Source organism: Nelusetta ayraudi, unplaced genomic scaffold (assembly GCF_046127955.1).
Source record: "Nelusetta ayraudi isolate G7.1 ecotype Tasmania unplaced genomic scaffold, CSIRO-AGI_Nayr_v1 ptg000082l, whole genome shotgun sequence".
In the NCBI taxonomy this organism is placed as follows: Eukaryota; Metazoa; Chordata; class Actinopteri; order Tetraodontiformes; family Monacanthidae; genus Nelusetta; species Nelusetta ayraudi.
Window position 1 is genome coordinate 684,350 of NW_027466132.1, and position 560,215 is coordinate 1,244,564.

Here is a 560,215-nt window from a genome sequence, read left to right on the forward strand (position 1 = left end):
CTGACTCTATGAAAGAGTCTCCATCCATCCCTGTAAACTCATTGTGTACTCTGAGAGAGGTGGGCGCTTGTCTTGCACTCTGAGAGCCTATTTAACTGGGTGACAAATTGCAGGTCGTGACAGCACACAGAGGTAAAAAAAAAAAAGAAGAAAAGAAAGAAAGAAATTAAAAGCCGCAACGCGTTCAACTTTGGCAAAACTTCACAGAGAAAGCGAAAGCAAACAGCCGGGGAAGCCTGATAGCGAATGTCAAGAAGCTTTTAAGGAACAAAGAGGAGCCATTAAGGGAGGCGGCCTGACCCGGCGTTTTAATATTCCACCTTTTGGAAATGTCATCGGTGCTGCGTTCCGGCGCTGACAGAGCGCCACCTGCGTGATTACAGTCATCATCTCGTAGACGCGCTGAGCGATACAATTACTTTAAGAAAGGGAAACGCCGGCACACTTTAGACGCGCGGCGTGCATTAAAGTGGACACACAAGGCGGAGCCTGCTCTGACTGGCCTCTAACCCTCCGCGACAACGACAACAACAACTACAAGTCTGGCTGGGTTTGTCTGAGTGGGGGTGTGTTGTGACTTTTGGAAAGTATCTATAAATGAATTGTTGACATTATATCGACTGGATTGATGGACGTTCACTTTCCCCCTTCTGATGAATTCCCCCTGTTGGATTTCTTACTGTAACATGTGTGATTTTTTAGAAAACCTTGGATATTTGAATAGGAATGTTGGTATGAGAGCCATCTATTAAAACCTTTATGATAACCAAAGACAAAAAAATAACCAAAGACAAAAAAAAAAAAAGGCAAACAAAGACAACAAAAACTTGAGGTAAGCGTTGAGTTATTTTTCTGTACCCGTCTTCCTCCTGTTGCCTTCACTGCGTGTGGAAAACCTCAACCACAGGAAGTGGCAACTGAAAAGGAATGGGGTGCTAAGGGTCGGAGGGGGGGGGGTCATTAAAAAGAAATTTCCAACTATGAAGCTTTTGAGCTGGAAATATTGAAATGTAAAGAAAAAAAATGAAAAATGAAAAAAATGAAAGCCCGTTAATTTGCGAAAGGGAGCCACATCACTTGACACCTTGAGCGGAAGTCGCTGTTCAAGGATTAATTTGGGGCCGGCGAACAATCACTCCAAATTAAAAGCAGTTGGAAAACGAATTAATTAAGATGTTTGAAAAATCTCACCCTGGCTGTGACTCACTGCACCAGCTGCAGCCATTAAAGGAACGTCTCATGGTGAAGAGGGTTTTTCTCTAATATATGACCTCTGCTTCGGGCCATCAAAGAGCTCAAGAGTCTTAACCCCTTCCCTCAAAGCACGGCCCACTGTCCTTCTCAGACGTCCCCTCTAACCAGAAGCTGGGTGGACCTCATCCAAAGTTCTGGAACTTCTGTATGGTGGTGGTGCCAAGTGGGTCCAGAACCTTGGACAGAAGTGAATTCAGACCCTGGTTCCTACACAGTGGTACACAAAAGCTTCCCATGGACAAAACAACAGGATGAGTCGTCAGAAACTCCAGCGGTGGGCGCTACACTCGCTCAACCGGAACCCTGCTTTTTTTTTGTTGTTTTTTTTCTTCATTGATTAGCGACTTATTGGAGAGAGCTTTTGCGCGCACACACACACACACACACGCACAGGGGATTAAACGGTAAAGCAGATGCCAATTTAATTGGTCACTGGAGAGTCGCGTTAATCTGACGGAACTCAGTCAAAGATCTTAAACGGCACCGACTCCTCAGTTGACTGAGAAACAACAAAACAACAGGGAGAAGCTTCATCTGCGGCTGTTGAAAGTTGAAAAATGCGACCGGCGAGCTGCGGTTGCTGTTGCCGTTGAATCCCAAACATTTCCGACATTTCCTCTGCACAGATTTCTCATTCGTTCCAACTGGCATCGCAGGTTAGCCAGTCAATATGTTGAAGATGGATGCATTGATATCACTGATGTAATCGTCGCATTAAGACAGATTTGTTTGCTCTTTTTTTTTTTTTTTTTAAATAAAGAAAGAGACTTTATATATTCACGGTTGGCTCGGCGCTGACAGGCTGTGACAAAGCCTCCAGATGCGTCCTGGATTACAGCCTTTCTGCCCAAAAATGAAAAAAATTGGGACGTTCTGTGTTCCCAGGGATGGGGCGACCAACCTCTTAGCTTTTGTTTAGCCTTCTTGCTGCAGCAATCGGAAATCAAGAGCTCATCCAAACAATAAAAGAAAGAAGAAAAAGAAGGAAAGTCAACCGCGGTCAACAACGCTTTTAAATCGCTCGGAGCAGGCGAGCAAACCGTTTCCTGTTGTTTTCACATCTATTTCCGTTGAATGGAAAAGCAGCGACAGACCCAGAGGTGGGAAAACTTCTTTGCAATTTCTGCTCCTTTAACTAGATTAGACCTTGTTAGTCCAGAGTGTGAACATCCTGCAATTATCTGTGTGTGTGTGTGTGTGTGTGTGTGTGTGTGTGTGTGTGTGTGTGTGTGTGTGTGTGTGTGTGTGTGTGTGTGTAGTCAGTGTGCTTCGGCAGCAGGGAGAGAAGCCGTTTTTCTTCTTCTTTTTTTTTCCAACCACTGCAAAGTGTTTAAATGATCATAATTGTGGTTTTCTCATCCACTTCCTTTTGTTGTTTGGGACAAAAAACAAAAAACAAAGCAAATAATTTTAACTTTGCTGCCTTCAGGTAAAATGAAAAACCCGGAATGATAACAGCCTTCGTAAGATTTCCACATCTTTCCAATTTATGGAAAAATTGGAATCCAATTGAAAAAACATATACACACATGTACTCACATATATATGTAAACATACGTACTAAAATACAGTACGTGTCTATACATATACACATACACACACACATATAAATATATATATATACATATATATATCTACATATACATACATACATATATATACATATATATATATGTATATATATATATATACATATATACATATATATATATATACATATATATATATATACATATATATATATATATATATATATATACATATATATATATACACATATATCTACATATACATACATACATATATACATATATATATATATATATATATATATATACATATATATATATACACATATATCTACATATACATACATACATATATATACATATATATACATATATGTATATATATATATATATATATATATATGTATATATATATATATATATATATATATATAGAGAGAGAGAGAGAGAGAGAGAGAGAGAGAGAGAGAGAGAGAATTGTATGTTGTTGTTGTTAGCCATGAGAAAGTTTCGGAAACTCCTAAAAGAATGCCAGCAGACGTTTCAGAGGAGAAGGACCGAGTGTCAGACTGGTGACCGACAGGAAGTCGTCGGCCGTCACCCGGGTCGACCGGCGGCAGCGGCAACAACATCTCTGGCGCCGTCAGTCAGACTCACAGGAATCAACGAGGCGCAGGCGGACGCGTTCAGTCAGCCAGAGACGGCGGACGAACGAACAAACAAACAAACGAACGAACGAACATGCCAGCGAGGAGGGAGAGCGAGCGAGCGAGGAGGAGAGCGAGCCGTCGCGTGCACCCGGAAGTCCTGACAACCCAAAGCTCCGGCGGCTGCAGGCGCAACAAGCTGGAGGATTAAAGTGAAGAGAGCCGCGACAGATCCAGACCTCATCGAGTCCAGCGGTGTCAGAAGCCGGGACGAGGCGGGTCGCTGCCGAGGGGCTGAAAATCTGACAGGAGCCTTTGGCGACATTTAACGAACTGTTTACCACAGTTGCAATGAAATGTCTTCTCTTTTTTTTTTTCTTTAAGAAAAAAAATAAAATCTTATCGGTTTACGTTTAGCCACTGAAAAGATGTCTAAATGCAGTTAATTTAACATTTCTAAAAGTCCACCGGGAGGAGGCCTCGGGGAAGACCCAGGACACGCTGGAGGGACTATGTCTCCCGGCTGGCCTGGGAACGCCTTGGGGTCCCACCGGACGAGCTGGAGGAGGTGACTGGGGCCAGGGAGGTCTGGGCATCATCCACGGATGAAGCGGTAGAAGAAGAAGAAGAAGAAAGTCATGTATACAAGAGGGGGAGAAAATAAAGTTGTGTAAGATGTGAGATTCAGACCTGGGACTGTTACATTGATTTAAAAAAAAAAAAAAGTTTTGTTGCTTTTAACACTGTTTCTGTCTTGTTTTTTTTCCAAATAACCAAAGGGGGTGTTTAGAGTTCAAGAACTTTTGAAAGAACGTTTCAACGCCTGGAGTCAATTATTATAAAATATATGAAGTTTTGTTTTGTGTTTTTGTTTTATTTTACCGTGAATGGCCTCTGTCCATCCAAAGTCTTGCATATCCGTCTTGCCAACGTCAAAAACATTTTTTTTCACAGATGCTCAACAGATCCGTCACGAAGCAACTTCCGATTCAGGACGCAACCGCTAAAAGCATCCTTCCGAAAGAAAAAAAACAGAAGAAGAAGAATGTCTATGATTATTAGTCAGAAACGCCAACGGTGTTTTCACATCAGAAGAAGAAAAGTAAATGGGAGGGGTTTTTTTGGTGGAGAATATTGATACGCTAGCCACAGTAGTTAAGCTGGGCTAATGCCACCCCAAGGAAGCGTCAGGCTGTGGCTAGCTAGCTAAACAGGCTAGCCAGCTCACAAGTTAACATGTCAGATGATTCTACAGCACTTAGGAAATTACCCAGTTGAAAGAATCGTAAAGTTTTGTGTGGAAGATTTTACTTGGCCGGGAGCTTCATCTCGACAAGAGAACCCAGGTGCCGTCGGTGTGAAGAAACTGTAGCACAGCAGAGCGTGGAGTCAAAACATCATTACGCTCACTTAAAGAAGCCCGGCTGCCTCACCTTGAATTCCAGTCGACACCGTGACCCAAACAGCAGGGAGACTGCAGCGCAGCACCGCCTGATCTCGAAAAGCCCATTCCGCCGGCAGATTGCTATCTTTTGGTAATTAAGCTGAAACACCTGCAGAGAGACAAAACACACACACACACACACACACACACACACACACACACACACACACACACACACACACACACACACACACACACACACACACACACAAGTGCACACAAATAAAGACGTGTGACGCAGATCAGCAGCTAAGTGGCTCAGCCGGCTAAAGTCACTCGGGTGAACCAAGGTGACATGTTACGCTGCCACAGGGGGAACTTTGTTGTTTTCTTCATCCTTTTTTAACGTAATATTTTAAATGTGCAACAAGAGGTCTCGCACAAACACACACTGTGAGAGACGTTCACAACCTCATCTTCAGATTTTTTTTTCGTTCATTTCCTAATCAGCCTCAGGTCAGGTCTGGTTTTCTGCCGTCTTCTTGTTCTTCTTCTGTGGTGCTGCATGTTTCCCACCGCTTTTTCATAATATTCATCGTTTCTTGATAAGTCGGTTCTCGGGATAAGTTTCACAAAAGTTTTTGCTCAAAATAGCTGAATCCTCTGGCTTGGTTGAGTTGGAATCACCTGAAACCATTTGTTCAAGTGTGGTGGAAAAAGCTGAGGAAATGGTTGACCGGCAGTACTGCCCAGCTTCAGCAAGCATACTGGGCAATTTGTTCACTGAACCACTTGCCATCAACAAACGCACCGTGTCAGAGAATGATTCACCAACCAACTCGTTGCACTTGGTGATTGGTTCACTGAATGAACTGCCTTCTGTGGACGTACTGCCATGCTCATGTTTGTGACAGCACCGGTACAGACTGAACCGGTAACTCAATCATTTCATTGTTTGGATTCTGCAGACTGAAATGAACTGCTTACATTTTACAAGAATCGCGGCTTCTGCGCTTCACACCATTCAATGGAAACAAGTGCAAATCGCAATTGTACTTTGTCGAAATTCTTTGCGAAAAACTGTAATGGAAACGCAGCTTGTGACAGTCCAGGAGATGAAGACAGACAGGGAGCTGATGTTCTAGTGGTGTGGGAGGAGGAGGGAGGGGTGGAAGGAGGATGGAGGCTGACGAAGGGAGACGGAGGAAAACAGCTGTTAGTGAATGCCCCCCCCCCCCGCACGCCCCTCTACCTCCCACGATCCTCTGGAGTGGCCAATTCTCTCACACTATTTTACCGCTCTGATGTTGTTTACCCCTGCAGCGCCCCCCTATCATCATCAAAGCCGGTTAAGTGACACTCCTCTAAAGAAACACTTCTCCTCCTCCTCCTCCTCCTCCTCCTCCTCCTCCTTCTGCACCGTCACCATGGTAACTGATTGCCATATTCTTTCCCGCCAGCTTGAATTTTCTCAGGGAGCGCAGGCACCTGTTGCTGTTGCTGCTACTGCTGCCGCCACCTCCATTTTTTTTGCACGCCATTGTGTTGTTAGACTTGTTTTTTGGGAGGGATGTGGGGATTTCAACCAGACCAGGCGATGATCCGACTGAGAGCCGAAGGCAATGGAGTGGAACAGAAGGAAATTATTGAGGCATAAAACAAAAATAATAACAACACGGGGGTATGGGGGGGGGGGGGGATCGTTGTCGCCTATTTTTCAAGGTCAAATCAATACACATTTGAAAACGCTGCTTTAAAGCTTCGATCCTGAGACGATGATGAGGAGAATTACTGTGGTTTAGATAAATAGATGGGTAGGTAGGTAGGTAGATAGATAGATAGATAGATAGATAGATAGATAGATAGATAGATAAGGTAGATAGATAGATAGATAGATAGATAGACAGATAGATAGATAGATAAGTAGATAGATAGATAGATAGATAGACAGATAGACAGATAGACAGACAGACAGATAGATAGACAGATAGATAGATAAGATAGATAAGATAGATAGATAGATAGATGCGTTGGCCAGACCACCAGTGAAAATGCAGACAACAAGGTTATTTTTGCGGGCGGCTTGTGAAAACATGTTTTAAAAGAATCTGCCAGCTCGTATCGACAGGGCTGAGCTGCTGCCTGCTACATCTCTCCGCTTTTTCCTGCTGCTCCTTAACCTCTTTTTCCTTCAGGATTTTTTTTTTTTTTCCCCCAGCAAAACACACACACGCACACACACACGTCAACAGCAACATCAGCAGCTTTCCGCCACTCGGTTGTGCTCTCACGCCTACACTGTTCTGTCCCGCGTCTCGTACCTGCGACCTCTAAAAAAAGAATGACAGTGGGGGAGGAGGGAGATATGGAAGTCTGCCAGTTTAGAAAACATCCACCACCACACACAGAAGAAGAAATAAAAAAAAACAAAAGAAAAGAAAGCAGTTTGGCTGGAAAAGGTTTGAAACCCGACTCGGTCTTCTGCGTAACGAAGCCGCGACTCAGGACAGAAATTGCAAATTTCCATCTTTCATTCTCAATTTATCCAGACATTCTCACAGGCGTGCTGAGGCGATGATTTGAAAAGCCGGTGTTGCTCGGGAGTTTATAACGCTGAGCGTTACTCGTAGCGCCCGTCGGCCGTAGCACCCTTTAGCATCCGTCCGAGGGCGGCGGGAGCGCAAAGACAAAAAACTTGACGCGTCTCCAATGCAAACTGACTCCTTTCATCACTTTCATCATCAGATCAGCAAGTGTCATTTCTCGCCTCCTCCCTCACCCCTCCACTCCCCTCTCCTCCCATCCCCAACACCCTTTCCTCCTCCCCCTCCTCCTCGCTCGCAGGGCGGTCGTCCTCATTCTGCCACGTTTCAACTTCAGACGGGAGCCCTGCCCCGCCGGCAAATGGGTTGACTCTGTTTCGGGAAAGAAAAACACCAGAAAAGTCAAAGGGTTTTTGAAAAAGTCGAGTGACGGGCTGAGAAAGCGGGAGGAAGGGGGGGGGGGTTGTCTGCAGTGATCCCCAACGCCAATTGGTTTGCTGTTTGAATAGTTTTTTTGAAACCAGATGACAAGATCCTGGGGGACGTCGCACAATTTCCACTCTCGGGCCGACAGATTTGAGGCCTTATGAGCAATTCTGTCGCATCACTCACTGGAAAAACAGGCAGACGTGCTGTCAAACCCGCTGACCTGGCAACCCAAAAACTGTGAGTACCACGCCGGCTGTGTGACGGGGATGCCGTCAAGAAGAAGAATAGAGTGATTCTGTTGTTACCAGAGGGGGGGAAAACTTTTCAAATGTCGCATTAAAATTAAAGCGCATTTTGATTTTCAATGCATTTATGCAAAAAGTTCAGAGTGAAAGAGAGTGAAAACAGGAGGAGAGGAGTCGCAGTGTCCTTGTTCTCCCGCTCTGCAGTTGTTCCATTTAACGCAAATCCTCCTCCGATCACAGTCAAACACAAGGTCTTCAACCTTCATCCCTGCTCGCTGCTTCTGTGTCTTTCCAAAATTACAACCACCACCTTGTCAAACACGTGTTCCGCTCCACACCGGAGAATCTCAACTGGGCCAAGTGGCTTCAACTTTGCTAAAAAAAAAAAAGAAGAAGAAACACGCTTTTTCAAATCCTGTTGTTGTGGTATAATGTGTTGGGTTTTTTTCAGGTGCTGATACTCCTGAACAGTAGGTGGCGATAACGCTGACGTGGATCACTCAGTGCCGACAGATGCTAACGGACCTCAAAACAACAGGAAATTAGAATTAAAAGGAAACGACGGATTAAAGCGTCAGGCCAATATGCCAAACAATGTCAAACTGTCCCTTTAATCATCTTGAACCTGTGTTTGATTAAGCCCAACACTAACCCACTATCCCAGTGATGCACTTTCTGTTTTGAAACCAAACTCAGCAATACATGTTTGGTTTTTTTTAGATCGAGTTTATCAAAACTCAACTTGCTTCTCGTGTTGACCGCCAGGATCAAGCAGCACCGTCTTCTTCACCTAATAAATATAGATGCTAAAACCTCTTCAAGGAGCAGCTGCACCAGATTGACTTCACGTGTTGCTTGTTGCAAAGTCGCAGAGTCGCTGGAAAAGCGGCACCAGATGAGGTGGCGCATCAGAAAAACAAGTCAGGACAAAACGGCGAGGCCCCACAGGGGGTTTTGAACGACTTTCACAATGTTCAGCGTGTTGACAAGCTGAAAAGTGCATGAGAAAACACTTTGAAAAAAACAAAAAAAAAATTCTCTCTCAGGTTTTCTATTAAGGTTGTCTGGCAATCGTTGACTCGAGCGGAGGCACGAGCGCTGCCTCCGAGTGATAACCTCGCTTGAGAAGAGGGAAGTGTTTGTAAGATCCCATCCCATTCAGCTTTTTCCGTCCTCTTCCTCTCCTCCCCGGGGGGGACACACGTTCTCCGGCGCACTCGGGATTGATTGCAGAGATGGCTCGCCGCCAGCGCCGAGGGCTCCGTCAGGGCGGCAGTGGGGAGGGGGGGGAAATGTGCCAGCACGTTTGACACTTGACAGTTTGTGACGACAGGTTTTCCAAAAAACCTGAGGGGGCGACCTTGAAAGGCGTATTTCTCTCTCTCTCTCTCTCTCTCTCTCTCTCTCAAAAGTTGCACCCCCAGAATTTTCAAGGCTTTTGAAATTCAGCCCCGGTACACAAAAGCCATCAATCTCGGAAATGAAAAAAAAAAAAGAAGAAAAAGGAAAAAAATTGGAGGTTTGGGAAAGATCCTTTACCCATTTGAACGGCATCATCTGTGTGCAGCTGGTGTCGGGCGCCACTCTGTGCAACCAGACGTGAAAGCAGGAGGTCTGACTGAATGTTAAGTTAACTTGGGAACTCGGCTCCAGTTTCAAATATAGTCTTGGCACGATGTGGATAAAACAGGGTGGTTGTGGTGGTGGTGGTGGGTGAGGGGTCTTTAATCCTCAGTGTGACTTTTCCAGCATCAACTGCTTTATTTTTTTTGGTGGGAAATCCATTAGTGTGAATATTATGCATGATTTGGTAAAGTTTTTTTTTTTGTTTGTTTTTTTTTTTTTGGCAGCCAAAACGGTAGCTGTAATATTTGAAAAAGATTTACAAGCTAGGGTGGCTCACACCAAACAGATTAAGCTGGGATTTTTTTTCCAAGTCTTTTCAAAGTTCAACTTGCAAAAACAAATTTTAGAGGTATTAAAAAAATTAACACTTAGTTTAAAAACTTCATAAACTTTATTGCTTCCATCAGTTTTCTCCATATGGCCCCTTTGAGTATACGGTGTTTGAAGCCTCTCAGCCCAACCAAAAATAACCCAAAGAATCTTTCCTTTTGTAGCTCAAAACTTCAGCCTTTCACCAGATCGTCCTGCACTCCGTCATTAGTGGCATCCAAAAAGAGAAGGAAGGTCGGACCGTTGACTGGTGGATCTTCTCCTTCAAAGGCAGGTGTCAAACTCTGGCCTGCGGGACAAAAATTTGGCCCACAGTGTAGTTAGATTTGGCCATAAAAAAAAAAACGCTGCTAGAGCCAGCCTGCCGGTATCATACAGCACACGTACCGCTAAGACTACAAATCCCAGAATGCTCTACTAGTGTTTTGGCACGTCAATCAGGACAGTTTCGGCCCCACTGTGTATTTAAGTGTGACACCCCTGCATTAAACCCTTGAACTTTTTTTTTTTTTTTCAAACTACAATAATATAACATAACAAATCATCTCTTCTTTTCTTCTGATTAAACACCTTCAACCACTCCAGTCTTCATGCCCCTCCCCCACCCGACCCCCCCCCTCCTGCTCTGGGCGCTGCTCGATCTCACGCTGAGCTGTAATGACTCGTCTCTGCGCTACTTAAGGCTGAACGATGGGCCGGCGCCGTGGTTTCTGCTCGCACATTATAGCAGATGAGATGTTTCGGTGCCGCGGTGGAATCTGATTCCAATTCAATCAGCCTCACGGTGGTTTTAACGCCGGCGGTTCCTGATTCCAGCGAGGAGCCGTGTGATTTCCATCACTTGGAGGGCAGTAAGGGTTAATCATCCCTGCCACAGGGCTTGGCTGTGTAAAGCCAGTGTGGGTCAGGGTGGGTTCAAGGTCATCGTATCAAATGAATTTTTAGGGTTTTTTTTTTTGTTTTTTTTAATTTAAAAAGATGTTTCAGCCTCTTGGACACAAACCCGTCACCTATAGCTGTTATTTTTATTTTTACCCTTATTTTTCAACTGAAAAGCCATAAAAGACAAACTGATGTGATGATGAAGTCCAGACAACGTAATCGCAAAGACAAAAGGTGAAATAAGAAGATCAACACAAGGCGTAAAACTATGCATCAGCCTATTCAATCATCGTGGGGATCCGATGAAAAAATTACAAATAAAAAGAGACGTTTGCTCTCAGCGGCAACGTGAAGGGAACTCGCGGACCTTCAGCGGAGGTCAGGAATCAGGCTGCGGCTCCGTTAGACCTTCGCTCTTGAGAGCTCACTTTACTCCTTTGCCCACTTTCTCACTCTGTCAATATAGAAAGCAAAAAAAAAGTGTGAAATAATTTGGCAGGCTGTCTTCGCAGAGTTGCGTCTAGAAAAATTCATTTGGAAAATAAGATGGGCAGGGGACCAGTTTCAAAACGCCCATATTTAATGGCCTTCAGTCCCGCCGTCTGGCTATCAGTGCTGCAGGCAAGCAATCAGCTCTATTAAAAATGTTCTTTTTAAATTTATTTCTTTTTTTTAAGAGTGCAAAGAAACAGAAAGTTCATTCTGTGGTTTGGAAAGTTTTTACCAGGGTGCCAGGAAATGAGTGCTGGGTGTGGGCGGGTCAGACTGTTAGACGTTGATATTATTAATGTATAATTTTGAACATACAGCATATGTATCTGGGCTAAGGTTGTAGGTCAAACACTTGAGCCAATCTTTAAAGAATGTAGTCCCTGGCTGGCAAGAGAACTGAGGAACTCTTTTGTACCTCAGTCTATTAAAATGTCAAATAAAGACACATTTCAATCAATAATCAATCAATCAAACATGAATTATACTGTGATGATTATTATTTTTTTTTTTACCTCTCTGTGGAATGAGCTCACCAAAATCACTTGTATTGTTCAGCATCAAAAGGCTCCAGGTGAGCCCCCCAGCTGGTTTCTCCAAAACCTTGTTGCGGTTCCTCGGTTTATAAACTGCGCAAACAAAAGCGAGACGTTCAACAATGGACTGCGTCGTTGGCCCGACGGGGTCGATGGAATGTTGCAATTGTTGTCAGAGTTTTTCCCTTTCACCTCATCAATGTGATGTTGTTGTTATTCAGTCAGAGTTGTTGTATTTCTCTTCAAGGGTGTTCCTCTCTCTCGAGCGCAGCAGAAAATCTTCCCTCAATGGAACGGATCAAACATTTTTCATGGTCGTAGCTTCGATCCGACGGTGCGAACCCACTGCTCTTCACCGCGGAAAAACCGAAACCTATTGTGCTTTTCTATATTATATTGGCATGCAAACGTTGCACAACCAGAAAAATAAGGAGGACTGGAGCGGATGGGTTTAACGCATCGCTCATCATCGGAAAACATGGCCTTTTTGAAAAAGAATATCAAATTACGTTGTAATTACACTTGGGTGACAACCTCGCAGCTCTGATGTTTAAATACAAACAACACAATATGTTGTGGACGTAAAAACCATCAAACCAACACTCTTGAACTCACCTTCTGTAGATCCCGTTCTAAACCTTACCGTTAATATTGCCGAGAAGCCAGCAGGGGGCGTGATGAGGGCCTCATCCTCCTTGTTACAAATCGATGATTAGTAAAAAGAAAAAATTGACTTTGAAAAAAATGATTTTTAAAAAAAGAGTCTTGTGTTAAACACACAGTACAAAAGGACAAAGAAAATCACAAGAGTCAAAATTAGTGTCAGCGACGTTTGTCTTTATTCTTCATGTGCGGGTCCACAGCCAAAATAATGTGTTTTACAAAGTGAAACCATGCGGAGAGTGGCGCTGCGCCTCACACACACACACACACATTTATACACACACACACTCACGCACTCGCAGATACGCCTTTATAACTCATCTTTGATTAGCGTCGCACATGATTGGGGTGAGTTGAGGGGAGTGTGTGTGTGTGTGTGTGTGTGTGTGTGTGTGTGTGTGTATGCATATACAGGAAGTGATGTTAACACTGCGTTCCGTTTACATGGGAAGTCGGAATATTAGACACAACACCTGGAGGGGACAGCGTTCCAATGGCAGTGTCAAAACCAAACAGACAAGCGACAAATCTGATGTTCGCTATAAATAAACAGCGCCCCCAACAGGTCGCAGGTCAGTCAGTCAGTGAGTCAGACCTCCGGGCGGGAACAGAAGGTGAACGTCGGAATTTCCACTGCGGCAGACGCAGACTGGGATGAAAGTGGTGCAAAGTGTTTTGCCGATGCGAGACGGCAGGTTGCTCCGCTTCCGCTTGTTTTCACACAAGAAGTATCGACAGAACAGAAGAGGCTCTTCCGTTTGTGTTTTTTTATTCACACCATCAGACCTCAGCTTGACATCTCATCGCTCGCCTTCTTCTTCACATCTTCACATCTTCACCCCCTCCCCTCCCCCCTCCAACCTCACCCTTCCAGCCCCTCACAGCCACTTCCTGATGACGGCCAGCGCAGCGTTGAAGGTGGCGTGGCCGCGGTGCGTGCCGCGGTGGGCCAGCAGCAGGGAGCCCGCCTCGGCGCCGTGGCCCGCCGCCAGCAGCTCGGCGGCGGCGGCCTCCACGTCCCGGCCGCCACCACCACTGCCACCACCGCCCTCCTGCTGGCGGGACAGCAGGTGGGCGCTGAGCAGGGGGTAGAGGGCCGTGGAGACGCAGCCCACCAGGAGCCCCGCATCCAGGAGCAGGGAGAGGAGCTCACTATCACAGCAGGAGGCCATCTCCTGGAGGAGATAAAGGGAGATAGAGAGAAACAGAGAGAGAAAGGATAAATAAAAAAGGTGTAAGAAGTGAAGAAGAGGTGGTGAAGGAGGAAGAGGGTCAACGGCAGGAGGAGATCTTTGAAAATAAAACTTGGCTCGTCGACTCCCGCAGAGAATCGACGATTGCAGGAGAAAAAAAAAAAATGAAAAAGTGAAAAAGTTTAAAAGCAAGAGGCGTCGCCACTTCCTGCAGCAGGATTTACAGTCGGGCGGACTGATTAAAGCAGTGTTTCTCAAAGTGGCTGGCGCGCCCCCCCCCCGGGCGGGAGGGAGACGGGGCGCCCGGGGGAACTCATGTTTTCACGTCTGAACTTTTTCCATGGCGGAACAATTAACAAAAAGTGTTCAGTAGGTCGTAGCTAAGAAAAACGCTGCTCAGGTACACAGGATGGACAAATATTTGACAGGGACGAAAAGAAGAATTCAGGAGTCCGGCGGTGGCCAGTGGTCTTTGTTGTTGTTGGGCACTTTTGGCTGTAGAATCGTTCCGCGAGTAGCTTTTCTTTCTAATGCGCGAGCCGCAAGCGAAAAAGCCAGAGGACAATGAGGAGTTTTCCAGCGCTGATAGAACGTAATCAAACACCGTTGCATCAGTGCGTGATCTACGCCGCGACTGGCGCCATATTAGGACTTCGCTCAACGTCATCCCGTGTGGCAGGTAGAAAATGTGATGTTGTCGCATGACTGATGTTGCTGATGTGGTCAATTTCATCAAAACAAGACCCGTGAAAGCGCGGCTATTCTCTGCACTCTGGGAGGAGATGGGAGCACAACATAAAGCTGTGTTGTTTCACAGGGAAGCCAGGATGGTGGGTGTTACAAAAGTGGTTTGCAAAAAAAAGTGATTTGCACAGCAGAAAAGTGAAAGGAGTATTCTTGTTTAAAAGGTAATGTTCAGGATTTGATGTCACAAAGAGTGATTGGCTAAAGTTGTTTATTTGTACAAAATAAATGATTTCATTAATGAAGAGAAAAGTGAAATGATTGTTCATGATAAAAAAGAAAAAAAGAATGTTGGTTTTGATATCACAAAAAGTGGTGTGCCAAAGGTAAAACATTATTTACACACTTATGTTGTTTCAGTCAATTTGAAAAAAATAAATATTTTGTCACCATTTTGGCTTTTGGGGGGGCATGAAAAATGTTCTTCCTCCAAGGTGGGGCGTGACAGAGAAAGTTTGAGAACCACTGCCCTAATGCCATGCAAGTCTATGGGGTCAAAAGTCAACTTTGTCCTAGAGACATGGGACCACTTGCAGGTCCACCGGGATCCCTCAAGACACAGCCACGTCAAATATGGGGCTTCTAGCCCCATGAAAAATTTTCTTCCTCCAAGGTGGGGCGTGACAAAGAAAGTTTGAGAACCACTGGATTAAAGTGTCACACGCTGGACAGAAGTCAAGGAGATCAGAATCAGGCAATGCTGCATTTACATACTGATTCACAGCAGACGGCTGTTTTTTTTTTTTTAAAAGCTGCTGTTCAGATTTTTATTGCGACTCTTCGAGTTCCGCAGGACGACGATCGTCCTTGTCTGCTTTCGCCACCAGAAGAGGGCGCCGGTGAGGCCCCATTGCGGGTGTATTTCCTGATCTCAGGCTCAATCAATTCTGAACTGTTTTCCAGCTCACCTCTGAAATGTCCAGATCTTCCATATCGAAGTGTTTCTGTTTCATTAACTATACCTAAAAAAAACAAAAGCTGTCCTTGATGTGTTCATCACGGCAAAACACATTTCCCCCCCTGCTTTAGTGGAAAATGTAATAAATAAGCTGAAAAGTTTTGACCGCAATGATCGCTTGCGTCACACTGATGGCTCGGCGAGTGAAGACCTGCTCCCTGATAGATGTCAGAGAAAACCGTCAGAGAAGACTGAAGACTGGCTGACAGGAGGAGCGAGGCGGTGAGAAGACAGAGAGAGGGGGGGGGGCGGCGGGCGAGCGCTGAGGAGCTCACAGTCCATCCATTTTTCAGCGCGCCGACTGTTTTTCCAAGAGTGGAGCGAGCAACCGGCACTTCAATCAGGCTTCAAACTTCGGAGGACGAGGTGGGAAGCAAAAATAAGAAAAAAAAAGAACCAAAAGCAAAAGTCGAAGCTGCGATTCAGACTGACCCATTTTAATAAAAATAAAAAAAAAAGGAAAAAACTTGACGGATGCACATTTCACCGAGGAGCGAACTCGACGCATCTCTGCTCAGCGCCGAGACTCCGAGTCTGTTTCATCCACGTCCGCTTCTTATTTCTAAATGAACACGAGGACGGCGCTCGTTATGGAGAAATGAATCATAGCCTTTCTTCCAATGACTTTACCTAGCCTAGCCCAGCCTAGCCTAGCCTAGCCCAGCCTAGCCTAGCCTAGCGCTGATACACACCCACCGGCCACTTTTTTTAAGGCACGACGCTTGATCACCTGTTGTTTGTTACGACTTGCTGAAGTTAAAAAATGAAGCAAGTGACGCAGATCGCACAGAACCAGACGGCGCTGGTTCGGAGACCCAAACAAATATCAACCAGTGGAGATGCCTGGTTGATATCAGAGGGCAAAGGTCAGACAGGGGCAGCTATTACACATACAGCAGTATTTGAGAGGTTTAGCTGTTTCCATTACCAGTTTTTTATTGCGATATTTGGGTTTTGCGCAATTCTAGTGGTAATGGATACGCAGCTGCTCCCTGCTGACCAGGCTGGTGGAACCAGGTTAATGGCTCTGTGGATTGACAGCCTGAAGCCGTTGGAACGTTCCAGAGTCGGTGAAAATTCAAACTCCGACCTCACCGACACTGTCAGATACTGTATGTTATAAATTGGCACATGGCAGTTTTTTTTATTATCACTCGCCCCTTATCCCCACTCCCCCAGCCGACCTTCAGCATCGGGGTCAACTGCAGAGGAGAAAAGGAGCAAGAGACGTTTACACAAGCGGGGGCAAGCGCACGTGCAATCACACACGCGCGCACATACACCTCCCAGGCGATTACCGCTCGGCGGTGTCAAGGAAGACGGCAGAGTCAGAGTGAGCGGGATTGACAGCCGAGCTGGAAATAGATGTGAGACGGAGGGAAAATCTGGATATCAGAGCAAGGCGTGAAAACTGTACATCCTCTGTATTTCCTTCTCCCCCCCCCCTTTCTCCTCGACATCTTTGTCGCATCTCGGGGAGCCTGGCAGCGCGTACAGTCGGAACGCCGTTTAGGAAAGACGGAAGATCGCTTCCTGTTAGTAAGAGTCGGGAACTTTTTTCCTTTTTTAAATAAACAAAAGAGAATCCTCGCACATCGCGAGGTAGGAGAATTCTCACAGACGTCGCCGGAGTCGCGTCACAGCGCCGCATTAGTTAGCGTTATGCCAATGGAAAAAAGCTGGACTGAGTCACCCACGTTCAAAGGAAGCAGGTCAGCGTTTCAGTGGCCGCTCACAGCGGTGAAGAGGAAAGGGGGGAGAAAGAAAGAGAAAGGTAGAAGAAAAGGATCGATACCACTTTAATATGCATCCGTTTAAAATATTCAGCCAGAGCAGCCAAGAGGACAAATGGCGGCGATGCGAGATACATTTTCCAGCCTCCTGCTTCCAAGCACCCGCTGGCTCCGGCTCCTGGCGTTTAGCGAAAGAGGACGCGAGCGCTATCGACCGTCTGGTCAATAAGCATTTTCCTGCCACTGACGAACCAGCTTCCCCCCCCGGATTGTAAACAGGAACGGATGAACGAACGAATCAACAAACTGAACCGGAGGAGTTTGGTTTTAGTTCAGTTCGTTCAAGTGACAAACCAACTTCCCCGCCCCCTCGGGCCAACACTGTAATAACACGATAATAATGTCTTGGTCTCGTCTCAATCTCGATACTCTCTCGTCTTGATAATGTCTTGGTGTCGGTTGGTGCGGTCTTGACTACAACACTACCCTCACCCTTTCACATCCCCTCCTCTGCACCCCCACAGCCCTCCCCACCCTCCCCGCAGATCAACAAACAGTTTCACGGAGGACGTGATCCGATTGGGACGGATCCATCATGAAGCGTAAAGGTCAACCGGCTGGAGGGAATCAGAGTCCGCCGGCCAGGCCACAGGTTCAAACAACATTTAGTCTTGTTGTGTGTGTGTGTGTGTGTGGGGGGGGGGGGATAACAAGATCTTGCCTCCTTCCGTCTCCTGCGTGCCGGAGAACAAGGCGGCGGCACAAGAGCTCTGACTGCAAACTGTAATCGAAGCGAATGACGCAGGAAGCGGCAACAGCAGTTTAGGACCCAAAGTCAGCGGGTGCTGCGGTGAACTTTAGCGGTAGCGGCACATTCTTCACGCGCCGCTGACGGCTCATTCATACTGGTCGCCGCGCCTCTTATCCGCTGCTTATCGCCGCCTTCCATTAGTCAGCAGCCGCGTGTTAACCCCTGACTCGCCGCCCTCGGCTGCTGCACCCGCCATACATCTTCACCGAGAGGTGGAGGAGGAGGAGGAGGAGGAGGAGGAGGGGTGGGGGAGGAGGAGGAGGAGGGGGAGGGGGAGGAAGAGGAAGAGGAGGAGGAGCAGCACGCCGGCAGACAGCCAGGAAAAGAAGGATGGCGGTGGGAGGCGAAAATTAAATAATAAATTTAATAAAAAAAGAAATAAGTAAAAGTCGGCGTTGCGCTTCTCCTCCCTCCTTCTGTCTCTCCGTTTCCAGCGTGGCAGCTTCCCAAAAGAAGCAAGCCATTAAAAATTTCGAGGAAAAAAAAAATACAAGTAAAAAAACCAAAAGAAAGAATAACCCTCGTCTCGCGACGAGCGTGATTTTTTGTTTTTTAAAACTTAAGACCGCTTTAATGAAAAAACTAATCTTCAGAATTACATTAGCGTTGTTATATCGAGGACATCTCCTGTTTGAATAAAAACAAAAGTGTGTTTACGCGGGTTGGGAAACGCAGTGCGATGCAATCTGCCACTCTGGACTGCAGGCGGCCGGCCAGTCGCTTGTAGTGGAGTTTCACTTTCGCTTGTAAGCCGATAATATAGATATACCGAGTGGGCAAACTTAGCCGCTAGCATAAACTGATCCATCTGGGACCAAAGTTCTTCGCCATTCATTCACATTCTTGGCAGTGGTTCCTGAATGCCTCCCTCAGCTGCTCTGCCGTTTTTGCTCATCTTCAATTATCCAGGCAGCCAATCTTCAAACGTTTGCGTGATAAAAAAATAAAACTGGTTTGTCATTTTAATAGAAAAACACAGACAGGCAAACAGTCTGGACGCTGCAATCTTCTGGTAATAAAAATAATCACTTCCATTTATATGGCGCCTTTCTGGTAATAATTCACAATATACATGAGTCACAGCAATCTTGCAGGAAGTGGCAAGTTGAGGGTGGATCGATTTTACTGGACCCCCAAATCCCTTCGTGCATCCCAGCATGCACCTGCTCATCCACCTCTTATATCCCAGATAATCCCAGCCTGTTGATAAATCCGACTCATCTGCCTTTTAAAAATCCTCCCTCCCTTCCTTCCTCCCTTCCTTCCTTCCTTCCTTCTGGCCTTCATCTGATTCTCTCCACCCACCACCACCACCGCCGCCGCCCACTTCCTCTCCTGGAGCTGCATCACCGCATCTCTTTTCTCCGCGGGGGTGAAAGCGCCGTGTTGCTCAGGTGCGCAGCAGCCGCAAAGGCCCATTTAATGGGGGTCTGCGGTCTCTTAATAGAGAGACTCTCTGCTATCAGATCCAGGAGCGCGGAGAGGTTGCGCCGGGGTCCGCCGGGACTACTTTGTGACAATTGCTTATCTGATAGTGGAGGGGGCGGTAGGGTTTGTAGCGGCGGTAGCCCACACACTCTCCAACTTTAACTCCCTTATCTGATTGCCAGTTCCCAAAACAGGCGGCCTGCCTGCCGCTGTTGGTCTCGTCTGATGTCATGAGTCTTGGCAGAGAACCACTTTTTTTTTTTTTTTTCCCCTACGCCATCTCGGAGCGAAGGAGATAAGAATAAACTCTCGAGGACGTCTTGATTCCCCCTCGCTGGGGCTATTTTGTTTTTGTTGCAACTTCACCGTTAGCTCCGCAGGTGCAGTCCTGCTAAAAACCCACCGGATCGATCAGCGGATTGAGTTGATAAAACCATTTTTCAGCATTCTGAGTTATCTGATGAGTCAGCAGAGGAATAAACAAGAATATATAAGCCGATAACTAAATGAAAGAAGCCGATAACTAAATGAAAGAAGCCGATAACTAAATGAAAGAAAGTACTCAGTTGACATAAAACATCATCCAAATTGCAGTTGGATTCATGATGTTTCACTACGAAATTGAAAAAGATTTTCTTGATGCAATAACGGCAACATAATCCCATTGAAGATAATTAATTCCTTTCAACCATTTCCTACAAAAGAGAAGATAAATATCCTCAAATAAGACAAACAGATATTAAAGCAGCACAATGTGGGGTTTCTACTTTTAAATAAAAATTTGAAAATGTTTTTTTTTTTTTTTTTACGATTCAGTGACCTCTAACAGGGAGCACGGCCTCCATGACACAGACATAGGGCCACTGAAAGGATATTCAATACTTTGGTTGCCTGCCCAGCACCTATTGGCAAGATCATGGCTGAGTTAACAGTCAACACCTGTTGTCTGGCTGTTCAAAACAAACAAATAAAGCAAATGTTCTTCACCAGGTCTGCAGGGGTCAAGGAATCAGAAGAAAAAAAAAAACTGGTTTTGAAAATATCACTTTTGACAGAAAAACTACAAATTGCTTTACGTTTACATCCATCGGCCCGCCTAAACACAACAGACGTTTCTCTGACTCGACCTTGAGCTCGGCAAAATTTGCATTTTAAGAGAATTTTATTCAGATTTGCCAGTGCACATTAGCGACAATCGAGAAGGAGGTGGCGGCGGCGGAGGCAGCGGCCGCATCCCAACAAGAAAAACAACATGAAACAAACAACAAAAAAAGAAAAAAACTGCAGCCTGTCACCAGGAGAGGCAGCGATCGATCATCTTTACCTTGAAGCTTTGACTCTAAACTGAAGACGCATCTCTGCTGATGCATTGGATACATAGAAGGATTCTTTTTTTTTTTTTTTACATCATAAATCTGAGCAGAGTAGAACGGAGGGAAACGGGAAGTGTTTCTGGCACTCTCGGAGTCCCGCTGCTAATGTAATTAATATTTTCCTCATTTATTATTGATGGCTCTCTTTCCCAGCTGCATCCCAATCTGCCACTAATCAGAGTGATTACTTTAATGATGTTGCAGCGGCAGGACGCAGCCGCGCACGACGTCGCTTCCACGTGCGACAAGAGATCAGAGCTTTTGGTCCCGTCAGGCCTGGACGACAGAGATGAATCGGCAAAAGGCCTTTTGAAGGGAAAAAAAAAATCAATTCAAATGATGAGCTGCAATTTGGGCTCGTTTTGGGTTTAATCTCTTTAGAATTGTGCTATTCATCACTGACAAATCAACTCAAGACTCGTTTCCAGGCTTCCTGGGCCGAAAACCATCTGTTTTTTCTTTTTAAAAGAAAGTTTTTGTTCCATCATTTGTCCGCATGGAACCACTGGAAATGCAGTCAAATGGCCAGTGGGTGGCGCTGTGACACTTAAACTCTTGCGATACAAAAAAAAAGGAAGGAGAAAAAGATGAGTGTCAACCTAAAGTTGGGACGAGTGAAACACGGTGCAACATTGACATAGTTTTTGGGCGGAGTTAAAGGAGGGGTGGAGCTACCGCTTTCAGAAAAGAGGCGTTAGGTCTGCAAATGTGAAAATTCAACGGCAGCATTTAGCGAATCGAGGACCCAGTTTTAGTCTTGAGCCTCCTTCAATGCCAGAACCGTGTCAATTAAACCTCCGTATGCTAAATAATAATTACAAAAAAACCTTAGGTGACATTTGTGAACTCGTCCACCTGCGGTTCTAGCCGCCACTCACCGGACTCATGGCGCCGACCTGATCCAGGGTCAGCCGCAGCAGCCGCTGGTCGCCGCTCTCGGCCATCAGCTTGAGCGCCGGCTGCTGCAGGCTGGCGGCCCGGTGCTGGAGCAGCAGGTCCGTGATGTGGCCGATGCACTGTTGCAGAGAGAGGGAGGGGTGGGGGAGGGGCGGAGAGGGCAATCAGACCGAGATGGAGAAGAAGAGAGCAGAAAAAAAAAGAACGTGAGGAGTGAGTGAAGGTTAACGGATGTGCAAATTCTGTGCCGAACATCAACTTGTATAAATGGACGCATGGATTGATGTCACGAGGCGAAACGAGACGCCGCCGCCGCCCGTTTCATCCCAGCGGATTCAAATTAAAGCCGCTCGGGACAGAGTGACTCCCCCCTGCCCCCACCCCACCCCACCCCACCTCCACCGCCGCTCACAACGCCATTATTAGACGACAGGCAGCAGCGAGACACGGGGCCTATTCGCACTGAATGGCATTAGCGCTAAACTAATATCACAGCCAGCCGGCGCCAGACGTGGCGGATGACACCGGGGCGGCGCTCGGCGGGGCGTGAACGGCATTAACGCGCGGCAGGAGCGATAGACGGCGGTGACAGCGGTGGGAGAATATTGCTGAGAAGCAGCGAGCTGATGCTAACGTGGCTGCGGCTCGCAGGGCACTTCCAGCAGCGGCGGCGGCGGCCCTGCGGTGGAGCTGCGTTGGAGCTAAGCAGCCAGAACCCCGCAGTGTGAGCCAGAATAATGAGGTAAAAAAGAAAAAGTTAGAAGGTGAATAAAAGTGGCTCTCTTTGTTTTCCTGCTGGGTTTCATAAAGTGTGTCGACCTCTGAAGGGCCCCGAAATGAGTAAAAATTAATGGATTTAACATGCAGTACTTTTAATTTAGGGCTGGAAGGGAAAAAAGGAGGTTTGTGTTGAGAACTCTGAGTATGTACAGTATACATGGTGCTGAATGTGACATAAAATCAAAGAAAAACATCTCAAACAAATGTTGAGCTGAAAATGTAACATTTCCCAGCAGTGAAAACAAGCAGAGAACATAACGATACAATATCTTGAACATTATTCTTGTTGTGCAATGACAGCAGAGGAGGAAAAACAAAGAAACTGTTTGTTTGTCAGGCACTGCTGGAGTTTGTTCTTTTTTTTTTACCTGTGCTGGCAGCTTGTGCTTGGTGCGATAGAGAGATCGCACCATGTCGACGACCTGCTGACCCAGGTCTAATTCGACCCCTGACCCCTGGCAGCGGGTCAGCAGGGCCGCGGTCAGCACCACCCAGGGGTTACGCTCCGACTGCGCCCTGCGGGAAGAAGAGAGCGGCACAGGAAATGTGGAGTGAGCATTGGTTTTTATATATGTCGGCACAGAGTGACGCTAGAATGCAGAGTAGTGCCAGATTAATCTGAATGAATCGTCTAATTAATCATCAGATCAATTAAAACGATTCAATTCCAATTTCCTCTAAATCTGAGCCTTGTGTCCTTGATTTTTCTACAACTAAATGTTGGTTAAGCTTTTGTGTTTCAATGCTAATTGTGACGCTAGGATAATTTTCTTTTCTAAAATAGATCCTTTTATACATTTTTTTTTTTGTTCTGAAATAAAGGACTTGTTTGTCAGTTTAAGAGATGTCTTTTTCTGCCATTCAAACAATAGTTTAACCGAATCCAAGAAAACATCAAATCTGTAGATCATAAGTAATAAAAAAACAAAAACAAAATTGGCTTGTTCTGTGATTTGTCCGCTTCCCCGGCCAGCAAAACACTCTGGCAGTGCAACCTTCACCGATCTTTATCAGCGCGCATCCGTCACAGTGAGAGCAGGCTGAAAAAATGAAAAATAAATGACTAAGAGCCACAGAATGGCTCATTATCTCTTAATTGGATCTGAGCCCGACTGATGGATGTTGTTTAAATTATTAACTTTATGAGTGGTGGGATGTCAGGATGCTGTTATCTGCCGGAGAACACTCGCGTTAATGGTTGTGGCTGTTACGGCCACGGACGCAACACGGCCTGATAAGTCTCAGCCAATCAGGGCCGCGTTCCATTTCCCTCCAAATCTCCTGGATTTACGTCGGCGTACATCCGCAGACGCTGTTTTGACAGGGAGAGCCGACTTTGAAACGGAGGAGGTCTGGACCGGTCGGATTTGTTTACTGCCAGGGGAGAGCAAAAAAAATAAAAAATAAAATAAAATAAACATTTCCCAGTGAGAAGAGCCTCCGATGTTCTTCTTCTGCTCTGATCAAACTGCTGCTGCTGCATCTGTGCTGGTCTCCTCAGTAACGGCTCTACCAGCAGCTTCTTCTTCTTCTTCTTCTTCTTCGTCTTCTTCTGGATTTAAGGGAAGAGTGACCCAGAATTCACACCACGGCTCTGCGCCACGGAAGCAAGTAAATAAAATGTAAAGTAAAATGTTCACCAATCCACCAATAAGGAGGGCTTCAATGAGATGCATCCATGTGACGCATCATCAGAGGGACAGACAAGCAAACTCACAAACACTAAAAAAAATGCTGCAGACTTGGCGCAGATTCACCAAGGGGGCGGGGCCTGTGCGCCGTGAGTGGCGGAGAGCTGGACTGAGTCGGCCTCCGAGAAGATGACTCAGATTATGTAAAGGATGGTCGTCTTCCCAGCACGCAGACTCCCGCTGCTGCAGCCTCTTGTCGTCGAACGCACCTTGATCCGGATTAAACGCGGCGTTCAGGATGAGCAGAAAGCGCCGAGCGGGCAGGTTTTTTTTTTCTCATCTCTTATCCGTGGTTTGTTGTCCCGCATGACAGCCGTGTACAGATGCTGCGCCAGTTTCCGACACGTGTGTTGCGAGTTGTGTTTTTTGTTTGTTTGTTTTTTTTGCATCAAAGAGACGAGCTGCAGTCGACAACGCGAGGCGACGCCGGCCCGAATTAACCGGCGCCGTTTAGACGAATCAGAGAGAAGAAACGAGGCGACTTTGTTCGACGGCACTGCACGTCGGGAGTTTGGGACACACACAAAAAATATATAAAGAAAAAAAATACAAAGCAAAACAGTTTCTCACTGTGTGTGTGTGTGTGTGTGGAGGGAAATTAAAAGCTAATTTCTGCAACCAGCCGCCGCCTTGTTTCCACGCTGGGGTCTCGTTCCAGGGGCCCACGAGCGACACTTTCAGGATCTTCCTCGACTCTCTGCCTGCACGCCGACCGACCCGAGGATGCCGGGCGGTAATTGGAGCAGCTCAGCACTAATTCCCTCCTCCCAGGAATGAAAAAAAAAAAAAGGGAAAAAAGAAAAACCTCCCCGCGGCCCTGTCTGCCGTCGCAGGAACATCCGCAGAGTCGTTGAGGGTAACGAGTCGCCCAGCCTGCTGCTGCTGCTGCTGCTGCTGCTGCTGCTTCAGTTTGGGGGCTCATTTAAATTGGTAAGTAAAAGGCTTTTTTTTCCCCCCACAGGAAGCTCAGAGAGATGCGCTGATTATTTATTTTTTTATTTAAAATCTCAAAATTAATGGTGAAATTTTGAGGGGAGGATTATGCAAACTGTTTGGCATGCAGCCGCTGTTTTTCTGCAGAACTCGAAAATGAAGAAAAACTGCACGTCAACTATTGGTCGGTAACATGCTGACCACTGGAGGGAGTGGTCAGCATGTTACCCAGTGGCCACTCGAGGTACTGCAGCAAAAAGCTTTTTTTTTTCCCCCCATAGACTACAATACAAAAATAAAGGCCTTTAAAACGGCTGACAGGACGACTGTGACCTGAAACACGATTCATGGTAAATTGTATCCATTGTAGATTTTTCAGTTGTGGTCTTTTAATCGTGTATACATGCTGTGTCTCAGCATATGCACTGGGTGAGCAACTTCATTGAAATGAATGGGCCGCCATCTTGGATTGTGGGGTCCTGATGAAAACCTGACCGACTGGATGACTGATGGCTCAGTTCTTTTCATTCCAATCAGGCTGTGAGGTGGCAGAACCACCAGCAGGTCCCCCAAAATCTGGCAGACTTGATGACTATTTCATCCTGGCTCTGCAACGACTGAGAAAAAAAAAACAGGAGCAGGTGTCCTACCAGGCAGCCGGCCTTTTTAAACCACCGGCTCATTAATACACAGAGGCAGGTCGGGCGAGGAATCAATAGAACCATCAGAGCCCACAGAAGAGACTTTCAGGAGGGACTGTGTGCCGTGTGTGTGACTACTGGCAGGGAGGAACTCAATTAAAGTCCAGGAATAATCATTATGTACAACTGCATTGTCTCCGTGAGGAGCAGACGAGAATTAAAAAAAAAAAAAAACAACTGCTGGCCAATCAACCTTGAAGAGAGCTCGTCTTACACTTCCTGCTTGGCCATGGGCGGCCACGCCTGCAGCAGCAGCATGAGCTGCTGGAAGTCCTCACACCTCTGCTGCCCAGCCTCCAGCAGCTCCAGGAAGAGGGAGTAGCGCTTGTCTTCGCTCTCCACGTCCTCGATGTGGACCTGGTGGAGGAGGAGAAGGAGGAGGAGTAATGAGGGAGGAAGAGGAAGAGGAGGAGGGGGAGGACGCACATTAATCCGAGAGCAAAATAAAACTCATGTTGCAAGTTTGATTTGAAGTCTGAGCTGAAAAGCTCAACACTCGATGTTTGGCAGATGAGAGCGAGCGGCCGTTTCTCTGGAGTGGTGCTGCACGTCAAACACTGCGGATGTGGCTGATGAGAAAAAGCGGCAGCGTCGTCCACCACGACATGACTTTTAAGGTTGTTGATTTTTTTCTGTCTCTCATCCGTCACGGCGGCTGCTCGACATGCAACACAAGAGCGGTTTTAAAGCACGTCGTGCTCTTAAACACCACTGCAAATGCAACGCTGCCTCCAAATGGTTGGAGGCAGAGTTGGAGGGCACGGTGGCGCCCCTGCCAAGAGAGAGAGAGAGAGTGAGAGAGAGAGAGAAAAAAAAAGAGTCGACCGTTAGAAGCCCGCGAGCCGCCCGACAGGACGGAAACACGCTTTTCGTTGCCAAACGGTGCGTTTCACAGTTGTTTTAACAGCGCCGCACCTGTGGCTAAACTTTATTTGCCTCCCCATTATCCTGGAGAAATTGAAAAGGGAGAGTGTAAGAGAGGGCCGAGCGATGAGGTTGGTTCTAACAAAAAGAAAAGGGGGCGGGGGCGGGGGGGACGCAGCAGCAGAATAAGAGGCGGCGGCTGCAGCGGGGGGAAAGTAATTAATTTTCCTCTGAAAGGTTTCGACTTCTTCTGCCGTGATTTAACAGTTCAGAGAGCGGCTGATTTCTGAGGGGGGAGCTGCCACCGCGCGGACAGGCCGTCAGCCACGTGCACACACACACAATGTACGTGCACTGCAGCACAACCCTTTCAGCCTTTCAGGTCGTAAAAGCGTTCCGTCACACACACACACACACACACACACACACACACACACACACACACACACACACACACACACACTCACACACTCACACACTCACACACACACGAGGACGCAGTTGCTCTGTGAAAACACAGTGGAATTTCCTTCTGGGTCTCTCTGGGGTTTTTTCTTCGTGCTCAGAAGCAAAAACAGACCAGCTGAAATAACTTGGAGTCGCTGTAACCGATGGATAACGAGGCTCCGCATAGTGTTGCAGTACTGGAGATTGGTCTTGGTCTCCAGACCACTTTTTAAGGGTCTCGTCTCATCTCGCACTTGGAGGCATTTTAGTCTCGGACTGAACCGACTCAGGATTTTTCCTCTTCATCACGGTTTTCGCCTCCCGCGAAGGCTGAGCGCCGAACACACGCCACCTCTCCAACCGCCGGCCTCGAGTGTTTTACGCCCGTGTTTCTTTTATTTATTTATTTTTGCCCCCATTAGGCTTGAGAAGGCAGCGCGAGGCCGCAGCAAGCGTTCCATAAAAACTCCTCGTAAACTGCGTTATTATTCGCTCTTCTCCCTGGAGTAAACCACAAAGCAAAGCCCCGCCTACATGTTTAAACACACACAAACACACAAACGTATTCGGGCCCTCTCGTCGGAACACACCTACCTTCGACCCCGATGTGAAGCTAATTAACGGCAATTACGAGGCGCCTTGTCAGGCTTTTATTTTCTTAACAAGGCAGGATGACGGTAATTAATGTCGCCGAGCGACTGGGAGCGACATCCCCTCACTGACGTCGCACAAAAAGAGGAGAGGGGCAAGTATAGGATGATAATGGCGATGATGATGGGAGCCAGACAGGTGGGGTGGAAACTGTCACATGAGTCAGTGACTCAACAGGAAGCAGCTTTTTTCCTTTCATACCCCACAAATATTTTATATTTATTTTTTATTGCCTTGTTTCCTTTAATGAATATATTTTTCCATCTTTTTTTGGCACTATACAGTTGCTGTAATTCTCTGTCTGACGGACACTTGGTGTACAATCACATCCACTGGCCAACTGATTCTACGCTGATGAAAATGAAGACTGAAAATGTTCTCAAAGGAAACATTTTGATGCAAAAACAAATGTGTACGGACAAATAAAAATGCTAAACGTGAAAAAATTAGAGACGTGAAGTTTGTTGGACAAAATGGCCTTGCACACACACACAACCAATAACACAATCGTGCTCTGTCAAACCAACCACCGCGCGTCAGGTGTAACCAACTGAAGTGCTTAGGACTCAACAAAAAAACAACACGCTGCCCAACAAAAAAATAAATTATGGACGCCGGCGTTAAATCAAAAGCACGGCTGGACTCCCGCTGGACACAATTTCAAGCTTCAGAACGCAACTTTATGTCAGCTGGTACACAGGCAGGTGCCATGACGGCCCAGTGTGACTGGAGGAAAGACAGCAGGGACACTCTTTGACGCTCACAACGGCTCTTTGAACACAGTTACAGAGAAAAAAGAAGACCAGCAGCCGATGGTTCACTTCAAACTGAGGCTGTGTTTGCACACCGTGCTGAGCAAAACACACGTCCTCATGTTCAACTGCGGCAGTGTCCCATTAGAATCACTGATTGTAAATCAATCAATCAACTTATTTATCGGTCGCTAAATCACAACAGCATGTGTTGCAAAGCGCTTTCACGATCTTTGCTGTCTTTTTTGGGGACATTATTTGTCACTATAGTCATGCTGCACTCAATTCCTGCTGGTGCTCCTGTGTAAACAGGCTTCTTGGAGGGTTTTTTTTTTCCAAAAGAAAAAGAACAAAAACAAACAAAAGGCCGAGCCTCCAGTTCTGGAACTTGCAGCCTGATAAAAACGCCACCGTCCTTGGCCAGGATTCACTTCCTCTCCAGCACCGGCCTCCGTTTATGTGTGTGTGAAATCTGTAAGCGCTGTCCTTGGTGCTGAAGAGCTCTGAGGGATTGATCGGTGCAACGGCACCTTGTACAACTGCTGGACCAGGCAGTCGATTGATTCCGCTGCTTTGCTGTCGCTTGAGAAGCCCAACAGTGGATCACAGCAGTTCCTTCAGCAGTTTTCTTTTAGGCCCACCGGGCCAAAGCTTTAGGATTTCCAGGCGCCAATTTGATGAATTTTTTGAGTTGAAGTTTTTGGTCATGAAAAAAAAAAAAAAATTCAGGATTCCACTCACTAATTTTATGATTCTTGGGATTCTTAGTTGACAATGTTACAGTTTGAAGGCTTTTCAGTCACTAATTTTAAGATTTTTAAATCAACAATTCGACTCATTTTGCATCCGTGATGCTGCTGCAAAGGGGGAAAATAAAATCCTTGGAGCAAACGGAATAGCAGCAACGATCCTCAGCAATATATTTCACTGCTCATTTAACTTAAAGAATTTCAAAGAGCGTGTTCTGGTTCTTTCTTTCTCACGGTGCTAGAAATACATAAAAGGTCCCTTCCCTCCATAGGAATTCACTGTGACGCCATAAAACTGTAGCCTCATCTTCAATCTGTATTTTGCTTCCTTGGTTTTGAGTCTTCCAAACTCGCAGGCTCAGCTTAAAGAGCAGCTTTACGTTTGTTTTGTTGTTTTTAAATCTCCACTTGGACTCAAATGAAACCCAATTTCATCTTGTTTCAACCCCGCCAGCAGGAGTGAAGGGCAGGCGATGTTTCACATTAAGCCTTAAAAACAAGGCTTTTTTCCGCTGCCTGAGCCGGAGATCTTTGAATCCTCATCACCTTGCGAAGACACCGCCTGCCGTCCTGCAGCCGCCCGAGCCTTAACTAAGTCCTAAACTCGCGAATGATCTCCAAACGCAGCTGCTGAATATAAAGCACGCGGGCTGCGGCTCGGGCGCTTGTTTATGGTTGGCGTGGCCTCGCGCCACTAAATTATTGACCGCCTCGGCTCACATTAGTGGAATTTAAAGAGGCTCTCCGATGCGAGAAAACCTTGAGCAGAGCAGACGAATGAGGAGCGACTAAGCGGACGGCGTCCGCAGGCGAGGGATGGAGGTTCGCCGGTGAATCTGCACAACACGCTGCATGGAAAACAAAACGCGGCCACCGCTGGAAGGGCTCAATCATTCATCGTCGACAGGGCTGAGATGGTGGTGGTGGTGGGGAGGGGACTCGCCCAGGGAGTATCTTGGAGCTTTTATGAGGGGGGGCAACTTAACGACGCTGCCAGGGACGGCCCATCACGCTCTGGAGTTTTGTTCCGGGTTCAGTCGGAGCGGAACGCAGCGGCGCCACCCGAGGCAAAACAACATGGCCAATGTTGTTATTTGAGAGTCTTGTAAAAAAAAAAAAAAACTGAACGCAGTGCCCATCCATCAAGTTTTTCTACTGACGCAAGGTGGCCAGAAAAACACGAGGGAAAAAAACAAAAATTCACAAACTCATTTGGGCAACTCATGTGTCTCTGTGAAGACATTTTGGTGGACACTGAGGTGAAACTTTTGAAACAATATAATCCAGCGGTGATTGGTGTAAAACTAGAGAGGGCGGCAAATTGATGGCAACAGCCAATAAGAATCCATTAGAAGTGCATGAGACCCATTTTCAATACCCGGGCAGGAGAAACGGGCAGACACAACGAGCTTCGATCAAATAAACCCAGAAGGGCGAACCAAGCCGACACGACGTCGGCCGGATGGAGGATATTTCCTGTCTGGCGGCGGCTGAAGTACGTGCTCTGACTTTATAATCGTCCATCGTTTTGACGGACGGGTTGGAGATGGGAAAAAAAAATCATTTGTCGTAATCAATTACTACCCGTCGTAAGACGTGTCATTATGTGGCTCAGGCCTCATAAAAGTGTCTGAATCCGAGCGAGACCGAGGAAGCGACCCAGGTCCCTCTGTGCTAACAGATACAGTTTGAGTTTTTCCTTCCACTCCGATGTTATCTTTCCACTTTCCCTCATGGAAACTCCACTTGTGAGTTCGCCATCACATGTAGATGCAACACGTGGTTTGGCACAAACAGCAGAAACAATAGAAAGAGGTCGCAGCTGTTTGCTGGAGATGAACATAAAAGCCCGGACTAACAGCATTAATTACCAACCAATGAATTCAAGTTTTGGTCGGCCTTTGTTTCAAAGGAATGTGAAAGCAGAGGAACCCCAACACGGAGGGGTTGACTGACCAAGCTGCATGGTAAAACAGCAACCCAGGCCCTGATGAGCCTGCTGATCTACTCAAGACAACGTGCGGTGTGAGATGGACGGCCTCCCCGCGGGAAGTCAAACGTCCACCGTTTTTCTTTTTCTTTCCTTCTCTTTCATTTTGTTGTTGTTGACTTTGGCGGCGAGCCGTTAGTTAAACGCGGCTGAACTTTTGCCCCCCGTCAAACTGATCTGCCTGACGATCTTCTCCGGCGACTCGGCAATTAGCTCAGTCCTTGACCTGAGTGGGGGGGGCGTGAGGGAAGGGACAAGAGAGGGGGGTGGAGCAGGATGAAGGCATGTCAGAGTATTGGACTGGGGCTGTCGGCGGAGCCCCGGGGGGGTACGGTACGACTCGGAGTCTGGCCTTTACAGAGCGCCGCTCCCAACCAGCTCATCAATATTCATTGAGCCGCTCGAGCTCAGGTCTCCAGCGGGGCCGGCGGAATAAAGTTGCAGAGGTCACTCACTGCACAAGGTGGTGGGAACGAGGAGGGGGGTGGAAGCGAGCACCGGCGATAAGAGAGTGCCGCTTTCACACACACAAAAAGAACGGGAGCAAAGGACAGAACAAAAAGGGGTGACACCTCCAGGCCTGAAGGGCGCAGCAAATGGAAGTGGGGGAGAGTTTTTTTGCCGCCTGCGAGCGATATTTTTTCCCCCAGGAGTAAATATGGATAACCACGCCCCAAACTCACCCAAACTCATTTGATTGAGTTCACTTACTTAGCACGAGTGCGCCACCTTTGGTGGCTGAAGGATAATCAGATTGATTATCCGCGCTAGAGGAGACAGTTTTTGGACAACATTAATCACAGCTCAAGAGCCATTTCTTCACTCTGGTTTTTGAATTTCAGTGCTGTTCTTCATGTCCGCATTCTCCCTCTGTGGCCCATGTAGCGCAGTGGATGGGAAATCAGCAAGATGATCCAAAAGAAGAAGAGACGCTGCAGGGACCAATCAACAGAGTTCGGGGCGTGGTTATCTCTATTTCCTCCTGGGGAGAGATACCTCATGGGAGCCGACGACTTGAGAGGCAGAGAGAACAAAAAAAAACAACATCAGCACCGAAAACGTTGCGAGGAAGGCGCGCGCACGACAAGGCGCGACAAATAAACAAGAGCTCGGCAAAAAAAAAAGAGAAAGAACAACAACAAAAGAAGAGAGAGCGTCTGTTCTGCTCTTCTCCCCCGCTTGTTATTCATTTTTTTCCGCTTCCCCTTCCCGCCGGAGAGCGCGGCTCAGCCTCCGCTGTAAACGACGCGGCACCTGAGAATACATAATGTAAGAGGCCTCGGGGAGCAGAGGCGAGATGAGAAGAGGACAACACGGAGGGGGAGTGGCTTCCAAGAGGAGGCAGACGGGGAAGACAAGGCCGCCGCTGCAGCACGCTGGAATATTCAAGAGGCAATTTGTTGCATTAATATGCGCAAATAATCTGCAGGACGAGCTTCGCCAAATTGCTTGTGAATATTCGAGTTCCCACCTGGTTCGGGATTTCATATCGTCGTCGTGACATGTCAACGTTCCTGCGGCGTCTTCACAAGCAGTTACGCTCAATTATTTTATTTCACAAATTCTAGAAATGGCCAAAATACAGGGTAGTTAGTTTGTTTGTTGGGGGGGGGGGGGCACTGCGGTGGGTGGTGTCAACACCCGGCATCACCGAGAGTACCAGTGCTCTTTGTGACATCACAAAAGACCCAACCAACCTTCTGAGAAATATAACTTTATTGTACTGCCCCCTCTGAAGTGTTGCTGTTGTTTTTGTTCACACACACACACACACACACACACACACACACACACACTTACTCATCAGTTCTCTTCTGGTTCCCAGTTGAAAAATCAGCATAAATAACATTCTCTTCTTTTCTCACTCCCCTTCTCCTCCCAGCAGCCAATGGGGACAGATTAAAGCTGGCGAAGCAGGTGGAGTCACAGCCGCTGCTGGCCGATCGAGACAGAGACCCCGTGACCTGCAGCAATAGACTGTGGCCGTAAGACAGCTGAGCCCATCACTTCTATTATTAATCTGCTTGGAAGACCGAAACTCTGCTCTCCTGCTCACTTCCTGTGTAGCTCTCATTGACTTTCATCAGACAAATCTCTCTCTGTCTGTCTGTCTCACTGTCCGGGCTTCTCTCCTCTCATCTCCTCTCCAAGTAACCTCTGCTACCTCTGCAAAGCTCCGTCCTCTCGTCAACCCTCAAAATCCCCAATGGGACGAATCCCAAAGTTCTGCAGCACTTCCGGAGAACTCCTTTGAACACGGACCCGTCCACAGTCCGCAGTCGTGCTTAACCCACATCAACTGTAGTTCACTACATGTAAAGATACCAAATGTCTAAATCTTTATTTTTGTGCCTTGAAGTTTTATTCTCTTTTATTCCATGTGTTACACGTTTGCTGTTGTGTGTGTGTATGCCTTCAGTGATTTTCCACAAGAGTTCACTCGGCAAAATTGATAGAAACGCGCTAAATTGCACGGGTCACAAACCCAACATGCATCCTGGGAGATGTAGTTCACGGTCAATATGCACTTTAAAGTTGCACAGACGTGTTTTAAGTCCATCCAACACCTTTTTCAGCTGCTGCGATTCTGCATAAAACGATCCTGATTCGGACGACAGAACTCCAGTTTGTCATCTGTGCAGGTGCGTGTGCTCCATTTAGCCCGTAATGTGTGCACAAATGTTCGAAAGCCTTGCAGCCAACCATGCAAAACAAGCATGATTGAGAGAGAAAAGAAGGTTCAGCCAAGAAACTGGGAGGCTGAAGGAGACGCGCTGCAGGCGAGAGAGCATTATGCGAACGCCGCTCAGATGTCGGCCGAGGTCTCGTCCCTTTGCCGGCGCCTGCGTCTCCATTTGGCTAATGATAAACTCACGCTGCTACCGAGAGGCCGCGGCGGGCAGGCAGAGCACAATTATCCACTAGTTCAAAAACCAAGGTTATAAAAGATGCATCTGAGGGATCAACTCCCTGCACCGGCTCCCGGCTGGATGAGCCGCTGGCAGCGTGACGGCCGAATAATTATCCGTCCGTTTATGTCAGGAGCGCGTCGGAAATGAATTCTCGGCAGCTGCATGACGTCACAGAAAAACTGATATAGCTGGAGGGAAGTGGTGGGTGGGATGGGTGGGGTGGAAGGGACGGGACGGGCTGGGGTAGGGTCGTCCTCTTGCACGTCACAGAAACTTCAAGAGCAAAAGAATTTGGCTGAGCGATGCAGAGGACGAAAGGCTGCGGAGAGAAGATGATAGGAGGGCCGTGTTACTAAGTGCTGTCCCAAAAGTTAAACCTCAAAGGGGAACTGAAATTAAAAAAAAGAAGAAAAAAACCCCTCAAATTTAAAATTGGGATGGTGGGTGGGCGAGCGTGTGGGCCGAGCTGAGGACCCAGAGCTGCTGATTCAAAGTCAGCTGGGCTCATATTTTCATTCATATGTACAACTGGCTTCTTTTGGGAAAAAGCTGGAAACTCAATAACTCAGGCAGGCATAGCAACAGTAAACCAGTGGGCGGGGCTTGGCAAAGAGCCAGCTGTGAAATGCCTTCACTTATTTTTGAATACATTTTTTCTAACTGAAATGAACTTTCCCAAACATGTGTTTTCTATGGGGATCCTGAACATATGGATGCTTGCGAATGCAACCTGTGGATCACTTTCTGTATTTCTTTTTTTGGTTTTTAAGCTTCCAGTGGATTTAGCAGAGCGCTTGTTAAAATTGCCATCACCCTGAACGCAGCACACAGAGTTGAAACAACGCGAACAGAAACGTCCACTTTCCCCTCTTTACTTCCCGTCTGTCTGCCAAGACACCACCGCCGCCACCACGCGACTCACAGTTTGTATTAATCAGTGACATAAAGGCCAGGAGCACGTCACAAGCACCCCCTCACCACACACCCGCTAATAAATGCACACACACAAACACACAACAGCGGCTGCGGCGTTGTCGCTGACATTTGGACAGCCTGCTGTTATGACTAATCATTCAGGATGAAGTCATAAAATCCATCCCCGCCGTCACCTCTCACACCTTGGCCGGCCCCGCCCCCTCCTCCGCCCATTCCTCCGCCGCCTAAATGTCAGCGTTTCACCGCGGCTCATTAACACCTTTTTTTCCCCTCCGTCTGCGGCGCTGCTCCTGTTGGGCTACGCTGCTGCTGAAGGATGATGAATTAAAATGCTAAGCATCCTCCTGTTCTTTTTTTTGTCTTTTTCTTTTCCCCTCCTCCTCCTGCTCCTCCTCCTCCTCCTCCCTGCGGCCGCCTGTTTGAAAATCATCTCAGGCTGTTTTTTCACTGTTTATGATCCGCTGTTATTTTTCCCTCGTCACTGCTCCTCTCTGATCCATCTTCTCAGCTTGTGTCCGGCCGGGGCGGTGAATCACACTCTGGCCTTTCCACTGACGCGGCCCGGCCCAGTCTGAGCTCCCCACCCCCAGTGGGCCAAACAGCATCCATCACAACAGTGCCGGCCTCGGCCTTCGGGCTGGCGGCACTGCTGTAGCCGTGTCTGTCTCTTCTGATTTGGCGGCGATGTCCTTACTTTGCATCTTTTTTAAAATCTTCTATTTTTGCCTTTAATGGCAGCTCATTATGAGCGCAGGAGGAAGCCAGTGAAGGAGAGGAGAGGGGTCGGACTTTGAGTTAGAAATGTGTGATGGATGAAAACCCTCCGGTGTTGGGGAATTAATTTATAGGCAGAAGACATTGTGGAATGTGACAAAGATGACGGAATGGCCAATTATTTGACTGAAAATCTGCTTTTAGGAGAGAAAGAGGTGCAGCTTCGTCCTGGGTAAAGGTTCCTGGGGAGTGATGAGCATCATTTAAAACTGATATATTGTGGAGCATCAGTAGAGTTGCTGTCTTGTGTCGACATGTGACGACAATCACAAACAAAACCTGATAAAATCTAAAATGGAATTTGGAATGAACCGGATTTTATGGAAGCCGAGTGTGAGCTCGACTCTTCTTCTGCACCAGGCAGCTACACACGCAACTCTCACCTGATTTCAAACTGAGGAGAAGATCATGTCGGGTCTTTGTACCCAATTTCAGTCAAATTGTTGCAATTACACCACAATAGCGGTCATAAATGTGTTTTTTTCTGAACAGCCAAGATTTATAATACTTGGTTCAGCATATTAAGCAACACCAGGGAGTATCGTGTGCTTCTGTCTGCACTATATTCAACAGTTTTCTTGCCCCGTCTGTGCTGAAAAAAAAAAAAAAAAATTGTAGACGGAGGAACCGTCTTTTTTTCCTTAAAGGGGAGACAGAAAGAAAACGCCAATTACGGATGAAGACGTAGACAGAAACACACAGGCTGCAGGTGGAGGGAGAGTGGGGAAGCCTGGACGGCCGGCGTGAAGCACTTTCGCGGAGCTCCACCGGCTGGCGGAGGTCTAAGAATATCTAGACGGAGATGTGAGCGAGTGCAGGCGGGGACACAGCACAGCAGGCGATGATTCAGCAGGTGCATCCACCACCATGGCGCCGGCAGCAGGGACGGCTGAGAAAGATGCTGGGTATGAAGCTAGCTCGCTAGCTAGCTTAGGCAAGATACGCAAAAGAGGCCCTTTTGCCAACTACAACAGCCAGAAAAGCCGCTTTCAGAAAGAGTTAAAAAGCTAAACAGAAACTACATCACTCAAGTTATCAGGCAGCCAGTGAATTGGAAATTATGGAGCTCAATGCAGTTAACGCAGAAAAAAAAAATAACAACAACAGTCTTTCTTCCCCTCCTCTGGTTGGGCGCGATAACGTCTTTTTATGTTTGTACAGCACGCGCCATCTTCTGTCGATTCATTAATTAACAATATTCCGCTGTTCCCAGAGGTTCCCGTCCTCAACTCTTGACTGAAGTGATAAAGACTTTTTGCCAACTTATTAATTAAAGTGAAATTTCCACTGGAAATTAGCTTCCATTTTGGATTTTAAAAATATTGTTGTTTGGATTTGAATGGAATTAGAATTTAATTAGGTCCCTTCCCTGTTGCCACAGCTGTGGCTGAGAGCTTTTCAAACCTACTGAGGAGGACAGAAAAAACCTTGGAAAAGTAAAATTGGTGAAGTTTAGTGACAGGCATATTCAGAGAAACCAATTCATTTATTTTGTGCAAAGCTGAATAGCTTCGTCTCTCAGTCATTGTGGTTGCTTCTGGATGGACGCATTGACCTCGCTGACCTCAGTTCAGGGAACAACTTCAGGCTTTTGCCAAAGGAAAAACAAAACATGCTAATGACGCTCATCAATAAAAACCTCATTGACCGAATTTGGCTCCAGTTCATTAAGCTGCTGACAAGCTGCGAGCTGCCAGGATACGGACAAGATAAAAACCCAACAACAAACAAAACCTCATCTTTAAATCATCTAATCCAGGGACCCAGGCTGAAGAAATGTCGTGCCTTTGATAATGACGTCGCTCGAACCCGATGTCGCTAATTCAGCAACGGTGATTAAAGACACCGATTCAGAGCACGTTGAAAGTGACAGATGACAGCAACTGAGATTCTGGAATAACGAGCTGATCAATGTAAAAACCTCCCCGAATCTCATCAGCTGCTGCTCCCTTGATCAATTTCTTCTCATTTCAAATAACAATTCGTTCATTTGTTTTTCCGTTCGGTCGAGCTGCCAGGAGAAATGAGAAGGTGTTCAAAAAAAAAAAAAAAAAACCCTGTGATTTTTTTTCCTCTTTTTTTTTGAAGTCTCACGGGATGGATGTGTTGATAATCAGGGAAGAAAGAGGCGGCAAAGAGGTGGGGATGTTCACTTTGCACATCAGAGACGGGCAGCGGCAACCGCCGCCGCGACGGTTTCTGAAATGGACGGGGGAGCGTTCCATTTCCGAGATCAAAACACTGCGTTTCTTCAACCTTGTTTTACACTCCAAACTTCTCCCGGAATTAAAATCCTTCATGCCAGCGCTTGCGTTCAGACGTGCACGAGTGTGTGTACGTGTACGTGCACGTGCGCAAGCCTGCGCGTTGCTCCTACGTTGAAGGCGCCGCTGCCGTTTGATGGCAGGCGTCTCTGCTAATCAGCCGCTTTTGTCGGTGGAAACAAAACAGACGGGGTGAGATGAGAAGGAGCTTCGACTTCAACGTATCACCGCCGTCTGTTTCCTCTCCTGAGGCGAGACGCCGCCGTCGTCATGGAGATAAGCCAGCACCACGAAAGGAGGGACTTATTATTATTTTTTCTCTCTCTATCTATCAACGTGCCTGTGACCCCTGGTCGGCCTTTAAGACGTAGTTGTGCTGATGTGGGATTGTTTTTTTTAAACGTCTGAGAACATCCTGAAACATTTTTGGTTTCAAATGTTGCTGTCAAACAATTAATCGCAAAATCTTCATAGTTAACTACGATTAATCGCGGTTTGAATTGCATGTGCAAAGTTATTTTGCATTTCAAGGCAGTCTTAGCCCCATGATGTGAAGTATTTCTTACCCGTAGTCGCCCAGAGAGGCCGACTACGGGTTACTAAAAGGGACAAAAAAATAAATTTTCATACTATTACAGCTTTTGTTTTGCTTCAATCTTAGTGTCTATGTGAACTGACATGAAAGAAAAATCGGTACACTAGGTACTAAAACTCCCTTTTCTCAGAATTTAGTTTGAGTAATATTTAATCTCGTCACACAGCTAAAAGCAAAGTTTGCAACTACCTTTTCCGAAAAGCCTGTGCTTTGTAGTTTAAATCTGACGAGACTGTCGTGTGCGTTTCATTTACTGCACGCTGCGATCTGATCTACGCGGGTCGACATAAACTATCGGAAATGAGGAATGTAGCTCCTGGGAGCTGCAAATGAAAATAAAAATCCTGAAATGACTCAAACAACCAAGTATTTGCCCCTTTAATTCCTTCCCTTCACATCAGACACATCCGCTCCCCCTGCAGGTCACAGGTGGGCTGATCCTTACCACCGACAAAACAACAAGGCGATTTTTGATCTTGGCCAAAAAGAACTCTCACTTTTCCCAAAAGCCTTTTAGCTTTAAAGATGAATAAAGCGATAAGTCGGCGGCGCTCGGCACTGAGCGCGCTCCCCGTGTGCCTGCTGGGTTCTTCCGTCAGCTCCTGCCAAATGTCACGGGTGCGGCCCAATTAGTTCCAGAGTGCAGGCCCACACACCTGTCTACCTGCCAGCGATCCCCGGCTGAGCGCATACATCCACACGCTAATTAACCAGCCAGGACTGTTAATTAGTCCGTCAGAGGACATGAAGAGGCGGGGGAGGGGGAGGAGGAGGTGGAGGGGGGAAACCTGTAGCAGCAATTCACACTGCTCTTCTCTCACCACCGTTTGTGTTTTCAGATTATTAAAGACTCGTGTGTAAAAATCATAACGATAAGCCTGTTTGCCAGCGCGCTGCGCATAGAAAACCGTCTCCAAATTAAAGTCATTCAAAAGGATGTTTTAAGCTGTTTTGCTCGCATTGTCATCACATTTGTCACAACACTTCGCCTCAAGCGTAAAAAGAAATAAATAATTTAAAGCGCAAAGCAAAGCGTTCTCACGCTTTGACCTTGGGAAGGTTAAAAAACACAAGGCTTCTTTCTTCAAGTTAATTGTGTCCTCCTCCACCACCGAGTGCCTCAGAGTCAAGTCAACACACGACTCACCTCCCGGTCCTTGAGGACGGCCTGGGTCCTGTAGAGCAGCAGCAGGCGCACGTCGCTGTCCCGCAGGCTGAAGTTGCTCTCCAGGATCTGCAGCACGTCGATGCGAGGCCGCACGGGCAGCGCCGAGTCGCCGCAGAACGGGTGGAGCCAAGCCAGCAGGTCATCTGAGGTCACGGCCAGGTCGCTGAGGGGAGGAGGGAAGGTTTAAGACGTGAGAAGATGATGGATCGCAGCTCAGGTTTGCTAGCACGTGACCATTAAAATATATAAATACATACAATAAAGATGTATTTTCTTAGTCAATGTCAGGTCAGTTGATTCGTCCCACCGTCCCACACGGGGCTTTTTAAATGTGATGTTGTAAAACAACGTCTTTATTTATTTCAGCTTAACAACAGAAAGGTTTTTTGCTGCTCGTGTGTGTGGAAAAAAACGCCACTTACCCCAGCTGCACATTGTTGTGCACAGAGGTGACCATGGCCTCCAGGACCCCCAGGGGTTGTGGGTAATTTGTCAGGGCATCTCGGTCTCCTCTGGAAAACAAAAACACCGCCGCCCCGTAATTATCTGGCGTCCAATGCTAATTGCGATAAGATCTTTCAAATTAGCACAAACACAAGAGGAAGACATCTGAGGCGGGGGGGGAAAGGGACCCGAGGAATCAAACATGCTTCTCCCTTGGAGCGGCGCTGGAAAAGTGAGTCTGTCGAAGATAAAAACGTCCGAGCCAAACTCGGCTTCGTAAAAGTAATTAGCCGTCACAAAATTGTTTTTGACGTCAGCGAAAAAGAAAATGTTTACAAGCCAAGCTGCCAAAAAGCCGCAGATGGAACAAGATTACTCCAAATCAGTTCTTTTTTTAGTTTTCCACTAAATATTGCATTATTTTTGACTGAATTTTAAGTACCGTAGTCTAAAAAGGCAAAAACCAAACATTTTCAAAATCAACCAAGCCAATGACTAATAAACAGGAAACATTTTTAGGGCAACAAAGCCTGTTTCTCTGCTCCACTGTTGGATGTCTGACCTGCAGGCGGCTCACTCGCCATCGCATTTAATAGCCGGCGCCCCCAGTGAGCATCTGTGTGAAGCCGCCGGAACCCGCACCATAATTTCATCTTCGGCTCAATATTGATTAATGAGGAATCTCCTCTCAATCCTTTAGAGAGCAGACGTGTTTAACGGAGCGGCGTGCTAGATGAGCTGGAAAAGGTAAAAATGGGACCTTCATCCGCAGCATCATTAGCGTGTTTTGTTTTTTTTTCCATCTGTGTGATGTGGTAGCTGCACGGGTGTGAGTGTGTGTGTGTGTGTGTGTGTGTGTGCGTGTGAGAGTGAGAGTTAGAGAGAGAGAGAGATTAAAAATAAATGTTGATTTCACCATGACTCGACTTTCCACTTTTGCTGCAAGACTGTAGTGTTTTCTGTAGTTTCACAATTTGGGATCAATAGAGTACATCTATCTATCTATGTATCTATCAATCAACAAATCAATCAATCAAAAACAGACGTCAGAAATGTTGACATGTGACACTGAAGTTAAGACTTTCGGATTTTTGAGTCCCTAAAAAAAAAACCAACTCGAAAACTGTATGCAAGCGTCGTTGCACACGCAAACTAATGGCGAGGCTGACGGACTAAATGGGCGCAATGAGGGCTGCGTCCGTCCACTTCATTGATCGCATTTGGCTTCATGAACGTTCAGACTCGGCCGCAAAAAATATTGGGTCGGAGAGGATTCAAACAGATTATTTAACGCGCACAACGCCATTCAACACAGCTGAATCTGTTTGCGTGTGCAATCGATTTCTGCGCACGCAGGCCCTTTGAATTCTAGCGATCGGGCAATCGCTCTTTGCGATCTGTTAATCAAGGGGGGGGGGGGGGGACTTTGGCGAATAGATTCGACCATCTTCATTAAACACACTCACACACACAATAACACGCAGCACGAGGGACGGCGGGCAAACAAGTTTTGCGTGCTTGCGTGCGTGTGTGCGGTGAAATCTACAGGGGAACAGCAGCATAAAGGCTGCATTAATTATAAAACAGTAATTAATCAGAGAAAACGGAAGAAAGCGAGTAATCGAGTGTGTGTTCGTCTGGATTACCGCCGCCACGTCCACTTAACCACCAATGTGTCAGGGTGCACCACTCCCCTTTTTTTCTTCTTTTTTCAAATTTTCTTGGGGAATGGGGGCGGGGGGCTATTTTTTGTGTGTGCTCGTGAAAGCCAAAATTGCAGGTTCCATCATCTATCTGCAGCACGCGTCGTTGAGCAGCCATAAAGAGGGAGGAAATGAGGCGGGAGCACAATCAATCCACTTAGGAAATTTATTTATCAGGCCAATCCGACGAGAGCCGGCGCTGTGGCTGAAGGCGCGGAGGAGAGGCTGGCTCATATGTTATCCCGTGCAGACAGGCACCCGTTTGTATGCATACTGGAGGTATGTACTGTATGTACACAAGCAGTCAAAACTATGGACACACCCGATAAACTTGATGTCTTTTCTTTCATTCTCATGACTATTGACATTGCAGTTTCTCACTGAAGGCATCAAAACTACGTATGAACGCCACATGGAATTATGGAGGAAACAATAAAATTGAAAAATAACTTGTTTTATATTTAAATTCTTCAAAATAGCCACCTTTGATGAAAAGCATATTTAGAGTTATCTAACGTGTTTTTCTTTGCTGCATAACGACATATATCGTGCTCATGTATTTAAAGTCTTCAGTATCTATTTGCAGAGTAGAAAGAAATAAGAGAAAAAAAAGTCCATGAGAAGGTGTGTCCAAACTTTTGACTGGTAGAATATAAATGAATATATATGAAGAAATTCAGCTCCCTGCCGAATGAGAGCAACTCAGGACAGTTTCTCTGGTTGCCGCTGATTCATCTCTTCCTTCTCTTCCCTTCCTTTTTGGAAGCAGCCAATAAAAGTATTGCGGGTCCACCGGCTGCTGCTGCTGCTGCTGCTGCTGCCGCCGTTGATTGAATTCAACACTTTCAGCCATTTGTTTTTGGCCGTCTTTCCACTCCGGAGTCGTGCTGAGCCCAAGGTGAACCAATATGGAGTGGGCTTTTTTTTTCTTTTTTTTTTTTTTCATAGAACCACCAGCGACTGTTGTGTGTTTTGGTTTGAGTGGAAAAGGCTGCACTGCTGAAAAGAAACACTGGGATTTAATAATTTAATATGATTTTTTCTCACTTATCTGCCATGTGTAATCTGGCTATACTGCTGATGATGGTGTTTCGGAAAAAAGGGTGCTGCAGCGAATGTAAAGGAGATTAAAAACAAGGGGGAAAAAGGGGGAAAAGCACTTTTTCAACACAGTTCGGCACCTTCGCAGGCGTCCGCAGAGGCGCATTTTTTTCCTCCAAATGCTTTCGTGTTGTTGTCTTGTTACTGTTTCCTGAACAACTCTGGGCTTTAAAAGGGTGAGCGTGAACCACAATTTATCATTTATAACCCGGGGAAAGCAACAAACGGAGTCAGACAGAGAATCCAAGGATGTGCCACTGTTTGAGAAAAGGTTTAGAAAGAATTTGACAAAAAATGGCTAAAACTCAGCTTCCTGTTGTGTTTTTTTTTTATTATTATTATTTTGGGGTTTTGTTTTGGATTATGTCAGGCATCAACAGCAAAATAATGCCATGTAATTGGTTTGCTAGTTCGCAGTTGAAGCTAATAGTCCTTCAGCATCAATAGCTGTAGCCTCTATAGCTAGGTTTCCATTACCCCTCCAATTGCGCAAAACCTAAATACCACAATGAAAAACTGGTCATGGAAACACCTAAATTTTGAAAAACCTCTCAAATATCGCTAAAAGGTTTTTACGCTATCGGAAAAAGTGTCATGGAAACAATATTTTCGCATTTACACGTCAGCGGGCTTGACGTACGGGGGGAAATTCGCACGTTTTGTTCGGACGGAGGAGGAGACGGAATATTCTTTTACAAGTAATAAAAGAGAAAAATACAGCAACCATTCTTCACAGCAAACCAAAGCAAACATAATTGTACTTTGTTGAAATTCTAGAAATATCGCTTTTATTTAGCGAAAAACTGAAATGAAAACGTAGCTAACTTCATCAAGTTCGGCCTGATTTCTTACATGCTGGCAGTGCAAGAAAAAAACCTTCCTACCTGAGAGCAGCCACGACCTTCTCCACCGCGTCCTGAAGAACCGTTTTGACCGACAGGTCTAGCGGCCCGACAGCCACGCGCAAGAGCTCCCCGATGCGATCCAGGGGCTGCCCCTCGGTCGCCATGGTGACCGCCAACTCCCGTACTTTGGAGCTCTCCGACCGGGAGAGATCGTAAAGTTGACCGTAGCGCTGGAAAAAAAACAGAGGGGGGATGACATGAGAAGTGGGATGAGGGGGTTGCCGAGGACGCTGCGGAGTTCAGGGCAGCGAGGAGGCGATGGTGTTTTGCAAACGACAGACTTGAACGGCCTTGAGTGTTTAAAGGAAGGACTGTTGGCAGGATAACAGCACTTTGTGCAAAACTTTCCCACATAGAAAAAACACATCATGGGGGGGAAAAAATTGCTCACATGTATTCAAGTCGTCATTCACGGATATTTCAAGGATAATATAAATTACAAAGAAGCATCTGGCAACATTATCTTCCCTGAATTGTCCTTGAATTATACAAAAATTATTAAAAAAAACAAACAAACAAAAAAAACATGAAGGTCTTTCCAGCTCATGTAAAGCTCAATGATTACCTGAATCTCTGGGCCACAACATTGACATTCGTGGTGTTCACTCAGCGTCGGCGTTGGGACTCGTGCACCGAGCGACCTTTGTCACCTCTCCTGTTTGTAATATTAATTTTCAGGCACATCTATATTCATGTGCCACAGAATATAGGTTATTTATAACATCTGGGTACCACATATGCATATCGGGTGTTCGCCTACTACAAATTCACAGCCGTCCGGCCCGTCAGATACGATACTGGCAGCATCGACTGAGTTTAAAGAGAATGATGGCTGTGTTCTCTAAGGGGTGACGCAGTCGGGGGGAGGGGGGAGGGCAGGCGGAGGGGCATCTGCGGCCGTTAATCCATCAGCGGGGGGTTTTGTCGGCGGCGGGTGCTGCAACGAAGATGAAGAAGCGGCGCAATAAATCCGCGCTCTTCACGTTTGGTTCCAATTCTCATTCGTTATCACCGGCTACGGCGAGGAAACGAATGGATTATTATCAATATCATTAATAAAGATATTCATGCGAGGAGAGCAGGACGGCTGTTTGAACTGTGATAAGGTTACATTTGTCCAAAACCGAGGACTCGTTATAAAGCTGTCTCTGAAACAGAAGAGAAGGTGAGTTGACACTAGTGTTGCAGTCAAGATCCAACCGACACAAAGACATCATCGAGTATCGAGATCGAGACCGGACCAAGACATTCTTTTCCGTTATTATCGTGTCATTACAGTGTTGGCTGAGTCTTCACTGGTCTTGATCAAAAATCCCTAGACAAGACTGAGTGAAAATGCCTCCGAGTCCGAGACGAGACCCTTAAAAAGTTGTCTCGAGACCAAGACCAATCTGGAGTACTCCAAGACCAGTTGACACTTGGTCAGGCTTACCCTCCTGCTCTCCATCCACTGCCTGTTTATCTCCCTGCCGTTGCTGTAAATTAAAGGTGGGATAATTGGTTTGTATTGTTTTAATCCAAACAGCTGGGCCCGTTTTGCACTCTGCTGATGCAGCAGCAGCATTACAACGCCTGTCAGAGAACAGAGGTGCGTCTCCGCTATCGACACGCACCAATTTGCCCACAACGTAATTCCATTTATTCACAGCGGCTCCCCAACGGGATGTGGGGGGAGGGCCGGGGGTTGTGGACAACAGCTTTCAATACCGCCGCACGGCGGCTTTGGCGGCGTGTACGATATGAGCCCTGTTTAATTTGCCGAGGCCCTCGCAGCACACACGCCTGCACCGCCGGCGGACTGCTCTCCCTCCCAAGATCAAGCGTCATTTCGCGGCTGCTCCAACACGCCAGTGATGGATGAGTGCAGTAAAACCCAGCCGAGGCTGCGGGGCTCCGTCGATCCATCCCTGCCTACCTATCTGCCCTCGCCAGGTCCTTCTATCCGGTTTTATCTGCCTCCAAGGACACAATCATTTCCTGCACCTGAAGAAGAACAACATTGCATCTGTACATTAGCGCGGCTGTGTGCGGCGAAGGAGGCGGCTAGCGCTGCTTATACGTACGGGAGCTTAGCGCATCTGATTTCACATCTACTATTTTATTCATGTATTTATTTATTCAGGAGGTCTTGGGGTGATGTGTGTGCATGTGTGTGCGTGCGTGCATGTGCGACCTTAGCCATTCCCTACACGACACGCGTGATATAAAAGTGCATCTGGTCGAATCAAGACACATGTAAAAATCGCACAGCGTGACCTTGAGGGTGAGATCTGGCGTGATTCTGAAAACACGCTGCGGTGCGTGCACCTACGTACGTGCCAGGCATATGGGCGGCCATGTGGCGGAGCCCACAGTTTTACATTTGAATACCCTTGAAGCCTGGCAGATGAGGGAGGTCAAGCTAAAGTAACCAAGAGTCAAATCGTCTTTAACAACTGAGTCCCGTGAAATTTGCAGTTTCCCATTTTGGTTTTATAGCAATTCAAATTCTTTTTTTCCGACATTTGTCCGAGTAAGTCGATTATTGCGAATGCGATGAGGTATTGGACCATGACCTACTGTTCCAGTGTTGCAACGTCCCCAAACACCCTGGAACAGACATGTTTCCCCTATGCTTGTGATGTTCCCCGACACTAGGGGGCAATATCAGTCTTTTCAGCGTGTTAATTTTCGGTTGTCCTCTTTCGTCGCACAATAACAAAACAACTGGAGCGTGACACCACACAGGTGTAATGGCCGTACTGGTCTTCAATTTAATGGGTTTCCTCAACGAACAGCAGCAGATGTGCTTCACCACCGTCAGTGGATTGGTCAGAAATTTACAAACAGAATAATTAGGAAATATTTTATATGTAAATTTGCGTTAATATTGTCTTAATCGGAGTTCTCCAACTTCAATTTTAGTCGGACTAAGGCGTTTACGTGCACTTCAGTTAGACTAAGGCAATAATTCGGTTTTCTCGAGTGTCATTTAAACATGAGTGAGACCTGCAGCTCCATGACCAACCACTAGCAGAAAGTTCACCAAATTGGGGATGTAATCGGGGGCCTGTGGTTTTCCCGGCACCGACGCTCAGCATTAGGGCCGTATGTTGAGCTCGGCCACCGCTGAGGACACTCTTTTGCTTTGTGCCGCAAGATGGAATTTCTAGCGTGGCCGCGACTCAGAACTTTCAAATCCAGACAGACTCTGTGTGCCTGGTGCTGATGTAAGTGGCTGCCGTCTGGCCCGGTGACCCGACTCCAGAGCAAACAGGCAGACAGGCTGTAGGGGGAGGAACAGGGTGATACCCACTTAACAAAAGACGCATGGTGCACTCGTGGCTCCTGCACTGCGTGCAGGAGACGTCTCAGGGTTTGTGAGAAAAGTGTTCAATTCCAGACTGGCTGCCCTCTTATTATAAAGGTCATCAGACGAGGGCGTCAAATAAACTCGCTAGAGAGAGCAAGTGAGTGAGAGCTGATCACCAAGAAGGCTGATAAACAACAATATTTAAATTTAACAGGTGGGTGGCATTTACCCATACACATTTTGACATTTCAGATCTTCTGAAACCTTTTATTTTAGAATATGAGAACATAAACTTGTTTGAAAAATGATTCATTTTCTATCTTTCCTTCATTTTCTAGAGAAGCTGTAGTTACTGTTGATTAAACTAAATTATCCTTAAATCCCTCACCAACCTGATATCTTTCAAGTCATATTTCAGTCATCTGTTCAGGAAATAAACTCCTTTCAGGATCCCGTGCACTTTGAGCTATTAATAACACTTGAAAACACATGAAAAGCGCTTCTCCCTCCGGCGGAGGAAGACGGGCTGGCTGTACCTGCTGGCCGTCTCCCAGCGACAGCACGAAGCCGTGACTCAGCGTCTCCATGTGGGCCTGCGACTGCTGCAGGTGGGCCAGGGCCTCGTCGAGCGCCATCCCGGCCGGGCCTGCCCCCCCCTGCTCGGGGCCGCCGTCGCCTCCCCTCTTCCTGCTCTTCTCGCCCAGCTGGCGCAGGGCTTTGGTGGCGCGCTTTATCACCTCGGAGCGCGCCTGAACGCTCAGCTGGAGAGGGGATGGATGGATGGATGGATGGATGCAGGGAAAACAGAGGAGGGAGATAAAAGAGAAGGAGTGAGGAGAGAAAATCAAATCACGGTGGAGGGAGAAACGGACAAGAGGGGCAGACGGGCTGGGTAAATTAATCCTAACATGTTAAAAGCTGGCTGGTGAGGCCCAATCTATTCCACGGCCAAAATCCCATCAGGCACCAGCTTGAGGTGTGTGTGTGTGTGTGTGTGTGTGTGTGTGTGTGTGTGTGTGTGTGTGTGTGTGTTGTCATGCTCGTGTCTGGGAGCGATCATAGCTGGAAACTGAGTGTAATTGATTGAATTCAGCCAGAGCAGGATGAAGAGACATGGCCTGCGGTCCCAGAGGTGGGGAATGGACTGGAGGGGGCGGGGGGGGGCTCACACTCTTCTTCACTTGGAAAACTGTGAGAATTCAAATTTCCAGCCGCCGCCCCTTTCGGCCATACGCTCGCTCACATACGGCGCTGATTCTGCTTCATTTGCCCCCAGAATGATGTTCTGAGTCTCAAACAGGCCGCAACACTCCTCCTGCCTCTCCGCCAGGAAATGTTGTTTGGTCACTTACAAGTTTCCTGAAGGAGGAGACGGGCGGCCGGCCGGATCACTTTCCTCTTTCCTCTCAGCTATTTGAGAGCAATAATCTAGACCTGTCTGTTTCCACTTTAAAAAAGAAGAAGAAAGGAAGGAAGATGGACAAGTGGGCTGTACGGCAAACGCAGCCTTGGCTGTCGGTTTTTGTGAGAAAGGGCTCAATCGGCGATGACGGCCGTCTGAAAGGCCGGCCACAGTCCTGGTAACGAGCGGCAACCTGGAGATTTCTGTCCCTTCTTAGAGATAAGAAGAAATAAAAAGAGACAACTGGAGGAGACCGAGGGGACAATCGGTTGTCTGAGGGCTAATCTGCATGCGCAGCGGACGGGTTGGGGGTGTGGGGGGTGTCGGGGGAGGGCTGTGCCTGCTGGGAGTTGGAGTTTAATTGGCTCTGAAGTAGAGGGGGGGGGGATCAATTAGCTGGGTGACAGTGGAAAAAGAGAGAGAGAGGTGAGCTGGTGACAAAAGTGGAGGGGAGTGCGGGGAGAGCCGGGAGGGCTGGTGGCCCCGTTCGCCCGGGAAAATGTGGCCCGCGTCGATAAGGTGCGGTGCTGTCGCCGCGCTCTAAGTCCTCAGCAGGACAATTTTTCAGTGGGCCTGTAATTACGCAGCTGACGTTTTTGTGCAGTTTCATAATTTCCCGTATAAATCACGGCCGGCGTTGTGCTCCGAGGCGACAGGGTGTGTATGAGAATGTAATATGTCTAAAATTAGGACGGTGGGGTGGGGGGAAGAGGAGGGGTGGGGGGGCTTTGTGACATTTTTTGCAAAAAAAATTAATAAATAAAAATAAAAATTTAAAATCCAGCCGGGGACACGAGGGACAAAGCGGTCAAGACGAAGGAGGCGAGGAGAAGGAGGCGTGTGACAATTTGATGTGAGTGGAATTCCCAACAATGGCTGCTTTGAGGCGCCGCTGAGTCCCGTCAGGACAGCTGCCTGGAACCAACCATCCTCAGCTGTGTGTGCAGCACTTATAAATTTTCTGCATGACAGACCGCTTTTTTTGTGTGTATTTTTTTTTTTTTTATGTCTGCGATACTGAGTGAAAGTAATTCATTTTCCCCTTTTCGAGCAAACCCTCTGGCTGGATTTTAGGTGGAAAAGTTGAATAATAAAGCTAAAACGCCGCTAACTTAGCAGGGCAGCCCGATCAGTCATGATCTCAACTCTGATAATCTTACACATCCATCTTGCTGAAACTCCCGTAAAGAAAGCTTCATATTCCATAAATGTTTAATATGCCTTTCAGTGAACTGCTCAGGCAAAACTAATCAAGTTTTTTGTCTTAGCATTTACTCATCTTCTTAAAAAAAAAGAAAAAGACATTGCAAGGTTTTAGCAGTCAGTTTTAGCTCGTGGCCACCAGAGGGAGCAGAAGAAGGGAAACAGGAAGTGACAGCGAGCCTAGCTAATGCTCACACAACCAGCTCGCTATTCAAAGCTTTGCCTCCCATTTGAACTCATACCTCCAATTTGCACCAAAAGCGTCTTTGCCGCATCTGCGGTGACGCTTTTGGTGCAAATTGGGGGTTAAAACGATTAAACCTGCAGGCTTACGTGTTTGGCCGCGTCGGCCGAGAAGGTGATGGCATCCAGGAAGTGTACGGCGTCGGCAGGCGTCAGCCGGTCCAAATACTTGGCGCAGGTGTCATACGCGTGCAGGTAGTCCTGGTCGCTCTGCGGGGGCCTTTTCAGCAACTGGGGGTCCCCCTCCCAGAAGAGCTTCTGCAGCCAGGCGGCGTGGACGCCGCTTGCCGACATGGTGGCACCGCCGCCGCCCGGCACCGGCAGCCGGTGGGCGAGTTTGGAGATGGACAGCACGTTCTGACTGGTCAGAACCGGCCGCAGGGTCGCCAGCGGGTCCGAGGACTCGTCGGTCAGCTTGCGATAGTTCAGACCTGTGGGTGACAGAAAAAAGTTTAAGGGACGTGGGCGACTGCTTTCTGTTTCGACGGCACATGTAAGTGACGGTAACGTCCCCCTAGTGGTTCAGGAAGGAAGTGTCTCGGAGCCTCCTTTGATTTTCTATGCCGACGAGGCATTTTTGCAGCACGTTGCAGCATCATTAGTGTTTATATGCCGTTGAATTGGTGAATCTTTGGAGCCTGGCGAAACATTCTGCGTTTTTTTTAAGCAAAAAACAAAAATAATGAATACAGCAGTAACATCAATAAAGAAAATGACAACAACAAGCATGGTTATCTGGCAAAATACGTAATACTTAACATATATGTGTATAACAAATCTGTTGTCTCTTTTAAAAAAGCGCTTTCAGCAGTCAATGGTGACCCCCAAAAAATAAATAAATGAATAAAGGCAAAGCAAACTGTAAATGCTGCATTCACGTGCAAGCACTGAGAGTGTCTTCATCCTGTCAGTTAGAGCGATTTCATATCAGACTCGGGCCGTTTAACATCCCATCCATCAGCAGACAGCAGCAAAGCATAGCAGGGTGGGGGGATTAATGGGGGAGGTGCGAGGGGGTCGGCGTGGACCGCAAAGATTGCGTGATTGTCTGCGTGCGTCTGCCAGCTGTCTTGTCCGCATGCGGCGGGTTGCCATTCTGTCACTCTGCATTATATCTCCGCTCACCTGCTACAGTGCTCTCAGTGCGTGTGTGTAAGCAGAGTGGCCCGCTTTCCGATCTGCGGCGCTACCAGACAGACACATTACTGTGGCATCGCCCGCCGCAGCCTGTCTGGCCTTTAAATATTTAAAGGAGCGGGGGGCGGGGGGGCCTGTGGGGAGGGCTCCATCAACACTGCTCGGAAATTCCTCAAACACAACACGGCCCGATGCTCTCCGACAGGCCCAGGCGGACACTTAAAACTGCAGATAAGAATTAGATGCACTTACACGTGCGCCCTCTGCACCTCCCCCCACCCTCGGCCTCCAGCTCGTCGCCGCCTCCAGAGAGCCCCCACTCAGACGCTACTGTGTCTGAAATCCTGATGAATTGCGCGACGCACGAGGTGGCACCACGGCCCCGCCACGTCTGCTCGGCCCTCGTAAGTGCGTCTGCGAAGGGATGGGATGTTTTTCGGGCTGTGGCCAGGACGTTTTCAATGAGTGCGCCCGTTCGAGGCTATTACGCAGGAAGTCGATGGTCCTCAAGACGCTGCAGCGGGCCAAGTGTCTATTTTCCCGCCAGAGTGTGAATGTGTCTGGGGTTCTAACTGCGCTGTTATTGCCTGCGTGTGTATAACAGAGTGTGTGGCCAAAGACAAAACCGTAGAACAACAATGATTGGTGATGCTTTAACTTTTCATTTTTTTTATACTTTGTGCCATTTGCAGCGTCTTAAAACCCTGTCGTTACAATGCTGCTTTCCCAACAGCAGGTTCATGCAACCAAATGCATCACTAGCTGTGTTTCTATTACTCCTAGAATTGAGCAAAACCTCTATATCGCAATAAAAAAAAAAATGGAAATGGAATGGATATATTTATTCAGAAAATGTTTTTTTTTATTATTATTATTTACACAAAATTCAATTCAATAATTTCAATAATTTATTTGTCTAGACATAAATGAAAGTGGGCTCATGGTTCTATTTCTGTGGAATAAATTTGGGTTGCGACTTCAAGGTAAGGAAAAAAACGTGGGTCTGAGACTCCACTGTTCTAGGCGACGCCACGAGATGTCGTAGCGTAGCCCCGGGCAGCTGCCAAAACAAACCGCCTCCTTTGAGCGAGCAACAAACCTCCACTGAGCACACAAGGATATAACGGGTACGGCTGACCCGTCGCTGTTTGGTGGACGACCTCGAGCAATAAAGAACATAATTTCGCAAGCGAGAAGACGGGACACCCGCTCAGCGTTTCTTCTTCGTATCGTGATGTTTTCCCCCGTAAATTGCACCTCAGGCTGTCGATCCCTTTTCCCCGCCTGAAGATGTTTGCGCTTCATCTCTACAACACTGGCGTCACTCATCAGGCGAAAACCACCCCCTTTGAAGTTTCGACAGCCGGCTGTTTGCAACAATGACAGTGAAAGATTTAGTCGGGTCCCCTGAGGCCAACTTCTCTCATAGAAATTGTCACCGCCGACTCCAACAAAAGATTTATGATGGAGGCACGTTGAATGTTGAACCTCCCTGGATAGAACCATCAGCTGAAGAGCAAAAATATCCTATTCAGTTATTTTAGCAGCGTTTTCACCTTGAAACGGACAGAGTAATTCCACATAATTCCAAACTGCCGACCCCCTGCCGACAACATCTCTGGTCTTATGCTATTATGTTATTTTATATATCGAGGATAATTCTTTTTTTTTTTTTACCTCGTTGTCCGTGAGTTTCAACACAGCTGCAGCTTCCTGGTATTACATTAAACTGCGGTTTGCCAGCAGGCAGAAATGACAAAGCGGCCCCATCAAATAATGCAAGTCAATAATAAAGATGAATCGTTTCCCCCCCTCTGGGCCGGGCTGCCGCTATTTATTTTGGTGTTTTTTTTTTAAGGAAAGTTTATGTTGCAGCAGCCAAGTCTGCTGTTGTACTTGGTTTATTTAAAGTTGACTACAAACAGCAGATGTCGGTAACAAGAACGAGAAGAAAGAGACAATATTTATCCTCAAAACCATGAAAGAAAATAACACTTCTGAAACTTATTCCAAAAGCAGTTTTTCCCCCAGTGGTTCGCAATGCTGAAGTTAGCTTCATTTGCTTCATTAGCGGAGAAAAATCTGTCAAAAGTAATATCTCATTAGAGTGTCGAAACTGAACATTCCAAGCCCAACTGAAATTGCTTTTCACTCATTTAAAAAAATGTTCATAAGTGGGGAAGTTTTCAAAACAGTCATTATTAAGGCGCTATGACAGCTTATACCTATGTAAACACACACATACACACATACATAACAATGTATATACATATATACAGTATATATAAAAATGTTCTAACTGCTACTAAAATTTAATGTAGGCTTAAAATAAACAGTTGTTTTTTTTTTTGCCCTGATGTAAAAACAAAGTCTTGCAGCAGATGACTCAGAAGTGTGTGTGTGTGTTTGTGTGTGTGTGTGTGCGTCTGTTAAAGAGACACATGTCATGCGTAAAGGCCGCGGTGCAGCCGAGGGCAGAGGGAGGAAGTGAGCCGTGAAAACACAGCCGACACCTGGCCGACCTTTGGTCAACTTCGCCGAGAAGAGGCGACACCAGCTGCCGCCGCACACGGCGAACTTTTGAGCTCGCCCTCGCCGGACCACTGAACCGGTGACACGCCGCAACCCGGACAAGAGGTCCTGGGAGGGTGCCGCCGCCGCAACCGCCGCTACATGACTCACCTTGATGCAACACACCCGCTGTTACCGGAGGCTCAGAGCCTCATGGGGGAAGTGAAAGTGTTTTACTTAAAGTTCCAGTGTGTAAAATTTGGCCTGATTTACGGTTCTTATATTGGTAAAAGCTTCATATACTGCCAGGAAATACATTAATGAAAGTGTATACTCGCAATACACCGTAGTTCACTGGCAAGCTCGGGAGATGGAAGGCGAGACGGTGAGTGATCTTTAATCCCATGTAAAATTAAAATTTCTGGAAAATGTGAAGGCCAAAAGTCTCATTTAAGATTTTAAGGGAAAATGTGGGAGGCTTCAATTCTTTAATTTAATAAAAGAGAAAAACGCCATGTCGGAAACACATCTTACCGGCGGCAACAGCTCGAAGCTTCTTGAGCAGCTTGATGTGGGACTCGGGCTTGATGGCGGCGCTGACGAAGGGTTCACAGCCGGCGGCGTCCAGCAGGGTGTAGTAGTAGAGAAGGCGGGCCTGGTCGCTGCCCTCCACCGTGGGCAGGACGTACTTGGTCATGTGGGTGTAGAAGGCCTGCGGGTCCCTCTTCAAGGTTTCAAACAGGCCGAGGAAATCACTCCGGGACTCGATTTCCTTGGTGGAGAGGCTGGTGGGCGGAGAATTAGACGGCCAGTCAATGATCATTACTCAAATAATCCACTCGGAGCGGCGTAATCCGTAAAAGTTTCCGCATTGCATGGACCGAGTTCAAGGATTTTACTTAAGCCGGCGTAAATGACTGCTGTGTGAGATATGTTGTTTTTTCTGTTTGTTTGTTTTTTAATCATCATCCTCTGGAGAACATCCATCAGTATGAAAGTGTGCATACCACTTAACCACTGGCTTAACTGACATCAGAGATAGCGGTTGAGTCTGACAAAAACAAATTACGTTTTTTAGCTGGTAAGCAGCCTCTTCGTGCCTGGACGTGATAAGAGCGATCAGACAGGAACGGAAATGCTGCTATGGAAAAAAATGTTTTAAAAATGCTTCAGGAAAAAAATCAAAAGACTGTCTTGGTGCAAAGAAGCTTATTGAAAACAGCAATAGCAAAAAAATAAATAAATAAATAAAAAAGGATCTGCAGAGCTTATCGACAAAGATACAGTTGCGGCAAAAAAAAAAGAACGACGGTGCATTCATGGGAGGGGAATGTGAGTGTGAGTGTAAGTGTGTTCGGCAGCGCTGACATTAAATCCGGGTGAAAAACACTTTTTGTGGCTGAGACCAACAAAGGATACAAAAAGAAACTGGGATGTGGGGAAAAGAAGAAAAAAAACGCCCAGGCGGGGCCAAATCTGTGTGGAAGAAAACCTTTTTCAGGTTGCAACACAGCTCGTTTTTTTCCCCCTTTTTTTGTAAACATGTTTTACCACAGAAGCAAAGAGGGAGAGCGGCGGGTGGTCGGAGAAGGCAGCGGCAGCGACAAGCAACAAGAACACAAGCAAATCACCCGGAGGAGACGGAGCGGCGAAAACAGAGGGGGGGGGTGAGACAGCAGGGTGGGGGGTGAAGGGGGAGTGAGCAATGGGGGGTGAGGCGGCCGCTTCCAGTCCTAATGGTGCCGTCTGGGAGGCTGCAGGTTCATCTGTACTGGTTCCACTGAGCTCATCATTAGCAGAAAGACGGTATTAGCAGTCAGCAGCAGCAGCAGCAGCAGCAGCAGCAGCAGCAATCAATTGGCTCGCTGATATAAGCAAAAGCCTGATCATCTCCACCAGCAGGGGGATCACAGACGGTACGTGAGCCAGAACTGGTGAACCGACGGGCGGTTTCCACCAGCAGTCAGGTGACAATAACGGCAGGGGAGGCCATCTGCCCCTTGGAACACACCAGACAGACGCAAAGAGGTAAACAGAGGGGACGCGAGAGGTCTGCGTGCGGCGGAACCACGGCTGAATTCATCGGAACCAGGCGGCATTTTCATATCAAAAAGGGGGGAAAAAAAAACAGCTAGAAGAAACAAACAACATTGCCGTATTTAAAAACCACCATATTCAAATTCACCATACTGGATCCATCCTCAAGGGTTTGAGCAGCATTTCCTGTGTAACGCACTGGACCGGGCGGTGCTGGGCTAACGTGAGGCGGGAGGCTGCATCCCAAGAGGCTGCGATTCGTTTCTCCCGTCTCTCCTGAGTCACGGCGGCGGCAGCAGCGGCGGAGGCGGCGGAGGCACCACAGGGATGGCCAATCACCACTGGCTGATGTTTCACCACTTAATCACATTAGCTCCAGAGTGACTCAGAGCGCAGAGAGAACAACGGCGGGCTCGGCAGGTAGCGGGAGTGGAGGGGGGGGGGGAGAGGAAGGGCAGCAACAAAGACTTGCTGACTGTTTGAGTCATGATTTCCCTGGCAGGCCGGCCGCGACTGGTGGACGCTGCCCAAGTATTGGTGTCGGCTGTGGCTTTAGCGACGGCGCTTCGCTGTGGTCCTTCAAAGCCAAACTGTTGTCTCTCTTCTCCGTCCAATGACAAGAGGCGTTTAGCGCGGGCAGCGAGGCTGCGTGATCTCAGCGGTAGTGGGATTCCCTTTTTTCCCCCTCGCCTCCCGTTCTTTCCGGGCACAGAGACAATCATCCCCACCCCCACTTTCTATCTCTAGTTGTCTTTGTGTCGCAAGTAGTATCAAAAAGCTCCTTACGACAGTCGACTCTTGTTCTGTTTCAAATCCGCTGGCAAGGAAGAGCAGCAGGAGGAGGAGGAGGAGGTGGTGATTTCATCTGCCGGGGAAAGTACTTTCTCATTTTTCATGCCGTTCCACGTCTCTTCCTCACCCTCTTCCGCTCGACTGGGTTCGTCTCCGGCGCCGCCGCCTCCGCCGAGTCCAAACACCATTCGACTGATAGCAATTAATTTTTTTTTTTTTTTTTTTTTTTTTTTTTACTTCCCCAAGTGCTGCAGCAATTTGACAGAGATTTGAAATGCTAACAGTCCGACTGTGCGGCAAATTTGTTAGAAAAATTAGCAGCCAGCGGGAGGTCTGGAGAGCATCCCAGGTTCTACATGGGCAGAAACCTTAAAGCAGCAAGTAATAAATCATCAAATGTGAACGATGCGCGCACCCACACGCACGCACGCACGCACGCACACACACACACACACACACACACACACACACACACACACACGCACACACGCACACACGCACACACACACACACACACAGTCAGTATTGCTCCATTTAAAAAAACGGTGCTGAGTGCCAGCCAGGAAAGTCTTTCCTGGATATTTTTAAGGTCAAATTAGAATTTTGTCATTCAAAATGTAATATCCCCTTCATGAAATGTCATCCTGTTCTCATTTCATTCACTTGGACTCAATTTGAAACTCTGTCTCGACCAGTGCTTAAACACTGAAAGGGGAGGTCACAGTTAAAAAAGAAAAAAAAAAAAGAAAAATTTCATTTGGTGTTTAAATTGACGCACTGTTGGGGATTTGAACCCATAAAGAAGAGTTAGCGGCTAACATACAGCGGCCAGACATGGGTCTAAAGAGAGAAAATCATGGACCTGGAAGGCCCGAATAGCCATCCATCCATCCATCCATCTTCCGCAGCTTTATCTGGAGTTGGGTTGCGGGGGCAGCAGTCTCAGCACAGACACCCAGACTTCCCTGGCCCCAGTCACCTCCTCCAGCTCATCAGCACATTTTGGGGCCAAATAGCCCCCCCCCCACAAAAGAAGAGGATGTTTACCTGGGGGTTTTTTTTGTATTTTTTTTTTTTTTTTGTTGGAGGGGTCTTCATTTGACGTTGCATCTTTAAACATCTAAGCGTCTTAGGATTCCAACCGCTAACTGTGAAAGCTAACCGCTCAAGACGCAGCAGCGCCAAGATCGGTTTCAGCCGCCGGGGGAGGAAAACCGGAATAACATTCAACGGCTGGCAGAGCGGCCAGAGGATGAAGAGGCGTGGAGGAAAAGGTCATGTACTACCAGGAGCCCATGGCGTGAATGAATGCGCTCGCTCAGGCGTTGCCGTGTTTTCTGACAATCCTTGGCTGCTCGGGTGCAACCTGCCTGACACGCAATCCCTGTAACACCCCCCTTCACAAATCCCCTCACCAAAATTGCAATGTCCAACCCGTAGCAGAGGTGCTCCCCCCACACTCTGTACCCAGTCACAGAAACACTCCAGGCGACAGAATTTACCGTCAAGTGAAAATATCCTGGAACTTTACAACAGCCGGCACGTTACAACTGCGCTACCATTGTGTGGGATACTTTTTTCAATTTATTTTTTCACAATGCAGTGAAGAAAAAGTACTCTGGACGCTAAAATGAACACCCCAGACATGACCTTGTAATACATTCATGCGTGGGAGTAACTTTTTAAATTACCCAGTGCAGAAAATGTGAGGGGGAAAAAATAATTTGGCTAAAGAAAATCAATGCTAAAAAGTCTCCACTCAACGTTAAGCTACTCGCTAACCAGCTGTGGTTTTAAATCTGACTAACAAGTCAATTTGGTGGTTTGGACTCTTGGTTGTCCCAACATTAAGGAAACTGTTTGTGCTTTCATTCGCCAAAGAGTTAATAAACTGTGATGCACTTTACAATGGCGTTTCCAAAATCTTCCCTTGCCAATACTTTTTTTAACAATCACACCCAGGCTGTTTTATTCCACACACTTAGCTGGTTCCCTCTTCGCTTTACAACTGATTCTAAGTATCTGTTTAATTCAAACTGGTGTTCAGAAGAAACTAAAGCACAGGCAAGGACGGACGTGGCTCGCCGTGTTTCCATGGTCCTCACTAGCGGCCCTTTGTATTTTCTCGTCAGAGCAACAATCAGAGAAGCACAGAGCCTTTTTTTGTGTGCGCGCGCGCACAATTTTCAGCACAAGGTGAACTTTCCCTAATGAGGTCACAAGATGTGAGTTTGGAAAGAGACGGGGCCGAATGCGAGCGCGTCCGCCGAGTCCTTCGTTAGGCTCAAGGCGAGACACACCTTCGGGATGAGTCAGAGGCACATGGCGGCAAACAAGAGTGGCTATTTTTCATCACAGGGGGGAAAAATAGTAATAATAATAATAGCAGGCGGCAAGCAGAGAGGGAAATGAAAATGACATTGGCAGTGATTTTTTTTTTGTCAGAAATAATCCTGTGCATTCATTAATTTCAAAAACTTTTTCTCTTCAACTCAATGCTGACATGGGATGTGCACAAAAAAACGAATTTAATAAGTGCGCTAGCTGTATAGCAAAAGCTATTTCAATGTTTCAGAATCAGAATAGTTCATTCATCCCCCAAGGGGAAATGAGTTTTCGTTACAACTCCAACTCGACATTCACGTGTACGTGTGAATACGGGATAAAAAGTGAGAGCACTATTGCGCCCCCTTTAGGTGAAAAGAGGTGTTGAACCTACAAACAAGATGACCCACATCTGACATTGGAGGCCAGGAACAACGTCAGCAGACAATCGCCTGAATCTTTGAACGTTTTCATTTCCCCCCCCGACTCGCAGCAATCCATCGACGCTATTTCTCCTTTTTGCAACGACTCCTTTAAACGGTGTAATCGTCGTCACCTTGGCATCCAGCTGGCTCACAGCCACATCGCTGCCGGCCCTCTGGATGCATCAACAAAAGGCGGCGGCGGCGGCTGATGGTAGCTGTGTTTAGCCGAGCATCGATTCCTCTGAACGGCTTGCTGTGTGTTAATAGGGCTTGTCTGAGGGGCGCCAGCGCTATCATCCATCTCCTCTACCCCCCCACCCCCGACTCCCCAGCCCCTCCCCTCTCGCCAGCCCACTGGCTCCCTCTCAACGCACCGTGAGGCGGTTTCTCGTCCCTGACAAACTTGCCTCTAAAATCCCGTTTCACGCGGTGCTGAGGCCGTATTTTCCGCTGCTCTGTGCAAAACGCTCAGGAATCGCCGAGTGAGCAGGAATAGTGGAGATTTGCAACAAAAAAACTGCCTGACTAAAGAGAATTTGTATTTTTTTGGTTTGTTTTATGTCAGCTGGAAGAGGCTCCAGCAGACCCCCGTGACCCTGAGTTCAGGAAGAATATGGTATTTATTAATTTTTATTGTATTTTATTTTGTGTGTGTGTGTGTGTGTGTGTGTGTTTGGTTGTTGTTCAAGAAACGCTTCCATGGGAGCAGAGTTTGATTATTGCAGCGTGCAGAAAATTCCCCTAATAGGATTTTTATTAAATTAAGCGAGGAGAGAAGGCCCTGCGCAAAAAAAAAAAAAAAACACCTCTCATCATCATCATCATCATCATCCTGTCGACACGCCGTAGCGGCCATCTGCGCTCCCAGCACCAGAGCGCGTCCTCTGACAACCTGTTTGAAGCGCCCTTTAATAAAACAGTTTTGAGCGGAGGGGAGGAGGGTGTGAGAGAGAGGGTGGGGGGGGGGGGGGGGGGGTAGTGTCCCGACCGTCCAGACAGACAGACAGACAGACATAAAGACAGAAGAGCTGCCGGATCAAAACAGAGCAAATATTTCAAAGTGACGGGATGTCAGGGAGCGAACAGACGGAGATGAGTGACGGGCCCTGAAAAAATGCTATGGGAGAGGGAGTTGCATGCGTGTGTGTGTGTGTGTGTGTGTGTGTGTGTGTGTGTGTGTGTGTGTGTGTTTCGCACATACCCGCTGTCTGTGAAGAGAAACTCGAGGTGAGTCATGTAGACCTCCCACAGAGGAACACTGTAGCGCTTCGCCAGAGACAGAGCGATTTTGTACACGCTGTCATCCAGCGTCCTGGACACACACACACACACACACACACACACACACACACACACACACACACACACACACACACACACACACACACACACACAGGGAGAGACAGGAAGTGAGCAGGGGGAAAAAAATGATACTGAGATTTCATCAATCTGAAAGCAGAAGGTCCATTACACCCACTCATATTTTTTTATATGTAAAAAAAAAATGCAAAGAAATGGTACGAACAACACAGTGAGGTCATCGTGTTGGCTGTTTCACATTTCTATAGTTTTATCGACTCACAAATTTACTCAGTTGCAAGTCCTGCAACTGCTATAGACAAATTTCCTACAAAACCTCATCCATGCATCTATCTGTAGATAGATAGATAGATTTATTAACAAACTCAAGGACCAGATCACAAGATAAAAAAACAGAAGGCATACAGACAAAGGAGCAACCAACAAAATCCATCCATCCATTCATCTATCTACTGTATCTATCCATCCATCCATCCATCCATCCATCCATCCATCCATCCCTCCATACTGACTCGGTGAGGCCGAGGATGGTCTCCTTCTTGTAGTCGGGGTCGGAGCTGAAGCGCTGCACGTCGACGCCACGGCCGAGCCCCTGTAGCACCTGGGCCTGGGTGAAGTCGGTCAGCCGCTCGTTGTACAGGCGCAGCTGGCTAATCAGCTGCTGCAGCTCCTCGGGCCAGTCTGAGTAGGCCGACACGTGTTGCGTGACCAACCGGATCAGCTCCTTGGGGTCAGCCTGGAAACAGAATGGTGTAACGCTACAATTTGAACTTTTTAAGTGTCAATGGTTTTGTCCTTTTCCGTAGCATCACATTTTAGCTGGTCTGGTCTTCATTATACACCTGGTCCCCCAATGGGGGAAAAAAAACGCAACACATCTATTTAGCCCTCTGTTTACAGCCTCCCACCAAAATGCTCAGTGTGTATTTTCCAGTAACAACTGTTGCTTTGCTGGACCTTCCACGTGTTTCAGATGCAGCAAAAACCAAGAAAGGACTCAAATGGGGGAACCAACAGCAGGCGTGGGGGAGGGGCTTCACCTGGTACAAAGTCATTGTTGCCCTTTGTGACATCACAAAGGGCTGATTTCCAGTTTTGTTTTGTTTTTGTTTGTTTTTTAGCACTCCTGAAGAGCAAAAGAAGCAGTTCACTGAGCGACTGGAGACACAAACCTACTGTTAGGAAACAGTAATGTGAGGCTGAGACAACCTGATGAGGCAATTCACAATAATTAAAAACCAACCACTCAACACTACGGAAACAAGAGAATGACTGGGGAGGAGCGGGGGCGGAGGGCAAAAACATATTTGCTTTTTTCCTGAATTCTCATCCAGAAAAAAACAAACGCATCACGCACCTCTTTGTTCCATCAGAAGAGGAAAGAAAGGCCACCTGGGGGTGGTGGTGGGAGTGGTGGTGTTGGTGGTGGCTGGAGGGGCTGAATGTTACCAATAATTTGCACCCTGATCCAGAAGCACTTAGATCGCACTGACCGAGCGCGCCGTGCACAGGAAATTACAGGTGCACGAGGGAGGCCTCTCATCCGCTCCGGTCTAATCAAATGAATTGTGCTCTCTGACATCTCCCATGCTGCGGCCCCGGCGGGGGAGGCGGCTTATTTGTTCATCCTATTTGCATGAGGTAATTATGGCTGCTGGAAATGTGTCTGAGCGAGTGTGAGTGTGTACGTGTGTGTGTGTGTGTGTGTGTGTGTGTGTGTGTGTGTGTGCGCGCGCGCGTGTGTCTGCTCTCTGTTCGTGCATCCCTATAAATGAAGTCTTTTTGCCAGTCGCAGGAAGAGTCAGTTCACAGGAGGGGGGAGAGAGAGGGAGGGAGGGAGAGGGCGGTGGGTGGGTGGAGGGAGGTGGGAAGGTGAGGTGAGGACAGAGAGAACGAAAAGAGGATAAAAAGTGTTGGATAGAGAAGCAAAGAAAAGCAAAGGAGAGCGAGAGGAATGGAAGCGAAGGGGAACAAAAGCGACTGGAAAGAAGGTAAAAGGGGATAAGAAAGGTCAGGATGGAAACGGAGGAGAGAAGAAAGTGTGAGGGAAGGTAGAGAAGGGAAGAGGGGGTAATGGATAAAAGGAGAGAAAAGGAAATGGACGGAAAAAAGGGAAATTATGAGGAAGAGTATGGAAAAGAAAAGGCAATATGGAGGGTAAAGATGTGATGTTTAAGGGGAGGAAAATGAAGAAGTTGGAGAAAGAGGAGAGGAGGAGAGAAGAGGGAGAGGCGGCTGAAAGCCTCCTGGAAGCCTTGAGTGACGGCAGATTGAGCTGCGCTCAAATACGACTTTCATGATGAAACGCTGTTTGCATTCTCTCCACCCACTTTCTTGGCTCAATCCCCCCGCCGGCTGTCTCGCCGCTTCATCCTCCAGCTGCTCTAAACGCCGCGATTCTCTTGCATCACTCCATCCCTTCTCACTCCACCCTCTCATTATTTACCTGCCTCAACCCCCACCACTCCCTCAGTCCCCCTCCCTCTCAACAATCAGTTCTCTGAGACTAAAAAGTCACTGATGACATCGCTCTGTCGCACTGGCTCTATGTTTTGTCTTCATCTCGTCTTAATTCTCCTCCTTTTTTATTCCTAAAGAACCTTAATGAGCCGCCGGTCCGCCTTCAAAGACCGCCGGGCGGAAACCGCGTGTAAAGTTTAATTGAATTTCGCCTGATACGCGGATGATACATGTTGCCGGGGCGCCGCGGGTGTCTCATTCCCTCCCTCCCTCCCTGTGATGACGCCGCATCACAGGAAACACCGTCGGACTACAAAGTGCGACGTCTCCACCTTGATTTCTCTCCGCCGCGCTCGCATTTCACTTTTAATCTTACCCGCAGCGTCACGTTTCAGTCGTCAACGTGCTTCAAGCAGATAAAAAAATAGAGCCGGAATTGCGTACATTGACTTGGGAATTCTTTATTAGCTGTTTTACGGGGTGTGCAAGCCTGTAAACAAATGAATGAATGTGTATATATACACACTACCAGTCAAAAGTTTGGACACACCCTATGAATTCAATGTCTTTTCTTTCATTCTCATGACTATTGACATTGCAGTGTCTCACTGAAGGCATCAAAACTATGAATGAACACACATGGAATTATGTAGGAAACAACAAAAGTGAAAAATAACTCAAACATGTTTTATATTTAAATTTTTCAAGATAGCCACCTTTCATAAAAAGCATATTTAGAGTTATTTAACGTGTTTTCTTTGCTGCATAATTACATATATCCTGCTCATGTATTTAATGTCTTCAGTATCTATCTGCAGTGTAGAACGTTGTAAAGATTAAAAAAAAACAAAAAAAACATTCCATGAGAAGGTGTGTCCAAACTTCTGACTGGTAGTGTATATTTATTACTTTTTTTTTTTAAATCAGAAATCTTCAGGCCGAACAGCCTGGAGCTCGGTCAACGGTGAATCACTTCAAGGCCAAAAACCCTTTATCGCCAACATGAAGCCTCTTCATGTTTTCACAAACGCTCCATAAATCCTTTCATCTTGCCGCCCGCCGCATTCTTGCATTACAACATCCAACGCGGGGGTACTTTACATGTGTTACGACAACATTGTCTCCCCGTGTGCGCAATCATTAGGCCATCACACGCACACACACACACATTAAAACCTCCATTATAAACTTAACTTCATTATCACTAACACCGTCTCGCTCGCTCGCTCCATCCCCTGAGCGACGCGTCGGGGGGGAAACAGACATGCCTTCCCTCTCGTGGGAGTAAATTAGCAAACGATCGCGATGCTCGTGTTCGTGTCATGCCGAACATTCTTCTATATGGTCGACGGCCTCATTAACGCTAATGCTACAAATGCCGTATACAGTGCGTCTAATGAGGAGGCGGCCGAAGCGAGGAACAGGGTGGACGTGTGGACTTTATTTTGTTGTGGGGACGAAGGGTGGCATTGAAGATGGCGGCCGAGACAGGGGTGGATCACATGACAGGAGCAGCAGCGGCAAGCCCCACCAGAGGCACAGAGAGCTTTGAACCGCGTTTCAGGTCGCAGTCGTCCTGTTTTCAAAGGCGTTTATTTTTGTATTGCGGTCAATGGGGAAAACGCTTTTTGGAACCATGGGATTTTTTTTTGCTGCAGTAGCTCGAGTGGCCACTGGGAAAAATCAGCGCGTCGCCATATTGCTAGTTTGGTATCCAGTTCTTTCATACATCCATGGTTTGTAGGCTTCCTCTATACCGAGTAATACCCACAATGCAACTCGAACCATGGCTGTGTCCCAAGTTTAACGTAATTAAACTAAAACAAAGAATCTGTTGACACAACTTCACATACATATATATGCGAGTGTGTACCAGACCCATAACAGCGGATAGTGGAGGTATTTCACAAACGGCCACTTTGCAGCGGTCTCATGAAAACTTGCGGTGCGAGACCGCCTCGTTACTCTCGGGGGGGAATAATGGAAAAGTCAGCCAGCGTGTCGTCACGCCTCAGACTTTTTGTCTGGACGGGAGGGAGACGACCGAACAGCCTGGAAGTCAGTCAACAGTGGATCATTTCAAGGCCAAAAACCCTTTATCGTCAATGTGATTTCTGTCGTGGCATCAACTTGTTGCTCATCTTGGAATGTCATTGCTAGTATTTAGGTTGTACTTTTTGAATTTATATCTGGTTTGTAAATACTTTGAAGCATTTTTTGATGATGAATGTAAATAATGAGTGCAGCAATAGTCTATCAATCTATCCATCTATCGAACAATATAAATGTACTCATGTTCCATCACTGGCCCGCTAGCGACAGTCTGCTGCTTACTGTTGCTGTTGGTTTGTTTTCTTCAACGGCCAATTATGCGGGAATGTCACAGTTAATCTCTCGCCACTGGGCGGGCGAAACATCTCGCCCCGCAGTTCGTGCGGGGCCGTTGCACTCGCGATGTCGTGCCCGTGTTGCCGGGTGGGATAAAGTAACACCGGCGCGGCGGCGGGGGCAACCGCCGCAGAGTGCAGGGCGCCAGCGTGCCGAAGGAAAAGTTCAAAGGAAGTGACAAAAACAGGATAAACGAGCCGAAAATGAAGGCGCAAATACCAAAGTGGAGCGCAGAGGAGGAATACATTTTAAGTTAATGGACTTGAACTTCACTTGAGGCAGGAGGTGGGGGAGTGATTGCTACCATTAGGATGTGGGACAGCGGGTCTGTGTGTGTGTGCATCCTCAACCCCAACTTGTTGAAGTGGTGAGTGCTTGCGCGCCTGTTTCTCTTCTTTTTTTCTTTTTTTTTTCTTCCGCGCTCACCGCTGTCCTTGAATGTCAACTGGCACACACTTATCAGCAATTCCTGCTGGCCTCTCTCTCTCTCTTCCGTCCTTTTATTTTAGCGTTTTACCTCCACTGCCCGCCCTCCTCCCTCCTCCTCCCTCCTCCCCCTCCTCTCTCTCTCCACACCCGGGCTAAAACCCACGAGAGTCACAGTCCACTCAAAGAAAAGGTCAGAGTAATTTTTTTGTATTATTCTCAGCGTCAGCCCCCTGACGGAGCCGCCAGCGCTCTCTGCGAGTCTCTGCGCTTCCCGCCAGGATCTCTCGGCCGTGCAGAGTTGGAGACATTTAAGAAAGAGGGAGCTAATCTGAATGAAGTGGTTTAGTAGTGTGAACTGAATGAAGGAATTGATTGCACTTACTTTGTCGCTTTGAAACATACACATGCTGATTGTTTGACTGCCTTTAGGGGGGGTATTTATTTACTCATTCATTCATTCATTTATCTATACGTTGCCTTATGGGGGACAACCTCATGCATACCTGGTAGAGAGTGTGGTTCTTGTTCTTGAAGCAGGGGCTGAGATGGGAGTAGATCTGCAGGGAGTAGTAGTAGGCGGCCAGCTGGAGCGTCAAGGCAGAGTGACACTGCTTCTCAAAACACTTGTTGGCATCCAGCACCTGGAGGGAAAAAAAAGAGAAAAAATATTCACACTGTGGATGTAGGGACGGATGAAAGAAAAGTGAGCCGATGGCAGGACAGAATAAAATCGTCCTATTTTGTGATATTCCTCTTCCTGTTCCTGCTTATGTTACAATATCTATTATTAAGAGAACTTTATTTTTTGTGTGCATCAACATTTGCCGGGATTTTCGCTGCAAATATAACTTCAGCTGCTTTGAATCACTCCAGCCTGGAGCCGTGCACATGACCGATGTATGTGTGTGTGTGTGTGTGTGTGTGTGTGCGTTTACCTGAGGCAGGGCCAGCAAGTAGGACAGCGCCAGCATCATGTCCCTGGGAAAGGCATCGTTGGCCAGCTGCAGCAAAACTAGAGTGAAGGGACGGAAGGGAGGAGAAGAAAAGAGATGAGAAAGAGGAGGATGAGTTGAGTCAGAGCAGGAGGCAACCGCTTAACAGGCAACCGCTGAGGCGGGTGGAGGAGTCTCTGCATTCTGTGGGGCACAGAGACCACCGTCAGACAGAGGACACCCCCTACGGGTCGGACGAAGAAGAGAAGAGGGGGAAAAACAGATGTAATATGGAGAAGGACAAAGTCATTTAGAATTCTCCTCCTGGAGTCTGGAATTGCGTCGTCCTCTCAGCCGGCTGTCGTGCGTGCGTTTTGCGAGCATCTATCGGTTTCTCAAAAAGACGACCTTCATTATTCAAACCCATTTCATACCCGCCCCCTCGTTCCTGTCGCAAATGTTTTTTTTCACAAGTGCTCTCCAGATGAGTACAACCCAAGTGCGCTTTAATGTTGTCGAATCCCCTGAAAGCCAAATTAGCGCCGGCAGAGACGGAACTGAACTGAAGCAAATAAACAAAGGCTGAAATTGACGGAAATTCGCCAGCAAGGACCTCAACCGGTTGCAACCAAAGACATCACATTGGGCTCCGAGCATGGATGTATTAGAAGAACTGGTTACCGGACTGGCAATATGGCAGCGCGCCGATTTTTCCCAGTGGCCACTCGAGGTACTGCAGCAAAAAAAGAGTTTCTGCATGTCACGTATATGTGTATAGGCAGGTTACAAGCTGTTGGGACGAGCTAACAAGCCAAATCAGGCCCGGTTTGTAATTTCAGCTTGTTAGAACTGTGAACAAATGTTCTGAAATGCGGCTGCTGCGCTACACAAAATCCACACCAGCTACTAGCGAATTCAGGAGGGGGGGGCGGTCAATTATCTCCATTGTTTACAGGAATTCATTCTGCCAGAAAAAGAGGCTAATTTACAGCATTTCAATAGTTACCACAATATGACAATTACTAGAGATTTTCTTTTTTTTCTGTTTTCCGCTGCCCACGTCGCACTAATGCGTAATTACCCCCAGACAAAGGGAGTTTTTTATTTTATTCATTTTTTTGACAATCACAACGTTTCCCGGAGCTCGCCTCGCACAATGACTTCTAATGATGCATGCCGGTAAAAACATCTCTTCGATCTGCGCCACGCGACGCGGCACAATATGCGTGTGCCAACAGGCAGCAGGCGTGCTGGAAAACAGAAGCGATCTCAGCGTGGAGGCTAATTTGACGTTGACTCATGAGTTCGCTGTTCACTTTGCTTTCGGTCTCTTTGCCCAAACTCTGAAATCTCACCAACGGACACTTGTTCTCAGCCAGAGAACAAGTGGGTTTGCATAAGATTCCATAACCAATCAGCTTTGTCAACCGGGAAGCAGCTGCTGCTGGCTTCCCTGAGAACAGAAGAAGAAAGGAAGGAAGCTGCAGCTACAGAGAGCTCACGCTGCAGTTGAACTGAACTGAATGGCAGCAATCCATCCATTCATCCATCATCCATCCATCATCCATCATCCATCCATCGTCGGCCTGCTCTCATCCTGTTCTGTCGATGTTCGAGCCTGTGTGACAACAACTGTGTCTTGTTCACATTAAAGGGTTAAAAGGATCGAAAAAAAATCAATAAAGGGTTTTTTTCAGTAAATCTTTTTTTTTCTCCACATGACTTTTTTTTTCTTGTTTGTACCGACTAGCCTCAGCAAGAGTTCAGGCTCAAGACACAATCTCGCACTTCCACAAATAACAAATACAATTGATCCACTTGAATGTCACAGACGATTCACCCAGTGGCCTTTTTTTTTTTTTCTTCATATCTGCCTCCACGTTACAAAACAGATGTGAGTGGTTAGTTTTTAGTCAGCTTTAAAAACAAGCAAACAAACACACACAAAGAAGCATCATCGTCTCATTTCCTTCGGCCTCCCTAAGGCTGATGGGATTTGGAGTCAAACCAGAGACTCAGGTAGACCCTGATTCCAACCGAGGGAGATCGTAACGGGCCGCGGCAACGACAAGGACGCGCCGCAAATGTTGCAAAACACCGTCTGGTTAATCTGCCTCCCACCGACCAGGCGGCTCCCTCACCGTGCAGGAGAGCAGCGGTGGGGGCAGCAGCGGTGGCGGCAGCAGCGGCGGCGGTGGCGCCGAGCGAGGCCGGACCGGATCACTTTGTAGTCTCAGACCCGAGGAGAACAAAAGCCTGCGCTGGTGATAAGAGCCTGAGACAAAATGGAACAGACAGAGGAAAGTAGAGCGTGGACAAAAAGGCAGGAGGGAGGGAAGGCAGGGGAGAGACGCTGAAGGCACGGGGCAGGGACACACACGCACACACACATGCACACGCAAGGACCTGCAAACACCTGACACATGTAGCTGCAGGTTACTTGCGTGGCGTGCATCTGCCAGCAGAAGACGGCGCCCCTTTAAACGACTACAACAGCTCCCGCCCTCCTCTTTCCTCTCTCCTCCTCCTCTCCTCCTCTCTTCATTCCCCTCCCCCTCCTCCTCCTCCTGCCTCTCTACACCTCCTCCTCGCCGCCGGGTCTCAATGAGCTACACCTCAGAAAGAGCTGATTACACGCCTCTCTAAAGCTACTGATACCATCGGGACAGGAATTACCACAGGGGTAAACACGAACACGCGCACACACACCACAGCAGAGACACACTCTCTCTCAAACACACACACACACACACACACACACAGAACGCAGATAACCCTGACTTAAAAGGAGACAGCGTCTTTGCTTTGGAGATATAGAGAGGGAGAGGATATGACAGACAGGATAAAGTGACAGTGCGTACGTGTGTGCGTGTGAGTGTGTGCTTCAACCTGACACACGCGCACGCACACATACACACACAACACACTCCTCATCTCAAATTATACGTGGGATGGAAGGAGAGACTTTCTGCTCCTCTTCTACATTTTACCTGTATCGGAAAAACCAAGTGATTAGAGACTCCACCGACATGTAGCCAGAGGGGTGTGTGTGTGTGTGTGTGTGTGTGTGTGTGTGTGTGTGTGTGTGTGTGTGTGTCCTTATCGCATGGCATAAAAAAATCAATGTGTTTATTTTCCAAAAGGCCAACTCCCCGTCTGTTTTTAAGAAGGGTCTGGTGGGTGTCACTAGGGAGCCGATACAAAGTCAATCCATCGCCAGCCGTTATCGGAGGGACGGACAGACGGACGACTTTTCTACCCGGACACTCTGCAGCAGCTCGGGCGGGAACGTATTTGGGCCCAAGAAGAGAAAAAAAAAAAAATCTTTCACTTTGAGTTTTAAGAAATTTCATGAATAAAGTCAAAATTTCATGAATAAAGTCAAAATTTCATGAATAAAGTCGACGCAAATAAAGAGAAAATTGGCGAGTAGACTAAATGGATGGTGGATTAACTCAGTTACCCACAATTAAAGGCAAACGGCTGAAAAACAGGTGTATCCCACAAGGTTCACCCACAGTCATCAGAAAAGGGAGATATTTATTTGAGCGCTGACAGCGGGACAGGGTGGTTGTGCGTGAGCGACGGCGTGGACACGGTGCGCCGGTCTTTTCACTCATCCGTGGCCTTCGCATTAGTATTCAAACACACGCACACACACACACACGTCTTTTATTTTTGCAGCGGCATTGATTTCGGCAGGGCAGCTGCGATCCATCACGCCGTGATGTTTTGACTGGCCGCTATCTCTCAGCTGTCGCCGCGGCGCGGTGTCATTATTTACCGCTGCGGCGGGACGCGCGGATCCACATTAATTAATCAATTCACCCCGTAACGTCCCGTCCCGCTCCGCCTCGCCAAGCCGCGTCCGCTGGACCGCGACGAGGAGCGGCGCTGCCAAACAGCACGATTCAGCTCGAGTTAGGCACGACTCGGCTGGCCGGCTTCAGAGACTTAGGAACGCGCTCGCTCCCCCCCCTCTATTTGTTGTGTTTTTTTTTTCCTTTCACAATCAATTTTGCGACTTAAACACCAGATGCGACTCCCCCCCGCCACCAAAAAAAAAGGACTGTAAAGAGGCCAAATGAGGCAGCCTGTCACGGCAGAATAAAGCTGCCGAAAATAACGCGGACAGATCGGACGTCACTCGGCCAGGATGGTGACGAAGCCGGTTGGTCGATCTAAGCGATGCTGACACTGCAGCCTGCGGCTGGACAAACACGGAGCTATAAATACAGACACGAGGCCGCGACATGGCTGCAAGACGAAGGGAACGCGGCCGTTTTATACTTTGGATGGGCCGAGTTTGATTAATGTGAACGCACAAGCCGGGGGGACAGGATGCAGCCCTCACTCACAGCCGAGGACGAGCTGGGAGGGATGGATGGATGGACGGATGGATGATGGATGAGTGTAAAGATGAATGGATGAACAGATGAAAGGCAGAATCGATGGCTGGACTGACAGACAGATGGTAGATGAGCGGACAGATGGATGTACAGACAGATGGACAGACTGACAGATAATATATTGACTAGGGCTGTCAAACGATTAATTTCGCGATTAATCGCAGAATCTTCATGGTTAATTGCGAGTAATCGCGGTCAGAATTACACGTGTAAAATTCTGTTTTTTTGCATTTCAAGCCCATAATGTGAAGCACTTCTTACCAGAAATCGGTCAGAGGGGCCAACTACGGGGTTGGTAAAAGGGACAAAAGGGCTTAAGTTTGAAATGCAATTAAAAATAAATTAACGCGGATTATGGATTGTAACTAATTGCAATTAACGTGTTAACGCTGACAGCAGATAATAGATTGAAAAAAAAAAAAGATCCTTTGTTTTTTCACAACAGAGCAACTGCACTTTTCTTCTATAGAGGCCGGCGGTGACGTCATTTTCAAAAAATATCTGGAATTACAATCAAAGATAAAGAATACAAAAAAAATCTGATTATATTAGATATGTTTTGAGCACAGACTGAAACTCAGACCCAAAACCAATTTTTGATGGAGTGGATGGGGTTGTCATGTGTCTGCGGGACAGCCGCGACAGTGAGTGATGACTGCAGTCTGGGCTGAGCTCAATCTGCCGGCGTTCTGCTCAGCGTGGCCTGTAGTAAAAGCACCCTTCTGCTAACTTTCTCGGCTGGGAACCATCAAAATCAATGTTTTGCAAGGATAAAGTAATAGCCTTGTCAACTTTGCCGTATCACTGTGACACCGGTGTCACGACGTCCCTGAAACGCTGGAGTTTTTCAGCCGCAGTGAAGCCGAACAGAGAGCATGGGGGGAAAACAAACAGTGACCCCCGGCTTCCCTGTTGAGTCTGAGCAACTTTGTGAGTTCAGGCTGAACTCTGCGTCTTATTTAATGCAACATTGTGCATTTTCTGACCCCCGTGGTCCACAGTAGTTAGATGTTCAGTCTCTTGCTGATGGGTCTACTACATTAAGTGGTGGAGCAACTGGCATAAGGCAACTCAACTTCAGACTGGGGGGAGGTGAGGTTCGGGGGTTGCTTGTGATTAACGAGTCGCTTTAGACTAAGAATTAATGGCTCACCTGTTTGCAGCAAAGGCGACATATGGCTTCATCTAAATTCTTTCGCTTGCTATTTTCCCCAGATGTAGAGCAGAAATGTTGCCAAACTTTTTAGTTTTCTTTGTGATTAATTCTCCATGTCCGTGTATTTAGAAAACGTTGCATGCATATACAAAGTTTCGCGTACATTATCCTTTCAAAATAAAAGTCCAGTGGTGCTTTAGCAAACTGTTTGATGATCAATATTGCGAAAAAAATTTATATTGATACGATGGCAAATATAATGGCATATGATGGCAAATATTTTGATATTCAGTAATACCAAATATTGCAATATTCAAATCGATGAAATATCAGCCCAAGCTTGGATTTCTGACTGCACAAAATGACAACTTGCCAGGACCAAGTTGAGCTCATGGCCACATTTTTGCAGCTGATGTAGCGGCGTGCTTCTACGTAGAAAAACAAAAAATACATACAGTACTCCAGTGTACATGCAAACAGTTGTTAAAAATGTAGGCCCACACTCACCCTCCGTAGCTGGAAACGGTGTTCGTCCTTCGGATTGGGCCTCGGCCAGCTTGCCGGTTCTCAGCAGAACCTCGGCAAAGGTCTCCTGCGGCACCTCCGCATCACACGTGTACACATCTTGGCTCTAAAAGTCAGAGCGCAGAAGGGAGAGCGAGAAGTGAATATACACCAGCGGCGGCGGAAGCCAGAGATGCGAGAAGATGCGATTAGGGCGACGCCACGACCTCATTCTCGAGGAGTCGCGACAGATGGGAAACGGCGTAAACAAATGAACCTCGGAGGATAATCAGTTCTTTTAACAACGGGGGCCCGTTGATAATTCGTTTATAGAACCCTCGCATGCCGCCTAATTCCTCAATTATCAGGGAGGCAGGCAGGATCGCTCCACCGGCGGCCCGCGAGCAAATGGGGTCGGCGAGGAGTTCCCCGTCTGTCACTGTCACGCTAGCGGCATCCGTCTTTCTGTCCGGTCCGACTCACATCTCCGTCCCTCTCAATCAGCCTCGTATGCCTCCTCAGAGTGCCTCATCCAAAGTGTTCGGGTAAAGAGAGAGGGGGAAAAAAAAGCCTAAAAAAAATAACAACAAATAAAATAAAAAAAAAAACACTCCCATTGATCAGAGAGACGGATGGGAGTGGGAGGGGGTCTGGAGGAGGGGCGCTATTGGTAGACGGATGATGGAAGATGGATGAAGGCCGGGGACGGGAAGGGATTGTAGAGAGGCCTATTAAAATGTCAGGCAAAAAAGATGTATCGGCCTTCTGTGTTTGCCCCCCACCCCTCGCGTCCTCCGCTCTTGCAGTTGCCGATGGTCTTCTGAGAGGGAAAGAAGGTCAAACCACTGAGTTTCCCACCTTTGTTCTCACTTCCACGACTTCCTCCCTCAGAATTTTTTTTTCTTTTATAAAAATTCACGCCGTGCTACCGAGATGTGGAGAATGATGGTTCTCCACATCCTGCGCAACCAAAACACCGGCAAGAATTAAACCACTTGGTCGCAGAGAAAAATAAAATCAATATTCATTTCAACGGAACAGCATTCTTAAAGGAATTCATAAGTCATCAGAGAAAATAGCCGAGTGAGGGAGGGGGACTAATTAAAGGCCTTAAAGCGAGAAAGCCACCGGGGTATTTTTGATGCAATTTCAAAAAGTCTCCTGAGGTAAACGGCAACAAGAAGAAGAAGAATGAGAGGAAGAGAAAGAAGGGAAAAAGGAGAAGGGATGAAAAATAACAAGCCACTCACCGGGTCCACGCAGGCGTCATGGATGACATCCTGATAAAAGGGGCCGCAGCCTTGACGCTCCAGGTTGGAGTTCTCACAAGACCCTTCGCGACTGCTGGCTCCCTCGTGGCGACCCTGAAGAGCCATCAACACATCATTAAACTTTCACGACGAGCCCACAGCGCAGTCGGCTCTCTCTCCCTGACAGCTACTAGCGCCCCCTGGTTTCCCTCCTCCCGCACCTCCAGCCGCCGCCCAGGACGGCGGCATCATTAATCTCTGCCGCCAGCCGCAGCAGCAGCAGCAGCAGCTACAGGCAAACTGGAGTTATTAAAATATTCAACAGGTAGCGAGTGTCTGGTAATGGGACCATCCGACGGGCTCTTGATTGGTTGTTTTGGCTGGACGAGGGCGGGGCAAATGCCAAAACTTGCGACCTAATTTGGGGCCCTAATGATGGTTTGAGCGCAACGAGAAACTGATCAACAGGAATTCTGGAGTCCGTCGACATTCGCATTGCAACACATAACAACCGCAGACGCCGAGTTAGCAACAGACTGGCTGCCTTGTTTAGTAGAGCCTGGCCGAGGGAAAGCATCATCTGCTGCAACAAAGATCAATTTAAAACACACACACACACACACACAATGGCGTCCCCAATCAACTGGTGTGTGTGCTGGTTATAGTCCCCGATATGGACATAACTAAACTCTCTCTCTCTCTCTCACACACACACACACACACACACACACACACACACACACACACACACACACACACACACACACACACACACACACAGTGGGGGTTCTTACATGCAGAGGTCGGAGGTAGTTGAGAGATTCCTTCCACCAGCGGTGGTCGCCCACGGCCAACAGCACGGCCTTGGTGGTCATGCCCGTGGTGGTCAGCACCTCCATGGTCTTAGCGGTGGTCCTGTGAAGGAGGTCCCCCGCTGAGCCCACGGGGGAGGACAAGGCAGAAGGAGCCAAGGCCTGGGGAAGAAGGAAAAATAAATGAGATTAAGGCGACGTGGTCGCAACTTTAAAGAAAAATATTCGGCCAGGGATCGTGAATCGGGAAAAAATATTTTTCGAGGAAGCACGTGCACAGCCCTGGAATGGGACGAGTGGCATGTATCCCATGCAACGTTAGATAGACGCTTGCTGCCTTAGTTGGCGGCTTTTCTGAAAGTTTTCAGACTTTGGGTCATTTTGTCCACATGGCTAAAACATTGAGGGGCGCCCAGATGTCCCTCAGTACCCACGGTATAAAGTCCAAGTTGTTTTCAGCCTCAGAATCAAAAACATGTTAGGCTAAGCTATGCTAGGCTAGTCCAGTTGCTATACACGCTTTCTTTACAGATTTTTGCAAAACACACAATTGCACAAAACACCTCAATCACAAAAAAGTCCCTGTGAGACTGGTACTCTGAGCCCCCACAAAAAAGGGTTTTCTGTCCTTTTTCCAATTTCCAACCTCGAGCAAGCACCCAAACGTTCTCGCAATATATTGGAGCTTTGACACGACACGTTTCCATTTCTATCGGACAATTTCACAGGAAATGAAAATCCACCTCGCGCCCAGGCGGAGACTTTGTGGAAAAACCTGGATCAAACCCCACCGGGCACCACTACCACAAGAGCGGCGCACCACAGTAAAGGTAAAGTCAAATACAGACACATAGATGACATATCGCTGTATATTGTATCAGTGGCCGATGAAGTCTGTTTGCCTGCAGACTTTATTACAGCCTACCGAGGCAGAAATACTTGGGACAGCACATTCCAGCGTCGTGCTTTGAAGGTCTCAGTAATCCCAGTGCCAGCACTTAAGGCTGCTATAGCCTTTCTGATAAAACAGAAGGGACCTCCTCCAAATCTTCTATCTAGTACTGAATTATAAAACCAAAACAAAAATCAGCCTTTGTGTGATGAAATGTTGAAGCGGTGGATCGCTCTGGCGTGTGTTGTGCTTTTCAAATAGGGCACTTGAGGGGGACACTTCACTCAGAGAGGAGCTTGTGGTGTCTGTCAGTTCCGCTGTGCGCGCAACAAAAGGGATTTGGAACGCACACTGTGCACTGTCGTTACAGAACCCACTCTGCACTCGGCAACCGGTAGGACGCACGCTCGCAGTTGGCGGCCCGTGAGGAAATGTGCATAACCAAGGGCGGGCGGGCGGTGCGGTGTCGAAAGAGGACAGTTCCGTAACACAACATCCAGCGTTGTTGTAGCGTCGAAATGTCGAGCAATGTGAGGCTATTCTATCTATTGGTAAATTATACAATGACGTTAATGTGACCAGTTGCAAGAAGAGAACATGTGGCCTGGTCTCATGTTTCTATCTCGGAAGAGGATTCAGACAAACAAAAATATACTTAATCTAGGCAGATTTAACGAGAATCTGTAATGACCGATATTAAAATGTGAGAAAAAAAGGCTCAAGAGATGTGCAAGACATGTTTGGTAGCCCCAGGCCGTCACTGTAGCACCCTTCCTAATGTTTTAAGAGGCCCTGAGGTAATACACACAAGGCGGCATAATGGATATCGAATCGCAGCAGAAGACTTTCACAAATCTGAGGAAGCTCTCTTAAAAAAAAAAAAAGCAGCTGCCCTTTAGTCCTCGTCTGCACCGCACAGTCAACAGCTCCTGGGTAAAAGCTGATGAGCTCCTGGAGTCCAAGATACATAATGATGATGGTAAAAGTGGAGACGCAAAACCTCACGGTCTTTAAAGTCCAAGTTAGTCCAACTTTTGGGAATGAAATTGGTACCAGGGCGAGTCCGACTATTACGGCGCATTCCTTTTTTTCCATAATGTCTCAGTTGTATCACAACAGAAGTTAAAATGAAAACCCAATTTAGGCGTCCAGTGGGCCGAGGCCAAATCGCTTTGAGCCTTTCATCAATACTTCATTATGAAGGGAGTGGCTGGAGGCTGTGGCTCTGGGAGTGAAAAGAACCTCAACACAAATATACATGACGATGTCCGTTAGAACAACCGGGTGAGAAGAAACAGAACCCAACTCAGACGTACGAAGGGGTTTAAATACACGCGTGTGAGAAGCAAAGACGCCGGCGTGATGATAAAAGCGACGCACCTTCAAACGAGTGAGAGAGTGGGTGTGTGGAGGTGAGGTTGTGTGTGTGTGTGTGTGTGTGTGTGTGTGTGTGCGGGGGGGAGTCAAAGAAGTCATGAAACATTAACGCCCACTCAAGGCGCGATAAAGATGATGCATGAATAAACCAGGGGAGATGAACAGACCTAACACTGGATTTACACCTCATCAAATATGGAGCAACAGGAAAACACACAAAATGAATCAAGGCCAATGAAAGGCGGTGGTCGGAGGAGCGAAGCAGGGGGCGGGGCACGGAAGAAGAGGAGGAGTGACAACGACAACAACAAGAGAAAAGGGCGACGACACACAAACCTTGGCCTGGTCGGCCCCGTCGACTTCGCTCTTCGGCTCTTCGGGTTCCATCTGGTAGTTAACGGCCCGGTACAGCACCTGTAGGGCGGTGACAGTGCGTTTGTGAAAATGGGGCCGCTCTTTGTCTCTCGAAATCATCTGTCAGATTCTCTCTGCGTCGTCTAAATACTGTAATCTTGTGCCGTTTTATCCTTCTTTTTTTTTCCACTTGTCTTTTTGTCCATTTTTCTATTTTGAAGAAAAACTCTGATCCAAATAAAGCCTCGGGCTACGTGAGTGTTTCTCTGTAAATCTCTTTTTTGTTTACAAGTCAGAGCTTGAGCCGACGATATGATCAAGGACATCGGAAGTAAGAATAACAAAGACGTAAGTGAATCAAGTGAAAAGGCCGGCTTTATAATATTTGATGAAATCTGCAACAACAGCAGCTCTGCTGCTTCTGCTAATGACTTCATGTCTGACTCGATCCGTAAAAAATCTCCAGGCGCAAGTCCTTTGTTGATTCGTATCATTTTGTACCAAATATTGTTTCTCTCGCCGGGGCGCCGAGCGCAGCTTCAAATCAATAACATTTACAGGCTGAAGTTGCAGACAGAGAAGCCAAAACGTCTGTTTTGTTTTTGTTTTTGTTTTTTTTTTTTAAAAAAAAAAAGCAGAGACAAAGGAAAAAAAACGGCGGAGAGACCTGAGTCTGCAGGTGGCTGGAGGCGGCCAGCAGACCGTGGATGCTGACGGGGGGGCAGTGAGTCAGGGAGAAGGCTAAAAGCTCCTGCCGCGCCTCCAGCGCTGCGTAGCCCTCGCACTGACCCAGCAGGCTGCACACCTCCCACGCCGGGCTGTAACCTGCGCAGAGGGAACAGACGGCGGCGGAGCGAGGCGGGCCAAGGTGAGCGGAGGTCGGGCGAGTCGGGGAAGAGGTGGCGCGACATGGATTAAAATGATCAAAACATGGCGTTCGGGGGGGCGGGGGGGGCGGGGGGGGAGGGGGAGGGCACACATTAAAAAAACAAACCTCAAGTACACATGCACATACTTGAAGAGGGAAGTTAAAGAATAAAAACAAAAAGGGACAAAAGATTAAAATCACTCAAACTCTTATTTTTGGCTAGGAAATGTATATTACTTAATTGGATCAGTGAGAAACCTCCCACTGTAACTCAACAGCTGCGTTTCCCTCACCACTATAATTGCGCAAAACCTAAATATCGCAATAAGAAACCAGTCATGGAAACACTTAAACTTGGAAAAACCTCTCACATATGGCAAAAAGGTTTTGTTGCTCTCATCAGGAGGTTTTTCAGACGTATCCATGTAGAGGAATAGTGTAAAGTCATGGAAACACTTTTTTCGCATTTACACAACACACGTTGTTTTTTTTTTTTTTACAAATAATCAAAAAGAAAAAGGTCTTCTTCTTCTTCTTCTTCTTCCGCACTCAGGGAGTAAACTTGCGGCGCCACACTAGGCCTGGCATAGGTACTACATTGTTTTCAGTCGTTTCCATGTAAACGGGAACATTTTTGGGGCTTCATCAGTCACTTTAAATGACGTCCGACGACCACGACGTACCTGCGGCCATGAGGTCCTGACAGTGGATGAACGAGGCCTTGAAGTCCAGACACTGGAGAGCCTGCTCGGCCAGCAGGGTCAGCACCTGGCCTTTCCTCGTGGCCTTGTCGTCTCCTGTGCATGCACACAGACACGCAGACACACACGCACATAAGCACAGCTGACATTAACGCCTGGAAGGATGCGGGGCATAAAAATCCTCAGATTTTTTTTTTTTCTCTTGTATGTCTCGAGAAATGTCAACATGTCAGAGGCAACACGCAAAACAGCAAAGCTCATAATCCAGGATGTCTTCTACAACATCAGGCTTAATAAATCTCTCATTACATCTCAGTATGAACACACACACACACACACACACACACACACACACACACACACACACACACACACACACACACACACACACACACACACAGACACAGACAGACTCAAGGGTGGAATGTATTCCTGCACCACAGACTGACAGACAGGGTCTATATTACATATTAATCAGTGTCTGCCACAGCCGAGGTTACTGCAGCCTCCATTAGGCTCAAAGAAGGAGCAGAAAATATAACACACACACACACACACACACACACACACACACACACACACACACACACACACACACACACACACACACACACACACACACACACACACACACACACACACACACACACACACACACACACGGTAGGAAAAAATGGGTCGGTCTGCTGTCGGGTGAAGCAGGAATGAATCTGGATTGGACATCTCGTCCGCGACTGGATACGCGCCGTTAACATTCATGCGGCGGCTCGGGACAACCTTTGATCTCCGGCAAAGCGCGATAAACAAAAAAAGGGGGGGGGGAGAAGAAGAAGGAGAGGAGAGAGATAGGAGGCGATCAAAAAAAACCTGAACGGCAACGATCAAAGAGCAGCTGCCTGAGATGAAGACGTGCAACAGAGGTTGGAGAGGTCCAGGGTCATCGCGTCGCTGTGTGTGTGTGCGTGCACGTGTGTGCACGTATGTGTGTTTGAGTGACAGCTGGTAATGCAGTGTTTACCACAAAAGCGTGGTTAGTCAAACACCTCGTGAATGAGTGGACCAACGGGCATCAAACACCGCCTCGTCAATACAGATGCATTTGTGTGTACCGCTGGTGTGTGTTTGTGTGCGTGTGCACATGCATGTGCACGCCCTGGCGGGTTTCAAGCGGTCTTACAACGGACGTCTTGGGCCTCTCTGCCTGTCTTTGAAGATGGAATCAAAGCGCGTGATGAAAAGGTGAGAAATGTCAGAAACACAGCAAACAGCGAGAGAGAAAAAAACTCCACTTCATATTGGAATAAAACCATTATTGATTTATTTAGACGGGCAAGTTTTTGCGTGCTGGGTTTTTTTTTTTTTTTTTTTGCCAACGTGCAGTTTTGTTTTTTTTTTTCACTTCTTTTTTTTTTTTTCTCCCCCCCACCGTCCCGCCCCAAACGACTTTGCTCCATGATTTACGGTGGATTTCTGTGAAGCCAGGCAGCAGCCCAAACCCCGGGGGTTTTTAAAAGCGGCGTGCTGGCGATATACCTGCATTAAATATTCACCACAGAGCCCCCGGAGCCTGGAGCCCTTCAAAAGCCGCTGAATTTATTTATTTAAAAATGTGTTTATTTGCGCCCCACCCAACGCCCATCATCTCGGGGTTAGCGGGGACAAGAGGAGGAGGAGGAGGAGAGACGAGGCGACGTTCCTGAAAAGAGCAAGAAACAAAAACAAAGGCTGAGGCAAGTGGGAACACCGAGGTGGCACCGTTTCCCAGAGCAGGCAGCATTTCACACTTTATTTCTCCCACGTGCTGCGGGATGCTGTGAGCTCCCACTGACATCAGCAACAGGCTAGTGGTAGCCCTTGGCAACTACAGTCCACACGCCGACAAAGTTTAAGACTTCCGCATTAATGAGCCCATGGAGCATGCGCAGTTTTGACCATTTTTCTTGCTGCAGTACCTCAAGAGGCCACTGGGGGCAATCGCTGAAGAAATCGCTGGAATCCAGTTCTTCAAATACATCCATGTTACAGTTGGGGGAACAATGCATCTGTGTTTCTTCACAACGGAAGCAGGAGGTGACACCCTTTTCAGTGTATTCTTCCCCTCCTCTCCAGCCGACCTAACATGATGAACTTCTACATGTTGCTGGGCTCGTCGCTCACTTTCATGCCAGCGTGTTGAGATTCACCAAAGTTTTCTCCCATCAAGCCGAAAAGTCAGCGAAAAAGAGAGGGAAGATCCAAGACGGAGCACGAGAGAGAGTGATATGCCCGAGGAGTAAAACGTGCGTCCTCCTCCAGGTGTGTGTGTGTGTGTGTGTGTGTGTGTGTGTGTGTGTGTGTATGTGTGTGTGTATTCATATTCCTCTGCGTTTGCAAAGCTTCAATGTCGCTGATTGAGATGAATCCCAGCGCGTTTTTTAAAACCTTCGGCGCACAAAGCAGCCGCGCGGTCTCAGCCGAGTCTCTGCGCCTCACGTGGGCGACCCGCTCCCGCTTCTTCTCACCACTTTTGTCATCAAGACCGCCGCCAGAGAACGCAACTTTCACCCCTTACGTAACGCTTGTGTCTCTTTTAAGCGTGACGAAACCGCATTTTGCCAGGGATGTTGGAAGACGTTGGCTTCAGTGTGTGTGTGTGTGTGTGTGTGTGTGTGTGTGAGTAGGATGGTACCTGCGACCCTGAGCAGCGACGCCAGGCTGAGCAGCGTGTTGGACTGCCTGTAGGCCGTGGGGCACTCGGCGACGCACTCCTCGATGAGGGACAGCCGGTCGGAGCGCAGCCGCACTGGAAGGGTGAGACGGGGGGGGGGGGGGGGGGGGAGTATAGAGGGGAGACACGGGTGAGACGTTATGAGCTGCTTGCGTGAACAAGGCTGACGAGACAAAAGACAATAAAATACTGCACCTCAACAAGTGAATAAGCAAACAATTATTGATTAGACTTTCATTCGGGGCAAAAATAAAAACAGTGGTCAGAAGTCATGGGTGGCAAGGTGCAACCTTTTTGTATTTTGGTGATGTTAGTGACCAGCAAGTCCAGAACAAATTGTTTCGCGCTATTGCTAGGGGTTAATGAAAACACAGATAGTGACTCAAATGACAAAAACTGAGTATTCAAGTGTTCACTGTAATGCTCACATGCTGATGGGAAACTCTATGGTGTTAAAAACACTCATCAGATCCAACACAGCTCAATGTTTGCGGGTTTTCTAGGAACTCAAAGGGCACCGTTTCACATTAAAAATCTGCATTTCATCTGAATAATAGCTGGAAGGCTTTTTCACTTTGATGCATTTTGAATGCGGGGAAGAAGAAAAAAAAGAGAAATCCATTCCCATATCTTTTTTTTTTTTTTGCACTTGCTCTGAAAGTTTAGTGCCTCCGAAGGCCTCGGCGCTCTCTCAACATGCTGCTGAGTATTTTTGGGTCGGCATGACCCGGGGCGAAGCCTCGAGGGAACTCCGGGAGGGGAGGGCTGTGAGAGTCGTCGCCAAGGTGGTGTGAGCGAAGGCCGCCTGAGAGGTATCACACGCGCTCATACCTTTTAATGGAGTGACGATTTCATTTCAGGAAAGTTAAAAAGAAAAAGTAAAGCTCAGCCGATGAAGTGAGACTCGAAAGTGTATGAAAAGCAAAGTTGGGAATTTACAAATCCAACACAAACTGTTTAAATATCTGCAAGCCTTCTCTGGGGGAGTCGAGGGAAATTTTTTTCCCTATTCCCAACTCCGAGGTGGCAGCGCACAGGAGACAGAATGACATTAAAAGTCTGTTTGTAGTCACAGTTTTTTAGGAGCCGTTTGAAAAGCAAAAATAATGATTTGGCAAGACCGATTTTCTCTGTGTCTGGCAGAACGAGTCCCAGACTGAGAGCATGGAGCCACCACTGAGGGACATAGATGTCCAAGAATCCAGGCAGCACCTTTGAGGTCTTAGATGTTCAGTGACAATCTGAATTCAGGGTCAAAATCAACTGGATTGGGAGGAGGTCTTCCACCAGCGTTGCATGTTGATTGTATGTTGGCAGCGTGGGAATTTACAGGGATACAGCTTCTGCTTTTCCGAAGTTAAAAAAAAAAAAGTCTTCAGGCATCGCTGGGAACTGAAAGCCCTGGAGCCAGTTCCGAGATCATAATCTTTTAATAAAAAAATAAAAACAAACATGAATAATTTCAGTGTCTTTCCTGTGTTGCAGTTTTTCCTCCTTTTCTTTTTCATGCTGTACAGTTTTTGCACTTTGCCTCCAGGTAAGCCGGCAAAACAAATCCCGCCTCTGGGCCGAGGGGAAAGAGGAGACGGGCAAGTGAGAAAGGAAAAGACGAAAAAGGTGAAAACAAAAAATGAAAAAAAAAATGAGGCGATAACATGCAAAAAAAAAAAGAGAGAGGAAGGTGGCAGTTTATGACATCATGCTGGCAGCCTTATCTGATGAGGGTGAAAAAAAAGGCAGGTGTGGAGGACAAAACGCAGGCCTCGGAGAAAAACAGCACCTCGGTTCAGGAGGTGAGGCGTCGAGGGAGGACGGTGGCAAAAAACAGTTTAATGCAGCTGCGCGGCTCCTTTTAACAACAACGACCCCTTAAAAAAGTGCTGCGGTGGGGGAAGTCGTGCATCGAGGGAAAAGGACGAGACGAGGAGGAGAATACTGACGGCTCAGGTAGAGTAAAAAAAATTGTGTGTGTGTGTTGCTCCAAAAATGCGGGGAAAAAAGTCTTTCCATGACACTTTTGCGATATACCTCGATATCAATACGTCTGAAAAATCACCTGATGCGAGCGAAAAAAAACCTTTTAGTGACATTTGAGAGGTTTTTCCAAGTTTAGGTGTTTCCATTACCAGTTTTCTATTGCAATATTTAGGTTTTGCGCAACTCTGGGGGTGATGGAAACGCAGCTACTAACGAGCGTCACTCAGACGCGCGCGGTACCTTGCAGCGGCAGGATGCTCACGCCAAAGTCCTCCAGTTGGCTGAGGGCGGTGACGAGGTCCAGCTCGTCCTGGATGACCCGGGGACAGTCAGTGATCAGCTGGAGGCACGCCCTGGGAGAGGAAGAGAGAGAGGGAGGAAGGAGGGAGTGACAGGGAGAGTGAGCTCATAGACTTTCACCAACGGTTTCATTTACAAAGTCTAGACTAATTTGATGGATCTCCAACGGCGGGGCGGGGGGACTTTTCCCCCCCGACGCAATCCACGCTGATTACCCTTAATAGGATTACGCATCGCGTCTCTTTGCATGCGTGGCAGCACGGCGAAGCGAGGCGCTCCCGTCTGTCCGTCCACGCATCTGTGTCGGATGCGCCGCCGCGCTCGTTCTCTTCCACCGATTAATGCGGAAAAAGCCAAAAACGGCAACGAGGGAGTTCAAAGAAAGGGGAAAAGAGGAAAGGGGGGAGTGCGATTCATTTACAAATAAATCTCACATGAAACAACAGCTCAGAGATGAGCCCCGACGTCGGCGACGCGCAGGCGAGGGGGGGGAAACGTCCTTTGGATGTGAATCCAAAGGCAGAGAAAACACTGATTCATCCCTAATTATCATGCGGCGCGTAAACAGTCGAGCGTCCATGCGAGCCAGAACTTAGCGCCGAGTCCCGCAAGCATCAGGAGGGATTGGATTTTTTTTTTTCCTTTTGCAGCTTCTCTAAAGCAAGAGCCGATTTAAAGCGAGACATTTAAATGACATTGAAGTTTAAACCATTTCTCCAAGAGTAGCGCACTAGCAGTAGTAGTGGAGGGTTTTTTTTTTCCCCACAGAGGCCGCAACAGGGTTGCGATTTTCATTGTTGAATTTTTACATTGGTGCTTTTTTTCTCCATGTGGCCCTGCCATTAACTGAGAAACCACTCCAGGGTGTAACCCTGCTTCACCCCAACATGAATAGCTGGGATGGACACCAGCAACCCTGCCAGCCCGAGTGCAGCATGAGCGCTGATAGAAAGCAACGGATGGATGGATAAATGGGTGGATGAACGGATGGATGGCTGGATGGATGTATAGGTAGATTGATTGGCTGGCTGGATGGATGGATGATTTCATGGATGGATAGATAGATAGAAGGATGGATGGAATGGATGAATAGGTAGATTGATTGGATGGATGAATGGATGGATGAAAGTATGGATGGATGGATGAAGGGTGGAGGGATGGATGGTTGGATGGATGGTTGGATGAAATCAGCACACCGCAAACGTACCCCCAGATTTGTACTTTTTAAGCGACTTGCCGCAAAACCCAATTGTGCAATTTTGTTAAAACGAGGCAAATTGTGCAACCAGCAGAGAAGACGCTCCCTTCTTCTACTCAGTTCAAATGTTTCTTTTTTCCAAACTGAAAAAAAAACCTGCCTGTTTATTCTTCAACGCAGTTGGCCCAAGGTTTTTTCAACCTGGCACCAAACAGTGGGCTAACATATCGTAGCAGAACTCGGCTTCCCGCACCGCCAGGGGTTCCAGGAAGAGGAGGGTCCAGGAAGAGGAGGGTCCAGGAACTTTCATCCCGTTAGGCGGCGCTGGACTCTCTGATTTGGCCGCTCTTATGCAAATCAGTTTTTTGCTGGAAACCGGCACTCGCTGAACTCACATAATCTTTCCTGCGATAATAAGCTGTTACCTCTCCTTGACGCACATTACAAGAGTCGCGCTTTTCTGATTAATTACAGCTCCTAGAGGCTCCAGAGGAGAGAGCACGTTAACACCTCTACGCAACAGGAGACCTTGACCAAGTCGTGGAAAAAAGAGAGAAAAATATTGAACATATTGGCACAACAGCCTCCTTTGCTCTACTACGGTTCCTTTTCACTTGCTTCTCTTTTCTCTTTCAGGGAGAAAGACGTCTCACAATGTGGCCGGAAGCTGCCGAGAAAACAGGCGTCGGCTGCGCGGCCTTGAATCCAAGCGTCCGCCCACCGTGTTGTGGATGCTGAGGCGACTTCTTTCCACCGGAGCAAAACATTTTGATTATCTGAGCCTCTAGACACTCGGCTGTTGACTCCGATCCTTTGCAGTTATGAGATTGAGGGGGAAGGAAGGCAGCAGCGAGCAGCGATAACTTAAGGAAAAAACGACTCAAATTTTAAGTGCATTTTGCTGCGACTGTATAGACGAAACGGGAGGCGCTTTAATTGGTTTTTAGGGAGCGCCAGAAGGCCTGTAATCAGACTATCAAAGATGATATCTGGGGCCAATTTTAGGAAGGAAAAAAAATCCAAAACATTTCCTGCAACGTCGAGCGGACAAAGCAGCGACTCGTCTTTAATGTGCCATCTGTCTGGCCGACTGCTGTTCTGTCTGCGGTGGCGGCAACTGGTGTGTTTCCACCAGTTTGTTTGTCCCGTCCCAATATGAAACAACAGACTGATGAATTATTGAGACAATTTTGTGGCAAGAGTGAGAATTAATTGACCAAGCGGTGAAAGAAATTTAATTAAAAAAAACAAACAAGCGCTGTGCACAGCCTGGCTCTAACAATATAATATCAACACAGGCTTCTTCCATCACAGTGTTCAGTTTTTATATTGTAATTTACCTCTCAATTAGCTTGAAGTGAGAAAGCTCAGTGCTACCAGATTAGCACCGCTAATGGACCTGTGCACACAACACTTGACACATAGTAAATGCCATTTTCAGACATTCTGTTTTCATTTGTTACTTTGTTGCTACTTTGTTGCTATATTATTTTTATATTGTACTTTTAGAGGGACTGTTTCATTAAAATCATTTAGATTTTTCGGCAGCTCAAGAGGCAGAGCTGGTTGTCCCATGACCGAAAGGTTGCCACTTCAAATCCCGCTCCAGTCTTGTCGTTGTGTCCTTGGGCAAGACACTTAGCCCTAAATTGCTCCCAATGGGGCTGGCAGCGCCTTGTATGTGTGAGTGAATAGGTGAATGAGAGGCCATTGAAAGGGGCTATCTTAATTTTTTTTAATTAATCATTGACGACGCATTTTTCCACACATTTCTGCAAGTGTGCCAGTTTCCCGTTTGGCCAGGAAGCTGCTTGTAAGACTTCCTGCCTGGGGTTCCAGCCGTTAGTTCCATGCTATTTCTACAGAAATCTCTTTGCCCTCGTCAAAGCTCAGGCCCAGCCGACAGCGACCGCTTCCATTTAGGACACAGGAAGCTGGAGCATCCTGTGTCTTTGGCCCCCTGTAGTATTTAGCAAAACACCAAACTGCGTCTGCAAAGCGGTGGTTCTAATCTTAAGGCCGCAGGCAGCCACAGTTAGCCGCGCTGCTCTGCCCGACGCGCTGTAGCTATTTATTCCACAGCCCACGTGTTCATATCACTTTCCTCTGTCGTATCTCCGACTCACACGCTGGCACGGCGGGAGAGCCACAATGAATGAGTCTGTCCGAGCACGCAGTCGGAGGAGAGCAGTCGGTTACTATAAATGAATGACGACCCAATTACTGTCCCACTTACCTACTAGAAACAGACGTGTGCAGCTGCCTCCACCCTGCCGTCATTGGCCGGCAGACAGGCAAAAATACATCCACTTGCTTGCAAACATCATCACGCATACAATTTTTCACCAAAGGGAAGTAAAAGCAGCCTTGATTTTTGTTGTAGTCTTTTCTTTTTTTTTCTTCTTTTGTTTTTTACAAGCGTAATCACACAGTTCCGTTGGTTTTGAGAATAAATTGCAGTTTGTCACAGCTAACAAGATGGAAGGTCAACATCTGCGCCACCGCGTTAAACAATCAGACAAAGTCACGTTTCAGAAGAGTTTTGCTTTTGAAACTCGCAGAATTGTTTTGGGACTCTGACTCGGAGCCGAATCAAATTAAAAAAAAAAAAATCACACAACTACACCCGTGGAGGTGAGGAGTAATAACACCCCCAGTGGCGCCCCCCAGTGGCTCACCTGGCTAGATCCATGCAGGAATCCTTTAGGGTGGCCGACGAGTTGAAGTACTCGCTGGCGGCGGCCAGCACCAGGTCCACGCTGCTGTCGTAGGCGACCTTGAGGGCGTAACCTTTGCCCCGGAAGGACAGACTCACGGGGACGTCCTCGCTGACCTGCGAGTGTTTCAAAAATAAAAAAATCAGAGGTGACAGTGCAGAGGAAGGCACACGGGAACCTGCGAGACGGAGCGCCCCCACCCTGTACCTTGGAGCAGTGCATGAGCTGCCCCGCCAGCCGGATGTTCTCCACGCGGCTGGAGCACAGCAGGGACTCCACGAAGATCTGCGCGAGTCAGACAAAAACATTTAACCGAGGAAAAACTGGTACGGAGGCCCCCCTGCTGAGATCACTCCTCCAGATTTGCATATGCACACTAACCCCTGAGCCCTCATCAGGGAAGAGACAATGTTCTCATTAGAGGCGTTTTCTGCAGCTAATGAAAATGAATATTCCACTCGAATTTCCCGTCAAGACGAAACTCGGAACAGATGAAAGGTTTGGCCCAACAATACAACTTTCATGTTAGAATGGGATATTTGTAGCAGTGGAAAAAAAGTTCTTCCTAAATCCCAATTTTTGTCTCTAAATATTTGCCAGCAAATTATTTGTGTGTGTGTTTCAAAAGGTTTGGCTGCATCAGAGACTCACAAACAAGTGGGAATTATTTTTATTGTTTATTGTTAATAAGACAAAATGAGAAAACTATTGGAAAAAAATGATAGTATTTCTTGTGCTCATGAAATGTCGTGTTCTGAGCTGGATGGAACAGTGCGCACGCAGCATGAAGACTAAAAACGCCACAAACGCAGGAGGTGTCCAAAAACTTTTTCCCACCACAAAACACTATCGCCTCCCACTGACAAGAAGACTAGCGTGCATGTGCACAAACCATGGATGTATTATAAGAACTGGATACCGGACTGGCAATATGGTGGCTGGCCGATTTTTTTCCCCATAGGCCACTTGAGGTACTGCAGGAAAAAACATTCCATGGGACCAAAAAGCATTTCCCCCCTAAAAGAAAAATGTGAATGGGCCGCCATTTATATGTTTTTTTTAGCTCACCTGGTGGCACGCCTCTGGTTTCAGACAGGTGTAGACGCTCTGCTGCATGTCGAGCAGGTCCTGCAGTAGCCCCCTCCACACCGTCTCACTCACGGGAGGCATCCTGGAAGCAGGAACACCGTCACCGTTGACAGCAACGTCACTCGTTCGCTTCCGTGCGTCTCAATCTGTCGCTTTATTACCTGCGGCCGGTGTGGCGGCACAGCTTCACCATCAGCCCGTGGGCCTCCTCCTCGCTGTTCTGGCTGTTCTTCACGTAGGAGATGGGTTTCTGCAGGCCGTGTTTCTCCAGAACCTCGGCCACGCTGGTGGAGAAGAGAAACGGGTGTGAACAGTGCAATAAAAGCGCGCGGGCTCAATATGCTTTCGGCCAAATTCACTGATGCGACACTGTTGTGTGAAAGCGGACTTAACTTAGAGACCCGTGCAGACAAGTGGGACACTCTCAGTCTGAAATCCATTATCACAGTCGCACTTAATTTCTTATGGACTTTCAGAGAAAAACACTTTTGCTTTCAAACTCCTTGAAAACTCCTGGAAAAGCACCTTTTATCCTTTTCCGTCCAATTCTGTGAATGTATTCAGGATGTATTCAGGCAGCCAGTAGGATGTCATGTCATCAGTCAGAGGAGACAGAGAGGAGACTGGCATGCCACTCGCTGCAAAGCCAGAGCTGGAGCTCTCTCTGTTTCTGTTTCTATATTTTGACTCGCATCAGATTCATGCAGGCTCCCTCGGAGGTGGCTTCTGGCCTGAAATTAATGCATCTGCTATTTTTTTTCTCTCTCTCTCTCTCTCTCTCTTTTTTGGTGCAACTTGTTCCTCCACTTCAGGGGGGAAACAGAAGGTCCCAAAGTTTCATATTAAATAAAACATAAAACAGCTCCAGTGGACTGGTGTGACTGGCAGCGTCTTGCGGGCGGCAGCAGGAAAGAGGAAGGAAGAGCGACGAGACGGCGGGGTGCAAAAGAATAAAACCTGATCTTCAGACACGTTCATTATTTTTGGCGGCGACCAGCCGTGATGCCGAGCACGGCGGTGCAGACGGCGGGAAAAGTGCAGAGTCAGATGGGAGAGCGACGTGATAAACTGCACAATGGCGCCTCTCTCTGCGTGACCATGTGTGCATGTGTGTGTGTGTGTGTGTGTGCGCTTGGCTGTCCCACTGAGAGGTGGTGGTGGTGGTGTTTGGTGCATATCAGTGTCTAGGCTGCTGCAGGATTATCGAGGCGACCTCACCCCGCCTTCACCCACCCTCGACCACGCAGTCTCAACAGGGTCGCGGCGCTACAGATGTTCACTCTCTGCTGCAATCCATTACCATAGTAAACAGGTGCCTGCTGCCCGGGCTGAGTACATTATGTCTGAGACACGCAGACAGACAGACAGACAGACAGAGAGACAGAAAGGCAGCCAAGAGTCCCGGTGCTTGCAGCCCCAGTGTCCTGCGTGCATTAACGAGTGCTCGAGTCTGAACAACGTATGCGCGTGGGTGCGCCTGCATTATGGCCACTGTGCGCATAATAATGTGCAACTTTTGATGGTGGTGGTGGAGGAAGAGGAGGAGGAAGAGGAGGAGGAGGAGGCAGCAGCAGTGTCTGAAAAACAGCTTTTATTCTTAAGGCACTGCAAGAGCAGACGATTTGCATTTACTGGCTGATTCATCTCTTTCAGTGTGTGCGCGTGTGTGTGTTTGTGTGCTTTTGTGTGCGTGTATGTGCACTTCAGATGCCTCAGCAACTTGCATGACGTGGCGAACGTGCAGGCCATCGCTACGTTCTGACACACACTTTACACCTCTTCATCATCATCATCATCATCATCATCTTCCTTTTCATTATCATCATTATCAGCAACATGCTGATAATGAAGCAGCTTACATTCAAGCGGCTTCCCTCAGGCTCCTCTCACCTTCATCTTCACCCTCCCTGAATCCATTGAGAGAGCAAGAGAGACAACTGGCTGATTTTAACCTGTAACACCACAGAGGGCGCCGGCGGCGGTTTGACTTGGCCGCCTTTGATGCCGTGTTTACGTCTCTTCTCCTCGTCAGCGGCCCCCCGAGCCTCCTCCCCACCACCACCACCACCACCCAGAATAAAAGGGGGAGGGATGCGATGAACTCTGATCATCCAAAGGACGAGCAGCGCGAAACTGGAGATGGCGCCGTCTTACCTGAGATGCTTCTCCAGTTTGTCCACCTGGTCGTGGAGGGTCGCGGTGGCGTCTGAGTCCCGGCTGTAAAAGACGCACACACGCAGTCAAAAAAAAGAAAGAAAAAATGACAAAGACAAAGCTTGTGTGTTGTGCAAAAAATCCCTTTTATATATGTTTTGTAACAATCGCTTTTATTTTGGGAAAAACTATCATGGAAACACAGCTTGTGAAGGCGTAGGTGCTGAAAAACGTACTTCTGGAAATTGTCCCTTTGTGATGTCACAAAGGGCCTATTTTATGTTTGTTTTGTTTTTTTGCTTTTAATTCCTGAAAGTCCTGAAAACGTTTTGTTTTGGGTTTTTTTGGTAGGAGGCTGTGGACACTGGGCTAACAGCAGCTTTTCCCGAGATGGTTTGAGGTTATTTCCTCAGGTAATCATCTCATGCACGGTCGCGCTGCTGGAGTCTGGAACCTTTAAGGTAGAGATGTTTCTGTGCGTATTACCTCTCGCCCGCCGCCCAACCCCCCGCACGCGTAGGTGTTTGCATGTGCGCGCTCGCGTGCGCGTCCCACCACCGCCGAGAGCGTGTGCCGGTTTTCCCGCTAAAAATAAAAAACCCCGTGATGCTGTGCCTGGAGGCAAAGGATTCTGGGTCAGGCTGCCCTGTCACCCACCTCCACCCCCCCACCTCCCCACTGACCCCGATCAAACAGCCTCCTGCGCATCAGCATGCGCAACGAGTGTCGAACCATCTTCCCTGCTATCATATGTGTGTGTGTGTGTGTGTGTGTGTGTGTGTGCACGCAAACACAAGCTCTTGACCCAACAATCCATTTCTCCTCCGCAGCTCCTCCCACTTTTTAAAATCCCTTCCTCCCTCACCCTCCAAATCCCTCCCGCCACCACCGCCCGTCTCCGCACCTCCCGCTTCTCTCTCAGGCTGATTGCACATTACATTCTTCTTGGGAGATTTGGCCCTAATTATGCTGTCTCGCTGAGAAAATTCGAAAATTGGGTGCATGTGTAACCCCCCCCTACCCCCCCCCCCCCACACACACACACACACACACACACACACACACACACCACACACCACACACACACACACACACACACACACACACACACACACACACACACACACACACACACTTCCCTGCTCGCAAAATCTGTAATATTCTTTGCTGGGACTGCAATTTTGGGAGCTTAGTAAGTCGGGGAAATCACTCCAGGGAGGAATGTGAGGAATGTGAAGTTGAGGGCGTTGAGCATACAACCGAGCTTGCCGGCATTTCTAATCCGAGCACTGCAGGTGAAGAAGCTGCTCATCATCCCATGCAGCACTGTCCGTATTTCAGGTATTAAATAAATAAATAAAAAAATCCAGATGGGCTTTACATGCACTTTAATATTTACCCTTCCAGGATTTTATCGAGAGCCATCAGCCCACCTCAGTATTTCGATGCTTGGACCCGATTATTTATTTTTTTTGTGAAATTTATTCTAACTGCGAGCGATATACTGCGTCCAAGAATAATAATAATAATAATGCATGAGCTGGGGCCATATCTGGGAGAAAATGTTCTTAAAAGGGGGCTAACTCACATCTTTTATTTAAGGACTTGTTCCACGCGTACGTGGGTATTTTTACAAACACGTTTATTTCGGTCTGCGGGTCCGAAAAAGGAAAAGAAGAAAAAAAAACCTCCTTGCACGCACCGAAAATTGTTTTAAAGCAGACTGGTTCAACGCAATAAAGAGAGAAAGGACACGCTGGCCAATCAGAAGGCTGCAGGAAAGCAGCAGAATAACACATGGGCAAGTACAAGGAGTGTGTGTGTGTGTGTGTGTGTGTGTGTGTGTGTGTGTGTGTGTGTGTGTTGCCTCTGACCCCTGGTCTCTCTGAGGAAGACACTCCAGGATGTCGTAGCAGAGGCTGAGCTGGTCGTCCCTCTCGCAGCTGTAGATGCACTCCAGGGCGACCCCCATCAGCTGCTCAGAGTCCCCGATCATCTTCTGCTTGCACTGGACCACACACAGGAAGTGAGGAGTGTACGGGTGTGTGTGTGTGCGTGTGTGTTTGTGTCTCTGTGTGTGTGTCTCGTCTACGGCCGGTCGTTCTATTTCGAAGGTTTACAATAAAGGACAGTATTAGAACATAGGCTGCTGCTGCCACCACTACTGCATGTCACTGCTGTGTGTGTCTGTGTGTGTGTGTTTGTGCTTGTGTGTGAGTAGGTGTATGTTTCCCAAACAGCCCAGAGAGCCGTCCTTGTCTGCGCCCTTATGGGATCATAAATAAAACACCTGCGGTTCAGGGATGCAACACCGGCCCTGACACGGCGACAATGGCCGCAGCGATGAAGTGTCTGCGTGTGAGTTTGTGTGTGTCTGTACTCGAGTGTGTGTGTGTGTGTGCTTACATCAGGCTTGGACTGCTGGAAGATGAGGAGCGGCAGGGTGAGGTCTCGCTCGGCCAGGCTGACCAGGTAATGTCTGAGCAGAGCTTTGGCGGCGCCCTCTTCCTGTCCCTCGCAGCGGTGCAGGAACGGCACCGTCCACTGGAAGGCATCCTTCACGTAGCGCTCGGGGCAGGACTGGGGGGGGGGGAGACGACGACGATGGCGTCAAGATTGCGGACTATGACTGAATTCGAAACCAGACTCTGGATGTTCTGCTGTCAGTTTCTCAGCAACTCAGACTGAGAATCGGGGAGATCGATCTGCGAGAGGCCATCTTCAGGCCACTTCCCTTCAAAATCAGAGCAGGATTCTCTTTCTGCTGTTCGTGGTACCGCAAATAGAGCATGAATTACATAAAACAAAAACAAAACAAACCACAGTCACAGAAAAGAAACTTAAATTGTGTTTCACAGAGCCAAACAAATCCGAGAGTACACAGAACATGTTTACAAGTTTGAGGAATTAAAAAAAAAAAAATAGTATATAAATGAGTCACCCACCCAGCGGGAGACAGTTCCCCCCGTCCAACACACCCTCCAAGCCTCCATGTTTCGAGACCACAGGAAGGCCCTTTAACAAGCGGCTCTACCGTGGAACTGGGCCACGTAATTAGGCCCGACCTTGAACTCTAATAGCTGCAGCGCGTGGGCGGCGGCGCTAAACTGCGCTGAAACAACAACGTCGACCTCCGCAAAAGCACCTCGCAACAGCTGCGGCTCAGGCATCGCAGACATGAGGAGGGGAGGAAAAGAAAAATATCTGATAACATTTGAACACAAAGAAAGAAAGAAATAATACTCTGAGGCTAAACGGAAACGTGCGCGCCCACGCAGGGAAAGAGGGGGGGGGGGACTCAGTTTCCTCTCCCTCTGACAGAAGAAGACATCATCAGACGCGAAGCGGGCTGAGGGAGACTTAATCTGGGCGACTTTGGTAAACAACGGCACGCGTGCGCCGGCTCGCGGCGAGCTGATACGGCGCCCAAAGGGAGCAGCAGTCAAACAGCATGTGTTAGCGCAGTCAACAACGCTCGCTGGCCGCCCGCCTGCGCGGCGGCGGCAGCGGCAGATTCCTACTGGCAGCCTTTCTGGCGGCACCGGAGCTGGCAGTTATTAGCTGCAATTTAGAGGAGGACGTGTACTGTGTACTCCGAGGGGAGCTCGCCGCAGTAGCACCTTCTGCCAAGTCTCTCTCTCCCTCTCTCTCTCTCTCTCTCTCTCTCTCTCTCTCTCTCTCTCTCTCTCTCTAAAAAATGTGCTAAGACACAACTTTGACACAACATTTACTTTCCCATGTAAAAATGCCAGTTTGTGCAAGTTCATTCAAAAAAAATAATGGATTCAACATTACCCAAAATAAACACATAAATAGTAAATAAACATAACACCCATCATCATCACAATGAACACAAAGTCGAAAATATTGTGCTGAAAACACGACAATGTGAAGGTCTTTCAATTTCCTTCAAAGATTCACAGATTCAATAGAACCCTTTGAAACATGAAACGCAGGTGCGTTAAGTTGTTCCGCCTTCACACTCAAGACCGAGGATTGGCCGACCTTCTGGAAATAAACGCACAGCGGTTTCAAGGTTTTTTTCCATGTTTACTATCAATACCACACTACCGATGTCACAGTAGTGATACCGGTCATAGCTTCAGACTGAGCAGCGTACTGGAAGTGCAACTGTATTTAGTGTAGCAATGCCATTTAGACGCTGCGTCAGAATTAGAGGCATGTAGGACATAAAACAAAACCAAGTGGGATTTGCATCAAACAACCCATATAATATAAAATATGAAAAAAACTATTAAGATGATTAATTCTTAAATAACTCCTCTCCGCTATAATTATATTTGGCAGGTCGGACTCTAATTTGGATGGTGCGGACGCAGCTACATCAGCACTTGGCGACAACTTGGAAGTGAGCAGACTATGTTAACTAAATTTAAAAATCGGAGAAAATATGATTGTGAAACCACAAATTTTAAATCCAACGACAACAACCAAAAAAAAAAACATCCCACCACCGAGTGAGTCAAAAAGGGGATAGAAAAAAAGCACTCACATTCTTCATCAACAGGTGGAGCTTGTCGATGTCGCTGAGCTGCTGCAGCTCCTTCAGCGTGAGGCTCAAGTCGCACGACGTCTCATACACCAGTGTTTCCATGGTGACCAAGTCATCACACAGGAGCTGCAGCCCGGGGATGTGGCGCTCCTTTCCCAGTCGCACCAGCGACAGGGCGCAGTCCACCTACCAGCATCATAAAAAAAGAGATTTTCAGGAAACCATGAAATCGGTTTGTCATACACTGAATTCTGGTGCAATACGCAACTCAAACAGATGATTATCATGACAGGAAAACTCTGCAAACACATTAGGACAGGACAGGAAAATTAATAATCAATCATCAGCGTTAATCTGGTCCCAAGATCTGTCAATGGAGAAAAAAACCTGTTCTTTCCATTATTCACACAGTTGCAGTTGCAAGTGTTTATTGAAGCCGCGTCCCAACCAAGCATCCATCAGGTAAAGAGCCTGTTGAAAGTGCTGGTGGCAACAAAAAAAAAAAAAAGACATGGCGCTTTATTGGACGACTGCCAAAGTGAACCAATCAGACTTTATTGCAGCTGACTTTACCAGGAAGCCACAGCTCGATGCTGATGGACGACGCGAGGGCCACACCGCCCGCTGGCGAGATGGTGTAACTGCTCTCTCACCACAGCCAGCTGGAAGTCAATCAAAGGCCAAGTGCTGTTCTTGGCTTGCTTTGTGGCGAAAACTGCCACTACTGTAGCATCCACGCTCATCTCGTTCGCATCAGCTCAGCTCGCGGGCTCCCCTCTGCTTTCAGAATCTGTGCATGTCTTTGTTTTTTTTTTTTTGAAGCACTTAGAGAGGGTTGGGTTTTTTTTCCTTTTAAACCCTCCAAATGTTTTATTTTTATTGCACTATTTCCTCTAATTGATATAATTTTCCATGTTTTCGCACTATACAGTTGCTTCTGTAATTATGCAAATTTCCCCACTGCGGGGATTACTAAAGGCCTTCTATTCTATTATTTGAGGCAGGCAGGAATGATTTTCATCGGAAGTCGGCAAGACGGATGAATGGACAAGATTTCAGCATTCCGAGATCCGAGGGACACAGTGGCCGTGCGAGGTTAGAACAAGTCTATTAATTAACGACGGCAAGCGGGTCAAAAACAGCAAATTGCGCCGCTTGAACCGTCGCAAACAGCCGCGGCTGAACGAAGAAAAAGAGAGAAAAAATAAAAAATCCAATCAGTAACCTCCGGACAATAAGACAGAAGAGGATTTGGCTTCCTGCGACTCGGATCCATAAAGTCCCATCCAGAGGAGCAAACCGCTCGATAGCTCGACCACCTATACGCTCGGCAGCCAGCGCCGGGGCCGCTCGATGCGCGGCCACGTGCGCACGTCAGGCCAATCGATAGCAGGAGCCATAGGGCCCTGCCGTGATGATTGCTTTCCCCTCCACCTTTTTACAGGAGAGCTGTTTAGCGTGCACGGACACACACACACACACACACACACACACACACACACACACACACACACACACACACACACACACACACACACACACACACACACACCTGTATACCGCATGCACGCGGCGTACACAATCGTCAGCGTAATCTCTCTCTGTGGGAGGACAAACAACGGGCCGGTAATGCAATGCACGGCCGTGCGTACAGTGGGGAATGAAGCCCCCCCCACACTCCGCCCCCCTCCACCCCCTCCGCGTCAACCAGAGCGGCTGCGGTGGTAATTAGATATCAACGACGGAGCGAGCGGCCTATTGATCCGAGAGTGAGAAGCTTCTGCCGCTGCCGCCGCTCTCCGGAGGGAAGCTCCCCTGCTCACCGCGCACAATTCAGACGTTAAAAGTCGGCCTTTTTAATTAAGGCGCCTGTTACAGCGGCGGCCTGTTGTCGTCTGCTGCCTGCCACCACCCTCAACTCTAAACCCCACCACTGCCGCCGCCACCGCCACCTTTTTCTCTTCGCCACGTTCCCTCCAATTGCTCTCAATTTTCTTTTCATCCCTCTAATGGGAAACCCCGTAAGAGGCGCCATGGCTGGCCGCAGTGGGGCACCAATTTTTTTCATCACCTTTTTTTCCTTGAGTTGCCTTCCCAACCTTTCATTATGTGCCATTTTCTCACTAACAGCGCGTCCAACGATACGTGTTTGTAAAAATTCTTTATCTCTGCCCTTTTCCTCGGCTCATGACCTGCGATTTTCCTCCCGCTAAGCTGCTCTTTCCTGCAGATTGGCCTCCCCCCTCGTCATCCCATCCCGGTCCGATCTGACTGGTATTTTCATGTCTTTTCGATTGCACTTCAAGTTTCTTCCTCTTTCCTCTTTCCTTCCCAGGCCTGTCTCCGCCTGTGAGTCATCTTGTCAATCTCCCCATTCAGCCTCTGCTCCGCCGCTCCGTGACCGGTTTGAGAGCACCCGGGTTTTCCTCTGATGTGCCTCCTTTTTAATCAAACCCCATTTCTGCACCATTACAAACGCTCTCTCAGGCATAAACACGGCCGGGCGGGCGGGCGGGCGGGCGGGTGAGCGATGGAGGGCAGGTGCAAATGAGACGGGACAATGACCTGCAGGAGCGACGGGGGCCAGGAAGGAGACGTGGAAAAGCTCAAGATGGCAAACAGGAGCCGACCTGTTCCACTCGAGCTGAGCGTTGCTCGGATTTTAAAGCCTCCGGCTCCTTTAGGACCTTAAAGTAAAAGGAAGAAGCAACTCAGGAGGAAATCAAAGAGGCGAGCAGGTGCAAAACTCCCCAATATTAACGGACCCACTTTCTTCCACATCGTATATCTCTTTGCCTCTTTTTCTCTCCGACGGGTGATGAAAGGTTGCGATTTCCAGAAGTTGTCTGCACAAATTGAGTAATGGGCCCGCAAATCCTCCTCCCTCACTTCCACCGAGAGGGATGAAGAGGAGGAATGAGGGCAAATGACACAAATGCGCTCTGGTTAGACAAAGAGAGCACGGCGACAACCTTGATCCATCAGCGTGAGGGAGCAACTGGGGGATGGTGGCAGCGGCCTGTAGAACAGCGAGAGCAGCGGAGGGTGGAGTGGCTGGGGCTGTTACGTCCCATTGCGCCGCTAAACAAACATGATCAGCTCGCATTTTTCAACTGCCCAGACCAAAAAGCACATGACAGAGGTTTTGGTTACTCCTCGTTAAGGGTCCATATGGTAAATATGATGACGTCCTTCACAGATAGAATCAAAGTGACCCTCGCTGATTGGAGGCCGGACACGTCTCGCCTGCACAAATCATCTCCCCCTCCAGCTTCTCACCGTCCAGGACGTCCTTCCAGCAGAAAACGTAAACATACAAAAGCAAAGGTAATTCTCATAAAATCTTGCGGGATGAGATTACGGCTAATGCGTTACACACCATTCAATGGAAAAACCTGGAAAACGCAATTGTACTTTGCTGAAAGTTTAGAAATATCGCTTTAACTTTGCGAAAAACTGTCATGGACACGCAGCTAGCGCTGCCTACACCACTCTCAAACGATTCCCACGGGCTCTTCGCCGGATTTATGCTCGAGAAAAACTCAAAAGATTCAGTAGAAACCCAAACTGGCCTTCTTTGTAAGAGGCATTTAAAAAACCGCAATGATTTAAGGAGTTGTCGGCACCTGTCTGGAGTAACGGTCGATGTCCGTGGCCCGGGTTTGGTACCAGTCGGTCAGCAGCTGGATGGACGGCGAGTCCGTGCGGAACCTCAGCAGGTCGGGAGCTTCTTCGTACAGGAACGTGTCGTCGTCCAACAGGCTGTGGTCCAGCATGGCTCTGAGGAGGAGCACAGAGTGGGAGGGTTTACCGCAGAAGGTGGAAGAAGAAGGTGGAAGAAGAAGGTGGAAGAAGCGTCAGATTAAACAAGGGGGAAATATTTTAAGCTCCTCTCAAGACGACAAAATGATGAATAAAAGTGACAACGTCATGTGGGAACGTTGACAGAGGGAACTGGCGGCTCTTTCACACAGTTTCATCATTTGCACAAAAAAGGGACAATGTAACTCTGAATCAAACAAGTTTGTACTTTCTTGCAGCTGCAACTACATTTGGAGGCTATTACAATTTCTGAAGCATTAAATAATTTACTGTGTTGGATATTTATGCACATTTTTTTGTATTCTTGATGGGTTTTCTTTCTGAATAAAAAAAGCACCAAGCAAAAGTTTGTGTATTGTTTTTTAAAACTTTTCTTTTTAATTAATCCGAGAGAACCGTCTCTTGACGAGAGATATAACAAATGCAGTGGGGGGATGGGGGGGGGGAGAAAACATAGAAAACATACCCAAGACTGAAAAAACAGAAAAAAGCAGAAACTTTGGCACCGCGGATTGTGAGGTCAATAAAACAGAAATCAGTAAACACCAAAAGAGAAAAAGTCAAACTAACTTTTGACCACCGACTACCAAAATTCTAATTAGTTTGCATCCGAGCAAACATCTGCATTTCAACATCCAATTAAAAAGAAATCTCATCGAAACTGTGTTTGAGAAGCGAAGGAAAAATAAACAGAAGCCCCAAAACAAGAAGAAAACTCGGCCTTCGCTGAATGACAGTATCGCCACTTCAGACCGCCATCTCTTGGCCAAGCATGGCACGGCGGCCAAGAGATAGCGGGGCTGTGCGGCGACGAGCAGCAAGCAGCGAGGGAGGAAAATGACGCTGGACAGCCTTCAGGAGCAGGAGGCAAATGGCAGAAACTGGCAGAGCGGCAAAGACTTGCAGCCGCCGGTCAGATAATGGGAAGCCCTGTTTTGGTTGCAAGTAACAATGCCAGGAACAGGCATCTGGCTCTGCAGGTGGGGGGGGGGGGGGGGGGGGGGAGTGGGGTCTTCATTAGGAAGCCTAATTGAGAGATCTCGCCGAGCGTCATTCTCGCAGCTGCGTGCGTGCGCGACCCGCCCGTGTTTACCTGCACTCCTCCAACTCGCACCAGTCCGTCTCGCGGTGCCGCTGCTCGTCCCACGGAATCAACGCCAGCTCGTCGCGCTCGTCCAGGCTGGCAGGGGAGGGGTCAGAGGGGGGGCAAGGCAACAAGATTAAATGGTTGATATATCTTCCACGACGAGCCCTGGAAGATGTAGTAGATAGGAGTCAAGATTGGCCAAACTGCTACTTTTTGAAAATTCAGCTGCTTCTGTTCATCTTCTGTATAATAAATCTGTTTCTCTGTTCGCCGTCGACAATTCAAAAAGATCCTTCACCGCACATTTTGGATGTTTTAACCTCATATGTTCCATCTCATACGTTTTTCGTCACAACAGTGTGTCTTGAGTAGTGGGCGGAAGGACACATCACAAAGATAAATAAAAAATGGAAATAAAATGTCACACAGCTTGAATTCCAGCCTATGCCAGGCTTTCTATTCCGCCCAAAGCTGATTTCCAAACCTCGCAGTCCTGCTGTGCCGGAGAAGAAGTGAAAATCTCTCGGAAATTAGCCGCTTCAAGGTCGTTAAGCGCTTAAAAATTAAACGTTTAAACACTTTCAAAACCGTTCTAAGGGCAGCCAGGAAGCCAGTGAAGTCTTTCTTCAGCACACCACTCTGTTAACGCAGCTAGCATTAGTAGTTCATTAGATCTTCTATTAATGCAACAATGGAACTGCTCTTCAGTCTTCGTCTCTGAGACTAAAACCCCACCAGCTGGTCCCAGGGTGCTGCAGGTGCTGCAGGTGCTGCAGGCACTCCGGCGAAAAACAGAAACAACTGAATCTGAAAATCATTAAAACACACGAGACGACACGAGTCTCGAGTCTGAAGTGTCGCCTCGGTGGCAAACAGCGGGAGCTTTTATTTTCTAAATGTCGCGCCGCCGCCTCTGAACTCCACTTTTTTCCCCCACTCTGGCTCTCCTCGAGTGTTGGCATGTCTGAGGAAGATAAATAGGCAGCGCAAGGGAACAGAGAGGCGGGTGAAGAACGGCTCGGGCAACCTGACGTGGCGGCGGCGGCGGGTCACACGGCCGCGTGCGTGTCTGCAAAGGTGGAGGGTAGGGGAGGGGTGACACTTGAACAGGAGCGGCTCTCGTCTTTCATCCTGGGAATGAATTCAGGGGTTTGGTTTTTTTCTCCTCATCTATTTGTCTGCAGAGAGGGACGGGAGATTCTTTAGCGGAGGTTGTAAAACTCAAGGAGATACCGCCGGCTACAAATCATCCGTCGCTCGGCTGCACTTTGAGGCCGAGTGCAAATGTGCCACGGCTATTTAAAATGCCAGGAGGGGAAGCCTATTCTCTGGTTAAAAAAAAAAATGAAGAAGAAGAAGAAGAAGAAAAAAGCCCAAACAACATTGAATCAGCCACTACCACGACTTTTTTATTTTTTATCTTTCGGCATTGTTTAGCCCTCTGTTTACAGCCTCCAGCAACGTCCCTCCCCGCCGATGCTAGTTGCCCAACAGGAATAATCACACAAATTGAATATGTCCTGATCTAGTCATATACAATTTGTGACCAAAAGTCTGTGCATTGTGTTTCATTTTGCAATTCACAACGCGACCTGATCTACGTAAACTGAGTTGGAAACATCAGAGTGATATCATTGCTGCTTGTGACATCACAAAGGGAAAAAACAGTTTTCGCACATATTCTCTGTACAGAAAGGAAAGTGAAGACTGGACTTTCCTCATTTCCGGGAAGTTTGCCGACGGGCGTGTGAGAAAATGCGGGGAGCTTTCCGATCGGGAGATCAAGATGCTCCGCCAGTTCCAGGCAGAGGGCTATAAACCCCTCAGCGGCACCTCTCTCCTCATTAAACACCGGCAGGTGAGAGGCCAGCGAGTAAACAGCGCCAGGAGATCTCGGTTATCATTGGGAGATATGAATCATTCCGCAGCCGCTTCCCAAATCGGCCTCGCATCAATCGAAGAGCATGCAGGGATGAGGCACGGTGGAAAATGGTAAGAAAAGTAATAAATAACCGAGCTGGTGTTTATTTTTACTCCTCGGCCTGTGCTAAACCCTTGGGGCGTGCAGAGAAAATATACATAATAACGTAATATACAGTATGTATATGCATATATAATATATATTACTGTCCTGCAATATTGCAGGCACGTTTCAATTTAGACCTGATCAATATTACGGCAGGATTTATTTTCTTTATTTCCTCTTCACTTGAGACTCTGCAGCTGCGGAGCTGCAAACAGATGGCTGCAGCCGAGGCCGTCTGCTGCGGCGTGGCACTCCTCCCAGCAGCGCCGAGCGGGGCCGTGGGAGGTGGCGGGGGGCGAGAATGGGAAAGTGGCCCCGCAGCGGGGAGAGCCGTGATGGATGCCCACTGCAGAGCCACAGCAGCCTGACCTCCATACAAACTCTGGGCGGCTAATAAAAGGGGAGCAGCGGCATGGAGGTGCAGGCGGAGGGGCGCATGGTTCATACCACATACAGTATATATATGTGCACTAGCAGACAAAAGTTTGGACGCACACTTCTGATTGAAAGGTTTTTCTTTCGTTTTCATGACTATTTATATTGTAGATTGTCAACTCAAGGCATCAAAACTATGAATGAACACACGTGGAATATGTATGAAACAAAAAAGTGTGAAATAACTTTCACAAGTTTTATATGATGATCTAGAAAAGCCACCATTCATATAAAATATATACATAACATAATATATTTAGGTATTTTATTTTATTTTTTTCTTTTGCCACATTAATCTACATATCTTGGTCATATATTTGATGTCTCCTGTATGTATCTACAGTGTAGAAAGTAGTAAAGATAAGGGAGAAACAGACACAGTACACAAAGAGTAAATAAATTAAATAGCGGCGTCGGAAAAAAGTGAACAAAAGTGCAGCAGTGAGACGAAAAAAAAAAGAAAAAAAAGTGCAGCTGGCTGCACTCATCTGTAAATCCGGGGGCTGTCACCAGCATGAGCCGACCTCGGAGGGCTGAGCGATGGCTCCCCTGCTTCTCTCTCATCTCCACCGACCGGCTCACCTCCAGCCCAACGCCGCCGCCGCCGCCACAGCAGCCACCGTGTGATGAAATCTAAAAAAAACTGACTGGGCTGAAACGCTTTGAGCTTGTTTCATTGTTCTATCGTCATGTCAATTCCACTAGCCAGCGGACTCCATTTAACAGGGATACGAGTCGATGCAGTTCAGTGGAGTTTTTTTTTTCCTCCCAAAGACACTGCAGTAGAAACAGTTATCGACGGTTTCGACGAACCTTTGGGGCACGGTTTAAGTGGCGCCGCAAAAAAATTAAATCTCATTAAATCCGGTATACCGCATGGAATGTGTGGAAACTAAGTTGGGTCGAGGTCAAGAAAACTGCAGACGTTTTTTTTTTTGTTTTTTTTTAAAGGTAAATGTCACTCAGTCCCAGAGCCTTTTAAGTAATTACGGTTTTGGGGCAGAACAGAGAAATTACTTGTGCATATTTGAGATTGAGGGGGAGGGGAAAAAAAGAAATGAATAACCTCTTTTAGTGTGGTGTAAAAACACACGGGCTTATTTGGTAATATTTTTCTTCACACTGCTTTAATTTTGCAAGGCAGCTCCAGTGGAAAAAAAACATTGAAAAATCCCCAGAATAAAAAGGAGGGCAAATATCATGAGGAGGGCTCCTTTCACATCAGGAATGTTCATTTTACCAATTCTAGTAAGGGTTTAGTTTTTTATTAAATGATAAATCAAGACTCCCACCTCCTCTCTCTCCTTTTTTTTTATTGGCTTCTCATCACTGTGTGTGTGTGTGTGTGTATGTGTGTGTGTGTGTGTGTGTGTGTGTGTGTGTGTGTGTGTGTGTGTGTGTTTCTTACCAGGCTTCAGGCAACAGGATGGTGTACTCGTGCGGAGAGGTGGTTTCTGGGAAGTTGTGAAGGATGGCGAGCCGATGCTGCAGCAGCGCTGCGCCGTGGTACGTGAACAGAATGTCAAGGGCCTGCACGTTGCTCTCCTGTGGGCGCACGCAACCGACCCAACACTCAAACACAAAATACGAGGGGGGAAAAAAAAACTTTCACAGAAACTGATCTTAAGAGCTGCCAAATAAGAAGGAGAAGATGCAGCGGTGGCAGTGGCGTAGACGCGCCGATGTGCCATCCAATTTTATGCGACACGCTGGGACGCCGTTTCATAACGTAGCGCTCCAGCGTTATGAAATGCGTCTGTTGTTGTGTTATTGAATTGGCGAGATGAAGCGCAGACGTGAGTGAATAAAGGTGGATGTCGCCTCGACTGGAAGGCTCATCTGGAGCAAAACTGTGCACTGAAATGAACAAACTTTGGATTTGATTTGATTTGTTTGTTGGTTCTTCCCCTGCCTTCATTTGACAGATTTCTGACTGGCAGCACTAGCACTTGTGTAGGTAGGTAGGTAGGTACGTTGGTAGGTGCACTCCCAGTCAAAAGTTTGGGCACACCTTCTCGTGCAGTTTTTTCCGTAAATGTTAGAAGTTCATTAAAGCATATGTGACGTAAGTTTTTTTTTTTTCTGATTATTAATCACAGTTGTCCACACTTTTGACAGGTAGTGCAGGTAGTTAGATAAGTGTACAGGTAGGGAAACGGGTGGGACAGGTGCGTAGAAAAGGAGTTGGATAGACTGGTAGGTAGTTAGTCGACAGGTCGCCAGACAGATAATCAGACTCGTGGGCAGATAGACTAAAGACTCAAGAGGTGGCTAAAGAAAGAAATGAAGAAGGAAACAAAGGAATCAGGTTCCGCGACGGCGAAGTGGGGCAGCGTTAGTTACCCTGGCGTAGTCCGTCGCCGACAACACAATGTTTTGGCTGCGGAACTTCTTGAAGAACTCTGCGTCGTACTTCTCCTCGGCAGCGTGAGGACCGCCCAGGATCTCCTGGAGGGACGGCGAAGAGGGGCAGAGGAGTTACAATACCTGAAACAGCTGGCTCATGCTTTCAGTGACTCTGTCACCATACCTCACTGCACAAACGCTGGTAAGTTGTCAAAAATGATTTTTATATGTCTGCAACATCCTAGTTTTTGTAGTGTATTGTTTTGTTTCCTTTCATTGCATTGTAATGATTTGTGTTATGTCGTGATGTTGTTGTGTGTAGGACCCCCTCAAGGGTCTTATCCCACAAATAATTAACTACTTCAACAACAACCTAATAACATGGAAATACAATTTAGCCATTTTTATGGCCCCGTTTACATGGAGAGGACTTTTTCTTTCTTTCTTTTCTTTTTTTTTTTTAAACTCAGCGTGTTAAGAAAAGCATTGGGGGGGCACACGAAGCCGTCTCCAAAAATATCCGCATGTACACGAAGCCGCTGGAAACAACTTAAGCCAGGCCTTGTGCGCTGTGATTTCACTCCCCTGAAGGTGGAAGAAGAAGAAGACGAAGACCTGGAGCCCGGAGTATTTACATTAGTAGCAGCTAGCTAACGTAGCACTGCGAAGATGGCAAAGACCGCACGCTAAAAGACGGCTTAGCTGTAGATAGACAACAAAGTTGAACTTCTGCTTGGAGTTACTTACTTACCATCCCCGCCATCTTTGCGTCGTAGTCGTACCCACAAAGGTTTTTTGCGTTAATGATATGCAGGCGCAAACTGCGCTGTGGTAACCCTGCCCCATTTTGCGACCTAGCTCGTCAGATATTGTAACGTTGGTGCAAACGTCAATCACCGGACGTTTATTTTCCAACGGAATACTTTTTTTTTTTCTTTTTCTTTTTTTTTTTTTTTTTGCTGTCAAATAACATGCAGATTAACTTTCTCCCCGAACTCACGCCAAGAAAGGGGCAATGTGATGCCCCCTAGCTGCAGGTGAATTTTATTTCATGGCAGACGGGGCAAAATGTCTCTTTTGATAGTGACGGTTGAAGACCCCTTAAATGACTGGAAAACCCCCCAAAAAATGTGCTCAAAAAGTCAAGCGCATGGGCTGTTTTGAGCTCGGAGGTGGTTCCCTATACTCATCCCTTTAGTGGAGATCGTTCACGGCAGGTAGACACACGTGTGCACGCCAGTGTGTCAAGGTGGGAACATTTGCTGCACCGCCCCCTTATGGCTTAGACTGATCTACACGCGTCCGTGTGTATTAAATCTCCTCCAGGCTGTGCTTTGCCGTGCGCGTGCTTGCAGACTAGTGATGTGCAGGCACTTCCACAGGGGGACGGACACGCGCACACAGCCAGGCGTGCAGCCTCCGTAGTCGGAATGATAAAAAACCCTGATATCATATTCATAGACACAGCGAGAGAAAGATGGATCAGGGCAAAATAAATCTGACGGGCGCCGCCGTTACCATGACGATGTCCGAATGAAGAGAGAGACGTCACTCCCGTCTGAGCTGCATATCTTACGGGGCGAAAAGAGAAAAAAAAAAAATCTCATCTCTAACCCCCACCACCCCCGCTGCTGCTGCTGCTGAATGGGAGCGCAGTGATTTATTGAAGATGTTCACATTATTTATCCTCCATCTGAAGTCCGGACGCTGCGCTTGTAGCGCTTGTAGCGCTTGTCTGGCGGCGAGATGCACATTTTTCTCTGCCGTACTTGAAAGAGCCTCTCGCTCTCGCGTGGACGAGGCCCTCGCCGGCCGGCGGCGCTCGCACGAGTTGTGAATTAGACGAAAGGTTTGTCTTGTCTTTGCAAAGCACGGGGCAATTATTGGGTTTCCATAAAACCCTTTTTAGTGCGCATTGAGGAGAAAGTCACATTGGCATTGAGGGTATGGGGAAACATTTGATGGAAACAGCAAATTCTCCACGTTGCGGGAAAGTCGGTACTTCGGCTTGAGATTGTTTCAGTCTTTTTGCAATCAAAGTTCAAGTTGAAACAGGTTTGAAGAATTACTGCTGATGTGCTAACAGTGACGTGCTTATTAACAGCGGAAGCGATCAGCAATGATTACCTCGTACGTAGCCAGTCGGTCCAAGTAGGTGAGCAGCTTCAGGCGGCTGCGGCAGAGCTCCTTCTGCTCCAGGGTCAACCTGAGGGGGAGCAGGAGGAGGAGAAGAAGAAGAAGTGAGTGTGCGGGCATATGGAAATAACACACATCAAACATCTGAAAGAGCCGGGGGTCTTTCAGATCTTTCAAAGCACCTGCAAAAAATGTCAAACCATGCGTCACTCTTTAAATGAAGTGTGACTCGACCTTGCACGGTGTCGGCCCACCGGGGGCCGTATAACAAACGCGGGGGGGACAGGCGCGAACAGGAGCGCCGAGCTAATCATCTCCCGGCGACGACAAATCAAATCCTTACAGGCCGAGGCACAAAACATTTTCGCTCGTTGTGTATGGGGACGCTAGCTGTCAGCCAGCTGAGAGAGCACCCACCCCTTCTCCGCCTCACACCAGGAAATCAAATCCATTTCCAACGGCAATTTAATCGCCACCGTAAATAAAATCCACTGCCCCCTTGCGTGACCCTCCCCAACCCCCTCACACCTCCCCGGACCACTGGCTCAATCACCCGAGTCGTGACCGCGAGGAGACGGCGCCACGGTGAAGAATGACGAGAGTCTGAAAAACATTTTTCAGCAGGTGAAACTGTGTGATGTTGGGGTTTTTTTTTAAGATGCACTCAATACGTTTCATTTTTAGTCGTGAGGAAAACCAAGAAGCAGCCGACGTGAGCTGCAACCAAAAACAAAAGACTGAGATAATAAAAAAGTGACTGTGATAAAAGATGCTGGAAGTGACTCTGAGCCAAACTGCTGCTCAAGAGATTAGCGTGGATGCTGCCGGATGGCATTTACATATTAACCAGGAAGGAAACTGGTTTTCTTCTGAGGTTTTTTTGCCTTTTGGTGAAACTTTTTTGTGCAGTGCAGCACTGCAAGGTTATGGGATGTTCTGATTCATGTACAAATAAAGGCGTAAAAATGTTAAGAAAAATGTACAGGGCACACACTGGAACAGAGGGGCTTCCTTTCTAACTGTATAAATAGATTATTTTATTTCATTTTTATTTATCTATTTTTAATTCATTTTTTTTTTTTCTTCTGCATTGCACAACATGTTGCGGTAATTATGTAAATTTTCACAAGGTGGGATAGAAGGCATATATATTCTCCAGAACGCCTTCGGAATCGATGGCTGTTTTCACACGTCATCGCTAACATTATGCTATGCTAGCTCAACTCGTCCTCTCCGAATGCAACGTAAATGCAGGTTACGCCAGTCGACTTTCCAGGTTTTACTTGAAGACCTGGCAAAAAACCTCTTGGGCCTTAACAAGACACTGGTGAGATAAATCCCGAGGTCTACGGGCATGTTCCGTCTGCCAAATGAAATGCAAAGCGTGAGGGGGAAGAAAATAAGAGCCGGGCCAAGAGTGGCGCATCCCCCGAAAACTCACTTTAAAAAAAATTTAGCCTGGATCAACAGCGGTGCCGCCGCAGGGGAGCTGACCCCTCTGTCACAGCCCCTAATCCCTAATCCTTCATTACAGAGTGCGCTATCAGGCCTTATCGGAGTTCCTCTACACAGACTAACAGAGATTAACACTGGCTCACCGCGCTCTCCGGCACATCAAAGGGCGACGGCTTAACACCAGCGCCGCCGCTAATTATTGCTTTGCGTCACTTCTTCTGAGGAACGAGTGCGAGAGAGGGATGAGGACGGAGGGGGAGGCGGCAGTGGAGTGAGGCGAGGCACTCGGGAGTTATTTCACCCCTCGGCTTCTCCTCCTGACGCTTGTACTGTTGGCAAGAGGAGTTGCCGGTCGAAGCACCATCGCACTCGCATGCGGTCCAAACACAAAACCTTCTGAACGGGCTTTGTTGAAATGGTGGAAATGATCAGCCTGTGAGTAAAAATGACCAGAAATTTAAAAAAACAAAAAAAACAGCCTCATCCGTGCAAGAAAAAAGGAGCCTTGACCTCGGAATTTAGGTGACGTTTAAACGGAGACATATTATTTTGAAACCGCAAATTTTCGTGTTATTGTTCACTACTGCTTGCGGTTTGTTGTAGTGGAGGTTAATGGGAAGGCTCAAGGCTGGTCATTAGTAGCAGTTACAAGTCCGTTGCCCGACGCTGTTGCTGTTGTGAGTGGCCGTCTGCACCTCACGGCGGCTCAGGTTGCAGGGCGGGAGGCGGGGTTTAGAGCTCTGACGTCAGCGTTTCCAAAAAATTATCGGTTTCGGTGTTTACTTGAAGCCAGGCAAGGCGGCATTTTCAAACTTATCCTGCCGTTACGTTACTACCCTGAGGAACGTTTTTAAATATGTGCGGTTTCAGTGAAAACGCCGGCTTCTTGTAAACGCAAGGCCGAACCGACTAAATATTTCTGCGTTTTCAGAGAAACCCATCTTAGTTGATAGCTTATTTGTTTACGTTTTGGTGTGCTCTCACCGTCAAGGGCAGGCGTAAACAGGCCGCGCTAACGCTAAGCTATTGTTTGGGGATCATCCACAGTCAAACTTTGACCCTGACGCACCGTAGAGACGGACCAGGTCAGAGGTAGCTAAATGTTTTTTCTCCAGTCTACAGCACACGTAAGGAGAAGGAGGCCATTTCTGAAGGTTTAAATTACGTCTGTGTAGTCGCCCTCGCACGGAACAATGAGCGGAGAGGAGAAAAGAAGAAATCGGTTTTAAAGAGGAAAAACACTACAATGGCGAGCATGGACTGGGAGGCCGCGAGCTCACGGGGTGTTTAATGTGCGACCGCCTGGAGTGTGTTAAAGAGGCCCCGACGCAGAGAGATGAGACCTTGATTGCGTTAAGGTGCAGGAGTGGCTCTGAAGCTGCCGACACGGCAGGCTGCAATCAACCGGTCCGCTTTGCCGGAAAAACACCTCCAGTCCGACTGTACCGAGCGGACATTAAAGTGCAAATACGGCGTGGGCCCACACACTCACACACACGACAGGCACGGGAACAGGGAGATGAAAGCGATTATCACGCGCTGAGATGGGACAAAATTGGAACTGCATAAAGCTGACAAAAATAAATAAATACGAAAAAAACGCTTTGGCAGACGGCTTCGCCTACACGCGGGGCGACGCAGCATAAACACTGGTGCGAGCGTGCACGTTCACACTCGCAGCAGTGGGAGTAAATGAGAAAATGAGACTTGAGATTGCAGCCTGGATGGGGATCAGATAAGACGACCTTGGAGCAGCAGCAGCAGCAGCAGACTGCACCTGCCTTCACATTTTCTTCTCCATCTCGTGCAACACACACACACACACACACCAGCAGCAGCGTTGTCATCCCTCCTGTTGCTGCATGCAGATCGCAAGCTGCAAGAGGCCTACAGGGCCAATTGTGAATTACATTTCACTGTGCAAACACAGAATGATGAAGAAGGCGACCAAAGAGCAAAGCTAAGCGGCGGCGTTGGGAGAAATAAAACCAACAACAAATAACCGGGACCGGAGGACGTGCGTTGGTTCAGCTCCACGTCGTATTCCTCTCGTCGCCACCGGGAGAGAAAAGCTGCCGACGGCACCGGGAGGAGGGAGGAGGAAAAATTAACATCTGTCATTTTATTGAGTGCCGTGTTTGCCGAGGGGAAGGTGGGAGTGGGGTGGGAGTGGGGTGGGGGTGGGGTGCAAACATCACGGAACACAACATAGGACAAATTAACTTGCTTTCGACGCGTTATTGAGCAGCAACTCTCCTCCCGCTGAACAAGAAGCGCTGTTGATCTATGGGTCAATTCAAACTTTATTTCCTCCTTCTGAACAGTGAGGGTTATAAAAAGAGAGAGAGAGAGAGAAAAGAGGGGCTGGTCGTTTCTTTAAAGAACATTTCCATAATCAATAAAGAACTTTGAAGCAGGTGGGGGACGGACAGGCATTGACGGGCGTCTGTCGTCGCGCGCGCACGTGCAAAGAGCGGCGGCGATCGATACCGAGCCATTTCTGTAATAGCGAGGCAGTTAAAAAGGAATTAGGAGAGTTATTATGCGTCGCCGGACTTGGCGGAGGAGAGCCTCCGAGCAGCATGCATTAGCGAGGCGCTCGATGCATTGCAGCTCACACACACGCGCACACACACACACACACACACACACACACACACACACACACACACACACACACACACACACACACACACATTTAAATGCAAACACTCTTGGGAGGAGTCAAAAGTACCGGCTGCTGGTGGAAAACATCACTTTGAGAGCGGAGAAAAGGGGGGGAAACATCCAGCAAGTGACGTTTTAATGTTAATACGCTTTTTACAGCATGTTTTTTTTTTCCTTCCTGTATGCAAAGATCGCGGGAGATAGATAGATAGATAGATAGATAGATAGATAGATAGATAGATAGATGGATAGATAGATAAATAGATAGAAAAAGGTCATAGGTTCGAATCCCGGAGTGCATGTGAGGTGAATTGGAAACTTTAAATTGTGTGTAGGTGTGTATGTGAGTGTGAATGGTTGTTTTTTCTCTATGTGGCCCTGCAATGAAGCGGCACCCTGCCATCACCCTATGACAGCTGGGAGAGGCTCCAGCAGATCCCTGTGACCCTGAGAAGAAGCAGGCATTGAAAATGGATGGATGGATGGATGGATGGATGGATAGATTCACTTGTATTTTAAATGAGAATTCAAACCGCAGCTCGCAGCCCGAAGCCTGGCTAACCTTGACTCTTCTTTCTTGTATAAACGTAACAGATGTGCAAAATTTGCATGCAGTTTTTTTTCTCTCTCCTAAAGTGCACGGCTACTTATAATGTGTACACTTGTGTTTTTTTTGTTTCTTACCAGATTTGTGTGCAAAGCGTAGGTGGGTTTGTGTGCGTGTGCGTGTGTGAGAGAGAGAGAGAGAGAGAAAGAGAGAGAGAGAGAGAGAGGTGGTGATTAGTGATCACCAAAGGGTCTTTCATTAGTTGCCCCCTGGGCACTCGACAACAAAGGCATAAATTACCTCCGACCGATTACCAGCTAATCTTCATCAATTCTCCTCCTCTGCACTTATTAATACCTGCTCTTATGACCTCGCTTCTCTCACTCTCTCTCTCTCGCTCTCTCTCGCTCTCTCTCGCTCTCTCTCGCTCTCTCTCTGCGGCGCAACCTGCTGGTCGGCCTCCTTCCTCATTAACCCGCTACGTTTCTCACACAGCCTTTATTTCCCCTCAGCCACCAAGCAACCGGAAACAGCGTTAATCCCACTGGAGCCCAAGAGTGTCCAGGTTCGCACCCAACAGCCTGGTTGGATGCTTGGAGGGAGGAGGGGGACGGGGGGGGTGACACAAACAGCTTGTGATGGTTTGAAAACAAGACGGAGAGGCGACGGCGGTGCCGTGCAGCGGCGCTGCCAGGCTGTTTATTGGCTCGCCGGTCGTCAGAGTTGGCCGGGGACGGCCATTCACCGGCTGTAATGCGCCGCCGCGTCCATGTTTAGCAGCCATACCGTTGTTTTTTGGTTTCTTTTTAATTTGCACTGTTTGGGCCAAAAGGCGGACAAAAGGCGACCATTGGCCTAATTAGGCTTTGAGTCGTTGTTTAGCCGGCATTGATGCGATAAATGGAGCAAGTGTTTTATTGCCGGGTCGGATAAATAGGAAATTTGAGCTGATTTAAGCACTTGACATAGAAAACCCATTGAGAAACACTGCAAATTTTCCCACTTGGCTGGAAATGTATGAGGTCGATTTGCATTGGCAGTTCCTTTCACTGAATCAAGCTGATGTGAGTCACTTTTTTTTTATTTTATTTTTGGTGCTGGCGAAGTGAAGTGCAGGCGCAGGTCCCAAACACCAGTGACCCCCGGTGTGTTCGACACACATTTAAAGCTTTTCAGCCCCATAACGCCTGCCTGACAGCTAACAGCTCACTTCCGATTCTGCAATTCCGTCCACAATTCCGTAAGTGGTGGAAATCGCAGGGTCCTACCCGCTATTTTCGGCCAATCGAACCGTCCGGGGTTGCGAGCGTTGAAAGAAAACAGCGGCAATTACGTTTGTTTTTTTTTCCTTCCTCAGCCGCCAACTGCTTCATTAAGGGTATTTTTTATCCGGTTTCATTGTGAGATAACTGGCCCCGCAGCCTTTTCCGCTACCTGCTGAAGTCCACTTTGGCCAGCAGCTCCCGCCTCTTGCTGCTTTCCATCTCCACCTTCTTCTCAAGCTCGGCCTCGGCCGACTCAAAGTCCTCGTAGGGCAGGTCGTCCAGGTCGACGTCGCCCGGCATGATGAACCTGGGAAAAAAAACATTGCTTCCGATTAAATGCAGGCAGACAAGTCTAATAAGGGAAGCTGAGGAGAATCAATAATAGCTGCGTTTTCATGACCCCTAGAACTGCGCGAAACCTAAATGTCGCAATAAGAAACTGGTCATGGAAGCACCTAAACTTGGAAAAACCTCTTAAAATATTGCTAAAAGGTCTTAACGCCGGCAGCCTCACCTGCCGCCGTCCTCCCGGTTCCCGATGGCAATGAGCGCCTCCAGGTCGGTGCCCTTCAGGCCGTACTGCAGCAGCTCCTTGGCCGCGTCCACGTTCTCGGGCACGCGCTCCACGCACTCGTGCAGCACCCACGAGCGCTTGCAGATCTTGCTCTGGGCGGCGGCAGTGACAAACGGGGGTGGATGCCGACGATAACGGAGGAATGGAGAGAGATGCAGAATTAGGGAGTGGGGAAGAGTGTGGAAATGTGCTACAAATTGGTAAAAATGATGCGTGAAATAGAGTAAGGGGGCAGCGGAGAGCGCCGAAGCCCCCCGACTCAGCAACACGCACGCGCGCACACGCACACATGACATCTAATAGAGTGGGATAAACAGCAAAACTGCGACAGTGCTTCATCTTCCTTCCTTCCTCCTCCTCCTCTTGACTCATTTCCTCACATCTATGTATCGCCGCCTCATCTCATCATCTCCCGCCTTCCCCCTCACCAGATAGTCTTGTATGGAGGCGATGCTGACGGTGCTCTTCCTCCACTGTCGCTGGTAGACCAGGTCCGAGTCCAGATTGTAGGCGTGGGCCAGGGACAGCGCTTCGCCGTACTCCTCGTTGTCAATCTGCCGCACATAAAGACGCAGGCCCATCAAAAAGGAGCAACACGGCTGTAGGCGTGGATGTGATCACGGAGGAAATCACTACAGACGTGCTGGCTGTGTTGAAAAAAGTGAAAGTTTTAAGTAAGAAAAAATGAGCTTAACTTCCTGAAACCACCACTACATATCTTACGTAATTATTGTTTCTTCAGCAGATGCAAAATTGTTCATGAAATAAATCATGAACAGTGCATCACTGGTAAAAATCATGTTTTTTAGTTTTTTTTTTTGGCATTTCAAATTTTGCCCAGATCTGTGTAATGTAGCTGGTTTGGCTTCATCTCCTTCAACTAGTTCACCCCATGGATGTACTATAAGAGCTGGATACCAGATCGAGATTCATCCTAGTGGCCACTCGAGGTACTGCAGCAAAAAGAAATCCCATGGGTCCAAAAAGTATTTTTCCTAGAGACCGCAATACAAAAATGAAGGCCTTTAAAACGGCTGACAGGACGACTGTGAACTGAAACGCGATTCAAAGCAAATCTTTCTATTGTAAATTTTTCACTGATGGTGTTTTAGTTATTTTAAAACGTCACAAAGTCAGACATGCTGCTGTGTCTCTGCTCTTTCTGATTGGCTGTAAGTGACACACTCCAGAATGGTTCTGATTGGCCAAATAGTATCATGCGAGTTCCAGAAGCATGATGGGAAGTGGCACTACTGCGCACGCTCTATGGGCCCATTAAGTCAAAAACTTTATTGCCGTATGCGCTGGGTGAGCAACTCCATTGAAATGAATGGGCCACCATCTTGGACTATGAGGGTTCATCCATGGTTCATCCATCCAACCATCCAACCATGGCCAAAATGTTCTGTATGTGTCTGTCGGAACCAACATTGACCTTGATGAGCGTGTTTGCCAGCTTCCGATATTATAGCATTTAGCTTGAATGGCTGTTTTGCAGTCCAGCAGGCCGAGCCGCAACAATGGATTTAATTATGCTGTGAACCTGTAGTCAGACGGACGCGCGATGATGATGAGCTCCGCCCGGCTCGAATGCCAAAGTGGTAATGACGGCCAAAGAGGCTCGGTGCCATTCCGGGTCACGCCAAACGATTGGATCTGACAGCACGACGCCTCGGCTCCCACTCCACGCGAGCGGAAGTCGGCATGCGCGCCCTGGCCGCTGACAAGCCGCGTACCTCCCCTCCACCACCACCCCCCCTGCGTGTGGGAGTACAAAGCAACACATTAGCCGGGCCGAGCTTCCTGGAGGGCAACAGGAATCACACACTGCTAAACCTCATGTAGGAGGACATCAAAAACCGCTTCCGTCTCTCTCCAGAGTCAGATAATAACGCTGTTAGCGGGGCTGCCAGCGAGCTGCTCGCACGGGCAAGTTGTTGCAGCAGCAGCAGCAGCAGCAAAACGTCAGAACATTTGAAGAGACCTGGAGCTCAAGGAAACAACCCTGAACCACTACAACTGCTTTATTTGCATCACACTGGACGACAAAAGCCTCGTGCGGGATCGATCTCTGGAGGCGTACTTGACAGAGTGCATGCATGTGTGTGTGTGTGTGTGTGTGTGTGCGCGTGTGTGTGTGTGCGTGTGTCAAATTACAAGCAGAACACAGGGAAAAACAAGATGCATAAGCACTCGCGCACCCCAGGGCGGGCCAATCCCATTCCTGGTCATTACTCCCGCTCCTTGGCTCCCGGAGTCGCACCGGTCAAGTGTTTGCATGGTCTTTGCTCGTTGCATTTGGCACGTATGACTGAATAACTTTAAAAATAAATAAATTTAAAAAAAGTACAAGGCGAAAGCACTCCAGCGAGCAGCTGGCGACAGCCGCTGAGTGTTTCCACGAGATAATAATGATGTACGACTTTGTGACTCTCCCACTGCTGCTGCTGCCGCCGCTGCTGCTGCTGCTGCCGGGTCTGACGCCGATGACTAACGCCGTCTAATGATGATGACAATGATGAAGAAGGAAGTGGCGGCTGACGGGGTCGTAAAAGTGAGGGATGAACGGCGCTCGGATTTAGGACCACAGAGAGCGGCCGCCGCGCTTTTATGATGGAGCGTGTTGTCGCCGCTGCAGCAATTTGTAGCCGGGCGGCAACAACAGCCATATTTCTAATGCGGCAATTAGCATTTGAGCAAAGCCGCCCCTCCTCCCCCCGAGGGGGTTGGGAGGGTCGAGAAGCAGCCATAAAGCAGGCGGAACATCTCGCTTGTTTTTTCTTTTCTTTTTCCCCACTTCTTCCTCCTTCCACAGCGGCACTTCTGGAGCCGATCCAACAGAACAGCGGCGCCTGACGGGGGCCGCAGCAGGATTTATTTCGGAACCAATTTTGCAGATCGGACCGGCACTATAATTCAGTCAGCGATCAATCACAACGAGCCTACGCACTTAAATATATATCGCACATCACATCCGTCAATTCGCTGCCGAATTGAACAGCAAAGAAAAAATGGGGGGCGGGGTCGAACTCACGGGATAACGAGGAGGCGTGTCGCTCTCCTACAATAAGGAAGCCCTTGCAGCAGCAGTGTTTTATAATTAGGGAAGAAGTATCTCTGAAATATTTAAGAGGTAATATGAGTCTCCCTGCCAAACGGATTTATAACACGGCGTGAAGCGGCTCAAATGGCAAAGCAGGGGGAATATTCAAACACACAGAGGCAGAGAAGCATTCCAGGCATGAACATTGATTTAGAAAAAAAGAATCCCTCCCAGAGCTCATAAGGGCTTTGTTACGAGGGCTGCGATGAATAAGTAAACAGCGCCGAAGATATGACTCTTCATTTTCCCTTTTATCACCGACGTCTCTGTCAGCGGGGTCGAGCCGGCAACACCTGTAAGCAAAGAGCGCGTCTCGGAAAAATCACAATAACGAAGCTGTCACCAGCTTCACACAAGGGCTGGTACTTCTCCACGTCCAAATTAAATTAAGGTGGTATGAAAATTAACGTGAATTCCATTAAAACGTAAATTAAGACAGCTGGTTAGACTTTGGATGGATGGATGGATGGATGGATGGATGGATGGATGGATGGATGGATGATCGGACTGATTCGGAGACCACTTTTACTTCTACTGCCTTATATTATTAGTTGGGAAGTCGATCACAGTGGTGAGATGCTGGCCATGTACGTGACGTTCGCAACAGCTTTGTAGTCTGTTTGTTTGCGCTTAGCACCTGTTGACCATAAACAGCTCTAGCTAGCCTGTCTGTCCCCACCTTCCTCTGGTAGAGCTCCTCCGGCGTGGTCGACCTCAGGCTGACCAGACGGTAGTTCTTCATCACGGTGCGAGGGCGCTTGCGCGGCGGGGCGAAGCGCTCCATCTCCGTCACGTAGTACAGGCCCTGCTTGACGTAGCTGAAGTAGCGGGCCTTCGCCGACGACTCGTCGTCCGAGTCCGAGTCCACGCCATCGTCGCCTTCCTCGTCCTCGCCGGCGCTGCTCTCCAGGCGCCCGCGCTTCTGAGCCTGCTTCACCTCGCACTGCCGTCCAAAAAAAAAAACGGTTACGAGTGTGATGAAAAGACAATCATGCAACATTAATGAACGAAATACAGGTGATAAATCGGAATCTAAATGTGAATTTGCTGCAGATTTTGCACCTTCAAGGACGCCAAGAACAGGCGCGTCGTTGCCAGCGAGAGGATTCAGAAAAATCTGAGCGTACGGGACGCAGAGAACATCCAAAGGAAGAAAAAAGAAGCAGCATTTGAGGAGAGCAAACACAATAAGGCTCCCATGCTGACTGTCAGGCTGTTGAACAAAACACAACAACAACCAGCTCCAAATGCTGGATGGAAAATCTAAATCTGCCTTCGCTTTGCTTCTCGTTGATCCCTTGTTTCATGACTCACAGAGGAGAATTATTATTCGCCCATTTTCATACGCAGGGCCGAAAATGGAATTTATGAAGACGCCCCTTCTGGATTTTATCTCCACATGAACAAAACGAGAAAAAAAAAACAAGAACCACCAGGACACGGGGCCGCACTAGCTGTGTTTCCTGGAAAGGATGAGGAGAGCAGGAAGTTTCCATCGTGCATCCCTGTGTCGTCGTCCTCTAGGAGACGTATCTGCACTCCGCGTGTAGCGCAAGGTCAAGTTCCTGCGACCGTGCGGAGGTGGGCGCACACAGCTGCGTTTTCAAGGTAAATTCAAGCATTAGTCTCAGAGCGCGCCGGCTGCAGAAACGCCGATATGCAGGCCAGAGTTCATCTGCCTCCTGTGGAAGGCTGGCTGATGAAACATTTCCAAACGGTTGGCAGCTACTACAGAGAGGAATCCCGGAAATCTCAGCGGAGATCAAACGTATCAGAGCTAAAAAAACAGTCATGTGACAGACGAAAAGTAGAGCGAGTAGAGAGACGACAATCGCAAATTAATTAAATTGCGAACAACAACAGCAAAATCTGAATTGAGGATTAAGACCTGCAGGGTGAGCATGGAAAGGTTCTCATCACTTTGTTCACACCAGATTCAGCGCCAGGTCAAAACCAATAAGAAGACGCGTGGAATTAACATCGCAGCTGCCAGCGACGTGTACGCAGACGGAGACATTTCATATTTCTCCAAGACAAAAAAAAAATTAAAAAAGACCCTCCGCTCCGCTGTCCCTTGTGGAGTCATATCTGACGGCGGCAGCGTGGATCTATCACAAATCAATGCGCAACACTTACGCCGCAAAGCCAAGATTGATTTTACTGTAAAACAGACCAACTTTGCACTAGAAAACCTTTTGTCACCCCCCTACTCCTTTCCAACCCCCCCTAAATCTTTCAACAAATAAAACTAAACCATCAACATGCTCATAAAAGACTTACGGCCCTGCGCACTTGTTTTTTTTTTCTCTCTCGGAACATCGGAACAGTGCAGAGCCCAGGCTGCCGTCCAGCTCGCACTCCACTGAAGCAGTCGTTGAGGAAAATGGATGAAAGGGTGAAAGCGCATTGTTCTCCGCTCTGTGATATTCTGTTTGAAGCCCCTGAAGGCCTTCAAACATCTGGGGGGCGGGCGGGAGGGGGAGTGGTGTCAAGCTGGAGCTAAAAGGCCGCCGACATGCAACGCCAATCCTGCGCTCTTTACAATCATCCTGGACGAGCGCAGGCTGCCGCCATCCTGAGCCGTGTGTTGCAGTGCTCGAGATTGGTCTCCAGGCCACTTCTCAGGGGTCTCGGTCTCGACTCGGAGGCATTTTTACTCAATCTTCTCTCGGCCTTGGAGTGGGCGGACTCGGGATTTTTGATCTAGACCAGTCAAGACTCGGCCAACACTGTAATGACACGATAATAATGGCAGAGAATCCAGCGACTGCCGTTTTACGCTCCGTTTGTGACACCCAGAGTGACACAGCCCCTTATTCCTAGTTCACTTATTATTTTTAAATTTTATGAAGCAAAGTTGTTTTTTGGAAAATGGTTTAAAATAGCTGCCAAAGCAGCAAAATGTGAAGCAAACTTGAATAAAAAAAAAAAGATACTGTTTTGTTGTTATTTTTGTTTTGAATTATAAAGTGCCGTCCTGAGCCACTCTGAACCACCCTGAGCCGTACCTCCAGGCTGAGGAAGCCACCGTCGTGGGCCGCCGTGACGCGGGGCGACGGCTCGAACCACTCGCAGGACTTTCCCAGCAGGTTGCGCAGCGTCCGCACCGACGAGACGGTGACGGAGCCGGAGCAGCGGGCCAGGATCAGGACGTTGTCGCCCCACCAGTTCACGTCCTCCAGCGGGTAGTACTGCTCTTTGTCTGTGTGCAAGAGAAGAGGGTGCAGACTAATCGTTACTGTTCTCAGCACAGACTTGAAAGAAACACCATGTGTAGTTTTCCCACCTAAAGGTGAAAAATAAAAAAATACATTCTTTATGATTTGCTGACTCTAACAGGAAGAACGGCACTCCTGCCACTGACACAGCACCTCCAGCTGGCTTGGTGTGGGACTACATCACTTTGGTCGCCTGCCCAGCACCCTCATGTGATAATACACCTCTGATTTATTGTCGGTGTGATCACTGTGATTAGAACCAATGAGGTGAAAAAAAACGGGCAACAGAAGGGACAGACGTGATCCTTTGAGAGAAACTGTACATTGCAAACCAGCTGGGGGCGCTGTGCTAATGGAGGTAAAAAATAATCAATAAAATAGAGTTTGAAACGATCACTTTAAGGTGGAAAAACTTTGTAGTGTAGCTTTAATTCTGAAGTGCCATCCTCCAATATAAAGCATTTTCTGTCCAGTCAGTTTCCTGTCTTTCCCGCGGTGATGAAACCCAAAAGCTCCCTGTAAAAAGCGTCATAACACCACTAAAGGCTTTTGAACAGATTTACAGCGCGAACGTAATGCCCCAGAACCAAAAGGGCGCCTTCAGCAGAAGCTTCGCCGCTTCGTTGGCAGGGAAAAGGAGAGAAAAAAAAATACAAAATTGGCCCACTTCAATATGATTGAAAAGAGGTTCAACCAATCACCTTCCAGAGAGCTTTGTCTGCCCTTCTGCAAACGCTTTCCGTGGGCCTCTTTATCAAAGAGATTCATTTAAACAAAGGAATTAGGGGAGGCTCCATCTGGCGTGTCAGCTCAGTTTACACACGCAGATATAGTTTTACACTGCGCCGTGCCATGACTAAGAAGTGAAAATGCAATAAAAGACTTAGATCCACTCAGAGGCACGAGGACAGCAAATAAAAAAAAAAAAAAAAAAAAACTAAATATTCTCTGGCCTTGGCAAACCGTTTGGTTGTACATCTAAAAAGCTGTATAATTCAGTGAATAAGATGTGTGAAAGAGCCATAAATTGAAGGCAGCGTGCGCCGCTGTGTCAGCAACAAAGTCGACTGGCTTTGGACCCTTCGGGCCGCTGTACCTTTTATTTTCTTCCTCCTCTCCAGCGATGTCTTCCACTCCGGGTTGATCTCCTCAAATCCTGGCTGCGGGGGCGGAGAGGAACCCGGCGGCGGGTGGAGGGACCGGAAAGAAAGGGAGGAGAGGGAGAAAAAGAAGAAGATGGAGAGAGGGGGCGTAGAAATTAATCTGCTAACCCTGTTTACACTCCCTGTGCACGCTCGCATGCACACGCACACACACACACACACGCAGAGTGACAGTGCAGAACACGCATGCAGACACCGTCTCGAAATTTTCGAAACATTCGGAAAATATACGTCACACACACACACACACACACACACACACACACACACACACACACACACACACACACACACACACACACACACACACACACACACACACACGGCCTCCTGCTCCACACTGGAGAGACTGTGTTCAGCGGCTACCTGTTGGTCTTGGCTCCACGCCGCCCTCTGCTTGAGAGACGGGACGTCCCAGAGGGACAGCCGGCCGGAGAAGTGGATGACGGCCAGCAGGGCGCCGTCGGGGCTCAGGCTCATGCGGAAAACGCCGTCCTGGAAGCGCAAGACGGGGATGAGTTTGGAAAAGTTCGGAAGAGTCGGCAGGACGGTCGCACAAAAACTCATCGCGTCTTAAAGGTCTTTCAGCAGGTAGAGGTCCGGTTAACAGTGTCAGTCTGTCGCTTGATTCTCTTTCGTGCTCCACTTTTAAGAAAATGTGCAATCATGCGTAAACTCAAACCCTCTGTGATGTCACGAGGGGCACTTGCTTTCAACATGAAAGCGCCTCGTGAATTTCTCATGCTTGTTGCCTCCCAAACACATGTGAAAGGTCAAACATCTGCATTTTTCAGCTGCAAACAGAGGGCAAATATGCTGGCTTCTGGCGTTTTGGGCTGAATTGGGTGTGAAAGGCTGCTGCTCTGCGGTCCGGGGATTGACGGATAAAGGAACTTTTTAGCAAGAGTGGATGTGAGAAAATCCCACCGTTACCTTTTCGTCCCCGTTGCGGGAAAAGAGCCTGAAGCTCGGGAGCTTGATGAAACCTCGCTTCTGCTTCTGAGAAGGACAAGAGAGAGAACGCGTGGCCGGAATGATGAGCGATCTTGTCTGCGCGATGTCATTGTAAAAAGAGAGAACAACACATGCGAATAAACGCGGCCCTCACCGGATTGACATCGTCCTCGTAGGTGGTGACCTGCTTGTAGTGCGGCTGGCCGGACAGAGTCCTCCAGGCTGTGATGCCGCAGCTGGAGGCCTTGGATGTGCCGTCATCCCCTGACTCACAGCCCCCAACTAGCAGCAATCTGGGAAATCACACACACACACACACACACAGGCACGCACGTCACACACTGCGAGGTCGTTACCCTGCGCAGGCTATCAGAGAGAAGCGTTTAACTGCGGCTTCGGCGTCTATGAACACTTTGGATTACAAAGTTGTCAATCGGAAGTCTGCTGGCGCTGATAAGGCACGAAATAAAACACACACACACACACAGATCTGTGAGTCGCTGTGTTTTTGCACTGAAACAGAACAGTCATTTTTGGTAACCTGTGATGTGAAGCAAGCGGGGTTTAGCCCAACACTGCCCCCTGGTGCACAACTAAAGAACTAGCGAGAGGACCAATAAAAGGCACGATCTCGTGTCTCAACAGGTCGTAACTGATTAAAAAAAAAAAAAAAAATGAAATAAAAATTAAAAAAAATTCGAGGACGTGGTGAAAACATATTTTGTTATGCAAGACGAGTCCCAGAGTCTTCAGATCTTACGTCCGATGCGTGTGCACAAACAGGATGCGTGTGACAGCTGGAAACAAGCGTTGTGTGTAATCCCCTGTGTGCGCTGCATAATTTATCGTCGCTGCTTATGACACTTTGATAGCGTCTGTTGTGTCGCACGGCGACTCTTGCATTACAATACAGTGCGACATGTGTTTCAGTGACAAAAAAAACTATTCCTTTTTTTTTTTTTTTTTTTTTTCCCCCTTACACCGAGCTCATCGCCTTGGCTGGCAGTCCTCGCGACGACTACCAGCCGTTTTCTCGCCGTTGCAGACCCGATTTTTCACACGAGGATCATTAAAGTTTCATACCATCCTTGAGTTGGCAAACAGCGAACACTCGGCAGTCGGCAGTCGTTGTTCAAGCCTGCAGAAATTCTTCTTCACAAGCCAAGCTGGCCGCGGTTCTGAGCTGAGGTGACGACGGGGAGGCTACAGGTGGGAGTCACAAGTGCTTTTTGAGGCATCCAAGGAACATTTTTTTTTCCTGGGCTGCGTGGGTCTGACCCCGCACAGGGGCACTAAATGGTTCATTTGTCGCTGGTGTGGTTCCTTGGTCTCTTTCCTGAACACGCGCAGACTTTAGTCTGCATGATGAACGGCGCCTCAGAGGCATCCGCCGATTTGTAATTTGACTTGTAAGATCTTGATGTTCACGGCTGCTTTAACCGAACAAGCTCAGCAAAAAGACGCAGATCGTCCACAGTCAAATTAACCCCCCCCCCCCACACACACACACACACACACACTTGTTCTGACGGCAACGCGGTGAGTTCACACAATGTTCTGGCGGTTTGCCTGATTAGCATAATACATATTTACGAGCGCGCCTTGACGACGACGCCGCAGCCGAACTCTAACGTTGCCTCTGGACATCAAATGATGAAAGCTTTTGAAATTATTTAGCTACTTTCGGAATTCAGATGTCGGAGCTGCTCGCGCGGGGAGCCGCGCGGCGCCGTCTGCAACCGGTTCAAGGACAGAACTGACTCAAAGGATTTACCGGAGGGGCGTGTAGAGGTTTTGGATGTGCGCTGATTGGGGCTCACTGGCGGAGCCACGGACAGAGGGGATGAAGGGAACGACAGCTGCGGTAACAGATGTAGCTTAGCACCACCAGTGTAATTGCTGTGTGAATGAGTAATTTCTGCGAGCGCAATGTGGCTGCGATGTCGCTACGTACGTGCAGTGCAATGTTTGGAATGTTGAACGCCACACTACCTGAGGCAAAATCCATTTTGTTGCTGTTAGCCAGGATGCTATAGAACAAGGCTTCTGATTTACGTCTAAATCGTGTGAATGGCTACTATGCTAACTGCTAAAAGAAAGGAGAAAAAAAGTGTCACATTACAACGTGAAACTATCACGAAAAAACGTGATAGTTTCGCATTTTAACGTGAACATTATCACGTAAAAACGTGAAACTTTCACGAAAAAACGTGATAGTTTCATGTCATAACGTAAAAAATTATCAAGTAAAACCGTAATAGTTTTCACGTTATAACGTGATACTGAGCCCTGGTGCAGCAATGCGCTTCCGTACCTGGTGAAGTGAAATTGTGACTACTGAAACTCTGATAAACACAACTCCAGCGGTCAGGCTAACCTTATTTGCATTTTTTTTGGTTTGTTTGTTTGTTTGTTGGTTTTTTGTTACAACGCTTGTTATTTCTTCTCCAGTTCTGCAAACATTGTGGACAGAAAGACAGAAAGAAAGTGCTCCAACTTGCCTGTGACCCGGGTGGTAAATGGCCGAGGTGACGCCGTGGGTGTAGTGGGAGGAGAAGCTGAAGCTGTGGTTCTCCTGGAAATTCTGATTGGTTCCCACACTGAGAGAGACGGAGAAGGAAGGAACGCGGGAGACAATTATAATACAACAAGCCACCTCTGTACTGAACCCTTGCATGCAAATTGAAAGCAGAAAAAAATCATCCACAAACACAACGCTCATGATGTTAATGTGCCGACAAAGCTGTTTTTCAGCGGCGGGCGGGCGGGCAGGTGAGGAGGGAGGGTGACGGAGCAATTTCAATTCCCAGCTGCAATTAAAATGAGACATGGCAAAATATATCATCTAATCGGGGCGGGCGATCTAAATTAGACGGATACTAGAAAAGGTGCCGTGTAATTTGCCCGGGGTTATCACGCTGGAGGAAATGATGTCTGGGGGATGGAAGGCAGAAGAAGAACAAGGGAGGGAAGAAAAGAAAAGAGAAAGAAAAGGTAAGAGTTTGACATCCTACACCTTTAGCTCTGTACAACACACCCCGCTGACAAAGATTGGAATTCTGGAGGAATTCCCCTCCCCTTATGGGTAAGGTGTTGGAGCTGGAGAAAGTTTGAGCTCTAGATTGAAAATGAACCTTTAAAATTAGATTCGATAGGTGAGAGATTAACTGCCATTTGTACAAGTTAAAAAGAGGTTAAAACAGGTACATTGGAATTCTTGTGCGGTTCCCTGAGTCAGTGTAAAAATACTAATATATGTCTTAAAAACAAACCCAAAATAAAGTGCCTGTACAGCAAAGATGCAGATGATGCATAAGGCTTCACTCCTAAATACATTATGCCAATTTACATTACATAAATTACAAAAATAATCTTCACCTGAATAAAATGATTTTCTTGTTTGCACCGACACAACTTTGGTGCGTGACTCGGACCACACACCAAAGTTTATCTCAGAGTCAGTCAGATATCAGCCTAGCCAATTAGCCTTTCATACATTGGGAATATTTTAATATTTTAAAAGCATTTGATATGTTATTTATTTAAAAGTTTCTAAACTCCTCCTATCTGCAAATAAAAGTCCAGGGAAATTTAACCCTCTGTTTGCCGCCTCTTGCAGAGTGTTTGAGAATAAATAGGCAGTGCATTGGGGGTAAAACTGGTGCAAACGCCTCGCACATCTTAATTACACACGGCTGCCAACACCATTTATCTGCCCGTAATAGAAAATCTAAATCAACTATTTCCGCTCCTCCCCAACCCACGTTCTCTGCAAACATGTCCCCAGGCAGGAGTGCAGCAGGGTCGCAGGATGAAATGACGCCTGATGGGCTCAAGCCACAGGCGCGTTTCCCCCACGTCGTCCGCCGCCTCGCAAGTGTTGGCGCGCACAAAGGCTACCCGCGATTGTGGCAATTACACAGAATTAAATGGAAGAATCTGCGGAATAATTGCATATTTGATCATGCAAAATTGAAACTGGATGAAGGATGTGCCGCGGTTTGGCCGTATGAAAGCGTGCACGTGAAGGCGTGCACGTGCACACACGCCTTGATGATGTGCACACAGAATTGGGCGTCGCTGGTAATCAGACGACGAGCGCGGCGCTCTGGAATATGAGCATCAAAGTGGTGGTGGGAGCAGGAGGGGCAGGATTGGTATTCAAAGCGGGGAGCCGCCAACGCGCTCACATGTGGACGGGCAGGCGACATCAAATCACACCACAGGGAGCGGCGCTCTCATGAGCCTCCCCCACGTATGCATTTAAATAAGACGGTAGAAAGAAGAGTCGGCGGAGGAATTATCTGCATTTGAAAACGGCTCGAGGAGGATCAATTTACGGCCTGGCGCCGCGCTCACAGCGGGAATTCCAATTGGCATGCTAAAAGGCTCCAGCGTTTAAAGACGGAGTTGTCTAACAGAGTGCACAAATATTGTGGAGGACAGGAGCGGGGGGAGGGTTGTGATGCCAACGTCAGCACTGAGCAAACAATTCGTGGAAAAAGACTCACTTCTTTATGTGTGTTTTCTCCCAGTATTATGTCTCTCCTGCCTGTCAGTGAACAGGCGAATGTGCCCATTTGTGATGTCACAAAGGGCAATGATACAGGGGAATTCATTCAGATCACCCTTCATCCTGTTTTTCACTTTGATGGCCCTTTCAAATTTTTATGGATGGTCCAACAAAGAAAGCATCAGCTCAACCAGAAAGCTGAAGCATTTCTGCAAGAGGCTGCAAACAGAGGGCTAAATATTCTAGACTTTTATTTGCAGAAAGGAGGAGTTGAAAACTTTTAAATTAATAACATATCAAATGCTTTTAAAACATTGAAATATTCCCAATGAATGAAAGGCTAATAGGGTTTGAACGTCCCATCCAATGATCTCTGAGTGAGTCTGAGACTAAAACCTAAATGCTGTTGGAAGCTTTGGTGTGTGGCCTGAGTCACACACCAAAGTAGTGCCAGGGCAAACAAGAAAGTCATGTAATTAAGGGTAAAAGCCACCGAGAAAGAGTGAAAGCGAGAGAAAGAAAGAACCAACAAGTGGGCAAGTGGGATGTCAAACAGACTTATTTGAAGAAGGGATTCAGCAGCAGTCATTACTGCGGCGTCTCTCACCTGACGAGGTAGCTCTTGAGCCCCCCGCCGAACGTGATAACAAGCAGCTCCGCCGACCACTGGGCGCTCGCCGTGTACTCCAGGAAGATCAGGCCCGCCACCGCGCTGCTGAAATCCCCCGGGAAAGTTGCAACCTGGAAACAAGAGCGCAAAGAGAGAATCAAAAGGGAGCGCTGAGGAAAATGTGCCAAATCATCGAATAACGTTGTGGGCCTGGTGTTTTTTTGTTTTTTGTTTTTTTTAACAAGAAACGGGTCAAAGACGGATCATCAAAAGGTGTCAGTTAAAAAACCAGGAAGTGACAGTTGAAAGCAAGAGGTGGCGACTGGAAGGTGTGCGTGAGTGTTTGTGCGTGTGTGTGAGGAGGGAACAAAAGACGTGAGGACAGAAAGTGACGAGAGGAAGTAAATGAGCAAATCTGATTTCTCCCCCCGCCCCCACCCTCGTCCCCAATTGGGCGCACTTTCCGTCAGATCCTCCAGAAATAGCAGCGAGTCACCGGCGTGTGCACTTAACGGTGACTGGAGGGGGGTGTATGTAGCGAGCACACGTACTGTAGATAGACAACAAAGTGCAGTTGCAACAAAGGCGCGAAGATCACAGACGGGGGTGGAGTCTGCGAGCATCTCCCCCCCATTCCCCGCCGACAGGGGAACGAAGAGACTAATAATCTGTGGCACGCGGGGGATCGAGGGAGGGGCAGGAGCAGAGGGTCTGGAGAGGGGGGGCGTGGGGGTATCAGAAGACGAGACGGCGGCAGGAAGTGGCTCAGTTCGAGACGGACGTGGCAGATGATATACGCTGGGAAGCCGAGAGGAGACGGATATAGGTGGAGCCGGGGAGCAGCGTATGTGTGAAAAATTAATGAGGGGAGGTTGTGAGAGAGGACAGAGCGGCAGGACGCCGGTGTGTCTGTGTGTGTGTGTGTGTGTGTGTGTGTGTGCGTGTGTGTGTGTGTGTGTGTGTGTGTGTGCGTGCGTGTGCATCTCCATCGTCATCCTCCTTCTTCTTCAAACATGAAGACAAGAAGAAGGTGAAGGAGGGGCGGGAGGAGGATGACCTGCACGTGCACTTTGTGAACCAGCGACTGCTTTTTAGACATCTGTCAGTTCCCAATGGTGTCGTAGCACTCCAGATTGCTCTTGGTCTCCAGACCACTTTTTAAGGGTCTCGGTCTCGTCTCGGACTCGGAGGCGTTTTTACTCGGTCTTGTCTCGGTCTCAGCCTGGATGAACTCAGGATTTTTGATCAAGACCAGTGAAGACTCAGCCAACACTGCAATAACACGATAATAACGGAAAAGAATCCAACTCCAAATGGCTTGTTCTGGTCTCGATCTGGATACTCTCCAGTCTTAATCATAATATCTCGGTTGGTGCCGTCTTGACTACAACACTAGTTTCCCATCAGACAAAAGGGGCGGAGTCAGAGCGCGTTACCGGCGGGATGACGAAGAGTTCGCTGCCTATGAGGTCGAAGAGGCGCACTGTGCCCGTGCTGTCGGCGAAGGCCAGCAGCGCGCAGTCGTGGCTCCATGCCACCCGCCGCCACTGGGGGTTTGGGTCCTTTGGAACTGTGGGGAGAAGGTGGAGAGAGAGAACAAACACACACACACACACACACACACACACACACACAAGAGGAAGTTAACTTGCATCAAGAGGAGATTCGACAAGACACAAAATTCCCTATTACTCCAGGTGAGCTAAGCCCCGGTGCCCCTGAGGCGTGCAATGATGAAATACAACCGCAGGAAGAAGGAGAAGAAGAAGAAGAGGAAGAAGAGGAAGAGGAATCTAATTCCACTACAGAGTAATGCATCTTAATAATTGTCTCTGTTTCTCTCGCAGCATGGGGGCTGAGAAGCGAAGTAAAAAGGATGGGGGGCTGAGCGAGGAGGAGGAGGAGAGAATCATAAATCCTGCTTTTATTGAAGTAAAGGGCCAGTGTTTTAGCAGCGTGCTGACACAGCACCGCTGTGAATTTAACCATATCGGAGTTATAAAGCACACAGCCATCCTCCCCTCCAATGGGAGCCCCCAGTCGTCGTCCCCCCCCCACTGGGCCCCGCTGTGACTCCCTCAAGGCTGCGTCGTCACTCTACGCCGGCCTCTCTGATAGAGCTGGGATGAAGGTGGCGCCCCGCTGACCCCAAAACTGCTCCAAATGCATCGTGTGACTCGTGAAACTTTTACAAAAACGAGGTTTAATAAATGAGCCTTTTATCGTTACACAGCTGGGACATTTCCAGTGCCAGCAGCCAAGCAGCGGCAGTAAGCAGGGAAAAAGTACACGAGATGGGTCTCACGCATGCAAAGAAATCTTGTTCCTGCAGAAATATAAACACTTTGAACACTGTGGAGGATTTAAGGTACGTACTATATGCAATATAACTTGGGTAATGAAAGATTTGATGATCCAAACATACAAAAGTGCCTAAGTTTGTAAATGGTGTGCTTTTTTTTTTACACTAAGAGGATGCAAAGAATCCAAAATCTGTGCGGTTTCTTTTCCATATCCATCCAGAAAACAGCCTGAAGTAAACATCTGGAAAGTGGAAGGCCTTTTTAGAAAGGGAAAATTAACTTGAAAAGTGATATAATGAACTTCCTATCACAATTTCACCGTTGACTTTTAATCCAGCGAGCAACAGCGAGTCCAGTTCAGACCCATTAACAATTGTTTGAGTGTTGCGAGTTCCCGATTGGGAAATTAGAAAGCAGCCACTTTGTAAGACGGAGCTTATATTTCCACGCCGGCGTGAAACATAATGCGGCACCGCGGGTATACGGTGTCGGGCCGAGCAATTAAGTTATGAGAGAAGGAAGTTTTCGCCTAATGCCGCTGTTGGCAGTTTATTGTATTGGATTTCCCCGCCGCCCCTACGCCCCACCGAAGCCCCTGGTGGGCAATACTGCAAATGAATGGAGGCATCGGGTGTCGTATGACTGGAATTTTAAATGAGGAACAGTGCGGAGCGTTGGACTGGAGGGACGGGGGGGAGTGGGGAGAGGCAGACAGACAGGGGGGGGGGGGGGGGGGGTACACTGGGAGGGATAATAGCTCGGCAATTTTTACGGACCACCCGACATCCCGAAGCTCGCTCACGTCATCAGGCGGCGATTGAACCCGACTTTGAGCGGCAACTGAACTGGAACAGGAAGCAGCCACGGCGGCTACATAGGCACCGAGTGTCCCCCCCCCCCCACACACACACACACACACTTTTTTTGTTCCTCAGTTTCCCAGTTCAATCTTTTTCTCCATTACACCCCCCGACTCCTCCTCCACCACCACCACCACCGCCGCCGCATCCTCGGCTAACGTTATGAATGGTACACAGTGTGTTGTTCAGCGGCTCGAAGGGCTCCATTTCCACATAGATGGCTTTTTGTCGAGGCTAGAAAATTGGATGCGACTGACCTGACTTATTTTATATTTTATTTTATTATTTTCCTACCTCGCCCCTCACTCTCTCCCCTGGCAAAATTCCACGGGCAGGAGTTGGCGGAGAATTAAATCCAATGACCCCAAAAGCAGCTTCCCTATCTATCTGAACGCCTCGCAGCCGCATTAGTCGCCGCTTATGAATTATGTACGGCGGCAGGCGGCGGCTGCAGCTGTTTAAGGTGGAAGCAGAGAGAGAGGGAGCGAGAGAGAAAGATGAAGAGAGAGAGATAGAAGACACACACAGGTGTGAAGGCACACAGACACACACTCAGACACAAGCGTGCACGCTCATCCGGTAAAGAGCGCACGCCGTTGAAGGGGGAAGGTTCACAGCAAAATCCATTAGGGACAAATATCCATGAAATGAAACTAAGGGAAAACTTAAGAAAATAGAGAGAAAATGGAAAGGAAGAGAAGAAGAGATTTCTTTTATTTATTTATTTATTTTTTTTTGCATGTGCCCAGAGGCAACTCTGAGCCAGCCGCTTTAGAACAACAGCTTGTAATGAGCCAGGAGAGGATGGAAGGAGGAGGCGGAGGAGGAGGAGTAAGAGGAAGTAGGAAGAATCGACCAGTCGCTTTCAGTTGAGCATCGCAATTCTTCTGGTGCGACTGAGTTCAAGTGCAGGGCTTAACAAAGTAGTAATAACGCTATTGTGCTGCCAATTTGGAAGCAATCTCTTCTCCAAAAACCCTTTTTGCTCATCTTCCATCATCTCTCCATGTGTCCGGACAAAAGAAAATAAGAGTAATCAATGTAGTTGCTAACCAATAGTTTTTACCGATAGCGTCAAAAAAAACCTTTTTGTTTCAGCGCAACAAGCCCATCTAATCTAACTCTGCCAGCTGGCCAGCAGATGATGCGCTTCAACCTCTGGCGTGGAACCGTTGTCCAGCCGACTGCAACCGTTTCCATCCAGGCCCGTCAAACTCTTTCAGTTTGTTAAATCATTAGTAGCGGCTACATAAACTAGTTACTTCAGCTTCACTGAGGGACAGAAAACTAACGGGCAAATTACCCATCAATCAGAGAGACAGCTCTCTCTCGCTCACTCTCTATCTGTCTCTCCTGGGCGTCAAACTTTACTCTGCATCACTCCTCAAACTTCTCGAGGCTCGGACAGCACGACGTTTAGAACCAATTACCGCCACAGCGGGGCCATTTCACACAGCCAACCAACCGCACGGGGCTATTTATTTTTATCAGCCATTAAGGGGCTGCGCTTATTGAGTGGCAGCGTTGCAGGATGAGGGTGATTATCTCGCGTTGCCGCGGAGAATCTCGCTCACATATTCCAATTAGCCTCTCGGGTCGATACTTCCCTTTGAAAGTAACTCAAAGCCGATGTCGGCCCGACGACGGACAGCACCTGGACACACAAAACGCAGGCGCCCGCTAACCGGCGCACGCACGGCGATTATCCTCAGGTTAACAATGCACTCTTATCAGAAAATGCACAGGACCGGCAGCGCTGGTCCCCTCTGTCACTTGCATGAGAAAATTCAATATTATATTTTTAATTAGCACTCGGAGGGATAGTGAAGGATCATTATCGCTTCATTGGAAAAACTCAAAATGATGATTTGAAGCAAGTTCTGGTCAAATATTTCAGTTTCGGTCTGACTTTGCTCGTTTTTAAAGCGATACAGCGACAGAAGAGAAGGAGAAGAACAAGATAAAAGGAGATAAAAAAATAATAAAAAAAACTCCTCAAAAGTATTTTACAAAATATTGAAGAGATCAAGCAGTAAGATCATAATATCCTGGATGGTATATAAGGCAACCTAAACGTTCAAAAGCAGCCCTTTTGCTGAAATTCGAGTCAGACTCCTGTTGGATCCATGTTGATAAACTCACAATCACTCTCAGAAAGTGGTGCAGAAGTTAATGGTGTCAGACGAGGTGGTCTGAGTAATTCACTAACTAAACACACAGCGTGTGACTGATAAAACTGGTCTTACCCTGACACTTCCCGATGACGGAACCAAAGTCATCTCTCACAGACCTGAAGAGCAGGAAAAAAAACAAACAAAACACATATCAATCATAAATGCTAAAAAGCCTGCAAATCTTAAATAGTAATGGAGATCAGACAGACTCAGCCTGACAGGAAGGAAGAAATGTTTAATTCAATGATTTTTTTTCCTGACACTAATGTGCCTCCAGTCTGTCAGTGAACTTCACAGAAAATCAGACAACTCCATCATTTGCTTCATCCATCACTGGCTCGCTCCACTTCTCACAAAGCGTTGCGCAGCTCTGTAAAATCAGCCCTCTGTGACGCACTCAAGTGGTGCCATTTGTATTTGTCTCTCAATGGCCATTAGAGGGCACCAATGCGTCCGCGTGCTCAGCCTGCTGTCATTGATTTTCATTTCAATTTTGCACCGTTTGAAGCACAACAACAAGGCTGCGTCGATGGAGCGCAGTACTGCTGAGCGAGTGCACTTTTTTTTGTGCACGTACAAGGAAGGATGGATCGTATCCGAAAATAATTATCTCCACTAACACACGCACGCACACACAGACACACAAATTCTGTGTTTGTATTGGCTGGTTTGTATCACAGAAGAAATGAATTTGCTGATTTCAAAGTGGAAGAAGAAATTAGAAAACATCGGTTGCCACAAACGTGAGCCTGAATGGATGCCTCCCTGTGTCTGCCATGACGGGTATTCAAAAAAAAAAAAACAACATCATTGCAATGATGCCTGAAGAAAGTAATCCTTATGGAGCCAAGCTGGGGCTGCAGGCCTGCGCTCAATGGAGATGTGATAAATCACCCCGTTAATTAAAAGGCTCTCTATCACTTGCACACACAGGCAGAGTGCCTCCGACGGCGGGGGTACAGTTCAATAATTACCTAATCTCCACGCACTGGTCCTGGACCACCGCCAGCAGTTTGCCGTTACTGCGGAGAAAAAAAACAAGCAGAAATGAAAAAGGAGGGAAAAAAGTAAATGTCAAGACAGCCTAGAGAGCAGAGGTGAGCGGAGCAGGAGGAGAGAAAGAGGTGTCATTAGGACGGATATTTTAGGAGGTGCAAGCTAAAATGACTGCCGTCTGGAGTGATTAAGGGTGATTGGCAATAAAAGGGAACATTTGTGTGTGTGTGTGTGCGTGTGTGTGTGTGCGTGTGTGACTGCAGAAGAGCAGTTAGTATTGGAAAGAGATAAAGGCTGAAATTAGAGCCCACGGCTTAGGAAAAAGAGAGGATGAGGAGGTGGTGGAGAAGAAATAGTAATTAAGGAGCATTAAAAAGGAGCAAAGATTCAGGTTCAGAGGAGAAAGAAGTGAGGAAAAATCTTAGAGGTCCGACCAAAAGCAAACAAAGGCATCAAAAGTGTCAGACACATGGAAGCGTCATTTGAAGGATAATTTGAGCACACTTAGCAGTATCTCACATACACAGCTGGATCAATAGCCAATTACAAAACTTGACTCAGTTTGTCTTCTATAATGAGGCCGCTTAAAGGAGCCGCTTAGCAAAGAAAGGAAAATCGGAGGAGGGGAGAAGGCAAAGGCAACAAGCTAGATTCCATTCGTATATTGATCCATTAAATCAAAACGTGTGTGTGTGTGTGTGTGTGTGTGTGTGTGTGTGTGTGTGTGTGTGTGTGTGTGTGTGTTCTACTACCTTGCAAGCACAGGCTCCCAGTTGATCTGCTTGTTTGCCAGACGGACCAGGCCAACAGGCAGAGATGAGCTTGTTGGACTGAAGTTTTTGTTGTTGTCATTTTCAATAAAAATTAAAAAGATAAAAAGATCAGTTAAAAATTCTGGGGAAATCTTTCAAGGTTCATTGTGCAATAGGGGTGGTAAGAGAAAAAGTTAAGAGGATTCAATTCAATTAGTTAAATAATTACTGATAAATCGTAATTGAGGAAAAAAAACACTTTCAATAAATACATTAAGAAAACAAGCAATTCAAAATTACTCTGCTATAATATATTTTACCTTTCAATGTGAGAATTTTTCAGTGTGTGAACAATGAATGACCATCCATTAATAAGTGAATAAATTAAGGGGAAACATTCTGTTTTCAAATAAATAAATAAAAAGATTTAAAGCATGAACGAAATACAAATGAATTTGCCGACCAAAACCCTCTTGAAAAACTTAACATGATGCCTTTTTTATGCAAATCACCAGCTATATCTCAATTTTTATGTCATTACAGGTTCTTGATTCTCACACCACTATTGGCACGTTCTTATGTGCTGGAATTAATATGGTCAACCTACCTGTACCACAAGTAGTGCAGAAGTAATCGAAATGGACCTGCAGGATATTAATTCCAGTTAGTAAACATATTAACAATCCTAATACTAGTCAGTCAGCTGAGCCAAACAACATTTTTACCTGTCAGTGCTTTGGCAACGACGGAGCTACTGGGCTCCTTGTTCCCTCGCGCCTGCAAATATTTAATAGTGGCATATTATTGTGCATATAAGTGTGTGTGTTTCCCGCCACCTTGCTCAGAATGGTCACGTTGAACTTAATCGCGAATTACGACCAGCTGGCAGCATAACGAGGCTGGCAAAGCGAATGGAGAAATCGACCAATATTGTGCTGAAAATAACATTTAGGGGCTTTGTTGCACAGGTGGTTGTTAAGAGCATTTTTTTCAAACAAACACAATGCAGTGTTGACGTTGTAATATAAACCGGCGACGAGACGGCGTGTTTCTGCTACGTGGCTTAGGACGGCGGACGGCGGCACGCATCTGATCATAGCACACTTTCCGGTAGCGTTTCACGGCCAAGAAGTCATCAAACACAACGTCAACGTGTGCATGAACGGAAGCCCCAGTCACCTGTACATCTGTCTCCGGAGGCCATTCCGAAATGACAAGTAAATCATATAAAATGTTCTCATCTTCGCCTTCAACGACACTTTCTTCAGCCATGTTTACTTGGACCAGCTGTCAGAATGCCTACGGAAATTCGCAAGAGACAAAGTAAGTGGGGAACGCGTTTGGGTATTGAACCTCAAACTAAATGTGAATAAGGTTTGTATTTATAATTATAGTTTTTTTCATGTTTTCTCCATGTATTCACATTTTTTTTCGTATTTAAAGCTTATTTGTGAAGCTTTCGATTTATTTTTTGTTTTAAATCTGATTCTTTTTTTCGACAGACGGAACCTTTAAATAGAACCGGTCTTCCTTAAGAGGTGCACCCGTCAACACGTTACATCCGGTTGTGTTGGGCTCGCTGCTGTAAAGATGGCAGCGTTTTCTGGTGAGATATTCGGCTTAAATCCCACCATCAAATGCCTCATGCACAATGAACACCTTCATCGAACGAATCTTAAGAGTTTACTTTATATGTACATTTTCGTTGAACCTGTTTTTCTCTACAGAGATGGGTGTTATGCCTGAAATCGCCCAGGCTGTGGAAGAACTAGACTGGCTGTAAGTCACTGTGATCATGACACACCTAGATATTGTTGATTCAATACTGTGCTGTCATATAACTCCATGATCTTATCACCCGACTCTGGTAAAGTTAGGTAGGCGAGTAGAATTGCTGAAATCTATTTTTAAATAAATTCCAGGCTGCCGACAGACATCCAGGCAGAGTCGATTCCCCTGATTCTGGGTGGAGGAGATGTTCTCATGGTAAGTGTGCACCACATCAGTCTCATTTCTGGAGCCAAATAATGTGTAGTGTAGTTAACAATTTAATAATTTGTAGTTTAACATCTTGACGTGTTGTGTTTTTCAGGCGGCAGAAACCGGTAGCGGCAAAACGGGTGTAAGTATTAGACATTTGCACACTTTTTTTGTTCTGACAGCGCATCCTGCTGAGGCGAAATATTTGCCATTTTAGGCTTTCAACATCCCAGTGATTCAGATTGTGTACGAGACCCTGAAAGATCAGCAGGAGGGCAAGAAGGGCAGAGCGTCCGTCAAGTCTGGAGGAGCAAGTGAGTCTAGTTTATGATCATTTTGGTTCTGACTTTAGTTCCTACTTATTATCTGTGTTGGACCAACCGACACTGGCATGTTTGCAGCTCAATCAAGGGAGCATTGTAACACATAACAACACACTTTTCTCATGCCTTAGTTTTCAACACATGGCAGATGAATCCATACGACCGCAGCACAGCCTTCGGTAAGAGTTGATTTATCATCATTTTCACACTCATTGTTCAACATAGTCTTATTTTACGTTGCACCTTGTTTCTTTGCCTCCTCTCCTCATTTTCGAACCATCACGTCTTGTTTCTTCTTGACAGCTATCGGTCCAGATGGATTGTCCTGCCAGAGCAGGGAGTTTAAAGAGTGGCACGGCTGCCGCTCAACAAAAGGTGTCACCAAAGGTCCGTGTCTGTTGGATTTAAACAATCTGAGGTCTTTGGGCAGCAAGTGCAGGCAGCGAACGTCTCTTTATTTCTTTATTATTTTCCTTCATTCTAGGCAAGTACTACTATGAGGTAGCCTGCCACGACCAAGGTCTGTGTCGCATTGGCTGGTCCACCAGCCAGGCAGCCTTGGACCTGGGTATGTTCTCCTTCTGTTCCATCCTGCAGAACATACCAAAGGTCAACAAAACACAGTGAAGTCATGTGCTTCTATTTTCTTCCCAGGAACTGATAAATATGGTTTTGGTTTTGGCGGAACTGGGAAAAAATCCAATAACAAGCAGTTTGACAGCTATGGAGAGGTAATGGAATGAATGTTGGCAAAACATCAAATTGAACATGTTTTTCATCTTCAGGTTTATTATAAAGTCACAATTAGTGACGGTTACTGTATTTGTTGTCCTTTCCATTTACAGGAGTTCACCATGCACGATACCATTGGATGCTACTTAGATCTTGACAGGGGACAAATTTCCTTCTCAAAAAATGGTATAGTGTCTGTATATCTTCTCTTGTTCATAAAGGAAGGTTTTTGATGTTTAGTGGCTGTGGTCAATACCAGGACTCCTTTCATTCCTTTAATTGTTTTTCCCCATTAGGCAATGACCTGGGTGTGGCCTTTGAAATCCCTCAACATGTGAAGAATCAGCCTTTCTTTGCCTCCTGTGTGCTGAAGGTACAACATCACCTCATAAGAAAAGACTCTGACAATTGCCTCTTTCACAAGAAATGTTAAATATTTTTTTCATCATCAATCCAATAGAATGCAGAGCTGAAGTTCAATTTTGGCGGAGAAGACTTCAAAAATGCCCCTAAGAGCGGCTTTGTTGCTCTGGATCAGGCAACGGAGGCTCACGAGGTCAAGTCCTCACAGACAGGTGTGTGTGCGTGTGTGTGTGCTATTTGGTTCTGGAAAAACAAAAACAAAAAATCATCACTAATAAAACAAAAGCTTCTAACTCATTGTCGGAACTCTCTCGATGGTCTGTGTTGGTGCAGGTGCTCCCAAAGTGAGCCAAGTCCAATCAACATCCAACGGACCCAAAGCTCTGATCTTAGAGCCATCTAAGGAATTGGCCGAACAGACCCTCAACAATGTCAAGCAGTTCAAGAAATATGTGGAAAACCCCAAACTGAGGCACGGCTGCGATTTGTGATGACTGTTTTCTTCCACTAGATGGAGGCAGAGTTTAATTTTAAAGATTACACCTGTTGCGTTTGCCGTTTGCTGCAGGGAGCTGCTGGTGATTGGCGGTGTTCCTGCCAAGGATCAACTGGCTGCTCTGGAACAAGGGGTGTGTGGAAAATACAGTTGAAAGTTGTTTTTTTTTTTTTTAGGAGACAAAGTTTTTCCCCTTTTAAAGTGTCATACATTGTTTTCCTTCCATCTTCCTCCATCCCCTGTCTTCTACCCCCACCAGATTGACATTGTCGTGGGTACACCTGGTCGACTGGACGACCTCATTTCCACTGGGAAACTGAGCCTGTCCCAAGTCCGCTTCCTAGTCCTGGATGAGTGTGTACGTTTGATACTCTGTGGAAAAACAATCACTTCCACCGGCCACAGACTCATTGCTTTGTCTTTTTGTGTTTGTTCTGTTTCCTGCTGCTTTCAATGATTCATTTTCGGAGCACGTTCTCTGTTTCTTCCCTCAGGACGGCCTCCTATCTGCCGGTTATACAGACTTTATCAACAGGATCCACAACCAAATCCCCCAGGTCACCTCTGATGGAAAGAGGCTGCAGGTAATACCAAGGATGAGTTTGTCTGCAGCAATAAACAGTGTGTGTTCTGAGAGTTGCAGTACATTTTATTAGGAGTAAACATTGTGTGTGTATTCAGAGGGCTCAGATGAAACCGATTCAGTTCATGTCTGTGAGGCTAAATACCAAAGTGGGTTTACATCTGTTTTGTTTTCTCTCTATGAAACTGGCACATTGACTGGATGATGTGTTTATTCTAAAGGTCATTTCATCAATTTTCTTACACTGGAAACAATCTTCTCCAGGTGATCGTTTGTTCAGCCACTCTCCACTCCTTCGACGTGAAGAAGCTGTCGGAGCGCATCATGCACTTCCCCACGTGGGTGGACCTGAAAGGGGAGGACTCCGTCCCCGAGACCGTCCACCATGTGGTTGTGCCCGTCAATCCTAAGAGCGACCGCCTCTGGGAGCGTCTGGGCAAGAACCGCATCCGGGTGAGCGGTCCTGCGTTGGGACGAGGACGCTTTTGGATGGCCGAGCGAATAAAACACCTGTTTCTGTACCGTTGTCATTCCGAAAAAAAATAATGCAAAAACTCATTCCTGTTTTTAATGTTTTGTTCTGGACAGACGGATGAAGTCCACGCCAAAGACAACACCAGATCCGGAGCCAATTCTTCAGGTGAGAGCTGATAAGAGGGTCAGATCAGTCTTTACTAAGGATTCTCAAATATACACGTCTAAGTTTTTTAACTTTCTTCTTAAAGAAATGTGGTCCGAAGCCATCAAGGTGCTGAAGGGCGAGTACACAGTGAGAGCCATCAAAGAGCACAAGATGGACCAGGCCATCATCTTCTGCCGCACCAAGATTGACTGTGACAACATGGAGCAATATTTCATCCAGCAGGGTGGAGGTGGGGCCAAAGCGCACGGCTGCCAGCTGCCGCTCCATTGTTTACACATTCACACTTCAGTTTGATCTTCCTTCTTCTTTGTCTTTAGGTCCAGATAGTAAAAACCACCAGCTCTCCTGCGTTTGTCTCCATGGTGACCGTAAGCCCAACGAGAGGAAAAACAACTTGGACCGCTTTAAGGTAAAAATAATAGGAATTTATAAATGGATATGAAATCAAAAGATGAATCCGTCCCTTTACAAGAACAGCCACTCTGATCCCTGTTTGTCTTCGGTTTCCAGAAAAAGGAAGTGAGACTTCTGATCTGCACAGACGTCGCTGCCAGAGGAATTGACGTCCACGGAGTTCCTCACGGTAAACGGCAGCAGCCAAGCAAAGCGTTGTGTGTTCAGCAGCACACCAGAAGATAAAACCTCAACCTTTTCAGTCTTTCTTCTTCCCTCTATCTAGCTTCTATACGTTGAAATTGTTTCCTTTAGTTGTCACAGTGATTTGTTTTCCTTCTCCAGTGATTAATGTCACGCTGCCGGATGAAAAACAGAACTATGTCCATCGTATTGGCAGAGTGGGAAGGGCTGAGAGGTAAACAGGGGGTTTCTTCTTTTTCTGTATTCTAACACCTAAAATGACTTGGGTAGCATAAATAAAAACCTTTTACCAACCTGCGCAGTTAACAATCAATCTACCTCACTTCCAGAATGGGTCTGGCCATCTCACTGGTAGCCTCAGAGAAAGAAAAGGTAGGTCAACACGGTGGTTTGATTTTGCATATTATTTTTTTATTTTATTATTGTTCTTTTTTTGGAGATTTGAGGTCGGTTATTCAAAAAACAAAACAAACAAACCAACATTGACTGTTGTGCAAACAAACAGGTGTGGTACCACGTTTGTCCAAACCGAGGCAGAGGCTGCTACAACACCCGGCTGAGGGAGGACGGAGGCTGCACCATTTGGTACAATGAGAAAGAGGTGAGACTAGAATCTCCCACAAACCCGGTTCCGCATTGAAACCCAGAAGTTTTATACCCCTTTACCGTCATATCAAACTCAAAACTGTAGTTGTGTCCCCTTTTTTCAACTATACCCAGCTGCTGTCGGACATCGAGGAGCACTTAAAGTGCACCATCACCCAGTGTGAACCAGACATCAAAATCCCTGTGGATGAGTTTGACGGCAAGGTCACCTACGGCCAGCGCAGAGCTTTGGGAGGTCCGTTGCATAATGTGGAAAACCAACGTTGTTGTGCGATGCAAGTGTTGCATGCTTAAACATTCAAAGTGCCCCATCTAATGTGATGTTGCTTCTTCCCAGGCGGCAACTACAAGGGACACGTAGACGTGTTGGCCCCGACGGTCAGCGAGCTGGCGAACCTGGAGAGAGAAGCCCAGAGCTCCTTCCTGCACCTGGGGTACCTGCCCAACCAGCTGTTCAAAGCCTTCTGAAGACACCACACAACCGGTCACACTGCAGACAGATGCAACACTAATGTAGTTTATCTACCTTTCAGGGTATTTAGAAAGTTTTCTTTCTACCATTTTAAGGTGAAAAACTAAGTGCTGTTACTCCATTGGAAACCACTGTACTGTTTTATTTTAAATTAATCAAAACAATGTGGATATCACATAAAAATGAAATGTGTGGGATTTGTATCAGTTGGTACAGTGGTAAGGTGATCCTTCTGTATTGCAGAAGACTACTCATGATTTATGTTCATGTGTAATTCCTTCAATGAATATTTAAGTTTAAAATAAAGTCATCAAGGATTTCCTGTTTTTTAATGTTTTCGCTTTAGGGGGTTGTTTTTTGGGTTGTTTTTTTTTTTGTTGCAGCTGCAGGATAGTCTGATACTGAAACGCAGTTGCACATTACTACCTTGTGGGGACAGCAGAGACCCAACAGATTCGTGAGCTAGACACAGTTGATGTAACAGTAGAATTCTCTTATGATGACATAGACATGGACCTGATGAAATATTGATTTGGTGAAATAATGTGGTTGAGGCCTTAAATTGACACCATCATTTTTTTTAAATCCATGTTTGGCATATTCCAAAAAAAAAAAAATGGCACACATAGAACATGCAGAAAATAATCACAGTGTTGAGACACAGATACAGTCCACCACAAAACACCCCAGGCTACTTTGGGTTTACTAATTAACATGATGTTCATATCTTTGGAGGAAATCAGAGCAGCCACTGGGAACTCACACTGAGACGGGAAGAAAAGTGCTTACAGGAAGGCTTCCACTGGGGATAGTGACCCAGAACACTTAGTGCGGGAGGAGACAGTGTTTTAACCACTGCGCCAGAGTGGCATGTTTTAAGCTACGTAAAACACACACACACACACACACACAAAAAGAAATGACATAGACTCATATGTCTGTATCAACACACTTACATGACCGGGTCAGTTCTTATCATAAACATCATAAACAGAGGGCAGGTTATGAGAAGAACATGATCTCAACTGGGGCTCCTCGTGGTGAAAAATTAATAACAACCTGAAGACAAAATGCGGATGATTCATTTAAAAATAATCACATTCTGCCTGGAAGTTAAAACGTGTTCATCATTTATTTAGAGCACAACAATGCGTCGGAGTACTTTGCTGGAACACACACACATGCACATGATATAATATACATTTAAAGGTCCCATATTATACACATTTCAAGAGCTTTGCTTTTAAGTTCTCTACATTTAGCCCTCTGTTTACAGCCTCCTGTGAAAACGCTGGACGTTAGCCAGATGCTAAAACCAGCGCTCTGTAGCGCCTTCCACATGATAGATAGATAGATGGATAGATAGATAGATAGATAGATAGATGTAGCAGATAAAAGAGTGCAGATTATTATATGTGTACGTGGCTAAAGGCTAAAGGCTAACCACACATTATTTTTATCAACAGATTTTAGTTGTAGGCGCCGCTTCATTTTGCGTTTTATTTTGTAAAGTGGCAGCGGAAGTCTACTATGTTCACGTGTCTTGACTCTCCGGGAGACGCCCATTTTGAGTCAGTCCACACCCTCTGGATTGGCTCGTCCCTCCTCCTCCTTCACCTCCTCCACCACCTCCGGTCCTCCGGCGGCGGCTCAGTGTAACTCTGGCCGCCCTGGATAGCGGTTACGGCAGCGCCGCAGTCCTCCGCAACAGGTTCACGGAGAGGAAACCGGGGTGGGGGGGATCAGGACCCGCGTCGAGTGACCCGGCGGACATCTTTCGCTGCTCTTCCCGTCGTCACCTTTAATCTGGAAGGTAAAGAACGTCCCGTTTCAGCCGACCGTAAATCCCGAATCGGCGGGACCGCCGCGTAGTAACGGCGCCTCGCTGTCTCTTGTGTCGCAGATGAGGAGTAGTAGAATCCCCTCCTCTTTTTTCCCCCCTTCAGCGTTCAGGGACGTGAATCTCGGACACCTTGTCACTCCTTGTCTTCCCCATTCAGTTTGTCTTTTACAAGGAGATGCGACGTTCGCTGTGACGTGAGATAAATCGGAAAATAGCACCTGTTTCAGATTGTGTCCCCTTTGAATGGCAGAGTTGTGTAGCACGCAGTGTGAGCCAGCGGCTTCATCTTTAGGGTCGGGGGTGACATGTATAATTAAAATAAATGATAATTATAATTTTGATGTGGTGTTGTCAAGCCACCAGGCGTGAAGCCAGTGACCTAAATGACACTGACTTTTTTTTTTTTTTTTTAGTTATTATTATTATTATTATTATTATTGTATAATGTCTGAAAATGAAACTGAAGGGGTGATTTTCGCTTTCTACGGCTCAATTCATAAGAAATTGTCCTGGGCGACTGTGGATGATCCAGCAGGCTGTGAACTGAGCGCCTGTTGTCTACTTTGTCTCTGTCAGTTGTGTTTTTGTGTTTCTTGCAGCAGCTCAAAGGTGGAATTTATACTTACGTTCTTAATTTTCCACTACACACAGGAGCCGGAGAGACTCGCTTGATGATGGGTCCAATGTTTTGTATGGGAATTTTTTTGTTTTAGCCCTCTGTTTGCAGCCTTGCAGCAAAAAAAAATTCAGCTATCGCTTCTTGCCAAAAGGGTTTCCCTGCATTTTTTGCAAGGGGGCACAAACAGGGCAGGGGTCAAACACCTGGCCGAGTCTGAAAGGGAACAGATGCCCTTTGTGAGATCACAAAGAGCTGATTCTCCGGAGCTGCCGGTTGAAGCACTTTTTTCTCCCTAAAAAGTGGAGCAAAGAAACAAAGTGAGGGGTGGCTCTAATACATTTCATGCAGGGTGGGCATGTCTTCCAGTCCTTGACATCGTCCATCAGTAATTCATGCCGTTGTCTTTTGTGGTTATACAGAGTCTATGCTGCCAGTATAGACCAAGTATATTCCTAAGTGAGGAGTTCACTGACTCTAAATTCATCAATTTGAACTCTCTACCAACCCCCCACCACCCCCACCACCAGCCCTCTCCCTCCGCTATGAAGCAGCAAGTTCCTCAAGCTTATTCACAATCTCATTAATTTACCGCAGTGTGAACTAATTATAGCCATTGCTTTAGTGCGAGCGTCTGCCCGCCGGCGCTCGGGGCCAAAAAAACAGAGCGGCTGGAGTCCGTTTCCCACCCCCACCCCCTCCCCGTCCCTGACGGTGACAGTGGCAAAGTCCATCGCACCTGCACCTGCTGCGGCGGTGGCGGAAGTGTTGGTGGTGGCGGTGTGAAGAGTTGCACAACATGCTGCCGTGCACGCAGCCTGGCGACCTGCACTTCTTTCCCACAACTGATCAGCATTATGTGGGATGGGAGGGGTGGGGCTGGGGGGCGGAGCAGGAGGCAGTACACAATTGCAGGGATTGCCGCAGGGAGTGCGGTTGTGATGAAAGTGAAGGAGCATGCAGGGAATTATTGCTGGAGATGACCCATAAGTGTGTCGAAAGGATTACAGGAGCTGAATTCTCTGGGTGGAGGTGTCCTGGATTTCTCTCCCTGCAGGGGGAAGGTGTGTACTTCTCGTGTTATTGTGCTTGCCTGTGCGCGCACACGCACACACCCACACACGCACACAAACACACACACGCACACACACACACACACACACACACACACACACACACACACAGGCCCCTTTCTTCCTCAGGCTCAGTTCAGCTTCCTGGGCTGTGTCCGCTCGGAACAGGGCGCCCCTCTGTGTGAGGAGTGCACGTCTGACACAGTCCGGCACGTTGCTTATGCACACATCTGAGCTGTGCCGCCGCCGCCGCCGCTGCTACACACACAGGTGTCAATCAGCATGCAGGACACAGTCAAAGACTCTTTGACTGATTTTTTTTCCTCCTGCCGGACAGACAGCTGCTGCGTTTCCATCAGCCCTAGAGTTGCGCGAAACCTAAATATTGCAATAAAAAAGTGCTCAGGGAAACCGCTAAACTTCGAAAACCTTCTCAAATATGGCTCTCGTGAGGTGGTTTTTCAGACGTATTCTGTTCTCTTCCATTGACTCCCTATATCGAGTTAACCTGCCTCACTACACCTCTCTGGCACCACACCAGTGGTTTCTATAGGAATAAGTTTTTTTTTGTTTTTTTTTAAATTAGCCGCAGTAGCGCTTTTCCAAGCAACTCCAGAGCTGCGCTCCTGCAGTCAGCAGATGCTGCTGGAAGGAGGCGTCCTGTGCACCTGCTGCCGATCCTGCGCTGTTTTTTTTCCCTCCTCTCTCTCTCTCTTCCAGGATGTGTTTGTGTCTGAGAGCTACCCAAGGTAGCCAATTAGCGCGGCGGCTGAGTCGCGCACTGCCCTCGGGGTCCGGAGGAGTTTGTGCACGAAGGCGGCTGACAGGCGGCTAAATACACACAGAGTGGCGTGAAGCTGTTTGGATAAGGGCGTGTTGGGCGCACACAGCCAGAGTGTGTACATATCTCAGGATGATATTAAGGGTGTTTGGTGCGGTGCGGGATTTCGTGACTAGCGTCGAATGAAAAGGCTGGCGGATGTTTAGTATAATAAAGAAGGGAGTTCCTGTCAGAGCTCGCCAGTTTCAATTGAAGAGGAATAACACTGGATAAAAAGAGAGCTGCTTCTAACCTCACACTAGCCGTGTTTCCATTACCCCTAGAATTGCACAAAACCTAAATATCGCAATACCATATTTCTAATGGAAACAGCTAAACTTCGAAAAACCTCTCAGATGTCGCTAAAAGGTTTTGACGCTCCCATGAGGTGGTTTTTCAGCAGTATATCACAAAAGTGTCATGGAAACGCTTTTTTTTTCTTCCGCATTTACACAACCTATGGGGTCACGTGACCAGTTCACTTCAAGTGAAAGTGGCGCGTTATGTTTGGACACCTGCAAATCGTACTTTGTTGAAATTTGAGAAATATTGCTTTTATTTTGCAAAAAAAAAAAACTGGAATGAAAACGCAGCTACTGAGACACTTTAATTCCGGCAAATGTGAAGCGCGGTTAGCCTTGCTCGTCTCAAAGTAACTAGCAGTGGTTAGCGATAGTAGCTAAGAACTGTTGCTGGTGTTGAGTGACTTGATAAACGCCTATAGGTGATCAATCCTACCTTAAATATGACCCAATTTCAAGTTTGGATTGTTTCTTTTTGCCAGGTGTGCTGCCAGTAGTTTTTGACTAACGTGCAAAAACTGTTTACCAGCTCTTCTGCCTGTTTGTCTATGATGTCACCCCAGAGCTCCCACGCGTGTGCATGCACATATATTAATGGGAACGAGGAGCCGTCCGCCAAAGCCGGAGCTTCATAGCTTTTAAGTAATTGGTCGCGTTGTTGAAATTTATGCCACAACATGCGAGGTCTGGTGCGCGAGAGTGGAAAAGAGGAGATGCAAGCAGGGGAGTGGGGTGGGGGGGGGGTGGGGGGGGGTTGTCGGCGCAGGAGCCTCACTAGAGGGACGAGAGCTGGAGTGGGGAATGAGTAAGAAATATGCGCGTTGAGATGGAAAAGATGCGGAGGGTTGAGCGGAGACGTGGTGAAAGGTGTGGAGGGATGATTTGGTGGGAGGCGAAGAAGAGGTTGCTGTGTGTGTGACCGGGAGTCACAGAGCGACTGCCTGCTGCAAAGAGCCCCTGATGGAGGAGACGAGAGGATTTGAGCAGCGAGATTGGAAGCGGAGGGCCAGCGCAGACACACACAAGCTGCGTTTCCATTACTCCTAGAATTGGAGTGAAACCTAAATATGGCAATAAAACGCTGGTCACGGAAACACCTGAACTTGAAAAGAAACCTCTGAAATATCGCTGAGAGGTTTTTGCGCTCTCATGAGGTGGTTTTTCAGATGTATTGATATAGAAGGTATATCGCAAAAGTGTCGTGGAAACACCTTTTCACGTTTACGCGTCAGCGGACGTGACGTACGGGGTCACATGACCAGTTCACTTCAAGTGAAAATAATCCAAAAGGCGAAATGTTTTGTACCTCCATCCTCCTCAAAGTGGGCTCTCGCTGAAGGAGGTTTTTATGAGAATTACAGCTTCTGCGCCTCACACCATTTAAATGGAAACATCAATTGTACGTTGTACGTGAAATTTTAGAAATGTTGTTTTTATCTTGCCAAAAACTGCAATGGAAAGCAGCTGCTGGCATACAGAAAGGCCAGTAGTGGACTTGCTGCTGCTGCTGGGAGCTGACTGGACGATTCTCTCCAGGAACAGGAAATTCAACCCCCGGCTTGGCCGAAGGAAGACGAGGCATTTTCTCCTCCAGTTTAGGGCTCCACTCTTATTTGGAAAAGTTGAATTAAACACCAGCGTCGGCCGCGCAAACAGTATTGTTTTCTGCGCTAAAAATAAAAGGACGTGGATCTTTCCTCTGCAGCGCCGGGAGAATCTGTCACGTCCCACAGAGGAGCCTCATCAACAGCAGCAGCAGCAGCAGCAGCAGCAACAGCAGCAGCAGGGAGAGATGCACCCAGATGCATAAATAGGATTTTTAGAATTGTATTTGCATGAGGTGTCTGGAGATGCATGTTTGCTCATGTTCATTTTATACGAACAATTGTATTTAATTCAGAGGTGACTCTGACATTCCCTCAAATACGGAAAACAAATGATGAATAAAGATTCTAATAGAATGTTAACATATTCCCACTAAGAGATACTAAAGATTAAAATTAGGAAACAAAGAGCTAAAAATAAAAATATTGAAGAACAAGAATCATCATGAAAAATAGGATTTGCACATATTGCACACAAATAAAATCAGAAATCAGAAATATTTCTATTTAAAAAAAAAAAAAAAAGGCCTCCATCATTAAAAGCTCAGCTCTAATGTGTTTGTCAGAATCCGACCAACCCAATCAGGATCCTTCTAAGGAAAAAGGGGGCGGGAGTTGTGGTTTCTCAGAGCTGGTTTCTGTATGACATCACTTCCCCTCTGGTTTCTGCTGATGAGTCAGTGTAACCAACAGTGACCATGCGACAGTGTTTCGTGTCATCCTTAATTGATCCAACCGAGAAACCAGCAGGCCGGGAGCTTGTAAGCGACGGCCGCACGTCCCGCTGGCAGCGCGAGAATCTGATTTCCCTGTTTCCTTTTTTTTTTTTTTTCAGTCAGACAGACGAGGAGGCTTGACCATTGTTTTTTATTGTTCATCTTTTAAAGGTTTTTTTTTTTTTTTTGAAACCCCAGATGGATGTGTGAAATACATCCCGTTGATTTTGTGAAACGTCCATCTGCCACATCAGATGAATTCAAAGCCTGAAAAAGAACAGAAGGCGGCGCCTGGTGGCGGGAAGATAAGGCTGAGCCCTGCACCTCCGAGACTGGACGGCTGCCTCGCTGCCGCCGCCGGGTGCCGTCATTCTCTCCTGTGCTCGCCGACGCGGCTTTTTGTCTGCACCTCCTCCTCCTCTTCCTTGTTTTATTCCCCCCTTCTCCATCCTCCTCTCTCCTCCTCCGCCACCGCTGCCGCCGCTGCTGCTGTGTCACATGCTCACCGTGTCTTCCTCCCTCTCTCTCCTCCTCTGCAGATGTCTGAGAGCGAGCCCGCCGACTAGAGGAGCCCACCACCCCCACCCGCCCGCCCCCTCCCTCCACCTGCAGCCATGAACGGTGAGGTCGCTTCTCTTTATTCCTTCACTTCAACAGACACAGGGACTCAATGCGAGGCAGAAAACGCAGCAAAATCGGACTTGAACTTCCATCTCAAAGATCGGACCGGTGGGAAATGTTTGAATGGAAACATCCTTTGACATTGTTCATTTTGGCAGATATGATGAATGAGCGGAACTAGAAAAATGGGAAGGGAAATGCAGCTTTCTAGAGCGTTTCCAGCCGATCAGCAGCAGCAGCAGCAGCAGCAGCAGCAGCAGCTCTTTGTCAGGAGCCGGAGCTGCTGCCTCCGTTTGCTGTCGCGCTCACACACTTGGGAATGATGCATCTCCTTTGTCCTCGCTCTGGACAGAGTTGCTCTCTCCTCGTTAATCCTCTCGTTCTCAGCCCTTTGAACACGAATCAGTGCAGCGATGACTCTCTTCTGGGCTTCTGCGGGAAGATGCTTCAGAGGAAAGTACGTCTGTGTGTGTGTTTCTTCCCGTCAAAACAAAAAAGACCCCCAAAAAAAAACCCACCGGCACTTTCTGCTGCTCTGGAATCGACCTCCTCACTCTCAGCTCAGCAGCAGCAGCTGATGAGTTTCTCTCTGGACGGAAGATTGGGGCGGGTGCAGAACTTCTGAATGTGACCTGCACATCATCCAAACAGGTGGACGGGAGGGAAGGAGGAAGGTGCGTGGGCTGCATTCGCAACACGACCTCTCCCCGGGGGCAACGTGTTTGATGTGAACGTACTTCCGTGCTGCAGCTCCAGAGGGACACAGAGCTCTGAGGCAACGGCAAAGCCGGCTGACGAGGCGAGAAAGGTCCAATTAGAATCCTCTGGAACGGGTCAGAACGCGACCTGACCAATCAGGCGGGAGCTACGGCAAGAGTTTGGCTGTGTTTTAAACAGGAAGCTGCTAAATTAGCAGCTACAGAGTGGAGTGGATGCTGTTCCTTCCCTTCTAAAAAACAGTTTTCTTCTCAATCACTGCTCCAACTCAGCATTTTGCTGGAACAAGATTCTATTTTTGAAGCGATGACAGAATATCACTGCGCCGAGGTTCTGAACTGAACACATCGGTTAACGAACAGTCCTGTTTTGATCCTGGGTCATTGTTTTAAGAGGGCGATGGCATCATCACAGCAGCTCACAGGCGTTCACGTTACCTATTAACAACAACATCCCGGAGGAACCAGACCCAGCAGGGTTCCCGGTTGGCCTGCTGCATGGCGTTTAGTTCACGTTGTGCTTGTGTTGTTGTGTTGCCGTCCCGTCACCGAGAGACACGCTTGGTTTTTCAGCGTGGTGTCGAAATGACGTTTCAACGCGAACGAGACTGCCCTCCTCGCCGCAATGTGAACGATCCTAATTGGACACACATTCGCAACAGTTATCACAACAGTGTCTCCTAAAAACAGCGAGAAACACAGATCTTTACTGATCTTCCGTATTGGCAGGTCGATAATTTGCTCCAAACGCCTCCGCTTCATCTGTAAAGAGGCCGAGGGGAGCAGCAGTCAGCACTCCAGGATAAACAGCGTTTTGTTTGTTTTTTTTTTGTTTTTGTTATTTTGCTGAGTGCAGAGCCGGCGGCCGTCACGGCATCTGGAGTAGAAAGTGACATCAGCGACCTGCCGACGTTAATGATACATGACATGTTGGAGCGGGCAGCCTGGTTAGTAATTTACAGGGGAAAACAAGTCGAAGAAACACCTCAGCGGCGGCCGCAAAACGGTGACGGGCGGCTTTGCACACGACCCAGGGGTCAGCTGGTGCGACGATATTCTCCAGAGCCTCTTTAAAAAACAAGGAAACGTTTAATTATATGACAAACTTTATTCCAGACATACTTAACAACACAACAAGTACGTTTAAAACACATACAGACATCTATTCCAGTGCTTTCAGAGGCATGACAGATATTTTGTGTCACTTTGAGCTGCTACCAAGTGTTGCTGCAGTTAAATATTAAATGCGCTCTGATTGGCTGTGTTGCGAAAGAAGATTTTCACCCACAACACAACCATGAAACCGCTGGCTGGTTCTGCAGCTGTAAGAGGCTTTGCAGTGGCCCACTTATCCTCCAACATCCAGGCCCCGCCCACCACCACCCTGGTGACACCCTGCCGTCTGGCGACAGGCGTCGTGGACGCGCTGTGTCGTCCCCCAGCGGCGTTGTTCTAAATCTGGCCACTCCCGCACCAGGAAGCAGACAATGTGAAGCGAACTGGCGTCTCTCCGCCGGATTAATGACTTTCTCATTGTTGCGGCGGCCATAAGCTGCTGACAGACAATGGCTGAAAGTGGGGCAGGCGCTGCAGGCTGCAGGCGTTCGCTCTCCGGGAAAGGTGGAGGCACATCCACCTGAGCAGGTGTATTTTAGCCCCCCCCCCCACCAGTGTTTGCTGACAAGCGGGCGGCGCCCACATCCCCTCGAGCACTCTGTGTGTTTCCGTGCTTATCGCACCAGCGCATCTGCATCCAAAGTGGCGGCTCGGTGTTGTTGCTGCTCAGCGTCGGGGGGGGTGGGGGGGGGAAGTCCCTCAGTGGGCAGGCTGGTATTTCCTGTAGCTGGAGAATAAACCACCGCCCCCTGATGCCCCAGCGGGTGGAGACACGCTTCCACTCCGCAGCAGCAGCAAGTGGCGGATGAGCTGAGTCGAGGCGGCGTCAATCAAACCTGTCACATTGTGTTTTGACAGTTCCGATTTGTCAATTCTCAAGGGGGCGGAGCCGGGTTCCCACATCTCTCTCGCTTGGCCGACGCTGTCCGACGTTATGTTTAATTCATGGCGAACCCTGGATTTACCTTGAGACACGCCGAGCGGAGAGGAGCAGAGGAAGGAGGCGGCGGGTGTGAAAGAAATGCTGACTGAGGTTTTCTACATTAATTGTCGGGCCGGTTTCATCGGAGGGAGGGATCTCATTTGCAAGGGAGATTAGGCCCAGCGCTCCGGCCGCAACAGTTGAAAGGGATTTTGTAATTCTCTGTCATTCAGAGATGTGACTTTCAAGGACATTTTTAGAAACGCAATGGGAGACATAATGCTAAACTCTGGTTTTTCCACATTTTATTACAATAGTGCCGTTTCTTGCAGAGCCCACCCAATTATTTGACACATTTATTCTTTAAAATGTTTAAGTTCGCCTGGCAGTTAGTTGTTGATCTGCATTTTAGAGACTCAAACGCTCACCTATTGCTCATTTGGCCATTACGAGATCCACGTTTGTTGCCTGATCTCACACTTCCGTCCTGTAATAGTGAATCAAAGAGTCAATGCAAACCTGTTGTTTATCCAATGCCCAGGTGCAGCCAGCGTGTGGGCCATCACTCCGGAGGAGCGGGGCAAACATGACAAGCAGTTTGACAGCCTCGCCCCCGTCCTGGGATACGTCTCAGGTCGGCCGCCACCGCTCAGCAACATCTTTTGTGTGGCTGTTGTGTAAATCCCCAGTGATGTATTTATTCCTTATTTTTATTCCGTTTAGGAGAACAAGCCAGGAAGTTCTTCCTCCTGTCCAGCCTGCCGCCGGCCGTCCTGGCTGAGATCTGGTGAGAACTCTGTGTGTGTTCGTGCCAGTCAGTCGTCCCGATTTTCTTTTTCACGGGGAGCCTTTAATCATCTTGAATTTGTACTTCCTGTCAAACTCCAACTTCCTGTCGAGGCGGCCGCGCCTCGTCAGCTCAATGTGTTACCAGAATTCGACCCCCTCTCTCACTTTTACTCTTGCTGTTACTGTTTGGCTTTTTTTCGTGGAAGTTTCTGCAAACCCGTCACCCAACTCTCTCTCATCAGGAACCTGGCCGACTTGGATATCGACGGCAAGATGGACCGGCTGGAGTTCTCCATCGCCATGAAGCTCATCAAACTCAAGCTGCAGGGGCGGAGCCTGCCGCCCTCGCTGCCGCTCATCATGAAGCAGTCGCCCGGTTCCGGTTCTGCCGTCAACATTCCCATATCGGCGCGATTCGGTAACAAAAAAAAATACATTTTTATAATAAACAGCTTTACTTCAGCTCTTTCTCATCCTAAACTTTGGAGAACGTCCGTGTTTCGTAAAATTGGATAATTATAAGTCACGTTTTACATAGTAATGTGATCTTTTTAATGGTGTTTCCCAGAATGCAATTAAAAAGCACTTCATGTCATACATTTACACCCAAACCCTCATACCTATTGCCTTTTTAGTGTTGAAAAGTTTATAAAATAAAATAAATACCCAGTTGCACGCCATAGAGAAAAAGACACAAAATCACACATTTTAACACCAGGTTTTTAAAGTCTGTCTGCGCTCCATCTGTGTGTGTCTCCTCCTCCTCCTCCTCCTCCTCCTCCCCCTCCTCTTCCTCCTCCCAGGAATGGGCTCCATGCCAAACCTGTCCGTCGGTCTGTCCTCCGTGCCCGTCATGCCGGCCGCACCCATCCTAACACCCATCCCCCTTAACCCTGCCGCCATGCTCTCTGTGCAACCGCTGGTGCCCATGCCGGTGACTCTGCCTCTGGTTGGCTGCCTGGGAAACTCTGGACTCCCCAACGGCAACATGAACCTGCTCTCCCCGCCGCTGGTCACCAGCAACGCAGGTTGGTCCTGCAGAGGAACCGCCTGCTCCGGACTGAATCAAAAACAACAGAAAAAACTCCTCTGCTCCAGTTGTTATGAGTGCTTGTGCCGTCCACAACGACATAATACAATATAACATAACGGAGAACCGAATGGGTTTACCACCCGGTTACGTATAATTCAGTTGAAAAAACACTTCCGGTTTTCAGGATAAAGAAAAAAAAAACAGTGATCCAGCTACTGTGCTCGCTTGAAGCTTCTTCAGCTTCACGTCTCTCCATCCCCGGACTTGCCGGGTGTTTGAGCGGTGCCGCGCTCTCCATCTCTCTCCTCCTCCTCCTCCTCCTCCTCTTCCATCTGTCCGATACGGCCGCTCTTGTCTAATCTCCGTCAGCTCTGCCAACATTTTTGGCTCTGACACCAGCGATCTTATTTGTTCCTCCCTTAATCTCCTCCCTCCGTGTCTGCCGATGGGGGCTGATACTCTCTAAAACTCTGAATAACCCTCCTGGGCTGCAGCTCCGCCGTGAGCCTGATGTCAATAACCTCACCGCCTGGAGCTCAGTGTGTGTGTGCGTGTGTGCGTGTGTGTGCGCGTGCAACTGTAAAGTGCGGCGGGAGATAAGATTAGATGTACGCGCATTTCAAGGGCAGCCGCTGCATCTGACACTGGTTGCATAAGAGAGCACGTGTGCACGCTGGGCGCATTTTTGCAGACATGCGCGACTGCATGTGCCGCACCTTTTTTTTATTTTTTTCATCTCCGGCCGTTTTACACTGCAATTATCCCCTGTGAGATGTGAAAGCATGGACCGACTGACTGTGTTTTGCAGGGCTCCCCCTGTCGGGCTTCTCCTCGCCCATGACCTTCTCCCCGCCCGGCGGCATGTCCAAGGCCAACTCGCTCCTGGACCTCGGATCCAGCAGGTGACGCCTCGCACTTTGGAAGAATTCAGTGTTTGTGTGTATTTGTGCCGTGTCGCCTCCTTTGGAATCACTTTTAAAAAACAATTTTTTCAACCTCAGAGGGCCACGTCAGCAATTTGGTAACAGGCCTGTTGAATGTAATAAATTTTATTCATCCTTTTATCAGAAGCCCGCATGGCTCCATTGACTAAAGGTCAACAAAAATTATCAGTCCGCTGTGTTTCCATTCATCCTAGAATTGCGTAAAGCCTAAATATCGCAATAAAAAACTGGTCATCAACCTCTCAAATATGGCTAAAAGGTTTTGACGCTCTCATGAGGGGATTTTTCCAGACGTATCCTTATAGAGGTTTATCGCAAATGTGTCATGGAAACATTTTTTCCCATTTACACGTCTCCGTACGTGACATACGGGGTCATGTGACCATTTCACTTCAAGTGAAAATGGGCCATTATGTTTGGATGGAGGAGGAGACGGAATATTTATTACAAGTCATCAAAGAGAAAAATATAACAACCATTCTTGACAGCAAACAAACGTAAACCAACAAAACTTTTGTCCTGCAAGATTTTACGAGAATTACGGCTTACGCACGTCATACTATTCAATGGAAACACTCACAAATCGCAATTGTACTTTGTCGAAATTTTTTGAATTATCGCTTTTATTTTGCGAAAAACTGTCAAGGAAATGCAGCTAATGATGCGTTTAATGACTTGGCAGCCCAGATTTGTGCTTTAATTCCTCTATCTGGGAATCTTCACATATGTGGGGCACAGCCGGGGTCAGAATGTAGGCGGAGATGAAGCATCTCGATAGCAGAGAACAAACAGGAAATGTGAGCTGGGATGTTGTCGGCAGCCGCAGTGTAAACTCGGACTTGTTTAGGATTTTGCAGGGAGGCGTTCCATTCGGGGGAGGCGGTGAAGTCTGCGCCCCCTCCACTCTTTGACAGGCCCTAGACGCCTGCTGCTTCACCCTTCAGATAGCGAAGGGGACGTATATGACGTGAGATAAACATCTGCACTGTCACGGTGGGTGAGCTCGCCAGATAACTTTATCTGCAAACGGATTGAACGTAAATCTGCGAAGGGTCAGATTGAGATTATGAGCTGGGATTTTTTTTTTTTTTTTCGTACTTAAAGCAACACCCAGATTAGATTGCCTGCAGGGCAAAAAAAAAAAACTCAACAAAAAACTGGTTGTGTCTTATGACCAGCAGTTTTGTGTTGCCAGTCGGTATCTGATTTCAGCGTCAACGCCTTTTTTTTGTTTGTATTGAAAGCAGCAGTGCAACAGAACAGTCCTGACCTCAGGTGATAGTCAAGTTTGATACCCACATTAGCTTGACTTTTGGACCCTAATATTGGGTTTTGAATATGAGATATTTGTATTTTACATTAAAGATAACAAATAAAGTACGTTGGGTTTTTTTTTCAATTGAAATTGATGAAACCCAGAGAAATATATGCGTCCGTGAGCTGTTTCTGGCAGCCTGAGAAACAAAACTGACAAAGTGTGACAACCCAAGACAGTAACTCACCTCTGGGCTGTGGGCGGGTCCCACATCATCACGTTTCCTTTTGTCCCGCTGAAACCCACTCAAAGTCTTTATGTCAGAGGAGCACACTGGCTTTTCTACCCTCTGAGGCTCTTTGAGGGAGAAAAAAATGGAGCATTTTCCTGGAGTAAACACCGCAGACCCGGCCCATCCTCCGTTTGCTATTCTTGCACAGGCATTGTTTGTCATGAAAGCAGACTCGGCTGATTAGAGCCGCTGCCGCTGCCACCGCTGTGATTGTCTGGAAATCTGCAGCATCTTCCTGCGCCGCTAATAAACAATTAAAATGAAAAAGCTTTTTCCTGTGGCGTCCCATTTAGCCGCTGATCTCTTCCCACCGTCTCTGTCTCCCTCAGCTCCAACTCTTCCTCCACCGCCTCACTGGCCAGCAACTCACCCAAGACGGGGGGCAGCGACTGGGCCGTCCCGCAGGCCGCCAGGCTCAAGTACCGCCAGCAGTTCAACACCCTCGACAAGCTGATGAGTGGCTACTTAACAGGCAGGTCGCACACACACACACACACACGCACACACGCGCGCGCACGCACACACACAGAGCAGCAAACTCCACTATAGACAAACGTCTAGGTCCTCAGGCTTCCCAGGAACTAGTGTTGTAATCAAGACGGCACCAACCGAGACCAAGACATCATCAAGACTAGAGAGCATCGAGATCGAGTCAAGACCAAGACTTTATGAATCAAAGAAAAATAACAACAAAACAGAAAAAAATTCCCGGTATCTTCTTAAGATTCAAGTTTACTTCTAAATCGAACAGCAACATCTCCTTTCAGCAAGGCATCTTTTTTATCATTTTCTTTTAACATTTTTTCTGCTTTACTTTGAACCATTTAAAAAAACAACAACAATTTGTTTCATAGAATGAAAAAAATAACTGAACTTGAAATAAGGGGGCTGGGTGTCACTCTGGGTGTCACAAACAGAGTGTAAAACGTCAGCAGCTGGATTCTTTTCCGTTGTTATCGTGTCATTGTAGTGGTGGCTGAGTCTTGACTGGCCTTGATCGAAAATGCCCAGTCCGTCCAGTCCGACACCGAGACAAGATCGAGTAAAAATGCCACTGGGTCCGAGACGAGATCGAGAGCCTTAAAAAGTGGTCTGGAGACCAAGACCAGGACTACACTACTACCAGGAACGGCTGCGTCTTTGACTTAACGCACTCTTGTTGGCTCATGCACGCAGCTCTGAGTGCTCTCAGCACTTGGCCGAGAGCAGCAGTCATGCACACACTCACAGTCATGCACACACACGCACACACACAAGAATTACAAGAATTAACTCCTCTTCCCCTGCGTTTCTCTCTTGCAGGAGCTCAAGTCAGAAACGCTCTCATGGCGTCCAGCCTGACGCAGACTCAACTCGCAACCATCTGGTGAGAACACAAGTGTGCGCGAGCGTGCGAGCGCTTCTGCTGTACATTTTCCCCATCTACCAAACCTTCTCACCGCTTTCCCGCCACTTCCTCTCAGCGACTGTTTGTGCGGGTGAATTTTGACCTTCAACCGATGCCTGTGCACGCAGGACCCTGGCCGATGTGGACAAGGACGGCCGGCTGCAGGGGGACGAGTTCATCCTGGCCATGCACCTGGTGGACATGGCGAAAACAGGCCGGCCGCTGCCTCTTACGCTGCCACAGGACCTCGTGCCTCCGTCGCTCAGGTAGAGCAGCACACACACACACACACACACACACACGCACGCACACGCACAAGCACCCTGCGATCAATCCTCACTGCAGTCGTTTGTTTTCCAATTCCAGAGGAGGACTGAAGCCCATGGAGCTGGTCAATGGAACAGGACCCCACGTAGCTCTGTGTCTCATAGACACCAATGATTTAGAACCTCCACAAAAGACCAAGAACAACGGTACGGCTGCCTTTTGTTCCCGCTGCCTTTTTTATTTCGGCACCATTATCACTCTCATTCTCCCCCTCCTCCTCCTCCTCCTCTTCCTCCTCCTCCTCCTCATCCTCTTCCTCCGCCTCCTCATTCTCCTACTTCTCCTCTCAGTGTCTTTCGAGGACAAGTTGAAGGAGAACTTTGTGCGGGGCAACGCCGAGCTGGAGAAGCGGCGGCAGGCTCTGGAAGAGGCGCAGAGGAAGGAGCGAGAGAGGCGGGAGAAGGAGGAGCGGGAGGCGCAGGAGAGGAGGGAGCGGGAGGCCCGTGAGCAGGAGCAGCGCAGGAGACTGGAGGAGGAGCGGCGGCTGGAGAGGCAGAGGGAGCTGGAGAGGCAGCGGGAGGAGGAGAGGGTGAGGGAGCTGGAGAGGAAGGAGGTGAGTGGAGGGAGGAGGAAGAGGGCGAGGGAGCGTCCGGTTGGCGTCTTTGACCGACTTGCTTTTTTCTGACCTTTTGACCTAAGGCGGCGAAGCAGGAGATGGAGCGGCAGCGGAGGGAGGAGTGGGAGCGAGCCAAGAGGGAGGAGCTGGCCAGGAGGAGAGCCGGGGAGCAGGAGGAGATCTCCCGCCTGAAGGCCAAGAAGAGGAGCCTGGAGCTGGAGCTGGAGGCCGTGGTGAGCAGCCGCTGCCGCCCAAATAAAACAAAAGAAAATTGCCACCAGCTGCTCATCACAGTCGACCTCCGGCTCTTGCAGGGCAACAAGCACAAGCAGATCTCCGACCGCTTGCGCGACGCGCAGAGCAAGAGGTGGATCCTGAAGGCGGAGGTGGAGCTGGTCAACCAGAAGAGAGACGATCGCATCGCTGAGATCGGCGCTCTGCAGCTGCAGTTCGAGGTTCGGCCTCAAAGATGAAAAGAAATGCACACTCACATTGGTTATTGTGCGTTCTAATCGACTGTGTGCAAACATGCCTGTGTGTGTTTTGCAGGACTGGCAGCGGAAGCTCTCGCAGCTGCTGCCGGAGAAGCAGAGGCTGACGGAGAAGCTGCGAAACATCACCCTCAGCCAGCACTCCTGTGGGTGACACGCACGGCTCCCCCGCCAGCCCCTCCCCTCTCCTACCGTCCTTGACCTCTGACCTGTGCACTTTGCAGCGGCCGAGCTGAGCACCCTGAGCGGCAGCGTGACGGAGAAGGGCGTGCACTGCCGGCAGCTGAAGGACCAGCTGGACACGCTGGAGAGGGAGACCTCGGAGAAGCTGGACCAGATGGACCAGTACAACAAGGAGCTGCAGGTCAGTGGTGCATGGATGAGAGGAGGAGGAGGAGGAGGAAGAGGAGGAAGTTAGTCCATGATGAGATGAGATGAGCCAGGTTGGTTCATTACAGGGCAGCTCACGTCGTAAAGAGAGATTTTAAAAGCTCAGAGATGCTCAAGTTCATCAACCTTCAGTATTTTATTACTTTTCAGTCCCCATTTAAACAATATTTGGAACATCTGGATGTGCCAAATGATCTGTCGGTCCAGCTGAAGTAAAAAAAAATATATATATATATGAAGTGGCATGAAAAGTTTTTATTTATTTTTTTTAAATTGTGTCTTTGAAGCTTTTAAAGAGTCATCAGTGTTGAGAGGAGTCCTTTATTGCACAGCTATAAGTTTTAACAACCTGCTCCCTCGTTATAAAACCTGAGACGTTCTCCGGTTTCCAACGTTCTTCAAATTTATCTCATCAATATTTTCTCATAATCACTGAACTTCTCAGAAATTAGATAATCCCACCCTATGCAAAAAAATAAAAAATAAAAAATGCATTCCGAGGTATCAGTGCCCTTTGTGACATCACCGAGGACACTGATACCTCACTCAAGTTTGTGCAGACACCCCCTCCCCAAGCCTGGTGTCAGCTCCACCTTGTTTTTGTCCCATCTGTTAAACGTGCATCAGCTTTAGCTGCTAAAACTGAGCGTTTTTTTTGCAAGAGGCTACAAACGGGGGGCTAAATAAGCTCCTTTTCCATAAATCAAGAGAGATTTTTTTTTTTTTTTTGAATGATTCATCATCCACAGCACAGACAATAAAAAAACAATAAGTGGGTTCAACAAGGGACCTACAGAAGAGCTGGAAGAATCTATCAGCGTCGTGTTAAAAGGCGCCGCCGTCTGTCACTTGCACTGGAGAGCGTCGCCAAAATCTGTAACATGATTTTATTTTTTTATTTTTTTGCGACGGGATCAGCGTCTCTGAGTCCCGCGGGAGAAAACAAACAGATGTAATTTCTTCGGCCAGCGTGAGTTTTTTTTTTTTTCTTTCTTTCGGATGGCGCAGCAGCAGCACAACAACAACAACAACAACAACAGCAGCAGCAGCAGCAGCAGCAGCGTGTGATGGATTACACCAATATCAAGAGCCCCATTTTTTTTTCTCTTTCATAAAAACATTTCAAGCCACCGGCAGAAATCAGAGCTCAGACGCAGATGCCCGGTGATCTAATCCCCCGCCTGGACTGATGTCACATCCTCCCACTGTGCCGCCCTCAGTCCATCAGTGACTAATATCTAACAGAGCGGCAGAAGGAAAAATTCTGCTCTTTTCGCTTCTGCTCTGCCCTTTATTTCTGCTTCCTAACACCTTCTTTATCTCCTTCCTCTGTTTTTCTTTCTTCCTGCTGCCTGGATTTTATTTTTTTTTATTTTTCTGTCTGTCTGTCTGTCCCTTCTCTTCCTCCTGTCTCCGTCATCAGCTGGGGGACATGGACGACTGCGTCCTGCGGGGCCTTCTGTCCCTGCTGGCCTGCCTCACTCAGCTCTTCCTCCTCATCAAGGTTCCTCCTCCTCCTTGTCTTTCTCCTCCTACTCCTCCTCCTCCTCTTCCCACTCTCCACTCTACCACCTCATTCAAACAGCGCAGCTTTCCTCCCCCACAAGCCATAATCTCCTTCTTCTTTCCATCCTGTGACCATTAAATCCTCCTCTCCTCCACTCCAATTTTGTGGTTTTGGCTCATTAATAAATAAAGCAATCGCCTTCCTCCGTTTTTTTTTTTTCTTTCTTTTTTGGTTTTGTTTTCCTCCACGGGTTTGGTTGTTGCGCCTCGTCAGTGCAAACAGGATCTGCCCTGAGGGTAAAACACACCACACACATTCTTACACACACACACACACACACACACAGCTAATGCTCAACCTGCACAATCTCGTTGCGACATTGACCATTTTCTCTACTCGTACACACGTCTGCATGTACCAGCGTTGAGGATGGATTGGGATAAGTTTTTTAGATAAATAGATTGTGTGTTTGCACTTCACAGTCATATACACACACTAGCAGTCAAAACCTTGGACACACTCAACGAGTTGAATGTCTTTTCGTTCATTCTCATGACTACTGACATTGAAGTTTCTCACCGAAGGCATCAAAACTACGTATGAACACACATGGAATTATGGAGGAAACAATAAAAGTGTAAAATAACTCAAACACATTCTTCAAAATAGCACCCTTTCATAAAAAGCATATTTAGTTGTTGAACGTGTTTTTCTTTGCTGCATAATTCCATATATCTTGCTCATATATTTGATGTCTTCAGTATCTGCAGTGTAGAAAGTTAAAAATTGCATTGCATGTGAAGGTGTAATAAGATGAAACTTACCTCACATGTTTTAATGGACTTCTAACATTAAAAGGCCCAGTGGGTAAGATTTAGTAGCATCTGGTGGTCAGACAATGTACTGCAGACATTTACAGACCTCTCCTGCTTCCTACCTTGCCTTTGACCGCAGGAAGGAAGTGCCTTTGAGGTGTTATTGTGGCCGCTTCCCCTGCTAATACGTCCCTCTGGTGTGTGAACAGGAGCTGAGGGAGAAGCAGGTGACGCAGCAGACCGTGCTGGACGACCTGTACCAAGTCAAAGAGGAGAAGCAACGGGAGCTGCACAGACGCAGGGAGGAGGAGATGGAGAGGAAACGCAGGGAAGAGGAGGAAGCAGCCAGGTGAGGAAACAGGAAGTCCAATGTGTGTGTGTTTTTGTTTTTGTTTTTGTTTTTTTTTTCATAACTTTGGGCTTTTGCACCTGCAGGCAGGCGAAGCTTGAGCAGGAGAGGCGGGAGAAGGAGGAGGAGGAGCGCCAAAGGAGGCTCCTGGAGGAGCAGCGGGCCCGGCAGAGGGAGGAGGAGGAGAGGGAGGCACAGGCTCGCCTCCGAGCGGCCCAGGAGAGGGCGCAGGAGGAGGAGAGGCGGAGGAGGCAGGAGGAGGAGGAGCGGAGGAGGAGGCAACAGGAGGAGGAGGAGCAGAGGAGGAGGCAGCAGGAGGAGGAGGAGGAGCGGAGGAGGAGGCAACAGGAGGAGGAGGAGCGGAGGAGAAGGCAGGAGGAGGAAGAGGAGAAGAGCAGGAAGCAGCAGCTGGAGGAGGAAGAGAGGAGACGGAGGAGGGAGGAGGAGGAGCAGAAGAAGAAGGTGGAGGAGGAGCGGAAGAAGAAGGAGGAGGAAGAGCGGAAGAAGAAGGAGGAGGAGGAGCGGAAGAGGAGGAGGAAGGAGGAGGAGAAGCAGGACAGGGGAGGACAGCAGCGCTCCTCGGCGCTCACCACCTACAGAGCTCTGTACCCGTTTGTCGCCCGCAACGCAGACGAGCTGAGCGTGGACGCAGGCTGTCTCATAGAGGTACCACTTCCTGCCGCCACTTCCTGTCGCCGCTTCCTGCCTTACAGACATTAATGAGTTGCTTATTAGCATGCAAATTAGCAACATATTGGCGCTGACTTCGTCAAGTTCATCCATTCCATCAAAGATCTGCATCATGCAGAGCATCCACACAGTGGACATTCAGTGTTACCGTCAAATTTTAAGGGCTGCAAATTTTTGGTCAATTTGCACAGAGAGCTGACGGCTGCAGCATCATTAAAGAATGAGATGGAGATGGAGTCTGAAATCTTCTTAATCTGCCCCGGAAAGACCAAAATCTGACGAATCAGCGTCTTTTCAGTCGAGGCAGTTAGAATGATTTGGTGTCTCGCCACTGAAAAAGGAACAAAGATCAATTCTGGCACGATTTCACTGTGAAACAGATTTTACTTACTTACAACTTTATTTATTTATTCATTTATTCATTCATTTATTCAGTCGTTCGGTGCTTCAGCAGCGCTGTCCAAGGTTTTATTTGAGCTTGGCCTCAAACGTTTTTTAATGGTCTGTTTACAGCGTGCGCGCATCAGACAGATTCCACGTCCTCAACACCCGAGCAGAGCTGCTGAATTGTCACCTCCAATGTAAACACAGCACTTTACAACCCGCCCACATGACACTCCGATTAGCGTCTCGCCGCCATAAACCGTCCGTCAAACAGCCTCGCGTCGCTAATCGTTTTGCAATTAACACCTCGTCACCGAACCGACGCTTGTGGTGTTTTGTTCCCCCCTCTGTCTTGCGCTGCAGGTGGACGAGCAGACGGTGGGCGAGGCCGGCTGGCTGTGCGGCACCTACCGCGGCAACAGGGGCTGGTTCCCTCAGAGCTACGCCGAGAAGTGCGCCGACCCGTCGACCGCCAGGGTGCTTCCCTCGTCTCCGGGGAGAACGTCCGGCCTGCCGCCGCCCATCAACAGCAGGTGGGACGCATGCTCGGTCGCTTCCGATCCACTCTGATTGGCCGCCGCAAAGTGTTGCCTTAACTCCTCATGCTGGGTTTCCTGCTCCGTCTCACAGAGCCCCTGCTGCGGCGGTGGTTGACGGAGGTGCGCCAGTCGTCCAGTCGGACTCTTCTCAGGTGAGAGCCGCCGGGTGGAATTTGGAATTCTGACTAAAATCAGAAATGAGTGTGTTTTGTTTTTTTTTTTTTTACCGCAAATGCAAATGGTCCGGATAGAGACAAACGACCATTCACATTCACACACACACACCTATGAACAATTTGCAGACACAGAGAGAACATGCAAACTCCACACAGAAAGGCCCCCAGGCTCGAAATCCTTTTCAGTTGCGATATGACAATAATATTTTTAATATAATGTTCTCATGTTTTTTTTCTAAAAGGAAGCTAAAAGTAGCAAAATCTATCGTTTGTAACTGGTTGGGTTTTCTGAGGCGCTACATCGTAGATGTGAAACGCCACAGAAAACTCAAAAAACAAGTTACAGATCTGTGCCTTATATTAATATAAACTGGGTCTGGCTGCAGTTCACACACACACACACACACACACACACACAGCAGCCGTATATATTTATAGCCGTCCTCCTCCGGGTCGCTCACCCACTCACACGTCTCTGCCGCCGTCGGTGTTAGTGGGTCTCGCACATTCATTTGTAGGTCGTCCTTCAGCCCTTCACACACATTTCATGATGAGGGGGAAGAAGACAGAAGAACTCTTCCACCCTGGTCAGGTGTCCCAGATCATCAGGCAGAGCTCCTCTAGTTGCACCCAAAGTCAGATCCAGGTCCAGCGGGGGGGACCTTCAGCTACTGCGGTCCTGTTCTCTGGAAATTTTTATTGTTGTTTCATATTTAATTGTTTCCTGTTCTTAGATGTAAGCACTGTGAGTTTACTGCGCTATTTAAATAAAATAGACACTGACAACTCTGGTCTCATCTTCTCCTCCCTCCAGCCGTCGGCCACTCTGCTGGCCCGAGCCGTGGCGCCGTGGTCGGCCGCCACCGCCGCTGCAGGAGCTCGGCCCGGCCCCTCGTCCACCAGCAGCAGCGGCGTCACGGCGCTGCTGAGCTTCTCGCAGGGCGACGTCATCAGCGTGCTGCAGCAGGCCGACGACTGGTGGCTGGGCCAGCTGGATGGCACCCAGGGCTGGTTCCCCAGGGAGTGTGTCGCCGTGGAAACGGGCGGAACCCAGGAGTAAGGATGCACACACACACACACACACACACACACACACACATGCAATTTTAAAAGAGTTCAACTTTTGACCTTGCAACTAATTTGCCCCCTTTTCATATTTTCACCTCAGCACGGAGGCTTTCGACATGTCTGACACGTCTTTGGAGGGTAAGTGCAGTTTTTTTTGTCTAGACCAGGCATGGGCAAACTATGGCCCAGGGGCCATATGTGGCCCGTTAAGCTTTTTGACCAGGCCAGCCGAAATTGAAGAAGTTGTATTAATAGTAAGTAAGTCATAGAATAGTTGCATTTCATCCATTGATGCATCCAACGCTTTTGTTCATTTTCAATTGACATTAAAGCACATTTCTACATATTCCTAGATATATGTTTTCTTTCTCCTGTGAGGAGGTCACCTTAACACTCCATCCATCTGCTGCTGCTCCGGCCCCCTCTGTCAAGTTTTAGAACCTATTGTGGAACCACGTACTAGACAAAACAAGTCGGTTTTGTTTTTTCAAACTAAGATGTGCAATGAATATAGAATAGAATATCTTTATTTATCCTGCATTGGGGACATAATAAGCATAAGAAACGAAGAAAAAATTAACTGTTTACTTCTTACAGCTCAATTTTTTTTTAACATATTATTTATATTGCACTGAAATATTAGAAAAGTGTTTTACTGCACCTCACTGAAATGTTTTTATTGAGAGCAATAATACATGACTTTCCTTTTCTTTCAACCAACCAGAGTACGTGGCCCTGTACACCTACGAGAGCCCGGAGGCGGGAGACCTGACCTTCGAGGAGGGAGACGTGGTGGTGGTGACGGAGCGGGAGGGGGAGTGGTGGCGCGGCTGCATCGGCGACCACATCGGCCTCTTCCCCTCCAACTACGTGCGACCTGTTGAGCTGGAGGTGAGCCAGGATCCGTCCATCCGTCGATCACTCTTGGTTTTATCAGTTCAAAGCTCCCATCAAATTATCATCATGTGTTTCTCTGTCATTTTTGTGTCTCTATTCTACGGAACCGCTCTTACAGGCGTCAAGAACTGCAGCTCTAAACAAAAAGCCTGGTGAGTGTACACACAGCGACACACAGACACACACACACACCCACACACACACACACACACACCTTCTGGTTGTCATACAAACACACACTCTGCACCTCTTGACATTTCCCTGCTCTGCCCTCAGCTGTTTTTGTGTTTGGTCAACAGAGATCGCCCAGGCTGTCGCCAACACCGCCGTCACTTCGACCCCACATCAGCTGCGTCTGTCTCCTGGGCAACTGATCGTGGTGCTGGCCAAGAACTCCACCGGCTGGTGGCTCGGGGAACTGCAGGTCAGTTCCCCTGCGTGTGTTTTTGAGCATGGTTAACGACTTATAACTTTGACAGACTAACACACACACACACGCATATATTCACACAAATGTTCCCTTTTGTTGCCACTTTTATCAAATCATCCGAACATGAATGTTTTTGTCTTCTGATTTTTCCAATTAAAACCAAAATGAGTTAATTGAGTTAAACAATTATATGAGTTAATTAGGCTCTTGCGCAGCAGCAGTCCAGTGGTTGTTACACTCAATAAGAGCTGATTCATTTTTTTCTGATAAATATATTTTCTGCACACCCAAAACACTCAAGCTGTGCCATCAGTGCTGCGGAGTTCAGACGTCGGCCCGGCAGGATCAGTTGATCCTCTCACAGCCTTTTTATTTTTTATTTGTTATTTTATATATTTTTTTAATATCCAGACAGCGTTTGACAGACTTCTTTCTTCTTCGTCTAGGCTCGGGGAAAGAAGCGGCAGAGAGGCTGGTTTCATTCCACTAACGTGAAGCTGCTGGGCCCCTCCAGCGCCAAGTCGGCCCCCTCCCCTCTGCCAGGTGATTCGCTTCGTGCCGCGAAAAATAATATTTTTTTCCCATTTCAACAGTCAGCTTGCACGATCTCTTACGGCTTTGCAGACGCCTCAGATGAATTGAAATGTCAGGAGTGTTTTTTTGCACGTACATCATAGGGCTGCCACTAACGATTATTTTTGTTGTCGAATAATCAATCGATTTTTTTTTTTTTTTTTTTTTCGATGAGTCACGATTGTCTTCTTGGACTTCTGTTTTTGAACAAATGCGTCAAAATAATGACAGCGTCATGTCTGCGCTTATGTTGTGACATAATCGTTGCAGCCCTAATACATAATAAATCAAAGCCCAGTGCAGCAGGTGGGAATATCCGCACTCCCGAAACCAATTCCTGTCGGTGATCAACACGACCCGACCAACCTGGACTGAACGAACTAAACTGACCTTGGCCACGCCTGCTCTCCCCGCCGCAGTGTGCCAGGTCATCGCCATGTACGACTACACGGCCGCCAACCAGGACGAGCTGAGCTTCGCCAAGGGTCAGCTGATCAGCATCCTGGACAAGACCAACCCTGACTGGTGGAAGGGCGAGGTGGGCGGGGTCACCGGCCTGCTGCCCACCAACTACGTGAAGATGACGACAGAATCGGACCCCAGTCAGCAATGTGAGTAAAGTCTCTCCAGTTTGCTTCTTTCTTCTTCTCCTTCTTTGGAACAGACAGAGGATGAAACGTGCATAGCGGGTGCAGGAACAAACTTCTTGTCTCGTTCTGATTGGTTCAGGTACACTAGACTCTAGCTGCTCTTCTGAGCAGAAACAGACTGACGGTAAGCTGAAAAAATAACTGGTTTCTGCCAATCAAGGATCATTTTTCCACACCGGTGCACTTCACTCGAAGGGCTCGATCCATCAACGCTGAGTCTGTCACTGTCATGAGAATAGGAATAAAAGACTGAAAGTGAAAATCACATTGTTCAAGTCAAGGATCGGGCCTTTCAAGTGTTTCCGTGCTGGTTGCACCATTGATGTGAAATCATTCAAAGGAACATCTCTGGGACTCATGCTTGCTTGTGTGTCACTTGCCAAGGATGAGGGTTTGATGATTCTGTGTGAGTGTGGCTCCTGGGGTCACTCTCACTCCTGCTGCTCAAATCAAAGCAAAGCAAAACGAGCGGTTGCTCAGATTAGCGTGAAAGAATTGAAAATATCCACACGTGCAAAATCCGTGCTGAAGTTAAATTCAGCCGGCTGCACCTTGGACACTCGGAGGTCATTCCTCAGATCTCACTCTTGGCAAATGACAAAGGTTGCAAAGCATATTTCCATTTATTCCAGATGCTCTTTCAAATGTTCACCAAAAAAAAATATCACTGCATTCTACAAAAACATTGGATATGATTGATTGATTTAGCCGTGACTAAACCAAATTAACACACTTTTATAACCTAATCAGCATTTTTCATTGTTTGACGTTTATTCAGAATGCACAATGTGCTTTTTTAATATTGTTTTCTAATAAATCCACGGCCGATCACTGATTGGCCAGGGAGGGCGCCATCCACTCGGCGCTAATTGGCACTAATGGCTGTTCCTGTTGACTTGAAGGAGGCCTCATTTGGAAACGCCCGGCGTGCCCGTTTTTTAAATTTTGCTATTCCTGGCGAACGCTCGCCCGCCCGCTTCAATTCCATCTTGTTAGAGCCGCGGAAGACCAAACGCGGCGAAACCGAGCGTCCAGTTAACCCCGTCCGACTTCCTTTCACGCTGCGGCGGCTGCGGCGGCGGCGGCGGCACCCTGCTGGGACTCGCCATCAGCCCGATATGATTAGTCACGACGCTCAGGCGCATCCTCAGAACAAAAATACATTATTAATGCTCATGCATGTGTGTGAGTCGAGCATTAATATTCAAACGATATTAATGTCTGCTGCTGCTGTCTCTCCTTCATCTCACTCACTCCCCCCCCCCCCCTCCCCACGCTGCCTCCCCCGACCCCCTCCCGCTCCTCCACGCCATCTCTGTTTTTTTTCCCCTCCTCTGTCCCTGTTTCCTCTGTAGGACAGTAACGCAGGCTTTCCTCTCTCTTCCTCTTCTTCCCTCCCTTCCTCCCACCCTCCCTCTCTCTGTCTGAGCCAATCCGAATTTCCCTGTGGCAACAGGAAGCCCAGCCGCCAGCGGGAACGGCTCTGCGCTATCCAACCTCACTCGCTTGGGACTGTGATGCTCTGACTTTTTTTTTTTCTTTTTTTTTTTTTAAATCCCCTAATATTTTTTTCTCATTTATTTTGCTACTTTCACCTGCTCTCTTTTTTTCTCCCTCCAAGGCACTTATTTCCTTCCTCTTATCCTCTCGCTCTCTCCTCTCTTGCGTTTCCCCCCCTTGATGTTTCTTTGACTAACTAACCAACCGAGGGAGCGAAGTGGAGGCAGCTAGACGTATTTTTTTTGAGTGGTCCACCACCTGATGGCATGAGATGCTTCATTTTTTTATTGTTTTTTTAACAAGACAAAATATGAATTGTTTGCGTTTTGGTAGCACAGGAATAGAGTTAGCGTAAAATTGCTAAATCGAGCTAAATCGACTACGTTTTTCCCGATTCAGGCTGTGAGTGTGTATAATTTCTCAACAGGGCCATTGGTATTTGAGGATTAGGGCCACAAGACGAAGGAAATTTTTGTTTCAGTTTTAAGTTGAAATTTTGTGAAAAAAGTCGTCATAAAAAAGGCAAAATTTTGTGAATAAACTTTATTCACGACATTGACTTACTTCACGTTGACACTAACTGCAGAATTTCAATTTCATTCACGACATTTCGTCTGTTTTATGTCAACTTTATTCTTGAAATTTCGACTTTTATCTTGAAATTTCGACTTTTATTCTCGAAATTGGAAACTTAATTATCCTCTTCCGTACACTACTAACCACATTACAACTTTGCTGCAATTTGCTGTTTGCTTGAATCACTGATAACCTTGATTGCTGCTTCTCGGCACATCGCTCACAGTCATTTAATACGTGGATGAACCAATGTTTCGCTCTCTATCCGTTCCAACTAAGATATCTGTACTTAGCTAAAAATTTCAAATTTTCTTTGCCAAGAAGGCCGACCTTCCAAACCGATTTAATATCCATCACCTCGTTTAAGACATTTTTTTCACTGTGATACCATGAAGTTGACAACACTGTCAAGTCTGTCAAGCAGGTGATTGCTAAAGGTGAAAGTGTGTGTTGGTCTAGGACAGGCATGGGCAAACTACGGCCCGAGGGCCATATTTTTCAGTGTGTCTTTTGCATTGTGGCCTCACCAGTCAAAAAGTTTGCCCACCCCTGGACTAGAACATTGTTGTTGAGTGGACAGTGTGTCCGACAGAAAGGGCTTCTGAAGCAGTTTATTTTTATGAAGGAGAAATTATTTTTTATTCATGAAATGCGTTATATGAAAGGATTCTCACTAAATGTACAAAATAAAAGTCTTAGGAAATATTTGTATTAGAATTACAATTGTATTGGAACAAGAAAAAAATTATTTCACAATCATTCCTTTTGATTTCTCCTCCTTCCCCTGACTCAGTAACTTCATATTAATTCTCATCCAATTAAAACCACTTCCTGTGACTAAACTGTGACCTCGCCAGCAGCAAAGGTACCGACGGGCTCACTCGCACTGCTGGCGACCGACCTCTTGCCAAGTCTTGACCTCAGACACTTGAATCACACAGCAGAGTCTTCCACTGCTTGCGCCTGCAACCGCGCTTTTACTCATCACACCTATGCAATCATTCCGACTGAGTCGTGTGCAAAAAAGAAAAAGAAAAAAAGGTGCTCTGTGTTTTGTTTTGTTTTTGTTCGGTTTTATTTTTGACACCTGCGATTCTGTTTCCTCCTTAGTTGGCGTTGTGTTTAGCGTTAGCCTCGCCCCGCGTTCTGCAACGACGACGTGCCTCTCACTCTTTCCCGTGCATTTACTGTAAATAAGAATATCACAGAGCTTAATTATAATACTGATAATAACAATAAAGGGGAGATTTTAACACCCCGGCCGCGTGCGTTGTGGTTTTTTTTTGGTCACGTGACGCAGCGATTGACGACGGGCTGTCTGTTGTCGCACTCTTGTGCTTGCGGCGGCCTCTTGTGCATGCGTGTGTGCGTGCGCGCCTGCAGGGTGCGCCGACCTGATGACGCTGGACACCATGAGCCCGCAGGAGAGGAAGAGGCAGGGCTACATCCACGAGCTCATCCAGACAGAGGAGACCTACGTGGACGACCTGGAGCTGGTGCTGGAGGTGCGGATGCGCGACTTTAAATTCATTTCACGCCATCTTTGAGTCTGGAGTTGCTGTGTTACACCGGTTTGCAGAGTTTGTTATTGGTTTTTTGATACTGGATGCCAATGGGAAAGTGTCGCACCTTTTATTATCTTTAAATGATATGTAATAAATGAAGGGAAATAAATAGCGGATGTCCAGTAAAAAGCACAGTTAGCACGAAGGTGCTACAAGGTGCTAGGAGCAAAATGAAGCGACCGAGCTCATGTTACCCCCTCCTCGTGTCCTCCAGGTCTTCCACAAGCCCATGTCCGAGTCCGGTCGTCTGACGGAGAAGGAGATGGTCATGGTCTTTGCCAACTGGAGGGAGTTGATCATATGCAACACCAAACTGCTCAAGTGAGTTCAGAGATCAGAACCATATTTTTTGTAAAACATTTTTGCTCTAAAAACATATCGCAACGCTAGAACTTTCCGTTGCATGGCTTTCCTCCCCGCAGGGCTCTGCGCGCGCGCAAGAAGAGCGGCGGCGAGAACATGCCAGTGCACCTGATCGGCGACCTGCTGGCGTCGGAGCTGTCGCACCTGCAGCCTTACATCCGCTTCTGCTCCTGCCAGCTCAACGCCGCCGCCCTGCTGCAGTGCAAGACCTACATCCAGCCCGACTTCAAGGACTTCCTCAAGGTGGGAGCCGCTGGGACGCGGAGACAACCTGTCGACCGGTGTCCTTCTCGCTTAACGATTGTCTGTCTTCCCCCCCGAGCAGAAGATCGCCACCAACTACCGCTGCAAAGGCATGCCGCTCTCCAGCTTCCTGCTCAAACCCATGCAGAGGATCACGCGCTACCCGCTGCTCATCAAGAACGTATGTCAGAGAAGGGAGCAAAAACTGTTTTCTTCTTTTGGGAAGTGCAAGTCCACGACCTTCCTCACTGCTTCTCCTCGCTCAGATCCTGGAACACACGCCGGAGGGCCACGCCGACCGCGGCCCCCTGCAGGAGGCCCTGGAGCGGGCCGAGGAGCTGTGCACCCAGGTCAACGAGGGCGTGCGGGAGAAGGAGAACTCGGACAGGCTGGAGTGGATCCAGGCCCACGTCCAGTGCGAGGGGCCCATAGAGGTACGGAGTCGGTATTGAACCGGTGTGCCTAATAAAGTGGCCAGTGAGCGGAAGCCTCATCATTCCACATCAAACCCTCAGTTCTAGTTGGGGCTCGGGTGCTTTGGGTTTTTTTCTTGGTTTTCCCGCACATTACAACTTTACTTTCACTTTTCAGCGCTTGGTCTTCAACTCGCTGACCAGCTGCCTCGGGCCTCGCAGGCTGCTGCACAGCGGCCGCCTCTACAAGACCAAAAGCACCAGGGAGCTGTGGGCCTTCCTCTTCAACGACTTCCTCCTCCTGACGCACGGCGCCAAGGCCCTGTCCTCCTCGAGCCAGGACAAGCTGTTCGGCCTCAAGAGCAACATCCAGCTCAAGATGTACAAAACGGTGAGCGAGGAAGCAGCCTCCCTCCTGAGGCACAGAAACCTGCGTGTCTGCGCTCAATGGTGGAATCACTTCCTGCTTTTGATCTCCAGCCGCTGCTCCTCAACGAGGTCCTGGTGAAAATGTCCCCCGACCCATCCAGCGACGAGCCCCTCTTCCACGTCTCGCACATCGACCGCGTCTACACGCTGAAAACGGAGACTCTCAACGAGAGGTGCGCATCCCACTCCTCCCCCACCCCCCCACAAAAAAAACGGTTGCGCTGTAGGAGAAAGCATTTGATTATTGTTGGGATGTTGTTTTTGCGCGATTCCAGGACGATGTGGGTCCAGAAAATCAAAGCGGCGTCGGAACATTTCATCGAGACGGAGAAGAAGAAGAGGGAGAAGGCGTACCAAGGTAACAAGACTAAAAAGAATATTCCTAAAATTCACACGTCGGAGGCTAAAAGTCTACAAAGCAAAGACTTTAGTGCATCCACAGATCACAATGATGCAAGAACAAAGAGTTGGAAAAGTACGAGGCTAATATACAGAACTAGAGCCGGCTCATTAATTTGTGAGTGGTTTGTGATAAAAAAAAAAAAAAGGGGAAAAAAATATTTATCGTGCGTCCTGGTACTCGTGTGTTCCCTCAGCTCGTTCCCTGAAGACCAGCGGCATCGGCCGTCTGCTGGTGACCGTGATCGAAGCTCGGGAGCTCAAAGCCTGCAAACCCAACGGTGAGGCCCCGCCCCCCTTTCTCTCGCCTAGATAGAGAGATAGATAGATAGATAGATAGATAGATAGATAAAATCACAGTAAAATCATTTTTTGCTGATTGTCGTCGTTCCTCTGTGTCCAGGTAAGAGCAACCCGTACTGCGAGCTGACCATGGGGCCCCAGTGCTACACCTCCCGCTCCGCCAGCGACACCCTCAACCCCAAGTGGAACTTCAACTGCCAGTTCTTCATCAATGACGTGTACCAGGACGTGCTGTGCATCAGCGTGTTCGAGAAGGACCAGTTCTCACCGGACGGTCAGCGGATCAGACGGCAGCGTTGCTCTCATTTTTCTTTTTTATATATAATCGTTTTAGGTTATTTTAACATTTTTTCCTTCTTTCCTTCCCCAGACTTCCTGGGTCGCACCAAAGTCCCCGTGGCGACGATAAAGAAAGAGATGGAGGTCAAAGGTGCAGCCAGTCGCCACTTCCTGCTGCACGAGGTGGCCACGGGGGAAGTCTGTGTCAAACTAGACCTGCAGCTGTACGACAAATAATCAAGACAAAGACAAACACACACACGCTCAGGACACACATGCGAACTACTGTATTTTATATTTACAACAGCCAGTTGCCTCACAGTGCCTTGTTGCAGCTACAACACATTGCACAGTAAACGCTTCAACCTCAAGGAAGACATCTTGCCAACATTTGCACACACACAATTATACAAATATACACAAATATACATCCAAGGACAGCTTCCCATGTTTCCACGTCAAGCCCTCATGATTTCCCATCAGCAGGTCTCAGCGATGAAGCTCCCCTGAACTCTTGCACGCGACAGCCACGCCTCGCTTCTCATGCTGCACATTCCAAACGTGGCTGTACACACTACTGCTGTTCAATGTAACGCTGTATGTACTAATCCCTGTGACTGTGGAGATCAGAGGCGGAGGCGGGACAAAGATAAAAATAAATGTACATACAGTCAGAAAGGAATTTCATTTGAATGCTTCATTATTCCTTCCTTCCTTTCCTTCCTTCCTTCCTTCCTTCCTTCCTTCTTTCCTCCCTTCCACCGGCTCCTGGTTTCAGCAGCTGCTCATCCCAGCAAGAAGGAGGAGCTTTTCTGCGACTGATGACAAAAACCAACAGCGGCGCCTTGCGTCTCAGCACCGCGAGAATCCACAGTTGGCACGGCAGCACCTCCCGTCCTCCACGCCGGCCACACTGATGTGGTACGGAATGTCCTGGAATCTGCAGGGGAAATGTTGGGAGATCGTCGAGTACTGCAGCTCTCTCACACATCCAGAAGAAGGAAGAGGAGAAGAAGAAGAAGAAGAAGAAGAAGGTTGCAGTGCCCTACCTGCTCCCCTTCTGCCCTTTGGCCCCGAGCAGCGTTGCACTCTTCCAGGCCGCCGACGCCGAGCGATGCAGCGAGGCTCGAGTGTGAGACGTGTGCGACTCGCTGGCAGGACGATCGTGGCCCAGCTGCTTGCAGTCGCACTCTGAAAGACAAGACGTAAGCAAACGCGCCAACACTCAGAACGACAGCGGCCCAAGTGTGTACCGACCTCGCACGCGGGTCTCCGTCATCGTCTCCCGCTGCCTCGGGTACATTTGGTCCTGGATCTCCGCCGCCCTGGCCTGCAGGCAGAGAAAGTCAGCAACAGCTGCACTGCGACGACATGAAATGCATTAGAAGTGGAATGACCTTGGGGTCGGGAGGCTGTTTGACCTCCAGCAGGAAAGGGTTGTATTCTCCGATGTCGTAGATGTCCAGGAACACGAAGCCCTGAGGAGTGAAGACGTTTAACAGCAGTTAACAGGCACAGGATGAACACGGATCAACAAAGAGCTGTTGTTTCAATGCCAATGTCTCCATGTTTGGGTGTTTTGATATGGAGTCAACAAACAGAGCAAGCTTGACCCCCCCCCCCCCGAACCTTGACGTTGCAGTAGTGCAGGAAGCGGCTGTAGAGGCGCAGCCGCCTCTGGACCTCCACGGGGCCCCACAGGGTCACGTGATCCTCCACCCTCTTCTGTCGGGGAAGCCACACCTCCTCCATCCAGCCCTTGTGCCGCGACTCCTTCTTCTTCAGGTCCTCGCCGTTCCACTGGCTCAGGAAGGCCTCCGACTCCTGAGGGGGGGAGAGACGCTCAAACAAGGCGCTCAAACCCGACCTCCGCCCCCGCGGTGGCGCCCCCTGGCTTTACCTCCATCAGCTCCTTCTTGGCGTCCAGCAGCGACTGGATTTTGTCTTTGGTCTGCGTCTTTTCCATCTTGATTCTGGCCTTGAGGAGAAGAAACGATCAGACTCCAGGAGGAGGAGGAGGAGGAGGGGGAAGAGGAGGGGCTGAGCTGAGGAATGCAATACCTGAAGTCGCCTCAGGGAGGTGGGAGAGAGCCAGGGCCGTGCGGTGAGTGGCAGTGGGTTCTCAGGAGGCGAGGGGCCGTCACCTTGCCCGGCCCTGTCCGGACTGACGGGGCCCCAGAGGTGAGGAGCTCTCTGTCGACGGCCTTCAGAGGAAGGCAGCGCTCCTGCTGTGCTCTCCTGGAAACACCAAGCACAGAAGTGGTCATGTTGCCTCCTGAAACACGGCTTCCTTCCTGTTTTTTACTCGAAAAAGAGTTTATTTAATTTAATTTCAGATATTTTTCTCTTCTCTATTGCACTACATGTTGCTTTAATTGTGTAAATTCCTTCCAGGTGTGATAAATAAAAGCATTCTAATTGTTCTGAGTTATTTATCACTCATTCAAATTGCGCTGATTTCCAAGTTTTACAGTGAGGCGAATGATCAATGAGTTTTCCCCAACTGGCTACTGAACAGTCACTTTGGACGTCTTTATTCTTCTTTGGCTGACAACTGCCGAATGAATGGGGCTCTACTCAGCCCCTAACTGATTGGAATGACTCATTAAATCCAACCTCAATCAAAACTCAGTCAATCCTTAATGAGAAGAATCATTGAAAGAGAATTAGAACACATTTTTCAGTAATTACACTTCCAACTTGATTTGTTGGCGTATTTCACCTCAGATTTCAGGAAGTCGGGCAGAGGCGCGTGCAGGGTGATCACACCGCCGGCTCTGTTTCTCTTCAGGCGGCTCATTCCTCCTTGTACATTGATGATGAGATAAGAAACAAATCAGCGACACTGAGCTGGTAGTAATCCATGCAGTAGTGGCTCCACTCGCGCTTTCGACGCTTCTAAATCAGAACGCCGCCTTTAATCTCAGTCTTTAGGAGGGGCCTGCGCTGCCGCCGTTTACCGTTGCCATGACACCACCCAGGAGACGCTCAACAAAAGCGCAACAGCCCTGTTAAGACGTCTCTTAAAGCAGGAAGAAATGCGTACGTTCACCTGTGGGAGTTAGAAGAAAGAAGAAATCTGAATCAGAGAGGCTTAAAATAAATGGTTCATACCAAGAGAGCTGCACATTTTATGTGCTGTGTTCAGGTTTTTAGGTTTCTCAAGGGTTAAGTTAAACTCTTTCAATGAAAAATACCATCACACTAGTTTATTTTTTCCATTGATTTGATCAAATATGATATTCTAACAAGGAATAACTAAATGTAGATGATTGCACTCTTGAAGCAGCTCAACAAAAGCAAAAATGGAGGCGCATGCGAGGTTATTTTATTATTATTATTTTTTTTTTTTTAAAGGAAAGTGATTGAATTTATGTTTCAGGCTCTATTGCTGCTTTTTTTCCCTTCTAATCTCTGACTAACCCGTCTAGACATTTCATTGCACCGTTGATCCACACTTGGAAGTAGTGGAAGTAGGGATATAAATATCTCTAGCAGTGTGTGTGTGTGTGTGTGTGTGTGTGTGTGTGTGTGTCAGTTCTTTCAACATCCACCACAAAAGTCACTGTTGTTTGTTCTCTGGGGAAATTAGATTTTGTTGTTTTGTGTGTTTGTTTGCATTTAACATTTGTAATGGTCCATGTGTTCAACACCTAAGAGGCTTCAGTCCTGCCGTCGGACGCTGTGCCACCCTGAGGTGCGCCGGGTCAAAGATAGTCGCTCTTAATGCGCCTGTTCAAACACCACAGGTTCACTGAACTGTCGGCAGGCTTGCCCGCAGAGGTTCTCAGTCAGTCGCGTCGAGGCGCTCGGGCCAGGCTGCTGCAGCGCACCGACCGACACCTGCGCAGAATGCCCCGGCTTCAGGTCCGGACGTAGAGGCTGCGGAAAGACTGGGGGAGAGGACTCGGCATTATTTTTATTCCATTAAAAAAAAAAAAAAAAAAAAAAAAAGATTTAACCCATTTTCTGACTTTTATTGTGGTGCCGAGTCCTGCACCGACCTGGTGAGACTTGATGGATTGGTGGACCTGGCTGACAGCGATCATTGCCCTGCTGTGGATTTTCTGCTTCATAGACGGTAAGTGGAGGGTTTGTGTGTGAACACTGGAGGTGGCGATTGTCGTTTGAGCAGAGGCAGAAAACACTTAAATAATACTTGAAATAACTTCACTTAGAAGTTGTTTTGTTTTTTTTTTGTCCTTGCGACGGACGCAGATAGGCTAAATTAGGCTATCTCTGATGTAATTGTGGGATTATTATTGTCGGGAGAAAAAATATATATTGACACTGTCTAATAAGCCCACGAGGGCTGAACACCACTTAAACACTCAAATAACCAGATTAATCAATCAACCACCCAGGCTAGCACTTCCGCTTTGCTTAAACGTTATTATCCGTCCTTCCATCCATTTTCAACACCCGCTTGATCCGCAACTCACTTTGTGGGTTGCGGGGACGTTTTTGTTGTGACTTATTTTAGATTTTAGAGGAACGTCTTCGCACGCGGCCAGAACCAGCGGGGTGATTCGCGAATGGGTTTATGTCGTTGGAACGCCCAATTAGCACAGGAATGACCGTTGAAGAAGGCTCTGGCTACGTGCTAGCATGGACACCCTCACATCAGGCTTAATATAAAATGATACACCATTCAATTCATAGGGTGCGTCCAAACTTTTGTCTGCGAGTGTATGTAGGTCAAATTGCAAAGGAGGGCCGAGCAGAGGCTCGGAGGTGATGACGAGGCCCCGCCCCCCTGCTGCTCCCCCCCACCCCCCTGCTGTGCGTGCCGCGCTGCAGGTGCCACCTGCTAAATCCAGCAGCGGCTCGTAATGCATCCTGACAGTAGGCACCCGCGGCTGACCCCTTTACCCCCCCACCCCCGTCTCCTGATCTGCAGGCAATGCCGTGCTGGAGCTGCGCCTGCTCTTCCACGCCCTCACCAAGGCCGCGTGCCACCTGTACCTGGCGCTGCTGCCGCTGCGCCGCGCCGCCGTGCACTTTGCCGACTGCGCCAGGTACCTGATGAACCACGCCCAGCAGCAGCAGCAGCAGCAGCAGCAGCAGCTGCAGCAGAGCCCGGCCTCGCTCCAGCAACAACACCACCCACCCCACCACCATCACCAGGGCCCACCACTGGCCAAGAAGGGCACGCTGCACCTGCTGGAGGGCCTGTGCGTGGTGTGCGAGACGGTGCCCAACCTGATGGGCGCGGCCCTAAGCCTGGGCGCCGCCTTCTGCCACGTGGCGCAGGGCGGCTTCTACGTGCTGGCGGCCACGCTGCGCACCATCCAGGTCAACCTCTTCTCGCAGATGAACGGCGAGAAGGACCGCTGGGACAAGGAGCGGCTGCGGGCGCGCGAGGGCGAGAAGAAGCTCAACTCCAAGGTGCTGGAGTACATCTCAGTCTTCTGCCAGGACCCCGTCAGCGCGCTGCGCATCAAGGTCGACGTGCCGCCCGTCTACCGGTAGTGAGGGGCCTTCTCCTTTGGACGGATGGATGGACTTTGAGCTGGTGGAGGCTGTTGTCAACTCGCTGTCACCAACAACAGAGATGATGATTCACCAGTGAAAGTTTAAGAAAAAAATATTAATAAGAGGAAATTTTGTTACCTTTGTTTTACACCTGACGCAAAGAGGCTTAAAAATAAAAAAGAATCAAACCCGACACAGCTGCACATCTTTCATTCAGGTTGTTTTTTTTTTTAATCAACAGATTGCCATAAGTTACGGAAGCGTGTTGCATTCACTTGGAGCAAAAAAGCTCTGTGTTTTTTCGAGAGAATTTTATTTTTGATTTTCTAAGTGATTTCTTTCCGGTGTTTTTTTTTTTCTCAGAATAATTTCTTTTCTGTTTCCCCCTGAGTTTAGTGAGCATCTGAAACCATCCGTTCCGTTATTGAGAGCTGGATTTAATGGAAGCAAACACGGCCAGTTTGGTTAGTTTAATCAAGTTTGACCTGGGTTTAAGACACCATAGATCCTTCGGGAGTCTCTTGCAGGTTGATGGGTTTTTTCACGGGATTTCAAAGTATCACAATAATTCAGAAAAAAAAAAAAAATGAGCTTGCTGATTACCACGAAAAACAAAGGGAAAAAGACAAAAATATTACTCAGAAAAAATAAATGAATCCCAAGCTTTTTTTTATTTCCAAGTGCAATGCAATACGCTTCCGTAATAATTCACAGTTATATTTGATAATCAAAAATATATCATTACAGCAGCATATTATCCCCCAATTCAAAAATATTAATTTCAGTGGGTGAAAAAAAAACATAACTGACCAGCTTAGTCCAAAACACATTATTAGTGCAACGTTTAGAGATACAGTACGCACGCCACCTACACCTGATTGGAACAAAAATCAGTAATACTGCAGCGTACAGGTCACATGATCACATCCAGAAACTTTGTCTCCACCCCATCAGAACCGTCGGCTATGGAAACTGCAGGGAGGCAGTCAAGGTTTGAAGTCTGTCCGAGAGAGTGCAGGAATTAAAGCGCAGCACTCAGAGAAGGCCGCGAATCTGGAGGAACGGGTCACATGGTCACGTGGGCGTTAATGGGGCCGCTGGCCGTGGCGCCGAGCGTTTGTGACGTTCCAGCCGAGGCTAAAGCCTCGCGGCAGGTGTCGTCTGGAGCATCTGGGGAGGGATTTTCCCAGCTAGGGCGAGAGACACACATAAAACATTACATTGAAAGGACTTTTATTCTGAAAGAAAAAAAAAAACAGGTTTTCAGCATTTAGTGATTGTAATCTGTGTCCCAGAAATGAGAAGAAGCCACAGAACAATCTGACGGTGGTGGACATGAACTCACAGAGGGCGTCTGCGATGCTCCTGACGGCTGCTCTGTCCACTCGGTACTCGCTCTGGCCGGACCTGCAGTGGGTCGGGGTGGATGGAGGGAAGGAGGAAGAGGGACAAACTCACAGATTATCATCCAGCAGAAGATGAGCTTTGAAGCAAACAGATTTGCCGGGCGACTAATCTCGTTACTCACGCCCTGGACTTTGTCACCGCCTGCAGCCTGCACAGGGCCGACAGGACGTTCTTCTGCATGTCGGACGAGAGGCCTTCGTAGGTGTCAAGTTCACCTGCAACACACAAACACTAGCTGTGTTTCCATGAAACTTTTGCAATACACTGTACCTCTATATCGATACGTCTGGAAAACCACCTCATGAGAGCGTCAAAACCTTTTAGCCATATTTGAGAATTTTTATTTTTTCCAAGTTTACCTGTTTCCATGACCACTTTTTCATTGCGATATTTAGGTTTTGTGCAGTACGAGGCGTAGCGGAAACGCAGCTAGTGACGCTGATGATGATGGCAGTGATGCTGGAGCCTTGGTGGCACCTTTTGCTTGCAGCTTTACCTGACAGCAGCAGGTCTGTGGCCAGTTTTCGCACAGCAGGTTGGAACTTTTTCTCAGGGAACACGTTTGTTTCTTCATCACACAGGTGTCTGAGCATCACCTGGTCAAAAAAAAATGTAAGAATTAGATTTAATTTTTAAAGATTAATTGAGAGAATGCACCTTTTGTGCTTTTATTTAAATGTAGTGTGGGTGTGAGGACCTGGTAGGAGTCTATGAAGGGTCGCAGAAGCTTCTGCAGGAAGGTCAACACCTCCGACCCCGAGTCCGACACGGTCACTTCCTGTCGGCTGACGCGGAGCGCGCCGCGCCTCTGCAGGAGGTCGCACGCCTCCTCAAAGTCCTGCGGACAGAGGAACGTGCGTTCTTAAGAAACGCGGCCAGCGAACTTCAGATCCTGAACCCTCTGACGGTTTGAGTTTGTGACAGACGCATCGCAGCGCTCTCTCTCTCTCTCTCTCTCTCTCTCTCTCTCTCTCTCTCTCTCTCTCTCTCTCAGCGCGGGTTTAATCCTCTTTATGATGCTGGCGCCTGAAGCCAGCGAGATGAGATGGTTACCTGAGACGAACTCTCGGGCACAAAGATGAACTCGTTGGAGAAGACGTCCCGCAGGAAGCAGAAGAAGGCAAAGAGCTCATCTGGGGTGCGGGAGGGGATTAAAAACAAACCTGTAAAATCAGAACAAAACCGCAAAAACCACAACAACAAAAAAATGCAAATAATAATAATAATAATTTTTTCACCTCTCTGGGTGGACATTGTCACGCAGATGGCCGTTGCCAGCATGGCGGGCCGGCCGAAAACGTGCACGCACTGATTCCTGTAGGACGCCAGCATCAGCATCCCTGCGGCCGTCCTCATCACCCCCTCCTCCGAGTTGATTGGGTGTTTCCTGGCAGGCTCCTCCTCCCGCACCAGGAAGACCCGCCCGGCCTTGTGCTGGACGACCGAGCGGTGCAAGGCCACCGCCGCCGACATCACATCCGAGTCGGGGACGCCTCCTGCGGGAGACGGCAGGTTGTTTTGTCTGTTTGTCACCACAGATGTGTCGCCATTGTCGTCACTCCGTCACCCGTGTGTATCCGGTGGGTTTAGCCGCGGTGTCGTCTTAGCGCTAAGTTGCTTAGACTGTATTTGCTCCACTCGACATCTCCCTAAGTGAATCTGAGCACTTGTGCCAAAACACATTCATCTAATCTGTCTGATCTGCCGCAGACTGGGGGTTTTACGCTGCCCCCGGTGGACGGCCCGGGTGAGATGCGTTAAGGTGCTTTTTACACAAACGGCGGCGGGTTAAGCGGGATGTGTCGCTGTGTGGCAACGAGCTGCGACTCCTCCTGCCGAGGCGTCTTAGCGACGGCAGGATGTTTGTCTTTCTGCGGAGCCTCTGAGGATAAACTATTCACTGGCCCCAGGGCTGACCTCATTCACCGTGCTAACACTTCTTTTGTTTAACAAAACGTGTGTGATTAGAATGTAATTTAATCAGGCGCAGCTCTAGCGAGTCAAATGTTAAAGACCTGCAATTCTTTTTCTTTTAAATCATACAAATGATACCAGAACTTCCGAAACAAACCTGTTAATCCAATAAAATGACAGAAGGATTCCTTCTGCTCACTGCAGCTACATTGCAGCTGCAACCTTCGTCATGTTAGAAATCCGTCTACCTGGCCAGTTCAGTCGGGCCCCAAAGTCCAGCGCCAACTTCCTGAGCCAGAGCGTTTCCTCCGCCAGCCGCTGCCAGGGCAGCCCCTCCTCCGTCAGGGCCGCGCTGGGAGCCTGGAGCAGCAGGCAGGACATCAGAGACCAGGGGCTGATCAGGGAGCCCTGCTCCTGGAGCCGCACCACCAGGTGGGCCAGCCAACTCACGCAGGCCTGGGCCTCGGCACTGGGCTGCTGGGGGAGGTCCCTGCCAGGAGGCGGAGGAGAGGAAGAAGGAAGGGATGTCGGAAGTTGGAGAAGCACATTGAGATTGGATGATAGATGACAGTGTAAATTCTAAGAATTCAGCTATCCAGCGTTTTTGTGTTTGTTTGTTTTCAGACCTTGGTACGAGATTGTACTGGCAGCGGTTTATCTTGCCCTCACACAGCTGCCGCACTGACAGGGGCCGGCCAAAGATCACATGCATGCTGCCATAAGCCTCCTGAAGGACTTTGGTAGCCCTCAGCAGACCCTGCGGAGAAAAGGGGAAAAAAGCAAAGCTGCGGCTGAAGCAAGATCAGGAAATAATCAGCTTTATCCCCCTTCCGGGACCCTCATGACCCCGAGATAATCGGACACGAAAAGGAAACGGAGGAAAATACAAATCTGCACCGAATGAAAAACAATATTCTGAGAGAAGGTGCGACCTGGACGTACTGCGGTGCTCTCCTTGGGTTTGGGAACGCCCAGCAACTCGTGAGCCAGCAGCGACTCCTCCAGCACTCGGTCGTAGCTGATGCTGATGGGGACCAGCGTGATGTCGAAGACCTCGCCTTTGAAGAAGGGCTCCAGCACCATGTGCATCATGCCTGCGGACATGCGCAGAGTGCAGTCATAAAGAAAAAAGCAAGTCAAATTTTATCTATGTGAAAAACGCATTTGCACGTATGTGAAATTGTCGTATTCAAACACTCCAAGGTGTAGGTCTTAGGTTTTTATCATGCATTTCCAATCTAGTTTCTAGTTATTGTATTGGAGCTTCCATGCATACGTTTTTCACATGCACATACCTAAACAGCGCATCTAAGTGACAATCAAAGCGAATCTTATCACATCAATCGTCATCTGTGCTTGTTTTTGAGTCTGTTTGCAAGAAGAAGAAAAAATAAGAGGCTGCCACTTCTTGTTTGTGCAAAACAGCAGTGCATGTTCTCAGACTACACTACCCATGTGTCCCGTTGTGCTCCTGAGTTCTCACTGATGTGACTGCCTGCTTCCTAGTCTCAGCCCAGTGCTGGTCTTAGCCCCGCCCACAGGCACAGCCATGCAGGCTTCCTCTTCCTCTGCAATCAAGTCCACCTGGTCATCAGCAGCTCAGTGTCTCAGCTGCACTCAGCTGCTCTCTCTCTCTCTCCCTCCATGTCGGTGGTTTCCGAACAAGAGTGACGTCTCATGGTGTTTGCACAGTTGCGCCTCCCTGCAGCTCACTCCACTGGAGTGCTCTCCTCTCCCAGGACCGCACTTCACCTCCCTCAGTATCTTCATCTCCTGCTGTTTGAACATTGTTTACGCGTCCCAGAGTCAGAGTCTGCTCAGAGAAGACAAGGAGGACTTTTAAAGCAAAGTCGCTGAGATTTTGCCTCCAGGAGGACGGACGCATGGACCTCATGGGCACGTAAAGGTAAGAACATACACTACCAGTCAAAGGTTTGGACACATCCGATGAATTGAATGTCTTTTCTTTCATACTCATGACTATTGGCATTGCAGTTTCTCACTGAAGGCATCAAAACTACACACAAACATTATTTCGTCCTTTATTTGATATCTTCAGTGTCTATCTGCAGTGTAGAAAGTACTAAAGATGAAGAAAAAACATTGCATTAGAAAGTATGTCCAAACTTTTGGCCTGTAGTGATACGTGTGTGACCCTGCACGCATATGTGTGTGAAGAATGCTGATGTGAAATATGAAAACCAACCAGTACTCGGTGTGCAAGCTGCCAGCTGAATGGTGATTTAAGCGACTCTTAATTGGATTTCATATCTGGTTCCAAAAGAGGAAATAAATGCACAAAAGCTAACATGCTCCATGTAAACACAGCACACTCACCCAATTTCGGCACCAGAGACTTCAGCGTGCGACTGCGCAGGCCCTCGACGTAAAACTCCACGGGAGCGATTCCTTTCTGCCGGTCATGAAGAAAAAACGAAACAAAAGCACACGAGACACAAATTTGCAGATATAACATATAATTTAACAAACTGAATAAATCAAAGGGGCGCCCGTCTCACCCTGACGATGGTTTTAATATACTCGGCGAGCACGGCCCAGTAGAGCTTGTCAGAGCCAATGGCCCGCCGGATGAAGAAGGCTCCAGAGCGACGCAGGATCTCGCCCACCATCTTCATCCCTGCCAGAGCTTCACAGTGAAAGACCAGGAGGGAAAGCAGTGAGCGGTGATCAACTTCAGCGTGGACAAATCCTCAACTATATCCCTCTCATTCAAGTAGATACTTGCGAATTCCTGCAGCAATGAGAGGCACGGGGATGTCGTGGCCAAACAGGATGTAGGAGATGGCCAGGAAGTCCACGTAGCTCCTGTGGTTGGGCATCAGGATGACGGGATTCTCCTGGACGGCCTGTTGGAGCTGGAGGGGGGGTAACGTTTCTTTTGTTTAACTTTTGTCTATTACTGACAGATTAAAGTTGAGGTAATTAGCATGAGCGCTTTGGGAAGACAACTCTTTTTTTTTTTTTTTAAACTAACTCTGGAATAGTCACAAATCAAACAAAAAGTTATTTTATTCAGCTTGTAAGTGATAAATGCTTACTTGGTCATTGTTAATACAAGTTAAGAGTCTCAAGGAGGAAATGACAGCAAGCTCCTCCGTCTGAATCAGTATCGTGTGTTTGCGGCTCTGACCGTGTTGAGGCCCTCCACGTTGACAAAGATGCCGCTGAAGAGCCTCTTGAAGACCTTGGTGAGCACGTAGCTCATCAGCCGGATGAAGCTCAGCTGCAGGTTCTGGGACATTTCCTCCAGGATGCTGCGGGCGTCCTCCTTCACCTCGTCCACCGACAGGCCCGTCTCCAGAGCGATCTGAGGGGGGACGGCGGAGATGTTGGGGTTGACTGCGTGGTGGTGGACAACAAAACTCCGGGTGGCCTCTTTCGTCTGACCTCTCTGGCCACGTAGCGCAGGTGCTGCGACTCCAGCACCGCCTGGTTGAGCTCGGCGGCGGAGCAGCAGACGGCGTCTCTGCAAGGATGAGCGCTGAACGTCCGCAGGGCGAAGCCGAGGTCGGCGCTCCGCCTCCTCTCCTCCAGGACGTCCAGCAGCTCCTCCTCGGCCACCCGGTCCCCGTACTGACCAGGGAGAGAGCAAAGGGGAAAACAGCGGGACGGACCGGGTCAAGTCGGGAAGGAAACGAGCACAAGAGAAAGTTCAGATAGTTTGCTGCTGACATCAAGGACGCGTCAAGGAGTTTGAGGAATAAAAAAAATGCCTCCCAAAAAGATCACCTGAATCTTTGGAACTACTATTAATAACAATATTATTTTTAATTAACATTAATCATTTTAATAATAGTTTTTTTTAAATTTTATTATTTGTAGTAATATTGTTTTGAGTGATAACACAATTATTATTTTATTATAGTAGAAGTAATATAAGTATCACTGTATCAATAGTATCCATTTTAACTTATTTATTTTATTTAGTGTTTACTAAACATATTTGACTGCAGGCCTCGTTCTTTCCCTTTTCTTTTAATGTTCCCTGTGGACACTGTGCTCTTTTTGCATCTTTCGTAATTTGCTGTTCACATCTTGTATATTTACAGTGAATGTCTTGTTGAAGTGTTGCCTGTGAATGCGTTCTGCTGCAAACCAAATTGCCCTTCAAGGGACAAATCAATAAAGTGAAGCGAAGTATTAATTAGCATTGCAAGTATTAGCTTTAATCACCACATTAAACTATTATAATCAAGTTCTAGTTACTTAAATTCTTACATTTGTTCACTGTACTCATAGAATGCAATTACTTATCGGTTCATTTGTGTTTCACTTTCATGTGAAATACTTTCCCTACATCTCCTTCAATAGTTTCGTAGAGACACCTTAAACTCTCGTTTTTGTTTTTTTGTTTGTTTTTTGTTGACTCGCATTTTAAAAATGTCGACATACAGCGCATCGCCAATCTTAAAACCAAAAGCAAAACACAAGTCTATATTTATGCGGAAATTGTGACGTCACGACCACAGCTTCAAACAAGTCTGGACGGCACCTGAAGACAAATCGGGGTTGCAGCAGCAGCAGCGTCGATAGTCGCCAGCAACTCATGAAGGGGTCAAAGTGTGTGCACGTCACTCACACACACACACACACACACACACACACACACACACACACACACACACACACACACACACACACACACACACACACACACAAGCGACCGCGAGATAACGTGCACATTCACAGTGAACTTTTGAAGTGCTGCTGCAATGTCTGATGCTGCACCGAAGCAGCGGACTGAGTCACAAGTCGAACCGCAACATTGCAGCCCAGGAAACTCACCGAGTCCATCCTTCTGCTGCTGCTGCTGCTGCTGCTGCTCCTCCGTGGGAACAAACAAGGACGAGGCAGGTGTCGCTCCTCCGGCTCCAACTTGGGTGCGCTCGCTTTGCTCGCTGTGCCGGCCCGGCCCAGAAGTGGCACCCTTTGGAGCGGACCAATGGCGGTGCAGCCTTATGGAAACTCCTCCCGCTCCCCCTGGACGCTCAGCCCTCTTGGCCGAGAATAACCCCGCCGGCCGCAACAAAAAACCACCAGCTCCTGGCCTTGGGATGGAACACTATGCAGATGCATGTTAAATTAACGAACTCTGCGAGAGTAAACAAGCTTCCCAACTGTACGAAGCGTCTTAAAGACCTTCGTTTTCCAAACGGCAGCCAAATAATCACTCAAAGTCCCCCCCCCCCTGTTGCTCTGCTTAAAATAAATGCAAAGGTCCCACTTGGGTCTTTGTTTTAATACTCAACTCCGTCGCACAATTATTTTTGGCCCGAATGAAACAAGAGACAAATGTGCCCTTTGTGACATCACTTCCTAAATGAATTCTTTAAACCAAATGCCTGTCTGCAAATACGTAGTTAATGTGTAATTACACCGACTGTAGCTCTTACCAAGGTCAAGACGAACGTTTTATGGGTCGCTTAATCGTTAAGTGTCATATTTATTTTGATTGACAGCCAAGTCTGGACAATTAATGGGCGACCGGGTTCTGTCTTTGTCTGTAATATACTGAAGCTAATTTTATACACTGTTTGGAAAATGATATGTGTCCCGAACAAATACATTTAACAGTGATTTCTGAATTGTTGCTAAGGCGCGAGAGTGTGCAGTGTGAAATGAGTGTCAAACAAAACAAACTTGTTAATGAAATTATTTTTTTCTAATATATAATTTATTTATTGAACTGAGCTTCTGAGTTTGATCACACCATTTTTCAGAAAAGCAGAAAAGATCTGGAGCCATACCAAAAAATGAAGCGCACAATTGGAAATAAATGAACAAATTCCTGATCGTCTTCACAGTTGAGGCAAAGAAAACACACTTCAAGGCCTTTTTTTTTTTTCTTGAGCTCTTTCACAGAAAGAATAAGAACAATTGTCAAGGCATCATATATACACATACACTTTGCTCATTTTTACATTGTATTGTATTGTCATATTGCATCATGCTGTTCAGGTAGTTTCTATGTGAAGGTACTTGTGATTTCAGCTCCTGCTCGTACACTCGTTTTAAGACTCGGATGTGGATTCCATTAAAACCAAACCCCGTCAAGAACATTCTGCACTAGCGAGACTGCCAAATAAAATGCAAATAATAAGTAACAAATAATGTAACAAGTGTTCACACACACAAAAATGCAAGCTACATAAATCAGTCACTATCCAATTAGATAAATAAATAACATATTTTGAATTGAAAAAAGGCATATGTTTGAAAAGTGGAAAAAACGTATATAGGCTACATTATGTTTGTGTCATTATTGAATATCGTGTAACACCACGGACGTTTCACAAAGGCCACCACTGACTGCAACATCCAGCACCAAGTCAGGCATGCACACAACGCACCAGCTCGCTTCACCGCAAGTAGAAAAATGATCCAAACGATTGCCTTTAAAACGTCCCGCCTCCCTGTTTTCACATCGGCTACAATAGCCGCTCTGGAATCTCGCCACCCGCCAGGATTCCCGACCAAAAGCTGCATAGACATTTATCTTTATTCATTGTGCTCGGTGACCAATAACGTTGCAATGTGCTACATAATTAATACTGACTTCAAAGAGGATACGCACAGAACATAAAATCAACCTGCACGGCGGGTTTAATCTACGTTTTCCGTGCTGAACCGTGTCTTCAAAATAAGGGTCCAGAATAAGAAAATAAACTGTAGTTACTTGGCACAAGTCGCAGCGACTTGCACCCGGGCTTGTCGCCGCAGTTTCTCCTGCGACTGTGGACGCTCACTCCATCATTGGCTCGGTTTTCTAAGCTGCCCCAATAAATTACTATCATTTCCCACATACAGGTGCTACCCAGAAAATTAGAATATCCTGAAAAGGTTGTTGTAATTCAACTTAAAAGGTTAATTTGACATATTATATAAACAAATAAACAAACAAGTTTTTATTTCTTTGGATTTTGTTGATCAAAAAAAAAACTCAAATTAATTTATAATTAATCATTTTCTGAGTTTGTGGGTTTGTGGTTTTAAAAAGTTGAAAATCTTAATTGGCAAAGTTACAACAAGGCTCAATAAAATTTGTTGGTTTCATCTTCTATGTTAAATTGCCAAAATAAAACTACTTTTACTTGATATTCAAATTTTTCGGGTGGTACCTGTACATACATCTAAGTCGCAAGGCTGCAGGCCCAATCTGATCATCAAAGGGCACTCGCATGCATCCGAGGTGCGTCGCACGCAGCCTCCTGCGCTGCTGCTCGCTCACAAAGTGCTGCACCCTCTGCAGAGACACAGTAGACACCCGCATGCACACCACCGTTGCCGCCACTCGGGCTGAAGGCCGGCTGTCAGCTGTCTGGGATGGAAGCGGTCTGCAGAGGTGTAGTACCCAGATCCTCCACACGGGGGAGCTGCTGCCTCCAGTAGGTGAAGTGGCTGAAGGTGTCGGAGCAGGGGAAGTCGGAGGAGGCGGCTCGCAGCTTCAGCGGGAAGACGTGGTCCACCACCTCGCCCAGACGAACGTAGCTGGAGGGCAGCAGGGCAGAGGACACGGGCGGACGTTAACGCAATTCTCGTAAAGTCTTGTCCCTCAATGGAAACACCCGCAAATTGCAATTGTACTTTGTCGAAAATTTTAGAAATGTCGCTCTTATTTTGCCAAAAGCTGTAATGGAAACGCAGCTATTTTCTCGAGACGGACTCGAAGGGAATCTCGACACTCACGAGGAGATGTTGGTCTTGGCGTGCTCCTGCACCAGTTCACCTTTAGGGTTGACGGTGAAGATCCTGTTTAGTGGCACTCCCACTTCTTTGTAGGAAAAGACATCCTGCATGGATGAGGCAAGGAGCGTCAGAAATACTGTACATCCAAACACGGAATCAAAAAAATAGCAGAAAGAGGGATATTTAGCCCTCTGTTTGCAGCCTAGCACAAGATCATTGTTAGTCTTGGTTTCATCGTCTTCCAGCCAAGCATGCGGGAAGCAAATCTATGACAATGAGGCACCTGGCTGGAGGTGTTGTCCCACAACCCTGAAAGGGATGTTAGTGTTCTTGGTGACACTGCTGAACTGCTGAAGTGGAATTTTGCATCACGTGGAACTTTTCGAGATCCTAAAGTTGTGCGTGCGTACCGTTGGTCTGTTTCCAAACGCTGCGTAAAACGGCTGCAGATTCGGGTAGAAGAGGTTCTTGATGTCGTTCAGACACTCCACCTTGAATTTCTCCGGCTTCTTCTCAATCACCTCCCTGTCACACACACACACACACACATACAGCCGACTATCAGCTTGATGCAATGATGCTCAAAGTTCCAGAAGCTTTTCCACGCAGCAATGAAGACAATAATCTGTGTGTGTGTGTGTGTGTGTGTGTGTGAGGCACCTGTGCAGTGCAGAGAACAGACTGCTCGGGCTGAGCAGGACTGGGCCCATGGGCAGCATGGTTCCCCTCTCGTTGACCCAGTGCAGGTAGCCTCGGGTCATGTCGGCCATGCCGATGGCCCGAGCTGAGCAGTACAGGAACTTGTAGCCGTTTCTAACACAGAGACCGAGGTCGGTAAGACAGTCTTAATTTAACCGCGGTGTATAACAGCGCGTTGACAAGACCGGCTCTTACTGGCTGACTTTGTGGTAGAGGTGAGCGATGCCTTGGTGGGTCCAGTCTTTACCCAGCGTGGGCAGGATGTGGCCCAAAGTGTCCGACCTGTGGGCCGACAGGAGACACGTCCGCATCAAAATACATGCTAATTTTAACGGACTCTGCTGGCATCTGACAAACAGTGCAGGAATGATTCTCCTGCACATCGGACCCACCTGGTGATGGTTCCGTCTATATCTGAGATGATGATCTTGTCGTCCCAGTTCCAGAGGTAGATGGTCCCCTGGCAGCGGGAGGTTCCCTGGTACTGGGTGGTCACGCTGAAAAGCACGTCGTTGGGACCCTCCTGCAGCTGGAGGGACACCTGTGTGTGTGTGTGTGTGTGTGTGTGTGTGTGTGTGTGTGTGTGTGTGTGTGTGTGTGTGTGAGAGAGAGAGAGAGAGACGGGTATGGAAGAACCAATGAGAAACACAATTCCACTTCCAAAAAGTCGCGTCCCCAAACCAAAGTGCTCACCAGCTGCTCCGACGTGAGTCGCAGCGTCTTCTTGTAAGACACGCCCCCTGGTGTGAGCTCAGACTGGGCGGCAGGGGGACTCTGCTTAGTCATACGGTGGTCTTCGTCGCTTGAGGAAGACTCCTCCTTGTGTCTGGTACCACACAATTAAACAATCACTTAACAGATGTCCCATTTTAAACTAGTAAGAAAGATAAATCTGCTCTGAAATTTCCCACCTGCTTGACATTTTCCCTGGCTGCTCCGCTGAGTCGCACGCGCCGCACTCAGAGACTGAATCCTACAGGAGAAGCATTGCCAGTCAATCACATAAATTCCACGACCGACGACAACAACGCTGGTCAAATTTACAGAGCAGGGTTAGGGCCACTGTACAAATTTACCGCTTTGTTGGCGCTGTTCCTGCCTCGCCAGGAGAACCACCACCTCCCTCCTTTCTTAGGCATCTTCTCCTTCATGATGTTCTCCACTGCAGTCTGAGGGCAGTGCGCACACGCACACACACACACACGCACGCACGCACGCACACACACACACACACACACACACACCAAACAAAACATAAAACAAAAGTCTTAAAAAACTGACGCCAAATTATAACAGAAAAGTGTGTCTGTCTGTGTTTGAAAACCTTGCAAAGACAAACTGAATAAATCAAAATGATATACAATGCAAAAAAAAGAAGTAACTGGGTCCTGGACGTACAGAGCTGTAGCCAAGCACGCCAGTCAGGCAACAGAGAAGATAGTCAAAGGTTGACTGAATATAACTGAGGCAAGAGGACTAACAAGGAGGGAAGGGATAAATAAAAGGCAGGAAACAGAGAAGACAAAAGTTCAACCCTGTTATACACAATTTCAGTTGCATCATGAAAAAGTAAACATTAAGGCTTGCACAATATGTCAGATGTAAGGTACAGAGTGCACTACTATTTTTGGTCAAAAGGGGGAGTAACGGCCACATACAAGCAGCCAAGCAGCTACTCTACTCAGTAGCTTCTGTGCAGCCTATCAGATTCTCACCTTTGGCAGCGGTTTCTGGAAGGCCTGCATGGCCAGCATGAGCGGAGCCGCAGTGCTCCAGTTATAGTACCTGAGGGCAAAAATAAAAAAAACAGAAAAATATTTTCATCTCGTCCGGAGGCCGCTGGGAAAACAATCTACTCCGCTAACGCCACACTCACTTGGAGCCGATTCGCACCACCAAGTTGGGGTCGTCGATGACGGAGGGGTTTTCCGAAAACTGCTGGTAGGTGATGATTTTCTCGTGGAAGCGCTCTGCAAGCAGACGCACACAGCGTTGTGTTGCCTCTGAACGCACCGGCTGTAACTGCAAGTGCAACTTTTCATGAAGCCTACCTTTGGTGATCTCCCGGTTGTCGCTGAGACCCCCGCACAGGGACACGGTGACGGACGGGAAGTCGGACATGTGGTCGCAGTAGCTGTCCACGCCGCTGTCCCCCCCGGAGCCGACCGACTGCGGGGACAGGCTGGTGCTGTGGAGGCCCGGGTCCGAGATGCTCCTGCCTGTAGTGCCGCCGCTGTCGCTGCACGAAGGAAGAAAAAAAAGAAAGAAAAAAAAAGAGAAGGTTTTAATGGATCGTTTCGATGTTACAGTTTTTCACAAGTCAAGCACACTCTGCAACCACGAACCTCTTGGGGAAATAAAGCGCCGCCACTTCGGGCTCCAGCTCTGTGATGTCATCCAGGTAGATCCCGTCAGAGCCAAGATGGCGGCTTCTCTTTTCTGCGCACAAACGGAGTCCGTCGTCAAGCTTGGTTGCGCAACTGCCGTGACAGCGAGTAACATTTCACACGCATCTAAAACTGGGATGCTAGTTGACGCATGAAAGAAGTCTCTAATGGAATTTGAGCCTGGCAGAGGATTCACGGGGGTCCTGCCAACTGGCTGCGGCCAAACACTGCACAGCATGAACTGAGCAAGACTGGCGTGAAGTGATATCTTGAACTGAAGGATATGAAATGCTGCATTTACAATCAACGTTCCTCAATGCAACCTCTTAGAACATAACTGGTTATCATCTTTATGTTATTAACAGTTTAAATGCAGCTTTGTGATATAAACTAAAAAAAAAGCAGATTCCTCTGGGGTCATCCTTCACCTTTTCTCTTTGAGGGAGAATCCGTTTTTCCCGGCGGGTGACACCGAGGCTCCTCCCCTTCGCACGTCATCAGTGCCGCCGCCGTAGCCCCGGAGGCTCCCTGCGACTCTGCACTCTCCATCCTCACACTGTCAGACTCCATCCTCCCCGCTGCCTCCTCCTCCTCCTCCTCCTCCTCCTCCGCCTCCTGCGCACACTCCTCGGGCATCATTAGCCTGAGCGCCGATATCTCGGAGCAGCACTGCTCCGAGGACAGCTCGGGATTTATCACACGGAAGTGTGTGCTCTGGGAGACGGGGATGGAGACTGGGCAGACTGGGGGAGGGTCGGGTTTCACTGGGAGGAAGGACGGCTGCCGGAGGAGGAAGAAGAGCAAGGAGAAACAATTGGAGAAAGAACTCGGAACTGGATGAGATGATATGCAGTTTTTCTTTGCCGTTTGCTTACGGTGGCAGCCTGTGGGAGCTCCCCCCAGGCCCAGTGCATTGTGGGATTTGTGTTGTCCACGTCCAACGGCTTGGTCATTAACTCAGAGTCACTCTTGGGGGAGGTGGGCCGAGAGTTTCCTGGGCTGAAGAGGAGAGACAAATTTAAAGTGCTGTTTCCTGCAGGGGGAGCAGCCCTGCAGATCTCCATTGACGGAGTGAAGGAGAGAAGGAGTGAAGGAGTGAAGGAGAGAAGGAGTGAAGGAGGGAGGCACCTCTGGATGGGGCTCCACTCTCCGTCGGAGCGAGTGTACATGGCAGAGGTCTGCTGGAAAGAGCCGCCTTTGGTCGTCTCCATTGAAGCCCTGCAACGACACACACACACACACACACACACACACACACACATCCTGCATAAACACTTGGCAGAATTCCTGATTCCGCCTCCACTAGTTTCGCGCTACATCTGCGACCGTGTGGCTTTCTCAAAGCTGACCATAACTGAAGTCGGGGGGGGGTCACGTGGGCGGCGGTCTGGTATTGTTTTACAGTAGCGCGCAGCAGTAACGGCAGCCGGCCCCTCCGCTGGCTCACGTGCAGACGAACAACCGCCGAGTGGAAGCTGCGGCTGCAGCGATTCGCAATGGCTGGCGGAAAAAACGGGAACGACTTTGGTTCCCCTCAAGTTCTGCTGCGCTGCCGGAAACACAACAACGGTTGCACAATCGCATGTTGGCAACAACAAAAACAGATATTTCCTTCTTTCACATTCAGGTCTTCTGCTTTTCTATCCAGTGCAAAAAGAAAAACATTTTCCCTGTGCTGTTTGGCCGTATTTCTTAAGATCTTCTTTCTCAATGTGTTTTTGCGCCACGCAGGGTTCCCTGAGGTGTCCACGCTACACACGCTGCCGTGTTTATGCCTTCCCTGACACACTCCAGATCCACTGCAGCTGCTCCCAGACCTCATTCCAGAGATGTATCACACTTTTCATCTCGCTGCGTCGCTGTCCGACCTCCCTTCCAAAACTTCCCCCCCTGCCCCCCCGCCTCCCTCTGTTCCACTGTCACGTGTATCGCAGTTCCCTTCGCCAGCAGCTCACATGTATCCCATTACGGGCGCCATTATCTCCAGAGTGCCCCCCCCCCCCAACCCCCTGACTCCCCACAGTTCCCTCCCGTTGTTCTCTCTCTCTCTCTCTCTCCCTCTCTCACCTGCTGCTCTCCATCTCGGCCCCTTCGTCCGAGCTGATGTCTATGGTGAACACGTCCTCGTCCTCCGAGTAGTCCCCGCTCTCCTCCCTCTTCAGGCTGTCTGCCGGGGCCTTCCTCCGCCGCTTGCGTCTCTTCTTCATCATCGCCGTCACGCAGCCGGCCTCTCCGGTGGTGCCCGCGGAGCCCAGGGTCTGCACGGATGGCCCGCCAGAGTTCTTCTTGCCGGCCAGGCCGGCGGCCATGAGAGCGGCTCCGTCGGAGAAGATGGGAGAGGTCGCTAGATAGGACGGGACCACTTCCTGTTTTGATAAAGAGAGGAAGACCGCAGGTGCATATTTTAAGACACGTACCACACAGCAGTGTTGAAGTACTCGTATTGCCTACGACACCACCACAAGGTGTTGCAAATGTAAAATGAGATACATGAGTTTTCAGGTCATTGTGCTAAAGGCTGAGAAACTAGGATAAGAAAATAAGGCACGTAAATCCCCTGGATGTGTTTAGAAAGAATCCTTTGATCCACGTGAAGCCTGGAACATCTGTTTGAACAAAACTGCATTGTGATGTTTAAACCAAAAAAAAAAAGAAAAAAAAAGTGACTTCACTGCTAATGTTTTGCACAAGAGAGGACTCAAGCGCAAATGTGCTGGACGGCTGCCAAACTTCAGCAGCCATGAGGAGCCCCTCTGGAAGCCGACCAATCCCCAACAGGATCTGTTCCTCGCTTCTGCGAAAAAGGAGGTCGATTCGTCGAGCCTTCTAGGAAAGCAAACGACTTTCCAGGAGACTCTCCTCCCGTCAACGCCGAGGGAACCAAAACATGTGTGTGCTTGTATTTGCTGGCATATGGAAAGACGGCGAGAGGAAAGCGAGACTGGGAGGGAAGAGGGGGAGTCTAGGATGTAATCATAGGCCTGATGATTTTCCCTCACGTTTTCCTTCCGTCTGCCAAGAAAGGAAAGAAAAGGAAAGAAGAAAAAAAAGGCACCGCGACGCAACCCCCTCTCTCTGCTGGCGCTCGTCCAGGAGCGGGAATCTGACACCGCGGGGGGAGGAGTCAATCAGGGTCCCTTGTCAGTGCCAGCCCGCAGGCCTCGGCACTATGACACGTGTTTATGTCTTTGAGACGCACAAGCCCTCATGTTGAACAAAAGAGAGGAAATGCCTCAAAAATAGCGACTTGGCCTTCCGCGACCTGCAACTTGACTTCTTGGTACAAAAACTATTTTGCCAGAAATAACCGAAAAAACATTTTTTTTTTTTTCCTCAGAGTTTCCGTGAATTTTGAAAACCAAGAAAAAAACAAGAATACGCAAGTTGAGAAACACCAGGCTGTTTTCTTCCCTCCAACGTTTACAAATGCAAGCATTCTTCTAACAGGTAGACTGACCAATGACCTGTTTTCCAGCAAATTCCAGCCCTGGCTGCCCTCAGTCATTAGGCCACGGGATCCAGTTGGGGTCAGACAGTTAGTAAATGCTGCATTCACGGCTCTCCCTGAGGTATGCTTTTTCAGGTTAAGAATTTTCCCCGGCCGCGCTGCCAAGTCTGCACATAGCGTGACCTTGTTTGGGGGCTGCATAAGCTTGTTTAGAGAGACAGGTTTCTTCGACTGCAAATAAGGGTGTGCCCGACCTGTGTAGTAGTACGTGACGGAGGAGCAGGAGGGGGAGGAGACTGTCGCCTGTTTTGATTTGAACCTCGATTCAAATTTGACAGCAGTGAGCAGTTCTTCCACGGATGTATTGTAAGAAATGGATAGCGGACTGGCAATATGGCGCGACCATCTTTCTCTGTGGCCAATCGAGGTACTGCAGCAAAAAAAAATCCCATGGGCCCAAAAACCATTTTTCGCCATAGACCGCAATACAAAAACAAACGCATTTAAAACTGCGAAAGTCAAAAACTTTTTCGGCATATGCGCTGGGTTAGCAACTTCATTGAAATGAATCTTGGAGTTCTACCTGGTCGTTTTCCGTCTCTTGCACGAAAAACGCCTCTCCGTTGTCCCCCAGCTTCATGTGCAGATCCACAGGTTCTCCATTGATCTCCATATCCACCTGGAAAAAAGGAGGGGTAAAAAAAAAAAGGGATGAACCACGGGACCCCGGCTGCAAAGCTTCAACCCTGAAGCTTCTTAAAGGCGGCCAATCAGGGATTGGGTTTTTTTCTAATCTCCTTACCACTTTCTCTTTGGAGCGGAGGACGCCCATCTTGCCGAAGCGAACGTGGAACGGCGAGCACTGCAGGGAGCCATCGGGCTGTTTCACCACGATGACGTCGATGCAGCCGGAGAGGGTTGCCGGGTTGAGTCCCCGGTAGAGCTCCTTGACCTGGACGAACACCTGGCCCGCCAGCTGGCCCACGTAGTTCATGGTCTGGCGGGTCTGGTGGAGAGGAACAGCGGAACATCTTTCACTCTTCCAAATTTCATATTTTATGAATATAAGATATTTATTTTTTCTTCTTCTTGAAATCTCAGTTGTAGTAAAATCAATTCTAGAGAGAACAGAAAACAGGCTGTGAACAGCGTCCCACTTAAATGCTGAGTTTTAACTTCCTGTGAAATCCGATACTTTGAGACACCTCCTTCCACACGTTTGGAAGGAGAGCAAACACATGGCATCAGTTTTTGAGAGGCCATACCTTGAATAGCAAACCTAAGTCCTAGTTATGGGTCAGGGCTCCTGCAGTTTGTCAATCTGTGACCTACATCTTCAGGAGGAACCTGGTGTTGCTCTGGGAATTTCCAACCCTTTGCCCCCCCCCTGCATCAGTTTTTCCGTTCAGTAACCCCAGACAACAGGGGTCAAGGGACCGACCCAGTCAGACCAGTCTGCACTTGGGCCATAACCACCTCGTGGAGTTTTACAGGCCAGGTGTCAGGGGAACGGCGGTGAAACACCTTGACCATGCAAATGTCGTGTGAGCCGATAGATACCGGCTGTTGCGTAATAATACAAATTGTCGCGTGTGTGACTGAAACCAAAGTGTGTCCATTGCTGTCATCTTTGCATTGTTCCCTGATGGCTGCTGTCTCATCACGAGTCAAACTCCACATTCCTGGTACTTTTTTTTTCAGGTTGTGCAACTCGGTGTGAAAATGCACTTGTGTCTCAAAGCACTTCGGCCCTTAAGACAAAAATGAGGGTTTGTGAACTTAAAAGGTGTTTAGCTCATCATCATTATCATCAAGGACATGAAGTTTTCTGATGAGAAGCACTTAGATTAAAACAAAACAAAAGTCATAACTTCACAATTGAATTAAATTAATCCATTTTTTTCATTTTCAAGTTTTGTGACATATAACTCGGTTAAACCTCACGCTGCAAAAAAATAGATTAATTTGGTAAATATTCCCAAAAACAAAACAACAGTGACTCAACGCGATGAGTCCCACTTGCACTGCATCATTGACTCCTAGAAGAGTCTGGACTTGTCCAACAATGGGGAGGAGGGGGATGGTGCTGTTGACTTTGACTTAGTTGGCAAAGAGCCGCGGCCCGATCAAAGCTTGGCGCACTTCCAGCGAGCTGCCCCTGTTTGGGAACGTGACAAGCGGAGGAGGCCCCCCGCCCGAATGGGAGCGCCTCATTTTAGAGCCACAACAATCCCTATATATATGTCTATAAAGGGTGTTACAGTCACCCTATATAGACAGCGGACACCATGTTTAATTAATCATCTCTAGCCCCCCCATCACCCTCTACACAAAGCCTGAGGTTACAGAGTAGCTGGCAGCTGAATTTCAAAGCAGAGGAATGAGGCCAAAAATAGATTCTCCTCTCTAAGGGATGAGAGAGAAAATAACATCTCAAAGCTTGACAGCGGAAGAAAAGGGTAAAAAAAAAAAAGAAAAGAAAAGAGAAAAAAGCCCAGTACATTTAAGAGCAAGCCGACCTGTATTTTTGACTGTTGGTATGAGGATGAGTTGAGCTGTGAGGACTTTCCCCAGGGCTGGAATCTGGCGGAGCCACTTATTAAATGGAAGTGTCTTTGCAACTTTCACCACACCACACTCTATTATCACTGCCCTGTCAACATCATAACCACAAAACTGGTAGTCAAACCATACCTCCATCCCACCTTCAGCAACACCAAAACCATTAAATGTAAGCAAATAGCTGACTCGGAACACAACGTAAGGAAAAACATACACGGTTTAAAGTGTGGCCAATACCAGATCGTGACGTCACGTCAGATAGGAGACTTCTTCAGAGAGGCAGGTGTTCAGGGGTCATGCATACGATGACATCAACATAACGAGCAGGCTCCTACCTGATAAAGATGTACGCTGACAAACGATATCGACGCACAACGTCGTTCCTTTCAGGCGCGGATGACAGGACGGTCGGGCATCGTTCAAAGACTCACGTTCCCAGCGGAGCTCAGTCACACTCGCCGGTAAAGGCGGAGCCGCGAATGTCTGTCTGTCTGTCTGTTTGTCTGTCAGACAGACAAAACAACGGACTATTTAAGTCAGCGCATTACAACCACAACTCTCGCTCGCTCTGGCTCGCTCGCTCTGCCTCGAGGAACCTCGTCGGCGGATGACAATAATTGCGCAGTGTTGCGGGCCAATCAGCGTCGAGCTACAGCGTTGCCAAAGTCATCGCTGCGACTGCAGCGGTGGCAGCGTAGCCAATCGCGTATGTCGGACTCAGAGTAACGCTCGTCAGATTTTTTTTTTTTTCAAAGGTCCGTGTTTCGGATCTTTAATGTTGTTTTTCTGTCACTCTAAAGAAGCAGTAGTTTTAGTAGTGGTAAAGTAGTTAACAGGCCGGAGTAAGTAGAGGTTTGGAAAAATAGGGCGGCTTTAGTTTTCTCATGTGAAACGTACACGTGACGTGTGGTTTTTGTGGTTTTAGTTTTTCCCCTCCTTGTCTCAGTCACAGTTTAAAGGACCCGGCAGCTGCAGCTGCTGCGGCGCTGAGGCGGCGGGAAGCACGCGAGCTAAGCGTCAGCGTTCCAACTCGACCGGTCGGTGTGAGGTAGTGAGGCGATCTTCTCGGCCAATCACAGCCCTGCTCTACGGCACATGCGATGTTTGCGGTTCGACCTGAGAGTATTAGGTGACATTTGCTCGTGTGTGTGTGTGACTTGAACTGGGGTTACGGCTCCTGTGAATTGAAGTCCCAACATTCATTTAAAAAAGAAAAAAGAAAAAAACGTGTATACGTGTGTGATATATAGCTACCAAAAGATTGATGCACAACCCAGCCTAAGCCTCGAAAGGAAAAACATCTGAGCAGTGTCGCAATTGTGTTTACAACTGTTGAGCACCCTTGAAATGCTCACACGGTCCTTCTGAGCAAAGTCAGGAAGATAATAAATGAGTAAGCATCTTTAACTTTTGTACCTGTGCTAGTTGGCTGTGAGTGATATCGGGTGGTAAACATTGTGGGTCACGAGAGCTAAGAAAGTGTTTGTGTGTGTGTGTATATGTGTGTATGAGTGTGTGTGTGTGTTTGCAGTTTCCAGCCCTGTCTGTTTTGTGTCTTTGTATTGGCTGCATATTTCCTGGGAACTCCATCTTGTTAAACGGTTGACCCAGCTATTTAACAAAAAAAACCCAAAACATTAGAAACATTAGGAGGTATGATATAGGGACTCGACTAATTTTATTGTTTGAAATGTAGACATAATCATCATGTCATGTTGAGAAATGATGGAAAAAATAAAGAGAATCGTTGATGATGGATGATGACCAATAATTTTTGGAGTTTTTGGACTATTAGTAAGATGAATTCTATTTCTGCTTCTGATATTTAAAACGTAAAGGTGGCATACCATCATCACCATCTGCGGATCTAATGCCCGCCAACTGGAGCTGTTTGGCAATTGAAGCTCTTATGTAAAGTCAGAGTTCACCGAAGGACGGGCGGTGCCAATTCTGTCAATTTCTGACCCGGGATGTGCTGCCCTGTCTGGGTCACCGCTGATAATTTGATTAACGTGATAGAAGTAGCACAACAAGATCCACCTGATTTGACGTTTATTTGCATGAAGTTGCAAATGCGACTGCAAACATCTGCTCTTGATTAGGAGCCCAGGGTAAGGTCATCTTGACATGAGGGTATATCATGATGACACGCACGGCCTGTGCTGGTGGTGTTACGTATGCAGGCTGTCCTCATGGCCAGCCCAGGGGATTCTCCACTGATACACGAACCCCCTCGATACCCGAGAGACATGTTTCTAAGAATGTGCCACCGTGCCAGGAGGAACCTGAACTCAGAGTTCTGACTGTCGAAACACATTCTGGAGACTTATTTACTTTTTTTTTTTTTTTTTTTTATCATGCGGACTCACTGTGACACAAGTGACAGCAAACTGACAAACTGAGCCCTCAACTTTTGAATTCACATTCCAATTTGGCAAGGTTGACCTTATCTAATGCTGCACGTAGAGTGTTCACACTCTCTAGAGGTGTGGTCTCACACTCAGCCCAGCCAATGGTAGTTTAGGATGCATAGCAACCATAGTTGCGGGCTTACTTCCTCCTGAACGAGTATAGAAGTAGGGCAACTATTTGTTTACAACTCATCATGTTACAAACTTTTAAATAAACTTTTTTTTGGGAATTCGCAAGAAAAAGACACCTGTTTGCGTCGACGCTGAAGTGAGAAAACCTTTCACCACTCAGACGTTTAAAACAGGTTCAACGTTTGAGTCAGAAACACAACGACGCTCCGACAAGCCACACAAAACACATCCAGCGTCACTCAACGGGAACATTACTTTCAGTCCACTCACAGCGTGTGCACGGGACTGTGGCACAGTCATCCTGTAATCTTTTCATAATGTGGCTTCTGATTGGCTACGGCTATTCTGGCCTGAGAGTCATGAGACTGGAGTAAAATCAGCTGGAACTGGTGAAATGTGATTGGGCTATTAAAAGAAAAAGTCTTCTTGTGAAGTAGAAAGAGGAGGTTTTGAGCAAGTTCTCTGGCTAAAGTTTGTGGTGTGCTTTCTTTATAAATGTGTGAAATCGTAATGTGACTGATTTGATTTTGCTAAAAAAAGAAAATATTTAATGAAGCCTGCATCTATGGATGTTTTGGAAAACGTCTAAGTGGGTCAAAAAAAGCTCACTCCTTTCAACAAAAATAATACTGCGCCCGTGAGTCAAAAGGTTGGACAAGCTGACCTCTGTAAAAAAGCAACTTGAATGCAGGATCGAGTCAGATTTTTTTTGTTTCTGAGACTCGGACAGAAACATCACAGTCTAAAGAACACATGCACTTTATAATTCATGATTGCCCGTTCAGGATGTTGCTATTAGTCAACTTGTTCATCTTTTGTTTGGACTGTTTCAAAGTGTTATTTTAGGTTCTGAATAGTTCTGAAAATAAAAATCCATGTTTCTAGACATATTTTTGCTCTTCCTTTGAGTGCTCGACTCTCCAACCACCACTGAAGCACAATCCCAGTGTCTACCCATGCTTGTTCATTCACCACACATGCAGAGGACTCTCAAATCTCTTTACCCAACTCCAGGTAGTGTCAGTGGCAAAGCTCTCAACAGCCTCATCCAAGTCTTCATCGTCCTCCCCTGATATCATGATTCCATAGCGTGTTCCAACTCAAAAAGACAGCGAGACTGTGTCTGCTCTGAGGACCAGTGCGTCTGCTCTGTGAGGACGTCAAGTGTCCGAGTGCCGGCTACAAGTGCAAAGTGACTGGCTAAATTTACCTGGGCCCCCCCAGTCAGGAAACCCGAGAAGTCTATGTGTGAGAGTGGGCATCGTCTGGTGGATCATCTGACTCCTTGAGCATTGGAGGAGGAGACGGATGCCTGCGTCAGGGTTGTTTATTGGAACATTGGTGGATCTCGCCTCGTTTGCCAGGCATGCAAATCTGTTTGGCCGAGCACAGAACTCAGTCTAAAAAAATAAAAATTATTATTATTTTGTTGATATATGTATTTCTTCTTGCTCAACACCTGTTGTTGCCATTGACCCGGTATTGACCGTCGAGCTGCTCAAGTCTGTGACATTGAGGGCAGGCAGAGCACCTGCTTCCTGGGAGGAACTCCAAGTTTCCCTGGTACAGAGTGACACATCCACTGACCACTGGTCATCACACGACACTGGTGTCACCAATGAGTTTACACTGGTGACCTTTGGAAGCATCTTTATTTAACAGGCTCGCACACGTCATGCATTTGCTTTCAGCCTTTTTTTTCTTCTTAAAAAAAAAAAAAAAAAAAAAAATTATTAAAGACTACTCTGCCCTCTACTGGTGAAGAGGGGTAAGTACACGCAGGCTTTGAATTAAAATTCAATAAAACTCGCGTTTGCATTGTAAAAGCTGTTAACTTTGTAAATGCACTGTTAAACCAGAGCCGAAATATACAATTCAGAACATTGATTAAACATATTTAAAACACCATGATTAGCTATTTAAATATATTTAGGCTCGACGGAGTAAAAGTGCTTCTATTCTTTTTTAAGGTAATAAATAAAATGAATCAGCCAGGTTAAAATAAAATATTGATTTGATTAATGAATTCATCTGACTGTTCTTAACTATGTTAATGTTTCATTGATTTGATTGTTTTAATTATATTTTAAAAGGTTCAATCACTACTTTATTTTTCCGACTCTAAAGCTACTACTGAGCATTTTTTAACATAGTGAATAATCTAAAAAAAACTACAGCAATTATGAAAAATGGAAAAAAGGTGTCACTACCGTCGCTACACTGCAATAGTTGCGTGTAGAGATTTTTTGGCAGGGAGCCTGGCTGTCAGGCTCTGCCGTTCTCTCGCCATCCCCAATCGATCAGGATCGCTAGCCGGCTGTTAGCTTTTGTGTCAGAATGGTGTCTGTGTCGTGTCAATGTTTGCCCGTTGTTTCTGGCTGAGTATATTTGGCATTTGGCGGCTTTAATGTTCCGTACAGCTAATTTAAAAACCATCGGCAAAGCGGGAACCGGCTGGTAGGTTGTCTTTAAATTCACTGAGACGTAACATATTGTACTCTTCTTCAACTCCACTTTCATGTATCGCTTCAGACAGAGTGCTTAGCATCCCGACTAGCTGTTCCGGCTAGCTGCTAGCGGTGCTCGTCTGTTTATCACCGGTTTCTCTTGCCGTACTTCTAAACCGTCTATCGACAACGGTCGTTGGAATTCAAGCTACGCAAACGACATTTCTGGCTCGTCTTTAGGAGCTGCTAACTGTGCTGGAAACAGGTAGCATTCTCCCCCTTTAAAACGACATCGCTAAAGCTGACTAGCAGCAGCAACAGAAAAGGAGAGCTGTAAAATGGGCTAACTCGAACAAAAACAGCTAACGCCAGCTAACTAACAGCAAGACGTTGTCGAGGAGTATTTACGACGAGTAGGTTTTAGTAGCCGCTCATATTTACTGATCAATTTGAGAAAACTCTACTGCCACTGACGCACTAGCGCAGTGTTAGCTGATGCTCAGATTTAGCCCAACGTCGGCGTTCGTCGTCGCATCTCATTGAATTCACTCGCAGACTTTGGGTGTAAGAACGCTGTTTGTTCCGCATACCTTCGTCCCTGCCTCTGTCCGAGCAGTGAATGCTGCAGGTGGAAGGTTAATGTAATGATGATGTTTTTAATGTGTCTGTAACATTTGTCACTTTGTAATTCCACTTTATGATGGAACTTTATAAGATGCCAAGAAATCTCTATCTTCCATTGTACTTGGTCGACACTTTTGTTTTTGTTTTTAAATTCCTATGTGTTGAATATATTGTTGCATAATCCTTAGAGAGTTCTTATCTTTCACATGATATAGGTGTGCTCAGGCCATATTGTCCATGTATGTCTACTGTTTGTATGATTTACACTTCAAACCACTGCCTGCTGTAACTCCAGTTGCTCTCTTGGGACGTTAATAAAATACTTGAACCTGACCACACACTGCTGGTATTTTGTGCTTCCGGCCTGGCATCTCTGGTCATACAAATGAGTAACAAGGAGTTCCTTCCCCCTTCCACCTCCAGGCACTTTCGCCGGACGATGGACGAGCTGGTCCATGATCTGGTGTCAGCACTGGAGGAGAGCTCCGAGCAGGCTGCTCGTGGAGGTTTCGGCGACGGGGGGGATCATGCTCTGACGGTGGGCTGCCTGCTGAAGAGGCAGGCCCGGAAGCGGAGGGGCCGGAAACGGCGGTCGGACAACCCGCATCCTCCCTGGGAGGCGGGCCACCTGAGTGAGGGCTCCGAGTCCAGTGCTGAGGAACACAAGGTGGGCAGTATGGACGACAGGTGTTGCCTTGTCGCTTCTTATGAAGTCCTTCACCCTTTGTTTTTCAGAGGCAGAGCTGCACCTATAACTAGTGTTGTAGTACTCGAGATTGGTCTTGGCCTCAAGAGTGGTCTCAAGACCACTTTTTAAGGGTCCCGTCTTGGACGTGCAGGCATTTTTACTCGGTCTTTTCTCGGTCTCAGACTGGGCCGACCCGTCAAGACTCAGACAAGGACGTTATAAGAATGTTTTATTTCCCTAATCTTGGTTGTTTTGTCTGGCAGCTGCTTTACCATTACACCCTCTCCTCCACTCCTCACGGCTCCTAAAAAGTTCACATGAGTGCCGCTGGTGTCTCTTCGTAGGACTACCGTGCCAATGCAGGAGGCGTCTCGGCCGCCAACAGCCACGCCCGGGACAACAGCGACTCGGACGAGCAGCTCGGGCCCAAGCGCCGCACCCCGCTCACGGCCGACGCTGGGAGGAACAAGCGCTCGATGTGGCCGGACGACCTGAGTGTCCTGGGCTCAGCAGAGGGAACTCGCAGCCTGAGGCGGCGGCGCAAGGTCAAACGCATGGCCGTGGACCCGCCGGCGGAGCCCGAGCCCCCCTTGGCCACCATGCTGGGCCCCCCGCCCGTCCCCAAAGCCAGGATCGGCAGCAGGCCTCACAGGGCGGGCGCCCACGAGGGCCGGCCGGCCATGGAGATGTGCAGGGTGGGACTGCTGGCGGCGCCGGCCGGCGGGAAGAACAGGGTGAAGAAGAGGAAACTGGCGCCCAACAGGATGGGTCCCGAGCCGGCGGACGAGGGGGTGGTGGTGGAGAGCGAGGACCTGATCTCCTCTCCCACCGAGGGGTCCAAGGACAAGATGGAGCTGGAGGAGCAGAAGGGTTCAGATGAGGACATGAGTGACAGGTGGTTAGTGTGCCCACTTTTTTTTATTTCTGTCTTATTAAGCTGCGTCTTCATTTTTGTAAGTTTTCTCCGTGTGGTGTTGACAGTACTGATAATTACTGTTTAATTTGTTCCTGTACGCAATGACTCTCCCTGTACTATCTGATTTTGTATTCATGTTAAACCATGAAATTTCAAATCTGAAATCTTGTCTGTCTCACCCTTCTTTCCCCCCCAGTGAGACGAGCAGCGTCAGTAACAGCAGCGACGGAGGCCTCTACACCAACGACGAGGGCAGACAAGGTGAAAAGTCCAATCACAGCTCTCAGTTCTTTTTTTAAATTAAAAAAAAAGTGAATTTGCTGCTTGAGTTTTTTGGGGGATTACTCATGTCTCTCCTCACCTGACCTGCAGCCATCAGGCTGTACAACTGCACTCAGTAAAAAATCATCTCCTCACACACTTACATTTCATAAAGGTGCAATAAAACACTTAGTTATATGTCAATATTTTGTGAACTTTTACAAAATAGAAAACATCAGGTATGTTCTTTTGGAAAACCTTTAGACCAACGGGAAAGACAAGTATACATGAGACTGGAAACAAAAAGGAAAGGTCTGTCAGCAAGATTTAACAAAGTCTAATCATTAGGCTCACCACAACATTAAACAATTGAAAACAAAAGGGGCAGATACATCCTTTCAGCTCTTCAAATCACAGGGCACCAACATATTCAACCCACTTGGACCAGCGGTTAATGAAAATGCATTTCTGAAGGTGCAGGGAGAATGTAATCTTTTCCATAGGGTAAATGTCATTCACTATGTTGATCGACTCAAGTGTCGTAGGCGGATCAGGATGCAACCAATGCCTAGTGAGGGTTTTTTTTTTGCCAGCGTTTGTCAAGATACCAAATAAATATTTGTTAGTCCGTCTGACCTGTGGGTCCAAAATTCTTAAAAATAAAGTAGAAAACTGCATAGGTAGACTAGTGTTAAAAAGGCCTCTTAATATTTTGTGAATTTCTTTATTTTTTAAATAAATATTATCTCCCCAATGTGGGATTAATAATAAAGTCTTCTTCTTCTTCTTCTTCTTCTTCTTCTTCACCCCCCCCCCCGTCTGTCTGTCCCAGGTGACGACGAGCAGAGCGACTGGTTCTACGAGGGAGAGCCCGGCTCCGCCCCCGGGCCCGGGGGTGCGTGCGGGATCGCCGGGGTGGTTCCCTGGTGGGAGAGGGAGACGGGCTCCGAGGAGCTGGACCTGGCCGACCCCGTTTTCAACAGCATCCTCACCGGCTCCTTCCCGCTCATGAGCCCCGGAGCTCAGAGAGGTAGAACCAGGCCATGAAGAGTCATTGCAAAAACATGTATACCAAAAATAGATCTAGTTATGTACAGTTTTTTTTTTTTTTATGTTTATTAAGACTATTCTATGACGTCATCAGCGTTTACATGTGCACAAGGCTTCCCGGAGCGACACTGTTGTTGTAGTTTTTTTCATGGCCAGTAGGAGGCAAGCACATCCCACGGACGCGAACCAAGGCGTCGTTGAGCGCAGGAGAATCTGTTGTGCTCTTCTTACTGGTTGTGAAATATTTCCCAGGGGTCTTCAATCAGAATTTTAAGCCTCTACACATATTTATTTATGCCGTGTACCCGGACACCTTCAGCACTTTTTCCTCCCGATTGGATATAAATCAGTGCTGTCAGTAACCCTGAGCCTCTCGCGGCACTTTGTCAATCAGTTTGCCTCATATTTTATCAAGATGAGTTCAACCTGTTCAAGTCAAAGCCTTTTTTATTGCCTGTGTGTGTGTGTGTGTGTGTGTGTGTGTGTGTGTGTGTGTGTGTGTGTGTGTGTGTGTGTGTGTGTGTGTGTGTGTGTGTGTCACAGGCTTCCAGGCCCGACTGAGTCGCCTCCACGGGAACCAGCAGGCACCTGAGGCGGGGCTGCCGGGCAGCTCCAGCCAGGGCTTCAGCAGCAGACTGGCCAGACAGAGCCAAGACTCTCACGAGTGAGTCCGTCCATTTCATTTCACCCGCCCCCCCCCCCGTCGTCCAACATCGTCATCATCAATCCTGTATGTTCCCCTTGTGTGCATTTCGTTCAGATCATTTTTTTGTTCATAAACCCGCTCTAATGAGCGATTGTGCCCAGCACATTTGTCACTTTTGGGCTTAAGCGGACTCATAATTTAAAAGTAAAAAATAAAGAAAAAAAAGAAAAGTGCTCCGGTTGAGGTGACGGCCGTGGATCGGTTCCAACAATATACTTTCTCAAAGAAATGCTGATGGATGGCGGCGAGCTCTCAGCCGTTGGATCGCTGCCTTAATGGGAAGCTGAGCGGCCCGAGTGACATTATTTTATTTTTCAAACAGAGCGTGGTTCAGCCCGGGCTCCAGAAGAGAACACGGACAGGTGAGTCCATTTGTCTCAAGTTGAGTTAATTCTCTAATTGCAAAGTTTGGCTTGGGGTCGACCTGCTGTTGCTATGCGACGTTGCTGCTTTTCATTTCAACGCTCCTTCCCATCTCCGTACCCTCAGCTGCACTGGGACCCTCGCTCAGACAGGGGGCACCGGAGGAGCTGCTCGGTGAAAACAGCCAGCAGGTAAGAACGGCGGCTTCACCTTTTTCCAAAAGGAAACCACGCAAAACAAAGCGGCCGGTGATTTACGAGCCGAGTCGACGCTCATTTCCTGTCGCTGGCGTTTTCCACTCCGTCGAACCTCGCGAGCGCTGCTGAAATTGCATTTCTGTCCAAAAAGGAATAAGAAGGTATTCAGAAGGTTTTCTCTCTCTCTCTCTCTCTCTCTTTTTTATTTTATTTAACCCCACCCGATCACGCCCTCCCTCCCCCTTCCCCCCACCTTCTTGTTTTCGTCTCGCCTGGCCGCCTCTGCAGACAGACCAGCGGGCACCTGGGCTCTTTATGTACAGGAGATGTCAAGCGGAGGCGGAAGGCGGCCCCCCTCGGCTCCACGGCCCCCTCAGGTACTGGACGCACACCCAGCTACACCTCACACACACACACACACACACACACACACACACACACACACACACACACACACACACCATCTGGCACCTCCAGCCAACTGGCGCTTTTGCTGTATTTTTGGCTCTCGCCCTCTCACTTGTCTTCCACCTTCCTCCTCTTCTCTTGGCTGAACTGGGAGCGTTCACGACCTGATTTCCTGTTGTTGTTGCCCCCCCCCCCCCCCCCCCCCCCCCTGGCAACCTGTCACACACATTGGGGGCAAACACAGAGGGGTTGAAATTAAAGGGTCCACAACATTTTTCGAAAAAAAACAAAAAAACAAAAAAACAAAACGGTTGTGTTAAGTGAGGAACGGGAGTCTCTGGCCCATCCATTTGGCCCCTCCCCACCCCCCACCACTATTAAACCCTGCTTTAGCTCTTAACCCCCTTTTAGCATAAGCTTTGGACAGGAGTCAGCTGGCTGCGTACGCTCTCCAAGCAGAGATGCTGGATTAGCTCTCAGCCAGTAACACTTCTGCAAGCCCCCCGTGCCCCTCCCCCCTGCCCCCTCATCCCCTCCCCCCCAAAACCACTTTCTTTACCTCTGGGGAAGTTGATGCCTTTCGCAGGAGGAAGGTGGATGGAGTGCACAAGTCTAATGCAGCAGGGACACGTTGCCACTTTTTAAGTGCAAAACCAGTGATTTTTTTTTTTGTTTCATTTAATTTTTGACCACGGTTGACATTTTGAGTCTGATGTCAAAGGCAAAAGTTTTCCAGCTATTATTGAGACAAGATGTGAGACAATATTTTCAGAGAAAAAATTAAAAATAAAATTGTTCAGACTCAGATAATAAACAAAACAGAAGTCATTTAATGTAAGTTAATTATTCTTCCTGTACTGGCCCGCGGCCTCGGGGTTGGGGAGCGCTGATTCAAAGGTCCCATATAAGCTGCAACAATGCTGGTTTCTAGGTAGCTGCAAATATTTTGAAAATATTTTGGAAATATTTTCAAATATTTTCAAAATATTTGCAAAGCTTGTAAAAAAGTATTTTCTTCTGATGTGTTCATTGACTTGATGGGGCCATTTTTTTTGTCAACAAACCTTTGGTAACAATTTTGCGTCATTGTGGGACATCCAACCTATCGCTCTGTAATTCTGTTTTCCAATTAAAATAACAATACCGTACACTGGTTTATAATCAGGATAATTGTCATTTTGGAAGCGATCTTTTAAAAGCCTCGGCTAATCAGACGCTAATCTCGGGGCACTTTTACTCTCGACTCGATACAATCAGCCGCGCACACATTAGACTGGTCTAAAGCCTCCAGACAGGTGCGGCGCTCAGGAACAGCCGGTGCTGACCTCGCAGCAGGACAGCGGTGAGCGTCTGCCAAGAGCCGTCCTGACAATTTGGCTACGGCCCACCTGAGACGTGTGTGTGTGTGTGTGTGTGTGTGTGTGTGTGTGTGTGTGTGTGTGTGTGTGTGTGTGTGTGTGTGTGTGTGTGTGTGTGTGTGTGTGTGTGTGTGTGTGTGTGTGTGTGTGTGTGTGTGTGTGTGTGTGTGTGAACGAGTGGGCACCCCTGCGCTTTCCACACAAATAAAGACGGGATTAGGGAGGGTAACAGGTCGGCCACGGCGGCTGCACGCAAGCCAGCCGGCCTTCCAGGAAGGGCGAGGACAAAATGGCCTCCGTCTACTGGAGACGGGCGAGGCTGCGCGCCGCCACTGGAAATGTGACCGGAAAGTTGATTACATGATTGCATTACTTAGAAGAAGGTCAAAATCGTAATGGAGTGATGATGTCACTGGAGGAGAGCCCGCGAGTGCGACGCTCTTTAGCAGGCGGCGATGTAGAGGCTGGAGGAAACGGGTGAAAGGCTGCTTTGTCCTCACTTTCTCATCATTAATTTATAGTTTTTCATTATTTGTTGGTCAGAAGTTCCTCAACCCAAAGGCCAAATATTTTTAAATATATAAATATTTTGTTTTATTTCTGTATTTCTTCTTAATCAATATAATCTCTTCTTCTCTTCTTCTCCTTCTTTAGCGACGTGCTTGTGTAAAAAACAACAAGAAAATTATTTATTTAGTTAGTTAGTTAGTTAGTTAGTTAGTTTGATTGATTGAATGGAAATGAGAGCGGCAAATAAATGTTATTTTTCAAAAATAAAAAAAAAATATTTTTCTTCTTCTTCTTCTTCTCCTCCTTCTTCTTCTTCTGCAAAAACAAAAGTTGCTCCATGTTCCCTTCCATCCACCCCCGACCTGTCGCCTCTCCTTGCAGGTGTGGTCGGGGAGAATGCCGCCCCCATCCCCGACTCCAACATGGGCAACCGAATGCTGCAGAGCATGGGCTGGAGCCCCGGGATGGGCCTGGGTCCGGAGGGGCGGGGCATCACCGAGCCCGTCCGGGCCATGCAGAGACCCAAAGGCACAGGTCTGGGCTTCAACTGAGTCTCCTCCTCCTCCTCCTCCTCCTCCCCGCGCTCCTAATGGTGAGGATGGACAATTGAGGAGGTGGTGGGTGGTGGGTGGTGGTGGTGGTGTGGGGGAGGTGGGGAGGAACGAGAAGAATAAAGGTCCAGGAATCTGAGTCATAAGAAGGAAAGGAATGAGGCTCATCCTAGCAACAAAGTTTGTGGTGAAGGAGAAACTTTTCCATATTGGGGAAGAAAATTTGGAGAAAAGCCCCCCCCCCCGTGTGTGGACACCCGACTGTTCCCACATATGGAGACGAAGGTGGCGGCGGCGGCGGAGAGGGAAGGAAGGAAGGAAGGAAGGAAGGAAGGAAGGAAGGAAGCAGTGGGGAGGAAACCTGACTGAAAGTGAGTCGAAGGAGAACAAAAATGAACCCTGTTGTCTCGTCGCGGAGGAGAGGAGCAACGTCGCCCTCGGTACCATTAGACTCAAGACTCTCCACTCTCCACCCCTCCACCACTGGCGCAGGTGGAGGGGCGATCGAGAGAGAGAGAGAGAGAGAGAGAGAACGCGCCGACTCACAGCAGGCGATGGTGCTTTTATTTTTCTAGTCGGCAGTATTGTTTCGGCGAGAGTTTATTGTTGGTTCTATCGGTTCATACCTCAACATTCATCTTCGGTTCCGTTTTGCAAAAACGTTTAGGGCTACACTGTACCGACGTGTCCTCTTGACATTTTAACCAGTCTGTCCTGTCATTGGTTTTAATCCTTAAGTTAAGAGGGAGACTGAAAAGAAACTCTACTTTTTTTTTTTTTTTTTAATCATTATTATTTACTGCTTGTTTGGTTTGTGCAGCCCAGGTTAAAAAAAAGAAGAAGATGGAAACAGTTGTTGCACTATTCAGCCAAGCAGAGGTCCTACACGACAGAATGGTTTTTATGGTTGTGACAAAGAATAACAGCGTTTATCCACGCAGCCATGAGTAGAGGATATGAATAAAGTAGAGGATTTATTTTAATTAGGCAGAGCTAGTTTTATTTTTTCACAAATGGGCAAAAAAAAAAAAACAACATGCAAGATTTATGAACAACGGTCTTCTTTTCGGTATCCTGTTGATGTTGTTCTTGAAGGAACATCTGTTTTTTTTTTTTTGTTTGACTGCTGTAAAGGATATTTAATAAAAAAAAATAAAAAAAACCTTTACGGAACCCAATTTTAGCTTTACTGTGACGTTGTTTTAATTATTTACCTCATTACGCTTTTTTTATGTTTTGCTTTTCTCGTTTGTTTTTGTAGCTTTCCTGTGAATCTAAATTGCCCAAATAGAGACGTGTGAAGTAATTTCACTGCAGATCCAGACTGAGGCCGAAAGTGTTTATAGTAACAGAAATAAAATAAAAACTAAAAAAAATAATTGAGACTGTGTTGCTGCATTTTTTTCTCAGCTCTGTTGTTATGAATGATGATCACCGAAAAAAGAACCTGGTGCAGTCTTGACGATTCTTCTCTCGATGATGAGGGCAACAAATGAGCTCAGGTGAAAAACCCACTCAAACCTTTTCACAATAACACAAGATTGAAGGTTGTCAGAATTCATTCTCCTAATTTATGAGATTAAAATAGAAAAAAAGTTGAAGTGAAAGCTTCTTGATGTCGGAAATATTTGTCTTTTGCATAAATCCCTCTCGTGTTTCTGGTTGATTTAATAATGAATCCGTAAAGTGTTGAATGAGGTGGTGATAGATTTTGATGCACAAAAGATTTAAAGAGGTGTTGTGACCTTGGTGAGGTCACCAAACGACCAAAATGTTTTGTACCTCCATCCTCCACAAAGTGGGGTCTCGCGGGTCGAGATTTGACGGGAATTACGGCTCGGGTGCTTCACACCATTCAAGGGAAACGGCTGTAAATTGTAATTGAAATTTTAGAAATATCGCTTTTATTTTGCGGAAAATCTGAAATGGAAACGCAGCTTTTGTGAGACCTGTTGAAACACCTCGCGAGTAGCGAATCCCCCCTAGACACCCAGCCGTGAGCCGTCTCGCCCAAATCTGGACATCCGGCTGAGCCCGGAATAAAAACTCCTGACGTTTTTCCTCCAAATGTAACTAAAACCTAAACTTCCTCCTCCACGATGCTCCCCGACGCCCTCCCTGTAAACACGTCGCTGAAACACGATGCTGCCGTCCAGCCCTCTTTCCTTTTCCTTTCTGTTCTTTTTCCCCCTCCCTCCTCCGCTGCATCCCTCCGTCTTTGCAACACCAGTCTCTTCTTCCTCTGTATCCGTGGGAATAACCGGAGCGCCGCGTGTCCTCTACCGTCCTCCTCTCCCCCTGCTGCCCACCACCTCCACCACCACCTCTCGCGGCATATAAGGGAACACTGGCTGTGCCCCCACCTCCCCCTCCTCCTCCTGCTTCCTCACCCCTTCACTTAGACACACTTTCTTGTCTCTCTCACACACACACACACACACACACACACACACACACACACTCAGGACTCCCCTGCGAGCTGCAAACTGCAGGTAAAAACGCACCGCTGGATGCAAGAGGAGAGGAGAAGAAAGGAAAGAGGGGTGAGGTGGAGGACTAGGCGCGCGCGTGTGTGTGTGTGTGAGTGTGTTTATGTATTTGTGTGTGTGTGTGTGTGTGTGTGTGTGTGTGTGTGCGAGCTGCTGCATCGCTGAGCTACAGAGACCGGGAGGCGAGGAGAGCCGGAGCGTTTGTCCTTGAGACTGACTGACTGGCTGCAGCTGTGGAAGGAGCAGCCGTCCAGCCGGTGGATGAAGCTGACAGTGAGTAGTGACACGCGGGCGGTCAGCGGGCGAAGACACACGACACACACACACACACGCCGCCTTGTTGTTGTTGTTGTTGTTGTTGTTGATGTTGTTGGATTTTTCGTTGTTTTTGCTCTTTTCTGGTGTGTGTGTCTCTCTGTGTGTGTGAGTGTGAGACCAGGTAGAGGTTTCCTCCACTGCCCTGTAAACTCATCTCATGCTTGTGTGCGTGTGTGCGTGTGTGTGTGTGTTACTGTCTCCCATTAATTTCTGCCTCCTAGTCAGACTTTTAGCAACCAGTCCGGCTACGTGTTTTGTCTGCAGCAGTGCCCACTCAATGCATTAAAAATAAGAAATGTGTGTGTGTGTGTGTGTGTGTGTGTGTGTGTGTGTGTGTGTGTGTGTGTGAGACAAAAAAAAGATGCCTGTAAACACAACATTGACTGTGTTCCAAATCTCTGTCACTCTGCTTGACGGATCGATAGTTATGCATCTGTAATTGGAAGTCGTGGTTGGCGGGCGACCCCTCCGACCCCCCCCGAAAAAAGGGGGGATAGGGTGAGGGGAGAAGGGGGGAAGAAAAAAAAAGGAGGACGGTCATTATCATGTGTAATCTTGCAGAAAATTGCATTTTGACTGGTGTACCTTGGCGTGGCCGAAGGGAAGCAGCCGACTGTGGCCGAATGTGGCTGCTGCTCCTCACTGGTGGGGGGTGAGAGTGGGGGGGTTGGTCTGCCACAAGGGAGAGAGGGGGGGGGGGATGGGAGGGATGGGAGGGAAGGAGAGGAGCGGTGGAGCAGGGTGGACTGAGATGTGAGGTGTCAAGGTTTTATTTTGGCGGGGGGGGAAGAGAAGGAAAAAAAAAAGTGTATGAGTGTCCCAGTGCGTTTGTGTGACCTGGCGAGAAAAAAATAGAAGAAGAAGAGGAGGAAGAAGAGGAGGAGGAAGAGCAGTGAGGATTGTGATGTGAAAATAGGTGAGAGTTTAGCTGGCGGCGGCTCACCTGTTGGAACTGTTGGGAGGATCGAGATGGAGGAGGGGTGGTGGAGGGTGGCTGTGCCAGGAGGTGGAAGAGAAGAAGAAGAAGAAGAAGAAGAGGAGGAGGAGGAGGAGACGCTGCTTTGTTTGTTTGTGGTGGCGCACTGCTGATGACTGAGGAGCCGCCGGGCTGAATTTACCACCTGTGGAGATAAAAGTGATGTGATGAGGGAGACTGATAGGCAGCACGCTGTTTACCCTCCCTCACTGTGTGTGTGTGTGTGCGTGTGTGTGTGTGCGTGTGTGTGTGTGTGTGTGTGAGAAAGCATGTGCATTAGTCGTGACATCAGCAGCAGTGGGTGTTTGGTGCTGACGACCAGGATTTCTGGTGTGTGTGTGTGTGTGTGTGTGTGTGTGTGTTGAGTCTGCACCAATGACAATAGTCCTCGCCTACTGCAGGCCTGGGAACCAGGTGTGTGTGTGTGTGTGTGTGTGTGTGTGTGTGTGTGTGTGTGTGTGTGTGTGTGTGTGTGTGTTCATTTTATGCCATTATGAGGTCCCAGCGTCAGTTTCAAACCGACTCGCTTTATCTGACATTTTTGTGTGACGGGAAGAAGTTGTGAACTGAATTTAGCTTAGTAAGCTTTAGGTTATTAGGCTTCCACAAAGCAGTGGGAAATGAACGAAAGTCAGAGTTCAAAGGTTCAAAGTCGACTGTATTTTTAACCGTTTGTATGATTTTGTCCCCTCAAACTAAAACATTAGTGTTGCAGGTGCTTCTAGCTTTAGCTTTAAAATCGCTGCCTTTTTGAGCAATGATGCGTCACACGTCATTTAAATTTAAAAAAATAAAAAATGTAAAATCTCAAGGTGACTTTTAAAGGTCCCATTCAAATTCTGCTTGACCACTGTTTTGTCTCTCACTGGGTTTGAGTCACGACGCAAGTCCATCCGGTGCTTCCTTTTCAGAGCAGTTAAAGGGAAAAGAAGATCACATATGAAAATATCAAAGTCACATTCTTTCCTATTTGTCAGTCAGTGGAACTGACGCAGCCAGCGTTGGTGTTGGAGACGGAGGCCAGGGGCTGACTGGTTAATCCCGTGCCGCCTGTGCGGAATATGACAGGGCGATGCCATGTGCTAATCCACATTATGTTGTTAAGAGAGGCTTGGTTACATAATCGCCCCTAAGACGCTCCAGATGGGTATCTGGGCCTGAGAAACAACACGGCACGAGCGTCAACAGTGAAATGTGCACGCCACCTATGGAAAGAAGAGGGGTGGCAGCAGAGGGAGAGGGGATCGGGGGTGGGGTGGGGGGGCGGTGTAGAAATTGATGAATCATTACTCAAAGTGCTCGCTGTCGAAAACGACGGCCTTAAAATAATCCGTCCTTACAATGCACTGGAGAGAAAAAGAAAGGGAAAAGCTGCTGTGATAGCCAAAATGATCCGCCCACTAGGGGGCACTCTAGCCCCTCTGGTTCTCAGCAAGCCTATCGGAAGCGCTCGCGCACACATATCTGGGTTTTTTTCCTTCCTCCTCCTCTACATTCAGTCTCAAATATTCCCCCTCTGAAATGAGTCCCGATGAAACCCGGCCGGCCCGATTGGCTTCCTGTGTCCGTTTTCCCAGCAGCGACTCACTCGGTCCCCGCTGGGACGTGAGCGAGGAGCGTCCGGGGGCTTGCCGGGCCTCCTCTGAGGACGGCCAGTGGCAGCAGCAACAGTCGGGGGTCCCGGCGGCGCTGACATTTCTATGGTTACGTCGCTTTAAGTTTCTTCTCCCCGAGGGTCTTTCTAACGTTTCCGCCTCCCGCTGCTGCCGTGCGTGCGTGACCCCTGATCCCCGGTACAGTGCAGCAGGAGATCAATAGGGTGAAATTGATCCTAATCCAGCTTTGCTCATCTGTCCGTCGCTCTGCATACAGTGACCCCTCCGCCCCCCCTTCCCGCCTCTCCAGTCCCTCATCTATTTAAAGCCATCTAATTCTAAAGCATGCGCACGGGCGCAGCTATTCTTCCTCTTTCTCCCCCTTTTCCCTGCCTAATTTCTTCCTCCCCCGCTTTTGTAAGTGTCTGAGAGGTGGTGTGCACGTGCATGTGCACGTGCGTGCGTGTGTGTGTCTGTGTGCGTGGCCAGACAATGGTGTTTGCACACAGTGTCAATAGTCTTCCCCGCTGTATCAGTAATTGATGGATGACTGTGAGTCAGGCATAAACTAAGCAGATTAAACTCACTAGATCTGAGGGCTTGTGTGTGTGTGTGTGTGTGTGTGTGTGTGTGTATGTGTGTGCGTGTGTGTGTGTGTGTGTGTGTGTGTGTGTGTGTGAGGGGTTGGACTGGCTGGAGAGACTGTCCAGTTTTGGAAGTCAATCTGACAGCTGTCCCTGGAGGCTGAGATTTGGTGGCTGTGAGTTTAGGGATGAGGAGAGACAGGGGGTGCTCGCACTCACACTCTCACACACACACACGTGCACGCACGGGGGGGGGGGCAACAAAAAAGCGGGATGCATCTGGTATGTGGGGTCAATAACCGGCAGCTGGGTGCTCTGTTACAGGCAGCTTCCCTCCGGAGGAGCCACTCGGCTGCCGTCCCGGCCTATTTTTTTACACTTGTTTAGGTTTGAACTGCAGCTTTTTGCTTTTTGTGCTCCGTATTTCTCTCTGGACTCCTCGTTGTGTCATGTCTGAATGCAGGTTTTTCCTTTCTTTTTTTTTTTTTTTTGTCAAATGTCAGGTCCTTGGACTGTCACTTTTTAGTTTGAGGGCAGTTTTGCATGTTTCATAATTTTATTTATTTTTTGCTTTCACCTGATTGGTTGCATTTTGCTTCATAAAAACTGCAGTCTTTGGTCTTATTTGGCATTACAATGAACTTAGTTACAGCTTATTTAATGTTGACAAAACATGCTAAATGTCATGCTAAATGTGTGTGTGTGTATATGTATATATATATGTATGTATATATATTCTATGTTTGTGTGTGTGTATGTGTGTGTCTGCGTGCATGTGTGTCTTTGTGTCTTTGGTGTGTAAACTCCATTAATGTCACCATAAAGTTGTGCAAACTTTGAAAAACTGTATAGCTGCACACACCCAAGCTCTGTCTCTCTCTCTCTCTCTCTCTCTCTCTCTCTCTCTCTTTCACACACACACACACACACACACACACACAAACTGGTATATCAGACAAAACAAACCGATCCGTCCTTCAGCCGCTGCTGCTGACGCCGTTCTGGCTTGACTCAAGTGCATCTCGCCGCCGCTGTCGCGGTGCGTTCAAGACCACTCAGCCTTCAAAAAAAGAAAAAGAAAAAAAAAAAAACCCTGCCCCTGATAAAAAAAAAAAAAATAACGATCTCTGTTCTTTCGCCCTGCACTTTTCCATCTCCACGCGCACGCGGATAAAAAAGCTCCTCAGCTTTGCTCGAGCAAACAGCGGCGGCGGCGGCGGTCAGTGAGCCAAACGCCGCGGGGCCGATAAGGGCCTCCGTTATTTGAAGGCCAACACGGGGCTTCCTGAACGGTTTACAGTAGATAGCCTCTCGGGGTTTTTGATAATGGTTTGTGCGACACATTAACTGGAGCGGATGGGATTTGATTGTGCTCGCGCTCAAAGCCACCGCCGTCCCCAGATAAAAACACTCCTCTACGGGAAATCCAGCTCTTATCTCTCCGCTTGATCTTTTCTTGTTCCTTCAAGACTCACACGCCCTCCTTTGAGTCCGCTCGCCTCCACATTTGTTTACCCTCGTCTGCGTGTGGCCACGGTATAAACCCAGCCCGCCTTTTTGCTTCTTTTTTTTTTTTTTTTTTTTTTTTTGTTATATCTCACTCCTCCCATCCCTCTATCTGCGGCCGAGCTGTTTCATGCGGCAGGTAATGGGATAAGACCGCCCGTTTCACGCAGTCTGCTGTCTGGCCTCTATATCGGAGCGGCAGATTAGCGCAGGTGATTTTATTCCTGGGCAGATTGGAGGGATGTGGTGGTTGGGGGGGGTTTGACCTCACAGATTCCAGCCGGGGTCAAAGAGGCGCACGAGCGTCTCGTCGTGCGGATGGCGGGAGATGTAGGAGACGGGTTCGGGGGTGAGACACGGCAGGAAGTGACATGAGATTTGCAAACCCTCCGTGACACCCTCGCATGTGTGACGCCGCTGTGCCAGTCGGCCTGCTGTCCATCCCTGCCTTCACTTTCTGTGTGAGCAGATTGCTGACGATTGCTTTTCGTTTTTTCACCCGTGTGCGTTTTGACACACATTTACTTGGATTTGCTCCCCCCTGCCCACGTCGAGTCTGCTGCGAAGAGGGCTTGTGATTGGTTTTCTATGTGTTGACACGCACACTCGCGCCAGCGTCCGTCTGTTAAATGGATTTGGGCGCAGTGACAACAGGTTGCCTAAGATTGATCTGTTTCCTGGAGGTGCTCGGTCAAAACACAGTGATGTGGGCAGCAGGGCTCCGCATTTCAGTCTCAGCGACTGTCAGTGAACACACCTGTGATTTTCTACTTTACTGTTATCAGGAGGTGTAAGCCACTCAAATCCGGTGGAGTTTTATAAGGATTTTACGTCAAACTTCACACATCATCACCATCAAGCGCATCATTTTCCTTCATTGCGTCCTCAGCTTTGGCGCCCTTTTCTCAACGTTATCCATCCGTGATGTCACAAAGGGCACTGATTGCACCTCTCTCCAGGTGTCTGCACCCTGCTCGCTCGCTCACCTTGTTTTAACCCCTTGCAGAAGCAAAGAAAAGCAAACATTTGCAAGACGATGTAAAACAGAGGGCTAATTATGCTGTTTTCTTTGGAGAACCGTGGACGTTTCTTTCTGTTTGTTTGTTCTTTGCTTTCTCTTGGGTGAAAAATAAAAATTGTAAATGAGTATGATTTGGGCACTTTTAAGCTTTTAGGTTCAGGTTATAACGCCCAGAGATATTCTGATTGAAGACGTAGATCTAAAACCAGAATTGTTTGCAGGACAATGTTGTTGCAAACCTCCATTAAATACGCCTTTGCACCGGAAGCAGCGTGTACAGGTTTGTTAGTTTTCCCTGCCCTCCACCCCCTCCCACACCCCCACTTCACTAGCTTATATCTCATTGCACCTATTAACCTTCTTTAGCGTGCCAAGCGCCGCTTACCTTTCTGTGCCGCTCATTGTGCGTGCGTGTGTGCGGTGTCAGCAAAAGGTGAAAAGCAGCACATTAGGCACAAAGCCACAGCTGATTAGTAAAGATAAAAGTGGTGCAGCGGTAAGTCCGTTAAAGGTGCAGCAGGCGACCGCGGCCCGGCGTCTGCTGCGCTGTCACGAAACGTCTGAGTTTGACAAATTTCAAAAGTAAAGGGGGGAAAAAAAAATGCAGAAATATGTTTTTTCATTGTGTGCGTGAGAGACTTTGCAGATTATGCCGAGAGTAATTTGAATGACTTTTAAGAACCCTTAATTAAAAAAAAAAAAAATAGATTGCAATTGCGCAATAAATAAAGCGTTTTCAATTATTTCTTATTTTGCATTTAACCTTAGAATGAAAATAGTGAATGAATAAAATAAGAATGATTTAAAAACTATTTATTCAAACTTATCAGGGCTCAAGACTGTTGTTTGGGCCAGCTAACAAGTAAACCCCCAAATATTTCGTATCAAGTGTATTACATTTCACCATCTGGATGCAGTTTATCTACCCTCAACTCTACCAACACAACTCTGACGGTACTCGGCTGAGACCCCACTTCCTCCAAGACAAACTACCACAACTACCGACTAAATTTAGATTCATATCTGTCTCCAAATATGCCTATTTTCCTCCGCACACTTGAACAGAAAATAATTAAAACGTCGATCCTCTAACTTGGACCCGGACCAGAAGTTAATGGGCTCGTACTCAGCTCACGCCTCATCCTTCCTCCGAGTTTCGTGGAAATCCATTTAGTAGTTTTGCGTAATCCCGCTGACAAGCAAAAAAAGAAAAAGAACAACAACAATCCCAAACAAACACACAAGCAAACACAGAAAATGAAAGGTGCCATATTATGCAAAATTCACGTTATTTCTGTGGATATTTGCCTCTGGCCTGTCAGTAAATTTTGCTAGAAATGGAAAAACTTCAGCTTTCACTTCTTTTTTCAGAAGTAATGACAACAGCCACAGTGAGGTTTTTCTTTCTTGGCTTCTGAAACCACTCCAAGACCTTCTATTAAAGGTCTAATGAATGAAGAAAGGGAAAACAGGGTAAAATGTGAGACCTTTTAAATAATCACAAGAGCTTAAAAAAGCATTTTCCAAAGAGAGTGCCAATACATTTTAGAAATTAAAAAAAAATGTCTGTGAGTGCTCTATAGATTTAATTCTTCAAGGCTTTTTAGCTGCAGTCAGAGATGAAAACCAGAAATCTACAAGGGCATTTTTTTGAATCTGCTTCTATCGCAATCGTTTGACATAACCACAAATTTAAAGTTATTTCCTTGGATTGTCATTTTGAATGGCTGCCTTTAATTTAACAGAACCTCATTAATTAAACAAAATGAACAAACATTAATTAAAAGTTGAAAACCTCCAGCCAGCACCAAAGCTCGGTTACTGTCCCTCTCATAACAACAAACCACTGACATCCTCCGCTGTAAATCCACCTGGCTCGCTCCGAGGGCCCCGGCTCTCATTGGCCCGGGCGTGAGCCAATGGGCCGGCGGCTCAGCGTCAAAAGGGGGAGGTGGAGGGGGCGGAGAGGGGAGGCGTTCAAATGGTGCAGGCTGAGTGTGGGTTGAAGGCCGACTCACAGCTGCGGGAGACCCTGGGCAGCTCAGCGACGGTCGCAGCCAGTCAGTCAGAGCCGCAGCTCCAGAGAGGAGGGAGAGGAGTGACAGACACAGCGAGGAGGACGGACGGACAGACGGAACAGAACAGACGGACAATGCAATGAGGGAGACACGGCGGCTGTAGACTGACAGGAGACAAAGTTTGCAGGCGGTAGAAGTGGCAGGTGGACGGACACAGAGAGACAGACAGTTTGTGTCAGAAGGGACAGAAGAGAGAAGGAGGAGGAGGAGGAGGTGGTGGTCTTGGGGAGTCCCAGGCGTTCTTTTTTTTTTTCTCCTCCTTTGCAGCATGTTGGCAGAGTGCACATGGATTTAGTCGACCTCTACCTCCCCGAGTGCTTCACCTACTGCTGTGACACCGAGTGAGTACCTTCGCGCAGCATCCGCGCCAAAAAAAAATAAAAAAAGGGACGGCTGGCGATTCTGCTTCTCTGCTTCTTTACCTTTTTTTTGTTGGTTTTATTTTCAGTTTTTTTTGGGGGGGGCGTGGGCGCTAACCGTCCAGCCTCCAGCATCTCGCCCCGTTTGAAACTTTTTTGCACCATTTGCACGCCTGTCATTCACCCGGCACGCTGACGTATCAGTAATTCAACCCGTGTTTCCTCTTTTTTCCGGCTTCATTTCACAGTTTTACTCCGTCCTTTTTGTACAGAAGCGGCTGTTTGAGAGAGATAAACGGTTTCCTTTTTTGTCGTCGCTTCTAAAACAAAGTGAAATTTCATTGGCACTGCCGCCACCGCCGCCAACACGCTCCCAAACAGCAGCGCTTTGTTTTTTGGACACTTTGAAAAGGGCCGTAAATGACATCATTGGCATCGGTTCTCAGCCCCGGCGGGTGGGGGGGCGGGGGGGGGGGATGCGTTTGTTTCTAATCACACCCGCAGGTGATCTTCACAGATGTCGGAGAATCATTCGCATTCTCATTGCAAACATCCTCGGACCCCCTAAAGTGACGGACAGCGCCTGCAATTAAGTCGGCAAAATGTTTCACCGCGCTGCGGGCGAGCGAGCGAGCGGGGAAGAGAGAGAGAGAGAGAGGAAGTTTTCATCTCGGCGGCGCGTTTGATTCTCCAGGTGGCGGCAAAAGAGAGAAGGAAAACCGAAAAGAAAACAGCGAAAAACAAAATCACCAAACGCAACCTTTCCCGGGCCGTGCCGAGCTGCGCGATGCAGCTGTGTGATTACAGGCGAGGCCGCTCCGCCTGATTGCCTCGGCTCTCCTCCGCAATCACAACAAAAGCAAATCAAATCACATTAATTACCGTCTCGCCCAGAAATTCTGCTTCTTTTTTTTTTTTCTCCCTTCTTCTACACTATGGCGGTGGCAGTGGTTGGCGATTGGGGGGGATGGGGTGGGGTGGGGTGGGGTGGGGGGGGGGGTTGGAAGAGGAGGACGGAAATTGACCTCCCCCTTCTCCTCCTTCTCCTCCTCCTCCCCCACTCCCTCCGTTCCTCCCTCCACCAGGGGGAGGAGGAGACGAAGAGGTGGGAGCTGATTGCTGGTGACAGAGGCAGCCAGCTGAGGAGCTGGGTGGCCGCCGGTGCTCCTGCAGGGATGAGCCGCAGGTCCGAGCTCTCACCCCTCGCCCCTCCTCTCACCCCTCACCCCTTCCCCCGCCCCCCTCGCACTCCTCTCACCCCTCACCCCTCACCCCCTGCACCGGCTAGCGGCGCGCTCCAAAGCCCGACTTAAGGCTCTTACGGCCGGCCGGGGGTGCCGATGATCCCTGCTCATCTCCTGGCGGCTCAGTGGTGACAAAGCACCGTCCGAGACCCTCTGCCCTCCCCAGCCTCTTCCTCCTCCTCCTCCTCCTCCTCCATATATTTCTCCAAAAAATACCCAAAACCAACAAACGAACAAACTTCCTCCAACCTCTCAGACTCTTCCGGCTTCTGCTGCCGGACGTCGTTTACACCACCAGCCAAAAGTTTGAATTGGATGTCTTTTCTTTCATTCTCATGACTGTTGACATGGCAGTTTCTCACTGAAGGCGTCAAAACTGCGTATGAACACAGATGGAATCATGTAGGAAAGAATAAAATTTAAAAATAACTTGTTTTATATTTAAATTCTTCAAAATTGCCGCCTTTCATAAAAAGCATATTTAGAGTTATTGAACGTGTCGTTACATATATCTCGCTCATATATTTGACGTCTTCAGTGTCTGTCTGCAGTGTAGAAAGTTGTAAAGATAAAATAAAAACATTGCGTTAGATATGGTGTCCAATCTTTCGACTGGTGGTGTGCGTCCCACTCCTTCCTCTCTTCCTCCCCTCGTCTTCCTCTCCTCCATTGTCTGCATTGTGACTCGGCCCCCTTGGAAAGCAATCCTTGCTCTCCTCCTCTTTTCTCCTTTTATTTTGTTCCCCTCGTCGCTTCCAGGTTAATGAGGCGCAGCCCCCCCCCCCCCACACACACACACATATACTCCTCTCTCTGCTTCTTTCTCTTCCTCCTGTCCTGTCCGGCCTTTTCTTCTTCTTCTTTTTCTTTTTTAACACGCTCCCCTTCTCGCTTGAAGTTCTCCTTCTTCATCTTCTTCTTCTTCCCCTTCTCTTTCACTAATCTCCCCCCCCTATCCCCCCCCCCCCTCCTCCCCTCCGCCATCTTTTTGTTCTTACTGCTGCCTTTCTGTTGTTGTTACTTTCGCCGTCGTTTCACGCTGCATTCAGGCCTTTGTTGCCGGGCTGCAATTAGACTTGTTTTGGACACAAAAGGGACGATAAACTTTGAGTGGTCGCCGAAACACAGACATGCACACACACATACACATACACACAAACATACACGCACACACACACACACAACAAAAAAAAACCCAACACACACTTGCTTCTTCATGGATCTACAGCCACCACCTCTAAGTGGTAGTCGGCCGTTAATATGAATATTATATCAAACTTGATCGCTCCACTCTGGGGCCATTTCATGACTGAAGGGACACGCCCACTCTCCGCCCACCCCTGCATTGTAATGGCAGCCTATTAAGTGTCCGTCTGTCTGTGCCCATCAAAGACTTGACAGCAGTCTGGACGCATGTGATGGAAAAAAAAAAAGAAAAAAGGAAAAGCCTTTTTCCATGTTCAGTATTTCATGAGTGAACGAAAGTCATTGTTCAAAGTTCTTCAATGCAGGTACAAATACTGATATTCATATATAATACAAATACTTTGTTATCATGTTGTTCTTGGTTTATTTTGGTATGTGATACCAAAATACATGATCAACATAGTTAAGACAGGTTTATTGATTAAAAGTAAGCTATGTATATACATATAATACAAAAAACTACACTGTCAAAATAAAAAAGGCTCACTGAATTGATTGTAAATTTGTAACCTGATCATATGCATTAGTCACACTCAGAATGCTAAAACTGTGCGTCATGAATTATCCAATCCATTAATCTATTGACAGTAGATCCAGTAAAAGGTTCATTTAGTTCACACAGGTGAACAAAAGAGAAGCCACCACAGCTCCCCTCTCATGTAGCTACATTAGCAGGTTTTAATCTCAAGCTCGCTGCTTTTAAATTTACACTTTTCTGTTTTTTTTCCTTATTTCATCTTTTCTCTAATTGACCCAAAGATCAAGCGATCACCCTGGGGGTCCAGGGAGTTGTTTCTGAGCTGTTTTTGGTTCAAACAACGCCCAACTGTCAGCGAGATACTACAAACAGCTCGCTACAGTAGCGCGGCAGCAACTATAGCGAAGCAGGTGTTTCTTTTTCAGGAGTTGGTAGTAGCCAAAACACAGCTGAAGGCAGGCACAACACTGAGATGCTGGGTTTGTTTGTTTGTTTGTTTGTTTGTTTGTTTTTAGCGACATTTACATCATCAAGGAGTATTCCTGGTGAAAACCTTGTCCAACGGTTTCAGACAACAGGCTCAATTTCAATTCAGCAAGAGTGACTTTTGCTCTTTGTTTGTGGGTCTGAACTTTCGAGTCCATGTCGTGGCGGTGACACAGCCGGGCCCGAGGCTTCTCTCTGGGTTCGGCTAATCAGAACAGCAAAAAAAAAAAAAAAAAAAAAAAGATGTTTATTGCAATTTGTGTGTGATGAATTCATCCTTTGGTCTCACGCAGCAGAGCTCTGATCTCGTTGTGTCTGAAAGCTTTTCTTAAATGCTTCTCATGTCAATACACTTCACTTTTGAGCCCTGTGAATGTGACAGTCACATTGACTGCTGTCAAAAAACAGCCCACAGTGTCCCACAGTCATTGATCCTGTTTTCTCAGAGGGAATTTGGCACAAATAGTGGGAGAACCAAGTTGTGCTTCGACCATTTACTTTGGTTCCCCTCTTTCTTCCTGCCTCCCCCACATCTTACCATCCTGGCCTGCCTCTTACTGTCCGTGTGCGTTTTTGTGGGATAATAGAGGGGTCAGTAGCGCGTGCCCATGGTTTACACTGGGGGTGGTTAAAAGCACTCGCTCTTTTTGCCTACCAAATGCCCTGCGGCCGAGAAAACTCTGATTTACATGACAGGAAGCCGACCGACCGACCGGGCGACTCGGTGAGTTTGCTCCGATCGCAAGGGCCGAGAGGGACCTTCGCTTCGCATGTGTGCGTGTCTGTCTGTGTGTGTGTCTATGCGTGTGTGTGTGTGTGTGCGTGGCAACGGAGGCCGAGACGACGGAGGGCCTTTTTTTAAAAGTTGGCCTGGCGACAGCCACATGCGCGCAAGTATGTGCCGGGGCGTTTATGAAGACGCTGGCTTTAAAATGTGTCTGTAAGTGTGCATGTGTGCACGGACTGCGAAGGTGTTCCTGGTCATGTGACGCCGGACATTGTGTCCGGGAAAGCGGGAGCCCTGTCTGCGCTCCCTTATTTTTACACACACACACACACACACACACACACACACACACACACACACGCGAGTGGTGCGGCGTGCCTGCGAGCCGACCATGCACCTCAGCTGGTTCCACACGCTCGTCCACCACTGCCCCCCCCGGCGCGGTGACAGAGAGTCTGTTGTGGTTGCATTGCAATCCAATAATAATAGCAACGATACGCACTTTAACATGCACGCCTCTCCGAGGGGGGATTTATTTCAAGTAGTTACAATGGGAGGAGGTATTCTTGGAAAGGTTTCTTTTACTTTTTTCTTTTTTTAAATAAGTCCTATGGCGCCAGTGCCGAGACACAAGAAGTGACAAAGAAATGATTGGATGCTAATGTTGTCATTTCAATAAACCAATTGGGTGGTGGGGGTGGGGTGGGGGGTTAGCTGGTTTCTGCTTACCTTGCAGAGTTGGTTCAATATTTATGTCATTTCAAATCACCACATAGTAAAAAAAAAAAACCTTTAAAAGTGCTGCTAATAGCTAAAATAACCAGCTCAGTAAGGACAATAGAGTGACGTTAAGAGGCCGTGACAATTGGAGAGGCGGCGGCTGCTGGTTGGGCGATTTCCCTAGGTTTGCTTAAGCCACCTCCTCCTTTGAAAACAAAGCAGTGCAATGGTCAGCGGCTTTGCATATGTGGGAAATCGCAAACGGCCATGCTGGGACAGGGCGGCCACGGATGGACGCATGGGTGACTGCGGCCGGAGCCTTGACTTGACTTGACTTGACTTGACTTGACTTGACTTGAGGCGAAGGAGAGTTGGGACGTGGCTCAATCGAGGTTCAATCTGTAAAGGAGGCTTTATTTAAGTTTTAGGTCAGATTTCACGCACTTGAAGGTCCCCCTACCATTGAAACATGAACTTGGCTGAAGCAATTGTCTGTCAAATTTTCTTTTCTTACTTGAGCACACAGTTCTTAATTAGCCCTTTGTGATGTCACAAAAAGCTCTGTTGCCTCACTGTTGTCTCACCCAGGTGTCTTTTCCCAACTCCAAGTCCACCTTTGTGTTTGTTCTCTTCCAAACATGCGGAAGGTACAAAGAAGCATCACTTTTAGCAGGAAGCCTGAAACTGAATGTTTCTGTGGGAGGCTGTAAACAGAGGGCTAAGTACGCTGTTTTCTGGAGATGTGCCTTTGGTAGTTGACAGTGCAAGTCTCTTTGTAGTCCAAGCTAAGCTTTAGCAGTGAGTTAAACTAAGGATTTTTACGAGTGAACTGCTTTCTTGAGATCTAAAGTTTGGTGTAAGGTCATCCGACGACTCGACGACTCACAAGTGCTTCATCGTGGCCTCTCCTCTCTCTTCTCTTTCTTATCCCTGCAGACTTCTCGGCAGGATGTCAGTGAGGGGCTTAGACCCCATCTGTCCCTCCACCATAAAGCGAGAGCCCACCAGCCCGAGTCCCAGCTCCCAGGGAGACGTTAGCCCCGCCCAGCCCAGCCCCGGGAGCACGTCCTCGGACACCAACTCCAGCTACGGGCCGCCGGTCAAAAGCCACGTGCACGTCAATGGGCTGGACTCGCCGGGACTGTACGGCCACCCGGCGGGGCTGGCCGGCACCGTCGCTGCAAACAGGTGGGTAAAAAAGCAAAAAAAGTACAAAAGTTCATCGCTGTCATCAACGCTCATCTCCTCTTCTGTCGTTCCCCTCTTCCTCCACCAGGTTCGGCGAGGAAGAGAGCCCGGTGAAGTGTGAGTTCATGCTGGGCACCGTGGCCAAGCGGCTGTGTCTGGTGTGCGGCGACGTGGCCTCCGGCTACCACTACGGCGTGGCCTCCTGCGAGGCCTGCAAGGCCTTCTTCAAGAGGACCATCCAGGGTATGAACCACACACACATTCTTACAATGAAAAAACACACAGTGGTGGCTGTGGCCACCCCAGGCGGGTGGAGAATTTGACAAATAGGCCTTATACTTCCACACTACTGCATTTAAAGTCATATCTCTGTTGATCGAGGTGCTGTGTGTTTTTTCATGGATATTAATATTTGTATGAATTTAATATGTGTAATGTACTTCTGACATGATGATTGGACTGAATTTTGTTCTTGGTGGAAACAAGACACTGAAAGAAGAAATTTAATGTAACACTAACCCTAATCCTGGAACAGCAGAAATAAACTGATATAGGTTTATTATCAATATTAATATTGGGGAAGGTTTCCCTTTCTCTAATTCAAGGTCACCTTGAGAAAATTTAATAAATACAAAAAAAACCTTCAGTAACATTTCCATCATCATGAAAGCCGTCACGTGAGTCACAACCTCACCTTGTGTCCACCCCAAGGAAAAATGTGTGGCTCCCCCACTGGTTGCACGGGAGCATTTTTAGTAGCAGAGTTTATTTTGTGTAGCCGCTAATCCCTTCCTGTGTCGTGTAAAACCTGTTGTGTGAGCAACACGCTGCTGCCGGTTTACCTGCAGCGGTTTGTTTCGGGTGCAAACAGGCCCCGATCAGTTAGCTCGCACCGCCTGCCCTCGGCCCTCGGAGGTTTTGGGTAAAAGATCTATTTGCAAACAGCTGATATTTGGTTGAGGCTGGCAGTGTGTACAGTCAACATGTTTGGGTTTTGGCCTCCAGATAACATTCAGTACTTTTGCTCCTCTTGCGTCCTGTCCTGTGCTTGTCCTGTCCTGTCCTGCCCTCTGTGGAAGTGGCGGCCTGGGTTTTAAGGCCCGCGCACGTTTTCCCAGCCGCGCACGGGGGTTCATGGGGGGAACAGGGGATGAGAGGCTGTCGGATCGGATGTGGAGCTCTAAAGTCTGGCTCATCAGATACTTCCTCTCTGTAATGGCCGCTGGCAGCTGAGCGCTCGCCACGCAACTGGCCAAACGCCACCCGGGCTTAACGTGCACATTTGGCCACCGTGGCTGTTGCTGCCAAGTAGGTGTTAGGAGCATGTGTGTGTTTTTTTTCCATCGAGGTGGCTGGAGTGATAATGAAATACAAGAGGCGACATCGGTGAGAAGGAGGAGTGTTTGGAAACGGGTGTTTTTTGGGTTTTTTGAGTTCCGTTGCGAGGAAGTGAGTGTGAACAGTACTGATGCTGACAGGGTCATCTGGGTTTTCCGGCAATGTGTCTTTCTTTTAGGCGTGAAGGACAAATAAATTAAACATTTTGATTCCTTAAATTTTGGCCAAACCCATGATTGATAACCATTCAATAGAGTTTTTTTTCCCCCAAAGGGAATCTCAAATACAAGTTTGTTTAAAACGTAATTCTATCAGGTTTTAGTGGTATGATCCAAAGTCACGATCTTGGCCTATTCCTGTTGGATCCATTGTGTGATTTCCAATTCAAGAAGCTCTTGAATTTTCATTTGACATTCAAAAAAAAAACTCCTGCTAGCTCAACCGTACGCTGTCTTTTTCCACCTCTGTTACTTTTCGCTCTCTCTCATCTTCTCCCTTTTTTTTCCCCACCAGGTAACATCGAATACAGCTGCCCAGCGTCCAATGAATGTGAAATCACCAAGAGGAGGAGGAAATCCTGCCAGGCCTGCCGATTCGTCAAGTGTCTGGCCGTGGGCATGTTGAGAGAAGGTCAGCCGTGAACTGAAACCCACTTTGAGACCAGACGGTGTCGGTTCAGAGCGTCAGGCAATAATATTCTTTCCCCGCTGAAGTCTAATACCCGCGTTAGCTTGCGGCGCGCGCTCGCCCGCCGTCGGTGCGTTTGGTGCATTCCTGGAAACAATAGCCTCGATTAGCGCCTTCTCCCGGCGTCTCGCCCGATAAACGGGTGATGGCATGTACCGCGGTGGTGTGCAGACTCCTGTGAAACCTAAAACTTTTGACAGTTAAACTTCAGCCTCTCAGTGCCAGCTGTGCTGCGTCTGTGTGTGTGTGTGTGTGTGTGTGTGTGTGTGTGTGTACGTGCGTGTGCACGGGTGGCAAACACGGGGCTGAACAATGCGCAGCCAAACTCTTTGAGGGGGAGCAGAGGGCGACTAACTGTTCAAATGTGTTAGTCTTTGCTTGAAAGGCCTCCTGGAAATCTGCCACCATGTGTGTGTGTGTGTGTGTGTGTGTGTGTGTGTGTGTGAGTGCAAACGCTTGTATTAGAGAATGTGTTTGTTGTTAACGCTGCAGCAACTTTTGATATGATTGAAATATTGTTTTAATCTTCCAAATATAATAAATAAAATCCAAAATGCTTCCCAGTTTTCCGTAGCGCAGCCGCAGCCTTCGCATGCGAGGAGACAAAGAGTGTCGACATGCGAACACGCGACACCGGTCAGGTGCTCCTTTGGTGCGACTATGTGCCTGTGCGGTGACATACTGCCGTCCGGATTTAGAAGTGACTCAAAAAGGAAAACATTAGCGACCTCCTACTGTACTCACTCGCTCCCTCTGTCACTTGCCGTTCATGGACGAGAGACGATAATGAGAAAGGGAACATGCCTGCATGTTGGAGTATAAAGGGGATAAGTGGGCGCGGATGAAGCATTTAATTGGCGTTTAAGCCGTCCTCCAGGCCAAATTTCATTCACTTTCATTTGTGCGAGTTTGGACGTGATTTTGAGATTAAGAAAGTCACATATCATCCCAAATTTCAGATTTTTATTCGTTTAAAATACTCTTTTGGCATCATTACACAGACAAAAAAAAGTCCAACAGACAGAGCTAGAAAACAACATATTTAGCCCTCTGTTTACAGCCCCCAGCAAAAAACAGCAAGTTTTAACCTCTTGCTGATACTGACACAGTTGTTGAGCATTCCACATCTTTGGAATTGGTTAAATAAAAACAACAAAAAAAAAAGTGTTTTTCAGATGCTTGTCTTTAACCTAAAAATGGTGCAACTGCCCTTTAACAGCAAGATTTTTAACACACATTTGTATGCTCCTGCTACAGCAGATGCTTCATTGGTCCTGTCATGTGTTCATTTTTGGGAGAGGACAAAAAAAAGGTGGTTCCGAAGGTGGAAACAAACAGCAACGATGAGGAATCACTGCCCTTTGTGACATCACGCAGGGCGGATCCCGGCACTGTGGATTTCCGTAAAAGCGTTTTTTTTTTTTCTTTTGTTGCGCCGTGAAACAAAAGACATTTTCTCACTGGCGACCTCCATTATTGCCCGAAAACGTTTGTTGCACTCGGATCACGACGGGCCCGTTAAGCATCGTTTCAAGTCACCGCGGATGAAGTGATAATGCGACTAAACTGCCCACTTGTTTACAGCCTGTGTAATCTTTTTGCACTGATGTCACCATAATTCCCCCCCCCACACCCCCCCACACCCCCCCCACCCCGCCTGCCACCTCGGTCTCCTCCGTTGCACTGGCAGTATAATCTTACAATAACCTTTGGCGGCGGCGGCCAAAACTATGAAATCAAGCCGAGCGGCCGTAATAAAGGGGAATGATCCTTTAATGTCACTCACTCATCTCCTGCGCCTATTTATAGGCGGTTTGTTTTCTGAAACCTCGTGCGTGCGTGCGCGTGACTCACGGCGTTCTGGCCGGCTGGTCGAGAGGGGGCCGGGGGGGGGGTGGCGTGCCCACGTGCGTGCCTGTGCACGTCGCCCACCAAACCCACCCGCCCGCCTTCTTTCCTTCCATGTGCTCCTGCCCGTTTACCAAATTAGCTGCTTTTAATGCGGTCCGGCTATTGACAGCATCCCCCCCCCGACCCCCCCGCCCCCCCCGACCTCCCTATTGCCCCGCCTCCTCCTTCCCCCCCCCCCCACCCAACCCCTCCACCTCGTAAATTCCTCCAGATGCCTTGTGGGATTCCTGGACCTCCGTGAAATGCAAACTGCCCCTCGTAACTCCTGCCGTAAGCGCGCTCGTAACGCGCCTCACCGTGTCTCGTAATGCCCCTCCCCCTGCCCCTCGCCAGCCCCTCCCCCACCCATCTCCCCGGAGAGGCCGCAGTAAAGGCTGAGACAGAGGGGCCGCAAGGTTTAATGGGGAGAGTCGGCGGCGTATTAAACACAGGGCTAAAAGACATATAGACCCCTGGCAGGGTTTGATTAAGAGCCGGCTCGCGCTGCTCGGCGTCGGCGGTAAAACGCTGAATTATATCCGCCCTCTCGTGTCGACGTCGGGTAAACTTTATCCGCATCAGCGTCCGTACGATGATGACGCCTCAATTTCCCATCACAGAGGCACATTTTCCAGCGTAATCCAGTTTATTTATGGCCCGGTTCTCTCGTTGGCTCGCTGGAGGCAGGCGAGATGGTGATTGAGCTCGTTGCCTCGTGCCGAGTTCCCCCGGCGGAGCTGTTTGGGCCGCCGCCACCGCCGCCGCTGGAGTCGAGACACGGCGGGAAAACATCCTCGTCTCACGCCGTTATTCATCGACGCTGGCGCGACATAAGACTTGGGATGTTGCACAGAAGAAAGATTTGGGATGTGGAATAATGTCCTTCCTGAAACAGGGGTGAGCAGTGAAAGAGACAGTTATTAACTCAACTACTGCAGGCTGCAGAAATCACAGCGCAATATAAAGATATTGACTTGTTTCATAAGGTCACGTTTAGTTCATTATACTTAAAAAAATAATAAAATAGTTTTATTTAGCTTTAAATTAAGTATTACCGATGATACTGACCTCCAAAAAAATCCAGTGTCTTTCCTGAGGATCAGCTTTGCAAGACTTACAAGTGCAGCCTTCCTGCTAAAACAGCTGCTTTATTAGAACTCCCATAAGGTGGTGCAGTACCAACGCCCTTTGTGAGATCACAAAAGGGAACACACTTACATACTACAAGGCAGTAAAAGGTGGATTCTTCACAGACAGGCTGGACGCGCAAGTGACTGCTTCAAAATATCGGAAAGTGGGTAACAGGAAGTGCTTTCCAGTCCTTAATCCCCACTTTCCTGTAAATGATTCCAACCTCAAGTGTGTCCGTCCGAAATCTATGGGACGGCGGAACCGCCTGTGTGTTTCCCACCGCCAAAGTTCCCAAATCCCGGGGCAGACCGGTGAGAGGGGAGTTTCGTGTTTGAAGCAGCCTGTGTGTGTGTGTGTGTGTGTGTGTGTCTGTGTGTGTGTATTTGTCACTATATCTGAGAAGCGTGGGATTGTTTACACTGAACACATGCCGGTGGCGGCGGCGGCGGCAGAGGCAAAGAAGGGGGGGGGAGGTGTGAGGAAGGTGAGGGAGGGAGGCGGAGACCAGGCCACCTGAACGTGGATCAGCGCCGCGCCTCCGTGTGCTTTTTGGGGAAGCTGTAAAGCCTCAGATGTGAAGAAGCAGACGCCCTCGAGGGGGAGGCCGGGCGATGAAAGCAAAGGGGAGGGGGGGAAAAAATAGATCAATGGCCGAGCAGTCGGTGTTCATCGAACTCCAATGGGCTGGACAGACATGGAGGGGGGGGGGCGGCAGAGGCGTGCGTCTGTTCTGTTATCCACCGAAGCTATTCTTGGCCTTTCGGTTGTCAGCACATTCCGCTGTGAAGAGTTACTCTAACAGCCTGTTTGTGTGTGTGTGTGTGTTTGTGTGTGTGTGCAAATACCTGTCGGATCTGAGCTCAAATCAAACACCCGCATGACACGGAAAGAAAAAAAAAAAAGGAAAAACCTGGAGTCGTGTGATTTTTAATCCCGCTTGGGCTGCTTATCGACTGTGTGTGTGTGTGTGTGTGTGTGTGTGTGTGTGTGTGTGTGTGTGTGTTTGGTCTGGAGGTGTGAACACACATAGAGATGTTCATTACTCGTCTCACCTCGCTGTGGCACCTGCCAAGGGGCCGGCATGATCCGCTTTTGTTTCTTTTTTTATTTGCCCCCCCCCCCACAAACCATGACATCACCGCTTATTCAAGGGTGCATCAGGTTTACCCAACCAGTCCTTTAATGCCTCACTCTTTGTTTGACACTAAAATGTGGATAATGTGATCTACACAAGGCAGTTTGCTCAGATTTTTTATTCATTTAATATCCGTCACAATGTTGAGGCTCTGCTGGCATTTCCTAAACCCTCCAGAATTCCACAAAGGGACGAGTTCCACCTATAGTGATAACACAGGAAGTGCTCATTAGTACGACAAATTGCCCATTGGTCCAACCTCCCGTTAGGGTTTGGGTTGGGGTTAGGGGAGTTCGGACCAATGGGTAATTTGTCAGACTAATGGGAGGTCGGACCAATGCCATGCTCCCAACAACACAGTGGGAGCCTTGGTGACAGAGTACACCAAACACATCCATCTGTCCATCCATCCATCCATCCATCCATCCACCATCAATCTATCCATCCATGCACCCACCCATCAATCCATCCATCTATCCGTCCGTCCCAAGTGGCCAGTTGATCGCAGGAACACACACAGGAACAGAAAAACAACCATTCGCTACAAATGATAAAACCACCAATTAACCAATAATCTCACAATTATAACCTTCAATTTCAATGAAAAAAAACAACAAAAAACAGCATAAAACCGTAACATGCCTTCAACTGAGGACCTCAGCGGTGCGCTCAACATGTAATAACATCGCCGCTTCACTCCCACCGTCCTGTCTTACATTTGTCCCGTCTCCGTCCACGCTACATTAACTGATAAAGGGAAATGCCATAAAATTGCTGTAACGGTAACGGCCTCGCCATAAAATGACAGGGTGAAAACCAATGGTGCCGAAAACTAAGAACCTCCCTGAGCCGGTATAATCCCGCAGCACATATTACAAGTCGGATCAGAGGACGCTGGTTCGTTTTTACATGTACATGTTCGCGCGTGTCTTCCATAAATACATGCACGCACGCGTGCCTGTGCGCGCACACACACACACACACACACACACACCAGCCGGAGTCAAAACAAGAGGAAGAATACAGCAACATCCTTCGGTGTCAAGTGGGCAAATAAATCCCTCACAGTGTCTCTTTCAGACACGAGCGCTGCCACGGATCTATCTAAGGTGCACACACACACGCACACACACACACACGCACACACACACACACACACACACACGCACACACACGCACGCATGCATACAGTTTCTTTTGATGACAAGGTTAGCACAACGCTCGTTAAGGCGAACAGTTGTCATCGGCGGCTCTAAAGTTGTTGGGTGTCGTGTTCCAGGATGCATCCCAGGCTTTAGACGCGTCCCGCAGGCTCTCCTCCTTAGGGTTTGGTACAGAACAGAGCACACCCAACATAGAGACTTCCTCTTCCTGCGTTGAAGATACCTGTTGTGACTGACAGGTGCAAATCAGATTTTCAAAAATATTATGGTTATAAATGAAATAGTTCCAAGGATTATTTATCAGTCATAATGGTGTTATAATAAAATATCAGACAATATACTCTGTTACTATATTGATTATACTGTATTTTCTGAGTGAGTACTAGAGTATTGGTTGAAATGGACTTTCTTTGCTCTATGTTAAAACTCTCTCTTTCTCTCTATCTCTCTCTCTCTATCTCTCTCTCTCTCACACACACATACACACACACACACACACACACAACATATTTTTCCAACATGTGCCCCTTAACAGGAGTAAATCTCTTACATTTGACCCTAATCCTCTTCCGCAGTATCCGGCTTGTCGCAGGTGTCGGCATTTAGCACCTGTCACTTTAAACGAGGCCAGGTGCTCCGACTATCTTTGGAGGGTGACATTTTCAATGCCCGGTGCATTATTAATGTCCCCGTGTTTATGTTCCCTTAAGGCGTGCGCCTGGACCGGGTCCGAGGCGGAAGGCAGAAGTACAAGAGGAGGATAGACGCGGAGAACAGCCCCTACCTGCACCCGCAGAACGCCCTGCCGCAGAAGAAGACGCGTACGTGTGCAAAACCACCGCGTTCGCAAAGAACATTCGCTGAATATTTGGTGTTTTTTTTTTTGCTAATGTGTCCATGTTGGCCCATAGAAAGTGTTTGGGAAGGTGAAACTTCTGTCCTCTATGTTCAAGCGGACCAATACAGTAAAAGTTGCCGTCCAGTTTTGACGAAGCTGCTGCTCGTTCAGCAGCTGCGCAAGTCTTTTTAGCAGCTGCTAGTCTTGCAGACACTTCCTGCAGTTGCCTCCTGCTTTAAAAAAAAAAAAAGAAAAAAGAAGCTGATTGGGAATGACATTCAGTGCAACACTTTCTGTTGTTTGGTAAGATGTGTGAGTCAGATTTTAGAGGTAAAACCTTAGCGATCAACCTAGCTACTGGGTGTAGTTTTCATGCTGTTTTTTTTCTCCACCTATCTTATATCACAACAACGGTCTGATTTGATTTGTCTCCCGCAGTGACTGTTGGCGGCGCGGCGGAGAACAAGGTGGTTTCCCTGCTCCTGGTGGCCGAGCCCGACGGGATCTTCGCCATGCCGGACCCCACCGTGCCCGAGAGCGACATCAAGGCGCTGACCACGCTGTGCGACCTCGCCGACCGCGAGCTGGTGGTCAACATTGGCTGGGCCAAACACATCCCAGGTAGCCGTCCCCGGGAAATTGAAAAAAAGAGAGAAAGAAAAACCAGCAGCCAGCCGGCCAGCCAGCCGGCCAACCAGTCAGACAGTCAGCCGTGCACTCCCACAATCCGCCTGGCACATTATCTCTATCTAAGTCCATAATCAGATCAGAGGAGGAGATTGGTGGGACTAGTGGAAGTCAAGACACGCTCTGGACGACCAGTGGAGGGAGGCGGTGTTGGGTTGTCTGTCTGCGTCTCTGCTTCCCCTCGTGTGCGAGTCCATGTGTGTGTGTGTGTTAGTGTCTAATATATCAACCAGATGACCACAGGGCCACATGGAAGTTTTAATTCACATCCTGGTCCGTAGCCACGTCTGAATTACGAAAATCCCGCTGCCCGCTTGGAACGCACCTGCCCCCCACCCCCCACCCCCCCCACAATCCCTCTCTCGCCCTCCCCTCATAGCAGGGCCGCCGTTTATTCCCCCCGTCCACTCTTCTCTGGATGAGAGAGTGGAAAGGAGACAGGAAGCACATTCTGACAGATTAGTGGGATTTAAACGCTGGCGTGCGGCAGCGGGGGTGTTTGTGGTGGCAACAGAGGTGTTCGGGTCTCGCTTGGAAGAATGGAATCACTGGAGGGATAAAAAGGAAAAGCAGGGAGTCAGACGGACCTGCCAGTTTATCTTTAATTTTTCAATAATGTGATGCAGGCACATAGTAAACTTATGGTAACACAGTAGTTAATAACATTATCAAATTGAAGATTTTTTTTTTTTTAAACAATGAAATTTAGAGTTTTCAATTCACCTCACATGCATGTTTTTGGAGTGTGTGGGGGAAGCCGGAGAGCCTGGAGGAGAACCCACGCAGACACAGGGGAGGACATGCAAACTCCAACCCACGACCAGTACCTCTTATTTCCATAAAAGGCTGAATGCTGAATGATGATGAGTAATCAGAAGCGCAGCGCCGCCACCGGAGGCGTCTCCTCCTTATCGCCTCGTTCCTCTGCCTCAGCGCTTCATCAGCGGCGGCTCGGCACAAAACCAAAACATCACCAGGGAAACACCTGTGGCTCCCGTGTTGATGTGGCGTCTCTGCAATGCTTACAGCACAAACACAGCGGTTGTGTGTGCGTGCGTATGTGCGCTAATGTACTTGCATCTCACTGTATTTCTCCTCATGTTTCCTCCCACACAATGAGCGACCGTTTGAGTGTGCGTCGGTGTTGGGTGTCCCTCATCAGCGTTTTCCATTGTCTGGCCAAGAGGAGGCAAGACACCGTCACCGCCTCCCCTCAACAGAGGCGTCAAGGCTTGGTCCTGTTATATATTAATGTTGCAGTGCGTTTATTTTAGTCTCTAGTGTGTTTTTTTAAAACTGTAGATATTGACAACAAATGGAAATATTTGAGAAGAGAACAATAGTTTTATATGAGGAAGACCAAGGAGACCCAGACAGGAAAACAAAATATAGAAAAACCCCGCAGAGACATGATGGAAGGTAGATAAGGGACGAGTCAAAAAACAAAAGAGAACAGATATTTAAAAAGTCGTGCCCCCACCCCTTCCTTGCGGCGTAATGACCATGTCACATCAGCTCTGGATGAGTGGCAGCCAGAACCGGAGTCCTGGGCCATCTGAGTTCTTTTGCCCAGAGGGGGGTGAGTGGGATGGCTTGGCGTGTGTGTGTGTGTGTGTGTGTGTGTGTGTGTGTGTGTGTGTGTGGGAGGGGCTATAAGCCATGGCAGCACCCCACCGCCCTCCTCCTCCTCCTCCCCCTCCTCTCCATCCGCTCTTATCAGGCAGAAAGACAGTGATGTGTTCCGAGGTCTGAGGGCCAGACTGGCAGATGAGCTGGCTAAAGACCAACTGCCCTCGTTGCTTTTGGCCTTTTCGAAGGCCGCGCTGCGAGTTGGCTGTCAAACGCGCCCGCGCGCGCTCTGTGCCGCGGCCGGGGTGTGAGTGTTGCTGATATGATACAACTCATGCTGGCGAGACGGGTTGCCTCGCTCTTTAACTGCCTTCGGCGGCCTTTGCTCAGAAAGTTACAAAGAAAAAGAAAAAAGGCGTTCAGATGCTAAAAATGAAAAAGCCCGACCCGAAGCCAGATGGGATGTTTCCAACCTCCTCTGGAATCGTCTCAAGTATCCATCTGGTCATGAGCCCATAGAAAAAAAGATAGTTAAAAAAAAAAAGAAGGAGGATTGAACAAATTTCCATCACATTGAAGTGGACCAATCACATCTGTTAGTGCTAGCTTAGCCAAGTCGCCACAAGTTATGTTGTGTTGAGGTGTTTCACTCGAGTCAGGACAAAGTCAGTAGCTGGTGAGGCAAAAAATATATTTTTCACCAAGTGAGGCCTTTAGTCTGATGGTTTGTTCCATGGTAATGGTTAAAAATACATTTAGCTTTGCTAACCTTTGCTAACCACCCTGACTTAGCCATGTATGCTAGCCTCTTTAGCAGCGTCCAGCGTCCTGTTCCCTCTGTTTCATTTTCAAGGGTGGCAAACAGCAGTTTCCTATGAAGAAGCCTCATTCCTGGAATTCAGTGGCAATTTTAGACCAGCCGAGAACACTGTTATACGCCAGAGTTCGACATGATGGATGGGTGAGATTTCAGAGGGCGGTCGCGAGAAGGGGCCTTTTTCCTCAGTGTCAAAGGTTTTTTGCGCTCGTTCCAAAACCTATCAACATATTGCCTGAGATCTCATCACGTCCACTCGCACAGGTCCTTTTCTGCCGATCGATCAGCTGGTGCCAGAATACTGATCCCTATCCGCCAATGAAATTGTGCACAGGCAGCGTTTCCAATCAATCAGGGGACGATAGCGGAGGGGAAAGGAGGCGCCGCTGGCGTCCTTGTGCTGATTGTAAAGAGCAGTGGCTCCTGATAACCATCACTGATGGTGTCAAAAAACACAACCCTCCGCCCACCATCCCCCCGCTCCGTAAAATCTTCTATTTCATTAGGGCGAACATGCGTATGTGTGTGTCCGTGTTTCTGTGAGGGGCCTCGTTAAGGTTTAATCATGCTCCTGTGGGGCGTAATTGTCAATCAAAGTGGGCGTGTCCAACCTGGTGTAATTAAATTCACCATTTACCGACTTCGTCCTGTCCTTTGTTCTGCCCTCTGCAGTCTTTGTAGTCAGTGGTGGTCTTTGGGGTGGTGGTCATATGGGAATCCTTGTGCGTAAAAATAAATAAATGAAAATATCATTTTACCTCCCACATCAGTCAATTAAAATCTCAACTAGCTAAAGTATCGGCTTGTCAATGGCCTCTAATGCAGCATAGCAAGAGACTAAGGGCTCCATTTCCTCTCCTCTCGGCTCCCAGGCTTCCCGTCCCTCTCCCTGGCCGACCAGATGAGCCTCCTGCAGAGCGGCTGGATGGAGATCCTGATCCTTCGTGTCGTCTTCCGCTCGCTGGGCCTGGAGGACAAGCTGGTGTACGCCGAGGACTACGTCATGGACGAGGAGCAGTCCAAGCTGGCTGGCCTGCTTGACCTCAACAACGCCATCCTGCAGCTGGTGAAGAAGTATAAAGCCATGGGCCTGGAGAAGGAGGAGTTTGTGGTGCTCAAGGCCATCGCTCTGGCTAATTCAGGTATGTTGATAAGTCACAACCACGCAGACCGTCTTATTCTGTGTAGCCAAATTGAGTAAGAAAGTCCCATTCAAAACCGCCAACTAGCCCCAAAAGTCATTAGTTTCCATTCGCCATGTATTCACGTTGCAAGGCATCTGGGATTTAAGTTCCAAGATCTTGCACGTTCATCCTACCAAACTCCCAAACATGTTTTTGAACATGTTTTTTTTTAGTCAGTCACGGGAATCCATGCCTCCTGCTGGTTTCCCTCCACAACCAAGAAGCAGCTGCAACAAGACCCATTGAAAATAAAGACTTGGAAGAAGATGGAGAAAAAAATACAGGAAGCAACTGCAGTCCTAGCTGTTGCTCGATAGAATGATGCCACTTGCACCAATAGAAAAGCTTTGAGTTGTTGCTACCTTGCAAAAAAAATTTAAGTGGTTCAATAAATTCAAAAGACCCATCTAGTGATTTTGAACGTGACTATAACCTTATAAGATTTAAGAAACGTTCTATCGGAGGTGCCAGGTTAGTAGATTATAAAGTGGGGGAAATTCCCTTCCTTCATCTCTCTGACAAATAGGTATTTCTTCAGAAAAATTCCTATTCAAGCTCAACTGGCCCGTTGCCCTTGGATTGTGCTAATGTCAGCCAATGATTCATCACAATTTGCCTATTTGGTCAGCAGCAAGTCATAGGTGCTCCAAAATAATTGCACTTCAGTCCTGGTCTTGGCCAGGTGTATTCATCCCCACTCTAAATCACCCTCTGTGTGCAGACTCCATGCAAATTGAAGACTTGGAGGCAGTCCAGAGACTCCAAGATGTCCTCCACAGTGCCCTCCAGGACTACGAGGCCGGCCACCACCCAGAGGACACCCGGCGGGCCGGCAAACTCATCATGACCCTCCCGCTCCTGCGTCAGACGGCGGCTCGGGCCGTCCAGCACTTCTGCAGCATCAAACAGGACGGCCGTGTGCCCATGCACAAACTCTTCCTGGAGCTCCTGGAGGCCAAGGCCTGACTGGTGGTGGGGGAACGGGCGGCGCCACCAATCTGGACGCTCGTCGTTGACTTTTTGGATGGTCCACAGAGAGTTTTGAGTTTGTTCCCTCGAGCGAAACAGGGAAGGAACTTTTGTCCAGGTGCACTTTCCCAGCCCCCGCTGAAGGTAATTTGCGAGCAACACAGTTTTGATTTAATGTCTTTTGACGATGAGAACTGAGATGAGGACAAACTCGACGACACGGGAGGGAGCGGAAGTAAATTGCCTTCTCAACACACGCGGACGAACGCCCGATCACATGCCAAACCGTAGAGCTTCTTTCACCGCCTGATACTTGAAGATCCCTCCGGATTATTTTCGCCCGTCCCAAAAAGCCTGTTAATCTGCATTCTGCTGCGTTTTAGATTTGGATTTTCTTCTGTCCCCTCGTGGTGTGTTTAGAGACGGTCGGCAAGTGAAGACTCTGCACCGTTTGAACGATACCAGCATACATGAACGTAACGTGGCCTGTAATACATAACCCCATCCCCCATCCTCGCTCTAATAATAGAAGTATATACTCACTACATTTATACTTAGACGATTAAAGAACTGCAATCCTCTGGTTGGAATCTGACTGAGCAACAACCAGCCTTTGGCTTTTAAAAAGGAAACTTTCAGGGAGAGACTTTAATGTGATGGTTCCTCCATGTTAAGTGGTATTTATTTGTTTTTTTTTGTTTTCTTGTCTCTGCGCATTTGCTGATGACTTTTTTCTCTCCCTTCCTAACATGGCATCATTGAAGAGTAGATGAAACTAATATTTTTTTTTAAGAGAGTTTTTTTTTTTTTTTTTTTTCAAAGTAATATCATCGTTTTTTACCAGCTTCTCTGCTCCAGCACTGATACCATGTTGTGGAACTTGAGACATGATTATGTACTTGAAGGTGATCACGCTGTAAACCTGTCGTAGACCCATAGATTATAAACGTCAACTATGTGAAGTGGCTGCGATGCTGTGTAATCTGGATGACCCAGGTTGTTTTTTTTGTTGTTTTTTATTTTTTATTTTTTTTTAGCAGTCAGAGTGTGGGGAAGCAACTGCCGCTCGCCGCTCTTGTCTTTTAGCCATAACGTTTTTGGAAGGGGAGACTGGTGATAGTGCTTTGTGTGTTCCGTGTGAAGAGTTGTCAGATCTCGAGGTTGTCTATTTTTTTTTTTTTGTTGTTGTTGCTGTTGTCCGCATATTAAAATGAAGGGATTAAACGAAGGCGTGCGGAGAACCTGCCTGGTCTTCCCTCTGAAGACGAGACCGGGGGTCGCTGACGCGTACGCTCTCTTGTGTTTCTGCTGTACATATATGTCGTGTCTTATGCCAACACAAGATGTTGTTTATCGATGCAAATGAGCTTCGTTTCGGGTGACCTGTGCCGTGATAGTTCATTCTCAGGTGGATTCTTGGGCAATAAAAGATCATCCTCTTCATGAGCACTTCTTTCTTTGTTCTTACCTGACTGGGCGGGACTGGAGAGTCTGTTAAGAAATGTAGAGGTGTGCATAATCACAATTTTGCTTAAGCTAATCTCGCATGACTACCAGCTTCTCATTTTGTGTTTTTTTTTAACCATCAGTGGACGCCTTATGACTTCAATTCTTTCACTTGTAAAACAAGGCGTAACCAATTTCTTGTCCAATTTATTTTCAAACTTTGTTGAAAAAAATAATAATAATAATAATAATAATGAGAAACAAATTGCCTTTGTTCAACATTCAGTAGGATTACACGGTTTTCGATATGAGCGCTGATGAGATGCACATCTCTCCGCGGCAATCAGTCACGACTGGCTCTGTGAAACGGACCATGTGACCCGCTCTGAGGGAGCAAAGATGGATGGGGAGGGCGGGGGGTTGGAGGGAGAGACAAATTGAAATCCAAAGGAAGCCGTTTGTCCCTCGTCTCCCTGCTCTGATCTGTCAGCGGAGGCTGAAATAATCTCCTTATTCCTAAACTCCCAGCGTGCGCTGAGTGAGCCGGAGACATTTCACCACGTCGGCCGTCGCTAAGTGAGTTAGTGATGTTGAATGATGCGTCCCCCGCGTGTCCACCTCCTTAAATGAGTTAGTACGTGTCCGGCGGCCGTGTCCCCCTGACGCCTCGGTGATGGATGGGGCCCGGAGGAGATGGGCTGTAAAAAAAAAAAAAAAAAAGAGGCCGATCCTGGCACTCAAGGGTGAGATCACTTCCTCAATAAAAAAAAAAAGCATTGTCCCGAATCATGGTGGCAAGGTATGAATGCTGATTAGGGTATTAAGAGAGGGAGGGGCGGCGCGCGCTTGTAAAAATAAATCAAATGAGCTGTTAGTTAATGCGGGGCCCCTACGATGTGCAGGGGTTACGTTCGGAACCAACGACGGACTCGGCCTCTTAATGATAAACTTGTTTTTTTACTCGCTGCACTGCGATGAATGTTAAAAGTCCGCCGTTATCCACTATTTAAAATGTTGGAGCGGCCTGCCATGATTAGCAAACCCCACGGAAAAACTACAGATCGCCTAAAGACGGCACATTTAGTCCTCTGTTTGCAGCCCCATGAAAAAGATTTCAGCCTCCCGCTAAATAAAGGTTGTTTGTTGGAACTTTGACACATTTGGAATTGGACAAAAAAAAAACAAACAAGAAACACACTCTCTGACAAAATAGAGCAAGCGAGAGAAGCAAAGAAGGGTGACTGGACAGAGACACATTATTGTTGGAAAAGGCTGCATTCATTAATTATATGCCAGTGCGGGACCTTTAAAAATATTATTTCACTGGAGAAATACTTCAACATTACGTGATGCTGGCCATCCAGCAGGCCTGGCTGGCCAGCACATCGTGGTGACTCATGGTTAATTTAGCGTTTCCTCTTGCGAGAAGAAGAGAACGAGACCACGGAGCGGTAAAATACAACCTGACTCACACTCCAACGGCCGGCCGGCTTCTCTCATGGTTTTAAACTTTTATGCCCTCCCTGCGGCGAGATGGCGAAACACCCCTGACAAAATGACACAACCTCCTGCCTGTCATCTTCAATCACCCCCCCCGCCGAAACACACAGCGGAGGCTCTGCTGAACATCAGCCATCCCGAGGTCTCCCCAGGACGACAGGCAGAGCGCTGAGACTGTTTGGGTGAGTGGCTGCCAAAGTTTTGATGATATCAGACACACAAACAGTCAGTTCATGTGTTGTTCATCTTAACGTGCACGCTTTGATTGTCGTCTTGCAGCGGTTCCCCGGCACGCAGTGGCAGACTTGTTAAAATGGATGCTGCCTGACCTTCACGACCTTCTGATGCTGCCACCCTGTGGACATCTGTTGCTTAGCAAGAGAGAAATTTCCCTCTTGGCGAGTGGTTCTGATGTCAGTTTATTTTATTATAACAAATGCGCTTGACAGCAGTCAAATCTTATCTATCCTTGTTTAAAAAAACCCAAACATATGTACATACGTAGATGACACATCAATGTATTTATTGTGATGATGTGTAAAATGTAAATGCAGTGTAGCAGCTGCAGATGTTTAGTTTTTTGGTTGGTAGTATTGAAAAAGGAGCACAAAACAAAACACTGCAAATAACGCTTACATAATTGTATCTCTTCTCTTTATCACGTGACTCGTTCTGCTTACAGTGTAATTGGGATAATGACGTTGTTTGCAGAAGTCGCTGTAGCCCCTCTCATTCGTTTAAAGGCCTCTGGAACGAATAGAAAATGTGCGTTTGTGACTTCATCGGATGTATCATTGCTCCTCCGTGGATCATTTCCATAAGGGGCTCAGTCGGAAACGAAGCAGAGTTTTGACTGTTCAGTGTTTCATTAGTCTGATGCAGGCAGAGATGGCACGAATGAATGAAGGTCACGTGAGCGACGTCACAGTTTATTCAGTGATTTTCCTCACGCGGTTACGCTTCGTAATGCTTCTTTTGAGAAAGAAACTCACCGTCTGCAATATTCTCTCTGTCCACTAAGTGGCAGCAAATCTCACAATTTCAGCGAGCGGGATAAGGAGTTGTTTTCAAGTCCACGAGCCCAAAAGGATATTGAAAAACAATGTGCTTGTTTTCCAACAAAGCATTGCGTATGCATTCATCGGGAGCATCTAACATTCACTGTAATTTGTTTGAAAAATCAATTTGAAAAAGAAAAACTTTTGAAAGCGAAGGATTCCATAACCATCCAGCTTTAAGTTTGGAAAATTGTGGCCAAAAAACTGGGAACCAATAATAGATCAGGACAGCATGACAATAAGAATACCACCAAAACCAAATGCCATGTGCCACATTTCTGATAATTATAATTCCTAATTTCTTTTGCTGGATCAATGGGATTTGGAGGTTTTGATCTCAATTAGCTAAATAGCTAGCTGACAAAATAGCTAAAACAGAACAGGTCTGCGAGCATTAATCATGGTTTGAAGGTCTAGAAAATCGACTGCTAGAAAAGTTGTTTAAGGACCCAGTACAGTGTTGTGGTACAGCACAACACGTGGCTGGGTTTGGAGTTGCAGAATAGCCTCCAAAAACTCATCACGCTGTTTTTTTTTTCTTGTTTCTTTTCCCCCCAACAGACGAAACGCTGTAAGCAGCCCAGTCAACAACATCAGAGCTCTTAGGCGTCACCTTTGCTTGTTTTTGGTCCATTTGATTTGGCAGCTGAAATAAACCCACGCTGCACTCAGTTACTGTAAATCTGCAAAAGGGGTCACAGCTTATTATAGCTCCTGTATTATATTCCGTTTTTCGTCATTGCTTTTTATAGAAATTGACATGGAGACGGTCACCACAGCAGCAGCACCGCCTGCAGCTGAGGGGCACTTGGGGCCGCTGCCCTGGGCAGACTGGGGACTGTGGGAGTGCGGGCGGGGACAGTGTTGACCTGAGGAAGAACTCTGTCTTGGGATGATTGGAAAGGCAGAAACAACAAATGCGCGCTCTTCAAATATGCTTGCTGTCAGCACAAAACCAAAACTGAAGGAGCAATAGTGTGTTTGAGAATAATATTATTCTCCCACTCCCCCATAAGCAGGATTTTTTTTTTTTTTTTTTTCAATTTGATTTCTTCTCGCTGTGTCTGCATGGGTGCTCTCTGGATTCTCCGGCTTCCTCCCACAGTCCAAAAACATGCATGTGAGGTGAATTAGAAACTCTAAATTGTCCGTAGGTGTGTATGTGAGTGCGAATGGTTGTTTGTCTCGATGTGGCCCTGCGATGAACTGGCGACTTGTCCAGGGTGTCACCCTGCCTTCACCCTATGACAGCTGGGGAAGAAGCTCCAGCAGACCCCCGTTACCCTGAGCTCGGGAAGAAGCTGGTATGGAAAATGGATGGATTTTAATTTCTGGCGTTGTGTGAACAAATATTTTCTTTGCGCGTTCACTCATCCCAAGACTGATGTGGCGGTGCTGAACACCATGAAGCCTCCTTTGGGGACAGAGTTTTGTCTGACGTTGTGCAAAATAGCTCTAATGATCCCTCCTCCTCACCCCTGCGCACCCCCATCATCACCGTCACTTCATTTCCCAAGACGTGGTGGTGGCAAGCTGGCAGTTACTTTGGTTTCATCTTAGCAACAGTAACAGTGGGCTGGATGGTGAGAAGTTGTGCGCTAGTGGGAGGAGACAAAGGCAGGTGAAGAATTGCACCAGAAGGCTTGAGGGGCAATTTGCAAGCTGACTTGAATCGGACAGAAACTCTCTGGATTTTCACAGGGCGACATTGACTCTGATGCATGCAAATGGATGTCGGCGTGTGCCTCAAGATCTGGCGGCTCTGTTACGTCAGCGCACATGACCTCGGCTGCGAGGGTGCAGGAAGTTTTTCCAGCGAAGCAGCCTTCGGACAGAGCAGCGGCTGTAACACTGTGGGAGAATTTCAGCCTGACAGACTCTTACAAACTCTGATGGCGCAGTGATGAGGAACTATGGTGGCAAAGGTGACCAGGTGAGGCGTCTCACTGGATGCAACATAAAGCAGTGTTCATTTGGCACTCCGGGATGGGAATCGTGTGCGCTTGAAATTTTTTTGTAGTTGATCTAGACACACAAAATGATGTGTATCTTCACAGCAGCTCAGATTGTATTTTTCTCCACGCTTGAAGTCGCTACGGTTTAACAACAGTATTTTTCCACGCTCCAAACTCGAGAGGATCAACCATCATGTCTGCAAACCGGGTCCACGGCAACGCCGTGGAGCACTCCGCGGAATACTCCGCGCCCGACTCCAGCCAAGGAGCGGCCCAGACGCAGGAGGTCACAGCCAGTCGACCCGGCGGCTGCTGCCGCTGCCTGCACCACCTCACCTTCAAGTGCGAGTCGCTGGAGAGGCTCTACCAGAACTACTTCCGCCGCCAGAGGCAAGAGAACCTGCTCGTCCTGGGGGCCTTCGCCGCCCTTTTCAACAGCTACATCATCGTCATGTGCGCCGTGGTGTACACCGCGGACAAGCTGGCCATGGTGGTGCTGGCGGCCGCGGGCCTGGCGGCGGACGTGGCCTTCTACGCCGCGTGCAGGCTGCGGAAGCTCCCGGCGTCCGCCGTCTCCCGGGGCGCCGTGCCGTACGCCCTATGGCTGGCGGTGGCCGTCCATGTCCTGTGCTACTCCAGTCTGAACTACGAGCGCTTCTCGCACGCCAGCGACGCCGTGGGCTGGCAGGCCTTCTTCAGCTTCTCCAGCTTCCTGGCGCTGCCGCTGGACCTGGTGCCGCTGCTCCTGCTCACCGCCCTCTCCTGTGGCATCCACACCCTCGTGCTGGGGGTCACCGTCGCTCAGAGGTTCGAGGAGAACCTGCAGGGGCCCATGCTGGTCAGACAGGTGGCTATGGCACAACACACTGATGGCTAAAGAAAGAAATTATATAAAAGGAAAAACACAACATTTTTTGACAGCATTGGGGGACAGTGCAATAGGCAGGATTTCTTGATGTCATACCAGAAACCTTTTCTCATTTGCTGTAATTTTCCATTAGATTTTCGCAAAATAAAAGCAATATTTCTAAAATTGCGACAAAGTACAATTGCGATTTACAGGTGTTTCCACTTAATGGTGTGAAGCGCGTAAGCCGAATTACAAACATGGGGCCTTGATTACAAAATCCATCAGATATTTTAATTTATAATGTAATATTTGCTGCTGTATTCCTGCTTTACAAGCGCATTTTTGATAGATGTGAACCCAAGTTTGCTTTCGAAATGTGAAGAAGAGAAGACAAGATGTGTCTGCAAGTCCTTTTCCCCCTGGAAATAGTTCAAGTGACTGAAGAGTGGCTGGCAGTGAGATGTCGCACCCTTCCTTCTGTTCATCCTCTTCAGCTCCTTGCCAACGTGATGCTGTACCTGTGCGCAGCCACGGTGGGTGTGATGTCGTACTACATGGCAGACAGGAAGTACCGAACGGCCTTCCTCGAAGCTCGGCAGTCGCTTGAGGTCAAACTCACTTTGGAAGAGCAGGGCACACAGCAGGTGAACACACACACACACACACACACACACACACACACACACACACACATACACACACACACATTTGGATGTAAGTACTACCACGAAAGTACTACCAGATCCCAAGGTGCTGTCATCTCTGCAGGAGGAATTACTGCTGTCCATCCTTCCGAAACACATCGCCGACGAGATGCTGCAAGGCATCAAGAACCAAGCCAATCAGCAGGACGTCCAGCAGCAGCAGCAGTTCAACACCATGTACATGTACCGCCATGAAAACGTCAGGTCTGCATCGCAAAATCAAACCCAGGAGGTTTTAAAGCTCCCATGAGTTGTAAATGTTAAATGTCCCAGGAGGTTTTTTTGGTCTTTTCTGTTACGATGCTGTCTCTTGAATTCTGTTTCAGTATCCTGTTTGCTGACATCGTGGGCTTCACCCAGCTGTCCTCGGCCTGCAGCGCCCAGGAGCTCGTAAAACTGCTGAACGAACTGTTTGCCCGCTTCGATAAACTGGCATCCGTGAGCATCTCCTCCACTCTCTCCAGCTCAGTCCCTGTATAACTTTACTTTTTATTTACTTTCATCTCCATTTCGACTCTACAGAAATACCATCAGCTGAGGATTAAGATCCTCGGAGACTGTTACTACTGCATCTGTGGCCTCCCAGACTTCAGGGAGGACCACGCTGCCTGCTCCATCATGATGGGCCTGGCGATGGTGGAAGCTATTTCGTGAGTAGAGATTTGATTTTCAGCACGAAAACTGAGAACGGAACACAAGACTGGCTCGAAAATGAAAAGTTTGACTGTACTTTCATATTGTTTTTTTTTCTTGTTGCTTTAGGTACGTACGTGAGAAGACCAAGACCGATGTAGACATGCGTGTGGGCGTCCACACCGGCACCGTGCTGGGCGGAGTTCTGGGCCAGAAGAGGTGGCAGTTTGATGTCTGGTCCACGGATGTCACGGTGGCTAATAAGATGGAATCAGGAGGAATTCCTGGGTAAGGATTCAACTTCAAGGCTTCATTTCCAAGTGCAGCGGGTGCCCTTTTTAAAACAAGATTTGCTCCCTACATAGGAGAGTGCATATCTCCCAGTCCACCAAGGACAGTCTGCACGGAGAGTTTGAACTGGAGCCGGGCAACGGCGGGGAGAGGTGCGACTACCTGCAGGAGAAAGACATCGACACGTACTTGGTTTTGCCTCCCAAACATCTGCCAAATGGACTCAACGGCAATGTGAGCATGCTTTGAGAGAATTCTGATGTTCCAATAGGCCTATACCTGATTGGACGACCTGAACATTGACATGACTGCAAAGGCGATTTTTTTTTTATTTTTTTTTTACTGCTTTTTCTTCTTCTGTCAGAAAGCAGGCATGCTGTCCAACAGGAACTCGCGCCAGCTGATCGACACCACAGCAAGCAGCAGCAACGCAGCCTCACCTCTGTCCTCACCCACAGAGGGGAGACAAGAGGTGAGTAAAACACGCTCATTATCGTGCGCAAGAGCCCCGCTGTGCTGTGTGTATCACTGAATGTACACAATAAGTAAGCTTTTCTTTCAATCGGTCCTGCATGGCACCATGTAGTCTCAAAGGTGCAAGGTGGTCGAAGAACAGGTGATCAGCAGACGACTGCAGCAGGAGCTTCTGGAGAGAGAAACTCAGCAAATGTAAGAAACAAAACATACATTGACACAGAAGTTAGAAAAAATGTGCACCACTGTGAAGAAAGATTCTGGGTCATTTTTTCCCCCCTTCTTGTGGCACTAATCCTCTTCCGTACTTCTTGGGAAAGATGGATGCATTAGTGAAAAAAACAGCTCTATCATGAATATTTTCTGACCCACTGTCAGTAACTCTCCTCCGGATGTTCCTCCCAGAATGAAGGATCACCAGATCAACGCCGTGTCGCTGCGCTTCGTGGACACCCAGCTCGAGGAGCACTTCTCCTCGGAGAAGGAGAAGCGGAGCGGCGCCGCCTTCTGCTGCTGCATCCTGGTTCTCTTCTTCATCACAGCAATGGAGGTGTTCATAGACCCACTGTGAGTTGTCTTCTGTTTCGGCTTTGTAAGGGCCTCTTTGCATAAAACCCCAAATGTGCGAGTTACCCGAACGTGTGACCCCTGTCATTCTCATGCAGCTTGGCTGTGAACTACGTGACTCTTGCGGTCGGAGAGGTATTGCTGTTGATTCTCACAGTGTGCGCCCTGGCTGCCACCTTCCCCAGGGTGAGAAAAAATTTAACAAAATTTAAAAAAAAAAAAGCAAAAAGCATCTGTAGTGATGTGAGACATGCTTTTGTAGAGCCACAGTCCTATATTGTAACTCTGATGTTGTTTGTTTGTTTGTTTGTTTGTTCGTCACAGAGGTTCCCCAAGAGGTTGGTGGCGTTCTCAGTGTGGATCGATCGCACGCGCTGGGCCAGAAACATATGGGCCATGGCTGCCATATTTGTCCTCACCATGGCGGTGATTGCCGACATGGTATGACCCGCACGACACTCGCTGTTTTCATTCGCACTCTTGTACGGCGTTCAAAACGATGCACATCCGTTAGCTGTTGCGAGATCAATAGTGTCGCCTCAATTCACTCACTACTGAGTTCTAAGGCGAAAACGTCAGGTATTTAGTACAGGAGTGCAAATTTGAGATACACCAAGAAAACCTTGTAAAATAGTAACTGTGTGGTGATCCACTGCGTCCCAGAGGTCACCTAGTTCTTGCATGTGTACGTGTTTGTGTGTAAATGTTGTTACCACACTTCAAACTATCACAGCTTTTCATGTGTCTGCCTACATTATGTCCCAACGGGGTCTATTAGTTCACTGCCTCGCTGCCTTCTGACTCATTGGTTACGTTCCCACAGGAGCAGCCTGTTAAACACGCTGTTGCCTTCAAGGTCTGAAAGGAGCAGAGGACGCTGATCTGTCAACTCTGTTTGTTTTCTTTTTTATTCAATGTGCCGGCTGTCATTCAGAGGGGACTGATGCGTGTGAAATAACAGACATCTGCTCATTTTCATTTGATTTAAATTGCTTTTACACCTTTATGACGTTGCAGCTGAGCTGCATCCCACCGTCCCTCCACACCTACAACAGAACCTCTGGGCCCGGCTTGGAATGGTTCGGGGTGCGAGGCTGCACAGAGAACCCAAAGCACTACAGCTTCATGGCCGTGATGTCACTCATCGCCACGGCCATGCTGGTGCAGGTCAGCCACATCACCAAGCTGGGGCTCATGGTGCTGGTGGTAACGGCCAATGGAGCTGTGAACATCTACAGCTGGCAGGACATATACGACTTGTATGACATTGTGCAGTTTGCCTCGTACAGGTGAGAACTGCACTTCCTTTTTTTTGCTTGATTGGCAAAAATTGATTGTCAAGATGTTGCATAATCAAAAATGTTTGCTCTTTCTGTTTATTTTTTTCAAGAACTTCCATCGTGCCATCCAAATACCTCATGACTGTGATGATTATAGTCATGATGATTTGCTTCTATTATTTTGCACGTCATGTGAGTCACCTTTCTACCGAGGCACATCTGAACTGACCGCACAAGTCTGTGTTTTGACCTTAACGTAACCTTTTTTTCTTTTCTTTTTTTTTTAGCTCGAGCTTCAGTCCAGGAAGTTGTTCCTGTGGAAGATCGGCGTGCACGACCACAAGGAGAAGGTTCTTGAGATGAGGCGGTGGAACGAGGCGCTGGTCACCAACATGCTGCCGGAGCACGTGGCCAAACACTTCCTTGGCTCTAAGAAGAGAGATGAGGTGTGTAAGGATCACTCTCACGCTGGCCGGTGGCATGTGCACAAAACGAAGCTCCAGTCAGATGTCAAGAAGAGGGAGGAGCCATTTATATTATTATCAGAAGCAACTGTAATTGTTTTCATTTATTAACGTTTTAGGGGTATGTTGGCTCACCAAGTTCTTCTTTTCGCACGTCATTGCCATCTTGTGGTCACTCTAATAATAAGAGGGAAGTCCACCGTGCAGACAGGTTTTCTCCTTGGGAGATTGTTATAAGACTGCACATTGACGTTGGAGCATTTCAAGCACAACTGAACACTGAGAGTTTCCAATCTCACAGTAGATCAACTCAGAGATCAGGGTTAGACTGGGAGTTTGTTGAACCTGCTTTGTGAAATAGACACCTGCTGTTTTTTTTTTCCATCAAGGACTCTGACGGAACAGCCTCACATCATTTACTGTCCCATTAACTAACACGTCTGACGTGTCCTCTTTTACTGCTAGGAGCTGTACAGTCAGTCTTACAATGAAATAGGCGTGATGTTTGCCTCCATCCCAAACTTCTCTGATTTCTATACCGAGGAGAGCATCAACAACGGGGGCATCGAGTGTCTCCGGATCCTCAATGAAATCATCTCTGACTTTGACAGTGTGAGTCCTGGCAGTGTCTTTGCATATGCTGCCCGTCAGTGATCAGCAGATCCTATTATAATTTCACAATGTGTACAGCTACAGATGTTTTGTTGTTGTGCCGCTTTGTCATCCAGCTATTGGACAGGGACGAATTCCGCTGCATCACAAAGATCAAGACGATAGGAAGCACCTACATGGCCGCCTCGGGACTCACACCTGAGAGTAACACAAACAGTTACAGCAACAGCTGCAAGGTTCGATACAGGCGACTGGCTCACAAACATGCTCGCGTACCTACTTTTTGACCTGGAGTTGTCACTCTTTGTTGTTTTTGTGCAGCCAGAGGACCAGTCGCTGGTTGAGCGCTGGCAGCATTTCTCCGACCTGGCAGACTTTGCCTTGGCAATGAAAGTGACCCTGAACAACCTCAACAACCAGTCCTTCAACAACTTCATGCTCCGTATCGGTGCGTTTGTGTTTGTGCATGCCCAAATCTGTGCCTGTGCTCTTTCATTAAGATTGTTTGCTCACATTTTTGTCCCACATTGAACTCCTTCAGGTCTCAATAAGGGAGGAGTTTTGGCTGGAGTGATTGGAGCTCGTAAGCCTCACTATGACATCTGGGGCAACACTGTGAATGTAGCTAGCAGGATGGAGTCTACCGGAGTGATGGGAAACATCCAGGTAATCCGTTATACTGTTGACTGCTGAAGTGGGATGAACTTCATTGTCACGTTTTGTCTTCTCATGTGCCACTACCCCAACGACGACTGCCCACAGGTGGTCGAGGACTGCTATAACATCCTGAAAGAGTACGGCTTTCGCTTCATTCGAAGGGGACCCATATTCGTCAAAGGGAAAGGGGAGTTGCTGACTTTCTTCATGAAAGGAAAAGACAGACCCAAAATCAACGGCAGCCCTTTGATAACTGCCCTTCCACACCAAGTTGGAGTCCTCTCTTGACCTTTTTTTAGATGACACTCCATGCAAGGAAGCCAGTTTCTTCCTGATGCACAGGAATACACAAGAAAATAGAATTTCAATGATTTTTTACAACTGTGAAATATTACACAAACATGAGTGAAGGGAAGAGTCTTATTCTGTGTAGCTCGACATAACTCAAGACAGTCAACCGCAAATACATAAAAATGTACTTTCCCCCCATCATTTATCTTGAGCTCAGGTTTTGTACAATAATGTTGCTTTACTTATATGTATTTATATTGTATTAATAAAAAACATGTCTGCACTATTTTTGTTTAAAGTCAAGTAATCCTGTTCAGATTCTCTCTTTTAGTAACAATCAAAACTCAAAAGTGCTTTAACATTCCATGTATGTCAGATTTTTCTGCAAGTTTCATACATGAATTAGCCATTAGTAGATAAATAATGAAGTAACACATACAAATTGAGTCAACAAAAATAATAATGACACATTTGAGTGCCATTTCACTGTTTTGATATTACAATAACAATCTTTGACTTAATTGCCAAATGTGATCCACGCAGTGATTTAATCGTGAATACACTGGCAAACTGGCACTGAATTTGATTGTTTTAATTGTTGTATTTTTAAAACAACAATCCTAATCAGCTTTGTTGGCTTAATCAACTTAATTAACCTCTGCTGATTAGTGGCGACCCTGCTGCCGAACCCTGCCCTGGTCTTGAGGACTTTTATCAACTTCCAAAGCCTGCAGCAATGAACTCTCCTTTAAAATAAACTCTTTGATCTGGACCTTTTTTTCCTTTGATTATAGGGGTGCCCTTTCGAGTTTTAACGCTTGTCCTGCACTGACATCCATTCTACCTAAAGCAGTATTCGAGTGTGTTGTGACAAGGGGTTTGTGCGCGTAACTGTTGGAGGACCCCCCACATTTTCTCTCTCCACTAAATTTATAAACATTTCATGCACTAGAGACTGTATCAACCAAAGAAAAAAAAATCCTGTCTACACCTCAATGCCACTTTGACGTCAGTTTTAATTGTCACAGTGGCTGGACATCATTACATAGATCAGAAGGTCTTCTTGGAAAGAACCGAGCAGGGCCCGTTTGATCACAGTCACTGTTTACATCCGGGGTTCTTGTGGCTGTCATTTTAAACGTTTTATTTAAATTTTATGCTTACTCATTTTAATTATAACACGTAAGTTAGTTACAAGATCCAACTCTTAACAGACCAAAAAAATCTAGCAAAACTTATTTTTTCTATCGAAGATTAATAACTGGATCCTGCATTCAATGAAATTCGGATTTAAAGAACCTGTTGAAAATCCCTGCAATGCCACCGTATTACCCCCAGTTTTAAATCCCGAAAATATTAATGTTGAACCTCCCCGGATTTACAGATGAATACAAATGCCATGTGTCATTATTATCAGTTAATTATCATGCTAAAAGGGTTCTCATGCGCCACCCCCGGATTATAATTCTACCCGGAAGCTTGGTAGTGTAGGAATTTCCGGTTACGTCAGAGCTCCAGGACTCCATTAGAGCTGCAGCTGTTTTGAGAGAAACAACAACAAAAACGAGGGCCCAATCCTGGAAACGTAACCTTGATTTCCCACCCGGAGCTCTGCCGGCTTCTAACCACGGCCGCTCTCGGTGAGGAAACTCTGGCCTCCGCTTCCTCCTCCTCCGACTCGGACACCGGCGGAGCGTCGCCGCCCCCGCGGAAGAAGCACCGAGCCTCGGCGGCGGAGGGAGCAGGAGAGCCCGGGGCTTCAGCAGTCATAACAGGCCTCTCCGGTGTTGTCTTGGGACTTGCATCACACTCTGCACACTCTCAGGCCACCTCTGCCATTCACTTTAACAGAAGTGTAGTCAATAACCTCAGCAGCAGCATGCAGTCAAACGGGGCAGGACAGGGACAAGAATCGTCGGAGCTTTCTTGCCTTAACAACGCACAAAACGGAGAGTCATCCTCGGCCGGCGGAGCGCACTCCAACGGGCTCGTCACCAGCACAGACAACGGGACTAGCGTCGGTACTAGTAACGGCTCGACAGCCGGTACCACGTCGGGGACTTCGGCTTCGGCCTCAAGCTCAGAGATGGGCTCGTTGAAAAAGAAGAAACGACTATCACAAGCGGAGGAAGATGTGATACGACTAATAGGACAACATCTTCACGGACTCGGGCTAAAGTAAGTTTATTCCCAGTCGAGGACAAAAACAACAACCACACATAGTGTTCGAGTTCAATTTACCGTACCCTAAATGTATTGTTTGGTTTCCCTCACTCTTAAAACCTCGGGCCAACTGGTGGTAAAATCACTATTCGGGCGCTGACGGACACAAACATGGGGGGATGGGGTAGTTAGCCTCTGCTCAGCAGTTGGTTGAAAGAAGGGGTCCATCTTGCACAATAACAGTTAGCTCGGTGGCTAACCGAATTAGCCTGCGCTAAGGTGCTGCGGCCTGACTTTAAACCTTCACAGAGCCACGAAACACGCCTTTGTACACATGTCAGTTTCAACATGCGCTAGCTGTGCGAGTGCGCGATCGCCTCGACTTGTTTTGTGTGTCAGCAGCGCCATGATGCTATAATTAACACGGGATATTTCGCACCGAGCAAAATACATTAGCGTTACATCACCTAACTAAGGTTCGCAGCGTTTCTCCCGCAGGAAAAAAAAAATTAGCTGCCCCCCTAACAAAATCAGTCGATTGATGGGACTCGATGTGCTGTCTTAATCCAACACGGGCAGGGATTATCGAGTTTGTGTTTCGAGGCTATAAAAAAAATGTTGACGTGCGGGTTGTCAGGATGGTTGGCGCTTCATTATTTTTCCTGGATTGTCAACAACAGGGGGGGACATTTACATCAGTTTCGACTGGAAATCCGCGCGCACAAATCTTGCATCTTAACAATAATAGCCATAATGAAGCAGATGGTTTTGCTAGCTGTCGCGGTTATTTTGGGGGATTCGGCGTTGGAGCCTCGGATGGCACAGAGTCGTCATGTGAACCCTGTTTTCCATAGTCGTCGGGTATATTTTCCAGATTTTTCTCGCCACATCTCCCATCTTTGTTTTCTGTCACGGTGTCAGAGAGAGAGAGAGAGCGAGAGAGACAGAGAGACAAATGCTGATAGTAACCAGGAGTGACGTTAGCCTGTAAAGAGCACATCCATCTGTATTTATTTCAAGACAGCCGTCAATACAGTGGGAGACACTCGGTCCCGAATCGAGAATAATCGGCGGGTTTCATGGCCGCGGTGGAATGCGCTCTCTATCAGCTGTTTTACATGGGAGCCTGTGTTTGAATCTAATAATAGCATCGTGCCATTCCCCCCCCCCCCCCTCTCTCTCCTTCAAGAAATGCATGTTTCAGCTCCCGTTTGAAGTGACGCTGGGATCCACTGTTTGCTGGACCTCCCCCAGCTGTCTGACAGATGAGCTGCAGCAATTTAAATGGCCTACATAATTTTTGAAAGTAGAAGCCATATTAGTAAATCTGTGCTAGGGAGCGAGAGAGGGGGGGGGGGGGCATATACATGGCATAGCCTGGTTATGAAGAAGAGCTCCCCCTACTTTGACTGTGGAGAGGCATCATTGTAACAGCCAGCTGTATCGAGGGGGGCTGCTGCGCCACTTCCTCCAATACCTGAGCATGATGTCATCATGCTGGAGGTGTCAGCCCCCCAACCCCCCACCACCATCCCGTCCCCCAAACCCTCTTCCATTATCGCACGCATCCGAGTGGGCTTGTGTTAGTGCCGGCGGAGGGTGTGTGTGTGTGTGTGTGTGTGTGTGTGTGTGTGTGTGTGTGTGTGTGTGTGTGTGTGTGTGTGTGTAGAGGTCATGTTTGGACAGATGGCTCGCAGGGTCACGGCGGACAGGCGGCGGCAGTGATGATGTCAGCTGCAGCAGGATCCCTGTTTGCACGACTCGGGCTGTTTGTAAATAATGATCCATTGACACGTTGTAGGCCGGGATGCTGCTCTATTGTTGGCTAATGTTTTAATTAGTCTCTCTGTGCTGGGGAAAAAAACAACAACTATTGTTGCATATTTTTCCTCGCGACGCAGCATCGTCGCACTGGATTCTAGCTCTTGCTCCTGCCCGTAGGTTCCTGTTCAGCTGGTATTTGCAAACTATTCAACATCACAATAAGGTCCCGACGGATCTCCGAGACATCATTACCACGCCTTGTTTTTCTAATGAACCGTCCCTCCTGTGTTTATATGCAAGACTGAGTTTTTTCCCCCTCTGTCTCTGTGTCTCTTCAGTCAGACAGTGGACCTGCTTATGCAGGAATCTGGCTGCAGACTGGAGCACTCCTCAGCCACCAAGTTCCGCAACCACGTCATGGAGGGGGAGTGGGACAAGGTTGGTGATTTGTCGCCTGCATTGTATTGTCACAATAGGAGCCTGAGAGGTCAAAACCCGAGAGCATGTCACAGCTCATGTAGCTCACAGACAAAGGAGATTTATGAAGGAGATTGTTCAGAAGGCTTCAGTGTCCTCAAAGGAGTTAAAGTGATTTGCATTGATACTTTGGTTTCACAGGCTCAGCTTAAAGGCCCAGTGTGTAACATTTACAGGAAGCTATTGTTGAAAAAAATGCATATGTATTTTTTTTTTAACTCATGTATGCCAGCACGTCACCTCGTTATTCTTTATATTAAGTGCTTCATTAAAAAAAAAGACTATTTGGGAAAATATGGCTGGCTGCCATATTTGTTTTGTCGTGCCTCCTTTATAGCAAAATGAGGCACAAATTGTGAAAGATAAAAAAAACAACATAAAACTAAGATTTGCAAATACGCCTAAAGCAAATCACAAGGTTATTGCAAAACTGGTCGGGCTGATAATCTGAAATTGTGGCAAGAAGCTTTGGTTTGAATTCTGTGGAATTGGATTTTAAGTCAGCATTAATGCAGATTGCAATGTACTCTGAGTCTGCTGCAGTAACTTAAATCACAAGAATTTCTCATCTTAGGCCACTTTAAGATCTATTAAATGTGGGTTTGTTATTGCTCTGCAATGATAGAAAATAAAGAAATATACTATTTGAGAAAATAATAATTAGCTTCAATGGAATTATTGTAAGGTTTAAGTTAAGTCTCAGGTCACACCTGGGAGCCCAGTTTGGATTTTGTTATCTAATAACATTTTATTAGACAAGCCATTATTGTTTATTAGTCATCATTAGTCATATATTTTTCATTTGCAATGAAAGCACCTCTAAATCATCTTTATTGTTGAGGCCCCTTTTTCACCCGTAAGATCTTGATTACTGTTTTTTTCCATCCTGTGCACGTGTGGAAACTGCTGAGCTAACCATTTCTCCCTCTGTGTCCCTTCTCTGCATGGACCTGCCTTTGTTATGGCCCAGGCTGAGAATGATCTCAATGAGCTGAGAGCACTGATGCATTCTCCCAACGCTATTGTGGTAAGCTGCACTTGCCCAAACCTGAACTGGACTGAATGGGGCCACAACCCTGGCTTCCAGAACTGTTCTTGTTTTGAAACAGCCAAAGTTCAATATGTTCTAGTTTGTGCTTTAGTGGTCCCATAGAATTTGCAAATGGGCTTGACGTTGTCGGGCAGAACTGGTTTAGAATTTGCAAGTAACAATAAGGACAATTTTGAGAACCTTATTTATTTCAAATTGACGTGGTTTCAAGATACAGATTGAATTTTTGTTGTCATGTAATTTAACTCACGTTTTGACAGTCGGAAGAAATGAACTTTAAAATGGTTCCTTGCATGACAGACAAAAAAAAAAGAAAGAAAGTGTTGGCTTGTTGACAGTTGCTTCCTTACAGTCTGTGTAACTGCCGTCACCAGTTGGTTTATTAAGATAACGTGTGTGTGTCTGTGTGTTTTTACCTCCCCTACCGTGCCCTCCCCCTGCTGTGTGTTCAGTGTGGGTAGCCATTTTGGCTCTGTAGCAGAACAGTGTTAGCACTGTAAACATCATTTTCCCTACAGCTCCACTGGATCATTTTACTCGCATCTCTGGTACCAGTCGCAGAGAGAGTGCGCGTGTGTTTGTTTCCTCGCTCACAAGCTGCGTATGTAGACATTTGTGGATGGATGGTTTCTGCAGTCCTACTGCATACCTGCTGAAACCAGACAGACTCTTTGCTGAGCGGTAGAAGGGCTAAGTTGGGGGAACCTGGACTTGTTCTTGCCATCTTAGAGACTACTCGCCTCCCGTCTCAAAGTAGGGATGTCAACAATGAATCCATTATTGATTAGTTGTAGATTAAGAATTGAATCGTTAATCGTTTGATAAGGTAAATCGACAAGCGATTAATGGATTGATGGATAATTTGCATCCTTTTTTGAAAGGCTTCTTTAGTTCTCTTTGAGATTACGTGGATGACTGAGAACCTACACAGACGCACTTCCTCCACGCTCCCCTGCCAGCGCTGCTCTCACGCCGCCCTATACGATGCAGAAATTGCAGGGAGGGCCGGTCGCGCTGACCACAGGTCATCATTGTGTTAGCGATGCGTGCGAACGAACCCGCACAGCGCTAAAGTACACCTCTGTAATTTTTTCCGGGCGCCGAGGAAGTGCGCCAGACTGATTGCCTGGTGTGAGTTTCCTGCAGGTGAACCCGGCCGGGCGCTCGTTTTTGATCTGTGAAATCTCGTTACCGTCAAATGGAAACCCGAGGCTGCTGTACTTTAGTCTTTGTCTCGCCTTTCTTTCCTCCTTCGGTTTCTGTAAAATTCTCTCCTGTCGCCTCCCTCCTCCCCTAGCGCATGAAGTTCCTGCTGCTGCAGCAGAAGTACCTGGAGTATCTAGAGGACGGCAAAGTCCTGGAGGCTCTGCAGGTGCTGCGCGGAGAGCTGACGCCCCTCAAGTACAACACAGATCGCATCCACGTGCTCAGCGGGTAAGTTTAACGTTGCGTTCCTCTCACTGCGCTCGCCGCAGATCGGCCAGCCTCTCGCAATCGCTCATTACTGAACAAAAGGGACAGCAAAAAAAAAAAAATCCTGATTTTTTTTTTCCTTCTCTGAAAACTCGATTTTGGTAAAACTACAAAATACAATATAATAATAATAATAATAATAATAATAATAATAATAATAATAATAATGATAATAATGATAATAATAATACATTATTTCAAATATTTTATCTTTATTTTTTAAAGAAAAATAGCAAACAAATTTCCCATTTGGGAATGAAGTGCAGCTGAAAGATACTGTAGGGCCAGTTCATGGAGGTTTGAACAGAATTGTCCTCTTAGGCGAAATGAAATTCAAACCAGGGGCTTGGGCGTGATTTAAAAAAAACATTCAACAATCACCCTGCCTTCGCCCTATGACAGCTGGGATAGGCTCCAGCAGACCCCCGTGACCCTGAGCTCGGGACTAAGCGGGTATGGAAAATGAATGATGATGAAGGATTCAACAATCATCTGTTTACCAACTCTTGATAGATGCCTGTGGCTGCTGGGGCGTATTCCTCTTAATTATGACTTGATGGTTTTGTAAATGTTGCCCTGGCACATTCCTCCAATTGACTTTTGCCTGTATCGATTACTCTCATCACTTTTTAAAAAACATACTCGTCTAAACAGTCTTTTTGCTCAGTAGACAGATTGGTTTATTGATTCGCCACCGGTCAGTCAATCTGTCTTTATTCCTTGCTTCTATCGGCCGTGACATTTCTTTCCTATTAGTGGTGGACTGTGACTGCCTCCTCACTAATGGACCTGGTGTCGATGTGAACATTGATTTTTCTTATTAGTGAATGACAGCACGCAGCAACGCTTATTGAATTTTGGTGATTTTATTTAGCCTCAAACATAGATGTGTATTTTCTGTATTCAATATCCTCCTATTTTTTTTTTTTTTTCCCCTTGTTGGGCCTATCACCGTTCTAACTGCAGCGCCTCAACTCCTGCACTTGCGTCTCCCGCAGGTATTTGATGTGCAGCCACGCTGAGGATCTGAGGGCCAAGGCAGAGTGGGAGGGCAAGGGCACCGCCTCCCGCAGCAGACTGCTGGACAAACTACAAAGTGAGCAGCAGATGTATTCAAACGGCAGCCCGGGTGCATGAATACAAGGCGCTGGAGCCAAACGTGTACAGCACAAATCAAATTTATAGCCCCCCCCCCTCCCCCCCCCTTGTCTGTGTGCCCTTGCAGCCTACCTGCCTCCCTCCGTCATGCTGCCCCCTCGGCGGCTGCAGACCCTGCTGAGGCAAGCGGTGGAGCTGCAGAGGGACCGCTGCCTCTATCACAACACAAAGCTGGACAACAACCTGGACTCGGTGTCTCTCCTCCTCGATCACGTCTGCAGCAGGTGGGTTGCTGCACTGCATGAGGCGTCCCTGTTGCGTCGTCACACTGCAGCACCTGCCATTTATGATCCATGGCGCAATTTTTTTTTATGTGAGACTTATGCCATGGCTGCAGTTCTATGAGTTTTTAACCTTCCGTCTCTCTCCCGTGTGGCAGAAAACAGTTCCCGTGTTACACCCAACAGATCCTGACAGAGCACTGTAATGAAGTGTGGTTCTGCAAGTTCTCAAATGACGGCACCAAACTAGCCACCGGCTCCAAAGACACTACTGTCATCATTTGGCAAGTGGACCCGGTGAGTGTCGATGAGTTTCCGAATGAACACACACACACATGAGCCTCTTAGAAATCCGCCTGCAGAAATGCAGCAGACAGGTTTGTCTCGGTTTTATTTTTGAAATATTTATCGTATAGTTTGACATTTCCTCTAAACCCCTCGTGGTCATATTTTATGCATCCGCCGGAGCCCTTTGAAGCTCCTGTTCCGTCCCAGATTATGAGGCGTTCGCTGTGGAGAGAAACCCGTCATCTCTGCGAGGGCGGCGGCCGCTGCCGCTGAAGTGTCTGTTTTTTTCATTTAAATTGTTGTTTCAGGCTCAGGGAAGACATTTTCAGGTCTTTCTCTGAATTCTATGGCCCCGGGAAAATGAGACGCAGAGGGAAAACAGCTGTCAAACAGATTAACAGGCGTAGTTACACCTTTCAAGTGTAGTCCGCGTTTCAAAAAGTTGGGCTCTTCATTGTCAAGTGCATATTTTGTTTTTGTTCGTTTTCTTTATTTTTTTTTTAAAAACGTGCAGTTACTGTGTAATAATCACCCCCGTGATGCCGCAGGAGAGCCACCAGTTGAAGCTGCTGCGAACCCTGGAGGGTCACGCCTACGGGGTCTCCTACTTGGCCTGGAGTCCCGACGACACCTACCTGATCGCCTGCGGACCTGACGACTGCTCCGAGCTGTGGCTCTGGAACGTGCAGGTGAGCTCCGGCGCCGGCGTCGTACTCGCAAAGCCGATGTTTTCTCCCGTAGATGTAAACAAAAGAGATTCGAACCGGCTCTCTTAAAATGCCGTGAAGATTTGGAAAAGATAAACATGCCCAGAGGTTCCCATAGATACTGCAGAGGCTGTTTGTACTCACTGACCTCTTCTCTTCTCCTCCTCTTTTGCTCCACTACCCCTCCCTTACTTAACGCTCCTCCCTGTGTCTCCCTCCCCCCCCCCATTTTTTCTTCCCCGTCTTGTTTTTTTCTCTCTCTCTCTCTCTCCCTTCTCTAAATGGCCTGTCGATCTCCTCGGTGGCCAGACGGGGGAGCTGCGGACCAAAATGTCTCAGTCCCACGAAGACAGTCTGACCAGCGTAGCCTGGAACCCAGACGGCAAACGATTTGTCACCGGTGGACAGAGGGGACAGTTTTATCAGTGTGTGAGTAGATTTGTGACCCTCATTCTTTCCTCCACGTGTTGTTTCATCCCTGTTTGTACAAACTGCATCAGATAACACAGTTGCAAAGATTGAGGAAATAAAGCCACAACTTTTACTGAGCATTCAGACCCTGCAGTGGCAGGAAGAGGGAGCAGTCTGGCCTGAAGTTCTGTTGGGTTTTTTTTCTAGTGAAACTGCACCAGTAGCTGCGTTTCCAAAATAAAAGCGCTGTTTCTAAAATTTCGACAAAATAAGCATACAATAATAACAATATAATCATAACGTAAGCCGTAATTGTCGTAAAATCTCATGGGACGAATTTAGTTTTTGTTTGTTACCTTTATTTGCTGTCAAGAGTAGTATATTTTTTTTGATTACTCGTAAAAAAAATTTAAAAAAAGATTAAAAAACTAAAAAAGATTAAAAAACTACCTCAGGAGAGCGTCAACACCTTTTAGCGATGTTTGAAAGGTTTTCCGACGTCTAGCTGTTCCCATGACCATTTTTTTTATTGCGATATTTAGGTTTTTGCGCAATTCTAGGGGTAATGGAAATGCAGCAAGTGGCTAGAAAGGAAACTAAGCGACGGTTAATGTGAGCAATGCTGTCTGCTCTGTTCTCAGGACCTGGACGGTAACTTGTTGGACTCCTGGGAGGGCGTGAGAGTGCAATGCCTGTGGTGCCTGAGCGATGGCAGAGGAGTGCTGGCCTCAGACACTCACCAGCGGATCCGCGGTTACAACTTCGAGGACCTTACAGACAGAAACATGTACGTTGTCACAGTCGCATTGAAATAGTCGGCAGGCAGAAAGTGATTTTTCTAGTTACAAAACAAGTCGTTCATCGTCACTCAACTTTTACAGTTACTGTCCATTGAGATTGTGATTTTCACCTGTCTTGTTACACCTGTGTGACCTGGTGCCTTGCCTGACTTCCTCTTCCTGTTTTTTGTCCTCTGCAGAGTTCAAGAGGACCACCCTATCATGTCTTTTACTGTCTCTAAAAATGGAAGATTAGCTTTGTTAAATGTAGCAACTCAGGTAAGCTGAAATATGCTATAAAATGTATAATATGAAAAACATGAATTACACTGCTGTAATAAAGTAGTAATAGAGTTGTAGTAATGTAATAGTTGATAATCTTTAATAGCTGCATATAATATATCGTTTTAATACATTTTGATAAAGACTGAATAGAAATCTGTTGAAATAACTTCCTTTTCGAGCATATTTCATTTTCTGGATTTGTTTTCTTTAAATATTGGGCTTGTATGTTGTTTTTCGTGTTCTGTCTTGTTTTTGTTCCTCACTGTTTGTTGTTGCCTCCTGCCGCCGCATCCAGGGAGTGCACCTGTGGGACCTCCAGGACCGGGTGCTGGTGAGGAAGTACCAAGGTGTGACCCAGGGCTTCTACACAATCCACTCCTGCTTCGGAGGACACAACGAAGACTTCATCGCCAGCGGCAGCGAAGGTACAGTGGGAGCTTTGTGCAAGTCGCAGCTTTTAAAATGACCTCATTCGCGACTGTTTCATGACTCCCCCCCGCCCCCCCCTCGTCCTTTCCACAGACCACAAAGTCTACATCTGGCACCGCCGTGGCGAACTTCCCATCGCTGAACTCACGGGCCACACGCGCACCGTCAACTGCGTGAGCTGGAACCCGACCATCCCCGGGCTCATGGCCTCGGCGTCAGACGACGGCACAGTACGCGTTTGGGGTCCGGCGCCCTTCCTCGACGCTCAGGAGACAGACGGACTCAACGGTAAAAGCAAAAGTACAAGAATTGCACACACACACGCACGCACACACACACACACACACAAACACAGCATCATGGAACGGTTGAAAGCCAGATACTAACTTGAGCCTCTTTCACGCATTGCCAGTGTCAGGGAAGTCAGGTCAGGGTTTTGTCTCAGGCGAGCAGGCCGACTCATGCGCCCGACTTTAGGAGGTTGTCCTCGCGTCCTCGCAGCGTTGCGGACGCGCTCCAGGTGAGTCGACTGAAGCAGCATCGCCTCAGGGTCAGATAGGTTTTGTACTGCCAAATGAATTGTGTTCATCTTGATAGCAATTTGCCATGTGATCACTTTTTTTCCCTCCCCACATATCGGGGAGAAACCTTGCAACACGCTCAGTTAATTTGTCCGATTAAATGATTTACTCTAATTTTATTATTTAATACACATTCATTAGCGCCACAATTATATTTTTGTCGGTTAATAGTTGTTCTTAATTGGCCAGAGCTGATTCTCCCACAGATCACAATGTAGCTGTTCCAAAGCGATAAACATCAGCAAAATGGCTGAATGTCTGAATTTTTCATGAGATGAAGTCGGGCTTGGACTCGGCGATGTGCGCCGTGTGCCGTGGTGCATGGAGCAGACTTATTTTTTTGGTTCTGTTTTTCTCGACATTCGATGCGGAGCCGGGAGATATTCTGCAAATGTTCAACAGAAATTCTTGTTTTTCTTCTCCAAAATTTGTTTTTGCACACAGCTGATCACAGCAGTGATGACTCAGGCGATGATCGTTTTTCAATCCAATCGTCACCAGGACGTCATCACTCCATTGAGAGCCAAACTTTATTCGCGTAGCGAACTTTAAACGCGTGTTCGCCCAGCGCTCGGTGTGGACAGGAAAAATTCACATTTTCATGTTGTTTATTTGCATCACTTCGCCTATTGCCCGGTGTGTACGGACCTTAATAAGGGTCAATGTAACTGTCTTGTGTGAGAAGGGCTGCACTGCACATCCCTAGAGGTTTTACGCTGGAAGCTCACGGTCTCCTCCTCTTCCTCCTCCTCCTCCTCCTCCTCCTCCTCCTCCAGAGAACTGCAGCAGCATGGACAGCTGATGGTCATTCACGGATCTGACGACGTCTCTCTGAAACAACAATCCCACGAACACCACAACAATGACAAACGAAAAACAATCCCCAACCAGCCAAGCCAGCCGGCGGGCGGGCGGGGCGATAGAATCCGACGACCACCATCCGAAAAAGCGCGTCAAGAATTACCGACATCGACAACAAGAACAACAACACCAACCGAGACGACGACAACAAGATTTGAAAAAGCGGGAAAGATTTAGTCCTCTGCCGGGCCGAGACTCGAAGGCGGAGCCGACGACGGACACGAGTCGGGTTCCTTCCTGATCCTGACCCCCCCCCCCCACACACACACACACACTCCCTCAGCCCCCCCCGCCACCCCACCGAGGAGAACCAGTCGGCACCCAGCGGGCGCTGCAGCCCCGGACTGGCGAACCTTTAAGGGGCTGTTGGCCCCCCCAACCACCACCCTGTTGCCCTCTCCCCTTCGGATCGACCCTTCTTCTCCTTCTCCATTGCACTGCACGGTCGGCAGCCATGGCGGGACCTCGCAGAGCCTCTGAAGAACCTCCACTCCCCCACCCCCTCCAAACCATCAACCCCTCCTCCAGCTAAGTGTCCCCAGTGTCACCCTCCTTCCTTGCTTCCTTCCTTCCTTCCTGGACAGACCAGCTGTTTACTCATCAGACTAGGACTCGAACCCCCTGCCTGCCTGCCTGCCTGGTTGTCCCTCACGTTTCCCGTGTAATGTCTCCATAGGTGGGGGAGGGCCGGGGAGGACTGACTCCTCTGATCCCCTCCGCTCTTCTCGTGCTTCTCGGAAAAATCTATCCTTTGGACAAAGTCAAAGTGGGGGAAGTTGTTTTGGGGGGAGGGGCGGCGGGGTTAAAAAAAAAAACAACAACAAAAAAAAAAGCCACCGTCACGCATACGCACCGAGCTGAGAAGGAACACGACACACAAGGCTACTCACCATGTTGGAATTTTTTTATGATAGTATTGCGTAAATTCTCATTTAAGAGGTTGAATCTTAGCTCGAGTCGTAGTGGCCCGTGGAGCGCTTTTAGTGTGAAAGAGTCCACTTTTCTGTTTCCTCCACAGTAGACAATAAAAAAACACAAACCTTTGGCTTCCTTAATTTAACTCGTGACGCGGAGAGTCGCTGTGTTTTTCTGAAGGGACACCCCCACCCCCCCTCCAACCCCCACCCCCAGTGTGTTCAGCTCGCAGACGCCGCCGCCGCCGCGCAAGTCCATCGCACCGGCTTAACATAAGGGGTCATAGGTCACATATCAATGCCAAAGGGGCGGTGCTTCAGACAGACATTGTCCCGTCGGCTTCCCGCCTCGGCCAGGACACGCTACGACCATTTCAAAAAAAAAAAAATAGTGTTTGCAAGAAGCGTTCAAGGGACTCCAGCCCCTCCTCTGTGTGTGTGTGCGCGTGTGTATCTTTGTGTGTGTGTGTGTGTGTGTGTGTGTGTGTGAGAGAGTGAATGAGAGCGACAACGCATGCACACATTAGTGAGAGTTGTCATTTGTAGGGCGTGGGTTTAAATTGGTGCGTGTTCCCTTTTATTTTTATTTTCTCTTTTTAAGGTTTTTTGGATGTGTGCTCAATTCAAACCAGCAAAAGATCCGCCCCCCCCCTCCCCCCACCTCCCCACCTCCTCCCCGCTAAACTCTCTTAACTCCCCCCTTCTCCCCACCTTCCCCCCTTATTGTAAAATTGTAGAGGATTTTAAAAATAATTCTAAGTTATCCAAAGCCCCATAGGGACCTCTATCTGTGGAACAAAGAATACGTCAGAGCCATTTTGTAAAAAAAAAATTAATAAAATAAAAGAAGAGAAATACCCTTTTCTTTAATCTGGGGCTTTAATTTTTTTTCTTTGTTTTCTTTTTTTTTTACATGGAAAATTAGTTTCCGCTTTACCACATGGCATTCAAACGGAACTGAGTCACTGGCGGCGCGTCATACTTGCATGGGAAAAGGAAGTTTAAAAACAGAATAAATAAAAAATAAAGGGGGCCAAATTTGAACGAGAAGCTGTAAAAAAGCAAAAAAATGGTCTTTATTACATCATTGGCGACTGTAACTGTGGGGCAGTTTTCGATGGAAACGGCACCAGTGACCAGAGAACCGCAAGTTCTTTTTGCAAGTCTGGGATCACACACACGCACGCACGCACGCACACATGCAACACGTCAACTGCCTTCTCGCTCCTTCTAGCCTCACAACTACACACACACCACACACAACAACCGGCGCCCCCTACTGTCACTGCACTTTGGTCTTTCTGCTCTCATGCACCTGCTGCAAAAATGGCACCGATCCCGCACAGCCTCTCTCGAGGCTCCCGGCCGCCGCACGTAGCCGTTACAACGGCTCGAAAGGTCAAAAGGTCGCACCGGCAAAGACACGGCCTAACGGGAGGCTGACAAAGGAAGTAGCGTAGCGCCCCCCCGCCCCTCTCCTCCCCGCCCCCACCACCTCGTCCCCACCTCGCTATATATAGCCTCTATGCATCCGAAAGCAGTGACAGACTATCTTGCTGACCTTAAAGTGACAATAAATAATATTGAGAAGAAAAAAATATTATTATTATTATTGAAATGATGTTCTTTAAAAAAGAAAATTAAAAACTGAGCCTGGCACATAAAAATAGGCCCAGCGGCCTCATCTCGAGGGTACCAATCCTAGAGCTCAGCTCAGCATTAAACGGCGCCCCCTATATGTTCTCCAGCCAAGTTATTCAGCGGTCAGCGCACCAATTCAAAGCTTTTCTTCCTTTTTCAGGGTATGTAATGACTACTTGCTACAGACTGCTATTCAGTAAAACCTGTTTCGATCAGTGCTTTTTCTGTCTGTTTTTATTGAACTTTTTTGTTACTTAATTTTTTGTTTTTGTTGACATTATATCATTTTCTTTTGGTTGACCTATCCCTGTATGATCATATTAAAATATAACCAGACTTTTGGAGTCCTCCTTATTTTTTTTAATCCTCATATTCGACGTTACCCCCGTCATCTTTCTTTATTTTTAATCTATCCTTTGGTTCTCCTTTGTGTTCAGTTGAGTTTTGTCCTTCTGTCGCTATGACAAATGAATATGCACAGCAACGCCCACGTCGGCTGGAAGTGGAATGAGTTGTTGGGGAGGCACGGCGCTGCCGGTCAGATCAGGTCTTTGAACTCTCCACCCCCTTCGCCTTTTTAAGAGTTCGTCACGTGAAAAGTCGACGTTCTTGCATGTCCGTGTAACTCGGCAGAAATTCTCGCCGTCGGTGTTCCAGTGTTGATCCATCTCGACCACCTTACCGGAGCCAAAACCACCTGAGGGCCACTGATGTGTTTTTTTTTTCCCTCTTGTAGGTCACTTGACTTTCACGCTGAGACGTACACACACACACTTTGGAAACCTGCTTTATCAACAACACCCAAAAAAACTAAACGGAAAAAACATTAAAAAAAATCCCAGAATGGACTACTCACACACCTGACGTTAGCGCTCAACTTGTGAGGCAAATCTTTTATACCAAGAGTTCTGTAAAAGCCCATCAGCCACCCTGCTGGTGGCCAGTGCTATGTCTGTATGCAACCTGGTGTCTTTTGAGTTTCCCGAAGCAGTCGTTTCTGTTTTATCAATGTCTTATTTCTCTTACAAAGGTGATAGCGGTCATGGGAGGGAGAGGGATATTTGGAGCTTACTGTAGCATCTCTAGGCTCCCCGGGCTATAGGGTGGGATCGGGGGGGCCGGGGAGGGGGGGACGATGTGTGGCTTTGCGTTTAATGTGTTATTTACAAAAGTGATTGTACTGTTTTTGTATTGTTGTGTAGGAAAAGTGTATGCATATTTTCAATAAAGCATTCAGGGTTTTGAAAAAAAAAAACGAAACAAAAACAAAAGAGAGGCCCGTGGTAGTTTTGATGCGGCATGTGATTGTGAAGGCCTTGAGAACAAGAAGTGGCAGACTCTTCTGGATACTCGCCAGTCCTGCCACGCACAGCCGTGGATTTAGGTTGGCCTCGGATCGCTGCTTATGGCAAACCGTGTGTGACGAGGAGACAAACGTGGGTTTTCATTCTGCTTTGTACTCAGTCATTTTGTTCCTTGAAAGCATTGTGTGGAGCCGGACTGTGTGGTGAGGGGCTTTTCTTCGATGCCATTGGGAATAATAAGAACAATTGCCAATAAAGTGACATTATTTTGAGTAAGTCTTGTTGTTCGCAATACATCTCAAAATGGACAGCCGAGTTTCCTTTAGGAGGCAGGCGCAGCGAGCGTGGGTGCAGATGAAAAGCATTCAAAACTAGACTTTAAATGTTCAAACATCATGCATATTAACTGATTTTCACCTTTAAAAAAAACACAATCCCACAAGTTTGTTGCATAAACACAAAGAGTTACAGCCACATCACTGCACCAAGGTTCTGCATTGAGCTGCATCGACAGATATTTTGCGCCACCTGGTGGAATCCCATTATAAAGAACATAAACAGACTTACTAGTCTAAGCAGTGAAAAAGATGCATGAAACAGGAAAAAAATGTTTCGAATTTTCTACATATGAAGATAAAACTGCCAGACCCCCCCAAAAAAGGATGGACATTAATTTTGATTGGTGGTTACCAACAATACAGCAAAACCAATGCACACCCCTCACAGGCGGAACAGCGAATGTGGGTTTGTTTTGCCCTGCTGGCCAGGGGCGTGTCGTTGTCCGCTACGTCATCATATTCCACCAATGACACGCCCTTCCTCTCTCCCCCTCCGTCGCTCCGTCTCGGCCAGTGTCTGGAAACCGAAAACAAGAGCTCCGCCGAGGGACCGACTGGCTGTCAACCGGAGCCTCTTGCGGCAGTCATGGCGGCGCCGTTAGCCCATTTCGACGAGGACTGGCAGGATTTCAACGAGTTCAAGCCGTCCTCGGCGTCGGACGAGCGGCTGGACCAGCTCAACTCGAACGTGGTGGCCGACTCGGGCCTCGACGATTTCTCCGACCTGGACAACAGCTTCTCCGGGGAGATCTGCAGCTTCAAGTCGATGGAGGACCTCGTCCACGACTTCGACGAGAAGCTGACCGTATGCTTCCGAAATTACAACACCACCACGGAGAACATAGCCCCCATCAAACCCATCACAGAAGATAACTACCTGAAAGACGACGAGTGAGTATTGATTTTTTTTTTTAAACGCGTGGTTATTTTTTTATTGTCCAAACTTTTATGCTCCCTGCTGGCTAACGGAGTTAGCCTCAGCGAGCTAATCTAAGGCTGTGCCAGTGAGAGGACATTTAGCTTTAGCTGCAATCACTGCTGTCCAAAGTCTGAAACTATGGCCACTTGGACAGTCGAGTTTGAAAACACGTTTCCGATATTCTGCCTGGAAGCTAATATTTCAAGGTTCATGGTTCATTTTATGGTCAACTTCTCAAAACGTACAGAACATACAGGAAAAGTCGAAATGCCGTTTCTCTGCTCTCATGAATTACAAAAAACTTTCACATTAAGTTTTGCAAAACAAAACAAAACTGCACCAAGTAAATGACATGTTGTAAACCCCAGTGTCTTACAAACACGAATGCGAAAGGAAGCAAAAATAGTTGAGTTAATGTTGCTCCGGGCTCCTGTTTTATGTTGAGGAGTGGAAGTGCCACGTTACCCACTTTCACGCCGAACTGGGCAATTTTCGGCATTAAACATCTGACCCATAAGAGCTGCGCTGTTAATATCCCCGAGAGAAATAACTGGTTGTTGACCTCTGCACACTTGCGTTTGATTTCGAATCGAAGTCGAATTGAATTCGAATGCAATTTGAATTCGAATTGCGCCTCGACATTTCAATCCACCTTTGAGCCCCACCAATCTCTGCTTTGTCAGTCTAAACCACCACAATGATTGATTTCAGAAACGCATGCGAGTCAGTGTTGAAGTTGCATTCTCTCACGCATCCATCACTGACACATGCGTGCAGGCTGAACACTTGAGCTTGTTTCCTTCGTCTCTGCAATACGTTTCAACATTCTTAGATCAAATTGCATAATGCAGTCTAGTTCTGCTTTACAAGAGCGATGGCAGTCATGTACGTGTCTGCGTAAAGATTGTTTTTATATATAATCTGACTAAACCAGGACTAGGCATGTGCAGTATATGATCACATGATTATATAACCACAGTTCTGAGCTGGAATGTAAGTAGAGATGTGGTTAAAAAAAAAAAAAAGGAATTATTTTTCTCCTGGTTGCCCTGCAAAAGATTAAACCACAGAAAAAAAAACCACAAGTTTTTCCATTGCTGAACTCATTCTGTATGTATTGTTGAACAGTATTTTGAATTTCGCTCTGCAGTTTTAGATGTTTGGATGAACAACAGGATTCATGCTGATATTTTGTTTTGCTTTGTATTTTCATTGCAGACCATATCCTGAGATATTTCATACAGCCTTACATGAATTTACATTAATTCACCCTCTTGGTCTAATTTGTAATTCAATTCATGACACGGCCTGTCAACTTATCAGTTTGGCCGCAGTGTCATCAATATTTACTGCACTGATGTCAAGCTTAGTGGCAAAGCTTGCAAATAACGCATAGCTTTCTGTTTTATTTTTGAATTTTTCTGTCTCAGTTCAGGTTTTTTTTCTAATATTCTGCAGGATGTAGGGATGGTAATCAGGCTAGGAAAAAAAAGCTTCTCTGGCTGCTTTACGTAAAGACACAGAGGATTGAATTGGGGGGGGGTTAGAATAATTGGAGAGCAGCGCTGGGAACTGTCGGAGCCTTTTCTGCATGAGTGCACTCCGGAGGACGTGTCCGGCCACTTAATAAGTTCTTCTCCTCCGAGACCGAGACGAACAAACGGGGCCTGGCACCGAGGGGGACGTGCGTCTCGTTTGTCTCAGAGCGGAGACGTTGAGGCAGAATGAAATGTGTGTAGGTGCCGAACCTATTCAAAGTGGGGCAACATGGATGTCTTGAAGTCGCCGCTGCTGCTGCTGCTGCTGCTGCTGCGTTCAAGTTCTCTCAGAGGAGCCCGAGCAAACCGCCGTGTCGCCGGCCTCACGTGTCGCAGTCACTGTCTTCGCTTAAGGCACACAAAAAATCTCCTGCCAGCCTTTGCCCTATTTAGACGACCCGCCTGCATCCCCCTCCTCCACTTGCCAGCCAAGCTGTGCACGAGCACTTCAGGGAGAAAGAGTTACATAAACGTGTGTGTGTGTGTGTGTGTGTGTGTGTGTGTGTGTGTGTGTGTGTGTGTGTGTGTGTGTGTGTGTGTGTGTGTGTGTGTGTGTGTGTGTGTGTGAGAGAGGAAGACAGAGAATGAGTGTGACACATGGGTTCACAGCATCCATTCCCAGCAGCGAGGACACGGGAATGAAAAACTAAAGTGACCCGCACGTGTACACACACACACACACACACGCAGGCAGAGTGTTTACTGCACACACGCTGGCGTTTGTGCATCCAGCACAATATTTCTCCCTAACACACACACACACACACACACACACACACACACACACACACACACACACACTCAGTGTTCTTCAGCATGCAGTTTTGCCCATTAACGAGCTCTGAAAAACCTTAAACATCACCACCGAGTGCAGGATTATGATTTTTTTTTTGTTTTGTTTGCGCGCAGAGCATTGAAACACGATCACAGTTGTACGTTCAGTTACGCACATTAGCTCGCACTTCATCTCGCCGCCATGACGGCTTCTTGTTTTTAATTGTAAACGCGACTCGCAAACGCCATCTGCGCCACGCAGATACGTAATCTGGCATCTTTCTTCTTCTTTTTTTTCCCCACTGCCGGCCGATACACACACACACACACACACACACACACACACACACACACACACACACACACACACGCTGTTCCAGTGTTTTCAAAGCAGCCAAACACGCTCAGCGTTCTAAACTCCTCGGCCTCGTTAGTCTGAGATGAGGAGGGGGTTGGGGGGGGGGGGCTTGCGCTTCGCCTCGATTTGTCACCGCTTGTCTGAGGGAATGTTTTTTCCCGGAGGAGGAATTTCCGTGCGATCGTTTGAGAGTTCTGGCAGCGGCGCGGCAGGGTGGGGGTGGGGGGGTTTGTTCTGTCACGCTGCCAATTAATGCTGTGTCACACTCAAAGAGAGAAGGAAGCGGGGAGTCGGAACGCTCCTCCTCCTCTCTGTCCTCCTTCCTCCTGTTAATCTCTGGGTTCTCGTCATGTTCTTCCTCCATGTCTCTCTCTCTCCCCCCCCCCCCTCCTTAGGGTTTGGAACACGCTGACCGACAACTACGGCAACGTGATGGCCGTGGACTGGAAGACGTCGCACACGCGCAGCCTGCACCTGCCCACGCTCAACCTGGTCTCCCGCGAGGTGAGACAGACAGACAGACAGACAGCTGTCTGCGTGTGAAATTCAGTAAAGGACAAACTCCACAGTTTAGACCACCTGTCAAAAGCTTGGACACATACTTCTGATTTTTAATGGTTTTTCCTTCATTTGACGTCCTGAGTATGGCGTCTGCATAGAAAGTTGCTGCTGCGTTTCTCTCACCCGCCCTCTGTCTCTTCCTGTCGGGGCCAGAAGCTGGACAACCAGTCCCTGGACCTGTCCGACGACGAGGACCTGAGGGAGCAGATGGACATGCACTCCATCATCGTCTCCACCATCAGCGACGAGCCGCTCTTCACGGCCGAACAGGTGCGATGACGTCCCGTCCCCGCGCGTCTCGCAGGCACTTGAGACAGCCGGGTTTGAAAACACTAGGAAAGAATGAACGCACAGCAACTCGTAACTTTCATCGATGATTGTAACCAATCAATAAGCAGCTTCTTCCGTCAAGCCTACTTATATTACAAATGTTTTAAAGAGAGTCTGTGTCACGGACGTCTGATGGGAGAGAGTTCCAGAGTTGGGGAGCAGAGCCTGGCTTATCCATTCAAATTCAAAAAACTTTATTTGTCCCCAGGGGGCCAATTAAAGGGCACATAGAGCAGCAGTGTTACACACAGGCAGGATTAGTGCAAAAATAAATACACAGTGCAAAATTGCCAGTGCGGTTACAGTAAGTAACACAGGTGTATACAATATAAACAGGTATGTACAGTGTGAGATACCTGTTAATATTATATGTATGACAGAATTTACCATGTCATTGTGATTGATTTGGCAAATTTGAGAATTGGAAAAAAAAGGCAAACGGTTAAACAGGGGGAAAAAAAAAGAATTTTGTATCCCACAAAATAAATCCTATTCTTCCTCTTTACTGTTTTATGGAATCTCTGCAGGTGATCGAGGAGATCGAGGAGATGATGCAGGACTCTCCGGACCCGGAGGACGACGAGAGCCCCTCGCAGTCGGACCTGTCCATGCTGTCCCAGGACCTGCACGCTCTGCGGCGCTCGGGCTCCAACACCAGCTACGAGGACCGTGAGTGCAGCGCGTGGCCTGCGGTGTCGCTTGCAAGCCGGCACCAAACCACACAAAGAGCTTATGGTCCTTCCCTCCCCGCCTCCCCCGCCCCCCCCCCTTTTTTTTTCTTCTGCCCAGCAGTGCTTTTTCACACTCTGCTGTCGTTCATCAGTTGCCCAGATGGTTAAGCGAGGTGTAATAGGTTGTTCATTGGAGCAAAAGAGGAATAAGAAAAGAAAAAGCTACATGCAGTAGAATTTCTTACGTAACGTGTGGCAAATGCAAAGTGGCGGCAAATTGCATTGTTTCTCCGGATTACATCATGAACCGCCAGTATGTGACCCGATGTTAATTTCTGGTACCAGAATGAGCAGCTACAGACTCTTGATGCTCCTCACATCAGCACGCTGTGGGATGGAAAGGGCTTTGACGAAGTTGCTCGCAAGCAAACTCCAGCTTCACACAAACGAAACATTTAAACCCGTGCCCGTTTGCCTCCAGGCCTGCGTCAGCTGTCCGTGTCCGAGCTGACCGAGACTCTGGAGGAGGTGGAGACGGCCATCCGGCGCTACAGCGAGGAGCTGATCCAGGCTCTGGCCCTGCGAGATGAGCTGGACTACGAGAAGGAGGTACCCAGAGCTCGTGACCTTGAAAGAGTCGGAAGCTTCCAGAGCAAAGCGAAGCGGAGGCACAGAGCGTAGCTTTTGCATGTTGCGATCTCCATTCAAGGAAGGTGAAAGTGAGCATCTGGGCCGTGTGGCGAGGACAGACTGCAGCGCTGGCAGGGCGACAGAGGGCAGCGACCTGCCCGCGGCTCTACTTCTCTTATTTCATTCGCAGTGAAGCAGTTGCCAATTTTTTTTTCAGTCCTTCCCCCTGAAAAGATTCTCTGACGTGTTGTGATTTTCCACGTTCGCGACCCCAGGTGAAGAACAGCTTCATCTCGCTGCTCATCGACGTGCAGAACCGGCAGAAGGAGCACCGCGAGCTGCTGCGCAAGAGGAAGAAAGTCCGCAGCACGACCACGACGGGGCCCAACGGCCAGCGGACCACCAGCACGCACATCCCGGGCACGGTGAGTCACCGGCGGGCGGGCGGGCAGGAAGACTTTTTATCTCCCAGCACCAGCACAAGTGCAAAATAAAAGCGCTACTTCGAAAAAGTGCAATTGTGATTTGGTGGGACAAAACATCTTGCGATAATTCTGCATTCTCTTTGATGACTTGTAAATAAATATTCCGTCTCCTCCTCCGTCCAAACATAACGCGCCATTTTCACTTGACTTCAACTGGTCATGTGACCCCATGTGACGTCTGAAAAGCCACCTCATGAGAGCATCAAAACCTTTTGGCCGTATTTGAGAGTTTTTTTTTCCAAGTCCGGGTGTTTCCATGACCAGTTTTTCTATTGCGATATTTAGGTGGAAACGCAGCTATTGAACCATCTCCTCCTCCTCCTCCTCTCCGTCTTCTTTTTCTTCTTCTCCCTTTGTGATGCCTCTCTCTCTCTCTCTCTCCTCCCTCCTTCCTCCTGCTGCTCGCCCGTAGCTGCTCACTCTGGAGGGACTCTCCAATGTCATTCAAAACGGCCTGCGTCAAACTTTTGGCACCGCAGCAGGGGACAAACAGGTGCCCCGCCCCCTGCTCTTCCTCTTCCTCCTCCTCCTCCTCCTCGTCTTCCTCGCCACTCGCATCCCCCTCTTTTCTGTTCTTCTTTTGGCAGCATGCTTTGTCAGCAGACGTGACCGTCTCCCTTTCTTTTTGCATCTTCATTAATCTGTTTGTTCTCTTTCAGTTGGTATTGGACTCCCAGATTTTGACCTTTTTTTTTTTTACTTGTATTTATATATTATTTATACTTTTGTTGTATTTTTGGTATTTTTTATTTTTAAATCCTTCCCATTAAAACAGTTGTGGTTGTTTTTGTTATTTTCAAACATGATTTTATGTGTTTTCATCAAACAGTGACTTTTTATTTGGTTGCAGTGACACACAAATCTGCCCTGCCCCTGCTTTTCATATGTTTCCCTTATTTTATCACGCAAGATGCAAAATTTAAAACGGTGCACCGTTGGTTGCGTGACTCCATCCTCTCCCTCTTCAGTACCTGACCACGGTGATTCCCTACGAGAAGAAGCCCAGCTCTCCGTCAGTCGATGACCTGCAGATTCTCACAAAAAGTGAGAGCATTTCTTTAGTTTGTACAAATTTTTTGTTACCTTCCTTTAACTCTATTTTCTAAAATCTAAATGTGATCCATCTATTTCCAGTCCTCCACGCCATGAGGGACGACAGCGAGAAGGTTCCCGCCCTGCTAACAGACTACATCCTTAAAGGTAAAAACACACACACACACACACACACACACACACACACACACACACACACACACACACAAGAAAAGATGTCAAGCTCGAGATGCCGATTCAGACACTGCGCCCTCTGCTGGTTGTTTGGGGAACCCTGGTGTAGGAAGTGGGTGGGTCAGGGTTCGGGGTTTTGGGGGGGGGGGGGGGGGGGTCCAGCCAGCCAGCAGCGGGAACATGAATGAAGACTTCTCTTGGCCAACCTCACTGTTGACTGTCCCCTTCCTTGTCTTCCCTCTGTGCTGCCTGCTCCTCTGGGCAGCTCTGGTTTGAGCGCTGTGGGTGGAAAGCAGAGGTTTGTGAGGCGCTGCCATGTTTCCATCACCCCCCTGCCCCCCCACTCTCTCTCTCTCTCGCTCTCTCTCTCGGCTGAGTCATATTTCCCTTCCCTTGCCAGCCTCGTCCACACGTACACATTTATCTTTTCAAGAAAAGGTGTCTTTTTCATGTTATAGTTTTATTAAAAAATATATTTTCTTGTGTAAGGTTGTTTTTCATTATCTTTTCATCTTTTTTTATTTTATTTTAATCAACCCCTAAAAACATCCAGCTGTACACTACCGGTCAAAAGTTTGGACGCATCTTCTCGTGTAATTTTTATTTTATTTTTTTTTTACAACTTTCTGCACTGCAGATAGACCCTGAAGACTCTAAATATATGAGCAAGATATCTGTGATTATGCAGCAAAGAAAAACATGTTAAATATCTCTAAAATACTTTTTATGAAAGGTGGCAAAAGACATTAAAAAGACATTAAACTCATAGTGTGAGTCCAAACCTTTGACTGGGAGTGTCTGGTAATGTCCGATCCATGTCCAAACAAGAGCTTAATGGACCGACAGCATTTAACAAATCTGAAGCTCCATGTTAAAAAAAAAAACAACCTTGCGTGTCCGTGTGGGCGGGGCCTTAGAACACCTGGTTACTGTTACTGCCTCTCACCTTTCCTGGTAGCTCCCGTCGTGCCGTGCAGTGTCCTGGACCAACCTCCACGCTCACTAACACACACACACACACACACACACACACACACACACACACACACACACACACCCTCTACCTCCAGCCGGCTGTAGCTGCGGCCCACCCATGTGTCGGCTTTCTCTTCATCCTCCTCTGCTTCCCTCCCAGTGGTAGCCAGCCGCTTTGTGGTTTTCCTGCTCATTTTTCTTCCCTCCTGCTTCGCCGGGACCCCGGAAGCGTCGCTCACCCTCCGTCTCTCTCTCTCCTCTCTCGAACCCCTCTCCATCCCCCACACCCTGCAGTGCTGTGTCCCACGTAAAGCCGACGACGGCGAGCCTCCTGTTCCCAGAACCAGCGGACTGACGGACCCCTGAGGAAGGAAGGAAGGAAGGAAGGAGGAAGGAGGGAGGGAAGGGAGGGAGGTCTGGTAATCCAGAAGACAACCCAGATGCTGGGATTTAAAAAAAGAAAAATAAGGAAACACAAACCCCTCCTCCATTTATTCCAACACACTTTCCCTTTCTCTTGTTGATATATTCTGTATGTCTGTTGTATTTTTTTTTAAAAAAACGCCTCTGATTTTAACCTCGATGTAACGCCGCCGTCTCGCCAGTGCTTCTCATTTGTCGTGAGGTTTCAACGTTTCATGGCCGCGACCTCATTCATCCCGACTGCATGACGGTTTGGTTGGCTCCCGCCAGCGATCAGTATTATTATCCCGAACTCTTCACGTCCAGGAAGGAGCCTCCTGATTCCGCAGCCCGTCGGCAGGGTTCGCGTGGAGGCGCTTCGGCCTGGACCGTTTGTGTAAATTCAAAAAGCATTTATATTTTATTTGTCGCGCCAGGAGTCTTTCTGGCCTAGCATGTAGTTTTAATGTCGTCGAATGTCCTGAGATGGAAACCTCCCTCCTGCTAAGAATCAAAGAGCAAACCCCTTTAATTTAAAAAAAACAAACAAACCCTTCGACGTCGTAGTTCCACTGGTCTCGGCATGTTGGTTTATTGGGAGGGGGAAAAAGGAGGGGAGGGGGGGTTTTTGCTCACTTTTAGCTGTTTGTGGAATGTTTTTAAATGAAATATTTTGCATACAAGAAGAAAACTTGCACAGGAGTTGCTTTTTTAACTGAAAGAATAAAGGGAAAAAAATCTAAAGCTTCTTGAAAGTGAAAGCTGGATCAACAAAATCCTGTAAAGCATATTTTTTGGAGAAGGGATTTATTTTTTAAAATGGGACTTGGGAATTTTCCAGTAGCCGACGTTGTTTTGTAAATACAGTCTTGTCGATTTCCTAAAGTAGTAACCACCACCACCACCGCCACTCCCATCGCCACCCTTGAGCTCTCCTCCACACGGGACACCTTGAATTATGTCTTAGCGTTATGGTCCTTACACACCGGGAGCGAATTTGTGAGGCAAATAATTTGCTTTTTTTTTAAAAAAACAAAAAAAAAACCCAACTTCTTGAAGTCAATGCAACCTTTCACAAACTTCTATTATTAGCGCGAAAGAGAGTGCCAAACTTTATTCGCTTAGCGAATTTTATACGCATATTCGCCTCGCGCTAGGTGTGTACAGAAAAAAGATGTGCATTTTTGCGTTGTTCATTCACGTCGCTTCGCCCATTGCCCGGTGTGTAAGGACCCACAGACTTAGCGAGAAGAACAGACTGAACTGGTCGTAGCATTAGCTTAGCGTCAATGACACTTGCAGTTTTAAGTTAGAATTTTAAGGTTTGTTAGCGGTTGTGTAAATATCGTGCTAGCACTTTAACCAGTGATCCAACCGCGTTGTCATAGGACGCGTAGAGGTACTCGAGTACCACGTCTGACTAGGTTAGCGTAGAACAAAAGCGTAGGAGGCAAAACGAAGCGATGCCACGAGAACAGCCGTCGCATTTATCCTCATCCATTGACTTACCTCACTCGAGTTTTGTAACTTTACGCTGTGCTTCGACACTTTTGGACAACGTTGCTTTTGTTTGGTTTCGATAGGCCACACAGTACAATAGTATCACGATATTTTGAGTTATGGTACAACCTAATTGCAATATTGAGGCATGTTGAGTATCGTGGTGCATAGAGGAATTCTCTTTATCCCCGACCCTGATTAGATCGGCATGTCTTAATAATGTATGTCATTTCAGGTGATGGTGTCTTTCAGTTGTTTTAGTATTATTAAGTGAAATTTAGCTGTTTGCTGAATTCTCCCCACTCTGAATTTTATTTGAAGTAATAGGAACTGGTAGGAAAACCAAAGACACTGTTGCACTGTGGGAAATGTAGTGTTTTTTTTTTTTCTTCCACCGGACCAAACGTCAAAACACCAGATTGAAACGCATCGATGACTTTGACTTTGCATTTTTTCTGACTGAAATGGCTGAAGTGCTCCTTTCCGAGGCGAGCGCCGTCGTCAGGCCGCCACACGGACGTTCAGATCACCAGCCACTCCTGGTGTGCGACACACGACTCATATCAGGTTCCATCCAGCTCTCAGGTGCGATCACGAGGGCCCGCTTGCCCAGTCCCGGTAGCAATAAGAACGACGACGGTGATCACATGATCTTAGTGCGTGTCAAATGGAAGTAGCACCAGCTTGGCGTTCACATGCTGGAGATGGTGGTACTTTTACTTCTATGGTTCTTTTTTTTTTTTTTTTTTAATGGTGTCATGCATGTTGAAACATAGGTAGGTGGACAGGAGTCATGTGATGACGAGGAAACTTGCACATTTCGGTGCTTAAGGTGGTGCTCGTGTTGCATTTACGAAAGAAGATTAGGGCCACAAAAAGAGAGAAACATTTTTCAGGAAGGACGTTTTAACTTCACATTGCCATTAATTGCAAAATTTCAATTTTATTCATAAAATTTTGGCTTTTTTACTTCAACTTTACTGTCGAAATTTTGACTTTGATCTTGAAATTTCAACTTTATTCTTGAATTGGAAACTTGAAGGAAAAAAAAAAATGATATCTTAGTTTTTTCTCTCTTCTTGTGGCCCTAATCCTCTTCCGTATGTATTCACTCATTTGTAAAAGAACGCTCGTGTTTTAATGCAGTGGAAACGGTTGATGAGCCGGCACGTGCTGCGTGCACTTTACTTCCCGCTGTGATTCATTTCTGTTTACAGTCCAGTTTCTCTCACACTAAAGGGACGAAGTGTACGCTGCGTTTGGTTGCAGGAAAAAGTGAAACCCAGCTAATTTGTTTAAAATGTTCCCCATGTTGTTGTTTTTTAAAAAATCTTGAAATAGTTGAAGGGAATTGAAGATCTTTATTTTCCGAGTTGAAATGGCAGCGAGCGTGGATGTTACTGAAGAAGGCTGCCTCAGGCCAGAGCTCCTCATTGGTTCTCTTTAGCAGTAGAAGACATATCAGTCAAACTAGAGATCTATATTTATATACATTGTGTGCAACTAAACCAGTTGGAAACGAAAAAGAAAAAGAGGCTGCCTTTGTAAATGCCTGAACAATGTTTTTTTTGTACATTAAACAAACTTGTTTTTTGGTCATTAGTGCAGTGTGACCCCCCCCCCCCCCCGCCCTCCTCCGGGGTTCTGTGTTTACTGTCTCATGTGGTACTGCAGTGCATTAATTTATTACCTAAATGCTAAATGTTATTTTGTAACCATATGATTTGCTGTAATGGTTCAAGTAACGTTTTTTCTGTTGCATTGCAACTCATTTCAAATAAATTAATATGTGGAGACTTGCACTTTGGGTTCCGTGTGTGTGTCTGTGTGAAATCAATTCCACCTTTCACATTAACTTGGTTTATTTTGCACCCTGGCTGAGCAGCTTCACACAATTAAATTCAAAAAAAAAAAAAAAACAAGTCCAATCTTCACAAAACAACGTATTTAGCGCTATGTTTGCAACCTAACCCACAAAAATGCTCAGTTTACCTTTCTGCTGAAACTTGTTCTGTGCGTGACAGTCACATTTGATCGGCATAATGGCACATCAGGGCTGAAACTGCGAGAAGATTCTCTGACTTCTTTCTCCCTTCTGCAGCAGTGACAGCTTGCATCCTTAAAACTCAATTCAAATGTTGTTTTGACCCGTTTGTCCGCAAAACATATCCACAGTGTGAGACTCTGCTATCATCAATTTTTTTTTTTCCTCTATACGTGTCACAAGTCTGCGTGTGACTTTCAATGAGGGCCGGCGGTCTCTGTCAGAACACATCAGGCATCAAAGGCGTCACAGGTTGGTGTCGGTGAACATGGTGTGTTCCTTCCTCACGGTGCTGAAGCCCTTGACGGTGTCCACAAACTCCTCGTCGTCCATGAACTGTTGGCAACAAGGACAAAGATGCACGTGTGATTCTATGTTGTTTTGGTCCCAGATTGTGTCGGCTTCACTCCACATGGTTCCCCACTGTGATGCCACCGCATTTGTGCCCCTTTCAAACACGTCGAAGGTCCCAACTGAGGACTAAATCAACTTTTCTGGAGAGTTTCTCGATTTTTATTTGACAATTTCATACTTTTACGTGTCAACGGGTATCAGATTGCATTGTTGATCCAAATCAAGCCTGGGATTGTTTCCTCGAGGTGTGTCAGTGTGCGGTGAGAAGAGGCTCGGCGTTTGTTTTTGCCGTCTCTCACCATCCCGCTGTCGTGGCCCGAGATGTCGGGGTCCCAGGCCTCGTCGTCCCCCGCCACCGTCTTCCCGTCCATCCGCTGGCTGACGCTGCGTCTCAGTGGACCCTGGCTGAGGGCCCCTGGTTCACCCTGAGGTGGGACGCTGTTGACGGGCTGGCATTTGGCTTCTGACGCCTCCTAGTGGGTGGTGGGGGGAAAAGAAATGCAGCTGTGGTCAAGCGGCTGTATTTATTTTTTAGCGTGACGTGGGATCGTATTGGATTTTACCTCCATCTTTAAGGTGAAGCCTTTGAGCGTCACGCTGTTGGAGAAGGCCGTGGTGTCGGGGACGGTGTCGAACTGGGAAGAGGAACGCACACCTTTGACAATTCTCTCACTGAATCAAAAGGTTTTCTCAACAGTTAAGGTCCTGACACACGACTCCATTGTTTCTCCTTTGGCACGAAAGAAAGCAAATTTTGTACGCATATTTGCCTCGCGCTAGGTGTGCACAGGAAGAATTCGCATTTTTGCGTCACTCATTTGCGTCGCTTCTCCTATTGCCCGGTGTGTCCGGCCCGTAAAGAGCAAGCAAAGCCAAGATGAGCGTCTCCTCACCAGCATCGAGTTGCTGGGCGGATAAACAGCCATGGGGCTCCTCTTCTGCATGGGCATGGCCACCAGCGGGGGCCTCTCTCTGGTGTAGGGGGGTTTGTTCAGGGCCTGTGGCACGGCGGGACATGGGGAAAAAAAAAAATTTCAAATGAAATGAAAGCCACCACACTGTCAGTACTCCTCTCTCACCTTGTGTAGCAGCACGCCCAAGGCGACGGCGAGCAGCAGCAGGGCGACGGCCGTCATCACCACGATGAACCACAGCTCCCGCACCACCGGCTGACCCCCCTGACCTCCCTCGGCCCGCTCGGCGACACCTCCTCCCCCCTCTCCTCCTCCGGGAGGAGTGGGACCCTGCGAGTCTGTTTGGAGAGGAGTCAGAGCGGCCGCGGTGGTGTCGGCGCTCGCTTCTCAAAGTTTCACATGCAAGTTTTGTTTTGCGCTTGTCGGAGCAGAAACATTGACACGTCATGTCCCTCGACAATTCCCGGTCATTGCAAAGGTCCACTGATCTGTTACGGAATGCGTTTGGCCTGGTCGCATTTTTCCTCTTTGCTTCACACAGTCTCACATATATATTGTCAGAATTATTCAAGTGTGCAAGCAGGAAAGACGATCACACTCTCACAGCGGTGGAGATAACGAACGGTGTAACTGGAGACGTCTTAGCGCCGCTGGCCTAGTTTCTGGACTGCCGCTAGAAAGCAACGCACTCTCTTCTTTTCACCCAAATGTTTGGATTCTGGTTGGAAAATTGGGGAACAGAGGCTTGTCCAAAAAAAAAAAAAGCAGACTTACCGGCGCTGAGGTCCGTGGTTCAGCCGGTGACGGGGGTGCTGGAAACCCCCTGGCTGTGTCATGCATGGATCAGAGGGACACACGCCTGCAGCAGCAGCAGCAGCAGCAGCAGCATCCAGGACTGCACCTGCAGCTCAATCCGTATTTTACACCTGATACTCACCGGGCGGCCGTACGGTTGCTGCTCAGTGGAAAAGAGAAATAATAAAAGGTTGGTTGGTTTGTTTTTTTGGCCCTGGTTGAGCTCTTTCCTGCCCAGGGCAAACGTTTCGTTCACATCCTTACTTCACGTGACAGCAGAGCAACTCCAAGAGACTCGGTGCGCACCCCTCAGCTTCTTCTTACGCAGCGTCATGGCAACAGCTGGGTGTCGGGTTGCGCTCTTGGCAGCGGCTGTATCGCCTCTCTGGCACTCAGCGACCTCTGTGTTTGTGTCGCCTTTCCGGTCAGTGTATGTGTGAACTCATGTATGTGTTTGCCTTGTGTACATTCATTTTTAAATACTGTATGTTATGTTATGTTCCCAATGGGGAAAAAAAAAAAAAACAGCTCTTGAGTAATAAATAAATCAAGAAGGCAGGATGGGAATAACCCACAACAAACAAAAGCTGAATTTCTCATTAAAAAAAAAAATAAAAAAAAGAAAAAAAAAAAAGCTTAAAAATACATCCACAGCAGCTCTGCCTATTGCTGTAAATTATCTTTCAATGTATTTTTTATTTATTTATTGTGGGCCTGCAGTCATTGATATGCTCAAACAAAAACTGAAGAGAAAAATGTGAATGTTTCTTAGTGTCTGGTGCACGAGGTGGCCGAAGAGAATTAATATCACTGAGTGTCTGAGCTGGGACAGCCAGCGCTCAGCAACCTGGCCAGCACCAACTTGACGAGCTAGCCAGGTAGGTAGCTCAGAGAGTCCCGTACGGTTATAAATGTAGTGTTGCCAACTTTCATTCAGAAAAATAAATGACGCTTCTCTCAGTGGTCAGACACCCTCTTGTTCTTCTTCTGCAGTTCTTCTCCTCCTCTTTCTTCTTCTTTTTCATTTTTCTTTCTTCTTCCTTTTCCTTTTCTTCTGCAGTTCACAGTTAACAGGGGGGAAAGTAAAAAAAAAAAAAAAGCGCTGCGAGCACTCCCTCTGGTGGCTAAGGTCCAGAAGTGTTCGCATCCAACAGAAACCGATAAAAGCGCTGTCACTGTTGCACCACGGGAAATGTAGGATCCCAGTAGTTGTTGGAACGTGAGCCTATGGGTTCAAGCCGTATGATTGCTGATACCGTCCGTCTCTCCCCACGTATTTCAAAATTATAATAAAATATAAAGCAACGTATAATAATAATAATAATAATAATAATAATGAATATGGCGATAGTTGTTTCTTTCTTAGAACAGCAATTTCCCCGAGCTTTTTCCTTTTTCTTTCTTCCTCTCTTCAGACCACTCCTAGACCTCCGTGGGGTCAAAACGGGCACATTTCTCTTAATTGGAAAAAAAAGAAGAAGAAAAAATGAAGTAAAAGTGGTGACATTTCAAATGAACGTACGAGTGGAAATCGCGGCCGAGACTCTTTGGGTTCCTCTTCCGGTCAGCTGTCTAGACTACAGTGTCACGTGATTTACTGCCTATTTGTCTTGAGAAGCGAGCGGATCGGTTCATGTCGCCGACAGTGTACAGAGAAACTTGGTGAGTGAGTATGGAGCTTTCATTGTGTTTTAGTTCCTTGTATAGCATGTCATTGAAAATTACTTGATTTGATTTAGTGGCCGAGGCTGTAAAGTAGGAGCAGAGATCGAAAATGCGCCTCCCGTACCTCTTCCGCGTCGCTATAGGAACCCAGGTTGAATGACAGCGATTCAGCTCCTGTTTATTTACGTTATTTACTTAAGTGACGGCATCGCAGATATATTACTTGTTTTTCCTTCATTGTCGTTAATTTATCGAATCGTTTTCTTGCACGGTCTGATTCAGTCATCTGTTTGGCGCTAGTAGGAAGAAGCTGTCATGAACGCCAAACAATGTTTAGTAGGCCATATTTTGTAGGTTATAAAAACCACAAGTAGGCCAAACAACAAATAATTGACTTGGGTCAGCTGACTCAACAGACCCGACCAGGAAGTCTCCACTTGCAGTCAGCTGACACTCAGCAGGTGTTGTTTATGTGTGAGAGATCCTGTACCTTTCACCAGACCAGTGGCTGTCTGGCTGGGATCGACTCGGGTTTGACTTCAGGTTCAACTTCTGCACTGAGCTGAACTCTTGAGGCGTCTCCACTCTGCAGAAATGTTGGTGCCTCTGCTCGTGTCCCTGCTATGCGGGGCCGCACTCGGCCTGGACAACGGGCTGATGAGGACCCCACCGATGGGCTGGTTGGCATGGGAACGGTTCCGCTGTGACATCGACTGCGAGCACGACCCCGTGAACTGCATCAGGTGAGCCTGAAGATACGATGTTGATGTGACATGCAATTGATTAATTGATTGTGTTTGTATTCCTCTCTGGCTTTGCCTCTTTCCTCAGTGAGAAGCTGTTCATGGACATGGCCGACAGACTGTCAGGCGACGGCTGGAAGGCGCTCGGTTACGTTTATGTGAACATCGACGACTGCTGGGCCTCCAAGCAGCGAGACGACAAAGGTCGACTGCAGGCTGACCCCAAACGGTAGTTGTTTACTTAAGCTCCCAGTGGGATCTGTTCACATCCAAACACACACAGATTAAGCCATTTTAAGTGGCGTTCACACTGCCAGCCAAAATCCGATTTTTAGCCCATCCAGATTGAAACCGGATGGCTCTTTTGTAGTCTGAAGAGTCAAAAATCACATCAAATCTGATTTTTGCAAAACCGATTGAAACCACCTTCGGGAGGAAGTTTCTAATCTTTGATTTGGACAGATGCATCTCAGTCTGAACAGCTCCAAACACACAGATCGGTTTTGACTGAGTAAAAACAGTGTGGACAGTCAGCCCTAAAAATCAGATTTGAGAAGGAATCTGATTTGAATCATATTCGCCAGCATGATTCCTCACTTATCACTTATAATGCCATGCAAGTCTATGGGGTCAAAAGTCAACTTTGTCCTAGAGACATGGGGCCACTTGCAGGTTCATGGGAATCCCTCAAGACACAGCCACGTCAAATTTGGGGCTTCTAGCCCATGAGGAACCCCGGAACCCTAACCCTAATTCCAGCTAACCCTAACCCTAACCCTAATTCCAGCCTTATCACTAACCCCAATACCATGCAAGTCTATGGGGTCAAAAGTCAACTTTGTCCTAGAGACATGGGACCAATTGCAGGTACATCGGGATCCCTCAAGACACAGCCACATCAAATTTGGGGCTTTGGGGAGGAAAATTTTTCTTCCTCCAAGAGGGGGTGGGGGGAATGACAGAGAAACCACTGACTTATATCATGGTTTCAAAACTAAATTCCATTAATTTGGAATAGAATTCTGCTGCTTACTGCATTTCACACAACAATTAGACACTTTTTTCCCCGTTGTGTTTTGTTTGTATAAACCTCAAACTTCATTCATCACATGCTTATTCTTGTTCCTCTCTCAGCTTCCCAAGTGGCATCCCAAAACTGGCTAAGTACATGCACGACAAGGGTCTCAAGCTGGGGATCTACGGAGATATGGGCACACTGACGTGCGGCGGATACCCCGGCACCACGCTGGACAAGATCAAGACGGACGCTCAGACTTTTGCAGATTGGGGGGTGGACATGTTGAAATTTGACGGCTGTTACTCCAATGAAGTGGAGCAAGCGCAGGGTGAGGAGCTTGAGCGGTGACTTTTTTTTTTTTTAATTCTCTGACTGTCGACGTGTTGTTGACTTGGGACTCATTTTTTCACAGGTTACCCCCTTATGTCAGCGGCTTTGAACACTACGGGCCGTCCCATTGCCTACTCCTGCAGCTGGCCAGCCTACCAGGGCGGTCTCCCACCAAAGGTGTAAAACAGACCTGGTTCATTTCACTATAAAATGCAAAATGTCTCGTGGAAAAAACGTCACTGACTGCTTTGAGTTTGCTTCACCCTCTGAGAACTTGGCCGTTCAGTTTGTACCCCTTTCCAAATATGTGGGAAACATGACGAAATAATGGTGTGAGCTGGGAGCTAAAACGGAGCATATTTATGGGTGACTGTAAACAGAGGGCTAAACAGGCCGTTTCCTGCTGATCTAAAGAGATCTTTTGTTTTTAAAGATGGCTTTGTTTTAAAGATTCCTGTATGTTCCCAAAGTCACACAACCATTTAGGAATCGGAATATGCTTTATTGCCATTGTACTCCAGGTTACAACAAAACTGTATAGGATGCCCTTACCACAAGTGCAAAGAAAAATAAATATAATATAAATAAGAAATATATATATATATATATATTAAAAAAATAACCATTTGTGCTTTTAGGTGAACTACACTCAGCTGGGTGAGATCTGCAACCTGTGGCGTAACTACGGCGACATCCAGGACTCCTGGGACAGCGTCCTGAACATCATCGACTGGTTCTTCAACAACCAGGACGTTCTCTCACCTGCAGCCGGACCCGGAAGGTGGAATGACCCCGACATGGTCAGTTCTACGCAAAGTAACAGTGTGACGGTATCTGTGAAAAGACGGCTTGATTTGATCAATTCATTCATTGATATTATTCATTTAATATTGTATCGCTCTATGTGCTGATTTGTACCATTGCTGTCAGTTCCTTGTGAAAAGTTCAAGTGCCGATGGAGGGCAGCCAGTGATTTCTTGATGGTCACCCCTTGATGGAATAAGGACTTGAAGACAGCCAATGAGAGCAGCCCCACAGGCTCCAGTCAGCCGCTCCAGTGCTTTAACAGGAACTCTGGTCCAGTCAGCGGGGCTCTTAAAGTTCATCTCCAACATGTTTTGTCATTTTCTGTTTTGCATTCTCAGCTAAGATAGCGTAACATGGACACGTCCCCTGACTGAGTCACAGCTGCTCTTTTGCTTCCTGCCCTCCATCTGGTCTTCAAGTGTCGCCACAATCATGCCACCGCATTTTTGACATTTTTGACATTTTTTTTTTTTTACCGGCTTCCCAAAAACAGAGAAAGACTTCCTTGTCTGTGATAGGAACGAGTGGAATGAGCTCTCCGCAGTACAATGAATACACATTGCCCTCTCTCCTCTTCCTTGTTCAAACCCGCTCGCTCGCTTGCAGCTGATTGTCGGTGACTTCGGCCTCAGCGCCGAGCAGTCCCGCACCCAGATGGCGCTGTGGGCCATCATGGCCGCTCCCCTCTACATGTCCAACGACCTGCGCTCCATCGGCGCCGAGGCCCGCGCCATCCTGCAGAACAAGCTGGCCATCGCCATCAACCAGGACCCGCTGGGCATCCAGGGGAGACGCATCGTGAAGGTGACGCCTCCCACTCCGACTTTGCTCCGTCGCAGCATCTTCACGTCACCGCTGTTATTCACACGCTTACGTCTGTGTCGCCTCCTCCCGCCAGGAGAAGAACGGCATCGAGGTGTTCTGGCGAACCCTCTCCGACGGCGCCAGCGCTCTGGTTTTCTTCAGCCGCCGCACCGACATGCCGTACCGCTACCTGACCTCCCTGAGCAGGCTCAACTACACCAGGGGCAGCTACAAGGTCCGTCCGTCGTCATCTCACGGCTCTTCTCCGCTCTGCCACCCTCCTCCGACCGGAGACGCTAAGTTTAAATTTTCTAACAACTCATTTTAGAACGTCAGGAATGGATCTTCTTTGCAGCATGAACAGTATTTAAGGAGCCATGGTGTGAAAGCGTTGATATTGAGCCTCAGATGATTGTTGTTTTCAGCCAAATGCAAAAAGCAAGCGCAGCAAAATGTATCCAGACAGACACGAGGGGAAAGTTCAAATTTATGTACGAGAGTTCACCAATGTGACTTTTACCCAAATCAATTCAGTCCCTACTACAAAATCAACACTGGTGTCAGACTCTGAACTAAACTTTTATTACTATGAGTCAAACTTTCAGTAGAAGTTTTTCCTCCTTAATCAATCAGTCACAAACACTCTTTTTAAATATTATATTTGTTTTGCTCTTCTCCAGCTCACTGACGTCTACAGTGGAAAGACCGACACAGTGAAGGACTCCACTGACTTCGCGGTGTCGGTCAACCCCACCGGAGTGGTCATGTGGCACGTCTCGGCGCCCGCCAGGCGGAAGCTGAAGCTGAATCCCTTCAGCAAGCCGAAGCTCTACTACCACGGCCCGTGGTGGTCGCCCTACCGCGACGGCGCCAATGACGTACCGAACGTCGACGTCCTGTAATCGCACCGGCCCAGAACACTCGAAATTCCGTCTTCACTCCGGACCTGATCATGCTCGACATCTTCTTCGCTACCGGCACACAAAGTGCCGTTCGGAAATACGAAGCGCTCTTCTGTCTTTCGCAGGTGTTGAAACTACTGCAGGCTCAGGCAAAGCCATTACACTGTATCTTCGACTTCTGTTCTTGCAGCTTTAAGAAGGAAAAAAAAGAAAAATTCAGCTGAGTGCCTCCCTTGTAATTGAAACACTTCTTTTTTGTCTACAAAGAAGCACAAGAATAATCCTTACAGTAAGGCATTTTTTTATAATAAGAAAACTGATCACTGATCAACTGATGGATGATTTATTTTTGTTTTGATTAAAATAAAATGATTGTAGTTTTAACTGAAAATCAAGTGTTTTGTTTCAAAGATGTGGTACAGGACAAAGGAAAAAACAGGTAGCTATGGGAGACCAGTTGAAATCATGTGACCACTGGTCTGAAAACACTGCGGGATCCTGTTGATGCCACTTAAGATGTAGTTGATCCTCGGCGGACACCTAAACAACATTTTACGTCAGCTTTGCGCCTCGGCTTAGTCCTGCTTTTGGTAACTTTCCAGCCACATAAAACGCTGTTTTGAACTTTCATCTTTCGCCTCCCAGGTTCACGTCGCCATGGTGTTCTGGCTGTGGATGTTACTTGTTAGCTGGAAGTCAACACCATATGAATCACGACACCAGAACCTTGTCAAACACAGCTTTATGAGTGTCATCTTCCCAGACACGAGCCCTCACAGATTTGTTTGTTGCTTATGGAATGAAAACGGTTTCAGTCGCTTTGAAGGCAGCAAGTTGGAGATAAACTGTTTTCTTGCGCCAACTATGTTTTTTTTTTTCATGCATTATTTGGACAGTATTGTTTGTACAAGACCAAATTCTGGCAGCGTGACTAACCGGGAGCACTTCCACGGCTGTCCACTAGAGGGCAGTGCTGCTCCTCTGGCTGCTCCTCCGGAACGGTCACGTTCAAGGCCAAAAAATGCACCTGCCGACGGGAACAAGGACAAGGAGACGGTTTGGCTCGGCGCTCTATCTCTCTGTTATGATTCCCACTCCTTCCGTAGCGGCTTCTGCTGTTTCCGCACATGCTAGAAAACGACAACCCCCCCCACCCCCACCCCCCTCCTTCTGCCTTTGTATTCCCTCAAATCTCCTTCACCTCTCCCTCCTTCTTTCATTGGCTTTTTCCCCCCTCTTTTGAATCACGCTACCTCCTCGTCATCACTCCTCCCTCCCTCCCTCCTTCTCTCCCTCCCTTCACCTCCTCCTCCTTCTCCTTGTCTGGTTGTGCCGAGTCTCGTGCGTGCCGCTACCTCCGTCCTTGGCCTCGAAGCCCCACAATGCTCGCAGTCTTGAGATACTGCTCGCGCTCGCTCACACGCTTTTGTGTGCGTTCCAGCCGCCGCGTGTGTGCACAAGCGCGACGCACAAGTCGACTTTCTGTCGCTGCGTGCGCTTGCGTCCCTTCTAGGTCACTTCGGGGCTATATTCTGCTGCGTGTACCGTGTCTGCTTGTAGGCGTGCGTGTGTGTGTGTGCGTGCGTGCGTGCGTGCGTGCGTGTGTGGGAAAGGAGACTCTTTTCAGACGTCTCCGGTATCCGCTGGCTGGCCGCGCACAACACATCTTCAGTGTCAAGGTCTCGGCTGTTTGGGTGCACCATGAGAGAGAGAGAGAGAGAGAGAGAGAGAGAGAGAGAGAGAGAGCAACGTGAAAAGGATTTGTTGAAAAAAAAAGAGAAAGGGGGGAGGGTGTCAGAAAGTCTATTGGGAGGCTGCAAGTGTGCAAAAAGAAGAAGAAGAAGAAGAAGAAGAAGAAGAAGAGGAGGAGAGGGAGAGAGAGTGTGGGATGAGAGTGAGAGATGTGTGTGTGTGTGTGTGTGTGTGTGTGAGAGAGAGAGAAAAGAGACAGGGAGAACAGGGAGGGGAGGGGCGGGGGGTTGGGGGTTGGTGGGGGGGTGGCAGTCAGGCGGCGAGATGAGGAGCCAGAGCGTTCCTGCCGATGCTCACGTAGGCCCACAGCTGCAGCGAGGCACAGTTGCCACTCTCGTCTCCGTACCCCCGCCAACAGTGGAGGGAGCGCCGCCCCCCCCCCCAAGCCCCTATCACCCCACTAATACAAATCCATGGATAGGTCGACCCCTCCTTCTCTCCCTCCCTCCCTCCCTCCCTCCCTCTAGCTCTCCCCCGAGGACCCCCGACCCAAACCGAACCCCCCCTGCCTCCGCCTCTAAACACCCCCCACCCGCCCCCCTTCTCGCCCCAACCCGACCAGTGCCAGCGCATGGTTGTTGTGACGCTGCCAGTCACACTCTCCTCCTCGTGCTCGGAGAATTCAAATGACAGTGGCGGCATTGTGCGCCTCTGAAAGGCACAGGGACGGATGGACAGACGGACGGACGGACAGACGGACGGGCCGGGATGCACACCGCACATATATGGGATTTTCACATTTGGGTCAGTGAGGATAGAGGCTCGGCCTGGGAGGAGGCTGAGTTCAACAAAGAAAAAAACAAAAACCCTCGAGTGGTGCCATAAAGAGACGAGGAGGGGAAAAAAAGTCATTGAGCGCGTTTCCCCTCACTGACCAGCATTTACATTCCAGTTTGTCACGGGAAAAAAATGTGATTTCCGCACGCAGAAGCGCTTTTGTTCTTGGAAGTCCGTGACACTGGTGGCACTTTTTTTCCCCCCCCGATCTTTTTTTTTTTTTTTTTTTTTTTCTGCGCACAGGAACCTTCTGCTCATCCTGTAGACATTTTTAGCTCCGTGCGGCCGCTTGCTGATTCATGATATTACGCCGCCAAGGTCTGATGGAGCAGAAAAAAAATATGAATTTTCCACTTTTATGTCACCCTGCTGTAGTTTTCCTCCCCGCGTACGGAAATGCCGGATGGCGGGGCGGTCAGGAGTCAGGCATTCCAGCGCTCCAAGGTCCCGCTTTCTACTCAATTTCACGTCTTTGCTCTTCATTCCTGGACGTCAGAGAAGCGGCCTCGCACAATCAATTACCACCAAAACACTTTTTCAGAAATTTCACAATGTAGCCCTCTGTTTACAGCCGGTTGTAGTTTTAGCTGCCTGTTAAAGCTGATGTTTAGTTGAACGTTTAATGTGTTTGTTTGGGAACGAAAATGAAAAACGGCTTGGAGGTGGTGGGTGAAAGAACACACAGAGCCCTTTGTGATGTCACAGAGGCACACTTTCCAAAGTCTCAGAACTGCGTGTCCTCTCCTCACACAAAATTGCCAGGAAAGTGAAGCCAAAGAAGTAAATGATGGGCTTTCATCAATTTGGCAACTTCAGTGACGTACGAGAGACGCAGTATTGACTCACAAAGATCTGATTTCCAGCATTGATCCCAGCTGGAAGGACGTTTAATTGCATTTAACTGGAACTTTTGGTTGAGATGGATGTGAAATGTCGAAAAAACCCAACACGTCAAAGCTGAAATCAATGGCACGCGTTTTGCTGTGTTCACACATTTGAGCATCTTTAGCGCATTAGAAGTCCTGTTCTGGTCCAACCAAAGGACTCATTCTCACTCCCTAACATCTTGCTACCGGCCTCAATGAAGTGCTTGCGTGTTTTGCTGCACCTCCCCACTGCCACCAACACTCACACAACACATCTTTTCCCCCCCTCCCTCTCTCTCTCTTTGCTGTTGAACCCAGCAAACATGAATCAAAACGACAGACGACGAGCGTACGGCCAGACGCAGTCTTCTCTTTTTCTTTTTTTCTCCTTTCAAAATCCATAAGCGAGAAATTGATTTGGGGCTGTGACTCCGGATGTGTGACGGAGGATCCTCGCGCCCCCCCCCCTCTACCCCCTCCGCCCCGCCCCACCCGTCCTGCCCCTGTGGGCCTGTTTCAGCAGAGGATATCCTGCTGGCTGCGAGGAGACACTGTTGTCTCAGCTGGGCCGATGATGTGTGTGGATACATCTGCGCCGGTGTGTTTTGCATGCGTTTTGCCTGGGCATCTGTAAATGGATAGCCCGCCGGTTTACTGATTCACCAATGTCTCATCACTTATTAGAACTTACATAATGTCTGTGGAAAATCTCCCCCCTCTACCAACCCCGCCGCCCCTTCCTTTGCTTGTGACTGCGAGACCGCCTGCACGTCATATGGACGTCTGTGGATTTGTCATGTGTTTTTTTTTTTAATTTTTTTTTATTATGAATGAAGGTCTGCGCTTGTCCACCAGTCGCTGCTGTTGCCCCAGCTAGCGGAGCGAGACGTGCCTGGTAACTGTTTCCATGATGCCGCTGCGTACGAGGCAGTCTGCACGTTGCCGAGGCGCTCGGTTCATGGCAGGCGGCCAGGTTGCCTGCTCCCTGCCAGCCTTTGTGGGTCAAAGTCAGAGACTGCAGCAAATACCTCGCTGCTGCTCGCACTCCCTTTCTTCTTTCTTTAGATACTCTATCGCACTGCCCTGCTTTTACTGTTGCACATGTATTCACACACACACACACACACACACTCACGCACACGGACAGACAAACACGCTGCTCCTCGCTCATTCTCCCCTCTCTGCAATTCCTTGCATAGACAAATCCTCCATATCCTGGAATCCTGTGGAGGGCTGTGACCGCGTCACCTCCCTGCAGACACACTGTACATCTGTCAGGTGTGTGTGTGTGTGTGTGTGTGTGTGTGTGAGAGAGAGAGAGAGAGAGAGAGAGAGAGAGAGAGAGAGGGAAAGCGAGAGCGTGTGTGCGGCATCCGTCTTCCCTTCACTTTCATTCCCCTGTCTGAGGCTTCTGTCTCTCATCCACCCAAAAAGCATTTTCCGGGCGACAGCACCCCCCCCCCTCCCATCTTCTGTTTCACTGACTGGAGAGCCAACAAACGAGAGCGACACGGCAGCCTGAGTTTGGGCCTGAGCCGGCCTGCAAGGACAATGGCTGGAAAAGGACTGGAAGGAGCAGGTGTAGATCTTTGGCACGAGTGTCTTTTGCGAGGTGCGAGGCGACGGGAGCCTGAGAGCATTTCTTGATCAATTTCCAGCAGGATCTGCGAGCAGCAGCAGCAGCAGCAGCAGCGACATTGGCAATGTGCTGTCACCGGAGCTGGTAACGCGCCTCCACTTTGGTGGATAGGAGCAGCACGTTTTCCACAAAGGGTTTTGACTGACAAGACTAGTTGGCACAAGTCTTTTAGCACGCGGGCGGGGCAGCTAGTAAAAATAGAGACGTGATCGGTCAACAATGCTCCCCGCAACCTTCACCGTCTCGCTCGCTCGCACACATGTGCTTGAATTCTTTTTTTTCTTTTAATGCTTTTGCGCGTGCGCGTTCTATTTTTGTTTGGGTCCATCACCGTTTCTCTTGTCTGTCGGCCGTTGCGCACTCACCTGTCCATCACTTTGCCCCCGCCGCTGCCATTAAATATATCTGAGCGCAATTGTCTTCGAGTAACGCTATCCCGATAGGGAGCTCATGGACTGTCAACGCTCCTTTTAATGACACACACTCACGCCGAGCATGTTTTAATTGCAGTGACAGCTTAGCTGCTGCGGCTCCTCCCCCCGCAGGGACTGTTGTTTGATTGCTGAACGTTCAACCGCTGAGAGTTCACCAAAGTTTCTGCTGCAGTTGAGAAAATGACCCCCCCCCACCCCCCCTCCCCAGGCAGCTAATCAATATGATGCACAAATTCTGTTCTTGTTCTCCTGCACTCCAATAAAAAACAACTTGTTCCAGCACTTGTTTCATTAATGTCAGCCCAACTTTGTGTTGTGCAACAATTGGCCAAAGCTCGACGCATATTTGCCGCGTCATCCTTGGCAAGCCAAGCGCGCTAATTTTGGCATTTGGCCTCGTGGAACCTTGTAGTGGCACCCTTCGCCCTTTATCGGACGGTGAACCATATATACTTGGCTTCCTCTGGCTTATTATACACACAATAGTATAACAATAAATATCGACGCTGATTGGTTTGCTTTTATTGACGGTTACATGAAGAGCTGGAAGCCGCTCTTCCTCTTTCTTGGGTGCATTTGATGACAAGTTTATGGCGGTTTGTAAGCGTAATACTATGACAAATCAGACATAAGTTCCTCAAGACGGATTGCTGAGTATTTAAAAGGAAATTAATGTTCCTTTTTTTGTGAACGCTCGTCTATGTTTGTCTGTTTGTTTGTTTTTAAGGCCGAGGCTTGTGGGGTTGCGCAGATTAACCTCCAACTTGGAAATTGATCTGCAGCCTAAAATTGAAGCTTGAAATAGCCTCCTTATATCGCCCAGTGACATTTTTGAATTAAAATTTACGTATTTGGGCGTCTGTAAGACGGTTAACCACGTTTATTAAATTACTCTAATTTATCAGCTCGAACCACCTGACAGTTGCGTGACAGCAAGGAGAAGAGATTTGTTTATGATAAATATTAGGTGATGAGATAATGTCCTGGGCAGCTGCTTCACAAGATGTTCTGCAGTCATGTCATTTAATGGCCCTTTGAGCTTTTGAAACTCTCCCCTGCATTTTTTGTGGGAACAAGGAATACCTCTAGAACACCACGGTAATAAAGTGGATCCGGGGAGAATCATGTGTCAATGGGCTCCTTAAAACAACAAAAAAGTCATTATTTTGCTTAGCTGCGGATGATTCCATTGGAAGAAAAAAACATTTTTGCATGAATGAAATCAGAGACCTACATGAATCCCAACCTGTCCTGACGTTTCTCTCCACCTCCGGTAATCGACCTACTTCTCCAGAGGTGATTGTGTCTCATTTACGTAAAAAGCTTTGTGGGTCAGTGGTTTAGCTTGTGAAGACGGCGTTGTTGCACCCTCAACCCCCGCCTCCCTCCCCTGCACCCATGCCTCCCCCCACCTCCCCCCCAGGTTCATGAATCTATTGGCTCGCTGGCTGTTGGTTGGAAAAGATCAAACAGCACATGTAGGGCTGACCTTCAGCCCAGCGTCCCTGCTGCCTGCTGTGTATATCTCAGGCATAGTGCGACTAAACATTAACTCTTGGAACTGGGCACAGTTTAGTCTAATGGACCGGGTCCAAATGTGTGTCTGTGTGTGTGTGTGTGTGTGTCTGTGAGTGTATTGCCTAGTTACCTGTTGTGTAAGTCAGTTAGGTGACAATTTACAGAATTACAGAAGACTTATCTTTAAGTTTTTAATGTTAAAAATGCCCCAAATGGATGATTGCAGTGTCAGAAATCCACAGTCTTGGACCCACTGTGATCTTCCCCTCTGCTGCCTCAATGGGAAGCAAAGCCATCGGTACAAACATAGCTGCCAGACCGTCAGTTCATGCCCCTTCGGCCGACGAGCCCCCTTCCACCTCAACACCTCGCGACCAGACAGTTGTGCTTCCTTGTGGGGAGAGCTGTCATGTGATCGCCAGTTCTCTCAGTCAATTTTCATCACAGACGGGGCTTTGTGCGCTGCAAAGAAAAGATGTTCTTGTCACCAAGAGTGACGCAAAAGTCCCCCCAGCTTGTGTCGCAGACTCCGAGGGATTTTTTTTCTTCCCTTTTTTTTCTTTTTCTTTTTTTTTTTCCGGTTCTCCACCCTCTACCCCCTCCACCCCGGTTCATTCATGTGTGAACGCTGTCACGTACAGCATTGTAAATGAGTCATGGGCACACACAGGTACACGGTACACATTTGCTTTATCTGCAGCCTTTCAGCGCAGTTGACTTGCATTTACTGGAATATACCAAGGGAGGTGACACTTGACTTTCTGCTTTTTGCAAAACTGCAAAAATTGAAAATCCAGAGTCTTGTTGCAATTTCAGAGCCACACTGAGAGTCCAAGTTTATTCGCTTTATATTTTTACATTTCCCGCTTGAACTTAAGGTTTCCTCTCCAAAATTTCTCATATCTGCCTACATTTCACCAGTTGCTTGTGTTGACACTCCAAGGTCATTTGCCCGTGACCACAGGGTGGCAGTAGGGTGTCATCTGACCCAGGATGGGGTATCTACTGTCCAATGACTCCGGTGCTTTCCCCCTTGTATCTGGGAGTGCACCGCAGCAGAGAACTTCATGAATGAATGGCATTTGACGGCATGACTGTGTTATCTGACCTCCATTAGTCCGCACGCGTGATTCACTGTGGAAACTCAATCGGCCGTACGAACAATAGCGCTGTTTTGTTTTCTCCCCTCCACCGCTGTCCACCACCACCACCGCCAGCCGCCTCCTGTCATATTGTTTGCAGAAGTGAGGTGATCAAACGCTGTTGGCAGCGTGTGGAATTATTGTTTCCAGGAAAATAAACGGCGTCCTGTAATTTTGCTGCCGTGGTCAAGAGGGTACGGAGGGACGTCGAACATGAAAGGCAGGCCTGGCGGAGAACTCGTGGGGAACGTGCGGATCACAGTCTTGGGGCTTAACGTCCAATTGCAGTTGACCCCGCAGGTTCCACATCGACTGCTTGCTGTTGAACCAAATCTATTTATTTCACAAAGGAAATCTCTAATAAGCCCTAATCTCTTACCTTGATTTTTTTTCTTTTATACCGCCCATCAGCCCACTTTCAACCCTCCCTCCTGGCACTTTGAAGTCCTGAAAAGCAGCCATTGTTTGTTGCACTGTAAGGCGGGAGAAAAAAAAAATCTGCTGACCTGAAACTCATGTGAAATATGGAAATTTGGGCACGTCGGAATTTGGACACGAGAATGCGTCACAGAGGAATAAAAGCTGGAATATGTGTGTGTGTGTGTGTGTGTGTGTGTGTGTGTGTGTGAATGTGATTGTCGGTGGCATGAATGGAAATATTGTGGCTTGATCATGGGAATTTTTAAATCTGAGTTTTGAAAGAAAAGAGTGAGAAAGAAAAAATGTCAGGGGGGATTTCAATTTTAGCCAAAGCTTTGTTTCGGCTTGGTAGGTAATTCCATGTGTGTCATGTTTGCAGTAGTGCTACAGAAACACAAACACACACACACACACACACGTGTGTACGCTTACAGCACGTATACATTTACAGTTTAACACCAAGTAGCTGTTTTTTTTCAGCACCTATGGAAAATATGAGCGCATAAAGTCACAAGACTACTGTTGTAATTAGCCAGTGTCAAATATTTGACTTCGTCATTACAACCACCTGTCTCTCACAGTCCGTCACACACACGCACGCACACACCACGTGCACACACGTAGACACAGGCACACGCGCACTTGCTTCTGTAAGACACTGCGTCAGCAGTCATTTTACTGAGTCAATTTTCTTTTTACAGCGTGTCTTAATAAGAGTAACAGCACGCTCTTGGTCCGGGAAGGGAAAAGTTGCAATGTTATTTACATCTTTGTTCATTAAATTAACTGAGACTGAAACATTTTTAAAACATTAGATTCATGGTGTAATGAGCTAAGTGTAAAGGTAGCAGTAAAAACAGAATACGAGGTATATGGATGAGAGGAAAATGTGTAAGTTTCAATCTTTTTGTGGTTTTAAAATAATCATAACATTTTTAATTTTGTAAATGATTCTAATACATAAATGAAAAATAATAGTCAAAACTAGGCAAAATATCGAAAAAAAAAACCAAAACAAGAAAAAAAAACATACATTTTATGTCATGGTGCCATATTTTGCTTTAAAAAATATTTCACTCAATATTAACAACATAGCTCGGTACAGCTGCAAGAAATTCTTTGCTCCTTTTTGTCTATGTACTCATGTATGTGTCCAGAACCACAAATGGTCTGCAACCTCAAAAATAACATCCAAACAGAAACAGATGTTATTAGTTCTGAGACAGTTCGTCAAACACATCTGCCACATCTGCAACCTCGCCATCACATGTTCCCTGAGCGCTGGTCTTATAGAAATTTGCACTTTCAGCAGATAACCTGCAATTAATGCAGACAGAAGCTGAGACCGTCCACATGGAACACAAACAAAAGTCAACGGTGGCTCAAGTGCGCAACGGTGGCTCAACTGCATGTCGAACACTGAGCCAGTAAACCAGCCAATACGTTGCCGGCTAAAGCGGTGACGATGATCATGATATGCGCTGAGCTCTACAGGAGCGCTTGGGGCCGCCTCTGTTTCTGAGAACCTGGAGGATATTTTAAACGGCAGCTCTCACCGCTGCAGAATGTAGATAAACACATGCCATTTAACTTCCCTGTCATAATCCTACAGTCAACAAACCTTCCCTGGAAACACTGCCCCGGCAGTTTACAATGCTAAGTCACAATTACAGAACCCCTAATTACCAGGTTACCTCCATGTACGTATGCGTGTCAATGTGTGCGTGAGTGTGCATATCTGTGTTGCCAAGCCGTGCCAGCATCTGCAGGACAACGAGGCCTGAGAAATAATGAGAATAAATGAAACCCCTGAGTGGCACGACTCTCCCCAAACTATAAAAGGTGCTTTTTCTGTAGACGTGTTTTAAAAATAGGATGTGCACTCCTGCTGCTGCAGATAGGAACGTTCTTTGAGTGTAACAAAAATCAATACAAGTCTAGGAAATGGCGAAGAAAAAAAACGTTGCTCCGCACACATGTATTTCTGCCTCTAATGGAGTGAAAACTCACCCCTTTTGCCCCACAACTCCACACAACATTACTTATATTTGGCGTTTCTGTCTGTGTTGTGCTTTTTATTTTGTTCATGTTCTTTTTCCAGCCTTTGTGAAAAAACAAAACAAAACTGAAAACAGAATTAGAAGGGTTCATTTATAGGCTGGTTATATTCGTCATGAATTATGTGTCTGCAGTCACAGTAGTGCTCCTTTGAGCAAACCGTTCAAGACCAACATGAGTATTATCATACTCTTTATATTTGTCAGTCAAACAAGCAAGCCGTTCCATTAAATCTTATGCATGGCGTTTCTTTTATTTGTTGTCTTTGTATTTCTTCGCCAAAAGCAACAGATTTAGGAGGAAAAAATAGAATTTACTTTTAAAGAGGACATCAACATGTGTATCCAATCTGATGAAATAAAACACTCAACCCTGCAACCATAACCAAACACTGCTGCAAACCTCCCACAAATTAGACACCAATCTTGCCCTCATACGTCATTTATGCCGTTTCTCACTCTAAAATTTGCCCCATGCGTCCTCCAATTTAGGATTACTCAGTTTTGGATGCGCTTTGAAGCGAATCAAAACTGGCCCACTTTTTTTTTTTTTTTTTTTTTTTTTTACGTGATGTCAGCGAACGCACCAAATTGTCGTAGTTCAACAAATGAGCGCACGTGAGCGAAGCAGCCTTCAATTAGCGCTAGCGGCTAATTTAACCGCTAACACCGTGCCCGTAACTGACCGTCAGAAAGCATAAAGTAAAGCGGAACTTTGACCTTAAATGAACTGGATTTGAACACGGTATCTTAATGTGAACAACAAATAAAATAAACAAGTAATATCTTTAAGTCAACACATGCGGTGTCATATAATTATGAGGGACTGTATTCGAATTAGTAGCACTGTAGCTGTTTGGAAGCCGCACAGACAGCAACCAAAACACAGCCTTTGGTTGCCAACTCCATCCTGGCAGCGTATATTCCATGATGTTGGTGGACGGACAAAGCTGAGCTGGAAGAACTCTGGTGAGTTGAATTTTATCGGTGGCCTATTATATAGTGTATTTGTTGTAGAAAAGAGAACTCTGAACTCTGAATTCAGAGCAGGGCTTGCTAACCGCTTTTGTGGCCATGTTGGTAGCTACAGTAATAATCGTAATCATTACAGTATGTACTATATATTTTCAAAATGGATGAAATGAAGTGAATGAATGATGAATTAAGCCCCCCCCCTCCCTCCGCACACACACACGCACACGCACACACACACACACACACACAAAATGTGCAAATGCATATTAACATAGTCAAATAATGTCTTCTTGGTTTTACTTGTACAGGAACACATGTTGTGTTTCAGTTTGGTTAATGAAAATAATTCTGCAAAATTTACGTGATGCCGTAATGGATAAAAGTCAAAATCTGTCATATTAACTTCTATGTATCAATTGAATTGACAGAATACAGCAAAACTGTTCTCAGAATTTTCAGAGACATGGCCTTGTTTTACTTTAGTTTTCCTTAAGTAAACCCCTCGAGTAAGCACCTTTGCGTTTAATAGACTAAATAAGCATGGTGATATCGTGACATATGAAAAAAGAGAGAAAGCTACAAGACTAATTTTGTCTCCTTAAAAAGGTCATTGTGTTAATGTGATAGACCTGGGTGTGTGGGCTCCTGCTTATCTGCGCCTGTGATATGAAATGGTACACCATGTCGACACTGTCTATCACTGTCTGTGTATTTGACATTTGCCCTGCAAAGCCCAATTATTTATTTGGACACATTAATATCAGATACATACATCTCAACAAAAATTTGAAATATAAACAGTTGCAAATTATTCATAAAGATATTCTTATCTCTTCACAAAGGTTTATAGAAACAAACAACCTTTTTTTGTTCTCATGCATGTTCCCTTGTTGCTTAAGAACAATTCCGCATTCTTTTTTTTTTTTGTTGACATCAGACAGTTGCATTTTAGCTGATTAGGTTTTGCAAAGCCCAGGATCCCTTAGGTCACTAAAGTCTGCAATGACAATGCCTCCCTACAAATGACCCCCTCATTCCTTCAAGTAATATCGTACTTAAAGTCGAATCTCTAATTCGAATCTTTGTCCAAATTTCAACCTCTTGGTGGCGCAAGAGGAAAGGTCACAAGTTAAGTTTCCCATCATTCAAAATCACCCCACTGGCTCCCTTTTTATTTCAGTGTGGTGAGGCATCATTGTGCACTCCAAATGCTTTGCATAGGTAAAGATTAATTTTACTCACTGACCTTTAAGGCCAGTGCTACCTTGAGTTTTTTTTATTCAGCATACATTGCATTCATCTACATGGGTAATTTAAAAAAAGAGGTAGGCTAAATATAAAAAGGTCATTGGTAAAACAATAACAGAGGGAGTCTCCACAGAGGGCACCAGAAGGATAAAGGAATTAAATTATTGTGCCGTGGCACCAAGGCTGGAACACCACGTAATGAGTTAATCGATTGGGAACAGAACAGCGGATGATGGCAGGGCAAAAGAGCGATAAATGAGGACTTTATTCTTAGAAGAAGTACGTAAAGGCATTAACACGTCTAAAAAAAAAGTAACAGAATAATGGTGACAAGTCACTTTCAACTCTTGCCCTCAGTATTATGACCTTCTGCTCTAGACTCTCTTACTGTTGCCTCTCCATGTCACATTTTCTACCCACTGGCAGAGCCAAAGCTATAAATTGTCTTAAATCGTACCGTGTGTGCCAAGATAAAAATGTGAATGGTTTCATTTTGAAAGAACTGGAATTGCGAGATTTGCAAAGCACTTGATGTTGCGATTATAGGCAGCAACGCCATCGTTATGATCTTTTTAATATAAGATTCCTGCAGATGTTTAAATCCTGTGTTAAAAATGAAACATTTTCACTATTTATGTTCAAAAGCACTTTTTTTTTTCATTAGAAAATGCAACAAACTCATTGTCAAGGCAGCTCACTCACATGTGCAACAGCAACAATTTAAACTGTTTTTGCTCTCACACTGCACATTCAACTGTAGTTTGCAACAATTTTTGCTGCATGTTTTACTGAAACCTTATTGCTGTGTGATCAAATTTCTCATGGCATACTTGCAAAACCATGGCCACCCACACATCTTTTTTTTTTTTTTTTAAAAAAGCGGAACATTTCTTTGCACTATCATCACCCCCTTCCATAGTTGCGTGGCTCTGGGTATCTGGGAATGATTTGATATCTGTTACAATTTGAATATGTAGTATTTACTGCTCCGAATCTTACGTGGTGTGATGAAATTAGTAAACTCTGAAGCCTTGTTCCTGCATGCTTACACCCACACTAGCACCATGTACTGGGTTGATGGATGCCATTGCTGGGGAAAGTTGAGGCAATCTTACTTGCCAGGAAAAGTCTGGTTTTTGCAGTGTGGCCTGCCTTTGAAACCTTAGATGCAGCATTGACATTATCTGTGTGCAGAAGTAGTGGAAAAGAGTCACGGGGTTTCTAAAACACCAAAGCAGCAGCACTCCGTCCAAGACAAGGCTGTCTATGAACCCCTGTGCACCTGTTTAATCTAGTAACTTTCTTTTTGCACCAGCTGTCAGGACTCCTTGGGAATGGCCACCCTGTGAATCCTTGCCGCCTCGGCTTCACGGCGGGGTCGATAAGCCACAACCTGTAGCTCGTGCACCTCGGCCTCTCGAAGGCCCCTAGTTTGTAGTTGTGTGGTCAGCGTCCGTTAAGCTGCCAATTGGGAACACATGCCATTCCAAAGAACTCTGCGAGACCGGGGGGATCTGGTGACAGCAGCTCTTGGCTTACAGATAGTTGGTGCTAAAACAAGATACTCTCAGGAGCTGGCAAGTGGAGGAGGGGAGAGCGGAGCAGGAGAGGGGTAGGAATGGGAGGCATGGGTAGGGCGAGGGAAAAGAGAAAAGAGAAGTGCATTGTGGGACTGCTATGGCCAGTGAGTTCATGTTTATCACTCCTAAGTTTACCCTGGATGGCGGTTAGCTGACTTCTTGCTTTACTGAATCCACTGTACTGCTAACCTCCCTATTATCTCCCTGGCTTGGAGAGAGTTAAGAGTGGGCTACTGGCTTTCATCTCCACTTGATTTAACATTGTTTATACAGTCAGTGTACACACTGAAGGAAGCGAAAATCCCATTAGGACTTGCCTGATTGTTGACAGGTTGGTTACATTTAAACCGTACCCGACGTGCCTTCTTAATGGGCACTTGTTAACACTAATAATGCCTCGCTCGTCTTTGTACTGCACAAAGTTTATAATTGGGTCAGTGTTGATTCCTTTCCAACTTTTCTCTGAATTTGATAAATATTTGATTTCACCACACTGTGTGTATATATAAGTGTGTGTACTTGTGTATCTGTGTCCTCTTATCTGTCTGTCCTTGAGCTTGAGCCTGACAGATGAACTGGAGTTAGTCTGCAAACACAGAGCAGTCAGGCCTTTACCGAAGCAAGGAAAAAAATCTCTATTGCCTCCGGGATTTTTCTCCAGCCAAGATGCAGGTGAAACCGCATCCCTAAGCAGACTTTACTGCCATGTTCAGCCAGCAGTCGCAACGAAAGGTTCCAAACAGGTTCAGATCACAGTATTTGTCTTAATTAAGAACCCTGTGTTTTAAGGTTTGGTTTTGTTAAGATGCAAAAAAATATATATCTGGTTTAAAAAAAAAATGCCGCTTTGGCTTGAAATGACTTTAAGAAGCCACAAATCTTGCTGTCAAGCTTAGAATAATACCCACGTTGTTAAGGCTGCAGTCTTGGTGATGGTTAAAAGAAGACGGCGCTCGCCATTGCTCGGAATGACAGAAATGAAGACGCTGTAGGGTTGACATATCTGGCCTCCTAATTAGCCTCCTTTGGGTGCTGTGGGTCTTGAACAATGTCACGTTACACCATCACGAGTCGCTCCAGACAGTTAAGAGTCATACCAGTAATTACTCTGGCTCGTAGAACGCTTTGTCACTTGAACCCAACCATATTTTTTTTGGGACATTTGTTGAAACAACTTGTACTTTTGCTTTTTTTGGGTTTAGCTAACTCATAAAACATACTTATTTGTTGTCCTGGCCACAGGGACACAAAAGTCATCTAAAAGACCATTGCAGTGATCAAACATTGACATATTACACAACAAAATAGTTCTACAAATAGAATTCACGCCACAAAATGACCCTTTCAATCATCACAAAATGTTTTCTGTTGGTTTAGTAGCACTGTTGTGCAATCATTCGTAACATCACCCTTTTTCTGTTAAAATGAATACTTACATCTGCAGAAAAAGATGTTTAATCTTGTTTTTTTCTAAAAACCAGCCTTCGCGTCACAATGAATACTTCCTTTGAGATTATTTAACCCATTTTCAAGCTTTAACAAACATGATCACAGACAGCCTTTTTAATGCAATTTGTTTTCTTCATTCGCTCGTTAATGGCACCAGGTTTTGGATCCAGTCCAGTCTGTTAGTTAGCATCATAAACACCATTATGCCTGCTGGGTGTCACGTTAGTTTTAACTAGTGAAACAGATCTAATTCTAATTGGATAGCTACACCACATCCCGTGATGTAGCTTTACTGGGATGCTGCCAATTCAATTCACTGTGATGTAACAGCTTGTCTTGCTGCAGAAAAATTCAATCAGCAATGTGAAACGGTGTCTTGTAGCAGCGCGTTTTGTTTTGCTTGCAGTTTCTGCTCCAAGTTGTCCCGGCCAGTGGTTGGTTGCTGTCATGCAAGAGTGTGTCAGCGTGACGGCCCAGTGACGCGGCACTATGTTGCACAGGCTTTAAGTGATGGGGTGTTAGATTTCCTGAAGGGATTTAGCAGTAGCTATCAACCCATGTATGCGAAAATGCTTAAGAAGATTAAAGTTAATCCACTTAGTGTTTTAGTTGATTACCCTAATGTATAGGAAATATACCATATGATCACAACATGACTCCTAATGTGACAAGGTCACACATTATGTCAACAGAATTAAAAATAACAGAGCTCGTGCTACGAACACGATACTTGTTGTCGGTGACTCAAGTGACTCGAATCAGTTTTATTTTTAGAGCACAGTCCTACATATCGATGAAGGTCAGGTATAGAAAGAGTAAGCCACAAAGATAAGCCAAAGAAGTGGGAACCCTTCCGTGCAGACAACGTGGGTCAACAGATTTTAACTCACAGCTTGTCGGAGTGAGGCTACCCGGCTGGCATCCTACATGTGAACTCTTTCAGGAAAGCTGTATTTCTTTCTGGCAAGACCCTTGACCTTGGAACTTGAACTCAACATTTCCTCTTACCTTCACAAGTAATTTAATGGATGGCAAGCTTTGGTGAGGCAAAAGTAATCACATGTAAATGATTTAAGTGGTCAGGAATAGGCCGGTTTTACCGAGAAAATGCAGGGAATTTTAATCCCACTTTTTAATGGCCCCTAATCTGTCAGAAACATCTACAGCTTCTGGGCAATATGAGCAAAGCGTTGCAAGCAATTATCCATTGCTAATCAGCACTTTATAGCTTGTTAAACTTGTTAAACTTTCATTAATGAATACTGAAATTACCATTTTTTAAATTTCTGTAAATGTTGGCAATAATATCAAATTGCAAGACAGCAGTTTTTGGTCATCTTAAAAGATGTGTTTATTGTGTATTGCAGTCTATGGATTGAAATGAGACTAAATTAATTGCCAATATATTCAGTAAGAACATAAAACACACAAGGCTATACACACGTTCTAACGTGTATAAAATCATAAAAGGCAACACCTAGGAAAACGGATTCATCTGCACACCTGAGCTCACCATCAGCACATTTCATTGCACGAGTTGTTGTGCAGTTGCTTTTTTTTTTAAGCCAGTTGATGTATGAACTTGAACCTGTACTTTCTTGTGTAACATTTCTTCAGACCTCAGTCCAGTCTCAATCTAAACACCAATCGCACATCAAGGACGTTCATGCGATATATGCCCGCTTTAACAATTACCACAACATGTGTTGTTGAAATGAAAAGCAGTTTGATGTGAAAAAGCAGGCAAGCACGAGTGTTTTTCCCCTCCTCTTTCGACCTCCTGACCTTAGCAATATTTCGGAAGAACTGGTTTTTGACCTGTTCTGCTGCCACCAGGGGGCAGGTGAGATGCTCCGATTTTCTTGCGCTTATCCACAATCTTTCTGTGCACTTTGGAAACTGCAGATGTGCCCCCTGGTGTAGCACTGCCTGACAGTGAACTACATACCAGCACAGTCAGTGAATCATCAGTGTAATGTTATCCAGTGAGAGCGGCGCGCCGGAGGGCCAGAGTTTGGTTCGTTATGGGAAAGGCAAAGAGACACTGCGAGGCGTGTTTATTGTCTTGGGCAGCTGATGCCTGTGCAATGCAATGCACTGGTCAAAGTTAGTTGTGGTCCTCGGAAGAGAAGAAAATATGATCCCGCGTCCGCCCTGAGGGAGTGAGATCAGAGAACTGAGTCCCAGAGCCGAGAGACAGGGCAAGGAAAATAGCGCAAAAAGGAGGCAAAGGTTGAGAAATGGGAGGCAACTTTGACCAAGCGACCGAAGCAAAAGCTCAACAGTGACGTGGCAAGTTATCACAGCCTGGTGTCACAAGGCAAAACCGTCAGGGCTGTCAACAACAAAGCCCTCGAAGTTGAACCTCTGAGATTTGGTGGCACGCTCCAAATTGGAGATAAAGAGATAAGAGATACGCATCACCCAGTCTATCACTTTTATGTGTCTATAAAGCACCTGGTGATGGGAGTTTCTGAAAGGGTCACGTGTTATGGAGGCTGGAGATGTTAGATTTACAGTGTTTGTGGGACCAAGTGGAAAATGTTTATATTGCGGAGAGTCTTGGTATATAATGGGGATATATTTATGGAGCGCTGTTATTTTCTTCTTCAAAACAAGTCAAACTCTTATTTATAGTGAGGTTGTCTTTGTAGTTATAGTGTAAAGATGGTCTTATATTTTTATGTTTTATTTGTATAGGTAAGTATTATAAGTATAATTGTTCAAGTTCATGAAATTTAATGTGCAACAAATTCAGTAACTATGATTTAAAAAAAAAAGTAAAACAAAAACAAAACAAAAAAAACCCAAAAAAAACACTCCAAGAGACCAGAAGAAAAAGAGACAAAGTCCATAACTCCGTTTTGGACTTTGGGATTATAAGAGTCAAGTTTCACTCTAAGATCTTTCGTTTAACCACCGTCAATAACAACTGCCAGCATCCCTGACCCTTTAATCAGCGATTTTCTTTTGGGTGAACGGTAGAGTAAACCTGTGTTGTTCTTTAACTTAATCCTGAAATTTCATACTTTCCCCCCTGCCCATTTTCTAAGCGATTTGTGGCTGATCAGGAGTTGGATAGTTCTGCCAAATGTTAACACTGAGCCCTTGTGGATTCTCTAACAAGGCTGGGCCTGTCTAATACAAAAACACAACACAAATCCAGCTCCTTTCTCGCTGATCTGCTGTAATTCCCCCAGCTCACATCACTTCCGCACAAGATCTAGGGGAAGCATTGTGAACTAAAACGGCTGGAACCTGCCGTACCAAATGGCTATAAACACCTCTTTAATCGGGTAGTCTGATGCCTCTATTCTGTCCTTATGCTGTGTTTGATCAACGTTGAAAAAAACACATTCTAAGGTTTTTTTCATTTGCATAATAAAATAACAATAAAAGGGAGTTCTTGGTCATATGTCAAGAATGAATCTGGTGTCGTATATCTTGGATAAATAATGCTGCTTATTTCCTGTTTCCAAGAATTCCCCCCCCATCAAACTACAACATGTTATTTTAATGCATTTTTTATGGGTTAAACAAGTCGCTTGTATCACGATCCTGGTAACTTTTTATTTTTTAAAGCAACAATTTTCTCCTTCGTGCTTCCGACCTGATAATGAAGCCCTGCCATTGGCACATAGATTGTCCATGAAAACATAAATACACCCACGCACGGGGACACAGGCTCTGCCTGGTGAATGGTAATACTGTGGTAATGAGTTTAAGCTGGACTACACCCATGTGATGGGTGAATGAGTGCAGTCTGGCTGGAAAAAATTACAAATGACCAGCCAGTCTGGGAGACAGGCGCAGCTGGCGCAGTGTTTCTTTTGCAAACACGATTCTTTGTGTTACCTATCCCTCAGCTTTTACCTTTGTGCGACAATGTGACAGGAAGCCCTGCAGTAACAATGCTCTGACTAGCATTATTAGCGTCTCCTTTCAGCTAAAGAGACACTGCGAGTTGCAGGAATCCCCATCAGCCCTCCCTTCCTCCACCTTTTCAATCATGCCTCTCTCTCTACCATTTTTATCCTCTTTTCTCCCCCTCCCTCCCACTCCCTCTCCAGCTCAATTAGTCTCTTTTCCACCCTGCTCCACTGATCTCCCACTTTAAACTGATTTGGGTCTTATTGCCATTCCCTTCCCCCAATCCCTTCCCCTCTCCTGTTCCCTGCCTCATGACCCACGGGGGATAATTTTCAGTATCACAATCAGTCGGAAACCCGGGTAAATATAGATCACAGAAGCCTTAAAGTCGTAGTACGTGTGAGTGAGCACATACATGCCGACACCAATCAGGGAGGGGTTATTGCTGAGTCGTCATTTCTCCCGTCAGCATGAGCAGAGCGTGGTGATCTACCTGCCGGGGAGCACGTCGCCCGTCTTGCGTCTTAAAGCTAACAAGACCTTTAATCCTCGCTCCGCTTTACCACGCTTTCCCATAGTCCTCCCGGCTCTGTGTGTGTTCCAAAACCCGATCTCTCCAGCGAGGACCTTCTTTATTACAGCTCCGTTAAAAAGCATTGCATCAGTTCTTTGTATGTCTCAATTTGGGCATGGCATCAGAGGAAATGGCTATAAATTCCGCACAGTGGGTTAAACCCCTTTGGCTCATGAGAAAAATTAAACAAAGCCTCAGATAACCCCCACGGTTGGACATACTTGGGGAGTGGCATGAGAAGGAACTAATGTGGGTCATGTGCACATTAAAAGCGTACGTCGAGGAGGACTCGTGGAAAAACACTTGCACGATCGCCCTGTTAAGATAATGTCACCTGCGTAAAGCTTCTTAAATCTTTATTTTTACATGAACACCAGGTTAAATTTCCATAGCTTAGCGGCCAGCCATGCTGCAGCTGTCAAAAAAAAAACAAACAAAAAAAACAAGTGAGAAAACAAGAGAAAGAAAACATCAATTAGCAACTTGACGCGCGTCATAACCAAATACAAGACGGCGCTGCAGTTGTGTACACCACAAACAGTTGTATTCCGCACGTTAGAAGGGCATCCTCGGACAACATCATCTCCTGACTTTTCCATCCCTCTTTTGGTATTAGTTGGGGGGGGAAATCTGCGACATGGAAGAATTTTTTAACAGATATTGCAAATCCTGAAGATCAAAAGATGATTGCCTGATCGAATTAAATGCACTAATATATCTGTACCTGTGGCCTTGATCTGTTATCTAAGCTTTGCTGATACCAACATTTTGTCATCTGCCTGTTGCGTATTATTGATGCATGAACTGATGGGTAACTTCTTCTGCTTTACCCCCCCCCCACCTCCATAAGCATAAGGTTCTCTAGCTAATATGTCAACTATCTGTTGAAATAAATCTATATTTAGTGTGATGATGTGGTATTGTACAATTTTGTTGTGGAGCTACTCCTGTTTTTGCTGTAGTTTGCTGCTTGCATTAAAGGGTCAGAGTTGAATCGGAATGATCAAGATTGATCAAGACACCAGGAAGCTGTCCACCGTCCAAATGCAAGTCGAGAGGTGATAACACCTGGTTTAATTGCAATTTAAGGGAAAGGGAAGTTGTTGCCTGCGTGCACGCACACATGCTCATAAAGTCTCTCTCTCTCTTTCGCTCTCTCTTTCTTTCTCTTTCTCTCTCTCCCTCTTTCTCTAATGTATGTTTATACATTTGAGAAATAACTAAATCCCCAAAGTCTGTGTTAATTCAGGGGATCTTTGAACAAAGTGGGCTGATGTCAAACGTTTTTTAAACCTTAATTAACCAAAATTATAGATTGTGCTTCTCAAAGCGTCTCGAGAAACATATACTTCAATGGTGGCACCACACTTGCAGTCACACAAACAATAAGTCATTCTCCGTCTTTGATGATTTTTCACATGTCAGGGTAAAACATCCTCAAACAACTACGACAGTCCATCAAGTCGGCTGCGTTAGCGGTCTGGACGGGCAGCTAGCCGGCTTGCTGGGTTCTGGCTTGCTAGTAAATCACAGATTAGACGGTTTATAACATTCTTTGGGGTGTTTTAACTGGTGAAGCCCCCCCCTCTCCACAATTTTCAGGGATTATACGGTGTGCTTTATATTTAGGTATGCACATAAAGAACATGAGTCAGGGAGAGCGGGACGGAGCATTAGCACCATACAGGAGCTAATCTAATGGAAAGCAGCAAGCAATGGGGATAAGAGTGAGCGAGTTTCAAAACAAACACGACCAAAGATCGAAAGAGCTCCTCTTAATCTACATTCATAGGGGTCAGATTTGGCCCAGGGGCCGAGAGATCAGCTACTGCTATGGTGTCACTGAGCAAGTCACTAATCCCGTCTCCTATTAGCTAAAGCTGCTCTTCGTCCTCTCCAGTGGACCGAAGGGGCACAAGTGGCATTGTAACAGCGGTGAAGGCGGACAATGTGGGAAGACTGTTTCTGACTTCTGCTTCATTGCGCCGTTAAATGCAGAGTCCCCAACACGCCACAGCCACAAAAAGTCCACGTGCACCAAAATTAGACACGTTCCACGGACCTTTGTTCTCAGTAGCTCGTTGTTGAGTGTTCCTACCAGAAAATGGTAGAGGTGTGATCCAATGAATAATTTGCATCAATTACTTAATGAGACAAAGTTTTTTTGTTTTTACCTCGGTCACGTTGCTGATAGTCATGTTGAACTTTTCCCTTCTTAGTGAATTTAAGAGATGTCATGCAGGATGTTTATACAGCCTGATGACTAGAGAAAAGAAGAATGTGTTGTTGATTCTGCGTCCAGTGAGTTGATGAGCAACAATCCAGAAACGCTCTGTGGAGATTATCCTCACTGCTGACAATAGTGTAGTAGATTTAGCTTTTTGTTTTTGTCAGTAGCCTATTGAAATTGTTCCTGCAGCAAAGGCGACGGTCATTTAAATCTCTGGCTGCAGTGTCTCACCATCTCCGTCAATGCAGACATTTGACGCACTGCTTTAATTGGGCCGAATGACACGGTGGCAATGGCTTGTAAAATGTTGGTATTGCAATGCAATGCAACGCTACATTTTCTAAGGTTAATCAGCATCCACCGCAGACAGAATTATGGGATTTTTGTGCAGTTATATGGGGAGTAATGTCCTGCCCATATTCTTACTCTAACTTTACACACACCCAGCAGTTACTACTGACATCGTTTCTGTTTTTAACTGTGACGTAGATCACGTGCAGCTCTTCCCATAATCACGCAGACAAACTTTTGGGAAATAAACGGGAATGTCAATAAAAAGAAAGTGTCTGCTTCAGTGGAACTTTTATATGCTTCCAGGTATAACATTAGCACCTGGGTTAAACATCACTTTCCACTTTGGCGCTGAAGCAGACAAATGACAGGCTAAAAAAATGTGGATTGTGACAAGCAGCGTCTCATACGTCACATACCTAACCCTTGGTGACACGTTTGATAGGGGTGACTAGACGGGGCAACTAAAAAAAATCAGTGTGCCACCACGTTACACGGCCGCAGGTCAGCAGAGGGTCAAAAGCGGCCGGTGGCCTGACCAGTCCAGGTCATTTGACGGAACTTCAGGGGTCACACTGGAAAAGACCACCCCTGTTATTTCGGAGTACACCTTAATGTTTAACCAAGAAAAACGTGACTTGTAGCGCCTGCTTTGGAGAGCCCTCCTTGAAGCACATGACTGCAGAACTTTCTAAGAAGGCCCGAACAATTTTTTTTTTTTTAAGAAGTTCTCTTACCCACGACGCAAAGTCTGCAAGTTAATTTGCCAAGTTATAGGTAAATTAGTGTGGTTTCTATAATTGTTCCTCACAACAATTAGATACAGAAATCTTTATGTGGCTTTGGTTATCTCACAGCATCATGTGTGAGCAGTGTCACCATTTGTGTGTCTAAGGTATGTGGAAGGTAAGCCGGTAAACTCGATTTTAAGGCTGGCGGCGAAAAGATGGGTGGAGACCAAAGCCGTCACCACAAAGTCCTAACTATCCAAACTGCTTCTGTTGTGTAATTCCACTATTTACAGTTGTTCCTGTATTTTTAGCGACTTGCATAACTCTTTTGGCGACAGGGAAATGTCATCATTGCTTGAGATCACAGCGATCCTTCAAAAACGTTGCTATTTTACTCCCTAACACACTTTTCCTCAAGCTCACTTTTAACAGATGCAATAGTTTCACACTGCTTTAAAGTCTCATTTTATTTGTAAGGCTGAATATCCGTCTGTCTGTTTGCTATGTAAAGCGTGCAGGTATTTCTTACTTCTCTGACCTATCTCCGCTCAGATTACATTCTGTAGTCAGCAGACGTGTGGGCATCAGTTTGTGGCACATAAAACATTGAGAACTCATGTAGCCCGACGAAACCTTTTTTTTTTGTCGTTTTTTTTTTTTGGAAAACACAGCATTCACAACACAGCAACCTTTTCCTTATTTTATATAAAACAATATACTTTGAAAATAAATATGGTTTACTGTTTTACATAGACAAAGAAAACATGTTAAAAGTGAAGAGGACAATGATAACTAATAATAATGAGGGCTCAAAGACTGTTACCCAAATCCAAGCTGGTGGTGATGATGTGGTGATAGTGTATGCTAAGCTGCTAGCGGGTTTATTTATTATTTTGCGTTTTGCATTTTGTAAAGTGTCGGAAACACAAGGCTGCTACTTCAAAGTATGTCTTGCTAGGACCTACGCACTGGCATGCGCATTTGTAAATGCATATGAACATATACACTCATACACGCACGTACACAAGCACACACATCTGCTTAAATTCAACACAGCACCAGCACCCTTTAGACCGGTGGGGGCCGGAAAATTATGTCATCAATAGTTCATCAGTACAAATGATTCATTCAGGGAATGTTAACAAATCATTTTTGATTTTTGTTGTTTTGTTTTGAGTTGTTGGGGGTGTTGAGAGACACTAAGTCTCCATGCTGAGAGTAGCTATCATTGACCTTACACATGGGGGAGACGGGACAGCTACAAGTACATAACACTGCATATATAAATAGACCAAATTAAATATGGGTAGAAGAGTGAATACTGAAAAAATACTCTATAATATAAATTATCAAGAATGGACTATAGCATAAAAGCTTACTGAGTATTTACAAGTTCAGAGAACATATGCAATCAGTGAAATTTGTATTATGTTCAACAACTAATATCTACTTTGACAATCCCCTCTCCTGAAACAAGAAACAAAAATAATTTAAAAGCACTCAAAAAGATTTCTCAGTACATTTCTTTTCAAATGGAATTAACCTACAGTATAGGATGTTTTCAGTGGTTTTCATGTCGGGCATAGCAAAACATTTAATGCTACAGTATACTGATGAACCAGTATCCCTTTAAAAGTATATGGCACTCCAGAGTCCCTTCTCCTGGTAGCTGGGCAACATGGTGACATTGCACGAGTTTCAGTCTCATAGTGTCCGTGCAGGAGAGGAAGCAACACCTCTTTGAGACAGATTCAAGACGTCCATCAACTGTCTCAGATGTCCTGGTCAAAAGTACAAAAAAAAAAAAATATATATATATCCATCCAACATCCTTGAATTGAGAGTGCTTCCATGTCCTCTTCTGCCTCACCCGCTGTTTTAGCAGTTAAATATGTCTTGGATTGAGAGGTTTTGCAATTTATGATTGACACACGACCACAGTAAAATCATATCCAGTGAAGTACTTGCAAAAAAAATAACTGACATCAAGACTACACCTGCGTCACAAGCCGGTTAGAAATGGAAAAAAAAAAACACATGGCGGCTTTCGTCAAACGATGGGTTTTACATATATATTTTTTTCTATAGCAGCATTACAATTTTGTAGTCTTTGTCTTTTTTTTTATCATGTCTATGTACACACAGATATACAGTGGGAGGAAACTTCAGTTCTGTCTCTCTGTTTGATGTCTCTCAGTCAGTCCACGGGGAATGCTTCTACAGAAAAGAAGAGCTTACGGTTTCAAAGTGCTGTGCTGAAATATCAATTATATTTCCTTCATCTTGTACATCTGGTGTTCCCACCTCTCTCATCTTCTTGGCTTGTCACATCTAAACAGAAGAACGAATAAATACATGTAATAGCAAGTATTTCTTTTTCCCGATTCAAGTGTAGTTTTTGTGCTTTTCTACCCCCACAATATAATATTGCAAGCTTAGGGGTGCGTCTGTTGGGGAGGGTGCAGTGCAGCGACATTACAAAGGACTTTTTGATTAGTAGTAAATTTGTAGGTTATTGCGCTAATACACAAGACACCCCTAGCAAATCACATTAGCCATGTGATACACTGGCAATAGTCAAGTTGATTATTGCAGCTCTGTACAAAAAGCATTGACATAAATTAGTGTTGGGCACATGGCTAACTATCGTGTTCGGAGGTTATATTTCCACTATGTCTGTCTTCTCCAACGTACTTGCAGGTCCTCTCGTTCAGCTCTAGCTGACGTTCTCTACAGTATTCGTCGGTGTGTTTGCAGGAGCACCGGCAGGTTGCGGGATCCTGCACGAACAGACGTCTCCTCCTGTCTGAGCAGTGATCACAACATGGCTCACAGACACTGGACAGGGAGACAGACAGAGGTGGAATGGGGATGGGGGAGGGGGTGGGAAGAGGAGAGAGAGAGAGAGACAGATTATCACAGTGTGCAAGTGCCACCCATGAGCAAGGCCACCCTTAGGTCAGCCCCTGCGTATGCTCCAGTTGGTCCTTCCAAGCCACAGCTTGACAAGTGGTTCTGCATGTGACAGTTGGGTAGTGTTGCACGCAGGTAACCACTGAGCAGGCAAACATCCGAGCAGTAAAGTACCCCTTGCCCACGCCCCCAAGCCCTCCTGCGATGATTGGACAGCTTGCAAATGCCCTGTTTGTGTTAGACATGCAGTAAGCAAAGGCCTGGTTCAGGACATGCAACACAAAACAACACTTATTTGACTTATGGGTCGATGACAGCACACGTCTCACTCTCACTCTTAGAAGTGGCCAGTGTCTTGGCAAAGAAGACTCAAGGGTCTGCTTGGTGCACCATTAAGAAAGGTTCCATTTTATTGAGTGAAAATTGAAGACTATATTTACCACAGAGAGACATTAGATTCAGAACAGAGACTGAAAAGGAGTTTGAACGACATCTCTTGGAACTAAATACACAAGTTACAACTGAATACAAAGACATACATTTTTCACAGTTTTGTCACTAGAGACACATTGTTTTAAATAAAATACGGGAGCTTTTGTGTACCTTTCAGAGACAAAGGCAGGTAGAGAAAGAAACAAAACAGTACTTGTAGAACAATTTTTTTTCTTGTTGACAACCGCCCCCTTACCAAAAACAGGAAATAAAAGGCAGCAGATAGCCATCACTCATGTCTTTACATTACATAAAAAGTACCAGCATTGTACACGGGACGGCAAAACCAGTTTGTAAAGATGAAAAGGACAAAGCGTGGAAAGGAGACGGGCGCAAGACACAGCAAAGCAGCACAGACTCAACACTGAACACTGGACTATGATTACACTTCTGGTGATCCCGACACAGATAGGACAGTTTGAACCCGTCAGCGTTGGCCATGCTGGTGGAGCTGTGATATGTTTCAGTAGACGGTTCAAGTTACAGCTAACGGCTTCTCTGTTTGTTCCAGCATTTTTAAACATTTCCATTATCGGCCAGAAACTTGGTATCTCCAAAGATGTTGGGAGCAACTTGTGCCTAAGGTCTTTTACTGTTTCTTCTTCTTCTTCTTCTTCTTCTTCTTTTTTAAAATAATATGCCGCTGTAGCTTACCCCGACCATAGCTTGGTTGTTTTTTTTGTTTGTTTTTTTGAATTATGAATTTAATTATACCTGGCAAGGAGAAATGTTAGATGGGGCTCAATGGGTGGAAATGGTTTGTGTAGTTCATTTCAAATGGATATTGCCAGCAATTATACTGTATTATGTTTTGCCAAAGCTACATTAGCAAAACATGTATTAGCAAGCAAAAAAAAAGCGGAGACACTGAGGGATATGGACGATGAACGCCGACAGAGTTAGAGCGTTACTCGGAAGTGACATGCTAATTGCTGGGTCAAATTAATTGGTGCAAATTAAAGTGGGCAAATTAGTTCCTCCCAAATGAGTTTAATTATGAGAAGCGCAACACTCAGGTGCAGGTAGGTGGAGAAGGCGGAGCTGACATACGCATCATGAATTGTTTTGTCACGGTTTTTCTTTCGCTTTCTCTTTTGGCCTTTACCCTTGCCCTTCCTGGATTTTCTGCAAAAGAAAGAGGACAAGCACGAAGAGATATGCCTGAGAGACTGAGGTGTGAACCGATGTGTTGAGTTACTTATCAACAGATCATCGCCAAAAGCATCACTAGTTGATTATTATTTCTTCCAATCAACAGAGCCGAAGAGGTATTCTTTGAACAAAGATACTCATTTAATTTGGTCACGGTTAGTGATTAGAGGCTACGGCGTCATACTATGAGGAATGCATCAGATAATGAGTGACGTGTAATATTTACAATGATTATTGCTAATTATTTACATTTCATTGGAGTATTCAAAAATTGTACCAGAAATGCAACCCCTGAACATTCTGCTGCACTTTCAAATGGATGTTTCACTGAAGAAAAAAAGTGAAATTTGAAAACTTACAGCCACATCCACTGTAATGCAGCTCACTGGACTTGATTTGCCTCTAATTCTGTAGCTGATGATATGATGAATATCAAATGTTGCACATTTGCAACATTTGTTGACAAAAATCCACTTCATTTTCCAACTTGGCTTGGTCGGAAGATTTTTGTTCCTTTTTTTTTTTTTTTTAAGGAACTGAACAATGTCTTTGCAGACTGTAAATGATTAGTTGAAAATTTGGCTCAGTAGCTTTAAAATTTCCCAGATGGTTTTGGTGCAAGTCATTTTGACTTGACCAAACGTACATCATTCACCCTTTCTGGGTCAACTATGTGATTCAGCATATTTCAGACCCAATCCCAGTAAGAGCAAGCTTGTGAAACAAACTCGATTCTCGCAGGTGCAGGTTAAATTCACATGTTGAATGCAGGATGGGTTGCTTGAATGGTAAGGTGTAAGGTGCAAAGTTTTTGGTACTCCGATAGAAAAGCAAAATAATCTCTCAATGGCCATACTAGTAAATATTCCACGTGATTTACGTCAATGGTGGTTATTTAGTGATAGAAACAAACATTGTGAAGGCACATAACAAATGTCGGCTTCTCAGACATTAAGGTTTGGCTAAAGCCGGATGCTTAATCAAATTGGCAAGTTTTGTAATCATATTAGTGGCATAGCTCTTTCGATTTTCAGAATTTATGGCCACTCATCATACAAAACTACTGTCCACCAGTTGTACAGCAGCTGTTTGTCTCTTTTAGGATTTCAGTTATTTGTATGTTCTAGTGCCAAAACCGAAATCGTCATTAATAAGTGGCTGGATAAATCTGTTGAAACATTTTCTTTCAACGTTGGTTTTGCACCAGTCCATGGGAACAGAACTACTAAGTAACAACTTGGCACCTTACATGTAAAAACAGGTCATGCAGGCTAGCTTAGCTATGCCACAACACTGTGAGGTTGCTCTACAGCCATGTGATGCTTGGAGCTAAATGCTAATGTTGGCAATTGCAACTTGTTCCCATTCGCAAGGTTTTTTCATGTTGGTGTTTACTGGCATTAATGTTGACCCCGTTTACCATCATAGGTCAGCGTAGTTAGCGTGCTTGCGTGTAAGCATTAAAACAAAGTACAGCAGAGGCTGATGGGACCGTTATGAGTTTGCAGACATGTAGAGTTAAGGCGAAGGACCTTGATGTAATGACGTGTCAATGGAAGAACTGAAGAGCTGTCCTCATAGGTCAGAACATTTCTAGCCACAACACACTCCAAAAAGAGAATAACAGGGTGCATGGTCCCCACATCAGTTTAACCGTGTGTTTGCAATTAACAAAATTGGCCTAACAAATCAAAGCTGACCTGCAAATAGACGGGTCAGGCCACCAACATTAGCGCTGACATGAAAGTATGAAGGAGTCAGAAACAGGAGTTGACTGACCCCAAGACCAACACTTTGTAGACACACGCCACCAAAAGCTGGACTCATAAATGTTTAAGACAAGGTCAGAGAGGAGGCTTGAAAAGTGGCGCTTATCTATATGACAGATGGCATAAAACGAAACTACAATCAACCTCCATCCTTCATGGGAAGGATACTAAGGACCGTTCGCAGGAGGATTAAAGACTTTTAATGACTAAGCTCACCGACTCCTGCCACGCAGGATGGGAAGCACACACAACCAGGAGCCATAAACACAAAAGTTTAACAGGTGTTCAAAAACACTGTTATCTGTTTCAGAGCAGTCAGTAAAAAGAGCAAACAGAGTTAAGCGGGATGTAAACATTAAAGGGAAAAAAAGGAAAGAAAAAATGGGAATGTATAGCAGAGATAGAAAAGGGGAAGGAGAGGTATAAAAGGCAGGTATAGAGGGCAATGACCTCATCAAGTGTCATTCATTCACCTGAAACTGGTGTTGCCCATGTTTATTACCTGAGAGGTGCATGCTAATCTCATATAATGCTGAGATGTCCATGAAATATTATCGAAGTGGAGTGTTTTGTGCGTTTGCAGGTGGCAAAAACTTTCAGGCGGCGGTGGAGAATTAATTTTGTAAAAAAAACCAACAACAACACAAAAACAAAAAAAAGTGTCGGAAAGAAAGAGACGGGCAGGCGACTGCGAGTGAGAGTCTGTTTGTTGAGCGAAACAGGAGAGCGATCAAATCCCAAGTCCTCATTGTCTCCTTTGTAAAAAAAAAACAAAAAAACAAAAAAAAAACAATCTCCATGCAGAAAGAGAGCTGTACTCACTTTTCTCTCTGTGTTCTCACTTCGTTCTTTTCCCTGGAAGGCAGGAACAAAACAACGTGGCATGAGATCACAGCAAGCCGTTGTTGCCCAGTAAACAGATACATGTCAAGATAATAGGAGGCCAGATGCTCATTATCTCAGCCAACGTAGACTCACATCCATCTCTCCTAATCACGTTACATCAGTGCTTTTTTTTTCCTCTTTTTTTTTTTACATTTTTTATTCGAACCCGAAACCCCCAGGTGAATGCGCTTTCACTTTTTAAGATGCTTGACTCGAAATACTGGGGCAGATTTGTTGGGAAATGAAATGACGCTGTGGAGACACGCACGCGTGCACACGTACACACACACACACACGCGCAGAACAATAGTATTTTGTTAAGTTTGTGCCACTTCACGTTCATGTCCCTGTTCTTCCTGATAACGCATTGTGGTGCAACGGGTCTGCTGGCAACAGTTAAGCAAAAGTGTTGAGAAACTGTTGTATTCAAAAAGGTCACGTTCCTTTCTGAAACACTGGCACAATACCCCCTGATAATAAGGGTGCATGTTTGCCAGTGCACGTGCACTACCGGCATGGATCAGGAACTTATAGCTTGTGTTGAGTTGAGTGATACCGCAATTTTATAGCCAGCAATTCTAAACAAACGCGTTAAAACGCACTCGGGTTTCAATGGCATGCGTAGTCAGACGTCCAAAATTTGGACCGGAGTCCTGCATTCATCTGCCTGATTTCAAACTGCCTTTTTATGCACCAGTGACTCACAAGGCACGACACGGTGTGTGGCTTGGCATTACAGTTTGCAGTTTCCTGTCATAAATATTCATCTCGGTGCCCGTTTTGTTAAAAGTGACAAAGAGTAGAGCCCCATAGAATCAGGCCCTGTCCTTTTTTTTTTTTTTTTTTAGATTCAAACGTGTTTTAAGTTTTGGAAATTCGGAAATACATATGGATTGCAGTGGCAGAATGTGAAATACTGCATATCAGATTCAGATGATCCATATGTTATTTCGTTCTCTTTTCTCCTGGGAACAGAGTTTAGATTAGAAATTTATTGTCATTGTACAAAATTCAGTGCACTGACATACTGGATCATAAAACAGTATGTCAGTATGTTTTGGGCAAATAACTCTCAGGTGTAATACAAAGTATACTTTTTTGTGTTCAGTTCCCTAATTCTCCCAGTGACTCCTCAATTACAGAAATTGCGGGGCATTAAAATAAGCTAACAAATAAAACTGACAAATATGAAACTAGCAAATATTGATAGGACATTTGCTTGAATGAGTCAAGCAAATGTTTACACTGGTTGCAGGGTTGAGTGTCTTGTTATTATTTGCTAACGGGTTATTACATAAATGGAAAGAGTAATAATTAACAAATTAATCACCACTAACGCCAGTTGAAAAAGTGATCAAAATGAAGGTAATGAACGCACAACACTCGTAAACTGTTGATCTGTCTCCACTTTGGAGGACACCACAGCACATCCTAATTGGATACAGTGAGCTTTTTTAAGCTTTATAAGTGCGGCTCTAAACGTTTATTGCGACATCCAAATGGTTTTACAGTGGAGTATTGTGTCATCACACGCAGCTTTAGGTACACTGTGACGTCTTTATAGCCAGAGGCTCTGCAGGCAGGCAGCTGCAACCTCACCGACAATGGAGCGATGAAGACTGGCTTGGATCTGACAGCTGTGATTTTTTAAAAAAAATGACGTCAGTGCAGGATCCTCAGCCAATGGTCCTTTTCTATGCATTTGTACGCTCTGTCTTTCGGGCGTCTTGTAAAGTGCTGGCGGGAGATAATGTCCTCTGTGTCACACTTCCATAATTCACCTCCGCCCCACCACAAGTCATCTGATTCCAACACGGCGTCAAGGAGTGATGCATCGCACAGTTGGAGCCTCCAACAGAGGCCAGAGGGAGATGCGTTCACACTGGATGAACTGTTCATACAACCTTTAGGAGAAGAACTCCCCTTTTGAACGTGGTTGTGTCATAGGAACTGGGGACAATCTTGGTTCCAAGGGCTGTTTTTTAGTTGCCGTTCTTTTTTGGCTCCTGTGCCCATAGTTAAAGACTTGGGTATGATGTTGAAGCCACGGAGTGAATGTGAGTGCTTGTTGACTGACTTGAAATAACTTCTTCTGCCAATTTTCATTGGCTTTTATCACCTTGTAGCTCCCCTCACTCCCTCCGCGCCTCGCACTTAGCCTGGCAAAGTTCAAGCTCCGTTATCGCGACAGACTGCAGACGGCTCGCTTTAATTAAAACATCCATACAGCAACTTTTGGCAGAGTTGTTGGTGGTCTGAAGCAATTACAAAATGCAAGTTCCTTGGTCGACACATTTTCCGATTGGAGTTCCCCAAAGAACAGTTTTTATCCAAGTTTTGCACAAAAGTGCCCATACTTGCTAGATATCGGCCTGTACGATGTTTGGACTTGTGTTGGCAGTGAGACTGCAATGCACGCTTACAGAACAACAGTTTAGATCCGCTCACATTAGCAGGCCATCAAAACAAAAGTGAAGGTACAACAAAAATGATATATAATCCATGAAGTTCACACATGGCAGCTCAGTGATACCCCAGGCAATGTACATTAGGTTCCTGGTAAAAGAGGCCACCCTGCACTTCAGGAATCAGTCACTCGAAATGGTGTGCGGTGCCAAAGTGAAGAGGCGCGGGAAACGTCAGCGAGGATGGGCGGGGGCGGCGGGGTGGCACAGGTTCAATTTGCACGTCTTTTTAAGATGAGTGAATGAAACAAGAGCAAATCAAGAAACCGAGAGCTCGATAAGCGTCCGTCTAAGACAAACGGCAATTGCAACAATTGCCCCATAGTTTTCCTCTGCAGTGTAATACAGTTGCGTCACGGTGTGTGTGCTTAAATTGCAGCAATGTGTGTTCAGGGTTTCTTACCTGCATTCACACGAGCTGTGTTCTGTGAAGCTCATGAACACATCGTTCTGTTGCCTCTGTAGTTTTATTCTCTTTATCTGTTCGAAAAAAAGGACAAAAAAAAAAATCACTCGGTTGGTTGAGAGGAGCGCGCAAGAGAGACACAGCAAAGCTTTGCACTTTTGCGTGGTTACATAAGCTGACTGACATATTTCACTTCTTCCACCGTTGGTGTCTTGAGTGACGCGTTAAATGGTGTGATATGATAAACTCCCCATTCTCTGGAGAGGTTTGACTGGAAAATTATTACCATAAAATGTTCACACCCGTAAGTCAAAATTTCCACTATTTGCATAAACCCTAGGGGATGGAAGTCAGGCATCCTCTTACAATTTGCCAATACATTTAGATGGGAAACTTGACTGAAAAGCTCAATGAAACCATCTGCATTGGGCATGCAAAATTGAAAGTGAACAGTATAGTAGTAGAAGTTCCCTTTTTTTTCTTTCTCTTTGGATGTTTCAAGTGAAGCAAAGAATTACAAGAAGAGACGGGAGTACAAAATGAAGAAAAGCGGAACGAGAACAGGATGCGTTGTGCCACCCAGAAGGGCACTTGTAGGTCTTTTGGCTCATTCCAAGGAGCATATGGGGCCCCTCTGGTGTGACATTTGAGCAAAAATAAATTAATAAACCCTATTCAGAGCACTGGCATACACACAGACATAAATAACGCCTCTGACCTCCATCGTCACGTTATAGGTGGACGTGGGCACACATTGTAGCCTCTCGTCGTTGCAGCAGCCGGCGCATCGCGTCAGCACCACACAGGACGGTATAAAGTTGTATTCCACTTCCTCGGGATACTCCTGTATGATCTCCACCAGAAGTTCCCGAGGTTTACACAAGCTTTTGTTGTAAACCTCCATTAGAGGGATCACTGGGGAGGGGAGGAAATGAAGAACACAGTAAACACAGTTATGAGATGGCAGCAGAACTCTTCAATAATACACACCAAGAATGACGTGCGGATTTGCGAGGGAAAAAAAAAAAAAAAAAAAGTCTGGCAGGTCTGCATGGGAGTAGGAGTGAAAGAGATGAAACACACTTCACGTTGACATTAACAACCACTCTTCCTTTGTGTCCAATCAATCATTGTACTTCCTCTACTCCTTCCCCCACTGTGGGCCACTTTGCCTGAATCTGTAAAATATCAGCCGCTTTTGTTTTGTTTTTATACAACCACCCCTAACGCGTCCCTGATCGCTGTCTTTGCGGGAGTTCTGCTCTTATGAAAGATATTAGCCCAGAGACAGGCAACCATGTCCAAAATATCACTCCGAGACTAAAACAACCCCAGCCTGAAAACCCCTCCGGGTAGCCAAAACAAACATGCAGGGCCTGAACAATATCAGCGGGTTCGCTTTCTTTATCGTCCAAATTAGATTGGGCAATGTTGGGACTGTGGAATGAAAAAGAAGACGAAACTCACGGCCAAGAGGGTGAAGTTTCATTTCATAAATGGGTCTGGTCACACAGCAGTTGCCATAAACCAGTAGGAATGTGGCACTGAATGAAAAATTTCTCATTTACTAAAAAAAGACACATTTCTCCAGATAGGGTAAGATTATGAAGTTGTCCACCAGGAGGTGCTAATTTCCCTTTTTATTTATTTCAAGGTGAACCTCAAACCAGCTCCTTCTATTTGGCTGAGGGCCAGGAGGCAGCCCAGTGCAGACTTTATTCCCACGGTGCCCTGCCCCTTTAGGATACGTACCGTCATGTGGACCCCTCTCTGTCTCCTTCGGTATGTGGGCACTCTGTAAAGGGGGGGGGGATAAAACTATTAGTTGCAGTTGATTGTGAAAGAACTCGGCAAATAAAAACATCACACTGCCTCTTATGAATTCACGGTGACTCAAAAGTAAACATATGGATTTGGACGTCTTTTTTCGTGACTAATAACATCACATTGACAAAAATAATTGCACAATATTTCATATTTTGGAAGTCCTGTGTTCAGTAAAGGAGGCATCACATCGTACAAAGGCCAACGATGCAGCTCAGAAAACGATACCTTTATGCCAGATATGTTTACGTGTCACTTTTGTTTTTTAACAAGAGACTTGAACCTAAACTTGTCAATAATATGCGAAAGGCTTACGTAAGCTTAATTGGCTAAATTGCTCATGTGATTATCATTATTACAGCCTGCGTGAGGCCTCTTTTAAGGAGAAACATCTGACCACAATGTGTGAAACACGGCGGTCTAAATCACGCTGCTGCTGCTGCTGCTGCTGCATTAGCCGTAGACAGTTTAATTTGAACTATCGGAGATATTCCATCAAGTCTGGACTTCACTGTGTGGTCCTGGACGGCTGCTGCTGCTGCTTCTTCTTGGCAACTTGCGAGGAATTGAAGTTGCCATTTTCTATGGGTCAGATTTTTTTTTTCTTTTCCGCCTGTTACTTTCCCTGACTGGGGAGGTTTTGAGGGGGCAGCTGTCACCACATCACACCACGGAGAGGGGCTCTGGCAACTTTCCATAAGCGCGGGCGTTACGCACAGATCAGTCGCTCGCTCGCTCTCCCTCTCGCGCGCGCACGCGCACGCACACCACCCCTCCCTCGCTGCCTCGCTCCATCCACAGACACACAAAAGCGCGCATCTCACGCAATATTCCCCAGTATTGCATGAGACCTGCAGCACCGGCTTGTATTCAGTCAGAACCCCCCCCCCCCTCCTCAGCGCTACCACCGCCACCACCACCGTTCCTTAATGAAAAGAGGAGAGAGGAAAAAAAGTGGGGTGGGTGGTGGGGTTTGGTCGTGCGGGTGCCACAGTCTCCGCCCCCTTCTGGTGGCGTGAGAGGGTCTAAAACAGCCCTACTAACGATATACTTTATCATTAATGGACGGGTGTCAGGCTGCGAACAGCGGCTCCCACCACCACCCCTGTGGCGACAGACCGGCTGATTACCTCCTGATATTAATCCGAAAGCGATTATGTGATTTTTAAACTGACAGTTCATAAATTACTTTGATTTAAAAGAAAATAAAAAAAGAAAAGAAATTAAAGCCTTAACAACGTCCGGAGCGGAAATATTCCATTAAAACGAGGCGCCTGAGAGGAAACTTTGCGGTTTCATTTAGAAGACGGGCAACTCCTATATAATCAAATCCATTATGTGGCTGGAAATGTACAGCCTCCCGTTTTAAAGTGCTACTGTAACCCCCCCCCCCCGCCCCCCTTCCTTCCTTCCTTCTTTCCTTCCTTCCTTCCTCTCTTTGCCTTCACCTTGAAACCTTTGCTCTAAACCCTCCGGTGCGCGCTGCGCCGGATTAATGATTATGGTAAACGCTTTACAGTTTGCAATGTCACAAAGAGCGTCAAAGATCCTCGCCCCCAAAGCCGGTCGCTCCGCCGAGTAACGCGTGATTTACCCCCCCCAACACACACACCCCAACCTCCTAACGTAAGTGTAAAGTTTCAGCGTGGGGAGGCATTTCGTCATGTCGAGGCAGACCAACCGGGAACCGGAGTCGTTGCCCGTAATGAACCTGCTCACACGTCCTATTTCAGAACGGCCACTGCGCCTTTAAATGAAATCTCCAAGGTGCTTTTTTAACGGCGGGGGCCTGCGATTAAACTCAGCGGCGGTATTTATTTATTTATTTGCTTAGAAATCCCGCATGTCGTAGTTGTGACACACACACACACACACACACATACAAAAGAGGGGGGGGGGAAGCGCACCGAGTACGAGTGTGCTCCGTTTGTACACTCTCGCTCTTTTGCGTAATAGCCGCGTTTAAATCTCCACAAAGGGCTCTAAACATTTCAGCTAGTTCACAAACATGAGCGATGACCTAGCAGGACGCGAGGCAAGGACGAGCTACACATTAATGACCGGTGACTACATAGACAAACAGAACGCGATTGATTTTGTGCCTTTCTCTTTTTGTGTTTGTGTGCGTGTGCTGGGTCCAGTTCTCTCATGGTAACTCACCTTGACAGCTGACAGCGTCAAAAACAATAGTGTCAAACTGTCAATAAAGTTCATGATGCCGCAGCAATAATCCAGGCGACGTTCCTTGTATAAATATAAATATATATAATATTGATCTGTGGATATGTTTTCTTTTTTTTTTAAAATCCCAAAGGCCAGACGTGGCGATTTGTTCTCAAACAACAAGTACAACAACACAAGTGGGCGAAGCAGCAGGGGGTTCGAGCGGCAAATCCATGTTGGTCCCTTGGTCGAAGCATACAATCCGTTTTTTTTTCTTCTTCTTTAATTGTTTTTCTTCGGTTGCGCCGAGAGTTCCCCCTTTTTTTCTCAACTGTTGCCAACGATCTTCAAAATATCCAAAAACACAAAGATCCAGGACGCATTACTTCTCACATCGTTCCGCGGCGGACCTGCGACAATCGACATCACAAATACAATTCCATGCTGGTGCCGGCCTGCTCCAAGTGTCTGTTCATCTGAAACTTATCGCCGACTCCTGTGCGACTTGAACTCATGGGAGGGGGAGAAGGAGAAGGAGGTGGAGGAGGAGTAAAAAAAAAAAAAAAAAAAAAAAAAAAAAAAAACCGCGCCGAGGGGACGCTCGTCCTACAAAACTTTGGCTAACGTGCGCGGGGCTGGGTCTGTTTGAAAAGGAACCACAACGCCTCTGTCTGTCAGCGGAGACGAGCGGTTCGGCTTTTTTTTTTTTTTTCCGGCAAAAACCTGGTGCTTCAAGTCCACACTCACTCGCTCTCAGCAGTGCCACTCGCGCTACGGAGGAGCTTGCCATTGGTTGACTCATGAAAACGCAGAGGTGTGTCATTCCCATTCCGAACTTCATAGCCGCATCATGTGACTCAAAGCCAGCTAGCTATTAAAAATAAAAACACATCACCCATCGCTCTATTTTTAGTGACATTTATTATTTTATATATTTATTTCCTTTTTAAATATCGGAACAAAAAGAAGAACTGAAGGGGGGAAAAAGAAGAAGAAGAAAGAGGAGGAGGAGAAGAAGAAGCCACGAACAAGACAAGAGAGGAGGACGCGCACATCCGGATGTTTGCAGTCCCGCAATTTGCCGACGTCCTCTGTTGCCATGATTTTGATGTGTTTCATCATCCTCACATGTCATGTGCGGGCTGCTGCTGCTGCGCCACTGAAAGCTTCAAATCGACGATGCACAACCTAATTATAGCCCCCCCCTCACAGAAACTGTATTATGGTCGGAGTAGCTCTGCGCGGACCTCGTGGTCAAAGTTAGAGCTCGATGAACTGAAACTAAGGGTGACCTTGAATGTCCAACTTTTCTTTTTCGGCTTAAGAAATAAGAATAGTAACACATATGTTGGGGTTAGCTGGCGTTTATTCACAAAGGCGGGTTGTGCCACAAGTCCCATCTAGCATTCCCCCCCACCACCACCTCTTGTGTGCCCCGACACGTAGCCCTTTTTTTTTTTGAACGCATGTGTGCGTGCGCCGGGCAACGTCGCCGGTAGTGTGACGACACGATGACTGCCAGCCGCATCGTTCCGGTCACTGCGGTTCATCAGGCGCTTGCGCGCGCACACACACACGTCGGAAAGTAGGATTCAAGACTCGTCGTGACTTCCTCCCCATCACCTCCCCAATAACGCAGAATGGATTTATTTTTTTTATTTATTTATTTTTTATTTTATTTTTGTGCGGTGTCCCAGTCAGGTGGTCGACAGTCAGACTGACTCCCCTTATTCCCGTTCGCCCTCACCGTCCCGATGAGACATTTACGGGGGCAGGGGGCGCTGGACACGAAAGAGACCGCCTTATTCGCGCCGGATGTGGACTTCGACCACCCAAGTATTGATGATCATGAAGACGGCGGTGTTTAGTCTGGACGGCGCACGACGCACGCACCGTCTTCCCCTTTCGCCATCACTGGATGAGTGGTCAGTGCGCACATGGTGCGTGCGAGATAAGGGGAGTTTGTCATCAAGACCTGCCGTTTAAGGTGTATATGATGTGTGCAAGAATCATAAAAGTGAACAAGTATTTCCAAAGTGTACTGAAACGTCAGAGGTTAAAGCAAAGAATACACTTCGTTGTCTCAATGTCGTGTCATCATCACCTTAGATCTCCCCCCCCCTCCCACTTGTGGTTACCCTTCAGCTCAGTGTACTTTTATAGTAACACTTTCTCTTAATGCATTTTTTTTTTAATGAAATGAAATAACTCTAAGCAAAACAAACTAACTTACAGTAAAACATATTTAAATAGAGAGAAAAGTATACTGCCATGATACATAATTCCTACAAAACGTATTTTAAATATTCGAATCCAATTCTATTATTATATATCTATTTACATTTAATGTGAAAAACATTGCAGTTTCTAACCCATTAGTTTAAAAAACAAACAACCAAACAAAATAAAAACCTTGCTCGTTCAACCAGCATAACACCCCTGCCACTATTATGGCCATTTCCCTAGCAACTACACTGTATAAATGCTCTCAAGGTCACCTTGTGTGTCATATTTCTAGCTGAAACTTAATTGGTTCCAATGATTTCCTCACTTCAGTATATTAATCATTCTGACAGCTCAGTATAGTTGTGATGCCCTCTGCTGGTATAACAGGCCAATGCATGCTGCCACTACTGGTCGAAAGGCTCCAAAAGGCTCCAAAGGGGATCGAAAAGCTGTTTAGTATGTATGATAGCAACTTGCTGTCGCCCATAACCTACTGTGCATTGTAATGGAACTATTCAGAATTAGGGAGGGGAAAAAAAACATAATGGAACTTGAAGCTGAGAGTTGAGGCATGGTGGAGCATGATGGCATATAGAGGGTGATGGTTCGGGAGAAAGAAAGCTTTCAGGACAAGAAGGATTTGCCTGTCATGTAACGGAGAGGAGTTTCTTGGCTCGATACTCACGGCTTAATTGAAAAATAACACATGGGTTCATTAACAGTGTCACCGAGCTCCTGTTTCTGCTGACTCAGAAAGTGCGTAAGTGTGCCTGCCCCTCCAAGAGGCCAAGGCCACGTCGGAGTCACCGCGTGTGAGAGTGGTTCCCAGTCTGTTCCGGCAACGCACACACATGGGTAAACACACGCAACGCTTTAATGAAGAAGTCCTTACCCCAAGGTACAACAAACAGCCTCCCTTGCATTAATCTGCACAGCGAGGCACATTTGTAAACATCACCACAGTCCCAGGAGACCAGGGCGATCCCTGTCTGTGCAGGACAAACGACAATACTACGATGAACCGCATCAAGAGCCACCTTGTGTGAAATGCAACAGAATGAGGCCTCGTTTGGAAAAGGCACTTCAACTCTTTCTCTCACTGACAGGAGCAGTGTCTTGCCCACCACTGCAAGCTGACCTTGTGAAAGGTTAGCACTTAGTGGCATAAAATGATCACTGAAATGCAGATAAACTGGCTCAATGTCACGCATTTGTTGTGGCCAAATGATCCCAAGGTACAATTGGTTGTGGTTGAAGATGCACATTGGCTTAAATGTAATTCTCGAATAAACAATAAATTCTTTTTCCCCCCTTTGCATAAAAATCAGCGTGCACGTGATAGCATAGTAGAAGTCATACCCCCCACCTCCAAATATTTACTGTGACCAGCGTGTTCCATTATCAAAAGCTTTTTGGCCGACTGCCACTCCACTTTTATCGCCGGCGCGTGAGAGAGCAGAGGAATGATTTGCACATCAAGGAGCTCCTGACTGAGTTTTTCGGAATTGACCCCTTCGACACACTTATACAAATCATCAGGAATTAACCTTCACCGCATAGCACGATAATGTATTTTGATAATGCCGGCTGGCCAAACACTGTGTGAGCGGGCGGCGTACGTCTGCGCACGTTGAAAGCACTCAGTAAGAAACGACCTTTGCTGGGCCTGTTGATTTGTCGTGATATGTGCATGCATTTTGATTTTTTCTTTTTGTAAGTGTGTTTTGAAGCCTTGCCCACGTGCATTGTCCATTGGGATTTTGTTTTTCTTACAAACGTTGCTTTTTCTACTCAGTTTGGATTTTTTTTATCCAAAGTATTTTATTTTATACAATACAAAGTATGTATTTTGCACATACTTTGTGGGAGATCTTGAAGAAAAAAATCCTTGCAGGGTGAAGCTTTTCAGAAATCCCTATGCTGTTTGCGTCTATTGCAGGTGACTAGGATTTTTCTTTTTCTTTTGCTCTACCCTTTTGCTTGACATTATCTTTTGCTCGCGACTTTTGTCTGTGGCACTTTATCTCTTTGGCAACACTGGACAGACGGTAGACAAAACTAATGCAGTGCAGGATTTCTAGTGGGACGTGTTGTCGTTGAGCCATTTCTGGTCATGTGTCTTTTCCACCTTTCGTTCGTTATGGCATCGTTTCTCGGTTTGGCATCTCCTAAGAATCTCCATGTGCAGTTTCATGCAGACAAAAGAGCTGTAAAATACTGTTAAACACTATTTTGTCTGTGGAGATGTGTGTGTATTTATTCAAAAGAAAATCCATATACGTGTGGACAGGGCTTTAGTTCAAACAAGGAAAACCTAAAGCATCTAAGAAATTATGGCCTGGAAGAATCCGTGAGTCTTATCAAATCTCTCTTTTTGGTCAGCGTTTGCCAAACGTCATTCCACCCCTCGCACAAAGGCCTCCGTTGGCTGCCTGGATTCGAAGGGACACAGGCGGCTTCACTCACCGCTGATAGGGCCCGTGTACATTATCGGCCAATCGGCAGCTCGACCGCTGACCCTGCCCAGCTGTGAGGAGCGTGCCGCACGGAGGCAGCACGCGTTCATTACCCTCCTCCATCCTGCCTTTCTCGTTGGGATGAGCAGATGAGTCTGAGCTTTTAGACGAAGCACACGCTAAAGTTCAAGTACTTCAACGAGGAAGACAAATGGTTTCAACCTCGCAACCCCCTCCGTGCTCTTTTTCGCTCTTCCGAGAGCACTGTATTCCGCCCCCTCATCCCATCCCTATCTCTCCCTTCCCGAACGTCAGGTTTATCTTTGTTCGGTCAGTTCCTGTTAGAGAGTTGGTTTTGGTGAAGTGCGCTCTGCGGTTCAGAGAGTTCATAAGCTCATTTGGTCAGCGAGGAAGAAAAACTAAAGGAGAGGGCCACTGAGAGGAGAATATACCGTACTTTAACCCCGCTCGAAGGCTTGACCTGTCAGCGTTGATCATATTTCAATATGTAGGGACGAGAAGCTGCAAGACCACGGGTTCAGGGAGTCACAGAGCGGGAAGAAGCAAATTTGAGGGTTTCCAGAACTTATGGGAAGAGCAGCATGATATAGGTTGGGGTTAAATTTCTAGAAGGAAACGCGCCTGTAACTCCTCACTTCAAATGCTTCATTCATTCATTCATTCATTCATTCGGCCCAATGTGTTGTGCTTTTCAAACTCTTGGAATAAACACGATAAAGAACTTTTGCAGATGTTAAAGTTTTTTTTCTTTCCCACGTGTTATCCTAAATGCATTATCTGACCTGATGCACCACACAGACTCCTTCTTTCCTAAGCTGTTACTTGCAAGTCTCGAATTTCTGGCTGGAGCCAACAGAGAGAACTTTTAAAAGGGAAGGGAAACTTTGTGGAACGCCATTACCTCTATCCGTCGCGTTTAAGCGGACCGCAGATTTTAAGTCCCGTCACTACATCTAGTGCCATCTGATTGGCGTGAGCAACAATGTGCACGCATCACCGCACTGTGGATAGCCTGGGTGCGTCGTGTTGTTCAACTGATGTCTTGCCAAATCCAGTCGGGAGTGAAGAGAAAACATGCTGGTTCGCTAAGACAAGCCAATGGTGCTGTTCTGTGTTCAGTTTTTTTCTTTTCATGTTTTTCTTTAGATAAGATGTCATGCCTTCTATGATATGATATTGATAAAAAAAAACAAAAAACTTCTGCTCTTAGAGCATCTGTGGCTTGTCTCTTTGGCAGCCTGGCTTGTTAATCACCTCTAGTTTTGCCTTCATTGTCTTCTTCTGAGGTATTCCAGCTAGCAGCGTTGCTTTCTGTTTATGTCACAGTTAGGAGGAAACTGATTGTTTCCGGGGAGTCTCTGAAAGACTTTCTGGGATTTTGGCAAGATGAATGAGGAAGAGTTCTTATTTGGAACTCATGCAGCACGGCGGCTACGCAAAGTTGTTTCGTGGCGGTTGAGTCAATGGTGAGTCATCTGAGCCTTTCACTTTCTTCCAACGTGAAAAGCTGGTACTTCAATCCCTTAAAAGTGTATGTGTCATTATGATTGAAACAGCTCATACGACCTTCAACGACGGGCTCGGAAGAGGTCTAACCTTTTCCCGAGCTTCGAGACAAACGTCTTTGATGTCGCCCTTCTTTATTTATTGCCCTGTATTGGTAACTGCAGCTTTAAGGTGAGGGAGGGTTTGCTGACGAATTGAGACGGCCAATGTTGACCGTGGGACACAGGATACAATCTGTCACCGTTTGCAAAGCTAATCCCATTGTTTAATCTCATTCTGTATAAATAGTCGAGGTAGAATTCCTTATTGGGATACAAAGTAGAAGCCAATCCTAAAGGTCAACCCATTTAACTAATGGTATTTGTCATACACATTTCACCTTTTATCTTTTGTGCTGGCGTCTTCCAGGTGTGTTTGGAAACTTTTGGTAGTCACGCATCTTATCTGTGTGTGTCCGCCATTGTGGGCTTGTCACAACTCTCCGGCCGTGGCCAGTTGATGACCACACAGGAATCCCTGAAAAGCACAAACACAAACACTCGAGCACTTACTCAACCGAACGCACTTGTCCTCACAAACAAATGCAGGACCTCTGACCTCAAGGCTGAAGCCCTGGAGTAAAGAGGAAAAGGATGTTTTATTAAGCCACGCAAATGCATTTAGATCAGTTAAGACGCAGTGGCTCAAAGTTTTAAGACTGAAAAAGTCGTCCAACTTTGGTGTTGGAGAGCATTTAGCATTTAATTTGTAGACCACTTCATTTTTGCTAATTATGTCCTTTTTAAGGATAACCTTTGGTGTTTCAGACGCTGTGTTTGGTTCGTACTGGTATTTTTACAATTAACTAATGATTAATCAGGCAGTGTGGAACGTTTTCAAGTGTGCACTGGAACCTGGTAGCATGATGAGTCAGACTTTTCGTCCGTTGACTACATGGATTGTCCTCACCCAGTGTTGTGTTGGGTTAGTTTGGTTATAACAAACACGTGCTGGATATTATGACCATATTTGCTGTGAAAGGAACTTCTTTATTCATACATCAAGTGAATGAAACATGAAAATGCAACATTGAACACAAGGACTGTCAACAATTACAACACATTTTGGTTAATAGTTTTCTTGTACAACATTTGCACAAGTTTTCATCTTGATTCTTATTTACTTTAAAAAAAATAATCATGTTTGACTCTTTTTGATATTGAAAAAAATATATTGAAAGGAATAAGTAAGAATGTATATATATGAATGTACGTTTGTGTATATATACATATACGCACACACACACACACATGTATATATGTATATATATATGTATATATATATGTATGTATATATATATGTATATATATGTGTATGTATGTATATGTGTATATATATATATATATGTATATATATGTGTATATATATATGTATGTATATGTGTGTGTGTATATATGTATATGTCTATGTGTGTATATATATATATATATATTATTTGAGCAATCATGTTTTATCAGTGCTTGTGCATTACCATAATAGTAGAAATGCAGAACATTACTTTATGTAAGTTGATTTTACTCAAGATCTGAATTGCTGATTTGTTCCAGCCTCTGGTAGGTGCTCTCACTCTACGGGGTTGAAATTTTCCAGTGATAAATGCACGCGAGGAGAAGTGCACACACGCCATGAACTCACTCGACAGGTATTTACTCCTCTGACATCAAAAGGGACATGCCCTCAAAACGCAACAGGCCTCACAATTGCATCATAAACCTCCTGATTCATAAACTGGCTCTGTAAACTTCCATGTCACGACGCCCCACCCATGGCACCTCAGCTGCCCATCTCTTGATTGGTGACCTGATTCAGGCGCTGTTTGTGTGGTCCGCCGCCGTGCATGTTGTCTAAACAGGTTTACGCTGCGCTCTGCCACGATTTGCATACCTTTTTTTTTTGCGTCCTCCACCTCGCCGTGTGGGACGGAATTCCAGGCAATCAAGAGCATGGAAATTAACCGCAAGGTAAAAGAGGCAGGTAGAGTGCGCCGCCTCCCTGCTCCGCCCTCCTCCGGGACAGAGGAGAGGGCTTTTCACTGCATTCCTGAGCGCAGGAGTGTGAGATTAAACACACACAGACTCACCAGTTCAATGTAAAGATACACACAGGATCATGTGCACACCTTTATACGCGGATAGAAATGGGCGCCGATCCAAAACTGCTGTTCAAAGGCAAAAGCTGAAGACAATGAGCGACGCGGCCAACATGAAAACCTAACCCACCTTCAGCTTTATGTGCACACAAGGTGGCTCAGCTGGCTATAAGGACGTGTCATCTCTGCCTCCCAGCAAAAGGTTCAGCCTCCAACCCGTAATAACAGTGTCAGACATCCTGCCGAAGGGACCGCACGTGTGTGTTTTGGCCCTGGAGAATCCTGCAATCTGCAGTGAAATGTGTCATCACGCTGTTCACTTTCGGTCTGAGCGTGTCTAGAGAGTGACCCCCCCCGCCCCCCCCTCAGTGAATCAGTCTGCAGGGTGGAATCGCAGTGGCCCTCCTATGAAGGAAGAAGGAAGGTGCTTCAATTTAGCAACTGGTGTGGCGGCTTTCCGGTCATGGGAGGATTCACGCAGATGATACCCTCACCGACATCCTTCCTCCTCACGGTCCCCACCAACGCCGGTTGCCAAAACGCTCAACTCATCATTACAACCAGAAAGTTATTTTGGGAAACTATAAAGTCGATAATCTCCGTTTCTCTTTGCTTGGAGTCACGCTCACATACCCGACAGACATTTATAGTGAAATGAAACTAAACAAGATGGAGCAGAGAGCAAAATAACTCACTGCTGACATCAGTATCGACTAAACAAGTGTTTGCACGAAAAAAACGACAAAATATTCATGATTGCTTCGTGCAATGAGCCGTCAGAGGATTTCTGTAAACGGAGTTGTTTAATTGTAGAGTGCTTTGGATTTCTGACCTTTTTGAAACGGGAGTTGTATATAACAAGTAGAAACAGCTCCTGTGTACACCGACATTCGTACACAGAGGAAGATAAATTCCAAATTGCTCAGTTTTATTTGAGAGTGCGCTTCTTGCTGCAGGATCTTTCCCGGCCTTGTGCGCCGACGCACAGACTGTTGAAGAGGAACAGAGCAGACTTGATGACACCTTGCATCACCCTTGGAAGTTTAAATTTAGAGCTGCAATTATGTCAAATTCAAACTTGCAGTGTTCCAGCTGGAAAAGTGGGATGGATTCTGCCATTGTTGTTGTTATTTTCGTTGTTAGCATTGTTAGCGGCTTGCGTTGGACAAGGGAGCACGAAAACATACTTTGTTGCTTGCGTTGCCATGTTGAAGTGCCAACCTTAATGACGTCTTCATCGTCCACGGTGTGGAAATTTACAGTAGTGGTGAATGTGCTTCCTGTAGAACTTATGTTTATGAATTCGGTCAAGTCACTGCATTTGCCATGAAAGACTCTCGGTTGTTGCAACAGCTCGGTCCTGTATTCCTGAGGGCAGTTTTATATATCATCAGACGAGGGGTGACCGGGTTCAGCCAGGATCCTGTGTGCTTTCCGTTTGACCAGCATATTATAAATGCATGCCAGTTGTTTCTGTTCTTTCCCTATAATTTTACTGGCCATATTTGTGATTTTTGCCAGTTTTGGTCTCGTTCTTAACCCCTACGTGACCGCAGTGCATGCACAATACACTTTCATCAAGACTCTGATGAACCAGCTCTAAAGTTTTGTTGCTCACTTCCGATCAATTCATTTCCTGTTCAATGTCAAACGCTGCATTGCTTTTTGTTTTATTTCTTCTTTAAAAAACATATTCATTGCCCATGGGCACACGTTTGGGCCACAAGAGAGAATGCAAGAGATAAAACAAAATGCACTGTTATCAAGGAAAACGTTCTTTCTAAGCTTCAGTTAACCTAATTAAAATCTCCCCATGGTAGTAACCTTGCTATTCCGTTAGCCTAGTACTTTATACTTTTAGAATGTCAAATCAAAAGAGTTGGCTTTTTTGATTTTGGGAAATTACAGTTTCAGGAAAATAAACTTTTTGGCCATTTCGTCTCGTCTGCAGGCCAGAGTAAGTCATCAGTCATGCAAACCAGCATTGAAGGCTCTGCATTGGATTGATGGCAGATCTACAATGAAGCAGAGATTTATTTGATGGGTTGGGTTGAAGAAAATGCTGGGTTTTGGGTCCTTGATGAATCGGATGAGAGCTAAGGACAGGATAAAAACACTGCTGGTCTCATTTTTGGTGTCCGCTGCTTCAGAATTTGCAAACTGCTGGTGTTGAATCGGCTTTTGAACATGGATCAAACCACCGTAGCGAGACAGACTACTTACTTAGTATCAGTTGGGCTTTTGTCTCGTGGGAAGATTGAGATCTGGGAAGATATGAGGAAATAAACAGTAATACTTGATTTGCATTTACAAGTCTGATGAGATGCTACACTGGTTATTCCCTGCCAATATATCAGACGCCCATCTCTGGATGGACTACTTCCTCGAATGACGTAATGCAGGTGCAAAAACAGTAAAGTTTTTTGCAAATTTCTCAAGGAAATCAAGTTACTCAACTTGGTGTCCGTGCTGCTTAAATAGAAATGATGAAAGGTGAAGTGAAGATTTGGTAATTTCCCCCCAATGTTTGACCCCACCAGTACTACCTTTTACCCTAGACATAAAAAGCCCATGCAAATGTCCAAAACATGACGACGCTGCAAAACTTAATGTATTGCTGTGTAATGTCCATTTTACAAAAACAATGGCAACTTTGAAAGTTGTATTTCCCCCCCTCAAAATTACCAATGCGTTGATTCCCGGAATAAAAACCCACCCATTATGCAATACTTTTAATCTACAATGAAACAGACTTATTTCCCAACTGATGCATTAGCAGTTCTGTTTCCCATAATTACATTTACGACTGAGTTAACTGAATAAAATCAACTGATTTCCCCAGAGCTGCGAGGCTAATGAACATAATTCGTTGACAAATTGCAATAAATCAACATGGACCAAAAGATGCCAATCATTGCAGAAAGTTACACAATAAACCATTTTATAAAAACAAACTGAGAGAATGTTGAAACTTCTTCTCTTTAGTTAATTGGGTAAAAAAAGTGTTGGGTTTCTGTCGTTTGTGCACCACAATACATTGCAAACCAACGGCGGGTTTTGGCCTGTGATTTAAACCCAAGTTTTGTTTCAGTTTGATCCTGTTTTTTCAGTACTTGTGAGGAGGTTTACTGTTTATTCAGCGCCAAATAATGCTTTACAGTACACGAGCCACATGCTAGGTGTTTAAACCATTCTTCATTCACTCTTCAGCCTCTGGCCAAAGTCATCATTCACTCGAAACACTCCCTCCTTCTCTAATCTTCCAGATCCTTTACTTCTCTTATCTCAATCTCCGGGCATTCATGGTGTAAAATACATTTCCCTCCATTTAACTGGCCTGCAAGAGAAAAAGAAGTGATCATACAAATCTTGGCGTATTTCTGCTGTCCAGTACCCCCTGCTCCCAAGATTGAGAACTTGAAGAGCAGTGATTAGTCAATTCTAAATGTCTTCCAGAGCTGCAACTAGCTTGGAGCAGCAGCCTGCTACTGCGCAGTGATGCTAATGCTAATCTGGGGCACATAAATCACAGTGAAGTTGGCATAAAGCAGAAATTAGTGAGCTTCAAAGCCATATGGCCACTGAATTTAGCAAGCTTCGGCCTCAGAGAGACGTTTATGCCCCCCTTCCCTTTCCCGTCGGCTTCTTTGGTCGCACCGTGGGGTATAACAAATCTTTTTCCATATTGATCCCCGTGTGAGGTGTGCAAAAAAAGAATGTAACGTTTGAGCGTGTTTTGCCCCTTTCACATGTCAAAGGTCAGGCTCACGGACAGAAAAAAGTGGTGCCGGAGCTAAAGAGGATTGCTCCAGGCGACCTAAATGGTGCAAACGCCTGCTGAGAAAGAAAACCAAAGAAATATGATCACCACTAAGATCTCTTCTGATGCCCCCGAGGACTGGACACATAGAGTGAAATATTGTCTTGTTTTTGGCTTTTACACCGGGGAAGAAAGCAGTCAAAGTGAAGATTCAATTTTCCAAGGTATGCCTGTGCCTTTGAGATCGGCGCTCTGTTTTAAAGACCCAATGATTTTGTGTTTTTTGCGGATTCATTTATTATGACAATGCTGAAAACCGCCGTCTTTTGGTCTGTCTTCCCAGGGCTTCAAATATAACAAACAAAATAATATTCCAGAAAACTGATGTGGTCTGCGTTCAAGTTTTTTGACGTGCGGTTTTCAGAGCGTTGCCAGTAACTTGGTGCAAAAAAAAAAAAAGGCCTCTTGGACAACGTAATGGGAACTGTGTGTCTGCGGGTAAACAAATATGTGTTAAAATAATTGTATTTGTATGTTGCGGCTTGAGCCAAGTTTTAGACAATGCGCGCCTTACAAACAGACCCCCACCCCCCCACCCATTCAACCCCACTTTTCTTTTTAATTTCATGGGCAAATTTCCAGAAGAATGATGTTCTCCATGGAACCGTTTTGACTGGGAATGTTGGACTGACCGAAAAACCAAGTCAAACTGAAACACGTTTGATCAGGCAGATGTTGATCCAAAAGCAAACGAAAAGCGAGAGGGACTAAGTGCACACAGATTGCGTGGCGGCCGCGTGATTGAAAGCAGAGCGCACGTGTGCGCGTATCCTCTTCCAGGTGGCTTAATTGCCGATGTCTTTGTTAGCGTCGCTCGCCGCTCCGGGCCGCCGCGGACTAAATCCGCAGAGTGCCCGTGAAACCCGACACTCGCCGCGAGGAGGGAAAGGCTTTCCCCAGATCTGCGTCTTGATTTCTTTACGAGGCGCGGCGTCACACTAGGTGGGCCCCGGCTCGCTAGGGAGTCTGCAGAAACTGACACTGAGCAACGCCAAACGAGGCGGCGCCGCTTCAAAAAAAAAATGTACACGAGGAAATTAAAGCGCAGTGTTTTTTTTTTTTTGTTTGCGTTTTTTTCTCCTCCCTAGCGAGCGCAGGACGCCAGAGTTTTTTAACCTGCGGATGTAAATCAGCGGGTGGACGAGCGGTGGGAGGAAAGCAGAGTGGTTCTGGCGGAGTTGACCCCTGCTACGTGAGGGAGGGTTATTTATGTGAACAAGGTGAGAGATCAAGTTTGGGTTATGAGGCAGCTGATGGCGAGTGTTGACAGGAACATTTGACATTTGGTGTAAAAATTTGTGTGTGCGTGAATGTACATGCATGTGTGTGTGTGTTTCTTTTTTTATGATTGAGGTTGTAGGATTTGTTGCAGTGTTAGCGGAGTTTCTGCCGCGCCGATGACATGCATCGCCCACTGGTGGTGTGCCATGTGGGTTGTTCCGTAACAGCGGTGGCAACTTATTCATGTGGCAAAATGGGGTCAAAACCTCTTTTTAAAAAAAAAAATAAAAAAAATCTTAGGCCCATTTTCAAACCTTTGGTTGTCGCTCAGCACTCAAGTACAGCAGCCTTCACAGTATCAGATGTCCAACAACCTCTATAGATTCTTTAAATAGTATATTTAGTCTCCTGGAAAAAAAACAACCCAAAATTCTCCGCTCAATTTCTCATCCAGTGGAGTCCGATGGGGCAACTTTGCACCATTAATTATCCAAAAAAAACCTCTCTCTCCAGAAGAGCACATTTCCAATGTTTCCACGTCTTCCTTGCTAAATGATGGAATCTGTTTGCTCTGTTTGTTCTCATGAGCACACCATTAGCTCTGTGTTTACAACCCCCCCTGCAAAACAACTTGATTATAGCACCCAGCTGAAACTGATGCTTCTTTGCACTTTTCACTCGTTTGGAAAAACGAGGGCAGAATCAACAAGCAGACTGCGGGTGTTGTCACTCACCTGGGGTAGAGGGGCTTTGTGATGTCACAGAGGGCCAATTAACAGAATTTAATGTTATAGAAGCAAAGGGGGCGGGGTTCACTGGTGGGCTAGAACGCACAGCCTTTGAGTTTTGAATATTTCATTGACATATTTCGCTCCTCTCTCCTGCTCCTTCCACTTCCACTTCCACTTCCACTCCGGCCGTAATCACCGTCCTCCAACGTCACCTGCAGGCCTTCCCCATCCATAAAGCCGGTATTACTTCAAGGAGCCTGTGTGCGAGCCATTTAATCGTCTCTCCGGCCTTGTTAAATCGCACATTGTCCTCACGCTGTTCATCTGGCGGCCAGACATTAAAAACTGACAAATGAACTCGTGTTCTTTCTTGGCCCTCATCCTCTCGCTGTAAATCTGAAGGAGTGGCTCGTTGTCAAACCGTCTGGGTCCGCCGCTCCTCTCTCTGTCTTTTAACGAGGACACTGACACCCTCACCTGCGGGCTTTTGTGTGGTCAACAATATGACACTGCACTCTATAAAGTCCCCCGAGTGGAGACCTCGCACAGGAAAACTGGCCGGGTCAGACGCTAACTGGCCTGCGCTGACAGTGTGACTCATGCCTTTTAGTCAGATAAAACAGCAGAGACAGAGAGAAAGCACTCCCATTAATTGCGACGAGGGAGAAGCAATTAGCCCCATGCTTTTTCTGTGTTTGCCTTAGTTTCCAGAGTCCCCCCCCCCCCCCCCCCCCGCCCGACCACATGTATGAAGGCTAATAGTTACAGGCGCTGTGAATCTTGGCGATGGGCTCAGAGTATATCCAGCACTGCTGGATCCAAAACTGTGGTTCGAAGAGAGGATGCAATTACGAGCAGTTAAAGGAGCCATAAAACGTGAAATTATGTTATTAGTTACTGTGCGATGACAGGATGTGACTGAGATATGTTTGCATCCAAAACGAGGGGGGGAGCGATCCAGGAGTGTGGCGTTAACACCTTTGGGGATCACGTTTCTGCTCCCGAAAGAAGAAATTCACCTCACAGCTCTTTCAAGTTGTATTTTTGTGTCATTATTTCTCTTTTTTCCAGAGGAAACTCTGTGCTGGAGCTTTTATCAAACACAAAATGAAAGCACTTTCTGTTCTCTTAAAACTTTCTGCCCATCAATGCCGGTAAATTTCCATCTTGGCAACGTTAGAATTCCCCTTGTGCATGCGTCTCGCTCTCTGACTGCTTCACGATGACTACTAAATTACCGCTTCGGGGGCTCGAGTTACACTTTCTCAGATTTCGCTGCGTTCCAGCTGCCTGTTATTAGTGCCATTGCTTATAAAGACGGAATTAATTCATCCGTGCCACAAATTAACCTCTGCTGGCAAACAGCGTGAACTGCTTAGGCCGTTTAGCGCCCCGAGACCTACATTGAGCAATGGTGTTATGTCACCGACAATGATGTAAATCAGTCCCAGCAGCTCCTTGGCAAAGGTTCAAGCGGCATTTCAAGGAAAAACTGTTTCTCACTGAATTGTGCAGCGCTGTCTGTCCGTCCAACCGTCCGTCGGTTTCACGGTTATAAACAAATGTTCGTGTTTATGTTAGCAAAGCTGTGGAACTAAGCCCTGACACCTACCACTTCCTCTTTACGTACAGGCCTCATGTAACACGGGACAATGAAAATAGTACAGACTACGCCTTTAAATTATTTATGGGGATGTGAACATGTAAGGCACCGAGAGAATGTGCTTAATCGCGGCCTCAAATTAGATTCTTATTGATGTTTAACGGCCGTGAAACTGGAAAGAAAACCAAACAAAATCAAGGGGGATTTTGAAGACACCCTTGCTCAATCTCACCAACAGAGCAGCTTCTGTTTGATCTACTTAAAGATCCGACAGTTTCAGAAACCGCACAGTTCTGGAAATCAACTGTTATCTTGACCAGGTTAAAGATAATCCCCTTCTTTCTGTCCCCAGTAGATTTAATGGGAAACTAAATCAGGACTAATGTTGCGTTCTATTATCAGGGCCAGGGATAATGACTTTTAAATGACACTGGAAACACAGAGGGCGGCCAATAAACAGTGACCAATACACCTCTCACTGGGTGTTTTATAAAGGGGGCAACAACACTGAATAGAAACCTACAAATTTGAGGTTGCTACGATAACACAACCTAAAATTCTAGTATTTCTGAATACATCGAGAGAGGGAAACTCAGACATTCCAGCATGTCAGCTCATCTCAACATTTCCCAGCAACTCTCATAACCAGAAATATGCTTTCTGACAAGTTTTGGCAGATTCTACTGTGTGAGGTTTCCCAATGGATTTTGTGCGCTGCGTGGACCAAATTGCCAAATCGCAGCTATAATCTGCTACCTTCTGGCCTTCTCTCTCCGCGTGTTGCCCTGCAGCAGGACCAGCAGCTCACCCTACCGTGGAAGCCGGCTGGCGCTCCGTGTCCGATGGCTAATACTTGAGCCTCTTTGAAGATGACCCACATTCTACACATGGCTGAGGACACAGCAGGAGAAGGGACTACTTTCTGACCCGCAGCAAGGCTGACCCTCGCATGACCCCCCGCTCAAGTAAGAGAAATCATCCCTTGAGCGAGCAGCGGGCAAAACATTGGCCATTAGCCTGTCAGTTTTCACCGATCAAAAAGCTCGATCCTGAATGAGGGGTGGCGCCGAAAACAAAAGTCGAGGGGCAATATTTATTTTTAGGGTTTCTTGGGTTTTCTTTGCATCTTCTCCAATTGAGAGCTGAGAGCTGGAGTGACATTGTTCCAGGGAGCCCAACTCATATTTGTGTTTCCCTTTTTTAGCCAAAAGCCTACCCTAGCCAACTATTCCCCTTGTCTATTTTCACAACGCTTAGTCACGATTTGATTCTGTCTGGCGAGGGGAAGAATTCTGGGCAGGTAAACAATGTAGGCGGAAGCAGGAATCACTTAGACCTCAGACCACAACTATTCCAATGAGCCACTGGCGGTTTAGGAAGTGCTCAAACAACAAGCCAGCCAACGGGCAGCCTGGCCTCCTTGACGGATGGCTGTTATTCCTCACGGACCCGACACCCCCAGGATGTTTAGCTACCTGCAGCGCACGCACGCTCAGTGGAAGAGAAAAAAAAAACTTGCGACTTTTGTACCGTCGAGGTGCGCCACTAAAAAAACGCTCTTTTCCTCCCGATCCCTTTTAGCGTAGCCACACGAGTGTGTGCAAAATGCCAGGCTGGGTTTTTAGGCCACCGGTTTCCTGTAAAACGCTCAGTAAACCCTAACCACCACAAGCGTTTTCACTCTTTTACCGGCATGATAAATGGCCGGCCGGGGCGAGATCGCCGCTGCCGCCAGAGTGCGGAAAAAAACAATGACTACGCACGTATGACGCTCGATTAGCCCACACTGAGGTCTGAGCGACTCGTTTCTTCGGGCGAGTCGCACTCAATGAGTCGTCCACTAGCTGCGCTAATGGACATAAATGGGGAGATAATGTCGATAATATGTGTTGGCTTCTGTGAGTCACTGCATTATTACTTCCACATCCCGGGAGCAGCTCCCTGCTGTCTCACCATGATAAGATTCCGCAAAGACGTTCGAGATATTTGAGGTTAAAAATAGAAGTCGACGTCAACTCTGTCCCATACAAGTGAAGTTTAGCTTGTATTTATTTTTGTTACATGACCTCAGGAAACATAGGATGCTACAAAAAATAACTTTCCATGAGAAACTTGCATCTCAGTGTTAAGTTATACCCTGACCTGTCTCTGACAGGCTGAGTGAGCAGAAAAAACATTACTTCAGATAGATACAGTAGATAGATCGATAGATAAGTCATTCATTAACCTCCTCCAGCTGGATCGGTGTTCGAGCTTCCTTCCTAGATATACTTGTTTCCTTGAGTTCCACCCCGATGGACCTTTTCCAGCTGCTTCTTGGTCTTCCTGGCTTTGGTTTCCCCCTGTGAGTTTCAGGTTAATTTCTTCCTGGTAGTGTTGGATGGTGGTTTCCTCAGGATGCGTCCCCAATCCAGCCCCGTTTCCTGTCTTCGATTTCAGTTTCAAATGGTGATTGGAGTCTGCGATGAATAGATGAATTAAAAAAAGAAGAGAAGATCTGAAAATGATTAGAACAGGAGACCTTTGATTGACCCGCATAAACAAAGACAACAGTTGTAGCATCCAGGGCAAAAACAATATTTGTTTATTTATTTTATCTATTTTACATAACAACATTTTCATCTAGTCCCATTGTGGTAAGAGCGTGTCACAAAGGATGTAACGTGGGACAAAGAACATTTTGTCCAGCTCCAAAGTCATTCCACAATTTTGACCACAGGAATCACAAATAACACATTGCAATGGTGCTGCATTGTTTTTCTTTTTTTGCCTTCAAAGGATGAAAACAAGACTAAAAGTTGTGAATAATTGAAAGTGAGGTATACAGACAGGGGTAAAATATGTGCCGACCGATATTTTTCTTTTTTTTGACTATTCTCCCAGGGAGCGTACATGTCTGCGAACAAGAGCCGGGGATAAAAGTGACACAGTGTTACCAAGGTAGAGAGGAAGTGCAAGAAGTTTCAAGGGAAAATAACTGTCAGGGAAAAAGTTACACTTGAGTGTGTGTTGGTGTGTGCGTGTGTGCGTGCGTGCTCGCCGTTTTGCTTGCCTGCACCTCTAAACAGGCCTGCTGGGGCCAGGTAAGGGATGTGAGGAATAGTTGTCGACACACAAAGGACTGCGCTTTTTGTCACCCGGAGGAAGGCTGCATGCCAAAACTCGTACGTGATGTAGACAGACTGAACGGGCCGACGACGCTGAGAGCATATGGCGCGGCTGTTGCGTCGGCAGCATGTGTGTGTGTTTTCCGCTCCGTGCGCGGTGGCGGTGGCGGTGGCCGGGGAGGCAGAGTGTGGGCCTCAGGAGACAGATTTCTCCGTTTGATTAGTTTTCTTTCTCAGGCTCGGGCTCCCCTCCTCCAGCAGCTCCGAGCGGAATACATTAAGGAGCGCAGTCCATTTGTTACTGTCTCCTTCCGACTCTACGTTTGTAATGAATTGGCTCGTAATTGGTACCAGATATATGTATATATATATGTATGTATATATATATGTATATATGTATGTATGTATATATATGTATATATATGTATATGTATATATATGTATATATGTATATGTATATATATATGTATATGTATGTATATATATATATGTATATATATATGTATATATATATATATATATATATATTTCTATAAATATATGTTCATATATATAAACCGTTTCCCATCTGTTGTTATTTCCAAAATGCGGACCATGCACGATATCTGGAAAACAAATTGCTGGGGTCGGGAACAGAGGATAAAGCAGATAAGCTGGCTCGCGTTCTAAAGACAACATGCTAATATGCACCTGCAGCCTTATTTGTCCGTCGCGGAAAAACTGGGGTATCCTGTTTAGGCTCCTTATTTTTCTGTGATGGATGGAGTACCGGGAGATTTCTGATCTTTTGTGCCTAATAAACAAATGGCGGGGGGAGAATTGGAAGAAAGAGAGAAAAAAAAAAGGGGGGAAAACCTCTAACTATGTTGCGTTTGAGCTCCTGCCAGTGTCAATAATGTAGAAGTGCGGGGCACCAAAACAAAAAGAAAGGAAGAAAGAAAGGAAAAAAGGAAAAAAGCTCCTTGAAACGAGCCGACCGCTGCTCTCTGCATCCCGCTGCTTTTGCAAAAGGTCAATATTGACCCTCAGACACAGAGCAGGGCCTCAGATCTAATGTAATTTACTGCGAAACCCTAAAAGATGTGAGGGAGAGCGGGACAGGGCCACTCCCCGCCTCACAGGAAAAGGCACACGAGGATGTGCGGGAGATCATTTTGATTCACGCCTGTCTCATGGCAAAAAGCTGTGAACTGGGGGGAAGGCGTGAAGGGAAGAAGAAGGAAGAAGAAGAAGAAGAAGGAAGCAGAAGAAGAAGCAGAAGAAGAAGCAGAAGAAGAAGCAGACGATGGCTGGAGGCCAGGAGGAGGTGTTAAAGGCCAGTAGGTGAGGGAGTTTAGCAGGGTGAGGTGGGGTGGGGTGGGTTGGTATAGGGTGTGGGGGGTGGTGGGTGGTGGGACGCCAGACAAAAGAAAGGCCAAAGCCTGAGAGCAGCGCTGGAGGGCAGTGAAGGGGAAGAAAGAGGGGAGACAGGAGGGGTGAGGGACGTTTCAGGGTGGCAATGAAGACCACTGAAGCTCTGCAGGAGTTTGGGAACCAGTGAACCCTGCCCTGCACTCCCCCCCCACCCCCCAACCAACCACACACACACACATCCACACACACACACATGCATGCACGCACACACAACATCAATGTGAGGAAAGCCTCCTGGTGTGTCGGCGACGTGTTTCCCATGAGCTTTAACACGCGGCCCATTAACCCTTCTCGGCGACGTCCCGCGCTGTTGTTGCTCCGCGCTCCGCGGACTCTCCCGCAAAAACAAAATAATATTTTGCGGAAGACGGAGGAACAATAAAATCAGCGAGCGTGGCGCGGCAGCGACGGCGTGGGAGGCGGATAATGGGGGAAGACCCGGGTTCGGCTCTCGGGGAGTGTTAAATGTACGTTTTACGCCCCCGTTGCGGTCTGCGTAAAATGTCTGGACCCGACTGTGTCGGATGGGCCGCCAGCCGTGGCTATTAATGCTTTGCAGACGACACGGCATACTGTAAGTTGCGTCACTGTCAACTGCTAACTTAAACTGTGGCCGCTGGAAGTGAAAGTAGAAAATGCATTTTCACGCTCCCGTAAAAGACAGAAGAGAAAGAGAAAAGACATTTCGTGAAACTGCAATTTGAACGCTTTCCCGCCTGTACAGGCAGCAGGGCGTGCAACCGTTGAGTCACATGTTGCGCATAGACATAGAAGGGGAGTGGAGCTGCTTACGCACACACACACACACACACACACACACACACACACACACACACACACAGAAAAATTCTGTATCAGTGCAGCAAGAAAACTCCCTCAATATGTCGTCTTCTGCTCTCTTACGTCACCCGCTCAACAAGCACAGCTGGTACTTTGTCACGGCGCGTGAGAACTCCCGCTGACCCAGAAGTTCAGCGACAGCGACAGCGTCATCGATAAGTAGGTACGTGATGGGAACGTCGAGGACGAGACGAGTTTCGCCGCCAGTTATCAGGCAAAGTTGTTTCGCTGGATTGACGACACGTGGAGGTTTACCGTGTGAAACGTCCGTCCGTCTTCTGTCGCTGCTCGTCCTGCGCGCAGGGCTGGACGAGCTCCACGCTCACTGCCGATGGTGGCCAATTAGTCTGACGTCTTTGGACTCTGCGAGGAGGCCGGAGACCCCGGGGAGAACCCTAGCAGACACAGGGGAGAACATCTGTAAACCCCACACAGAAAGGCTCCGGGTGGGAATCGAACCTACGACCTTCCTGCTGTGGTGGACAATTCACCCCCCACCCCTCTTATGTTGGCATTCTCCTACACGCAGGTGGCGCTCTGACCCCTATTCTGCCTTTATCAATACCTGTCAAGGCAGAAAATTGGAAAATTGGGGAGACCGTTTGGACCCCCTCCTTGTCCGAAAGTACTAGTAGGTGATTTTTAATTATCATCAGAGATTTAAAACAAATAGCAGCAATATTAGAGTGGAAACAGTGGCGAAATGCAGCTGCTTATTAAGACTTTCAAGGAGAAAAACGGCCTCCAGAAGCACATCGTGGCAAACATCAGCTTTGAAAAGTGATGCTGAACGTTCTCCAACAGAAGGATCTAAGAGAGAAAAGAAACCCATGACAGCTTTATGATGGCAAGTCCAGCATGTGGTAGGGGATATAAATCTGTCCAGAGTGACGTACTGGCGGAGAGACAGGAGGAGTGTTTTTGTTACATAACAGCGTTGTAATGAAAAGCGGCGGACGCAAATGTTGCCGCCGTCGATCCTCAGTTTTTGTGCCGGTTTGCAGCGAGAGAAGAATTAAAATATTGGCAAGACATCCGTGTCATTAAAGCTTGATGTATTGAGGTGGTGCCACATAAACACAGGTCAAGTCAATGTCGGGAACATTGCTGATGTAAGCTCTCATTTTAACCAGGAAGCAGTTTAGTTTTCACAAGGAACATGATAGACGACGACCAAATTCTTTGCAGTCTTACGGGTCTTATGGGGTCGCTTTAAAAAGGGTAAACATGAGTCAAAAAAGGGATTCCTCCACATATTTGTACTCTCTAATCCCAGGTTTTTGCCATCATGTTTAATTAAACTTTGTTTTTTTCTCTTCCTATTTATTACCATATCAACACGACATTTCTGCCAGATGGATTGTCACAAGTCCCGGCATTTAATATCTGCCGACCGCATTCCACCTGATAATTAAAACAAGTTTTTGAAATATGTAAATCATCACGTAACTGATGGTAAGATCTGCGAGCCCCCATCGCACTTCGGCAGGAAGGCAAGAGTGTCTCCCGGAAAGATAAGCGGCACGTGGTAAGTCTGGTACGTGTGAACAGGCGGCGATTAGATTCAAAGCGGAGAGCCCCTATATCTGACACACCCAGATAGGGAGAGAGACAGCTCGGAGCTAATCCTGCGCAATATCAAAGAGAGCCGGGAGGGACTCCTGGGAGAGGCGGAGGGAGTGACCGACCGTGCAAGGGGAGACAGACCGAGGTCAGGGAATAGGCAGCCGAGTTCAAAGAGGAGATGGAGCAAGTGAAAAAAAAAAAAGAAAAGAGGGGAGAAAGAAGGAGGGTCCCGGCAGAGAGTTAAGAGAGTTCATGTGTTTAAAAAAAAACCCAAGAGAATAAAACCCTTTGTGATCTTTCACTTGCCCGGTGGCAAATCACTGGTTAGCCACTGTTCGCTGCACCGGCTCAGCCCCTTGCAAGCCTTTGCAGGTTTTACGCGGGGGGGACTTTCATACCATTAGAGGCCGCGCTCGCCTCCCATCCAGTAATTATTCCGTTAAAACGCCTCCTGTGATGTTCGGCGAGGACACCGGCGGGCGAGCGGCCGCATCGTGGTTCCCGCCCGGCGACGGAGGCCTCGGCAGCCTCTCCTCGTCCCCGTTGCCCCTGGCGACACGCCCGACCTGGAGCGAGGCCAGTGCCCCATTAGGCAGATCAAAGCGGGGAAGAGCGGCTGGAGCTCACCCCAGTCCCTCCACCACCTCCCCAGCTCGCCCCCGTTGCCAATTCTCTCATTCAAAACTTGACACGAGGTTTTCCCCTCTAATTGCGCTCCGTCTCTTTTATGTGCACCGTACGTGTTTTAAAACAAACCGTCGTGTCGTAGCGTCACTGGAGGCACATGACCGCTTCATCTCCGCAGGATTTTTTTTTTTTTTTTTTTTTTATTAAACCTGACAAAATAAAAAAAACTTGAGGATTTATGCGGATTGATTTATTATAATTATCTGTGACACCTCGGAGCCTCGCTTGCGGAGCGGCCTCCCACGCTTTTCAACCGTATGTTTTCTGAGATTAGGAAATTAATCAGGAATATTTTGCCTGCCGGCTCTCCCTCGTACTGGCAATAATTACTCCTTACTGTCAGCACCTTGCTCACAGGGCAATTCCCACAACCACTTCAATCGTTGGCATTCATCGCTGATAATTCACATCAGCCGCAGACGTCTCTGCTGCCCGAATTTGTTTGCTGTGATATTCTGGAATTGTAAACATGAAAGGATGCGGGCCGCAGGGTTATGAAAGCCTGGCAGCACCGGACGCTTTTTGCTCCTGTTTGTCTGCTTGTCTTTTACACCGTGTGAGTGGAAGATGGGAATCATTGAGCGGGAAGGCCGGTATCCAAACTGTGCAGCGCCGCCAGGAATTAGCCCATTAGTGTAAATGCACTTTACTGTAAAATTAATTGGAAGAGACTGGACATTTTAGCTCTCGCTTCTCCACTTACTGAAGCCTAATGGGAGAAGTCAAACTTGTGTAAATTTTACTGTACTGCCTTTATTTTCCTTTACACCGAGCGCCAAACTAAAACACTCCGCCAGGAACGGCCTGAGTTTCATTCGAGCAGACAGTTGACCTATTTGGCTTGTGTTTCCATCATGTTATCCAGTTGTAAATGTTTTATACTTCCCACGTGACAGTGTCTGCATGTCCCTTTTCACCTGTTGCAGCCATTAAATCAGACAGAGGCAATAGTCCCAATGCAGGTCTGTGATTTGGCAACTTGTCCATGACAAGCTACCTGTACTCTCAAAATGAGGGTGAAACAGTGATATTGTCATATTTGGAGGATGCAGCCATTAATTGCACTCTATTTTTGTTATTTTTTCTGTTTCTTTTCTCTTGAGCTTAAGGCTTTCATGCACATCTGTGCTTCATCTGCGTGCCTCTACAGTCCTCCACACTGACATTGTCAGTTGTGTCCAAGGCTTCAGTTCCCACTGTCTTTACTCTGTAATGAAATCTTAGTTTAACCTCTCCCTTGGAGGATTTCCTTTTAAAGCTTTCTTCTGCTTTTGGCATAAAAAAGTTATTGGTAATGGCAAAGTGAGAATAGGGCCCCATAAAGGGACACTTGTTTAAATAGATGAGACATAAGCGAGAAATAATCAAAAGCAGCTGGTAATTGCAAAGCAACAAACACTTTTTTCTTAAGATTTCTTTAAAGATTTGTAAACTCTTGGAATCTTTTACCCCTGGATGTGAAAACTCCACAAAGTTGGTCCAGCCACTCAACCAAGAAAACTCATTCATTCATTCATTCATCTTCTATACCCGCTTATTCCTATTCAGGGTCACAGGGGTCTGCTGGAGCCTATCCCAGCTGTCTTAGGGCGAAGGCAGGGGACACCCTGGACAAGTCGCCAGTTCATCGCAGGGCCCCAAGAAAACTCCTTTCAGCCATTTGCATCTGTAATTTGATTTCGAAAGCACCTCACAAAGCTGATTAACATGGGTGGGAGTTGGTCAACTGGTCGTCTGTAGCTCAACCCTTTTCTGTCCAAACCAATCAAACCCACCATTTCTCCGAATGTTTACGCCCCCCCCCCCTCCTCTCCTGGGAACCATTAAAAAATGTTTTTCATTTTTGACAGTTGGCCAAGCTGACTGATCAAACTGGTCGTAGGTCTGAACATGTGACAAGCTGGCCATGGGTAGACCATTCATCATTCCTGGTTTCACTACCGTCCCAGGCTTTGACCTGGAAGATGAACTGCATAAACACGTAGTGGAGGCCAGCAGTGAGGCAAGAGCACAGGGTAAACACGTTAAGAGATCATCAGACTTTTGGAGCACCGCGGCAAAGCTGTTGATTCTGTGTTAGTCCACATGCTACCAGCTGCCACTGTTAATTGGGTCAAGAGAGTGGAACAGGCCACATTGCCACCTACTGTTGCGGAGTCCCACACACCTGTGCTTGCGCACTGGCTCTCGGTAACCGTAGACACTTTACCGTAAGAACAAACGTACTGGACTGACTTTTTTGAGTTCCATGTGCATGCTGCAACACGGTGACATTTTCCACCGTACCAAGAAGCAACTCCACGAGCACTTGTGTTCCGCTGAGCTGCTGCTGTGTTTGTACAGGCACACTTAACATTACGTTGTAAGTTGCTCTGCCAAAAGACGTGCAGGAACACGGAGGCAAGTTTCCTGCTGTCAGGGAGAGAGCAGGTCTCCACTGATGAAGAGATCAGTTGTAGACTTCGCGTATCCTCATCCGAACTCTGCAAACCCCCAATCCATGGATAATATCAGGAAACCGAGAGGATCCAGCCCCTCCCCAGGTGTTTTCTGACAGAACTACATCTCTGAAGGTGAGCTTGACTGTGGTACTGCGGTATATGTTGCACCCTTTGAATTCCTGTAGAAACTTGACATGTCATGCCTTTAGGGGCATCAATTGGGAGCTCCTGCGTTCACCTGCAACCCTACAGAGGTTTTGGCCCTAACCAAAGCCCTTTCTTTTCTGTTGGTGGAGGGGACCCTCATGGCCAACTGCTGTCCCTAGAAATGGGGCCTGCGCCATGTGAGGTTATGGCTCAGGAGTCATCAGGGGCTTTGCTGATGTCATTTGGCCGCAAGGTATAAAAACACCACTACTACGCTACTTACGTAAGGTAGAATTAAATTAGGGTCAGGCTGCAAATTTGACTTGAAATTGTATTATTGCATTAACACACGGACATTACAAATTCGGAAAAGATCCAAAGTCTGCATTTGCGAGATCATTATCATACAGCCTGCCTCGAACATACACGATACCACGGAAAAATGAAGTGGTTTTGTGTTAAGCAATTTTTTTTGCAGGGAAAGAGAACAAACAAACGAGGAGACAATGCAGTTATACTTATACTCTTTCTCACACTGAAGAAATCTTCTCATATAGCCCAGACAACTTCTTCCTTCTGAGATAACCCTCACTCGTGCGTCACCTTTGCGAACTCCAAGCCACGTCAGAAGACGGCCTGTATACGTGACCTCATGCCTGTGTTGCTGTACAGTAGCAACACAGGTGCAGTCTGGGCCGTGTGAGAGAAGAATGTGAGCTCGTATCTGTGTGTATGTTATACTATCAACAGACTGGCTGGAAAACCTAAGTCCTCCACAAGGAAAAGGAGTGCAATGTTGGACATAAAGTAACATCTTGTTACACTCTCTGAGCAAATCCATGTCTCATTTGTTGTGGCGTTTCAGGTCTGACTCGCATTTCAGTGCATCAGCGCCAGTTACCACCGTGAACCGACAGAGCTGTGCTGCATCAGACAGGCAGGAATCGTAGATAATTTGTTAGAGTGCAAGTTTTTATTTTTATTTTTTAGAGTGATAGCATTAATTTATCTCAAAGCCTTGGGTTAAAAAAACAAATTCCATTATTCCAAGCTATGACTGTAAGACCTGAGAGAATTCACTTTGACAAGAAGCCAAAGGACAGTGTGGGAGTGTCCTTCCAAGAAGCCAAGGTGTTCCTTTTGAACTGGAAATCATAAAATAGCTCCAAATATCATACACACCTTAAATATGGTGTGTCAGAAAATCATCCACATATACAGTGCACTGGACAGAATTTGAACATTGTCTGGCTCCGGTGCCTTTTTCTTTCCAAACATGCAAAAGACTGGGGCGTGTTTCTTCAAGAGGTCGTGAGAAGATTGGTTCAGTAAGATGACTGTATGTGACTGACTCTCAACCCTTATCAGCCACTCCTTCCCATCAATACTATCAAGCATATCACAAAACCCTCTTTTTTTTTTTAATCAAAGGTCTCTGTGGACTGATCACAACATCTACTTTTGGATGCTGCAGCACAGCCAAAGAATCCTGCATCACCAAACAGTCTTCGGTCCAAGTATAGCCTCGAACACTTAAAAATAGACGAGTAATATTCAAAAGTCTTCCTTTGTTGGACTTCTGTAAAATTTCATGAAAAGGCTGCCTGTCTGCTGTACGCTGGCCGAGGATCTGAGGAGAGCGTCTTGTAAAATGCGGGTCGGCGAATCGCAGTTCAAAGACGCCCAGCTGCTAGAACGGTCCACGGGACCCGGAGCAGGTAATGGTTTATAAACACAAGTGTTGGTTTGTTCCGAGCTGCGGATGATCCCAAACACCGAGCGAGTTCAAGGCTGCACACGTGCCCTTGGAGAAACTAACAGGGTGTTTACCGAGGAATCTGCCACGTCACTCCGCGACACAGGGGACTTCCTGTTCTTCCTCACATCAGCACCATCTGCCTGTGCTGGGCAGCAGCCTCAGCCAATTCAAACAAGGGGAAGGCATCGGATTAGGCTGTGTTTGATCAGCCTCCATGGTAAAGTGCAGGGAAAAGTAGCGTTTTGGATGGATTTGCTGGCAGGAAGCGCCAGCAAGAGCCATTTTTCTGTGTAAGTTGGCGTCACTCGCCTCAAGTGCCGGCGTGGCACTGCCAAGAGGCCACCGTCGGCGCAAACAGTGAGAGGCAGAAGGCAGTTTCGGTCAATTGTTGTTTGGGAAGAGAAATGTACCACACAAGCTGTTTTACCATGCAATTCTTCCGAGAGTTCCAACCAAGGGGACTTTGGTTTCCATTCAAGCAACCATTGTAAGTGATTTTAAGTGAACCACATTTTTAAAATTTCTTTATTTTTAGCATTTATCAACTAAAACAGCCACAAACGGGGCCTGTGGTGTTGGCCGACCTGGACAAATATGAAGACTCTCCTGTGGGTCACAAAGAATACCCTTGCCAGGAGGACCAGGGTAGTCCGGTGGCAGAAGGCCTTCAGATGCTGACGATGCAGCGTTAAGTCTCCGGCAGGGTGCCATGTTTACGTTCCGCATCTCCGTCTGTCTCTTTGTTGCCTCCGTTGTGTTTATTTGCTGTAGGATTTCGAACCAGCGGCGGTTTGAAATGCAAGCTCACGTCAACACCCCAAGTGTTTCCCGCAATGACTGTGAATAGCGCTGTCGAGCCAGTTCAACATGACCACTTTTCAAGTGTTTATGGCCATCTGTGAATTATTGTACAGTCAGACAAATAAACTGTACCTTTGTTTTGCATTGTACATACTGTGAAAAAGGAATGGCCTCCCACTCCTTCCAGCGGTTAGCCAGACGGTGTGCATTGAACCTATGAGCCCGTTGCTGTGCCTTCACGTCTCCCTCGGACAATTCTTGTTCAACTATAAAAACTATTGCCATTTTTACCTTCCACAGTCTTCTTGCTGTGTGGTGATTATGCTCGCCTCTCGTGTCATCCCGTTACACCATCTTGACAGTCTAACATTTCCAATTTTGTGTCAGTCTGTGCAGTTGGCCAAACACTTCTCACTTAAACGTGAATACAACTCCATAAGGCTCTTTGGAGAGCTTTGTGGAGTTTGGTGCCAACTATCACAGCATATGGCTCTTGACTTACAATGTCAGTGTTCACACATAATTTGCTCAGACTATAACAATTTGCACCCCGCCCCCTCCCAAAAAAAAATCCTCACATGCATATTTGCGTTGTTTTCACGTGTTTCAAAAGCTACTTACTTCACTTTCCAAGTGTTGACCCGAACACACGAGTCAGCCTTCACTCTGAGGTTTTATTTGAGGCTCTTTTTAGGTCCTGCAACAACCACACTGGTCTAAGAAGAGGTTTTTTTTCTCTTTCCAAGTTTTCCCACTGCACACCCAACTCTGTGTGTGTTCGCTCTGTGAGCCTTCCCTTTCCTTTCCTCATCCAGGGAAGTGGCGCGTTTAACCGATTTGCAAATTTACCAAACGTCTATACGTATAAATCTTTCCGAGCAGCTTTCTTGTGAGTTGTGCTGTCGGCTATTTTCCGCTTCGAGGACACACCAACGATAGCCTTGTTTAGGTGTTCCTTGTTAAATTCTCCCTGAACCTGTGCTGCCAAACTTTTCTCTGGGTTTAAAGTGAAACCCTGTCAGAAGTCAGAAACCTTCCAGCTTTTTTTTTAAACAAACTTCTCTATTGGGATAAAAAAATAAAAAAAATGCTTAAAACTTATTTTACAGTTTCCCACATGCAGAGTTGGATGACGATGTCTGTCTTCAGCCCTTTCCAAAGAAGCAGCTGAGGCATCAAGCCTTTATTCCTAACATATGTCCTCATACTGGCTGTGGTCGAACTGCGTGCGGCCTTGGTTTGAATGGTTCATGTCCAAGCGAGACTTGCACTAACTATTTGGTCTACAGGTGTCAATAATGTGCTAAAACAGGCCGCCAACAAAGACAAGGAAGACAGGCCTTTGAATGATAGCGAAGCAGAATTTTGAAAATACTCGGTTCTTTTTTTGGAAGAAATGATCCTGAAGGCTTTGGGAGGCTTTAAAGTTGTACACTAAGCAAAATGATCGCTTTGGTGTTATTTCCTCTAATGGGTCTCTCCAGCCTGTCAGTGAACTCCCTGAACTGGAAAAAGCCATTTACTTCTTTTGCCTGCTCCACTTTTAAGAAAGCCTGTGTGACACAAAGTGCTGAGAAATTTCGCCTTTGTGATGTCACAGGGGGCACAGGAACACCTCAGACGGATCTGAAACTGTTGCTTGGTTTTTTCTTTCCATAAACCAAACATGCAGGAAGAGCTGAATGTGCTACATTCTGAAGCTCTAAAGAGCTTTTAGGATACTCAAACACGTGGACTCTGGGATGAAAAATGAAGATCCGAAAATAGGTGTAAACATATGATGACTTTTCAAATAACACAATTTGACTTCAACCTCGAACTTGAAGTCAAGTACAGATGTTCTAAGGTCCCCGGTGGCGTCTCAGCTGCGTGTCGCTGTGCGCCTTTCGGGGGAACTGAAAGTGCAAAGCGAGGGGCCTTTTGTTTCGCCACGAAAGCAAATCAGGAGACGTGCGACCTCGGCCCGCCACCGACTGAGTGGGAGTCGCAGCGAGGGACAGCTAGGGAGGAGGACAGGAATGCTGGATGGAGTGGAGCAGTTCAGTAGTCATGCTTACTTTACTCGCTAGGTTAATTACCATACTGACAGATTGATTACCCAGAGTGACAGGGGAGGTGGCGGAGGGGTCTGGCAGCAGCTGTACTCCCTAACCTTCAAACACTGTGTGTGTGTGTGTGTGTGTGTTGATGTTTGTGCAGACTCTCAGGAAAAAAAGAGAAATTGTGCAAATAATAAATGGTTTTTCAAAAGAGAAAAAACGCCCAAAATTAGCGAGCGAGCGTTGCCAGGCCTCTGTCAGCGAACATCATTACCTGTTTGACTGCCGAATTTTTCTTGCTCTCTGTGCTTGGTGCATGTAGTGTGTGTGTGTGTGCGTGTGGGACACCTGGAGCTTGAATAGAGTGTTTAGGATGTCTGTATGTGTGTGCTTTTCAAATCAGGGGTCGCTGCAAAGGTCCCTCATGCCACCGTGCTTGGAAAACAAACACAGCAACAGACACACACAAGACCATTTTCTTGTCAGACGGCTCTGGCAATGGTCACATGATTTTTTTTTTTTTTTTTTTTTGTCAATTGTCATCTTTTTGCATGTTCCTTGTCTGGCAAACCACACAAAACCTGCTAAAACACAAACCCACAAGCGATAAACAGCTGGATGTGGTTGTGACATTCAGGAACAAGGAAACACCAAACCTGGAGGTACAGATGTGCGTGTTGACACTAGTTTCAACACAGCTGTCTTTCTTTTGTTTTCTTTTGTTTTAAGTTGCGTTCAGGCTCCAGCCGGGGTGCGACAGAGGAGCCAGACGCAGATGCAGCGGGAGAGGAACGCCCCGCCCCTCCTTAATCTTTTTTTCTTTCGCCACGATGTGCAATAAATGAACTAATCAGCTGTCGCCGCCGCCGCCGCTCCTTAGTCTAAATCACACGTTTTCCCCCCCGTCACACGTGGTGCTCGCTGCTCTTCGCAACCCCGCTGACCTCGCTCCCTGACACTGCTAATCTCCAGGACAGCGAGGCCAGCGATGAGCAGATCAAGAAGGAAGTGGGGAAAGAAAAGAAGAAAAAAAACGTTTTGTCTGCGCAGCCTTAATGTTTTTTTTTTCTCTCCCTCTCTCTCTTTCCTCTTTCTTTGCTCTCTGTTAAGGATAAAGGCCGGCTCCTGCTATACGAGCTGTCTCTCTCGTAAGTCGGATTAGCGTGAAACAACTCAGGGTTCGCTCTCTCCCACTGAACGGGGGAGGCGTGGGGAGGGGGTTGGGGGGTGTGAGGCGGCTAATGCGCAGGCGGGCCAAGTGACACGTTGTAGGGAAAATATCCCGTAAAGTATTCCGAAAAGCTCTTTATGACGGATCTCGATACCTCCCTCTCGTATAAACACACACTCACACAACCTCCACACACACACACACACACACACACACACACACACACACACACACACACACACACACACATCCTCAATACACCCTCCTGGACCGTGATTGGTCGACGACGTGCCGGGGAAGCCCTTGTTTAGCCGAGCTAAACTGTCAGGCAGATAACCAGTCGGGTTGGAGATGAAACACTGCCGAGTTGAACAAGTACACAGTGACCACCCTGTGTGTGTGTGTGTGTGTGTGTGTGTGTGTGTGTGTGTGTGTGTGTGTGTGTGTGTGTGTGTGTGTGTGTGTGTGTGTGTGTGTGTGTGACCATGCTCGCTTATCACTGGTCTGACCTTATGCAGCCAGTAGCACCGATGGTTCGTTGGAACTGATCAGCGTCGGATAAAGACAACTATCTGGAAACGTCATATAGAATCTTGTTTGCCGCATTAATTAGCTGAAATTTATTTTTTAAAATGTCCCTTGGCAGCGCCGGAACCGCCGGCTGCTGGCTAGCCGTACCTGACTACTTTAGTATGACTGCCACTGTTTGGCCCCATTCACAGGAGTTAAGGTTAATGGCTCGGCGGCACACTCACCGACTATTACCAAAGTCAACACGGCGGGAATTCCGGGCAGTGATCTGTTTCAGTTTATATGATTAATGAATCCGCTTTACTGATGAAATATGTGTCACTCAGTGTCTGTGGTACAAGCCTGGGCTTGTTTTGGGCTCTAGGCTGGACCTGGACCTGAGTTTCCTTATATCAATCCATGTTTTTACAGCTGGATTTACACAACGTTGTTCAAGTGACCCAGCTCCAATATCCCCCCCCGCCCCCCCTCCCTCAAGTGCTACAGATCAGATCTGTAACATGAACTCGTAAGCGGGCAGGTGAACTCGCATCCGCTACTGTACCTCCTCATCGCTCTGCGCGCCCATCGGTCCTACTCGCTGTTTGTACTTATGTGGTTTGTTTTCTTCTTCTCAGTGCTGCTCTTCTGTTCATCCATGTCCCCGCCACACTTGTTCCGCCCCTTCCAATGACTTCCTTCTTTAAAGTCGGGATCCGCTCAAGGTTTCTCTGCCTTCTGGAAAGGTACTTTTCTCCCTGGACGGCGTCACGTCGCGGCTTCTTTACAGTGGGAGCAGCAGTCGTCGTTCGGTCCTACGCGCAGCCAAATTATGTTTACACGTGTGTTGTGTTTCATGGTTTAAGCAGGTGTAAATACGTGTCACCTTTGAAAGTAAATCTATTGCATTTTGTCGAAAAATTGGCAACAAACAAGAATTTTGCATCAGGGCCTTGAGTGTTTATTCAGAATAAATGATAATTTCCTTCTCTTTCATGTAAAAATCATGTTCTAGCCAAAAAGGAGACAGCAATTGTCTTTTGTTTATGATAGTCGAATGTTGACCTTTTTCATGAGAAAACCTGCAAAAAACAAAATCTTTTCGTAAAAGGCTATATAAAGTTCAGAGAAAATCCACTCATTAGTTGTAGTGCAAGCAAAGCGACGGGCCCGGCTTAGTGGGAGGGTCCAGCAACGTCCTTGTTCGTGATAAAAATCAGCAACTAATTCTTTAAGGCAGACGGGTCCATGTGGTGGCAGCTGCCATCCTTCCGCGTCCATATTAGGTCGTCCTATTTGATATGAAACCAAAATAGATGGGTGCAGCTGTCTGGCCCACCTGGCCGGCAGCCTCACCAGCTTCACAGGTGACTTTGCCATCGGTGCAGGAAGACTGTAACTCTCTCCCTCTCAGCACGCGTGTTTGTTGCGCGTGTGCGTGCGTGCGTGTGTGTGCGTGTGTGCGTGTGCGTGTGTGCGTGTGTGTGTGTGTGTGAGTGTGAGAGAGAGAGTGAGAGAGAGAGAGCAGCGTGTACCCATGAAGCATGAGCACGAGGGCCGGCGGTGGCGAGGCCAGCAGATACCTCGAGTACCTCTCGTTAATAGTGCCGCTCAGGAGGCATCGTGACATTTCCATGGCTCTCGCCACCGCGTGCACGTCAGGACCAGCGACGGCGATCACACTCGCGCTAACCTTCCCGCTGAGCTGTCACACGTTGCCACCGTCGCTCATAATAAACACGGCGGCCTGGACGTGCTGAGGATATGAGTCATGGGACGCCGTGCTGCATGACTCGGGTTTTGGTCCTCCACGAGGACAAAGTCTTGGTAGCGCGGCGGATTCCCGGGACAACAAAGACCTGGAAGGTCAGAGAGAGAGTCTGGTGGCGCAGGCTGCTGCAGAGAGCAAAAATACAGTCTGCTTTCTTTTTGTTGCATAATGTTGCATCAATCAAACATCTTCCTAAAACCGAGGAAGTGGAAACAAACAAACAAACAAACAAACAAACATTTCAGACACTCTTAGATAATGAGATTGGTATGGAGGTTGAATATTACTCAGGGATCCATGCATTAGACGAGAGGTGTTAATATATGTTAATGTTAAATGCTAAAGTAAATGTAAAATTAGTTAAATTCCAAAAGAAAAAAAATGCTTTAGTACGAGATTGAATTCCGATTTGGGTTCAGTGGGTCACAAACAACGTAAACAATTGAAAAAAACAAAACACCAACACCTGCTAAATATACGCTACGGTTTATTATGGCGCCACTGGGTCGGATGAGCTGCAACGCATCGAGCAACACAATGCTCCGAGGTCCTGTTGTGTGTGAGAGAATGCTTTGCGCGTCATCGAACAGCAACAAAGCGCCAGCATGTGTCCGGACGACGTCATGTTACCAAAACAAACAAAAAAATAGGTGTGGTTTACAATTACATAATATTAAAAAAAAAAAAAAAAAAAAAAAGGCTACAGCAATGATACAAGCGATGCGTGCGTGCATAGCTGTGTTTGGCCAGAAGGTCTCCCAGCCAGCTCGCGCCTTTCACACTGCACCTCCGAGTCCGGTCCGGTCCGGTCCGGTTTGGTCTCTGTGCACAGTGCAAATAAACAAAGTGGGATTGGACCACAGACTGCATGCAGGTAATTACCAACGTGCACGCACACGAGCCCCAGCAGGGAGGGGTTAGCAGGCTCCACGTCGTTATCGCCGTCAACGACGTTTTCGTCGACATCGTCGTCTACGTCGTGGGTCAGCGCACGTTTCCGTCTCCGAGCCATGAGCCTCAGCGGCCGACATGTTCGAAGCTGCTTCGCTTTGTTTTCCGTTTTATACACAAACAACGTCCCACTGTCATCACTCCATCCTTCAAATACCAAAGGGCCCCCACTTGAGAGTTTCTTCGCTTAGGCCCCAACCTTCCTCCTGGAGAGCACATCCCAGAGGAGGAGGAGGAGGAGGAGGAGGAACTTCTCGAGAGCTGTTTTTTTCTTGCTTCCCCCGGCTGATTCCTTCGAGCAGCCTCGTGTCCAGAAAAGCACAATTTGCCCTAAACATACACAAACATACGGTGCTGATTTTCTGCTTTTCGAAGTAAAAGTTCCCCTCTGTCCAGCAGGAAGGGGGTCTCCAGGAGGACAATGGCCACAACCCCCCTATCCCACCCCTCCCACCCTTTGGCTTGCCTTGTGACTTTGGGATTGCATTACACTGTGACTGACATCATAACACACCCTGCCTGATTTTATTTTACAACTGGTAGTCAATCTCCCGCCCTGTAAAGGCAACGGCCCCGAGTCAGGGTACATTAGTGGGAGTTTTCTCGCAGGTTATCACGCTCGCCGCTTTTTTTCTTCTTTTTTTTCTTTGCACCCTGCCCTCTTCGTGTTCGCCGGCTGTAATTTAAGCTACTCTGCGCTGATAATGGATTTAACAGGTTCCTCTGACCAGATGTGCTCTGCAGCCTCGGGGACAGGCTGCAAATTATCACCCTGTCTTCATTTTCATCTCAGGTGGTCTCCTCGCGGGCCAGGTAAGGGCTCAGCTGGAGGTCCGTCCGCCGCCGCCACGTTCCCGTCATGGACCCCGGAACTACGCCTACCTCAACTCCCCACCCCTCCCGCACTCCCTACCAGGCTCTGATCCCAACACCCATCCACCACGGAAACTCCAAAAACTTTAAGCTCAGGCCCGACGGCCCGCCGATATGCCGCTAATCTTGTTTTCAAATACCTGAGATTCCTCGTTCCCTCCTTGGACAGAAACACCCTCTTCGCAAGCAAAGATAAATTACTTCTGCAGATTTGGCTACCTGGAGTCCTCCCGCAGTGTCGGCCGCACAGATAAGCTGCAGCAAGACTCCCTTGGAGTAAAGAGAGTTTTACACTAAGCGCCTCTAAAGCAGCAGTTCATCATTGGGGGTGGGGGGGCACAAGAGGACAGCAGTATTTGTAGCCGTTGGAGAGGAAGATGTTACTGTTCCTGCACGCACAAATAAATGTGCATGCAGGAACTTTTTCATTTTCCTCTCATCAATGTGGTTTCCACATCTTCTGTCTTCTGAACACGCTTTCTCTGGACCTTATCCCAGCTGCCATAGTGCAAAGGACAAGTCATCGCAGGGCCACATTGAAAGACAAACAAACACAAACAACGTTGCCAATTTGCCTCACATGCTTATTTTTGGACTGTGAGAGGAAGCCGGGTACCCGGAGAGAACCCACGCAGACACAGGACGAACCTGCAAACTCCCCACAGAAAGGCCCCAGGGCCCAGTGAACCAACACGCAACCTTCTTGCTGTGAGGTGACAGTGCTGACCACTGCACCGCCGTGTCGCTGCATACAAATACAACTTATTTGGAAAGCACAAAGTTGTCTTAACCCCAGTTTCAGCTGTGACTCGTGCTGCTGACGTATCATTTCTGGTCAGTTGTTGCAGTTCCACAGAAATGTCCTAGTTTGGCTTCAGGCCAGTTAAGAGCCTGGCAGTCAGCCTTCAAGTGAAGTTGCCTCCATTTTGCTTCATTTCACAAGAATTGGCTCCCACCAAAACATGCACCGCATCAATCGGAAGTAAAGGTAGACACATAGTTTGGTTAGTACGCTAGCCAATGATGAGGATTATTAGGCCTAAGCAACCTCAGATAAAGCTGTTTTCAATTTTGTTGTACCACTGCATTCACGGCCATCGTTCCATAACATGCAGTTTCTGAGCCAGCTACTCGTTCTGTTCAACTCTTTTGATCGCTTCGCACTGATGATTTCTGTTGAAATTTTTTGGGTTAAGGATGTAAAAGTCAATCTCCTGCTATTCCAGCGATCAGCGCTCTTTGCTTTCAAAAGAGGTCAGACGGAACAAGGAAAATGTTGGCTCGGCGGCTGTGCTACATTTTTTTTTTTTTTTTGAGTGAAAAGAGACTCAGACTGGACTGGATCTTATTGCTTTGTTTGGGAAAGGGTCAGAACTCCTCTTAGCATGTCTTTGCAAGCCAATTTAACAAGACACATTCTAATGTGCAGAACAAGCTTAGTTGGAAAAAGGAGCTGATAAATCATTGGGGTGGATCGATGATGATGAAGAAAATTACTGAAACATCAAGAGCTGACCTCAACTCTGGATGCCAGAAGTGTGATCACCAGAGAGACTGTGAACTGTCAGGGAACGCTTCCCAGTTTCTCGTGTCTCCCAATGACTTACGAGAAAGTGGACAAAGACTTTCCAGTTGCGGCACGATACACAACCTCAATGCAGTCATTTTTTTCCCCCTACTGTGTGTTTATGCACGCGCATGTGTGTGTGTCGGGGTCATAGCCAGCATTTCTTAACCTCTTGGCCTTTCCCAGACATGTGAGTCAACAGAGAGAGGAGGGCGTGAGCGGCATGTAGGTGCAGTGAGCGAAAAAAGGGGGGGAAATAAAATAAAATCGGTGGTTATGAGAGGAGGAGGAGGAGAAGGAGAGGAGCGGCAGCGGGAGAGAGGGAAGGACATCTTGGACGGAGCAGAGCAGGCGAATGAGTTTTTGAGTGCCTGCGGGGAGGCCGAGGCAGGGGGCCAGGAGGTGCAGGGGATGGGGGTCTCATGGCTGCTGTCTGGGTGGTGGGACCACAGGGAATGACGGGATTATTAGGAGGAGCATCTGACAGGAAATAAATACAGCGTGGGCAGGATCGCCAGGAGGCAGCCGGCCAGACGTTGTTGAAAATGACAATAAACTGTGCAGTATCGGGGTTAAGAAAACCTTTTTCCTAGCGCATTCGCGGAACCCGCACTGGAGGATTCGTGACCTCCGCTGCACAGCCCGAATGTAGATTCTTTATTTCATCCAGAAGGCACCCGTCGCAGGTTCTCATCCGAGACGTTCCCGAGGGACTGATTTAAGGGGAAAAAAAGCACCATTGCTGCTTTTTTGCGAATGAATCCCATTAAGCGAGACTTGTTTTGGTGGTTTGTTTTCCGGGCTAAAGACAGGTTTCATTAATCTTGCGGCCGTGTTTGTTGGGATGTTATTGCGATTGCGGGGAGGGGAGGGGGGTCCTGTCGTGTTGTGTCTGGGTCTGCAGCGATGTGTTGATTAACAGATGGAGGAGGGAGACAAGTGGATGCCTCGACAGCCGGCTTGGATGTTGGGAGGGGGGTGGCTCATCCTGGGTTTCTTCGCGTGGACGCTCAAGCAGAAAAGAATGAGAGGCACGGCGAGAGCAGAGTCAAAACAGGAGCGGCGACTTCTGAGGAATCCCGTCGGCGTATGTCACCGTCGAGCGCGTTCAGCCGGAGAGGACCCAGTGGGGGGGGCGGGCGGGAGGCGACCCTGAGCAACACCAAACAAATGCCAAACACTCTGCGAAGATCAGAAGGTTCTGAACAGATGATGGCCTTCTCACTTAGCGGCTGCTTTGGGATTGGTTTCGCCTGTCGGAGAAGCAATTAGGATTGAGAGATTGAAGTTGCACCTTTTTCAGTCAAAGTGCACATCTGAGACTTAAAAGAAAACTTCTTTGGCGCTTTAGGCCGGCCTGCACGTGTTGCCTTGATGTGGTTCTCGACATCCAGGAACGACCCTTTAATCAATTATGAAAGCAATTGACTGGAGTAATGTTTTCCTGGCCAGGAGAGCAGGATCTCGCTCACAGCGTTTGTAATACTTCCTGACGAGTAAACACTCGGAGACGAGGGGTTCCAAGAGGCGTACGTGAACAGGCGCTCCAATAGGGATGAATGTTGCAGGATGAGACATCTAAGTGGCTCCGGATCAAATATTTATTGAACTGGCATCATGCGCTCCCAGTGTTTTGTCTCAGATGGCAACTTTCTAGGAGAGTTGGATTTTTCATATATATGTATGTATGTTTTTTTTTCATTAAAAAAAAAAAAAAAAAGATTTTCAGGCCTGTTGTTTTGATTGAGGAGTTTTCACTGTTTATCCTCCAGCTATCCTGGTCCCAGACCTCGAAATTGCTGCTTAGAGCTCCAGCCTTTCTGTAGCCATTCCGACAAGTCAGATGTGGTGCTGCGTGTGCGTGCGTGCGTGCACGTGACTCTGTTTAGGTGGCTGGAGAAGCAGATTTATGGTTGCAGAAAAATGAACCGAAAAATAGAAACAAGCATGGGTGTTATTAGCGCAGCTGTGCCAGTTTTTTGTCCTTTCTTAAATGTCAGCTCAAAGGGGGCATCAGGTGCACAGACAGCTTTAAAGTGCAGCAGTAAATTCTCAACCAGAAACAATTAAAGACACACTGAAAGTGGTATAGCAGTTGCATGGAAACAGCTGGCCCCTTATTCCAATAGTTTTTTTCTTTTGTTTTTTACTGTTTTGCAGCGTATCCACTGCAGCAGGGCACAGAGAGAGAAACCCCTGAGATTTTGCTTCTCGCACAGTCAGTAATGCGCTGTGATAGTCAGTAAGGCAATCCCTTAACATCTCCAGAGACACATGTAGTTTGTCCTTCTTCCATTTGCGTTCCACCTGCCTGCAGTGTTGCCAGTGTTGCTGGTGCTGTCCAGCCACGGATCTGATCTTGGCCCTGCAGATTTTTGCCTAAAAGGTGGCAACAAGGTGTAAGTGAGAGGGCCAGTGGCCCGTGGTGCCTTCCCATGTGGCCCTCCGACACCCGACGCCAGCTGGAATAGGCTGCAGCAACACCCTCTGGGGACGCTGAGCGCAGGGGAAGCGGTCATAGAAAACAAAGCAAAACTGATTGGCTGTCATCAGCGTAGACTGCGAGTCTGGCGCGATGATCTGACGACGCACATTCGTACGGAGTAGGTTGGCTCAGAAACGCTTTTCCATCCATCTCTGTCCGCTGTAGTTAAACATGATCAAGGAGACTCGATGCATTTTCCTCGTTCAACAATGGAAGCCAGCTACAGTCCTGCTGTCTGTTGGCTCTTTGCAAAGCCCCCATCAGGGGTAAACTGGTGAGGACTGTCCTCTGTGACTGTGATCTGCTCTGATGCATTTATTTGACTTGTTGCGTAACAAAGAGTTAATGGTAACGCTAGACTTTGACTTTAAATCCACATTTTGGATGCGCGCTCGTGGTGGTGGCTCCTGCTGTGTCTAGCGGTTAATGCACTCAGTGGGAAGCGGGACACGGCTTTGCCGAATAAATTGCGACGCAGAGAGCATTCATCAGCTGCTCAGAACCCATCGTGAAAAAAGACTCTCATGTCCGCCTGGTGATTTGTTGCGAAAGCGAAAAGTCTAGTGAAAAGTGAAAACAAAATTCTCCCATGAGAAGAACATAATAGTTTTTCACTGGGGAAATGGCAGTGGAATATCCGATTTATTTGGAACAAGAGTCAGCCACAGTCTCTCAATCTTTTGGTTTTTTGAAACACTCTGAAAAAGCACCTGGGCTACTGGGTCAAATTAGCATTATGGGTATATTTGACTTGCTAAAATGCTGATGTTTGCCGTGCTGGTATGCATGCAAGGACGCTGAAGGTCATGTGGAGATGATCGTGGGGTGCCAACAGTTGGAAAGCATCAAAGCCACCGTGATTCATTCCACTCTGTAGCCATAATTTGCTTGTTCAAAAAGTCGCGACAGCTGGATTAACAGGATGACGGGCAGTCCACATCTCAGAGCCACACATGGGTTTCGCTTTGACACTTCAAAAAAAAAGTACATACATGCATGCATTACGGCCTATCCAAAGAAACAAATCCATAATTCATGAGAAACCACATATGTATGATTAAAACACACAGAAATTATTTTCGACACTGCAAAACAAGATGCAGAAGACAAAGAGGAGAAACATCATGGACGGCTATAAAAAATTGTTATGGTGTGCATTTGCTTGCGAGAACAAAGCAGAGTTATTTAATTGAAGGGGGGTTCAGTTGGGTGCTGTGCGGTGAGCATAAAAAAATCCAAAAGTCTGGCAGCAAAAATGTGTTTTGCATTACGTATCTTGTCATCAGAAATGTACCTTCCGTTGTTTCTGTACGTGACTGTGTCGCCGAGCTCGTGTTTGCCTGCCGCCAAGGGCAGCGTGTGTCTACCCGTCGAGATTATCTGCGGCTATCTAAAAAGTGTTATTACGCCGTGTGTTTTTCTAACATGTGACCACCTTGCTCCTTACAAAGACGCGGTAATTTAATTTCCAGCCCTGGCCCCGTCCACAGAGGCGCACTGTGCTTGGAGTGGATCCATCGGGCTCCCCTGCTTGGATGTAAACATCTCGGGCCAAGGTCCTCCAAGGGGGAACCCGGCTGCACGGCGCTCCCCCTTGTCTGTAGCAGTACATCAAATATAATATCCCTAATATTGCCGTTTATGTCTTTACTGTACCTGCAGAAAAAGAAAAAGAAATGACAGATGGTTTTATTACCGCTAAAGGCTGGATGTTAAGGCTGAGCCCTGGACTCAGGGCCCTGAGGTCTCCCTTAACTTCTGCCTTAACTCCCCAAAGCTATTTAATGCATATTCAACATAAACATTCTCGTGTGTATGCCTTAATAAGTCAACGGGGATATGATTTATTGTGATTTTCATTATCCTTGAGTTCCCTACAGGGATTCGTCATGTCTTAAGAATGAGGTATGGAGATTGTACCCCCGAGTCGGACCGAAGAGCGGCCGTAGACGATTGCCGTGCTTCCCGTTGGCCGTTGTTCGAGCTACATTACATGTATTATGAGGCTTTTGGCTATTGTAAAACTCCTAAGTGATAAAGAAAGCAGCACTGTTTTGGCATGTGTGTGTGAGGGAAACGTGTTTGAAGATAACACAAACATTTCTCGCCAACCCCTCGGTTCAAAGAGCCGAATCTCGGGGGTCCTCGCTGCGATTGGCAGTCCAGTGTGATTGCAATCTGGCACAAGTCCTGAAGAAATGCTCCGGCCATTTAAAAAAAAAAAAACATATACTCTATATGGTCAGGATTAGTGGCTGCACAGGCAACGTCTTGTTGAATTCTCTTCAACCACAGTTTAGAGACATATTAAGAAAAATATTGGTGTATTTCCATGAGTGTTCGTGCGTGCAGGCTGCCCGAGGCCGACGGCTCCTCAAATAAACAGCGTTTTTATGATTATCTTTTCTAAGGTCTTTGGTTTTTCCATGGAACCTTGCTGAATAGTGACCTTCTGCGCACTCTCACTTTTAGGTTTGTTTTCATTGCGATTGTATTCTTATCATATCGAGGAATTTAAAATGTAAAATGTGCTGGCACGCTTGTGAACTCCCACTGGGACACAAACCCCGATCAAGGGCCTTCAAAGATGCTATTTGGTAGTTAAGTGGTGAGTTGCATAGAACAGCCCACACTTTTAGTCATTTCGTGACTCTTTGGTGAGATTTTCCTCTCTCTCACTCTCTCTCTCTCTCTCTCTCTCTCACTCTCTCTTCTTCTTCTTCTTTGTAATATGAAATTAATATGATTTTGGCAGAAGCTGTAGAGCTGCAAAAAGCAACGGGAAAATCCACTGTGATCAAACAAAATGGAATTATCTATTAGGACATCAGGCATAGTCATAGATGGTCAGATGTTGCAGTGGGACCAAACGTGACCAAGGAAGACAGATGTCTCACGTCCGGACCCTTTGTTTATTAAGACCGCCCGAGTGAGTTCGATGTGGTCAGATTTTTCACTAAGTTCAAAATGTCTCAAGGGGGAGATCAATGCAGATGAAATGATGGGGAAAAAAGCTACAAGCTATCAAACTACAATTTCAGATATTATTTTAGACTAGCTAATTAGAATATGATAAACCTGTTGCATCCATCTGGTAAAGAGACAATAAGAGAAGAAAGAGGAGGCACGACTAGGAAGGAGACTAAGTGGACCTTCTATCATATTCAAGCGGCCAGACTTTCTTCGCCAGGTGAAAACAGCTTGATACTTCCTGTTGGTGGAGAGGTTGACGTTAGCCATGAATCACTGCCCTGTGGCGCGCCGCAATTCACCAGGATGTTTAGCTGAACGCCTGCCAAGGCCAGTCGGGAGTCAAGTGAAAACATCTTTTTCTACCAACGGAAACTTGTAGCGCTGCTCTTTGTTCTTCTTTTATTTTGTTAGTGCCATGCGGCTCTGTAAGCAACAGTTGCTACTCAAGCTAGCGCTAGGCTCTAAAACGTCGTTGAAGCTTGCAGTTGTTTCCCATGTTTTTCCTTCACTTTCTTCTGGGTTTTTGGGGCTTTTTTAAGGGCAGGCGGCATCGGGTTGCTTCTTGATTCCGTCGCAGTTGAAAGGAGCTTGACTTGAAATAAATTCCAAAGATACTTTTCTTTGGAGGCTAGTGAGATGGAGGAGACGACAGCTTTCACAATTGAAATCTTTACCATCCAGCTGCTGTTACAGCGATGACATGTTTTCACACACAGTTGCGAAACAACAAAAAGTTGGTCACGGATTGACTTTTTGCCTTCGAACCGGCCACAAAACAGGCTGGAACAGGAAAGACCCAAATATTTCTCCACAAAAACTGCAAAATCCCACCAAAGTTAGTGCAGAGCCTGCGCTTTGCAGTAATGGAGTTGCACATATTTTGACAGCGATGACTTCTAATGATGCCGGACTATCCTATTACTGGTGGCATGCGAACTCTTTACCTCCCGTCCGTGAATGCACCAGTTGCCTCGGGCCAGGCAGATATTACTTCAGGGAAAAGAATCCTACTGAGGAGGCGGCTAATGCTGCCTGCGTCCTCAGAGGCTGCGCTATCTGGAGCCGAGCGGCGCTGTTCGCAGCCCAGAGCGCAAGACTTTAACATGATTTTCCGTATGATGACAAAGGTATGTCTTCCCTGTGTGACCTATTGTGTTAAAGATACAGTATATCTGTTTCACATTACAGTGCCTCCCTGTAGCTCATTCACCATACGGCTGCAATAATCAGAGCCACATTTTTCGCTGCAGGGAGGGAACTTACTCGCTTGGACCGTGATGCATGAGATCCAGGTAATGATGGCGCTGTCAAATTGTCAAATTGTTTTAGACGAGCGTGCTGCATTCGGGTTAAAAAAAAAAAAAAAAAAAAGTCTCCAGGAGCAAAGTAGCTGCAGAGCTCGGTTCACTGTGAGCATTCTGTCCATTTTCAAAAGAACATTTTGAGATTCGGATGGATCCAGCTTTTTGAATGCGTCGCCCAGGAACAGAGAAGATTGAAACCAGTCACTCATTGGTCAGATTATTTTAGAATTAAGACGAGACAAGAAGGAGCATGAAAAGTGGGTCCGCGCAAAAAAATAAATAAAATTCAAAACAAAATCAACACACTTCAGCCCTTAAAGTAAGACTAAAAATTCACATGGAAGTCTTGATGTGGGATCCCTGTTTTTAACTTTAAATGGTTGGCCAAACATAAATGCTCAACAAGTTCCATATCCTTCAGAAACTTACATGAGTCTGACATTATTACTATGACATTTCTTGGTGATGAAAAACTCATCTGAACGTTGAACTTTGACAGGAATTGACTAAATCACACAGGATGCACGGATACCTCCGTGCGGCAGTTCATTTAACATCGCTTCTGCCTCTCAGAGCTCCCAGCAGCGGGGCTTTTCCCAGGCTTTCATTCAGTGTTCCGTGCCGCATGGACACAATCTCTCTCTGAACTTTAAAAGAGACCCGTCTTCAGATCAAATATCCGCAGATTTCCTGCAGATCAGTTGGAGATAAGCTCCAGCCGAGACTAAATGATGCGCATCGCTTACCAAAACAAAAGGGCAGATCATCCTAATTTTAAACAGGTGAGCGTTGGGGCTCCGATCGGAATGGTCTGACGGGACTAAATATACAGTAATGTGCGCTCCTCCGATTGTCTGATGAAACCCAGAGCAGGCGGGGATGAAAACAAGTTGTTCGGCAGTGGCTGAGAATTATTTATGGCCGAGGAGCACCTGCGATATTACAGCGTTTGATGGAGGCCTCGTTCTCGGATTTATAAACCTGTCAAGATAAACTTCACCCAAGAGGTGGACGCGAGACGTCTGTGGCTGTTCTTAAAAATGGAAGCTCATTGTTTCAAGGAAGGAGTGAATCCGCGATATGATATGGAGGAAGCAGAACCATTCCCGGCTCGGCTGGATCCGAGCCAACGACTCTCAGGCGAGATCTACAAGGCTATAGTTGCAACTGTCAGTTCGATTTTTGTCTGCGTGGTTCGGGCCAAATCCTAACCCCTACAAAAGTTCAGTAGTTGTAAATTGTGCCGTGGGGATTTTTCCCAAAAAAAGACATTGTACTCGCACAAAATGCACATTTTAGCAGCGATTTTCCTTTGTTTGCGCAAAACCGCATTAGGGCGTTACACTTGGTATCGGTGGTGAGAAGGTCTCTCTGGTTTATGGCAAGAAGAAGAAGAGGAAAAACACATACACACACACACACACAGACACACACACAGAAATCTCCCATCTCTCAAACAGCTGTGGGGCCACAAACATGAAAGCACACATGACACAGTGATCAAATATAAGGGACATGCGGGACCAGAGTCTTTGATGCTTTTGTACTTATTTTTCCTCCCCGTACGGGGTTTTGAGTTGACTCGGACAACAGGGTGTTTATTGGACATTTAAAAAAAAAAAAATAGAGGCCCAAATCAGCTGAGAGGACTTTGTTTCTTCCTCCTGGTTCTTCGCCGCGTCTTTTTGTGTTCTCTTTGCCGTTCACTCCCCTCTTTAATCTCCTTTATTCTTCCCGCCATCGCGGCCCAGAGAGGTCTCTTGTGTGCTCCCGGTGCTCGGGATCATTGTGCTCTCCCCCGCAACAAAAGGGAACACATCCCAAGTTCCTCTAATGGGCCCTTGCCAGTTGGACAGGTTTCCTCAAACAAAGCGAAGTCCACTGGGGAGGTGGTGGTGGGGAGAAGCTTTTTTTTTTTTTTTTTTCGCTCTTTCTGATCTCAGAAGCTGCTGGTGTGGGTTGAGTTCTCCAATCAGATCTTGTTAGACATTTTGCAACAGCTAACACTGTCGACAATTTGCTCGGCCCTCTGATGCAAGGGCCCGTGCGTCCGTGCAGACCTTAAGTGCTTTGCGAGATCCCAAAGATTTCCTTTCCGCTCACTTCTTCAGTTCTGGGGAGCCCGCGGGGATTTATTCATCATAATTCTGACTTCTATCTTTTCCAGGTTTTTTTTTTTACCCCCCTTGACACCTCTCTCATCTCCCTTTAATGGGAGTTAATGTATTGTTTCTGCGACAGCCAGTTAACACTCTTGGACCCCGAGGACACCGAAAGAAAGCAGGGTCTCCCACTTTAAATTAAGAGGTGAAACAAAGTTTAACGGCCTTGCTCTGGCCTTTCCGCTGGCCAACAAGAGCCTGCAGCAGATAATTGATGGTAAAGTGCTGCGTAAATAAGCGCGGAAGAAACGTGGACTTTCCATGACACTGCTAGAGTGTCTTAAAGATCGGTAACCAGATGGAACATTTCCTAAACCTTTTAGATTCATCAACTGAGTTAAAGAGCCCATTGAAAGCGTCTGTAGAGGGGGAACAAAATGTGTTCTCTAAAGTTTGAGTTTTTCAATCGCTGCAAGGAAACAATTGCAAAGAGTGATGGAAGCATCCATGCTACCACAAGCTCGATCTCGCTTGTTGATACCTGAATCATCCAGCTGCCTTACAAGGTTGAGAGACAGTGCTTTACAGTTTGGTCTTGGAAATCTAACACGTGTCGCAGACAGGACTGTACAACACTGTCAGGGAGTATATTTTAAACACACAATCATCATCACGGATCCAAATCGTGTCTCCAACACCTCAAAAGATGAGGGTGTTTGCTTTGCCAGAAGTCAGAGATGATAGATCTTCACTGCACTAAACCACAGAGCAATCAGCCCATTGGGCCGCCGCAAAAGGAAAAGCATTCAGTCAAATGCTATCGAGCCAACAGGGTGTAAAAACCTTTGTTTGGTGCAATGTAAATAAGAGAATGCTAACAGGTGGCCAACCTTGTTTAGAGACGACAAGTGAACAGACCATCCTTGTAGCCTCCCTAGCTAGCATGTGAAGTGTGTGTGTGTGTGTGTGTGTGTGTGTGTGTGTGTGTGTGTGTGTGTGTGTGTGTGTGTGTGTGTCTTGTTAAGTTGTACGTGACTTAAGTCCAGTTTAACACCACATGGCTGTTATATTTAGGAAAAAAGAAGACTCACCTAAACCACATTACTACTCTCGTGTTTGATTAAACTTTGGAACAAAACACACTGTGGCTAAGATTATGATAAATGACACACCAAATTCCGTACAGTAACCATTGACTCAACTCCCCACAGACAACTGTCCTGCCTTTCCTGACCTCGGAAACTCCAGCAGGTCAAGTCATCAATTCAAAACATGCGGAATGACGTGGATGACTTTTCAGGTACATTAAATCCCACTGTATGCCCCCCTCACCCCCTCACCCCTCCCTTTTGACGTCAGCAGGCTTTTCTAGTTGATATGACCAGCAGGGTGAAGGTCATGTGACCGATGGGGAAAACAGACGTAGTTCATGCGGCCTTGCCAGACTCATGGAATTATGGAAAAATACAATTTCTAGCACTGTTGAGTGAGTCAAGTTTATTTTCATCCAGTTTTGTGTGGAAATTATATATTTTTACACAATATTACATGTCATAACTATTCCCCTTTACAAGTATGTATCTAAAGGCCCACTATGTAACATTTCAAATGGATTCATGAGCATAAAATACAGACACGAAAAACGTCTGCATGATTTTAGTGAGATAAAGTCGCTAAAATTGGGAGATTCATTTCCCAATGATAAGCATTTGTATTTACATTAAGACTGGTTCCACCTGTGAGGGAGCATTAGTATTGTGCCACCACGTACCCACTGGGGCCCAGAACGAGACTGATATATTAACAAAATGACATTAACAGCCTTTGCAGTGTGATTTCTTGCCATCTGATGGCGCCAAACTTTGCATACTGTTTCTTTAATGTGAGTCTCACAGAAAGTACTGCATAACTCGACTTGAAACGGCGAAGAATGACAGCACGGAACTTCAGTAGGTTAAGAGAGATTAAACATGAATGGCCATTGAAATTCCTCGTCGATTAAATGTACTTCATCTGACTGATAATATATGTATTTTCTTTTGGGAAAATCTTGAACATGGCGCCGTCTTGGTCCTTGAAGCGTGTCTTGAAGATGAAGGGCCTGAAACGTACCAGTGTGTCGCAGCTCTATGGAAAAAACTAGGTCTTCCTCTGTGGAGCGCTCTGGCCTGTGTTTGCCGGCAGTGGAATTTTACTGAAGAGTCCTCCCTGTGTTTGACTGCCCGGTCCTTATACATAGGAGTGAATGGCGGTGGAAGGACTTCAGGTTAACTTCTTTTCACTGTCCAGTCTTTTGTTGCATTATGACTCTTTGTGCCGAGGAAAAGGTCTCCTCATTAAGCCACCATGCATAAAGAGTGAAGAAACTCTTGACTAATTGCCGTTTACTGTACTTGTACCTCTGACTGTTAGCATGGCAGACCGGACACACACACACACACACAGAGGGAAACACACACACCTTCTTACCTTCCTATTCAGGGAGGGAGATGTATTGGACGCTGTGTTAGAAGTACAACAAAAAGGAGGGCAGTAAAAAATAAGGAGAAAGACAGTCTCAAGTTGTTTCCGTGAAAGACCCCCAGCTGGGGAAGGAAGAGAACAAGAGACCAAGATCATGGACCCCATCAGGGAGCCCGCATAACACGTCTCACTGGTGCCTCTTGCTGAGGACACATTGCTCTGGAGGAGAAGTCATTAACTTTTGCAGTTTTTTATTCCCAACCGGTGGATCGGAGGCGTTTCAATTCCGCCGCGTTAACTTTCCCTCCAAAACGTGCACGTGGAGCGGAATCGCTTTACTGACGCGCTCTTACGTCGTTATCTGTCGCTCATAAAGTCTGCAAAAACCCTCCGTTATTATGGACTCATCCAGGCCTTACTGGCTGTCTGACGGGCCGGACGGTCAGCTTGTTGGCTGGCTGTTGCTGCTTGCAAGTGGGGAGGGTGGAAGGTGGCGCAGCTAACACCTGAGAACCACCACTGCCCCCTGCTGGGCTCCACCTGTCTACGGTGCAGACTGTTGCCGCTGGGCTGCTTTTTCCAGCACGTTAACCCACTTCTAGCCAGAGAAAAGGACTCAACAACATAGGAGGAGGGACAGTGTTTGTATATAGCGGGTCAGGTGTCAACTCTTTCATGAATTCACTACCCTGGCATGCTGCAGAAAAGACTGAAAGCAAACCGGTTTATGAGCGGGTATGTGACACAGTGAGGAGCACGTAGTGTTCGATTCAAGTTACTTTTTTTGTTTGTTTGTTTTTGCTTGCCCGCACACAGTTAACTTGGGTGTGACATCAGCCTGGACCTCAGGACCTGAGCAGCGCATATCCAAGTACACCACGGCATTCCTGAAAAATGGAAATGAAAATGGTCTCAAGGCACCCGGGGCTGAAGTGCAGCGAGTCGTAGGAGATTTGGGAGATTTTAATAGGAGCAGGGTCTTTTCCAAGAGAATTAAATCTTTTGAATATATATGTACAAAGGTTTGAATGCAGGGATATTATCTCGGGACAGGCTCGTCCCGTCTTTGACTCATTGTTGTTCCCTCTTTATCCATTTTATTTGCCTCATTCTTGCAACGTGATCTAACGGGGATGACGTATGAATCACGTGCGGCTCTTTTGCTCTTTTGAAGCTCTTTCTTTCATGCTGGCACGCAAAGGCCGTCACTCCTTTTACATTAGCGACGTGGCGTTTACGGATTGTGTCTCAAATGTGTGCAGTGTTCAGTTTGAAAAAAAAAAAAAAAAAGCAATCGTTTTTTGAAGACTTTTCCATATTGTTCCTCTTAATGGTTTGTGACCCAATTGTGCGCTGCCTTAAGCAAATTTCAGGAAAGAAATGCCTATTTGAGTTTACATTTATATTGATAGATATTAGCTCATGTCACAGTGAAAACACAGAATAGGTTTTAGTTGTCGAGCACTCCAAGAGAGTAAATATATAATAGTTCTGCTCTGAAAGACTAACTCAAGCCGTTAAAGTCTGACTTTTTACGGCTTCTCTTTAAAGTCACGCACGCAAGAGCCAGAGGACGGACATGAAACAAGGATTGGGGTGGGGGGGTAAAAATGTGGTAGCCCATGTTCGCGAATCCCATGATGACATGTACACAGGCTTTTTGGTGGAAGAGAAGGCGGGGGGGGGGGCTGCACTTCACTGGGAACCATATGGTTTGTGTGAGAATGACGCTGTGGGCATCATGACAACGCGCATGAGGAGGCACTTAAGAGTGGAGGCGGCCGCGGTGGGAGAGCCGCTGCACAAGACAGCAGAATGTGAGATCAGCAAAAAAAAAAAACAACACAATTAGGCCTTCAGCATCCAATAAACGATTGTTTAATGTCTTCCTGTCCTATAAAACGGAGATAAAAAGAGTCTGTCTGGGACTCAGGTGAAGTCGAGAAAGCTTCATGTCAAGGTTTTGTGTTTTTTCGGCCGTGAGTCAACTTGCTTGGCCCGTCAAGCCACCGGGGTCGACCCTCTGAGAAGGTCACACAAACACAACTCAGACTAAAGCAGCCTGAACTTCAGGAGGTGAGCCGACGTTTCCGAAACAAAAACTGGATGCAGAAGAAAGAGAGTAGGACGTGTTTTCAAATATTAAGACAGGAGCACTCAGCAGTGGAGCCATTAAAAATGCCCAATTTTTTTCAATTTCTAGCTCAACAGCTTTGAAGTGGAGGTTTTCAGAAAATTCAATTTTACTGTTTTTGCAAATACAGCAAAGCGGCGTTTGTTTATTTTAACTTGAGCTCCGTAAGCAACAGTGGATGAAGGTCAGACAGAATCAAATTAGTGCTTCATATAAACCTCTGCCCCACTGTGGGGCAGAAGTTTGACGACCAGAAGTATTTGTATTTTTACGATCAGGTGTGAACTCAGCTTAGTGCCTTGGTGTTGTTGGTGTTTCTGCTTAATTCCGCTTTCTATTTTGTTCTTCGTGCTTTTGATTGGCTAGTTTGGCCACCTTTTGCTCTGGGCCAGGCTTGCTATTGCCTGCAGACTGAATATGTGGTTGCAAGTGGGGAAAAAAATTGGAAAAATGGGCAGAAAAAAAGTTTTAAAATACTCCTGTGCGTGTCGACAAGGCCTGAGATTCAGAGTGTGTGTGTGTGTGTGTGTGTGTGTGTGTGTGTCTGACAGACAGAGAGGAGGATAGAAGGCGGCTCTGTTGGAGGGCCAAGCGGATGAGGAACGGGGGGGATAAGAGCCTCTTCAGAGAGCGGCGAATCGGTCGGAGGAGCAGTGCCGTTCAGCACGTACGCTCGGGTAATTGCGGGCGGGGAGAGCCAGGTCTGAGAGGTCGGAGAGGTGGTGCGAACCGTGGGAGGAGAGGATCCGGCTGGGGGGTGTCGGGGGTGTAGGATTGATTGAAGATTCCTGTCACCCTATTAAAAAAAAAAAAAACATCAGAGCATCGCACACTGGAGGCTCCTTTTTAAACTCGGTGAAACCTGCGTCCGGCCTTCCAGCTGTCTGCCTTTGGCAGAGAGTCTCCACGTCTCACCTCATTCTGCAAGCAGTGGGAGGGTTGGCGGGCTGGGAGGGAAGGAGGGAGGGAGGGAGGGAGTGGGTGGAGGGTGGTGGGGGTGGTGGTGGCAGCTTTAACCAAACTCTATCCTCTGAAATAGGCTAATTGTGTTCAGTTGACTTCCTGGGATGCAACAGCCCTTACAAGTTAATCACCCAGGAAAGCCTCTTAGTGACAGCTATGCCTTAATTGCATACCAGACTGTGCCCATCACTTTGGATGGCAGCAAATCCACACATTCCATCTGCATGGGAATGAGACATGCCGTCGAAATAGTAAAAAAAAAAAAAAAAAAATCTAAATCTTCAGCAGTCGGATTGTGTAAATTTTGGCGGTTTTGATCACAAGCACAACCCCAAAAATTCTGTCGGAGGGGGTGGGGTTTGGCTCGCTGGAGGGGCCCTTTTCAGTTTTCACCAAAACATTGGAGGCAAAACAAACGGAGCGGCGTGACAATAAAAGAGGAATGCGGCGGGGTGCGTTTGATTTGTTTTTTCGCGCGGTGCGGCGCGACCGTGCCCGCTCGTCTCCCGCTCCTCGGCCTCGCTCCCCTCGCTGCGTCTTCGGCTCTTCATCCATCGGGGGGGGGACGGAGGTGAGGGAGGGGGAGAGACACCAACCTTTTTCCACACAGCAATAACTTCCCACCATGACATCGAACCAACATTGCCTCAGTGTCCCTCGGCGCTCGCTGTGAAAATGTCAGACGAGCTCTTTTCATGTGAGGGAAATCCTATCTGATTTACCCCCCCTCACCCCTCACCCCCCGCCCCTACCCCTCCACCACCTCACCCCCTCCCTCTTCCTCAGCTGAGGCGCCTGTTTGTTCAGGGCCATGTTTCATTTGAATATCAAAGGCCGTGAGGAGCTGGCCAGACATTATTTTAGATTCCATTTTTTGGGGCTTCCCTTAAGGAATGTGACTGCTTAAGTGTCCTTGACGAAGGGACCTGATCCGAGGAGACAATGCTTCCTTTGTGGTCGGCAGACTCTGTCTCCTCTCCTCTCGGCTCTCCGTAGACAGGGATGGACGCCGGCTTGCATTTGCATCTCATTGTGCTGCGATTTTTTTCCCTTCTTTTTTTTTTTTTACGCTTCACACTTTTAGACGGCGCTTGAGGTATTGTTCGCATTTTTTGGGGGCCTCCAGACCAAACAACCGGGCGAGGGAACATGGCCCTGAAGTGTCCTGGGTCCTTGTTCTTTTCATTGAGCCGCATTCATCATTAACCTTCATGAATCAGCCTAACAAGGCCGCTGTCGCCTGTTTGGGCTCTTAGAAGCACAGCATTAGGTTCGTGCTGCTGTTGTAAGGTTAGTGTGTGTGTGTGTGTGTGTGTGTGTGTGTGTGTGTGTGTGTGTGTGTGTGTGTGTGTGTGTGTGTGTTTCAACTAAGCAGTCAGATCACAAGATTTAGAGACGGTCACATTTTGTGGCAAATGTTGCAACCAATTATGATCATGAAGAAATATGATTTAGATGAGTAAAAGGTCTCATGTGATGGAAAGTTCATTTCAGTTGCATGCCTCTGGCCTGTCTGTCCACTTTTCAGAATTTGTGTGCAAAAATATGCCGTTTTGGAAATCAGCCCTCCGTGACATCACAAAAGGCAATGATTGCTCAGCCAGGTGTTGGGCCCCACCTTCTGAGACCACCTTGTTTTTATCCCCTTTCCCTACACGTGGTAGGTCAGACAGAGCATCGTCTTTAGTAGGAAGTTAATGGCATATGTTTTTTGTGGGGGGCTGTAAACAGAGAGCTAAATATGCTGTTTTGAAGGATTTTTTAAATTTATATTTTTTCGCTTCTTCCCTGGAGTCTGAACCATAAATGTTCTCAAGATAGGCGAAAATGTGGCACCGTACAAGATCCTCTGGGGTGGAAATCCCATTTCCATGACATACTTACATTACTAACACAGTTTACCTACTTTGTTTTGTATTGTGTGTCATGTAGCCAACGGAGGAATAACGTGAAACATTTTCTGCAGCGAAGCACATTATCGTCACTCATGCGCATCCCCGTTCGCAAAATAACAAATACACGGCCACACTTGCGAAAACATTGCTCTTGAGGTGACGCCCGAGCTACAGGATCGCTGTCATGCTCCACGGAAACCTTGGAAGCTGTCATAAAATTTTAACCAGCGAGTTTAAACTCACTGGTTAAATTATGTGACACGTTTAATAAACAGCCACCCTTGTACTGACTAAAGAGACCGAAACTGTTTATTTTTTTGTGTTTATTTATCCTCTAAAAATGTCCGGTTTGACATGGGAACACTTTTGAGTTGTCTTCCTGTTCCCATAGACCAGCACAGGGTTTCCCTCACTGCTTTCTCCTTGCAAAACAGATGAAACCATGAGATAAATCCTGCATAAGCAAACAAAAACGAGAAGATGGCACAATGGCTCAGTGTCCTCTCATAATGCTATCCAACATCTTCCTCTCTGTCTTCTCAAGTCTCCATGTGGGCTCGCAGTCAAGCATCTTCGCGTCCTCTTTTTCTGTAATGAGTGTGTTATTTTCCTCTTTTACTGAATTACATTTGCCCCTCATATTCTTATCTGAGTGTTTACTTTGTCAAACTTTTTTTTAAATTACTATTTCAACAAATGTTGTAAATGCATTCCTCACAACCAAAGGGGCTTTCCAGCTTGCTCAACTCTTATCAAACACATTCCCGTTCGCAAACATCGCCGCTCTTTAAAAAGATTAATGTATTTGTGTAATCTACTTTCTGCTAGGCTCTCGTTATTGTTGTTACAATTTTTTTTCTCCTCGGCTTTGCTGCCTAAAAATGGATGCTCGCGGCCGCTGTCGCTCGTTCTTCTCGCGAGACTTGTAATACCGGAAGTCGACACAGACGAAGGTCAGGAAACATGGCGACCCGCAGCATCCTAAGGTCTGTGTTCACCTCGTTTGCGGGCTTGAAATTGGGCACCGCGAGTGGCCGCCTCTCTGTTCTTCCACGGACGACAAACCTCCGCGAACTGCCCGCTTTTGCTGTTCAGAGCCGCGGGATCCGTCAAGGTAAGAACTCGCCCGGAGACGTTAGCCTAGAAGCGATAGCGGCTAATGGCTAGCACGCTAACTGTAAACAGCCAGTGATTGGAGCTCGATGGGTCCGATTTTGTACAAAATAACCGATAAAGTGTGATGTGGCCGTATGTTTTGTCACTAAGAATACGAGAGCTTGCAGCTTATAATATATCTAATATTTTTCCTTTATTGTCATGACTATTGGCATTGCAGTTTCTCACTAAAGGCATCAAAACTACGTATGAACACACATGGAATTATGTAGGAAACCAGACGTGTAAAATAACTCGAACACGCTTTATATTCTTCAAAATAACCACCTTTCATAAAAAGCATATTTAGTTATTTAACGTGTTTTTCTTTTCTGCATAAGTCCATGTATCTTTCTCATATATTTGATGTCTTCAGTATCTATCTGCAGAGTAGAAAGTAGTAAAGATTTGAGGAAAAAAAAACATGAGAACGTGTGTCCAAACTTTTGACTGGTGTATTTCGAGAGCTGTTGCTCATTTAAGTAACTGTATGCTGTAGTTTTACAAAGCGGGGAAATCTATTTAAGCTAATAGCTGATTCTGATTTTCTTGCTGTCATAATTAACGACTAATCGCAATGAGCTTTATTGACACGTACAGTTAATTAGTTTACAGCGGTTGGACTTTATATATAACACACACTACCGTATCAAAGAAGCATCCAATATATTTCTGTAATATCTTGTTACGTTCTTACGTAATAACATTCTATGTCTGTTTCCAGTGATTGAGAAGCAGGAGGGCAGCACAATAACGGTATGTACAAACAAGCTCAGAATTGTACACCCCGTGTGTGTGTGTGTGTGTGTGTGTGTGTGTGTGTGTGTGTGTGTGTGTGTGTGTGTGTGTGTGTGTGTGTGTGTGTGTGTGAGAGAGAGAGAGAGAGAGAGAGAGAGAGAGAGAGTTTATGGTATCTTACTGTAGAATATTCTGCATGGGAACTCAACCTTTACAGTATTTTTGATGATGTATCATCTTTTCTGTTCTGTTTCTACCACAACTTGCACGTCATGCTTACAATAGTGCAATGTATTTGTGTGCTAACCGGAGCCGCATTGTCTGTCAGATTGAAGGGAAAACGGTGGAAGTTCCGCCCGGTCCACAGCCTCCAAACCCCTCAGCCAAATGTCCCATCTACAGATGGAATCTGCAGCACAAATACAACTACACGGTCAGTATATAACATTAACTGATCCCCCAGATCATCCCAGACGTTAATGGCACTGGTATCAACTGCTTCATCTTGCTGTTTGTCATCATGTGTTCCAGGATGTCCTGTTACTCAGTCAGTTCATCAGGTCAGATGGAGGGATGCTGCCCAGGAGAGTCACTGGTCTCTGTCCAGAGGAACATCACAAGATTGCCGCTTGCGTCCAGATGGCCCATCGAGCAGGTCGGTCGCGCTTGTGGCACGTAGAATTTCATTGCTGCGTGTTCTGTGAGGCCAACCTGTGCTGCTAGCCAGCCTAGAAAGTCCAATAAAGTATCACAGACGTTTTCAGAAAAACTATATATTTTTTTCATATCAATAAACTGAGTGAATGCATAGGTAATCCAGCAGGGATTAATGGCTTCATACTGCCCAGTCCTCTGTCTGTCACGTAAAGATGTCTATTTCTGTTCTGAAAAATGTTCCTGAACCTTTTACCATCTGATGGTAAAAGGTTCAGGAAAAGGTTTAACAGTAATACATTAAGGCCCATCATGTCTGACTCATTGGCTTTTAACCTTGTAAACCAACGTTGGCTGCTGCATTAACTGTGCCAACTGTTGCCTGTGATTCGCTCCCTTTCATTTGTAATTTGCTACCGCCAACTGAACGTGATTCTTAAAAAGAAACCCTGGCTCCAGTGAGCCGGTATGGCAGAAAAGCAGTCTGGCACAAGCCGGCTGCACTGACGGCAAATGTATGACCATAACCATGACTCAGTCAGGATTACTGGAAAGAGAATGTGAGTCCTGTGTCCTTTTATGTTTCAAATCTGGCTCCTTGAACGCCTCAATTAAGTTAAAATTAGTTCCTTGGTATATGAGTATGATTAAAAGTCGGATCATTTTTCTGTGGAAACAACGTGAATCCTCTAACTTGCAGCAGAGCAATCAAGAATATTTGGACTCTACACATAAAAGCTGTTGTAGAGCCAGTTGTGCAGAACTGCCGTTTGTGGTTGCTTCAGTGAGTTTGAAACTCGGTTTTGGTTTCTGTAACAAAAACAACCAGCTGGACAAAAGTCTCAGAAAACTGATATTTGATTGCTAATCATAATTTTTGGCTCAGCTTGAGTTCGCAAGGGTTTTTTTTCCTTTCAAAATGGGGAATCAGTTCTGTTGTTTTATTTATTTTTTTTTGCTTTTCCTCCTGTAGTTGCCAAACATTGCGAGAGCTTGTTCACACCTCCAGTGTTTCCGTGTTACAGGCCTGCTGCCCGACCACAAACCCAAACTCCCTGAGGGCCACGTCCCAAAGAATCCCCGGCCCCAACTCAACAGGTACCGTTTTCCCTGCTCAGACGCTGTTTCTCAGCGTCGTCCATCAATCAGCGGCGGCGCCTCCTTCACTGCCGGCAGTAACTTTTAACGCCGCACATCTGCGGTTCGTTGCAGATACCTGACCCGCTGGTCCGTGGATTCGGTGAAGCCCATCTACAAAAGGGGACTGAAGTGGTGCAAGAATCGCATGTCTGTGGGACACCCGGCGCTCAAGAACAACGTGCGCTTCGGCGTCAAGCCCCTTTACATGAAGCACTGAGGGACCATGAAGGGGCCCCACGACCGGAGCTCCGCAGCAGCAGCTGGACCAGAGTGGGCGGGGGAGCCTTCCTGCGTTAAAGGGTGCAGCTCCAAACGCACTGACTTTTACCACACTGCCCAGCGCAGTTGCCTAATCGCTCCCTCCATCTGTATTTATGCTACGATTTTGTTTACTGGGGCTGCGTCACACCGTTGAGTCATAGCCGGCCCCACCCAGAGCCGTCTCTCCTGAGTCTGTTCCTCATCCAGGAGGCCCTGGAGTGAACTCTTCTTAACTGCTCCGTGTGAGCATCAGTTTGGGTCACTGTCACGGGGCGCCAAGTAGGTGGTATGTTGACTGTGTACTCGCAGATGTACAAATAAAATAAAAAAAAGAAATGCTTGGAGCATTCTGCCTGTGTTTACTGATTCGCTTTTGAATAAGAGTGGAACACAAACAGCCGACGACTGACTGACCGAACGTCTTCACTTTATTTGCTCGGAGAGACGAGGCAAACGGAAAGGACTGGCGACGGTGGAAACCACCTATTTAGCAGAGTGCCGGGCGTTTTTTCAACGCGTTCTCAAAGCATAAAGGGAAGGTCCAGGTTCTTGGTGCCGTGTCCGATGTAGACGTAGCCGTGCTGCGGTGTCATGGGCGTGTGGTAGAACGTCAGGCCGGGCCACAGCAGGCTGCGGATCACGCACACTTTGCCGGCGCACTCGAACTGGAGGCTCCACGACGCTGCGAGAGACAGGGATTGATGTTAAGCGAGGGAAGAGGCCGAGGCATCGTGTCGGCACTGCGGTCACCGTTGTCTCCGCTCCAAGAACATTATAGCACTCAGATGCCAGAACAAATGGGGGAAAAAAAGGAAAGAATCCGCCCTTTTTGATTTAACGTCAGCAGTCGAGCCTCTCTGACACAGGCATGGGGGAAAAAACAGAGAGCAGTAATTTAATTCAATCTGCTTTTTCTTTTCTTTTTTCCCCTTTGTGTTTGATGAATTCTGCATTCGCAGTTTCTGGGGGAAAAAGTTTGGACGTAAAAGAAAAGCAGTGACCAGGGGTTTGGAATGTTAACATGTGGCGTCCAGGTTAGTGGGTATAGCCGTGCTGCTGCTGCTGCTGCTGCTGCTGCTGCTGCTGCTGCCGCCGCCTCCTGCAACAGGAGGACCAGAAACAGCACGCCATAAATCAGGAGGTGGAAACGGTTTCGCAGGGCTGTCAGGAGAAAAAAGAGGAAGGGCGTGCGACTCGGCGTCTCGGAGGAAAGCACCTGTCTTATGGCGGAGATACATCACGCTGCGTTTCTCTTCCCCAAGGTCCCTTTAAAAAATGGGGTGGAGGCGGAGGCGGAGGGGTGCGCGGCCCAAATGTTAACAATGTGAACGTGCACCTCCCTCTCGGCAACCGCCCGCGATCAGCCGGCCCCGACAGCCGCTGCCGGGCTGTGGCATTTGGACAGCTGTGCAGCGTCTGTTGCAGTGACGACGACTGCCGTCCGTCCGTACGGACTCGAGGAACACACACACACACGCACACACGCAAACATATACACATGTGGAAGCACTCTCAAACTAGACATCTGTTCAGTGTTTGCTTATGGACGTGCTGAGACATTTTTTTTTTTTCCCTTTTCTCCCTTTTACATGCATGCATGCATGCGAGCACTTGTGCGTCCACGGCTGAACCGCCGGGCGTTGCATTCACTGAGGTCTGGAGGAGTTCCAGATCCAGAATTACACAACTTAATTCACAAAAGCAATTCTGTTTTGCCATTGTTTTGAAACTGCTGTTCACTGTTGCTTGTTGTTTGACACCTGGCATTGATTTTTTTTTTTTTTTTCCTTCAGCCAATGCTGTTACGCCAATGAAAAGTCCTGACATTCAATATATATAGATATAAATACTTACATACAGTATATATATGGATAGATAGATAGATAGATGTGTATGCCATACTGGGAGCTTTGGTCAATTTGGGGGCTTTAAGTTGAGAATGGCCTTTTGCAGTAAAATATGATTCGCCCTCTTAAAACACTTGAATTATGAAAGGTTTTTTTTTCCCCATGAGGGATTTATGTATTTTTCATTAGATTTCCCGTAGGTTTTTTATGCTAAACTTGCTTTTAAGAGGTTTTTGACTTTTAAGGGTCTTAATAACAGTATTCAATTTCATTTTCCGGGGGAAACTAAGCAAACTCTGGGTTTTCCTCCATGGCCTCACTAACCACTCCCCGAATTTCGCTGAGGCCACAAAATTCATCAAGTGGGTTCTGGGCAAAGTGGAATAGAAATCCGTCCCAAAGAATATTCCCTCTGGCAGAGAGTCAGTGGGATTTATCTGCTAGGATGCACTTGTGTCTGTTCCTCCAAAAGAAAGTCAGCCTCGGCCGTCGCTGGAGTCGTTTTCATGATTTGTCAAGTTGTAATGGAGCGTTGTAGCCTTAAAAAGCACATTACGATGCAGTGGTCAGATTTACTGGAAGTCACAAAACTGACAATCCTCCCTATCTGTTATGTCACCACTCGGCCTCCAGCTGTGATCCCATCATAAAAACAAAGTTTAGACCGTGGCAGAGTCCACTTAGTCTCCTGTCAGTGTGTCTGTATTTCAAAATAGTGGACGAGGCCATAAACGCCAGAGGAGCTGCGCGTGTATGCGTTGCACTTTTCTGCCTTATGTTTCCGAAGGCCGCGGCAGCGTTTGTGTTGCTTCACCTTTTGGGATGTCATCGCTGATGTCGTCCAGGAAGTCGATGGCAGGGTTGAGGTCGCCGATTTCCAGGAGGGATTTCTTTTTTCGGTTGAGGGGTCTGCTGAAGTGGAGGTAGTTGTCCCGCTTGGCTGCCTCCGAAAAAGTCAGGCCTTACGAACAAAACACACCTGTACAGCAAAGGCATTGGGCATCGGGGAAATCCCTCCGCTTTGAATCCCCCTCAAGGGCCCCACTTCCAGCATCCGTACTTACCACCAAAGCTGCGGTTGACCTTGACGATGGCGTGAGGGTCCTTGACGAAGGCGCCGCGAGGCACCACGGACACCTCCTCGTCGATGTAATGAACCGCCACCGCTAGCCTGGTCTCCTCGGTCACCTGAGTCTGAGAAATAGGGGAGGCGGGACTGGACGTTACGTCCTCCGTTTCACACTTAGACCTGCTCTTTGTGACATCACAAAAGGCCGGTTTCCACAGCTGCACAGACATTGTGAAGAGTGAAGCAAGCGGCGGATAGATCGACCGGCCGCATTTCCCAAATATTTATCAACCACTCGTTAAGTGGATTTTGCAGAGCACAGGCGGAGAGGGTCAGTAGTGCAGGAAGCTGCCTCAGATTTATGTGAGCTTAAGTGCAGGATCATTATCCGCTATCGATGCAGTTCTCCCCCCCCGCCATCACCACCACTTTTGCTGTTGTGAAGTCTGCTCTTGGTTCTTCCTGATGGTGGTGTTTTGTGACTTACCACCACCTCCTCGGGGTCGCCATGTCTGGGCGGCTTAACGTGCTCGTACACGTGCGAGGGGTCTCCCATGAAGCGACCCTTGGCAGACAGGGACACGTCCTGGATCATGGACTCGGTGGCAGGAGGCAGCAGGAACCAGTCCATGCAGTTGAAGCTACAGACAGACAGACAGACAGACAGACGGGTAGGTGTAGCGGACAGACAGACAGACAGGCAGACAAACAGCTGCTCTGCAGCATCACAGTCTACCTGTACAGGTTCTTCTTGTCCAGCATCTCGTCCTCCCCCCTCCCCTGCGCGATGAAATAGTCGTCCCTCAGCCCGAGGATTTTGCCCCAGAACATGACCCGATGGAACTTGTAGTTTTTCCGCAGGATCACCAGCGACGTCTGCAGAGCGGCTCTCTGCTCGATGTTCAGCGTGTGGCCGCTTCCGGCCACCAGCTCCAGAGAATAAAACAGCGTGTTGCTGTCCATAGCGGCTGTGCTCAACTTAAACGCGATGTGTGGCTGTGGGACGTTTACGTTTGGGCTTTTGTTTTGTTTTTTTTTGTTGTTGTTGTTTTTTTATTCCGTTCGCTGCTAACGGCGTGCTAGCTAGCGGAGCGGCTCCTTGGCCGGTAAAGCTATCGACGGCAACGAGCCTTGTTTACAGCTGTCGCTATAGAAACTGGCCGTTCTTCCTCGGGTCGCACAACTTTGTTCGTCTGACGTTTACATTTGCTGCCGTTTGTACGCGTGAATGTGAAATATGGAGACGTCTAAAATAATTTGTCTGCTTAGGAGTTCTGACTTTTATCACAGAGCTAGAATTGTTAGATGAAAGTTCGACTTGTCAGAATTTTAGGATTTTGGTACAATTAATCGGTGACAAGGGATTCTGACTGTTTAAACATGTTTTATTTATGTGGCTCTTGAGTTTGTCTTTTTTTTTCTTTTCTTTTCTTTTTTTTGCTGAAGGCCCATTTTATTTGAAAACAATTCTGAAAAATCAAAAAACTTTATTTTGTTTATCTTTAATGATTCTGTTCTTTTTTTTTTTGTTTTATACTTCATTATTATTGTCCCCATCTTATTCTCAAGCGCCTCATACACAGGAACTTTTTTATAAAACCCTGTGTGTTGATCACAGCTGTAACATAAGAACGGTGTCTTGAGATCAGCTCATAATCTCAGAAATTTAAATCTGTCAAACTGGACTTGTTTATAACAGCATAAGACCAGCAGTTGCAACTCTATTTCAATTTTATTTTTATCGCATTATATATTATTTGCCACAGGACTGTTGCACGTACGGTCGCCGTTCGCATCGTGCCGATGATTTGCGGCCTACTGCTCGCACAGCAGACACTTTTAAGATGCCACTTGTGGCAACAGGTGTTTCAACCATCGCGGCATTCCAGCGGTGGCGTTGAGCCATCGGCGTCTTATGACTCGGCCCTTTTTTTCTTATTCTCTCAGAAAAGTCTCCCTGTTCTTCCTGGCAGCCCCGGACCCAACGTGCACGGAAGAGTGGATCTGTTAAGCCTCTCAAGACAGCTGGCAGGATGACCGGGTGGCACATGGGAATCAGCGGTTGGGAAATCATCTTTGGACGCATTTGTTGTGAGTGCACACTGGACGAACTCATGGACCTGTGACGGCGGCTCTTCCCTTTTGGGTTTCCTCCAAGTTTCGCGACCTGGACGAGGCGCTGATAGCTGTGGCTTGGCAGCTCCTCCATCAGCTGAAATGTAACCTGGCAATCAGACCGCAAAGGGACGGTCGGAATGGCCCGAGTGTGCTCCGCCATATTTTCATTGTGTTAAATATTCATCTGTGTTTCGCGATTCCAACTGGCTGTGCTCTTAAATGGTGACAAGTTGAAATTCTGAAAGTCCGTCCCGAGCCGCCCGTGATGTGAATTTAATTAAGTCTTTAAAGGTTAAACAATACTCAGGTGTTTTGAAGGGAAAGCGCCACCAGCGCCGCTTCTGTTTGTGTCCTTTTGTCCCCAGACAGGAAATTGACTTTTTCCGCGGCTCCCTTCGCTATCTTTGTTCCAGCGCCATTCATTCGCTGCTCGTTCTTATCAGATTCCTCCGAGCGCTATTCATTTTCCACTTGCTCCAACAAGTCAAAGCCAAAGAATTGTCTTCCTGTTGCCCAAAACTTGCATCACATTCAGACGCTTTGAAGTCACCTTCAGTCTCCAGCGCGTCCACCAAGTTTCGAATTACCCTTCTGCAATTCAGCTTTTCATTGAGACTTTTTACGTCCGCGAGTTGCAGGCCAACTCACGTAGCGCTTTGGACCGTAAAGATTCAGTTCGGTCCAGCCAGGACACGTAGTGAGATTCTGCGATCGGCGCACTTTAACTTTGACCAGTTTCTCCACTCGGCGTGTCGGCGTGTTTACACTAATACCGAACTTCCTCCAATCTTCTGAGCTGCGTATGGAACGAATCCCGTTTGGAAGAGGCTAAACGGACCCGGGTTGTTTGATTTACCTTGGCGCGGCTCCAGCGTTCCGGGGGCCAGCAGAAGCAGTGTGAAGCTGGCTAAAGTTACACCAAGAAAAACATGGCTGGACACTGTCCAACAAATGGTTTTCGGCTGTTTCGCTGTCGGTTTTGTAGTGCTGCGTCGGCTCTTATCGACGGCCTCTTGTGTGTGTGGGTTTTTGTTTTTTTCCTTGCAGGATGCCGCTGCCAGTTGAAAATGAAACGTTCACTGGTGCTTCCGCGAAATGGTTTGCAGTCATCTGCGTATTTAAACTTAATGTCTGAGCACTTAAAGTTAAAGATGTTCATGAAACCGAATCCCCCTTCAGAGGTCCCGTGTTATTGTCATGCTTTTCTTTATTTTTGCATCCTGGTCCTCCAGTGGTGCAGTGAGATACACGTTTAGCCCTCTGTTTGCAACCTTCTGACTGAAAGCCATGTCTCCCCTGCAGCCTGTGCACTCAGTGCCTCCTCACACCTTTGGGTGACACAAAGGGATTTTTCTTTTGACCACTTTTGTGTCACAGACATCCCCAACATCTTGCAGCAGCAGCAGCAGCTGCAGCAGCAGCAGCAGCAGTTAATCATGTCTCACAATCTCTTTCTTGTGTCAGAAAGCGGCTGGAACAGCAGCATGGGAAGTGCAGAAATCACCTCTTAGGGGTGAAAACAGTCTAAACAGTCAGAAACAGGAATGTAAACACTAAACAAAAAGTCACAATTGTAAAGGAAAAAATAGTTTTGTTAGATTTGATTTGATGAAAATTTTCCTCTCTCCCTCTCTGTCTTTCTCTCTCTCTCTCTCTCTCTCTCCCAATGTGGTCCCATGTGAAGGAACACACATTGTCGATAAATAACTCTTTAAATGTCCATTCATTCCCATGGCTTCCCACTTCCATGACCCACTGAGTTTCCAGGCCACTGTGTGTGTGTGTGTGTGTGTGTGCGTGCGTGTGCGTGCGTGTGTGTGCGTGCGTGTGTGTGTGTGTGTGTGTGTGTGTGTGTGTGTGTGTGTGTGTGTGTGTCAGCTCTAACTGTCCAAACAAAAGGGACTCGGCCCAGAGTCACATGCTTCCATCAGCGGCGGTGGTGATTTCAGCTGCTGCCCCTCGGGCGAATGTAGCCCACCACCAAGCAAGGCAAGGGGGCAAGGGGGCAAGGGGGCAATGGGGGTGGGGGGTGGGGGGGTAGGTGACTGGCTTAAAAAAAAAAAGTGGGGTGACTTCTCAGCAGTGTAGCCCCTCCCATGCACGCACACACACACACACACAGCAGGGTGCAAGTGAGGACAGCCTCTCTGGCCAGCGTTGCTTCACTCAGACAAACACACTTAACGCTTGTGACTCGGGATGGCACCTCATTAGAGCTGGCAGCAGAACCGCAAAGTCCCAGGAGGTGGGAGCCTCATAGTGACGCACACACACACACACACACCACTCCACTTGTGTTCTCCAATTGGCCCGCAGAGGAAGTAATACTTGGACCGAGGCGGCCTGTTTCTGTCCGGTCCTGCTGCTCTGGGAAACTCGCCTCCCAGGCGGCCAGCGTTGCCACGGCACTAATCCTGACGGACAAAAGGTGGGAGTGCCACGGGAGGCACGACACTGCCGGGCCGCGCCCCCATTGGTTGGCAGAGTCCCACGCGATGCCGTGATTGGGCCCCGCCGCTGTGTTTATATACAAATTAGAGCAGTCAGAGGTCACATCCATCGATCTTGGTGGTGACATGAAGGAAACCTGACCTCCCGAAACCTCAGGGAGCCTAAATGGGCTTAATTCTTGTTTGATTCGCACACATAGAGAGAGTGAGACGTACACATACACACACACACACACACACACACACACACACAAACAGAGGAGTTTTTTTTCTCTGAAGTTCACTGGCCCTGGCAGAACAGAATTAAGTGAATACTTGGAAGGAGGCTGCGGAGTGACTTAATACTAGTGTCTGTGGCGTACAAAAGCGCAGACCACAACAATACCAAGAATGCATAGAGGGCGCCGAGTTTAGTAGGTTGCCCACTTAAATGAAGTCTCGGAGGTTTTCACCCCGACGCAGGGTGAGGTTTGTTTTTTTTTTAGTTATAAGCGATACGAGCAAAAATCACTCCTGTTGTATTGAACACCAACCAGTGTTTTTCCAGTCACTTTGTTTTTGTTTGTTTTCTAATAACTTCAATATGTACATGTAGCCTTTTTCCCGGATATGTTTTTTTTGTTAAAAAAAAAAAAAAAAAAAAAAAAGCCGCAGTTAAACATTGTTTCACACCAGAATGATGAAGCGACACTCGGTGTTCCCGGTCAATCATTTTCAAAGCTCCGACTCGTCTCATCAATCTTTCATCCAACGGGCCACCAAGGGTTTTTTTCCCCCCTCCTCTTTCAGTCAATATTTACAGTTTGCGTAACTGGCAAAACTGTAAAGGGAAAGACAGACCCGATGACAAATGCCCGCGCTTCTATTCTCCTGCAAAGTCAGATAAGAAGTATTTATCCGCATTCAGCACCATGTCAGTGTGCTAAGTGCCAAGACGTTGAGCGGGAAATAAGTGCAGATCTGTGTGTGCAGGCTGGCACACACATGCAGCCTCTGTTCTATATCCAGATTATTATTAATGTCCTCCAAGTGGCTCACTCACCAAATATGGTAAAAACTTTGGATTGTTCACTTGTTTCCTGTTAATTTTGCTCAAATTGTCCCATGAACCAAGTGAACCTTTGGTACCCCCCCCCCCCCCACTTGGCGAAGAATGGCCTTGCTCACCGTGTAAGAGGAGGGATACCAGACAAGAGCAAATCCCAAAATATTTTCCAATAAGGAATTAATGCGGGACATAAATCTACTTCGTTGTGGAATTTAATTGAGGAATGCCTGTTTAAATTACATTACAAAACATTTTTTTTTTTATCTTATAAGGCTGACTGTCACAAGGCAGTGAGACTAAATGCTTGTGACTCACATTTAAATCACGTAATATTTAATCACTGTTGTCATTGACTCGTCTCGGAGAACATCCTCTTGAGTCCCGGTGAGTCGTCTTAGGACAACGGACTCCTGACACATCACTAAATATCAGAAATATCCCAGCCGAGCCGAGCCGATCCGATCCGAGCCGAGCTGAGCCTGCAGCCAGAACATGAGAAATCCTCGCTCAGCTCGTTTAATTGGATCAAACTTTACCCGTCAGACTTTCACACAGCCATTACCAAGACAGAAAAAAAAAACCTCAGACCACTTGGGCCGGAGCTGAGCCAGTGAGTTTGCGGTGTGTTAACCGTCGGGTCAGATTTTGCCATGTGGTTCTGGAAAGCTGTGCGCTGGCGGTTTGCGGGGCTTGCGATGCTGGAGCTGCTTCCCAGGGCTGCTGCAATGCAGACACGTTAAACACGCTTCATTCACTCAAGCCCTGCATTCCCGTATATTAGGTGTCTGATGGTTTAAGCTCATCTGCAGGCGCACGCTCGGCGTCACATGATGAACGTCTGCTTGCATTTAGCAGCCTAGAAATGTTAAGTCCTCAACCCGGTGCTGAACATCATCGCTTGGATTTTTTTTTTTTTTTTTCCCTCCAGATATCCAGTTTGTAAAGAGCCCAGAGAACACGTTTTGGGATTGGGAGCAAAAACCTTGACGGTCAATCCCACTCTAGCTTATTCTCCACAGCCGGTTGCAGCTCATTACCCGTGAGTCACTGACCCATTGCCAGCTGATATGAACTAAACCCTCAGAGTGGAAACATGGAAGAAAAAAAAAAGTCTCCATCGCTGTCTTTTGTTCATCTTTTAATGTGAAAATGCCTCGAATGTCTAGCTACAGAATCACTGTTAATCTGTCACCACCTCCACGGCTTTCAACGATAGATATCTGCATTTCTTTCTGGCTTTGTCGAAGATAAAGTGCAGCAATGACTGTCTCAAAATGTTTTCTTTCCAAGGTTGGCACGATGGATGGACGGATGGATTTTAACACCATACTTTGAGAATTACAGCCGTTTGAGCCCTACGAGAGCCCACACGACTTTGTTGAGGTACATTATGACCTGGAAGTGTCTTTCTGTGTTAATCACTCATGAACACTCAGCACAATAAATCAAGGACAAGAGTAACCAGGAGACGAAATAGGAGTTTTGTAACATTTGGTGTTTCTCCAGCATTTGAGGCAATGCACTCTCTTGCCTCCTGAATATATTTGAGCACTCAACATTCAACAGTATGTTCTTTGCTTTTCCAGCAGTCCCACACTGAAAAAGGAGCTTCTTTTGCATCCTGGCATTGCGTGCTAGCTAGGGTGAAAACATGTACGGTAAATAAAGAAACTTAAACTAGAAAAGCATTCCACAGGCCACGGCCAGGAAGTACTCATGCAAAGTGAGAAGAAGCCCCACAAGTACTTCCTGATTTTTTTTTTCCCCCCTCTTTTTTTTTGGGTCCGGCAGCGACTGTGAGGCTCCACAGAGGTGCACTGATCCACGGCCAACACCATCATTCACCAAATTAGCTCCGATGCGTGGTTATCGTAATATACAATCAGTCCCCAGCCAAAATGCTCCTCGGTTTGACTACAGAGCTTCTTTCTTGGACTGAGGTAGCTCGGTGAGAAAGGGGAGACGGGGGCAAGAAAAGTGGCGAGCCAAAGGAAAGGAAAGAAAAGAAAAGAAAAAGCAGAAGAAGGGAGACAATGGTGGGAGATCAGGTGAGGGGGCGGAGCCAGTAGAATTGTCACCCAGTAAACTGGCTCATACCGATGTCAGAATAAGTTAGAAATCCTCAATGAAACACTGAGCACTTGTACTCTCTGTCACTGCCCATGAATATTTAAGAGCCTCGGCGGCTTCACGGGCAGCTCGACAGTGCCCCCCGATGGCCAGACACGCTCATGGCGGTGGAGCGCTGCCAGGTTGCGTTCATAGACTTGTCTCGCACGTCGTTGTTTTTGTTTTATACAATAAGCTTCAATTTTACAGTGAGGCGAAGTCCTGCGTAATGATTTCCACACTGTCCTTTTTTGGGAGGTTAGGGTTTCTTTAGCATTTTTTACTCTGCTAACCAAACAAAAAGTACACGAAGGGCTGTTAGCATACTTCATGAATACAAGGGGTGTTCCTTATTGAGACTTTTTAATTTTATTTATTTAAGTAAAGTTTTATCCGTCAACTTGACCGGCCATTCCCGATACAAACCTTATGCAACACATTACGTAACTTGAACTTTGGCATTAAAAAAAAAAAAAAAAAGAAGAAGTAAAGAAAAAAAAAAAGGCCGCTGTGATGAAATCGTGACTGGACAGAAGGCAGCAAACTGTTCCTGTCGTGGCGCTAGATTGATTATCGCTCTGGTTCGCTTATATAATTAGCCTTGGCGACCGCCAGGTCAATTATTCAGAATGTGTCTGTATACCAGTCGGAGCCGCAGCTCTTCTTCTGTTTCTGCTGCTCTCGAGTGCGATGCTTATGACGTGAGCTGGATGTCCTGTGCGTCAGTTTACCATTCATTGGTTTAAAAATAAAAAATAAAAATGTATTTAATAATAATAATAATAATAATAATAAGTACCACGAGGTGCATATTTTGTCTTGCTCTTTTCTTAAATTATCAAATTTGTTCCACAGGAACGCATTGTGTGTGTACAATATTCTTCCTGCCCACTAGATGGCAGCAAGGCGGCGCGTTTTCAAGTCCCACAGCCGAGGAACAACGTCAAAACTATGTGCTCGGGAAAAATGTTGCAAGCGTGACCGGGAAAATAGCTCCAGGTGAGTTGTGTTTATGGTTCAAGTCTTATGACTCATTTCAGTAGGTTTCAGGATGATTAAATTATTATTATTATTACTATTATTATTATTAGTTTGCCCCAGTCAATTTTCAAACATGTTTCATTCTTAACTATCAATGTCCTTGTCAGTTTTGGGCAGTGTTGGCACTTTTGAATTTTTTTGGCCAAGAGTGAACATAAATACACACATAACGTACAATAATTACAGTATGAATTTATTAAAAAAAACATTTCTTTATTTTAGTCAATATTTAATCATTTCATTCTTAAAAAGTACATCATGCTTCTCGTTCCTGAAGGAAATACTTCATTACAGCAATAAGGCAAAATTACAATTCACATTTAGAAGGAAAAAAAAAGAGATCTACTCACCATTTCATTCCTAATTGAATGAAATTAAGACGTAAATGCAATCAAAACGATTGGTTCAGTGATTTCTTGAAATAAGAAAATGGCAGTTACTTTCTCGGTTACTACACCCACAAATGCACAATTGTTTATATAAAACGTCGGACGCCGCAATGTAACAAAACGCATCGTCAAAGATGCATCACAAGGGGAGAAAAAAAAAAAAACAACAGAATAAAGAAACAAAAGATGGTAAAAAGGAAAAAAAAGAGCTGATTTCTCTCTTTGCATCTTTCGCAACTTTGAAAAGTCTGGGGCTGGACGAGCCCCTGCATTTTGACCTTTGCACACTTTTGTTCTTTACAACATCTGGAGAGGGCCGCCTCTGTCTCGACTTGTGGAGGGGCGTGTGATCAGCAGTTTGGAGAGGCCACTTCCCAGGAACACATCGACCCGGTGTCCAAACGCCCCGAATCAGCTGTCCGACTCCACGGGGCTGTAGACGGGGCTGCCTTCCGAGGTGCCGTAGGACTGGTGAAGGTGTGACCACTGAGAGGCGCTGGCTGGGGATTTGGGGTTGAGCACTCTGGGCAGGTAGACCTGCCAGTAGAACACAAGACACGTGTGTGACGAAAGGAAACATGCGAAAGAGCCACGGAGGAATTGACCGGCACCGAGACGTCTTCAACTTTATAGTTAATTGGAGTGCTTCTTTAGTAGTTACACCGCATCTATTTGTCTTTGGTGATGTTTTTTTTGTTTGCATTACCGTGCTGATGTCCTCCACTCCGTCCGCTGCGTCCTCGTCTTCCTCTTTTGCCTTCAGAGCAAACGCGAGAGCAGGCCCAGGGTCAAGGTGTGGAACAGAAAATAGGAAGCGAGCGCACGTGTGCAGGGGAGCCGCACTCACCTCATAGTTGTGAGGACTGAGGTACTTGAAATGGCCGAAGCAGGTGTAGCTGACGCAGATGAAGACGGTGATGCACAGAGCTACCAGCGTGAACAAAGACGTGGGGGCCCAGAACCCTGAGAAAGCCCACCCAGAGGGTTTTAGGACAGCGGCTAGACAGTGTTCACATCATTGGAACGTCACTGGTTGTGACGCTGAGCTTACCCGTCCTGAGGACAGAGAAGAAGTAAAGCCAGATGAGGGAGATGATGGGCGCCGTCAGAGCTTGATTGACGGCTCCCAGGTGGACGTGGCGTTCGATGCGAGCGGGCAGGTAGGCGAAGTACAGGTTGTGTTTGTCCACCAGGTGTCTGAGCATCATGTAGAGCAGGCCTGCGGCAGGGGAGAGACACCTTCAGCATGTGGACGGTGATGCCGTCAAACCGCTGAGAAGCTGAGGAGGAGCGCGTGGCAAACTCACCGAAGGGCGTAATCACGGGACAGATGATGCTGTAGGCCATGATGACGGTGAAGACGCACAGCGACCAGCCGTACATGGCTCCGTATTCAAACTCGTAGGCCTGGTTCTGAAAAGAGTTTAAAATAAATAGATAAATAAATCATGAAATAAAAATATTTGACCGAAAGATATGTGTACACTTAAAAGCCATATAGTTAAATATCACAGTCAACACAGTCAGTTTTCAGGCAGTCCAGGCACTTTTTTGACCCCCCCTAAGAAAAATCCCAATTTTAAACCCCACCCCAACCCAACCCCAATTCCAAACCTAGCCTTAATCCCAGCCCCAAACTCAACCCCAACACCAACCCTAAACCTTACCCCAACCCCAACACCAACCCTAAACCTAACCCCAACCCCAACCCCGACCCTAAACATAACCCCAACTCTAAGCCTAACCCCAACTCTAAGCCTAACCCCAACTCTAACCCCAGCCCCAACCCTAAACCTTACCCCAACCCCAACACCAACCCTAAACCTAACCCCAACTCTAACCCCAACCCCAACGCTGAGAATTTGTAGCCGCACAATTTCCTTGACAGTATAACACGTGATGCCTCTATTTTTAAGCAGTAGCACAGCAGGATTCCAAAGACAATATTGGGCTTGTCGATCCAAAATAAACATCACAGTCACGAACCTGTTTGACGTATTTTCTCTCTGCAGCGGAGCGGGCGAGCGCCATGCGGATGGCGTAGAGCAGCAGACCCGGCAGACGCAGCAGCTCCATCCCAGAGCCCACCAGGGCAGCTGCGATCACGTAGTTGACAAAAAACGCTCCCTGGTCAGGCAAGAAGATGCACCTGGAGCAGGGAGAAGGGAGAAATATCATTCAGAGAGAAACAAATGAGTAAGAATATCTAAACAGAAAAGATACAAAAGCTGTCTGGCTGCATGTGGAGAGATCCTTTGTGTTTCAAACTAATTCAACACAGCTCAAAAAGAATGTTGTGAAACCACAAGACAAAAAAAGATTCAACCTCAAGATCGTAGTCCCAACCCGGCTAACCCTAACGCCAAAATCCAGACCCTATACCCAACCTAACCATAAACCCGCCCCCAACCCTGACCTCTAACCCCAGTCATCAACCCAATTTTACTGAAGAATAAAACGGAACAATTTCATCCATCTTAATTTTACTGAAAAGGCAGATTTTAGAGAAAAAAATACAGTAAGAGATGCAAAATAAGGGAAATACTCACTCAAATCTCATTTTGCCTCCCATGAGAAACTCCTTATTGAACAACCAGCGGAAAAACACTGCAAGACTGAAAAAAAACAAACACAAAAGTATTTTACTATTTCCACTTCTGTCATTCCTCTGTAACGCCACTTGAGGCCTATGCCAAGTCGAGATGACACAACTCACCTGGTGAGTCCGAGTGAAGGGAGGATGAGCACCATGAAGAGCAGGAAGAAGTAGAGTTTCCGCATCATGCTCAGCTGCTCACTGGACCTGACAAAGAAAAACAAACAGAAAGCCACAGAGTCACCACACTTTTCCGTCAGCTGGCGGAAACCAGCGGCGGCGCGGCGGTGCTCACCTGTTCCAGTGGGCCTCTCCAATAGTGGAGTAGTAGACAATAGTGGGCAGCAGCGCCGAGAAGGCCCAGAGCAGCAGAGTGGGCAGGAACTGGCTGAAGAGGGGGCTCTGGATGAGGGAGAACAGAACCACAAACACAAGCGTTAGATGGATGTTTCGAGAGCGGATCGAGTGCGGCGCGGCGGCGTCTCACGTTGAGGGCCAGGATGGGCATGGTCACGTTGAACTTGTCGATGGTGTTGATGATGATGGTGGGGGTGGTGAGGAAGGTGAGCATGAACAGGAGCAGGAAGTTGATCAGCACGTAGCGGCAGAACCAGCGGATGCCCTGCACCGACAGGTGCTCCCTGGAGGGAGGGGAGAGGGAGACATTGGCCCGATTTACGATTTTTACATTGGTAAAAGCCCAATATACTGCTCGTAAATACATTAATAAAACTGTATACTCACAGTACAATAAAAGTAATTTGGTTTTGCTCCCCATAGAACAGTTCTAATACAGGGATTCTCAACAGGTGGGTCGTGACCCAAAAGTGGGTCATGGAGCTGTTTTGCTTAATGGGCTTTTTTCCTTTTTTTTATTAAAAAAATAAAAATAAAAAATGAGATTTTAAAATACATATATTTATAGAGAAAATGTTGGGCATTTATTTTGCAGGATGCACAATTCAATTAAATAATTTCAATAATTAATTTACTAGACATGATAGAAAGTGGGCTAGTGTTTTTATTTTTGTGGAATAAATTTGGGTCGCGACTTCATGATAAGGGGAAAAAAACCCAGTGGGTGCTGAGACTCCACCAGTTGAGAACCACTGCTCTGATGAAAATAAATAAATAGATAATGAATAGGTCTGCAATGAACTGGCGACTCGTCCAGGGTGTCACCCTGCCTTCGCCCTAACGAAGACCCGGTGACCCTGAGCTCAGGAAGGAGTGAATATTGAAAATGGATTGATGGATAGGTGAATAAACCAACAAAGACGTATCCAGGTTTGTGTGCAAAGGCCATCGTAGTTCACTGGCAAGCTTAGGAGAGGGAGGGTGAGTGAAATAGTGCTGCAATCTAAAATGTAACCACTTGGTGTCACTGTTTCTTCTCAAAATATGCAAATATTGCACAGTTAACCTCAAAGGCAGAACTAACTAAGGATTTTTCAGATTTTTCTAAAGTGAATTCACTCATCTTCCAGCCGTTATTCAACAAAGTAGTGCAATTCTTCTGAGAGTCTTTATAAATGTGATGACATGTGATGAAGTTCTCGCTCCGCCCCCACCGGCACGGGCGCGAGCACCGGAGCTGCCTCGCTGCGTTGCGTCACTGTGAACTCACCAGAACACATTCTCGGGACGCGGCGCGAAGCTGACTGTCCACTTGTCCACCCTTAGGGCGGCGCTGTAGGACGACGGCTGCGGCCTCCTGCCGCGGCAGCAATGCGACGAGGCGGCGCACTCCACCGCGTAAAAGTCCTTCAGAACGCTGAAGCAAGCAGAACGACAGCTTTTAAGAAAAATAAAATAAAACATTAAGCAGCTTTCAGCTCCAAACGCTGCCCCCCTGAGGCCAGGAGGAGGAGGAAAAAAAGGAAACGTGGTGACATCAATAAAAAACAAAAAAACAAAAATAAGAGGTAACCGTTCCTGTCTGGCTGCAGGCAAAAACTACTAACAGGATGTGAGGAGTCAGCTGACATCATTCTGCAGAAGCTGAGGGAGACACACAGCATTAGCGCGTGTTGTCTGCCAGGCACTGATTTGTGCTCCGTGCTGCTGTGAAAGGTTCCACATTTTTTAATGTATTTACTTATTCTTTAAAACCTCAGACACCAGTGAAACGCCGCGCCGCTAATCAGTGGATCCCTGGATAACAGAAGATTTACCTGGTGTTTACAGCCAAGGGTTTTAAGTATCCCGCTAAAACTAATACCAGGCATTTAGGGTTCGAATGGGAGGATGCCAGTTATGTTTGGAGCATCAGTGCACTGTTGGTTTTCTGAAAACCAGGTAAGTAAAAGAGCAAACTTTTCTGTTTGGAGTTCGCTGATTGTTACAAGAAATGGTAAAGTGAATTCTACAGCATACGGGACCTTTAACACAGAGACTGTTTTTTCTTTTTTTGTTTTCAATGGGGCGGGTAGGTTGCGGGGGGTAACTCACTATTTGGCCATGGCAACTGTCTGCAGGGTGACGAAGGCAATACCCAGCGGGTGGTTGGGCACTTCCTCCACCTGCGTCCTCATTTCCTCCAGCAGGTTCTTCTCCTTGGCACTGTACAAGTCTATGGCGTCAACCTGAGCACGACGTCATAAAACACACAAAACACACAATAAAACACTGTTTTTTTCCAAAACTGATTTGCCTCAGTTGTTGTTCAGAACAAATAAAGTGTCGCTTTTTTTTTTTCTTCCTAACAACCTTTGCCCGGTAACGTCTCAACGGCCGACTCAGCACCTGGTCTGTCTCACCTTCTGAGGGCAGCAGCAGCACACGTGACTGCAGACTCGCGGGTCGATCAGCTGACGTTCTCCGGTGCTGTTGTAGACGCGCTCGTAGTAGTGCAGATTTTTCCCAGCTCTTATCCTGGAGTCAAGAAAACAAACGTACTCACACAAATATTTTTCCTTGCTAAAAAAAAGTGTGGGACAGTCAGCCCTGAAAATCGAAATTTGAGAAGGCAGCTGATTTGAATCAGATTCGCCTGCAGTCGATGTGTTCACACTTTTTTTTTCTGATTGCTTAAAGATATCTTGTCACTACTTTCCCCCCCCCCCCTCCTAACTTCTTACCTTTCCTTATCAAGGTTCATGAGCTTGGCCACATTGTAGCTCAAAGTCACAGCGCACACTCGACAGGAGGGGTACGCCTCGCTTTCCAAACACAGAGACAAACGTTAGGAACAAGACAAAACCAAACTTGACTGGCAGAAAAAAAAATCCTGCGAGTGTAAATTTTGACATTTTCGCTCACATGAAATGTGTCGCTATGGCTTCCTCTGTCGCCGTTTTAGGGACTGAACACACGAGCAGAGTGTTTCTGGTCTGCAAACCAGAGAAACACGTCCGTCACAAACACACAAAAGGTCAGTCGGAGGCGATTAAACGCTGCCTTCCAATCAGGCTGCGTTGAGACAAAAGCCTTCAGAGGCGGCGCACATACAAAGCGCTAGACAGCCGCTTGTAGTCTTTACACAGTCGGTGACTCACCGTCTCTCTGGGCCGGGCTTTGATTTGCGATGTGTGGCGTTTCAGCAGGAAGACCGTCAGGATTAGATACAGAACCGCAAACACCGTGTGCAGCCACAGCAGTGTGTTCCTGAAGCAGCCAGACGGGTTTTTTTTTTTTTTTTGTCAGGACTGAACGACAAAACCATGGAGCAGAGCAAACTTTCTTTTGTGTGAGCAATCTACCCGTTCTGAAGATTCCCAATAGTTGTCTTGCCGAAGTCATTATCTGGAAACAGAAAAGATGCGGAATATTGAAATTTCCTGTTGCAGATGCAGATATGCACGCTTAATTTGTTTCATCTTATTGAGAACATCAATCATCTTTCGGCCGCAGAAATATTATTCTATTAATTCTGATTCTTAGGGCCGTAGCCGAGCTGCAGGTACGACATTAAAACACTCTTATCACCACGTCACATTGACAGAAACGTTTATATCTGTTTAATAATTTTACACTGCTGTTTACCTGCTCGTGCTGCTGTGTATTTGGATATAAAATCAATTAAAAAAAACTGTTTGTAATGTCGTAATTTAAAGATTTGAGAATTGAGCACGGGGACAGAAACGGGCTGGAAAAAATACCAGAAACCTAAGCGCAGATAATCAAGTATGACTAACCAATAGGCATGAGTAGCACGATTCCGGGGTCAGTCAGTGAGAGAAGTGTGCAGCACAGTGGTTTTGTCATTTCAACACTCGAAAGAAACAGCCCTGAATTCCTAATCTAAACCAACAGGAAATGTTCACGTTGGCCTTTATCACCCTTTGTGGGCTTGCAATCAGTCTTTTCCTCTATAAAACACAAAAGAAAAAACAAAACAAAAGACATGGAAATGGCCAAACACCCACCCAGGAGGTCTCCGGTCATGTTGACAGGCAGTATGATTCCCAGCGAGGATATGGTGATGACCACTAGCAGGACAATGAGGTGACGCTGGAAGGACAGGTAATGAACGGCGTCGGCGCCACATCGCTTTGTTATCGTTTCCTCACTGAGGGAGAGAGAGAGGGAGAGAGAGAGAGAGGCGCTCATACAAGTGCCAAGCATCATTGAGTTTGTCGAGTAATGTCTGATGGCTACACAAACAGGCTGACTCACTCCATTCTGAGGATGAAAGGCAGCCAGGAGCAGCATCCCTTGACAGGAAGAGAAAGAGAGAGGATGAAATTACCGTATGCTATGGATGTGTGGTAATACTGAATACGGAGAAGAAAGACTTTAATAATAACTGCACGGTTAGCAAAAAAATTGTGCAATAAAAACGTTAATTGAAGACAGAATTAGTGATAGAAGACTCATCATGATCATCATTAAAGGTCCCATCACATGAGGAAATTCTCCAAGACATCGTCTCTAGTCTGTCAATGAACTTGTGGGTGTTAAAGTGGGTGCTAAATCACACGGATGGGGCATCAGCCCTCCGTGATGTCACGAAGGGTTCTCGAGGGGTTCAGGTGAGTGACAGTCAGCACTTTGAGAATGGCGTGGCTTGTTCTTACAGATTTTCCACATGTTGAAGGATCCAACAAAGCATCCGTGAGTAATAGGGGACGTTTTAAGTGTGACCATTACTGACGTACCAGTTCATACTTGGGATCATCGACAGTGGTTGATACGCGTCCGTAGCGACGGCGTGTTGACTCAGTGAACCTGAAATACAAAGTTCAGAGTTCAGGACTTGGCCAAACAAATAAATGTCAATAAAAGTTCATCATTTAATCCAATCCAATTCAGAAATGAATCAAAGTAATGTGTCACTGCCACTTCCTGTCTATTATTGTCTCCAGTGATCTCTGTGGTGACAGAAATCCTGAACTGACCCGTCATTGTCAGCAACTAGCGCCAGTCGTCCGTAGTCCCAGAAGTTCCTCCTTATTATGGAGAAGAGGCTGAGCAAAATCTGTGGGAGGGACGGGAAGAAAGAACCCGTCAACCCTCGACCGATGACGTCAAGTTTTAGTTGTGTTTCAGGGAAACAAACGTAGCTTTCTATCACCAACCAGGAAGGCGATGAAATTGAGCAGCAGCACGACCGGCACTCCTTCGAATTCTGACCCGATGAGAACGGTATTCTGGGAGGAGTTGAAGCATCTGACATCCGAGAGGTTCGGAGCGGAGGAACCATTTGCGCCCAGGAAGGGCCACCAAATGGACGACATCACGCACGTGGCACCGGCTGCAACTCTGTAGAAACTGATTACAGTACAAGAATGCATGTCATTGTCATTAGACCACTTACTTTATGTATGTGTCTCATATATATATATATATATATATATATATATATATATATATATATATATATATATATATATATAGAGAGAGAGAGAGAGAGAGAGAGAGAGAAATTCAAGTACGTATATATATATTTGTACACACACACATACACCGGTGTGTATGTGTTGTACCTTAAATACATGTTACTACAGCCTCAGATAATGTCTCCAGAGGAAAGTGATAATTATACAACAATTTAAAACAGTACCCAGCAATAAAGTGGTCATAAATCAGAGTGCTACCAGCAAACAACTGGTATTTTGGCACAGGAAATTACAGGAATGAGTAATGGCTTTCTGCCATGTTTAGATTAATTCTCTAATCAGTTAATTAGCAAATAAATCCACTTGTTTATCCTGCCGATGATTTTTTAGTTGTGACAAGAATCTTTTTAGACTGTGTGGGAAGTAAAACAGCCTGACACTGTCTTTGATATATGTGGTCTTGGTCTGATGTTGTAATTTAACATCTTTTTTTATCACCCCCGCAAGTTTAGGTAGTAATTGCAAATGGAGTTCTATCTGAAAAACTAAATCTCATGGCAAACACAAAACATTAACTTTTTGTTTCCAAATTAGGTGCGAAATGGCAATGGGATTAATTAGTTTGTTATGCTTGCAATACGTTTCTGACTTTTTATTTTATTTTTTATTTTTTTATGGTATTTACTTAGATATGGAAAATGTATTCTGTAACCCTCTCAATCGTTAAACCAGTTAAGAAGAACGCAGTTATACCTACAACACGACACACACAAAAATACACATTCAGTTGCTGGATACGTTTGTTAAATACTGCAAAAAAAAAAAAAAAAAAAAGGAGTATGTCAAATAACTACGCAACTACATGCGTCATTTCGCAATTTGTCGAAAATGAAACACACTGTACATTGGGTGGGGCAACCGAGGATCACAAAACTTGGCCGGAAGTGTGTGGGGGAAAGTAGGGGCGCGCGTAGGGACCCGTGCGAATCATGCGCCCGCAGCAATACATATTGAAAAAATGAAGTTGTGTGTTTAATTCGACCATTCGATTTATAGGGATAGGGAGTTCGCGCGCAATTTTTTTTTTTTTTTTTTAGCGCAGTCACGTCCGCCCAGATTGTGAGGTGGGTGCCAGCTGTTGTTGGGCAACTTGACAGCAAGACCACAGCAAAGCAAGCGGGTTTAGAGTTCACTAAAAGCTGTTTGTATCTCGCAAAAACGACACAATTTAACTGACGGTCACGTGAAAACGTCAACGTAAGCAAGGGGTAAACGCCTTGGCCAACGCCGCGGAGTTGGTAAACAAAACTTTCCCTTTGCTAAACCCGGAAGTTGCACCCCTTTGGACTCGTTCTTCACTGACAACGTGGCGCTTCCGTTTCCAAAGACTGTCCTACCTGCGGGTTTGTTAATACGTTATCCTCCCGAGGGTGCAGAAATCTTCACTGTATGTAGCGGTGGAGAAAGTGGCCAAGTCATCCTCCTCGCTCGGCCCCTCAACGCCCGGCTTCCGTCATGTTTCGCTTATGCGCAGACTGACGCTGCCGCAGCCCTTTGCGGGCCACGGGGGCACGCCCACTTTCTCACATAGCATGCCCATTTCACTGCACGAGGAGCCAACGACACGTTCACTGGCCGTGCGCTGTTGCGTCCAGTGGGCAGTTGGAGGCTCGGCTTCCTTCCATTGATTCCACCTAATGAGGACGTTTTCTAAAAGTGACGCAGTCACATGCGCAAGGCATGCAGAAGTCCACTGCGGAAATCCCCTTAAATATTCCACACCACCACCACCACCACCTCAAAGGCCCATGTTGGCCTTCAAACCATGAAGTGTATGTTGGTTCACATCATGTTGGAAAAGCCACAGTCCCACTTGACTGAAGCTGTGATGGCATGCAGAGAGGGGCTTCAGATGGATGTATCTGAAGCCTGTAAGGAGTAGCGCCCCCTGAAGAGAACAGGCAAAAGGAAAGAATGTCATGCCAAACAAACTTACTTTGAAAACACACACACTACACCTTTCAAAGGTAAAGGTGATTTAAAATAGCCAATAAAAGAATAAAGTAAGAGCTTCAAGTGGACTCACCAGTAGCTTCTTGTCTTGTCCACTGGCTCTTTTGCATGCCTCCAAACCTCAGGCCGCCAGGCTGCAGTCTGATCACAGTGTTGACACAGAAAGAATCTCAAACAAAAGACTGGAATATGGAATACTCCTCAATAATGTCTTTCTGACTGTTCTAACTATCAATGTGAGAAAAAGGTATTAGAATTCAATTCTAAACTTGCACCGCTTTTTTTTTTTTTTTTTTTTTTACTGCTTCACTATGGCACCCCCGACATTCACCCCCACCCCCCACACACAAAATATATATATATTTGGGAGCAACTTTGACCAGAACGCAATTAGCACTTTTAACAAATGGAATAAGCCAAGGCACAAATTCAGAGAGAAAATGAGAAATATGTGTGTGTGTGTGAGTGTGAGTCCATCCATCCATGTTTTTGTTAGCTGGTGAAAAGATTATTAGTCCTAGAACCCATCATACACCACCTCCCCACCCCTTCAAAAAAGTACAATCCATTAAATGATTGCAGGCCCATTAACTTGTGTGGGAGCGAAGAGTAAACGGCAAATTAAGGTTAGGAATTTAATTTTTTTTTTTTCGTGTAAGAAACAGTTGTTTGGCATCTGAGTAAAAGCGTCGCAATTTTGAAATTGCCTGTTTTTTTTTTCGACATGTGGGAAAACTGACTTTATTGGGCGGTGAGATGATGAGGATTAGGAGGAAGAGGGGGGGAGGGAGGGGATGGAAACACTGGCAAAAGGCGCTATAGGTCTAACATTAGCCGAGCAGCAATGTTACACTGGAGCCTGACAAGTGTACATTCCAGAAAAATCACAAGTGTAACCCCTGCACACATTCCGGTCAATGTGTCGCTCATGAGCCTTAAATGGGAGGCGTGCAGTGCGTGGCGGCCGCTCCCAACGCCGCCAAACAGGAGCTCTCATTCACCCCGTGCGACTTGTCCCAACTCGGCACATCAGCGATTGGTCAGCGTCGTGGTTTATTTGAGATCTCAATTGAAACCCAGCACAGCAGCAGGGGGAGGGGGAGGAGGAGGGCTCCCGCGATCACAGAGGGGGCGTATAGTTTTTGCTTTGCGGGGCCGAAGCATCGCTAACCAATGTCACGGGCCCCTATCAGATATGGCTGTAGGCAAATTAACGAATCCAATGCAATTAGTCATTCAATTTACTGTGGGATTCTGCGGCTGTCTCAGAGTCCCCGCCCGCCGCCTCTCTGCCTCCGTCTTTCTTTCAGCTCTGCTTCTTCTTCTTCCTATTATCTGGATTTTTCTGTTTATCTCTTGTGTTCTCGACTGTTCATTTCTGCTTCCTGTGTCATGCTGTGTGTGTATGCACGCGCGTGTGTGTGTGCTCCTTTTGCCCCCAGTTGTCATTGTGTATACACAAAACATCAATCTACCTGCTTGTTTGTGTGTGTGTGTGTGTGTGTGTGTGTGCGCGCAGCGACTGTTCATGCTTCACTGTGGGACGCGTTGATTAGTGCTCACCGCGGCTCAGCTCCCAGCTGTCCTCGTGGCTGGCTGCTGATTGAAACCAATCAGGCTTGCGATGGCCCCATCGCGGTGACCCCTCACCCCTCCCACCCCCGGCCTAATCACCTGCTGATTGGCCCACGCAGGGCCCCCCGCCTCCCCTCCTCCCCGCCGCCCTCCCGACGGCACGGAAGGTTAATTTGACCAGTGGATGAAGGCTCCGGGAGGGAATAGGAACGTGCGCTGGGTGATATTGCATGGATATAGCCCGCCTGTCAATCACCGGCACTTAAAAGAGGAGCCTGCGAGGGGAACACTGTGACAGCTGAGTGGGGAGCAAGAAGAGATGGAGAAAAGGCAAAAAAAAGGGAAGAGAATAAGGAAATGATGCAGTACCAAACTGGAGTTTGCACAGCTGTTTGTCATAGTTGGCATCTTTGAAAAAAAGACAATCAATTATTGTATTTATTGTGCTAAAGGGGGGATGGCATCCTGTTTAGTGTGAGCAGCGAGCAAACAGACACCATCTGCTGAGGAAGAATGCAAAAGCACACGCACGAGGGCTTTTCCCTCTACTCTCAGGTTTGTTTAAGCACGTGTGTGTGTGTGTGTGTGTGTGTGTGTATTTTAAATGGCAAGATAAACATAACCTTGATCATCGATACATTCATGGGGGGACAATTCTATTTGAATTAAACCTCATAGTCGATGTGGAAAAGAGGCAAGACAGAAATAAAAAATAAATAAATAAATTAAAAAAAACAAAACGTTTTTGTTAAAAGTCTGTGTTCTGTTGCACAGCCTTAAGAGCCTAAGAGACAAATAACAAACCTAACAAACTGATTTTTGGTGACAAAACGTAATTCATCACAAAGGTGCACATTAGGTGATTATGAGGTGATTGAGTGATGGTGGTGAAATCTGATCTTAATCAGTATCTTTCGAAAAGTCACTGAGGGACACTCAGCATTGCTTTACGTTTCACCCAGTGCGGTGCAGAGGTTTGTCCACATGGTGGCGGTGTTGTTTTCAACCTGTTAAAAGAGTGCCTCTGGATGACCAAGTTTGGGACAGTTTCGCCGCCCCCCCGCCCGCCCCCTCCCAGCAGGAAGGGAACAGGCTAATGACGTGTGTTTGCGGCCTTCCCTCCAGCAACAACACTGGAGATGCTCAACTGTGGTTGTGTCAATATGTTTTAAAAGGTGTGGTGGTCGTGGCAAAGTGGTCTGCTTGCATCCTGCATATGAGTGTGTGTATGTGTGTGTGTGTTTTTGTGTGTGTGTGTGTGTGTGGTTCAAATGACAGTCTTAATAACTCGTTTTAATAACCAGCTGCTTACTTTGTCACTGCCTGTCGTCCTGTGTGTGTGCCTGAAGAACACACAGAGGAACACCACACTTCTTCTCGGGGTTGTTTGTGTGGTTACACCTTTAAGGCAGCTGCCATCTGGACCTTCAGTCAAGTTTTAGTTTGTATCTAACTTTTGTTTTATGTTTTTAAAAATCGTGTTTTTCTTTTTGGAAAAAAAAAGAGCCTTAACTATGACTTTGGGGCATCTCTAACGCAACGAAATAATGCAACTGCTGACAAAAATATCTTTACGACATAATTCTTATTTATTTATTTTTTTTTAAGGGAAAGAAAAAAACAGTACGGATGAAACAGAAACTGTTTTAATTGAAAACATATAAATACAAAACAAAAAATAACAGTGAGTCAAGTGAGTGAGTTTTGTAAGTGAGATGGTATAAGTGTGTGTGAGTGAGAGCGAGGACACAGAGTGGCCAAATCTGACTTTGTGTCTTACTTCGTACTTTTGTTTATTTACTCTCTATAGTTGTGTGTCAATATCTCGTGTGTGTGTGTGTGTGTGTGTGTCAAAGATACTTCCTCTCATCAACCTTTTGGCAATGACTCACCCCTCCCACCCCCACTGTGGGCCAACTCTTCTTATCCATGTCAGTCCGTAGATATCACCTTATCCATGTTTGTGTGTGTGTGTGTGTGTGTGTGTGTGTGTGTGTGCAGTTTGTTGCAGCTTCCTCTCTCTCTCTCTCTCTCTTCCAGTCTCTGGTGGGCAGAATAATGTTGCCAGATTACCATATCATTACCATATCATTTCCATATCATTACCACACTTCCTGCCCGTGACTCCGGCGCTCGTCTGCCAGTGTGTGTTGGAGCGTGCACGCAGGTGTGCGCACAAGTCTGAACTTTGCGCTGCGATCTCTTCCACTTCTACTCTTTGTGTCGCGCCCACAAACACACACACACAGACACACACACACACAGCAAATCCCCCGCAGGAATACACACTTGCCTGTGCCGTGCGGCCCCTGTTTCCCACTGTCACCGACTATCTCCCTCTATCTCAGTCCCACAACCCGTGTAAGCGCATCATAATTCTCAATAATCTGCCATTCATGATCCTTGTTTGTGTCTTGATTGTTTGGCTGGTGTTAATGGAATTAAATGCCAATTAACGATAACCTGTTGATGGGGGGGATAACGGCAGCTCACGCCCGGTGTTTTTTCTCTCTTGAGGCGAGAAGAGAACAATTTAAGTTTTCTAGAATAAAAATAATCTAAAAATTGGTCGGAAAAGTTGCGTAAAAAACATAATCTTTAAAGTAGAAAACAAAAAAGAGACCTTATTTAAAAAAAAAAAAGTTATTAATATTAAAGGACCATAGGTCATAGATTTAGCAGCATCTACTGGTAAGAAAGCATGTTGCAAGCAATATTAATGTCAACCTCTTTGTTTCTGGTGTTCCACTTGAGGTCATGTCTTTACAGTTTTACTTTTTATATTTACCTCCTTACAAGTGGACTTGCTCTATATGTGACTATGAATGTGCATTATTAGCTAATTAAAGCACAGCTATTTATTTTTACATCATTTATAAGGGAGTTGATACTAATCGTACCAAGCTTTTGATTTAACATATTCCTTAAAACAAATTACGTTAAAGGTAACATTGAGTGTTAATCTGAAATGTTGGTAAATATTTTACTGAAAAGGAAAACTGGCTGACAGCTGAAAAATAAAACAATCTGTGAGTATTGGTCCCTGATGACGCGCGAAGGACAGTTCTGGGCAAACATAAAATTCTGTGAAAGCCAAAATCAGGCATGGCTTTTCTTTTTCTAAAAAGCAAACTAAAGAATCACTGATTTTACATGCCTATATGTTCCCATGTATTCCCCTTTTAACCGGATTCCCTGGATTCAACCCACGGTGCGCCGTAAGCACGAAGGTGACACCAGCAGCTTGCAGTGATATCAGCCAGCCATTCTGGCTCCGGGGGGCTCGTGCCCTACAAAGTCAGCCATTTTGGGGGCTCGGCAGCTGCCAGCAAAGAGCCCATTTAGCGAGGAGAGCGTGCTTGGGGTCGTGCCCTTGTTTACATGGGGAGCCGGAGCTGATGGTTTTAAAATGGCGTCCAGATGGTGACAGGGGCTTGATTGCGGCAGAGGCTGCTCCCGCGTCCCCGCCCGCCCCTGCTGTCCGGCTACTTTTGCTGGAGCCGCGTCCCTCTGCTACCTCCATCATCCAGCACTCTCTTCTTCTGTCGCACCCCCTCTACCCCCACACCCCCCCGCAGTCCCGCTGTCGGCCAGACCGTCTCCTCCTCGGCCGGCCTTCCCTCGCTTTGAGCCGTGTTATCTCTGCCATCGTGTCCTTCCCCCTTTTTATTCTCTCGCCACCCCTCCCCTCCGCCCCTCCTCCCCTCCCTCCCTCCCTACCCCCCTCCCTCCGCCTCGCCCCCTTTGCTCCCGCCGACTGAAACGCACCACGAGCTGCACGCTCACCTGCAGCGGCGTGCGTGCGCTGCCTGCATGATGGATCGGAGGAGCCCTTGTTAAATTACAGTGTCCCCACCGCCGCCGCCCCCCAATCTACCCAACACATGAATAAAAAGCGAGTCGTGTTAAAAGGTCCCGTATTAAACCCATTTTCAGATCTTTATTCTTCAACCCAGACCTCTGTGGAAAAGACCTGCAGGAGAAAACAGAACATTTTGTCCTCTGGTTGGAGCCTCCTGCTAAAGAAAAAACATTGTGTTTTCTCATATTGCTGAAACTGATGCTTTGTTGGACCTTGTTTGGTCGGCCGTTCTCTTAGAGGGCCTTGTTACTAACCTGGGAGAGGAATCAGAGCTCTTTGTGACATCACAAAGGGGCCACTACCACTTCTGGGAAGTGGAGATAGGCAAAGAAGTGAATGATGGACTTTGGAAGTGGGTTCAAGCCGGTTTACTTCCCACAGTCCAAACACATGCGAGTCAGGTGACCTGGGAATTGTCCGACTGTGTGTAAGGTGTGAATTAAATGTGAATGAGGTGTAAATGTGAAAACGCAAAGTGTCTTGCTCCGCCTTAAGACAGGACGAAAAGAACCAAATTGTATAAAAAAAAAAACATTAGACCACTTTCATAAACGGTCCTACTGTCGCATTAACACTATTACAGACCTCAATCAAGTGTTTTCATTCATTTCTTTAGTCATCTTTAGCAATGATGGACTTTTCTCATGTTATGAGGAGTTCTTGGGGGCGGACACACACTATTGTTCATAAAAAAAAATAAAAAAATAAAAAAAAGCCAAAATGGATTTTGCATAATCTGGGACATCTCAGGTAGAAAAGTGGAAGCAAACAAAACAAAACAGGAACAATGTGGACTGACTGTCAGAGGAAGGGAGGAGGGGAGGAAGGGATGGAAGGAGGAACGAGGCCGTGACAGACGGGTGGAGAAGGATCTCGACTGATCAACTTCAGCGCAAACAAGACGGAGGAGAGAGCAGAGGGAGAGAAAGTCTCTCTTGTTCTGAGGCGGCAGGAGAGGATGCGAAGGAGGAGCGGGAAGTGGAGCGCCGAAGGAGAAGAAAGAGGCCGTCCGTCCCTTTTTCCGAGGGAGGGAGGGAGTGAGGGAGGGCGGCGGATGTCGGTATTGTACCGGCGTCAGTGAGTGTGAGACATAATTAGTGCTCCTTCTCATTAGGGAGCCGAGCGGCAGCGATTCAACGGGATGCGAAGCTTGGACACCCGACGAGCCCCTGATCCACCTGCACACCTGTTCACAGGCCCCGGACATCACTTTGGAGGGAAATAAACTCATACAAAGAAATAAATGAGTACATTCCAAACTTGTGAAGATGCGATTCTTTATCGGATTTCTCGTGTTTTCCTTTTTTCACCCCTCTCATCTCAACTGCGCCCCACCCCCCACTAAACCCCCGCTGCGGTAGCCGCTAAGTGATTCCACAGGCTGCTGGAGTTGGTCCAGTCGAGGAAAAATGGGGAAGAGAAGAAGAAGAAGAAGAAGAAGAAGAAGAAGAGGCAGAGGAGTTGGGGGGAGGGTAGTCAGGGTGGGGGTGAGGGGTGCGGGGGGGGGGGGGGGGGGGGGCTGTGTAATTAGCAGCGGGGTTTTACACATCTCTGCTTCAGTTTAATTAAAAGCTAGAAGAGGAGGAGAGTAAACTGGGATGGAGAGGCGAGCCTGCTGCTGCTGCTGCTGCTGTGAGAGAGAGAGAGAGAGAGAGAGAGAGAAAGAGAGGGACTGAAAGAGAGAGAGAGAGAGGGAGAGTTTTTGCATAGTTATTTTGTTTTTCTCTTGCCAGGGGCAGGTGCGAGGCTGGCGCTGGGAGAGCTGCCCAATAGCTGCAGGCGTCTCCCTCTTGGGGCTTTTGGGGGGGGGGGGTGTTGGGGGAGAGAGGGAAGGGGTGTTTGGGGGGGGGGGGTAGTTACAGGGACGTTCGGCACCAACAGGCTGATTTATTCAGAAAAGGGGAATTAAAATGTATCGGCCGCCTCTCTCTCTCTCTCTGTTTCTCTCTCTCTGTTTCTCTCTCTCTCTCGGTTTCTCTCTCTCTCTCTCTCTCTCTCTCTGTTTCTCTCCCTCTCTCTCTTGGTTAGATGATAAATGCGACAGCTCTTATTTTCGCGTGGCGACAAGGGCGGCGCCGATGAGTAATAGTTGACGCCGATGATGTTAGATGTCTTTGAAAAGGAGAAGACGAAGAAGAAGAGGAGGAGGGGGAGGAGGAAGAAAGAAAGTGGGGGGGGGGATCCCGCAGCAATGCATCAGGGCAATGATGACTCAGCAATATCGGCAGCAGTCGAGGTGCTGATGAAGAGTTCTCTCTGTCTTTACTTACCCTGGGCTATGGATCCATATTGCTGAGGCGGCTCTTTCTCCTCTCTCGCACTACAAACTCCCCACCACCCACCACCACCCACCACCACCACCATCCGCTTTGTCTCGTCTTGATTCCACCTCAACTCTTATCGCCCAAACTTTGCTCGCCGTCATCCATCTTGACTCGACGGGCACCTGTCCCCCCCCCGCCCCCCCTCACCCCCTCTTAGTCTCAGCGGCAGCGCTTCTCTGTACAAGTTTTTTTTTTGGTTTTTGCAGGTTTTTCAGTTCACTTCACAATCAGGTTTTTTCGGAGAAACAAAGAGTGTCGAAATTGAGAGGGAAAAACACACGTTTGGCAAATAAGTTTTGGTGCAGCCAACAGTTCACTTAAGTTCACAATAATCATGGACGCGTCTCAATGGTAATGTTTTGTCATGTTTGCACTGCTCCTCGGCGGCAATAGGCGAAGCGACGCGAAAATGTGAATCTTTTCACAGGCGAATTTCTCTCCTGTACGCACCTGGCGCACGGCGAATACGAGCATAAAATTCGCTAAGCGAATAAAGTTTGGCGCTCTACCTTTGGCGCCAGAGGAGAATGGAATGGAACACACGAATAGAGTCGACTACATCCTCAAGTGATGATATCCTGTGTGTTTCCATGACACTTTTGTAATATGCCTCTATATCGATGCGTCTGGAAAACCTCCTCCTGAGAATGGAAAAACCTTTTAGGCATATTTTCGAACTTTAAGTGTTTCCATTAGCAGTTTTTTTTATTGCGATATTTAGGTTTTGCGCAATGCTAGGGGTGATGGGAACGCAGCTACTTTTACCACGTTTAGTTTTCACAAAGGGTCACATGGCAGGATGCAGTATGGTGGAATGTGCACACATACACACACACACGTCTAATTTTCCCTCCCATTTTGTACACAAATATCAATAAGAATGTTTCTTCTCTGTTTCTTCTCCGCTGCATTTTTTTTCATTTTCCTGTACAGACTGTCTCCATGACACCCCGCCTTCCTCCTCCCTCCCCTCCCCCTCGCTCCTACTTCAACTCCTCTACCCCACCCCCCCCACCCACCCACCCCTCGCGCTCTTTCATCTCTTGCTAAGTCTTCCCGTCTTCAGTCGTGAATTAGGGGGACTTGAGCTGGCTTTCGCACAGGTAGAGAGGAGGGATGGGGAGGGGGCGGGGGTGGGATCAAGACAGGGGGAAACGGAGAAGGGATGGGGAGGGGTGGGCGCTGGGTCGCAGGGGTGGGAGGAGTGAAAGGGGAGGGGAGTTTGGGAGTGAGGAGCAGCTGCCAAAGCCAGTCAGGTGGAGGAGAGTGAGGAGAGCAGAGATAAGGAGACAGCCAGCGAGTGGGAGCGAGCAGGCACCCAGAGGAGAGACACTGATACCCCCCGTACACACACACACACTCTCTCTCTCTCTCTCCGCCGCTCGCTCACTCTTCATCCGACCCTCCCTCCCTCCCTCCCCCCCGCTCTCCCCCACTACTCCCAGCATCCTCTCCTCCTTTGTGCAGCGTCTCAACAGAGCTGCGTTTGAGTGGCAGGCCGTCACAGATCAGCTAGCAGCTAAAGCAGGGGGCTCTGTGCACGTGTGTGTGTGTGCATGTGTGTCTGTGTGCACAATCGTGTATGTGTGTGTGGGTGTGTGTGTGTGTGTGTGTGTGTGTGAGAGAGAGAGAGAGAGAGAGAGAGCCAAGGCTGCCAGCCCAGAGCGAACAGATCAGGGGAGAGTCTAAGTGGGTTTTATCAGTGCTGCCGAGAGCCAACACACACACACACACACACACACACACACACACACACACACACACACACACACACATACACACACACACACACACACACACACACACACACACACATGGGGTATTAACACGTAGTGCACATAAAAGAAAGTAAAGAAACAAAGAAGTAGGAAGTAAGACACATAAAGTCAGATTTCGCCATATGCTCCCTCTCTCTCTCTCTCTCTCTCGCTCTCTCTCTCTCCTCCTCACACACACACACACACACACACACACGCACACACACACACACACACTTATATACATCCACATATGTAGAGAAAAGGGGTATTAGACCCAACCAAAGCAAACCTGTGAGCGTGAAAGCGCCTTACTGCCTGCCTGCAAGCAAGAGATGTGACTGGATTCTTAAGCAGCAGCAGGCTAGGGAGAAAACACACACACACACGCACAGGCGCACACACATGCACACACACACACACACCCTCGCGCAGACACGCTGCTCATATCTCAAGGTTCAGGCAAAGGCTCGTGCCTCATTCCTCCAGTCGCTGTGTGTCTCGTCGCTCGCTGAGGTAACATGTGAGCATTTGCCGCTTTGATTTTTCTCGTCGCGCCGTCGCATTATCCCCCCCACCCCCCCATCGCATTCATCATCTTTTTCTCTTTGCTTTTTTTTTTTCAGGTTATTTTCTCCCAGGGAGCGACATTTTTATTTGATGATGTAAACAATGTCGACTCACGCAGACGCTTACGTCACGCTTCTCGTCGGCGACGAGCCAAAGAATCTGCATCAGGGATTCTTCCTCGGTTTTCTTCTTTAATTTGATTTCGGAGTCAGGTGATTATGAAATCGCCGGCATTGGCGATACAGTTATCCTCCATCTGGCATCTCAGCCGTGTACACAAGAGCGACGGATCCAACCCTGCAGGGTTTGGCACCCGTGATGTTTCTTTTTTTGTAAGGAATGTGGAACTTTGAAACAGCACATCTGTCAACAGTCCCATTACATTTGGGGCTTTCTCGGGGTTTAGCGCTAATAACTCAAGCCGAAAGAAATGTAGATTTTCTGCGACAGCTTGCAGGTGAAACGATCTCGCACACGGCTGGTTGCCATCAGTCTTCTCAGACGAGGCGCTGGCATCGGCCTTTTATCAAACTTCTCTGGAAATCTGTTAGTAAATCTCTTTTTCTTTTTTATTCCGTCACGGCGAGGTGAGGCTTTCGCTTTGTCTCGCTCGTTATTTGGTCACGCATCTGGAGAGGCCTTTGTGCACAGGCATGGGATTCTGTCAAGTGAAAGTAATAATATTAAAAATAAAAAAGTGTTTTGTTTTGGGATTGTTTTTTTTTTAAAAAAAGGTTGGATTAACTGCATCGCTACATGGACCTGGATCCTGGTGATGGCGGGGGGGGGGGAGCCGAGGGGGTGTCAGTTGCAGCAATCAAACCTCGAGAGCGTCCACGTCTGCTGTTCCCCTCAGCTTCGCGACGCTCATTTGAGCCCTTTGTTTCTCCCGTTTAGCGTCTGACTGATCAGCTGCAGGTGCTGCAGACAACCTGTCGTAGTTGACAGAAAGACAGAAGAAGAAAAGGCTCGGACTTTCTCCAGCATTCTTACAACATTTCACTCACTGCGTTGCCATCACCCCTAGAATTGCGCAAAACCGAAACATCGCAATAAAAAACTGGTCATGGAAACAGCTAAACTTGGACTCTCAAATACAGTATGGCTAAAAGGTTTTGACGCTCTCATGAGGAGGTTTTCCAGACATATCGATATAGAGGTATATTGCAAAAGTGTCATTGAAACACTTTTTTTCGCATTTACACGTCTGCGGACGTGACGTACGGGGTCACGTGACCAGTTCACTTCAAGTGAAAATGGCGCGTTATGTTTGGACGGAGGAGGAGACGGAATATTTTTGTTACAATTAATCAAAGAGAAAAATCAAACAACATCAAAATGCAGATTTATCGTAAACTGTTTCGTACCTCCGTGCTCCTCAGAGTGGGGTCTCGCGGGACGAGATTTTCTGAGAATTACGGCTAATGTGCTTCACACCGTTCAATGGAAACACCTGCAAATCACAATTGCAATTTGTGGAAATTTTTAGAATTATCGCTTTTATTTTGCAAAAAAAAAACTGTAATTGAAACGCAGCTAGCGCATCTCCCAACTGAGCTCAGAACAAATCCCGTTTCTTTTGTTGTTGTTGTTGCTTTTGTTCAGTGGTGGTCGAGGCAGTCGATGACGCGCACATGTCGTGCGTCTGCTGTTTTGCCCCCGGGGTGCAGTCGGCTCTCTCTGCCGTTTGGAACGCTCCCCGGTATGAAACCATTAGCGCGTCGTTATGTTTGTCGGCGAGTCGGTCTCCCCTATACGTTAAGTGCGCGCGATTAACATACTAATTGAGACACGTGTGCCGACCGTCTCCCTTCGGTGTGGCGCCGTGAAATCTCTCGCTGCGGCGGCGGCGGGCGAGCGGGCGAGCAGGCGAGCGGGCGGGCCTAATTACATCTTTAAGTGTGTAATTAGGAGCAAATGTAATTGGCGGTTTTGCGCGCACAACACACTCCAGGTTGGGAGAACACAAATCACGGTGCTGTGGCGGTGACCGGCCGCGGCGCCGGAGGTCTCGCGATCTTCTCCGAGCGCGCGAGGCTGCAGAACAGAAATGAGTCTCGCTTCGTCAATTAGCGTCTTTGTTGTTTGGGGCCAAAGACTGCAGCACCAGGCAAAACACGCCATCATCAAAGGGTGTCTGCTGGTTTCGTTTACCAGAATACAAACAGGAAAAAGGTTGTGTTTATCTGGTTTTGACCCTTTTAAGCCGACTGACGTCTTATTATGAAGCTCCATCTTGTGTTGAGAGGTAACATTCAACTGCAGATATGTATATTAAAAAAACTACAACAGATGGCCCTGCCCCACAATACTCATTATTATATTTTTATTAAGCAAAATGAGGTTTTGAGGTCACACTTTCAGGTTGCACTTGGTTTGTTTAACTTTGAAAGCCTATGGCTTTCACCTTTGGCTTGTTGCAAAAAGGTGGTATAAATGAATGTTGTACAATTGTCCTGCCTTGCTCTCCTACAATAAATCATCAACTGGCTGGCAGTAACAATCAGAGAAAAACAACAACAACAACAACAACAACAACGACGACAACAACAACAATGATCAATCTCATTGTAAAATAATCCGGGTATCATAGTTAAAGTTGAGGTCAGGTTCAGGTCACCCTGTATAAATAACCCTTAGTTACCAAAAACTCAATCACTGTGATTTCCACCCTTCAGCTGAAATACATTATTTCTGCAGCCGGACGTCAACACGTGATTGACATGAAGGTACTGCTCTGGTACTGCCTCCCACTTTTATGGCACCCATCAGCAGAAAACACACACACACACCACACACACACACACACACACACTCACACTCACACACACAGGTTGAGGATTGAAGGATTGAATCAGGGAGGACAGAGGCAGAGGCGAGGGGAGGTGGATTGACATCGCAGACCTCCAGCCCGTCTCCCGTCTCCCGTCTCCCGTCCCCACACACACACACGCACGCACACACACACACACACACACACACACACACACACACACACACACACACACACAGAGGGGCTGTTTGTTTAGAGGAAATGACACGTGCTGCCGAGGAGGAAATGATCTGCTTGGCCCCATGTAAGATCCTCGCTGGCACACACACTACTGCACTCAGCTCTTTTTTTTTTTCTCTCTCCCAATCTCCTCCAACACGCCCTCACGCACACACACACGGACGCACACGCACACCCTCTGTTCCTTTCTTCCCTTCATCTTCTCAGCTCTCCATCCATTGCTCGTCTGTCACGGCAGGAGTGCAACCAATCCATCACAGGTCGGAGCTGGGCAAACCAGTAGGGCGTATGTGTGTGTGAGTGTGTGTGTGTGTGTGTGTGTGTGTGTGTATGTGTGTGTGTGTGTGTGAGTGAGCGGGTGACTGAATCTCACTCGTGTCCGCCGCACCACCACCGCAGCTCCAGCTGTGCGCGCACGTGCCCGTCCTATGTTGGTATGCAAGTATGTCACACACACACAGACACACACACAGACACACAACGGCTACCTTACATACCTTCAATAAACACTCTGACTCTGTGTGTGTGTGTGTGTATTGGTACGTGTGTGTTGAACAGGGGGAGAGAGTGGATTGGCCCCGCCTCCCCTGCACTCCGCTGACTGATCGCTCATCCACAGCAGGCTGCACCACGCTGGGATGGAGACGTACGATGAAATATCAAAAATTACGAGGCAGAGGAGTGTGTCTGAGCAGGGGCTGCGAGCACGCACGCACACGCACACGCACACGCACGCGCGCGCACACACACACACACACACACACACGCATATCCGCATGGATACACACCTAATCAAACTGTTGCAGCATTATGCTAAAAGTCTCCCGCTGAGTCATTATGATCCAGCGGCGGCAACGAGCCAGTATTACTGATGGCGTGTTGTTTTATTTACATAATACATCTTCTTTGGGCCGCCACCGCTGCCGCCGCCTCCGCCGCCGCCGCCGCCGTGGTCCCGGGGAAAAACCACTTTGGATTTATGAGGCCATTTTCACGCCTGTTACCGCAGGAAATATGAGTGTCTATCAGCGTGCGTTTAGAGGGGTAAGGAGTCGCAGCCTCGCCATGACAGAGGCACTGACAGCTGCACAAACACACACACAACCACGCACACACACACACACACACACACACACACAGACACAGACACACACACACACTCCTCACGTGTGTGGTGATATTTATAAACAAACACGCAGGAGGTGTGCTGTGTTCTCGTGCAACGGTGAATTGTGCGTTTTGGCAAATTTAGAGATGTGAAATATTACAGGGGTGTGTGTGTGTGTGTGTGTGTGTGTGTGTGCGTGTGTGCGTGCGTGCGTGCGTGCGTGCGTGTCACGGGGCAGGCTAATCATCCGACAGTGCACGGGGCTCAAGCTAAGCTCAGCAGGGAACTCTTGGCTGGGAATCAATATGCACCGTCACACCTCCTCCGTGCAGGATTTCGTCATTCGTCTGCCGTGTGTGACTTTAACGCCAAAGTTTTGCGCGTGATGCGCTTGTTTGTCCACGCGCACATCGCCGCCGTCGTTCCTCCTTTGACGGAGGCGGAGCGGATCAGTGAAAAAAAAAAAAAACCTTTCCGCACCTCTCCGGCATGGTTTTTGACGTCAAGTGCGAAAAATCTCTCAGTCTGCGAAGTTAAAGTGCGGCAGACGTGCCAGAGCTTAAACCAATGCAGGAGATGTGATTGGGGTTTACAACTGAAGAGGTGTGTTTCAGATGTCTGTGTTGAACACTGTGTATTCACACTAGTTGCGTTTCCATTGCCCCTCAAACTGCGAAAAAAAACAACGAAATATCGCAATAAAAAAGTGGTGATGGAATATCTTTTACAAGTAATCGAAGTAATCTGTTTTTTATTTTCCTCTTCCAGGAGTGATTCTGATTTTGCAATTAAAGTTTCGTCGTTTTCTGCTTAGATCCTCCGCATTTAGGCGTGAGTTGTTTTATGTTCTGGCTACTTTTCTTTTCGGTTTTCCTCCTGTTGGAGCCTTTTGATTTGTTTGTTTTGTCATAGTGATAGTCTTGAGCCTCATTCCTCCTGTCGGAGTGTTTAGTGTTATATTTTCTCATCTCCAGATCGTTAGCTATTTTTCCTCCTCCTGGAGTAATCTTTTGTTTATTTTTCAGACTATTCATTAGTCTTCAGCTCTCTCTACTGAGAGCCTGAGGAGGATTTTTTTCCCCGGAAATTTTCATAACATTTTGATTTGTGACTCTGTTTAGCGGTCATTGGTGAAAAGATCTCTGCGTCCGAGTCCTGCCGTGAGTCCCAGCCTGACAGTAGCGTGACGTTAGAGGGTCTGGTTACTGTTACCATTGGCTGGCCACCTAATACACAGATAAAAGCCACAGCAGCGTTTAAATCGTCGAAAGAAAAATTCTAAATTGGTCAGAGATGTTTTCCTTTTCGGAGCATTTCATTTTGTTCGTCGCGTCAATCATATCAATTTTGTGATACCAAGCAATTCGCCACCAATTACGACCTCGCCTTAAATTATTTAGACCCCGGCCGACGAGCGAACGATCCAGATTTATTTGCAAATGACGATGACTTGAACGAGGCCGTAACCGCAGCCAAATGGAGTCTGCGGCGCCGGCCGGGGACAAACACAAACACGGCGAATCAAAGGCAATTTCAGTATCGACGGCTCGCGTTTCAATAAAAATTGATGGCACTCGCCCGGTGTCATAGAGGGTCAAACTCCTCGATTCAATTTTCTCCTGAGGTGGCGCTTCACAGGCGGGTGGGCGGGTGGCTTGGGTGAGGTGGGGGTTGATGGAGGCAGAAAGGTGTTGTGTGTGTGCACACACGTGAAAAGAGATTGTTTTTGATGTGCTTTTATTTTCAAGGACGGGACAACGTCTCGCCCTGCTCCATCTTTGTGCACTGCAAAACAGGCAAAGGGGAGACGTCAGAGGCTCAATCTGTCTGGGGTAAAAAAAAAAAATTAAAAAAAAGTGTGACAGAAAAATAATAGAGAATAAATAAAATAAAATAAAAAATAGAATAAAAACAGCCAACTTGTCTGATAAACGACGGTGCGACGAGCCTCTGCGCATGTTGCACATGACACGTTTGATTTGAAAGCAGGCAGGAGGCACGCGCACACACACACGCACACACACACGCACACACACACACACACACACACACACACACACACACACACACACACACACACACACACACACACACACTCCACCTTTTAATTTGAATTTGGGAATTAATTTTCTCCCACCAGTTCAGGGTTTGGCAGAGTTTGTTTATAACAGACCCCGCAGGCTCTCTCTCTCTCTCACTCTTTCTCTCTCTCTCACTCTCTCTCTCACACACACACACACACGCACGCACGCACACACACACACACACACACACACACACACACACACACACACACCAACACACAGCTGCATTCTTATACATTCAGCATGGGGCTGCTTCTGGGAGAGAAAATGTGTCTCAGATGAACTCTAGCGCTTTAGAATGAAGACGTACCGCCTCTCATTTTCACCAAAATCCCATCTCCTTCGCTCCGTTTCTCTCTCTGTTTCTCTCTCTCTTACACACACACACACACACACACACACACACACACACACTTTGCACCCTCTCTGTGCTTATTGGACGCAGGCGGGGGGGTTTTGCACAAACAGCACTGCCAGCGATGGCAGCTACACTGGGGCGAAGGAGATGAGAGGAGACCCCGCGGTGGGCGAGGACTTCGCTCTTCACACTCCCAGCAGCCAACGAGCCAAACATCCAATAACAACCGCGAGAGGGACGAGGGCGCCGCAAGTCCTCCATGTACACACACACACACACACACACACACACACACACACAGCCGTGTTGTCGGCGGCCTTGAGGCGGACCAGGTGTCCTGTGTGGGTAGAGAATAGGAAGCTCCCTGCCGTGAATTCGTTGAGATTGTGTCTCCAGATTTGAAAGGACGGTTCGCTCCTGACGTCAGCAACGACATTTTCGGATCCACGCCATCGTTTCTCAAGTAGGGAAAAAAAATTCTCCCGAAAAAAAAAATAAAATCACCCAATAGCAGCATCTGCAAAATTTTCTCATGTAAAAAATACAACAATAATTTCACTCTGTTGCCATTCAAGTTTTTGCCATGAGACGAGACTTGACAGCCCAGTTTGACCACTGGGCCACATTAGCACCGTGTTTGCAACCAGAATACTCAGTATTGGCCATGTGGGGACGCTTTCAACTCTTAGGTAGATTTTTAGACTTGACTGTGACGCAACAGTGAATATTTTGGGGCGAAACGACGTCCAGACGCTCTTGTCAGCCCTTAATTTGTCGTTATTATCATGGAATAGATCAATCATGGGTGGGAGGGACAGGAAGTGGCGCAGATCGTGGATCGCCGACGCCCCCCGACTCCACCCCCCCCCACTCCCCAGCAATCCAATCCCGCTGCCTGTCTCTCTCCCCGGCTGATCTCTGCCATCTGCAGCTGCGTTGCGGCTCTGGACGCCTGCCGCCTCATCCGTGGCGTGCGGAATGTGCGCGAGTCGCGGGGCGAAAATGAGGAGAAAATGAAACTGAAACGAAGCGAAGCACCCCCCCCCCCTTCCCCCGCGCCCCACCCTCCACCTCCCCACCCGGATCCCGGGCTGCTCCGCTCGCTGCTCAATCTCATCACCTCCCCCCCTCCCTCCCTCTGTTCCTCCTTCCTTCTCCCACCACTCTGGATCATCACTCTCCTCTCCTCTCCTCTCCTCTCATCCCTCCCTCCATCCCTACGCCTCCCCCTCCCCCTCCCGCTCCTCCTCCTCCTCCTCCCCCCACCACCCCTGGGTAATCAGTGTGCTCTCTCATTCCATGGCACACAGAGACACATTGATCTGGCAGCGTGCGCTCACACTCATGGCTACATGCACACACACACACACACACACACACACACACACACACACACACACACACACACTTGTACACATGCACACGCATGCACGCACGCACACACACACAGATCTGGCCCGCAGGTCAAGTTCAATAGGAATGGCCAAGCAGCCGCCTTTTTTTCTTCTTCTTTTTAACAGACTATCTCTATGTTATGCTGCAAGAAGCTTTCGTTAGACACGCACACGCACACGCACACACGCACACACACACACACACACACGCACACAGACACACACTCGGTCTTTCCTTTAAACACACCGACTCAGGTGCCCTCAGCGCGACAATGAAAACAAAAACACGCACGCTGAACCAAATCGATTGGAGCGGAGGAACATTCAGAGACGTTGGTCTGGGCTGATTTAAAGAGAGAGCCAATCAGCTGCCGGGCCATATTCTAAGGTTAAAGGTGAGTGTGTGTGTGTGTGTGTGTGTGTGTGTGTGTGGGGGGGGGGGGGGTCACGCGACCACCAAAAAAAGTTAAACGACAACCAAGTGGAGGCCTCACGCTCCATTCCGGCGTTTCTTCTTTGTGTACACGATGACTAAACATTTATCACCTTCTCTTATTTCTCTCTCCCTTCTGTTCGAACACTCGCCCCCTGCCCCCTGCCCCCTGCCCCCCACTACCACCACCACCACCACCACCAGCTCCTGCGAGGTCAGGCTGACAAAAGGCGGCAAATGCATGCTGGGAAACATGCCGAATCAAAGAAACACTCGTGGCGAGCCGGGGAAAGGCACAGTCGCCACCTCTGGAGCAGAGGCTTTTTTTTTTTTTGCGGGAATCCCACTTGACTAAAAATTTGTTGTGTTTTCTTTTACCCTTTTTATGATGCCGGAGTAATTTATCCCTCAGAGAGAAGCGGGCACACAGACAGACACACAGACAAACAGGAAGGATAGAGAGCCGCGCACTTTTTTTTTTTTGTCACGGCTCCACTTTGATTCAGCCGAGCAAATTTCATTTTGTTTGCTTTACGCCAAAAAAAAAACGCGGCGCCTGCCACGACCTGCGTCGATTTCCACTGCGCGGGGGGGGGGCGGGGGCATCGTTAATGGTAGCGCGGGGGGGAGGCGAGGCAGAGCGAGGCGCCACTCTCATCTGCCCATCGCCTACAGGGCTAAGACACTAAGCGAATTAGCCTCATGCATATATTTAAAGCGGACCTGCCGCACAAATGATGTCGGCGGTGTGCAGCCGAGCACCTCTCCAGCGAGTCTCGCACATCTGAGCCGCAAATTAATTGGCGGGGTCGCCTTCGAGAGGAGCCCGCTGTTTGCCGCCCTCGCCCCACTATTTCCCTCTGCCAATTGCAGTGTGTCTGCGTATGCGCACGACAACTGATGTACATAGTGCCTCCCCCCCCACCACCACCACCAGCACCCGTCACAAAAGCCGTGTTTGCTTTCGTTTTCTTCCCCCTCACGTCTGTCAGTCCCATTATGAGAGTGGAGGTGACGGCGTACATGTGTAATTACGTGCACGTACTGTAGGTTAACAACTCGCGAGGACGGCCGCCAACAGACAAAACAGGCGCACACGAGAAAAGCCTGCTGCATTGCTCCAGCTCTGCATTGCACGGTGAGCCCGTGTGTGTGTGGATGTGTGTGTGTGTGTGTGTGTGTGTGTGCACGTGCTCTTTGGGTGTTCAAATTCCACACCCTAAGAGACACTCTAATGAACTTGGGCAAGTCTGTATCCCGTGGTAACTACAGGCAGAAAACACCCTTCCCTTCCTTCCTCGACGGCTCGGCGGATGCGCGAATCCCCGAGAAGCCCGTCGATGGAGGAAGCGAAAAATAAAGAGAGAAAGAGAGAAAGAGAGAAAGGAAAATATAATAAAAGAAGGGGGGAAAAGGAAAATTTTGACAGGCCCGGTAGTAGAATTTCCACCGTTTGCGCCCCGGTGCATTAGAGAGGCGGGCGGGAGAAGACAAAGATTAGTTTGATTACTGCAGCGAGAACGGCTATTATTGCTCCCCGGGGTCTTTACACCACATCCATCTTGAGTCGATCCCTTGGCTCGCTTTCAGGAGAGTTAAATGTTGTTTAAGACGAGGCCCCGCGTCACCTCAGTCGGGGCGGGAAAAAAAATCACCTCAGCTCACATTTTGACCTTGACGGCAGAACTGGTGTAGAGCTAGCTAGCTTGTTTATCATTAACTCTCAGGTCCCAGAATGCAGAAATGCTCAAGTCTTTACACAATAGATACAAGCTGGATTTCCATTATAGTTTTTCGCAACAAAAAGAATGAACATTTCTACAAAGTATAATTGCGATTTGCAGATGTTTCCATTGACTGGTGTGAAGAAGCCGTAATTCTCGTAAAATCCATGGTTGTTATATTTTTCTCTTTGATGACTTGTAAAAAATAGTCAAAATCTAGTCAAAGATTTTGATGAAGATCATGATTGATTATCCATTTACAATAACGAGCACATGCAAATAAAACACTTTGCTGTTTGGAATTGAAAATTTGTTTTGTCCTTCAAACCGTCAGAGCTTTTTGAAGTCGGCTCTGTTGTGGGTGCTTTTTATGCTGGGAAACTGGTGCTCTTGTTTTCTTGAGCGTGTTTTTAAAAGGTGACACAAAAGTGAGAGGTCCGCTGAATAGCCCTTTACTCTGCCCTGCCCTGCCCCCCCCTTTCCGGACTTGCGGAGGAGCTGGAGGACAGCTGGGGTGGGGGGTTTGTGGGGGGGGGGAGAGAAGAGGCCCAAGCCGACAACAAAGTGCAATATTTTTAATGAAAATTTAACAGTCCGTGAGAAAAAAAAGGTGCACTGGTCTTTCAAAAGGCACATTTTCATTTCAATATTGCAGTTGTTGTTGTTGTTGTTTTTGGGCTCTTTTCGCACAAAAAACAAACACCAATGGGATTAAACTGTCTGAAATCTTGGCAGAATTCCTGGAAAATATCGCATTCGGTCTGTAAAACGGCTCCAAAACTTTAAATGACAGGTGTGACTTACAGTCAGGTGAGTGGCCCTGACCCCAATCAAGATGTAACTCACCTTCCTCCTCTTCCTCCCCTTCTTCCTCTCATCCCGGCAACCCCTTCTCTTGGCTGCCTGCGTCTCACTGCCGCCGCCGAGGCCACCATCTCCTCTCATAAGGCAGGAGTGCTCACCTCTTGGCCCGCCGCTGCAACACATAATAGACCAATTTGGTAACTAGTGTTTGCACCTGTGAGTCGCGAGTGTGACCAATTGATCGTTCTCGTTCTAGGAGGAGGAGGGCGGCGCCGGCGCCGGCGCCGTCATGATGCGGCGTGGCGACAAAGATTGAGCCAAATGTCATTAGCTGTTGTGTGGCGGATTTGAAAAAGCGCTGTGACCTCCAGCCACCAGCTGAGCGTTGCCTGTGCTTTTTATTTTGGAGGGGTGGTGGGGGCTCGTTCAGGACGGGGCAGGCGGGGCTGCCAGCGCTCCACCATTGTGCTTCCCAGATTGAATTCTTTACCAGCTTGCACATTCGCTCAGAAGGAGTGAAAAAAAATAATAATTTAAAAGTTAAACAAAAGAACAAAAGTTGGGGGTCTTCATTCGAAAAGTCACACAATGACGAACACTGGAATATTTTATTTAACACGACTCTTTTTGTGCTCTTTACCAAATGGATAAGTAACGCAAAGTGCGCCAAAATAAGCTTGGAAATGATTGAAAATACTGAGACAACAACAAGACGAACAAGAGCAATAAAAGAAAAGGCACGACATGAAGACCACAAGTCAGTCATCGCCGACCACCTTATGGACTGGGCGAAGGCCAGAGTATCCGCACGGAAGAAAACAAACATCAGGAATCGGGGGCCAGCCGACCATCAACTGGGACGAGGGAGCCTTCGTGCTCTCGCCCACCTGGAGCAGCACCCTGGAGGGCGTGACCCACCTGTCAAATCTGGCGGGTGGGTCACGCCTTCAATAAACATCAGCTGATAAGAGACGAGTCTCACACCAACATCACGTGACACTCTGCTGAAGGTGGAGGAACACACGGAAACACGTCAGGTAAATGGAAAAAACGTGAAAAATCTTCTGAGATAAAAAAGAAGCAACGAGATGACGTGAAATACAGGTTTGTTCAATAGATTGTGTCGCTTTGGTGGGTTTTAAACGACACATTTTGAATGGCTGATCACAACGCGGAGGAGGCGCAACAGTTCCTTTCCCATTGCAGCCGCTGGTCTGCTGTAACAACATTGATCAGCATCGGTAATTGATACGCAGACCTGCGCTTGTCGGATCGATCCCCGCCACCGATGTCTGTCCTCCATTAGGCCGTGACGCGGTCAATCACGCGTGTCAACTCTCTGTCTGTACGTCACTCCGCCGACCGTGATTGCGGCCCGAGCCGACGCGTGGAACCTTCCCCTCAACTTTTCACTTCCTCCACACTCGGCACCTGCTTGCCGCTGCACCACTTGGAATTCATTTTACGAGGGCCTCGCTGGCGCTGGCGCTGGCGCTGGCGCTCGCGCGTCACGGTCGATGAGTCCAAATATACATCCACTCGTATCTCCTCGTGGACACAAGTAGATATACGCGGCCGCAGTCGTCCTATATGGCGGCGATGATTATCGACTGGAGTTGCACGCCAAGCCATTGTGTGGCCATTTGCATGGAGTGTCGAGGATTTATCTGTACCGTAGGCCACAGTGCAGAGTTGTGTATGGACACGTATGGAGATTTACTCATGTTTTAACCCGGGGTTAGCCATCACTATTGATTGGAACAGACTTAGCCTGATTTTAATCCCTGCTTGGCCCGAGACTATCGATCAGTGTGCTGAGCTTTCAAGTAGGTTTAACGACCCAACTGGCCCCCTTTTTCTTTTTCTCTCCCCTGGCTGGCTTTCTCTGCCGAGAGGAAAGAAGGACGGGGAAAAAAAAGAAGAGGTTGGTTATTACATCCCAAAGCAGAAGTGACACGAGGCGTTAGGCTTCGACACGCGAGCACACGCCGCCCAGGCGCCAGACCATTACAGTAGGGCCGTGGCGGCGAGCCCGCCTCGTAAAACACGGCAGCGCCCGTGCTCTTTTCTTCCCGTGGAGGAGTCAGCGCCGGACGTTATGACGCGAGAGTTGAGATGAATCTGTGCAGCCTGACAGCGATGTCACGATAAAAATACATGCCGGTGAATTACGAGCACTCACCTTCGGGGGGAGCGTCCCTTTATGTCTTTATGGGTTCTCTCAGGACATTTATATGGCATAACATGGGGAGTCTTATAGGAGCCCTGGTGCCTTGGGACCGCGAGAGTGTGCTGGATTTATAGTCCGACAGAAAGGTCTGATTGGGAAAAAAATTGAGAGACAAAGCTTTACAAATATACCAATATGCGTGGGTTTGCTTTTCAAATAACAGATATACACGTTTTTAGCGTTAATCTGCTTGTGTTTGTCATTGTGTGTGTGTGTGTGTGTGTGTGTGCGTGTGTGTGTGTGTGTGTGTGTGTGTGTGTGTGTGGGATGGCTACTGGGCTTGGCGTTTCTCCTCCATTTGTCCTCCCAGAGGTAGATCAGAGGAAGGGGAAATAAATTGGAGAAAGAGAATAAATCAATGCTAAACTGAGCACCAGTGAGACCTCCTAACCCTGAAACTGTCGCGCGCGCACACACACACAATCACGCGCGCGCACACACACGTACACAATATGTGGCTCCTGTCCAAAGGAAGAAGGTCTGATTCGATCCACATCTGAAGTTGCACACAAGCACGAGTTTCGTATCATACACGCGCACAAGAATTCGAAGAACAGAGAAATATTAAGAAAGAGCATAGAGGTTCGTCAACAATTAAACTGTGGTTTCTAAACTTTTTTTTTTTCAGACAGTCGCACAGGCACAGAGGCGAATCAACCAGGAAATGCAGTGACCAGCTAACTAGCTAGCTAGCGTCAGTTAGCAAGTGAGAAATGCGCTTCAAAGTGACGTCACGTCACTGATATTGAATTTGGAGGGCAGACAACAAGCTTTTAGGTTACCGTATTGCTATTCTCACACTCAGTGTGATGGAGAATTGTTTTTCCTCTATTCATGTCCCGGCTGGAGAGATACCGGCGCTTCATCAAACTTTGAGCCCAAATATTGAGATGAGGGGGCGGGGGCGGGGCCCTACGTAGTTTGCGTACTTATGGTATAGGACCAAACCTTTTTTATTTATTGTTGTTCAATTTTAAAAAGATATATACACTACAAGTTAAAAGTCTGGACACACCCTAATTTAATGTATTTTCTTTCATTCTCACTGAATAATATTGACATTGCAGTTTCCCACGGAAGGCATCCAAACTACATATGGACATATAAAAATATGTTGAAAAAAATAACTGTAAAATAACGCAAACACGTGTTATATTTAAATTCTTCAAAATAGCCACCTTCAGTTCAGCTGTTTTCATTGCTTCTCCACAAAGTCGGAGTATAAATAATAACGTCGTATAAACAACGATTGACACCAAAAACTTTCTTCTCAGTTACATTTTGCTGATACTTCAGTTACTTAGAGTTTAACAGCTTAGAATCCAACCTCATGATGACGTTACCTTGTGGCAGCAACAACCAACCAGCACCACACAATTCATCAACTTGATCCATAACCTTGTCCAGTGCTTTACAGCCATTGCTGTGTTGCATTTTGATGAACCACTTATAGTTTCTTGCCTCAAAGCACAATAGCAGCTAACATTAGCACATTTAGCTTTGTTGGTTAGTAGAGATACCCTCACAGCGCCGCCTCTGCTGTTTCCATCATCCAGTTTGCATCCACACAGCGAGCTCCCAGGACTTTGACAAGGTGATGCCATCAGCTGGACTCAAAGACGTAATCACGTTTTTCATGAGCCAGGCTGCTCACTGTGAGCATGCTGTTAGCACAGGCAAACAAGTGACACCATCCATGTTGTATGACTGTACACCAGTTCTTTTGGTTCAAACACTAGAGCCATGAGAGCAACCGACTGGGATTTTTCCCAGTGCTCCTAATTAGTCAGACTTGTTAGAATTGTTGTGGTTATTATTATCGTGATTATTCTTGTTATTTTTGGACTGCAGATACGGACAGAGCGTCAACATCGCTTGCCTTCCCGCCACTGCAGCTCTCAGACACAAGACCTGCACCACGGCGTTTTCAAACTGCAGATGAAGCCCAGCAGTGGCAGCTTGTGTGCTTTGGGTGGGTGGGAGCGTGGTGGGGAGGGGGGGGGGGGGGGTCACAGAGGGAGAGTATAGATTAGGATTATGGGGGTTGCGTTGAGGGAAAGGCTCTTCTGAGCGTGTTCTATTCAGCCTAAGTCCTCTAAGACCTCCTCGGCTCTTCTGAGAGCAGCAAGCTGAGATCTGATCTAATGCCGAGTGCCACATGTGTGTATGTGTGTGTGTGTGTGTGTTCGCGGGAGAAAGACACAACACTTTGATGAGGGCCTGCTGGGGATGTGTGTGTGTGTGTGTGTGTGTGTGTGTGTGTGTGTGTGTGTGTGTGTGTGTGTGTGAGTAATCAAGCAATTCACAGTGTGTTTTTGCGTGCGTGTGCTAACATCTAAGGATAGCCCAGGGTTTGACTGTCTCTCTCTAGCTTTGTGTGTGCGTGCGCACACATTTGTGTGCGTGTGCACGTGTGTGTATGTGTGCGCGCACACCCGTGTGTGTGCCTGCACTCTCCTCATCCCTGAAGAGTTGTTTGGGGTATTCTGTGCAGGTTTGGCCCAGGGGGGGAGGTGAGTTCTTGGGGTCTTTCATTCAGATGTAATTAGCCCAGACAATAGTCCGGTTAAAGCTGGAATCCTTCGAGTCCCCTCTCCCTTTGATTGTGCGGGCCAGCTGTGGAGGAATGGCCATTATCTCCCTGTGTCCGGCAGCATAAAGAAGCCCCCTTTGCCCTGGTTACCCCGGCGTTAAGAGTTCCCACTGGGGGGAGGGACGCGGGCCGGTCACACACTGGCCCCCGTAGAAAGTGAAAGTAACCTGAATGCCGGTTTCGCTTGCAAACGCCGGCTCGTTTAAACGACTTCACCTCGCACTTGAACCTCTCTTTCTGATCTGAGGGTAGAGAGTTGGCTATCTGTACCCGTACTGCAGCTAAAGAAGTAGTTTTCTTTATGGCTGGATTTTAAAGGTGCCATAAAAAAAAAAGAATACTATTTTAAGTCTTTATTTTTCATCAGGAAAACTGTACGTTCAGCCCCGTGTTTTACAAGTTCCAGGAACGTTTCCCAAATATCAGAATTTGTAGCGCCTTCATGTGGGTCTGGCTGAGCGATGGACCCAAAGATGAGAAATAATTGCATTTCAATGTCACTAAACTCATCGATGACCATGAAAATCAGTATGGACTACTCAGAAATAGCTCGTCAGGTTTTGTCTGCACATAGACTGAGGTTCATTAGACCTGCTAAGAAATTGAATCTCTACATCGCTGGGCTCTTTATAATTACAGATAATTCACCGGGCACATTCTCGGCCATTCAGTCCCGTAGTCGAGCGCAGAACAACGGACACGGAAACATGGACAGTGCGAGTGCGGAAGCGCTGCGTGTGTTGACAGGCACCGCCGGGCCTTTGACAGAATTAACGCCGACCTCTTCGTCTTGTAAGAACAGGACTCGCATCATTTATGCATTATTAGGTCTTGTAATTGGGCAGCCAGTAGTTTGCATATTAGTCCATTAGGATAATGTGTTTTGCCCGTCTCAGCACACGGATAGCCAGAGCCCCTGGCGACACATTTGGCAATTCTCAGAATTACACCCTAATCACACAGCAGTGTTGTTTAAATCTTCATAATTCAATGTGCTTCCACGTGTGTGGATTCAAAGTGTTTTCTTACTTATTAAGCTCTATGGAGAATTACATATATACGGCCGTCTTTGTGTGCTAGTTCTTCTGCTTGAGCAGGATAAAGATGTGAAATACAGGGGAGAAAATACACATTTCTTTTCAATAGTCCTCTTTAAAATTTCTATTTGAAGGTAAAAAACTTTTTTTTTTCTTGAGGCTATTCTTTGGGCTACTCTGACCTCTCGATAGCTCTTATGTTTCACACAGGATGCCCCACTTTGAGACAATAATGTCACATCTCCCAAAAATTAGTATTTCAGAGACCTTTCAGAGGTCAGAAACAGTTTCAGAGGGAGTTGAAAAATAAGTTTAAACTTAATTTTAATATCATTCGAGGCAGGAAAACCCAAAAACCGCACCAGCTACAAGGTTTCTTACCAGGAATGTGTTGATAAACTGGTGCTTATAAAAATGTCCCATAAAGTTTATCGGTCTAATGTTCATATCTTGATCTTTTCTTTTTATGAAATGTGACAGCAAAACGCTATTAGCTTCCTGCTAAGCATTTATGGATTCTAGGACTTTACACGTTTGAAAGAGGACAAGGTGTCCTTCAAGTGGTCCCAAGAGGTGGAGCAAACACCTGGCCCTGTGTGTTGCCAGGTGTCAGTGCCCTTTGTGACATCACAAAGGTCAGTTCTAGAATTGGAAAGTGAGGAGAAGAGTTACAACATTTCATTTAGTATAATTTAGTATCATTTTGTATAATATTCAACCTTTCAAGTGTGTTGCAGTCTGTCACAAAAATACTCTTTGAACAATTTTCTTACCATGGTCACGATTTTAAAAAAGTTAAATGTCCTGAACAAAGTTTAAAAACATACATTTCTTAAGGCTATAGTTGCTCAACTGTATTTGCCCATTATTCCAAAAAAGGCCTTTATTACACGCAGGAGGTTTGGGAGCGGCGAAGCCACGCGTCCGTCCCAAAGTTTATCCAACAAGCAGGTGGAGGGCTGCGCGCTGGGAGCGCAGGCGGCTCAACGTCCCCATTCTTCAGCCTCCTCTCTCTTTGGCCCCGAGCTGCCCTCTCCGCTCGCCCCCCATTATTTGTCCCGACGGCCGAGCGCACGGCCCCAATGAGCCCTTTGGAACGGAACGAAAAGAAGGAGCGAATTGCAGCTGTGACGTGGGCGTTGTTCCATTCACCGCATTCGCCATGGCAACGGGGCACAGACCCTGCAAGCACGCGGCCCCTCTTCTTCTTTTTTCTTCCTCCTCCTCTGGACTGCGTCCTGAAGGCAGAGAGGAGCAGCTGGAAGTTTGTCCTTGCGATCACTGATCACAAAAAAACTAACAGCAATGTTTTTTGCTGTTATTATCATTATATTACAATTAATATTACTCGAAAAGTTCTTGATGCAGTTTTTTTTTTTTTTTTTTTTAACCACCAGCTCTTTTACTTTTACGCGCAGTTTAAACTCACGCTCCCAAAAAATATTGACCCACTGACCCAGATCGCAGCTATTACTTTTATCGTTATTATTATTCATATTATTGCTATTTTCTCTTCCTGGATGACGAGTATATCTGAGCCAGCGCAGCTCCTTTTCTCCCCCTCTCCCCTCCCCCCCTCTGCCTCCGTGTCTCCCTCCACTCTGTGCTCCAGCGTGCCTGCTGCAGGACCGCTAGTATTGTTGGCAAAGTGATTGGGGTTTCTGTACAATCTCCCGTGACCAATGAGCGGGGTGCTGTCAGGGGTAACCACATCTGTCAACCGTTCTTGGCCAATAAAGAGCGGAGCGAGGCGGACCACAGGTGCGCGCCTCTGCGTCCCCTTGGCACACAGCCCGGGAGATGCTGGAGAGAAACGCCTCGGCTGCCCCGTGGCGCAAAAGAGTTCCTGTGTGAGGCAGTCGCGTGCTTTTTCCCCTCTTTTTTTTTCTTTTTCTTTCTTTCTCATTTTTTTTTTTTTTTTTTTTTTTTTATAAACTCCCACTATCACTCTGGCTCCGAGACTTATGGCGACCGCAGCGTCCAACCACTACAGCGTCCTCAGCACCCCCAGCAGCGCGCCGCCGCAGCCTCCGCCGCCGCCACACTCGGAGTCCGGGAGCATGCAGCAGGCGGCAGCGTACAGGGACGCGCACAGCCTGCTCCAGAACGACTACGGCACGCTAGCGGGCGGCGGACACCCCCTTAGCCACGCGCACCAGTGGATAACGGCGCTGTCTCACGGCGACGGCGGGGCGCACTGGCCGTCCAGTCCCCTCGGAGAGCAGGACGTGAAGCCGGTGCTGCACGACAGTGACCGAGAGGAGCTGCAGAACTCCAGCGGTCTGCAGCAGCAGCAACAGCAGCAGCAGCAGCAGCAGCAACAGCAGCAACAGCAGCAACAGCAGCAGCAACAGCGACACCCTCATCCGGCGCACCAGCAGGCGCATCACGACGCCAGAGCATGGCGAACCAGCACGGCAGGCACGCACATCCCCGGCATGGCGACGTCTGAGGGCCAGAGCCTGGTCTTCTCCCAGTCCGGCTTCGCGCTGATGCCGGGAGGGGAGCAAGGGGGGATGCATCATCTCCCTCTGCGGGACGAGGAGCACCACAGCCACAGCCCGCACCTCAGCGAGCACGGAGGCGGCGGCGGAGGAGGAGGAGGAGGCGGCGGAGGAGGAGGCGGCGGCGGCCCGGGGCCCCATCAGCAAACCCTGTCACACCATCACCAGCAGCACTCGGGCATGCACCCGGACCAGTCGGACGAGGACACGCCGACCTCTGACGAGTTGGAGCAGTTCGCCAAGCAGTTCAAGCAGCGGCGCATCAAGCTGGGCTTCACCCAGGCGGACGTGGGACTGGCCCTGGGGACCCTGTACGGGAACGTCTTTTCTCAGACCACCATTTGCAGGTTCGAGGCGCTGCAGCTCAGCTTCAAGAACATGTGCAAACTCAAGCCCTTGTTGAACAAGTGGCTGGAGGAGGCGGACTCCACGTCGGGGAGCCCCACCAGCCTGGACAAAATCGCCGCGCAGGGCAGGAAAAGGAAAAAGAGGACCTCCATCGAGGTGGGCGTCAAGGGGGCTCTGGAGAGCCATTTTCTCAAATGTCCAAAGCCGGGAGCGGCGGAGATCAACTCGCTGGCGGACAGCCTGCAGCTGGAGAAGGAGGTGGTGCGGGTCTGGTTCTGTAACAGGAGGCAGAAGGAGAAGAGGATGACGCCCGCTGGGGGACAGATACCCGGAGGAGAGGACATGTACGGGGACACCCCTCCCCACCACGGAGGACAGACCCCCGTGCAGTGACCCCCCCTCCTCCTCCCACCTCCCAGTGTGTTAATTACAGCAGAAAAAGAAATAACAATTAAGAAACAATACACGGACGCCTTCAGGACGGAAAGGTGAACCGTGCCTCCTTTATATTTGTTTGACTCTCGGCCAGTTTGAACGCCGGACAACACGGACACAAACACAGCGTCGGAAGGGGCTGGGATCGGGGGCTGTGGGGGGCCGAGGGGGGCGGGGTGTGTGTTGGGGGGTTGGGAGGGGGGGGGGGGGTAGCACCCGACCACCGAAAAAATACGCAGAGTGGTGGAGTGGAGGAGGGGGTATCACGCCGCGGAACTGCTGGTGTCTGCTAACCAAAAAAACCCAACAAAAAACAAAACCACCACCAACTGAAAAAATAATAATGACAAGGAATAAATAGAGGGAGGGGAGGGAGGGAGGTTTGGCAAACGCTGTGATGTTCCTTCTTCCAAGGCGCAGATGTGTGTCATTATGTAATGTGTCATTTTTAAGAAAGGCAAAAGACAGAGAAGGTGGACACGAGGTGTCTGCATGGGAGTGGGGTGTGTGTGTGTGTGTGTGTGTGTGTGTGTGTGTGTGTGTGTGTGTGTGTGAGGATGGTGGTGTGTATGTGTTTGGGGGGGAGGTATAAAAACAAGCTGGATAAATGGCAGGCAGCTGCCGCTGTGGGTAAATAAACGCCATCTTTCTATCGTGAGAGAAGCAACAGGGGCAGAGCAGAGCAGTCAGGGCTGAAATGGAAAGCAGTGGTGAAAAGGAACCCCAATACCAGCCAATTATTATTATTATTATTATTACTATTATTACCATTATTATTATTTCTTTAATTATATTTAAATAATTTCCCTTTCAATAATAAAAATCAAAACAAAATTCATTTAAAACGATAGTCAAACCTAAAATGATGATGATGATGATGATAATAATAATAATAATAATAATAATAATAATAATCATAATAATAATAATAATAATAATAATATGCCATGAAGACTGTGTATTGGTTTACCCTTATTTTTTCTTCTGTGCAGACATATCTGTACGCCTGTTTACACTGTGTTTTCGCTGTTTGTCATTCTTGTACCTCTTTGTTTTTTTTTCTTTCTCCAAAATGCTGTGACGATGCAGACCGAGACAGTCTGGCAGCTGGACTACTCAGAAACTATCCAGCCTCCCATTCTTTTCTGCCTTCCTTCGACCAAAAGGGGAGATTTAAAAAAAAAAAAAGAAGAAGAAGAAGAAGAAGAAGAAGAAGAAGAAGAAGAAGAAGAAGAAGAAGAAAAAGACTCTGAGGATGAATATTAATCCTGCTACCAGCTATATTCCTGTGTGACTCGCTACTCACCGAGCAGAAGAACTCTTTGTGGGATGTACCCTGCTTTGTTTTCTCTATGTGTGTCCTCGGATTCGTTCGTTTGTATGTTCTGGGTTTTTGTTTTTGGGTCTTTACTCCGTCGGTATAGTGCCAAAGCACAAACACACACACGTGTTCTTGTGCCACACTTAAATCCTGTGATTGATACCGGAAGGAGGGGAGGAGGTCGAGGCGTTGCAGAATTTAGAAAAATTCAGAAACTCAAATGCAGCTGAAGGACGAACAAGAACACGATAAAAAAAAATACAAATAAAAAATGTTATTTGAATAGAGCAGTACAATTACTTTAGCGATTTCTGCAAATGCACGTAAAACATGTCAAAAAGGGTTTTTTTTTTTTTTTTTTTTTTTTAAATATAAAATATTTTAATAGGCAATCATTTCAAAATTTCACCTTTCTCATCTATAAGGTATTGAGATATTTTCCTGTGAAGTTTTCTTGTTTTGGGTGAAATACCTAACCTAATAATAATAACGACTAATTATTGACCTGCTCAAAATCACCATAAGAATGCTAATGTCAATCCTTCAGCTGTGTTTACGTTTCTGAGGCGGGAGAGAAAAATGATAAATCAACAAAACCAAAACAAGACATCATTGACCTAAAATCTGTGATCACACGTAAAGGGAAAAAAAAAGAAGAGAGAAATCAACGATTGCACAATTTCTATATGCTTTTCTCATTAAATTGTATTTGTTTTCTATGAGCACCGCAGTCTTTGCACGTTTATTTCTGTATTTTTCTTTTATTTTGTTGTTGTTCTCTCGTAGCAAAGAAGGTAGGAAGAAGGAGAAGGAAGTGGAGTTTCTGGCGACGTGCTGCTCTCGTCGTTGTGCGCGGCCTCGCATCCTAATCACGGATTTTATTTTTTTTTTATCACTCCGTCTCAGTGGCTCAAAATTGTCCTTCAGCTCTTTCAGTCAAGTGTTTACCGCCGCTGATCTGCAGATACGGCCTCACGAATGGAAACGGGTAACTAATCTTCTTTTAATCACGACACACATAACACATTTGTATTAATAAATCAAGACGAAATTGAATGTGCACGTACCCGCGGCTCAGGTCTTGCCGTGCGATGGGCCTCGGTGCAGGTACAAGACAAAAGAATACGGACTGAAAACTATATTTGCGTGGTTGTGCAGGCAGGAAACCGGACTTTTCAGTGACAAACTCGCCCTGAGAATGGAGAGGAAGTATCCGTCTCTTAATTTAAATAGATGGGAACACATAAAAAAAAAAAAAATGTTTTAAAAGAAACAATTACTAATGTGCATGTATATAGTAAAATCTTACTTTTATGTTTAAAAGAAAAAAAAGAAAAAAACAACAATGGGGTATTTTCACTGGTCAATCTTCTTCTTTTATTTTATTTTTTTAATTTTTTACTGTAAATGGAAATGTTTTTCTTCCCTTTTAATTGTGATTTTTATGCAGCATTTGTTTTGCTTTTCTCCTTCTGTCGGCAAATCAGGAGGGAAAAAGGTGTTCTGCTGCCACCTAGCGGCGGATACTAGGGCCAGCAAGCAGGCTGTGGGCTGAATGGATTCATTGAGGCGCTGCTCGTTACTCGGTAAGACATTAGGAGAGAGGCGACCATTCAGAAAGATAATTGTTCTGAATTGGTGTCATTTTTTATGCTTCCAAATTAACACACGTCTGGTCTGCATGGATTTATTTGGTGTGTATGTCCTCCTCCGTCACAATATAAAGGCAACGCCATTGTGTGGCATTTAAGAGGGTCTGAGCATGAAGTAGAAAATAAAATGCACATGCAGGGTTTTTAGTTCTGGGTAAGTAACATGACTGCGATATGCTGTTTTCTTCGAACATGACAATGGAAAACACATATCTATATCTATATCTATATATAGCTGGAGACGGTTGTATTATGCCACTGTGCAACTTCAGAGGCCAAGAATGTGGATCTCTTCTAGATTTCACGATTTAATCTTGATATTACAGCAGATATATGCAAGATGTGAGGTCAAGTGGGATTAATATTGACATCATTCAATCCTACACACTGGGCCCATATTTCATTTTTTGAAATGACTTTTTTCAGTAATTATAGTAAGACATGTGTCATGCTTGTCATTATAGGTGAAATGTGGATTTGTCTTTTTGTGTTTAATTGTTTTTTTTTTTTATGGCAAGTTGACACATTAAGACAGTTTTAAGTGCAATTCTGGCTGGTGAAGTTTATCTTAAATCAGATTACACCTTCATTCCCACATAATGACAGACAACTATTTTGAGAAGAAGAATCCTGTTCAGAAATAATTGTCAATGAAGGAACACGTTTTCTAAACAATATTTCTAGGTTTCAAAGTGGATTTCCGCTCGTTAAATGCGCATAAAATATCAGGCTTTGTACTGGTATAATAACTAGTTGATATCTTTATGAGACTGTGCAATTTTGGGTTAAAACAACAGTTTCAAAAGAGAGGAGGGGAAGTGTGTGTGTGTGTGTGTGCCAGGTCAGAACTGGGCCCTGGAGGACTCGGTTGCCTGGATTCTGTGCTATCAGCATGCGACCATCTGCCCTCCTCCCGGCCTTCACACTCGCTGCTTCTACATTATTCATATTCACACACACACACACACACACACACACACACACACACACACACACACACACACACACACACACACACACACACACACACACACACACACACACGTACAGTTTATCCATCAGTGTCATTGTCAGCGCTCAATTGTCTCTCCTGTCTGCTGTCGCGAAAGGATCTCCCTGGATTCCGACTACAATGGCCAAAGAAAAACGCAACCAGCCAAAGTCATCAGATATCATTCATCTTCCTCTGCCTGTTTGTCTTCCCTTCGCCACATCCCCACCCCCCGACCTTACTTTTCATCCCTTTACAGTGCCCAAAACGCTTCCCTTTCTCTCCCCGTCGTGCTCCCTCCCTCCCTCCCTCCCTCCTTCCCCGGCGCTTCTCCTGAGCTGCGGCACAAAGACGGGGGGCCAGCGAGCTAAGCCTCTGGCATTGTTGGGTGGGCTTAGCATTGTCATATGGTAGCAGGCGCACAGGGAGAGGGATTACCAGACAGATAGGCTGTACGCCAGATATACCAGCGTCTTAAGGCCCAGGATACGGAGCTGCCTTTGGAGGAGGAGAAGAAGAAGAGGAAGAAGAAGAGGGGAAAAATTGGATGGTGGCAGATACAACTTTTCATTTTCAAAAACACACGACATCACAATGATAGAGACGAGGGCAGAGGAAAATACCACAGCTATATTTAATGAAATATCAAGAGAAATCCATTGTCATACAGCTTTTTGTTTCTGGAGATTTGTTACATTCATGATAACCTTTTTTTTCTCTTTTCCTTACTTATATTACAGAGCACGTGACGGCCGTCGCTTCTGCGCTCACGTGCCTTTATTTTCTGTTTTAATTTAAAGGCTGTCTTCTTTACAGTGTGAGGGGCTGGAATGGGGGGCGGGGGGGGGGGATTCCACAAGTGTTTCAGCGCACACACCACCACGACACGAGACAAATGCGGTATGGATTTTTCACGGGTTACAGGCAGAGAGCTCAACAGGAGAGCGACACACACACACACACACACACACACACACACACACACACACACACACACACACACACACACACACACACACACACACACACACACACACACACCCCTCCCAGCCTCCCCTGACCGTTAGACCGCTGACATACACCGAGATGGATGAAGTGGACCGCAGGCACCCAGGGGGAAACGCTCATTTCCCCACCAGGCTCTGCAAAAGTGAAAAGTTTCCCCACACGTTTCGATCCACGGCAGTTGAGTTCGGAGCGGATGAGGTTCCTGTAGTATTTCATAAGACAAACCTCCAGCCGTCGCAAGGTGAACTTTGAGCATGGATCCGGAGCGGAGTTATTTTACCTCGAGACATACATGCAGTTACTGCAGGGGAAGGAGGTCACGACCTCAAGCCAACTGTGTCAAAAGCAGTCAAAGAGGCTACAGTACAGCCACAGAGCCATGACTGTGATGGACTCCAACTGAAACAAACACGTAAACATAAGATAAGAAAAAAAAAAAAGTGCAAAATTACAAAATAAAGGACACTGAATAAACACATTTTCAAATAAGTATGACAAAACAAAAGTCATATACTGGCACTGAAAGAAAGTAAACAGCATCAGGAGTCTGTTTCGATAAGGCTCGTCCAGATCAATGATGAGCGAAGGCAAAAGAACATGCAGGACAAGAAAAAGTTTCAAGACACAGAAAGAAAGTTGTCCCACTCACTTCTTTCCTGGGCTCTCTGATGGTATTAACTGTCGGACACACAGCTGCAGGGCATCATAGGCAGAGCTGCAGGAATGAAAGCCTCGATTCCATGCCTAAGATTGCCATGCTTTGCACATTTTGTTGAATTAAAGCAGAGAACCTACATGAGGTCAACCCTCGTGGTTCTACACGAGTCAGTAGAAACCGATCCTGAACGCCAAATCAAGTCAAATTTGGGAAAACAAGCTCATTTCCACCAGCTGCACTGGTGTCGTTCCATCTACGGCGTCGATGTTCCAAAACTTACTGCTACATCTTAGCGCTACATGTTTAGTCACTTTTTAGCTCACAAAGCAAGGTTGTGTTTTAGTGCCTAACGACCTGGTGAAATATTTCATCAGATCAGTTTTCCCACATTTGGACAGTTGTACGTTTTTTCAGAGGCAGATTAGCGCCCTCCGGTGGACAAAGCTCAAAGTTGTTTTTGCTCGACCGTTTGTAATAGTTAATTTTTTGGCAAATACAATCACTGTTTGGTCAGAACAGTGTCAGTGGCCCAGTGTGTAACATTTCCAGGGATCTTTTTGGCTGAAAACGGGATGGAAAATGCATGTGTGTTTTTAGTTTCGACCGAGCCACTAATATAAATAACTGGAGTGTTTTCATTTGCTTATAACAAGCATTCATATTTACAAGGAGGCAAGCATATCGATCTTGTTACTCCAGTAAGCTTTCTTGCCACTAGATGCCGCTAAATGTTGCACGCTGGGCCTTTAAAAGTCAATCCGAACAATTTATATGCATGTTCTAACATAAAACTATAGAGAGACATGAATGAAACCAGAGATAAAATCACACACACACACACACACACACACACACACACACACACACACACACACACACACATTAAAAGACCATATGAGTACTGGTCCTGTTAGCATCATAGCTAAGTGAAGTGCTGGGCCAGTTTGGTTCGCGACTGCAAAGATTGTGTGAGCGCGAAGCATCAACGCAACCACCACATGATGGATGAACACGGGACCTGAACCAGCAAACCAAACAATATTACAAGTGATGGGCAGAACCACACACCCCTTTACACACTGCGCGTGCACACTGGTGTTTGCTGAGCGACAAACACAAGTGGAGTCTTGCAACAGACGAGCGCAAACACCAAACAGCCTCACGTCACGCTAGAATGGCAAGACTGTTATTGCTTCACGGGACATTTTTTCGGGGAATAAACATCATTTCAGATCCTGCAGTCTATCTCAAAAAAAAAAAAAAAAAAGAACTCAGTGAGGGGCAACGTCTGCAAGACAACTTGGGCCCAAATCCATCAAGTTAGCCAGCAATAAAATATGGATAAAGTGTAAAGGGAGACTTGCATGGGCATGTACCAGCCACGCGCACAACACCATCGATCCGCTTCGCCTCTTTTCCACGTGATTGTTCGATCTGCTCTCAACGGCCGGATGCAGCGTCCAGTCAACCTAAAGCTACCGTCCTGTACGACAGGAGAGATGTGCTGAACGTATAGAGGTCAAAAAAAAAAAAAAAAAAACGTGAATCTTTTTGCAAAAATAATTTAAAGTGTTTCAAATGGCATCCCTTCACTGGTGCACCGACTGTGGGTGGCGTTTTCACAGATTGCTATTGGTTTTTGCAGCTACATGGAAAACGTCATTGCGCCGCCGACCGCGTGGCGTCCACACTCAACGGGGCTTTTTGATAGCAGAGCAATAACACAGTTTGACCAGCAGTCAAAGTGTTAATGGGGGTGTATATAAAAAATGGGCTCTCTGAGGGTGTAGGGGGGGAGTGGGTAGGGGGAACGTCAAGAGTATATACATCACATGACTGAGGGGGGATGATTCTATATTAGCAGGCTATCTATGCTATTTATACTCATATTCAAACGTTATATCTATTTGATTTCATCATCCACCCGGAGCCGTCTATCTTTATTTACACACCACACGCTTCTATGTAATTAATGCACGAGGCGCTACGGGGTCAATTAGTGAAAACACAGGCACAAGGCGGGGAGGTGCTATACGAGAGACATGGTGAAGGGGAGGGGTGAGTGGTTGGTGGGGGATGGAGGGGGGGTGCGCGCACAGAGTTGCCATGACGATGAGAGAGGGGCGGGGCGATGTCTGGACTGCGAGTGATGGAAGCTATGTGGAGGAGTTTCTCAGCAGCAGCATCATACACTCCCTCTTTTCTCTGCTTCGGCTCTTAGTGTTTAGAAAAAGATTCTTCTTTTTTTTTTTAGTAGTAGTAGTTTGTTTTTGCTCCCCTCCAACTACCTCTCCAAAACATATGCCACTTTTTTTTCCTGCCATCATTCCCCCCCTCTAGATTGTGCAAGACAAAACCCCGGGCGCTCCGCTGACACAGTGACGCCCCCCTGGAGGTCGTTTTTCTGTTCAACGAGGTGGGGCAGGGGGGAGGGGGGACGACTTGTGCGCAGGTGGGATGCAGCGCCCTCCTGTGGTGGTGTGCCCGACGTGTGGCGTGTACTAATGAGCGTGCCTGTGTCAACACTTGGGCTGGTCGATTTCCGAGCACTCCGTGTCCATGTCGGAGTCGTACAGCGAGTGGCCAGTGGGGTCGCTGTCGGGCGACGCCAGGTCCTTTGGCGTGTTGGCGCGCGACGGCTGGGTTTGCGTGATGTCGTGGAAAGTGTCTGAGTGCGAGTGCAGGCCCAGGTCGGGCAGCCTGGTGGCCGAGTCGCTGCCCTCGGTGGTGTCCTTGTAGCAGAAGTCCTCCAGGTCCACGAACCACTCGGGCCAGAATCGCCGGCGGATGCGCTCACAGTACATGGCCAGATTGATGAGCTCGCCTGGAGGAGACAGTGACTTCAGCTGCACGCATTTAATCATTCATACATGCGCATTACTGGGCTAAATACAAGTATATTTGGCATAACATGGGTCCATCTTTTTTTTTCTCTCTCTCCTGATCATCTTTAGTTGTGGAAGATTACTTTCATTTTTCAGGAAAAAAACATGATACAAACTTCACAATAAATGAAACCTTAAAGGTTTTCAACCCACCTTTAATGAGCTGCTCTGGACGTGTTCCTGGAAGTGTCCACATTGCGGGGGCTAAGTGACTGAAAACTGCAGCATCCACAGTTGAGAGCTTGGAGCCCATGAGATACTTCTTATCGCCTTTGACCACAAAGAATTTAAAAGGGGGGGGAAAAAATCTATTAATAGATTCAAACGGAAAAAGAAGTACTCACTATAAAGAGCTTGTATTTCCATTTCAAAGGAACCGAGCGTGCATTATGAGGTGTAATTCTATATATTGACCACAGGAGGTCAGGTTTGAGCTATTCTTCCATTCATTCTGAATGGAAACGCCCCTTGATTTGCCTCCATTGGACATTTCATAAAGGCATATCGTGATAAGTCTTCCTAATTCTAAAAATAATGTCTTCAACCGGCTCTCATGAAGCTGCACTTGATGTGACTGGGTTGCTGTCACTTACGCTGCCTTTTAACTCCTCCAGCAGCTCACACACAATCATAAAATACCTTATACTAATCTGTCAAATGATGAGCATAGACACAAGGAATCCTTTGTGTTCTGAATAGTCACCTAGTAAAGTGGCCAGGGTGCGCATGTCCTTCTCCATCAGCGCGTAAACCTCCTCCTTGGAGAAGCGTCCGATCCCGTGGCCGTACATCTCCCTCTTGACAATACCACCAGTCAGGTGACTCAGGATCCACTTGAGCACGTCGCTCAGCGGTCCGCTCACTGACAGCATCTTCTGGGTCTCCTCCAGGTTGTCCACCCACTGACAGTAAGCGATGGTCCTGCAACACGGTGTGACACAAAACACGTGATAGGAACTGAATTTGAACCCGAGAACGAGTGAAAGAAGAGAGTTTAAGAAGGTACAATTAAAAAGGATGAGAACCTTTACTTTTGATTTGAAAAAATGCAGTTGGAACGTCAGAGTTCGCTCACCAGTAAAAATGTTCCTCGACCATTTTGGTGATGGCATGAGACATGGCCTTCTCCTGCGGCGTCAGACTCTTGTTGAGGCTCACACCCAGCCTCTCCTCCAGGAAGTCGATGATGAAATCCGTGCCACCCACTTTCTCCTGGTTATATTCGATCCACGGCATCTTTCCCTGCGGCGAAAGCTTCCCATCAAAGTAGTTCTGCCAAGATGGGAGGAAAAAACAAAGAGGGATCAATTCGGACAAGGGAGCAAGAAATAAAAAGATAAAGAATATGTTACGCAGACAGATTTAGGAGAGTATAATGAAAAGTAAGTGTATTCAGACGTTATAGAAATCACACATACGCCTTGCCTGAAACTTGAACAAAACTGTGTTGTTGTTGTTTTTTTTTAAAAGAGACATAACCACAGCTGTACCTGGTAGGGCAGGTCAACCATACGGAGGTAGGTCTCCATCTTAAGGCAGAAAGGGGACAGGGACGGGGCACCAGTTCTGGGCCTGGAGAACTGATGGAGGATGATGGCATCTTTAGAGTCCAGCTCTTCCTCCTTTCTGTCAGGGGAAAATAATAACAGAGAGCTGAAAGGCGAGTATATCATTCATTTAGCTAATGTTTTTACTGCATACACTTCTGCAAACACTCCAATCTGTGTTTTAGTCATTATTGAATAAAGTAACGGAGGGAAATTATAGAAATGTTACAAATTAACATTACCATTAAACCCAAGGATTCCCATCTAACAACTTAAACTGGGTTATTATTTCACTAAATAACCTTTCTCCGTAAACAGAATTTCAAAGAGGTTAAATGAGACCATTTGATTTACCTTAATCTAGATTTAAAAGTAAAATGCTAAACAGTTTCTCATGTTATGTTGGGCAGATATACAACAGGGGCAAATTATCTTTTTAAGGTTAAAGCTAAGCAAGAATACATTGAAATTACTTTAGCAGCAATAATACGCAAGATATAAAGATTATAGACAAGAAAAAAACCCAATATGAATCCAGTCAAAGCCGGTTAAACTGAACACATCACTGTTCATATGAACATGCAGGTTTCGTGTGACCGTTTTGTGACCCAGAAACAAGGCGAACGCTTCAGTTTGTTAGCTTAGCCTAGCTCAGTTGTTCAATCTAGCCAATGAGTCACCCCCACTGAATATTTATTCCTCGCCGCTACGGTGTTTATTCTACGCTACAACGGTTTTGGACTGTGTATTTCGACGGTGTTGTCTGTCGTCCCACAGACTCTCTTAACCGCCACAGACAACACGGAAGGTCGCCCGGGCCACCGAGGGACTGCAATGTCAAAATAATGAAGCGTACCCTTGTAAAAACGATATCGGCGGCACGCTCACGTAAAACACAGTGGGGCGCATGCGCAAAGCCTGCCACCTGACACAGCCTCACGTGCCAGGGTTTATAGAGGAGCTGTCCAGTGCGTGAGGTCCTGAAAGATGATTCTGGGACAAAACGGCACAGTCTGAAGCTAAAAATAATAACGATGATGAGACAAAAGAGTACGTTCATAAAATAAAATAAAATAAAAATAAAAATAAAAATATTTATCATTAATGTGTTTGTTGGACATGGGGCACACGCAATATCACACGGAGATAGACAAATAGAATCAATGTTTTTGTACACACGGTGGCCTTGCAAAAAAAATAAATAAACATAAGAATAAATGTGATGATGATTCCCTTCAACCGAGCGTCTAATTTCAGTTTACAGATGAAAAAAAAATGAACAAACTCGACTTTATGGTGCTAAACCGTTGTTGTAGGCCCTGTGAATCGACAACATGGGCCCTGAGCTGCAGGTAACTTGATACTCTTTGACGTAATACTCAAATATAAATCCAGCCAAGGAGTCAGTAATAATGCTAAGTGTATGTTCATCTTTTCATATTCTATCACGACTACGTCGACCACTGTAACATCCGAATAAAGCACACGAGTAAAAGACAAACTGTCACCGTGTCCTTGTAGAGCAGACACATGAAAGTGACTCACTATCATAGCGGTGTTATGTCAACATATAGAAACAGGCCTGCTGGGCGGGAGCGGTGCCACTCCGGCAAAAACAATAAATGAATAAAAATGATGGCAAACAATTTGTGTTGACTGGTCACAACCGCAGTCGGTGGTCGCCCCCGACTTCTTTACTGTGCAAACTGGGGCCGATGTAGGCGAAAACGTCCGGGGCTAATTACTGTGTTTATGGTGAGGGTGCTGAGGCGGCGAGGGGGGCTTCGTTACATCACGATCCACCCACTCACGACTCCCCTGTTCCCCACAGACTCACCCCGCCCAGCCAGACAACATTAAGTAATATCATAACCCCGATGAAAATACAACAAGGCTGCACACAGGGACGCAAGGATGTTTGAATAAAACTCTAAGGCGGGGGGCTACGCATAGGACGCTGGTCTGTCTGTGGTCCAGCCTGCCGGGTCTATGTACCTGATGGACAGCAATTCGTGCAGCAAATATGCAGCAGCGGCCAGCAGAGCCCCTCCGGTCAGGTAGAGCGTCTTCCGCCACCAGGAGTCCGAGCCCAGAGCTGACATGATCCCGCCGTAGTCCTGCAGTGGGTAGGCGATGATGTAGCCATAAAACGAGATGTTCCCATCGGAGCCCAGCAGCCCGGCGGAGAGGCTCTGGTTCTGGCCAAAGTCAACCACACACGGCCGCGTCCAGGCAAACCCGACGCGCCAGTACATGCTCTCTGTCTCCGGCTTTCCGCCTCACTTTGGCACCTCGGGGCGTCATCGGCCGGGGCTTCATGGATGCTGCGGAGGGAAGGTGCCGGGCGTCTTGCCGGGGAGCGTCCGTGAGGACGCCGGCGACCTGCCCGATGCTCGTCCCCGTAGCGGGGTCGACATCCTCCGCTACCCGCTTGGTGCTGGCTGGATGCAGGCAGTGAGTCTGCCGCCAGTCGGTATAAAGTCACCTATGAAAACCGTAACGCTTCCGGTTCAACCTTTCAAAATAAGAGTGTGTTGTCAACGTTGCTGTATCGAATATTAATGGTTCAGGCACTTGTATCCCTCCATTATGATATCCCCTATAACAAAAATAAAATCTCAAAATATAGAAAGAACCTTTCAGTTTATTCTCACAATTCTGCTTTTCCAACTCTACCACGCCTTCTTTCAAAATGTAACTGTAAAGCTTTTATTTTGAAGAACAAATAAGCACTACGGTTTGCAGTTGGCCTTCACTTCTCCTTCACGCAGCTAATATGACATAACAAGGGCTAACTGCACTTCATAGTGCAAAACTCTAATTCTAAAACATCTAAATGCATTACATTATCATTTAAACAAAAGTGAAGTTTTTTTTTTTTTTTCAAATGTGCAAACTTAGACGCAAGAGGCCTTCATTTGATAACTCCGCTATTTTGAGTTCGTGTGCTCTATGATAAGACTTATAAAAACCTGATATATAATTTTTTTTACACGCTCTCGACATTGGCCACTAGAGGTCCTACCATCTTTACGCTGAAATGACATTGGGAGTTACGACAGTTCTTATTTTGTAATATGCAACACAAGTCCCAAGAATCATAGTGACATGAATGCACTAATTTCCCACTACATACACCTTTATTTCACCAGAAAATTTGATTCAAACTGTAAAAAGCGACGTTCAAGTAGAAGGAAAATTTAGGGAAATGATAACAGATCCGTAGCAGGACTGCGTAGCTTGGTGGCAGAGGCCCTCGTCTTGTCTCTTCCACGCTAACTGTTACGTGACAGATGTCTGCTGAAGGAGAGGGAAAATGCCAGACACCAGAGCCAAGTGAGTCTGCATCCACTCTGATCCAGAGTCGTTCCTCTTTGAGAAACGTGACATTCAGTTGGGCAGATGCAGAAAAGTAAGACAAAAAACATAACTACTGAAGTCTGAACATGGGGTTTTGTAAGGGTTTAAACACCTTGTTTAAAACACAATCCCACATTTTCCACTCCATTTAATCTACGCGTAGAGAAACACAAATATCGCCACCACCAGTGACTAAATATACCACAGAAGGTATTTCAAAAAGAATGTGCGAGGGAAACCTTAAAAAGAGAGAGATTGAAATTAATCGACTGAAAAAGGCCTTCCGCTGAGGAAAAATAAAAATAGGTTTTGTAGAAAAACCATAAGACAACTAAAACAATGACTATATCATCCCCCAAAAAAGATTTGCAGCAAGCAACAGAATTGTGGCAGTAAGAAAAATGAGTGGGAGGGGGCACTGTGAACTGAAGAACAATAACAAAAGAAAAACGTGCACGATTTCTAATCAAGTTTCGATGACAAAGTAAAAACAAAAACAAAACATACAATAAAATAAAGGGACTCAACTATGAGGCTATTTACAAAAGAACAAAGGGATACAATAGATGTCTGGCACAAAGAAAAGACTGCTGGAATTGTGTTTCTCTCAAAGTTAATAGTCAACCAGGTTGTGCACATGGCGTCCAATCACACCACAAGCGCACGGGCGGGGGGCATCCAATTAGAGTCAGTCACACAGCGCAGGGTCGTTGCAACAGAGAACACCAACTGTAAGTCCCTGAGGAATTAAAAAAAAGAAACAACCGCAGACTCGCCACTCTCACGCAACACAGTACCGTCAGCTTTTCTCGTCTGTGGTGGAGCTGCGCGTGAAGACAGTCGCTCCACTGGGCTTTTCAAGGATGTCAGGATCATCATCATGTTTCAGCTGGACAGTCACACCTCCATCGGTTTCCGAGTCCATTAGTTTTGGCTCTTCTCCAAACTGCGGCAGAGTGGCCGTCCTCGACGAGACGGTAGAAAGGTTTCGGTGGCCGCTCACCAATGTCATTATGATCAGACGTGGTACAGTCAGGATGTGCTGCTTTTTGTTTTTTTTCTTTCTTTTTGGAGAGGTGTGTCAGTTGAAGGCATGAGCGCATCCTGGTTGTTTGAAGTGGGAAAGCTGACACCATGGCCGTCGTGCATCAACATTACAGAAACCCACAGACGCAGGTGTTAAGACTGACTGTAGGAGTTGCTTTGGTTCCCGTTGGAGCTCTGGTCACCCTCACTGTGAACAAATTGAATGTTTCTCTTGAGCGTATAATCTCACGGCGAAGACCTAATTAGAAAAATACATCCCAAAAAAGGGAAAACAGTAAAAATGCTCCATTGGGTTTACCTGTTCGGTGGAGGTTTAGGCTTGGGCATCTTGTTGAGCACAGCAGCTATCTCCTTCCGGTCATCAAAGTTCTTCCACTGGTCATAGAGCTTCAGAATGACGCGGATAATCTCCAGGATCTGGAGGCACAACACACACAAAGATTGCCGTACACTCCGTTCAAGGCCTTTGAGAGAAATCCTCATGTAATGAAGCAGAATATGTAGAAAGAAGATTATCTTATATGACCAAACTTCACCCTTTCAACAGAAACAACAATGCTGTGAGACACAAGCTGGCTTACTTTGTCCATGTCCACAGAGAGTTCAGCAAACCACTGCCTGGCATCTTTCTGTTGGACGACACATGCGACATGCAGACAGGCTGCCGGACGAAGAGCAGAGCAGAGCAGATGATCATGTTAGAGCGGCTAAACCTTATTCTAAGCCACTGACTATGTTATAGGATCCAGTGTGTGTGGCGTCTGTCAGAGTAACAACCACAAAATCCAAGAGATCCCTGGAAATGTTGCACACTGGGCCTTTAAAAAGCAGGGACAATAAATGCGGGGGTGAATCTTACCTAAGGCGATCATAAAAGGAGGGTAGAGCAGACACAGGTCTGTCCTGTATGTGTCGTTGACTATTCGCCTGGTAAAGATAAAAGACGTAAGCCTGGCATGTAACATCTTTTGAACTCAATCACCCTTCCCTTTAGATCACTAATTGGATGAGAGTGACCAGAGATCCATACCAAGCGAGAGGCAGCAGCATATCCTCCTGCCCCATATCCTGCACATACTGCAACAGTGGTCTGTATGGGTGGTACACAATCAGACAGCAGTCCTGTGAACATAGGGGAAAATGTGTTTGAAAATGTGTGCGAAAATGTGTGCAACCAGCCAGATGGAACACACTAGCATAAACACTGAGGACAAGCTGAGAGCGCTGATGTCTCCACTCACCATTAACTCCAGGAGGTAGAACTCACATTCTAATATCTGAAAAGAACACAAGCTGAATTTGAACTTTCTGAACTTCTCTTATGCAGGAAAAAGAGTGAAAATACACCTTCATATAGCAATACAATAATGGCTACTAAACTGACTTACATGGTTCATTCTATAAGGAAATTCCTTTGGAAAGGCATAGGAAAATCTTGTTTTCACTGAGAGGTACAAAAAAAAACATAATTATACCACATATAAAAAACAGGGACTATATCAAAATAAGATAAATGCCTCGGTCAACAGTGTTACTTACACACAGAAGTTGCAGCAGATATCAGTCTGGTATTCGAAACAACTCCAAATTCCTAAAAAAGCAAAAATAGGTCAGAAACAACCAAAGATGTTGAGAAAATGTCAGTTCATGCAGAAAAAAACAAAACACAGCAACTTCCATACCTCCACTTTAGAAGCCAAGAAAACACACGTCGGCGCCATGAGCACTGGATCTATACTTTTCAGAGAATACCTGCAACACAACAGATGACACATTACTTGACCACTAATAAAATCTTTGCACAGGGGAGCCATGAATCCTGATACCTAGTATGGGTTTATCTACTGATCACATAAATAAAAAAAAATAAATAAATACTGGCGAAAAAAAGGAAGAAAAAAAAAGACTGCAAACACAAAAATACCTGTTTATTCATCACATGAAGCCCTTAGCCCATGCTGCCATAATAGCATTAGCTATATATAGGTATTATCTATTTTACAATTTATTACCTGGCGTAAAATCGTTTGAAGTAGACAGTTGCAGTGGCAATAACTTGCTGCCGCAGCTTCAGGTGTTCCCCCAAAGCCTGGATCACTGAAAGAGGGGAAACAAACAGAAATTCTATCCATATGTGGTGACTGAAACTATATTTGGTAAAATGTCACTTGTGCTTGAAGACACACATACTCATACCATTAGCAAAGAAAATCTGCAGCTTCCAGTACTCCTCTTCAGACAGAAACTTCAGGTCTTTCTGCCGTTCTTTCATCAGGTCTTGCTTGTCGAGAACCCACTGCAAACTTTAGTTATTGGGGAATAAACAAAGAAATATTAACGTTGTGCGCAAGCGTAGAGTTTGGATTCTCTCTCTCTCTCTCTCTCTCTCTCTCTCTCTCTCTCTCTCTCTCTCTCTCTCTCTCACACACACACACACACACACACACACGAAGCTAAGGGCTACTAAACACAAAAACGGCGGCGTTATTAACCTATTAAACTACCAGAATGCAAGAAAAAATATTAAAACTATCGTCCCGTAATGCGTCTAGAAGTTGTCGACGACTTTAGTCAGCTCCTGGCAGCGCTGCATTGTAGCGAATGTTCAAAACAAACCGTTAGCTTCGCTGAGCTACATGGCTAGGCCTCAAAACATACGCGATATTCGTCAAATTAACAAAACAATTCATCGCGGTATTCACGCAGACTTACTAATGGGAGCTCTGCCAGAAATTCCCAGCCATGTTGCTAGAGGTGAGGTGGTGAAAGGCACACCGTAAATCTAATCCACTTCGCCACAACGACAGACACAGGACGGGGAGAAGTGTTTATGCTACTCTTAGGCGGGAGTAACATCAAACAGCGCACTGAAAGAGAGCGGTCTTCCGAACAGTTCCGGGATGTTGGTTCCGCCTTGAATTAATAAAATGTAATATTTAATATTATATTCATGCCGATTAGCGTGTTTTAAAACCTTTTCAAAAAGTATTAAAAAATATAAGTGAATTGTTAATTGTGAAAAAAATTAATTATTTGACTTAGTAAAGACAGACATTACATTAATATTACATGAAATAGATACGTAAACTCGAACATAAAAAATACATGAAATAGATACATAAACTTTATACATACATAAACAAAAACAGTAATCAAATACAAGGCCGTGAAGGGAGGCAGATTGCGAGTTACGAATGGCTACATACAGATATTAAATTATATTTTAAAACACTATTAATTATTCATACAGCTCTTACAAAATAAAAAACATAAAACCATTAACAAAATAATCATAGTAAATATTGATGAACAAATTTCACAGTACGTTTACCTGAACAGTGTGTATCGCTCGTGATTTAAAACCCCCCAAAACAAAGCATAAATTAGATGTCCAAGACTTCAAATATGGTGAAATTGTATTTCCTACTCAAGATCAGAGTCCACCCCTATCTTTCCTAAGGGCAGAAAAATGTGTTTACTTTCAGAGAGATGAAACTAATGGTCATGTTTACATTTCATTTGCTATTCACTGGCATCAACAGTTCAATGCTTGCTGAGTGTAAAAGCCATTTATTATCATTTGCCACTATTCTCTGAAAGACACCCCTGTGTAACAAAGCACACTTGAAGGCTTTTCATCACAATGAGGAAAATTATGCCCTGTGTGTGTGTGTTGTTTGAACACTGGAATGAAATGTATTTTTCTTTTTCAAAAAACAATGGCCTTCATTCATGTGAAAAATAAATTGGTTTCCTTTATGTGGAACTAAAGTGTTAGTGCTGTCAAAACAACTAAGAATGCTGTATTATCATGTTACTGAATGGAATTAGTTGTTATTTAGAGATGTGACTGCAAGTGAACTGTCCGTCACATCTGCCAATTTCATACTCTTCAAACATCAGATTGTCTGCATTATTGAAGTGAAGTTCCCTACCTACATATTCTCCACACACCACGACACTGCAGACACTTAATGCGCCATTCATTGGGGGGAACCAGACACGCCAGATGAAATGTATCAGAGTTCAAGTGGGATTTATTTGGGAGTATCACAGACAGAGAACATTTGTGCTTCTTCAGGTGAAAAAACATTTCCTTTTTATCGCATTAAGCAGCCCAGATTTGAGCAGCCACACTGTGTGCACCATTAGTAAAAAGCTTCCTGTCGCCTCCATTTTTGTCACAAGCAAACATTGGCAATTGTGGTGATATACGTATGATGTGCAGCAAAAGGTCATACAAAAATTGCCTGAGAGAATCCCCATCTTCTAGCTTTCTTGTTGAAAATATACATTTTCTTTTTTTTGGACAGAAACATAAATCTACAATAAATATGTCATACAGTAGTGTAAATTATAGAAATGAAAAGTATATAAATTGTTTCACTGTAGTAAATGTATATAAATCATATGTAGTAAAGGAAGGACTGGCAACTTGTTTTTTGCTGGAGAAGCAGCACAACGACAAGAGGTGACAGGTCGATAGTGCTGCACTCAAGGGAGCCTTTTAAATCAGAGTGGGAAAAAAAAAAGCTTTCAGCTTTCGGTCAAATGATACCTCAGCCGGCACCATGTCAGATGAACTGGCGCTCAATTGGCTGTTATCATGAACTAACAGCCGAAGCGGTTGTGTCCCCTGACGTATCTGCTCTTCAGCTTTCCACATTCTGGAAGCAGAGGCTTTCAGATAGTTAGAAATACCACGCGGGGCTCAGCCATACATGTGGTTTTGGTGCTGTCTTGTCCACCACACCACAAGAGGATGCGAGCTGTCAGTGGAGGGAATCCCACGTAAAAATGGAGACAACTCAGCAAGTGAACCATGAGGGTATTTGCATGGGTGCCACACCTGCATGGTTGACCCAATAGTACCTTTGTATTTGAATTTAAAGAAAATATCATCTTGATGTAAAAAAGCTTAAGTACAGAACAAAATATCGCAGAACAAATACACAAATGTAGCTCCCACGACAACTTGCCACTTTTCTCCAGAGTGTCTTTGGTAAGTCTGTGACTAATGTTCCCCCTTGGTCCAATAATGATTAATGAGCTGGTTAAAAACCATATTGGTCTGCTTGAATGAGATAAACTGATGCTTTGACCAGTCAGACACCAGGTTCTAACCCCCCCCCTCTCCCGCCCTATTTCTGAATGCTTCCTAAGGGTTCCTTACCGGATGCATATGTGAGATAATACCCATGTATTGATGTGTTTTCCTACCACGATGTAGGAAAACATCCCATCAATTGTACCAGGTTAGGTAAGTCGAGCACCACTGTGAATGCTTGTTAAGCTGTTTCACTTTAAGTCAAAATATTAAAAATGGTTTTGAAGGCATAGTCAAAGACGTGGAGACTCACTTTTTGCCAGCAGGGGATACGAGATGCATGCATAATGCTTGTTTCACTGGTGAAGTGTAGCAAAGGCTTCACACCTGCATCCGACAGGTGGAGTTTCTCTACGAGAACCGAGTGTAGCAGGCCGGCGAGATGTCTGTGCGCTAGCCTGAGATAATAGACTTCTCCACTGGGCCGTGACTGAAGGATGAGCTGGCAGCGGACTTGTCCAAAAAGGCTTGACATCCACAAAGAAATAAGGACTTGTTTCTTTTCGCTATCATTAACCGGAGACTTGGAACAAATGAGGAAGGGTTCTGGACACCAGGCAGCCAGTCAGAGGAGGACAACACCAGAGAGCGTTTTCATGTTTTCTTTATGTATAAAAGGACTGGGTCAAGGGACAGACTTCATGCCCTGACAATATATTGTTGTTGCTACAGTTCTGAACTTAGCCCAGAGCTCTGTATATTTGTATCATGAATTGATTTATTTACTAAAGACATGATTTAATTGGCATTCTTCTCCACGCGGATCGGCAGAAAGACACGAGAAAATACTGCGATCCAACAACAGGCTGAGATATATGCATACATATGAAAGCGTGACCAGCATTTATGGGGCCCCATCAAGAAATAATAGGAAATTCACATTGTTTTGCGTGGGCCGTGCACCAAAACAAACCGGCAACCTACACATCCTCAGTGGAACTTAGCAACACTGGATCTCCACTGAGCAAACAAAGGACCGGCCCGCTTTGGCGGACAACGTTGTGTCACATTGTAGTCAGAACTGATCCTTTTGACATTCCTTTGCACTGTTCGGTTTCCCTGTTAATTAAAATTCAGGTTACCATCTCAGCGAGCTATGCTAATGGCCTCTGTTTGCTATTGACTGTTTACTGACTCCGTGCTGCGAAGACGAGGGAAGACACGGTTCCGGAAGCATGGGATGAGGAGCGGGGGAGTGTGACAGACAGATAACGCAACGTCACATTTTTCCTGAAGTCTAACGTGCTGAGTGTTGAGTACCTTTAAAGAGACACACCGCCAACCTGTTAGAAGTCGACGGCATATCAGTGCAGTCATTTTGTTGACGTTCATTATTCACCTGAATGGGCCTATTTATAGATTTCCCGAGCTCCACGGAATTACATGATTGCACATGATGGGAGCGAGGGTTGCCGTAACGAGCTCTTCCTGTCTCACCGTGCGTTCCTCGTGCATGCGCATCAACCTCTGATCTCCTGCCGGCAGGTGCAGCTGTGTGGAAGAGCAAGCTCCGGCTTCGCCTTGTTGAACACATTTTGTATTGTTTGGGGCTGTCAAGTGCCAAGAGTGACAGGAGTGGCCATCAGCTCCAAGCTGTCTCGACGGCGACATGGTGTTACATATTAAAGGGCCACGCGCTCATTTCACTTTGTGGACGCTGTGTAGCGTGAATGTCTAATGCGTGATCGTCTACAGAGAAATCGGACAAGCTTGTGAAGCTCATCTACGTCCATAGCCTTGTCCGCGCACCGTACATCATTTCATTTTATGCCCTGTTACACTCCATAATCCTATTGAAAGTGCCTCCAATAAACACACGTTTTGTGTTTGTGAAACACAGACAGTGGGCTTGATTTACAATGTTACGGGATAGCGTGCACGAAAATCAACTGCGCGCTTAATCTGTTTGCGCGTGCAAACACCACTTCTCGCCACAGACAATGTGAGGATATTGTACAGTCTCACATCAAGTGAATAATTTGTCACAATTTTATGCAATTTTATTCTTAAATCAGAAGTAATAAATTCTGTATATCTGTGTTTAGGCTGAATCTTCGAATTCTGAAGAAACCTTCTGCCTCTTCAATTTCCCCTTTCCCTAGGTTTTCTTTTGGGTATGCTGTCAAAAATGATTTAATTTACTCTAGGTTGAAAAAAGGCAAACTCCTTTCTGGCTTTGTTAAGTTCCTGTGTTGTCAACGGCCAATTTCATTTTAATTAGCCCGGGAGGGATTTTTCCCCCCAAAATCAAAATGCAAATTTGCGAGCGCCTTCACCATCGAAATTTTTCTGCGCTGGAATTCCATCGCATGCAATGCGTTTCTCACAAACGGTGACTTGACGTGGAAAACGCTAGCGGCCATGCGAGGATGACTCGTAATTGAAACGATGACCACCTCGCACAGGGTGACCTCTCAACAGCTGTAATTACCTAATAAAAGCCTTCCTTCGCCGACTCGCTCGCAGGCTTGGAGGCATTTGGGATTAGATTGCGGCTGCCCACTGGACAAAAACTAATTTGCACCACGGGCGAGTCACCAGTCATCACATGGTTCAACCACAAAGATGCCGTCTGACCTTTCAGAGCCCACCAGTAACTAGCTAATCTAACCTGTTTGAACAAATGTGGACTTGAGATCGGGTGACCTGGAGAAGAGAAGCCGCCGTCAGCTCTAATGCATGTAGCTACAATCATGCAGGCAATCGCATTTCAAGTGAAAAATGTTTCTTTCTTTCTTTCTTTCTAAAAAAAAAAGCAAAATGGCTTTTCTCTGCTCCTGACTTAGATTGAGAAAAAGCAACAGTACAACGCAGCACGTCACGAGGAAATCGCGCATGTGAAGATTCCCCTGAAGTCGAGGCTTGGGCCTGAATTTAAGGTTCTCATGCCTCGTACTTGCTTTATATTGTCAAGTTTGGCTGTTTTGCTTTGATTTATTTTGAAAGGGCCCTCGTCCTTCGGCACACTTCCAAGGCCTCTGACGTGACGTAAATCCAGGGGATCTGAGGAAGTCTAGTCCATCTGGCGTGGGCCAGTGTAGACTTCTTACGAAACAAATAAAGAGAGACACAAAATCGTTGTTTAACAGTTATCACAGACATATTGACAGCATAAGATAAACCTTCTCTCTCTTTTCCACATTTTCCCCCATGCCAGGAAAAGGAAAAGAAACAATAGATTTGTGGTGGTGGGGGGGGGGGGGCAGTGGCTTTACTTTATTGATTAATGTAATCCCTAAGTGTGCCAAAGGGATTGGTCAGGATTCTGTGTTTTATTAAGGTTTGGAGTGATCGCAAACACTTTTGGAGTCACGAACGCAGAGAGACATCTCATAAAAATAGAATCAAGGCATAATAAGACACAAGCACACACTCACACAGATATACACGCATGCACATATATTTATATATGGATGGGTGGAGAAAAGCGTCAGCCGTGATGTGTAGCAGCAGCAGTGAAGAAAACAGTGGCAAGAGCAGTTTCAAGACAGTGGAATGAGAAAGAGTAAAGCACACAGTCTGAAAAAAGAACAAACAAAAATTGCTGAATCCATTCTCCTATTTAGAAATGTCACTGATTTCAGGGCTAATTCAAGATCCAAAAGCTCAACAGCCTTACATCCTTCCTGACATACACGCAGGTGCTCAAGGGTGTATTCTCTCTGTGCTGCCTTAAATAAAGGAGATGCTGAGAACAAGATTTGACCGTGAATGCCAAAGGATGCTTCAACACAAAGAGCCTATGGCTGTAAATCAGGAGGTCACGATGGTGACAATGATTGTTGTCCGTGGGAAACTGCGCAGCTTTGAATAGGCAGCCAGGTCCAGTCCTTTGAAAAGCGCATGTATAGAATACATGCCATGTGCACACATTTGAGCTGCAACTCACTGCCTCCTCCCAAGTCGCACTAGAGGCACAATAGGAGCTCCAGGCACCTCAATGAAAGAGCACCTGCATGTTTCGAAATATGTGAAAAGTCAACCAATTAGCAAATCGTGGGCTGTAATGACTTGTATACGTTTAGAAATTCAAAGAAGCTCGACAGCTCTTTCAACACCCAAACACGTCAGGTGTCAGGTGTTTTGACTGACATTTACACATGCACAGGTGCAAAGAACTCTCGAGAAAAACACGGAGAGGGTGAAAAGCAAAGGATGGCCGCAGGTGGCAAAAACGGGGTCGAAGGTTCAGCACTCCGTCAAGACAGCAACAAATGGAAGATGGGGAGACTCAGCTTTCCTCTAGTAAAACATGCAGCGAGTCGGAAATCCCGTACCTGAGTTTTAATTGAAAAACTAAGTGTTGTTGAGGCAACACAAGCCATGTCAACTTTTGGACTTTTGGACACCTCTACTTTTGGAAGTATACAATTACTTTACACAGCTATGGTTATAATTTTACATCCATGTATAAGTACGCAACAAAAAAAATTAACTTGTGCATCAAACTTCGATTAAACATCTTTGTTTCCTGATTTGAAATGAAAAACCCAGAGTCTCCTTGTTAATGAATAATTTTTTTCTGCACCGCAGGGCGGAAAGTTAAGTCTGGACCTTCATCCCGCTGATGAGTATACCCACCAACACACATCATACGCATGGACAGACAGAATAAATCCTCCCCGAGTTACACCTTAATCCTATTTGATTTTTTTATCTTTTTTTTTTTTTTTTATCTCCAATCAATAGCCATCGTCATAATAACGCTGTCTGCCGCCTCTCGGTCCAGCGCAGATGTGTGTGTGTGCAAAAGGGAGGGAGGTGGTGGCTCTCCTGGAGTGACAGCGTCTGCAATTATATTCTGCGCCGGGGCATCTGGGGATCATTTGCAACGACGTGGTTTCCTGTATATTTGGTGTTGGATACAAGCTGGCAGAGGAGGCATTACACAACACGCTCAGTCTCAGTTCCACCTCAACACAGGCAGTTTAGACCTCACGTCCTGTAGGAGGGTTTTTATATATATATTTTTATCTATATTTTCCTGACGTCTGGCCAAACATGGACAGTAAATACATTTCCAAGCTTTCACCCACCGTCGATTTTTGCGCTGGAATTTATCTGGTGGTGATTGGTGAGTACGACAATAACCTGTTTCCTCCTGTCGTGTTAACTGATGAGTTGCTTCTCGGCAGCTGTGCTTAAACTGAGCTGAACTGTCCGTGCGCGTGAGCCCAAAAAGATGAGATCTAGTGGATACATTGCAATGGAAGGTCAAAAAGTACATGTTGACATAGAACACTTCAGAAAGGGAAAAAGTACATGTGGAATTGATTGAAATCAAGGCAAACAAATGATTGTTTTACTGCAAGGGACGAATGGGCAGGGGTGTGTTGAGAAACGGCATCAGTGCAGGAGCGTTCAGGGTCAAAGTTTGCTGACAAAATAATTAAAAACAGTAAAAACTCCAGTGCTGCGAGTCCGTTGAGTCCTTTTGAAGAAGTAAATGATTTCACTTTGAAGTGTACATAAGTCTCAAGTCTCAAGTGACCGAGTTACAGGAAGTTTTTTCAAATGTTTTTTCCATTCATTTTCTGATTCCTTATTTCCTCTTTCAATGCAATGTCTAAAACACATGTGCTGCTTGTACAGTTTCCTGTCCTCTGTTTAAAGACACTTGGGTTGGTTAGCTTGAGGAAACTCATTAGGTTTGCATGATGTGCGCTCCTGTTTTTGTCTCAGTGTCTCGCAAGCCATTTTAATGGAGGGATTCCAAAATGATCACGGGGATAAATAAACCGGGGCCATTCGTCATATGTCATACCAACATAAAATCCCAAATATATTAAAAAAGCTTGGATGATGCCAGTGGACTGACATTTGCGTAATACTTGTTTTTGTATTCTCTGCACGTTAAGTTAATTTTGCCAGTGACAACTGCATCTTTACCTGCAGACACTGTACATGAGGCAGACACACAGTGGAAGCACTAGTACTGTTGGGATCACAGTAGTTTACAGCTGGTGCCCTCCCAGACACAACTCTAGCATTATTGGGTGTGACCAGGCTGGACCTCCAGTGACATGGGGGACAAAAATAAATAATGCCAGAACAGTATTGCAAGTCGCATTAATCACATTCCAATAGGCTTATGTAATAGCGAGGCGTTACATCGGGGCACATCGGGTTGAGCCCAAACCACAATCTCCTAAATGGAGTTTTATTAGTGACTAATTTATTGATGGAGTTTCAATGTTGTTGTTTTTTTGGGTGTGTGTGTGTGTGTGTGTGTGTGTGTGTGTGTGTGTGTGTGATTATTTTTAAAGTAGAACAGATGTGAGGTTTCGGTCCACCAGGCTATGATAGTCAGAAGATAACAGTTTATTACTCTTGCATACAGAAAAAAATAGGGTTGTTGGGGTTTTCGGACATGCATTTGCTGGACAGTTCACATTTGAGCCAAAGTGAGTCAATCCAAATGGCAAGTAGGTACACGCAAGGACACAACTCAATTGTCTGTCTGGTAGTCCGAGGGTCAGACCAGGTTACTCAGCAAGTGGGGAGAACTAGACAAAAGTGCACCTTTCGTCTCTGCAACTACATCGAGGAGGATGTTATGTTTGTATGTCTTCTATGTATGTCTTCTCTCAACATCTCACCTTCAGTCTGCTAATAGGGTGTGAAGAAGGCCACTTAAATGCCCCTGAGGGGGTGAACTAGGCCGTGGGGGAGGGGCAGATCGCTCCTATATATCAACCTATATCCATTTTTTTGCCCCCCACTCTTGCCCTGACAGCCATACTGTCCATTTACGGGAACGCCGCCGTCTTGGTCAGCGCCGCTCGCCGCCTGGCCGGGCTCAAAGCGCCCGAGCTGCTGACGGTGAACCTGGCCGTGACGGACATCGGCATGGCGCTCAGCATGTACCCGCTCTCCATCGCCTCGGCGTTCAACCACACCTGGATCGGCGGCGACGTCTCCTGCCTCTACTACGGCCTGATGGGTATGATCTTCAGCATCACCAGCATCATGACGCTGGCGGTGATGGGGATGGTCAGGTACATGGTGACAGGAAGTCCTCCCAGAAAAGGTAACGTCAGCGGCCGGATCCCACTTGGGTAATCCAAAATCACTGTCACTGATTTCACTTAGAAATCACTGCCGCCGGTCAATCAATACTAGAACCCTCGATGGCTCGATGGAAGTCATGCAGGTGCATAATGACTCTGTTTCACTGAGAAGGAAAATCAAATCATCATTAAAAAAAAGAAGCGTAAACCCAGTTGCTGTCTTCCTTTTTTTTTTTTTTTGTCTTCCCGAGTCATTGAGCTCTGCATGGCGAACTTGCAATAGAATTTTAAATTTGTTGCTTATACATTCATAGGAGCATTTTTTCTTTGAAGGCTTTCTTCTCTCCAACGAGGAAAAAGCTTGTCACGCTCCTGACAAGCACCTCAAGTACCTTCTCTCAAAGAGCTTTGCCAATACCAGGTGCCTTAAAGCTTAAGGGAAAATAATTGGAAGAGGAAAAAAGCAAGAAGGGCTGGAGAGCAATTGATTGATGCTCTCCAGCCTTTTCTGTTTCTCCAGGTGTGAATATTGATATGAGATAAGATGTTGGTTTGGCACAGAATTTGAATGAAAAATCTATGGAATCTGTAGCTCTGTGGGAATAATGTTCTTTCACTACGTGTAAAGCCAGAGAAAGAAATGTTTAATTAGCTGCCTTGGGGGATGATTAGCTAATTAACAAGTCAAATTCTAACATAAACATTGCTCTTTTCTGTAATGCTCATTAAAATGCTTTAAAATATAATGCCAGTGGTGTTACTAGGGTGGATAATGGCTGTGATTTATTCCATACATTTTTTTATTGCCATTTCTGAAAAGCAAAGGAAAAAAATAAGGAGCTTCTGTCCTCACTTGGACCTCTGTTTCTGCGTCAAGGCATCAAGTTCCACAGAAGAACCATCGGCAGCGTGATCACCGGGATCTGGCTGTACGCCAGCCTGTGGGCTCTGCTGCCCCTGCTGGGCTGGGGGAGCTACGGGCCGGAGCCCTTCGGGCTGGCCTGCTCCGTCGACTGGATCGGCTACGAGGATTCGCTCAACCACTCCACCTTCATCATGGCTCTGGCCATGCTCTGCACCTTCCTGCCCTGCGCGGTCATCCTCTGCACCTACTTCGGCATCGCCTGGAAACTGCATAGGGCGTACCAGTCCATCCAGAGCGACGACTTCCACTGCGGCAACATTGAGAGAAAAATCACCCTGGTAAAGTCTAGTTTACCAGCAGCTGCTGGTATGGACTAATTGACTGGTCTTTTTCAAACAACTTTTTCTTGTCCCCTCTCCCTCTCTCCCATGCTCTTTCCTTTGCAGATGGCCTTCATGATCAGTTCGGGTTTCATTATCGCCTGGGCCCCGTACGTGGCAGTGAGCTTCTGGACCATGTTCAACACCCAGGAGGAGCAGCAAGTGGCGCCGTCCGTCTCTCTCCTGCCGTGCCTCTTCGCCAAGAGCTCCACGGCGTACAACCCCTTCATATACTTCTTCTTCAAGCGGAACTCTTGGCACAAGCCCCTGTGCTTGGGTAGACAGGGCTTCTCCTGTGCACACCAGGCCAGTTTGCCGGGCCAGGAAGAGATACTGGCCACACAAACGGAGTTCCAAGGTTCTGGCTACAGCATCGTTGTGTCAGGCAAACCCGGACCTGGCAGCGGCACGATGGGAGCTCCTGGTATTCAGCCTGCGAGTGACGGCTCAATGTTGGGTTAATACTGCGTCTACGTATGTATGGGATGAAGACTTGGGATTTGGACTTATTGCTCGCTTAATCTACTCGTGCCGAGTGAAAGGCCGGTCGTAATGGATATAAATGGTGCATCTCCTATATTAGCAGACAGGCCCTTATAAAATATCAATATATTTATTTTAATTTGTTCATCATTCTGATGTATGCACAATTTGTGTTTATATAGTTCCAGCCCACAACTGCATTACCTTGTATTTTAACACTGAGGTGCAACGTAAAGTGTGTATGTGTTCAAAAACCTCTATTATGATTATCTTTGAAGGATAACCGACAATAGAGGCTGAACCGTTGTTGCGCTTCTCTGACCTCACTATAGCGACTATAGCTGCAGCCTGTAGAACATCCTGCACTTACATCACCTCCGTGTGCGTACTTGACAATGTCACAATGGCAATTACCAGCCGGCCTCTGGCTGTTGTTGCGCATGGCTTAACCTCTTCAAGTCGAACTGTGACCACAAGTCACAGAGAAGTTATTTGTTATTTGTTTTGTTTTTTTCTGATTGTGAATCACTTCGGAATAAAACCAAGGTGCAACACCTGGCCAACATATCTACTAAACAGAAGAGGAACCACCCCTGACTTCCGAGATGCTGACAAAGCAGCATTAGTGTCAGGCTAAAATCTACCATTCCATCTTCAGGATTGTCCTTGTGCAACACGATCAGGGGAGAAAAAGGCCATTATTGCACCCTGATGCTTTATCCTCTTGACACTGTCAGCTGATGAATAGTCGTAACTGCCACGGCTGACAAATTCTCCCAGTAATTGCAAATGCGAAAAAAGGAAACGATGCAATCCCCCAAAAAATGAAGGCAAAAATGATAACAGGAAGACAGAGAGCTTTGATTCACAGTGTTATTTGTCAAAAGGATAATATAAGAGATAATATGATTTTTAGACCTGTGCTATGATATAAGTTGACCTCTGAAACAAACCGAAATGTTTGACGAGGAGTTTTTTTCTGTGTAACGCCCCCTATTTAATTCATCCACATACACCATATCTTAATATGCTTTTGGCTACTCCTGCATTGCAATTTATTGCAGTTCATAACTATCAAGAGGATGTTTCTCAGTAACTGCGTATTTTAGTTCCCGTCATTGTGACAACAGTACCTCATCCATCTTCTGTGTGTGTTTTAAGGTTTAGGCTCTGCCTAAACATTAATACTTATAATACTAAATAATTAATAATACTTGTGATGTGTCACTGTTCCCCTGATTTCCAACTTACTGGTCAGCATCTTCTTTTGTGATTTATTTTTATTTTTTATTAAAGTTTGTAGGCCTTAATGTACATAGTAAATTGGAGATAAACAGGAGCAGTGTTAGTGCAACAGTGGGTATCTATTCTCTATATTTCTGCCTGTATTCGCAAGATAACCAGTCCATACTGCCGACAACCAGCAGGCGCGTTTCATCATCAAGGCAGATTTTCATTCCATTGCGTGAAAATTAACTTAGACATATAAGTGCGGCTCGCCCACAGACTCACAAGAGCAAGGGGTTTGCCGGGCAGGGCTTCAATGGCCCTTTTGTGCTTGAAGTCTTGATGAGATGAACAACCTCTCATGCTCTGGTAATTAAAATTTCCATTCAGAAAACAAGGTCTCAGAGGCACTCTCAGCCCAGTGTCCAGGTGTCCAAGACTTGTGGGCTGCGGCATCATCAATACCAGGAATTTCATCAGCCACATTGCTTGGAAGATGAAGGGCTCTCGAGTGCTGCTTAATAAAGCAGGACAAACAAAGCAGGAGCAGGATGCAGAGAAAAACGCGTGCCGTACAGATGGTGAATCCGCACCCTGATCCCAATGTAAACTTTGCACGTGAGATTAAGACGATTTGTCATTTGGTCATGAATGTCGGAAAGCTATCTTTAAATAGTGCCACATTTCTGAGGAATGTGCACTCGTGGTGCCGAGCTGAGTGTGCGGGTTGTGTCCTTGACAGCTAATGAACTCTTTCGAAACAAGGCACAATGGTATAAATGACAAACACGCGGCTGAAACAACCCGGCGCCGCCTCCACGCGCCGCTCACCATCAGAATTTGTCAGGAGTCAGCCAGGATGTCTAACATGTTGCACAGCTACTTAAGTCTCCACAGTGGGAGAGTTGAGCTCTGGCTTCTCAACCAGAGGTTGAACAATAAGTTGCTAGCCATGATCATGTGTGTGTGGGTGGACCAGGTCTCAATTGGCTATAAATAATCCTCTAGTGGCTTTGAGGGCCCAGAAGGTGGTGACAGGGACTCTTCCACAGGCTCTGATGTCAGAGCTTCACAGGGTGCAATGTTGACAGCAGATACTGCCAAGCGGATAATAGATGAATAGGAGCCTGTAGGGATGACCTCCTCATTATGAGGGTGTTAGTCATCTCAAAGTGCACTCCAGGTCTTGTTTGTGTAGCTCAGTGGAGCAAACCTTTGCTGGGGGAGGTTTTTTTAGCAATTCAAGGAGAAGCAAAAAAAAAAAAGGGGGTTTCAGAAAGTTTATCCACTGGAAGCTTTGGGCAAAACGCAATCTAGAGGTGAAAAGGAAACACAATTTGGCGCTGAAAAGGGGAAGGCAGTCTTGTATTATCTTGTCAAACCTTTCTTTCATTTTGAAGAAACGGGATGGTCCCTGCTCTCTAGCTGTCATTCATCGATGTCATTCTGTCCGGCAGGTGGGTGTCAATGAGTCAATATGATATATCTGATAGATTTTCTTCCGCAGGAGCGAGCGATGGCGCTTTGGCTCGCCCAAAGAATGGGAAGTCAAAGACGAGGATTCAATTAGTCCGAGGGCCTCAAAAGTCGATGTCTTTCTTCGGCTATTGAAAAAAAAAAAAAAAAGTGTCACGAACCAACGGACGTATTGACCTGCGGGCTTACAGAGGATGGGGAGTTTTCAGTGGGAGATAAACTTCACGATAAAATCGCAATCTGCTACTGTGGTATGTTTCGAAGTGGAGCGATCAGAAGATGTACAATAGAAAACACAAATATGTCAATTTCGGTGCATTGTAGCTTTAGACTGTCAGACTTAGATAAAGCGGTAAAAGCCCCATATTCTGTCTATTTTTGAATTGTGTTTTTCATCATTGCCTACGGCACAGCAGCATCAGCCACATTATTCTCAGCTGTGCCAAATTGCGTGACACAGTGCACGCCGACACTGTGCAGCTTAATATTTATTTTTGGGCAGGTGGGGGGTGGGGGGGTGCATGTGTTTGGAGAGTCGACCACTTGTGTCCTCTACGCGACGGCATCTTTTCCCCCAAAGCAGCTACTCATGTTTCATTTTTTCTGTCTTTATCGTCTGACAGCATTTTACTGTGGTTTCTGGTGTTATCTGTGTACGCTTGGTGACATGAAAGGCGTCCTATCAATAAAACATATGAAAAAGAAACACAACGTCTTGGATTTATATCGATATCTAATCATGCGGCGCCCCAAGCGCTCGCAGAAGCCATCATTCAGTCGCACCAGTCGTACTGGTGGTGGTGGTGGTGGTGGTGACCTACGTCTGTACGGCCAGAGCTGTCCTGAGGGCCCGCAGTGGCTCTTCTAACCACCACCCACCATTCATTCCCCAGTGTGTTGCCTATATACAGACACGACCTATTGGTGTTTAAATGGGTGTGTATAACTACTATGGAAGCGCAGTCCATTTTACCATTTCGATTACAATTCCCCAGACGACGCTCCAGCCAAGGCATTGAAAAGAACCATTAAGATTACGCATGGGAAAATAAATATACTTTTCGCCCCACTTTAAATACAACCTGCTTCGATCTCTGTCATGGCGGTCGGGCAAAAACGCCCTGCAGCAGCAAATGCAACTCAGTAAAAAAAACAAAAAAAAACCAAAGAAGGTGCCTAACGTGAAGCATACAAGTTTGATTAATGACCCCCAACCCCTCGCAGGAGCCCAACACGCTCCAGTGGAGGGTCGGTCTCCCTGGAGAGTATTCTTGGCATCCCGTGTAATCTGTTATGTCTCACTGTATAACCGTCTCGAGACATTCTCCTCGTCGCCCGCCAGGGTGATGTATTTGTTGTTTTGTCTCCTCTCATCCTCCTCTCCTCTTTTCCTTATCTTATCCTCTCCCGGTCCACTGTATGATAGACCTTCTTCTTCCTTGTCTCTTTGCACTTGCACTTGCATTCATTCGAGCTGTTGCACTTGTTGCATCTGGTCTGTTGGTTGTACTGTGCTTGTGCCTCGGAGCTCCGATCTTTTATTTTCTGTTCATTAAATTACTTATTCACTCAGCATTTCTGCCTCAGTAGCTTTGCTCTTTTCCACAACAACTGGATTATTTTAACAGGTCACGCTGGGACAAATGGTGGATCATTTGACTCCCTGCCAAATAAGGACTTGTTTCTTGTTGCAATCACTAATCAGAGACTTGGATCAAAGGCTGCCTCAACATCCAATGAGGTTGGGGTCTGGAGACCAGGCAGCCAGTCAGAGGAGGACAACATCTGGGAGCATCTGCATGTTTTCTTTTGTATAAAAGGACTGGGTCAAGGGACAGATAGGTGTCAGACTTCATGCCCTGACAATACTTTGTTGTTGCTAGGATTTTGAACTCGGCCCAGAGCTCTGTATATTTGTATCCTGAATTGATTCCTGATCTATTTACTAAAGACATATTTAAATTGGCATTCTTCTCCTGAGACTTCATTCAACGAACACGCGCATCAGCAGCACGACACGAGGAAATTAATCTGATCCAACAAGACGCGTACTCGCGTCAGGTTGAAGCAGGTTCATTTGGAGCAGAAGACGCGCTGCGCCCTGAGCGCCTCTCCCCTTCCCCACTCCAGCCTCCGACAGATGGCTCACAAACCGGGACGCACCAGCAGCAGCGCCGCACGCTGACCGCCGCCAAAGACAGCGATTCCCGCACAAGCACCAGGACTTCACCCCTCACGGATCTAATGGACATCTACGCCTCTGCTTTGCCACCGGCGGTGGACATCGGCACAGGTTGTTACCTGCTGGTCATAGGTAAGAAGCCTCGAGCTTGACTCGGTGATATAATAGTGTCACGCGCCGCGTGTGTGATTCCGTGTGTAGGGCAGGGAAGAGCGCAAGGCGCGCGGCATCTGAGCACACAAACTTCGGACTTCAAAAAGAAAAAAATAGGAAAGGTTTGCCGATGATGTTTTTAAGGGGAAGGCAAACAGTTAAAGATGAAACGTTTTCAAATAACTACAGATGGGAAGTTAAGAATGAGCACATCCACGAAGACACACACGGCAGGGAGAGATGAGATGGGGGCGCAGGGGGGGGGAGAGGTTCTTCACGCTTCGGCTCTCCTCAACTAATGGTAAGAGGTGTGGAAATGAATGTGTACGTCGCCTGAGGGAGTCCACGCCGCTGCGCAATTAGTCTCCCGCGGCTCCCTCGCAGCAGGGCGCCCCGGTCGGCTGCCGCTGACATTATATCTCCGCTATATCTTTCTAATTGAAAATCGAAAGAGCGGCCAGTTGTGCTGTTCGAATCCGAGGCGTGTGAGCTCCCCGAGGGTCCTTCTTCCACCCTGTGACCCGCAACTCACGCAGGCTCGACTGAGTTTGTTTTGTCAAATGGTCCCCATGCAGTTGTGGTTAAAACAACAGAGGCTGAATTATCTAAAGTGCCTGTGGCGCAGCCCTTATCCAGCCAATCATATGTGGGTAACTGTATGTTTTCCCCCCTAGAATTCATGAGAAAAACAGCGGATAATGCACGCTTTTCACTCAGTGTTGATGAGAGGGGCTGCCACACTCGGCTGTTCTCAGGGTGGTCGAGGATTCTTGACTTTCTAACTTGTGAGTTCTGACTCACGAGGTAGTGGTGGTGCTGAAAGGGAAAACGCAAGAAAAGAGATAGATATCCGATATGGAAAGAAAAGTGTGGGAGATCAGAGGGCCGGTGGAAATCGTCGGAGATATGACATGTTATACACATTTATTTAGAGTATATTCAGTGGCAAGACTGAACTGATTGAAGATTTGAGAATGCTTCATTTTCCTCCAGTCTTTGGATTTTTTTTAATTTTTTTTTTACTCAAACTGCACGTTGAATTGACAGCGTGGTAGGCACTCAAACTCTCCTTAATTGGAAAAACCCAAATGTTTTGAAAACCTTCTGGAACATTTCAGTTTGCTACTTTTTCTCTCTTAGAAAGAACAATTTGCAGTGCAGTCGCACTAATTGAACTGCTCTCATAGTGATTCTAGCTGCCCGGGACGCATTTGTCGTCTCTTTAGTGCACAACTTTTGAAAGATTTTGTTGTCGCTTCATCCATCCATCCATCCATCCATCAATCAATCAATCAACTTTTATTCATTAAGAGCTAAAACCCAATCAAAGGCGTTTCAAAGGGCTTTGCATAATCAAATAGGAAACCAACTAATCCTATTGAGCACATTTGGATTAGTTAAGCTCAATAAATCAGAAAAATATGCTGATTCTCCTCTCTGAAATGTGACAAAATTGTGTTGGCTGTTGCCTGATTGGGTGAGTATAGTAAAGATAGATTCTGTTGTGAAGTACGGGCATGATGTTCAACTCTAGATCTGTTTGTAAATACTCAATAATTCAGTCATTATTGATCGATGCTACTCTGTACATACGCACACACACACACACACACACACACACACACACACACACACACACACCCATATATATATATATATATATATATATACACACTATATTACCAAAAGTATTTGCTCACCCATCCAAATGATCAGAATCAGGTGTTCTAATCACTTGGCCTAGCCACATGTGTATAAAATCAAGCACCGAGGCATGCAGACTGTTTTGACAAACATTTGTGAAAGAATGGGTCGCTCTCAGGAGCTCAGTGAATTCCAGCGTGGAACTGTCATAGGATGCCACCTGTGCAACAAATCCAGTCATGAAAGTTCCTCGCTCCTAAATATTCCACAGTCAACTGTCAGCTTTATTATAAGAAAATGGAAGAGTTTGGGAACAACAGCAACTCAGCCAGGAAGTGGTAGGCCATGTAAACTGACGGAGAGGGCTCAGCGGATGCTCAGGCGCATAGTGCAAAGAGGTCGCCCACTTTCTGCACAGTCAATTGCTGCAGAGCTCCAAACTTCATGTGGCCTTCAGATCAGCCCAAGTGCAGTACGCAGAGAGCTTCATGGAATGGGTTTCCATGGCAGAGCAGCTGCATCCAAGCCATACATCACCAAGTGCAATGCGAAGCGCCTGATGCACAGGTGTAAAGCACGGTGCCACTGGACTATAGAGCAGTGGAGACGCGTTCTCTGGAGTGATGAATCACGCTTTTCCACCTGGCAATCTGATAGACGAGTCTGGGTTTGGAGGTTGCCAGGAGAACGGTACATTTCAGACTGCATTGTGCCAAGTGTGAAATTTGGTGGAGGAGGAATTATGGTGTGGGGTTGTTTTTCAGGAGTCGGGCTTGGCCCCTTAGTTCCAGTGAAAGGAACTTTGAAAGCTTCAGGATACCAAAACATTTTGGACAATTCCATGCTCCCGACTTTGTGGGAACAGTTTGGAGCGGGCCCCTTCCTCTTCCAACATGACTGTGCACCAGTGCACAAAGCAAGGTCCATAAAGACATGGATGACAGAGTCTGGTGTGGATGAACTTGACTGGCCTGCACAGAGTCCTGACCTGAACCCGATAGAACACCTTTGGGATGAATTATACTTTTGGTAATATAGTGTATATATATATACATATATATATATACACACACATATATAGATAGATAGTTTTTTGCATAGCGGAGGTAGGATCAAATATGTCCCATGGGATGCTGTGTGTGATGTCATATGTAATGTAATGTAACGTAATTGGTTTGTGATGCACATGATGGTGAAGAAGAATTTCCCCCACAAGGACATTGACATCAGACGTCAGCCGAGACATGCTGGCACCACATCAGCGCAGGTCCTAATGTTCAAAACTTCCTGTTTAAATTGAGCGTTGCTTGCCTGCTGTAGCTGAGATTATGTTAGCTTATTGATGTCGCCTTTACGAGATGCTACCGTTTACTGTTGACGCAAGCCTCGCGCTAAGAGCAGACCCGCTGCTCCGCCTTAAATTTTGCAGATGTAGAACTGAACACAGATCATATTGTAATGCGGGTTGCCAGGGCAAACCCGAAGAACAGGCCCAGCAGCCTTCAATTTGTTTGAATCGGAAGGTAAATACAGACACTGCCACGTTAGGATGTAGCTCCAAAAGACACTTGTTGCTAATTTAGAATGCATTCTTTTATTTTTTGGGGGGGTATCAATTGTTTTGTGTGCAGTTTGTGCTTTCAAAGGAAGCAGGTTTAGGTCTCATCATTTGTCTTTGTCAGAGCTTATTTTGCACGATTCACAGAACACAGCAAAGATTCTCTTTGACGTTGATAAACACAAAATACCCCTGGAGAATTCAGGCTGTCAATAACCGTTTACCGCTCCATCTCTTACCTTTTTCCCCCCTGGTTTGGTTTCCTGCGCTGTCACCTTGTAATCTCTGCTCCATTACGTCTTCTGTTGAATAGACATAATTACTAATAAGAATGGATTCCAAACTGAAGCATTAATGTTCACTGTTGCCCCCCTGAGAACTAATTATGTGAGTACTCACCCTCGTATCGTAGTTCATTCTGTGTCAACTCAGCCGCTGCTGGAACTTTTGACTTTGGTGCAGCAGGAGTTTGATCCGGCGGAGAATTTGAGTCGGTCTCAGAGCTGCTGCGCTCTTGACGTTGCTGTTTGGTTTGCCTGTTGCAAAGAGAGGAGAAGCAGAAATGAAAAGAAGATGTCAGGCATTAAAAAAACACCTTTGAAAAAGCAGCGAAAAACCTTCTTTTTTACATAACCAGTGCACGCTCCATCCAATACTGCAGTGCAGAGGAGAATAGATGGTCTGGTTTGATCATACAGTTTGCGTCACTTGAATCCAGTGTTGGCCTGGTTGCAGTCTTCTCTAAATGCCCACACGATAACACATCCCCCCTGGTGTTCGGCGCTCCAGTCTTCAGCCCTGCCTATGTGATAACTGTCGAGGAACAAATGCTACAGATAAGTCCAGGGCTGATGGATGCTTTGTTCAAATAACGTAAGAGGCCGGGGTTCAGGAATAACAGGCAGCTGCATCACCATGGTAAACAATGGAACGGGTCACGTGTTCCATATGTGCAGATTCGCTGAGGTTTTATTCATGAGTTGAACACAGTAGGTGTATGGCGGCAGCCTTGAGGCACGAACAAGCACCAAAGGCCTACTCTGGGCTAATTAGCGTGTCCTTCACACCCTCACCTTCACTTCTAACAAACAGAGCACAGATAGAGAAACTGGCGACAAATGGAAACATTTTTCATTCAGCCGTAGTATCAGGGAAAAGGGCCAACACACAGACTCTGTAATTTTGTGCCACATGTCCACCGAAACCCCCCCCCCCCTCCCAACAGGACTATGTACGGTGTGGCGAGCACTCACCCTCCACAGAGCAAATGCGGATATAAAGTCTATAACGCGATCACCGCTCCTTTGTGAACAATGTTCAGTGGCCCGCTAAGGCCTGCAAGCGAGAGGATGACTTCTGTGTTGGTGTTGTCGTTGTCCACATTGTAAATTTCAACAATATCATTGCTTGTTTCTGCAGGCTAATGATATCATCATGTATCATGATACCAATGATATTGTGATCATCAATGATATCGCGATATCTCATGATTTCTATATCAAGATAATTGATATCATCAGCCTGCATGATATAACATGATTTCATGATATATAATGATATTATTATAAATGTCATGTTTTGTTTCACCACAGTTTAAGTGTTAAAATCCCAGCCAAATATTTTTATTTTTTTTTATTTTTTTTAAAGAGCAGGAAACAAACACAAGGGTGCACTCACATGTTCACATATAACTTCTTCGAAAGCCTCACACCTGAGTGTCTTGTTTGTTTAGAATGCACACAGGGTCATGCCCGGGGCCCTGTTGTCGCTTTAGGTTTTGGCCATTGAAGGAAAATAAATCGCAAACGGATTGCTGGGGGCTGATAGCATCACTCCACAAACATTTTTTCTCTCGGGAGACGGGAGGACCACCATGTTGAACTTTGCCCATCTTTTTTCCCGCCTGATCTCACATCTTCCTCATGCCTGAGTAGACCCACACTATGTGGATTGACTGTGGTGGCACAGTATGGAGGCCAGATAACAAGTGGAGACTGCGAGGCTAAGACAATAGATAAAAATAAGCCCAGTAAAAATCTAGTGACTGAGATATCTGTCCAAAGTCAAAGACATATAGAATTCGACTCATGTAATGACTGCACCCCCCAACACACACCTACCCCACTTTGCAGGCTGAGACATTTAGTATATATATATATATATACATACACAGAAGGTTGCTTTTAGTGTGACGACTGGACACGGGCTTGACAGACTAGGGCAATTACTCTCCTATTTATCTTGGCTCAACGGTGTTATTTGCCCGTCAGTCTCCGCTTCATCTCCGGCCTACCTTCCCCCTAATAATCCCGAAATGCAGCACCCTTCCACACACATAATCAATCCAATGCAGTCAATATTGTGCAGCTCCACCAAAAATAAATCCCATTTGGGTTGGAATGAAGAAAGCGTCCTCTTCTACTTATTTGCATTTTCAAAGCGAGAAATTGGTGCTTCTGTTTTTTTTCAGATATATGCTGATCATGGGTTTTTTTCTTATGTTTCACAGTAAATCTCTATCTCTTTATAGGTATATACCTTAATATCTCTTTGGCTGAAAGAATGACAGTGACTTATCATCAAGGACAGCCGCATACAATAAAAGCAAGACTGTAGGTTGCACATAAACTGTAGAAAGGAGTTTATTCGGCAATTTGTAGTGAACATCACCTGGTTGTATGAAAACTAAGCATCAATATCCAAAATATGGGGTGACCACTCCAACAAGCATCCAATTTCCAAAAGCAGATCGGGATGGTTTGGGCCAGCAGAGTGCTTGAGTGTGAAACTGTGAGTCTGTTGCAAACCATTGTGTGGTGTAGAGGATGCTCTGCTTATGGAGCCAACTTATCATTATCAGATATTATCTTTTAATTATTCATCTCCATTGGTGTCACTGCTTCTGCATGTGCAGCCGCTATGACGACTGTACCATATTATCACCATAAAGAGCAGTTGAAGAATGTTTTGCATATAAATAGCAATTAGCGAATCAGACGTTATAAGTGTCAAACTGGGAGTGTGTGTATGGAGTTTCTGCAGAATTTAGCCCAAACACACTTAAACCTGACATTGGAGCTCAATAAAAAGGGATGAAATTTGAAGTGTTCAAGGAATTTTCTCATTATCCAGAGAAGAAGACGGTGAAGTCAAGAATGGCCAATAACTAATAAATAGAACTGTGGTGAAGTCTCTCTGTCGACACTATTCAAGGACACAGCATCCAATTGTGTGTATATCAAAACAAAATGAAGATCTGCATCACTTGTCACAACTATTTAACTCTTGGCCTGGTCGAACTCTCAGAGCGCCGTTAACTCTTAGTGACAGCAGCAGCAAAATTCCTTGAGTCACCTCAGCGAGGCCACTCAGGGACGTGCCAGCACAGAAGACCCCCAGAGGTGGTCCAACGCTTGGCTTGTTTTCACCTGAAGACATTTGACCAAGTGACCAGTGATGTAAGAAAGTCTCACGTCTTTTTTTTTTTCCTCTCGATCCATCCGCAAGACCAAACGATGTTATTGATCGAGCTCGGGTTTAATAGAGCGTGCGTCTAACTGGGGCTGTTTGTATAACACCATTTAACCTTTAAGTTTAAGATTAAAAAAAAAATAATAATAATAATAAAAAAAAAACTTTAGCAAGTGAGTCCCAGCAGCACACACAAGCAGCAGCGCATTAAAAAAGGGAATGAGTCGTGATATAAGCATTGCAGTCACGAAGTGCGGTCAAATGAACGGTGGGTAGAAGGTGATTGACTGGAGAGGTGAGTGCAGGTGAACTCCTGCTCCAGACCAATCTGACATTTAATTACCAGCGAGCGAGCGAGCGAGTATTGAGCGGATGCCGCAGCAGTGGGAAGCAAACGCAACGCAATATTTGTAATTTTTTTTCTTTTGCTTGTTAAGTGGCAGCCAGATGGCTTTAGATGTGCGCACATCACACATCAGGGCCTTTGGCATTCACATTCCTCCCCCCCCCCAGCTGTTCTATCCATCGTCGGAAACCTGCTGGTCATCATCATGGCGGTGACGAAGTCGTCCAAGATGAAGCCGCCCGAGCTGCTCTGCGTCAACCTGGCGGTGACCGACCTGGGGGCGTCCGTCACCATGTACCCGCTGGCCATGGCCGCCGCCTGGAGCCACCACTGGATCGGCGGCGACGCCACCTGCGTCCTGTACGGCCTGGCGGGCTTCTTCTTCGGAGTGGCCAGCATCATGAACCTGACCCTCCTGGCCGTCGTGCGCTTCATCGTCTCCCTCAATCTGCAGTCTCCAAGTAAGAAGATCCAAGTTTAGAATTCAAAGAAAAAAAAAAAAAAAAGACGAAGACAAGTGTTTATTAATCATCGGTCAACGTTTGCAAAGTGCAGAATTTTCATTCAGCCGTATTATCGGGAATGATCTGTACATCTGTACTTACTGCAGTACAAAGTGAATACTCATGACACCTCTGACGAGGGGTAATAAGCGAGCATGACGTAAAACAGCTTCTGACAGAGAGCGTTGCAGATCATCGTCAACACGCAGATTAATTTTTTAAGTTCCTCTTTCAAGAGACCTCAGGAGGCGGACGCCGACTCAAGGCGCCGCTGGGATCGCGTGCAACTCATTTATAAAAAAGCAAAAGCAGTAAGTCAGCTCATGCGGAACGCATTTATTACGCGACGGGCCGACTTTCCTCGGAAAAGCGTTCGCTCTGAGGAGAATCCGGAATGGCCCCGGCACTTTTACCTTCACGCCTGACGGTCTCCCTGCAACTGTGCGTGACTCAGGTCCGGCTTTGCCCTAAATGCCACCGTGTGTATTTTCCCTGGGCAGCCGGAAGGCCGAGGAGCCCGCAGACGTTGAGACGCCCGGGTGCTGATGTAGATAGTGGCGTGACATGCGTGCAAGAGGTGGACAGGACGCGTACTGTTAGCTTAGGCTCACATGCCGATGGGAATCCGAAATGCTTTCATCAGTCAGTGTGATCAGACGGCTCAGTGCGACCGCAATCTCGCCCCGGCTGTAAACCGAAGGTTGGATATGCATTTTTTCTTTGATGCAAAATAGAGATTTGGAAACTCAAAGTTGCAATAGATGTGAACATTTTTTTTTTCAGTTTTAGGTTTGTTTGTTTTTTCGGGATGGGGTTAGTTTAGACACACCTGTCAAATGTTACGTCAAAAACGAGTAGGCTGTAGCTATGAAGCTCATATTTTCAGATGCTGCCAAAACAACATTGTGAATGCATTGCTCATTTTATAAATGAATCATTTAACCCGAGCAGATGTAGCCACGTGTCACCAAGCCCCGAGAATAACAGAAAGTCAACTTCCACAAACACCGCGCTACAGCAAACCCAAAGAATGAAGAGAAAATGAATACCTAAGTAAATAGCTGGGATACGAACCAACATCTTTTATCTCCTCTCGTCCCGAGCAGACGAGAAGATCAGCTGGAGGACGGTGAAAATCATGTGCGTGTGGATCTGGCTCTACGGCCTGATCTGGGCCCTGTTCCCCATCCTGGGCTGGGGCCGCTACGGCCCCGAGCCCTTCGGCCTGTCCTGCTCCCTGGCCTGGGCGCAGATGAAGCACGAGGGCTTCTCCTTCGTGCTGACCATGTTCTCCCTCAACCTGGTGGCGCCCTCCATCGTCATCTGCGGCTGCTACTTCGGCATCGCCATCAACCTCTACGTCACCTACAAGAAGACCATGAACAACGCCAACCACGTGCCCAACATCATCAAGCTGCACCGCCGGCTGCTCATCGTAAGTGGCCCCCGAATCTACAAACTGCAGTTGCTGGGGAGTAATGAGTTACATGTAACGTTGTTGCATCATTTATTTTAGAAAATAAAGGCAACTGTAATCAGTTACGTTACTGGAAAGATTTAGAGTATCTATCCACACTGCTGGAAGTTTAACACTGTCAGGTCTAAAACAGTTGAGAACATTTACTCAACATTTAGTAATCAAAATATAAAGAAATATAGATAGGTAGATTACTTTGATACTACACATATTTTCAATAGAGTAACCTGCCATTGTAACCAATTACATTTGAAGAAGATAGAAGATAGAAACTTTGTCTGTTTTTCAGTTAAAAAACAAAACAGAAATTTGTCTTCGACACAGCTTTAAAAATTAAAAATACACTCACATACAACACATTCACACACCACAACAAACACAGTGGTTACAGAGTAATATTCCCAGCACTGTCAAACTGAAAGGAAAAAAATCAGTTCTCTTATCTTTATTTGGCCAGAACTTTTCTCAAACATGAAGTCACTGTCAAAGAAACATTTTAGCATTTTCATCTTAAAAAAATAATTGACGTGGGTTGACGTGAGTAGATTTGCGGCACCTTCCACAAGCGCCACTAATCTACGAATCTACAATCTGCTCACACAACAGACGAGATGTTAAGAATCTTTCCTGACACTGCCCCCCCACCCCTTTGCAGATCGCCGTGCTGATCACCGTTGGCTTCATAGGCTGCTGGTCGCCGTACGGCATGGTGAGCCTGTGGTCCGTCCTCCAGGACAGCAGCAGCATCTCGCCCAAAGTCAGCCTCCTGCCGTGCATGTTCGCCAAGAGCTCCACCGTGTACAACCCGCTCATCTACTACATCTTCAGCCAGAACTTTAAGGCGGAGGTGAGGAAGCTGTGGCGGCGGTGGCTCGGCACCGGCATCCCCGACGGCACCAGGGTCAGCAGCATTTACATGGCCAACAGCGAAGCCAAGACCAGGGAAATGACGCAGACCCTGCAGGAGATGGAGTCCAGCGCCGTCATCTTGGGTTGAGAAAAACAAACAAAAAAGGCCTGTGCTTGAGTTTTCTTGCGGGAGAGATACAAAATAATGTGATTACAGTCATGTAAAAAAAAAAAAAAAAAAAAAAAGAACACAAGGAGTAAAAATATAATTCCTTGAAACATTAAAGCATAAACAAGATCGCTTTCACACTAGTGGTGTCCTAATAGGCGGGGGAGGGTAACGCTGTCAGAAGAAGCCTTGCTCAAGAAGACCAGCAACCCCCCCCCCCCCACACACACACACACACGCACCATCTATGGCTGTATGTTTTTTTTGTTCTTGTTGTTGCTTTTTCATTTGTTGCAAATGGATCTCAGCCACACACTGTATGCACTATTACCTGCTCTGGTGTCTGTAAGAAAAAGGAAGCCAAAAATGTTAAAAAAATAAAAAAATAAAAAAATAAAAAAATTAAAATTCTTCATAAATTCCCACACTTTTAGAGCTGCAGACATGAAACTGTGAAACTACAATGTTTTTGCCTTAAGGTTATAATACCAATGGGATGTCCAGCCAGCACATGAATAGTCCAGTGACTCAGTTGTTGTTTACATGTGTCAATAGTACACAACCCTGTATGAAGAGATGGGATTTTGTTCTGTTGACAAGTCAGAGACAAGGACCAAAACATGACACACTCAGCGTGTAGCTCACATTCCTCACGTCACTCGAGTTGCCAAAATAAAACATAAAAAAAAACATTAGGAATTCATCAGGGTTTTAAGCACAGTCGCCTCCTAAGGGGGCAATTACGGTTGACCCTTCAACATCGCTTTTGTTCTTGCTTGTTGGTTGTGTCTGACGTGTTTGCATCGATGTTTGTTGACGTGGTGGTTTTCTCCTCTGCAATGTGCGGCTGCTGTCGAGATGAATGACTTCGCTTCTCTGCCTCTAATTGTAGCACACGGGACGCATGTGACAAATGTGTCTGCGGTGAAGACACTTTGTACTGACAGAGATAGAATGAAGATGTAATAAAAGAAGATGTAAATAAATATGGCAAGTTGCATATGTCTTTTTATTTTATCTTATTTAACTCTCCTCGCGTTTCCACTGCAGATTTTATTATAGACCCTCGTGTGGAGTGTGACCTCCAGTATGAAGGAGGATTAGGGCCACAAGAAGATATTACAGGGAGGAGATTTTTATTGAAGGTTTCATTTCGAGTTTTAAGTTGAAATTTAGTGAATAAAGTCAGAATTTCGTGAAAACTTGAATTTTTTTTTTTCTCTCTTCTTTTGGCCCTAATCCTCTTCCGTACGTCCAGGGCACTTGCAGTTCGCAAGGTTGATTGTTTTTCTTCTTTATGTAACTGAACTGTGTTGTACTTGTCAACTTACCCTCTCGGCCGTGCTTTGTGTTCCGGACGCGGAGATTAGCCTGATTTGTTTCTCAACGTTTATTTGTGCTGCTTCACGGGCTTCACCATCTCAGCTGATGAGCAGGTGGACCTGTTTAAAAATGATTAGCAAGCAGAGAGGGAAACTGGGAGGTGGTCAGCAGTGAGTCAGTGTTACGTGGGATTTTTGAAGGAAAAAAAACAAATGGAAAGATGGCGTAGTCGAGGAGTTGCTTGGAATTTATTCAAAGCTTGAACAAGGTCTGGGGGGAAAAACCCAAATACAGCTGCGGCGCTCTGCTTTAGCTCACCGCAGCTCAACACTCTTCTGCTACTGCCAGAACAGCCACCTTTTAAAGGTAAAGCTCCTCCCCTGAGCCAGGTGACCAATCAATTACTCAATCAATGCGAATTACGCAGTTAAATCAATAATATTCATCTTACACTATAGTTTACCAACATAAAACTGAAATGTCAACCGTACAATGGTCTTATGTAAACATGGAAACAAAACAATTGCTCAAAACCCCCAAAAACCCGATCACATGAGAAACAGGCCCCGCCCAGGGACTGCATATAATGCTGGGGAATCCTTTGCATCTGTTTGATGGGTGACACCTGCGGAAGTGGGCATTGCATGCAAGTAAATGTATGTGCGTGGGGCTTACAGCATTACAGGGACCAAGTGTGCAACCTAGGTCTCACTGCCAAACTGTGAACAGAAGAAAAGAATCTTTAGCATTATTTAGAAATACAAAACAAGCTGAGGAAAACTAGTGTGGCGTGTGTGTGTGTGTGTGGGTGTACATGTGTTTTATCCGGTGCGCCACACGCTGGGAGTGAGTGTGCCCCGTCACAGTCAGGAAAGTGGACAAAAACCAAACCCTATCAGGGAAAAGGTGAATTAATTTAAAAAGGCAGGTGACATGGCTAAGAGAAATGTAGCCCCTCCTTCCTAATAAGATGGAATAATTAAATACCAACAACAGCCATGGCGAGGGTGATGATCTGTGTTTATTCAATGCGACCAAAATGCAATCAACCTGCAGTCCAACCTCCTTCGCCTCGAACATTGACCAGGGGAATTTCTTTCCCCAATTCGTCATGACAACGAGATTTTAAACACTGTCAGTTAAACCATTGACAACATATCAGGCCTTCAGTGACACGCATCACTGCACTGGTGGAGGTTACGGATCGATGCAAGGTGCTTATGAGCCCGGAACCAGACCCACCCGAGGAGCGGCTCAGCATGTCTTATGGATCTCATCCCCCTATACGAGGTCCTTTGCACACACGGATACTGAGAGCCCAGCAAATGGTAAAAACATGCGTTACACAGTGGCTCTGGGCGCTGCTCATATGCAAACTGGAGGATCAAGGATCGGCCGTTCGATTTTCGGCTTCTTCGGTCCACACCATTGACGTGACCTTGGGGTTTTAAAAGCGAAGCGAAGCGCGACAGCCACTGCCGTTCATTGGTGAACATAGCAGTGTGGAGGAAAGTGCAGACGAAGGCTTTGGATCGCCAGCACTGTCAGTGTAAAGCATGTAAAGCAATTAACAGGATTGTGTGTTTGACGGAGCAAAGTACTGTGTTATATTATACATGAGCCATGGTATCACCTCATGCAAACCGGACAATATTTCCAGCAATATACATTAGTATAATGCTATAGATTGATATTTTTTTCAATTGGGTGTATTTTTCAACCTCCAACTGCAACTGCAATGAACCACAGGACTTGAGACACCTTTAAACAGGCTTTAATCATGTGACCTCAGAACACCACTGGCTCTGACACGGGACATCTGCAAACACGCCAAGCAGATTCTGTACAAACGGCTACAAAGTGGACAGCACACAAGAAGGCAGAGAAGTCTTTCAAATTTCCTTTCATTTTTTGTTTTTGTTTTTGTTTTTGTTTTTAAACTACATGGCCTGACGAATATTTTCAAGGTTCTTCTCGATGTTGTCTATGACCTCCATAGCAGCCTGCGGGATCCTGGTTCCTGGCCCAAACACGGCGCACACGCCGCTCTGGTACAAGAACTCGTAATCCTGCAGGACAGAGACAGATAGAGAGAGATAGAGAGTGAGAGTGAGAGGGTGTTTACACGGAGACGAGTGATTACAGCATTTATCATTAGCTTAATTAGGTTTAATCACGGCGCAGCTGAGGAAAAACCCCGGCGAGGGCAAAGGATGATAAAAGGTTTTGCGGACAATTAACAGTGATATGAACAGCATGGCAGGAAATGAGACAGCCAGACTTTAATCACAGCAACGCACGTTGATGTTTGTGTTAAATATGCACAATCGGAGCTCTTAAGTTGAGGAGCTTGCAGCCAGCGCAAACACGCCATGGATGTATCATAAGCGTGCCGATTTTCCCAGTGGCCACTTGAGGTACTGCAGCAAAAAAAAATCCCATGAGCCCAAAAAGCATTTTTCCCACAGGCCGCAATGCAAAACTAAACGTTTTATAACCGCTGACAGGACGGCTGTGACCTGAAACGTGATTCATAGCGAATCTTCCTATTGTAGATTTTCCAGTTATGGTCTTTTAGTCGTTTAAAAAAAAATTATAAAGGCCAGAAAATCACCAGAGAAGAGTTTATTCCCAGCGTGACGTCACAACGTCGTACATCCTGACGTGTCTGTAAGTGACCTTCTCCAGAATCGTTCTGATTGGCCAAATAGATCATGCGAGGCGTGATGGGAAGTGACACTACTGTGCACGCTCTACGGGCCCATTAATGCGGAAGTCAAAAACTTTCGACTAGTTTCTTTTTTTTTTTTTTTTTAAATGACTAAACGACCGTAACTGAAAAAAATCTACAACAGGAAAATTTGCTATGAATCGTGTTTCAGGTCACAGTCGTCCTGTCAGCTGGTTTAAAGGCCTTTATTTTTATGTTGTGATCTATGGGAAAAATGCTTTTCAGGCCCATGGGATTTTTTTTTTGCTGCAGTGTCCCGAGTGGCCACTGGGGAAAAAAATCGGCCTACCCCCTCCCACACACACAGCAAGGGCAGTGAAACACAGGTGAAGCTGTTGTGCAGTGGCTTTCAGGAGGTTATGATGTCATCATAGAAACCCATTACACAGAAAGCAGCAAGTCAACTACTGCCTTTAATAGGCAGTTCCATCAACTTGACTTGAAAAAAAGCAATTATGTCAATTAGTTTTCATTCATTTACTCCCCAATAACTACCGACTATTAGTCATTGTCAGCCAATATCAGGACCCGCTTGGCATGCTGGGGATTGCTGGGGCTCATTTATTTTTAGTGAAAAATGAATTTCGCACCTGTGGCGGGATGACGCCTCCGCAGATCACCAGGATATCTGGCCTGTTGAGCTTCCGTAATTCCTTCACCAGCTCCGGGACCAGCGTCTTGTGTCCCGCCGCCAGCGTGCTGACCCCGACGCAGTGGACGTCGGCGTCCACCGCCTGCTGGGCCACCTCCAGCGGAGTCTGCCGCAGCGGAAATAAGACACAGGGAGAGGGGTGAAGAAGAAGATTGAAAAGGCCTCATCGCGGCAGTCTGAAGGCTCGTTTTCATATTATTATAAGCTGCTTTCACAGCTGAAGATGTTTTATACAGCGCGTGTGAAAAAACAGCTTTGACACAAAAAGACTCAAGGTCTAAATACGACAAAAGAAAAACTAATTTTACTCATTACAACATGATATTATATCCCTCTGCCTGGGAAGCTATTTCAAAATGAAACTCTATGGTCCTGCTCTTTAGATTTTCCCCAAACGCATGGCTTTAACACGAGAAGACCAGTACAAAGGTGGCCAATTATATCTTCTCATGAATAAAAACATTCACAGCTACAGCATTCAAGGAAACTGTGAAGGTCTTTTTCTTTCTTACACCCTGCTTTTAAATGACAGATTCCAAGGTCCTGTTCTGAGAAACGCTATTGCTGTTTCCATTAGCGGATACCAGTCGGCTGAGCCATGTCATATTGTGAAATTAAAGGGTTTTATGCATGGAGGCCTTCAGGCATACTGATCAACTGATCAAGAGAGAAGCTTGTATCTTAAGACCACATGGCGGAAAAAACAAATCTTTCTTTTATTTATTTGGGTAAACCAAACCAAATTAAACAGAAAGTGATGGGAATGGTTTGAAAACAAACAACACAACCTTTCTTTGAGATTTCTGACAGTAATTTGCAATTGGAAGAGAGATTAGAGGCTTCGCTCCAGCTTGCTGAGTCCAGTCCAGTAAACCACGATTAAGATGTCTGGTATCAGATCATTTACGTGACAGCATGAGCTCAAAACAAACAAAATGTCTACAATTGTGTAGGCTACAAAATGTAATCTTATTGGTTTGGGTTCAACTTGATTTTTTAAAATAACAAAACTAGTAGAAGTAGTGGTGTTCCAGGATTAGATGATATTCTCTTTGTATGCCCAAACTAATTTGGCATCGCCAATAAAGTCGGACTGTACTAACAATGCATCCCTGTGTAATTTGCAGGGCCCTGAAACTGACCTGGAACAGAGGTCCAATGTCCACATCGAAGCCCAGGTCAGCGAAACCAGTGGCGATGACCTTGGCGCCTCTGTCGTGACCATCTTGTCCCATCTTGGCCACCAGCAGTCGCGGGTTCCTGCCCTCGTGCGTCTTGAAATCCGCAATTCTGTCATTTAAGAAAGGCAACAGAACTCATTAGAATGAAGAGAATAAAAGGTTGACTTGTTGTTCGGTGCTGATGAGGGATTTTTTTTTTAGATTTTCATTTCAAATGTCCTACCTGTTGTGGGCCGCGTCGATCTCCTCGTGCTGTCCGAACTCGCTGCGGTAGGCGCCGCTCACCATCCTGGTGCTGGCCTTGTGCTCGCCAAACACGCTCTTCATGGCGTCTGTGATTTCGCCCACCGAGCATCTGAAAGAGAGAACAGCGGTCACACAGCTCTTCTACTTTAACCGGCAAAGGAGGCTGAAAGGAGAAAGAAAGAAAAGCAGCGTGGCGAGGGTCGATCACCGCCGCTGAGGCTGAAACGGCTGCAGTGGTATTTTTCACTGAGCGCTGGTGCGAGCTGCCCGGCTGCTCACATGATGTGTGCTACTGATTGTGGGAGATTGTGGGATTACTATGGGAGACTCTAAGGGCTGCCGTCAATCTTTTCTTTAATAACATGGCGCTGAAGAATGGCAAGTAACTCACTTGCAGCAGATTGCTGAGGCAAGCAATGAACATCTGCATTCTGCAGATGTTCATTGCTATGCAGGCCGCCTGCAAGTTGATGATTTGCACTTGAATGGCAGCACAGGTGACTGACTGACTCAGACATTCATGCTTCAACGACACTGCACTATCTAAAATATTGTCACATCAGGGGCCACTGGAGGGAAGTTGTGAGTCGACAGCATGTGGATGTTCAGTGTTTGTGTCGGTCACAGACACAGTGAAGTTGGGGAGTCGCCCACCTGGCTCGCGCCGCCTCCACGGCCAGGCCCAGCAGGTTGCCCTCCCTGGTCCGTGCGCACTCCTCAATGGCAGCCAGGCACTTCTTGGCCGCCTCGGCGTCTCGGCTCTGCCTCACCTGCGACACGGTGGGAAAGACACGGCCACCCAACCCCCGTTAACACAGAGCGACTATAGCTGCGTCTCCATTAAAGTTTTTCGCAAAATAAAAGCAACAATTCTAAAAATGTTCAATTTTGGCAAAGTACAATTGCAATTTGCAGGTGTTTCCATTGAATGGTGTGAAGCGCATCGGCCGTAATTCTCGTCAAACCTTGTCCTGCCAGACCCCACTTTGAGGAGGATGGAGGTGCAAATTTTTTATTAATTTTAAATATTTGGAATTATCAGGAAGCATTGGTAAAAAGCAGATTGTGCATAAAAAAAAACCCATTTAGGAATAATGATGTATTTTACAAGCCGGTGCCTATATAACTCATGTCATAATCATAATCTGCTCTGTCAGAAGAAAAACAAAAAAAACAAAAACGACACAGACCTTCTTCAGCTTTTCAATCTGCTTCTCCCGAACGACGGTGTTGTCGATGGCCAGCACCTCCACGCTCTCCTCCTTCTCCAGACGGTACTTGTTCACGCCGACAATGACCTCTGACCCTGAGGGGAGAACGACGGTGGCTCATCAGGGCCTTATGAGCACACACTTTGTCTGCTTTGGATACCAGGTGGGACATTAATTTACGCAACCTGTCTGAGTGACGGGTGATGGTAGTGGGTGGGGTTATTGGATTTTTTTCTACATATAAGCGCCGGCAGCAGAGCCATGCTGCTAAGCTGAGGCGGCGGGTCGTCGAGAAATAATTAGTACACACATCAAAGCGTTCTGGGAAAAAGCCTCGCAGTAACAGCGCCTCCAGGAGCTGTGCGATTTAAGCTGTGCGCCGCGGCAGATGAAGAAAAAAAAAAAAGGCATATTGGCCAGAAAGAATCTGCACTTCCATATTCAAAGCGTCACACCGAGACTCTGTTCCAACTCAAACCTGATGACACATATGGAACACAGGGGTGAGGGGTGGGGTTGTGGGGACGGTCTCGGCTCCTTAGTTCTAATCCAATGAAATTCAGAATTTCGAGCCCTATGGATGACAACTTTATCAAGCTCATTTCCATTCTAATTTATTCCTATAATCCCCTAATGAAAAATTATTTGCCCTCAAGGACGATGTTCATATGGGAGAAGTGGATATTATTTGAGGTGAAATTAGGGCAGTCGGGGTGGAGTGGGGGGGCGGCGTAGTATGAGTCCGGGTGCAGGCCTGGCACTCTACCCGAGTCGATGCGAGCCTGTCTGCGTGCGGCACATTCTTCAATGCGCAGTTTGGGGATGCCCTCAGCCACCGCTCTGGCCATGCCTCCCATCTCCTCGATGTCTCTGATGAACTAGGAGGAGGAGGAGAAGAAGAAGAAGAGGAAGAAGAAGAAGAAGAAGAAGAAGAAGAAGTCAGACTTGACTATCTAGAGGAGGTAAAAGTCGTTTCTGTAGGTGAAGCTGCTGAAGGATCATTAACGGTTCTCCGTCCGTCCTTAATTACAAATAAAATATTCTCATTTTTAAGATTCTATTTTTATACTCTTTTATAACTGACTGCACTTTATACTTTTCTGTGGTGTTGTGTTGTGTCTCGAAAGCCAATTACCCTCCCAAGGGATTAATAAAGCATAATTGAATTGAATCGAATTGAATTGAATTTGGACGTCAGCCGTCACTCATAAATCGCAGCATCTTTGAGACTGTGTCGCTGTTTCAGATTTTAGGTCAAGTCTGTTTCACAACCTTTAAGGCCATGTTGTAGACGTCATCCGTGAGAGCCTCCATCATGTGGGAGCCGCCCCAGGGGTCGGCCACTTTCGGGATGCCAGACTCCTCTTGGATGATGATCTGGGTGTTCCTGGCAATGCGGGCGCTCTTCACCGTGGGCAAGCCCAGGGCCTCGTCGAAGGAGTTGGTGTGGAGTGACTGCGTCCCGCCAAACACGGCCGCCATGCCCTCAATCACGGTCCGGACCACGTTGTTGTAGGGATCCTGAGGGGCAAAGTCTCCATCGCTATGGGTTCGGTTTTTTCTAATTCTGATGCTTCAGAGAGGAAGCGACTGCTTACCTGCTCGGTGAGAGACCAGCCTGAAGTCTGGCAGTGAGTGCGCAGGAGGAGCGACTTGGGATTCTTAGGCTGGAAATTCTCCTTGATGAGGGTGGCCCACAATCTCCTGGCCGCCCTTAGCTTGGCAATCTCCATGTAGAAGTTCATTCCGATACCCCAGAAAAAGGACAACCTGACGGGAAAAAAGAAAAAAAAAAAACACAGGAAAAAAATGACAAACTGAACAACCTCAGCCAGAACATAAGAACGTTTCAACAGAGCGTCACTTAACACCAACCATTGAAAGTTTGTGTGAGAGTATATGCAAAGTTGGCTCAGTGGCGTCACTGTGGATTTAAAAGGACGCAGCAGGAGCTGTACGTAGTTTGGCAAACAGCCTTTGATACCCTAAATTTAACTGGCAGATCATTTATGCTGTCGCTCTGTCTCATGCGGCAGACCACCCAATGATCAGGAGGAGTTAATTCAACAGCAAAGTACAGCTAAGCCAGTCAAACATCATGTTCCTTGGTCAAACACACACACACACACACACACACACACACACACACACACACACACACACACACACACACACACACACACACACACACACACACACACACACACACACAGTGTGTCCCGCATTCTGAGGCGCCTCACGCAATGCGGCGCCGCGGCAAAGGTTGACATTGCTAACCAAAGCTCAGCTGCTAACTGGGAGTGGGAAGGAAGAGTAAACTGTAATTAAGCGACAGCTCCCTGGTTTCTCCTGCCGTCACCCTGTCAGGTGACACTTTAATCCTGATTCGGATAGATTGGGTTCTCAAGTACTGCTAGCAGTAAATGTTTTAAATCGTGCCTGTAGCGTGGGTCAAAAAAAAACTAAAAAAAAAAAAAAAATTAAATACATTATAGATGCATCCGCACAATGCAAAAAATAAAAAACAATCTGTATTGTATCAGCTCCTCTCCTGCACTCAGGGTCAGACAGCCAATCCAGCTGTTCTAGAGTGGAGGCAGGGCTACGCGGCGAGGACAAATAACTATCCGCACTTGTGTTCACACCTACGGACGGTCGCCAATTAGCCACATGCGCATATCTCTAGGCTGTGGGTGGAAGCTGGAGTACTTGGAAAGGACCCACGCAGACACAGTAGAAAACATTCAGAACCGACTGAACCCTTGACCTCCTAGCGGCACAGCGGCAGCGCTAACTAATCGCTTGTCCGCCTATACAAACAATTATAAAGTGGAGCTCAACAGCATAACAGCAACTTATTACTTTATAACGCCCCCCCTCCCACACACACACACACCCGCACACCATCAACTGCGCCAAAGAGCAGTCCAGCTCAGACCACCTCTGGCCTCTCAGCACCTCATAAATGGACACTTTATAAGAAACCTTGGACAAGCCTGGCACACTATCACTTTTAAGCATTGCTTTATATTAACTATATTGATTTTATCTGACTCTATGACTTTTATATCTCCATGAGATCTTTCTTTTTTTAAATAGGGTGCAATATAGCTCAAAACTGCAATTTGGTTGCAACTATTCTATTTTATTCTATTCTATTCTTATTGATTTTCCCTTGAAACGTTGATCAGCGGCATCACACACAATTATACTGGCTTCCTGTCGGTACATCACGGCTACTTCCGCTGTCAAGTTACCTTGGGGCGAATTCATCGATGGTCAAGCCCGCTTTGAGGCCAGTGCGGCAGTACTCCAGGCCGTTAGCAATGGTGTAAGCCACTTCGAGGATGGCATCAGCCCCAGCTTCCTGAAGGTGGTAGCCGCTGATGGATATGGAGTTAAACTTGGGCATGTGCTGGTGACACAGAGGGCAAGGAAACGAACAAAAAAAAATCAGCCTGAAGTCCGGTGTAGCCCCGGTGCTACGTGAGGGGGGAGGACGCTTAACAAGTCGCGCAGCACCTACCTTGGACGTGTACGCAAAGATGTCAGCGATGGCGTGCATGGAGGGCTCCGGGGGGAAAATGTAAGTGTTGCGCACCATGAACTCCTTCAGGATGTCGTTCTGAATGGTCCCCGTCAGCTTGGCTTTGGGCACGCCCTGCTCCTCCCCGGTCACGATGAACATGGCCAGCACGGGGATCACGGCGCCGTTCATCGTCATGGAGACGGACATCCTCTCCAGTGGGATGCCGTCGAAGAGCATCTTCACGTCCTCCACCGTGTCTATGGCGACCCCGGCCATGCCCACGTCGCCGTGCACGCGGGGGTTGTCTGAGTCGTAGCCGCGGTGCGTCGGGAGGTCAAAGGCCACGGAGAGACCCTGCTGGCCGGCTGACATGAGCGATGGCGAGGATTAGAGTGTGTCAAATTGGTAAATAAGATGATAGAACATCAATGAATATGCAATATATCAATGGAAAAACATGCACATCGGCTTAGGCATTTAATCAATAAACTATCTTAATGGATTTTGGCCTTCAATTTACTTTGATTTTCAATTTAATGCCCAGACTGAGGGAATACAAACTGTCATGTGAGCATTCTAACATACAATACATACCTTTAATGTTATCCTTATAGAACTTGTTGCTCTCCTCCACTGTGCTGAAGCCAGCGTACTGTCTGATAGTCCAGGGCCTGTTGGTGTACATGGTGGGATAGGGGCCCCTGGTGTACGGAAACACTCCCGGCAAATCGTCTGTCCTGCCAGCCGAGTCTGCTTGGGTGTACACGGGCTTTATGTTGATTCCCTCTGGCGTGCGCCAGGTCAGATCTTCTGGATTCTTGCCCTTCAGCTGCTTCTTGGCCAGGGCGGCCCATTCCGCATGCAGCTCGGCCTTGTCCTGGCACGGTACGGAGGTGTGGACCAGGCAGCGGTGCGTGCCAGCCGAGGAGGCCGAAGCTCTGAGCAGGTGCCGGGCAGCCGTGGCTGCACATGCCCTCTGTGCAGTCAGCATCCTGCAGTTGTGCAAGCATCGCCGGGGATTGGCAAAAAGGAGCATGGACAGTTTGATTAGTGACAGCACGACTATAATATGGCACAATCTCCTTCACTTTTACGTGGAGGAATAAAATGACTAAACCCTGTTTTCCTGCTATTTTTTTTTTTAAAACCTAAAGTACAGTGCAATTTTTCTAATATCTAATGGCACTGTTTGTTATTGTTCTGTCGTTATGTAACTGTGCCCATTCTTTCCATTGTGTTTATGTTCTTCAAGAAAAACAAACATTCAAGGCTAGCTTTGCAGTGAGGTAAATTCCTGTTGCATATTAGCACTTTGTTAGGGGGACAGTTGTGCAACGTTCACACAATAAGTAACAGTTGCGAGACATGCGTGAATACAGCAAACCACCACAGCTCTGAAGGCATTCACATCAAGGATAATAGGCAACGACCTGGACATGTCCCACACTGCGTGGCCAGCGGCTAATGTTAGCAGGTTAATATGTTTTATACCTGAAGTTATATTTGATTGCTACAGCGCCATGCTAGCTAGTTTAGCGTTGCTGCGAACGTTTTTTTTTTTTTTTTTTAATTATTATTATTAAGACGGCATCCCGACTATGCTACACGAAAAATACTAACGTCGTCAGAAAGTTTAGAGGTACGACATTAATTTCATGTTGACAACAGCATTGCGTCGCAAAGTGAGCGCCGTTTGTGTACTTCAGCCAAAGTTGCGCGATTGACAGTTGACAAATTGGCTCAAACGTTTATGCGTATAAAGATTGGCAAATAAATCGCATTTCGAGGGGATTAACTACGTACACAGAAAGTATGTTTTTTCACAGGTTATTATAAAATTCTGACCTTGTGTCTTTATGCTGTAGCACGTCGACGGCAGGCGTGTCTACACGTCCAATGAGATTTCATAACACAAACGTCGACCAATCACACGATACCGTCAGCCCACAAACTATGACCTTTTACACCGGAAGTAAATATAGTACCCCAAGCGATTGTATTTTCATTAGATGTGCGACAGTGCACTATTTTTTCCAAAAAAATAACTGTTGTTAATAATCAAATTGTACTTTCGAATAAACAACTGTATGCGTTTATCCGTTTTTATTTTTATTTTTAATAACTATCATCAAACCCAACCGATATCGTCAATGATGCGACATTCTGAACCTACAGAGAATGACCACTAGGAAGCAGTGTTGTCGCAGAAGTTAATGTCGAACATGATCGATCACAGGACACAGACGTCTCAGCTTTGTACATGCCATTTTTATTGAGGAGTTGGTCAGTAAACGTTGTCATAACAGCAATGTTGTTTTTTTTTTTTCGTTTTTTTTTTCCAGCACGCTGTACAGAACTGTTTAAGAACCACTTAACTGGATAGAGAACACTGGCGGCCAGTGTTTCATAAGGGACATAAAATACACTCAATATACCAAATATCCTTCAGAGCATTCAGCAGGACAATTTATTAAAGTGTCAATGCAGACAGTGGTTCATATGTACCCAACACATTGCCCCTCCCTCTGGCGTTGATATCATAAGGCATCGTTTGTTTTCGATTGCAAAGTGAAAAAACTCATCAGATGACCGACGAGCGCCCCGTGGGACAACGAAACTCTTCTGAATTTAAACTGAGATTAGCCGCTTTTAACTGAGAAAAACAGAAATCGAACCGGAGTGTATGAGAAACCTCGCTGCATCCATTTTGACAACAAAAGTAACAGTGGATACGCTTAAATACTGAAATAAAGAAGACTGCAGAAATCAGACAAACATGGAGAGTGGGAGACTTCGGCCAAGTGTGTTCTCGATGCGGAGCGAAGCTGTGGCGACTGCAGACCCATGAGCTATTGAGCCACTCATTTCATCTCATGCATTATTCTATACTGAGGAGTTCCACGTCAAATATAAGTGTTGCGTTTGGAGGGATGACCCCTGGGTGGCCTGTTGTTCCGTATGCCATGTCTGGTGTGCAGGTGAGCTTTGCCCTCTGGCCCAGGCTCATCTACAGCACAGAAGAGAAGAAGAAAGTCATTAGCATATTTTCAATGCTGTTTTTTTTTTCCTCCGTTTGCAGTTGAACTGCATTACAGTCATTTTCCTGGTGTTGTGGTTTTTATTCTTTTTCGTTGTCTGATTGCCAGTTAATGAGTTTAAGAGCATTTGCAATACAAATTCTCTGGAAAAGGATGCAAGGACACAATATAAGCTTCTGTAATTTGTAAAAAAAATACTCTTTCCAGGACTTAAAAAAATAAAGTAAACTTTATAAACTGTCTACTAAAGTGCACATGGAACTGATTGTGATATGGTTAATATAAAGGTGAGTAGTTCAGGGTCAAGTGTCAAGAGACTTCTTCCCTTCCTCCGTCTTACCTGTGCTAGTCCTTCCTCCCAGCCCTTAATGACCTCACCCCGTCCGATGCTGAACCTGAAGGCCTTGTTCCGGTCTCGGGAGGAGTCAAACTTCTTCCCATTCTGCAGCATTCCTGTCACAAAGACGTAACATTCATCAGACTGTGGTTAAGGAACACTTGTTCAGAAGAAGGCTCCGCCCACCCCGAAACAAACAAAAGCGAATTGTTTTGGTGTTTACAGAGATGTAATACTTGATTATTCTGGTTGTTGTAGCATTTCTCAGCTAAATGCATCATTAATGTTGCCCTGTCCTTCTGTAGCTTAGGTTTGAAAATGCAGCATTTTTAGATTAAAAGTCAAATGTTGTCAAATGTAAATTTGCCCAATGTAAAATGAAATTTTAAAAAGGTTTCCTTGCAGCAATTCGTGCCTTTGAACGATCAATAAATTCTCAGTTTAAAAAGGGGGGTAGGAGGGGGGGGGCTTTAAATACTGAAGAATTACAACATGCCTCTTGCATCCTGGTTGTGTTTCAATTTCTAAAACGGACAAAGATGAAGGGAATCAGAGAGAATCTGGCCCGCTTTAGCGAACTATTTTTGAAGTGAACTAGGCCACTGCTCGCCTGCGTTGGGATCCCTGGGAGAGACAAAGGCGGGTCAGCGTGGGACTGCCCGCTTTCAGAAGCCTGACCAACCCTCAACACAGTGTGATACATAATGTTATAAACTCTACTTAAGTTAAACAGATCTTAATTCCTCCTTGATCATCCATTTTAAACCGGCTTAGTTTGCATTCTTTTGAAACAATGAAGCAATTTACTATTTGTTTAAACACTGACATGATTTTAACAAATGTCTGAAAGCCCAAGAAAGCAATTTATTAATTACTTTCACATCATTACAGCCTAATAACTTATTTTTTACGACACTGAGAGTTGACGAAACGTTCCACGCGTGGTTGTCAGTCTGGATCAGGCAGGAAATACGCGGCACCCTCGACTGTTCTTGATATCAGCACTCCGTTATCACTCCCTGGACTGGGGGGGGGGGGTCCTTGTAAAAATAAAGCAGATCCCATCCCTTCCTGAAAACTGGCTCCGACACCCTCTCCTAATGAAGAGCGTACACTCGGCCGTGGTCTGGGCTGTGGCACACAGAGGCGGGGCTATTTTTACTCACTCTACTGTATCCTGTCTCACGGCGGTCTGCACGATGGCTGCCAGCCCAGCAACCCCCCCGCCCGCCCAAGTGGGGATGAAATGAGACAGGTGTAAAACTATCCGTCTGAGACCATCCCGATATGTGTTGCTGCTCTTCATAGCAGCAACACATACTTCGACTGAATGGAAAGAACTGGATCTGGCTTGTTAATTTGTCAAACTGGAGTGGGTGCCGCAAGTCATTGGGGGAATTTCTGACAACACAACTACAGAAGAAAACTGTTTTTTTTCCCCCCCCGACATTCTGGAATTAGCTTTTCACTTACGTGATAATCTGTTTGCATGCAGATTTAGGACCAGACATCAAAGTAAAGGCTTCATTTGTAGAAATACCAACGTACATGTCGACATGGATTATATTTATGAAGCGCTAATGAGTAATTTTTTTCATGAATGCAATCTGCCACAAATTTATGGGGACTCGCGAAATGATTGATGCCTCTCAGGGCCACTGACTGAGCTGTTTGCACCCGCCGGGGTTAAATACTTCCCGCCGCACTCAATCACAACATTCTAACTGGGAGGCAAGTTTGGCCCCTGCTGACATACAACCCCCTGTGTTTCAGTCTCTATTTCTGTGTCCCACACGAGAGGCCGGGGAGTCCGCACTCAAGCACGTTTCTGGCTGGAGGCACAAACATGGTCAGGAATGACGTCCACAATTAGGCATGATGTAATATCCATGAACGCTCCCAAAGAGGACTGTTTATTGTCAAGGTTCGCAGCAAATGTAGGGCCTGGAAACTGGATCGGTCGTGTCTTAGTACTGGTCAGGGAGAGAGATAACCGAAAACAAGCCAGATAACTCGTCCTGACATATCCAGCCAGTCAGTTCTTCTCTGCAACATTAGAGATGATAGTGGTGCTGGTTTGAAAGCCGTCTTGCAGTTTGCCATGTCGGACTGTGACTTCAGAAAGCCTTCCGCTCTGTTCAAAGAAGAATGTTCATCTTATTATGTCTTTTCTCTTTTTTTTTCTACAACAGCAAACAGACATGAAGCCATAACTTATTTTCATTTTGTCTACCAGCACATGATGCAATTACCAATCTTCTCTTTTAGCTCTAAATTCGAAACTCTACCTATGCAAAACCCCAAATTGGCAACTACTATTTCTCAAGAGAGACATTAATCATGGCATGATTCATTGCTACCCTGTCTGGCTCCTGTGGAGCTCCAGCCCAAAGAGGAAACCTGGATGGTTACTTAAAGTGCCCTCACACTGAAGTTCAGCTACCCAGAGATGGTTATCTCGTGTTGACGAATTTCCTTCTTCCTTCAGTTAAAAAAAAAAAAAAGATCCCACACAACTAAACAAAATACTGGCGCACACATGAAAGTGCTACAAGACAGTGGGCTGATTCATAACAGATTGCATCAGCCAAACAAAAACGACACGGCCCAGACATGCAAAAATGAACTGCCAACTACACAATGGAAAATAATTGCTTACTAAATGAACACAGATCAAGATTTGCAACAAAATGCCTTTCGTAGACGTGTAAATACCCAGTGGTGCTCAGACAGACGGTGGCATGTGAACTTGGCTTTGTTTACCTTCTGTCTGACCCAGCAGTCTGGAGTGAAAAACCCCAGGGCACTCGATAACCTACATTTCTTTTTCCTCAACTGCATCGCTCAAAATTTGCAATGTGACAGGGGGCATTTGGGGAAAAGGCATTTGTTTGCTATTTGTGGATATGCATGTGTGGATGCGAGCAGACAGACAGACAGACAGACAGACAGACAGACAGACATTGTGCCCAAAGCGTGCCCTTCTCCATTACAGAGATCTGTATCACAGAGTGGACTGCAGTAATGTCAAGTGAGGATTAAGGGGCTGGTAAATGCTCTTGGCTACTGTTCTCTTTTATTCTGAGGCATTGGGAGAGGAAGAGCTGATTATTTTGGGGCAGATATTGGTGTGTTTGATTTTGTTAAGGTTGTACAGAATGCAGTTTTATGGGGACCTAAGAGATAAAAATGCAATTGTGAGAGCTTGGTTTTGCTCGAGGCGACAGTTAGTGAGTTTGAGATTAGATTTTAATATACAGTGTCTGCTGTGTGCATGCAGCAAGTTTCAACACTCTCTTAAATGGGCCACGTTAAACATAAAGGGCCATCATATTTTCTGAGGGTGGCGTCTGCCCCGCCCTGTTTTTCATAACTGTATGGGAAGCACAGGTGCATACATGCCTCACAAAACATGCACAGCGGAGTCGCTGAAGATAATGTCAACAGTCGCACACACGCGCGCGCGGACACACACACACACACACACACACACACACACACACACACACACACACACACACACACACACACACACACTGGGACAGATTTCCTCTCTTGACTATGAGACAGGAAATGCGTCTGGCTCTGGTCAGGCCCAAAAGCTTAAAAAAAAACAACAAAAAAACAAAAACAAAACAAAACAAAAAAAAAAAAACAGTAGAAGAAGAAGAAAGAGCTTATTACCTATGTAATGAACAACACACGTCTGGCCCTTCTTGGGAAATGTTCGACCTGTTAGAAAAGGACAGAACACATGTGTTATCAAATTTTTATGAGATGATACAGTAGCTAATAACTTAAGTACCGTACAAAACTGGTCTCTCTATATGCCTGTAATCATATCAGTACATACTCAAAGATAAATTAGAACCACATGGATATGGAGCTGAACCTTATTAGCCTGTGCCTTTGGAAAATACTCCACAAATAGGCAGGATTCTGAGCTGGATGTGCAAGTTTCCTCCCAGTCGGTTGCCAGCACTGCTCGGACAAATCCTTTATCACGATTCCCGATTTAGCACACGTCTACCAGACCAGTCCTGAACATAAACTTCGACTGGCTGACATCTGAATTGATTCATTTTGCATGTGTGTGAGAGCAACGGGGGAAGAGTAGCGCATACTGCCCTGTAAATCCTGCGGCGTAACGAGAGTGTATTGCAGCAGTAAAGTTGGCGAGATACGCAGAAAGCGCCATAAAGATGCCACACGGGCGTCAGTGGATGGTAAACAAAAACAGAAACCTCCCTTTACACACCCCGTACAACAGACGTATTACGGCTAATGGCACGGCAACAGGAGGGTGTCTGGGTCGCCATAAAGCCGACTGTCCCGTATTATTCACGAACGTATCAAAAACAATTTGGGCAGCAACCCCAGGGGAAATCCCGAACCACCCATGCACGAATGCGCGCACACACATTAGCGGATAAATTCCCTCTTACCGTCACCGGGAGATATTGTCTCGACTTCAACGCCCATGGCTCCGAAAAATACAAAAATACGGTCTGGAAAAAAATAAATATATATATATATATGTCAAATCAGTCGCACCGGCAGAAAACACGACCCGTTTCAAGGCTGCAGCTCGGGCAACATCGGTAGAAAAGCATCCATTCACGGACCAGCAGCTCCGGCCAACCGTTTAATAGCTACGGTACGACTCAGTCTACGGAGAGAGGGTGTCGAGATATGCGTCTCCACGGCGCGTACGTCGTCGTCGCGTGGGCAAAAGGGCGCCATGAGTGGCATGCGCTCATTTTGACAATAAATATTCGCATAACAATGTCCTCACATAGACGATTTTTTTTTGTAACTTTTTTTTTATGGGTTTAAAAACAACTTATTACATGTTTGACACTAAAATACAGAGAGAGATCGAGTTGTTCAACGTAGCACTACGTGTCCCACAATGCACCTCATCAGACGTTTTGCTTCCGGGTCGGTGAAACCCTAACGTTCAACATCGGACGCACGTTTTAGCCGGCAGAACCAATTTGGCTGCTAGTGACGGATTTGGGAAGAGCTATGCATGTTTCTTGCTTATCAAGGTATTGTCAAGTAAATAAATTGAAAGTATTAGCCGATTATCTGCAGACATAAATAGCTGTATTTTCATGTTTACGTTCCTCATCGTCGTTCTATTTTTTTTTTTTTAAATGTAACTTTATTTGCTCCGGACAGTTGTTAATGCTTTCAATTTTCAGCATTGTATACCCCAAGCTTCCCATCTGTGGGAAGTGGGCCATGTTTTCTTCTTCGTCACATCGGTCACGTAGGAATGTTCAGAGGTGGTAATGAAAGTTTCACGGATGCACAGGAAATGTTTGAGTGCCGTGAGACTCTCCTCGCGCCCAGGGCCCCAGCTGGACCTTAGGTGTTCTTAAGGTCACTGAGGCGTAAGCCAGCTATTAATGTTCGTCACCACTGTCCCAGCTCAGGCAGAGGGGATTAAGGCATGTCCTTGGAAGGAGACACAAGAGAGGCTTTTGCTATTCTTAATCTCCATAGGTAGCCCTGGTTGCTGCATGCGCGGCACTCATTCAGGTGAGACATTTGCTTCTGTGATCAATGTTTTCTGCCTGAGTCTTTGTTTTACCTGTTTGTCCTCTCCCGTTTTTTCCCCATACAAGCCTCCTCACACTCGCCTAAATGGATCTCGGCAAGGCAAAGCTCCTTAGGACGGGTCTCAACACCCTGCACCAGGCCATCCACCCGGTGCACGGGATCGCCTGGACCGACGGCAAGCAGGTCTGCCTCACCGCTCTCTACTTCATCAACGGCGAAGTCAAGTTCGGCGACACCAACGTCATCGGCCAGTTCGAGCACGTCTTCGGCCTCTTCTGGGGCCCTCTGTGCTGCCCGGACTCGCCCGCCTTGCTGGCCGTTCAGCACAAGAAGCACGTCACGGTGTGGCAGCTGCAGCTCAGCGCGCTGGAGCAGAACAAGCTGCTGTGCACGCAGACGTGCGAGATGAGCGAGCCCTTCCCCCTGCTCTCCCAGGGCTGCGTGTGGCACCCCAAGCTGGATATCCTCGCCGTGCTCACCAAGAAGGACACGTCCGTGCTCTTCTCCGTCCGCGTGGACAACCGCAGGACCAAAGCCGACATCAAGGTCAGCGGGCTCATCCACTGCGCGTGCTGGACCAAGGACGGCACGCGCCTTGTGGTGGCCATCGGCAGCGCGCTGCACTCCTACATCTGGAACGACATCCAGAAGAGCCTGATGGCGTGCTCCTTCTGCCCCATCTTTGACGTGGGGGGCTACATCTGCGCCCTGGAGGCCACGGGCGAGGCCCAGGTGGCCGTGGCGACGGAGCTGCCCCTGGATAAGATCTGCGGGCTGAACGCCGGCATCACTTTCGACCTGCCGCCGGACTCCCCGCAGGGCCACGAGGGGCTCGGGGTCGTGGCGGACGACGACGGCCTCGTGGACGCCAGGAGGCGCTCGCTCTCGGAGAAAGCCTACATGTCCGGCCCCGCCTCCCCCGACATCACCCACATCCTGGCGAGGCACCGGCGCTCCGACCCCAGCCCCCTCATCCACCTGCGTCGCCGGGACACCCTGACGGACTCGGGCCAGGACGCCTCCCACCTCATCCTGGTCACCTACGAGCGGAAGGTCACGACCACGCGCAAGGTCAGCATCCCCGGCATCCTGGTGCCGGACGTGGTGGCGTTCGACCCGCGCGCCTCCACCGTGGCGGTGGCGTCCAACACCTGCAACATGGTGCTGCTGTACTGCATCACGTCCTCGGCCATGCCCAACATCCAGCAGATCTCGCTGCAGGCCAACGACAGGCCCAAGGGGCTGTGCTTCCTCAACGACAAGATGCTGCTGCTGATGGTGGGCCGGCAGAAGTCGATGGACCCGGCCTTCCTGCCGTCCTCCAACACGGAGAAGTACGTCCTGCGCCTGTTCGCCAAGGAGCTGATACGCGATGGCGAACAGGTGCCGTCCCACTCCGCTCACAACCACGAGTCCGCCTCTAATTTGGCGGCGAGGATTAGGAGGCACTCTGAGCACCTGTGCAAGGACGACGGCGAGCGGGCGTGCATTAAGGACCTGGTGCTGCCAGGAGGGGGAGTCGTGCGGTCGCCGGGCAACAGGCGGCGGCTGGTGGAGGAGGTGCGCAGCGGCGAGCCCAGCCCCGTGGCCAGCTCGACCGACTTCTCCGAGCGAGCCCAGTCCAGCTCCTCCTCGTCCGCCATCACCGTGGAGAACTTCGACATGGACCACGTCAACCGGCTGGCCAACCTGGCCGTGGCCGGACAGCCCAGCCGCGACTCCAGCCGGGCCAGCTCGCCCCGGCCCGGCGAGCTGCCGGACAAGTTCCACTCGGAGCAGACGCTGCCGGCGCCGGACAAGGCGGCCGCCCCGCCGGGCAAGGAGCGGGCGCTGGAGCAGCTGGCGCACAACATGGAGAGGCTGTTCACGCGCTTCGCAGACGTCCAGCAGTGCCTGACGGAGATCAAGGACTTCGCCCAGAACGGCAAGAAGGCCGCGTGCGCCTACCCCGCCGCCTCGGAGCCGCCTTTTGTCAACGTGACGTGTCAGGTAGGGTTTGAATACAACACCATCAAGTCCAAGTTTCAAGGTTCAAGTAGTTAACATGTTTGCAAATGAAACAAAATGTGTACTCAGGACCAGCATGGTGTGAGCTGCTAAAATGTAATGCAAAAAAAAACAAGTCAGGCTGAGCATCTTTAAAGTCCTTAGTCATGAATGAGGATGGGATTCATCAACTGAGACAAATGACGTTCCTTGCTTTATTATTTCCATCTTATTCCCGATGTTCAAGGTTTTATTTTTGTCCTGTGCGTCATGTGCAGAAGCAGCTGTCGGAGAACGTGTTCATTGACGAGCGCAGGCCGGTGCTGCTGTGCGACGGCAAGCTGTGTCTGCGGGCCCTGCAGGAGCTCTTCAACCTCACCATCGTGGAAATGATGCACGGTACGCTCAGAGTTCTCCAAGGTTTTGGGTTTTTTTTGCATTTTCTCACCTGTGTCGAACCGGTTGTACTATCGCACTAGCCACAATAACACTAGCTCGCATTGTTCCCCCGTTAGTTGTTCACGAGCTATAATTAGAGGCGATTAAAGGCCTCGCGCAGATTAGTGGGTTTTACACAAAAGCAGCTTACTGCCGTTTAACCAGAAAAGTGTTTTGACGCTGCCACCGAAGAGGCACGGCAGCGCAGGGACTCGGTCACGACCTCATCAGGTGTGCGATGCTACAAATTGGCCGCCGTGTCTTTTCCGTTCTTCCAGGTCCGCTCTGGATCGTGCTCGTGGCGGACGCCGACGGTTTCGTGCCCCTGACGTTTAAGCCCAAAGAGGAGCTCACGGTGCGGAATGGGAAACGTAAATCTCCTCTCAGGACTCCCGTGAGTCCCGAGGCCTCTTGCCCGTCCAGTCCCGCCCCTGGTCAGAGCCCCGGCACAGCCGCCGAGGCGTCGACGTAGCCCCGCCCCGTAAGGACACATCCACATGTGGACTCGTGCTCCTGCATCGGCACGTGAAAATGGATGCAGCATGGACAAGACGCAAATGTGTAAAGTTATGTGTTAAAGAAAAGTATTTTTGTATTGATAATTATATATAAAGAGAGATTCCCTCACATGATGGATGCCATGTTTTCCCCTGAGGACAAATTGCACAGTAGTTCTGACACAGTTTCTGCAAATCTGAGTGCATTTAAAAAAAAAAATTAAAAAAAATCCCTTTTTGAATCCAGTCCAGACTTTGACAAAATGTTCACATTAAAGGCTTGAAAATTGGGTAAAAATTGGGTAAATATTCCCAGTTGAAATTGTTTCCCTTAGGTAAAACCCTTGAGATTATTTTGAGATATACGCTAGAAGTGGTTTGATCTTTGTATTTTCTTTTTTTAAGTAACTAGAGATTCTGACCACTAGAGGGCGCAAGTACTGCGGAAAGCAACGTCACCTTGGAGGAAATGTCCTGTGGACAACATCGATCAGCGTTTTCTACAAAATGTTTCTCTGGCCTGTCAATAAATCTTGACGTTAAAAAAGGGAAAAAAAAAAAAAAAAAAAAATCCAGATTCTTCTTCTGCTTGCTTCACTTTTCAGAAAGTGTGTGCTACAGCACGGCTCTGCAAATTGGCCCTTTGTGATGTCACAACACCTCACGATACATACATACCTGCTGACAACATTTGCATTTGAATGCTTCTGATTTTATTCCAATAAACACAACCAACATCTGTCGGGTCTGCCAAACCGCTTCTGCAACATTTATTTCTTAATATCACCAGTCAGCAGTATTCATAGTCATAAATAAATAACAGTGCTAAATAATACAGCAAATAATGCCATACATTCATTTATATAAATTATGTAATCTAACTATATATATATTCATATCTTTCAAGATGACTGTACAGTACGCGTGAAAACGAAACAAAAAATGTTTACATAAGAACCATCTCAGTGTAATATACACTAATGAACAACCTCCCAGCCGCTTCGGTCACTGGAATCTGTGGCTTCACCCCAACTTCACACGTTACTCAGATCCTCCATCGTTCTGGAGCCAATGCTTTGTTTCCTGTGAGCGGGAGACGCAAGCGTGAGTGATGCTACGGGTTCAACATCAGTCCTACCAATAACTATTATTTATAAGTTGTTTTTTTTTTTGGTTTTTTTTTCACATTTTATCACCATATGTCATAATTTTACATCATTGAAAGAACCATAAACATCCAACATTGCCCAGAACGTTGGGTTGCCAGGTTTTTAATCGTAAAATAAATTGATGACATCATGTGATGTTTTCTACCCACCGTAGCTCATCCAGGCAGACTTTATTCCTGAGCCGCACGTCTTCGCTGATGGGATAGAGCAGCAGGATCATCAGCCCAGTGATGATGAAGGCCACGGGAGCGGCGCCGATCAGCAACTTCAGGGTGTACACCACAGGGGGGGGCTGTTTGCAGGCGCCGGTGTCGTATCCCGCAAACCTGCGTGCACGTGCACGCGCACACAGACACAAACACAAACACACAATAAGAAAGGGCAATGATCGCACTTAAACACAGATTGCAGGAAATTGATGTTGCTGATGGTGCAGAGCTGCAGATGTGCAAACTCATCAGCTTTTCTGGTGTTGAATTACAGCGCAGGTCAAGGGGTAATGCCTTTTCTGCATGCTAATAGCGGCTTGGGGTAGAGAGTCGACATTTTCGAAAGCTGGAAGCTTTTCGTGTTGGGAAGACATCATGGGAAAAATGGGAATATTGTTGTCAAGCCAACAATGAATAATGTGCTTCTGTCGTAGCTCGCTAGCTGCTAATGCAATGGATTTACATAGCGCCTTTCAGAATCAGAATCAGAATCAGAATCAGCTTTATTGACCAAGTTTGTACATGCCAAACAAGGAATTTGACTCCGTTTTTTTCTCTATTCTACTACTTAGGTTAAAAACAAACTACAGAATAAGTCAAAAAATAGGGTAAACAAGTAAACAATGTGCAACCGGAAGTATAAAGTGGTGGTAAGCTACATGTGTAGCCACAGCTGCCCTGAACAATTCACTCACAATTCCCAAACATTCACTCATATCCATACAAGGCAATGTGGGTTAAGAGTCTTGCCCAAGGACACAACAACAGATTGGGATGGAGTGGGATTTGAACCATCAACCTTTTGGTCATTGGACAACCCGCTCTACCTTCTGAGCGACAGTCGCCCCAAATCCAAATCAGCAGAAAACACCACTTGGGAGAGATGAAGACTTACTCCAGGCAGAGCGTGGACACTCCCAGGGAGATGCCTGCTGCGAACTTGGTGAAGAAGACGTAGAAGGAGTAGAAGATGGCTTCATGGCCTTTGGAGAAGGGGTTGGCCAGCCTGAAGTCATCCACCACATCTGGCAGCATCGACCTGGACGGCAAACACACACACAGACGCTGAGCGATTGCCAGACATCAATCTCAATTCTTTGGAGGTTTCCGCGACTTTCAAATTCGGAACCGCTGGCATCCACCTCCTTCACACTCGCGTTAATCATCTTACACAAGCGGTCGACGGCGGCGGCTGAAGATGCGGTGAGATCCACTTATGATACAGCCGTGGGCTTAAATTACAGGGCTAATAGCGCCGCTCGATGATGAGCAGAGCGATCGGCCGCTGCCATCAGACAAAGTAAACACACCGGGGGCCCCTTCCACATTATAAGCAACCCCCCCAGCGGGAGGAGGACCCTGTAATTTGGGTTTTTTTAGTGGAAAGAGAGGGCTAATGAGTGAGGAGCCATAGAAACGATAGCAAACACACAGAGGAACGACTTCTTCACCCCTGCTGAAGCTTCAGCTCACTGACGGATCTGAGATTTACAGTTGATGTCACGTCCCAGTCGTAAAAAAATGACTTTGCCTTGGTGACCGTGGCGCAACCCGAGTGGTCGGACGGGGAACTCTGGGCTCCGCGGGTACCACACGTGGCGATTGACTAATGCCACTTTGATGCCAAATCAAAGAGAAGCAAAATTAGCAGGATGTGGGGGGGGGGGGGGGTTGCAATGTCAGTGTTTGTGGATTTTGAATGTTTTCTTTGGCAAAATGAGTTCTAACTGGGAGCTGTTTTTGTCCTGGGAAAGCGACCACGATGTCTGTGTGAGGGCCGTTGGTTTGCAATATGCTTTCTCTCCATTAGATGGTGCTAAATCTCATGGACCAAGCCTTTAACTAAACTCTGTCTTATTATCCGTAAGACAAGTGCACATCATCATTGGTTTCCCTGCTGAAGCATGCATTTAAGAGGTCCTATAATGACAAAGACATGTCAACTATCAGACCAAGTACAAAAAATGACACTTGTGTATTTACATTTTAATTTGTAAATTACTTGCGTACTTTCTACCTAAGAAGCCGACCCTATTATCATAGCCAATGCCCATGCAAACTTTTTTTTTTTTTTTCCAGAGGCATCAAATAGTAATCTCCTTCCCAATCTTCTTTGCTTGTACCTAACTCTTAACAGTGAGCGGCTGGCCAATCACAAGAGAGTGATGTTCCAAAGAGGAGTCACGGATGGAGCAGGTAGGGGATGGGCAAAGAGAGCAATCTAAAAATTGTAAATCAAGCCAAATTTCACATACTGGACCTTCAACACTCTTACACCTACAATAAGACAAACAAGGAAAGACTCTTACCATGGTAGCAGAAGTGACGCAGCCACGCTGAGCCCAGAGGAGACGGCCACCACGTAGGCCACCACCACGTTGGGGATGAGAACCAGCATCACGGTGAAGGGCATGATCCACTGTGGAGGGAGGCAGAGAGAGAGAAGGGTGGTAGAAAGTCACAAAAACACAAAGGACCCGGCGGGCGTCCCTGCGGTTGACGAGACGACCGTGACGCATCGCTGCCAGCCTCATCCACAAGGTGGCACCCACATCAAAGGGCGTGGCCCCCCTGGCCGCCGTGGGCGAAGACCCAAACAAAAAGAGCGGCGACTCACTGTGATGCCGCAGAAAGCCGCCGTCTTCTTGCCAAACCTCTGCAGGAACCAATGCCACAGCGGGATGCTTATCACAGCAGAAACCTGCGTAAACAAGCCAGAGGGACTGTTGAGTCGAGTCGGTGTAAAGTGAAAAACGAGAAACAATCATCAGAACGCAAAAAGAAAAGTTATTTTGAAAAGAGAAAAACAAATCCTGCGAGGAAATGTGAGCTTTTATCTTTTTTTTCATTTTGTTGCAGAGGTGATAAATGGCCGACTCACCAGGATGGTCAGCACGATGTTCTGGAAGTGATCCCTCAGGTCGGCGGCGTAGGTGCAGAAGAGAACAAAGTTGCTCTGCACCAGCTGGAGGAAGGAGAGAGATGAAACATTTGCACGTCAGTCAGCTGCAGCATCTCGTCTAGTCAGCGAGCGCTGTCACTCAGGGCTCAGCGAGCCCAGTGACGGGAGTGTGTGTGTGTGTGTGTGTGTGTGTGTGTGTGCGCGTGCTAAGCTGCTGACGGGTGTTTTTGCCGTGATTTATTCCCATGCCGGGGCCTTTAGCACGTACGACGAGTGACATCGGAGACAAGAGGATGGAAGTGAAAGAGCCTGAACGCTGCAGACACACCACCAGGTTTTGCTGCTGCTGCTGCTGCTGCTGCTGCTGCTGCTCCTCCTCTCCCACCTCAAGAGTCCTATGAGAACCTGTTTCTAGACCTCCAGCTTTCATCTTGTCTGATCTAATCAACATCGAGCGGCCCGCAAACTGAGCAGCAAGGTTTTTCTTTCTTCTATTTTCCACTTTTTTTTCTTGCAATTTTTTTTTCTTTTGCATTCTTGTATTCACCTGAATGGCCACGGTGATGAAGAGGAAGGCGGCGGTCAGCGTGAGGTACGGCCCGTGTCTCATCACCAGGATGAAGCCCTGGTAGAAGGGGATCTGCTTCTCGGTCCTCGGGGCGTAGGGGTCTGAAAGAAGGTCCATGTTGATGCGGCGGAGTGAGACAGTGTGCGGCATATCGAATAACATGCAGGAGGAGGAGGAGGGGGAAAAAAAGAAGAGGGAGGATGGATGTGCTCGCCGGTGATCCCTCAGCTACCCCTGCATTGCAGTGGCAGCACAGCAGGTCTTGGACCAGTTCATGTCTTCTGAACTAGGCAACGTTCACTCTTTTTTTCCAACAGTAATGTGTGTCCATGAACAGCCCATAAAAGCGAAACATCCATCCTTCCCTTCATGTTTGCCACACTTTCTTGTCATCGGCCCTTTGTGATGTCACAACGGTGCCTCTTCCGCTACCTGATACCATCTGGCTGCCCTTTGCAGACTTGTCAGTTCAAGAAAGTTTATTCTACTTCTTTTTCTCTGTTTTCTTTTAGTGCTTTCGTTCTTCAGTGACAGGATTTGAAATATGCTGCCATATTTGTTTGTTCAAATATTTACAAATTGTCAGCACTTATGTTTGTATATTGGAATTTCAAATAAAAAAAAAAAATAGGAAAAGGATTCCATCTGGAAGTTTTTTGTTTGTTTTTTTGCTATTATATTTTGCTAACAGATTGTTCAGTGTGTTTTTTCTATGGATTTCTATGGATCTATAGAATTATTATTATTATTATTTTTTGACTTTACTGCCGGGGATTTTACTTTACTGCATGGGTCCTTTAAATTTCTAGCTCACATAAGGGGATCCTTCCATGTACGCTTTAAAATGTTCCCGCCTTTGGTGATTATTAGTGGTGTTTTTTGTTGTTTGTTTTCTCTCTCACCATCTCTCTCCTTGACTCCCAGGAACATCACCACGGTGCAGACGAGGAACACTCCTCCGATGACGCCCGCCGCTATCATGTACGCCTCCTTCTGCAGAGACAAAGAAGAAGAACCAAAAAACACATGCACGTCAGTCGTCGGTCGGTCGGTCGGTCGGTCCCGCACAGCCGCGGCGGTCCGGCTCTATTCTCAGCCTTTCCCTCGATCTTTAATTCATCAACGTCCCCGAATGCCTGAAAAATTAACAAGGCTCCTCAACAAAGCTTCAGGTTGACGCGCGTGTGAGCGCGTGTGTGAAATTATTCACTCTTGACTTCAGCTGTTCTGCGACTTACAGAATAGAGTGACTTACTGGCTGTGCGACGACCGTGTGCTGTTTTTCCACTAAACTTTACCGCATACAAACACTCATGGGGGAAAAAAAGAAAAACCTCCAGCTCTCCAAAATAAGGCTGCCGGCCTTTTATGTCGTACCGCCGGCGGGAGTTCGCCTGTTTGTTTGTTCGCTCGCTTTTTCCAATGCGGCTCGTCAAGAGCTCCATTATTGTCGAGCGGCTCACAGGACACTCCCTATTTCCAGGAGGAAGGAGCCCGATTTGCTCCGGTGTGCCACCCTTCTCCCCACAGAGGAATTTAGTGGGTGGCTGCGGCACCGGCCGGTGGGCTGCTGCCCTGATAGGGTTCACCCATAATCCTTTGGAAAGGAACCATTTGAAGCCTAAATAGCTGCGGCGGTGAGGCAAAAAAAAATAATAAGAGAAGCTAGCCTTGGGGGTAGTCTAAGCTCTGGGGCTGGTTTAAATTGAACAAGGACGGCGGCGGTCAAGCTTATTCGTGGCTCTGCAAACTGAGATGTTGCTCCTTTGTGTCCATCTCTGCCTCGGCAGCCGCCTCCAAGTAATAATAAGGAGGGGAAAAAAGGAGACTAATATTTCCAACATATTGAACCTGAGCAGCCTCAAAGGGGCTCCGGCTGGAGTTATAAATAGGCCCTAATGACTTACAGACATCCCGCCCCCACCGCCCACCTCCCCATCGCCCCTTTTTGTGGTCTTTCACTGGGGACGTCAGGATGTCGGGGTTCAGATATCAAACAGCGGCAGCAGCGGCCTCGTCTTCTTTCAAGCTGCGTGGGCAACGTCGGGACGTGTGGACTACCGGCAAACACAGACCCGATTTGGAACAGTCCACTCTTTTCACCCGCTGAAGCCGTTTGCAGGCCCCTCCCGGGATATTTGGCAGAGGGTGAACCACCTCAGGGGAGGCCGTTTGCCCGAAAAACTGAAAATACACCCGTTGTATTGTTCGCTTGTATGTGGGGTGGTGTTGTAGTAGTCGAGATTGGTCTTTGGTCTCCAGACCACCTTTTCTGTCTGTTCTGTATTTTTTCATTTTATGAAGCAAAGTTGTTTTTTTGAAAATAGTTCAAAATAGTTGGCAAAGCAGCAAAATGTAAAAGAAAATTATGAAAAGAGCTGAAAATAGATTTCGAAGCAATCTTGATTTTAAAAAAGATACTGGGCAATTCTTTCTGTTTTGTTGTTATTTTTCTTTAATATATAATGTCTTGGTCTTGTGTTGATCTTAATACTGTCCAGTCTTGATAATGTCTTGGTCTCGGCTGGTGTGATCTTGACTACAACACTAATGTGGGAGCTGTAGGTGTTTTTCAGAATCTGCTTAACCGTTGTGCAATTGCAATTTCACAAAGAATATATAAAGACATTCAGCCACAATACAATGGACGACCAGCTGCTGCCATGGACTCCACACAAAGAAAAAAACACAAGGCATGAAAAAACACAACATCTCTGCATCTGCTTGTGTTGTTCTTTTTTTTTTTTTTTTTTTTTGCCAAAATATGCACTTTAGCCTCCTCGCTAAGCTAGAATCTGTTTCAAGCATAGCAAGCTAACTTGCTATAATTGCGAAACACACCCTGAGGCAGCAGGTGGCGACGGTGGAAATTCATTTTGGTTAAGATCGTAATGATAACGTCACGTCATAATGTTTGAGACAAACTGGACTGCCGAGAAAAACCAAAACATTTCGCTTAAGTCCGCGGCTGCCACAGGCATCTACCGGCTGAAATTCTTTCCGTCCGCGGAATCCAGAGCGGTTATGAGGATTTAAAAGAAAAAATGTCGCAAGAGCCTCCACCTTTTGACGTGCGACCGCTGGCCACAGTCTGGCCCTGAAAACTGTCCCCGCGCACCTCCTCCTCCACCTCCCCGGTGGCTCAAACTCCTTCCTGCCCTTGAAACTCCACACAACCGCTCCCTGGAAGCACAAGCGCGGCTCCTTCCACTCACCGAGTGTGACAGGTAGTCCTGGGAGCGCACCAGGCTCTTGATGACCTCGGCCCCGCTGCCGTTGCCCAGGTGGCCGGCCGACGCGTTGTGAGTCGGGCAGTGCTTCAGGGTGTGAGCGCTGGCCACGATCTGGCCCTGGATGGCGGCGCCCACCAGCGTGCCCAGCACCTCCATCGTCATCCCTGGGGTCGGAGAAGAAGAAGAAGAAGAGTGAGTGCCATGTGGCCCAATTTAGAACCACTTTCATTCCCCGCCGAGGGTTCTTACTGTAGGCGGTGGCCGAGTCTCGCTCCCTCTGGTCGGTGCTCAGGAACATGGTGAGGGCAGAATAAGGCACATGGAAGCACTGCAAAAACACACACATGACTTTAGAGTAGGGGTGCACCGATGCCACTTCTATACAGAATGGGCAGAGCACGAATACTTGCATTTCAGTACCCAACAATATCAATACCCGGTACTCGATAAGGCCATTACACATGGTTTAATCCATTCAGCTTCAGCAGCAGGTTAATGCTTCAAACACTGAAAGGTCTCAAACTAATTTTCAGACTTCTTGGCGTCCACCAGAGGCAGAACAAGATGTCTCAGGAGGACAATAGAGCTCCCCATGACATGACAAAGGGGTCATTTCCAGAACTGTGCGCAAACAGAGCAAGAAAAGATCGGGAAAAATAATGTGTTTGCGCGTTAGCACCGCAATGACGTACAGCCTCCAAAAGCCGCTCCGCACGTGACACCTCTCCCGATGCTGTGTAATTTGACACGCAATCAAACGGGAACACCCAGAGATATGTTTAGACGCCTTTTATCTGCGCATTCTGGTTAAAATGCAAAACGTGCACGCTGAAAATACATAGATCTCTTCAGCGATTTTGCGGAGTTTCCACAGTCGGGCTCTTGAGAAGACCTCAGTTCTTTCTTCCCTCCTCCTTCACCACCTCCACCAGAGAAGGAGGCGAACAAACCGAGGCCCTCTCTTCACGTTGTAATTTACACAAGGGCCCAGTCAGCTCTGCGGCCAAACAAGCATACATAGCCGCGACGAAAATAAACGCGGCCGTGAAACTTTTTTTTTTTCTTAAATCCTCTTCTTCTACTGCTCAGCCGCTGGTTCCGCACAGCCATGTCATTTATGGGGGCCCTCTTTACTGGATGCAAACATTTATAGTCACTGAACTTGTTTAAACTAGCTGCAATAAATAAACTAGAATTGACAATTACGGCTTAAGCGCTTCACACCGCTCAATGGAAACGCCTGCTAATCGCAACTGTACTTTGTCGAAATTTTAGAAATATCGCTTTTATTTTGCGAAAAAACTGAAATGGAAACGCAGCTCCTGTCAGCTGCAGGTTGGAAGTTTGCAGAAAAAAACTGCAGGAAAGCCCTTTATTAGCTGATTGCGCGAGGCGGCGGTAAGTGCGGCGTGCTAGCATCTGTTTACAGACAGACTCTCTCCGGCCTTTTTTCCCCCGGCTAGCTTCACACACACACATGCAAACACACACTTTGAAAGACAATGAGGCGAGGCTAAAAGTGGTAACCAGCATTTACCCAGCAAAGGGTTCCTGGCAGGTCCCAACGTATACTTAACAAGTAGTTAGAACGAAACGCCATTGCGGCCAGGCCGCAGTGTGGCCGCGGCGGTCTGCCCGCTCCGTGCCACATGGTCTGCTGGTTTACCCCCGAGCTGCGAGCAGCACAGATGAAGGGTCTGGACCATAATAAACAAAAGGCGAGCTAAATAAGCCCATTTCCTCTTTGAGGTGAACTATCTGAGGGCTCCAAGGGCGCAGCTCTAATCTCCTGCACAACTCCAAGCACAAATCCAGAGGCTGAAAGCCGCCCGAGTCTGGCACGAGATGGCTGCTGCAATCATCCTCCACTTTAAACTTCAGATTTTTTTTCTATGTCTCTCGCTCTCTCTCTCTCTGAGATGTTTTGCTCCATTTTATCTATAGGTTACATAACGTCTCGCGTGCAGGGCAGCGCCATCAATCGTCAATCTTTATCCCTTTTTTATCTCCTGCTTGACACTTCTCCTGTAAGCACATGCAAGTCCTACACATGAAAAAAATGCACACACATCCACACACACACACACACACACACACGCGCACACTTACAGTGATGAGCGTTTGGTAGAGGCAGTAGAATCCCAGGTACCAGATGAACCTCCCACTGATGAACGGTGGAACGAACCACAGGTAGAAGTAGGAGACCACCAGGAAAGGAGTGCAACCCACCATCCTAAAAAGAAGAGAAGGAAATTTGGGATATTTCAGCCTCAGAAACAACAACAACAACATTTAAGCCAATGCTGAGCCACTCTGGCAGCTCACGGCAGCTGCGTTATGTAATTTTAATAGACATGTAAAAATCAGCCCATAATTCTGGCAGATTACAGCGAAGATAATCTGAGCACTGAATCAGAAATATAATGAATCTTTTTTCCCCCCACTGAAGTAACGAGAAGCACAATCAAACCAAAGTTGATTGGAACTCTCTCTCTCTCTCTCTCTCTCCACACACACACACACACACACACACACACACACACAGACGCGCATGAATATGCAACGTGCACAACACGAGCAAACACAGCATAAAGTGTTTCTGCTGTGTTGGGGCTTTTCTCAGAACTTGGCAGATCGGGTATGTGGGCCATGTATAATTCATAAGTAAACAACTCACATGTGTCGTTATGGTGAGAACGAACAGCTGCACGTTCTAAAGTTGACCCCCCATCAGACAGGATATTATGGATGATCAACACCAGGACCAAGATATTCTGCAACCTCTTTTTTTTTTTTGCACATCTTCAGATTTTCCCTTTATCTTACAAGCGTGAGGGTATATCAATAATTAACATGCTGAAACTGTTTTGTTTTTTTTAAATGGCAGCCGGTCCTTCTCAAACTCGGTGCAGAATTAAAGGTTCAACCATCTGTTTTCTAACAATACTTTACTTGTTCCATTTGTTCTACTTTTTAGAAAGTGTGTTGGAGATCAATGCCCTTTGTGATGTCACAATGGGTACTTAGATCTCTCCCAGGGGATAGAAACAACACCACCGCATCACAACCACGTCGCCCCTTTGAGTGTAAATTTTGTTTTTGCTCCTTTCTACAACATAGCATCTCTTTTAGTGGGAAGCATTTTTTTTTTTTTTTTGGCTGCAGGCTGTCTGCCGCCGTTTTGAGGGGAATTATTCTGCAAGGCTGCCACACTGGGATGAGAACCAAAAGAACGGGAAATTTGTAAAGCATTTGACCTTTAATGAATATTCTATCTCAAGGTTCTCCAAGGTGAACTGATAGCTTGAGTGCCCGAGGCATGAAACTTGTTCATGGAAAAGTCTGCATGCAGCATCTTTTCAGGAAGAAAACCAAGGTTTACTTTGATACTATGTATGTGTGTGTACATATATATATATATATATATGTATATATATATATATGTATATATATATATATATATATATATATATATATATATATATATATATATATATATATATATATATATACATACATATAATATATACATATATATTATATATATATATATACATAATATATATATATATATATTATATATATATACATATATATATATATATATATATTATATATACATATATATATATATATTATATATATATAAACATATAGATTGATTTTGAACTATAAAAAAGAAAAAAATGACTTGATATGCAGAGAAAAGCATACCAGGAAGTGGAATGTTGGTGACATTGACGAAAACAACAAACAGCGCTCTGACCTCTGGCCCGCCCTTCACTGGCGGGGGAGCAAAACATAAACAGAGAAAGTGGGAGAAAGAGGTGGAGAGCGGCAGCAGGTCATTTCTAGCATCGTCCACCTCACGCTCCTCATGATTGTTCGGCCGGACAAAGGCAGCCGACAACGCTGGTGCTGCAGTATTGACTGCCTGGTCATGGGGGGTGATGAAAGGGACCCATGGTGGCGGGGGGGCAGTTAGAATGTTCATGCAAGATGACTGTGCTCAGGGGAGGGCAGGGGAGGGAGCACACAAAAGGCTGATGAACGTAAACACACACACACACACACACACACACACACACACACACACACACACACACACGAGGTGACAAAGCACCTCGCACGGCAACCGCGCAAGAGCAACAACTCACACTCCTGTCACGTCTTTCCCCATCATTTGCACAATCTTAATTAAGGCCGAGCCGCTTGATGGGAGGCTCCGTGTCCGGGACAGAAAGTTAATGAGATGATGTGCAGCGGAACCGATGGGATTTAGAGGGAGTCTGGTGGGCCCTGCACACTTTTTTTTGGGTGGTTTTGTGTTAATTATGCTTGAGCCGATGAAGCTAAATACCATTTCCTCACTATTAGGTACACCTTATTATAGTTAGCATTGGGTGCCTAATGAAGCGGCCGGTTAGCATACAGTATGTGCGCAGATCTCAGTTACAACCAATGGCTGTTTGAATTCTTGTTGCCGTTCTACAGTCTCCAAACAGTGTGACCTCTGACCCCTGACGTCAACCGCCCATAGGATATTTTCTCATTTTGGGAGCCCAGAGATGGTTGTGATATGATGGAAATACCAGCAGACCAACAGCACGTCTGGCACCAACCACCAGGTTCACCTTCATTTGAAAAAACAAAACGCTTGTTACTAGCTGAGCCTTTAAATCTTACAGACTGGGACTCAGAAAACCCCAGTGCTGTCACCCTGCATCGCTCTTAACAAAACACACAAACACACACACACACACACACACACACACACACACACACACAAGTTTTCACAAACTGGCTCTCCCGCTGCCGCTGCTTTTGACATCACTTTAATCACAAAACAACAAACAGGGCACCACCCAGGACTACAGTATATCTGGAGCCAAAAAATGAAGTGCTTGGCGGTTCAGAGATACAGATCACGCAGTTGATGTGACAGCCAGCCAGCCAGAGGGGACGAAAGGCTTCCTGCAGGATGTGCAGTGGGGAATTCCAACATTTTTGGGAGGAAAAAAAAAACAACACAAAATTGAGGGGGGTGTCATGCAGTCTCATCACAAGTACCTATGATCACACACTTCAGAAAGCACCCGAGTCGACCACACAAAGTGCCGTCGTGGAAAGACTCACACGTTTAGCTTGACAAGCTTGTCAGCGTGCAAAAATAATCTCTTGGAGCGTCACTAATTAGCCTGACACACAGAGAGGCAGAAAAAGGATTTGCGCGTGCTGGTTTGAAATAGGCGGAGACGGCGTGGAGAGAGCCGCCTGCAGCCGAAGGGCAAAGTGAGATGTGACACAGGCTTAATGAAATGTCGCCAGGCAGCGCAGCGGTTTGTTGAAAGAATGCACGCGTCCATTGTTTCCAACCGACTCACGCCCTCAGAGTGTTTGTTTTTGCGTTCGCGGGAGGGAGCGTCAGGAGACTGTGTGATTAAAAGCCAAATGCATATTTATGCAGCTCCAATCCTCAGGTGAGAAGCTCGGGGAGGCGCCCCAGAATCATTTTCAAACGGCGGGGGCCGTGATTCTTACAGAGCAGGGCGGCCCCCGTTGCTGCTGCTGCTGCTGTTGTTGTTTGGGTTCCGTGTAAACACGAGCGTGAGACAGAGAACGTAATTATGTCTGTCTGGGAGAGGGGGAGCGAAACCTAAACAGGTTGCGCAATCTGTCTACAAATTGCCATCCTTTGCCCGCCTGTGTCAACAAGCGGCACTTCTGAAGGAGACAAGAGATTCAAACAGAGAGGGGCGATAAGGAGATTCCGAGATCAATGGGATTATTATCTGGTCTGTCCTTTATCTTTGGCCCAAATCCCATTTTCAAATCTTTCATTTTTATCCTGGAGTCCAGCGTGGTTGTCCAAAGACAACATTTAGCCCTCTGTTTACAGCCTCCTTTAGCTTTTTCATTGTGAAAATGCTCCACCATACCTCTGAATTTCGCATGTAAAATTGTAGCACAGTCAAATTTGGGAAGGGATGGCATATATATTTATATCCGTCTCACCAGGGCATCAGTCTGCCGATCTTGGTCCATCTGCTCTTTGTAATGAAGAAACCAACGATGGGGTCGGTCACGGCGCCCCAGGCTTTACCGATGAACAGCACCATGGAGGCCTGGACAGCGTTGATCTGGAGAGGGAAGAAGGAGGCAACACACAAAAACAATAAGCAAAATAAGCATGATATGAAAATCTTAAAACATTCAGAAGATAGACACATTATCTCTTTGTGACGCCACCTGAGCGATGTCCAGCAGGTAGATTTGCAGGAAGAACGCCGTGGCACTCGCGGCCACCTCCTTGGGCGCGCCGCCGATGGCGAAGCACAGCTTGCTGCATAGTGACAACTTCTGTCCCAGTACGGTCTGCGGAGAAGGAAGTTGGCAGACAGGGAGGAGGGAAAGACATTGTGAGATGAAGGTCAGCCCGCTAATGAACAAATTAACTTCTCTCTGACCCCGAGCATTCCGAGAAAGTCCCTCGTTTCAAAGCAGCCAGTTCCGGTTCGCTAAGTAGCGGCTGCTAGCTCGCGAGATGCCAAGGCGATGGCGTTTCAGGTATGTGTTTTGACTAGTGTTGCCAACTTTCATTCAGAAAAACAAAGGTCGCCTCCTTGCAGTGCTCGGGGCCAAGACCATCACAGCGAGCCAGTAGTGGTAAATCATAACTTAAAATAAGGTTTCATTGTCAAATACGGGAGAATTCTGTATTTTACGGGATGGTGGGCAGCTCTAGTTTTAACTGTTCCTGGCTGTTTAATTTAAAATCTCACATTTTACTACTGCAGCCAATGATTCGAACTCCAGTCAGCCAAAACACACTTCAAAGCCCTGTGTTTGAAGTTTGTCCCTGGAAATATTCCCTCCTAGCGTTGCCAGTGTCACCTGTGCGAGAGCTGGGACAGCCTGTACCTGCACTGGCACGTTCAAAATGCGGCTGAAATGTGATGGAGCCATAAAGACGGACTGAAAAAACCCAACTCTCACTGGACAGGAGACTTTGAACGAGGATTTCTCGAGACTGCCGACGCGACATCTCAGCGTTTCGGCTGCGCGACAAGTCGCGGCAAGTCTTTTCTGTCAGCAGTTTGCAGTCTCAGTGGAGAGTGTGTCACAGTATCAACCCGTCAGCACGGAATGATTCAGTCGCACCTGACGGAAGACCTCGAAGTTTCTGCGACATGACAGCAGGGACAAAGAATGCGCGTGCACGTGGACCGACTTGAACACGGAGAAGCTAATTTCCTCGTGCGGCCATTAACTTTCTGAACGGGCACCAAGAAAATTCCTTCTCTATCTGAGGGGGCTTTGTGGCGTCCCAGACGAGGTGCGCCGCTGGAAACAATTAGGTCGTGAGGAAACACTCGTGACTCACGCAGAGAATCTCCTCCCCATTGTAGTTCCGGTCCCTTTTTGAGTTCTATTTCAGGAGCCGCTGAGGCGACGTTTTTCTCTGGCTGTCACAACACTGCGGTCACTCCATCAAACAGACCAAAACGACGCTTCCCACGCCTCGCTGTGTTCCTGCCGTCACATCTGCTCGCTAATCTATTCCCCGGTGACAGTTCGCGACTGCCTCCCGGCTAATCGTCCGTCTCCCCCGTGTCACCGGCTCCCTAAATGACAGGATACTCTAGCCGGGAGAGGAAGATGTGGGAGTCGAGAAGGAGTTCCAGAATGTGTTTCATGCTCTGATGTTCAGTCGGATTAGATTAGAAACACTCCTGACGGGGGAAACTTCAACAATCCTGGTAGAGCCTCGTCCAAACTTGGACTATATTTGGTGTGTTTACACACACAGAGGAACACGCTGATATTTATATCCCTGTGTAAATGACAAATATTGGTATCCCAGTTTCCTATTGCTTCATCCTATTTGCACAGGTACATGGGATGTTTATTTATTACCTATTTTTTCCTACTCAAACCTCAGCAAATTTTAAGCCCGAGGGGAAAATGAGACCTCTGCGGCTTGTTTGCAGGGCTCGGCAAAGGGAAGAAGTGAGCAACAACGTGGCCGCGTTTGAACCCGAGCCCAAATTGGCCTCCGTTTCGCTGCCGAGTGTCACTTCTAATCACTTCAATCAGCTGCCCTCAAAGCTGAAGCAGGGACCCCTAACAACGGGGGCGGAGGCTATAAAAAGAACGAGACGCCCCTCAACGCACCGCACCGGAACCAGGAAGTACCCGTCATCATGGCGATGGAGAGACGCCCTGCTTCACATCCTGTGTGACAAACCAAGCCGGAATAAAGCTTGATGAGCACAAAGAAAATGAAAAAGTGGCAAAAACAAGTTTCCCAGAAGCGGCCCTGTCCTGGTTCCGAAAATTGCGATATGGGTTCAAGCGGACATCAAAACAGACTCGTTGGAAAAACCCACTCACAAATAGATTGTTTTGACTGATTGGTGAGGAAGACGGATTGGCAACCATGCACTGGGAGGCGAGACGCCACACATGTTGGTATATGTTAATGTTTATCCGACGAAACACCATCGGCTCTCAGGCAGAAGACTGTCTGTGGTCGCTGGTGTGCCTGAGTGTTCAAAATATCAGGATGGAACCCACATCGTCCTTCACCCGGGCAGCTGCGTGCGCTGCGGTCTCTCCGTGCAGACACGGCGGCTCAGCGTGGAGCCTCAAGGACCCGCAGAGTCATCAGCAGCAGCGCCATAGATGTCCGACAAGTGACTTGTGTGTGTGTGTGTGTGTGTGTGTGTGTGTGTGTGTGTGTGTGTGTGTAGGTTAGAGGGTGAAAACTTTCATCTCTACACATGAATGCGATGCCGCAGCCTGAGGACCCTCGTATTTACAAGCGTCTGAGTCTATTCCATATAACCTTTGGTGTCACACACACACACACACACACACACACACACACACGTGCGCACACACAAATACACACACAGAGACCCTCTCTACGACCCTAACATCCAGGCCCCGGCCCGCAGCTACTCCCCTCAGAGCTCCAGGAAGAAAAAGGAAGTCACAAAGAAACCACAGCTGCCACTGACACGCTGTTATTATCCGGCTCACATTTTTTTTTCCCTCTCCTCCGTCGTCCCTCGCTTTTCTTTCCCCCCGTTCTACTCCCCCCGCCCCCATCAAAACACGTCGGGGGGGTTCGAGCACGACAATTTCCACAAGGGAGGGGTGCAATTATTCAATCGCGAGACAAGCGGGCCAGAGGTAAGTAAAGGCTGCAGCGGCGGCTCCGACTTCAAAACTCTCTCTTCTTCTTCAACTCTCACTGCAATTACCCCTAATTGGAGAGAGAGAGAGATTTTTTTTTAAGTCTTTGCCGTAGGGAGAATGCTGCTGAACTCACGATGTGCAAAAATAAAAAACCCCGGCACTGCTCTCGCTGTCCCCCCCCCACCCTTCCGTGGGTTCGGTTCCTCCAAAGACTCACACTCGACCTTTTATCGCCGAGTCCTTATCGTTAAAGAGGATAAACAGGATTTCCCTTCACTTGCTGTTGTCTGGGTGCACAGACAGCAACGAGTAAGCACATAGAAATGCACAGGCTGTGGGTGGGGGGAGGGGGGGAGAAGAAAAATCAGCGACACACCTAAAAGGGAGCATCTGCAAAGTTGTGACGGATGAGGCTAATCCGCAGTGTTAATGAATCCCTGAACACACATCGTAAAGTAATCAACACCAAGATTGGGGATAATGCTAATGCAAAGAAAGCAGGGCGGAGGCGGGAGCTTGGGGGGGAGACGAGAAAAAAACAGCCAGTGAAGCTTCGTTCTGCAAACAAAATGTGTCCACGGGATGTTTGCATGCAAAGCCGTGACAAAAAATTGATCCATAGAGCCGTTTTGCATGTCAAACCGCCAGAGGATTGTTGGGTCTGGCTATCAGGGTTTTGCTGCTGCTCGAGGCTCTCGGATTATGACTTTGGGAGAGAAAAGCTCCGTTCTGTCTGTGCTCGGCAGCCTGAGAGAAGTGGCCGTTATAAACAAAGGGCTAAATCTGCTGTTGTCCTGATATGTAAAGCCACGTTTTTCCAAATTCCAAAAGTTACTTGAGACATCTGAAGTAGATTTTTTTTTACCAAGGTTTTAACAGCTCTGGGTGGCATTTCATTAACAAAACGCCTTCATTGATGAAGATGAATCCACATTATTCATAATTATTGCAAATAAAACTGATAGTGACTCTCAAAAGATTTGCAATGGTTTCGTTTTCGCCTTTTCATCCAACCCAGATTCACCCCTTCAAGTTCAAAGAAATTTACGCTGACAAACTGTTGCCAACAATCCATTGTTTTTCCAAAACACAGACGGTCACACAATCATTGTTGTTTCAAGACGGTCGACCGGCAGGTCCGGCATTCCCAGTGTCTTAAGCGAAGACGCTTATTGGGAAACCAGCGGCTGTTTTATTTTTAGCGGGGGTGAGAAAATCCGAAATGTCAGGAAGGAACCTTGACAGAGATGAGACTGCAGAACTGGTTTATTCAGTGATGTAACCACCGATCCTGTTCACCGTTGACTCAAAGGGGTGAAACAACGAAGCCGCAAAGTGTGAGTTAACAGCTTTGGAATTGCATTGCCACACTGGTTGAAACTGTCTACAAACTACAACAAAAGCTGCAATCTCCCCCTCATTTGATTAGTTTCACTACAACAATTACAAGTCATTTCAGAGAAGGTGTACAGCAGGTATTTTAACCTCCAGTTTCCTTTCCATCAATTCATTTCTCTCACGGACCCACACGGGCTGGAAACAGGCGGACAAAAGAAATCAATCATGGTCGTCCGTCCCATCAGCGGGGGATGACGTTTCTCGAAAGGAAAAACAATCAAAGCTTCCACACAGTGGGATTACACTTGGCGGGGACCACAACAAAGTGGGGCCGGGTTAATCACAGGCAGACACGCCACTAAAAGAGGTCACACTCTCCATCTCGCCGACGATGTTAAAACTCCCCATCATTCCGTCATCCTGAGTCACTCAGGCTGCCAAGCCAAAGCAAAACCGTGGACCCAAAAACAAAATCAAAAAAGCAGGAACAAGTGGAATCTTACCTGCTGGGGAGCCTTGGGGAAGAGCGGTTCGGTGGGCTTGAGCAGCTTCCCCGGGGGGCCGTGGGACAACCTCTCCCCTCTGGTCATGGCCGAGAGGCTGTGAGTGAGGCGGCAGGCGTACTTCTGCGGCTGAGTGTGCGAAGAGGAGGAGGAGGAGGAGGCGACGACAGCGGTGCTGAAGTGGTTGTGACTGTGACTCCTCCGCGTGTGAGCCACGGGCCGCGGAACCTGCTGCTGCTGCTGCTGCTGCTGCCACTGCTGCGGCTGCTGCCACTGCTGGCTGCCGTGCGTCACAGGGTGAATCTGGACGTGGCTCTGACTGCGGGTGTGCGTGTGGTGGCGCGAGCGAGGAGTGACAGCGGCGGCTCCTGGGGCCTGCGGCTCCTCCTCCTGCTGCTCCTGTGTGACAGCTCTGCCGCTTTCTGTCGCCATTCACACGCCGGTGTGTGCTGGAATGAGGCCAAGGGAGGGAGGGGGGGGGGGTGTTGGGGGTGACGGCAAAAGAGTCAGACAGGTGGTGCCACGTTTACTCACACAAACACACACAGAGAGACAAACACGTGCACACAGACACACACAGATTCAACGCAAACTCATTGACAGGCATGGGCGAGCAACGCACAAGCTCAGGAATGCAGGTACATCAACATATGATACTCAGACAAAGCACTTTACATTATGAATGCACAAAACACACACACACACACACACACACACACACACACACACACACACACACACACACACCTAAAAAAAAATAAACAACAACGCCCTCATAGACTAAACTGGGGCGCACATAAAAGAGCTGCTGACTGGAATATGAATTGCATGTTGAATAAATGAAACTGTGCGGGTTTCCTCTTTTTCTGCCCCTTTAAACAACCGGCGGCCTCAGCTTTTGCATCATTCTTATTCGCTGGTGTACATCCGAACGATAATAAATAAAGTCTGGCTGCACAGAGGGTCCTTAGCATGCGCGCGTGCACGCGCGTACAGGCGCCCCCACAGACAACAACTATGCATCCCGCGCACGCACGCACGCACGCACGCACGCACACACACACACACACACACACACACACAGACAACAACTATGCATCCCGCACAAACTGCCTAAATATATATCTATATATAACTTGCACGGCGGCTTAACATCAATCGAGCAGACGTGGGGAGTCAAACGTGACGGTGTCCCGCCACTCTTAAGCATCCACCAGCCCAACACATCACCTGATCACAAGCCGTGGAGCAACATTTTACAAGGGGGGGGGGAAATAAAAAGAAAGAAAATGACAAGTCATAATAATAATAAATGATAATAACCATCGTCTTACCCCTCGTTGTTGACGAGAAAGCTGACAGACAGTCAGATAGTTTTGGATGTTCCCCCTCCGCCGGCCAGCCAGCCAGCCAACCAGCCAGTCAGACAGTCAGTCAGTCAGCCGGGCGGGATGAGAAGGAGACTGCGGAGGATGGAGGAGCTCTCTGCTCGCCCGTCTCCACACTCGCTCAGTCCGCGGCTCTGCAGTGACGGAGCTCCGAAGACCCCCAGCGGCCTAGGCGGTGTACTGCACCCCTGGCCTACTTGGTGTTGGCTTTGGCGTGTGCATCTGTGAGGAGATTACGATGGGGCGGCGAGGGGGGTCGCCTGGCCAAATGATTTTTAGCCTATAATCTCATGTGATGAACTGTTTGAAAAAATATTTCTTATAATCTACATTGGAGACGGGATTTGAAAGCAGCACAGCAGCAGTTGGCCTTTTCTCTCTACAGGGTTCTGCCACAGCCCTGTGACACTTCTGCTTACCAAGTGCCTGGTTGTTATTGCACTATTAAACTGAACTGATGTCACGAAAGCATTTTATGACAGCTCTTTTATTTTATGTGCAGCTCAGGTGTTTGGACAGAATGCAGCTCGGTCTCATTCCATTTGTGTATCCCTTGGTGAGCCTGCACAGTTCTGTGGAAAGGAGGGAACCTGACCTGCATGCCTGTCGACTGGACATCACCGTCTCTAATGTAGGCTTTGCTATGAAGACTGAGTGTCTAACAGTAAAAAATGCTTATAACCAATTACCTTTTATCTTAGAAGATCTTGAAGGATGTTACACACTGGTCCATTTTATGCCAGTTCCTCTAGTCTCACCTATGTTTTTTTCTGTAATGGATGTGTCTCTCTCTACTGTCTCTCTAATAAAAAAAAAAGAAAGGCTTGTCCTTTTAATTTCAAAATCCAAATGAAATAGTTGTCTAATCCCTGTCTCAAGGAGAAAACCTCTTCATCACAATTTCATCTGGGAAACGTGACACAGTTCTTTGTTGTTGTTTTTTCCCCCCCTTTGGTCCTTTTATTGGTCCTTTATGACTTCAGGACATTCCTTTCATTTTATCCTTTGTATTTTTTTTTTGCTCTCAAAAAAATATTTCCATGGGAAATATTTACGCTTCATTGTCAAGCCTCTCCACAAAAGCATGACGACAAACATGCGATGGAAGCTCCGGCCGGTGGACCGACCCAGACCTTTCCGTGAATCCCAAGCATTCAAACCCCTCGACTGTAACCGTGGCGCTCCTGACAATAAGTGGGGCACCGCCGCGGCTAAAAGTCAGCCATCTGACCTGCATTAGAATGGGGTATGTTTCTGATAATGCGTGAAGAGGAATGTGCAGAATCAAAGGGGTGACTGCCGCACGAGAGGAGGGCCCATTGTGAGAGGAAATGTGGTAGTTAGGGGGAAAGTGATTCTCTGCATGCTTAGCCTTATTAAATATGTAGCACAGAGGAAATGTGCTCCCTTTTGCTCTGGCTGGACCTCCCGTCCTCGCCGCGAAACAAGCGGCGCACATCAAGGCGGCCAGTTGGAGTGAAATGTGTCACAAACTATTTTGTGTTTTTTTTTTTTTTCAAGAAGGCATCGCAGGTTTAAGAAATTTCTCCTCCTGACCTGAGACTGTCATTCCTGTTTCCTCGCAGCCACGAGCAAATACATCTGCCTCCCTCTCCCTCTTGCACAACCCCTCCCGCACACTTTCTTTAAATATTGAAGAAGGATAATGGTGCTCGCCAACCCGTCCTCCTAGCCAGCTCCGGGGAAGAAAGCCTTGGGATGGGGGAGCGAGGCTGGTAGGCCGTGTAAAAATGCACACGCATGTCGATGCGCACGCAGAGGAGGCCACAGGAGGCCTCGCTCGATGAGGGAGAAGATGAGGTGGTGGCCACTCAACTTCAGTTAACCTCATCCGGATATTTTTAGCCGCTTCTGGGAAGCCGAATGTCTAATAACGCATGCAACAACCGCATGCATTATTAACTGCCGGTACGCCATCGCGCTCCCATATAAATGCTTTGCATACTACGAGTGCCAGTGTGACATCATCCTCATCATCATCGAGTCTCGCTTCGTATAAATTCCTATTAATTCCTGTAACCGGCAGCTGTTGCATGACAGCATGAGAGGACGTGCATGTCAGTGTCACGCTGCAGTCATGCCGCAGTGAGCAGCAGGGCAGCGCTCTGACGCTCCGCTCCATCATCGCTGCTCTGTCGTACCCGTCATTATCCAAACTTTCAGAGCCGCTCTTACGTCAGCCGAACACCTGAACTGAGCAAAAGGGGGATTTAAACAAAAAACTTTGTCGACGCCTTTGCATAACTTCTAATCCTCTAAACCAGGGGTGGGCCACTCGTGGGCCACAATGGGTTCTAAAATTTGACAGAGGGGCCAGTTTCTCATAGGAGAAAAATACATGACAGGATATGTAGGAAACATGTGCTTTAATGTCAATTAAATAATGAACAAGAGCATTACACCTAAATATCTGTCTTAGAATCCCGATGGTATTTAGCGCTTTATTGAAATGAGAAAGAAATGATGAAAAAAATGATGAAATTCAGCTATTTCATTACTTAATTATCATTAATATCATTTCTTCAAGTTTGGCAGGCCAGATTAGAAAGTTTAATGGGCCGCATATGGCCCCCGGCCCTAGCTTGCCCACGCCTGCTCTAAACTATCCAATGCATGGTGTCCCTATGTTTTCTTAGGATTCTAAAGTGTGTATTCCACAATGTTCAGTGCACTTTGGCTCGACTTGAATAGCAAATTCGCCACCTTTATTTTGAATGTGCAACCAAAGAATTGAACTCACAACCCTCCAGAAACTTTGTATGCCTTGATTTACCTGCACTAACATGTAAAAACAGACGAATGTCAACCCACACGAAGCCTCAGTCACCGAGTGAAGAAAAGGAGGCAAACGTCCCACTTCGCTCGACCCAATCTGGATATTTTTAGTTTGCTCGGTACATTAATTCCATGAAATGTTCATTATGATCATGCGGCTATATAGATGTGCATGCTGCATCAAGCATCAGCGCTGCACGCTGACTTGCGACCACATCCCGAGTCCCATCTCCCCACCGCTTTAATCTAAATTCCTATTAAAGCTGCAACGCCAGATGTTGCATAACCGCGTGAGGCCAAGGTGCATCTCAGTGTCACGCCATAATCACCCAGATGATTATGGCGCACCAAGCCAAGCGATGCATTAATTTGCAAATAATTCCGTCAGCGCTTTTTGCACCTGGACCAGGATTTTCCAGGGCGGCGACACATTTTTCATTAGCGGCGAGAGCGCGCAGCTGGATGCCGTTTACATCAAAGAACAAATATGGAAATGAGCAGTTTTGCGAAGTGGATGTTTATTATTGTACCATGTGATACGTCCCAGAAGGATGCAGTCAAACACAAAAGAAAACTTACACAGTCTACATTCCGAATGAGATCTCCATGCTGCACACATAAAAAAAAACTTAAAGGCAAACGCGGATGTTAAATGCTAAAATGGCAAAAAGCTTTTTGCATAAACACTCAGACAAACGTAACACGACCAGCTGAAATCTTCAGTGCGATCCAGCCATTCTGCTGACGTGCAAATAAAAATTCCACACGTTCCGTGAATGAACCTGTAAACTTAAGAGATGTTTTGTGAGCGGTGCAGAGGAAAAGGCCGGAAGACTCTTTGTTGGAGGTGCTGGTGCCTGCATGTGTGTGTATGTGTGAGAGAGGCGGAGGGAGGGAGGGTTACATGTGGAGGTACAACAGATGGACACACGCGGTTGACCATCTGCTGGCCGACAGAATTGGTTTGTTTTGAATTTGGTGGCCGAGGGAGATGCAGCAACCGATAAAGAGTGTCCTCCTCCCGGAGGGGCGAACGCAAAGTAATTATTGAAAATCGCACCACAGCTGCGACGGTGGTTGACGACTAAATAACAGCATCTCTCTTTAGACTTTAGACTCCAGATGAGGCAAATACTGAAAGCTTTAAGAACAATCTAAAAAAAGAGAAACAAAGCAGCAAGGTGATGGTCAGGGCTCGGAAGGAAGGGACACGTGGCTCTTGAGTGAAGGGGCCTTGTTAGTCAGGAGTGTCCGAACGGGGCCTGTGTGTTCAGGGGCCTCTGGACGATGACGGCTTTGGCCAAGTCGGCCTCCTCCAGGCTCAATTCTTTGTCGTTGAGCTCCCGGAAAGGCAGCGACGTCGTCAGGACGAAAGGCGTGCAGCTCCTCTGGGCGCGCGCCACAAAATCTTGCACGTCCGTAATCCTGGAAAAGAGGAGGACAAGTTTGCTAAATGGTTAAACGCGATTGTGTGTGCAATTAGACGGCGGAGCGAGGACCAGCTGGGAGACATTCTGCAGATGTTCATCGCTGAACTTTGACATAATCCAATTCTAACCAACCTGCTGCATATGGGCGTCGCACTCCATTAAAGCTGCATGAGCGGGGCCAAATGTGTGAAATGGGCACATGTAATAATCTATGAGTGAAGGTTCCGTGCCCTCCTCCCCCTCCTCCCCCTCCTCCTCCTCCTCCTCCTCCTCCTCCACCTCTTCCTCCACCTCCTTCTCCTCCTCCTCACACACCAGCTGAAGGTTAGAGGGGCTCAGCCCTCTCGGGTCTTAAGCTACACACTCTGTTATATAAATGCTGCATCCCGGTTATGCAATCTCTCTCCGGGGATTTTATAGATCCACTCCGTTGCTACATCTCAGATTATCTTTTTTTTTTCTTTCCTTCAGACCCCCATTGCACTGTGGCAGGGGGTTGGGGGGGAATTACATGCACCAGGCCTTCAAATCCAGCAGACTAGAACAAAGCATTACATAATCCTCAGCGGCGGTGGCGGCGGCAGCAGCACGTCCCGAGCTCGTACAAACCAAAATATTTTGTCACCACTTTTGAACTACGCCTCTCCTGCCCTCTTGACGCCTGGTGGTGCTGGCGGAGGGATATATTCGGCTGACAGCACGGCAGGGGCCAGAGTTTGAACGTGCACGCCTAGACGGTGCGACACGGCGATACGCACCGGTGCGATAGGTTGAACCTCTGCACCAATCTCCTGCCGTCGGCCAACCAGATCTGCAGGGAGGTGACGGGAAGGGCGTGGTCTAGTGTTACCATGGGAATGGGGAGAGATTCTCCATCCTCGTGCACAGATGGCGACCTGGCCACCACTCTGGGTGCGACGCTGTGGACGGACAGGGATAAAGGTTAAAAACAATAAATAAAGAGGCAGTTAAAGGTTTCAGCAGATTTGCGTTGCACGATTCTTAGGTGAATTACAACAAGGTGTTGGAAAATGTAATTTTCATGTATTTTTTCATCTGCTGATAATCTATGTTAGAATATTATTTGGATGTGCTGAGCCTGTCGAGCCACCAGGTTGATTTAGGCGACTTCAGATGTGCCCGAAGGTTTTAAATACCTGGATTTATGGGGACATCTAGTGGTCTAAAGTAGTACAGCGTATAGTAGGGGTTAAATGACTGCTGCTCCAAGTGGACTCAGTCAGTCCGAGGTAAATTAGTTGCTAATCATGTGATTGTTAACGTGAACATAAATGCAATCACATTTTATACTTATGTCCCATTTTCTTAATTTTTTTGATGAAGCAGGTGCATGAGCAGACCTACTGTAGTACAATTTGACAAAATAAAACCTATATTTCTCCAGAAATCAGCTAATGAAATGCAAAGTCGGTATTTTTAAATTATCTAAAAAAAAAAGAAGAAAAAACTCTAACCTGCCAAGTCGATATCCTCGACCACTGAAGGGGTGGAAGGCCTTTTTCTTAGGAACATAGTTTTCCTCCGTCAGATCTTCCACACTGATCTCCAGCTCCTCCGTCTCCGCTCTGCTCTCCCATTCGGCTGGAAGCTCCCTGGGACAGATGAAAGACCAGCCGCAGGCTCGAGTCGTGACAATCAATGGGCTACGTAGGTATCCAAGCCTTCCGCCTTCTCACCCTCTTTTGATTGCATCCAGGAAGTCCTGATTCTCTGGGACTGAGTAGCTGCGAAACTCCTCATCGTTGACGGCGAAGCCGTCCTTCCACAGCCTGACCACCATCTCCACCTGCAACAAAGTCCACAAGGAATCCTGTATAAAAACACGTTTAGCTCCACAAATGACCACGTAAACACGTAAATGGTGGGATAACACATACATTGAAAGCACGTTGTTAATGGATAGAGTGTTTTTTGTTTTGTTTTTAGGAACATCAGTTTTCCTGTCCAGGAGGTGTGCAAAGATATTTATGACTGACCTTAGATGTCCCTGAGGCGTCGTAACAGATCTTCTCCACCTCTTCGAGGAGGTCTTCCACTGAGAAACTGTGCCTCATCGGAGCCTCCTCCTCATTTTCTTCGCTGGAAAACCAGTTACACACAGCGCTGGTCAGAGTTATTCTTCGGAAAAAGGATGAGCCAGGCAAGCAGCCACCTAGGACTGACTTTATAGACCCTTAGAAAACAGCATTTTTAGCCCTCTGTTTACAACGTACAGCAAAATAAGCTAGGTTTAAACTTTATTGGATCCGTCAAAGGTATGCATGTGGACAAAAACTCGGTGGACTGAGAAAATGTCTCACAGGGTGGCCCAGGCTGGAGTTGCTGTCACCAATACGGCAGAGTTATCAATGCCCTTTGTGACGTCAAAAAGGTCTGATTACATGGAGCAGCTTTTTTTTTTTTTTTTTTTTTAATGCTTAGACCAGCCAGGAAGTAGTGTTGACGGTTATTATAGTGAGACGACATTAAAACTCATTATGGGACCTGATAAGTCAGATTCGCTAATCAACTTACCTATTTTCATCGTTCTCACCTCCCACAGTGTCATTCTCTTTCATGACGTTGTGCGCTATCCATCTAGTTGAGCAAGTACATAACAACAACAACAATCAAAATAGGGCCAGAGACCTGTCAGACAACTCTTCTTGAGTCAAAACGATTTACTGACATTCGCGTGTTCGTTATCCAAACATCTACCAAGACATTCCCGCTGTTTTCGAGCAGTCCTTTCGATAAACAGCCGAGCAGATCGTAAAATTACGTAAGTGGGTGTGAGAGAGTCACCAAAAACGCGCAATGATATGACGACATATGGGCCGTGTGCAATAAACACGTCCTATCACACACAGTGACAGCTCCCGTTTACGTTTGTTTGCATGCTTGTATAGCGCCCGGAGGTGATCGCCGCTTTACCAGTCCGTGTTTCGGGGCTTGGTTCGGGCTACACATCTGCAGCCATGGGGGTCTCGCCGAGCGCCTCCTCTGCTATGCTGCTGAGAAATACGTCTGACGTGAATACGGGTGCCGCAAATTGACTTCTGCTGTCGTAAGTTGGAACTGCTGAGCTCAGCCGTCTCCATACCTTTCAATAATAATAAAACCTTTGTTGATATTTGAACTGATACATAAAAATAATTTCAATATGCATTTTAAACGTATCGATGTAAACACGATGCAACGGATGTATCCTTTAGTATAAAGGAACACGCGCGGAATGCAATAAAATTATTGTCCTAATTATTAACGTTTGTTAACATTTGACTGAGGTAATATACCTTGACACAACTGCCTACCCAATATTGCCTCGATGACAGTCATAAAAAAAAATGAACTGCCACCACGCTATGTTTAAGACTAAAAAGCAACAATAAAGTTGCAACCTAACTCATGACACATTAATGTTTTATTATTAACACTATATATAACAGTATCAATGATTCTATTGTGTCAGTTGATGGATTGTGACACAGATACCAAATTTGCATTTCACATTTTCAATCTAAGCACCCTCTAACGTTTAGAAGACACTTTAAAAAAAAAAGATGACAAAGTTAGATATGCCTGAGTTTGACTCGGGGCTATAATTTCTTTACAACCCTTTCCCGCTATACATTTTAGATGCTTTTAATTTGGGAGTCTCACTTAGACGAGATGTAGCAGTCACTTTGAAAAATCCTCAATTTTGAACTTAAAACTATTTGAGGGGAGAAAAAAAGAAAGAAAGAAGAGTTGGGCCACATCTATTCAGATTCGAAAAGAACATAAAAGCTTAAAAGTTCTAAAGAACACTGCAGGTCTATTAAAGCGAAGAGGGCACTGTCAGTTGTTAATTTGAAATAGCTCGGCGACTCGTATCGTCATACATTGGATTCGGCGACGGTGTTGACTGATGAGACCCTTCTGTACTATCCACACAGAGGATCTATGCAAATTTTCCCCCTGAAAATTTATGCACCTGTCAGAGCAACATCTCGGGAGAGAGAGAGAGAGACATAAAGAAAGACGAGGGGGGGAGAAAGAGCGAGAGCGAGAGAGAGAGAGGGGGGGGGAGAGAGAGAAATGGCGCCTCAATGCCGCGCTCAGTGAGCCAGTGTTTGGAGCCGGTCGGTCAGGGAGATCCAGTGAGGGCAGAATAAAAAGAAAAGAAACATGGTCAACACGAGGAAAAGCTTGCGGCCGAGGAGCAGCGGCGGCGGCGTACACATCTCCTCCAGGACGCGGTCGTCGTCGAGGACCGAGGGGATACCCGAGGAGCACGTAAGCCGGCCGGTTCTCCTCTTTCTTTCTCTCTCCAGCCGGCGAGCAGCTCGCTAGCTGCCTGCCTGCCTGGCCGCCGCTAGCCCCGGCTATCCGCTGTTAGCCGTGGCCTCTCCGGTGCCGCTCCGCGATGCGTTGTTCACGGCGAAGCGCGAGCGCCCACGAGCTTGACACTCGGCGGTTCACGCGGAGACGCGAACGGTGCGTTTCGTGCGCGAGTCGAACGCGGCGAACGCGTTGCTCGTTCTTGTCAAAACGAAAGAAATGCCGAGCTAGCCGTGTCAACTCCCCGGCTAGCCTCAAGTTGAGTTCCCTTTGTGTTTGGCAGTAATCTCAAGCCCCGCTGCCTGGCTTCCCCCACTGTGTTGTATAGTACACTGAAACTAGCATTTCAGCCAGAGACCACTGTAAGTTTGAAGCATGCTAGCGCCACTTGTATTTTATGTATATTTTCTTTTTATTTTAGTAGTTTTCCCCCACAAAGACACACCGCTTCACGTCGGTGTGTTTGTTGCTAGCGCGACTGCTGGTAGTTGTGCAGTGGGGGGAAGGGAGTCCCGGCTTCAAAACAGTTGCTTGGCTCGCCTCCCGTATTTAGCAACTGTGAACTTAGTGAACTTTCAAAGACGAACCTCCCAAACACCCCGCAAAATGTTGTCGTTTCCAGCCCCGTGGCTCCCAACATGTATTTGCATATCGCTCTTTTCGAACGTTTCATTATTTATTCGAAAAGTTGACTCGCTGCGAAACACAAGTGCTGTTTTTTTTTCCTTTGCTCTCTGAGCGCTGACCCCAGCCAGAGCTGTCTGACAGCCTTTGTCTCAAAATGTAAACAGTTATATTATGCAAGGGTTGACGACTGGGGGGCAAGTCTGCTTCACCTATTATTTGTCCCACACGGTTCGTTGCGGTTAAAACGTACACACTCAAACCCACGAACAAAGCCATACGAAGATGCGATAAGTTAATGGCCATTCGCTGCTCTTTAATGAGCCGCTCGAGGACATTGTTGGGTTGGAGTTCGGGAAATCCAAGTTGTTCTTGCTGATCTGTTTCCCACATTGTGGAGTGCACGACATGCCAGCTGACTGCGCTCGACTGTGCAGCATTTTAAACTCGACACAAGCGTTTAAAGAAAGAAAGAAAGAAAGAGAGAGAGAAACAAAAAAGCCCCAACACTTTCAACAGTTTGACCCTTAGGTGTCACAAATGTTTTGGGCAACGCTGACCGACTTCCAGCTCTGTTTGGAAAGAGAGCAAAGTGGGGAAATGATTGCAGAAGATCGGTATTTTTTGTTGACTCTTGGTCCAGCTTGACCTTTTATTGGTGTGTTTTTTTTTATTATTATTTTGTATCCAGATTTTTTGAGCAAATTCTGCAACGGGACTCACAGTTGCTATTGGATACCAGTCAGACTCACTATCAGTCCTGGTGAACTGGTCAGATTTTGGGTGTGAAGAGAATTGCATCAAGGACACAACTTTTGGTTGGTGCTAGTTTGCCATTCAAAATATTAACTGAGGAAGTACAGACGAAATGTCTTGGCTGACTGACTGCAGCTCTGAAATCTGATGCATTGCTTTCTTTTCTGTATTGTTTTGGAGCCATCAATTTGGTATTTAACAGTGCAATCATAATTGCCGTCGCCATGTTGTGAATTGAAGAGGTCTTATTTTCTGCAGCGGGTATTAATGTTCAAAAATCGTTTGGTCAGTGCAAACCTTGCAGTTGTGGCATTTCTTCTCCCCGACAGAAGGAGCTCAGCAGTGATGCGAACAGTCCCAGCAGCCCGCGGTTAAGTCCGCCCTCAAAGCGGACCCGCCGGCAGACTGTCTCTGAGCCCAGCTCCAGCGATACCTCGCCGTCGCCTCAGACCAAGGGTCCAAGAGTCACCTGGGGCATCTCCACATACCGCACCAGGTCTGGCTTTCAATCATTATTGGTATCACAGATAGATAGATGGATAGATGAAATAATGCCATAGCAGAGACAATGACTAATAAAAACAAATTTATAAATGCTAATACATGCAAAAATGTGATTTGCAGAAGTATATTTTAATGAGTGTGAATTTATGTAAATTTGCAGCACTATTGACCGTGAGTTTTTTTTTTCCCCTTCTTGTTCTTATCTTGTATAGTTTTCTCACATTGCTGTTTTATTTTCTAGGTTATCCTCTCGCATAATGCAAAACGGACATGGTAAATCAATTATTTTTATTCTGCCATTTTTTAAATTCCATAAATGAATATTGATTATGTTTGCTTAAGTCATATCATGCCTGTCACCTTATCATTAGTAATAGATCTGGCACTATTGGATGGCTTGTTCACGTCCCGGTCTAACACTCTCCCAAGGATGAAGCCTTTCTGTTGTTGCTATTGCTCTTTGTTTTTTGTTGCTAGAGGGACTGGGTGAATCAGCTCTATCAATAACGGCCAACAACAAGGCACACTGGTCATTTTAGATGTGTTTTTGAACAAAGTTGAGGAGTCACAGTATTGAGTGGGCAGAGAAAACCATCTGCAGCCACAATAGCCTGGACCCTCCTCCTCCTCATGCTGGTCTGCAGCCTGGTCACACGTAGCTGCGGGATGTGATCCCATTCCCAAAACCAGCACTGGTCGCAGGTTAGCCAGTGCTGTCGGCTGTTTTGGTCATTCTTGCACATATGGCACATCACAGCTGATCCCACAAGTGTTCAGTGGGGCTGAGGTCTGGGCCGTTGGCAGGCCACCTCATTCTCTTTGCTGTCTCTCTGGGGGAACGCTGGTTCTGTGAGGGGCATCGCAGAGGTGTCAGAGTGCGATTGCCACCGGCTGCAGTCTGTCATTCCTAGGTGTTATGGCACTGAGATACCACTTTTTTTGGTGACAACAACCCTGGTTGGCCAGCGATGAGAGATGCTGCACCACACCGCCGACAGCTGTTAACCCAGCGTAACCCTGCAACCCAATATACACATACAGTCCTCATCACTGAATATGACCTTCATTCAAGGGGTCAAGGGGTGCATAGGTCGGACCAAGGATGGAGAGGATGCTCCAGAGAATATAGAGCCATACCTTAGAAAATGTACAGTAAAGGTCCTTACACACTGGGAGCAGATTTGCGAGGCGAATATTTTCCTTTTTTCTTAAAAAAAAAAAACAAAACAAAAAAAAACAACCTCTTGAAGTCAATGCAGCCTTCTACACCGGCTATGGTGTGGAAGGGATAAGGTGACGACAGGGATGTGATTGACCAAACACACCGGTTCAAACTTACCTAATGGTATTTTTCGGTTGATGCCGCAGCCCATATGAGCCACCGGAATGACGAGAGCACAGGTGGGGATCACGCTCACATGAATGGCCACGTGAAGCGGAAGAGGAAAAGCAAATTTGAACACCTCAATCAAAGCCTGCTGTTCGACCAGCTGGTCAACAGGTAGGTAGCAGCCTAGGTATTCACACCGTTCTCGGTAGTGTTGCGTTGAACAGAGGAAACATACGGGGTAGTGTTGTAGTCGAGGCCGCTCCAGTCGAGACATTTGGGGTTCGAGACCATGACTTTATATATCAAAGAAACATAACAACGAAACAGAAAAAAATTACCAGTATTTTTTTTTTAAATTCAAGTTTGCTTCTAAATCGAACAGCAGCATGTCAAGGTTCCTTTAAATTGTTTTATTAAACATTTTGCTGCTTTGACGACTATTTTGAAGCATTTTCAAACAAAACTACTTTGTTTCATAAAATTGAAAATATTATTACGGTTTTTAGCTATTACGTTTTTGGATTAGATTAGGTGAAGTCCAGCAAGACGTGTTCCATCCTTAATAATAAATAATAATAATACATTTTATTGCCTTGCGTGTGTCCAGCACTGCTGAGGCTGTCCTTCAGGAGATGGACAACATCAGTAGTATCAGGCAGAACCGTGAAGTGGAGCGTCTTCGCATGTGGACTGGGGACACTGAAGAGGTGAGTCCTTTTATTTTACACGGTATTAACCAACTAAAAAATAGACAAGTGCAGGGGAACTGCTCCATGGCCTGGTGTGAGTATGAATGGCTTCTTTTTTTGTTTTTAGGAAAACATGGATATGTACTCCAGAGTGAAGCGGAGGAAGTCCTTGCGCAGGAACAACTTCAGCTTGCCCACGCACCACAAAGTGATGAGCAAAAGTGAACAGGAAGAGGAGGAGGAGGAAGAAGGGACAGAAGGTCAGTTCTCTCACAATGCATCACTCTGCTTCTAATTTTGCAAAGAAAGGCTCAGTGACCCCCCCCCCCCCATCTGAAAACCAAATTTAACAGCGTCTAATAATCTCCTTCATGCGTGAGCTTGTTCTGCTCTTTGTGTTTGTTTTTGCGCACACGTGTGTGTACACTCTTTTGGATTGTGACCTTCAGACTCTCACGGAGAAGAAGAGGAGGAAGATGCAGAGGACGATGACGAAGACGATGAAGGGGATGAAGTGGAGGAGGCCGGAGAGGAAAACGACAGACCTTATAACCTCAGGCAGAGGAAGACGGTGCAGCGATACGAAGCGCCCCCTATCGGTAGCTGCCCCGTGCTCGTCCGTTTCTTGTGCCGTGTTCGAGCTCGTAGTTTTGTCGACTTTGACCGCCAACTGTTTTATTCCCCCCCCCACAGAGCCTGTGAACAGAAAGCAAAACAATGCCTCGCTTTTTGATACTCATAGATCTCCTGCGAGAAGAAGCCATATAAGGTTGGTGTTGAGGTTTGAGCCGTCAAACGCAATTTATAAGACATTTCAAAACACATTTGGGAAAAAAATAAAGGAGGGTCCTAGTTAGAACGTAAAATACAACCTGATTAAACCAGAGCCCTGTAGTTCACTCATAATCAAAGCATAGCAGCAACTGTCAAACGAGGTTAAGAGCCAAGTAGTCAAAATATTTTTGAAGATGCAAATGAATTGGAAAATCACTCTGGTCCGTTATGAAGAGTGACTGCAGAGTGACCCTTTTCTCTGCCGTGATTAAAGCCTTAGCCCTGCTAATAAACCCTGCTGCACCCTCGCCTCAACGAGTCTAAATTAATCTAACTGAGAGGAAGTGATGGAGCGCCGGGGCTGACACTGACACTGGGTTTCTGCACTGCTTCAGAGTGAAGAAACACGCCATTCACAGCAGTGACACCACCTCATCGTCGGACGAGGAGCGCTTTGAACGAAGGAAAAGCAAGAGCATGACGCGAGCCAGGAACAGGTGATGCCTGCTTTTGTCTCCTGCTTTCACGAAGCGCCATGTCAACCTAAATATATTTTCCCAGCTGTGTGTGTGTGTGTGTGTGTGTGTGTGTGTGTGTGTGTGTGTGTGTGTGTGTGTGTGTGTGTGTGTGTGTGTGTGTGTGTGTGTGTGTGTGTGTGTGTGTGTGTGTGTGTGTTTTGCTGGTCAGTTTATCTCATTTGCTCAATATTATGTTTTTGTTTTTACTTTTTTTTTTTTATGCATGGTACAAAAACTATAATATTAGTTTTTAATTGAGATCCCGCAGTAAACTTCCGATTAAATTTAATCTGTGTAATGAGACGTCCCTCCCTTGGGAAAAATATAACACACCTTAGCATCCAGTAGATGGCAGTGCAACTCAAAAGTGCCAGTTGACGGCAGACAAAGCAGAGCTTTAACTTGGTCCAGTTCTCATTGCTCTTCTCTGTTCAGATGTTTGCCAATGAACCTAGCAGCAGAAGACCTGGCCAGCGGGGTGCTGCGTGACCGGGGCAAAGTGGGCGCCAGCTTGGCCGACGTGGATCCCATGAACCTTGACAACACAGTAAGTGGAGTACTTGCTGCTGCAAAGCAGGCTCATTTTATATTTTTTCTTATTGTTTTGGTCACACTGTGGCTGCCTCCTTACAAGGGGATGATTTGTTGTAATGTCTGTTGAATTCTGTTTTCTTCCAGGTGAAATTTGACCAGGTTGGCGGACTGAGTAGTCACATTCACGCTCTGAAAGAGATGGTGGTGTTCCCACTCCTCTATCCTGAAATCTTTGAGAAGTTCAAGATTCAGCCTCCCAGGTGAGAACACAAAGTAGTTCTGCTCCTTGGCTTTTTTGCAATGTTGCGTTTTTTTTTTCACAGTTACAATGGCAATAGGTTGTTTGGATTGTTTTTGTTTTACAGTTTTCCTTTTAAGTAAAAAAACACAAAACAAAATTCTCTTTCCTCTCTTCACTCCACCCTAAGAGGGTGTTTGTTCTACGGTCCTCCAGGGACAGGAAAAACTCTATTAGCGCGAGCCCTGGCCAATGAGTGTAGTCAGGGAGACAGGAAGGTTTCGTTCTTCATGCGGAAAGGAGCCGACTGCCTCAGCAAGTGGGTGGGTGAATCCGAACGGCAGCTACGCCTGCTCTTTGATCAGGTGAGACGGTGTGATCAGATTTGACTCATGGCATTTGTTGCTTTACCCCACGAGTTATCGGAACATGGTAACTTTTATTGAACGTGTGTTTGCATTTCTGTATATTTAGGCTTACCTGATGAGGCCTTCTATTATCTTCTTTGATGAGATTGATGGATTGGCCCCTGTGCGGTCCAGCCGGCAAGACCAGATACACAGGTAAGGCTGATCTAACACCAAATTCACACGGGCGCAGAAACCGCTCCGTACCCTCACGCGCCCGGTGTTGTTGTTGGGGGTCAAACTTCAGTTATCCGAAACGCACACCTTTTACACGTCAAGCATATTGAATTTCACACATCTATGTCAGTATTTCCTATTTGACCGAGAGGAATCAAGTCTGCATGATTCGTCTGCAAGGTCTCCGACTAACTACTTAAGAAAAAGAAAAAAAAAGTGAAGCTTCCCAGATGGCTGTCTGTTAACTGCTTTATATTGTCATCTAATATGCATTTCACATTTAGCTGCATTATCAACAGGACGTTGCATGGCTCCACTTGCAGGGGCTGCTGTGAATCGGGTTTGAGGCTATTTTTTCCGCTCTTGCTGGCTGCTCTGCTCTTATCTGCAATCTTGGACTATATGAATTGATTGCGATCACAGAGCACCAGCTCGTGAGAGCCTCCGCCTATTGCCGCGCGCCTGAATACAGATCGGAAAAAGTGCAAAGAAAACCGAATTGAGCAACTCTCCAAACGCTCCAAACTTTCCTGCTTGCGCGCAGCAGTAAAAGTCACTTATTATTTTACAAATGCTACGTCTGCATCTGCAAGTCTTATTTTATTGCGCCGGCCACCGTCCCCGCCAGTAGGCAGCTGTTGTGTTTTATGGAAATGGCGGAACGGTGGTGGGCGACTGGCACTGCTTTTGCTTTGATTGTGGAAGGAGTTTGCTGCTTATGGCTCGCCGCTCGCTGTGTCCACACTTGTTTTGTTTACTTTGCCAAGAGCAGGTTGCAGTTAATCCTCACGCATGTGGAGCGAGACGAAAAATGATGTGCCTCTGAAATGCACTAAAGCTTATTCATGAGGTTTTTTTTTTCCTTGTTTCTTGTCACAGTGGATAAATAGAGCCAACATACAATGAAAACAGTTCAGTTTTTGTTGGCGCTACTCTGCGTTGTTCATGATTTGTATCGGTCCATTAAATTGCCTGAATGTATCTTTATGTTTCTTTGCCCAATCTGCAATGCAGTTCTTCTATATGGACAATTACCATGTTATTGTTGTATTTTCCTGCTCTCAATATAGGCAGCTTTGAATAGCCGTTGTTATGCTTTGACAGTGTACAGGTGCAGGCGAAGCACGTAAATCACACATTAACGTTCTGCATTGTGGCCTCCTTTGCCTCGGCCCAGTTCTATTGTGTCCACCCTGCTGGCCTTGATGGACGGCCTGGACAGTCGCGGGGAGATAGTGGTCATTGGTGCTACAAACAGACTCGACTCTATCGACCCGGCACTCAGGAGGCCCGGACGCTTTGACCGGGAGTTTCTGTTTAACCTGCCCGACAAGAAGGTGAGTTCGACCGACCGCCGCGTCAATAATATCGCCTCCGTCAGGAAACACCGCGCAAGTTGTTGTGTACGTGGCGCATGCGTTGACCACCAGTGAAGATCAGAAAATATAAAGTCTGCAGACGCACTGTGAGATCTCTGAGGATTCTCTTGAGTTTGGCTGAGGAACAGTGGAGGAAGAAGGAAAAGTGTTAGTGACTGTTCTGCCCTTGCTGTTTAATCTTTTTGGCCAGAAAGTCAGTGGAAATGTAAGCCTTTAGATTCCCAAAGGTTTTTGCAAGTCAATTTTTAATTTCTCTATAATTTGTAATTCAAATTCAAGTTTTTGACATTTTTGGTTCAAGTCCAATACGACGCAATTGTTTTTCTCTACCTCATTTCTTAGCTGGTTCAAATCTTGAGTAGGGTTCAAGTGTTGAGTATCAGCAGACATGAAATACTTTTAAAGCGGTTTCCCCAGCTGGTAGAAACTGAGTTTTGTCTCATGAATGGAGGAGAGCTACATGATGAAAGATGTTGAAATCTGTTGCCCCTACTTCACCGAAAAGACAACTTTCCTGTCGATCCCTCCTCTAAAGTCAAGTCAGGTGAAGGCAGTGGCATAAAGTGAATGGCTCACTGTTTGCAAGTGTATGTAAACTGCTTTCTTGAGCGCGCAGGATAACCTCATACATGTCAGCATTACGCCTCTTTATACAAGATTTGTCAAAGCGATGTTGCTCAACTGATCTTCTCCGTCCTCAGGCCAGAAAGCACATTTTAGAGATTCACACACGGGACTGGAATCCCAAACTGGCTGCGCCGTTTGTCGAGGAGCTTGCAGAAAGATGTGTCGGTAAGATTTTGAAGACCTCCTGAGCTCCCGCTGCCTTTCTGAAAAAAAATAAAGAGTATATTTTCTAACCTTCCTGTCCATCTCGCTGCTCCCCGCTCGCTTCCAGGCTACTGCGGTGCTGACGTCAAAGCACTTTGCACAGAGGCGGTCCTGGTGGCGCTGCGCCGCAGGTACCCACAGATCTACAGCAGCAGCGTCAAGCTCCAGCTGGACGCCGCCTCCGTTGTCCTGCGGCCATGCGACTTCAGCAAAGCCATGAGGACAATCGTCCCAGCCTCGCAGCGGGCCCTGGCTCCGCCGGGCCGGGCCCTGTCCCCCATCCTCCGGCCCCTGCTGGCCAACTCCTTCTCTCTGGTGCTGAAAGCTCTGCTCCGAGTCTTCCCCCACGCTCAGTGTACTGACAGGGACAACACACACGGTGCGGATCTTGCTGAAGGTTTCTCTGCTTTGCAACCTTTTGCTCCTCGGTTTTATTTTTGTTTGCACGTTTTACTAGAATGAGGCTCTCGCTTCCACTTTCACCACCTCACCATCAAAGTGGTTGGTTTCACCCACACTGAACACCAGTGGTTGGGAAAACATTCTCGCCCTCTAGAGGGCAGAGGTGGTGGACGACCAGTCCGACGCTGCACCGCTAGACACGTCGATACACCTCCCACTCAGCGAGGGTGTAAACTGCGGATTAGCCTCCACGCTCTGCCTGTCGAGCCGGAGATTTCTTTCAGCCGTTGGACTCGGGTCATGACATGAGAACATGAGGGCAATAAGAGATCATCAGCCAATCATCAGTCTTTTTTTTTGTTTTTGTTTGTCTTCTGTGAGGCTTCGATGACCTGTCTTGTTTAGGATCAATTTGAACTTAACTTTTTTTTTTTTCTGTCCCCCCCACCCCTGCTAGGCGGTGACAATCAGCTGCTCGAAGAGGATTTGTACAGCGACGATGACAATGAGGAAGGTTCCGCTTCCATCTATGAAGTCCAGCTTCCGGCATCCCCAAAGAGTCAGCTCTCCTCCCCCTCTCCCTCCTCCTCCTCTTCGCACAGACCCCTCCTCCACTACTCCTCGTGAGTCCACTGTCAAACCTTTGTCTGTCCGCTGTACCGAGGGAGAAACATTCTGCTGCTGTGCCACAAATTTGTGGAATTGGCAAAGCACAGTTTTCCTATTTGGTGTTTAGTCCTTCATTTCATTCTGACGTCCAATCGTAACGTTTTGTTACACGCAGTCCTCTTTGAATATTTTTTAGATACTCTGATACTGTGTAGGACGGACGAGCAGCAAACTACCACAAAATACAATTTTCTGAACTTCAACGCTGTTAATGGTGAATATTTGAAACTGCTCTCACCGTGTTTTCCTGTGTTGTGCGGTCAGTTCGGCTCTTCAACAGCCCACAGCGTACCGGCCACGCCTCCTCCTGGCCGGCGCTCCGGGCTCGGGACTGAGCACCCACTTGGCCCCGGCCCTGCTGCACCACCTGGAGAAGCTGTCCGTCCACTGCCTGGATTTGCCGACTCTCTACTCGGTCAGTGCGAAGACGCCGGAGGAGTCCTGCGCTCAGGTAAAACGCACCGACCCACCGGCTTAACTGCCACCCGCGGCTCGACTCGGACCCCGGACTTGAACCCCGTCCGTGCCGCTCGCAGGTTTTCCGCGAGGCCCGCCGCAGCACGCCCAGCGTGGTGTTCATGCCACACGTCTCGGAGTGGTGGGAGACGGTGAGCGACACTGTGAAAAGCACCTTCCTCACCCTGCTGCAGCACGTGCCCTCCTTCAGCCCCATCCTCATCCTCGCCACCGCTGAGAATCACTACACGCAGCTGCCGGAGGAGGTAGGACACACCTGGAAGTTTTCTTTTCATTGGATTTCCTTTGAGTCCCTGACAAAGTGCGAAGAAAGTGTTAATTTAGCATTTTTAGTGGAGTATCAGGGATCAAAGTGTGCAGCAGTCAGGGTCACCTGCTCGTAGATAAAAAAAAAAAAAAAAATCTATTTTGGCGTATCGCTTATTCCTCAGCCCATTTTTCCCCCCTCCAGAAATCCCCACCATTACCTCTTTCATCCACCCGCTTGTATTTATCTTCTTTCTGAGAAAGCCAAATCAGAGCCCTGCCCCCCCAGTGAGGCCGAGACTGCAGGGGTACAGGCTGCCTCGGACTGAAGGGAAAAGAGGAAGATGGAGGCAGAAAAAGGAGAAGGCTCCTCTCTAGTTAGGCGACAGAAGGATGTTAATGAGGCCCGGGGGGGTGTGTGGTTTTTTTCTTTTTGCAGCCCTGTGTCTTCACCTCAGGACACTCGCGCCGCCCCCGTATCTGCTCGCCTTTTAGGCTCTGAATAATTTTAATGGTTTTTTTTCTCTGTCTCTGTTGTTGCTGCTCTTTTGTCAAAGCCTCCAAGCCGGTCACTCGGGCAGAACGTAGACAAGTCTGCAGCGCAGGTGTAATCAAGGTCACAGCAGCAACTGAGACTTGACTGCTGCTAGAACAAGTTAACTCGCTGCGTTGTTTCAAGATCAAAAGTTGATTTTGTCAGAACTATAAAGGGGTTATTGAAAAATATTCAATATTCATGTGTTTTTGTGAACCTCGTGAAGAAACCCTGCACAATGTCTTTCCCTAATGTCTGCGCTCAGTGTTCGCAAGGCCCAGGATGTAAGACAACAGCGCACTGCAAACCATAAATTGTCTCTTTAATTATTGGTGTAATTGTATCTATGATAGTTCCAAAGAAGAGTGTCACTCCTTCTCTTGGATGATGTTGTGGGCCATGCCGTCGCTGCTGGTTAATGTCTTTACTTCTTAACACAGGTGAGAAACATTTTCCAGAGGACCTACGGTGAAGTGGTGACACTGTGTCCTCCAGGGGAAGAGGACAGGAGGAACTTCTTCTCCGATCTGCTTCTGGTCCAAGTGGCCAAAGCTCCTCCACGCCTCAGGAATGCAGGTACGTGGGTGAAGCCGGAGACACTTCCCCAGGCTTGGTGCTAGGTGGCAGTGTTGCCCGCACGAGCGAGCGGTCGGTCGGTGCCGCTCTCATCTTTGACTTGTGTGCCTTTGGGATTGCAGAGGCTGCATAATTTTCGAGTTGCTCACACACGGCTTTAAAATTAAAACAGTGTGACATCTTAACTTCCCGGACATCTCTGTTTTTCAAGCATATTAAAATCCTGGCAGCCACAATTTGCAGCCCCAGCGCCCTCCTTAAAAGCGCCTCGTCGGCCGTCCTCAGTGCTCCCCTGAGCTCTCCGCCGCCGCTCACTATTAAAGCGTCGTCCACCCGAACATCGAGGATGGAGACGGAGTCCCAGCGTGCGTCATCGAGATAGTTGTCCCCAACTTTTGCTGCTCGGTCCTCTCCTGGGGCCCCTGCCAGCCGCCTGGCTTTGGAAACTGCAATGAGAAGCCCGATCACTCTTTTCTCTACTGAGAATCAGGGAGTCAAGGTTCTCCCAGTGAGCCAAGGAGCCCGAGGTGTTGGCAGACTTTGCTCACCACACCAGTAGATGCCCTGGGCAAGGTCTTGTACCCTGGGAGAGGAGGAGAGGATCTTTGTTGCTTTGCTTTAGAACCCAGCGAGTGGTCAGCAGTTTGTCCTCACGCGGGTTCAAAACTAGCTGCACTCTTTTAATGGACTGAAAGAAAATTGTCTGCAAGTTATAATTATAGTGTTCTAGTTGTTTCTGGTTGTGTTTTTGAATTATGTAGTCATTTTGCCTGTTGTCGAGGACAAAGGAAGATTATTTTATTTTCTTTTACCCTGGATCCTTTTCGCTTCCCTTGTGTTGTTTTTTTTTAATGCAAGTGTAATCCATTGCACCTCTACTTGTTCATCCTTGCTTGACGTGGGTCGCACTCTCCTTGCAGGAAGGTGCAGAGAGCTCCTGCCGGTGGCAGAGGCCCCGGGCCCCAGAGTCCTGTCAGCGGAGGAACAGCGCCGCCTGGCTGAGCAGGAGGAGAACACACTACGGGAGCTGCGGCTCTTTCTCAGGGACGTGACCAAGCGGTTGGCCACCGACAAACGTTTCAACATCTTCAGCAAGCCGGTCGACATCGAGGAGGTGTGAAAGGACGTCGGAGCCAGGAACCCCTGCGCCAGGCTTCCTAGTTTGTTGCTATCGGCTAATTGAGCTCCTTCGCCTCTCAGGTGTCGGACTACCTGGAGGTCATCCGGCAGCCGATGGACCTGTCCACTGTCATGACCAAGATCGACACCCACCAGTACCTGACGGTGAAGGACTTCCTCGTGGACATCGACCTCATCTGCAATAACGCTTTGGAATACAATCCCGACAAGGATCCTGGAGGTGAGTGGGAGGAGTTGAGTGAAGAAACTGATGCACTCACAAGGTAGCATTTGAAACGGCTGCATCTCAAAGCTAAACTCTTGAGCTTTTTGCAGTGGCATAAGCCAGTCCGCTGAGACCTGTAAATATGCCAAAATGTTTGCAGATTTGCCCATGGTGTCTTAAACAAATGTTGGCATTTTTGTTGGCTGCCATCGTATCAGCGACTCGTCGGTGACTCACGGAAAGGAGGAACCAGGGCAACAGATTTTATAGATCGAGCGCCGGCAGCCTCCGCTGAAAATAGCGTTTCCGCGTCGCGCGCCTTGTTTCGAGCCCGCAAAAGGTTGCATAGGCATAAAAATTTAATTGTGTCGTGCAATTTCAACCGATTCCCTCCTGTTTCGCCTCCCTGCCTGTGAGCCACGTGTAAAAAGTGAGCGGAGGCTTCTGTAATTACTGTGGGGAAACGGTGGTGGTGGTGGTGGTGGTGGGGGGGGGGACAAGCAGACACAACAACAAAACTGGCCGTTATTTGCAATAGCTTAAATATAAATTGGAATAGGCCCTCTTGTTTGTTTCCCCGGTGGGAGTTTTTTTTTTTTTGTTTTTTTTTCATGGACAAGGACAAGCACACACAGGCATCAACAAATAACCGGAAAATATGGAGTGAAAGGCTGTTGAAAGCTTGTCGCAGGAAAAAAAGACTTTAAAATAAACAATCCATGTCAATACTGTAAGATTAATACTGTAAGTTTGCCATCCGTTACGCGGATCTCACTCTTTAAACATTTGCTTTGCGTGGCAAGTACACACACACACACACACACACACACACACACACACACACACACACACACACACACACGTCTGAAAAAGTAATGTTGGGCATATTGTCAGCCTGCCAAAAACGGAATAAATCTTATCTCCGTCTTTCCACAGGCGAGGGTCCGGGGTCATTTGTTGAAATACAGGGACTACAAATGATACACTAAAGGCAGTTGGGGGTTTGGGGAGGGGAAAAAATGCAATTAGGCTGTTTAATAAAGAAGACTAACGAATCCTCTTTGCCTGCTTCACCCAGTGTTTGGCCCAGGGAATATGGTTCCAAGCCCCGGCCAATTATGTTGCAGCAAAAACCTCCACAGTACTTTACAAAGTGATGGGAAAGAAGCTCATTATCTCTCAGTGGTCTCCTCTTCCTCTGTGTCCTTCATACTTTTCTTTAACCGCCTCCTCCTTTCCTCCGCCGAGCGCTATCGAGTTGATGTCCTTTTTCGCCCCCCCCTCCTCCCTCACCAGAAAAGCAAAACCTCTCCACCATGCTTAATAATTACTTTGTTATGTTCTAAATGCTAATACATTGGCGCCCGGTCGTGTTGCTCGGCGTCACAGACGCTTCCTTCCTTCCTGCCTCCCTTCTGCTCGGAGCGAATGGAGATAACAACCTTGCCGGGGGGGGGGGGAGACTGAACCAGTGTGCCGCTGTCACTTCCAAATTGGAGGGTGAGACAGGAGCCCCGCAGGGTTCTGATGAGCTCGTGGCCTTTGACACCCAACACTGACGGGGGTGTTCTTTCCTCTTTTTTTTTTTTTTTTGCTATTAAAAAAAATGCACATTCGCACTCACTCACTGTCACTTCCCAAAGTGAAAGTGTACAAATCCTTTACACACACACACACACACACACACACACACACACACACACACACACACACACACACACACACACACACACACACACACACACACCTCTCTCTCTCTCGCACGCACGCAAATTGCCTGTTTGATAATTAAGCCACCCATCCTCCAATTAGACAGCGGAAGCTGGCAGATTGTGACCCTCTGCCTCTCTGTGCCTAAACTGTTCTTCCTCCGCCTGCCATAATGAGACACTCTGTTTACAGCCGCTCTGCTTTCAGCCTCCATTTTTTTTTCCTCTTCCTTTTTCTTTTTCCTTCCAGCTCACGAGAACGCAGGTGAGAGGTGGTTGTAATGACGCCCTGTCAAAGTGAGGGGAAATGGAGGCATTTAAGATGTAAATATGTCAGGAGGAGAACATGCGTTCAAAAAAAATACATAAATAAAAAAATTCAAATGGAAAGTGGCTTTCGCACATCGGAGCACAAATACTAAAGTCTTAAAAGGGTGAAGTGGTGTGTGTCAAGCTTAAGTGGATGAGTGAGTCCTACAGAAATGAATGCCATCTTCCTCTTTTTGAGAAACTGAGAGAAAATGCATCAATCGCACGTTCTCAGACAGGCGAAGACGGCGCACCTGTTATTGACTTTTAGCAATTACAAAGCAGGGATGGAGGAAGGGAGGGAGAGCGGCATCGACCTGGCGGCTAGATGATACGTGGTTTTGATTTAAAAAAAATAAAAAGTTAAAAGGTTGAAATAAAACCCACTGGCCTCCTTTGATTGGCTGATTTGTTTTGCAGCACTGAAAGACACGCGTGCATGTTTAAAAAAAAAACAAAAAACAACAGCATTAGTTTCATGTCTTTTTGTCATCTTTTTCCGTCTCCGCCTCTCTCAGACAAGGTGATCAGGCACCGTGCTAGCAGTTTAAAGGACACAGCCCACGCCATATTTGCCTCAGAGCTGGACCCCGAGTTTGGTCGCATGTGTGACGAGATCAAGGAGTCATGGAGGAAGAGAGGTGAGGAAAAAGTCAAGTGATCGCAAGTGCTGGAGAGAAAGCTGCAAATGCCAGCAGCAAACTTAAACATTTACCAAACAGATATATATATATATATATTGTACATGTTGAATATGAGGAGCGCCATCACAGCACCGCTGATATTTCATGCTGCGTATTCATTTTGTTTATTGCCTCGAGCGTTCTTATTTACACATGCACATTTTCATCTCAGATTTTTTTTGACTCTTTAATGATGCGTCGAGGCACACAGCACCATCTCATGGAGGGGTCGAACAACTACGGAGCGTCCATCTGTTTAGAAACTCGCCGTAATATTTTATGTGGCCCGGCGCTGAACAGCTTTTTTTCAACCCCCGCTCGTAAAATTCTCAGGAATTGATGTAAAAAAAAAAAATAAAATAAAAATCTACTCAACAGCCAGAATTGATGATAGCGTTTGGTATCGATTAAAAAAAAGAAGCAATTCCCATTCCTTTCCTTTCAAAAATCTCAACTTTGATCTCTACAAGTGGGAGAGCAGAGTTTTGGAAGTAGCCCGGTAATGATGAAGCCTTTATAGGTGCACAGCCGAACATAAACATTAAATAAAAAAGACTCGACAGCACCTTCTGTGTCGGCCGTCTGCCCGGCGCTCTGGGTCTGTTCGCTCAGCAAACAGCCTCGAGCGATGTGGAGTTGATTCAGCGTAAATCTAAATGATGTTTGCCCACATAGAAAAACAACCGTGTGGTGCCGTCGAGTGATGGAGCTCAGCTTTTAACTACCCAGCCTGTGATTACCTGCACATATATAGGGCTGATCTGTCGCCCCCCAGGGGCTGTTATTACATTTTTAATACCAGAGATTTCAGTGTAATATTGAAATCACTATGCGTGTAGCTGTTTTCTGAAAGTCATTATTCTTCTCACTAGGTCCACATTAATAAAAGACTTTTCAGGTGAAGTGATCAGATGCCCCACAGCTTTCGTTTCCAACTCTTCCGCTATTCTATTTTTATTGCACCTGGAAAAGCAAGATTGTGCAGTTTGGACCTGCTTGTTGCATCGCGTTTGCGTCAAACTGACGGCGCCTCTGTACCTCAGACCTCCTGCCGCCCGCGCAGCCGACACCAGCCGTGAGTGCCACAGCGACCAGGAGGAGCCATCCTGCCGGAGAGGAGCCGGCCAAGACCAGGGTGCAGGGAGAGGCCGCCGTCAAACCCGGCAACAGCAGTGAGTAGCGCACACAAACGCAGCCGCATGCACTACCAGTCAGAAGTTTGGACAAACCTCATGCAATTATTTATCTTTATACAACTTTCTACACTGCAGATAGATACTGAAGACATCAAATATATGAGCAAGATATATGTAATTATGCAGCAAAGAAAAACACATATATCACTGATGTATTTAATATAGTAAATAATAACAAAAATGAACAGGTTCTTTATTGGAATATATTCCTATACAGTCCTGAAAATGCGCCATGGCAAATAAAACTCAAAGCTGCTGCAAACTTTGGCTCCCTCTGCTCTGATTGTATCTATATGATGCAGCAGCAGCAGTGACAGCCACCCGCTGACGCATTCTCATACATTTATTTATTTATTTTGGCCAAGTCGTCCTCGGAGAAGCTGGCGGCGCACTCAGCGGCCTCATTATCGAAGCCGCTCTCCCCCGTCGCCGCCGCGACTGACGGCCGCCGTGCAATTACCCGGCCACCTGTGGCAAAAGCGGCTGGTGCCTTTCGGCCGGTGGGAGGGGCAAATCTGGGTAGGGGGACGGTAGAGAGGGGGTTGCCACACTAATGAGGCCGTTACCTGAACGCATCAGAGGTAAAAGTGTGTTTTTTGCCAGCGTTCTGGGAAGTTGCTCTCTGGAAGGACTGACATTCATTAGAAGGTGTTGAGAAAGTGGGAAAAGTTTGGGTGGTTTTGGCCGTATAGAGGAGCATCCTTTGGCAAGAGCAGATAAGCCCGGGTAATTACTGTGGTCTGTTTGTTGTTGGAGCAAAGTCTCTCACTTTTTTATTTTTATTTTGATTATTGTTTTTATTTTAAAGAAATGTGCATTTATGTAGTGCGGCCACCCAACACAAGGTGGTGCTTTGCCCCCATGGGAGCTACAGCTACCTGCTGTGCGGTTCCAGAGAGGGAGAGGCCGGTTCAGTCTTCTGTCGGACCGCCAGAACCAGCGTCCAGCGGAGGTCTGAATCTGGAGCTGCTTTTGGCTCTCCCTCTGCTAAAGGCAAGGCAGATTTATAGCACATCACATACACAAGGCAACTCAATGTGCTTTACACCATTAAAAGTTCAACATTTTAAAAGCATTTAAAAAAACAACAACACAGTCTTTAAAGACAAAATGCAGAGAAAAAAAGACAGATTAAAATGCAAAAATAGAGCAGTAATAAAGGAGAATAGAAGTAAAAGGAAAATAATAAAATATGATTAAGATGGAACAAAAGCACTCAGGAGAGTCTTTAACCTGCATTTAAAAACATTCACACTTGGGCCTGACGTCCCTTCTGTTGGCAGCTCACTGCATTTGTGCACCGCAAATGCCGCTATGCCATGTTTAGTTCGAAAGTAAACCGACTCAAGCAGTCAATGAAAATTGTTTGATGACGCTGGTAATAAGCGCCGGTAAATGATGTCATTTCCACTCACCAAATTACGTTTCAGGGTGAACTAATGAAGCCTCAGGCAGGATCCAGTCATATTTCACTCGTGCGTGTTTTCGGTTAATGGGCGGAGACGGCGCACTTCATCACAGACTCCCTAAACACACACACACACACACACACACACACACACACACACACACCGCCGCATCAGTGGGGAGTTGGTATAACATCCTCTGCATGTTTACATTATTGATTGATTTTAAGCTTGTTAAATCTTGTAATTCTTTGAATTCAAAACCAGACACAGTGATTCAAATTCAGGTTTAATTCTACATTCTAATGCGTCTTCTGGAGGCCTGCAGAATGTCACAGATGCAGACCAGCGATGTTAGAGACTCTGCAGAGAGTTGTTATCAGCCTCACCAGAGGCTTAATTAATTAATTGGCCCCAATCGGGTGATTAATTTGCGACTCTGGCGGCAGGTTCTCACCTGGAGCTCCTCAGCAAGGCGGCCGTTTAGGCTGATTGATCGAACTCTGTCTGCAGGTGAGGAATAATGTGCGGTGGCGCTGATCTCTGCAGTTATTGAAAAAATATCTCATCGGTGCGTTTTTCACCCAGTGCTGCCGGGTCAGCTCGGACTTACTGCTTCATCCCTTTTTTTTTTTCTCACCTCAGAAGGTCCAAAGACATTTAAGTTGAGGTTATCCAATGCCATTAGGTCCTGGAAGAAGCCGGTCTGAGCCTGTTTGCTGACTGAGGCTCTGCAGGGTTGTTTCTTTTCTGAGCTACAGCCCTTTGTGTGCTTTTATGTTGTTGTTTTTTTGTGTGCTAGCTGGAGAAAAAAAAAAAAAAGCATGTTGGACACCATGTGGTCACGATTCCTTTGCCGCTCGCTCCGAAACTTTTCCTTTTTAACTTTGGTCAAGTTTGCGACATGGTCAAATGTTGCAGAATCTCCTAAATCACATCAGCTGAAGTAACAATAGTATTGTTAATACTGGTGCTGCTGATGCTGATACTTATCAAGCTACTTCCGGGATGCTGGGTTGTGAACCATCTTGACTTATGTGCTCTGAGCGTTATAAACAATGGCTAATTAAGCCTGGCGAAGCAGGCAGAGCGCCGGGCGTATAAATGCTGAGTCTGAGCCATCGCCCAGAGAAGAGGAGGCGACTTTTTATTTATTTTATTTTTTTTGGATCGTTGTGCCGCAGAGCGTGAAATGAATGCAAATGAAAAAAAGAAAAAAAAAAATCAACACCGACGCCTCCTGCCTCCATTTATTATTGCCTTAATTTATTGTTCTCGGGTTCAGATGAGTTGATCTCGCCGTTTTTATTTTCTGTCTTCAGAGATTGGAGTGATAAAATGTTCGGTGGCAGTTCCTTTTCAGAGGCGCTTTGTGTGTGCACAGAAAACCATATGCATGTGAATTAATGCACGCACCACGCCATTCTGTCTGGCAGCAGAAGTGACCCCCAGCGTGGCACAGCCAGTCGGCCAACACGAACTGCGCCGCTCGAAGTCAGGAAGGGGCGGGCGTTTAATGGCCTTGACAGCTACAATTATTATTATTTATTTATTTTTTTAAAAAAAGGCCCAATTATGATTTGACAGAGTGTAAACTGTGGAACAGAAGAACAGGGGCAGCAGGGTTGGCATGTGAAAGGCCGGCGGCGGATGTTTGTTGCTTTTCCCTCGACGTCGAGGCTTCGTAACGACGAGCATCATGTCGTGACGAAGCCCCCGCCGTCACCATCGCCATCGCCATTGCCATTGCCATCGCCGCCGCCACGCGGCTTGTTAACCCAGCAGAAGGACCGCGAGCCGTCGGGTCTGTCAAAACAAGCTATCAGGCGCTTTGGCGGCTATTCTGGTGTAAAAGTGTGTTTTGCGCGCGGTGACTCGGAGGCAAAGACGTACGATGTGGATTCAGTCATAAAGACGTGTCACATCTCCTTTAATGGAAAGTCTGACCTTGAACTCTCCGAGGCATTGAGCTCTTGTCACTGCAGTTTGGACGTCCGGGATTGTAGTCCTTTGAGTCTGAGTGAGTTTGCGCAGGCTGCTGGCGTGGAGACGTTGGGGGGAAAAAACACTTCAAGTCCTTGTTTTTAGAAGCAATAGATTATTGTCCCTTTTGAAAAATATATTATGTAAAAAAACCCCAACAATTTCTTAAAACTGAGGGAAAGTTTATTTTAATGAACAAGCACATCAGTACGTGTAAATAAACCAGATTGTAGCCTAGAGGCTAATAACCTTGTGTTTTCCCACAGCAGGTTGATGTTACACCGCTTGTGAAGGTAGTGCAGAAAAAAATAACTTAATTAAAAAAAAAAAAGAAGAACATGAACAAACTGTTCAAAGTGTGGCCCTGTGATGAACTGGCTGACTTGTCCTGGGTGTCACCCTGCCTTCGCCCATGGCAGCTGGCAGAGGCCCCAGCAGACCCCGGTGACCCTGAGCTCAGGAAGAAGCGGGTATTGGAAATGGATGGATGGATGGATGTTTAAAGTGACCACGCATATAAAAAGTGCAGTTATAATTGCCGTATTGCACCATCGTACACGATAATGCGGCAGCTCGGTGACCTTAACGCAGGCGAGGCTGAAGCCTCACTTCACAGGGGGGAGGTTGGCTGTTCCATACAGTGCTGCCTTTTTGATGGAAGGGAGTAAAAGTGATTCTCCTGAATGGAATCTCACAGTCGCGGCAGCTCTTGTGTCCCCGGGATCAGGCCAGTAGTTGGTCTGCATTGGATGAAATCTGCAGACGGATCAACATAGGTGAAATGACAGAAAAACATTTAATACTCCACATGAACTGAAACACTGTTGGTGCGCGGAAGGTTTTTTTTAATGCAGTATTTCCAAGGCTTTTCTCTTATTGTGGACTGCGGCCCAGACCTCCCGCACTCGCCCACCCTAATAAATTTTTTTTGATGTATTCCAATTTGCCGACAAGCCAGGCAAAGTCTCCAGCATAACTTTAGTCACAAGGTGATAATTATACCCGTGCCCCTTATTCGCATCGAAGGACATTCATAGAAAAACAGTTTATAGTAAATGTGTTTCTGCCATTGCAACTCCATCATAAATGGAAGCGACTGGCGCACCAGCTGAGATCCGCCGTGAGGTTTTTGTCTTGGCCCTGACACTGTGAAGTCTGCAGTCCCAGCGGAGTGTTTTTCTGTGTACCGCTATTTGCCGAAGGCTGCCGTTGAAAGTTTGCCCTTCCTTTTTTTTTCCCTTTATCTATACATCTATTCCCAAATGCAATTTGAGCCATTCATGATTGAAAAAAAAAAAATCTCTAATCTAATTTCTTTATTGCATTGCGCTGTAAAAAAGAAAAGAAAAAAAAAGTTGGAAGTTATTGGAAAAGTTTCAAAATGTGATTATAGGATACGGCTGGGAGAGACTGGATGTTCCAGATCTTGTTTCTCAGATCCGTTTTTTCTTTCTTTCTTTTAAAATGGAAAGTTGTTGCCCACTGGATTACTCTAAATGTTGTAAAAAAAAAAAAAGAAATTATATGCTTCTCTTTTAGGCAATAAATACTTCCTCTTTCAGGCAGCGTACGTGCCAGTAGTACTACCAGACAACTGTAGAACATTTTAATGAAGTAGAAATTCCTCCTCCCATTATCAAAAGACGAACCACCTGCTTCCCTGAAAATGGATTGAGTGCAGTAAACGTTTCAAACCTGTCGCACCCTGTAAAAGAAGCGCTGATAAGCTCCGACCTCCGATAACCCCAGAATTATTTTCCTTAATATGCCTCGGAATGAACGACGCCTCGGAATGAACTGCAACAACCGTCTCCGATCTTCAAAATAGCAATCAATGCCTTTCAGTCGTTGGGAAAAGACGAATGATTACAAGACTTTGCAGACGAGCGAGCACAGCTGGAAAAGGTGGTGAGGTAGCAGATGTTTCTTTTAGCGCACCGCTGAGTGCCAGATAGATGTCAGGAGCCAATGTGTCAACATTTGGGCGGCCATAGATGAAATCCTCTGCCATGTGCCGTGTCTCTAGGCATGTAGAACATGACAGCGTCTCTGTTGTGTTTTTTTTCCCCCGTATATTAGCATAACATTTGCTGAGTGAATAGAGTTTGGGGCTCTTTCTTTCACGCAGAAGGAGAAACGGTGGTCAGGTGGATATATATGTCAAATGATTTTGTCGCCGTGCTGGTGGAAGATACTAAATGTTTTGGTCAAGAAGCAGCAGTTATGAACAGTTTTTTGACCGTGTTATTTAAGTTCCTGTTGCCATGAGAGGTTTTTTTCTCTTTTCCTTTGGATGTGCTTATAAGTTCGCCAGTACTTTAGAACATCGGTCGTACAAGTTGAAGGAATGCTCCGTCAACCGGCTCGACGTTTGAGAGTACATTACCGAAGTTTTGATGTGATTCCAGCGACCGTCCGACGTCAGTTTGGTTTGTCAGAGGTCTAGACGTTCGCCATCTCGCCTCTGTAAAATTCGACACAAGCGAAAAAATAACAGCCGCTTTTTCGCTCCACGGAAATGCTGCCGATATGAAAGGTTCCATCGACTTCAAGAGTTTTTTTTTTAAAAAGCAAATTATTAGCCTTGCCAATCCGCTCCCTCTGTGTAAGGACCTTAAAACTCAGCAGCTGTTTTAGAGGAATATTAACTGCTTTTGTGTGTCTTGCTCGTATGTTTAAGCAGTTTAATGAAACTCCCTTCAGAATTCAGAAAACAAACTTGATTAATCCCAGAGGGGGCAATTATGGTTCCATAGTTGCCAACCCTATAGAATAGTCAGTACGTCGTCAGCGGAGAAGGACATACAAAGGGTAAGCATTAAAAAAAAAAAAAAATGTGTAAGGCTGAGTGGATAAATGGTGGAGAGAAAAAAAATCCCATTTTGTTTAGAGAGGCTGCCCTGCATTGACCTTAATTACTGAAGGAATAACAGACTTGGAATAATGGACGAGTCCATGGTCAATGTGGTTAATAATAACCAATAATAGTCCTTTCAGCCAGCAGATACAAGAAAAACTAGGCGAGAGCCCAATGCTGGAAAACACCCATGCCCTCCCCGGGCGCGCACAAAAAGAACAAAATTTAAAAAAAAAAATCCAAACCAGAAAGTACACTTTGTATTTATCTCCAAGGCGGACAGTTTAGTCACACAGTCTGTCAACAAATTCAGCCATTTATGCACTGCGTTTTCAGTGGAGGACACTGCTGCGTGTATGCACAGAGCCAGTCAGGTCAAGTACAAGCCCACACACGTAACAAAATAGTCCATGAGGAAAATATAATAAAGGACATTGGAAGTTTTACTTGATGCACGGCTTCTATTGTTGACCTGCTTTCACACCTGAGCAGCAACAAGGGCAGAAAGTTGTCATGTGCACACGCGTACAGTACGGACGAGTTTACCTCCAATTTAGTCAACTGAAAACACTTAAAGGAGTACTCCCAAATTCATATGTTAACATTGCGGAGCTTGATGTTGACGTCCCCAGGAAGCAGACTTTGGTCTCCAGGTTCCCCCTCAAACCTAACAAACATCTAGTGCTCTCAGTGCTACACATTCACGATGCTGCATAGCTCTGCTTTTTTTCTTTTCTTTTTTTTTCCTCTCCATTTCTTTCGCCGAACCTCGTCACCCCCTCTGGGGGAAAGCCTCAAATTCATGTTTGAACCAAAGCGACGAGCAGCAGCGCGGCGATGAAAAGTGGAAGTAAAATGCTTGTTCTTCACGCCGTCTTTTACAAAATCCCCCTGCTGACTCGCCTAAGTTTATGCTTTTCTTGCTCTCATCTTCAAAAAACACTTCTGCCTCGTATAGAAATTTGCGTTGGGAAAAGGCGTTTACGTATTTTCCTGTTGTGGTGTTCTTATTGTTGTATTTGTTGTTGGAAAGGTGACTTTTCAAGTTTTTCTATGTGCACATTATTGAGGTTAAATTCCAGTGTGTAATATTTGCCTTGATTTATGATTTTTGTGTTGGTAAAAGCTTAATTTACTGCCCATAAATGCATGAATAAGTCTATAATCACAGTACAATCTAAGTACTTCCTATTATTTAGTATTTTCCTACACTTAGAACAGTTGTCATACATATATAAGAATTGTTAGTTGGCTGCCATCTTGCACCGCCATATTTCTAAGGAAGCCTAGTGTGGACAATCCAGCTACCTGATGGTGCGTTTTGTAATTGGGGGGGAACGCTCGCGTCTTCTAATACACCAATGAGGA

The 560,215-nt window shown here is 46.8% G+C and overlaps 29 protein-coding genes and 1 long non-coding RNA gene across 58 annotated transcripts in view; 15 read left to right on the forward strand and 15 right to left on the reverse strand.

Moving 5' to 3' along the window:
- Positions 1-12,710: 12,710 nt before the first annotated feature.
- On the reverse strand, positions 12,711-136,231 carry nbas (NBAS subunit of NRZ tethering complex). Its single transcript, XM_076044719.1, has 53 exons — positions 136,114-136,231; positions 135,660-135,711; positions 135,542-135,578; positions 134,935-135,012; positions 134,161-134,208; positions 133,259-133,302; positions 129,286-129,419; positions 127,847-127,980; positions 125,228-125,326; positions 122,881-123,019; positions 122,706-122,771; positions 122,139-122,267; positions 121,706-121,769; positions 120,400-120,593; positions 118,071-118,334; positions 114,717-114,842; positions 114,229-114,380; positions 113,884-114,021; positions 107,772-107,850; positions 105,642-105,746; positions 104,707-104,843; positions 100,844-100,930; positions 99,555-99,708; positions 95,929-96,114; positions 93,822-93,995; positions 93,290-93,423; positions 91,416-91,478; positions 89,423-89,545; positions 89,241-89,343; positions 88,380-88,457; positions 88,134-88,288; positions 84,198-84,310; positions 81,942-82,055; positions 79,256-79,369; positions 78,372-78,529; positions 77,687-77,764; positions 75,064-75,243; positions 74,270-74,383; positions 73,023-73,146; positions 66,954-67,030; positions 66,522-66,659; positions 61,254-61,477; positions 60,623-60,733; positions 54,377-54,627; positions 50,285-50,625; positions 47,883-48,107; positions 44,034-44,224; positions 40,324-40,413; positions 39,881-40,064; positions 26,014-26,156; positions 22,843-22,990; positions 21,676-21,813; positions 12,711-13,732 (listed from the first exon to the last, which is right to left on the reverse strand). The coding sequence occupies exons 1-53, from the start codon at positions 136,204-136,206 to the stop codon at positions 13,436-13,438; spliced, it is 7,122 nt and encodes a 2,373-aa protein (XP_075900834.1). The 5' UTR covers positions 136,207-136,231; the 3' UTR covers positions 12,711-13,435.
- Positions 136,140-142,051, forward strand: ddx1 (DEAD (Asp-Glu-Ala-Asp) box helicase 1). Its single transcript, XM_076044718.1, has 27 exons — positions 136,140-136,257; positions 136,437-136,540; positions 136,662-136,713; positions 136,857-136,920; positions 137,027-137,056; positions 137,132-137,228; positions 137,369-137,416; positions 137,541-137,624; positions 137,722-137,805; positions 137,892-137,968; positions 138,083-138,155; positions 138,266-138,342; positions 138,430-138,544; positions 138,666-138,804; positions 138,901-138,961; positions 139,088-139,186; positions 139,323-139,412; positions 139,676-139,864; positions 140,000-140,051; positions 140,137-140,283; positions 140,372-140,463; positions 140,565-140,637; positions 140,793-140,865; positions 140,981-141,023; positions 141,157-141,252; positions 141,372-141,492; positions 141,595-142,051. The coding sequence occupies exons 2-27, from the start codon at positions 136,525-136,527 to the stop codon at positions 141,723-141,725; spliced, it is 2,223 nt and encodes a 740-aa protein (XP_075900833.1). The 5' UTR covers positions 136,140-136,257; positions 136,437-136,524; the 3' UTR covers positions 141,726-142,051.
- Positions 142,052-143,092: 1,041 nt separating this feature from the next.
- LOC142900420 (intersectin-2-like) lies at positions 143,093-174,372 on the forward strand. 2 transcript variants are annotated; one of them, XM_076044703.1, is made up of 39 exons: positions 143,093-143,542; positions 149,243-149,324; positions 152,620-152,712; positions 152,802-152,865; positions 153,110-153,285; positions 153,671-153,895; positions 154,709-154,802; positions 156,721-156,863; positions 157,694-157,757; positions 157,907-158,044; positions 158,145-158,251; positions 158,396-158,658; positions 158,745-158,894; positions 158,976-159,116; positions 159,211-159,298; positions 159,377-159,516; positions 162,074-162,213; positions 162,300-162,879; positions 163,651-163,820; positions 163,918-163,978; positions 164,817-165,058; positions 165,171-165,208; positions 165,795-165,961; positions 166,086-166,119; positions 166,267-166,391; positions 166,844-166,940; positions 167,390-167,581; positions 167,700-167,744; positions 171,080-171,201; positions 171,476-171,582; positions 171,684-171,867; positions 171,950-172,048; positions 172,134-172,301; positions 172,459-172,671; positions 172,761-172,882; positions 172,985-173,067; positions 173,306-173,389; positions 173,512-173,685; positions 173,782-174,372. In XM_076044703.1, exons 2-39 carry the CDS (start codon positions 149,318-149,320, stop codon positions 173,925-173,927), a joined length of 5,286 nt encoding a protein of 1,761 aa, XP_075900818.1. In that variant the 5' UTR covers positions 143,093-143,542; positions 149,243-149,317; the 3' UTR covers positions 173,928-174,372. The 2 variants fall into 2 exon arrangements, with proteins under 2 accessions (XP_075900818.1, XP_075900819.1); XM_076044704.1 differs by lacking the exon at positions 167,700-167,744.
- Positions 174,373-174,425: 53 nt separating this feature from the next.
- On the reverse strand, positions 174,426-176,860 carry fam228a (family with sequence similarity 228 member A). Its single transcript, XM_076044712.1, has 8 exons — positions 176,413-176,860; positions 175,752-175,928; positions 175,591-175,668; positions 175,320-175,514; positions 175,088-175,168; positions 174,948-175,020; positions 174,740-174,881; positions 174,426-174,630 (listed from the first exon to the last, which is right to left on the reverse strand). Exons 1-8 carry the CDS (start codon positions 176,488-176,490, stop codon positions 174,543-174,545), a joined length of 912 nt encoding a protein of 303 aa, XP_075900827.1. The 5' UTR covers positions 176,491-176,860; the 3' UTR covers positions 174,426-174,542.
- A 505-nt stretch (positions 176,861-177,365) lies between these two features.
- Positions 177,366-179,356, forward strand: LOC142900320 (uncharacterized). Its single transcript, XM_076044535.1, has 3 exons — positions 177,366-177,439; positions 177,474-177,771; positions 178,591-179,356. Exons 2-3 carry the CDS (start codon positions 177,708-177,710, stop codon positions 179,160-179,162), a joined length of 636 nt encoding a protein of 211 aa, XP_075900650.1. The 5' UTR covers positions 177,366-177,439; positions 177,474-177,707; the 3' UTR covers positions 179,163-179,356.
- Positions 179,357-179,979: 623 nt separating this feature from the next.
- On the reverse strand, positions 179,980-187,614 carry gnpat2 (glyceronephosphate O-acyltransferase 2). The gene is made up of 16 exons (XM_076044534.1): positions 187,293-187,614; positions 185,895-186,080; positions 185,638-185,814; positions 185,233-185,362; positions 185,006-185,133; positions 184,824-184,899; positions 183,429-183,580; positions 183,113-183,243; positions 182,735-182,976; positions 181,811-182,068; positions 181,626-181,705; positions 181,270-181,410; positions 181,069-181,168; positions 180,694-180,787; positions 180,511-180,572; positions 179,980-180,355 (listed from the first exon to the last, which is right to left on the reverse strand). The coding sequence occupies exons 1-16, from the start codon at positions 187,299-187,301 to the stop codon at positions 180,303-180,305; spliced, it is 2,019 nt and encodes a 672-aa protein (XP_075900649.1). The 5' UTR covers positions 187,302-187,614; the 3' UTR covers positions 179,980-180,302.
- Positions 187,615-188,163: 549 nt separating this feature from the next.
- lpin1b (lipin 1b) lies at positions 188,164-202,996 on the reverse strand. Of its 2 annotated transcripts, none has more exons than XM_076044532.1 (20): positions 202,837-202,996; positions 197,530-197,733; positions 197,311-197,406; positions 195,347-195,645; positions 194,408-194,497; positions 194,155-194,278; positions 193,708-194,059; positions 193,238-193,331; positions 192,944-193,131; positions 192,769-192,862; positions 192,608-192,677; positions 191,969-192,061; positions 191,804-191,865; positions 191,586-191,718; positions 191,285-191,433; positions 191,088-191,174; positions 190,854-191,006; positions 190,604-190,718; positions 190,194-190,297; positions 188,164-189,995 (listed from the first exon to the last, which is right to left on the reverse strand). In XM_076044532.1, the coding sequence occupies exons 1-20, from the start codon at positions 202,909-202,911 to the stop codon at positions 189,818-189,820; spliced, it is 2,760 nt and encodes a 919-aa protein (XP_075900647.1). In that variant the 5' UTR covers positions 202,912-202,996; the 3' UTR covers positions 188,164-189,817. The 2 variants fall into 2 exon arrangements, with proteins under 2 accessions (XP_075900647.1, XP_075900648.1); XM_076044533.1 differs by lacking the exon at positions 202,837-202,996 and adding an exon at positions 199,625-199,886.
- Positions 202,997-204,091: 1,095 nt separating this feature from the next.
- gpatch2 (G patch domain containing 2) lies at positions 204,092-213,512 on the forward strand. 5 transcript variants are annotated; one of them, XM_076044705.1, is made up of 10 exons: positions 204,092-204,289; positions 205,327-205,570; positions 205,936-206,486; positions 206,704-206,768; positions 207,601-207,798; positions 208,362-208,482; positions 208,847-208,886; positions 209,014-209,078; positions 209,373-209,461; positions 211,691-213,512. In XM_076044705.1, the coding sequence occupies exons 1-10, from the start codon at positions 204,240-204,242 to the stop codon at positions 211,909-211,911; spliced, it is 1,644 nt and encodes a 547-aa protein (XP_075900820.1). In that variant the 5' UTR covers positions 204,092-204,239; the 3' UTR covers positions 211,912-213,512. The 5 variants fall into 5 exon arrangements, with proteins under 5 accessions (XP_075900820.1, XP_075900823.1, XP_075900821.1 ...); XM_076044708.1 differs by having other exon boundaries at positions 204,093-204,289; positions 205,936-206,489; XM_076044706.1 differs by having other exon boundaries at positions 204,093-204,289; positions 205,936-206,489; positions 211,742-213,512.
- Positions 213,513-214,349: 837 nt separating this feature from the next.
- LOC142900423 (estrogen-related receptor gamma-like) lies at positions 214,350-243,740 on the forward strand. 2 transcript variants are annotated; one of them, XM_076044711.1, is made up of 8 exons: positions 214,350-214,673; positions 228,635-228,886; positions 228,975-229,129; positions 230,738-230,854; positions 236,941-237,051; positions 237,507-237,689; positions 241,014-241,283; positions 242,047-243,740. In XM_076044711.1, exons 2-8 carry the CDS (start codon positions 228,648-228,650, stop codon positions 242,289-242,291), a joined length of 1,320 nt encoding a protein of 439 aa, XP_075900826.1. In that variant the 5' UTR covers positions 214,350-214,673; positions 228,635-228,647; the 3' UTR covers positions 242,292-243,740. The 2 variants fall into 2 exon arrangements, with proteins under 2 accessions (XP_075900826.1, XP_075900825.1); XM_076044710.1 differs by lacking the exon at positions 214,350-214,673 and adding an exon at positions 222,388-222,819.
- A 4,949-nt stretch (positions 243,741-248,689) lies between these two features.
- adcy3b (adenylate cyclase 3b) lies at positions 248,690-255,362 on the forward strand. Its single transcript, XM_076044611.1, has 20 exons — positions 248,690-249,100; positions 249,598-249,747; positions 249,872-250,011; positions 250,134-250,245; positions 250,330-250,457; positions 250,570-250,728; positions 250,806-250,965; positions 251,096-251,203; positions 251,318-251,400; positions 251,611-251,772; positions 251,871-251,958; positions 252,097-252,213; positions 252,790-253,061; positions 253,163-253,244; positions 253,340-253,498; positions 253,982-254,128; positions 254,245-254,364; positions 254,450-254,576; positions 254,670-254,794; positions 254,891-255,362. Exons 1-20 carry the CDS (start codon positions 248,705-248,707, stop codon positions 255,071-255,073), a joined length of 3,018 nt encoding a protein of 1,005 aa, XP_075900726.1. The 5' UTR covers positions 248,690-248,704; the 3' UTR covers positions 255,074-255,362.
- A 1,260-nt stretch (positions 255,363-256,622) lies between these two features.
- LOC142900349 (WD repeat-containing protein 26) lies at positions 256,623-270,616 on the forward strand. Of its 4 annotated transcripts, none has more exons than XM_076044600.1 (14): positions 256,623-257,254; positions 259,342-259,441; positions 260,451-260,507; positions 261,829-261,965; positions 263,003-263,100; positions 263,230-263,386; positions 263,542-263,680; positions 264,220-264,360; positions 264,688-264,807; positions 265,431-265,576; positions 265,769-265,847; positions 266,149-266,278; positions 266,376-266,570; positions 267,640-270,616. In XM_076044600.1, the coding sequence occupies exons 1-14, from the start codon at positions 256,956-256,958 to the stop codon at positions 267,663-267,665; spliced, it is 1,824 nt and encodes a 607-aa protein (XP_075900715.1). In that variant the 5' UTR covers positions 256,623-256,955; the 3' UTR covers positions 267,666-270,616. The 4 variants fall into 4 exon arrangements, with proteins under 4 accessions (XP_075900715.1, XP_075900714.1, XP_075900713.1 ...); XM_076044599.1 differs by lacking the exon at positions 267,640-270,616 and adding an exon at positions 266,695-266,806 and having other exon boundaries at positions 266,376-266,582; XM_076044598.1 differs by having other exon boundaries at positions 256,810-257,254; positions 266,376-266,582.
- A 1,786-nt stretch (positions 270,617-272,402) lies between these two features.
- Positions 272,403-284,093, forward strand: fez2b (fasciculation and elongation protein zeta 2b). Of its 4 annotated transcripts, XM_076044603.1 has the most exons (11): positions 272,404-272,812; positions 275,906-276,014; positions 276,225-276,341; positions 276,929-277,070; positions 277,554-277,681; positions 277,978-278,127; positions 278,600-278,680; positions 279,156-279,231; positions 279,322-279,387; positions 279,680-279,695; positions 280,684-284,093. In XM_076044603.1, exons 1-10 carry the CDS (start codon positions 272,508-272,510, stop codon positions 279,688-279,690), a joined length of 1,185 nt encoding a protein of 394 aa, XP_075900718.1. In that variant the 5' UTR covers positions 272,404-272,507; the 3' UTR covers positions 279,691-279,695; positions 280,684-284,093. The 4 variants fall into 4 exon arrangements, with proteins under 4 accessions (XP_075900717.1, XP_075900718.1, XP_075900716.1 ...); XM_076044602.1 differs by lacking the exon at positions 279,680-279,695 and having other exon boundaries at positions 272,403-272,812; positions 276,228-276,341; XM_076044601.1 differs by lacking the exon at positions 279,680-279,695 and having other exon boundaries at positions 272,405-272,812.
- A 42-nt stretch (positions 284,094-284,135) lies between these two features.
- Positions 284,136-287,796, reverse strand: LOC142900353 (usherin). 2 transcript variants are annotated; one of them, XM_076044609.1, is made up of 7 exons: positions 286,663-287,796; positions 286,378-286,558; positions 285,769-285,941; positions 285,583-285,687; positions 285,253-285,324; positions 284,868-285,162; positions 284,136-284,671 (listed from the first exon to the last, which is right to left on the reverse strand). In XM_076044609.1, exons 3-6 carry the CDS (start codon positions 285,823-285,825, stop codon positions 284,887-284,889), a joined length of 510 nt encoding a protein of 169 aa, XP_075900724.1. In that variant the 5' UTR covers positions 285,826-285,941; positions 286,378-286,558; positions 286,663-287,796; the 3' UTR covers positions 284,136-284,671; positions 284,868-284,886. The 2 variants fall into 2 exon arrangements, with proteins under 2 accessions (XP_075900724.1, XP_075900725.1); XM_076044610.1 differs by having other exon boundaries at positions 284,146-284,671; positions 284,989-285,162; positions 286,378-287,796.
- A 132-nt stretch (positions 287,797-287,928) lies between these two features.
- On the forward strand, positions 287,929-293,051 carry naga (N-acetylgalactosaminidase, alpha). Of its 3 annotated transcripts, none has more exons than XM_076044606.1 (9): positions 287,929-288,060; positions 288,656-288,806; positions 288,895-289,035; positions 289,941-290,152; positions 290,237-290,331; positions 290,793-290,954; positions 291,568-291,765; positions 291,860-292,000; positions 292,446-293,051. In XM_076044606.1, exons 2-9 carry the CDS (start codon positions 288,658-288,660, stop codon positions 292,665-292,667), a joined length of 1,320 nt encoding a protein of 439 aa, XP_075900721.1. In that variant the 5' UTR covers positions 287,929-288,060; positions 288,656-288,657; the 3' UTR covers positions 292,668-293,051. The 3 variants fall into 3 exon arrangements, with proteins under 3 accessions (XP_075900721.1, XP_075900722.1, XP_075900723.1); XM_076044607.1 differs by having other exon boundaries at positions 287,993-288,064; XM_076044608.1 differs by lacking the exon at positions 287,929-288,060 and adding an exon at positions 288,193-288,214.
- Positions 293,052-316,906: 23,855 nt separating this feature from the next.
- vegfab (vascular endothelial growth factor Ab) lies at positions 316,907-331,056 on the reverse strand. 5 transcript variants are annotated; one of them, XR_012928893.1, is made up of 9 exons: positions 330,287-331,054; positions 328,055-328,097; positions 327,021-327,217; positions 326,300-326,376; positions 323,369-323,401; positions 320,676-320,750; positions 318,915-319,058; positions 318,459-318,551; positions 316,907-318,001 (listed from the first exon to the last, which is right to left on the reverse strand). XR_012928893.1 is itself a non-coding variant. In XM_076044750.1 (9 exons), the coding sequence occupies exons 1-8, from the start codon at positions 330,338-330,340 to the stop codon at positions 318,530-318,532; spliced, it is 645 nt and encodes a 214-aa protein (XP_075900865.1). In that variant the 5' UTR covers positions 330,341-331,056; the 3' UTR covers positions 316,907-318,437; positions 318,525-318,529. The 5 variants fall into 5 exon arrangements, 4 of the variants coding, with proteins under 4 accessions (XP_075900865.1, XP_075900864.1, XP_075900866.1 ...); XM_076044750.1 differs by having other exon boundaries at positions 316,907-318,437; positions 318,525-318,551; positions 330,287-331,056; XM_076044749.1 differs by having other exon boundaries at positions 316,907-318,551; positions 330,287-331,053.
- Positions 331,057-384,891: 53,835 nt separating this feature from the next.
- On the forward strand, positions 384,892-388,212 carry mrps18a (mitochondrial ribosomal protein S18A). Its single transcript, XM_076044669.1, has 6 exons — positions 384,892-385,077; positions 385,843-385,874; positions 386,185-386,289; positions 386,388-386,511; positions 387,536-387,608; positions 387,723-388,212. The coding sequence occupies exons 1-6, from the start codon at positions 384,927-384,929 to the stop codon at positions 387,865-387,867; spliced, it is 630 nt and encodes a 209-aa protein (XP_075900784.1). The 5' UTR covers positions 384,892-384,926; the 3' UTR covers positions 387,868-388,212.
- Positions 388,213-388,321: 109 nt separating this feature from the next.
- rsph9 (radial spoke head component 9) lies at positions 388,322-392,070 on the reverse strand. Its single transcript, XM_076044667.1, has 5 exons — positions 391,564-392,070; positions 391,315-391,468; positions 390,823-390,952; positions 390,573-390,719; positions 388,322-388,593 (listed from the first exon to the last, which is right to left on the reverse strand). Exons 1-5 carry the CDS (start codon positions 391,788-391,790, stop codon positions 388,433-388,435), a joined length of 819 nt encoding a protein of 272 aa, XP_075900782.1. The 5' UTR covers positions 391,791-392,070; the 3' UTR covers positions 388,322-388,432.
- A 7,959-nt stretch (positions 392,071-400,029) lies between these two features.
- On the reverse strand, positions 400,030-410,090 carry tmem63a (transmembrane protein 63A). Its single transcript, XM_076044596.1, has 23 exons — positions 409,756-410,090; positions 408,098-408,290; positions 407,918-407,997; positions 407,678-407,747; positions 407,196-407,233; positions 406,946-407,088; positions 406,280-406,322; positions 406,076-406,184; positions 405,840-405,910; positions 405,659-405,739; positions 405,338-405,452; positions 405,030-405,163; positions 404,206-404,352; positions 403,066-403,219; positions 402,874-402,980; positions 402,699-402,785; positions 402,532-402,597; positions 401,969-402,131; positions 401,290-401,395; positions 401,034-401,201; positions 400,830-400,945; positions 400,689-400,739; positions 400,030-400,519 (listed from the first exon to the last, which is right to left on the reverse strand). The coding sequence occupies exons 2-23, from the start codon at positions 408,254-408,256 to the stop codon at positions 400,394-400,396; spliced, it is 2,334 nt and encodes a 777-aa protein (XP_075900711.1). The 5' UTR covers positions 408,257-408,290; positions 409,756-410,090; the 3' UTR covers positions 400,030-400,393.
- Positions 410,091-410,219: 129 nt separating this feature from the next.
- Positions 410,220-410,637, reverse strand: LOC142900355 (uncharacterized). The gene is made up of 2 exons (XR_012928884.1): positions 410,445-410,637; positions 410,220-410,306 (listed from the first exon to the last, which is right to left on the reverse strand). It is a non-coding gene; the product is annotated as an uncharacterized LOC142900355 (long non-coding RNA).
- A 28,420-nt stretch (positions 410,638-439,057) lies between these two features.
- pou3f2a (POU class 3 homeobox 2a) lies at positions 439,058-440,684 on the forward strand. The gene has a single exon (XM_076044681.1). It carries the CDS (start codon positions 439,202-439,204, stop codon positions 440,480-440,482), a length of 1,281 nt encoding a protein of 426 aa, XP_075900796.1. The 5' UTR covers positions 439,058-439,201; the 3' UTR covers positions 440,483-440,684.
- Positions 440,685-448,411: 7,727 nt separating this feature from the next.
- On the reverse strand, positions 448,412-453,058 carry faxca (failed axon connections homolog, metaxin like GST domain containing a). 2 transcript variants are annotated; one of them, XM_076044688.1, is made up of 6 exons: positions 452,582-453,058; positions 450,530-450,665; positions 450,115-450,311; positions 449,743-449,960; positions 449,193-449,309; positions 448,412-448,978 (listed from the first exon to the last, which is right to left on the reverse strand). In XM_076044688.1, exons 1-6 carry the CDS (start codon positions 452,839-452,841, stop codon positions 448,674-448,676), a joined length of 1,233 nt encoding a protein of 410 aa, XP_075900803.1. In that variant the 5' UTR covers positions 452,842-453,058; the 3' UTR covers positions 448,412-448,673. The 2 variants fall into 2 exon arrangements, with proteins under 2 accessions (XP_075900803.1, XP_075900804.1); XM_076044689.1 differs by lacking the exon at positions 452,582-453,058 and adding an exon at positions 450,941-451,415.
- Positions 453,059-453,704: 646 nt separating this feature from the next.
- ccnc (cyclin C) lies at positions 453,705-457,863 on the reverse strand. Its single transcript, XM_076044649.1, has 12 exons — positions 457,706-457,863; positions 457,190-457,296; positions 457,006-457,090; positions 456,676-456,745; positions 456,533-456,584; positions 456,382-456,437; positions 456,235-456,270; positions 456,024-456,115; positions 455,853-455,920; positions 455,575-455,654; positions 455,292-455,410; positions 453,705-455,180 (listed from the first exon to the last, which is right to left on the reverse strand). Exons 1-12 carry the CDS (start codon positions 457,735-457,737, stop codon positions 455,126-455,128), a joined length of 852 nt encoding a protein of 283 aa, XP_075900764.1. The 5' UTR covers positions 457,738-457,863; the 3' UTR covers positions 453,705-455,125.
- A 7,232-nt stretch (positions 457,864-465,095) lies between these two features.
- Positions 465,096-470,062, forward strand: opn8a (opsin 8, group member a). The gene is made up of 4 exons (XM_076044686.1): positions 465,096-465,174; positions 466,837-467,130; positions 467,988-468,313; positions 468,422-470,062. Exons 1-4 carry the CDS (start codon positions 465,102-465,104, stop codon positions 468,815-468,817), a joined length of 1,089 nt encoding a protein of 362 aa, XP_075900801.1. The 5' UTR covers positions 465,096-465,101; the 3' UTR covers positions 468,818-470,062.
- Positions 470,063-473,615: 3,553 nt separating this feature from the next.
- On the forward strand, positions 473,616-484,468 carry opn8b (opsin 8, group member b). Its single transcript, XM_076044685.1, has 4 exons — positions 473,616-473,855; positions 481,063-481,356; positions 482,505-482,833; positions 483,531-484,468. Exons 1-4 carry the CDS (start codon positions 473,786-473,788, stop codon positions 483,870-483,872), a joined length of 1,035 nt encoding a protein of 344 aa, XP_075900800.1. The 5' UTR covers positions 473,616-473,785; the 3' UTR covers positions 483,873-484,468.
- A 2,506-nt stretch (positions 484,469-486,974) lies between these two features.
- On the reverse strand, positions 486,975-496,701 carry mmut (methylmalonyl CoA mutase). 2 transcript variants are annotated; one of them, XM_076044622.1, is made up of 13 exons: positions 496,612-496,701; positions 495,361-495,758; positions 494,764-495,131; positions 494,495-494,652; positions 492,836-493,007; positions 492,510-492,758; positions 492,004-492,115; positions 491,217-491,332; positions 490,681-490,796; positions 490,004-490,135; positions 489,742-489,889; positions 488,538-488,705; positions 486,975-487,285 (listed from the first exon to the last, which is right to left on the reverse strand). In XM_076044622.1, exons 2-13 carry the CDS (start codon positions 495,755-495,757, stop codon positions 487,157-487,159), a joined length of 2,265 nt encoding a protein of 754 aa, XP_075900737.1. In that variant the 5' UTR covers position 495,758; positions 496,612-496,701; the 3' UTR covers positions 486,975-487,156. The 2 variants fall into 2 exon arrangements, with proteins under 2 accessions (XP_075900737.1, XP_075900736.1); XM_076044621.1 differs by lacking the exon at positions 496,612-496,701 and adding an exon at positions 496,197-496,219.
- A 313-nt stretch (positions 496,702-497,014) lies between these two features.
- On the reverse strand, positions 497,015-502,980 carry fkbp1b (FKBP prolyl isomerase 1B). The gene is made up of 4 exons (XM_076044581.1): positions 502,587-502,980; positions 501,826-501,873; positions 498,145-498,257; positions 497,015-497,773 (listed from the first exon to the last, which is right to left on the reverse strand). The coding sequence occupies exons 1-4, from the start codon at positions 502,621-502,623 to the stop codon at positions 497,645-497,647; spliced, it is 327 nt and encodes a 108-aa protein (XP_075900696.1). The 5' UTR covers positions 502,624-502,980; the 3' UTR covers positions 497,015-497,644.
- Positions 502,981-503,086: 106 nt separating this feature from the next.
- On the forward strand, positions 503,087-507,180 carry wdcp (WD repeat and coiled coil containing). 4 transcript variants are annotated; one of them, XM_076044576.1, is made up of 5 exons: positions 503,088-503,192; positions 503,462-503,688; positions 503,775-505,698; positions 505,974-506,094; positions 506,412-507,180. In XM_076044576.1, the coding sequence occupies exons 3-5, from the start codon at positions 503,794-503,796 to the stop codon at positions 506,603-506,605; spliced, it is 2,220 nt and encodes a 739-aa protein (XP_075900691.1). In that variant the 5' UTR covers positions 503,088-503,192; positions 503,462-503,688; positions 503,775-503,793; the 3' UTR covers positions 506,606-507,180. The 4 variants fall into 4 exon arrangements, with proteins under 4 accessions (XP_075900693.1, XP_075900691.1, XP_075900692.1 ...); XM_076044577.1 differs by having other exon boundaries at positions 503,099-503,192; positions 503,578-503,688; XM_076044578.1 differs by lacking the exon at positions 503,462-503,688 and having other exon boundaries at positions 503,087-503,192.
- Positions 507,181-507,350: 170 nt separating this feature from the next.
- Positions 507,351-527,852, reverse strand: mfsd2b (MFSD2 lysolipid transporter B, sphingolipid). 2 transcript variants are annotated; one of them, XM_076044580.1, is made up of 15 exons: positions 527,091-527,852; positions 525,757-526,205; positions 520,961-521,086; positions 520,727-520,851; positions 516,821-516,944; positions 514,961-515,039; positions 514,694-514,875; positions 512,381-512,471; positions 511,458-511,579; positions 510,890-510,973; positions 510,626-510,709; positions 510,318-510,424; positions 508,904-509,047; positions 507,949-508,125; positions 507,351-507,713 (listed from the first exon to the last, which is right to left on the reverse strand). In XM_076044580.1, exons 2-15 carry the CDS (start codon positions 526,186-526,188, stop codon positions 507,665-507,667), a joined length of 1,926 nt encoding a protein of 641 aa, XP_075900695.1. In that variant the 5' UTR covers positions 526,189-526,205; positions 527,091-527,852; the 3' UTR covers positions 507,351-507,664. The 2 variants fall into 2 exon arrangements, with proteins under 2 accessions (XP_075900695.1, XP_075900694.1); XM_076044579.1 differs by having other exon boundaries at positions 510,318-510,427; positions 527,091-527,851.
- Positions 527,853-530,441: 2,589 nt separating this feature from the next.
- On the reverse strand, positions 530,442-535,070 carry ubxn2a (UBX domain protein 2A). Of its 3 annotated transcripts, XM_076044724.1 has the most exons (8): positions 535,034-535,070; positions 534,305-534,381; positions 533,906-533,968; positions 533,368-533,470; positions 533,068-533,177; positions 532,846-532,983; positions 532,129-532,290; positions 530,442-531,365 (listed from the first exon to the last, which is right to left on the reverse strand). In XM_076044724.1, the coding sequence occupies exons 3-8, from the start codon at positions 533,947-533,949 to the stop codon at positions 531,182-531,184; spliced, it is 741 nt and encodes a 246-aa protein (XP_075900839.1). In that variant the 5' UTR covers positions 533,950-533,968; positions 534,305-534,381; positions 535,034-535,070; the 3' UTR covers positions 530,442-531,181. The 3 variants fall into 3 exon arrangements, with proteins under 3 accessions (XP_075900839.1, XP_075900842.1, XP_075900840.1); XM_076044727.1 differs by lacking the exons at positions 534,305-534,381; positions 535,034-535,070 and adding an exon at positions 534,089-534,257; XM_076044725.1 differs by lacking the exons at positions 534,305-534,381; positions 535,034-535,070 and adding an exon at positions 534,060-534,257.
- A 136-nt stretch (positions 535,071-535,206) lies between these two features.
- The window catches only part of atad2b (ATPase family AAA domain containing 2B), a 34,108-nt gene continuing 9,099 nt past the window's right edge, over positions 535,207-560,215 (forward strand). The window contains exons 1-24 of the mRNA XM_076044720.1: positions 535,207-535,648; positions 537,403-537,569; positions 537,819-537,850; positions 538,946-539,078; positions 539,515-539,614; positions 539,724-539,856; positions 540,046-540,195; positions 540,290-540,365; positions 540,766-540,867; positions 541,324-541,435; positions 541,567-541,682; positions 541,851-542,025; positions 542,135-542,223; positions 543,422-543,581; positions 544,325-544,415; positions 544,522-544,833; positions 545,314-545,479; positions 545,790-545,976; positions 546,062-546,247; positions 547,224-547,359; positions 548,280-548,473; positions 548,560-548,719; positions 551,241-551,363; positions 552,449-552,577. Of these exons, the coding sequence (XP_075900835.1) occupies positions 535,541-535,648; positions 537,403-537,569; positions 537,819-537,850; positions 538,946-539,078; positions 539,515-539,614; positions 539,724-539,856; positions 540,046-540,195; positions 540,290-540,365; positions 540,766-540,867; positions 541,324-541,435; positions 541,567-541,682; positions 541,851-542,025; positions 542,135-542,223; positions 543,422-543,581; positions 544,325-544,415; positions 544,522-544,833; positions 545,314-545,479; positions 545,790-545,976; positions 546,062-546,247; positions 547,224-547,359; positions 548,280-548,473; positions 548,560-548,719; positions 551,241-551,363; positions 552,449-552,577 (3,337 nt within the window). The 5' untranslated portion in view covers positions 535,207-535,540. The remainder of the gene's footprint in view (positions 535,649-537,402; positions 537,570-537,818; positions 537,851-538,945; positions 539,079-539,514; positions 539,615-539,723; positions 539,857-540,045; positions 540,196-540,289; positions 540,366-540,765; positions 540,868-541,323; positions 541,436-541,566; positions 541,683-541,850; positions 542,026-542,134; positions 542,224-543,421; positions 543,582-544,324; positions 544,416-544,521; positions 544,834-545,313; positions 545,480-545,789; positions 545,977-546,061; positions 546,248-547,223; positions 547,360-548,279; positions 548,474-548,559; positions 548,720-551,240; positions 551,364-552,448; positions 552,578-560,215) is intronic.

What these genes read in the sequence shown, in the direction of transcription:
- opn8a (XM_076044686.1), top strand. Translation starts at nt 465,102, where the DNA reads ATGGACAGTAAATACATTTCCAAGCTTTCACCCACCGTCGATTTTTGC. An exon ending in AATTTATCTGGTGGTGATTG is followed by an intron (nt 465,175 to 466,836) that starts GTGAGTACGACA and finishes TTGCCCTGACAG; the next exon opens with CCATACTGTCCATTTACGGG. An exon ending in AGGAAGTCCTCCCAGAAAAG is followed by an intron (nt 467,131 to 467,987) that starts GTAACGTCAGCG and finishes TTCTGCGTCAAG; the next exon opens with GCATCAAGTTCCACAGAAGA.
- LOC142900353 (XM_076044609.1), bottom strand. Translation starts at nt 285,825, where the DNA reads ATGACGGCCGTCGCCCTGCTGCTGCTCGCCGTCGCCTTGGGCGTGCTG. An exon ending in TGGGCGTGCTGCTACACAAG is followed by an intron (nt 285,688 to 285,768) that starts GTGAGAGAGGAG and finishes GCCGTGCCACAG; the next exon opens with GCCCTGAACAAACCCCCCTA. An exon ending in GCTTCACCTTAAAGATGGAG is followed by an intron (nt 285,163 to 285,252) that starts GTAAAATCCAAT and finishes ACCACCCACTAG; the next exon opens with GAGGCGTCAGAAGCCAAATG.
- LOC142900320 (XM_076044535.1), top strand. Translation starts at nt 177,708, where the DNA reads ATGGATTGGTGGACCTGGCTGACAGCGATCATTGCCCTGCTGTGGATT. An exon ending in GATTTTCTGCTTCATAGACG is followed by an intron (nt 177,772 to 178,590) that starts GTAAGTGGAGGG and finishes CCTGATCTGCAG; the next exon opens with GCAATGCCGTGCTGGAGCTG.
- gnpat2 (XM_076044534.1), bottom strand. An exon ending in GGCCCGACTGAACTGGCCAG is followed by an intron (nt 182,069 to 182,734) that starts GTAGACGGATTT and finishes CGTCTCCCGCAG; the next exon opens with GAGGCGTCCCCGACTCGGAT. An exon ending in GACAATGTCCACCCAGAGAG is followed by an intron (nt 181,706 to 181,810) that starts GTGAAAAAATTA and finishes CCCGCACCCCAG; the next exon opens with ATGAGCTCTTTGCCTTCTTC.
- ubxn2a (XM_076044724.1), bottom strand. Translation starts at nt 533,949, where the DNA reads ATGAAAGAGAATGACACTGTGGGAGGTGAGAACGATGAAAATAG. An exon ending in ACGCCTCAGGGACATCTAAG is followed by an intron (nt 533,178 to 533,367) that starts GTCAGTCATAAA and finishes ACTTTGTTGCAG; the next exon opens with GTGGAGATGGTGGTCAGGCT. An exon ending in CTGGATGCAATCAAAAGAGG is followed by an intron (nt 532,984 to 533,067) that starts GTGAGAAGGCGG and finishes CATCTGTCCCAG; the next exon opens with GGAGCTTCCAGCCGAATGGG.
- adcy3b (XM_076044611.1), top strand. Translation starts at nt 248,705, where the DNA reads ATGTGCGCCGTGGTGTACACCGCGGACAAGCTGGCCATGGTGGTGCTG. An exon ending in GGCCCATGCTGGTCAGACAG is followed by an intron (nt 249,101 to 249,597) that starts GTGGCTATGGCA and finishes CATCCTCTTCAG; the next exon opens with CTCCTTGCCAACGTGATGCT. An exon ending in GAGTGATGGGAAACATCCAG is followed by an intron (nt 254,795 to 254,890) that starts GTAATCCGTTAT and finishes GACTGCCCACAG; the next exon opens with GTGGTCGAGGACTGCTATAA.
- mrps18a (XM_076044669.1), top strand. Translation starts at nt 384,927, where the DNA reads ATGGCGACCCGCAGCATCCTAAGGTCTGTGTTCACCTCGTTTGCGGGC. An exon ending in AGGAGGGCAGCACAATAACG is followed by an intron (nt 385,875 to 386,184) that starts GTATGTACAAAC and finishes ATTGTCTGTCAG; the next exon opens with ATTGAAGGGAAAACGGTGGA. An exon ending in CCAGATGGCCCATCGAGCAG is followed by an intron (nt 386,512 to 387,535) that starts GTCGGTCGCGCT and finishes TCCGTGTTACAG; the next exon opens with GCCTGCTGCCCGACCACAAA.
- vegfab (XM_076044750.1), bottom strand. Translation starts at nt 330,340, where the DNA reads ATGAACTTTATTGACAGTTTGACACTATTGTTTTTGACGCTGTCAGCT. An exon ending in CACAGCTCGTGTGAATGCAG is followed by an intron (nt 323,402 to 326,299) that starts GTAAGAAACCCT and finishes CCTGCCTTCCAG; the next exon opens with GGAAAAGAACGAAGTGAGAA. An exon ending in GACAAAACAATTCATGATGC is followed by an intron (nt 319,059 to 320,675) that starts GTATGTCAGCTC and finishes CTCCCTGTCCAG; the next exon opens with TGTCTGTGAGCCATGTTGTG.
- naga (XM_076044606.1), top strand. Translation starts at nt 288,658, where the DNA reads ATGTTGGTGCCTCTGCTCGTGTCCCTGCTATGCGGGGCCGCACTCGGC. An exon ending in TGAAGTGGAGCAAGCGCAGG is followed by an intron (nt 290,153 to 290,236) that starts GTGAGGAGCTTG and finishes ATTTTTTCACAG; the next exon opens with GTTACCCCCTTATGTCAGCG. An exon ending in AGGGGAGACGCATCGTGAAG is followed by an intron (nt 291,766 to 291,859) that starts GTGACGCCTCCC and finishes TCCTCCCGCCAG; the next exon opens with GAGAAGAACGGCATCGAGGT.
- nbas (XM_076044719.1), bottom strand. Translation starts at nt 136,206, where the DNA reads ATGGCTGAAGAAAGTGTCGTTGAAGGCGAAGATGAGAACATTTTATAT. An exon ending in ATCCTGTTGCCTGAAGCCTG is followed by an intron (nt 100,931 to 104,706) that starts GTAAGAAACACA and finishes CTCCCCTGCCAG; the next exon opens with CCTGGACGAGCGCGACGAGC. An exon ending in AAACTGGAGAAGCATCTCAG is followed by an intron (nt 89,546 to 91,415) that starts GTAAGACGGCGC and finishes CTTCTCCACCAG; the next exon opens with CGTGGCCGAGGTTCTGGAGA.
- tmem63a (XM_076044596.1), bottom strand. Translation starts at nt 408,256, where the DNA reads ATGTCGTCCATTTGGTGGCCCTTCCTGGGCGCAAATGGTTCCTCCGCT. An exon ending in CATGACCGGAGACCTCCTGG is followed by an intron (nt 406,323 to 406,945) that starts GTGGGTGTTTGG and finishes TTCTGTTTCCAG; the next exon opens with ATAATGACTTCGGCAAGACA. An exon ending in GCTGCTGCTGCCCTCAGAAG is followed by an intron (nt 405,164 to 405,337) that starts GTGAGACAGACC and finishes CGTCGTGCTCAG; the next exon opens with GTTGACGCCATAGACTTGTA.
- LOC142900420 (XM_076044703.1), top strand. An exon ending in GCCGTCCTGGCTGAGATCTG is followed by an intron (nt 152,866 to 153,109) that starts GTGAGAACTCTG and finishes CTCTCTCATCAG; the next exon opens with GAACCTGGCCGACTTGGATA. An exon ending in ACCTGGAGCTGGTGCTGGAG is followed by an intron (nt 171,202 to 171,475) that starts GTGCGGATGCGC and finishes CGTGTCCTCCAG; the next exon opens with GTCTTCCACAAGCCCATGTC.
- wdcp (XM_076044578.1), top strand. Translation starts at nt 503,794, where the DNA reads ATGGATCTCGGCAAGGCAAAGCTCCTTAGGACGGGTCTCAACACCCTG. An exon ending in TTGTCAACGTGACGTGTCAG is followed by an intron (nt 505,699 to 505,973) that starts GTAGGGTTTGAA and finishes CGTCATGTGCAG; the next exon opens with AAGCAGCTGTCGGAGAACGT. An exon ending in CATCGTGGAAATGATGCACG is followed by an intron (nt 506,095 to 506,411) that starts GTACGCTCAGAG and finishes CCGTTCTTCCAG; the next exon opens with GTCCGCTCTGGATCGTGCTC.
- lpin1b (XM_076044532.1), bottom strand. Translation starts at nt 202,911, where the DNA reads ATGATATCAGGGGAGGACGATGAAGACTTGGATGAGGCTGTTGAGAGC. An exon ending in AAGAGACGGAAAACGACCAG is followed by an intron (nt 195,646 to 197,310) that starts GTAGAACTCCAA and finishes TTATCAAAACAG; the next exon opens with GAAGTGGTCCCGTCCTATCT. An exon ending in TTCTCCCTCAAAGAGAAAAG is followed by an intron (nt 193,332 to 193,707) that starts GTGAAGGATGAC and finishes GTTTGTGCGCAG; the next exon opens with AAAAGAGAAGCCGCCATCTT.
- mfsd2b (XM_076044579.1), bottom strand. Translation starts at nt 526,188, where the DNA reads ATGGCGACAGAAAGCGGCAGAGCTGTCACACAGGAGCAGCAGGAGGAG. An exon ending in ATCGGCAGACTGATGCCCTG is followed by an intron (nt 516,945 to 520,726) that starts GTGAGACGGATA and finishes TCTTCTTTTTAG; the next exon opens with GATGGTGGGTTGCACTCCTT. An exon ending in GCGTCACTTCTGCTACCATG is followed by an intron (nt 509,048 to 510,317) that starts GTAAGAGTCTTT and finishes TTTGCCGTCCAG; the next exon opens with GTCGATGCTGCCAGATGTGG.
- ccnc (XM_076044649.1), bottom strand. Translation starts at nt 457,737, where the DNA reads ATGGCTGGGAATTTCTGGCAGAGCTCCCATTA. An exon ending in TTCAAACGATTTTACGCCAG is followed by an intron (nt 456,746 to 457,005) that starts GTAATAAATTGT and finishes GTTGTGTTGCAG; the next exon opens with GTATTCTCTGAAAAGTATAG. An exon ending in CCTAAACCTCCACCGAACAG is followed by an intron (nt 455,181 to 455,291) that starts GTAAACCCAATG and finishes ATTTGTTCACAG; the next exon opens with TGAGGGTGACCAGAGCTCCA.
- ddx1 (XM_076044718.1), top strand. An exon ending in CCGGTAGCGGCAAAACGGGT is followed by an intron (nt 137,057 to 137,131) that starts GTAAGTATTAGA and finishes TTGCCATTTTAG; the next exon opens with GCTTTCAACATCCCAGTGAT. An exon ending in AATTTCCTTCTCAAAAAATG is followed by an intron (nt 138,156 to 138,265) that starts GTATAGTGTCTG and finishes TTTCCCCATTAG; the next exon opens with GCAATGACCTGGGTGTGGCC.
- fkbp1b (XM_076044581.1), bottom strand. Translation starts at nt 502,623, where the DNA reads ATGGGCGTTGAAGTCGAGACAATATCTCCCGGTGACG. An exon ending in GACAATATCTCCCGGTGACG is followed by an intron (nt 501,874 to 502,586) that starts GTAAGAGGGAAT and finishes CTTTTCTAACAG; the next exon opens with GTCGAACATTTCCCAAGAAG. An exon ending in GGGAGGAAGGACTAGCACAG is followed by an intron (nt 497,774 to 498,144) that starts GTAAGACGGAGG and finishes TCTGTGCTGTAG; the next exon opens with ATGAGCCTGGGCCAGAGGGC.
- LOC142900349 (XM_076044599.1), top strand. Translation starts at nt 256,956, where the DNA reads ATGCAGTCAAACGGGGCAGGACAGGGACAAGAATCGTCGGAGCTTTCT. An exon ending in TGGAGGGGGAGTGGGACAAG is followed by an intron (nt 259,442 to 260,450) that starts GTTGGTGATTTG and finishes GTTATGGCCCAG; the next exon opens with GCTGAGAATGATCTCAATGA. An exon ending in ATTCTCCCAACGCTATTGTG is followed by an intron (nt 260,508 to 261,828) that starts GTAAGCTGCACT and finishes CTCCTCCCCTAG; the next exon opens with CGCATGAAGTTCCTGCTGCT.
- opn8b (XM_076044685.1), top strand. Translation starts at nt 473,786, where the DNA reads ATGGACATCTACGCCTCTGCTTTGCCACCGGCGGTGGACATCGGCACA. An exon ending in CCTCAATCTGCAGTCTCCAA is followed by an intron (nt 481,357 to 482,504) that starts GTAAGAAGATCC and finishes CGTCCCGAGCAG; the next exon opens with ACGAGAAGATCAGCTGGAGG. An exon ending in TGCACCGCCGGCTGCTCATC is followed by an intron (nt 482,834 to 483,530) that starts GTAAGTGGCCCC and finishes ACCCCTTTGCAG; the next exon opens with ATCGCCGTGCTGATCACCGT.
- pou3f2a (XM_076044681.1), top strand. Translation starts at nt 439,202, where the DNA reads ATGGCGACCGCAGCGTCCAACCACTACAGCGTCCTCAGCACCCCCAGC.
- fam228a (XM_076044712.1), bottom strand. Translation starts at nt 176,490, where the DNA reads ATGAGCCGCCTGAAGAGAAACAGAGCCGGCGGTGTGATCACCCTGCAC. An exon ending in CCAAGAAGGAGCTGATGGAG is followed by an intron (nt 175,515 to 175,590) that starts GTAAAGCCAGGG and finishes TCCCCCCCTCAG; the next exon opens with GAGTCGGAGGCCTTCCTGAG. An exon ending in AAAGGGCAGAAGGGGAGCAG is followed by an intron (nt 174,631 to 174,739) that starts GTAGGGCACTGC and finishes TTTCCCCTGCAG; the next exon opens with ATTCCAGGACATTCCGTACC.
- rsph9 (XM_076044667.1), bottom strand. Translation starts at nt 391,790, where the DNA reads ATGGACAGCAACACGCTGTTTTATTCTCTGGAGCTGGTGGCCGGAAGC. An exon ending in GACAAGAAGAACCTGTACAG is followed by an intron (nt 391,469 to 391,563) that starts GTAGACTGTGAT and finishes GTCTGTCTGTAG; the next exon opens with CTTCAACTGCATGGACTGGT. An exon ending in GGTCAACCGCAGCTTTGGTG is followed by an intron (nt 390,720 to 390,822) that starts GTAAGTACGGAT and finishes TTTGTTCGTAAG; the next exon opens with GCCTGACTTTTTCGGAGGCA.
- mmut (XM_076044621.1), bottom strand. An exon ending in TCTTTGCGTACACGTCCAAG is followed by an intron (nt 494,653 to 494,763) that starts GTAGGTGCTGCG and finishes CTGTGTCACCAG; the next exon opens with CACATGCCCAAGTTTAACTC. An exon ending in ATCGACGCGGCCCACAACAG is followed by an intron (nt 489,890 to 490,003) that starts GTAGGACATTTG and finishes CTTAAATGACAG; the next exon opens with AATTGCGGATTTCAAGACGC.
- fez2b (XM_076044601.1), top strand. Translation starts at nt 272,508, where the DNA reads ATGGCGGCGCCGTTAGCCCATTTCGACGAGGACTGGCAGGATTTCAAC. An exon ending in CAACACCAGCTACGAGGACC is followed by an intron (nt 277,071 to 277,553) that starts GTGAGTGCAGCG and finishes GTTTGCCTCCAG; the next exon opens with GCCTGCGTCAGCTGTCCGTG. An exon ending in CCGCAGCAGGGGACAAACAG is followed by an intron (nt 278,681 to 279,155) that starts GTGCCCCGCCCC and finishes CTCCCTCTTCAG; the next exon opens with TACCTGACCACGGTGATTCC.
- faxca (XM_076044688.1), bottom strand. Translation starts at nt 452,841, where the DNA reads ATGTACTGGCGCGTCGGGTTTGCCTGGACGCGGCCGTGTGTGGTTGAC. An exon ending in CACGAATTGCTGTCCATCAG is followed by an intron (nt 450,666 to 452,581) that starts GTACATAGACCC and finishes TTCCCCTGACAG; the next exon opens with AAAGGAGGAAGAGCTGGACT. An exon ending in TCCAGAGCAGCTCATTAAAG is followed by an intron (nt 448,979 to 449,192) that starts GTGGGTTGAAAA and finishes TGTCTCCTCCAG; the next exon opens with GCGAGCTCATCAATCTGGCC.
- LOC142900423 (XM_076044710.1), top strand. Translation starts at nt 222,764, where the DNA reads ATGGATTTAGTCGACCTCTACCTCCCCGAGTGCTTCACCTACTGCTGT. An exon ending in CCTGCCGCAGAAGAAGACGC is followed by an intron (nt 237,052 to 237,506) that starts GTACGTGTGCAA and finishes TGTCTCCCGCAG; the next exon opens with TGACTGTTGGCGGCGCGGCG. An exon ending in CTGGGCCAAACACATCCCAG is followed by an intron (nt 237,690 to 241,013) that starts GTAGCCGTCCCC and finishes CTCGGCTCCCAG; the next exon opens with GCTTCCCGTCCCTCTCCCTG.
- gpatch2 (XM_076044708.1), top strand. Translation starts at nt 204,240, where the DNA reads ATGTTCCGTACAGCTAATTTAAAAACCATCGGCAAAGCGGGAACCGGC. An exon ending in GAGGACATGAGTGACAGGTG is followed by an intron (nt 206,490 to 206,703) that starts GTTAGTGTGCCC and finishes TTTCCCCCCCAG; the next exon opens with TGAGACGAGCAGCGTCAGTA. An exon ending in CCAGAAGAGAACACGGACAG is followed by an intron (nt 208,887 to 209,013) that starts GTGAGTCCATTT and finishes CCGTACCCTCAG; the next exon opens with CTGCACTGGGACCCTCGCTC.